Genomic DNA, 525,398 nt, shown 5'->3' on the forward strand with positions numbered 1-525,398 from the left:
ATCACCTACACTTTAATATTTGCATTGGCTGACGTTTGGCATGCGGACTGACATTTGGCAGAGTTAACGTTTCAGGTGGAGCTTACATTTTAGCCGAAACAAGAGCTGCAACCATATAGCACTTTAATGCAATTGCTGCCCACTCTGCGTATACGCAGATTTTTTTCCTTGTTGCGTATACGACTAGGCTGTCTCCTTTTACATGAAATTGTGGGTATGTGGATGTGTTGCCCAAGGGCGGGCAGGAACATATTTAACTTTCAGTTTACTACCAAACACCGGCTGTTGTGCGTGCATTTGATTACTCGTGTTTGTACGAGCTGTACGTATAACAAAATGATGGAGCACCAGAAAAGGCAAAACAAAAAAAAGCCAACGCGACTGGAGACAATCAAAAGTCGCTACTGACAACGGGCATTTGCTCATTCGTTTCACCAGTTACAATTCGCATTTTAATTCATTTTATGTCATGTGTATGCACACGGTCGGTCGACCATCTATTCATTTCAATACATTTCAAGGAATTTCATTTGCCAACTATGTAATTAAAGCTGCATACTTTGTATTCCTTTCTCCCTTATCCTCCCGCGCAATTTACTCTGGTTTTGCTTGGCAATAAAATATACTATGGCGACCCTTCTTGTTGTATTTATTTACTTTTAGCTGAAGACAAACGAACGAAGGAGATAAACAAATTCAGAGCCAGATTTATTTTAAATTCAACCCGTCAAATGTCAAGTTTATAGGGGCTAATTTAATCACAAGCCATGAGCCACGAATTCGGGTTGGGAATAAATCCATTTAAAATGTTGAAACTAAATAAAATTAAGGTTCTATTTTGGATTTTATTAAAACAGCCACATCGCCTCATAATTATTTATGAGTTTCCTCGTTCTAGTTCCAAACAGAATGCTCTGCCGCTTATAAAATGTTAAATACTGATACTGTTTAATATTAAAATATTACAATAAATTTTTTAGGATTTTATATAATTTTTAAATTTACCAATATATAAGTTTTGCAATGGCGAATCCTTTTTTTTGTCATTTTACAGTGGGGCTCAAGGTCGTTTGGCCTTATCTCAGCATTTGACAATCCAGTTGAATCATTAGCAGCGATGTGCTAATTGGAAAACACAGAATCTTGCGGCCGAGTGTATGCAACATGGCAACCACAATGGCAATTCCTCATCTCGTCTGCCATGGTAACCGTGAAAATCGGGGAAAACCGGGGACTGCTGATTGGCGGCGGAGTATTCGCTGGCGATGCGGTTGCCTTAATGCCCGTAATTACTTTGTTAATGCTCAGTGTATTATGTCAGCAAATTAAATTATGTACGGTGCGAGCACAGAGGGAAGGACGCGACGACAATGCCATTGCGAGCGCCAGCTGCCACAAGCCGTCCTTTTCAAAATTTAAGAGCTCTGGACATTTTAAAGTTTTTAAAGCCACTTGGCTGCCATGGCACTCTGGCTGGAAGACTTACGCGACCGACTTTAATTAAGTGCGACAGAAATTCGCAGAGTGCGCGGGGATTGCACTTAATCCACCGACTGGGTTTCCCCCAAAAATGCTTTGGCTATTAACTTTAAGGACAAGTACTCGGTACTTGCGTTAAATAAGAGTGGAGTGATTAGAATATGGATATTTAATGGCGCATCATTTTTTTAGGTTTCATCGATCTGTTAAGGACTGTTTTGCTTTTACAAGCTTTGCTTCATTTTAACTTGACATTTGTTTGCGTTAACTAAAATTTTAATTTTTAATAAATTAAATTTAAGACTTTTTTGAAATGTTTATTTGATAATTACACTACAAATATATTATTTAATTTGATGTTACAAGAACTAGTATATATATTCTTAAAATGAAATGTTTATTATTACGATTTGCGTCACATTTAAATAACAATAGTTAAAGCACCTTTACTAAACTTAGGATTTTTTAACGGTTTTATGTACTAATGGCCTTTTATACAAATTGCCGTGCCAGAAGCAATTTGTCGAATGTCTTGTTGCACAATTTGTGAGTGTCACTTAGGTAAGTCAGATTAGAACGATTTTCTAGTGTTTACCCTTGACAAGAGGCCTCATTCTTTGATTTTCAGTCGCTCATTGCATACTTTTAACCACAGCACACTTCCATTACCTTGCCGTTTCACTTTCGCCGACTTCTCAATGGATCCGTAGGATAGCTGAATTCCCTTGTTGTGCCTGCACACCCATGACACGCTCAGATAATTCCATTGCAAAGTTTACGCAAATGTTTACCCAGCAGATGGGCCGAGGGGAGCTGGCTGCCCTGGCCGATAATTGAATTAGGGATGCCGGCAAGGTGGCTCACAAATTAAAGCCAGCCATAACAGGCGATGACTTTCGACGAACTCTGAGGACTTTAATAAGTTAATGGCCCACAAGGGCCAAGCTAGTGACTCTTGATCCGATCCGATTTGTGTACTGGCGGCGACCTTGCGAATCAGGCTCCCTAATTGAGTCAGCAGTCAGCTCGAAATTGGCCTGATTGCGCCTCTGGCACAAACCCATCAGTGTCTCGCTAATTTGTTGCATTCAACGTCAGTCTCAGTCTAAGCCTCAGTCTCAGTCAGCAAAGCCGAGTGACTTTGGTTCGGCTGGGAATGAAATCAGAGTGGAACTTCAGTTTATTTAGTCGCTTGTAATTGCATTTGCTTGTTAACTCGATTCCCAGCTGCCCTTTGACTCGACTAAATGCAGCAACAAATGGCAGCTAAATGCCGCCCACCACAGAGCACTTTCCGGCTAACTCACTTGCCCAAAAGGCTGCCAAAAAGCTTGGACATGCACTTTCGTCTGACCGCAGGCAGAACAAAATGTAGCTGCCTCTCATATCGAATGTCTTCGAACTGGACTGAATTGCCAAATTAATGAATTTATACCCATAACATGTTGTTGAATGTTTCTTGCCCTTAAATTAAAACATCAGCTGTATTAAATTTTAAAACCTTTAAAGTAAATTAAAAAGCGCTTGTTTCTGCGACTTATGTATAGTTAGTAAAGATTTTTGCCAAGTTTAGGATGGTGTCGGACTGTTATAGTTGAGCTTCTCATCCTTTAAATGAATGCTTAAAACCTTTAACTAAATTAGAAATCAAAAACCATTCTCTGACTTTAATAAATTCAATTTTCCACGAAAACTTTGTGTTTATGGTGGAATAAAAGTGAAAAGTGAATATTTGTAAATATACTTTTATATGTGCACATATCATAAAAACAAAGAAAATGTTTACCGTTTTCAGCCTGAATGCTAGCATCTGTTTTTGAATCGATAGGCCAAAAGAACTCTGGGAATTTATTTTCCAAGATTAAGTAGTGTCCTGACCTGGTCAGCTTATTAAACCGCAGAAACGAACGAGCTTCCCACCAAACGGAAAATGTCCACAGAAGTGAAAAGCCACTTGGTCGAGCCAACTAATTTCTCAAAGGATTTCGGCTTCACTTAGTTTTCCTTTGTGAGGGAATGCTGAGGTCGGGGGATTTCCTTTCGAGTACGGTTGTCTTGTTGGGGAGCCGGGTCATTGGATTGCATTGGAGCTGCCTATTAGCAGGGATTTCTCGACACCTCCCGCTTTGGCCAACTACTCATGTGGTGATTACACTTGTAAGCCGCCAAAACGGATGACCGGAGTATTGATTTTCACCAGGCCACAGGATTGCTCGGTGAGTCAGAGTCTGAGTCAGAGTCAGAGGAGACGTGAAGTAGCGTAAAATGAATAAAGCCAAATAAGTTGGCATCCATTAATAAACACTGAAGCTGTCAGACAGACAGACGGAACTTTGATTTGGAGTCGGGCTGCTGTCAAGTGCAAACAAAGGTCGGACTTTGCAGTCGAACCCCTTGGAAACCCACCAGATACCTCCAACTGCGGTTGGCCCCCGGCATCACTTACCCTTATTAAGTGCCCCTGGACTTTGGCCACTTCGTCCTGGTGGCGGCAGAGGCATAACCACAAATCTGATTTGTGGCCAAACAGAGAGCCCAGAGGACCTCGCCCTTAAGCGGACTCCTTTTGGCATGTTGGCAAAGTCTGCCGAAATTTAAGCGACGTATACAAACAGAAGATGCCAACCCACACGGATGCCACAATTTGGGATGCCATTGTGTGCCCTGTTGACGAATGCATAATTGAATCTAAAGTACTTCATTTGTCCCATAAACACGTTCGACTCTCTTATTTCGATCGCTTACAAATAAACCGCAAAAAATGGGAAATGCGAAAAAACTGAATTTGTTGACGTTGTCGGCGGCGAAAAGCCACGTGCAGGCACAAATAGCAAACAGTCAGAAACAACAATTCGATTTCTGTTTAGTTAAAATACACAGTCATAAATAATATATACCTTTTGTGGGCCGGAGTGTGTGTGGTTGGAGGTGGTGTGTGGGGTTGGGTGGTGAGCATCAGGTATTGATATATTGGGCCCCATTCATGCCTGCGCGTATAACAATCGAATGGAATGAAAGAAAGGCCCTTGACTTTCTGGTTAGGCTTATTCCGTTCGTTTCGTTTAATGGCATTTTCGCTCGCCCACATTTGTGTGCTCAGCAAACATGATGGAGCACGGAAGGAGCACACACACCCACACCCACACCCACACCCACACCCACACCCACACCCACACCCGCACCCACCCACACATTAGTTTAAAAGGCTTCCTGTGCCGGTAAACATATTCAATTTATTTAATAGAATTGCGTTATTTGTGTGCCAAATGAATTTTCCGTTGAACAGCGGTGCACGTATGGCTCGAATCATGTAAAGTTAGTCTTGAGTGGCGTACAAATTTTATCCGCCCAAAAGTTCGTTGCCAGGATCAAAACTACTGCTTTAAGCTGTCAAATTTGCTTCCAGGCAAAACCCACCAACCACTCTGCATGTGTAATTAACTCAATAACATGATAATTATAACGACATCAGATTTGTGCGCTGAAAACACAGTTTACCCATTACAAAACGGAGACGTGACAGCCTCTGAAAAGTTTTAGTCATATTAAATAATTTGATTATTAGTCAACCGGGCGACGGGGCGGATGTGTGATGCTGCAAGGCCGACCATATGTTGCTCCTCCAGCATGCAAACGTAAGGAATGGGGGGCCGGGTGCGAAAGGTCGCTCCGACGGAAAGGAAACTTAATTTTCGTGTTGAATTTTTGCATATTTTATTAACCGAAGCAGCCGGCTCAGGACGCCAGTGGCCCAGCAACCCAATCATAAAAGTTGCCCCATTGCCGTCGACTTCCTTTAATTTTATGCACAAACAAAAACTCCGGTACAAATTGGGCAAGGGTTTGCTTTTCTGTTTATTTCCGAGCCAAAGAGCGAGTTTAGGATTTTCCCGGAATGCCAGTTAGCACGCCTACATTTAAATTAAATCTTAAACATTGTGTGGATTGCGGAATTGCGGAGGCGGGTGTCTTAGACTAGAATTACAGTTGGTTTTAATCGCACAGATTTGGCAACAGGCAGCTGCCAATTCCCTGGGGCATTTTGGCCGTCTCAGTCGAGCGAAGCCAATTGGCATAGCCTACTTTTGGGCGAGAGTCGGTAGAGTGTTGGATGGTCGAGGACAAAAAGAGGAGTTCATTTTAATTTGTCTATGGTAGATTTGGGTCTCTAGTTAACGACTTTCCTTATTTACGAGTGTCATTAAATGGTTAACACGTGTCCGCTTAAGCTGCTTTAAGATTTCCACTCTGCGACTGCCAGCGAACTCTTGGCTGAACAAAAGTCCGTTGTTTGCTTTCGATTTCCCCCCCAAATCTCTGGCAACACGCATACGCAGTGGAGTCCAGCCAAGAGTGCAGATGCACACGGCCAGTTGAGATAATACACGGCTGCTCCGGGTATCGGCTTCAAATGCAAATGCCTGGGCACGTATCTTTTTCGACTTGTGCAATTCCCGTGCTCTGCTCCCAATTCTGGCTGCTGCCAAGGCCGAAAAATGTGCGGGCTCTTGGCATTGTGGAATTTTTGGCTTACGCTTTTAGCCAGAACGAGGTGGGCACGAAGAAGTTTCATTCCCGCTTATCTTTTCGCCTGACTGACGTTGCATGTAAATTGGGGAATGGCCAAATCTACACAGGAATTCAAATTGCATTTACTTTGAATATAAATTGAATTGATTGTACATTTTACTACTTACAAATAATTTTTAGAAATAAAAGAAATTGGGTTTAATTGTAAGTACCTGAGTTTTATGTTTTTTGTTTTTTAAAATTTGAGACTTAATAGGGTATAAGAAAACTTTGTAGAGCTTCTTTACCCAAATAAATAACAAATGTAATTAAAATATTAGCATGTAGTTTCATATTGTAACAATCAAAATGCCAAGCCATGCAAAAAATCCTAGTAATCGAAATAACAACATTTTCAGTGTCTGAAGTCACACTGATTTCGAATGTAAGCTCGAGTGAATGCAGCCAGAAGGGCTTTGTTCCATCGACCTTCGTTTGTTGGAACTGAGTGCTCATGAACCCCGGATCATTAGACTGGCGTGTTCGGGTTGTTGGACTGCCCTGCACATTAGACGTTTCAATCAAAGTGTCATTCCATGTTAATTGCTTTTCTGTTGCGGTTTGGCGACGCTTGTCCCCGAAAAGTTCAAAGTTCGCCAGCGGAGAAGCGAACTGGCCCAGAACCCTTTTCGGCCTAAAATTCGAATGGTTAGCAGTTGGGACACTATATCCATGTTAGACCTCACTTTGCCACATATCCGGCAGATGTCCTCCGATCCCTCGGTCGGGATGGAGCTTTGTTCGCCCAACGGACGTCACTTTTTTCAATTTGCGTCTGCCACAATGGGTTATCAAATGACAACGTGCAAAGTGCTTGGCATCGCCACATCCTGCGGATCGAAGGATGGCGTTGCTCGAGTCTATTCAATTCCGCTTGGAGCCTGTTTCAAATCGATTTTTATTATTTTGCATTTATTTGTTGTATTCCCTTACCCGACCATATTGGATTTGGGCCGAGCTCTTTGTGGGTCGGCCATTTCCATTGTGACCCAATCAAGGTGACCGTCGACGTCGACTGACATCGGGTGGTCCCTAAATCCACCACAAAAAATGTGGCATAATGCCAGGACAAATTCTGATTAATCTGAGTCTTTAAGCTCGGACTTGAAGTGGTAGTGGAGTCCACAATTGTTTGGTAAATGGCTGGCATTTATAAGGGGGGGTGTGGGTGGGTGTTACCCATTTGTCTCATTTGCCCACCCAGAGATCCGGCTAATGACTCGTCTGTGGCCAGGAGTCGAGTCAGTACATCCGCCAAACTTCGCAACCGGAAGATGGGTGTTGGGAACTCAGGTTCCGAGGCTGTCTACCCTCATTTGCCTAACTGACATGTCAACACGTGTCAGCGACGACAGACAGTATGTGATGCCCGCTTCAGCATCATCACTCCGCAGGAGCTGTCACCGTGACTGATCCGTCAGCTTACCCACGCGTAGGCTGGCGCACTTATTGTTTGACTTTATTTATGGAGCGGTATTAGAGGCATAGAGCGGGGGCAGTCTATGGACGCCATGCGTGGCACTTGCACTTGCTTTGGCCTCTGCCGAAAAGCCGAAAAAGGGTAAAGAGCTGGGCGTAATCTATGCGACAGGGGCGTGTTCAATTTGCTTGATTGATGCCCGCCATCGTGGTGGAAAGTTTGGTCGGGATTTCGCCATAGAGCTGGCAACTGATGTCCCCATTATGGAGGGGATTTCCCAGAATCACATTTCCGCAAACAACTCTCCAGCGGAGAAAACAGATGATGACAAACGCACCAAACTGATTACAATGGTATTTCTTAGCATGAAAAAGTAGCTCCATTTTCCCAGAATCCCCGGAATCATATCTATCCACTGACTTTCGGTCTAAGATTCAAAAGTGAGACACCAATTACGACTCGAAAATGTCGCGTCCCTTGGCTGGGCGTTTATCGAGTTATGATCGATTTTTACGCCCGAATGCCGACGAAAGGCGACTCGAGAAATTGTCGCCAATAGCATTAAATTATTAACGTTTCAATTACGCTTTTTAAATGGACATTTTTCGCAGCAATTGAATTTGCATCGACAATCTTTCAATTCAGAGCGTGAGGAGAGGGGCGAGAGAGAAAGGACCTCCTGCCCAGTGCAACAGGCTCTAATTGAGTGGAGGAGGTTGAATGGAATATTTTGCCAAAGTGATGATTCTGGAAATTCTGTGTGTCTGTGCAAAATGTGTGTACTACTTGTCTGTTTGTTTGCATGGCAACCCCCTGGCAAACCCAAGGACGGCCAATGTAACCGCACGCCCTGTACTGCGCTTACTGCTGAATACGTAATGTGATGGGACCAGACACGGCACACAATGCCTCGTCCTGGAAATGTGAAGCGAGCCATGTAAATATGTATGAGTGCTGCCACAGCTTCCGGCGTCTCGTTGATAAGCCAAGGAATTTGAGGAGCCTTGGCTTTCTAGCCTCCCCCAATGGCCCCTCATCCGATCTGCCCTTGTTAGTTTGCTTTAAGTGTCCGTGTACTGCCTGGGGGCACGACCCACACTTCGGCTGGTGTTTGTGTTGTGGTTGGATTAAAACACACTCCCCCACACAGCAACCGAACAACAGAGCTTGTGTGACAGCCTACACGGAGAATATAAGTTGAAAGACTCAAGAAATGTTATAGAATTCCATAGAAAATAATCAAATTTACTTTAATAATTATTTTAATTTTATTCCCGTGTTTCAGATTGTCTTAAAAGTCTATGTTTACTTTGCCAGTGATTTTAACTGTTTAGTTAAATTTGCAGTTGGGAAAAAAATTTATTCAATAGCCTAAGGAACATAATCGCTTAAAATATTATAACATTTTATATTTATTATTTTACCATATATTATTATTCTATTTTATAACAATACCAAAAACATTCTCAATAAATTTAACATAATTAAATATTGGTTTTATGTTTTTCAATTAAATTGAAAAATAAGTCTACTGATTTTTGGCAGAAATAATATTTATATATTCTTAGTTTCTGTATTTTCTTTCAGTTTAGGCATTCCCCGCCTGGCAGTTTATGAAAATATGCGTAAAGTGTTGAATTTATTTGTTTAACAAACATTTTGACTTCCCGTCATTGTTGCTAAGACTTTTAATTTGCTTGGTTTATTCCGTTTTGCTCGGCGGTGAGTGGATGGTGAATGGATGCAGCACGAGCAGCTTGTGCGCAATTATTCATGCAATATGTCTGCGTCTGCTTACTTCCAGCCGTCGTGGCCCACATGGCGGATGATGAACGACGACGTGTTGCCCTGAACGGCAATCGGAGATTTGGAGCTGCTTAAATATTAACGCCAACTGTTTGGCTGAAGGCAGCTTGAATGAGTTGGTCCCACCCTGGCGTCACCTTTTGGCCCTAACAGGTGACATTTATAATTTGACCTTAGCCGAATTAATTGCATCCTTCCGCCAGTAGAGCAGCCGGAAGTTGGCCGAAAGCGAATGGCTTACATTCCGTTTGTCATCGTGCTCTTGTGTGCGTGTGTGTGTGTGTATGTGTATCACCTTAATGCCGTTGTTCTTGGTCCTTTTGCGCGTTTTAATAAATTGTGTTTGTCGCATGGCTTGATTAGCAATAGGGACTCCCAGGCGAACGGAAGCAGCAACAGGTGCCAGCAGGGCGATAAATTCGCTTAAATTGTAAACAACTCTGCATTCAGGCGACAATAAAATTATACCAGTTGAGCTTTAAGCGGCCAATCACAAACAGAGCCACACTCAGGTGCTCTTTAGCTGGCCGTAATTGTGGCTGCGTTTGGCGATGACAGGTCAACCCGGTCGGTTTGCTGACACGGCCACTTAATGCGCCATTGTGTGGACCCACATCTGCAGACTATGAGCCGCACTCGGGAAATTACGCAGCACAAATTAGCCAGGCTCCGATTGTTTGGTCGTGGCAGGGCAGAAGGATTTGACAGATTGCGCCGCACAAACCACGAACACGTGCGGAAACAGGTAATGCAAATGTAATTTGATTACATGGATTTTACGCTGACAAATATGTTTAATCTATGGCCTCTCCATGGATGTCCATCACAGCCTCTTGGACAGGATGAGTGGTGGAAAGCATCGTCCATTCGCTGCGTGCCCAACTTTATTGCTCCGATTGATTGCATAACAATAAATTATGCAACGCACCATGATGCTGCTTCCATTGCTGCCGTTGCTCCTCCCTTCGGCCCATGTTGTTGTTACTGACGAGTGCAGGTCCTGCAGAGGACAAGGACCAGCCCGACTGCCACTCACTTTTAGGTTTCAAGTGCTGCTGCGGGTAAGTGCTTTTAATATTCATCTAATGCCCTCAACGTGTTGTTTGCCAATGAATCCGTATTTTCAGGGATATTGGAAAGTTATTTTTTTTTAAATAAACTAAATTCGAAAAAGTTAATCTCTTGTTTATATGGAAAATGATATTAAAATTGGTGTAAATGTTTTGTGCCCCTAAATAACTAAATTATATTAAGTAAAAATATGGAAACCAAACAAGTAAGTCCCATAAAAACGGTTATATTTTTTAATTCCACTAATTAAAAAATTAAAATGTAATACATATTTTTGTAATTTACCATCATACAGGGTGTCAATGAGTGCTGTTCTAAGGTCGAACCGCCTACACATTCTGCATTAGCTTCATTTTTCTTTTGAAATCCTTGTTGCTTTTGCTGCTGCTGCTTCGAGATTGCAGTTGCGTCTGCATGAGACGGCTGCTGCAATTGAATCCTGTGCCGCGATGATGGTGCCCAGACGTGTGGGTGTGTTAAGTGAGTGTTGCCACCTGCAGGATGCTGGATCTGCATTCTGCATCTGCTGTCGGGCTCTGAGGTGTGTTCAGTGCCTAACTTAGTATGGTAATCATTGATGTGCCATCGGCAATGCCGGAGTCTATCCAGCGGCTAGGCTATATTACGCATGCAGCTCAGGAGGGCACGTGACGTATGCGCAATATGGGCAGCTCCCACTGCCACGATGCTGGGCCGCAGTTGTTTATGCATTCATTTTATGCATTGACTTTGATTAAGTAGTGCGGTATGCAAAATGCCTTTCTCCATTTGCGCTTGATACGGGGGCCCGATAAATCCATTTTGTTTGGGTATTTGTAATCCCATCGAGTGATGATCCCCCGCAGCGCAATTGTGTTGAATATTTTCTTGGCATAGATCTCTGATTGATTGCTTTTACGCCCCGTCATCTTGGCTTGCTTTCCATGTGATTTCCCGGCAAATGCCAGTGACAGTCGACAGTATGTCTGTCTGTCTGTCTGTCTGTCATCGAGCAGTGAACCCAACCGCCTGGGGCTGTCAAGCCAGACAAAACGTGTCCTTAGCGGCGGTTTTCAGCCCCTGACTCTAATTGTGCTAATAGGGCGCTGCTAATTATAATTTAATAACCTCTCCGCCTCCGCCTTCGCCTCTGCCGGCTCTGGCTCTGAAAACTGGCTCGTGTTTGCCATTAGAACTCTCTGTGTGTGCAATTAAGAGCCAGGCAACGTGAAACCCGGAAGGACGAAGTGCTGGCATATAAAAATTGATTTATGCCACCTCCGAGGGCGGTGCTCGGCCATTTAATTGTAAGTCAAACAGTTTCCCGCAAAGTTTATGAAGTTCAGATTTAATTTGATTAAACAAGAGAGCAGGGTAAACATCTTCTGATTGCCTGAATAAGCAATGAGGCAAAGGAGCTTTCCTCTGCAATTCCCTCGTTGAATGGGTTGATGTTGATGCGAGTTGAGGCAAAAGTCCTTGGACACCGATTGTGGACCCAGACCCGGACAAGGACCCTTAAACTCCAACAGGTGCTGGCACACGAACACAAGGGCCCACATGTGTATTAATAAACAAATTACGCAATTAATTAAACACGTTGAGCGCTCAGCTGGGTGCAAACTGTAGCACTTGGTGCATCCTGGGATGGCGGGCTAAAATTAAGAGCCCAGTGCAACAGTGCAGCAGCATTCCGCGAATTTATGGCTGCGTGCAGGCGCGGCTTGTGCAGCCCATAAATGGCTGAGGCTGAGTGAATTGCTTCTGGAGTGCGGCCGCCCAAAAGTGGCCACTGAATCCACCGCCAGACCCATCAAGTGCTGCCTCGCCTTCCAAGTGCTTTTCTTTATGGCCCGCATGGAGATTTGAAAGCGAAACGGTTTGGGGAATGGGCATGGAAATGGGCACGGGAATGGGCACGGGAATGGGGACAAAAAACACTGAACTGAAAATGTATAAAAATGTGCCAGCTAGGCATTCTTTTCCGGCTCCGTCCGCCCGCTGGCTTGTGCGCTCACACGGAAAAGCAGACAAAATGTATCTGTGATAGAGCAGCCAGAAATCCAGGATAACCGAGCGAAGCGAGCGAAGGACGACAAACGAATATTTATTACAGGTGTTTGCCTTTGACTGACAGAAGGCACAATCTGGCGCGCACAACGGCAGGCCAGGAGCTTACTTTTGGGGCAGACTCTCCTCTCCTTCGAACTGCGGGATACTTTAAACTGGATTCTGGGTACTGGATACTCGGCACTCGGCACTCGGCTTTAAGACGCTGCCGCACTCCTTTGTTCGATTGTGCCTGCAAATTGATTTGGCATCGTCAGGTGGTACAAGCATCTTATTTTTCTGGCCAGACGATGGAAATTTCTCAAATCCGATTTAGGGAAAAATGAAATCCGATGCAAGCCCAACTGGAGTTCCACGAAAATCCCATTTTAAAAACAGAATGTAGAAAGGCTAAAAATAACAACAGAAGACGCATTAATTTTGTTTTCGTACTGGGAAGGACGAAGTTTGAAGCAGGAAGCTAAAGAAGCGGAACTGCACTTTTTACGCATTTCACCTGCACTGACAGGACCACCGCGACAGCTGGAAAAGGAGGCAATCAGGGCGTTCGTGTGAATTCACCTGGCTGGCTATGCAAATTCACATTTAAATTTGTACACTTTGCCACGGCAGAAGAGATTTATAGGCCGCCGGGAATTGAAAGCAGCAGCATTTAAATGAAAAGCTAAAGGACACCACCAAAAGGATATCATCGTGATCATGATGATGATGGCGGTCATTTTGATGTGAAGCCCCAACGTTTAATAGCGGAGTTGGGAAATCGGGCGGCTGTTCATGTGCTCGTGATGTGTAATTAATTTCGGCAACATCTGTGTATCCTAATTAGAGGCGATACAAGCAAACACGTGGTCGGCGAGGGGGGCGTGGCCCGAGGCGTTCTCTTTTCATTTATCATTGTTACCGGACTAGCCGAAAAACGGTGCAAAGGTCGGGATGATAAAAGTTGGGATGTGAGTCGATTAAACGGGCAGAAATCAAGTGAATAATGGCCGCAACAGCTCTTGCATGGCAAATGCCGACCTCCTTCCGCTCCACTCAGCATCCAGATTTCTATAGAGGTCCATAATAAGTTCGGAATCAAGTATTGGCCATTGGCCATTGGCAGAATTGCAAGCCAAAAACTTGGCTGAAAATCGTAAAAAATGGCTGAGCGCAATCAACGCCTCGCAGCTCTAATGGAAAATTGGTCAAATTGAAGGCAAGCAACTTTGTCATAAAACGAAATTGCTAGAAAAATCAACGAATGGTATAATCAGAATAAGGATGAGCAGATGCCCCATCAAAAAGGGGCAAGTGTGTGTCCTTTTTCAGCACAGCCATCCTTTTCGGCCGCTTCGAATTTACCAATTTATTATGCGAGCCTTCTTTTATTTGGCCAAATGTCTGGCGAAAAGGTTAACAAGCCAGAAAGCGTCGCAAATCAAAGGGAATTTCAACTGGCTGCAGGCGAATGCAGATTAAGGGAATCAAGAGCTTATAATTAATCAGATCTTTTGGTTCTTGAGACGAAAACTCGCATGCGACTTTTACCAAAAGCGACTGTTGCGCATTGTGTGTTGGGAAAAATGCTGTTCTTACTAAGCTCTGTTCCGTCTGCCAGTGTTCCACGCTCCAGTTCTCCGTTCCGCATTTCATTCCACTCGTTCGCCACGAGGCCTACGGGCCATCTTTTTGCGTTGAAATTTCAGTTCGTGTTGAAAATTCTGCCGCGTCGGTTGTGCCAATTTGCACGAGCGAAGAAAATCTGGTTAACGGTTCTTGCCGACGGCACATAACGGTAGCTGATGTGGGTGTAATCGGAAGAGTGTATGTGTGTGTGTTTGTGTGTGTGTGTGTGTGTGAATGGCCGAAGAGCCGAGTGCTTCGTGATCGCAGAAAACAGCTGTTTCCACCATTTTGCGATTTCAGTTTCTGTTAAGTCCCCGATCAAATTGAAAGGATATTGGCCAGCTATAAAACACAGTTTCGACCCTTCGATATTTATTATTTCCGATAATTGATAATCAAAACTCAAGCTCAAGGCAGCTACGTGCTTTCTGGCCAAAAAACCAAAATATTAATATTCGCAAAAAGCGCGACGAGTATTGTCAGACGAGTGTGAATGTGTCTTATGTGATTTTATTGGGTTTTCTTCACCGCCGTGCCTTTGTTTGCTAATCAAATCACTCACTTTCGTTTCGTTTCGTAATTTCCCTTATTAGCAAACATTTTTCCTTTCTGCCTCCGAAACAAACATAGCATTGACAAACTGCAATTTTCCTAATTGTCTCGCTGTCAACCAGTGCACTTATGCAAAAATAAACATTTCTGTTTATAGATGCACCGAATATGATGTCAGCCAGCAGAATTTTGTTTCTTTTCTTCGATTTGTGTCAGCTTTGTCTGAGCAATGACAACAAATAATTATATTGCCATAAACTGCCAGGGCAATGCTGGCAATCTATGCAATTAACAAATAAAACATATTTCAATCAAATTCTAGCGCAAACAAACTATTAATTTAAACAAAAACCAGGCCTAGCAACGCCCAATCGAAAAGATCGACAAAAAACACTGAGAAAAACACTCAGAAACCAAAAACCCAGTGCTGAGTATGGAGATTTTAGGCAAAATGCGTGCAATTATTCAACGCATGACAGCCAAATTAATTGGCTAAAGAGAGCGAGAGCAAACACAGCTCGCGGGGCAACAAGTATCAAAATATATAGCTATCTGGCGAGCCGGTTAACGCCAGCAAGTGCATCGGAAAAGCCACTTGACCGCTTTTCCAAGCGATCCGAAAACTCCACTCACAATCGCCATTGACATCGCGATGATTTATGCAGGTGAGTCTGCTCGAGTTAAACGCAGTTCTCGAAACTTTATAAACAGAAACACAATATTAAGAAATAATGAAATTAAATAATTAAATAAATAATCAACTATTTAGCAATATCAAATTTTTATTCTTTTTTTATTTGCTCTTTAAAAACTTGAACTTTTTCGTTATTTTTAAATTAATTTTTTAACCATGTTCATTAGCCCTGATGATGTAACAGATATAAAAAAATTTCTTTAATTCACGGAAAGTATATAATTAAGTATGGCATTGCAGTTTCAAGCTTTTATAGAAAAAAAAGTAGTTTAAAATTGTTATAAGAAATTATTTTTATTTATTTCAAAGTGTGGAAATTAGAAAAGAAAATAAAAACTAATATTTTACAATTCAATTGTAAGCTTCTTTTGTATGTATAAACATTGTTTGAAAGACCAAAGCTTTGGATTGGGCATTGAAAACAAACATTAGTGCCAAACGGAATGGGCTATAAATTCATAGACTCAGTTAATTACAAGCCCATATCATCATCCGCGAAGGCGACGACGCAATTAGCAGGAGGGGAAAGGCGTGTGGCATACAAATTGCGAAGCAAAACGGAAAATTTCGTCAAGTGTTTTGTGCATTTTTGCGTTTTTTTTTCACACAGAGCTGAGCACGTGCCCGTCCGCCTTCGGTTACAGATTTTGTTTATTCACTTTCGGTAGCCTAATTAACAAAATTGGCTGGCTTGTTGACAATGGAAACCAAAGTGTGACCGTCCCAGCACTTGGCAAGAGTTTTGCCGCCCATCTTGCGAGTGGAAGAGTGTGGAGCTTAGCAGACACAAAGGCCAGTTGACAGGTGAAATGGGGGAAAACAATGGAAGTTGTTTTGACAGGGCCCACAATGGACCGACCGGCCTAAAAATACGATCGGACGGACGGCTTGCCGACCGAGTGGAGCGAACGGAGGGCAATGTAGTAATAAATTAGGTTCTCAAATGTATCCTCATTTATTTCCACTTAAAGTGTGAAACCCCAGGCAGTCCGACTTTTATTTAGTGACACTTAAACAGCCACCCCTATACCGATATGCGGCTGAAGTCACGATTCTCGGACATTAATTACCCCGCTTACCCAAAACCGATGCCTTCACTGATAACTCGGCTGAAAAGCGGCGGACCGAGTTTCGCGTTCTTTTAAATAAAATATTACTGTCTATTTGTTTTTTCTAAATGTTTCAAATACAAAAAATGTCAAAAAGCCCCGTTTTTATTAAATGCATTAGTACAAGATAAAATTACTTTTAGTTGATAATTTTGGTCTTAAAGCTTTATTAAATATTTAAATTCTTGCTTAAACAAATTGAAAGGCATCAAATAAAAAACGTTTAATGGAACTAAGTTATAATGATTATTTACAACTTTTAAACGGAAGTAATAAAAAGGCAAATAGATTTTTCTTCGATTTTTACATTATTGTTTCTTAATGATTTTAGATTTCTGCGACTTAAAATGACTTTAACTGAAAAGTGTTGTAAAAATGGTTAGGACTTTATGCTAAAAGCACTTTTGACCAATGGCAATCTTCACGCTTCGCGAGACACCGGCAACTGTGAACTCAGAGTGGCAAAATGGGTGGCCCTAACATAATTCTGTGTTATGTGCAGCGCTCTGTAAAGGCATTCAAATTGCTTCCTTGTCCAGCCAAAACAACAATGGCAACCTACGTGCATAAGCCACCGAAACCTGAGATTCTTTAGCCCAGTCGAACACAAAAGAGCGTCAGCATAGAATTGTGCAACTGGCGGAGCAAATGACTTGCCACTCGGCCCGAGGGTGAAACTTTGCAAACAAGGGGGGGTGGAGCGAAATGCTGGAGGGGAAAGCCCACACGTACTTGGAAATAAAACAAACCAAACGAAACCAAACCAGTTGAAATGTATTAATGGGGCGGGCATGAAATTGTTTTAGGTGTTCGCTGCTGCTGTGTGTGTGGTGTGTGTGTCTGTGTTGGCATTAAACTTGGCATTAAATAACAATAACCCGGCAATAAAACGGGGGAATGTGCAGCAAGAACCCTTTCACTTTCGCTTTCAATCCTCTGCTCGCTTTTTTGCGCCCCTTTTCGTGCCACTTTGCTGCTTTATTGCGAGGTTCCCACCTCGCTTCGCGACCTGCTGTTTGGCACACGCGTCGTATGCGCAATGAGGCTCATGTAAGAACAGACAAGAGACAAGAAAACAATGGCAAACACACGATATTGCGTATGCGTCGTGTGGGCCGGGAATCTGCCAAAAAAAAAAATGGGGTCCCAGAGAGCGTGCGATTCTTGGAACGGAAAGTATCTGCTTAATGTATTTAACACTCAGCGAGCACTTTTTTTACGACCCCTCCCCCCACAAAAATGTTTTTCTTGCTCGTTTCATTTGGCTCCTTGGGGCGATGATTGTGTTTTGTTGCCAAGGTGGAAGGCAATCAAATTTCCCACCGCCAGATCTCGTTAAAGTTTTTGATTGACACGCAGTGGCCTGCAAATTAACAGCTCATTGCAATGCAGCCACTAAGTGGAGGGCCAGCCAAATGAAGCATGAAAAGCCAGCGGCCAACGGCCAAGAGCAACTGGAAAGGAAATGAGTTCACTGCTCGTGGCGGGCTTAGCTCTTGAAAAATTACCTAATTCATTTAAATAAGCAAGAAGGAGTCAGCGTCAGCACCGAAAGCGAACCAAGTCCATTTGCAGAAAAGGACCTTGCGAAGTCTTAAATTGCCGCCTTGGATTTTATCTGCGAAAGTGGGATGCCAACGAGAAGCGAAGAGTGTTTGAGTTTTTGAGTCTTTGAGTCGCTGAATCGTTGAGTCGCCGAGTCGTCGAGTCGACAAACTAATTTAAAAATCCACTTGCTAAGCGCTTTCCACCTCCAAGCGACACGGTCCATCGACCGAAGAGGCCACTCTCTGGAGGCCAGGCTATTTATTTTTTCATTCCCTGCCTTTTATGATGATTTTGCACTGCGTAGAAATAGAGCAAACATTTTAGCCCCCAAGTGTTTAAATATAAAGCGGAAATGAGCTTTACTCCAGGTCCTTCGGCTTCGGCACTCTCCTTTGCTTTTCCGTTCAGCCGAAACGTGCCAAATGAACTGGGTTTCCACGGAAAAAGAACTTGAACTCGACCGAATGTCTTTGGTTGTATGTGTAGTTTGTAGGTAGTATGGAAATGCTAATTAATGACTGCAACTTTCTTCGCCAGACACTTTTGAATTAATTGCACACCTCCACGAGTCAGTCCAATTCCCATCCGAGAAGCGTGTGAAGTGCCAGTGCCAGTGCCATGTTTGGGATTCCAACGCCCAGCCCGGCCACGCCCAAGCAATATTGTAGACAAAGTCGAACTTGCGATTGCATCGAATGCAAAGTGATATAAATTTTTGTGTGCTGGCAAAAAGCAATTTATGGATTTGATTTCAATTGTTTTGTCATGTTGATTGGCAGCCCGAATTGGCAACAACTCATAGTTTGGCAGCTTGCCTGCCAGAGCTATCGCTATCTGTTCGATGTCAATTTTGTTTCCCCTCCCAATGTCTGGTTGTTGGATGCTTGATTAGTCAGTGCCGAACTTTGACCCCAGAGCGGAATCACATGAATTGAAAACCAAACGAGTTTCCTGGGTGTGTGGCAATGTAATTAATCTAATTTGCAGCTACCCCCCACTTTGTGTGCCATTACGTGCGTGTTGACAAAGTCAAACCCCAAAACCCAATCAATGGAATCCTGCAGCTGTTCATGCGTTCACATACAGTGACATTCATTAGTTAATTTATCAAGCGTGGCGGAATGTGGAAGTCTTTGGTTACCAAATCCATTCAAACAACTTTTTCAAGCGTTTTTTACTGCAACGCGCTGAGCCACTGCCATGAAAATTCTTTTATGTCAGCATCAAATCCAAACACAAATTATTTCGTACATAAAAAAAGCAAAGCAGCGAGAAGCGAAATACAAATGTGTAGAACATAATGCGACATAGACAGCCAGAAGCCGAAATAGACAGACGCAGGCATAAAAGGAAAAGTTGTGAGCACACTATTATATATATATATACCATACTATATGGCAGGACGATTCCAGCGAGAGTGTCTGCAAACAGAGAACCAAAGTGCCCAAAGCGTTTTCACAGTCAATTTTGTATGTACAGGCAGAGGCAAAGACAAGACAACGCCTGACATGTGTGTTGTGCGAAGGGTTGTGAATGCGACTGCGAATGCGAATGCGAATGGGATCCTCAGATGGAATAAGGGACGGGTTTAGCTTAGTGTAAATTTTTATATTTCGTTGTGCATGGCACATAAAACCTTTTGTTAGCTGAACTGCATGTGTGGCTGGGTTTGTGTACATTTAGGACGGCAATGAGCATGAAAGCCATTAACAACTACTACACACACCAATGGGCACAATTTTAAAGCAGTTCGGGACTGTTAAATCTTAAAAATATTCTTCCGTAAACGATTGCAAAGAATTTATGAAACAGATATTAGATTGAAAGAAGATTTCAAAAAAATATGTTTTATTAAATATTTGTTTTTGATTTACCTAAATTATGTAAATATAAAGAAGAATGTTGATTATACAAATAATATTTTCTGTGACAATATTATTTAATGCATTCTCTATGAAATTATCTTGGAACACCTATTTTATTTTTCTAACATGTTTTATAAAATACTTAACAAAAGAATAATATAACAATTATTAACTCATAACTATTTTGAAAAACGTGTTTATGTGCTTTAATTATTTTTTAGTCAAATTTTCTCAATAATTTCCAACACTTTAATATTTATATTTTCCCAAATAAAAATCGAGTGGAAACTCTGAAAATTAAACACAAAAATAAACGTGTATAAATACTTCCGCTGTATTAACAATAATCCTATTTAGCAAACACAAGCTTTGCATAAAGTAAACAAGTCGCAGGCATAAAGTAAACCCCTATGCCAGATGTTGCCCGTTGTTAGGTCGCCTTTTACTTTTACCTTAGCAGTGGCACATTGAATAGCTACAAATGGGGGAAAACAAATGCGAACAGGCGAACATACACAAATGAATGCGGATAGAAAGGAAACGCGAGGCGAAGGCAAATGTAATGACACTTAAGTGGCCCTGAATCTCAATCTCTTTGCAGTCGAGTGATTTCGCCATGTCGCAGTTGGCAACACAGCGTTTTTGGTCACCTCGTCGATGACGTATGTAGAGGTTGGTTCTCGTTGCGACTGCTCTTTATGTTTTTCTGCTTCCCTTTATGGCCGTCTAGGGCAACATTATCGAGTTAAACAATCTGAACCACTTGAAACATTTATTACTATGCCAATATTGGTGTCCGGACATATAAGTTCATATTTAATGAGCCCTTGAGTGATTTATTCAAAACATTCTTTGGCTTTGCAGTTCATATATGACTATTCTGCTTAAGCTGATGTGCTTGGCTTCAGCTTTACTTAAATATTGTCCACATTTATATCCTAGAATCCTCCCTAGCTCGAATTTAACCCTTTCGCGTCTATTTGCTCGTCGACCACTTTTCATTATTATTATAAGCTTACCACGCCACTGAGTTGTGCATGGAACGCACGGTTTTCCCCTTTAATTTGTCGGAAGTCACTCGCTTTCCGGGTAAGGATAAAAGCGCCTGCCTGCACATGACATGGCAGCCATCTGTGAATGTGGTGCACATTTCCAGCTCAGAGCCGGTGAGTTAATTTAATTTAGCGTTCACGAGCATAAATGAGATCAGTGCATGATGGGCTCAACGTTTCAGGCACCGTATATTGCCATAATGGCACACACAAAGCCGAGGCAGAGCCATTATGCGAACGCCTGTTAAATTTGCATACGTTTTCGCTATTTAATCTCCATGGCTACTTGCGTGAAGCGGAGATGCTTTAAAATGTGAATCAATGCTCTCGTGCCGGACGGCCATAAAGTAAATATGAATATATTTATTAATAGGTGTCCACTCTGGATGTTCCTGGGTGTGTCCGGTCGAATGAATTGAAATTAGCCGGGCCCAAGGGAAGCGAATGCTGAATGTCATTAAATACAAATTATGGTTATTAGAGGACTTCTGGCGAAGGCCTGGCCCTGACAATGATTCGACCTTCTTGGCCAAAACGCGCCGAAAATTTAAATGACTCATTCGCCACTACGTTCCTATACAACTGCTTGACCCGAATGATTTCGGATATTTCGGGAACGTGGTCGTATTAAAATATTCCCATTTAATATGCGCGAAGCTTTCCGGCTGGGTCGCACCCAAGCCTTATTCAATGTTTACAATGTTCGCGTTTCAGTTCCACGGTGGCCACGGTCAAGGGACACGCTCAAGTTATTAAACATTGATTACCTATCGATTTTATCCTTGTTCTTGTTATTTTCCCGCTCCGAATCCGTGCCCATTGTGTCTGTGTGGGCGGGCATTTGGAATGGAAATGTAAATGTAAAAGACGGCTGCAAATGCAAATTACCTGTGAAAATGCAATTTCTCATCTTTTCACAGTGGCCGCAATACAGTTTGACATTTAATTTTCGGGAGCAAGGAGAAGGCCATCTGGAAATTCCCCTGTCAAGTTGACAGCGTGTGAAATGGAAGAAACGGAATAAATTCAGGGCACAAAAGTGGAAGAAATTTCTGCGAAATGGCCAAATTAATCAGAGCGAGGCTGTGGAAGGGGCTTTAAGGATTGCCGAAGTTGGAACTGCATTCAGCTTTTAGGCCATCAAAATTGAGTTACTTGCCAGTTTTTGTTGAGCAACTTACTTGTTTATTTATTTTCCGCATAACTTTTCAGTGGAACGCAAGGCTTGGAAAGTTTTCCGGCTTCTGCACAGTCGCTTTCAAAAGTTTCCTACCAGGCAATTAGTAAATTCTGATAGCTTTTGTCAGCAAAGATAATTCCAAGAGAACCGATTGGGTTTATTGATTGTCAACTAAGTGGCTTGCAGAACTTTATAGTACACCAAGTTCCTCAGCCAGAAACGATTTGAACTATTTGCTCTGGCAACGTGACATTTTATCAGAAAATGTAGTACATAAGCAGTTGGCAGCTCAAAATTGCTCCTGATAACTTCCTAAGCTCACACTAACGAACTGACAAGCTGCCATTCTTTGTCGTGGTGTTGACTTGTTGAACGATAAATTGCGTATACGCCGTGTGATTCACAAAAACAACTCGAATGCTCTCTTTTCAGACATTTCTTGCAGTTTGTATGGAATATTCTACGGCATTGGCAAATAATTGACATCAGAGTGTGCCACATACACTCATGTTTGGTATGTAAACCACGGATCGTGTAAACCATAGTGTAAACAGCGATATTGCACACCACGATTCGACTATTCGGGGCACATTTTGACACTGACCCCCGAAACGGAGTGGTTCTGGATGGAGACAGCCTACGGGTGCCGGGGCCCACGAGACGCGCAGGGTTCAACTGGAGCGACGGCATCGGCAACGGCAACGGCATCGGCATCGGCATCGATATTGGTATCGGCATCGGTATTGCAATTGGCACGGGCATCATCAGCGGCATCGGCCAGCGGTCGCCAGGCACAACCGCAGCGTCAGCAACAACAGCCACATCAACAACATGGCCATTAAGCAACAGCACCCAGCGAGCTGTAATTCATGGTTGCAACTACCCAACGAACTGCTGAAATTGGTAAGTAAACGGACCATCGACGAGGACTCAAGTTAAAAGCGTAAATCAGAGGGTGTCTATTTATAGGCTTCAAAGAACGACGGCTGGTACTTATACCTACTTTACATTGCGCTCAGTGAAAATTAAATTGTAAAAGCTGTTGAATTATTAGCAACTGGTAATTGAAATACGTGGTCACTTCCTTATCTCTGAATAAAGTATTCTGAATGCTTTGTTAAGTTTGGTCAGTAAGATAATGGTTCAATTAGGTTGACTTGGAATTGCGAAATTCCATGACGATTTAAAAAGTTTTTTAAATCACAAAAGATAAAAATGTTACAAATATCACTAAATATCTTAAGATTCAACTATTTAAAAAGTTTTTAAGGACTTTTTAACAAAGTCAAAAGTCAATTATCCACACCCTACTCCAAGGATAGTTATTTAATATATTTTATATATTAATATATACTTTATTAAAAATGGTTTTATGATTTGATGACTAGCTACAGTAAATACGATTTCTATTCTTAAAACTAAGTACAAGATTTATCTGCAAAAGTGAGTGTGGGTGGTATGATGAAAGTCACTCATTCCGCGACTGAACAGCTCAAGTTCTATTTTGATTTCCATCAAGGGATTATTTTCTAGGAAAGGACAAGTTCTCCTGCTCGTATCTTGATTTCGCTGACAACTTACACAAACAGCAATCAATCAAATAATTTGCTTGCGACTCTATTTACCCTAAGGACTTGTGAGAAATGGAATGCATGTCGCGTACAATTAGTCAAGCATGTTGTGGAACTTCTGTTGTGCGTTAAAAATTTAGTTGGCAACATTTCCTGTTATTATTTCCGTTGCTCCTTGCCGTCTTGCCGTTGTGGCAATGTGGCACGCACGTCCTGCCACGCCCCCATTGTGCCTCGTGTGCCTTATGTGCCTCATCAGGGAGTACGAGTACGCCTCATAAAAAGGGACTGTATGCCACTAGCAGTGACAGTTGTAGGCACGTCCTAGTTGTGTGGCCATTGCTGTGTTGCAGCGGCAACTGCTGCTGTTGCTGCTGTCAGTTGCACATTTTGCCAATGGCGATGGTGAATTTGTCCTCCCGCCCTGCCACTCACACACACACATACTCACTTTCCCACACACGTCCTCGTGAATGTTGCAATCAACTGCGACATGCTGATGTGAGTGCGCCCGACATTGATTATCTTGTAGTTGTCTGTTTGCATAGCTGCTGCAGTTACCGCTCGCGTTGGCCAAAGAAACGGCAATAAATCCAATGAATATACGAGCGTATCCACACACATTTGAACTGGAAGCCGGGGACACTTTTATTTGTCTCCGGCAGATGCTCGTAAAATTGCGTACCCGCGACCCAAACGTTCCGTCGTAAAACGGCGGCCAAAGTGAAAAAGCGGGGATCTGCTAATGGCCCAACTACTTAACATTATCAGCCAGGCGGGCCATTAATTAAATTTTAATTACTTCAAGTAACTTTCATAATAAATCAGCTTTTCAAATCAACTTGGCAAGAGCATAGAGCTCAGACCTGCTGAGCTCGGAAGACAGCTTCTTGACAGGAGCACAACAGATATCACTTTAGCAGTTCACAAATCTCGGCTTACAGACAAAGCCTACAAACACATCGAGGGGCTTTTGGGCCTGACATTTGCATTTGGTTTCGAGCTACGTAATTGTAGTATGGTACTTTGACAACAAGGGATTTTGATGGCCCACAGCGCGCATTCGCTCTAGGATAGTTTGGAATGTTCAAAATCAAGCCTGGCTGGCTGCCTTTATTTGGCCAAATGGTGAGGGTCCTGTGTTTTGGGCGCCATTCGCGCGCAATTATCAGAATTAAATTAAAAGTTTTTGCGCGAGCTGTCGTCGGGCAATTGCAGTTGGCAGAAGCCAGCAAGCCGCAAAATTGTTTTATCTGCGTTGGGGACTGCCATTGCGGCTGTGTGTAATGGTCCGCTTTCCGGTTATGTGGCCACTGAAAACTGTTGCGGATTCGGCGGTTTAATTCAACTCATTTAGCGACCGTGGCTACGCGACCGGCTAATTGGTTGCAACTTGATTTTGGGCAACAAAATTGGCGGCATTTTAAGCGCAACATATTTCCGGAAAGATTTAATCATGCTAATGCACCCATTGAAATATGCATTTAATGCAATTAGTAATCCATTGAAGCTCATCAACAACCAACAAAAAAATGCGACAAATGTTAAATTTAGCGCAACGCTCCAAATAATGGTTGGCCGAAATCGGATAATTTCAGTACCTTGTGGCTTAATCAACTAGTGGCTATGCACCTGACACCTTACAATTTATTTCATTGCCAACTATTCAGAAATCTGATTTGCTGCCATTTCTCCTGTCGTTTTATATTCTTTTGCTCGTGCTTTTAATTTCCCCTTTGGCTCAGCCCCACACAAATTGAATTCAGGTTCGGCCCTCTTTTAAAGAAAAATTCGAATACATTTATAAAACTTCACCTGCTTTTCGGGTCATTGTGACTGTAATTTAATATTTATTTTGCGGTAATGGAATTTTGTGCTTAATTTGAATGCACAAGTCTTGTCCATAATCTGTCTCTATGGTTTTATGCTGAGTAAACATTAAAAACTCCTTGTTGAGGTGAAACGTGCTGGTTTTTCACCTGGGACAATAGAAGAAAACCATTTTGGCTATATCCGATGTTTAGTTTTAAATAAAACATGTTTTTTTATTACAAACTCTCCAACACATAAATACTTCGAATGTGTATGTGGAATGTTTGTTAATATCTACCACTTTTTGCTAAAATCTTGGGTCGCAAAACCAAAATTTTAAGGAGCCACTTAATTTAGAAAAATAAATAATTACGAAGATTGAGAAAAACTCTTCTACAGAAAAAATTTTATATTTTAAAATATGTATCTTAAGGTATTTATTTAAAAATATCTCAAGTACCGAAAAATGAATTAGTAAAATGAATTTGTGTTTTCATAAATATGTGTGATTCGCGGAAAATATGCTTCAACTTTTTAACGCCTTTTGACATTTTAATTTCGTCTAAAGAACTCCGGCAACTTTTTAATGCTGCGGTAATTAAATTTAATTTGCATCAAAGCGTATGCGTAATGGAACAAAAAACCGTGTTGCATTAGGATGCTGTATAAGATGATACTCTTTAAAATGTAAATCAAGGTAATGTTTGCTCGAAATTTTTAAAATATTTAAATAAATTAATAAATTAAAAATTAGCTAAAAGAGTGAGAAATAATCTTGTTTAAATTTAAAGTTTTTAGTTGCTCAACTTTCACAGTGCCCTACTTGGCAAGGGTATCCGATAAAAGGAACGCGTATACGACGCGTTGGTCGCGTGGGTGAAAAAGCTTTTACAACTCGGTTTAAATGCCAATTATTTATTACGCTCGGCAATTTAATGTTGGCAAATTTCAGCGTGCAACTTAATTTGAGGATTTCTCATTATTAGCTGCCACAAAGCAAATTTCAGCATGCAAATTTGGTATGCCAAGCAAATGCCATCAGGAAGCCTTTCTGCCACGGCCCCCGGAGAAAATGCTTTTAAACTTTACAACTGGCAACAATTTTCGCCAAGCTCCTCTTTGGCCTTTGCAGTTTGTTTGTCATGTGAGTAATTTATGCCGGCCTCGTACACGCACTTCTTGCGGAATACTGCCGAATGTTGGGGCATATTTTGATTAACCTAAGGTTGCACTTACTATGCACTACCTTGAACTTAATCCGCAATGAACGTTTGGCCGAGTATTATTTACAAATCGATATAAGGTTATACTGTCGTTTGGTATTGTTTGTTTGATTGGCAACATTGGGTGATCGGGTTTCCATGGTTTTTGACTTTACCTATGGGCCTTTCTCGCCATGAGTTCCAAACTGCATTGTTAAAATCACCTTACAAAATATTAAACTGACCAAAACAGGTGTTCCCCAGCACATTGCTAACTGGCCCATGGGGCAGCTTGCCAAAAGTTCACACAAATGGTAGCAAAATGACTCGCTCCAGAGGTTTTTGGATTAGTCTTGAGGCAAATGTGTATTTTAATCGATTTGTTGCGTGCTGTGAATATTTCATACCCGGCAATTACCCCGGCACAGCGACGCGGGGAATGTGGAGGCTCTTTTCCCTGTTTTTGGGTGCGTGCCTGGCTGTTGGCCGAACCATTAAAGTCAAAAATAATTTCAAATATTGATTAGTATCCAAACCGTGCGCCAATATTGTATTGAATGCGGCAACGAGCTCGCTTTGTGGCAGTTGATTGCTTGTTTAGCTGGTTTTGTAGTTTATCGGGCATTATGAGCGGCAATATCAGCTCTTTGAATGAACATCTCTTCGTTCAGGCTCTCAATAATGGATACGGACTGTCAATACCGATTCGCATGCCAATTCATTCATAGTTTTGCTCGACACACAAGCACACACACACACACACACACACACATTATAAACGACCGTAATTAATTACGGCAATTAAATTGCAATGTGCAACTGCAGCTGAATACCAAGTGAGCAAGAATTGGCTTCTTCCTCACCACTCCGAAAATTCCCCCTGGTCCACACACACACATTGTGGCTGTGTTCTGTTGCCGCAAGTACTTAATTTTCCATTATTGACGCAGGTCAGCATCGGATACGACTTAAAGGTGGCTTATGTTGTCTTACAAAATAATTAAGCAAATATGCCAACGGCGTTATGGTATATCTTCCTTAATTTTTCCATCTTTGTTTCACATCCTCTCCCGTTCTGTGTCCACTTCTGCCCCTAATTGCCCCATTTTTATATTTATGCCTGCAAGCGAATTCTCTTTTCTTGGCAACGTTATCCTTTACTTCCATCGGTAATTAAATTTTAAAGCATGCTAAATGGCAAATTGTGACTTTAATTTACCTAAGTATTTATGAATTAACAAATTGGTGCAATTTTGTATTTTTTGGCCCAGACTGTGGCAAAATGCTATCGATTACACTTTGTATTTTTAAAGTTTTCATTTATCATTAATTCATTTTGAGCGGGGCTGTTTTCGCATTAAAACAGAGTCATGCCCTTTGGCAGCGACGGACGCACGCACATTTATATTTCGTTTGGGTCTTCCAGCTTTCGTTCATTTGAAGCTTATTTATAGGCCAGACTTTTTATAAACTAATTAGGCACGCGAGGGCAGCGATTAGGCCAGAAGTGAAATGAGTATGAGTCTTGCTAAAAGTATCCTGCTCTGTCTGTTGCAGGTGGTGAACACGGATACACACCCATCTCAAAAGTACCGCCATGAATGATTCAGAGTGCGACGATCTCATCAAATCTGTGAAATGGACGGAACCAGCCAATCTGATCTCCCTGGCCGTGCTCGAGTTTATCAACGTTCTGGTCATCGGTGGCAACTGCCTTGTGATTGCCGCCGTCTTCTGTTCGAACAAGTTACGCAGTGTGACGAATTTCTTTATCGTTAACCTGGCCGTTGCCGATCTTCTCGTGGGTCTCGCGGTGCTACCCTTCTCGGCCACCTGGGAGGTCTTTAAGGTAAGTTCCAAGTTCAGCATTTTAATTGAATAATGAAAGGAATCAATCTTACTGCTGAGCTCTTAAAATAACCCATTTCACTGTTAAACCTATTACAATTATAACCTAAGAAAATATATATCGAAAAGGGCTAACAATTATTATTTACATATACTTAGAATTTATAATTAATGTTTAGAAGGCAAATAAAAATCGAAACTCTTTTTTACTATTTACTCTTTATTTATTGTTGTATTGTTAAAGCACAAAGTACTTTACTAGACCGAATTTTCAATTTTACATAGTTTTCATTACAAAGCTTCCTTCTTGATTAATCCCTTGTATTATCTCCCCCAAGGTTTGGATATTCGGCGATCTCTGGTGCCGCATTTGGCTGGCCGTCGATGTCTGGATGTGCACGGCATCGATCCTGAATCTGTGTGCCATATCCCTGGATCGCTATGTGGCGGTCACGCGACCCGTCACCTACCCCAGCATAATGTCCACGAAGAAGGCCAAGTCCTTAATCGCCGGCATTTGGGTACTCTCATTTGTTATTTGCTTTCCGCCGCTAGTCGGCTGGAAGGATCAGAAGGTGAGTTTGGGCCGCCAGTGACCCGCAAGTGACCCCAAGCGATAAATTAACGTGCGAGGTGCGGTTTGTCTCTGCCAACGGGGAATCCGAAGGGCCAACGAAATTGAAAGTCGGTAAACTGTTTCTGGCACACTCTCAAGCCTCACAAAGAACAATGCCCGACTGCCAAAGTTGTTTTGCCGGCCCGAAACTGAGGGCCATTCTGTCATTGACACCATTACGGGGTTGGCAGTGTGGTGGTTACCTAACCACAACGACGCTGGCTCGTGCCGAAGACTGCAATCCGGCTCATTTGTGCCAAAATTACCGTAAAACAAGACACGAGTTTCGTCCTTTCTCGGGGGCCCCTTTCTAATTTGTGGCATCATTCTTACGCAATGGCACTGATAATGATGTGTTACACATGCCGCAACAATGCTGCCAACACGCCGGGAGCACAATTTATGGGCACCCCCGTCATCGGGTAGCCGGATAATCAGATCAGCCGGGACACATGGCTGGCCTTTGGCCCAGCGCCAGTTTATGGCCCTGCCTTTTGGCCGCCTTTATTGTGCACAACCTCCGGTTATGTTTGCCCCACCAGAAATATCAATTCCATCCGCCTCAAGGTGCCGCCGCAGGAGTATCAACAGCCGCATAGCTGCACACGAATCTGTGTCTTTCCGCGGACTTCCAGCACTCATCCATTCGCATTCCAATCGACTCAATTCAATTCAATTCAATTCGATTCACAACTGCAGCGGCTGAGTGCAGTTGAATGGGCCACGTTTGAATGGATGGCATTCAGCCGGCTGCCATATTGAATCCCGGTTAGTGAGTCGAGGCTGTCGTTGGCATAGATTATTACGATTACGTAGCTCCACTCCGCTCGATTCAATTTCGAGTCTGGCGGGGGCAACATGGCCCAACAAGATGCTCCCACATACACCTCCTTCAACGGCTCGCGGCATTCATTTTCCCGGGCTGTTGGCTTTTTGTTAACGCCACCATTTTGGCTAGAGTTATATTTATGCGCAACACGTCGGCGAATATCTCTGGCAATATAACCCGCTTTAAGTTGCATTTTTATTGGCTCCTTTGGCAGGACAAGGACGGAATTTTAATGGGGTCCTCCGAATATCAAGTGTCATCTGATGATCCCATGTTTCGCTCTCGATTCCTAACCCATTCCAGGCGGTCATACATCCGACCTATCCAAAGGGAAACCATACGCTTTACTACACCACCACGATGTCAAGCTCGGAGGATGGTCAACTAGGCTTAGATAGCATTAAGGAGCAGGAGGACAGGCATGTCGCCAATGGCAATGGCAACGCCTACAACCCCTACGATCCCGATTTCGCCCCAATCGATGGATCCGCGGAGATTCGCATTGCGGCCATGGGCTCGAGCAGCACGAGCACCACCACAGCAGCCAGTTCGAGCAGCACGGAAACGGAAATGGACCTCGATCTGCTGAACGCCCCGCCGCAGAACAGAGTGCAGACCACTTCCGGCAGCTGCCCCTGGAAGTGCGAGCTGACCAACGACCGGGGGTACGTCCTGTACTCCGCCCTGGGCTCCTTCTACATACCCATGTTCGTGATGCTCTTCTTCTACTGGCGCATCTACCGGGCCGCCGTCCGCACCACGCGGGCCATCAATCAGGGCTTCAAGACCACCAAGGGTAAGTCGCCGAGTAGCCAACTGACCCAGACACCGCCAGCTCATTTGGACACGATTTGTTTGATCCTTGTCACCCACAATTTGTCCTAACGTGTGTGCGTAGCTAACAGTTTGGTTTTGATACACATCTCTCTCTCTCTCTCTCTCCATATATACATATATATATTTGTTCGATTTACCAAATACCCGTAAGTAACGTAATCACGTAGCTAGTTCATTTTATTCAAGCTTTAATATCGATTGCTAAACAGTTTCAAATCTCTCAACGTGTAGTCAATAGTGTGACGTCCCGTTTGTCCCGTTTTATTTTGGTAACCGAAAAGTGTACAGACTCACACCGAGCATTCCAGACACCCTCACAAAACCACTCGTCCTTGTCCTCATCCTCATCCCCGTCCTCGTCCTCGTCCTTGCCCTTGTTCCTGCTGCCCGTAGTCACCCCTTGGAAAGCATAAATTATCGGAGAACTAAATAACAATTCACTGCGCGTTCGTGCTGGTGGGGTTCCTCCACATGGGGAACTGTATGAATCGACGGCGGTATAAAGAAATGGACGACTAAATTTACATTCATAAATAACTACTCGCACACATCCATACATGTATACATACAATTATTGTCGGCATTTCGTTTTTGTGTTTTGCACATAAATAAACATGATAAATAACCTGGTAATAAATATATACATATGCATATACACTTAGTGAAAGCCTTGTATAGGCATTACAAAGTTTACCCCTTACAACCAATTGCAAATAGAGCTCTGATTTTTATGCAAGCAAACAACTAAAATCCCAATCAAAACATACTCTGTACAATAAGGATAAAACTAAAGTCCTTGTAATAAAGCCCTAACTCATAAATATTAATTAGTGTACCCAATTTATTATTGTACCCAATTTAAGTGAACATATAGAGGCGTGTGATTAACAAACGCTCAAATCAAAAATTGTGAATAACCTGCTATGACCCCGAGTTTCCCAATCGGATTTTAGAATCTAAAAAACGCAAATCTCTTCCTTAAAGCTTTCAATCATCCCCTAAGCCCCCAGCTCAACAATCTGCACACGCACCTATTCATTTTAAATTATCAAAGCTTTATCAGAGATACAAATCACATGCTCAAGGGAGAAGTCACGCATCATAATTAGCATTATTTTCCGTGATGGGGAGAAAAACAAAAAATCGATGAACGCTGAGGGAGCACATCAAACAAATCGGCTTAGATAAAAAGGCAGCCGGGATTAAATGAGAGCGAAATTCAGCCATTAGAGAGGCAGCCACAAAATGGCAGAGATGAAAGCAAGCCATGGGCTAAGACAAAAAGGAATATGACTTCCCTGCTCGGCTGTTTTAGCTTTCCTTGCAAATTTCTGTTTTCTTGGGATTGTGTCGTTTTAGGCCTGGCTGGCCCCAAGTCCTTTTGGTGGCGATTGTCTGTCCCCGGAACAGATTCCGTTTGAAGTCGGGAGCCCACATTAAACTGGCACTGAATGTTTATTTTAATATGTGCCACATTTCCTGCACATTACTCGAACTCGGCCACAGCGCACTTTCTTCCGCGTGATCAGCTCATTAAGCACACTTCTCGGATGCACGAATATATATCTATCTGGTCATATTCATGGCCACGCATTCGTTGATAATCTGCAGTAACTAACCCAACCCAGCCCTAGCCAAGCCAATGCCAAGCCAAGGCAACCCAATCCCGGTTGACCGACTGACTTCGGCGGGAAAATCAATAGCCAAGCTTCGTGCCCGTGGCTCTGGAAACCAATGCTCTGGCTAATATATGGGGCTCACAAACCCAGCCGCACGGGATGTATGCTACGAAAATTGCATTTTTAAAGTGATTGCATACTTTGGGCCACTCACTGCCGCCATATTGGAGATAAGTTGATTCAAAAAATGGCCCAGGGAGGTGCATTTTGGGCGAGCAGCCTAAGTCCTATGCTGCCGTTGCCTTGGCAGTTGTTTTCGTTTTTCCACTGGCGCGTCGTTAGTTGGCGCCATTTTGAGCACAAAGCTCAGATTTGCCAGCAGCTCAACCAAACGCCCACCCACCCACTTTCACCAACACACTGGCGAGATTCAGCGTGTGGCAGCCTTGAAATATGCTTTGTCTCCTTGCACACAAACACACACTCGAGGACGGCTGAATATAGCTGTTTACCAGAACACCCACACCCGGGGCAGATTGTTATAGTTGTTAGTGTTATAGCATTTCCTATTTCAATCATTATGTGCCATTTTGGGACTCTAAAAAGTTTTTAAAGTCTTGTTATTTTCAAAATATTTTTTTAAAAAGGTATTTATGCAAATCAAACAATCCAATTCTAAGACTATTATTCTCTATATTTTTTTAAAATTAATTTTCCTTAATATTTTTAATTGTAAATATGAGTACAGTATTGTAAAAGCTTTTAAATAAAAGGCATTTCGTCTTCAAATCATAAAATATTTCAATGTACCTATAAGAAAAATCTATTAAAGGAAATTTCAAAAAAAAAAATAGGATACTTTGAAAAACTTTTTAAAATATTGTGATTTTTGTAAGCTGTATAAATAATAATAAATATATAATTTCTAAACATTTGTTTTTATTACTTTTAATGATTAAACAAGTAACTCAATCAAATTTATAATGTTTTTGTCCATAAAAATACATTCCTAGCTTGATAAATTTCGTATGTGCCATATTCTATTGAAGAAGTTAGTCACAAACTTAGAATTCCTTTAAAACACGTTTATCTTTATAGTTTCCGTATGCCCACCACTATTAATTTGAACATAGGCCATATATTTACACTTGCCTGAGCGTGCAAAAAGTCTGAAATCACTTCGTGACACAATGCGGCTGAAGCTGAGCTGATGCCTTTCTTTATTTTTTGGAGGTAGCTAGGTCTACCAGCCATCCATCCCACGCGCCTTTTCAGTGGCTTTTGAAGGTAATCAAGTTTCAAGTTCAGAACTTGCCGAGGTTCGTGGCGCCGACCACCAGGAGGGGGCCACTGTTATTGTTAGGCTTTAGAAATTTCAGAAGTGTGACCCTGGCCCTGTGTCAAGAGCAGAACGGTTAGGAAAGGCAAGGAAAGGAACACAGAAAGGCTCCGAGTAACTTTCGTGCAAGCTGCCCCTGGCAGCCGGGCTTGATCTTGAGCTTGAGTCCTGGGCCTTGACTTGCAGCCACTTGTCTCCTGTCCCGGCCAGGCCTTGGGTCAAAGGTCAAGAGCTGGCGACAACCACGCGTGCGAGTGCGACATGCATGCATGTCCGCGTGTAATAATAACGACAACGACAACGGGCGGCAGACAAATCAATTCTGGCCAATTACACCGCCACATTCAGATGAATGCCAAACTCTTTAATTATTATTGAACGGCATTCAATTAAAAGCCAAACAAAGCGCCCGCAAAAATGTGGCGAGTGAATTGTAAATGCCAAATTAATGGACGCAAGCAACGTCGAAATGTTTTCAACGGAATGGCAATCATTAAATGCTCTCGCTCGTTTCCATGTGAATTAATGTGCAGGGATTATCCTAAGTGGAAAACAAAAGTTATACATTTATTTAAATCAACATCGCTGCAGGATGCGAAACAGCCCGGGGTCCTGGACACAGGGAAAAAATAAGCCTTTCGCCGGGATTGCGCATTCGTATCTTGGCATATTTACATACATTAGGATATTTTCGTTATGTATTTGTATACAAATTCTTTGTTTAACTTTCATTTTTGTTTTTTTTTTTGGGGCAGAAGGGGAAAAAATCAATAGTGTATCCTTTTTTATTTACTGTACCCTGCATATGTTGGGTTTCTTGTTTGTACACATCGCCATTTCGCCCACTTTCGTTTATTCTTGGGGCGAACCATATTTGTTTTCAATGGTTTTAGTATGGTTTATGCAAATGAAAAAGCGGCATGCTTCGCCCAAAATTAAGATAACACAGAGCGACATTTTGTTGACTCAAAATAGGATACATATATGTGTCGTCGCCAATATTTATTCAGCTCACAACTCTGAAATGATAGCTGTCTGTTAGGCTTCAATAACCAGTATCCAATAAATATTGGTCTGGTCTATTTCGGTTAATTACTCAAGCCAATTCTGGAAAAGGTGGCTGAAATCGATTGGGGCAATTCATTTAGGCATTCCTGGCTGACGTCCTCTATATTCCATCGGGTCGTCATTGTTCTTTATATTTCCATGATGTACATTTAGCATTTCAATTCCATTTCTCAAACCCCAACCCTTGCCATCCATCCCTTATAGAATAATAAATAAAATTAGGCCAATAAAACGATGCCCGGCGGGAGAGCCAAACTCGAACGATGATGCAAACACAGACATTACACATAAACCCAAATAAATTAACAAACTTGTTTATAACAATTAATTACTGAACACAATTTGCATTTATAAATTATGTGATTAATATCCATGAAACCCAAGTCCCAAGTTCAAGAAATGCCTGGTCCTAGTTCTAGTCAACCAAAAAAATATTGCCACAAAGAAAAACAAAGAACATTTGATGAACATAAAACCGATATTTGTACGTTTTTTCTTGTTCTAGATTTTTGTAATGGAATGAGCCCCTTTTCTCTCTATAAATAATATATAATATTTGTATTTACAAAAGTAGACCAGAATTTTATTATACTCAATTACTCGTAAGTTTATTCCACCATTAAACCTATCTCAATGTAACAGTTTGTAGTTAGTTAACCGCTCTCTGTGAAGTGTCAGTCCACAAAGTCGAAACCTTACTCAAGGAGAAAGGTGTTTTTGCATCAACTTATGCGAATGTATCTAACTCAATCACCTCAAACAGCCAACAGCAGCCACCGATCGTCCATTTAACCACATGTCCATGTTCAACACAAGCAGAATGAATGTCCCACACACACGTTCCACACACTACACCACACAACCCACCGAAGTAATCCATGAGAGGTCGACGTGAAGAATACCCCGCCCAATTGCTACACTCACTAATTGCAGGCAGTCCCCGCGAGTCGGGCAACAATCGGGTGGACGAATCCCAGCTGATACTGCGCATCCACCGCGGACGACCTTGCTCCACGCCCCAGCGCACCCCCCTCTCGGTGCACTCCATGTCCTCGACCCTCAGCGTCAATAGCAATGGGGGAGGACTGGGAGCTGCAGCGGAGGACCACCTGCCGGGAGGCAACCCCAAGCGAGCCACCTCGATGCGCGTTTGCCGCCAGCGGCACGAGAAGGTGGCCATCAAGGTGTCCTTCCCCTCCTCCGAGAATGTCCTTGACGTTGCCGCCCAACAGCAGCAGCAGCAGCAGCAGCAGCCCCCACCATCGCCCCACTACGCGGTGATCAGCAGCGCCAACGGACGCCGGGCCTCGGCCTCCTTCAAGACGAGCCTCTTCGACATTGGCGAGACCACCTTTAATCTGGACGCGGGCGCACCCGCCGCCGGCGACCTGGAGACCGGACTCTCGACTCACTCGCTGTCGGCCAAGAAGCGGGCCGGCAAGCGGAGCGCCAAGTTCCAGGTGAAGCGTTTCCGCATGGAGACGAAGGCGGCCAAGACGCTGGCCATCATCGTGGGCGGCTTCATCGTGTGCTGGCTACCCTTCTTCACCATGTATCTGATACGGGCCTTCTGCGACCACTGCATCCAGCCGACGGTCTTCTCGGTGCTCTTCTGGCTGGGCTACTGCAACTCGGCCATCAACCCGATGATCTACGCGCTCTTCTCGCACGAGTTCCGGATCGCCTTCAAGCGCATCGTGTGCCGGTGCGTGTGCACGCGCAGTGGCTTCCGCGCCTCGGAGAACTTCCAGATGATAGCGGCGCGGGCGCTGATGGCGCCGGCCACATTCCACAAGACCATTTCCGGATGCTCGGACGATGGCGACGGCGTGGACTTCAGCTGACTAATCGGCAGCTACGAGCAGAGTCCGCTGCAGCGCAGTGCATCGCTGCCCCAGGAGGCGGAGTGTTCCACAAACGTATCCGTATCCGGATCGGGACGAAGGATTCGGCGCGGCGGCTTCTGCAAGGGACGCGTTCCTTAGGGGAAGAGGAGTGAGGAGAAAGGAGAACGGAGGGGGGGCGAGATTGCATTTCGCTTTTTTGATACTTTTGTAAGCACCGCCAGACGCTGACGAAAACGCATCCCACTTCTCAAAACTGTCAGTATTCGCATTGAACGACGTTGTAACTGTATGGCAATAATTTTCATGTATTTACCTAGATCTAAGGCTATGTTAAACAACCTATACTTACCACATGAGATACAGATACAGATACAGATACAGATACAGATACCAGATACATATACCAGATACAGTCATCACTATGAGATACACCTGTTAGACGTAAGCAGCCCATTGTTTTCAGTTCCGTTGTGTACATGTGTTAGGCGCCGAGGAAAACTCATTCGCATTAGTTAATCCAGATATGTTATATATTGAATGTATATGTATGTGTGTATAGCAGCTGTGTAAGTCGGCTACATTTTCAATAAAAGTATAAACGAACAAAACGTGAAAACGAAAAAACAAAAAAACCCAATCAAATTGAGCACAAAAGCCAAAAACATGTGCCGACTGCGAAGAAAGAAATTGGTACATACCGTGTTACTCAGAGGGATTGACAGGAGGTCAACATTCCGTCACATCAAACAAGTTTTACAGGCGTGAACAACTAAATCGATGATTTAATACCCTTTCCTTTACTAAATTTATTCTTTTGGGTGTTATATTTTTAATTGCCCCCTTTATATAGAGTCTTGTAATATTACAAGGCTAGTTTGTACACTTTTTTTCTATATTTTAGGGAGGAATAGTTAATAGTTATTTTGTTGGGAAGGGGTTGTGTACTTTTATCGCAAAAATTATAGAAAGGAAAATTCCGTCACTTTGCACACTATGCGATTTTACTTGAAATTTTTGTACCTAATGCTTTTTGTAAGCTTAAATTTTAAACAAAATATAATAATCTAACCTCTATTGGCTGACAAAATTGATTGATATCGAAGAGTATCATAAAACTCCGACCAGATAGGCTCGAATAGGTTGCTAACAGCTGGATACCTTGTTGTTACACTGCTATGGCCCTTTAATAACTATCCAATTGTCTGCGACTTTCTTCTTCACTCCCACGTTAGTTGACTGCCCATTCGAGTGTCCATAAACCTGAAGCAGACCTAAAGCCGAGTCCTCCTTTGACATTAAGCCAGCTTTCAATGTGGCGGGCTGAGCAGCAAAAGTGCCAGTAATGGCTTGAGTAAAATATTGCATTATTGCGCCGCTTATTCATTACCCTTCGCGGGTCGAGTAATGAAAATGTATTCAGCAGTTAAACGTGCGTATGAGTAATAAATGCAGAGCACAGGCAGCCGACATATGCACAGGATGAGCGAGGAGAGGGCGAGGATTATGCAAATGTGTGTGTTAATGAAATAAAGTTCGCTTTGAAGGCGGCTTAAAGGCGGCTACACTTCTCGCAAGAGGGGTAAAACACCGAAACGAGGACTACGACAACGTCGAGTGCTTGTCACGTTTATGGCGCAACATTTGCATAATTACGCGTTTAATTTGCTAAAGTGCAGGCTGGCTGGCAAGCTGGCGATGGGCCAAAAGCCGTGAAGTAGGCAACGGATTCCGAGTGCGTGCAGCTGGGCGTATGAGCGATATTCGATAGTAGGGAGAGAGCGAGCCAAACAAGCAATATATGTATACAGCAACACCGCCGCCATTATGTTATACTCCGTGTACTGATGTTCTCACTTTCCTCCCTTCCTCCGTTTTGACCAGGTTCCAAGGGCATCGGCTCGCGCTTCGAGGAGCAGCGTCTGACACTGAGGATCCACCGCGGCCGGGGCTCCAACCAGCAGGACTCGATGCACAGCAACGGCAGCACCCAGAGCACCACCACCACCCTGGGCACCCCCTCGCCGGAGCGTCTGTCGAAGTACGCCACGCGGAGAATGCACCACCACCACGACAAGATCAAGATCTCGGTGTCCTATCCCTCCAGCGAGAACATCAGCGAGCTGGCCGGGCACGGCCACGGGCACGGAGACGGCGGTCACGAGCGCAGGCCCTCGGGCAACGCCCTGTTCGCCGTGCACTACAACGGCTCGAATGGCCGCGAGTCTACCGAGTCGCACCTCTACAGGCAGCAGCAGCAGCACGGCGGCGCCAGCTCCTGCTACCTGCAGGTGGGCAAGGGTCTGCCGGAGCTGGCCAGGCGGCAGAGCAACACCAGCGAGGCGGGGCATTCGCGGCCGGCCAACAAGAAGATGGGCAGGCGTAACATCAAGGCGCAGGTCAAGCGATTCCGCATGGAGACGAAGGCGGCCAAGACGCTGGCAATCATCGTGGGCATGTTCATCTTCTGCTGGTGCCCCTTCTTCACCATGTACATCATCCGGCCGTTCTGCCAGGACTGCGTCGACCCGTTGCTCTTCTCGGTGCTCTTCTGGCTGGGCTACTGCAACTCGGCCGTCAACCCCATGATCTATGCCCTGTTCTCCAAGGACTTCCGATTCGCCTTCAAGCGCATCATCTGTCGCTGCTTCTGCGCCCGTCAGTCCGTCTCGCTGAAGAGCTCCCGCCGCGGGTCCGACATGTCGGCCATTCGCATCCGCGCCCGCACGCCCAGCATCACACCGAGTGCGGCGGCCCACAGCTTCGGGGACGAGAGCGAGCTGCACCACTCCGAGATGGACAACGACCCCAGGTGACGATCGTTTGGGCCCAGCTCGAGCTCGCAGAGCAGCTTGGGCGGGTTGCGCAAGACGAGCCTCAAGGTGCCCGTCTACGAGATTTGCCATCCGCTGGTCATGGAGACGGCCTGCTACTCCTACGTGGAGGCCCCCCACGAGGGTGTGCCAGGGGGCGGGGGCGGAAGCGGGAGCGGGGGCGGGGGCGGGGCCAAGCGGAAGCAGTTGTAGCCGCGGGAGCTGATGGCGCTGCGCGGAACGGGATCGGGGGCGATTCCCTTGCCGGGTCAGCGGCCGAGACGAGTGGTTCGCATCGAGTACAGCGATGCCAGGGTCTAGGATTCACTGGCTGAGACAGCTACACTGAGGAAGAATGTATTTAAGGGTTCAAGGTGGACGGCACAGTAAAGACTGCCTGATCCAGAAGTAGAAAAACATTTAAAAGATTCTCAATATCCAAAGAAATTACCTTATTTGAAAGCAAACACACATTACACATAAATGTAAACAGAGATCAAATGATTTAATTACTTTTCTGAATTTCCAAAGCAAGTTAACTTAACTTTAAGACTGCTTACACCAGAACAAAAAAAATTGCCTTGCCTTTTCCACAATTTCTGAAGCGACTTTTTCCTAAGTGTAGTGCACCGCCGAATGAAAGCAAAACTGTCGGCCACTGAGGCCACTCTTTGGATTGAGCAACACCCTTTGTAGGCCAACCATTGTACAGTGTATCATAGACATTTGGCTGCAGCCTGCATCGATTTATACGCTAGGATTAGATGGCCAAATGGCGACGAGTTGTGTATATATAGTCTAGCTAGGATACCACTGGCACTTGAGAGTTGTACCTTTTAACTACCGCATGAATATTGATATATCTGGTTGTTATCAATTACCAGCAGAAACCAAATTGTTGCGCAACGCAAATAAAACATTACCCAGTGCTAAAAAAATTCGTAACTACATAGTAAAGTGTTAATGTTGTACTCTCGGCTCGAAGAGAATATTCTGAGATATATCTGTGTCATGAATACATGTTAAATGCAATAAACGAACCCTTGTCTACCAGCCCAATGTACGCATAGGGGCATATGCATATACTATACCAATTTACGATCCTCCAGTTAAACGTTTTGTGTGCTACAAATAAAGGAAGTTTCATTTGTTCGGCAACTTAAAAAGCGAGTGTCTTTTCGGTTCTCCTTTGGCTCCTTTGGATTTCACTCAAGGCAAAAGGGCTTGCCTGGCTAAGCGGACAGCCATGGTTTTAATTAAGCGGAAGTACTCGGAACGGGGCACTACAAAGTCGCCCCAAAGGAAGCGGGAGAAGGTGAGTGCGATACAAGAGTTGCAGCATAAAGAAATTGCCGAGCTGCCAGCTACAAAGGCCAAATTAAAATCTGGAATGCCCCAGGCACTTCCGCTAACTGAATTAAAGGCTGAAGTGGTTGAGGCACAGAACATAGCTGAATAGTCAAATTTAAGTGTGTATACCAAACACTTTGGCTGAAAATACATTCCCTTTGATTGCTCCCCCACGCGGCCACATAAAATAGACAACCAAAAATGAGTCGGCCCTCTAATTTATGCCCAGAGTGGAGAATCTCACTAACTTAGCAACTTTGCGCCCTCTCCCCGGAATATCCAATTTATTTGCTTCACTTTCCGCTACAGAAAAGTGTTTTATTTGATGGAAATCAATTGATAAAAGGCATTAACTTGGAGCTAAGGTTTCAGAGTCCCTGTTCTTGGTTGGCCTTCATAAAACTGGCGGAGCAGAGAAGCCATCGCGGGCAGATAAAGTCGACTGTTACCGAACAAACCGAACAACACCCAAAGTTTGGCTATTAACCTTAACTAGATATACAAAGATCCTTAACAGTTCCGCCCTTGTAGAGATTCCATTTGCAGGCTTAATTAATCAAATTGAGTTTAACTTTTGAAGAGAGGGCAAGGTAAAACAATTTTAACCTGCACCCTGGAATTCGGCCAATTGGCCAAAGTTCGCCATTAAAAATACATGTATACATGGCTAATTTGCATAAATATGGCAAAAAGTTAAGGAGCCCAGGAGCAAGGTAGTTGATAATTGGGCTAGCAAATGGTGGAACGAACTGGGTAGGCGGCATAAATTACGAAAGTTTTTTACGTAGACCACACACAAACAGAAGACAAACAATCAGTTTAGTGTACTTTAAATGCTCCTCCTCGACTGCCTATAAACTCTTTTGTTCTGCTCTCTCTTTAAAGGCATTGAGTGCCCAGGTGCTCAGATATAACCAAACGGCAGTGAACCGTGTTCCGAATGGTCGACTGACCGTCTGACCAGCTGTCTGAGTGCTTTTGACTTTGGATCTTTGTTTGCACTCCAGGGTGCAGATAGATGGACACGCCGCCCAGCAGATTCAGATACAGATACAGATACAGATTCAGATACTGATACAGAAGCTAACGGTGCTGAATGCAGACAAATACCTAACGCTCTACAGCAATCGATAGAGCAAACATTCCAATGCCAACCTAGATAAACAGCCGCGGGGCAAAGAGGGGCCCTTCAAGGGAATGACCAGCGCCTTCACCTTTTAGAGATTTTAAATATGAGTATCTTAACCCATTTCTAAGGTAAACATTTCTGCATTAAATTTATAGTTCCCTAAACCATTTGTTATTGTATAAAAAATTTATTCTGCAACTTTTATGGTTTTTTATACATAAAAAAAATTAATAAGAAATGGTTCTCATTTTGAAAATATGACATATGTTGATACTTGCCATAACGCTTTGATATGTTTTATTAAAGAGGAAAAAAGAAACTGCCCTTTTTAAATATTAATTTAACATTATTCGATAGTGAAATGAAACATGTTTATTTACCTACGAATATTTGCCGTTTTTTTCTGTTTACTTGTTTATTTAAAACAAAGTAGTAATTACGAGTATTTTGAAACACAAATCTATAAGACTTATGCTCATTTAAAATATTTATTAAATTATTTAGTTAAATATTTCAATATTTAAAACCAAAATAAACAAATTTTTGTTAGAGAAGCTTATCAATAAAATTTAAAGCTTAACAGCACTATATAAATATAGTTTTTTTTTTGAGGATGCCAAGTTTTCTATGCCCTCCGACACTTCGATTTTGCATCAGCCACTGTGGCAGCAAAAACAGTCAACAGCAAGAACAAATAATTCAGATTGCAAAACTATAAAGCGGATGGACAAATGGAGCGAAAACAAAAACGTAAGTTCGAGTGTTTCTGAGATCAGGGCAACGGCTGCGGAGAGACATGGTCTGCAAACACAGTTTGCGAACAAAATGGGAATCGAAGAGGTACAGAAAAGCTTAGTGGGCTGCAAACTCAACGAACTGTTTACACACTCTTACGGGCCAAAAGTTTCCCAGTTGGCTGGTCGAGGAATGGATCGAACATTGCTATCTGGGCTTAAGGCTGTCTGCTAGCCTTGTTAAGTGCAAAAGTTTGACAAGTTGTTAGTTAACATTTTACGATTACTCGAAAAAGTTCCAAATCGCTGAAATAACAGTTACAACAGAAACGAATTACTTTAAAGTAAGCACCTATTAAATTCCCAACAGCATCATTAATGCATAGGAAGATGTGTGTGAGCCTCAAATTCTTTTCAATCAGCCAACTCCTTGTGTATGCTATTGGCTTCCTTTTAGCCGAGTACAAGGACACGCATTTAATTGAGGTTCTGTTGTTGTTGTTGTCGTTGTCGTTGTGGCCCCAAACCACACCGAGTGGTGACAATTTTCGCAAAGCGTTAATTCCATTAATTTACCCCTAATTGTTATGGCCGCCTGAAGTGCAATCAACGGACAGGCCCGCCGGGCAAGTGTTTTGGTCTCCCCACAAAAAAAAATATATATAGCATAATACCCAGCACGCACACAAGCCGAAAACAATTTTTTCAACCCACAGACAGTCACAAGACCTGCCCTCCCTTGGGGCAAAAGTCCGGCAATGACGCGTTTAACGAACAAGCCAGCGGGTCCTGCCATTCGCAGGACCCTCGTGCGGTTGCCCGGCTGTCAGCCAAGTGCCACCTGCCACCTGCCACTGCCACTGCCACCTGCCCGGCCATTTTGCAGTTCAATAACCCATTTCCTCTCCGACGATTGCCACCAAATACCCTCACAAAACAAAAAGCCAAACGAAACGAAAAATAACGCCAGGAATTTCAACTTTGAGTTTGCGTTCAAGCAGCCAATCCACAAAAATGGCAAACAATTTGCTTTTATGGCGAAACAAAAAACACAGAAACCATTGCGGGCATATCCTTGAGCCAGGACATTTTTCGGCTGCTCCAACTCAGCCCCTAAAAGACCTCTCACTCGATTTCCGCCTGACATTTATTTTTTTTTTGCTTTTGCTTTCGATTTCGATATTCCCTTTTTCGTTTCAGATTTGTGTCACTTGATAAGTTGTTTAGTTATTGTTGCTGATAATTTGTTGACGGAAGCAGACGTTCGACTCAATTCAATAACTTATTTGGCTCGATTCAATTATGATACGTCAGAAGTCGCTTGAACTAATCGCTGACTGGCACTGGATTTCACACTGTGGTAATTTTGTTTCGCAGATTAGATCATTGAATCGGCCCAACTCCATAAGAGAGGAAACTTCCCATTAAATGGGTTTGTCTTAAATGCACCAAAATTAAATTGTGCCTGTGGTCAGTTGTATTTATACAGGATAACTTATAACAGGCGAAATAAACAGCAAAATAAGAAGTGAAAAGAATACAAAGTTTTGCTCATCCAATTAGCTAGGTGACCTCGAGCACTTTGTGTAAAGTTGAACCGAAAGCAAAGGTCAGTCCTAAGCTCTATGTATTTACACATTAGTGGTTTAGGGAGAATTATAAATACTTGACTTCAGACACCTTTTAAGTTGGCTTAAGATCTTTAGATAATTCTGTGTTTCTTTGAGTTTTAAAGAAAACAATATGTTTACTTTTAGTGCTCGCTTTATAAATTGTTCAGGGATATCATCAAACATGTTTATTTAAAATTGACAAATGTTTTCAATTAATGTCAATTTTCTGTTGCTTTAAAGGGACACAGGAAATCAACTCATTTGGTAGACTTTTCTCGGTAGTTTACTGACTGAGAATAAACAAAGAAGACAGTTTCCGATTGTTCTGCCCAGTCTACTGTTTGCCACATTGCTTGCGATGCGCAGATTTATGACTTCCCATAAATCGCTATTGGGAACAAGGGACGGGGCCCCTGCCAAAATGTCGAAAGCAGATGGACTTCGCCCACCTGTGCTCAGATTTCAGGTATTTATGACAGTATTCTCTGGTGGGTATTTAAACCGTGGTGCCGTGCTCAATGGCTTTTCATAAAATTCATTTATTTCACGCACAACTTTAATCCCATGTACTTTATTAAAAGCTAGCTGTGGAGCGTGGCAGATTGTGTGCCACATATACTAAGAAAAGTTTCAATGAAAACACTTTTGGGCATGCCCATTTATTTATTCCTTTCAGTTCGCCATCTATCATTCCCTTGGCCCTGGCTCGAAAATTGCATTGAACTTAGGTCCACATGACCTCACATCAATTTATTTTCGTTCATTCATTCAAAATGGTTTTAACTTTCATTCAACAAAATTAAATGCGAAATTCTTAAATACTCGAATTTAGGGCGGACTTCCTGGAAACACATTTAGCTATTCGAATTGCTTGTGGCTTAAATTGTAGTACGCAAAGTTGTGGCCATATATCTCACCTATATTCTGAGTGGAAGGAGGTAATTTCGTTTTCAATTTCATTTTTCAACGCAGATCAAGCAGAGCCTTTTCAAAAGTCGGTCAATCGTCTGGGTGGGCGTGTGCTAAATATATATTCTTCCCACGCCCAATCACTTGCTGTCCCGCCCACCCGTGGCCACTCGAGTGGTTTTTGAATGCGAAATGCCTGAGCAACAATCTCCCGGGCTTTCCTAAATGTCAACCCGCAATTGAGCGGGAAGAGTTTTTGCCACTGACAGCAGCAGCAAGATAAACAGAGGCCCTGTCGCTCGGTTAAGCTGATACACAGGGGAAAATGTCGAAAATAAAATGGTTTCCTTATTCGGAATTTCTTATACTAAATTTGCATACATATTGCATTCAAAAGTGTCATTAATTTTCAAGTTCTTTATCTATTCATTAAAACAATTTTATTTCTTTAGGCAACTCTCTTAAGAAACTGTTACCAAATATATTAAAGTTGTTTTATGCTTTTTTTAGTTGAGATTTAAGTGGACCAAGATTTTACGACAGCTCGTAAATATTAACTAGTAAAGGCTCGAAACTATGCCAATTTTCGAGATCTAAGTCTACAAGATTCTTATAATATACCACTTTGAAATCAGATGTCTGTAGGAAAAGTTATGATTTAAGTCTGCTGGTGTTTGGTCACTTTTCAGTCAAGTAAATTTTTGAAAATTTTGAAAGGGGTTACATCATCAAAATATAAAAAATATCGACCAAAAATTACAAACCAAGATTTAAACGCAGATTTTTAAAGGACTTCTCCACAAGACTTTTAAAATATACCACTTTGAAATCAGATGTCTGTAGGAATAGTTATGGATTTAAGTCTGCTGGTGTTTGGTCACTTTTCAGTCAAGTAAAAATCAAAATATCAAAAATATCGACCAAAAATTACAAACCAAGATTTAAACGCAGATTTTTAAAGGACTTCTCCACAAGACTTTTAAAATATACCACTTTGAAATCAGATGTCTGTAGGAATAGTTATGGATTTAAGTCTGCTGGTGTTTGGTCACTTTTCAGTCAAGTAAAAAATCAAAATATCAAAAATATCGACCAAAAATTACAAACCAAGATTTAAACGCAGATTTTTAAAGGACTTCTCCACAAGACTTTTAAAATATACCACTTTGAAATCAGATGTCTGTAGGAATAGTTATGGATTTAAGTCTGCTGGTGTTTGGTCACTTTTCAGTCAAGTAAAAAATCAAAATATCAAAAATATCGACCAAAAATTACAAACCAAGATTTAAACGCAGATTTTTAAAGGACTTCTCCACAAGACTTTTAAAATATACCACTTTGAAATCAGATGTCTGTAGGAATAGTTATGGATTTAAGTCTGCTGGTGTTTGGTCACTTTTCAGTCAAGTAAAAAATCAAAATATCAAAAATATCGACCAAAAATTACAAACCAAGATTTAAACGCAGATTTTTAAAGGACTTCTCCACAAGACTTTTAAAATATACCACTTTGAAATCAGATGTCTGTAGGAATAGTTATGGATTTAAGTCTGCTGGTGTTTGGTCACTTTTCAGTCAAGTAAATTTTTGAAAATTAAGACAGGGGTTACATCATCAAAATATAAAAAATATCGACCAAAAATTACAAACCAAGATTTAAACGAAGATTTTTAGAGGACTTCTCCACAAGACTTTTAAAATATACCACTTTGAAATCAGATGTCTGTAGGAAAAGTTATGGACTTAAGTCTGCAGGTGTTTGGGCACTTTTCCGTTAAGTAAATTTTTTAAAATTTGAAGGGGTTACCTCATCAAAATATCAAAACATCGAACATAAATTATAAACAAAGAGTTAAACGCAGATTTTTAGAAGACTAGTCCACAAGACTTTTAAAATATACCACTTTGAAATCAGATGTCTGTGGGAAAAGTTATGAATTTAAGTCTGCAGGTGTTTGGTCACTTTTCAGTCAAGTAAATTTTTGAAAATTTAGAAAGGGGTTACATCATTAAAATATCAAAAAAATCAACCAAAAATTACAAACCAAGATTTAAACGCAGATTTTTAGAGGACTATTCCACAAGACTTTTAAAATAAACCACTTTGAAATCAGATGTCTGTAGGAAAAGTTATGGATTTAAGTCTGCAGGGTTTTGGTCACTTTTCCGTGAAGTACATTTTTGAAAATTTAGAAAGGGGTTACACCATCAAAATATCAAAAATGTATTATTAATAACAAACCAAGACTTAAACGCAGATTTTTAGAGGACTAGTCCACAACACTTTTAAAATATACCAAGCTTAAAATCAGATGTCTGTAGAAAATGTTATACACTTTAAACTGCATTCCTTCTTAAAAGGTTGTAATTATTTATTCTTTCTTCTGGTAGCTATATTTTTGCCAGTGTATCTACCAGCAGCTGGCTGCCGACTACCAGGATGCCATTAAACAGTTGCATGTCGCTTAACGTGGCTGTATCGCTTTCGCCAGATTTTGCCCAACCGAAAATTACACAGCGCAGCGTGCCAACCCCCACCCCACCCACTTACCCACGCGATTCCGGTTCGATGTGCAGCTAGGCAAGGTTCTTCTGGCCAGCGTTGTTGCTAGAGCAATGGCACAAAAAATGCGGCAATCTCAAAGTTGGCAGTTGCGGCTTTTTGTGTTTCGTCGGCGGAAGCATGACAAGCCTGCAAGTATGCTTCAGTTCTTGCGCCGCAATGAGAAGGAACAATGAATTGAAGTGGGTCGCTATTGTGGTCGTAAATGAAGTTGCTGCCAAGCATACAAAAAAATCTATTCGGTAATCACGTCTAACGATCGCTAATAAGTTTTGGCCATAAATGAATTGGCTGGCCGACAAAAGGGGGCAAAGTTATACTGAGCGCATTTGAGAAATTTGTAATTTCTTAATTGTAATATCATAGTAGTTCTTTCCACTTCACTACAAATTAAAAAAAAGGTTCCATTTGGTAACAAGGTTATTAATAAATGCATCGCATTTATGGAATATTTTTTTTAATATCAATATTTTTACGGCTCAATCAACATTAAACTAAAATAATTTTACAAAAGAAGAACATGTTTCCGGACAGGGGTGAATTGGTATTTTCCCCCCCTTAAAAAATGAAAAGAAAAAGGACAAAACCGCAGCACTAAGTTACATAAAAGCATGGTTCGATATAGTGATTGAAAAAATCAGCAATTTCCAGGCGCCCACGGGGCTCGAGCCAATGACGCAAATCACCACAAAATGTCTGCCTGGACGAGCTAGGCAGGCCACCAAGGCCATCCAGGCGCAACAGTGAATTGGTAAACTTATCACGCAATTAGAGATCCCCCCCTACCTGGTCATAATTTATGGCCGAGCACAGAAAGGTAGGCTTCACAAAAATTAAAAGCCCACAAAAAAAAAAGGAAAACATAAGGTAAAACAACAGCATTATGCACGGCTATGGTGGAAACTTGAAAAATTATGCTCCGTCTGGAGGGGCTTTATTGTTTGTTTGAGCTGGGGCCCAAACAGCGGGAACTTTGCACTTTCGAGGCCAATACAACAGCCGCCGAAGCTCGGATAAGATTAATGCGTTACAATAAAAGATGATTTGTTTGTCAGGGGCTGCCTTTTAACAATCTGCTCGCCCGGCGGTGTGAAGTGAAAAGTCAACAGCCAGCATAGAAAAGCCAAGCCATTTCCCAGGTGTGCTTGTCCTGCTCCAGGTGTAAGCACACCCGACCACCCATGCGTATACGTGTTCTGGGGCTTAGTGTGCTGCATGCAAATTGGCTTGCTTGTGGTTTCGATGATTGGTGTTTAGGCTCCTTCAGCTGCTAAGGCTGCTGGGCCAGGCAGCCGAAAAACAGACCTGGCATAAAGCCGGAACGAAATTGAGCCATTTTGTGTGAACGAGCTGGGCAAATAAGGCCATAAATAACCCGGAACCGAAAGTGGATCTTGAGCTGCGAGCGCGTGCTCCCTTCTTATATGTCACTTATAGGCTTTACTCAACGCTGTGGGTTTATTGCCTCGAAGGGAAATCAAGTGTCATATACAAGTATTGGCTTTGAAATAATTGGTTTTTGTGTGTATTTACCTGAACAATGATTCAACGTAAGCGGGGTCTTATGTTTTAAGGGCTTCTGCAAATTAAAATGATAAATTGCTTCAATTTATGCTTTTCTGTGCTTTTGTCAACACAAAAAGGTCGACTTCTGGTGCGTAGTAGATGCCTTACGCAACAAAGAGCTCGATTGTATGGCTGCCCCGCCATGTTTTTCGATGACTCATCGGAATTGTAGCTCGAATATCAACAGGTTGCTGGATGGATGACGAAATTCAAGACAAAACGGAGGCTGGCTGGGCACTTGCGTCATCAGTTCCTTGAAGTCCATGAGGGACGAAGAGGTCCAACAATATTCCGCAGTGCTCATAAATGGTGAGTCCCCATGAATCGAGCAAACAGATAAAACGGTCTGGTCTCCCCGAATGTCTGCCTCGTGTCGCGGCAGACATTTATGCAAATGGGCGTCTTCTGCTCTATGAATAGCTCGGATACACAGCCTTTTCCGAGGACAATACATTCAATTATCAAGGACTGCGCCAAGGCATTCCTTGGATTTGTGTTTGCTGTTCCCGCTGGCTGTCACAGACATCGGCGTTTCATACAAATTACTCTGGTTCTCGTTCTGGTGCAGTGCTGAGATTGTGGCAGCTGTACTCGAAGTCCTTGCTGTTAACACCAATTACACGACATGACAGGGCGAAGCTGGAACAAGTAGTTCCGCCCCAAAGGGTGATAGAAGACTCCCTCCAAGCTTGGGGTACAGATTTTCCCACCCTTCTGACTGTTTCCAACTCAATTTATGAAAACTCACCCAGTCCCCCTCACGGAAAAGCCCCATTTGTGGCCCCTTGGCGTCAATGGTCTATGCGTAAATTGCACGCAGAAGACAGGAATTTCTGGGTGATAAGGGATCAAGCGAATAAACTGGAACAAATTGTTGTCAGACCAACTGGCGGCAGGAAGCAGGCGATAAGTCGCTTTATGTTGGCCTGCAGTATTTATAGCATATTTGAAGGCTTTCAATCGGGATCCCGGGCTTAGCACTTCGAGGCAGTTAGATTGCCCAAAATCGGCTATGGCGGGCCCTTAAAGTGAAAAATTTGTGCAAACAACTCTTTAATAACGTGACTAGCGCTACATATATAAGTGTATACTTGCTGCGCTAAAATAGGTACTAAAATAAAATTTAATGCTTATAATATTTCAGAAATTGTTTCCAACTTTATCACGTTATTTATTTCACAAGAAAACAGATTTTAATTGTGGTTTTATAAATTTGGTTCAAAAAAAATAAAATAAGGGCAGAACTCTTCCAGCTTTCTCACTCTCAAAGTGTTGTCATTCCGAAATTTATACTGTGTGCAAGGGCATTAAAAGTCTGGGTTTAAAGAAATCAAAAGCTTGAAATTGCTATGTCAACTACACTAAAATTGTCTTTGACTCCTTCGGAGCGTGGCTCACTATCGCCTTTAAATTCGAGTATAAAAACCTGGGTACAGCCAGATAACCGGAGCCAGCCAACCGGGCAAAGTCAGTCTCCAGGCGTGCTAAGAGTTTTTTTCCGCTTCTGGTTAGCTGGGCCCCCAAAGGCGCCAAGTGTGCTCGTAAATGTTTTGGTCATTAGCCATGGCGTGAAAACCAATAAACGCGTCGGGCCTATAGAAATAAAGAGGGCAAAACCAAGAGGGCAACAGCAAGCTCACAAAAATTGCAATCAAATCAAAAACTACAAAACAAAAGCAAAATGCCTTTATGATAGGGCTATAAAAGCTGACCACGCTGTCCCAACAACAATGGGCCAATTTGCGGCGCTCAATAAAAATAATAAAAATATTGCAACTTTTGTTAAAGCCAACAACCGCGGGTTTAGTCTTTAGTCTGTTGTTTGTTCGTTTGTTTTTTTTTGTTTGTTTGCATCTGTGTCAAATATTTCTTTTTTTCGTTGCGGCACGTTTATGAGTTATTATCGGGGGCAGAGAGTGCTGTTCAATGTGCTTGTGGTTCGATGGCCAGCTGCCACGCCCCCGCCCGCTCGGCTTGCATTGCAGGGGGGCGGCTTTAATAACAAACCTTTGATTTATCGTGTATTTAATGTGGTTTTTGTCTCGGTATCTTTCTGTCTACCGGCACCGTTGCGTACTTCGGTGGTTAAATTAATATTGATGATTTGGCGCAGTCTTTCTTTGTAAATAAAGGCATTGCCAAACGTTGATGGGTGCGTACTCCCGTTGGGCTCGATAAATCATTCTGACTGACCCAAACGGAATGGAGCTGTCAAAATCGTAATCCAATATCATTTTATTGAATTTCATATTTCCTCGAAGTTTTTAATATATTCAATTCAATAATTTGGAAGCCATCGCTTTAATTTAATGACCGCACAAAATGGTTTGCCTCGTAAATGCGTAAGCCACATATTACGTATAAAAGTTTGCTGTCATTTAATTCAGTGCTCTGCCATGCTTTTCACACTTCAGAGCGCCTGCACTCGTATAACTTCTCGCATCGCACATACGCCCCATTGCCCATTACGCATTCGCCCAGTGGTAATCATTTCTGTAAACTGTTTTCGATCCCCGTCTCCTTCTCCGTCCCCATCCCCGTCATTCCGGGCACGTAGGGAAAGACCTTTTCGTCCTTTCGTGGCCCACAACCGCACAAGCAAAGCCGCCAAGGGAGCGGGATACAAATGGCTGTCCCGGCCAACTTGACTTGACTTGTCTGTCAGGCGGCAAAACAAATGGCGGAGCTTTGAAGCCGCAGGAAAACTATTTATATGCTGCCCCAGGCGTGGTCGTGTCGCGGGAGCTCGGCGAATAGATGGATGGATCTTTGACGGTTGTCCATCGCGTTTATTGGCAACACATTCGAGCGCATTGTCTGCATCTGCGGTCCGTCTTCGCCTTGATTAATCGACATGTGGACATTGAATTTTTGCAGCGCCAGCAAAAGGAATCTCAGTCCACACTGCTGGCATAATTCCACGTGCCAGTCGCGTTCCAAAGTTTTTTCCTTGTCTAATTGGCAAAGACTTTCGCAAAGAAAATACACTCTTAAAAACATAATTGCTAATTGTTCAATAAAAATTGTATTTAAAAAACTTAAATAGTCTTAATTATTTTAAACTATGGAAGTCTATCTGAGTTTCAAAAAATTTGTGCTGTAAACTAAAATTGGCTTCAGACCTCTTCACTCTTCAGGAAGAATTTTTTAAATGGAATTGTCTGTTTACATTTTCAGTAATTGTTTCGGGGAAGTATGTTTTTTCGAAACTGATTACTTGCTCTGTCAAAATTCAGTTATAAAACAGATCGAAATTCTACAACTGACGGACCAACTTTTACTTTTACCTGAATAAATATATATTGCTCTTTATCTATGGTAAACATAATGTGCTTTTCATTAAATATAGGTACAATTTTCTTTGAAGTCTAAACTTAAAATAAACTCATTCTGAAACAGATGAGAGACTTGCATTATTACTATTTTAAGAACGTAAAAAAATCTTTCAGAGTCTATTATATAATAATATATGAGAATTTAGTAATAATAATGAAAAGGTGTATCTACAAGATCCTTCCAGAGTTTCTTAAAATAACAAAGAAATAGGAATAAATTTTAAAAACTTAAACACATCATATAAACGTGATGTATTTATTGGTACACTATTTTAAAGGTGTTCAATTTTTGTGACGAGTGTAGCGAAACACCCACATACACTGGGAAACGCACGGATGGGCAAACAAAACGCCCCGAACCCCAACCTCAAGCTAGACGAGTCCATTTCCTCCGTTGCTGGTGCTCCTCGCCCGGCTCCTGTGAGTAATGTTGTTGCTTGTGTTGCTAAATACTAACGATGACGAGGCCAGGGGACTGGGGATTGAAGTTGGGAGATGGGAGATGGGAGGATGGAGGATGGCATGGATGGGAATGCGTCACAGGACGATGATGATAATGGCCTCGTTGCCATTACTTTGTTTAGCTGCCTGCTGGCGCAGCTCCTTGTGGGCTGTTGTTGTTCCCAGCTTGTTGGCTTAATTGATTTAGTTGAAGCTGCACAGAGTTTAATAGTTGCTCATCATTTATGTGGAGCCCGAGCAGCCACAAGGAGCTCTTCGCTCCGGCCAGTTTATTTGGCTATTTGGCCTAGCGTTTAATTTTCGCAGGCACTGTGATACACATTTCGACGCGCTGACAGTGCAAACCGGTCCGGCAATATCTACGAGCCATGCAATCGAGTCGGACTATTGAGTCAACGCCAACTGGTCCACAATGGTCAGCCTCCCTGCGAAGCTCGGATTGCCAACTGACGCCTCAGTGCCATGAATGGCGTTTTATCTAATCCGCGGCAAAACAGCGAGCCAGCAGCAGTTGGTGCATTTAAAAACCCATTTTAATTATTTATTAACAGATTAAGCAGTGAGAAATTTCAAGAATCTGGTCTGGATGCTGGATTCTGGGGTTAGTGGGAGCGCTTCAGTCCAGTCGACTGCTGCAATACCCTCTAGCTTTTGAAACTTTAAGAGCACCTTGAAATCTATATGAAAACTAAGAGTTCACATGACAAAAATTCTGCAAATATCAACCATACATAGCTAATTCATTCATACATATCTTATTTAAAAGAAGTATGAAATGCTGCAAATACTTATATAGCCCTATATAATCGATGGACCATTAGCTTTAAAGGTAACAAGGTACTTTTCGAATTTTAATTGGTTACTGAATGCTGTTTTGTAAGTGATAAGTTTGACTTTAATACCCCGTAGGTTGCTTAATGCAGGAATTAAAATAAAACATGTAATTCTCATGGATGTAATCAGTTTTTAATATTATTTAGGGTATTGTAAGTTGTTTTACTATTGCTTCTGCAAAAGTGAAAACCCTGATTGACAAGAAACTTCTCGCGAAGTTGTCGTCAACTCCGTAAATGGCTTCATGTAGGACAGCCAACGTTCCGAAGACTGGCCCGTGTCAATCAAAAGGCCAAGTTCAGGTGTAATTCCAACTGCGTCTTTTGATCGGCTGCTCGGACCTATGGTGCACATTGCACACATTAACAAGATCATTGTCTCTCGTAATTGTTGTTGCCGCAATTAGCGTTGGTAGCACTTGATTTATGCAGCTGCCATGCAAAGTGGCAGCAGCTTCCAAGTATAGTCAGTGCCGCCACTCGCAATTAATCAGCACTCGTAGCCGGCGATCCGTACTCACCGTATAAAAGCTGGACTAGGGCATTGCCAGACGAGTCAGTCCCGCCGTGGAAGCAGTCGAGCACGGACCCAAAGGGATTGATTGTATAGTAATTCGCTAAGATGCGTACCACAGTGGTAAGTGGTTGTATATTGATAGTGATTGTAGCGGATGCAGCTTATTTGTTTCTCTTCCAGTTCCTGCTTCTGGGCCTTTTGGCCATAAATTACCAGGCTGCCGCCCATGTGGTGCCCTTGCCGCTGCTCCCTTCGCCCGGCACCTATCTGCTGTCTCCACCAGGACCCATACTCCTGCTGGTCCAGCCTCCTCCGCCCGAGGACGATGGCTCCTACAAGCCGCCCTTGCCCCCGGCAGATGGCTCGTGGCAGGCACAGCCAGGCTTGGAGGGTGAGTACTCGGAGCCGGAAATAAGTCAGGATGGCAGTGGAAGCGTGGCCGCTGATGGTGGTTCCCTCAGCTCCGAGGGCTCCGGATCGGTTGACGCCCAGGAAGTCCCAGCTCCAGCGGAGGCTGGCGGAGCCGGACAGGCCGGACAGGCGGGTCAGGCTGGTGGCGTGCTCGGCGGAGCGGGAGGAGCAGGCGGAGCCGGTGGCGGAGGCAGTGCCGGCGGCGGAGGAGCTGGTGGAGGCGGTGGCGGCGGCGGAACAGCCACATCCGGCCAGAGCGGCGACAACGGCCAGCCGGGAGCACCGAGTCCGGCGGGACCACAGCCCGATGGTGAGGATGGCGCCGACGGAGCCGACGGGCCCGACGGTCCGGATGGCTCGAAAGGCGGCAAGGGCGGCAAGGGTGGGAAGGGGGCTCGAAACGGAGCCGGAGGAGGAGGTGGCGCCGGCGGAGCTGCTCCCCAGCCACCTCCAGCAGCGATTCCCGTCCAGGCCGTGCTTCTGCCTGCTCCCGTCTGGCCCGATCCAGTGCAGAATGTGGTGTAAGTGGAGATACCCACAGAAAATCTAGTTCTTTTTCATTTTGGCGTCAGGCTGTGTAGAAGTCCGACATGCTATAACCCTTCTTAATGGCCGATAAAGTTTTCCTTAGTCCTAAAGCTAGTCAATGTTTTTGGAGCTTACATTTACCCTAAGCTAAGGCAAGCGAATATTAAAATTCGATTAAAAAGTGCTGGTTGTTGGTATTTTATTGCCTGGCGAACTTGGCAAGCAAAGGTCAAACCTACTTTTCATTAAATATGTTTGCCTAATGAAAATGGGTCGGTCAAAGCTTTCAGCTCTCGTTCACCGAAGTGTTCTATATTTGGCCTGAATAAATATTGGAACAACATCAGCATCCGCCAATTAGCAACTGTGTTGTACAAAAGCTCTGACAGCAGCTTTCAAATGTCAGGTTTAGCTCAAATAACTTATGCCCGAAAGTAGGCAGTGTAATTTGCATATGATTTTCCCTAGTCGTTTTTCCAGGCTAAAATGGTAATTGAATGTCAATCAGGTAAAGTTAATTTTGAAGAGGGAACAAAGCAGATATATTTCAGGTTACATTGTATCAAGTGTGAGTGGGTGAAACTGAATATTCATGTGGAGAAAAGGTCAAACAGCCTGGAGACAGATATAACTTTTGGCAATCTGCGTTTAAAGTCTGCAGACAATTTAATCTCAGCTGATTTTAGTTTTACCAATTCCATGTCAGTTCCCTACACACTTGCCCCATCTCCGTCGAAGCATAAGCGTTTTCTCGATTTTCTCGATTTTCTCGTTTTCGTGTGGCTTACTTTGTTGCACAAATTGCGCGAATTGAATTTCCAGCGTTGCACTATCTTCTTTGCAACAATGATTCTGCCTTTGCCGTGTGTGCTGGCACAACTTGTGAAGAGGTTTTCGAAATAACGCACAAATTGAATGAATCCTTTTCGCAGCTGCGACAAAGTATCAACCAGAACTTATCCACGATTCGCGGAAAAATGGGGATTGCTTAGAAATTGGGGTATCCTTTGAAACAGGCCCAAAGACAATTACAACTTTTGACCAAAGAGAGTTTGTAGGGATTATACTTACATTAAAAGATTCTTCTTTTTGCAAAAGTGAAAACAATAAAAAGGTTTCACAAACATGAATTTTTCCCACAATAGGGTTTTGAAAACCTGATCTATGACCTTGCTATTAGAAACTTCCCAAAATATCAAGCATATTAAATAGTTATCAAGAGAATTTTGATAAAAAATAATTTATTGCGATGGCTTAGCCATTATCATATGCATACGTTCTTAAGAATGCCCAATTATTCTGTCTGTATAAAAGAATATTAATACTTTCCCATATGAGCAGCAATTTATATTTTTTTACAACAATTACCAATATGCTTCGACACTCCTGCTATTGCAACATGTATTCAAATCAGATCAATTAGGCCATAAATTAACGCCTCAACCATAAATTAAATTTATGCAAAACATAAAAGCCATTTGACCAAAGATATGCAAAATGCACCTCATGCAACGCCCACCGTAAAATAAACCAAAACCGAAAGAGCAGCCCCGATTGTCAGGGCTTTAAATCGTCTATGGATTGTGTTCATGGCTCAGAGTTTGTTTGCTTAACGGCTCTGTGTGGCATTTGTAGCCAAATCCGGGCCCTGGGCGCAGGGCCAAGTGCCACAATGCCATACAACTGGCCACAGTTCTGGCCAAAACCGCATCGGGCTTCGATTGGCTAACCCAACTGGCGGGCATGCAAATGCAATTCTTCATACCGAATGAAATTTTTGAAAGCACGGAATGAGAAGCAAATGGTGAGTGCAAATCAACGCCAGCACTTGCAATAATATTGTTTGGCCGAAATTAGTTGGAGTTGGCAGCAGTGCCGATGCCGATGACGATGCCGATGCACATTCACTTTTGGCTGAAACGGACCACGCCCCAAATCTTGGGCGGTGGTGCCATTGGACCGGCTACCGTTTCTCTCCGGGTGCCAAATATTCTGAACTGCGGATAAACAATCGCACAGCTAGTAAATCGGACAATTTGGGCTTTTATGGCCGGCTGCCTGGCGTATAATTAAATTAGCTGGCGGGTCAGTAACCGGATCGAATACATCGAATCGCTTGAGCCCCACCTGCCCCGAAGGTCGTCCACAGATATTTTTAAAACCGATTTCACTTATGGCCACTGCTAGCCGACAATTGGTCGTAAATCGAAATGCCAATGCATGCTTAATTAAATGGCAGGCGAGGCGAGGCGAGGCGACCCATCCCAAGATGGCTCCCGAAATTTACGATACTTCCAGTTGGGCCAAGCCCGCGCTTGTTTATGCGTGGAAAATGGAAAATCGCTGCCCACATTTTCACCTGCCTGCCAACTGACCTTTGCGTGCCGGCCAAGGGTTGTTAATTTTTAATTAGCTAGCCCGTGACCTGCCCGCCTAATAAACTAGGCCCCATTCGCCCAAGGTCGCTGATTGGGCCGAAAGGTTGCACTTGAATTTATGGCCCAGGGGCTGACTTTTGGCCCTCTTCATGGGTGAGGCTAACACTCCGCACATTCCATTCCTACTTGACAAATGCCTGGCAATCTATTTACTCAAATTGCTTGCCCAGCTTCACTACGCCAATAGTTCGAGTCACCCAGTGTCGAGTGACACAGGCCCCACATAAGACACACAATTTTGCAGTCGGCTGGGCAAAAAATACAAGACTCATACCGCATAGATTGATTGTTTGCTCGCTCAGTGCTTAGTGCTCGGGGTCGTACCACATGCAGCTATCCTCTGGTGGGACTCCTGCCACGCCCACCACCCACCGACGGCCCCTTGGAGGCACATCCGCACAGCCCACAAGCACATTCACCCGTCGGAACATGTGTGGATATGCAAATTTCAATCGTTGCATTGCAAATATTTATACTCCTTTCAATGCAGTCACTCTGTGTAGATGGTTGTTCTTCGGCTGCTGCGGCAGTTGACCTGTGACTGGGAAACGTCCGCAGGGGAAATGGAATTTCACACAGACACACGAGAGCCTCATAACAGGCTGCCCTTTTAATTAATATGGCAAAACAATAGGAATAACATAAATCTATGGTAAATGCGGGCACAAAAACCAAGTTCAACCAGTCACAAAGTCACGTCAATGGTTTAAATAGTGGCGACAGGATTTCCTGAAACCTAATTTGGGTCTTCTATTCAACTCTTTAAAAATACATGCAATTTATAGACTTTTAAAGCTAACAACAACAAAAGTAGAGTATTGACAAGTTGCCTTTACTTTTAAATATTTAGGGAAAAATATTTGTCTAATTATTAAAGCTTGTATTTCGTTGCCACATATTTTCGTATATGAATTCCTAAGCTTCATATCAATAAATAAATGCAAATTATTAGGATGTATAAAATACATGAATATAGAAACAATTGTTGTTTTAAAACTAAATTGTAACGTGGGCACATTCCACCGGAAACTCTGAAATGCTTATGAACATACAATAATGAATAAAATGTTTAAATGTATTTACGAAGTGATTTGTATGACATTTTAGAGTATGAAATCAAGTTATGTTACTGTGTGCCCCGAAATCCATCAAATCATGTGTTGTGTTTCCGCGGTTGATATGGAGAAGGCATTGTCAAAACTGACAAAAGTACAAATAACCCACCGCCAATTCCAAACACTTACAAATGTGATCAAATACATTTTTGCAGTTTATTTGTCTGTTTGCAGTTTCATATAAAATATAGATTTATATCTGGTCAGATACATAAAGATTACAACAGTTATTTACAACATACTCATACAGCGTTTCTCAATGGAAGTAATAGAAGAACATAGATCGTGTTGGAAAAGGGGAAGAGAAAGGCTAGTTCATAGAGGTGTGTGTGCTGTGACCTGGACTTGAAGGCAAATCGATCGAAAACCAGCGGGCAATGAAGCCATCTTCCGAATGGCCTCAATCTCCCGTGTGTAGTCGCTTTTCCGTACTGTTCCGTGTGTTCGTTGGTGGCTTGAGTGTGAAAGATAGTCATAGTTATAGGACAGATAGATGGAGAAGTGGGAATGCTGTTTTAAAGTCGCGCTTGCGTGCGTATGCGCAATGCAACGTTACGCATACGCAACGTTGGCAGTCGGTAATCGGTTAGGCAGAGTGTATAGAGATGCTCGTCGTCGATCGGAAGTGAAGCCGACCCCTGGCCTTAGTAGTGGTCGTAGTGCGCATGGTATTGGCCATCATCCTCGTGTCCGTTTCCGCCGTAGTAGCCACCATGGCCGACGGCTCCTCCGTGTCCGGCGGCAGCCACCGCATTCAGATGCGCGGCACGGGCGTGCTGCACCTCGGCGGGCTCCACGGGCACTCCGTTGTGGATGACCGGAATGTGGATGGGTCCCTTGTGCGCGTAGCCGGTGGCGTAGCCGCCGTGGCTGCTGCTGCTGCTGTGGCTCTGCTCCCAGCGTCCGTCGTAGTGGCCGTCGTCCCAGGACGATCCGTGGGAGGCTCCTCCGTGGGCTGAGGCCTGCGACAGGGCGGCGTAGTGGGCGGCCTTGGCGTGCTGCACCTCGGGCGTATCGATGGGCACTCCGTTGTGGATTACGGGCACATGGTAGCCACCGTGGGCGATCGGGGCAATGGCGTGTCCGTGTCCGGAGCGGGCGGCAGCATGGGCGGCGAAGTGGGCGGCCTTGGCGTGCTGCACCTCGGGCGTCTCAACGGCGCCTCCGTGGGCATGGGCCACCTGACCCAGGGCCTTGGCGTGGGCGGCATAGTGCTCGGCCTTGGCGGCCTGCACGTCGGGCGTGTCGACGGGCACGCCTCCGTGGGTCAGCGGCACGTGGGCGGCCTGGCCGTAGGCCCATCCTCCGCCGTAGATCGATCGCTTGTACAGGTGGTGTCCGTGTCCGCCGGCATTGTGGGCGGCGGCGGCGTGGGCGGCGGCATGGGCGGCCTTGGCGTGCTGCACCTCCGGGGTGTCGACGGGCACTCCGCCGTGGGTCAGCACCGGGATGTGGATGGGTCCGTGGGCGTGGCCATGGGCGTAGGGCACATAGGCGCCGTGCGAGTGGGCGGCAGCGTAAACGGGGGCGGCGTGGGCATGGGGGGCCTGCGGCAGGTTGGTGCCCACGGCATTGAAGCCGTGATGCGGATCCGCGGTGTAGGACACCGACTGCACGTGACCATGGCCATCCACGTACGAGTAGGAGCCGTGCGTGGTGCCGTCATGGCCGCGCGACTCGTGCTTCTGCGAGTTGGGATCGGCGTAGCCGTAGGAGTAGGTGTGGCTGTGCGGGTCCAGGTGCTGGTACTGTGTGGAGACGGCTCCGTGCCACGAGGCGGACACCGTCGAGACCAGCAGTGCGGCGGCAATAAACTGTACAAAGAAACAAATTACTTTAGTTTTTCCTTACCGAGAATAAGTATATCATCGCAGTTTCCCATTATTATTCCCATTTAACCGTTTTAGAATTGTATTTGGTTTAATTAAATTAAACATTCTTGTAACCAAACAAAAATTCACTATACTTTTAGGATTATCTTTGAGAGAATAACATCATCTAAATACTATATCTCTAAAAACATATTACTACTTTTTAATTGACTGATTTCTGGCTGTCTAGAAGAGGTTATATGTGGGATTATGCCGTGGCTCGGTAATTGCACTGGCGGTAGCCACCGCCTAAAATCTTTAATCGCAGGTGTCACTCAATAGGAGCTTATGGGCCGCCTCTGCTAACCTAATTACAGGCTTTTCGCTTTTCTTGCGCTTGCGCCAACGTTTTCCTCTCGCTTTTCTTTGCCCACACACACTGGCACACGCCCATCTTTCGAGTTTTCCCCTGGATTCGCTTTTCCAGCGCTGCGAAGCGCAACCGTTTGATTCGATTCGATTCGATTCGACTCGATTCGAATCCGAGATACTCGTTCGGCCAATTCGCAGATATTACCGCATGTGGGACGATTATGTACCGTATTATGTGTCAGCGGGTGAGTGGGGCAGTGGGGCAGTGGGCCGGAAAGTGGTGGAAAAACGGTTAAATAAACTGTCCGACATGCAACATGTCAACGGCTTATCAACGGGATTTCGCACAGAATTTGATGGCAGCTGATGGTTTTCTGGGTGGTTCGCCGCTTAGCATGACGTGCCAGCGTAATTGACTCTCGGATGGAGCTGAAGGATTTATGTATATCCGTAGCAGCGGCACAGGTGCCATTTCATTTGGAGCGGCATTTGAGCGAAATGAATTTAATTCACAGAAGCAATGTCAGTTTAATTTGATAATAATTGTGCTGCTAGCAATTGTGGAGAATGCTAAGAATGCATTTTTATTTATTTACGCCAAGTCACTGTCATTTAAGTAGTTGTAATAAAAGATATCGAAATGAATTTAAAATTAGCTAATTTAATGCTGTGCTAGCTTGGAACTTACTAATTTTATAAATATCTGATTCTATAATAAACTATCATTTAGGATCAATTTTAAACAAGCAGCTCGAATTTATACTTTAATAGAAAAGTATGGAAATTAAATTTCTGTAGTCACGAATGTGATAATTTAATTCATTTCCTAATCTTTTGTAAACTAAAAAAACTTTAAATCACTTAAAAATCCCCAATCAATTTATTTTCATACTTTGGAAATAAAATCTCTAAGCCTCAAACAAAAAGTTTACTAATTTTAAAAAAAACCCACTAAAATTAGATATTCGAGCAAGAGCTTTTCCATACTCGCTGACTCATATTTTGTTTATAAATCCTTTTGCTTGACGTTATCCTTGTGATCGCATGGCGTATACTTACGAATGGCTTCATTTTAGTTTAGATCACACGGCTGAGCTTCGAAAAGGAGTTTCGGGGGATGCACTGGGGATGAGCGGAAAACTAACTACACACGGCACGACACAAGCACTGGTCGCTGGACGCTGGTTGAACCTCCTAGAACCACGACTAGGACTGTTAACGAACTGTGCTGACTGCTGGCTGGCGGCCCTAATATATACCGCCCGAGACTGGCGACTGGAGACTGGGGAGCAGAGACACTGGAGCCGAGACTCGGGCTGAGACGTCGGCGCATGCGCAACATTGGTAACAGCAACAATAGCAACAACAGCAACAACAGCAACAACAGCAGTAATGGCAGCAACAACATTAGCAACAACAGCAGTAATAGCAGCAGCAATATCGGCCACACAACAAAGACAGCGAGAGCAAGAGCAGAACAATGTAACCGAATTACCACTTTAATCGGGGCTCGAAGCGGGTTTTGGCCAAAGCCGAAGTGGATATCGAAGCCGCAGCCGAAGAATGTGTATCAGTTGCTCGGGTAGAAAAGCACTGCAGCATGTTGCAGGCGTGCCGGTGCACTAGCAACTTGTTGCTCGTACGTTTCCCCTGAGCTGCGTTTGTCACTGCGAAAAGCAGCTGCCGTGACCTTGCTTTCGCAGCGATTTAATTGCCGGCTCGGTTTCAAACATGTCTAAAGCGATTGATGTTTTTTTGTTTTTTTTTTTTTTTTGGAGGGGCCACCTCTTTAGCTTCCGCGCCGGCAACAATTAGCACTCATTATTTGGCCACGGGATTAGGCAGATCTTATCGCTTCGCTCGGTGCCTTTCCAAAAAACGCCCAAGAGACCCGCCCAAAGCTGGCCGGCGATCAAATTAAAAAATTCTTACCCACCGCTTGCAACATGCCCCAACGAACGGGGGCCATAACGAAATGTGAGCTGTGAGCTGGCCAATTTCTGGGCGTTTGCCTCTTTAATCATTGAACTGCATCGGAAAACGAACCGAAAAGTTTGCAAGTTTGCAAATTAAAAATGAAAAACAAGAGCACGGCCCAAAGAAGCCAGCGGAAAACAAAAGACAGAAAAATGGGTTTTCTATCCACTATCCACTTTTGGCCACTGACGTTGCCGCTGTTGTTGCCACATGTTGCAGCATTTCTTTGCCGTCCGCTAATCTAGATGTTGCACTCACAAATGCACTGAGAAAAGTCTAACGAATGGCAACATCAAGAAAAGATGGTTCAGCTAACCTCTTTTTGAAGTTTTTCCTGTGTTCTAAACTTTTCTGTATCGCTGAATATAAAACGGTAATTTTTTGTAATAAATGGAAAATTTAAGGCTAGTTCTACTATAATATTTGTTTTCAGTGCCCCATGGTTCGTTGCAATATAATGAGTGCTTGCACTCTGACTTAGTTCGATTATTTGCATTCGATAAGCGCCATCGGGAGAGCGGGTCTACTATATGCATATAGCTCCAGAGCTGTGGCACACTCCATATTCTCGTACTCGTTCGTATCGGCAACTTAATTTGTTTGCCTTCGCCTGCCGCCAATTTAATTTGAATAAACCAAATGCAAACTGCTCTTTTGAACCCGCATGTGTGCTATGCGCGGGCGGGCGATTGTTTTGGGGCGTGTTTGACATTTTTGCGGTATGCGCAACATTATAAATTATATTCCCGGTGCCACTTTTGTTTTCATTTTATTAGCTCGGCCCACTGTCGACAGCTGTGGGCTGGCTGACTGGCTGACTGGCTCAAGTGCAATCCACACATTTGCGGATTGTCGAGGTGCCCACCTTCAGCCACCTCACCCACCTTTCAGCCAGTTTCAACCCAATCCAGCTCCATTTGCGAGCTTAATTGTTGTCTTGGTTTTCCATCTGAACACTACATGCTCGGGTGTCGGGCATATAAATTCTGATTTGTATCTTATGGAAAATTAACTAATTACCTGGTAATAACACGTATTATGCAATCAGAATCAATTTATCTAAATGTGTTTCTAATCTAAATCGCTCAGGCTTAAGTGTGTTTTAAAATGTTGGTAATATATTCCTTTGAATGCTATATGTCACATTAAATTTATGAGGTAGGAAATCTAAAACACAAACAAATTAGTAAATAAACAGTAATGATTTAACCGTTAAGCTACTTGGAAAACTATACCATGAATATAAAGCCAGTAACTTAATAAAGTAATGGACTAAATTACAACAGTATCTAAAATATTTACTTTGTTAAAAATGTTCTATTTAAAACCTATAACAAAGTTATTATACAACTGATTTTCTTCAAAAGCGATAACAACTTATTTAAGTCATTTCGCCCTCAAATTGCTTTACCAAAATTACTTTCAATGATTGTCTTTGTGGACTTACTCATTGTTGGTTTAGCACGTACCAATGCCAAACTGTCTTTCCGACAAAAAAAAATACACAAAACTATTTAAGTTTGAACAGCTCAAGAGTCCCCAAGATTTATCTGTTTCTGCACTCAATACGGCCTTTTAGAGTCGTAGATACAGGGAATGTCTAACAATTGCAAGCCACAAAACAAAAAAAGAGTTTCTTAAGTGGGCGTGAGCAGGGCAGAACCTCCTCCATTTTTGCCTATACTTGTTGAGTTTTGATCTGTTTGCATATATGCAAATCAAGCCGGGATACAAAGCTGCACACATATTTTTCGATAAATTGCCTTGTCAATTTCAGTTTTTATTTAATTGCTGTTATTTACAGTTTTGGACAGGAAAAGAACATTTGCATCTGCATAGAATTACGTTCGTGTGGGCAGGTGTTGACTCTGCAATCGTTTGCCTTTTCATTCCGATTTGATATTTACACATGGCTAAATCATGTTCAATTAATTGAACTAGCTGTTAAACAACATAATTAAGAGGGATAGCGGGTGGTAATGGTCACCATGGGCTGACCACTCGCCACCGGCAAAGCCATTAGGCAAATGAGGCGTGGTCTGCTTCTAGCGGCAGCAATTAATTGTAATTAATATTTAAAATTGTGCCCGCAAGTCAATAAAATTCTGCATGGCGTGACGCAACTGAAACTGGCTTGGCCAATAGCAATTGCAATCGGAACTAGCATGGCAACACCATCGTCGTTGCCTTCTAACCCGGTAACGCATCACTGAGCCAGAAGACAGTGGATCTGTAGCTAGAAATAATAGTTGAAAACCATTAAACGACAAGAATGACCAAATCTAGCTTTCTTTACATCATATACTCGTTTCAGTATGACATTTCATTTAAGTCAATAAATTTATAAACAAAACTACGATAAAAATGTAAAGAATATATAATTAAAATAAAAAAAACCAACACCCATAAAAAGTTGTCATAGAAAAAGTTGTCATAATTATTGTTACATTAATTTTAAACTAGTGGAAAATTTATCGACAAGATGAGTATTAAATTAACCACGAAAGTATCACAATAAAACTTATCTGGTTTAATAATAATGCCTTAGACAACAGGCTATATGATTATAAATCCTTATTTTAATACTGTCTGTATTATTAATAATATTTATGAAATAAAATATTAAAAATAAAATAATAAACTAAAGCTAAGGATGTTCAATTCTTCGGAAACGTTTTAATGGGTTTGAGGAAAATCATTTATTAGGGTAATGTACATAATTATTTAAAAATACAAAAAAATAAATAATTTCTTTAACAACTAATCATCTCACAATCAATAATTATTGGTTTATTTACAAAAAAAACTTTATTATCTTAATTATTAATTATTTTAAAAATATTTTAAAATAAATTTAGTTGAAAAACTAAACTTACTCATATAAAACGTAAAATATATTATAACAGTGGTCGAAATTCTGTACATTTGTCCCATCGTACTACTTTGGCATTGAAATTCATATGGCAGTTGGTTCGACTGCCAACTTACCGACTGCCAACTCCCGACTGCTGGCCATTCGGACGGACTGCGTCTGCCCTGCTTTGCCCAGCGGTGCAGTGAAGCGTTGAGTGACTTTTGGCCAGGCGGATGCAATCGTCGCGCTCGCGGTTGTAAGTGTGCAGGTAAGTGCCCTGCTGGGAATGGCCAATTGAAGGCAATGGCAAAAGCAATCGCATTTGTCGATTTCATTCTTTGCTTCATTTTTGAGCTTTTTGTTCTTACACAAACTGTTGCTTCGAATATTTGCGGTGAATTTAAAATTTTAATTGACTGGCCAGTTGTTGGCCATAAGACAAATAAGTTTATGGTGCGAGAAGCAAGCATTAATTGGCTACAGGGTGTTAAAATTGGTTCTGGTGGGTTACTCTCTGAAGCAATCGTAGAACAATAATTATATATCTTTCCACAACGGTAATTGCTTTCGGCAGGAATGTCTAAAACACCCTGTTTGCTGATACTCAAGAATTAATTCAATGTGCTTAGCGTGCAGAGGTAAAATAAATCATTAGAATTTATGAATTTAATTGGCTTCAATTATTACCACAGATAAAATGTAAAGCAAACTGCAACAGCTCTAATCGAATCGGATTGAATGGCCAGCCATGATCAGGTAGTTGTATAACTACTGCTCATTGAGATTTGGCTGGCGATCGTGTTGAATGGTCGGCTATTCGATTCAATTTCGGTTAGTTTCATGAACAGAGGCCACCCTAACATGGCATTATGAAAATTACAACGAGGGACTTTGGCCAACATGTTATTAGGGTGTAGCTGGCGAATGAACCGGGCCAAGGGGGCACCCTGAATCCATCACCTTAAAGTATGTGTATCTGCATCTGCATTCGTGGTTGCGGCTGGCATTTGTCACATGGCGGGGCAAACTAATTGCCAGAATGCTGGCGGGTTTAACCAACCCAGAGTTTGCGGGCGTTGCTGGCGGGTAAATTAAATTGCAAGTTTCTCGGATGATTGATTGGAAACGGATTGGCAGGGACTGAGCTTGGCTTTGGGATGCCGCTGCTGGGTGCAGTTGCGCAGATTCATATTTGCAGATGTGGGAGGGTTGCCGGTTCTCTATTCTCGCCGGTATCGGGCTGCGATCTAATGGCCCAGTTCGAAACTGGCCAAAAGCACAGTGTGGCAGCAGGCATCCAGCCATAAGCAATTTGACACGCCACAAACGGGTTTCTGTTCACTTGCAACATCTGGGCCAGCAGCAGTGAGTGGTTGGTTCACCAGCTGGGCGCCAGGTTGTCACCCTGCCCCTCCATCCTCTCTCCACTCCACTCTCCTCCTCGCAGGAGACCACTCCCACACATCGCCGGATTCCTGCAGTTGACACACACACACACACACCTATGTGTCCTGACCAAAATGTCGCACAATCACGAATGGGCCAGCCAAGTTTAGGGGCCCACCAATTTCATATTTCCATTTGCTAACAACGCAAATCCGCCGCATGACAGTCATCGTCATCCCGCAAACTGGCGACCCCCGTGACCATAAAATGCGCCCAAGCGAATGGACAACATTTTTGGAGGCGCACCCGCCAACCTGGCCAGAAAAAAAAAGAGACACGAAAATCCGTAGCTAACCCACATGCATTAAACGAGACCTTAAAACTCCAAACTGACCACCCAGAAACGGGCATCGTGCGGAGTCAGCCGGGTGAAAATAAAGTTGGCCCAGAAAGTAAACAACCAGGATGGAGCGTAACGAGAGGCCATAAAAACTTAGAGAGCGGTGCAGGCTGATGTCTATTTTACTCTGACAAAAAAATGTCATAAAGAGTTTTCCGGAAATTTGAAGATGGCCCCTGGAAACACCAGAGGTAGGATAACAGGACGTAATTTATTGCTCCTTTGTCGTGGGCATAACAATTTCATGCTTACATCAAACCGGGCTTAGAAGCCCCGCAATTCGGGCCTGTCAAATCCCTATTTTTCAAATTGATCCCATCCCCGGAGCTGGCTCACGTGCCAGGGGCCACGTATATGTTAGTATTGCACCTCCATTATTCATAGCCCACTTGTGAAGGTCACGCCTGGGACGCCCACGAAATCCCCTCGAAATGTTTGTCAAGTTTCGACCTCTGGCATTATGTCCGATTGAAAGCCGGGGAAAAGGGAATCGCACTCAAGTGCGGCTCCCGGGGCTCTTATCCATCTGTCAAATCGCATATCTGACAGCCCAGCAGCCGTCTCACTTTCAAATCCACGCAATGATTGCGGCTTTCGGGGATGTCAACCCAGCAGCAAAGTAACAAAGGTCACGTTCGGTGTGACAGGAACGAGACTCGCAATTGATGGATCGGTAGGTCGGTGACTTCAAGGCTAATTAGCAGGCGGCGAAGGGGCAAGCCAAGATCCGAACTGCAGCCAACTTGACGCCAGGTTCATGACACTGAAAGGGACTGAAAACTAATTAGGCGAACTGTACAAGAAGAGGGCAGAGTGCGAGCCACCTAACAAGAAAACCACTGAATGGCAGGCGGTTATCCCTTGCTATTGGTTCAACAAAAAAAAAAAAAGAAATCGGCGTCTTGCCACTTATCTCCTAACTAATTGCTCTGAAGGGCGCCCGGCAAAAGTTCTGCGCATTAAGCATTCCTTTAGATCCTCTTAATGTACTAGTGCAGGCCATTAAAAACTTTGACCACAGGCTAATTGCTGCAATCCCATTTACATAATCCACAGCAGTCAATTATCACAATTACAACCACAAGATAATCAATATAAAAGTTGGCACACCAAGTGTGAAAGTCTGTCAGAAAAATTGTAGTGCAACTGCAATCAAAGCAAATCAATTGGAATTAAATTGATTCGAGCGGAGTGCAGCCCGCATTGCAACACGTTAACCACATTAGTGACAAGTGTGGCCAATTGCCGCAGACCGCGGCAATTATTCGGCTCGGTGGCGCATGCGTGCTCGCCCACCGCTGCGTATACGCAATCTCAGGGACAGCCCCAAATAAAACCAGTTGCAGTCGTGCAGTTTCCCGCCAAACGGGAATTCGTGCTGAAAGTCAATGCCATGGATTCAATTCAATGTCGAGGTGCGTGAAAAGCAAACAGCCTCGATTCGAGTGGCTTGGGCACCGAATTTGCAGAGTTCATTGAGAAACTATAGCCACAGGCATTAACCCGTGAACAATGCCGGAAAAGTTACCATTTTTTGCCTAGATAGGGGTCAAGGTATTTACCATGTCTTACAACTAATATTGCTGAAAGGTTCAATGACAACGAAAGGGAATTATCTGATTTATAACGTTATTTTAGCATATTTAAATTTGGCCTATCGTTGAGAAACTCAGGAATCAAAAGTTAAAAACTTTCAGTGCTTTATACGAGTAACAAATTGGATAGTTATTTCCCCCAAGCAAATATGTATTTATAACTGACTAATAATAAATAATATAGCCTAACATAGGTAATAAAATCCCAATTAAACATATGTTTGATTTTTCCTAAAGCTACAAACACTGATTGCCCAACTTGAGCTATCTTACTGCATGAAATAACTAACTTTAATTGGCCGTAAGTCCTTAGCGTTTGTGTTTTCTCTTAAGCTCGGAATTAGTTAAGCGATACATTTCCATATCAATTTCCCAAGCCTGGCTTGTTGCAATTTGGCCAAAGACAGCATCGGCCACTCGAAGTCGGCATGCAAAACAATATAAAGCATATCGAATGCCAGACGGCAACAACAAAACTCAGCAACACCTTTGCGCATGCGCAACGCCGGCTGGAAACTGCAGACGCAGGCGGGTGGTCTGTCTGTCAGTGGGAAAAAGAGCCACAAAATAAATATAGCCTACCCATGCTACACGGAAAATAAACACCAGCTTAAATAAAATATTAACAGCCCATAATCAGTATTGTTAACTTTTAGGATCGGTACAAGGTTTTATAGAAACCAAACATACTATTCAATATTTAACTGCTCATAAATAGTATTGTTTTTTTTTTAAGATCGATTAGAGACTGACACATATTTCGTCATAAACATTATTTCCTTGTTTTCATTTTCATTTTAGTTTTAGATTTTTTTGTGCCAATTGCAATCCGTTATAAATAGTTTTTTAAAGAAAAGTCAAATTTGGTTGTAATTTTTACATATATTATATATGTTTTTAAATAAACTATAAATATTTTTTAATTTTTTATTTAATTAATTATTGATCGTGTGATCTTTCATTTTCTTGGTGTGCCAAAAAAACCAGCAAACCACCGTAGAGGCGCCGCAATAGCCAACGACGGCAAAGTGCAAAGTCACGGATGAATGAGCCAGCCGGAGTTGGCTGGAACTTTGCTTCAGCGATTCGTTTTAATTGATTTTGTTTTGCTGCAGGAACTGGGCTCATAAAACGCACCGCCACACAACCCACCTGAGCCACTTGCTGGCCAAAAAACAAAAAATCAGCGCTTGGCCAACTAATTTCGGCCAAACATGACCGGGCTGGTCAAGGAGTTGGCAAATATTTGTGGCCATTTCCAGCACCCCCCTCTCGCTGTTGTTATTGTTGATTTTGTTGTTGTTATTGTTGGTGTTGTTGTAATTGGCACGGTTGGTAATTCTTTTTTGGCTAATTTTTGGATATTGGATTTTAGTAGCTTTTTGTGTGTTTTTTCGTTGCAATTTCCATTTCCATTTCCATTCGAACGCCTGTTGCTGACAATTTGCAATACACAAAGTTGCAGTCTGTTTGTGTTTATGCAATCAAAATTCTTGCCGTTCCCGGGGCGAAAAGAGAAAAACGTAAAGCGAAAAACGGCAAAAGGCAAAAGGCAGCACAAACGGCTCAAATGGCACTTGTGGGTGCAATTGTAATTATCCTAATTTATGTTGTGTGGTGGTCGCTCTAATGCAGTTTGAGCTGCCCCGGCTGCCCAGCATATCTGCCTGCTATTCTGAAATGCGGCGCAGATTTATTGTAAATTATCTCGCTGTCCGACAATGATCGATAGCGCAAAATTTATAGTCGCCACAGCCGTTTCCCCCATTATTTCATGCTGTTTTTTCTGGCGCTTAATAAAATGCTGGCTGCATTTGCCGGCTTTCGGTGCAAGTCAAAACGTTCGCCACTGTCGATGCTGACGGTTGTGTTTCACAAATAATTCGACTAATAAATGAGGCCGCAATGCTGGTGCGGGTGCATTAGTGAAATGGAAACGTGAGTGGGACTCTGTAAGCTAACTACATTTGTACACATACACACGGTGCCGAAATTAATTGACCCGTCCGGATGGTAATGTAATTAAAAAAGTTATTCGGCTCACCACCTCGCGACCCATAAATATTTTATGTGTCGAACGGAACTGGAGGCGACGAGCAAGAATTTAAATACATTAGCTGCACATAACACAGGAACGCTAAAATGTTCACACACGAATAGAGCAACGCCCTCAGCTCGCCACTCTAGTTAATTAAATTAGAGTCCTAAAAATATTAAATGACCCCATAAAAGGCACTTGAATAATAGAAATCTTTATATTTGGCAAACTACTGTTCTGGAAAATGGACATCGCTCAAAACAAACAACATGATTGACAATAGTCGTTGTCACAGTCAGGTGTGGTCTTAGCCAATCAAATTGTAATTGAAATGTTCTTGGCAGCTGACAACAAACAACGTGAGTGGATAAATCACTGATGGTGGGCTCTGGCACGGACAAAGCCAACTCCATTGATTTATGATCTTTAAGCTGACTTTAAATTAATAAAACTGCTCGACTGCCAGATGGAGTTGTCAATAGCACATTGTGCTTTATGAATTCAATTAGCATTTTTATAATGACACAGGTATGAACATGCATTGTAAACGTGTGAATTTAATAAAAAGCATAAGCCATTATTTCAACACAACACTGGAAAAAGAATTTTAAATTTTAATAGTTTATTTGTTTAATTTGCTCTACTCTTTTATTTCTTTAAATTTAAAAACCCTATATTTGCATAACGAAAAATGAAGGCTGCTTTGTGACAAACGTCAAAGTCTCAAAAAATTCTGCTGCGGTAGATCTCCTGTGGACGGGTGAATGGCCGTGAATCACCTGCATTAGTGGCGAACGATCTAGTTTTGGACCCCACCAACTCACCAGCTCCATGCTATATCCCGGCCGAAAAACAGCAGACAGCTCGTTGGTAAATCCCCTGGGCGATAACGAGCAGATGCATCACTGCCAAGCACGTCGGCAGCAGCTAAACAGTTCCACAATTTAAATGCGAAATCAGTTTTGGAACGACTCCACAACGCGGCGGTACCGTTCGGAATACCTCGAACAATATTTAAGTTCCAGTGAGGCGATTCCCATTCCCGGCATCCAGCGTTCTGAAGTGTTGAAGTGTGGTGCAACTGCAAAGGGCAATAAAGTGTGAGTGTGCTTTACGACCTTCAGTTCTCGTTACGCCGAACTGAAATTCAGACTAACCAATTTTCCATGATGTAAATCCATGCATTGCTTTCTACCGGTTTACCTTACCCAGGGGAAAAGGCAAAAAAACTTTCATTTGGTTAGCCTTGAAGTGCGGAAATGCGAAGTGGAGCTTCAACTGGATTAAGTTGAATTAAAAGCTTCTAATTTCCATGAAAACTGTCGAAAATTTGTTGCCATCGTTTTGTAAAATTATATTTGTTTATAGAACGCTTAGACAAAATTTTGAGAAAACCTTTAAATACGTACTAAACTAGGACAGCTTATGGGCATTTTATTAAGATCTCAAAAATTATGCGGTAAAGCAACCTTTTAGATTTATGAATGTTGTTCGTAGAACAAAACTTCACTGCGCAATTCTTCTAATATTATAATACATAAAAAGCGAATTTTGTAAAAACCCTTCAATAAAATAGTGCGTTTATTCAGTAAAAACAATGAAATGAATGGGTTCAAGCCATCCTGACATCTGATTATCAACTAACGATTAAGGTGGTTAGTTAATCCGTTGGCGATAACCCGATTTCATCCGACATTACCCCCGAATCGCAACCGCAACCGAAAGCAATCCGCCGACTATATAGACGCTGGGTTTATTTACATCAATTGATTGATTCACGATTCGTTCGTTTACCTCTCGCAAACCTGATGCCGCAATCAAATGTGTGTTTGTGCATCGTCGCATGTTGGTTCAGTGGGTCATGCGTCGACGGGTTGGTCTTGAACCGCAGATCAAGTGAGCACAAAAGCCAATTGAAATTAGAGTCCGTCGGAGCGTTGGCAAATTGCATAACAGCTGCACTAGGGGCTGCAGGGGCTGCAGGGGCTGCAGGCCATCCCCCCTCCCCAAAAACACACAGTTGCAGATTGCAGATTGCAGTGGCAGAGTGGCAGAGTGGCATAGCGCATATGAGATTGACAAATGGACGAGTCAACTAATCTCGGTCATAGTTGCTAATTAAAAGGTTTAAGGCTAAAATTAGCATATGAAGCAATTGCCAGTACGCCCGGCAGCATAGGCACAAACACAGATGTACGGTATACCCACACAGGCGCACTCATCTCACACAGATACACCTGCGTGTTTGGTGTCCATGAGGCTGAAGTTCATACATGACGTGAACAAAAGCCATCCCTCCCGATATATATATGCATGGCGAGAACGTTTACGGGAGGGCAGTAGAAGGAGGGGAGGGGGTGGGTTTTGGGCACATTAGATGGCATCGCATGCCACCAATTACCCGCATAATCTTGTAATACTAACCCGAACCAAATGCCCGCGCACCGCCGCCTTTTGAGGGGCCAATTTGGGTTTCGGTTACGCCTCGCAGAGCTTTAATTCCCTTTAAATAGTGGCACACTACGCGGCACGCAGATGGGGATTACGGATTACGGATTACGGATCACGGATTACGCCCCCTCAAAACACGTGTGACTGGAGTAGTTAGTGGCGCCCAATGACGCCATCTCCATTACACTTGAATGGCCAGACTTAACGGCTGACTTATGAGAGCTGCTGACAGCCTTTGAAGGGCGACTTCGGCGGGAGCAGATAGACTACTTTCACTATACTTATAGTATCAGTATCTGAGATTCCTCACCAGCCAAAAGCCAAAAGCTTAGTTCCGAGCCACTGATTCCACTCGAGTATGTAACCCGTGGCCAGCTGTCCATCGCCGGTCTGTGCAATTGTTTTGTGAAATTAAATTAAATTGATTGAATTTAGACGCTACTCGGCCAGAGGTCAAAGCGGAGGTGCTTGGGTGGCTGCTGTGCACGGCAAAAAAAGGGAATTTATATGATAAAGTTGATTTGATAAATATTGAAATGGTTTTTCCATTAACATTGATTAACATATTGATTAACTCACATTTTATATTTATACCCATTACTCACAGAGTGGAGTAGAGTATTGTATTCGTTGAAAACTGTAAAATTGATTAAAGAAATCGTTCTTGATCAGGATTAATATCCGAGTTGATAAAGCGTTCCTATTGATATATTTTGCTTCACACTTTTTTTGTTATATTAATAATGAACGCAAGTAAAAATTTGCTTGTCCTATTTTTAAAAGCTTAAATAATTAACTGACAGCTCGATTTTGCAGCTCTTTTCCTGTGTAGTTGTCGCCTGTCAAAATCATTTACTTCATCAAATCAACTACATAGAAGTTGATTAGTTCCAAATAAATATAAATACAAGATTAGATTGATTTCAAATCGTAACGTTTAATAATTCCAATCTGCGTATTTCCTTTTTTTTCTTATGGAAATAATATTAACATTATTAGATAAAAGTATATAATATTTCTTTGATCTTAAAACTGGATTCCGTTTTAAGGAGCAGCGCTTAGGACGATTCGCTTCATTTTTAGAATTTACTTTTCTCGGTGTAGCTATTTCTACAGAGCCGCGATTGTTATTGCTTGTCCAGTGATAATGACACAAATTTCTGAGCGATCTGCTTTGTTGCCGTTCCGTTCCTGTTGATTAACGCAGATACAAAGGCGAATTAATGAAGCGATTGAGGTTAAGGGGTCAAATCAGTGCGGGTATCTGTGAGGAAATACCAGATATTTCCTGTCCCAAGATCCGTACTGCTCGGCCATCAACTAAGATCGGCCCAAGTGGAGCCACCCCTGACCCCCAAAAGCCACCCCCGCTGGCTGGAGATCCATTGATTGCATGTTGCCAGTGGCTAGTTGCTGCTGTGCTGTTGCTGCTGCTGCTGCTGCTACTGATGTCGCCAGTTGCTGCTGTCGCCACTCAATTGCTTGTCGCGCGCCGTGATTGCGCATCCCCATGCGGCGCTTTCAGTTGGCAATGCGAGCACGACTCGGCCACAGTCTCCGGCCTCCGGTCTCCAGCCTCTGATCTCCGGCTCGTCATTCTCCGGCTCTCCATTCTCGGTTTGGGTTACGTCCCGTTCGGTTCGGTTCAGTTCGCCAAACTGCGTTTCGCGAAAAATTGCGTTTAATTAAAGTATAAAGGCCAGCGCGCTCCTCAATTACGGCTGCTCGTGGGATGAGTCGCCACAGCCAGCTGAAGCTAGCGATGCCCTCGGTGCACGGGGCTCCAGCTGCTGCTGCTGCTCCTGCTCCTAGGGCTCCTGGCGTGAAGCTGGGCCTGGGCGTTAATCAGCGGACAGGTCGGGTGCAATGGTGTCCAGGCCTGACCTGCTGCAAATTGCTTCTACTGCTTCCAGTGGTGATGCTGCCGCTGACCCTGGTGCTCATCCTGATCATGCGGCTGGACGGGATGCTGGCAGCGCTGCAACTGAGCGAGCAGAGGATGCGCGATCACCGCTACTCCGCGGCCGAAGATGCAACCTACGTTGAGGACTACGGCAGCACCTACAACGAGCTGCTCAGGGAGGAGTTCCTGCTGCCGGCGGACAAGCGGGCCCAGCTGGAGCTCCTGAAAGCGGAGCGGGCACGGCGCTGCCAGCCCTACCGCTACGGGATTGGAGAGGCCATGGAGCTGGAGGAGCGCAACTCGCTGATGAAGGACTCGCGCACCTCCTTCCTGCCGCTGGGCATACCCCGCGAGTGCCTGGGCAGTGGCCTCGACCTGGACATCAAGCCCCTGGACGAGGAGCTCGACCGGGGCCAGACGAAGCGCTACGAGGACATGGCCCCCTACTGGCTGGAGTGGAGCAGGACGCGGGAGCGGCGCGAGGCGGAACGCCAGGCCGAGGAGGAAACCAGTCGCAGCGACCTGATCAGCGAGGCCACCGCCGCCCTGCAGAGCTTCTGGAACGAGGAGGGCACCCGCGAGGGCATCCGCCTGACCCAGGCCAAGACCATGAAGCGCTACATGGACAGCAAGGTGGATCCGTGCGTGGACTTCTACAAGTACGCCTGCGGCAACTGGGAGCGACTGCACCCGATACCCAAGGACAAGGCCGGATTTGACACCTTCGAGATGCTGCGCGAGAGTCTGGACCTGGTGCTGCGTAATCTGCTGGAGAAGAATGCTCCAGCGCCACCTGCTGCGGAGCCCAGGAAGAGTCCGGTGCGGAACACGCTCTTCAAACTCAACGAGCAGGGCGAGGGCGAGGGGGAGGCTGACCAGGCGGCGGAACGCCTGCGCCGGCACATCGTCAGCAAGAGGCAGTTGCTCAACCGCGTCCTGGTGCGGTACAAGCGCTACACCAACGGAACCAAGCGGAAACGCCTCATCGAGACTCCGCGTGAGAGGACCAAGGAGGAAGAAGCTGCTCCACCCACCGTCCTGACCAAGGAAAGGTCCAAAGACACCGAGGAGCAGCTGCATGTGCCCAGTGACTGGCTGAAGCCCCAGCACGACGCCCAGGCCAAGGCCAAGAACCTGTACCGCTCCTGCGTGAACAGCCAGGTGCTGGCCAAGCGCGGCCTGGAGCCGCTGCACACGCTCATCCGGGAACTGGGCGGCTGGCCCGTGCTGGAGCCCCAGTGGAGCGACGCCCACTTTAACTGGCAGGTGCTGGCCGCCACGTTGAGGCGCTACAACAACGACATCCTCATCGTCCAGTGGGTGGGGGCGGACATCAAGAACTCCGAGGAGAACATCGTGCAGTTCGACCAGACGGGCCTCGGCCTGCCCACCCGCGAGTACTTCCTGCAGCCGAGCAACACCAAGTATCTGCAGGCCTACCAGCGCTACATGGCCGAGGTGATGCACAAGATGGGCGCCTCCAGAGCGGACGCCCAGCGGGTGGCCAGCGAGCTGGTGGTGTTCGAGACGCAGCTGGCCGGGATCACGGCCCCGGCGGAGCAGCGACTCAATGTGACCAAGGTGAGTGAGTTGTATATTTTGTTGATTATTATTATTAATTTATTTTTAATTGTATTTATTAAAAATAATATATATTTTTATATGTATTTATATATATAGATTTTACCATTTAATTTACCAAAAAGTAGAAAATTGATTCACAAGTTTTAGTTCAGGTTTATATAGAGAAGAAACTTAAGATTTATGAGCTTAGTTAACTTTTACCTTTAATAAGTTTTGAATTACTAAAATCATATTAAACAACAGACTTTTATAAACCGTCTTCAAATCTCCTCCAGCTCTACAAGCGCATGACACTGGACCAACTGCAGGCGGCGGTGCCGGAGATCAAGTGGCGTGCCTATTTGCAGAGCCTGCAGGACCGCGAGGTGCTCGCCTCCGAGGAGGTGGTCATCTACGCGGTGGAGTACATGAGCAAGCTGGTTAGCCTGCTGGAGGAAACCGATCCGCGGACGGTGGCCAACTATATGATGTGGCGCTTCGTGAGGCACCGCATCAACAACGTGGACGATCGCTTCGACGACATCAAGCAGCACTTCTACCACGCCCTCTTCGGGCGGGAGGAGAGTCCGCAGCGGTGGAAGGTGTGCATCGCCCAGGTGAACACCAACATGGGCATGGCCGTGGGCTCGATGTTCGTGAGTCGCTACTTCGACAATAACAGCAAGCGGGACACTTTGCGGATGACCCACGACCTGCAGCAGGCCTTCCGCGACATCCTGAAGACCACCGACTGGCTGGACGCCACCACCAAGCAGCTGGCCGAGCAGAAGGTCAACGCCATGTCCCTGAAGATCGGCTATCCGGACTTCATCCTCAATCCGGGCGAGCTCAACAGCAAGTATGCGGGCATCGAGATCCATCCGGACAAGTACTTCGAGAACACGCTCAACGTCCTGCTCCACACGGCCCGCACGGAGCAGGCCAAGTTGCACGAGCGGGTCAACAAGACCAACTGGCAGACGGCGCCGGCCATCGTGAATGCGTACTACAGCAGGAACAAGAACCAGATCATGTTCCCCGCCGGCATCCTGCAACCGCCCTTCTACCACCGCCACTTCCCCAAGTCCCTCAACTTCGGGGGCATCGGCGTGGTCATCGGCCACGAGCTCACCCACGGTTTCGACGACAAGGGCAGGCTCTTCGACCGGAACGGCAACATCCACAAGTGGTGGACGGACTCCTCGATCCGCGGATTCGACGAGCGGGCTCGCTGCATCATAGCCCAGTACAGCAATTACACCGTGGAGGAGGTGGGCATCGTCCTCAATGGAGAGAGTACGCAGGGTAAGTGGGTTCGATTCACTTTCCATTTATCACAACTACTCGTAAAGGAAGTATATAACTCTTTGAAATACTTATGATCTTGATTGGCACCATTATTCTGATCTGATTCGATCTAGCCATGTCCTTCTGTCCATTTAGCCATCTGTGAGTCCTTACAAATGTAAAAATCAAGAGAATAGAGACAACGATATTCAGTCATAAGTTTAAAAAGCAGTAAAGTAGTCATATGCAACCCTATAAAGTATATGCATAAATTTCCCAAAAGTATACAAAGGTATATAAACTTGTGTTAAAATCAGTTTAAATTGCAATTTACCTAGGCATCCAAACATGTACGGAACTAGAGGACTAAAGCTTGGTTGTTACAGGCAAATGACTATTTCGCTATTTTTTAATCGGTTAATGAACTTGTTTTAACTTATTCCAGGTGAGAATATCGCAGACAATGGAGGGCTGCGCCAGGCATTCCACGCCTACCAGCGCTGGCTGAAGGAGCACCCCAACGAGGTGCAGGACGAGGTCCTGCCGGGCCTCAACATGACGGGGTCGCAGCTGTTCTTCCTCAACTTCGGACAGGTGTGGTGCGGGGCGATGCGCCCGGAGGCCATTAGGAACAAGCTGAACACGGCCATCCACAGTCCAGGGCGCTTCCGGGTGATCGGAACGCTCTCGAACTCCTACGACTTTGCGCGGGAGTTCAACTGTCCCGTGGGTGCGCCCATGAATCCCGTCAAGAAGTGCAGCGTGTGGTAGTCCCGCCACCGAAGCCACAGCCCAAGAGTATTAGAAATGACGTATGCCACGCAGTCCTAGGCTAAAGACCGAAGGCAAGCCAGTTGGTGAGTAGGAGGCTCCAATGACTCCACTTAGGGCGCCACTCAATGATGAGAAAGTGGTGTCTGGTGCCGATTCCTTGTGGCTCGTTACCCATTCCCAGGTCTGTTGGGCCAACATCGACATCGCACTTCAATTGGGGCGCTCTCACTTAATTAATGCTGATTTATGCCCAGCAGTTGGCTCAGTTTCTGGCCCCGGGTAGCAACTTCTCCAATTGTCTTTCCAATGAAACCGCAATTGGTGCGTGCCACTTGGAATGTGGCAGGGGTTGGAGTGGCGCTGCACTATATATAGCTTATCTTCGCAGAAATATTACTACGTTCCATTAAGATTCACATCTCCATCTCCATTTCAGGGTTCAATTGACGGAGCAGCCAGCTGGCGATTCACAAAGACATGCCTCGGATCGAATAGGATGGGATTTTTTTGACTCCCGTCACAAATGAGATACAGTGCCAAAAATGAATTTTCAAATCTATATATTTTTCTTAGTCCTTAACTATTTATATTTGTAACTTGCAATGGTTTAGTTTATGATGCAATTTATGTTTGTGATAATTCTAATTAAATGTATATTATCAAGTTCGATGACTTTTAATGTATGGTCCATGATTGCTCAACACTGGCAGCTTTCAAGTTCAAAAGAAATGTTTTGGAAAACTTTTGAGTGGAATTTCGAAGGCAATTATGAGTGCCCATTCAGTTGGGAACGTGCGCTTGGCGACCGAGGAACTTCAAAGACATCGCGCTAGTGGGTGATCCAAAAATATACGCATATATTTATATATACCCATCGTTAAATAGCAGAAAAGCAGCGGAGGGAAATGAAAAGTTGAGAATCGAATCTCCAATAAACGTGTGCAATGCATTTCTGTTGGATATTGGTTAGCTTTCTTAGCCTCAATAAAGTGCAGGCACAGTTTTACGGAGGCAGTACTTATGGCTCATCCAGTGGCCAATCCATTCGCCTTGGTGAGTGAATGAGTTCTGAGAGCTTCTTAATCTTTCCTCTCCCGAATAAATTTCACTCAAAATAATAAACAAAAATGCAGGTCTTATCACGGACGATGCCACCGACAGAATCCGGCAGACTTTCGAGCACGCCATATCGGTGGTGAACAACGAGCTCGGTATTCCTTTGGCCGGAGAAACCGAGCAGGTGGCCTTCGGCAATTCCGTCCAGGCCTTTGCCCAACTTTGTAGGCTGATGCAGGTGAGGTGGCTGCGGTTTTCTGGAAATCCTTTATCCTTCCCCTTTTTTTTTTAGGGCGGAGTGGGCGCCGTCTTTGGGCCGGCTGCCAAGCACACTGCCTCTCACCTGCTGAACGCCTGCGACTCCAAGGACATACCCTTCATATACCCGCATTTATCATGGACTGGCCAGGTGGATGGCTTCAATCTGCACCCAAGTCCGGAGGATATAGCCCATGCCCTCTACGACATTGTCAACCAGTTTGAGTGGTCCCGCTTTATATTCTGCTATGAATCCGGTTGGTGCTTCCTACAGACCACAATGACTCAATTACTGAACTTAAATTCCGTATATTCTTCCAAAGCTGAGTACCTGAACATTTTGGACCACATGATGAGCCTGTATGGCATCAAGGGGCCTGTCATCAAGGTAATGCGCTATGATCTCAACTTGAATGGCAACTACAAGTCGGTGCTGCGACGCATCAGAAAATCGGAGGACAGTCGCATCGTGGTCGTGGGCTCCACTGAGGGCGTGGCCGAGCTACTGCGTCAGGCCCAACAGGTGGGCATCATGAACGAGGACTACACCTATGTCATTGGCAACCTGGACCTGCACACCTTCGAGCTGGAGGAGTACAAGTACAGTGAAGCCAACATCACGGGCATAAGGATGTTCTCACCCGAGCAGGAGGAAGTGCGAGAACTGGTTGAAAAGTTACACCAGGAGCTGGGGGAAAGTGAGCCCACCAATACGGGTAGGAAAGTGTATTTGTATGCATCACAAAGTTATGTTTTCGGTTCCTTGGCAGGCTCCTCATCCATCACCATGTCCATGGCCCTCACCTATGATGCAGTTCGCGTCATTGCGGAGACAACCAAGCATCTGCCGTACCAACCTCAGATGCTCAACTGTTCCGAGCGCCATGACAATGTTCAACCAGATGGCTCTACCTTCAGGAACTACATGAGATCGGTTGGTGGACTTTACCAATTTGCCAATATGCCTTAACTAAATATGCAAACATTTAACAGTTGGAGATCAAGGAGAAAACGATTACTGGTCGCATCTATTTCGAGGGCAATGTGCGCAAGGGTTTTACCTTCGATGTCATCGAGCTGCAGACAAGTGGGCTGGTCAAGGTCGGCACCTGGGAGGAGGGCAAGGACTTTGAGTTCCAGCGGCCCCCTGAAGTAATCAACTTCAATGACATCGACGATGGCTCGCTGGTGAACAAAACCTTTAAGGTTCTGATATCTGTTGCGGTGTGTTATGATCAAGTTAATTGCTTTGAAATGGTTTAAATGTTTACTATGGAAAAAATGCAATTGCAGACCAAACCGTATGCCAGTCTAGTCGAAAGTATTGACACTCTAATAGGCAACAATCAGTACCAGGGCTATGGAGTCGATCTCATCAAAGAGTTGGCCGATAAGCTTGGATTTAACTTTACCTTCCACGACGGTGGTAATGACTATGGCTCCTTCAACAAGACAACTAACTCGACCACAGGAATGCTCAAGGAAATTGTAGAGGGAGTGAGTTACTCAACAGATAACTGATCACAGATGAATCATATGTTTTATAACAGCGAGCGGATTTGGCCATCACTGATCTAACCATAACATCGGAGCGAGAAGAAGTCATTGATTTCTCCATACCCTTTATGAATCTGGGTAAGACATGTGCCCTAAAACAGCGAGTTGCAGTTGTCAAATGATCTTTTTTCCGACTTCCAGGCATAGCTATTTTATATGTGAAGCCGCAGAAGGCTCCGCCCGCCCTTTTCTCCTTCATGGACCCATTTTCATCGGAGGTCTGGCTTTACTTGGGCATCGCCTATGTGGGAGTGTCGCTCTGCTTCTTCATCATAGGGCGCCTTTCGCCCATCGAATGGGATAACCCGTATCCCTGCATCGAGGAACCAGAAGAGCTGGAAAACCAGTTCACCATCAACAATTCCCTGTGGTTCACCACGGGAGCTTTACTGCAGCAAGGCTCGGAAATTGCTCCCAAGTAAAACTACTTTTAAATGTCTTAGAGCCCTTTTTGTATCAATAATTTGTACTTTCTTAGAGCCCTCAGCACACGTACGATTTCGGCAATTTGGTGGTTTTTCACTTTAATTATGGTCTCTTCCTACACGGCCAACTTGGCTGCCTTCTTGACCATCGAGAATCCAACAAGTCCCATAAACAGCGTTGAGGACTTGGCCGATAACAAAGACGATGTTCAGTATGGAGCTAAGCGTACAGGATCCACCAGGAATTTCTTTCTGGTAAGTTGAAAAATCAATTAAAGCATTAGATTAAACACTTTTTGTTTGAATCCAAAGACATCGGAGGACCCCACCTATATGAAAATGAACGAGTACATGACCAATCATCCGGAGATGCTGATGGACAACAATCAGGATGGCGTAGACAAGGTGAAGGCGGGCACCAAGTACGCATTTCTCATGGAGTCCACCTCCATTGAATTCAACACGGTTAGGGAGTGCAACCTGACCAAAGTGGGAGACCCGCTGGATGAGAAGGGTTATGGCATAGCCATGGTGAAAAGTACGTGTCACGGATGCAGCTTTAATCGGTTGTAATAACAATTCCCTTACAGATTGGCCGTATCGCGATAAGTTTAACAACGCCTTGCTGGAGCTGCAGGAGCAGGGCGTCTTGGCCAGGTTGAAAAACAAATGGTGGAACGAAGTTGGCGCCGGTGTTTGCAGTGTAAGTTTCTTATGGACTAACCCCCTTGAGACCCCTTTATAAAATTAAATGATTCCAGGCAAAAAGCGATAATGATGGCCCCTCTGAGTTGGGCGTCGACAATTTAAGTGGTATTTACGCTGTCCTGGCCATCGGATCCTGCATTTCCATGATTGTCTCCATACTATGTTGGTGCTGCTTTGTGTACAAGAAAGCTAAGCTCTATGCTGTTCCCTTTTGCGATGCCCTGGCTGAGGAATTCAAAATTGTCATCCACTTCTCGGAAAATGAACGAGCCCTGAAAAGCGCCCAGTCGATCTACTCCCGCAGTCGGAATTCATCGCAGTCAATAGAGTCCCTAAAAACGGATTCCGAGGAGAACATATCGGCTGAGGATTAAGATTGAGATTTTTCTTGGTCAATCTCAATATTCTCCCCAAAGTTTCGTCAAAGCTTTTAAAAAAAGTTCACTCAAAATGTTTTCCAAATTGACATTTTGGAAGCAAACGTCAGTGGTGGCTTTTTACTCGCAGTGTTCGGTTCGGGAAGCAGATCATTTTAATTTTCTGAACACTATATATATATATATACATTCAAAAATATATGTTTCAAATAAAAACCATAGGAAATGTTTGACAAAAACTTTATAATTCTGTGCACCATTTTTTGCATACAAATTTCTGGAAACAGCGCTCAGTATGAGAACTTTGGCGGCAACGACAATTTCCAAAGTTTGGAAAGTGTCCCAATTGGTATGTAAGTTCGAGAACAAATCCAAAAAAACTCAAATGAAAAATGTGTGTCGCGTGAGCTCTAATTTTTGTTGTTGTGCAGTTCCAAACAAACTGTTTTCAACGCGCGATTTATTTTTAATTTCTCATAAAGAGAACAAGCTGTTCGTTCCATCAGCGCCGAAAGCTCATAAAAACGGTTTTAGTATTTGTTTGTTTGTTTGGGTTTTCCGACCGAATGGGATGATTAGGTCAAGTTGTTGTTGATAAACAAACCGGCAGGCGAGAAATGGCCACAAGTGGATGTGAGAGAATTTATCGGTTTCAGGCCTGCTCACCGACCAGAACACGGAGCAAATGAACATTGTCTTCGACCATGCCATCGATGTGGCCAACCAAGAGGCGGGCACGGCTCTAACCTCGCTGAAGGAGGAGGTGAACTACGGGGATGCCTACCAGAGCTACGGCAGACTGTGCAGGATGCTGGAGGTAAGTACTCCTTATAAATCATTTTACGAAAGTATGGAACTAGCAGAACTTGACATGTTTAGTGCACTAATCATAGGTTTAAAGTTAGCTACAAGTCACATATAAGATAAGTAGCTTTCAATTGTACGTAAACCTTTACAAAATAAATTCATATTTTAAATGTACTATTCATACAAAAAGTTCAAAAATATTTAAATCAAATTAAATGCTCTTTCGTTTTATAAACATCTAAATATGTTACCTCTGGTTCACATTTATTTTGTTGTTAAGCCTAACAGTTAACCTTTAAATTATTTTAATTCAACCCTTACTCTTTTTAATATTTAGCAAATTTTTGCACAATAATCAATCACTTGTTATACTACATATTCAAAGAGCTTTAATTTTAAAGTGAACACAATGAGTTTTATTTATACATTTTAAGACTGGCATTGCGGGGGTGTTCGGACCCTCATCTCGGCACACTGCCGTTCACCTGATGTCCATTTGCGATGCCATGGACATACCGCACATCTACTCCTACATGAGTGAGTACGCCGAGGGCTTCAATCTGCATCCGCATCCGGCGGATCTGGCCAAGGCCCTGTTCAGCCTCATCACCGAGTTCAATTGGACGCGGTTCATTTTCCTGTACGAGTCTGGTGAGCAGCCTTTGTCCACGGATCACTTTTGGTCGGGGTCCCTCAATTAGTCCCATATTGCTCGCAGCCGATTACCTGAACATTTTGAACGAGCTGACCACGCTGTTCGGGATGAATGGACCTGTGGTCACGGTGCTGCGCTACGACATGCAGCTGAATGGCAACTACAAACAGGTCCTCCGGCGGGTGCGTAAGTCCGTGGACAATCGGATTGTGGTCGTGGGCTCCAGCGAAACAATGCCGGAGTTCTTAAACCAGGCCCAGCAAGTGGGCATCATTAACGAGGACTACAAGTACATCATTGGCAACCTGGACTTTCACTCATTTGATTTGGAGGAGTACAAGTACAGTGAGGCCAATATAACTGGGCTGCGACTGTTTTCGCCGGAGAAGATGGCTGTCAAGGAGCTGCTCATGAAGTTGGGCTATCCCACCGACCAGGATGAGTTTCGAAATGGTAAACTTTGATTCATACATGGATTTATTTGTTTATTTTTGTAATTTTATGGCAGGTTCCTGCCCCATAACCGTGGAAATGGCCCTGACCTACGATGCCATTCAGTTGTTCGCACACACTCTAAAAAATCTGCCATTCAAACCAGTGCCCCAGAATTGCTCACAGCGAACGGAAAGTGTCCGGGATGATGGCTCCTCCTTTAAGAACTACATGAGAACGGTTAGTAGTAAAGGGAAACACTCCCCGTAACATGGGTATATCATATTTCTTCCGTCTGTTTCAGCTGCGCCTCACGGAACACTTGCTCACCGGACCCATTTACTTTGAGGGAAACGTCCGCAAGGGATACCATCTGGATGTCATCGAGCTGCAGCCCTCGGGAATCGTTAAAGTGGGCACCTGGGACGAGCAGAGGGAGTACAGACCCCAGCGACTGGCACCCACCACCGCCCAATTCGATAATGTCGACAATTCTCTGGCAAACAAGACGTTCATAATCTTGCTCTCGGTGCCGGTAAATGACTATAGTTTAAAATGTTTGTACCTTCCTTGATCGATTCGTTGGCAGAACAAACCATATGCCCAACTGGTGGAGACCTACAAGCAGCTGGAGGGCAATAGTCAGTATGAGGGCTATGGTGTGGATCTCATCAAAGAACTGGCCGATAAACTGGGCTTTAATTTCACCTTCGTAAATGGTGGCAATGATTATGGATCGTATAACAAAACCTCGAATGAATCGACGGGCATGTTGAGGGAAATTATGATTGGGGTGGGTCGGGATCATATAATTTTGCTACTCATTGGTTAACTCACCTTCTTGCAGCGAGCTGATTTGGCCATTACGGATTTGACCATTACGTCGGAACGCGAGGAAGCCATTGACTTCACCATTCCATTTATGAATCTTGGCAAGTCACGTGCACGCGTTATTAAACCAAACTTTTTAATGGTTTCATTCACTTCAGGCATTGCAATTCTCTACTTGAAGCCCCAGAAAGCCACTCCCGAGCTCTTCACCTTCATGGATCCCTTCTCCGAAGAGGTCTGGTGGTTCCTGGGCTTTTCCTTTTTGGGCGTGTCCCTGAGCTTCTTCATATTGGGTCGGCTGTCGCCCAGCGAATGGGATAATCCGTATCCCTGTATTGAGGAGCCAGAGGAACTGGAAAACCAGTTTACCATAGGCAATTCGATTTGGTTTACCACGGGTGCCTTACTGCAGCAAGGCTCTGAAATTGGACCAAAGTAAATTAAACAAGGTTACCCAAGTCTTCTTAATAATAACTTATCTTCTTGACAGAGCCCTATCAACTCGAACTGTGGCCAGTTTCTGGTGGTTCTTTACCCTCATTGTGGTCTCCTCCTACACCGCCAATTTGGCTGCCTTCCTGACCATCGAGAAGCCCCAAAGTTTAATCAACAGCGTTGACGATTTGGCAGACAACAAGGATGGCGTCGTGTACGGTGCAAAAAAAACTGGATCCACCAGGAACTTTTTTTTGGTTCGGCCCAAGTGCTCATATCCATGGCCATAAGTTTAACTCTTTTGTCCTTCAGACTTCTGAGGATGAGCGTTACAAGAGGATGAACAAATTCATGACCGAAAATCCCCAATACCTTACCCAAGACAACATGGAGGGAGTGAATCGGGTGAAAACACACACTCACTATGCATTCCTGATGGAGTCCACGTCCATTGAGTACAACACCAAGCGAGAATGCAATCTCAAAAAGATTGGCGATGCATTGGATGAGAAAGGCTATGGCATAGCCATGCGGAAAAGTAATTTAAGTGCTTCCCAAAGATACGCTTTTAACCAGATATCTTACAGATTGGCCGCATCGCGACAAGTTCAACAATGCCTTGCTGGAGCTGCAGGAGCAGGGAGTGCTGGAGAAAATGAAGAACAAGTGGTGGAACGAGGTGGGCACCGGGATTTGTGCCACCAAAGAGGAAGCTCCAGATGCCACGCCCCTGGACATGAACAACCTGGAGGGCGTGTTCTTCGTACTGCTCGTCGGAAGTTGCTGCGCCTTGCTGTACGGCATTATAAGCTGGGTCTTGTTTGTGATGAAGAAAGCCCACCATTACCGGGTGGGTGTTCCAACTCTTTCAGGTAAACAACCGTAGTAATTGGCTATCATCTTTCAGGTTCCGCTGCGCGACGCTCTCAAGGAAGAATTCCAGTTCATCATCGATTTCAACAACTATGTGCGGGTGCTGAAAAACTCGGCTTCCATCTATTCGCGCAGCCGTCAATCCTCAGTAGTCAGTCAGTAGCTTCTGTAGCTCAGGACTCGCAATATGCAAACAAAATCAATTTAATATACCTACTTAGAAAACATTTCATGGACTACAACTTTTGGCAACCCGAACCTTTCTTTGAATCAGTTTTAACAATTGTTAAGATGTACGTTGCAAGTTTTTATTAAAAGATTAAAATGCTCCATAAACTGAGCTGCGGAATGTAAATCATTACTTTGTCTTAAAAAGAAAAATAAATTATTATCAAAATAGGAAACAAATTATAATTTGATCGTGTTTCAAGGTTGCTAGGCGTTAGAAGGAATAGAGAAAATAGTGTGGAATCTTTAGGAACAATTCTTCATAAAACACTGAAAAAGTAATAGCACTAAAAAATTAAATAATAAAATATTAATGTCTATTATTAAAGGGTTTTCTGTATATGAAATCTTGTAAACTAACTTGAAATGGCTATTGTTGCTAAAAAGTAAAATATTGAAAGCAAACCTTTTTAGGTGTTTTATGAAGAATTTAAATTTAAATAAATATATAAACTGTTTCAAAACACGAAGCTTTTTTTATGATATACAAGATCAGTATAAATTATATTGCACCACCAACTTGGCGAGAAACCCAAATTTAAATTGATAAAACTATTACTTTCTACTAAAAGCTTACTCAAAAAAGCAGAGACAATTAAAATTTGATAGCAACTAAATAGTTATCAGCGACCATTCTTCGTTTCTAGCACCTTATTTAACAATTTTGTGTATGTGTTAGTGGATTAATAAATACAATACGTCAACAAATGGTTCGAATGAGATCGAGATTAGGTCCAGTGCTTGGCGCGCCACAGCAGGCAATGAATGTGATTGTCCACATCCGCCGGTGGCACGGATTTGGCTGCACCATGAGTGGGTGTGCTGACGGCAGAGCACATAGTGGATGCCTCAGTAGAGTCTACGTAGCGTGAGATAAGGGAGCGGTACCGTCTTCCGATCGTAGCGATCAGGGGCACCTTGTCATTAGAAAGCGTTATTATGGATTTTATCTGGAGAAGAAACAGAAAAATTATATAGTCGACGCCAAGGCTGAGTAAACCGAGATTCTTACCTCATTTTCGTAGGGGCGAAACACGCTGATAGGGCGCAGGGTGTTCAGCTCGGCCACGATTAGGCAACCCCAGGTGGTTCCTATATATAGCTCCGTGCTGTGAGCGGCCAGTGCCGAAATCTGGCACTTGATCAGGTTCACGTGCTCATCGATCGCAATGCTTTGCAGGGATTCGGAGCAGGGCAGCAGCTTGGAGCAGTCCAGCTTGTTCTCAATTCGCTTGGAGACCACGCCCCACTGGTACACCATGCAGCCGGGATACAGGCAACTGAAGACGTGGCTGTCGTTGCTGCACATGCGGGCCACCTTGACGTCCTCGATAAGATTGGGCTCCTCGCTATGACACAGAGCCTGATGGCCGGACACTCCGGTCTCGTTCAACGGAAACACATTTATCTTTCCGGCAATTTCGCCGCACCACAATTCATAGTTTCTATACAAATATCATTTTGGCTTTAGCAGACTCAATGGTGAAAGACGTTTCAACTTACCCATCCACAAAAACCGAGCAAGCGGAGTGCAGTACAAAGCCAGAACATATCTCCGTGAGCACAAACGAGCCCTCGGCGAAGGCGCAATTGCTGGGCACTTGAGTGGCGTCCACCAGGAATACCCGACCATTGTGTGTGCCCACGGCCACGCGAGCTATCCGCTCCATGTAGACTAGACTGACCACAGCTGACTTAATGGCCGGGTCGAGCATGTAAGAAAACAAGTGGGCGTAGGTGGTGGTGCTGTAGGCATGCAGGTTGCCAGAAACGTCGCCCATCCAGATGGCCTCGCCCACCAGGCAGCAGCACAGCATGTTCATTTTGGGCGAGCGTTGAGCGGATCGGGCTCGTGAGTGGGCCCCATTTTCGGGAGGAGTCTTGGGCGGCGGCGCCACCTGTGGCTGCGGCGAACAACTGATGCTGTGGCACTGCTGCAAACTGCCGGCAGGGGTACAGTCCAGTATGTCGATGCGGGAGCCGAAGGAGGGCAGCCACAACTCGAGTCCGCACCGCTCCTCATCGCCCACGCCGACCAGCGACTGAAACACTCCGCACACAATCTTCTCGCTGTGCGGCATGGCCACCACGTCCAGCAGGTGAATGCACTCCGGGGCACTGAGTATGGACACAATCTGGCTGGCCGTGGGTCTGCGACGCGGCTGTTCGTGCCAGCAAAGGACCATCAGGTCCAGACAGCAGGTGGGGAACTGCGTCTCCCTCTGCGTCAGTGCCGGACGACTGCCCTCCAAAATGCACTCTTTAATGGACTCGTGCCCCTCGAAAGGTTGCCGTAAGCTGATGTTCTCGTATATGAACATGCCAAAGGAGAAGCAGTCCACCTGGAATTGAAATAAATTTATTAAATTATGAAATAAATAAGTACTTTAATAAACTCACCTTCTCGGTATATTCCTCCTCACCGTTGTAGCGTATGATCTCGGGAGCCATGAAGCCTTCGGTGCCACCAAATCCCTTGGCTCCGCTGGGTGCAGTCTGTCTGCTGATGCCGTAGTCGGCAATCTTAATGTGCACATGATTCCGAGGACTGTCCTCAGTGTGCGGCTGCGGCAGCTCCCAAACCAACACATTTTCCGACTTTAGATCGCGGTAGATGATCCTTCTACGATGCAGATACTCAATGGCCCGTGCCGCCTGCAGGACAAGGGTCTGGAACGTATGCGGACCCATGTGAGCGCCACTGCGTCGGTACTGTCGCAGCAGGGCGTCCAGACCGCCCAAAGGAGCTAGTTCCAGAACCAAGGCCAACGGTTTTATGCAGATCCCCACCAGGGGCACTATGTTGGGGTGCTTAAGCGTTAGCAGTACGGCCAGTTCCTGGCGAGCGGTGCAGTAGGCTTTGCAGGAGTGCTGCAACGGATCCCGGTCCCACTTGCCCAGAGCCACCTTAAAGGCCATCAGAGCGCTCTAAAAATAAATTAGGTAAATATAATTACAGAGCGTTTCTCCAGTTATGCACGACTCACCTCCTTGGCCCGAGCTCCGGGGGGCACTGGCTGAAGCATTTTCATGGCCACCGGCTTGAAGGATCTGGCGCCCCTTATCTTGCAACTCGCTTTGAAGACGAATCCAAAGGCACCGCGCCCGAGCATCGATCCCTTGATGATGCACTCCGGAGGAATAGTGTGCTTATCAGGTATATCAGCAAATATGACGTCCGGAGCTAGTTGGGCCATCGACTGCTCGAGATGCACCGGACAGCTGATCTTGCTTTGATTGTAAACGGACAGGATGCACTCCTCAATCATCCAGGCGTAGCAAACGTTCGAGTTGTCGGGCAGGTGATAGCCTGGGTGTCCGTCAACCGAGGTGTTGCGCGAAGAACCGGCGGAATCGGGACCCACGCCCGAGTCCGCATCCGAGCCGGCACCCAATGAATCCTCAGATCGTCGCTCCCTCCTTGCTGTGGCGTTGAGATATGCGGAGAATACGTTTAAGGCTCCATCCTCACCAGGATCACCGACTCCGTGCAAGAAGTACGCTCCCGCTCCGCGTCTGCTGCTCCGACTTGGTCTATTGCATCCCATTGGAGGCTGCTCCCGATCCACGGGTTCATTGCTGTGCTGCAACTGCAGTTTCCAGAGACAGCGCGGACACAACACCAAACGAGTGATCAGGAAACGACCCTCCGAGGTGTGAACAAACCGCGTGCCCAGCGAAGGATACCAGTCCTCTAGAAGCAAATCAATGTGATCCACTGCCAGGGCCAACAGTTTTGCCACCTGGGACACGTGCGGCTGAAGCTCGGCCAGCAGCTGACGTTCTCGGTCATCCACCTCCTGGGATATGTTCACTTCGTAAAGTGGAAAGTACACCTCCAGAATGCTGGACGAGCTCAGATTAACGTCGCTCCAAATTCCGTCCAGTTTTAGCTTAAAGCGGTTTCCATTTGCGCGGAAGGGTTGCGTTCGTTCTGTGTTTTGAAAGGGGACTTCCCAGATCTTAAATATTAAAATTGGTCCATAGTACAGGGCTAAGCCTGTCTGCCACAGATTCCACTGGGTGTCCTGCTCCAATGAGGTGCGCAAATCAAACTCCACATACTTCTGAAAAATAAAGCAATTCGATTTTTAACATGCCATTAAAGGGAAAAGTTTTCAACTTACATCTTGCGAAGCCACATAAACGCCGCGAATCGCCTCGATGATCTGTTCATCGGCTAGAATACGCGTGATCAATCTCGACCAGAATCCGGACGGAAAATAAGTCATTAGAAGAATGCGTCGCAGTCCCTGACTAGCAGTAGCCGAAGAAGATGCTGAAGTAGTGGACCTTTGCTCGTAGATCAGATTATTAAGATTCACTTCCTGTGAAACGGAGCAACCTAAGCTACGGCCACGGGAACGTTGCGAAAGCTTCACTGTGCTACCAGCGTTGGGTGTGGCTGCTTCTTGCAACGGCAGCAGAGAGGGAATGAGTAGAGTCCTCGAGTCCCACGTCAAAGCCACTTCGAACTTGTTCAACAAGCTGACAATGTAGCTGCAAAATAATATATTGAATTTATTTGCAGTTAGTACGTTAAGTTAAAGTTAAGACCAACCTCCTGTTCCCGTTTCCTTGAAGCTGTACACTGCGGAAGAGCAGCTGGAGATCGTCCAACTTCATCACACCCGTCGGGGCGAATGGGTTGATCTCCCGCACGGTGACCACATGGGCCAGCATGTCGCATAGCCACTGCGGGTCGAGGAAGTAGTAGTCCCTGAGCGTGGCATCGTCGTAGTGCAGCAAAACGCCATTCTCGTGGCACCACGTGGTGGCCTGCTGCAGCTCGGCGGCATCCCGAAAACTCTTGTAATTGTGCAGTCGCATCTGTTCGGTGACCAAGCGTCTGTATTGCTCGCCGTCCAGGACAGGATCTCGTCCTGCCGCGCGCAGATTGCAGGCAATAACATTCACAATGTCCTCTAGGGCAATGTAGCTGGCGGGGATCTTTTGCAGCAGCATGGGCTCCTTGGAGCCGGGCGACCGCAATTGCATCGCGGTGTCGTAAATGATGTTGGCCAACAAGTGGATGTTATGTAGGGAACTACAATGGAAAACAATCGTTGCATTAGATTCAGTTAGTAATTTGTTTCACCAGCAAAGCACTCAGCACTTACCGACAACTAATTTCGATCGAGTCAATCACTCGTGGCAGCCCGATCTTTTCCGCATCGGGAATGGCGATGAACTTCTCCCGAATCAGTTGCTGCAGCTGCTCTGCCTGCTGAGGAGAGATGGACTCGCCGACCGCATCGAAGTGTGTGCCCACAATGATGACGGGAGAGTTGGGCGCCCTCGCTTGAATGTTGCCCAGCCACTGCAGCAGTTCGGCCAGCCCCTTGTGGCCGTCGCTGATACGCCACAGCACCAAGTACAGACTCCGCTTGGACAGGAAGTACTGGTGGGTGGCGTAGTACTCCTTCTGGCCACCAAAATCCCAAGTTCGGAACACCACCGGGCCGTGGGAGCCGGGCGCTCGCTTCCGCTTCTCACAAATCCAGGTGCCGATGTCCACGCCCACCGTGGATATATTCGCGCTGGAGGCGGACGAATGACGGTGCGATCGAGAGGTGCTGCGCGCGTGTCCCATTCGCTTGGCCCAATGGTTTTCGGTGGCGCGAGATCTGTGCGAACTGTAGCTGGATCCGGAACCCGCTCCCTGGCGCAGCAAGTCCAGCAGAGTGCTCTTGCCGATTCCAGCCACGCCCACAACCATCAGCTTCATTCTCGCGTAAGGCTGGGCATCCTCGTATATGGACTTAAGGTATCCCACGATGTCCATCGTCTTGTGCTTCTTGCTCTCGATCATTGAGCGCAGTGGCTCCTGCAGCAGGCAGCCGCGCGTGTTGAGATTCCAAAGTCGCGAGAGAAGCCCCAAATGCGGCGGCAGCTCTGTGATGTTCACGTTGCCGCTGATGTTCAGCACTGACAGACTGCTCAGCTCGTGCAGCGAGGCAGGGATCTCCTTCAGGCAGTTGTTGGTCATGTCCAGCATGGACAGGTTGGGGAATATCACCTTGGACCGGTTCACGCCCACCACACTCCAGTCGGCGTCCTCGCTCTCGTTGAACAGCGTTGTGGCGTCGTCAGTCGACAACTGGATGCGTGTGAGCAGGTTGTCCGCCAGGATCAACGTGCGCAGCGCCTCCAGGCGCAGATGACGCCTGTGCCGGCAGACGCTCTTCAAAACCGAGGCCCGGAAGGAAGTGACGGAGGAGCAGCTGCCCTTCGAGGATGCCGTCTTGTAGGATTGCTCCTCCTCCCGACCCTCCGGCAGCTGGACACAACTGTAACATAATAGGTGCGGATCCGATTCGGTTATCCGGGGCAGGCTTGGCCAGCAAGAGATCTCGTTGTGGCTCAGATCCAACTGCTTCAGCGTGGCCGGATAGCTTGTTACGTGGCCCATGGAACGCAGGCTGTTGTACGACATGTTCAGCCGGGTCAAGTTAACCGCCAGGCAGGGCAGAGCAGCGGGAATGCTAGTGAACAGGTTGTTCGCTATGTTCAGACTACTCAGCTGTGAAGAGCCCATTCCAGGAGTCTTTCCATCTCCGAAATCCTGGTCATGCTGCCACTTCATGTCGTTGTCGGTTATGTCCAAAGATGCGGACCACAAATTCCGATGGGTAAGCCGCTGCTCGGTCACGTTGCGCGGCTTGTTTGAGTGCGGCTCCTCGAAACTTTGCAGTTGTAGTTTGTCCAGGCTCAGAAGCGAGCTGCTCGTCTGCATCGGCGGCACAGGAAGATCCCTCAACAGATTGAAGGCCACATTCAGTTCGCGCAGCTTGGGCGCACGCCACAGGTCAAAAGGTAGCTGTTGCAGCTTATTGTTTGAAACATCCAGAATAGAGAGAGCGGGAAGGTGAAAGATGGCAGCCGGTAATGTTGTTAATTGGTTGTCCTGCAGGAAAAGCTCATCCAAAACGGGACAGGCATACGCCTTACCCATCGGCGCGGGCAGATCGGTTATCCTGTTTTGAGCCACATTAAGATACCTTAAGTAAAACGAATTATTATTTAATATGTATGTAGCAAAAGTAAATTCATTGTAAAGTAAATTAAACTCACTTTAGGCTAACCAGATGGAACAACTCCTGCGGAATTGCTGTGAGAACATTGTGCGAGAAGTCGATTCGCGTGATGGCGGTCAGAGCAACCTCATTAAGACGGGCGTGCGACTGCAGCTTGGGATTCAGGAGCAGCACTCCGCTGACCATCCAGGGAACCCTTACTACTGACAACTGAACGCTGGAGCCCAAACTGTGCCAGTCGATAATAGTGGGCACATTGGGAAACATGGCGCTGTAGGATATGTTGCTGGTGGACGGCAAGAACACATTCACCTCCACCGGTGTCGGTAGGCCCTTCTTGTTGATCTTGTAGTCCGAGTCCGGATGGACGCGGCGAGCCAACAGGCGGCTCAGGATGGCCTCATCGCCGCCAGTGATGGCCATGCCAATGGCCGAACCATTTTCGTCACGGGCTCCATGTTTCAGCAGGAGATCTAACATTGCTAGCGACCTTTGCTTGCACGCCTCGGCAATGGGGACATTGCTCAGACCGTATATCTCCTCGCAACACTTGGGGTCGTTGTGATCCTCCACTGGCTTAGCCACGATATTGGGATTTGCTCCGTGCTGCAAAAGGGCCTGCACCACATCCAAGTGGCCACCCCGAACCGCCGCCAGCAGAGCTGTTTCCCTTGCCGCGCCACACAGCAGATTTACGTTGATGGGACATCTTTGGCATTCTGTGGACTCCTGGGCAGCCTGTTCCTCGGGTCCTTCCGATTCACCAGATATGTGCAGCTTTGACATGATGGCCTGAATGCCAAACGAAATGCGTTTCCTGGTCGGAGTGATTGGAGTGCTCACCGAGCTGGCGGAATCGCCCAACGTGCGGCGGCAGTGAAGCTGCCACTTGAGGAGTACCCCAACCAGCTGCTTGTTTCCCAGAATGCTGGCTATGTACAGGCTGGTCTGACCTGTCACATCGTGGGCGTTGGCGTCAAAGGGCAGTCTCCACTCCCACTGGCCCTCCTCGTCTCGATATGTCTGGTAGAGGTAGTCGGGATAGCTGTAGCCGATGAGCAGATCCAGCAGCTTGATGTGTCCATTGATGCAGGCCGCGTGCAGCGGGAGCCAGCGCTCGACAGTCGGCTGCTGAATGAGCTCCGGGAAGCGATCCAGCATCAGCCGGGCGATGCCCAAGTGACCGCTGTGGACGGCCGCGTAAAGCGGTGAGTACCTGGTGACGGCATGGGAGCGGCCATCCGCTCCAGCATCCAGCAGCCGCTGGGTGATGCTCTCATAGCCCGACTGGCAGGCTCTGAAAGAGAAGTGCCATTAGACAAGCCGGCAAGAAACTAGAACAGACTTTTTCTCACATGAAAAGTAGGGTATTCGCTCCTGATGGAGCCATATTGACTATAATCTGCCGCTCAGTCCCCAGGGCCGCCAGCAGGACCCGCACAGTCCGCTCATCTCCGGCGCTTACTGCCGCCCGCAGCTCTCCGTGCTTTATCTGACGCACTTCCTCACGCGCATCTGTGAAAGAGGAGTTTGCCGTTCGTTAGACATACGAGCCAACACCCTAGGGCGTTCTCCAATGCCCACCCCGTATCGAGGATGCCTCAATGACCTCATCCACGAAATAGTCGCAAGCCTCCAGAGCGGTTTCAGTTCCAGGCTTTGGATGCTCCATGCTGAATTTCCAAGACATTATGTAACCCAATTCAGCGCGACAGAGCCCCCAAAATTAATTGGCATCGGAGAAGAGGACCGAACGCGGCGCTGGCGAAAACTGAACTGAACTGAACTGAGCTCAACTGATGGGCAAAATCGATGGCTGTGCCATTGATGCGTTGCTCGGGCCACGTTTTTGTGGTCATTGATCCAGGCCGGAATTCGACGCACTGCGCAAGACGAGACCGAAGAAGCACGGCAACTGTTGCACGTGGTCAAGGACTGGCATTGGATGCGTGGCATTTTTCGTTGTTTGTTTTTGTGTGGGTGTCGAATGGCCCAGTGGTTGCAGCGCACCAGTTGCTTTTTAGAGAGGTGGCATTTTAAAATAAACAATTTCGCGCGCCCACTTCAGTTGCAACCCTGTGCGTGCTGGTGTTGTTGAAAAACCAATAACAACTGGTTGGAGATTTAATTGCACCACTTAAATAATTTGCATATGTGATAGGGCTTATGGGCATTTGCACTTTGACCAGATTAAAAACTAGACAAATAACATGCATAGTACTTGTTTTAAATGATATTACTCACCTTCATCGGAGTCGCTCATCGCTTTGTTACATGAGTTTCACCAGATACTCTGTTTGTTCATTTCCCGCCTTTGTTTCTTGAGGTCTCGGGACGAGTTGGCTTATTTTAGCACCTATTTTTCGACTAATTTAATTAATTTTTACATTTTGCGAAATTTTCACTTTGTTTACCTTTTTTGTAGTGAGACCAGATCATGTAAATTGTGTGAGCCTCAACCTATTTTTAAGGGTTGTCAATTTATATTATAGTCCCTTCACACTTAAATGAATTTATCGATAGAACTTTAACATTGCAACGTTCATTGGTCTTGTTTGAAAATGAAAAACTCAAGGACATCAATGGGAAAGTAATTATCAAAATTTCATAAGTAATGGAATGTAAGAACGTCGGAAATGATAAATCATATTGTTAATTACGTTTCTTTAACAGAATTGCCTCCAAAATCCGTACTTAAAATTTCGAACTCCTCTGTTTAATATTCTCAGGATATCGATACAATATCGACACTTTGATCTGCTGGCTACAATCTGCACGATATGTGCTGTTAAGCAAGGTTTTGCAGTCACTGCGATTCCACATGAATCACCGAGGAATGACCAATGCTGAATCACCCATGACAAATTCACATAAACATGTTTTTAAATATTTAAATTATTTCTTTTTCTTAACTAACCGTTTTATTTCCATGAATTTTAATTATCGCTTCTATTATCATCCAAATCGGTCATTTAGTTTTTCCAGTCTTCATTTTTCTTTTGCATGCGTTGTTTTTAACGCAATGCTTTGCTTTTCTGAGTGCCTTTTCCGCAGACTGAGTGCCATCGGTCAGACGAACAATAAATAATTATAAATAAAATATTGTAACATTTTTAATTTTAGTCATAGAATACCTTTAAGGGCAGAGAAAAATTTTTTGTACGTGCGCAGGCTTTCTTGTTTTGCACACCATCGATGTTGAATTCTAAAACTAGTTCTTCAGCCAGAACGTTTTTCAACGATTTTGACAGCGTCGCCTGACTAAATATGTTTTTCATTTCATTTACCTATAAGACAATAGATTGTTAAATGCTGGTTATAACATTATAATTAAAAAATTGACTTACATATATGATTTGGGCATCCAACGTCATATCTCTGTCTATTAAGAACAAATCCTCTTCTGTTTGTAACGGAAAGCTAAAAGTGCTAATTTCTTTAGTGACATTATTCTGTTGTCGGTTAAGTAATTCCTTAATTAATTCCGTCTGGAAGGCCACTGCTTCTGAGAGCAAGGTTACATTTATCTTTAGTTTTTCAAGGGATCCCTTTAGCTCTTGATTTTCTGCTGAAAAAACAAAAATAGAAATACACTTTTCAATTAGTAACGAATAAAAAATTAAGAAACGGAGCAAACACCTCGAATGACTGATATTATGCGCTCTTCTGTTGTAAGCTCCTGCTGATCATAATCTGCAAAACATTTCATTGCTTATTACATTTCAAATAAAATTCGAACAAAAATAACAATTATTTTAAAATTCTTAGAGGTAATTTTAGAAAGTCTTTTGGTTGCCTTCCCTTAAGAAAATACCTTAATAGCATGTGAGGTTTTTTGATCGCAAAATATGCACTTGTTTTTGAGTATTATATATGGGAAAACATTAAAAAAAAACAATGACAAATATGACATACATTTTGAAAAGCATTGAAAATTTTAAATTTAACGACTACCGCCAGGGCTGCACTAACAGCACTCATAGAGAACATTAAAACATCGATGGTCCCTGCCAAACATCGATAGGACCGATATTTTGAAAATGTCGCTGACATCGATGTTGGCATCGATGTTTCTTCACCTCTAGTAACTCAACAATACAAATAAAAACAATTAAATATTCTTTAATAAAACTAATGCAAGATGATTAGACGGTGCGTTTGAAAAACAATAGCAGTGCGCGATGGCCGAAAGTGACCGCCAGTGGATACCGGTGGGGGAAGACAAGTAAGGAGCACCTACTGCGCAGCTCACACCCAAAAAAAAAAAACGCGAGTTAGGCGAGGGCCAAAATGGTGAAGAAAAACAAAAACAAACGGGCCCGGCCGAAATGCCAGTGAAAATCTCAGTTAATAGTTGGGCCAGCGTGTTTTTTCTGTCTTTTCCGCCTAGCTGCAATTTCCATTTTTGTGGCATCGCGACTTAGAGATGAGACATCGGTGCCGCGTAACTTTTTGCATACCCTTTACGCGGATTCAACTCCACCTGTTCGCTCATGGAATTTGACCCGCCGCCGTTGAAAAGTCTTTTCAAGGGCCAGCTTTTCAAACTCAACACTTTTCTATCAACTGCCCTTTAAAATAAGTTTATAGTATTGGCCATTTCAGTCGTTAATATGCCTTTGACCTTCCCCCAAAACAAGTTAGAGCATTGAAAGGTCGACTTGGTGCACCTTGTTTTTCATTCTTGTTTTTGTTTTCAAGTTGACCCCTCCCAGTCCGCCCCTCAACTTATGACTGTGTGATTCATACTAAATATAAAGTCAGCGTTTCTGTCTTAATAAACAAGAACTAAAGATTCCGAGGCAGTTTTTTCCACCCTCTTCTAATTTGAAAATACAGTGGAGGAGGGATTATCCCAGGTGGTTAGAGGCGGATAAAACCGACTCTATTTTACGATGGATCTTTATAGATCTTGGGAGGGAAGCTAGGGGGTCACCTTCTTATCAACGGGTGGGCGATCGATTCTCAGTAATGTCAGTAATTAAGCACCAAAACAGTCGATCGGCAATCGCCATATGTTTGCTTTCGAGTAACCCGGCGCCACCTTCTGATTTATTATTCACAGAGATGACTAACAATGAGATTGCCGAGCTGATTTAAATGGAAAACTTTGAAAACAACAGTCTGTTGATAACAAAAAGAGCGCCAGCCGAACTAGAAACTACATACACAGCCGGAAAGTCCAGCCATAGTAAGTTTAAAGACGACACATAAAAGCCCTATCAGGAGGAGCTGGTGATCCTTCGATCCGCGGAAACGGAGAGGAGATCGACGGTCGAGTATCGAAGATCAAATAGCTATGAACCACGCTGGCGTCGCCATGATGGACAACCGACAGTTGGCCTACGTGGAGCACCAGGGGAAATATGAGCCACCACTGGAGGAGATGGAGCCGCCCTGCATGCGCTTCTCGGTCAACCTGTGGAAGAACGAGCCTCTGGACTGGGTGGAGCTCATCTGCCTGCTGCCCAATGGTTTCATACTGATTCTGAGGGTCAACCCGGCCACGACCATCCAGATGGTCAAGGCGGAGATGGTGGCTCAGGCCAAAATGATGCCGATGAGCTATGTGATCAAGGAGGCTTGCGAGTACCAGGTGTACGGCATCTCGACCTTCAACATCGAACCGTACACGGACGAGACGAAGCGACTGAGCGAGGTGCAGCCCTACTTTGGACTGCTCAGCCTGGGCGATCGCGCCGACACCACCACCATCTCCAGCGACTACGAGCTGACCAAGATGGTCAGCGGGATGATCGGCAAGTCCTTCGACCACCACCGGACGCAGGGCTCGCCCGAAATCGACGACTTTCGGCTGTACATGACGCAGATCTGCGAGAACATTGAGATGGAACGCAGCATCTACACCTGGCAGCAGCGTCTGCTCTACGAGCACCCGTTGCGGCTGGCCAACTCCACGAAGATGCCCGAACTGATACGGGAGCGGCATCCGACCAGGACCTTCCTGATCGTGGTCAAGAACGAGAACGACCAGAGCACTTTCACGCTGTCGGTGAACGAGCAGGACACTCCCTTTTCGCTCACGGAGAGCACGCTGCAGAAAATGAACCGGTCGCAGATGAAGATGAACGACCGGACTGCCGACTACATACTCAAGGTGAGCGGTCGCGACGAGTACCTGCTCGGCGACTACCCTCTGATCCAGTTCCTGTACATCCAAGAGACGCTCTCAGACTCGGCGGTGCCCAATGTGGTGCTGCAGTCGGTGTACCGCCTCGAGTCGTACATCAATCACCACAACGAGCAGGCCATGGTCCCGAAGCGGCCGCCGCCGAAGAAGCAACCCGCCCTGCTCCCCAAGACGCCCTCTTCGTTGTGGGACATGGGCAATTACTTCCAACTGACGCTGCACAGCATCTCGAATGTGAATTACGATAAGGCGCGCGCCTTCAAGGTGGGCGTCCATGTGGGCCTCTTTCACGGCGAGCACAAACTGTGCGCCCAGCGATCGACGGACTCGCCCAACGGCAATTTTGACACGTTCTTGTTCAACGACCTGGTGATGGACTTCGACATACAGATGCGCAACCTGCCGCGGATGACGCGCCTTTGCATTGTGATATTCGAGGTGACCAAGATGTCGCGCTCGAAGAAGTCCTCCAACAACAAGGATAGCACTCTCAAGGACGTCTCCTACAACAAGAACCCGCTGGCCTGGGTGAACACCACGCTGTTTGACTACAAGGACAACCTTCGCACCGGTCGACAGACGCTGTACACGTGGACGTATGCAGACGACATCCAGTCGGACGAGGTGTTCCACCCTCTGGGCACCATCGAACCGAATCCGCGCAAGGAAGAGTGCGCCCTGGTGGACCTCACATTCCACAGCAGCGGAACCGGAAGCGTGCGCTACCCCAGCGAGGAGGTTGTGTTGCAGTACGCCACGGATCGCATTCGACGGGATAACCAGATGCAGCAGCAGCTGCCGGAGGCAGCAAAGCCACTAAAAGAACTGAAGGACCTACTGGCCAACTACACGGGGCTAGACAAGATCTACGAGATGGTTGATCAGGACCGCAATGCCATTTGGGAGCGCAGGTAAAGTTTCTGATTTCTGTAAATGTTAAAATAATGTTTTCCATGTAACGACATCTGTCACTTGCAGATACGATATAATGTGTGAGCTTCCCGAGGAACTTTCCATCCTGCTTCACTGCGTCTACTGGAAGGAGCGAGATGACGTGGCTGAAATCTGGTACCTACTCAAGCAGTGGCCACTAATTTCCATTGAACGCTCCTTGGAGCTGCTGGATTACGCCTATCCAGATCCGGCTGTGCGACGCTTTGCCATCCGTTGCCTACACTTTCTCAAGTAAGTATAATTGTATATTTGGTATTTCTCCGTACTGTTATGGGATTTTGAGATTTTTTGACTTGGTGTGATATTTCCAAAGTTATTAAGCTTAAACCATTTTCTCACAGGGACGAGGACCTGCTTCTGTACCTCCTCCAACTGGTCCAAGCCATAAAACACGAATCCTATCTGGATAGCGATCTGGTAGTGTTTCTGCTGGAGCGAGCGCTTCGCAACCAGCGCATCGGCCACTACTTCTTCTGGCATCTGCGCTCCGAGATGCAGACGCCGTCCATGCAGACGCGATTCGGACTCCTCCTGGAGGTCTACCTTAAGGGCTGCAAACATCACGTGGCGCCACTCCGCAAGCAGTTGCATGTGCTGGAGAAGCTGAAACAGGGATCTCTAATCGCCAAGAAGGGCAGCAAGGAGAAGGTGAAGACCATGCTGCAGGACTTTCTGCGGGATCAGCGCAACTCGGGGGTGTTTCAAAACATCCAGAATCCGCTTAACCCCAGTTTCCGGTGTAGCGGCGTAACTCCAGACAGGTGCAAGGTGATGGACAGCAAGATGCGTCCGCTGTGGGTGGTGTTCGAGAACGCGGACATGAACTCCAACGACGTGCACATCATTTTCAAGAATGGCGACGATCTGCGCCAAGACATGCTTACGTTGCAGATGCTGCGGGTGATGGACCAGCTGTGGAAACGCGATGGGTAGGCCATGATGCAGTATTCAGGCATTCAGAACCGAAATAATCGAATTTTTAACGCCCCGACAGCATGGACTTTCGCATGAACATCTACAACTGCATTAGCATGGAGCAACGCCTCGGCATGATCGAGGTGGTTCGCCATGCTGAGACCATTGCCAACATACAGAAGGAGAAGGGCATGTTTTCCGCCACGTCGCCTTTTAAAAAGGGTTCCCTCTACAGTTGGCTCAAGGAGCACAACAAGACCGCCGACAAGCTAAACAAGGCCATCAACGAGTTTACGCTGAGCTGCGCTGGCTACTGCGTGGCCACCTATGTGCTGGGCGTGGCCGATCGGCACTCGGACAACATAATGGTCAAAAGAAATGGACAGGTGGGTGCCAAGACATTGTTTACCAAGGAAATTGGTTAATGTATCATTTGGTTCTTAGCTCTTTCACATCGATTTTGGCCACATTCTGGGCCACTTCAAGGAAAAGTTTGGAGTGCGACGAGAGCGAGTGCCGTTCGTGTTGACACATGATTTCGTATACGTTATCAACAAGGGCTGCAATGACCGCGAGGCGAAAGAGTTTTGTCACTTTCAGGAATTGTGCGAGCGCGTATGTCCATATATTTATCATTTAGACGGGTTATTAATATTACTTACATTTACATTTACAGGCCTTTTTAGTTTTACGCAAACACGGCTGCCTTATTTTGTCGCTGTTCTCAATGATGATTTCAACGGGACTGCCAGAACTGTCCTCCGAAAAGGACTTGAACTACCTTCGCGAAACTTTAGTATGTCCTAGATTGTAACTTTTTAAGAAAGCTCTTAATAATTGCAAATTTCTGTTTCAGGTGCTGGACTACACGGAGGAAAAAGCTCGCGAACATTTCCGAGCGAAATTCAGCGAAGCTTTGGCCAACTCCTGGAAGACTTCCCTTAACTGGGCCTCGCACAACTTCTCCAAAAACAACAAACAGTAAACAGACAACTACATCGACATCAAGAACTTGGCAACACGATCGTTTAGAAGGCAACTAACCTCCATTTCCCATACAATGAAAACCGACTCACTCACTTTTCTTTTCTGCCTGCCTTTCTGAGCCTCTGAAATAGGCGTAGTACAATTTTGTATCCAATTCATAAAGTTCAAAACTATGTGTTCACTATGTTAGGCCGAGATATAACCAATCGACATAACCACGCCCCCTCACACAGAGACAACCCCTTGACCCTTGACCCATAGATGATAATGTCGCTCCCACAAGTGCTCCAATATACTTTACTGTTACTTTGTACAATTACGTGTTCACCTTTTCTTGTACTTTTTTAATCATTTATCGTTCCGCCCTCCCCCCCCATACAGTGACCCTTGGACCCTGGAATTGTTTTGTTGTCTATTATTCATTTGTTGTTTAAACACCCCCACGCATGAACGTGCAAAAAATTGTATCCTATTATGCTATATTAATTTAAGAGACATTAACTCATTAAGTTTACAATTAACGATTTTCTATCCCCACATTACGATTTATTGTGTACTATAATTTTTGTCTGCTTCTGTCACCAGCAACAAATGAACATTTTTGTGTTTACTGGTTTTATTTTATAATGTTCCCTAATATGTGTAACGTAATTTGTAAATCGCTGGATATCTACAATTAAATGAAACAATTTAAATACATAAACGAACGAATGTATACAATTTAATCAAAACAAGAAAAATATAGATACATAACGTTCTTCTACGTTTACGATAGACTGTAATCGCCTCAATAACTTAGGTGTTTTAATGGGAAATCGGTTTAAAGACTTCCATCCCCAACTCAGCAATACTTTACAAGGTTACTTGTCACACATGTAGTATAAGATTTTATTGACACCAAGTTTTCAGTTTCAGTATATATACCTATATAAAATATGTTTCTTTAAAATTTATTTTGTTTCCGTTAATTTACATACATTCCAACATCAAGAGATGCAGCATTTTGAAACCCTTTCGCTTACTTCTTTTATATTTCAATTTTTGCCAACATTATTTTCGGGTTTGCGCACATTGTTTGACAATGCACATAGTACATGTGCTTTGCAACAGCAACTCTCTAATGACATCGATATTACAATTATAAAAACTACGATTCAATAAAACAAAAACGTCGTACACAGTACCGTTGTAAAAGTAAAATAAAATAATAGTCCCTAGACGCCTAGCTAACTAACTAATCAGTAGGTAGTAAAATCCGTAATGATGGAATTTTTATGGAAATTTTATTTATTTTCTTTAGGGTTATCTTTTTTTGAACGCTTACTAAAAAAGTTGGCCGAACGACTCTTGCTTAAACATTTTCGAACTAAATGGATTTTGAGTTGTGACTTTAACATAATCTGATGCTTTTACATTTTTGAATTTATAATTGGAAAACATTATTGTTCTTTCTTAAACAACTTTGACCATTGAGTCAAATCCAAAGCAAGTTTCAATCGACCTTGTGCAAACTTTTCTTGACCTCTTATGGAATCCTTTAGTTTTTATTCTACGTAATCAGATACAAAATATACAGTATTTTGTTAAAATCCTTTATAAAAATAGTTATATTAAATATATTGGTTATTTCTCATGTATCGGTTTACTTTGTTGTTGTGTAAAAATACTGTATTTACAATTACAACTATTTACTTACACATTATCATATTCGTAAATATAAATAGTCATTTGATTTATATAAATAATTTAGAAAATATGAGAAACCTTTTTTTGTCTTTTTGCGTTAGGAATATTTTTGTATTTGTAATATTTTCAGTTGTACAAGTTCCGGTTTGAATTTGTCGGTTTAGGATCTTTTTTTTCTTTCCGTTTTTTGTAAATATTTTGTATATATGCATTTTTGTACATTTTCATTTGTTTTCGATTGGACAGCTAGACAGTGAATTGGCATTAAGTAAAGTTATACAATATTTAAAAAAATTACAACAAATGTGATGGTTCCATTTAGACCCCTCAAGGATTTTAAATTGAATTTCACAAATGACCCTTTTTACTTTTCTACAAAGAAATTTTAATTTTTAGTGTCAATCAATGAATTTAAAATAAAGTGAACTCATTCAATGACGCTATGAAAAAAATTAAATCGCTGGCATTTTAAAAGTGATTTAGAATGAAAATTGTAAATCACTTTTAAAATCCATTTAAAAGTTTACTGAAACAATAATAATTGTATATAATCTACGTAACACCAATTCTTTTGGCTTGCTTGTTTGGACCTCGGTATTTAAGATATATTTTTAGTTTCTACCATAGAACATCTTATAATGTTTGCATATTTGTCTGTAGTAAATTTGTCTTCTGTTTTACATATCAATTTGTATCCCTAGTTTTATTTTCATCTTCAAAGGCACAAGCTTTTTATAAAAATCTTTTCTTGATAAATATAGTTTAAAAAGTTATATGCTGCGATCCGTATCTAATTTTTTTCATTTTTTGTTTCTAAAAAAATTCAGGTTCAGTCTGTTTCAAGGAAATGTTTTGCTGAAAAAAACGTAACTCTTTTTTGAGATTCTTCAAGACTTGCATTTTATACATCCTATAGAAAAAAGTTTGAAATTCAATTACTTTTTTATAGTCGGCATAGAATAAAATTCTTTTGCATATTAAATATGTTTGTCGAAAATTCCATTTCTAACTGATTGTATAAAATGTTCTGGAGCGGGTTAAAACACATAGTTGAGTTTTTCCTCGTAGTTTTTCTTCTCTTTTCGTATTTGTTATTTAAATGTTCGGCCTTAATTGTGAACCTACGATTAGGCTTAGGCTAAAACAATTAGGTTTAAACTAAATTAGCAGCGAGCCTATGAAATAATGTTACGTGTAGTTGAATGTCGTCTTATGCGCTACTAGTGCGATAATGTACTTAACTCGATGGTTGGCCCAGAAACTGGGGCAGCTGGGGCGTGTGTATGTCTCAGTGCTTTGACAGATTCAGTGGTAAGTCTGGGGGAGAAAAGGAAAAGGATGTGTGAATACATTTTATTGTGTTATTGCAATATATTGTCATAACTAAAATCACAATATTCTATAGCACTTAAATATGTGCATGCGCATATAAAACTATTGCCATGGAAATCAAACACTTCTTTCGCAGTTTAGGGTCCCCATGGCCGTAAAATATAACTAGTTGCTCACCTGAACTTTGTTCATTCCTTAGGCTACTAGTATGAAACATTGCGGAGGAGCTGGCGCCGGAAGTGGCGGATGCGCTCGAGCTGCTCGGCGAAGTGGAGGCGGTGCGATGACTGGACGCTGCAGACATTTGGTCGGTACTACTATCAGTCAGTTTTGGCGTGGCCAGGTGAGCGGGCGAGTGGTGGGTGGTCAGTGCAGCCGGGTGCGTATGCTGGTGCGGATGGCCAAGGTGCGGATGCGTGTGGGGACTGGGAGCGGGCTGTCCAAAGGCGGCGGCAGCTGCTGCAGCCGCTACAGCGGCCGCACCCACTCCGTTGTACGCGAACGCGTGATAGGGCGATTGGGGCGAAAGTCTCGCAGCAGCAGATGCAGCTGCAGCAGCGGCAGCCGCGGAGCTGTTGGCTTGTGGATGTGGTGGCAGTAGCGCCGAAGCTCCTGCCTGATAGTGGTGCATCCACAGCGGATTGTGCCGCAGCGCCGCAAGAGTGGATATGTAAGGGTGGTAAAGCGACGGCGACACCACCGAGGGAATGTAGGCCGCGGCGGCCGCTGCTGCCGCCGCCGCTGCAGCTGCACTGCTGCTCGACGTCACTGGCGCCGAGGTCGGACTGCCGCCCGATCCGTTTCCATTCACCTGAGGCGGTGGCGGATACATGTAGTAGTGCAGCGGCGAGCTGCGCTGCAGGTGCGGCTGCTGCTGCAAGTGCCGCCGGTCCGGAGGCGAGGCACTCCGATCTCCGGGCGAGGGACAGCTGCTGCTGCTGGCTGACGGCGAGGCGAACTCGCGCCGGATCGATGCAGTCTTTTTGGGCACAGTGCGCGGCGTCGTGGCGGGCGATGCTGGCGAGGAGCGGGGCGGCGACAGGTCCTGCGACGCCGAGCTCGTTGTGGAAGGGCGACCTGCTCCGGCATAGGGATCCCTGTAGAAGGAGTGACCATAGTCCACTGGCAGCGGCGATCCTGCCGTGTACGGTGGAGAACGCTTCTTAGTTCCAGCGTGCGAGGGAGACTTTCCGCCGCCTCCATTGCTGCCGCTCACCTCCGGCGACTTGGGCGAGGTAAGCAGAGCTCGTGGATAGCTCGAGGAGCTGGACTGGTATAGGGAGTGGTGCGGGTGATGCACATTGCTGATTATAGCCGCCGGGTGTTCGCCGCTCTTTTTGCCGGATGAGGAGGATGAGCTGCCGCTGCCACTGCTCCCACCTAGAAGCGAGTGTATGCTGTAGGAGCTGTTCAGTCGCGTGGGCTGCGTAGTTGCTGCCGCTGGTGAAGTGCTGGATGAGCTGGAGCCGGGACTGGGGCTCGGCTTTCCCTGGGGCGGGGCCAGATTCATCGGCGAGGCCTTGCCAGCCGAAGACGAGGTTGAAGAAGCCTTTGCGCGGCTTCGCTTGCCTCCGGCTCCTCCGCTGCTTCCACCACCACTACCGTTGTTTACGCCTCCGTTGTCCTCCAATGACACCTTTTCGAATTCGCGTAGAATCCTCTTCCTGGGTGAAACGTGCTGGTGGTGGTACTCGACTAGACGGCTGGCTGCTGATCCCGACGAAGGCGGAGAAACCTAAAAGAAGATAAGCAATAGTAAGTTCTGGTTAGTACTTTCTGACTTCATTTATTGTAAGACTTAGTAAAAGCATAAGTAAGGTAACCAAAATGTACATTTAGCAATGCATTTGGTTTGGTAATACAGTCAGAACAAGTTGGTAAATCGTGTCTTAAGAAACAATCAAGTAAACTTACCTTATGAGTCAAGGGGTGACCAAGACTTCCGATGGCTCCGCCCCCGCTTCGCTCTGCCGTCGCCGTAGTCGTTGTGGCTGCTGCCGCTGGTGTCTTTGTCATTTGCTCCAGGCGTGCTGGCACGCCATCGATTAGTTTCTGGATGATGCTGTTGAGCTTGGCCCGCGGTTTCGGCTTTGGTTTCCCAACCCTTGCCTTCAGCTCGCCGTTTAGGTCACCGTTCACGGGAATCGTGTTTACGCTGGGTGGCGCCGTCATGGCTTCCTCGTCCTCGCTCGTATTCATTTTCTCAACAGTCTCGTCTTTTGGTTTGGCATCATCCTTTAGGGTGGACGCCGCTTCTTTTGACTCGCTTTCATCTTTACCCTCCTTCTTGGGCTCCTTCTCGGGCCCTTCAGCATCCTCCTCGCATTTGATCGTTTCCGGTTTGTCACTTGTAATCTCATTTGCGGATGTTTCCGACGGAGCGCCTTCTCCTACGGCCTCCGAAGCTTCCGCCTTAAGAGTATCGTCGCCGTTCTCCGCCTTGAGCGCCGCCTCGAACATCGGCTGCTGTTCCTCGCTGCTGGATAACGGCTCATGAGGCCGCCGCCGCTTTCGCGAGGCTGTCCGGAGAGCAGTCCGTCCAAGCACACTGTTCCTTGGCCGATGGTAGAAGAGAGACAGCTCCTTGGATATGCCACGCCGGGGTCGGGACTGCTTCCAGGGCTGATCTCGCTGCCAGGGCGAAGATTGTATCGAGCTGTTGTCATCCGAAACTGCAAGGAGAGGGGATGTTACTAATGGTTCTGTTTAGTTATGTTTTTTTTTTTATTTATATAATTATACATATTTGCAACGCATTGCTGAGTACGCTTACAAACCTATACATTTGTTTTATCAGAAATAGGTATATCGATATGCCCTGTTCTTTATTACTTTCTCAATTAGAAATAACTTGAAATCATTATTTATGTAGGCAGATCAATTAGAAAACGGCATCGGCCGACATTATTTTATTTACTTTCGTAGTTTTTAAAATTGATTTAAATTAATTTTTAATTTGATTAAAATCGGATGACTATATAGCTGCCAAAGGAAAATCCGGCCCAATTTTGCACTATTCCGTATAGATTTAATACAAACCCATAGGTACTTTGAGTATGAAAACGCAACTTAAGTACAAAATCGGACTTTATCCTATACGTGTCTTAATTTTTTGTTATAGCTATTAGCCGATTAAAAAAACCCTAGCTTAAGTTTAAGCTTAAAACGGAGTACCATGACTTAAATTAGATTCCTAAATGGGTTTTTTTACTTAAAAACAAGGGTATTTCCGGCGGAACCGGAGTCCCATGTGTTACGTACAGCTCAGCGATGTGGAATTCTCGTTCTTTGGATACGCTGTGGTCACCGCCGACGTCGGGGTCACAGTGGCCGAGGTGGCCGCCGATGGAGGGCGGAAGGTCTTGCGCGTGACCGAGACCCAGCCGCTCTTGTCGCCATCCTTGGATCGTGCCAGTTCCAATATGAATTTTCCATCTACACAGGGGAATTCCAAAGGTTAATCCCTAGTATTTAATGAGAATCAGGGGAAATAAAGCGAATACTTGCCTTTGAAAAACTGCAAACGGCCGCCATAGCCGCCCCAGCTGTTGTTGCTGTTGCTGTGCGTCGATATTGGAGTCCTGCCCATATCAAAGCTGCCGCCGGAGTTGCTACCCTTGGCGATCTTCACTGTTCCCGCTGATGCTGCAGTGGTGGGCAGTGTACCAGTGGCTGCTCCGCCCAAGGAACTGTAGTCCAGGACGCCGCCCAGGACATCAATGCTGGGCTTGGACGCAGTAGCTCCAACGATGGTGGCTGCCACTGCGGCCGACGCAGCCATAATGCTACTACTTTTGGGCGTCTTGGCATGCGGCAAAAAGCCATTTGAGGGGGTGGAGCTGCAGGATAAGGGCGTGGGCGTGGGTGTAGGCGTAGGTGTCGGCGTAGACGTGGGCGTGGTCGTCCTGCTTAAGCTTGCGGGCAGGGGCGGCGGCAGAGGGGGCAAGCTACTGCTACTGCTCCCGTTCAGGCCATTTTTCAATAGAAACTTGGCGGCCGCCTCTGCAATTATGCTACTGGTGTTGTTGTTGCTGCTCTCGTTGCAGTTGTTGTTGTTGTTGCTACTGCTACTGCTGCTACTTGCCGTGTTGTTGTTATTGCTGTTATTGTTGTTGCTGGAGTTACTGCTGTTACTGTTAATGTTACTTTTATGCTCATCGGTCATTGTTGTCTGTTGCACTCTGTTAGGCTTGTTGTGACGTCATTTAGACAGGGCCTTCAAAAGAAAAACATTCATTTTGGATCGACATTTACCGCTATTCCGCATTTCTAAATCGTTTTCGAATGCACAATTTAAATACCATTTCTTTTTCTCATTGTTTTTGTTGTAAATTCCTCGCGCAGAGTTCGCGGCCGGAAAAAACGACGCCGACGGCGTCGCTAAGCAAAATATGCCAGCTCGGCACGGCGTTAGGAGCGTCTAGCACCATTTTCATGTTTTGGGGCACCCCGTTCTCTATTATTATTGCACACACATATTCTTATTGCATTTTAGCCATTGGCCCATTGGGCGGTATTAAACCAATTTCACAGGCACACACGGCGGGGCTTTCTGCTTTGGCTTTAGTTTGGGCCCAAATGTTAAGCGGAGGCAGCGCACAAAGAGAGCACAAAACGAAGTGCGGACAAGGTGGAGATAAAATGGAAAAAACGTTCTCCAATTACCGTCAGGCGGATATATCGATACCCGATGGTCGGTTGAAGCGGGGGAAGTTGGACCGAGGGTGCCCGGGTGGGGTCAGCGGGCAGTCGGGGGCAACTCTGTTTCCAACCAATAAACTAATAAATAAATTTAAAAATTATCAACGAAAAACGCAGCTCGGTGCGCACTGTGTGACCGTCAACTGAGAACGGCAAAATCCCAAAAGCTAGCGAGCATGGTAACTAATATCCCGGATCCACTGGCACAAAATTTTTAAATACTAAAACTGAGTAATTCCACTGCAAATGTAGACATTAAATCTGTTTGTGTGGAGGGAGGATCAAAATGTTTAAAAAGAACTATCCCAAAACTCAAATATGTTCGAGCTTAAAATAATAAAAATCGGTAATTAACTAAAATATTGTCGAAATTGCCACTTCTTATCACGTTATGGAAATGTAATATTTTTTTATGTATACATTATTATTGTATACTTAGCAGAATGCGAAAATAAATGTCCGTAGCATCAGGCTATAATACGCTGTTCCCACTGCTGCACTCCCACGTTGTTAGTTGCAGCACCGATTGAAAAGCTCGGTGTTGCCAAATTGAAGTTTTTTTTTTTAAATTCATACTTACTGAAATCTGAAATCTTACTACTTTAATATATAGGATATAGTATTGATTTTACTGTCTGATAACCTTTCTGTTTAGCACTGTTTTCAGAAATTAACAAAATAATGAAATAATATAGTAAAATTAATAACATTTTGTAACGAGTTTTATATATAAGCGAAAAGTTCTTAAAGCGACAGCCTTTATAAGCTAAAATTAACATATAGGTTTAACCAAATCAATTCAAAAAATGGTGCATTTAGTCGTAGAATAAAATATTTATTTATTATGAAGTCCAGAAGGTTAACATTAAGCGACAATATGGTATGTTACGATAAATTCCCACACTTCAGCTAGGTAAATACTTATGGTTGTAAGTGTCTTTCTATTGCGTATAATACTGTTTGCTTGTTAATCGAATTACGTGTAATGGTGAGCTTGGGCGGGTTAAATTATATATTTAAATAGCCTTTGCATACGGAATACAACCCTTCTTCTGCTTCTTAAATTTAAACACAACTCGTAATCTCTCTCGTTTGCCGCTTCGGCCTCCCTTCAAGTATACTTCATATACTTTTGAAGTTCAAATGCAAAATATAATGTAAATCTTATGCGTCTATCATGTCGATTATCGGTAGATTAGTTTAAGTATAGGCTAAATTTAGGTTGCTTTTGATATGGGCGATAAGTTGTCGATTGCACGAGAAGAATAGATGCTTAGTAGATATTGCACAAAGTAAATAGGTAAGACGTTACAAAAGAGGGCATACAACATAATAAATTAAATTTAGTTTCACTTTCCTTTTTGCCAACATAATTTAAATATCACAGACGTTTTGCCAATTGTTTAACTAATTTGCCGTTTTGCTTGTTAATTTTGCATGCCAAATAGGGAAACCCAGAGTGGGAGTGGTGAGAATGAAATTATACGAATCCGACCGCAGGATTCGATACATATGTATACCTAAATGTCAGTCAAATGTGAAAATAAATCAAGTCTTGTGTTGAACATGGCACATAATTGCTAAAAGGAAAACTGGAGCCAAGCCTACGAGGGTAAACTGCTATACTTATAATCTAGGCGTATTTCAGCGGGTAATTACTACTCCTGGAAGATTGCATGCGGAGATATTGCATGGTACTAGACGAACTGCATCATCCCACGCCTAGTGCATGTTGTCTACTCTGCCTGAAGGGAGTCCCAAGGCGGCGCTCAGGTTGAGTCCTGGTGGAACACCGACTCCAACGCCCACTCCCACACCCACGCCCACTCCGGATCCCGAGTTGCCCTCGCTTTCGCTTTTCCAGGAGGACACTGGTATGTGGGGAGCGGGCAGGCAGTTGCGCAGCGTCTGCACGATCTGAATGGTGTCCATGAGGGCTGAGTGGGAGGAGGAGGAGGAAAAGAAAGAAGCAGGAGGAGACAGTCAGTATATAAAATAGCTGGTGCACAGAACCGGTTCCCAGTTTTGTACTCACTCTTTTGCAGACTCTCACTCTGCTTTCCGTAGGGCTTGCACATAGACGGACGTATGTAGGTCTTCATCCGCGACATGTTCCGCATCAGCTCCGCGAAAATCCGAACTATCTTGTCCTGGCCCACGGCCAAGTGGTCCATGCGACTGGCGTCGCCGGTGGCCCAGGCCCCATTGTGCAGCGCCAGCAGATCCTTGTTTGACTCGATAGAGTCCAGATTAGAGCTAAGGTTGGAGAAAATTCAGCAATTTAACAAGAAATTTAATACCGGAAGTTTAAATTAAAGATTAATTTTACTATGTGACGAAATACGTGGTAGAATATGTTTTGAACTTTCTAGCTTTCAAAAAAACTCAAGTAAATAATTTTTAAACTAAATAGTTAATTAGTTAAGCTGAAAATAAATCTAATTCAAGATATTACTGGGTATGCTCATTGAGTTTTAATAAGAACCCATCCAAAATGTGTTTTATTTAATTGCATTCGGCTCGGAAAGTGAATTGTTTTTAATATTAAGGGTAAACGGAACAAAATATGGGCTTGAGCATTTCACTTACCGCAAGGAGTCGGCCACGTTCTTGTGGGTAATCTGGTCCAGCGAGGAGTGAGAGGAAGACGAAGAGGACGAGTGCGGTGACTGCGATGGCGGCGGCAAAGAATGGTGGCCGTGGTGGGTCTGCGGACCGGCTGCAGCTCCTGCTCCTGCGGCCGATGTGCTTGTGGCCGGTGGTGGCTGCTGGTTGGCGGCCACGGCGGCTGCCACTGCCTGCGATTGCATCAGACCCTGGATCTGAAGATTGGCGGCCGCTGCCGCCACGGCCATGGGATCAAAGTGCTTAGGATCTAGCTGGGCGAAGACGCGCTGTTTTTCCAGCGGACTCAAGTGGTTGCTTAGCTTCTCGAGACTCTGCTGGGCGAGGACGCGGTTCTGCTGTTGGATGAGGGCCGCAGTCAGTTGCTGCTGGTGCTTGGCTGCTGCCTGCTGTTGTTGTTGCTGCTGCTGCTGTTGTTGCTGTTGCTGTTGTTGCTGCTGCTGTTGTTGCTGCTGCTGCTGTTGGTGATGGGCGGCGGCAGCGCTGATCTGGGAGAGCTGCGTCTGGATGCTGCTCTGCTGCTGCTTGGTCAGATGCTGCAGCTGCGGGGGCACTGGCACCTGCGGCACCTTGGCGCCCGTCGACTTAGACAGATCGATCTCCACGTTGGCCGAACTGGAGCTACTTGCCACACTGGAGGCGGAGCCGGCGGCCGAGCCGGCCGGTCCGGATCCAGCTGCTCCGCCAGGCGGCAGGTGGGACAGACGCTGCAGGAACTCTGGCGTATTCACGCCCGGGTACTGCTGCTCCATGAACGGCATAGGCGAGATGCCCATGTGGTTTTTGTAGTAGCGACAGGCGGGACTGGGGCACGACTGCACCACCTCGATGATGAACTCCTTCTCCATGCCGAACTGATCCCGTCCGATGGTGTAGGACTCGATGACAGCCCGCACCGTGGCGTCCACACTCAGGTGCAGGCCGTGCGGCCCAGACATGTGCTTCAACATGACCGCATTGGCGAAGTGCTCGAAGGGCAGCACAATCTTGCCATTGTCGCGCAGGATTAGACGTCCCTGGGAGTCGAGAGTGAGCCGATTGGCCAGGACCCTGTCGGATACTGGCAGTTAGGAGTGTTATCAACCACGATCCAATCTCTACTTACTGAAGATAGGCTGCGCTGGGCAACATGGCGTTGTCCTTGAGATCGCTGAAGCACTGCAGCAGCTCGGCACTGGGATTCCAGCCCTTGTTTTGCAGATACAGCTGCAGCAGCATGTACAGCTTCTCGGTCACATAGCCCACTCCTGGCATTCCGGCATTTGGCTGGGGCAGCAGATCTCCGCCTGCCACGCCCCCGCCGCCGCCACCGCCTCCGGGTCCTTTGGACAGAGCCGCCTTCATGGTCTCGGACAGATCCAATTTGTAGTTGTCGGGATAGAAGTGCTTGGCGTGGTCCTGCAAGGATTGAATGGTGGGTTGATTGATTGATACACACACTCAGACATCGGGGACACCCGCTTCCCCCGCCGCCGCCGCCACCGCCGCCCACTCACCAAATTGTTCATTTTCGTCTGGGTCTGCGGATGACTCTAATCTGTGTGGCGCCAGCGAAGCATCCTGGATTCGAACGACCAACGGCTGCTGGGGATTGGCACTCACCCGTCGGCTGGGGGACGAGACTGGGCTGATTGGCGGCCACGGATCGGGGAAAAAACTGTATGTGTCCGCCGTCTAATTGTCCTTGCAAGGAAGTGGGGGAGGCCAGCAGTGTGACCGTCGCTCGGCTCAGCCAAAAGCCCTAAACTTGCACTGGCGGCTTAACGGAATGTTTACATTTGAATTAAGTTTAAATGTAACGGCCGTGATGCGAATGTTAAGTAATAGGTTTCGAGAAAATATTTAATTACGTTCTTATGAAATTTAAAGCAAATAATTGAAATATTTGCCTGTCTAAGAATGTGTTTAAAGTCATAAAGTTAAAATAACGGCATGAGCCAATTAAGCTGGTTTATCTTTAAAACAAAATTAAAAAAACAAAAACAATATTAATTTTTTTTAATTTTTTAAAAAATACTACTGCTTACATACATTAAAACTTTTTATTTAAAAGTCTCTTTAAACTTATACATTTTTAAATTACAATTAGTACAACTAAAAAAAACAGTATTTTTAAATTTATTGCGTAATAAAAAATATGTACCTATGTAAGTTCTTTCTCCCGCGTTTTAGTGCAATATTAGGAAAAGCTACAAAAATCTAGAAAATAATTGGCCTTTGTGTGTGAATTTTAATATTACTATTCAGCCGTTTGGTGCGATTTTAAAAACTCAAATGTCTCTAAGGGGGGAAGAAATTCCTTGTGATGAACATTTAATATTAGTGTGCGAACAATTTATTTAATAACCTCACGGTTTTGACCGGCCATCACGTTGAATTAAATTTCTAAAATAGCCCATGCCATATTTACCCACAAATCGTATGCAAAATGCTAAGAAAGTAATGATGGCAATCACAATTTTGAGCACGCAAAGTGCTGAAACTTATTGGGAAAGCCATTGGGGGGCACGATAATCCCAGGCGTAACAAGTCTCGGCGACTCATTACACTAGATGTGGTGGCCTCCTGGTCCCGGAATTTCGGTCGAGGGAGCAACCACCTGGGCCAAACCTCCGGATAATGGCCATTTTGCATGCGTGCCCGGCAAAAGTCCGGGGGTTGGGTAGCCATAGCAACCCCGCTCCCACCACGAGTCCACTTGTTTACTTGCCTTCCTTTAAGCGCCTTCCAAGTTGCAGCTGCAATCGATGTTGTGTTCAGTATCCTTTTGAAGTTTGGCGCAGTGGCAACGCAGAGAGCTAAAGCTCCAGAAATCAGAACAGGAACACGATGTCCTTCCCCCGGGTCATTAGCTGGTGCATTCCGCTCCCTTGGATTGGCATACTATTTCAAATTGCCAACTGCTCTCTGGCTAATCCTACGCCTAATCCCGCGCAGCTGCCAACGCCCCACACTTTCCGCTTCCAGAATCCGCTGCAGTGCCTCAAGAACGAGTTCTACAACCTCAACCTATTCGACTGTGTGCCCTGCAACGAGGTCGCTGCTGGAGACGGGGGTTTGGGAAAACTGCAGCCCGACAGTGAGTGGTAGTATTGATCAAACATGGCTAAAAGGGCTTGGCAGCCGAAGGGGCAAGAAACTGCATGGCTACCAAAGGAAAACAATGGCCGTTAACCCCCAGAAAGACCCTCCGTTTTTGGGTCACTTAAGTAGCCGGAATACTTTGAAAATATGATTTTATGGAACTTTATTTACTCATCCTCAAGTTTGTTAAAGCTTCTAGGCTTGTATTATTGTAGGTCTTATACCTAACAATTTTATTCCCTACTTCAAGTTGTTAGCTTATGACTAAAAATGAACTGTGGTTTCTTATACGTTTTTCAATAAATATGAAATTGAGGCCTTTTAAAATATAATACATATGTAGTGTTATCCCATTTAATTATATTAAATATGCTAGCACTCAATTGAATTTTACAATGCTTAAAGCAGAATCACATCCATTTGTACATTAGAAATCTAGTCACTTTAGTATGAAAAATTAAGAAGAATATTTATTAATATGATATTCTAGAGTATAGACGATTGAAGACAACAATCTTTGAATTTTAATCAAAATCTAGATTTTACAAAATCTTTGAGCAGGAACCACTGGATTAAATATATTAAAACATTTTTTCTATAATGCCCTTTCCCCATTGCAGAATTCTCTTGTAAGTGTCCCATTGGCCACCTATCCATCTATGAGCGCGGCAAGACTTGGCCCACCTGCGACGAGATTTGCACCCCGGACAGGAACGACAACTGCACCTCGGTGTGGCTTCCGCAGCCACGTCCCTCCTCTCAATGCAGTTATCGGTACCTCAACTCAACGTCGGTCTTTGCCAGCCAGTTGCCGGTGCATCCGCTCATTTCCGGGATTATCCTGACCAGGACCAATCCGTCGAGCAGCGTGGGCGATTGCCATTCCTGCGAGTTGGGTCACAATTTCCGGTACCAGGACTTCTGCCTGGCCAGCACCCTGCTCCGGCCGTATCTGCACTACAACGCCTTCTGGCAGGCCACCACCAACGCCAGACCGGATTCGGGGTCACCCAGCCACTTTGGTGACCTCAAGTTCGTGGCCTTCTTCTGCCTCACCCTGCGGAACGACACGGCCTGCCAGCAACTGGCCAATCTTTGCGTGCTCTCGCACTTCTCGCTGGAGAAGCACTCGCCCTGCAGCGCCTTCCTGCTCACCCAGGTCTCGGATGTGGTGATGAAGTATGCCCACTCCGGCGAGCAGGTGCGCTCCCTGCAGCCCTTCCTCTTCTACAAGAAGGGTCGCTCCACCAAGGAGTTGCTCTCCAAGACGCTCCAGATGGCGGATCGCCAGGAGCTCCGGCTGTTCAGCACCACCTTTGGCCTGGATGGAGGACTCAAAAGGTGGGGTGCCTTCCACCCGGAGATGCTGAACATGTGCCCGCAGGCGGCTCCAAGTCTGCGAGTGGCTCTGCCCAAGCAGGAGTCGCAGGTCTCCTGTCAACTAGCCCTGGACCGACTCATTGACCTGGCCAACCAGAGGGCCAACGATGAGTTCCTCACCGTTTACCTCAACTTCAGCAGCAACTGGCAGTTCCTGCTTCACCAGCTGCCCGTACTCATCGAGAACCTAACGCCGGAGAATAAGGTGGGCAATTTAATCGCTTACAATTACAATACAGTATATAACTTTCCGGTTTTACAGCGTTCTCAGCCGGAGGAGTGGCAGCTGGTGAAGCGGTTCCAGCTCATCTCCGCCTCTCCGCGGGACAATCGCCTCCACCAGACATTGCCGCGCTACGAGGATGGCCACAAGCTGCAGCTGTACTACTCATTGCGCTATGCGGAGGACATAGAGCTGCACTACACCCTGGACAGGGATCAGCCCGATAGGGTGGGTCTGCCGCTCATCCGCCTGCGTTACCGCCACATTGAGATGGGGTCGGGAAATGCCTCGCTCAGCCAGCTGTACCCGTTCCGCTTGAGGATAAGCTACGAGCAAGTGAAACGAGGATGGGACTGGTTGGTTCTGGAGGTGGCGCTGCCCCTGCTCCTGTTGCTGGCCCTCGCTGCGGCCGTCTTCCGACTCCAGAATCTGCGGAGGAGAAGAAAGACGGATCTGTGCCAGTTGGGCAGCCTAATGGAGCTCCTGCTGCAGCTGGCCGGGAATGTGGCCTACGCTCTACTGGCCACTGCCCTGCTGCTCCTGCTGCTGCAGGCCTCCAGTCCACGGCTGCTGAAGCTACTGCTCTATCCGGCCAGTGGGCTGCAGTTGGTCTTCCTGGCCGTCCAGCTGTGGCGCTCCAGCCAGCTGGAACTGTTCCTCATCGACTGGGAGCGGCCGCGAAGCAGCTGCGAGGGCCAGCGCCTGAACCTGGACAGCTCCTCGCTGTGCTCCAGTGTGCGCACCTTTGTCGCCGAGAGCAGCGTCTCCGCCTGGCGGGTCCTCTTCACGGCCAACGCCTGGATTCGTCTGAGTGTGAGCCAGAGGTACTCCACCTTGGGTCAGTTGTTCGTGGTCATCGCTGGCTATCAGATGCTGGAACGGTTTACCGGCGATCTTGGCCTGCGCTGCTGCTTATTGGCCGCCCTTTACCTGCTCACCTATCTGCTTCAGTTGATAGGCCACCGCCTGCTGGTGGCCAATCCTCTGCAGAAGTTCATCGACCTCTGCAGTCTGGCCAACATCTCGCTGTTCTCGCTGACGGAGCCCGGCTTTGGCTACTACATTCACGGCCGATCACCACACGGCTTTGCCGACACGGACATGTCCTCGATGATACTGCAGCTCCAGAGGACCCAGACCATGTCGGGGCGACGGGGATTGCTCATGGACTCGGACAAGCAGGCCTACATCATCCTCCCGCCCAGGAATCTTCAGTGAGTTTGATGGCTGTCCCTCTAGCGAAGTGTAATCTGTGAATTGGTTATCCTGATAGCATCTACCTGGAGCGGCTGCTGCTGCCCTTCCAGCGAAGCCTCACCGGCAGCCTGTCGCAGACCCTTCTCTACCAGAAGGACATCGTCCCCAGCATCGATGGCCAGATGGAGCGCACCTCCATTGCATATGCCAGTGTCAATCGCTTCTTCTGCGCTTTCATCGATCATGTAAGTCAAGCTGAACGAATTAAAAAGAAATATTACACACAAATATAAGTTAGCGAGTTGATTGATACACCCTTGCATTTCCAACTTAAGAGGTATAACACATGTACAGCTAGAATGTAATTAATTACTATTTTATTAACCCTAGTTCTAAGCCATTTTCTGGTAATAGAAAATTAAGAATCAAATTTTTAAAAATAAGAAGCTGTTTTTTTTTATATTCATTTTTATTTGTTATATGGTCACGTGACAGGCCATCAAGGACATGGACTATATAATCAAAGAGAAGTCCTTTGTGGAGCAACTGCTTAACTGCGAAATCGACAACTACATTACGGAAAGTGAGTAGTTATACATAAAGTTTCGCTGCTACAGACTTACGATTATTTGTATGTTGCAGACAAGGGTACCTTTTATATAGACGACTCGTTCGGCTTCTCCCGTGTTCTCCTTTTGGGAAACCATTTGCACATCTTTGTGCTGGAGCTGCTCCTGCTGCTGTCGATTTTCCTGATGACCTCGAACCTGTTGATTGCAGCTGCTGCAGCTTGTGTGTTTAATATTGTAGGATGGCACCTCACATAATTTATATTCCAATCCAACTAATCTTAGCCATTTATTTTAGTTGCTGCGCCAAGTGTTTCGCCATTGGGTGCGCCGCAATGTCTCCCGCAAGACACTCATCGACGAAAGATTCCTCTTGTAGCCCCAAGGCCAGGAGCAGTATCTGCGCGAGGACGGTTTCTTTGCCATTTGAATAATATGAGAGAAGTACATGAAGTGTTTTTTTATTATTTTATAATCCACTCGATAGTAAGTAGTACATCCATATACAGTGGTTAATTTTTAGTTATCGTAAAACTTACGGCTAAAACAGATAAAATAATTTCCATAGTTTTACATTTAACACACAAACATTCGCAGATGCTATGCATGGTCTACCATTGCTCGCTTTAGTTTTTAGATAGGATAGCACACATTGTAGTCCATTGGGAACGTCGTACAAACACTTATGCATGGCTATATAATTTCATCAATATGTTTCCGTCCCCCTATCGTCCCTATTGTGGCGCCGCCAGGAGTAGTAGCCGTTTTATCATCTAGTTTAGTTATATTTTGTTTAGTTGTCCAGTGCGGATTCTGTTCGTGTCTGTTCTTTGTGTCTTGCATTGAAAACGTTTATGAAAATATCGACCCTAGCTGATTTGGTTTTATTTTACTTTCAATCCGACCTCGTATAAAACTAAATAGACGCTCGGTTAAGGATAATTGCTTTATATGAAAGGGTGATTCTATGTCGGAAATATGTATAGATCAATATGTACACCGCCTGCGGGAGTTGCATCCCGCCGATCGATTGGTAATAAATAGAGCTACTCACTCCTTACAACTATTGAATGCTATTACGTCAAACGTACGACATCCAAACATCTATGTTTTGCTTATCCGTAAGTTATGGGTTTGATTCATCTGCGGAACTTAGACGGCTAGAATGCAGCTAACTTATTTCAAGTGTCTTCTTACGTGGTATACGAATGTATGCTGTTCTTGGGATGAGCAGGGGTTTGTCCTTTCTAGGACCTACTGATGGATGGTTAGCGATCAATAAATATCGTACATGTCAAATTCGAAGTAAATGTAGAACTGCGCCACAGTGTTTAATTTAATGGTAATAATAATTAGTTTATGAATATTGGGTAGTTTGTTCATCTTATTGTTTTTCGCTATCACAAAAGTAAATACAACTCCAACAGAGATGGGTCAGAACGGGGTCTATCTCAAATACAAATCGGTTAAAATAAGGATGACGATTTCACTCGAACTTGAACACTTACAGCTAATTGTAATCTCTACTGGTTCTCTACAGAGGGGTATACATATTTATAGTTATAGTTATAATTATATCAATGTTTATGGATATTCAACACTTAGAATTTAGCTAAACATATCTCATTTCAATTATCGATCGCCCAAGAATTCAATTTATTCCATTGTACGTACAAATAAAATCATATCAAATGACTTGCTTGGCTTTACTATTTACAGTTCGGTTATAAATATGTCCAGACACAGAAGTTCAAACGACTCAACTACTTTCTGTTTTAGGTGTAGCTGCATGAGTGCATGTGTCTCATGTTTTTTGGGGAAAGCCTACGGTTCGTTCTCTCACCACAAAGCCTACGCTAGAGAAGGATTCGGATGTGTAGCTTCTGCGGATTGGTAGCATTTACAAACCAAAGGCAGCGGCATATGCGTGTAGAAGCTGTAGCACATAGTCGGCGCTCTCTTGGATGACATTACTGCCCAGGCTTTGCGGCCTCTGCGGCATCTCCAAGTCCAGCTCCTCCAGAAAACCAGGCAATTGCTGCTGTCCCGTCTCCGCCGGCTGCTCCCCGTCTGTGCCCTTTGCGCCGGGCATCAGTTCGTTCTATTCGTGCACCGACCGTCGCGCCCTCTTGGGCGGCAAGCAACCGCCATCGCTGTCGCCCAACGACGCCGAGCCGCAGCTCTTTCGTCCGTTCTCGATGGGCGAGGGCGAGCCAGTCGCATTGACGCCCAGCAGCGCCGGCGAGTTGGAAGTGCTGCCCTTGCCCAGGTGCTTGCTGCCCTCGAATTGCGGCAGCCACTTGGCCAGCTGCTCCTCGAAGAAGTTCTCCAAGTATTTGGCATTGGAGTAGGTTTTCGTGTCCTCCTGGCCGAAGATTCGGGCATTAGTAGGGATCACAAAAGGGGCTGCATCATTAGTCACCCTCACCTGATAGAAGAGGTAAGTGTTGGAGAAAATCAGACGCACGTCGGAAACGAAGCCAGCAATGTCCTTGTAATGGTTGGGACTGGAGGGATCCAGGCGGGTGCGAATCACATCCAGCGACATGGGACTGTAAATAAGGAATTTAAATATATCATTTATAATAATAAGCATTAAGAGATATAAACCTAATGCCAACAGCTATGCAACGTTAAAGTTTACCTGGAAACAATCTCGTAGTATGATGTGTTGGCCGGAGACTCCGGCTCCCGGAAGTTGAGACTTTGCTCGTACTGGCAGTACAGCTCCAGGCAGATGCGCTGCAGGATGCGCAGCTCCAGGGCACTCAGCTCGCCCGAGGAGCCCTTCTCACTGCCCTCCGTCTTGGTCAGCTCCTTGAGGTTCACGCACAGCAGGCACTGCCAACTCTCGCTCTCGTCCGGCAGAGAGCTGATCGCGGGGATGTGGCAGTTCTGGTGGAACACCTTCGGACACTTGTCGCAGCACATCAGCTCGCCTCCGTCCAGGCAGACGGCGCACCAGTCCTCGTTGGGATCATCTTTTTGTTCGTTTTTATTATTAACTGATATGATTAGTTTGGGGTTCGCATTTATGGTTCGGATGTGTGTTCATGTGGGTGTGTCGTGTATGCATTTATTGTTGATTAATTTGAGTTGATTTGAGTGTGTTGGAGTTGGAGTTGAAGTGTTGGTTTGGAATCGATTCAATTGTTAGTAATTTATACGTGTCGTTCATTTATTGCGCGTTTGCGTTTGGATTTTATTTGGAAAACGAGTTTATTTTCGGAATGTTTGAAAATAGAAATAAAGAGAGCAAAGTTATGAGAATTTTAGAATTTTATTTGGTAAGCCAGCAAACAAAACTAATGGTAACAATGCAGCGTAGCGTACCCAACCACAGACAAGTCTCAAAATAAATGAGTAATTGACCTTCACCAGAGTCTAAAGTCTAAAACTAAAGCGGATTAACGTCTAATGGTTGAAACATAATAGGCAGGTAACAACAAGCAGGTAACCACTCAATGAATTTCCTCCACCTTTTTGGGAATAACTCGGGCATGAGAGCATCAGCAACTATAACGCCACACGCACATGGAGCACATGAAGCACTTGGAGGCGGTACTTACCTTCCTGCGTGTTCGACAGATCCGTGGAGCTGTGCACCTGCGGTGAGGTGGTCTTGGTGCGACCTTCCGGCAGCACCTGCACTCCATTCGAGTCCAGTTTGGCTATGGTGGCAATCAGATCGTTGATCGAGTCATCGCGCACCTTGTCAATGGGCTCGGTGAAGTCCTTGGTGTTCTAAAATAGCGAAAGAGATTAGCCAACCAACACAATTTTGAGGTGTTCTATACCACCCACCTCATGAGTGCTGGGACTGGGCGTCTTTGGATTCGTCGAGGTGACGTTTGAGAGTATCGAAACGGCCGGCCCCAATCCCAGGGCAGCTGCGTTCAGTTGGGCACTGGAGGAGCCGTTGCCGAGGCCCGGATGACCCGCACCACCGCCCCCCTGGCTGGGCGGGGTGCTGTTTTTGAGCGTGTTTGGAGATTTCAATGAGATTTTAAAATTTTCCGATGTCTGGCGGCCATTCGCAAAAGGCAAAAGGGGGCCCTGCTGTGTACACACTAAAAATGGGAGGCTACATTATCAATGGTTTATCTATTATTTTTAAAATAATAATATTACTGCTGTTTAAAATTAAACCATTAAATTTGGTTGGGTTATATTAAATCTTATAATAATGTTTTGAGGTCGTGTGAATATATGACTAAACCAACTAAAGTAGTTTTAACAACCTAATCATAACCGCATTCCACAATTGTGAATTATGAACCCAAACTTTTTGAATTTTATAATGTTTATCTTCAACAAGAGATAAGATTAACGTTGTAGATAAATGCTGTCTTTATCAAATATGTTGCTAATTCTTAGAATGCATATTTAATATTTGAGTAATTTAGAATGTCTATTTTTTTTTTTTAATAAATAAACTGAATGAAGCTAGATTGGGTAAGTTCAATTACTCACTGTTCGACTGCTGCGCGGATTGCGGGATGTGCCACTTGGCCAGGCTGTGCATGCCTCCGCCGCCTCCTAGCTGCGGGGAGGTCTGCGGTGGGCCGGCATTAAAGCCAGCCTGGCTCCCATGAAACCCCAACGACTGTGGAAGACAGGTAGTAAGATGGTACATTGTTAGGGCTCTGTGTTTTCCATTGAGAAGTTTCGTTCTGAGGACTTACATTCTGCATGGCACTCACATTCTGCATGGGGTTCGACATCATCTGGGGTCGCTGCAGTGCACCCGGTGAGGGGATCTGTCCGCCGCCGCCCCCCGCCGCTCCGGCCATGGCCGCTGCTGCCGCCGCCTGCTGGGCGTGGTTGGCCATGCGCTGATACTGCGACTGGAAGCGCGCAGAGCTGCTCATAAAGTTGGGGTCCCGCGGCCCGCCTCCTGGACCACCGCCCTGCGAGAAACCCTGCTGGCCGGGCATGAAATGCGGACGCATCTGGGGGCCCATCTGCTGGTGGGCCGGCGCCGGTGCTCCCTGCGGCCCGCCCGGATAGCTGGGCGGCCCGTTGAATGCCATGTGGGCGTTGGGACTCTGCGCCGCCTGGTTGTTCAGCAGGCCCCGCAGGCTGATGTCTGAAAATGCGCGAGCAGAAAATTAGTTTTCCACCTTCCCTGGTACTTGGGACTCGGGTCTCCGCCCATGGCACCACCTACCCATATTCTGCGGATGCGTGGAGGAGCTCACGTGAGGCTGGCCGTGCCGCTGCATACCCACTGGCGGCATTCCACCGAAGCGAACTGCAACATAGACGTAAACCCATTAAAAAGCTGTGCGAAAAATTATAACAGCAATTGCCTGGCAGGAGGTAGCGTCTTTCTGGGAAAAACATGTCTGCTCACCGAAGCAGCTGATATATCACTTAATCATTTGAAATAACAATGGAAGCTTGGCTTCGGCGAACGAAGCTCAAAACACCCCAGGACATTGTTCATATTTTAAATTTAAGGGAGAAGTTTTGATTGGGCGGGTATGTTATGGTATAAAGAAACGCTTGATATTTATTTTGAAAACATGTACATGTAAATGAAAATTAATTAAAGCAAACACAATGAAGGCACAGCGTAACTTATTATCTTTATAATATTTAAAGCTTGATAAAAACCGAGAACGAGAACCGGTCAGACAATGTTATTAGACTTTAAACTAAGTTTTACAAAAACTAGACTATTGTTGTAATCTACAAATTACACTGTGGGGTAATTTATGTATTTATGTGACTGAAGTAACAAATATAAAATGAAAATGAAAATCATGCATACCCTTACCTGGCCCATCGCCTGGAAAGGCCCGACTCATGGACAGATTGTTGAACTGCTGCTGGGCAGCGTTGCTGTAGAGCGGCGGTCCGTTCTGCGGTCCAAAGTTGACGGGCGGGCCGTTCGGCGAGAGGCCGGCTGGCATACCGGGCGGAAGTCCGGGCCGCAGGGGCGGGGCCATGTTCGGGCTGGGCGGCTGGCGCGGCGGATGCTGCGGCTGGGGCGTGCCGTTGGGCGAAGGCGTGGGCGGATAGGGCTTGCCGTCCACGATGATGATGCCCAGCTGCGAGATGACCTTCTGCAGGTCGGAGACCTGGTTGAGCTGCACCTGAATGCGCACCGGGATCTCCGGATTGGGGATGTCCGCCCGCTGGCACTTGAGCTTCTGCAGGTGACGCACCAGCGACTTCTTGCTGGAGAGGATGGCGAAGTCGCTGCCCTTGTCCAGGGCGTTCTGCATGAAGTCGATGCAGTGGTCCGTGTTATCGGACAGCAGCTGCAGCGTTTCCTTCTTCTCCACCAGCACCTTCAGCTTGCTATCGCACACCTCGTTCAAGCGCATGATTAGCTGCTTGCCGCGCGTGTTAACTGTGTTGGTAATCTTCACCGCCATGGCGGTGATCTCCTTGATCAGGTCCTTCTTCTTGTCGTGGATCAGCTGCTGGCGGTCGTCGATCACCTTGGTGGCCGATGAGAGCAGGAACCGCTTGTAGTTGATCTCGGAGACAAGTGTGGACAGCGCCTGGCGCGACTCTGTGGCGATCTCGTGGGCGAACTTGTACTTGTGATCCCGGTGATCGCTCAGCTGGCAATCCCGGCACGTGAGCTTGTCGCAGGTCTCGCAGAACAGCGATAGCTTCTCCTGTGTATGCAGCTGGCACATGTGCAGCTTGTCCACGCCGGCTGCTCCGGCCAGCTGCTCGTTGTTAGCCTCGTCCTTTGGCTTGATCGTGTGGTCCTTGGTGATCTTCAGGCGCTGGTGGGCCTGCACGCAGCTGTCGCAAATGTACTCCGAGCAGTCGACGCACCACGATGTGGCCACCGCCCCATCGGAGCAGCTGCTGCACTGGATGCTGGCCGCGGCGGCGCTCTTCTGTCCCTCGCCGATCAAACCCAGAACGCCGACCCCGTCGCCACTGTCACCGGCAGCACACTGCTCGATCAGGAACTGGTTGTCCACGATGAACTCGTTCTGCGAGGCATTGTCGCACACCGGGCAATGGATCAGTGGCGGGAGGGAGCGGTCCAGCTCCGAGAACTTGGTGCTCACGCACTGGGCACAGGCCACGTGGAGGCATTCCAGCAGCTTGGGCCGGTCGTTGGATCCGAGGAGCTGGGCACAGTAGACACACTTGAACAGGGTGAACTTGGCCGATGCCGATGAGTTGGACTCCGACTGGAAAAAACAATAAGAACGTTTGCTTTACTAAACTGATTTTGATTTAATATCATAATGAACTAAACTTTTTATTCAATCTCATATTAATATGCAATCCAACTATGTTTAATTTGCATTTTCTAGAGTCACATCTCAAAATAATCTTAAAACAAATTCAATTCCGATAAGACAATCGGGATAATTTATATGCTACAATCACCAAGCTATAAAATAAGGCCTGGATCATATAAGGACAGCACTTTCACTGCTTTTATTTCAGTGGCCTTATCATATCTTATCGTGTCCACTCAAATAAGACTGACGAAAGATTTATGAGGGTAAAACCCCAAATATAATCTTTTTGACGTTCTTGAGTTTTATGTAAATATACGATTGCGTTAATGTGGTTTTAGAGTTTAATTCTTGTGTTGTTTTAACCATATTAAGGATAGAAGTAAAGAGACTTATTAAATTTCCAATCAAATAAGGTGCCCTTCTATAGTCCCCGTGCACATGCTAAGCGTCTAAATTGAAATTAACAGATTAGATTTAAATAGTTATGTAAACCAACCATCTTATCTATAAAGGGGCTTATCTGCACTTGATTTTGTGACCGGAAATTACATTTACTCAATTCGAGCGGCCGAGATCATGTCACAACGTCCCAGCAGTATAACTTCTTTACAATTAATAGCAGCTACTTTTGAGAGGGACTGAAAAATAAATAGTGGATGATGGTGGAGCCGAAACTGGGACTCCGAGCGTTGGAGCCAACGTCTCTTCATGGCCATACAATGCCAGGCGTCCCCAACTCTGTCTCCGAATGTCGCTGGCGAAGATTGATTAGTTTTATCTTCAGTTGGGGCACATAAATCCAATTGATTGATTATGTTTGTGCTCGATAAAGATTGTTGCACTGGTGTGCGAGTGTTTTACATGCAGCTCCACTGAGTACCAAGTACAGTGTATACATACACCAACGGAAGCGCCATGGACATTGATGAATGCGCCACGACAGGCCGAAGGAGGAACCGAAATCCGGACTCAAGTCCGGACATTGCAGTGCCGGTAGGAGGGAGCTAGGGAGATTGAGAGGGTGAAATTGCAGCGCACATTATTTTCGCACACGGATCCCAGTGCTAGAGCCGATCCGGCGATCCATCTTCCCAGCGAAAGAAAGTTTCGCCTTAGTTTTCTCCAGAGCCCAACTGCCAACTCAGCTCTCCACTTTCGAAACGCCTCGGCGGGCGCTCATAAATCATGCAAGCTACATCCATTTCGTTGCTAAGCACAGTTGCGGATAACAAAATATGCTTGAAATCTTATACTTTTTTTTAAATAACTCTATATAAAAAAAAAACAAAGTTCAAAATTATAAACATTTCAACTAAGTCCGTTTCTAATTTAAATATTTTTTTGTATAAATTGCATTATAGTGAAGTTATTCTAGCAGCCAGGTTGGCCGAGCGGTCTAAGGCGCCAGATTTAAGCTCTGGTTCTCGAGAGAGAGCGTGGGTTCAAACCCCACACCTGGCAAAAAAATTTACTTTTTTTTTTATATATTTGTATGTATTATTGTTAAAACACATGTTTTGCTGTATTTTTGTTGCCCCACAATAAAAATATCACTAATAAAATATCCTAAATTTTTTGCAATATTAAGGACATTGCGAAACCAATGAAATTGATTGGAAATTTTTATTTTTTACTATTGGACTCAAACGTCTATTATTTTGGCATCCATTGTAAATGGAAGCTCGCCATATACCCACACATAGCGACCAGTGGAGCAGTGCGCAGGGCGTCTCGGTGTGGAGGCGGCCGGGTGCTCGGAAGGCTGCGTCCCACTTGAAAGCCATTCATCATGGGCTCTTCCCATCTCCGCAAGCTTCTCGCCACGTTTCGGGTTCGCTTCGGGCTCGGATCGGTTATGTTCGGGTCGTTTTCGGCGGTTCGGATCGGTGCCGCGCAACCCACTTAGAGTTGCCCAAGACCCGCGGCACTGGCCCAGAGAGCAGGCCATTATAAATGTGGCGAAAAACCAGCTGCTACCCCCATGTTTCCATCGCATCGCAATGACTTGACGCAACTGGAAGCGGGTAGCAAACTCGTTTTCTCGGCCCGCACCTACAATGCGGTGCATATATATATATATTATATATATTTATATACCATTAAAACTTGTGTGTATATCTATGTCCATAGCATCCCATCCGAATAAATGGCCGGCCAACATGTGGCAAGAATTTAAAGAATGCTTTTCTGCAAGTAATTCGAATTAATAGATTTTTCAATCATCCAAGTCACTCAGTTGGAAAATGAAACAGACCCAAGGCTAATCTAAAACATCCTGTTTCTCAAAATTTGACCTTTTAGGATGGGAGTTTATCCCAAGCTTTCTAAATTAATTCTGTGAGTCATGAAAAATGCATGAACTTATCATTGTAGGGAAAGGGAGTCAGTGCTTTTAAGAGGAAGTTTTAAGTAATGCGTACAAAGTCACAAAAACAACATCTTTAAGCTATTAAAATGTTTGGCAATTTTTCTCTATTATTGTATATGAGAGCCTTCAATCACGTAAACCATTATTTTGCCACGCACATCAAAAAACAGCACGCTCACACGAAACTCAACTCAAATAGAGGGAAAAAGTCGAAGGCAAAAACAACTCTAAATCAATTTCAATTAGAAATTGTTAAAAGGATGCCACAGCAACTACAACAAAAATGGCAACTAGACTCGAGCAACAACACACAAAAGCATCCACACGAAGCTCTAGAAATGGGAATTGATGGAATGGCGACATGACAACGACTGAATGAGTGCATTTATGATTGATGTAATTTTGATGAAAGTAAATTGTGAAAAAAGTTTACGCCGCTTCAGCAAACTCGCAGTCGTCCCCCGATTGCCTTGGCAATGGACTTTAAAAGGCTTTGGCGAAATTAAATTTCAAATTTATTTTTCAAAAAAGTTTCAGTCTCGTTAGTCACACAGAAAAACTTTGTTGCTGAAATTAAATGAAAGAAGTTCCACAACTGTATTTCGCCCCTGTACGTCATCCGCCATCTCACTCGCACATTTCTCCCTGTCTCGGCCGTACACTCTCTCCCCTTTCTCTTTTTTCCACAGGTTTCAGGCTGTCAGAAGACCAGAATCGGTTAAAAGTCTACACTGACAACTTTCAGACACATTTCACATTCAAAATCCATTTTCTGGGTTCCATTAATTTGTGACCGTCCCTCCATCATAACAACGCCTGAGATCTACAGATATGGCGGAATATCTCCCGAGAAACAGCCGTCAAATACAATCAATGTGTTTTAAACATTCAATATTTCGAGCAGCTGTAAATAACTCTTTGACTCCTTAGTGGATTTAAATTGCGTGATTTAAAAAAAAACCGGGGTCACAAAGTATATCGAGAAACTTGATTGGCAGATTCATAAATGGGGAAAACGTTTAGTTTAGACGCAGATAAGCAGGATTGCTAAATCGTGCCAATTGGTGCCTGGAAATAACTCATATCGCATTTAATAAATTAATACTGATTTTAAAAAGGTTGATAGCGGTATACGTGGTAAAAATTATTATTAATATTTTTGTGTAAACACGTTTGCCAATTATCTGATAGGAAAATCTAAAAATTGCTATAAAACAGCGTTGTCGGAAATAGTTCTACTTAATTTTTGCTTAGACCATTTGTCCGTATGAACATTTAATACTCGGATACTGCACAATTTACAAAAAAAAAGTATTTTGATAAATTTTAACTTTTATTAGAGAACTTGGTTTTGGGATTAAGTAATGGGATTAGGTACAGCTTATCTCTAAACTCTGAGCTTAGAAAGAAATCAATCTAAGAGTTAATCCTATTAGCTAAAATAATTTTGCACATAATACACCTGACGATCTTTGCATATCCCCATATCCCCATAAGCGATGGAGCATTCGGATAATATATTATTTTCGTTGTGCAATATTACGAAAACATGGCTTCCATTATCTACTACGTTGAATTTATTTGTGGCTTTGGCATGACAAAAGGTATTCCTTGTCACTCAAGTTGTCATTCAGGTAGGCTTAAAATTGAATTAAGCTTTATTTAAATGCAATTTTGGGAAAGTTGGCACTCGGATTATCTCTGTACAACCGGCAGATGCAGTATTCGTGTTGCACTTTTGGGGGGCTTCCCTCCCATTAACCACCACCCACAGCAACCCACACTCGCCGCCCGCTGACCAGGCCATAAATCAGTGCAATATGAGACATGCATCATGGGAGGTCTGTCGTCCTGCTGGTTGCCTGCCGATTTCAGACAGAGATGAAGCCCCACTCTGCTGGTCCTGTCTGGGTTTCTTCGGATTTCAGGCGGTTGATGATGGCCGGCCATCGCTTGTTTATTGTTGCTCCTACATCAATTTCGTTTATTTTGCAAATTTACAACACAAAACGGCAGGCATCAGATGGCACACGCATATGTGTGCTTAGATGTCCTTTGAACTTTGCGACAGCAGGAAAATCCTTTGATACAACAAAAGCTGAAAATTAATTACGTTTAGGATTTCTGCTCGGCAAACATTTCGGCCCAATCTTCGATCCATCATTTGGTCCATCCACACAAAGTGACAAAGCAATCTCGGATCAGTTTGGCAAAACAACTCGAACATACATTTAAACGAAATGCATACATCGAAATTAAATTTATAATTTACGCAAATGTAAATTAATTGCATGTAGTTTGCTACGCTTTCCACTTTAGGTTCATTCGCCACAGTTTCCCGTTTTGGGCAAGTCGGATCCATTTGATATGCTCCGTCGTTATGGCCGTGGGTTCATTAATTCTGATTAAAGTAATCAAATTGGAAATGCTCCCCTGATATGTACAGGGCGAGACAAAAAATTCCGAGATTCTTTGGCGCTGGATTTTAATATGGAACCGAACCATATTTATAACGCCAGATATGATAATAACAATTAATGCCGGACAAGGTTCAATTGATCAGGGCGAAGTTCGAATTGAATGAATCATCTAGTATAAATGTTTCACCGCAAAGTAAGTGTGTAATCGTGTTTATGGAAAATCCATAAAGCACTTAAAAGAGCATCTTTGCCGAGCACTAGGATAAAGGTGACAGACTGGCACATCAAAGTCCATCAACCTTGTGATACTTTTCTCTTTCATCCTCCCATAAAATGCCCCACTCCCCCGCACATATAAATCTTCCAGGTTTATATCGAGCGGGAGCGATGAAGACGAAACTTGCTCTTGAAATATTTATGAGGCTTTGCAATAAACTAAAATTTCAAAGACACTACGCTCTCCAAAATGGCCGCCATAAATTGGTACGAAAGGTAGGGGGAGCGATGAAGACGGAGACAGATAGAGCCGTATAAAATATATTATACTCCCCATAATAAAAGCGAAAAACTTGATTGTACCTGGAACTTGTGAACCAAGTGAACCCAGAGGAAGTCAGGCCAACTTGGGGCGTTGGGGGGCGTGGCGTGTCGGGCCGGGCCGGGCCAAAAGTTGTTGCGATTTATGCGACGCCATCGGGATCTGAAGCGAGTTGCAGGGCCAGGAAAGGTGCAGCAGCTGATAAATATTAATGGCGGGACCACAGCCAGATGTACATACATTTAAACAAACCCAATTCGCGAGTAGAACATAAATAAATAAAATTGTAAATATCCAAACACAACGAGTGGCGTCGTATACGCATTAAAAGCATTCGAATCCGAATTTCAAATCGTAGCGGACACTTCAAATCGGATTCGTATCTATTACCAATGGGAAGGGAGGAGGAGCAGGAGCAGGAGCAGGAGCAGCGCCATTTTGGGCCATTGGCCATTCGGTTTAATCGCGGACATATCCGGCCAAAGCCGCTGCAATTTCCGCCGGGAAAAAAGAGGAGGATGGGGGGAGGTGCAGAGTGGCATGAACCACCCGAAACCCACCTAATGGCCAGACCCTAATGACCTGACATTACATTTCATAACGCAATTTAAGCTTCCAAAAAAGTATGTATGTATACCAGAAAGGCTATTAAAATTGTTCCATAAAAAACACGACTGCGGATTACGCAGATATATATACATAGCAATTGAGAAGAAATCAGACACTACTCATGTTTTTTCCTGATACGTTATATATTCGAAATTCCAAGTATAACTCAAGATAATTTCAAGTGCTTGAGTATTTTTTCGGACATTCTTAACAAAACCGTGCTGAAATGTTTTCGGGAAATTTTTAAAGCTATCTATATTTTAAGGTCAATACATAAATGGCGCTGTTTATGACGGGACCCATTAAATATTATACTTTTGTATCCTTCGTTTGCTTTGCTCGAAAATTTCTCAAACCACATCGCTTCAGTCGTAAAGATTTAATTGTATGGAAATCGTAAATGGCACGCCAAGAACGAACAAAAAAGTTTTGCTTTATTTTATGAGAAAATCGATGGAACCCATTAAAAGCTGTGGCAACTGCCAAACTGCAGGTCCTAACCGAAGGAAGTCGTCTGTGCTTATGTAAATAAAATTGCTTTTCCACAGAAATGTCATCATGTGACAGACCCTTTTGTTGGGACATTGGGGAATCCATAATGGCGCTGATAAGTGGAAGTTCCTACCCAGAATGACACACCGAACAAGCTGTAATAAAGTGATTCATTGAGATTATAATGTAGATTGATTGTGTAGATAGATTGGATCCTTTATAAAGACAATTAATGAACCGAGTTGATCATAGGAAACTTAATATCAGCCTAGTGCTCTACAATTTCGCTTCAATGTATCTGTTTAACATCTAATGAGCTGAACTCCATTTGTATGGAAAGTTTGCAATTTGTAGTATATTTACCCAGCTGCTTGCTGGCCCAATACTAAAATGTTTACTTTAAAAAAAAGAAACAGATTAAATATAAACAGAAACTCAAGGATAAAAAAGCACAATGACTGTAGCTGGATGAGCAACCTTTCGTTTATAAGGCATCGATAGTCTGTTTTGTGGTTGGTTAATAGTATGATAGACATTGGCTAATTCAGACCATGCTTATAATTTTCAATTCATAATTATAAATTAAATGAGGTTGGATTAGAAATCACCATTTTATGTTCGCAAACAAAGTCAAACCTGTTTTCTGAGAAACAGAATTCTCTCTCATGAGGATTGTATAACTCAAAATTCCTTATATGTGGGGCTTGCGGTTGTAAAATGTTCCCTAGAGGAGGTTTTGTGTTAGAGAAACTGCATTGTTTTAAAACCAGACAGTATGTGTAATAATTATTATTCCAATCATGTTGTGACCATAAATTCAAAATTGAAAATCACTCGCTGGGGACCAAAGACCAAAGTCGTGGAGCCAACTGAAACGAAACCAGGAAACCGCAAACTAATGAACGGACTGAGCTGTCGGCTGGTCCCCGGATTTTGGACCCCGGGGCTGCTGCAGACGACGGTTGACGGTTGGTGGTGGCCAGGGCAGGGCGTTGTGGTTGCGTTGGTCCGACGAGCTGGTGGCCCTCGGTCTCTGGAGCTTACCAGAGCCGTCACAGCCGCCGTTGCTGCTGCTGCTGCGGTTTGCGGTTCTTTTTGTGCCCGATGCAATTGTTCCTGCTCCCGGAGGCCATGGCATCAGCAGACACGTTAATACCATATATATATATATCTGGAGTGGATGGAGTGTGCACGAAGTGCGAGTACGAGAACGAGAACGAGTGTTTTCCAAAATGGCGACTCCCTGCAGATGTAGATACACAAACCGGTAAGACTTCCCCGCCGGCAGGGGGCCCGAAAATCGTGACGCTAGTTGCAGGAATAGCCACGATATGGCCGATATGGAACTAGGGCGTAGGCGTGGGCGTGAGCGTATCTGTGGGCGCGCCATGGTAGCTGAACAAGCTGACGCAGCTCAAAAATCTCTTACGTCTGCCTGTGCCTAGGAGCCGTAGGATAGGAAATCAGAACGTCTCGTTTCTCAGGACTTATGCAGCTTATAAAACTTTGCCAGAGACAAATCTATCGTATGCCATCTGCATTTCCCCTCCACCGAAACACGCTCCTCTTTAAAGTAACGTCAATTTGGTTTGCTTTTTCAACGCCACTCGACTACACCATTTTTGTTGTTGTACCACGTTATAATCCTCTTTTTGTGATCGGATTATGTCCTGTGTAGCACCTAATCCCCGCACAGGAGTGCGACCAGCGTACACATGTTGCCAACGAGCACCGCCAGCACCAACACCCCCATCCTCCATTCATCCATCCGCTCTGATCCCGCAGTCGCAGTCAACTTTAATTACGCACTGGACGTCGATGGATGGATTAGGGCGGCCTTACGCCCACTGACTGCCCGGGAAAAGCAATTAAAATGTGTATCTCTCGGATTTACAGGCCAACTTCTATAAATTGAACCATTTGTAATTTTCTTTATGAAAGTATAAGGCATTCGGTTTAAAAGCAGTTTTATACAACAGTGTTGCAATCATGTAGACTAGCAGATGGTACTATAATAACGACAAAAACTTTTCTATATTGAAAAAATAGCAGGTGTAGGCGAAATCGAATTGAATACTATTGTAACTTACGTAGGGCATGAGTTAGGGAAGGAAGCATATATCTTAACAAGTTTTTACACTTATTTGTCCTTAACGATAGTACCTAATTGCCATTAGAGTCCGATCCAAAAAACAGTTGCTTGACTGTATGTGTTATAAGAGCAAATGCAGGCGAAATCGTATTGAATACTTTTGTAACATACGTAAGCAATATTATCGTAGGGCATACGTTGGGAAAAAGGAAGCCTTAACGATCCAAGAAGTTTTTAGACTTGATTGCCATTGACAATAGTACCCAATTGCCATTAGAGTCGGGTTAAAAAATAGATGCTTTACTGTATGTGCGATAATAGACAGACAGTTTAAAAAAATACGACGGAAGCAGTTCGAGGGTGACATATGGAGGGTGCCTGTGTATAAACCGGTGGCTGTTTCAGCAAGCAGGTAGCTTGAAAAAAGTGAAATGAAAAGCATTTTCCAAGATCTATCCGACCCGATTGCCAGGTAATCAAGTTAATTAGAAACTTTACTTTTTTGTGCACTTAACGACTTTTATTTGGAAGGGTTGGGGCTTCCTAGCACCAACTTGCCATCGGCACTTTGCCTTCTCCTCGTTTTGCTTTGCTTGCATATTCTCATCAAATTAGAGTTAATTGTACGTCATTAAAGCAAATTCTAAGAATTCGTTTCGGCATTTGTCGGTATCTGACAAAATGGCGTCCTAGATTTTGGGTATCCATTTATTACGGTGTCAAGCAATTTAATTATAACCTGTCGCATACATGGGGCAACAAACAAAGTACGTACTAGCGAACACATACATACGTTATTAAATATGACCTCGTCGAGGGTTGGAAAAGTGCATTCAGGTGCATCGTTTTGGAGATGACATATGGATGCTCACCAACGGGCACTTCCCCGTCAGCTGTCACTTTTAATGACTTAAACCCGCCATTTTGACAGGACCGAAAGATTAATAGGTTTCTCTTTTCGTTTAAGCTTCAGTGATTTTGAATGGTGTACAGTGTTTGGAAGCTCAAAGCATCAACAACAACAAAGCAACTCCCAGCTATCATTGGTTCTGAAACAGACAACCTTTTAAGTTGTTTTTACACATATTAACCATTAATAATTAAAAACCTTTTATATTTACTACCTTATTTAATTACAATTTTTAGAGGTTGATTGATTAACTAGTATTTTATAAGATATGGAAATATCGAAAAACTAAAAGAAAAGTCGTGCGACACATTTTATCTTTGCTAAAGCTTTTATTTCTCGTTTCTCTTTGTTTAGCTATTCGACTTGTTGTGTTCAAAACTTTACTTAACAACAAGCCTATCAATGTATTCATGAATAAATTTGGTGGTATATTTACTTTTATTGGGTCTTGCAATAATTAATGAAAATAACCTAATGAAAGTATCCACATTATGCCATATAGATTATTTGATTATTATATTTGAATTAAATGTTTCAAGATCAGGTGTTAAAATTACGAGGGGTATGTTTAAAAAATTATGTAATTAAACATTTTAAACGCTTAGTTGTTCAGAAAAAAATCATCAATTGCTCAAATCAATGTAGTATTCACAGTATTCCTTGAAATTTATTTTATCAAGACCTCATCAACAGCAATTTCTGATCTCCACACCTTGCCTTGAAGGAGTACATTCCACTCTAAAAGTTACACAAACATTTTGCTGTAGGGCTAGGGTCGGGACTAGACGAAGGCGATTTGGGCATGGGGATGGGTCTGGGTCTGGTTCCCGAAGTCTGGGGGCCCTTAAGTGCCCCCACCGACCGCAGCAAACACAATCGTTTGCATGATTGACGGACGGATTGAATGAGTGCATGTCATTCCCAGTGTTTATTTGTGTGCGAGAGAGAGAGAGTGGACACTTTAAAAGGCAAAAAAGTACTCAAGGCAACATTTATTTGCACGGGCCGCAGGAATGGAGAAGCTCGAGTATTGAATACAGTCAGACTTCCATAACTGAAAGCCTCACATGCCGCATAGAAAGTTTGATCTCGAGCCACTTTTAATTTACTGTAAACTTGTTTAAGATTTATTTAGCTCAATAGCTAATGTAGCTAATTATTACACTGTGTTTATCAGATTTGAACCACATTTCATTCAAGTTTCATTCGGTTTATAATAATTATGATTGAAATTGTCCAATTTCATTTGAATTAAGCTACTTTGTCCGGTAGGTCCTCAAATTAAATTTCAGAATTAAGTGGTCATTTTTTGTGTGACTTTGCAGGTAATATTGAATACAATGATCACACTTAGCTGATCAAATTGCAATATCAAAACATGTAATATATGTGCTGAAATTACGATTGGGTAACCATAAAAAAATGTATTTAAAAAAATGTTCCCATAAAAATAAGTGTGCATCCGAGGGGGGTTCGGCTTATATTAATTGGGTTTATTTTATTTAAACTTGATTTAGCTACCAATTCAAATTGTCAATTATTTAGGTCCCACTGTAGCTGAAAGAGCAGCTCAAGCGAGACGGAGAGCAAACAACAAACGCACACACTCTCGCTCATCTGAAGAGTGGGCAGCTGCAGCTGATCTCCAATTATACTCAGCTGAGAGATACGGGAAGTAAAAGTGTGGGGAAGCTCCACGGGAAAGAGCATCTCCAAACAATTCTCGCATTGAATGGGAGCGAACAAGCGATAGCCCAGATCCAGTTTGCTGATCTGCTCGCACCTACAGGGGAACCGCAGACCAATGGCACGAGACTCACAAGTACACAGGAAAAAATTTTGCTCCCATGAAACCACTTGATATTAATAAATATTGAATAATTCCTATAGCAATCTAATAATTATTTTATTATTTGAACTTAAAAGGTAACTTTTGAGTTGTTGTTTAATCGATCAAGTATCATTAAAATTTATCATAATATCTCTTTGGTTTTTTCAATTCTGTTAAAGAGGCTGACTAGGGAGAAAGTTTTATATTAACTTATATAAGTGTGTAAGCGATACAGTTGTATAATTTTACATAGTATCTCGTTGCTACCCAATAAATTTGTATCTTTATCTGAATGAATACATTATTATATAATTTTTTTACTAATCGTTTTATATTTTTTTTATAAACTTATAAATTGTAATGACTTTTTGGACCATTTACTACGAATTGTTTAAGCTGCGACTGGGTCGAGTTTTTATAGTTTTTTCTTTCTGTGTTAAAACTGGGACTGGGCCGCGAAAGTGAAACACACTTACATTTGACTGCTGTTTGTTTGTCTGCCTGACTTGCCTGTGTGAGTGCCTGGCGGTTGTTTGCTTTGGCCTGGGAAAAAGATAACAAATGCTTTTTGCACGAGACTCGAAACGCTCTTGATAAGGAGCCCATAAAACCAAAACAAAAGTTTACACCGAGTGCACGAAGGGATAATAATAATACAGACGGTTGTTATCAGCGGTGAGAGCACGTGTAAATAGGCGGCTAATTAACCAAAGTTAAAGGTCATTTATAGCTGAGTTTATTAATTTATTTTGGTACTTAATAACTTAAACAACATTGAACGGTATCTACACCATTAAAACAAAATAATATGAAACTCAGATGACTAAGAGGTTTTATCGATGTGACTCTTACCCGCTTTTCTGCGCTGTCGCAGGGATTGCTGAGGCTCAAGGAGGAGGAACTCGAGGACGAGGTGGTGGGTGCTCCGCTGGCTGTGCTGGGTATGCTCATCTGAGGCAGGACGTCAGTAGGCACGGCGTCGAGCTGCTCCTGTTTGATCCCAGCGATCAGTGGCAGGAAATCGTTTTTCAACTGCTCCAAATCCATATCCATATCGGCTATATCCTATCCGCGTGCGCGGTCGATTTTGATGCTTTAAATGTGGGAGTGCTAATTATAGCAACCGAATTAAGAGGCCAAATGTTTGCTCAACAGCTGCCGACTTGGAACAGCATGATTACTATTTTGACGAAGTATTGCTTTGGAATAAGTTGACTTGGATTAACCATTTCTATGCTCACACACACACACAACAGAGGCGCTCACTCCGACACACACGCGCGTGGGAAAGCAAAAACAACGCCAATTCACGTTTGATGATTTTTACTAAAAGGTTTTTGCTAATTTTTATGGTTTTGTCTTAGGGGGCATGTCTTCATTTGGATGCTAATGCATTTTCATTTCACCTTCGACTTCTCGGCTTGCAAAAATATTCTCGCTCTCTCTCTTTCGTGCAGAGCGACAGCCACAACTTTCGTTTTACATATACACGTTCGCTCGCTTGAATTTCGCTATTTTCCCGTCTGTCCATCACTTTTCTTTTCCCTTTGCTGCGGCATTTTGGCCACCAAACACTGCAATTGTTTATGGGCGTCGTTTCAGTCGATTTGTGAAGTTTTATTGGCGTAATTCGGTGCGAAAACACACGGTCTCACGGCGTTTACTCTCGTTGGACGCTTCTTCTGTACAAAAAATGTTCAGCCATTTTGGATTCAATTAATTCATGGCAGCGTTGCCAGTTTGACGGAATGCAGGGGCTGTTACACACGACCTTAACGACGTAAGCTGCGTGGTCACACTAAAAAGCGGTGTGGCAAGGCTACCGCTGGATTTTTCTTCGATTTGTTAAATATTGCAATTAATTTTGTTTATTTTTGGTTTGTTGCTTTTCAATTTGTACATTATTGCCCTCAGTTTAAATTGTTTTTGGTTGTTTGGTAAAATTTAGCTTACATCTCTTAAGTTTAGTTGTTACGTCGTCTACGGTTAAGACGTTATGTATTACGAACTGTTAAGTGTTTTGGCGCCTTACCTGCGGTCACACTGTGCCACAAAATTCAATAATTAAGTTCAATATTTAAAGTAAGTAAATACAAGAGAGCACAAAGATGAAATATCTTTCAATAGTGAGCATATGGTTTCCAAATGGAAACAATTTAACAGAAAATTACCCGTTTTTTCCCTTAAACAGCTGAGCTGTAGCAGAGCAAGAAGAAGAGCTACCAACACACGTGTGAGAATTCCTCTGCATCGACTTTGTGATTTGTTTATTCAATGTTTTTAAGTCGGTTATTAAACAGCAACACCAAGGCAGGTTAATTATTAACGCTCTAACCTCCAAACCCAAGCTTATTCGATTTTTCATTCCTAACAGTTCGCCTGAAAACCCTCAGTAACTCCTGGAATCGACACAAATCCTTTGCAGCGGCCATGTCGGAGGCTCTGGACAAGCTGGAGCTGGAGAAAGAGGCCAGGAAGGAGGCCAAAAACTCGGAGGACGAGGCTGTTAAGGATGCCAACCGCATCAAGCGAACACTGAAGCGCAAAAAGTGGGTGGACTGGAAGGAGCAGGACGCGCAGGATGCGGCCAGCGGGGTGAAGCGGGCGCCCTTCGATCCCGCCGAACGGATCAAGCGCAAGAAGAGCGCCATTCTGCTCAGCTACTGCGGGGCCAACTACTACGGCATGCAGCGCAATCCCGGCATGCAGACCATCGAGGAGGAGCTCTTCAAGGCCATGCTCAAGCACAAGTGGATCACGGAGGACAGTTTCGAGCAGGTGCAGATCGCCTGCTTCCAACGGGCTGCCCGCACCGACAAAGGCGTCTCCGCCGCCCGCCAAGTGTGCTCCGTCAAGCTGCGTGAGTTTGGGGGGGTCCATTTTTATAGGGTTCCATGGTTTCGCAACTATTTGTATAGTATATAGTAAAATACTTCTATCTAAAGTCTGGTGGTACAACCATTAGAGATAAGGTCTTGGGATCAGGTGTATTTCTTAAAATTATTATTACCGTTTTCTTGTTCCCATTGATCGATTTACCAAATATGATAGCAGCTTTATAATTAAATTTTTTGCACATAGTTCTCCAACTTTCAACCACCAATTGCAGAATTTACTATATTTATAATGAATTGTTTGGGTACAAATTTTATGTGACATAGCCCAATTACCTAAGCACTTTTAAAAACATTAATCAAAATCTATATCTAGCTGAGGAGCTGGACCTGGAGGCCTTCAATGCCGATTTGCCTGATCAGATTCGACTGTTTGGCGTGGAGCGTGTGACCAAGGGCTTCAATGCCAAGGATCAGTGCAATGCCCGAACTTACACCTACACACTGCCCACTGTTGCCTTTGCTTCCTGCGAGGAAAAGGTTGAGGATTTGCATGATACGTTCCGGATATCACCAGAGCTGCTGGCGAAAGTCAAGGATACTTTGAAACTCTACGAAGGCACTAAGAACTTTCACAACTTCACCAGCAAAAAGTAAAGCAATCAGATTTGTAATCCTTCGTTGAATTTAATTAACCTTTGATTAACTTGAAACCCTTGCAGAAGCTTCTTGGATCCCTCTTCCAAGCGGTTCATCATGTCCTTCACAAGCAGCGAACCATTTCAGAGTCCCCAGGGCATTGAGTTCGTGACCCTGAAAGTGAAGGGTCAGAGTTTCATGCTCCATCAGATCCGCAAGATGGTGGGTCTGGCCATTGCCATTGTGAGGGGCAACACGACGACGACGAGTTTGGAGCGGGCACTGACGGAGGAGCGCCTGGACCTGCCCATGGCCCCTGGACTGGGTCTGGTACTGGACACGGTGCACTACGAACGCTACAACGATCGCTATGGCAAGGATGGCATACACAATCCGCTGACATGGCAGGCGCAGGAGACGCAAGTGCAGGAGTTCGTCGAGCGGGAGATCTTTAGCCAGATTTACAAAACGGAGGCCGAGCAGCGCAACATGCTCGACTGGATAGGAACGTTGCATTACCACTCGTACGACACGCGAAAGGATGACGCTCCTCCAGCGCCAACGGATGGCAAGCGGAGTAAGGCTGGTGATGATGACAATGATGAATGATTTTGCGTTGATTTTTGTGGATAGTTAAAAGCAACGCTAAACTTTGTAATGAACAAGCAATTGCTGCAATACTCTTTGCTCTTAAATTGCTTTTTACTATGCTAAAAAACATAAGTATTCAATAAAAACTAGCTATTGATTACTTAAGAACCAATTATTATATATTTTTTATTAGTCCGACCTTTTTATTGTTGCTGCTCACAAACCCGCCCAATAAGTGCATAAATAAGACAACTGAATAACATGCAAATGCGGTTTGTATAATTATCGTTCAAAAGCTTAAAGGCATTTCCTTAGGTCTGTATTGACCTAGAAGCGACCGCCCTTCTTCTTTTTGTGACCCCCTTTGCGGTGCTGCTGCCTTGGTCCGGGGGTCGTCTCCTGGTAAACGGGCGTGGCGGGTGAGTTCTTGCTCAGATTGACGCGGTTGGACATGTCGCTGTAAGGGCAAGTTTAGGCTAGAAAAATAATCTACACATTTAATTTTATAATATGCTCACTATTGGTCGGCTGCTCCCGATGCCATGCCCTGTGATCCCTTGATGACATCCTTGCCACGCGCTCCACCTCGCTTCTTCCGGAAACCAGTGCGCTCATACTTGGGCAACCAGCGCTCCGGATCGGGAGCCACTTCGGCGTTGTAGTTCTTGGGCAGCTTGCCCTTTCGTTTCCGATTCTGGTTCTTTTTCTTCTCTATGGGGGTGCTTGGTGAGGGTTCGATCTTGGCATTGGCAGACTTCTTGGCCGCCTTGGCTGACATCACCCAGTTGGCCGCCTCCAGGGCATCGATTTCGGATGCCGTGGTAAGTGTCTCCAACTTGGGTAGCTTTCTGCTGAGTTCGAGCGCCCGCTTCGGCTGAAACTGGGCGTAGGCGATGACCAGTTGGGCCAGCACCTTTGTGTCGTTGGCGTTCAACTTCAGCAGCTCTTCCAGAGAGCTGGCTGCCGTTTCGGAGGCTCCGCCGCGCAAATGGAACTCGGCCGCCTGTCGCCACATATCCGACAAATCGCCACTGCTCACGTTGTTCTTCTTGTACCAGTCCACGGCTGACTTCAGCAGCGCCGAGGCCGCTGTCTTGTTGTCCGTGCCCAGGTAAAGGGACACCAGAGCGGAAACGACGCCAGGCTTGTACTTGGCCTCACCCAGTGACAGCAAGGTCTCGATGGCATCTTTGCGGTTGCCCTAAAAGGACAAAATAAAATGGAGGATGAGATATTCCTTTTAGGGATAGCTTTAAAGAAGATAAATAAATGTACCTGAAGCAGTTGCAATTGGATGACGGCAAACTTGCTGACGAAGGCATGGGATTTGTTGGCGGCAGCGAACTTCTGCAGCTGATCGATGGCCTCCTTGTGTTTGCGATCCTTGGCCAGCTGGCTGCAGCGGATGAGCAGCGCCTCGAATTCTACCTGGGGGTAGCTCTGGGCCAGCTTCTGGCTAAGCTGCTGCACTTGGTCGCCGGCGTTGGTGTAGAGGGCCAGCAGACAGTTGTTGACAGCGATGACCTGCTTTTGGCGCGAAGTAAGCTTCGGCTCGCACGCATCGGCCAGAGCGGCACGGATCTTCTTCTTCGAGTCGAACACATTCTGGTCCTTGTTGATCACCACTGAGTTGTTGCTGGCCACGGCCACCAGGGCCACGTCCTTGGGCTTGTGGCGTAGGCATTCCGCGTAGATAATGCCCGCCTCCTTGGTCTTGCCCTGCAGCTGCAAGACGTAGGCCAGCTGGACGCGGATGACGTCCACCTCCTCAAGGATCTCCTCCTCGGAGGCGCCCTCCTCCTCGAGGAACTCGCGGCACAGCTTCTCGCTGGTGCGCAGCTTCCTCTCGGCCTCGGCGTACTTCTGCCGATTGGCCTGGATGCAGGCACTATTGAAGTACTGCTCGTAGGTATCCTCCGGCACCTGGGGCACCTCCTTGGCCTGGTCCACAGCCAGATTGGCGGCCACTGCGCTCAGATTGGTGCGCCGCTCGTCCTCGTACTCGTCGCTGGTGTTCTTGATGATGTCGCGGTAGGAGTCTAGACACTCATCGTAGCGCTCCAGGCGGTACAGGACCTGTGTGCGCAACTCCTTGAGGTTTTCAGGCAGGGGCTGCAGGCCCGCATCATCGATGGTCTTCAGTGCCTGCTGCTGCTTATTCAGGCGGTACTCGCAGTAGGCCTTCTCGAAGACCAACGAGGACAGGCGATTCTTCTCGATGAACTTGTAGGCCTCCTCGAACTTGGACAGCTGCACCAGGCACACCACCTTGCAGTGCAGGGCCGTGGGATCATCAGGAGCCACGCCCAGGACTACGGGAGAACATGAAATGGGTCATACGAGGGGTACCACTCCAAAACATCCCAAAACTCACTGCGATTCACTGCCTTGACTGCCTTGTCGAACTCGCGGTTATTGCCGAACTTGTGCACATCGGCGTAGGCCGCCTTGATCAGCGCCTCCCTGGGATTGGCGTCCTTTGACATCCTCTTTGCTCAGCAGACTCGTGGGTGGTTAATGTCTTTAAACTTTCGACTTTTGGTTGGCATGCAACTTTTGACAGACGTGGACACTAGGGATGTGAAAAATATACCCAAATATAAACTTATCGATATTTCTGGCAAAATAATCGGTTTTGTGGCTCCAATTCGTAAAAATCGGTATTTTTTTAAATATTTTGATTTTGTTGGAAAGTATATGCTTAAAGAATATTTCTGCACAATTAAGATATTCTTTTAAAGTTCAAATTAAGTTGTTAACACAGCGCACCTATTATGGGTTTGATGTGATTTATTAACCAAATTTAAAAAATGTTCAATTAAACAAATATTAAATGCAAAACTGAACAAAACAGGGAGAACTCAGATCGGTACCATGACCGATTTTTAAAAGCTTTTTAGATTCCCTTCATTCTTCATCAACTGCTTCCTTATCTTCGATTGCTTTATCATAATTTTAATACAGTGACCGCTCGATACTATATATAATAAAAACCGATTGAAGAGACATGGTGTAAAATATATGCAAAAAAATGTATGCGGAAATGGGTGCTATATATATACATACAATTTTAATATCATTATAATTAACTCTAATTTTTTTGAACAGCCTTTTGATCAAATTTACATTTACAAAAATATGGTTAATTATATTATTTGCCCAGGAAGTCCGTGTGTAGTTGGAATAAAAGTTTTTTGCTTTCACAAAAATTAGTACAATAAAAGATAGATCTCTTAAATCATCGTGCACCGTACTATCAAGAACAGAGTTTACCTCTTTTAGGTAAAACTTTTTGAATTTTACCTTCACTAAATATAACTTTTTTTTACCGTTTTTTCCAATGGATTTTAAGCATGTGCTTGGTCGGCGATTTCATTTACTTGTTGTAACTCTGCGTGTTAAGAAGTCCTAGTGTCGTGATCTGTTTTAAAAATTGTTAAATTTTAATTTTTTTGTTTAATTAATTCCCAACCGCTGCCATGAAACTTGATCATATTGACAGCTCGGACGACGAGGGCGAAGAGGGGATGCACTCCGATCATCATGAATCCGAAGAATCCGATGTAGGCGAAGAAGAGGAGGAAGTGGAGCAGGAGGAGGAGGAGCAGCCGGATGGAGTCGAGCCGGAGTCCGATAATATGAAAGCTGCCCGACATCCCTATCCAACTCCACCACCCGATGAGGGGTCAAAAATGGCGCCACCCGATTCCGGCAAAGATAAGTTGGGTAAAAAGAGTGCCGCCAAGAGCTCGCTCCAATCCCTAGCACTCATGGCCATCGGAAAGCTGTCGAGTCGTTCGGGATCATCGGTTCAGGCCATCATGGCATATCTCAAGGAAAATGGTCAAGAGTGGAAGGATCCAAAGAAAACCGCTCGCATTATGTATCGGGCCCTCAAAGTTGCCGAGACCAATGGCGAGGTGGTAATGGTGAAGCGATCCTTCAAACTCACCGATAAGTACAAGAGCTCCTCCAAGGCTGAGGAAAAAATGAAGGCTCAAAAGCAGAAGGAAAAGGCGAAGAAGGCAAAGGCCGAAAAAGTTGTAAAGGAGAAGGCCGATAAGAAAGAGGCCAAGGTCAAGGCCAAGGAAAAGAAAGCTAAAAAGGAGAAAGCCAACAAGCCATCCGAGCGAAAAACGAAGGAAGTAAGTTCCTGTTAGTTATGATGATTTTTTTTTAACTTTATAAAAATGTAAAACTTGCAAATCTTGCAAATTTATATACCTTTTTAATTCTTTAAAGGGAACTAAATTTAGTTTGTGATTTTTTAGAAAGCCAACGATTTTGTCATTGAAACGTTTGTTTTAAAATTTGTTGCTTCTTAAAAACTTAAAAATTTAAAATTATATAAAAATTCAACATTTACATTATGTAACCTACAGCCCGGAAAGAAGAAGAAAGCCGAGGGAGATGCCAAGCCTCCAAAGTCGAAAGCGGCCGCCGCAGCTGCTGCACAGGCTATGTTGGAAACTCCAGAAGCCGCCGCCACAGGAATGGCCAAAAAGGCAGCTAAGCCCAGCGCTAAGAGAAAATCGGAATCGTCCGAGGTGGGAAAGTCGAAAAAACCGCGAAAATCCATCGGAACTCTGGCACAGCCCAAGGCGACCAGGCCGAAAGTGAAGGCGGTAAAGAAACTGGTGGCTGGCAAGGAAGTTATCTCTCAATCCGAAATTTTCCCATCCGATTTTTCTGAGGACCAGGCCATGTCCACTTCCACTCCCCAAGGAACTTCGAAGGAAAAGCGCAAGCGCAAGGTTCAATTATAGTTTGATTGTTATCCTTAGTTAAAAAACATTCGTCAAAATCGTTAATAAATATGGATTAAAGAAAACTATTAGATACCCGTGTTACTCAGCTTACAATTTTAAAAATAAACAAGAAAAAAAAAATAATAATAATATAATAATAATAATAATAAAAATAAATAATACTCCAAAATTGAAAACGTGATTTCTGTTATTAGTGCTGGCTGGCAGCATGTCAATTCTGCGCAAAAATTCGCAAGCAAACACAATTATCTTTAATTTAGTTAAACATATATTTTTTAGCATGACTTTCGTTCTATACACATTGTGATATCGTTCTTACATATGGGTAGGTATAACATAATTTTTTGCAACATTTAGACAATTTAAATTGACTTGGCTACTGAAACGCTTCTCTAATTACTTTTCAATATCCCCAACATTACAACATCATTTAGTTTATTACTTCGAGTCGGCGCATTTGTTGTGACAATTTAACATCTTTGGTTTTTATTTACAAAAGCATATTGCGTATAAACATATATATAAATACATGGGATTACCGTAGAGTAAAGTATAGATACAGATACGCGTACGCAACTATCGTTAGGGGCTAAAATAAAACTTCACATGCAGCGCTTAAACATTAACCATTGAGATACATACTTAGCACATGGGTTAAGCAACGACTTACGTCTAACAAGTGGGACATCGGTAAAGGAATGAATATCAAAGGCGACGCAGTCGTAGTCATAGTCAGTGCCAAATAAAATTTGATCGCATCTTAACTAAAGCTTAAGTCAATTCCACGTAGGATGGGGATTTAGCCAGACCAAGAGCATAGCCAAGAATCACAAAATGGCAGAGAATGTAAGCTTAAGATTTTTCCTAATTTTCCAAAAGAGGCATAGCAGTGTTTCTAATGTGTAACATCTTACTAATGTAATCTTAAATCAAACCGTATTACATAAATATTTTATCAGTTGTATCGAATCATTTGTTCTAATCTTTCTTAGATCATTTAAAAATATCGAAAGTTTAATAAATAAGAATTAAATGAGTACAAATTGGTAAGGCTAATGAACAGTTTTCAAAAACCTGATGAACGTTTACCCTAGTTCGTTTCTTTCCAAAGAACATTTCTCGCTATGCCCCGGGTCAAGCTTCTTATCATAGTTTTACTTAATCTACTTGCTCTGCTCGAATCGCTGTGTCAGCGATGCAATGTTGGACTTTGGCGCCGCCGACACCGCCGACGCCGCCTTCACTGTGGGTGGTGTGGGGGCAGCCCCTCCGTTGGCCCGCTTTCCCAGGACACCACCTGGTCCCACAGCTACTCCGCCGCTAAACGATGGCTTGGCCGAGAGCGGCTTGGGCTTCTGGATGGTGGCCGAGGGCGCAGTGACTGCCGCCCCTGCCGACCCGTTGGGCAGTGCTTTCGTTGTGCTCTTCATGAAGGACTTGGGACGGGTGGAGTTGGCCACTCCGCTGATGCTGCCGCTGCTGCTCCGCTTGGCCAGCTGGACAACAGGCGCTGGCTGCGTCTGACCGCCGGTTCCCGCCGGCGGCTTGAAGCTGGACATGCTGGGCAGCGGCTGCGACTTGTCCGCCACCGTGGGCTTGACCCGAGCCACGGGCGCATTGACCGGCGGCGGGCGATGATATGTGCTCGATGCAGATGCATTGGCTGCCTTCTCCTCCAGCACGATGCTCGCGGGCTTGGGTGGAGCAGGGCGCTGGGGACTCTGTGGTGGATCTGCAGGAGCTGGCGAAGCTGCTGCAGCTACGGGCTTCCCCGAATATATCGAATCGCCGTTGATCTTTTCTAGCTCATTAACTATTTCGTTTAGCAATCCCATATCGCTGCCATTGCTGGCCCTGCTGGCCACCAGATCGCTCCGCTTGAGGGTCTGTGCCGCTGGTGGAATCTCATCAATCACCGAGTATATGTCGTCGTTGGAGGCTCGAACCTCGTTCTCCACGAACTCGCAGTCGTCGTAGGTGTTCTCCACCGATCTCTGGGCAGAGGCCACTGGTCGCTGATAGCCCGAGGAGCTAATGGAGTTGGTTTTCTTGATCATCACTGGTGGTGGCCTGGGTGGTGGCGACTTGGGTCTCGAGGTGCCACTGCTGTTCACCTGGCCACTTTTGGGGCGTGGCAGTCCCGGAGGTGAACGCATGGATCCGAAGCTCTGCACCGATGTCTTTTTCGTGGGGGAGCGCATGGACTGGGCGCGTTTTACTAGATTCTGGGTCTCCTCTTCGCGGGGCGTGGTCTCCGAATCCGAATTGGAGGACTCCGTTTGGGGAGCAGCGGGCACAGGCATGGGAGCAGAGATTTCCAGGGTTCGCAGCCGCTCCCTATTGATGTATGTCTTTTCCTTTAGCGGCGCCTTCTCCTCCTTTTTGAGGAACGAAGCAAAGCGACGAATGGTGCCATCTCGTTTAACATTCAGCTTGGGATCGGCGTGCAGCGGCACAGGGGGAGCTGGTGCAGACCGAGTGGGCGAGAGATCCTCCGTGCTGACCTTGAGCGGCACCATGGTTATTGTACTCGAGTCCAGCTTGGGGGGAGAGATGATGGGACGCGCCGTGGAACCCGGATTGGGCGGCGGCAGGGCAGGTGCTGGCCTCACCCAAGTGGCCTCTGGTTTTGGAGCGGTGGGGGCAGGATCCGGGGTCGTTCCCGCCTTGACAACCGGCGGAGGAGGTGCCATCCGCTGTGGTCCATCCTGCTGCACAGTGGGCTGCACAAAGGCCACATTCGGTCCACTGTAGTTGCTGGCCGGCGAAGTGGCGTCGTTCAATGGACGCAGAGTAAAACCATCGAATTTGCCAAATAGTCCAGCGGTGGGTGTGGAGTCGCTTGGGGATTTTAGGAGCGCCGAGTCCATGTCATCAGTACTACTAGGTGTGGATTTGAGTAATCCGTTTCCCGTTGGTGGACCACTGCCATTTTGATTGGTTCTCGTAGTTATTGGTTTGCTTCCGCCCGAGGATTTCAAACTGCAAGGACATTCAATTATAGAGTTTAACATAAGGAAGTCACTTTTGGAGAATAAGGCTTTTAAAGTGTTTTTGTGTAACATACCAATCGAAAGACGTGCATAAACCAAACACCATATTGCTAGGATAGTAAAACATAGCTTAAAGAAAAGTAATCACATACAAATAGCAAGACAAATATGAAGCCAACACCAAAAGTTAAAGCAAAACATTTATTGGAAAACACACAAAATCAAGGCAACTAAATCTAGAAACAAACATCAAATAAGGGCTGTGTTAGTAGACGTTGGGGATTATGTGTTTTAATTTTATGTAGCATCAGCTCAAGTGTGTTAAATTGAACGAAAAAGTTTTCTTCGGATCTCCGAATTTGCAATATATCCCTGCAGGTTTTATAAGACACAAATCTAATTACCCTAATAAATGTTATCTTTCATTTATCTTTATATTCTCGCTCTGTCTTGAGCTGTTTCTTAGTAATGTTTTTTCCTATTATTACACTTATGAATAAAATAGTTGGATCTGACATTGTTTTATAAGCAACGACATTTTTCCAATCCTTAGTTTTATGAATTTTAAACTTATTTAAAATGTATATACAAGTTATTATTCGCTTGGATTTTAATTGGACATGTTCAAACTTATCATTGAATCTTTGTAATATTGCTTTAAAATTCTGCAAGGATACTGAAACGCCTTTGGCCAAGCGCAAAGTCATGCAGTATTTGGGTGGCAGTGCAAGCGTGTTTCACTGTGGTTAATTTGTGGCTTAGTTTTTGGCGCACCTCGCGGGGTCGCTCTGTATGAACTGGGCGCCCTCGGTGAGTGCCAGTGGGTTTGTGGTGGCATGTAGCTTTGGAGCCGTGATATCCAGCTTCCGTCTCAGTGTGCTGTTGTGCGTGTTGCCCTTGTCATTCTTGTCAAGTGACTCAGTGTTGTTGTTATTGGGGGAGAAGGAGGAGGAGGAGGAGAGGGTGGGGGAGTGGGGACAGTGCGGCAGGACACTCGCTTTCGGAGCGAGCACCTTGCGTCGCACTTCGTAGCTGCTCTGGCTTTTGGGCACAGAGGGCGGTTGGATGTGAACCTGATGCACTGCATCCGGATTAGACTTGTGGCGCGGCAGGATGGCGTGTATGTTAGTAATGGTGGCCGAAGCCGTGTTAGTTGCAGCCGCTGCGGCAGCTGACTGGTGGTTAGTGCGGACTGGTGGGGGTGGTGGTGGTGGTGCAGTGCGTGCAGGGGTTTGTGGGGCTGCTAAGTGGGTGGTGATGCTGCTGTCGGGGCTGCTGCTCTTATTGGAGCCGATGCTGAAGGAGGAGGTCGATACATACATATTGTCGGCCAGCTTTCCGTGGGTGAAGATTCCGTTCTTGTAGCACTGATAGATCAACCAGAAGCTGCCCACCATAGGCAGCACGATGAAGAACAGCACGTACAGGAAGCGCTTGAGAACCACAGAACCTAAACAAAAGAAGAGATTGGCATTAAGTAAACCGGTTTACCCTGGATTTAGTATTCTTAGCTCACCATTCGGATCTGTGGCTGGTCCACTGTCCGGGGATCCTCCCGAACCCGCCTTCGAGCACGACTCGCCGCCGAAACCGACATCGCAGTGGCAGTGTCCTCGACTGTTGCAGATGCCGTTGCCCGAACAGTCGTTCGGACACGGCGTACCCATACCCTTCTGGCGAACCACCTCCACGGGCAGGCATCGCTGGTCCACGCACATCTTATCGTCGCCGCACTTGGCTCCATTGGGCGTCAGGCCGGGATCGGTGGTCTGCAGGCCCAGGTCCACCAGCGCGGTGCGGCAGGCCACAATCTTGAGTTTGTGGCTGACGTAGGAGTGGGACAACACGGCCGCCGACTCCATTCCGAACTCCAGCCGTTCGTTCAGGTGAATGCAGTGCAGCATTCCACAGTTGACATGCTCCTTCTCGCACGGCAAATAGGTCTTGTTCAGGCGATTGTAGCCGCAGTTTCCCAGGCGGCTTCCCTCCGTGTTTTTGTAGTAGCAATGCTCCGAGTTGTCGCCCGTGGGTCCCCACAACGTCCGGCACTGTTTGGAGTGCGAGCGACAGGTGCCGTGGAAGCAGTAGGCTTGCCCGCCATCACAGGGCTCTGTGTCCCGCCGGAAGACATCCGCCGGACAGTACTCGGACTCCCCAGTGCAGTACTCCGGCAAATCGCACTCGTTCTCCGCCGTCCGGCAGGCACTGCCCGCCAATTTGGGCAGGCAGGTGGTCAGATCGCAGCACTCTCCGGTGGCACAGGAGGCGTTCGCGTGCAGCATGCAGGTTTGGGCATTGCAACAGGCATTCTCACAATGCTCCGGCAGTCCGCAATCGCACTGTTCGCCGGGCTCAACGAAACCATTGCCACAGGTGGGCGACTCGAACAACCTTTCCGGCTTGTTCCTCAGACAGTAGTTCATTCCGCGCGAGAAGGCTATCGTGAGCTGGTCGATGCTGCAGCTGCTCCAGTTGACCGGAATGAACGAGGTACTCGAGGCCGCCATCACACACTTCTCGTCCGGACAGTGGCAGTCCGGCGAATCGTGCTCCATGCCAAAGTTGTGGCCCATCTCGTGGGCCATTGTGGTGGCCACCATCGCCGTGTTGGGGCTGTGCTGCATGCTCACTCCGCCGGAGTACTCGTACGTGCAGATGGGACCCTTCAGTGCCTTGCCCACCACGCCGCCGGTGAAGGTCTCCTTGGTCAGCAGCTGGGCATTGTCGTTGGGGTGCTCCAGCACCAGTTTGGTGCTCCGGTAGTTCAGGAAATTGCGCAGCGTCACGTCGCCATCCACGGAGAACTCCATCTCGTTGGACTCGTTCCAGATCACAACGCCCACCAGAGCCACAAATATATTTAGGGGGACATAGAGCTACAATTTTGATGGAAAAAATTAGATTAGTTAAGGATTCTTGATGGGAAAAGTCAGGAGTTTAACTCTGGAAGTACTGATTAATTTATATTTTAATGCATATATCATATCTAACTTATTACTTGCACATTTACTCACCGCATTGATAATGTTGGCCAGATTCTTGCAGTGCTGGTGCACTTTCTTGGCACTCTCCTGAAAGTTCTTGTACACCTTGTTGTCCACCACGATGACCAGCTCCACGTAGCTGGAGTATTTGTTGGCATTGTACGGTCCCCGGATCAGTTGACTGCTGTCGTCCGCTTGCCGCCTCTTCCGTAGCAGGGTCCTCCCGAATTCTCCGCCATCCAGGCGGAGTGGCAGTGAAGGAATCTCCGCTCCCAGTCCATTTTCGTGGTCGTGACTGTGGTCGTCCCTGTGGCTATCGTAGCCACAGGTGGCGTTCGTTGGATGCATGTCCGCCTGTCTGCGAAGAACAAATCGAAGGTAATTTGATATTTCCGTGGCCAACAAAAGAAATTAATAACGGAAGTGACGGTGGCGCATAAACATAATGAATGAGTAGGTCGGTTATGGTTGCGGGTTTCGTTCTGGTTTCGGCATTCGAGCAAATATACCCGAAAAAGCAAATATTTGTGGCCCACAAATAGGTAAACATTTGGCCAACAAACCCCTTCCCTCCGGCTCCTAAACCTCAAAATATTTGCCCGACTGGGCAGTACATTTATGACAAGTCAGTAAACAGTATTTCGCTCGGGTCGATATAGTTTAGAAACTCTCGATAAGATAAGCGCCGTTTGGAAAGGAGAATCATGACTCGACCGGTATCATAAGTCGAGGAGGAGACACCATAAACTTCAATTACATGGTTATCATTAGCCGAACTCATCAAGGTGCGAATGTGTATTTAAACTAACATTTACGTTTTTATTACGGCAATTTCAACTCATCTTAATTAAGTTGTTTAAATACTATTAAATTGTTTGCTTGATTTAGTTCATTTAAATCATCTGCTTTTTCCTACTTTCTTTAAAAGTTCTGAAACCTAATTTACGGGGAAAGCATGAGCTCGGGGAACTTACCTGAGCAGATAGTGGTCATCCTGCAATCGTCCCTTGCCGTGCACATGTGGATGGATGAAGTACGTTTGCCTTCCATCGAAAACGATGCCATCCAAAGCACCTTCGCAGGTGGAGAGGGCTACCACAGAATCCGGTTGACCTCGAATGTGTCCCTGGATGGCGAAATCAAATAAAATGGGAAATCATTACACAGTTAACAGCTTTACTGAATTTAAAATACAAGCACGTGAATGAAATTTTATACGATGCAATTCAAATCGGAAATCAAAGATTTAACATGCACGACTTTTTGTTGAATATTTGTATGTATTGTAGTTGCTCGGAATTTTTTAAATGTTTGTGTTCTTTATTTTTTTTTCTGATTTTATTTAAACATACCTGATAGTGGCATAAATCAACCTCAGTCTTGGTAAAGTTGCGAACCACATGGCCAGCAGTGTCTGCTCCGCCGGAGGAGTTCTGATATCGCAGGAAGTGGGAGTCCGGCAGCAGGCGATCGTTGCGCTGCAGGTCGATGGTCACCCGCTTGCCCTCGTGGGTGTAGCTCAGGCTAATGTGCGGCGTGTGAAGGCCGTCCTGGAGGGCAGGAGAGCAGGAAGATAACGTTAACAAGATTATGCCATTTCGGTATGGCGCGGTCAACCCCATTTATTTCATTTTCGCATGCAAATTGTGGGCGTGACAAAGTGGCGAGGTGCGAATGTGTAACGTCCTGCCCGCCGCAGGAAGTTACCTTCAATTTCAAACCTCTTCCCCTAAACCACCCATGTGTCTGCTTGTTGAAACTAATTAAAACGGGTTTGGCTTTTGGCCAGCGCACCCAATGAACTGCACACACCCTCTCCCCCTCAGGCCTGAAATACATTTCGTGAAAATTTTACTGTTGCTGGGGACTTTATTTTCGGGTTAATTTGTATTACCTTCCTACTGCCCGGGGAAATGGTAAATTGTACAAAATGTTCAAATATCTGATGAGTTTTAAATGCCAAAAAAAGTTAGCTGCTCAGTTAACAAAATATGTAAAATGAAGGTCTAACAACAAACAATCGTTAAAGTTTAACATGTAACAAATTAACTGTTGTTATAATAAGTTTAATTTTCAAAAATTTTGTTGGCTACTCTATTTAAATTGTTTAACGTAAATTTATATACTCCACATAGCAAACAAAATGTTGATTATAGTGAGATGTAGTCGGAAAAAAGAATGAGACACCTTTCAGACTTTTGGTAGGATAAACGTAGTTTATACATGTTCAGGTAGAGTTCTAGAAAACTCAAGATAACTCGAAGTGTTTGGAATTTGTTCTCTCAATATCTTAACATATACAGCTGAATAATTTGTTATTTATTTGTACAATAGCTATAAATAAAACGACTTAATAACATTGGTTTGTTAATGTTGTCCTGACGATAAGGGGGAAAATTGTCATAAGAATGACATAATGTCACATGTAGTGCATCATTTAGCAGAATTACCCCAAGATTTACCCCTGTCCTTGGCTACTTACGGTGGCATCCAGAGTGGTTAGCAGGCTGCGCTTGGTGCGTCCATGTTGCACCTGCGGTCGTATCACAGTGTGAGTTGAGAACTCGTCGAGGACGGGTAAATGGTCGGCGGTGTGCGCTGCAATAGAGGACGAGAAAGGCGTTCATTGTGGTGATGTAATTGCTGTTAATTACAAACTACTCATGCCGCACCTAGAATCCCCCTTTTCCCCCGTCAAGGTGAACAAAGCATTTCTGCGGCGGAGTGTGCTGTATCTAATAGGCTTAAAGTCAACGTTGCCAGGCATCCAAACGCTGACAACTTGAGCCCGAAATTAAGGCGAAGCAGGCATTCGCTCTGATAATCATTCAACATGTTGCCGGGCATGTTGAGATACTCTGATAAGACGCAGAGCATCACTCATCTCGCTTTTGGGCCCTTTCAGGCCAGGGGCAATGCTAAAATTAGCAAGTTCATAAATAATAGTATATAAATACGGGACAGACTTTTGGACAAGCACAGAACACATCTAATTAATGCGAGCAGCCAGACAACGAGGGCACATGTCTGACGACCCTGGCATGTATCTTACAGATACAGATTCGCTTAGCACTTGAATGCAGGGCGAAAAACAGCCGCGGTCAAGACAATAGTACTAATAATAACTTTTTAAATTGAACATGACATACTCTTTGGAAGCAAATCACTCATTTCAAGTATAATATTTGTTTGTCGATTTAAACTTGTAAGTACTTACTATAAGACTTCAATTCTTTTTTGTATAAGTCTTATTGCTGGTAAAATTCGAAAACTTTTACTTTATAAAGTCACGACGCTATAATCTTTGCCACAATGGTGTATGTTTGTACAAGTGGCAAAGTGCACACGCACGCAGACCAGAAGCGAAATCACTCAAGTCCTGGGGCCAACACAAGAAAACAATAAACCATGTAGACCAAGTTGCCCTTGCCATTTCCCTTCCCAAAAACAACTCTTCAATTTTGCAGCTCCCTTTTTCATGCTCAAAAGTCACTCTCCAGCGCCAAATGTCACACGCGTCAGGGCTTTTTGCTTTACACGACGCAACGCGTCACAAAATGCTGAAAGTACCCACAGCAAAAAAACAGAGATTCTGTTGTATTTATTTATAACACGCCCGACGTTTAACGCAAAATCATGAAGAGGCCGCCAAGTTGTTCAAAGTGTGTTATATATAAAACATGTTTTTTTTTTACACATTATTTGTGCCTTGTTTTGTTGTTGGCAAAAGTTTCCTTTTTTGATGATGCCTCCTTCCTTGGGCATATATTAATGTTTGGCTTGAAAAAAATCTCTTTGGAGTCAATCAAGTAAATAAAGAAACAATGCAGTAAAAATTATAAATTTACAATAATTTAAAATTATAATGATTCTACAGTAACTTGTTCGTTAGAACCAGTTTAAAAATAAGCTTTGTTGGCGTTAAAATTTTTCAAAAATTAGGTAATAAATAGATCACAGGAATATAAAAAAAGGTGGGATCCAGGTTTTTTAACTAAGTATCAGTTTAAATTTTGCAATCATTGAAAGCCAAAAATGAATAAACAATTTTTGCACATATAAATCGATGTATTTGTTTAGATGTTTTCAATGCAAATCGAATAGAAAATTTAATTCCAAGAATAGTTGAATGTGTAGATTGGATTTCTAAAGGGTGTGACCGCCACAAGAATGGGGGGCTGGAACTACTTAATGGGTGAGACATCATAAAACTGAGCTAATGACTGGCAGACTAATGAAAATTCCCTCTGACCCAAATGTATCCCTTTCGTATGCATCTGCTGGATGTATCACCATATGGAAACAGGGGGGCTTGGTGGTATTTCTGGCTTATTGCTTACGGAAAACAATTAACCCAAAGTAAACTTGAGTGATTGATTGGCTCAAATGACTAATGAGCCACACGGCCAGGCCCCCTTCTACGCATCAATAAGTTTTTCCGGCTCATGTGAGTTAACTACTTTCTTTCCAGCGCAACTTTCTTCAAGCTGTAAAAGTATCTACAAGTGGGTGTCGAGTTTCTCAGCTGATAAGCAGAAGCAAAAAATGCGATAGGGATGCATAAGAATGCATGTCTGCTGGCAATCCGAGAATTCAGGACAAGGCATCGGCATGACACCAGATTGTTGGCCAACTGGCGCCAGGAGGCGCCTGAAGGACTGTTGTCCTGAAACACTACGTCGAGTGAAAACTCATTAAAACTAGAACACAACAGCAGTACCCACGCATAGATAGCTCTAGGCAGACAAATAATTTCACATAATGCACTGAGAACAATAAAAAATTTAGTTTAAATTAAATTATTACTTCACGTTATGAATCTATATGTTTAATGTTTTTTTAGTTCTCAAACTTATTTATAACAAACATAACGTTGCAGATTGGTAATCTTAGGGATAAGTAGTTTTAAAAAAATGATTGAACTTGATTTCTAAAAATGTATACATTATGATTTGGTTGCTCTATTTCATGGCTGGCTATTTTCACCAGTGTAACTCTCAACAAATGGGAAATTATCACACACTGGAACCAAGTCAAGTCGGAGTCTTGAGCCAGAGGCAAACATATGGCATAAGGGTTCCCAACTGAGGGTAAACCAGGCCATCCACCCGTCTATCATCGCACGGGTCATGCATCGAGTGATGATGGATTCCGCCGGCTAAAATAAGGAACAAATTACAACCCGATGCCGAGTTATTTTCATTTTTTTGACGAACTGATGTCGTCGCGTACTTTGATGTTCCTTATATGCCGATGATGATGTGAATGATGGCGATGAGTTTGGTGGGTAAGGATGTTTTGGGCACTGTGCCATAAACTGTGTTTGTTTGGACTTGTTTGTTTGGATCTTCATCCGGGTGGTAGATGGCATGGATGGCAGGGCCCGCAGGCTTGAAACTGATTTTGATTTCGGCTCACACATTTAATTTTATATCTTCTCTGCATTTGTCACTTGTCAAACCCCAAGGGGTAAACGTCGAAGGGGAGGGGTTAATAAATAAATGTGTCTCCGTCCTGCCACACTCACCCTCCGCCAATACCATATAACAATCAACGGGGGCCACAAAAAATTTATTAATAACTGCTGGCGTGCCATAAAAAAAATTGAATGAATCCAATGTATAAAGCATTTAGTTTTTACAGTGAACTTCACATTGAAAGTGGAATAGAATGGGGAACGAAAACCATTTCTATAGCTTCCCATTTGAATGATGAAAAATGTGAAACCTTCTCAAGTGGTCGTTGGGCCATTGCATTCTTCAATCATAGCCCCGGGCATTTAAATATTTTAAATTATGACTGCCGGGGGCTCGAGAAGATATGCCAAACTCAATTTGGGCAAAGTTTCTTAGGATGCCGTCGTAAAACTTCCAACACTTTAACGGGGGCCCCCAAAACTAAAAATATTAATAGAATCTCGCTGCCATAAACAGATTAGTGCAGCCAAAGGCGTGGCCAAAAGAGGCGGGGATTTCCACTTTGGTGAAGGCATTGAAAAGGCATTCCTGCTAATACAAAAATCGAACCGAATCGAATGTGTGCCTAATTGATAAACAAGACGAGGAGACGATGACGTCGGCTGGGGATATTCGGATTCGAATTCGGATTTGGGACTCGGCTTCGATTTTTGGCTGTGAACTGCAGCCGAATACAAATTGGAAATGCATGCGCAAGTCTTTCGTCTCCCCCTCATAAAATGCGTTTACTGCCTGTGCTTGAGTATAATTGAATTATAAAAAAAAAAATTCAATTGTTTTTTGGTGCGCAAAGGAAATTAAATGTTGGAGAAATTCAAAACAAACCCCGACAAACGAAAGCAAACTCAATTGCAGTCAAAACGACACGCACACACTCATCACAATTTAATTAAATTGTTTTGGGCCTTAAAAGAGGGGTTCTGAATTGAAAACATTTTGCCATGACATTAATGGCCAAGTATTTAAAGAAAATTTTTAAAATGGAAGTTTAAATTATTCATGCGGAATTTATTGACAAGTTTATTGTTATGGGAACTATAAAGCATTGCTTTTATATTTTTAATGGACATTTTATAGGGAGAACGATTTGAGTGACATATGAATGAAATATATTTTAATAGAAAATATAAAATAATATTCTTTAAAGAATTTAAGGCTAGAAAATCCCCAAAGAGTTACTATATTGCTTAAATCGCTGATAAAAATTGCCCGCTAACAAGCATATATGTATTTAACAATCTTAACGAGACAAATAAGTCATCAACCACCTGCTGAGGAGCACTTTATGAATACAAAATCAACGTTTATCCACCCATCAACCAAATGGGCCAAATCTGAAAGCAAATCGTTCTCCTCCGCTCCGAACAGTAGCCCGCAAAACGCCTTTCACCTCAATTTTCACCTGACAAAAGGCCGCCAATTCTGTGCCCAGTCAACAAATGCAACAAGCCACGCAATCCGAAAGCCAAACACGAACATCGACTGAATCTGGGTTAACCGAAAACTGCGCATGCGCAGCTTTGAAAGACCCGAAACGGAAGATAAGCATCGGTGAGTCAGGGTTCTTTATGGATATACACTTCCTAAGTAAAAACTACAGACTGGTTGGTACTTTTTGACACATTGTACTATTTCAATTCCTAAAGTTTATTTTGGCATTCTAATAACCAAACCATTGCATGTTTCTCTTGTCTCACCTGATTGTGAACATTAGCTATACATCATCGTGACTGCCGGTTTCTTCTTCATATTTCTTTCCCAAATAAATGTACACTAAGGTAATTGTTGTATGGTCTATATTTATCCTACTTTTAAGTCATAAAATCATATTATTTAATGACAATAAAAAAGTTTTTTTTGTAAACTGTATACCTTAATAGCAAAAGTATAGATAATTATTATTAGATATTTCATTTTGTTATAAATTTATGACACCTATTGAAATTAATAAAATTTCGAAAGTTGACATTTGAACATCACATATCACATCACACTTGATTCACATTCTAACCAGCATCGATTTCGTTTCAATTTCGAGATCTTAGCTTATTGGTTTGCAAACCGTCTCTGTTGGTTCACATGAATCTTGTCAAAGTTTAATTGCGACTTCGGGTTGCCTGTTTTGGCCTGCAGCAAGTTCCTGTGCCTGGAGCATGCATAAGGGCACCGTTTGAATTATTTATAAGCTGCCCCCTCGCCAGCACACACGGCTGCCCCTCACCCAGAACCCCAACTACTTGAATATAAATAAAACTTTGGCCAGGCCACGAAACGAAATGAAAACAACCAACTGCAGACACACGACTGGGGAGCGAGAGCAGCAAACGGAATCAGAAATCAAATTGTAACTTGAGTGCGCGACTCAGAAAAGGACAAAGGAGGTAAATGAGGTGGGGGCAGGCCACAAAAGCCGCTTTGTTCGAGTTGGTTTTACTTTTTATTCCATATCCCATTGCCGGGCGGGCTGTCGGGCTGGCTGGCTGGCTTTCCATTCCGGGGCGTGAAAAGCACTTGAGCAACTGACATTTGTCGGAGAAGAGGGCTTGGCCTGTGTCTGAATATGCACTCAGGCAAACGAAGTAGAAGGATTCCCGATCTCGACATCTCCGCTGTCGGATTTGGGAGAACGAAACGAAGGCGCCAGACAGGTAGATCCCGCATCCGATCAAATTAAACAAAGGTGGAGCTCCTTTTCTTTCCAATCATCCCCATGACAGTCAGTTTTGGGTTTTTTTTTGACTCTGTGTGGTCCAGTTAAAAACCGGGCACCTGTCAGTCCGAGGGGATCTCAACTTCATTATGCTGGCTTAGGATCCCTTCATTAGAAAGTCATAAAATGGACAGAAATGCTGCCAAGACATCTAAATAGGAAATCTAGAGATCCCAAAAGAACCCTAAATAAATGCTCGCTCCATTTCTGAAGACACTTTCTATAAATAATATCGAAGATCCCAGCTCCCCATTTGCTTTATTTTTGTTGCACTTTCGCTTCAGTTTGTTTAATTTTTCGTTCTTCTCCTTCCTGTTCTTATTTTCCCCTACTTGGCGGAAATTAATTGCCTACAGGATTTGGCTGGCGTTGTGCATAAATTAAACTCTCAAAGCGGCCATTTATATAAATCAATACCTCGGTACTTGTTGACAGGCCGCAGGCTGAAGGAGTCTTTGGAGATGTGGGCTTAGCAGCCGTGACCTTATTTTTATGTGCGCCACTATGCCGCCCCTTATTCAGTGGGTTAAGGTGCTGTCTTGATGCCATCAAATTTTATTTTGATTGGATTAGCAATTGCCTCTTATGTGCACGCTTTCACGAGTGATAACAAATTTTAAAACTTTAATAATTAATGAAAAAATATTTAAAATTAAAGTTATTTAGAAAGATTTACAAATTTTAAATATTTTTAGGGAGCTAAACTATTAGTTAATAAATAGATTCAACATAACAAAATAATATAATTTACGTGAATAAATTTATTATTCACATAAAGGTTGTAATAAATAAAATCAATAAATAAGGTAGCTATGAATTAATATATATTTTCATTCTGCTTACTCTGATCTATTGTTTAGCTGTCTTTTCATTGAGCCTTTTACCAACGATGCTGTCTATGAACAACAAGCCAATTATTTCTGCAGATCGCTGAAAAATATCAGCTGCATCCTTGTCTAACTATGCCCTCCTGCGATGCAGAAAACTCCCTAGGGGAAAATTCAACAAGAAAAGGCCAATAAATTCTGTTCAATGCAATAATATGCATTGTGCGAATTCATGAAGCCATCTCTCTGCTCGTTGCCGATTTAGATAAAGATCACAAGTTGTTGATGCACCTGCCATCTGCTAATCTCTATTATTCAGGGTCAAACAATAGCTTGACGGGTGGCCAGAATGATTTTGACCAGGTCAACACTGACCATGTGCAACGGAATCTGTGCAAAATCAAACAGAACAAAGCAATGGTTTCGAGTGCAGCACAGCAGGCGGGTGGTGCAGTTTTATCCGAGACACTTCAATGACAAGGACCTCCATTATTCTGTCCTTCCCGTTTTTCCTCAAGGCCTGGGCTTTGAGCTGCAGCTGGACCAAGGTCAAGAGCCAGGGCAATTAACACCCTGAGCACTGGCGGCGGGTGGCATTTGCACACGCAAACATTCATGCGGCATTTTTCACAATTCCCTTAGATTTGGCAAGTGTCTGTGAAGTTGAGGGACCACCCACAGTTTGAACACCTTTCTTGACTTGCCCAGCACACCACCTGCTCCTGCTTAAGATGATCTAGGGAAAGGCCCACAAAACAAGTGGCAGGTAATCAAGATGCACTTATAAAAACTGTAGTTTAATTTTGTTTAATTTATAGATGTGAAAACAAACAAAATATATATAAATATGTTTTATATAACTTCATACTTGACTGAATTGTCACTCCTAAAACAGCAATATTAATTGTGAATTCTCAAATCAAAGTCTTTCCTATAAAATATATTTAAAGATAAACGTTTTCCAAGTGTAAGTACACTAGTGAGTACATTGTAGTCTCTACCTGCTTTGGCTAATCCGTGAAATTTCACACCCGCTGTGGTTGATTCTCATCAGCAGCAGGTAGGTGAGAACAAATCGAGATTCCTGCCTACTCACCTCCACTATTTGGCACAGGATATTAGTGTTTGTAAGATTCTCAAATCCATTCCTCACCCGCTTATTCTTTGGGTTTTCTCCGCCCCTGCTCATTGTTTGCTTTAGCATTAAAATTGTCAACTTTATTATCTGACCGTGTTGTTTAATGCCAGCGCGGCTCATAAAAAAGCCAACAACCTGAGGAAGGTATTGGTTATTCCTGCTGATAAAGCCAGCACTATCAAGACTGAAGGCGAGGAGAACAACAACGACTTCGGGGGAATGCAACTTGTTGGTTAACTGCGCAGATATAACCCACTAAAAGCCCCGGCATTAACTCGTAAAAGTGCAGAGAAATGGTCGGTAATTAAAGCTGTAGAGAAAAGGTCAACAAGTCGATGTAAACTTTACTTTATTTGGAAACGATACTAAATCAACAGTTGTAAGGTTTTTTTTAAAGCCGGCAGTGAATAAATTTATCTCTATAAAAACATATTAAAGTTTCCATATTTTACATGGATATTTTAAATACGATATTAAAAGTTTACAAGTTGTTAACCAGTAGTTTCTTTGTTGTGCCTTTAAATAATAGGCACAAAGTAATAAAGCTTTTAAACTGGCTCCCGATTCAACAAAGAAACAGGAATTAAAAGGCTTCGTTTTGAATAAACAAAGCTAATTAAAAGTCGATGCCCAGACTACATAATCCATTATTTCGAAGCACTTTTCTTCCTGGTTACACCTCTTTGTCCCATTTGATTTATATCATCAAACTGTGCGATTCTTATCTCATTTTGTTTATAAGGAATCTGTCAGAAGTACCATATTTACAGCTGTCATCAGTCCAGTATATAGGAAGTAAAGTACATAATTACAATCTCTACAACTTTACGGCCACATGGCAGCATCATATGGACGATAAGGCAACAGTTGATGATCATTATGATGTTGCTGACCGACTGACTGACAGAGTGATTGCTGAAATAAATCTCAATTGAGCTGTTTCGCCATATTCACTGTTTATATGCAAAACAACAATGTCCAGCAGTTTGATTTATATCAGCTGGCGCCAAGCGCAATGACAGCCCTCTAGGGCAGTATTTTAAATTTTCAGCAACATTTTAAAGACTTGGCAACATTCTGTTTTGTTTACGAATGGTCAATAAAGTACTCGATTTGTCTATTGAAGTCGAAAAACAAATTAAAAGAACTAGATTTTTAAATGGGGTTTTGGAAAACAATTTATAGATCCTTTTTTTATTAACGGTTTTAAAGAGAAAGACAGTTTTTCGATTTAAAATCCTTTCAATTTGTTGCAACACTTTCCACATATTTATAGTTTGCATGTTTTACTCTTGTAAATCTATTTTTATGGTTTCCATTTTTGAGTACAAGTTTTTTTTTATATTTTTTACATTTGTGTGCATATAATATAGTGTTTGTATTTTCGATTTTCCTGTAACTTTCCTCTCTTTCTTTTTCGTTTTTAGCATTTTACGCACAATGCGAGGAGAGAAAATTGCACACATACATTGTTCTGGCCATTTTTGGACTGCAATGCCCCCCTTTGCATTGTAGGAGTTCTGGCCACACCACCCTTTGCAGGCCCATAAAAGAACTTGGCCAGCACAAAGTAAATGCTGGCTACTTCTGCTGATTGCCAACATTTCCAAAAAAGGAAATAAAACGCATGGGACAAGAAGGTTGGAATTGCTCAGTGTTTCCTTTTCTCTGCGGCCATAACGGATTTTTATGTGGTCAATGATCCTTGAGCAACGCACCCGCTTCCATGGAATTCTCTTTGTTTGAGGCTCTGGGAACCAGAATTTGTTTGCATAAAAAGCGGAAGAAAAAATGGAAAAAATGCACAGTGCAGAATACACAGGAAGGGAGGCGGATTGTTAGGTTTTGTGGGCGTGTCCGTCCGGTCGCATATTGGAAATTGCACGGAGAACATTGCCATTGTCCTGCGGATCAATGGACCTACGGATTCTTCCTTTTTTGTGGCTAATGCTGGTCTCTCGGCTCAGTCCTTTCATGTTCAATTTCATTAGGTTACGGCTTCTTGGTTTCCACCGGGAGTAATTATCATGAGTTTTCAACAGTCTCACAGAAAACTAGGTCACATCCGCAACCAGAACCTTGGCCAAAAAACAAGTTATGTTTGTGCCAAACTTTTATGAAAACTAAGCGAACAGTGGCGCATTTTACTTTCACGCCTTTTCTCGTTTATAGGAAAAACTTTCGCAGGCAAAATGGAAAACTATGCATTTAACTTCAAATCATGGTAAATCATTATGTATTCTCCCGGGCTTGCGAAGCAGTTTTTAGACTGGCAAATAGTAATTTGGCCTGGCCACGAGTGAGCATGTCATTCCATGTTTGGTTGTAGCAATGTGTCAATCATTTCCAGTTCATTTACATAAAGTCAACGATTTTGGGCCATTAACTGATGGCTTAGCCTTGACCATTTTTGGTTCGAGAATTTCCAGATTTGGGCCGGCGAATTTTGTTTTAAGTTGGCTGGCACAATTTGAAACTTTACGATTTCTTACGCAATGCAGAGGATAAGCAATAAAGAATGGATATAGATTAGTATGGAGGACATAAGGGACGCATATTTCATATATTATTCATACAAGCTTTAAACAAGTTTGGAATTTTAAGTAACACTCAAGTGGATAATTATACATTCTTCTATTGGGTGTCTAAAAGATACAGTCAACGAACTCGGCAAACTTTCGCACAAGGCTATGCTTTGCTCCATGAAAAGTACCCCCACTAAAAGTTTGTTGCCCAAAAGAAAATCTAGCAAATATTTGTCAGCTGAAGGACGTTATTATATACGAATGCATGTCTATATATATATTTACACGTTCATATATGCGTACATAAGTAAAATACGTGTTTATCGATTTTCGTGCTGTCAAACTTGGTTTACTTGGCACTCGCACAGATACGATTTATGCAAACGGTAAAAACGGGTAGACCCCAAAAAATAAATCTACCTTCTCAATTTACGAGAACTGGAAAAATATAGATGGATTTAGTCAGCCAACAAAGAAAGAGAAAATAGAAAATAAACAAGAACAGTATGCAGTATTATGACTAACAGCTGTTTGGCCAAAACAAAAGGCAGTAATGCGAAATGACAGGCAAGAAGTGCAACAACAACAACTGGCACAACATAACCTACCGAAAAAAAACAACACCAATGATTATGATTATGCTGATGACGACTTAAATCAGGCCACAAAACCATTTTGCTGCCATTATTTCGCTACTTTTATGTTCCTTTTTTAAGACAATATTTTATGTTTATATTTAAGTTTCCATTTAAAAATATCTTTCATCTGTTAAGATAGTGATTAGTTTAAAAAAAATATAATCTTAGTCTTAGTTTTAGTTTAAAAATCGTAGTAATAAGTGTTCTTTGACCTATTTTGCAGAGCAAGAGTACCTAAAGTTTTCACACAAAAAATTTATATTTCTAGGCCAAGTTAACCATACAACAGATTAGATATTTGATAAGGGTGGTGAATTCTTTGTCTGAGATTATAATTTAGGTGTGTTCCCGTTAACTGGCACAAATTTTTAGCTCTCGTTCCCAAAATTTGCAGGCAAAAATTATTAAAGTCTGGCTAACATTAAAAAGAAAAGACAAAAGCGAAGGGGCGATTACCATCTGTTGTGGGTGAGTCACTACTGTGGACAGGGCCGTTTTCACTCTGATCCGCTGGTTTTTGAGCAGGAAGTGCAGTTTTATGTGATGGCTTACCTGCAAGAACAAAGAAAGAAAATTATGATTAAATTAGCATTGAGGAAAAGGATTTAGTGGCAAAGGCAGACAGAAAACTGCACTCATGCCGGTGCCGGCCATAATGATTAATAACCACTTATTGTTCGGCGCCAAGGCAATGCATCTGCAGACCAGATCAAGGGGCTACAACTTTCCCAAGATCCGTCAAAATCGAAACGCACACGCGTTTTAAATAAATCATATAAATCGAGACCGCTCTCACTGCTACAGATTCCCCCCTCGATTTTTGCCCAAAAGACAACAAATGTGAGAAAAACAAGTTCACATTAAATGGTTTGTTTTTGTTTTATGGGCTGAGAAGTACACACAGACGAAAATAGTTTTGAAATTAATATCTTAAAAACAGGATACAAGAGTTCGTTTACTTACTTATTAAGGTTCGAAAAAATTGCATTCAAGAGAAGGCCTACATAGCTCATTATTTTAGCATCTATAGAAAAAGCTTGCGTATTGTTATCGACTTAGCTTTTTGTTTTGAGTGTAACCTCGCTCTCATATCACCACAGCAATTAAAGCCCACTACTTGTTGTTGCTTAGCTTCAAGTGAAATCGATACCATTTATCGCATAGCGGAAAAATGGTTTCGGGTGAACATTTTTTGAGTCGAGTTTGGGCGGTCTGTGGGTTTTACATTTTTCACTTTCCCTCCCCAGCCCCCAACAAACTTTTCTACCCACCGACAGACAACGTTTCAAGGTCGATTGCTTGGTTAAATTTTTGCTTTTGCGGTCGCTGATGTGAAGTGCAAAATATTGCCAATTAACTTTGGAAAAAGCTACAAAATAAAAACCAAAACAGGAGCATCAACAGACCTCTGTTATATATATATAGGGGAATATGTTCCAGAGATACAGATAGGGCAGCTAAAAGATACACGAGCTGGTACTCGCTGCCAAATTGAAAGAGCAAACAATTCTCTTTATTAAAGCAAAGAACGAGCAAAAAAAAATGAAAGCAAATTTATTTTAATGATGTTTTTTTTTACGTTGAACAAAAAAGCTGAATGTGGGCTTTCTGAGATGCAAGGTGGTGACCTTGAAAGTATCTAGGTCTACATACTTGAATTTTATTCACCTATTGCGGCCTAACAAGAGTAAGCAGCTCCATAATCGTAGCAATAATTTGCTATTGATAGGCGAGCGAACTATTTATTATCTCCTTTATTAATGCTTTCATAAAAACACGAAAAACACATTTTTTTAAATCTCTATAATTAAAAAGACTATATAATTTTGGAATTAGATTTTCTTTGCTAAAACACAATAAAGTTTATATAAATAGAATAGTGTTCAACAAAAAAACCAAAAACCAATATGGTATCCATTGTGTCTCACTCTGGTAGACATAAAAATAAATATAATAAAACACTTTAATGAATTGGCAAACTTTTATGAAAAGGCAGCAAAAAATTGGTGAAATTTGCACTTTGTTTGTACCCATATGGTCAGCAAACAATTTTCGCATTCAGGTTCGGTAAGTGTTTATAGGAAAAGCAACTTTACCCGAATCTGTTGCCAATTAATTGTCAAGATAGTGGTGAGCTTGGCATTTTTTTCATCATAAATATATGAGTTTGGGCATCTCGTTCCATTAGAGTTTATCCGGTTGGGCGGGCACCAGCTCCACAAAAGGCAGTCGGAACGGGTTCACTGAACGAATTTAATTGATTTGCTCTTTTATATATTTTTTTTTTATTATTTGCTGCTTGAAAATGCGAAAGTTAAGCGTCCAACTAATTGCTGTGACTGCGGATGGTTCAATGAAGTCCGTTACAACAGGAGCTATACAAAAGAAATTCCGGATCTGTCCTGTTCGTTGATGGGTCTGTATTTACGGCCACATAATTGCTAATTACAGAAATGCGTTTGGTTTAATTAACAAACGGACTGAAGGATTGAAGGATTGAAGGACTGAAGGAGTGGAGGACTAAAGCGAGACATTAATTAAAGACCAAGATTAAGCGAGCGAAAAGGAGGCGTCTGCAGCCGCCTACAGGAAACGCAATAAATTAAAAGCGCGACACAGAAATAAAACGCGATATAAAAAATACGAAATGAAAAGGGAATTCGCTTGGCAGAAAATGTAATAAACTCAGCGGGCGTAAGTGCTGCAAGCTTGTTTTTAATGCAACGAATAAAAGCTGAGAATTCCTCAAATGAAAAACACTTGCAAACTAAAATATCCAGACACGCCTTTCACACCCACCTTTGCATTGAAGCACACCTCGAACCAACTCGGTTATATGCAAATTTCACTCCCCGTTCACTGGTAAAATTTCTTGCAACGTCAATAACAACGACAAAAAAGGAGGAAAATTTCACAGGAAAAATAACAAGAACAATGGGTCATGTGGGGCATGTCACGGACGTGTAACCCATGTAGCCTCGCACAACGTCCAAGGACGCTCATTAAAGGCTTAGACACGAGCATGCAGCCGAAAGCAAATTTGAGCTGGGCTCGAGAAATTCATAGTAGAAGTATCTACAAGATAAACTTGCTTTTACATCTGGGGACCGTTTGGTTTGCTCTTATCTCTGGCCAAGTGGTTATACCCCTGGGATCGCTCAAGGACGCATAAATTAACACCCTTTAGGACATTTCATGTTTCTTGTTTTTGTTTTGACGCAATCGATAACAAAGAATCTGGCTGGAAATTAATTGCGGGCGCACAACAAATAAAAAGGCACGACCCGCATGAAAATAAATATCCAGTGGCATCTACAGTTCCTAGAACTCCTCTAAGAACACCATCAAGCAATGACAAGGACACACAACTGCAACAGCAGCTGCGCAGCTCGAGAAAAAATTCATGTAAATGCGTTTGATATACACTTTAAAAGAGAATATACATTTTGAAATATACTAAGTAATTTAAGAATTGAATAAGTAAACGACCGACGTGTTCAGTGTGCTGCTTATCAGACTTAAAAGCAATACGTGGCATTGCGAAAGAAATTGCAGTAATTAAATGGAGCAGAGCCTTCACATGAGGGTTAACTTAAATTAAACCAATGTCAAAGCCGACAGACTCCAGTTCAAAGCTAAACAAAAAAGTCAAGTAGCCACAGCCACTGTCCGAAAAATATCAAATGAGTAAGAACTTCAGGGCGTATCAAATATCCAACACTTTTGGCTGTCTATGAAAGTTTTAAGTTTCCGGCTGTGTTACCGAATAGGTCGGCAAACTTTAGGAAATGTACAACAATTAAGCTATTTTTGGGCTGTACTAAACAAATCGTAAAAGTGAAATCTAAGCAAACAGGCGGGAAAATCAAGTAAAAATGTAATCTACGAAATCAATGGAACTTTCTATTCGCTGATGGCTGATGAAAGCGGCCGGCCAAAAAGCATGACGAGTGGAAAACCCAAAAAGCTTTCGATGATCGGGTGCAAATTGCATGAACATTGCTTTGAGAGACGGAAGTGCTCTGAAAAGATGATGCGATGACTTGGCCGAGGGTCGTATATGCATGTTTCCGCAGAAATAATTGAAGCTAATTGGGTTAACCTTATTTCTTTGTGCTTAATTAATCCCGCCAAAAGTCTGAAGAACATGCACGATCACTTAAGTCTCTGGCGCTTGGCGAAACTAAAAAAACATATTTGAAATACATTTTCTCGGGACTGGACTGACCAGTTTGGACAGTAATACTTTTTTTTTTTGCCAGAATTGTATCCCAAATGATTCACCATCCAGTTCTACGAAAGGCAGCATTCGCTGTCATGCTAATGAGACGATGAGACACTGTGCCCTATGAATGAGATACAGATACAGAAGCTTGGCGAATGATTTACCCCGATGAATCTTCGTCAATGAACCCTGGGGGGCCAGTGGGAGGGAGAAGCCCTCTCGTCACCTCGTTGACCCAATTGAGTTGAGCAATTTTCTGATACTGTTTATTAGATTTCATGCTGCGCACAATTGTATCCGTCAGTCTAAGCTTGATTTGTCAACAGCTCGCCATTTGCATCCACATGCGAGAACCGCACGCATTTCTCAGATACTTTAGCCGCATTCAACGCGTGTAATTGATGCCTTGTTCTAGAGTGTAATTAAAGCAATTATCTCGATGGGGGAATCTGATCAAATTAAGCTTATTTACTAGGCTGTCAAGACAGGAAATTTGCTCTACATACCATGAGAAAAGCAAACATTTAAGAATGCAAACATTAAAGAATGCAAACATTAAAGAATGCAAAAACAAAGAAAACAAAATTTTGGGATTTTCCGACAAAAAGATATGAACACTTTCAACAACAAAAATGATTGTTCTCTAAAAAATGCATCATAAAATTTGTATTCTAGTTCGATAAGTTTTCTGAAGAGCGAAGACCATAAACCTATATAATGCTAGCATTTGTATAATGCCAAATATACAAAGGCAAGCCTTCAACCCGCAGGACAAACATTGTGTAACATGGTTTGCTTGTTCAACTGCCATCAAATTGACAATTTGCCTACCGGGCCGTCCAATCAGCCGGCAAACCAAAATTTGCAATTATGCACGAAATAACAAACATTCCAGGGGACCAGGGGGTTCCTCAGAATTCAGAGACAGCTTGTCGTGGCTGAATATTTGTATGCGCCTCCTTATTGACGATTGCAGGCGAAGGAGAAATATACGCAAATTGCGAAATCGGAGCAGGAAATTGGAGCGGATCACGCAGAATTGGAAGCCGGAGAGAAGTCTTAGCAGTGGACACATCGACACGCTCTACTTCATTTTAGCAACGCTCGACAAGCCGTTGATGAAATTGCAACGCGTAATTGGCATTTTACGTAATCCGGCATTAATTGCCAGCGCGACCAATCAAATGTCAGTAGCCTACGAGCCATTAAATAATAAAAACGAAAAACAAAACAATACAAAGGTCTACAACGCGTCCCAAATCGGTGTGATTCATAGTGTTTTCTATAGTCAGTTGACTCAGAGCACGTGCACGTTGTCTTTATAAAAACTTGCAATGTATCTAAGTTAGTGGGGTTAGCCACAATAAGGTAGCGTGCTCAAGGTGTGTGTCTCAGTAGGTAAGTGGTTGGCTAAATGAGTCATGTACTAGTGCAATTGTTTGGGAACCGCGTGGGAAGGATACAATAGGGAATAAAGTCAGGTGTGGAATTATTAAAGGAGTGTAGAACCCAAGGTTACTTCTGCAAGGACGATTAAAATAAACATTTAAGCACGAGGGCATTAATACCGATATACGTTTTAGTTTTTGTAAAATAATATTTATTGGTTTATAAACTCTTTCTTGATACCTTTCAGTTTATCTAAAATCATATCTATTGATAAAAAATACAAATTTATTTAATGTTTGCTCGTTATAAGAAATGGTTATGGGCAACGTAATTTTTACCATTTTCTGCCTTATAGACCAGAAACAATAGTCGACTTTCCCTTAAGGTCTAGGCACTCATTGCTTTTCCATGCTGAACACATAAAAGTAATCGACCCTAATGCCATAAATTGTACAAGAATAATTTATATAAATAAGCTCCCTTGATGTTAAATAGTATTTTATCAGCTCTTTCAAGTGCCTTGTAAGAAGCAGATACGTACAAGCAAGTACGTAATGTACATCCGGCGGATGCATCGTGCCGAATGGAGCTTTAATAAAATAAAGTTTTATTGCAAGAATTCCAAGTGTGCTTAAGGGAAAACTACACCCGATAAAATAGTAGGCACTCAGATAAAGGCAGAAAAAAGTGTATAACTTTCGTTTTGCTTTAAACGTTATGCTTTGCATTATCTAACGTCAGTTAATGAATGACCGTCAAAGGGTAAATTTAGACACGTGCCAAGTGGCAAATGGTCTTAGGTAACATGGTAAAACAATTACTTGTGACGGCACATGAAATGCTCTTGAGAAATAAAAATACAACTTTTAGAATACTTTTAAAGTGTATTAATATATGATGCATAATTATTTGTGGTCTTACTTATTTTTTATTTTATTTATAAATATATATATTTTTTTTTTAATTTCTTTACTATTTTAAAAGTTGAAATATTTAATTTGAAACATAATATGCCTCATTAACCGGAAAGAGTTTATAGCCACTTTGTAGCTTCTCCCGGGCGAAACCGGAAATATTCGATAGTAAGTACATTCAGTTTAAAATTTTTCCAGTATCTATCGAGCTGTGAATCATTAAAAATTTTCGTTTATTCGGATTTTTCCAAAGAACTAATTATTATTAGTAGTAATTAATATATTATGTAAGTTTATTAATTACAAATTAAAAAAGAAGGGTTTTAATATATTACAGAAAATATTTATATATAATGTAAACAGAAAAGCTGAACATAACATAATTGAGTTGAATATTTTGTAATATTATTAAATATAAATAGTATAATTAGGGCATTAATAGCTTCCACACTTGCCACTTATTTTTCCCGTCTTCACTCCTCCCTTTGTTTTTTCATATTTATTAATTACGGCGCTCCAACAATGAAGCTCCACTCAGCTGCAGGAGAAAAGCAGTTGCTCTAATCTTTGGGCTTTGTCTGCTGAGCTCTTCACTTTGAGATACTTTTCCACAAATCCCCCGCCAGACTCTTGACCGTCGGGGGCTACTTTATGGTTCGTTGGCTCCTCTCTCAATATATATGTAGTAAGTAGCGCAGTGGCGTCGTCGCCATATGCTTATCACTCTTCGATAAATCGGGGAGAACTCGGATTCCGGAGAGTGTAAAAATGAAAAATAAAACAAAATAAAAGATGCAGCCAGCCTCCAAATGTGTAACGCGGCAGTCAGAGACACACGAAACTTTTTGAGATAAAAATAAATTCGACAGAGAAGAACCTACAAAATATTAGCGCTGCCATGTTAATTCAATTAGCTATCGGCTGGCGCTGTTTTTTCATTTCGGTGTTTATGGGTCGGAGATTTGGTTTAGTTTTTTTCGTTTTGTTTACATGAGGTTGTAATAGTTGGTGGATGGCTTTTTGAGGTTTACCTCAAGCGTTTAGCATATTGGGCACAGAATGTGACAACATATTCCTGACCTGACATAATTTTAACGAGGCGATAAAAGTTGAAGAACAAAAGGTTTTTTATTCAGTTCATTGACTTTATTATTGCTGTGAACATTTTTAAATGAGTCATGGTATTTTCCCGGTTGTTGCTTATCAAAATATTTATAAAATAATAGTATAATTTGCTTTATACATTTATAAAATGTATTTTTTTAAAATAATTTTGTACAAGATTTGGTGGACATAAGTTTGAAATTGGTAAGTAACATGAAATATTCAATAATATAATTATCTTTCCTTTATTTGAAAATATAAAATTCAGATAAAGTATTACAATATTTTTAACAAGTTATTTTTGTTTTCTCATGCAAAACCAGTTTTAGCACCTCCACAAAACTTCATTTTTTTTTTTGGTCTAGAAAGCTCTGTACTCTAATTTAAAAATAATGTGAAGCTCCCAAAATAAACCACTACAGTCCCATAAGCAAACAATGAAAATGTATTTACAAAGAGCAACAATGCTGTGTTAACCAAAACTTGAACAAACTTTTGTAAAAAACGAGAACGTAAACAGAAATCTGTTGTTTTACAGTTCAACGACCTCAAAAAGTAGCTACGTCATCACTATAGTGGATGTCGCTACAGTTCTTGCTCTTCTTTTTGATTTTCAAAATAAGCGCAAAACACCTACGCAATGACTGAAAGAGAGGAGGTTAGGGGAGTAGAAAGAGACTGAAGTGCATGAGTGATTCCCAGTGAGTTGGATTGCGAAAACTGCAATTTGAAAATGCACAGCAAATTGCAGCAGTCGAAATGTTCGCAAATGACTCAAAATGAAGGTAAACTTGCAACTGTCCAGGCACAAAACGAACCCAAATTTGATTCCGGGCCCAACTCACTGACCATAACCAGGAAGAGGTTTCTGCTTGCCCTGCTCTACACCGAGACACATTTAGGCTTTAGTGTAAACTAGACTGAGAAAAAATGATTCATTTAAAATATTAAGTAACAATTTTACTATTTTTAAGCAATCATTTTATACATAAATAAAATGCAACTCTGAATAGCTCAATCTAAAAATTAAAAAAATGTTCAACAACATTTATTTTATATTTTAACCTATGTATTACTTATTTATTTTCTTAAACAAAACGAAGGCAAACCTCTAAGAATGAAGAATTTGGTGGATCATATTCGTGTATTGGTATTCTTTGTAGACGAAATCAAGGATGTTGAAAATATTATTGGGTCTTCTAAAACTGTTTTTTAATTTAAAATTAAAAATGTTATAACCAAGCTAAAGATCAATATTTTATAACATTATGTTTAAAGTGTTAAAGTATATTAAATTTGTATAAAATTGGTGGAAAAAGGGTGATTTTGTCTTTTTTATTTGTGTTTTCCAAGCTCGCTCCCGGATTCACTCTAGCGTGTTGTCGCATTTCCGTTGCGAATATTTTCTGCCGCTGTTGTTGTCGCATCCCATTACTGATGCTAGTCAGTGCACAACAAAAACCCCAATAGCTCTATGCATAAATTAACCAAAACCGAAACAGAGCGAGAGAGTGTGCTTCAGAGTGCTATTTTCCATTAAGATCCCCAAGCTCGGTTTGTCCTCCGTTTTTATGATTATTTATTCACTTGATTGCTTTTGGCCTTTCACTGTTCTCTGAACCGCTCGACTCTCTGCTCGGTTTTCCTCACCTCGCTTCGGTTCTTTTGTTTTGATTAATCATCGAGAGGGCCTACCTTGTGCCAGCTCTTCTTCACCTCAGCCTTGCCCTGCAATCCCTTTCCACATCCCCTTTCCATTATACCCCCCCAAAATTCCCAATCAAGCGTTGCATTGGCATTGCACAATAACATCAGACACAATTGATGCCTGACGGAATGCACAGGAAAAAATATTTCTCTTAATGGATTAACAATTATTAGTTCCAGAATAATTAAGGTTTAATCATGTATAAAATTCTTTAAATTTTCCCATTTTTTTTTTACATTAAAGAAACTATTTCTTTAAAATATTTCTAATTTTTTTCATTTGTCTGGTATTAATCTTATTTTTTCCGTGTAACTTCACTGCATTTCATCTCCCACGGCAGGCATTTCTTTGTTATTTGTTTGGCTGCCTGTTTAGAGGAAATTGCTGCTGCTGCTGCTGCAAACAAACGTGATTTCCTTTGGCTGTTGGTATAAACAAAGTTGTTCAAGTGCTTTCTTGGGGAATTCTTTCTTTGCTTTACAGGGTGCCAATGTGATTGCTCTAACCAACTCTCCCACTGTATGACTAATGCAAAAGCCACATTTCCCTTCCGGGGTTGTCTGGAAAACTCACCCTGGTTAAACTATGGAAATAGAGTAATAAATAACATGAGTTGCCCTCCAAACACTTTGTTTCAGTTTTTGTCCCGAGAGTGGTAAATACAAAAGTTATTCCCTGCACCCTCTCTAGTTTTTGTAATGTAATTAAACCAGCTTTAATTTATCCTTAATCTCCTACATGAAATGGTCATACACGTAACCATCTCGGGGATGCAACCCCTCAGTTAGGATTGATAATAGAGGAAAGTCCCAGGCACGTGGCCAGGTCAAAAGTGAATCAGCGAATCCGCCACGCTGCACGTGTCCTCTTTCTGCCACAATTATATAGTAATGACCCACTCAATTCAAGGCAATTCCATTATTATCGATTTCTATTCAAGTTATTAAGTGAAGGCCAAATTATATTTGCTTAGATATAAACGATTCGAATATAGTTGTCAAACTTTTTCATTTGATTGTTAACAAAGTGGGAAAAGGCAATGTTTTAACATATAATATTCTTTCCACACATGCAATATTTATTTATAAAATTCTTTTTTATAAAATAAATTTATTCAGCATTTTGCAAAATTTTATTTTTACCAAATTAGTGTCAATAGTTATTATATCGACTTGTAACGGGTTGAGACGAATCGAAACATAAAGGTTTTTTTTCATCTTGAGTTGAGAGTACTCATTTATTTCTTGGCTTTTTTGTGCTCCTTTTTCAAATACTTGTGATATATTGACAGTATGCCCCATTCGTCTATTATTTCTTAATTGCTGCGGGTTGTTTTGTCTGCTTGGTTTAAAGTAGATTTCCTGGAGTCTATACCCCTTTGTCAAGCTCTCAAAACACGTTCTATGAGGCGACGCAATTTATGCAAATGTCGTTCAATTCAAAGTCTCGGACCAGGAGAAAGACTACTAATGTATGCATGCTCAGAGGCTTCCGTTGCGAAGCGAGAACGAGAGAACTAGAGAATCAGAGAAATGGACAAGTAAAGCGGAGAAGCTCGTTCCATTTAAATTCTTTTGACCTGACTCAATCAAGAGGAGCTTGAAGCTTGTGGCGGTGATTAGTTCAGTTCAGTTAAATTCAGTAAATTGAGTTGAGCCTCAAATAGGTCGGTCATTATGATGCTGATGATCACAACATTCGAGTTACCGCATAGTTGGCATCTAATTTGAAAGGTACGCGAATAAAACCCACTTTGTTATTGCATTTAGATGCAGTGCCGTTCTGCCATATACTTGATTCTGACCAAGTTAAGCCGGCTCCCACGCTCTGAACCGATCCCATTTAAGACCCCAACAATGCCGCATATTAATGATCATCCTGTCTTGCATTGTGCTCGTGATAATGATAACGCCAAGTTGTTCAACTTGAGTAAACAAAGGGCGTGATAAAGAAAACAAAACCATACAAACTCTAAATGTCCCAAGAAGGCATGGGAATTATATTAAAACATATATACGAGGACAGAAAGTTTGCTTAGTCAGAAAACTAAATGCCTAAAACATTTTAAAATTTGATATTAAAATCCCCAAAGGCAGAGTACTTTATCTTTTGTTTGTTTGTTTATTTTTTTAACTCTTAGTTGCAAAAATAAAATAATCTGAATTTAATGTTCCTAAAAGTTAAAAACTCTTAATTACATTTTTGGACAATTATCTAGGCAACCTCCTACTCATTTTTGAGTAACGAGTCTTACCTCACCTAACCACTTACTTTCGGCCATTTCGGCCTGTGCCTGAGGTTGCTATTTTGCCATATAATTGCGAAAATGACATAAAAATTGTTAAGAAAACGACAGCAGTTGGCAACAACAATTCGAACAATGGCAACAGCCTAACCGCAATCAAGAAACGAGTTGCCAAAAGAAGTGTTAGCCAGAATGGAGGTTCGAGTTCCAGTATGCGCTTAAGGCGCTGACCTTTTGGGGCCAGAATTGATGACAATGAAATACGAAAAAAAGGTAATACATTTGGACATGAAAAAAGATTTAACAGTACAAGAAGCTTTGGAACAAATTGTGACCCACAAAAAGGCATTTTTCGTAAAGGAAAAGGAAAAAGTTAAAGAAGAAAGTTTTTACCTCACAGATAAATCTGCCACAATGAGAGTAAAAGTAAAGCACGCCACTGCATTTAAAATCGATTTTTTACTTTTGAATTTGTTGTTTTTTATGTGGCTTTTTGTGCGGGTAAGGGCAAAACGAATCATTCGAGTTGGTAAGTTAAACGCTACGTGAGTGAAGGCAACCAGTAGATTTGCATGGAAAGTGCTGCCCTAGGGGCGCCTTCTCTATCTCGGAACTACGTGAGATTTTGATAAAAGCGTCACTCAGATAAGCTAAACGCCCAACCTGCCAATAGCCAAACACCCCGAATGGCACTCATCACAAATGGGCAAAACAAAGCGAAAGCCACTCCAAAGATAACCAAGTGGCAAGTGGACCACAGGGTTCGAGTAGGGGATTTGCTCATGGGCAGAAAAGATGTCTCTCTATTTGAGTCTGTCGCAATCCAGAGGCCCTGCAACGAAACCGTGTAGTGGAAGTAGCCAAGTCAGCGACAAAATCAACAAATAGAAGCTGGTTTTTCAAGGTTGTTTGGATGGGCGAGATTTTAACAAATGCGAGGCGGGTTAGGCGGGCAAATTGGCGGAGCACAGTGGTTTAACATTAAGGAGAGATCAGCTGATTTAAGCTAAATAATATATAAAATCTTCCAGTCAGAAATAAAAATGAATACAGTCATTTCTTTCTATCATTTTAATTTATTACTCAATATATTGTTTGTAAAGTAACATTTTCGCTACAATATTCTTCAAGGCAGAACAATCTCAAGATAAAAGTAAATAATTTGCAAAAACAAATAAAATTCAAAAATTAATGGAAGTAATTTAAGCCAATTGAAATTTAAATAGATGCAAGACTGTCAAGCGTATTTCTATCAAAATAAAAAAAAATTAATTTAGTTTAGAGGGGACTCACGTTAGTATTTATCTATTGTGAATTAAATGGTTATAGCTTATTTGTATATGGACTTGAAAGTAGCTCAACCCTAAATTGAATCACAAACTGGTAGCTTATCTAACTAATTTACTGATTCCATCGGTGGTGCCAACACTTGCTGAAATTGTTAGCTACACTTATTGCCAAAATCAATTTATCACATTCTTTTGCTGAGCTTTTTTAACCACTGTACTTGTGCGTGTTGGTTAGCTGAACTTGATTAGGCAACAAACAAGACTCGAGAGCCAAAAGGAATATTGATTGAAGTCGGCTTAGCCCCACCGTTACTAAATTTAAGTTATGGAAAAATTGGTAAAGCCAATGGGTAAAAGGGTAGTTTTTCAATTGATTTTTATTATTGTTTCTGAAATAATATATGTATGCATAATTACGCAAAATATTCTATAGTGACATCTGTTAATATTTTCGAGTTATGTTACCCTTTATAAAAGGTCTACCTTCCATCTGTCAAAAAAAGGGATGTCTTAATGACAAAATAATTAAGTAAATTTGATTTTAAGTTGTAATTTGTATGTTACAGTTTGGATCTTATTTGACTTTTAACTTTTTAACCCGAAATTGGTAACAACAACTAAAGTCCATTTTGGTAACTGTTGTTTTCTTTACTTGCACCTGTGGATTAGTGGGAACAAACATGGGTAGATTTTTCCCCACAGGACTTTTCCGGGAACTCACCTTTTGGCTTTTCTCCTGGCTGATGGAACGCCGTCGCTTCCGCCGGCTGGAAAATGTGTTGCGAGCATGTGTTGAGCAGCAGCAGCGGTAGCAAAAACAAATGCAAGTGCAACATCTTCAGATCGGTGCAATATATCCGATGTTGTTATTCTTGTTGTTGGGGGGCGATATTTGCTCTTTTGTCGGTGATAGTAAAATTTGTTGTTGCCGCGGGGCAATATGTGCTGACATCACATTTCCTGCTGCATATTTTGAAATTTTTTAGATTTGTGGCGCGGGATTGGGTATTTAAAAATCGTGAGATGATTTTTAGAGACTCTTATTTTTATTTAAAGAAAACCGGCCTATAAAACACAATAACAAAATCACGCGCAACAACAAACACAAGGCAGAATTTGCTGCTGCTATTTTAACGGTGTTGTGTTCTGTTTTGCTATCTGTTTGGCTCTCTCTCTTTTAGCCCCTCTCTTGTGCTTTGCAGAACTTTTGGCCTTCCTATTGGAATTTTCTAATCTGCGACGCGTTATTCACTCGCAAATCACACGTTATCTTTAATTCAAGCCTGGTATATATTCCGAGGTTGGGCATAATCGCATCAAGGACTGTTTTCCATTTATTTTTTGGGGGCTTTAATTCAATTTACTCTTGACTTAATCGCCAGCACACACACACTAGCAAACACTAACACACACGCGCGCGAGAGAAGAGAGCGACCGCGACACAACTTCAACCGTTGCAGAAAAATTTTGTTTTGAAAAGCAAAGTAGAGGTGGGGAAACACCGATTCCAATGTCGATGCCATCGATGTTTTTAAAATATCGGCGATATCGATGTTTGGCAGGGATTATCGATGTTTATCCGTCCATCTCTCTCTTTCTGTTAGTTCTACGTTACGCTAACATTTCGCTGTTAGTTAGACGTTCCGCTAACATTTCACTGCAAAACACAAGCCCGCCACAAGCACGCGTCATCCATGTTTTTAAAATATCAGTCCTATCGATGTTTGGCGGTGATTACCGATGTTTATGCCACTGTTAACTTCTCAATCCAGTTCTTGCACCCTTAGCCTGGTTCCACACTGTTTCTTGCACACTTTCTATTAAAATTAGTAACATCTGCTGAAATGCACTCAATATTTAACATTCATGTAAGAAATGAAAAAATTATTTTTAAAATTTGTACAAAATGCACTTTGATCATAGCACTGTCAGAAGTGTTTGCTATCCAAATTCCTAAATATAAAAGTTAATTTCTATTTGAGGTGGGAAGACATAGATGCTAATATTTATTAAATTTTTTTTTTTTAACATTGATGAAATATTTAAGCTTACCGCCAAAATGTTTCCCGCAATGCAATTAAAAGAACTCAAATTTAAAAGAGTAAGTAGAGACACACACCCTGACCCAATAATGAACCGCCAGTACAAGTTCGAGAAATTGGTAGTTCCAGATGGTGTGTTTAAAAAATATATATATTTCTGAATAAAATTAAAGTACTTCCAGTACCGGTCATGCTGCATGTTAAAATCGTTAATTTTGAAATCGCAAATCTGCATCTAGTTGTAAAGATAATTAATACTATACAGTTTGGGAGTCATGGGATTGGGATTCTTCACTTGTGGCTAAGCTATACATATATATATATACATATGTTTTGTTTGCAGTTTAAATTCGACAGAGCTTTCCTTCTGCTTATAACAACCAACTAAAATGTTAAATAAATTAATAATTTAATACATTTTTTTGCGGCTGTGTAAAAAACCTTTTTTTTGTCGTGTTAAATCTACAGATATCCCCAAAGTCCGTTTTCAGGATGTTTTCATATGGCCTTGCCGTGCCAAAATGGTTCTGATTAGTCCAAAGCAGTAGGCTTGGCACACTTAACAGGTTTTTAGTTCGTCGCAAATGAGTGGTTTTTTTAAATAAGCCCGCCAAAACAAAGTGACACACTAGCCATCCCGCTCTCCCGCAGCTGTTTGGCCAGCTGATCCGCATTCGTGCGTTAGCCAACACTAGATAACGATAGTTTTGCTTTCGATTTCGCCAATTCAATTTCAATCGCCAGCCAATTCGGACGTTTTTTCGCGTTATCAGCGTTTTCGTTTTGTGTTTTCGTCCGTTGTTCGCTAACCACCCTCGCCGGCGTCCCGCCCCACCCCCATTTTGCGCGTGTGTTTTTATTGTTTTGCTGAATGAAAAGGCCCGAATTTCCCCATTTTTGGGTGCCCACTGTGTCGAGTGTTTGCGGAGGCTGCGGAGAGTCCTACAGAATGCATTCGCTGCATGGACAGTTCATGAGAATTTGACATTTAAGTGCTGGTTTGTTTATGCTGAAGTTTTTTCGTTTTTTTTGGCGTGGGCTGAGATTGGCGGACACACCCACCCGAACATAAAAAGTAGTCCACAAACATACAAAGTGTGTTTGTATGTGTGAGTCAGTGAGTGAGAGGAAAGGGATACGAGCCGGTTTTCGCGAGTTAATTGACAAAGCAAACAGAGAAACAGCAAACATAGGCAAACAAAGAAAAGTAAACAAAGTTATGTTCCAAACAAATTGAAAGACCCGAGAGTCGTATTCGTATTCCTGTGGATGCGAGGGAGACCGCAATGATGCTCAATTCCCTATAATTAGCTTTTGTATCCCACACACCCCAAAAGATGGCCAAAACCCCCATGTTTCGGCCCCGCAACATGGCCAAATTCCTGGCAGCCCTTGGAATCTGCTTTTGGCTTCTCGTTTCGGCCACCGCTCACAACTGTCAGCATCAGCATCCCAAGGCCCACGAGGTGAGTCCACAACGAAGTTTAATCTTCCTGGCCCCAAAAACAAAAAACCCAGTGAAATGGCTATTTCCAGGACCCGATTTGGGAGGATATTCTACGTTCGTAGGCAAACATGTGCGGAATACTTTGAAAGGGATTTAACAACCGTAACAAAATCGATTTCAGCTTACTCGGTGTTTTATTGATGATTGATTTGTAAAGTGGATTTTCATGATGTTTTATATAAGTATTATTATAGGAATTTAACTGCTTACTATATAACGAAAGCGAATTCAGCTTGTATTCATCATGTATTCCCTAAACGAGTTTTTGAAAAGCTTTCAAATAGTTTGTTAGGCATTTTCTTTATTTAGTCGGTTTTGTTGAAACTGCAACTACTTAAAAAAATATATGTATGCATAGGCCGTCTTTGGGATTTATTCGATTATTGTTGAAAAAAGTTTGAAAACGCCCTTCGCCCTTCTGGCGAAAAATCCCTTCGTAAGCAGCTGCCAAAATCATTTTGGAAAAACGAAAGACGGAAAATCCCCCACAATAACAGAGTTTTGGGGTTTCGATTTTCTGGTTTCCAGCTTTTTGTCCGTGTCCTTTGCACTCATTAGAGCAAGCTCCTAATTGGTCCTGAATTCGCAGGAAGTTTATAATTGATTGGTTTTGCCATGGAAAGGCCTAATTAGTGCGGCACTCAGTAAAACACTGAAATTGCCGTTCTCATGATTCTACCATAGAAACTAAAAGTGAGACAATGATGGCAACCACAGCTTATTGACTAATTCCTTCCACTGGCTAATAATATGCGCATTCGAGATTCAGTCAATGCAATGTGGTTGCCAGGCAGGTGGTGCGGCTGCATATCAACAGGTTGGCGGTGGCAGGTAACTGGTGGTTACCAAACCGCCTCCACATGCACCACATCCAGCGGTCTAGTTAGGGTTTAATGTCAGACTCTGTCCGCCAACTTGTTGCTCTGGATGCTGCCGGGCTCTTGATTTTCTTTGGGTGCTTTTTGCTTACATTATACTGCTTTCCAATCAACGGCGTTTTAATTGGCGCGTCGCCATAAATAAAGGTCGCAGTCAATTGCGCAAAAGGGGGAAATTTACATGATTACTGGATCGAGTGCGGTACAGACATCCCTGGGTGGTTGCGATTTTAAGTAAACCGGTAATTTGCTATTTCCCAGAAATAAAATTAGACTTTCTGGGAAAAACGCGAAGAAAAATTATATTTCTGAGAATCAAATTTAGTTCTGCAAATTGGAAGCAAATAATTGAATGGATTGGCATTTAGTTTCAATGCGTTTTTTAAGGCTGAAGCTACATACACAAGTATACTCTTGAAAACACCTTTTTTCTGGGAATTAATTTTCTTTTGTCTTCGTTCAGAATTCAAAGCTTACAATTTTGCAAATGATAAATAAATTCCGAAACAAAATTTTATTAGAATATTTTTAATAGATTGGCAGCTACAAATTGTATGATACTGTAGCATATTTTGAATACAAATTTAAGAGAACTTTAAAAATGGGCAAACCTCTTTCTAAATACTAACTTGCTTTTGATATTTTAAAAAGCCATGAAAGTGTTGAAAAACTTTACAACCACAACGTCTTAATAAGCGAGTTACCACTTTGTCTTAACAAGTAAAAGTGAACTCGAACGGCGGGGGAAAATTAATTCAGCGACTCTCTGTCGATGGCTAACGATGCTGTCGAGGTCGCCCGGCGTGTAATTAATTGAATTATCTGTAACTTAAACTGTTATAAATGCAGAGAACAGTCAGCCAGATTTTGTCTCCCTGCCAACGGAATGTTCGCTCTGTCTGCCCAGTTTAATTTATCCTGTCAGGAACAGTGATTGCGAAGGAGGATTAGGACATAAATGCGGGCAGCGACCCCGAAAACGAAAACGAAACCCCCATACCCATCCAATCAAATACCGGTCCAATTGAAACCGAAGCACTCAATTGTAATTATACTTATATAAATTGAAGGAAGCTGCAATAACTGCGAGAACAAGGGCAATAACGTGTAAAATCCCCAAATTGAATGGTGTGTCACGTTGCCAGTGTGCGTGCCTGTCAGAGATGGCGCGCACTGTACTGGCCCTGTAAGCCGATAAACACGAACCCAGATTGCACTTTAAAGTTTAAATTTTAATAGAATATCATTGAAATCTGCAAACTGTTGCCAACTTTAATTAATTTTTTTTGCTTTTGTTACACTACTACTTTTTACTACTCAGTGTAAACCATTTTTGTTCGCAGCTATTCGCGAATTGGAGTACTGAGCCTGCAGCTAGACTAAATTGGATAAAGCATTTACATAGATCTCTTCAGTTACAATTTACTTACGTTCTACGTTTCTACATATTTGATTTAAGATCATGTTGAAATCATATTTTCTATACTGTTCAACACGAAATGCAAATGCAAATGCAATCATATCGCCGATTTGTTTTGCAAACATCTACATGTATTTCCATTTACATTTTAACTAGATACCTGTCTTTCCATACTTCTGCTTTTTTACCCCAACCATTGCTCACGATTAAATATTTATACTTGACGAAACAAACTTTAAAAAAACAAGTTTCTTTGTAGATAAACGGTTAGGACAGCCAAACAAGAAGCCAGTCACAAAACTTTGAAGCATCCTTGAAATGTGGCAGTGTAGAGGCAAAGGGAAACCTAATACAGACTTTCCTGCTTTTGCCAAGAAAATAGCGACTACAATACTAAGTGGCCAATTACGCACCATAGTTACACAGCTTCAATAGCAGCGCTTAACTTAATGTATTAAAAAAAAAATGAAATTATTGAACATTTTATTGCCTGTCTCAAATAATGGTTACTATGAAATTTGTGTTAGTAAGATTATACCAAAAAAGGGAATTAAAAATCCGATGACCTAACAAACGAAAAGTTAATTAAAACGAGTAGGAAGAACAATGGTTTTATAGCAAAATAAGTTTAGTGTAAACTCATAAATAAAAAAAACTGGAAACACATGTTTTTTTCATTTTCCCAAAAATGATTAAATTTAAGTTTATGTTCATGATTTATTTACCAGCATTTCCCTCATTTATAAAAAGCAATTAAAAATTTAAAGTTTGCAAATTAAAAAGTTTTAATTATTGTTTTTCTTTTCTCTAGAATGTCGAACTCTTTCATAACGATTGCAATTGCATTTGCCTCCCGTTTTTGTTATTAAATTTAAAGTAGTTACCATAGCAATGGCATAAAGAAGAGAATCAAATCTGTATTTATCTCTGGTGCGCGCAGGTTGGCGAAACGTTATTATTGAAAGGCAAATTTAGTTGGCCAAATTGACTAACGAATGTTTATAATGATGCCGCTTCAGGGCCATTAAGAGCTACTGTTTTGAAACATAACACCGACATCTGCCAGCGGGCTAGCAAGTGCCTTTTTGCAGAAACAGCTTTATTCCTAAGGTGATTGAGGTCACCGGGCAAGGTACTTGCATTTTTCCCCTTTAAAAGCCAGCATTTCGCTTCCATCTTCGTCATCTGCATTTGCAAACTGGCAGTACATTTTAGTTATATTCATTCTGCACTTCTGTAGTACAACATGCCATTTCAGGATTTCCAGGGGGAACGTGCTCTTAATTGAATCACAAACTAATTAAGCCTTGTTTTACTGATTCAAGCATTCAAATGTGGCGCCGCGTTCACACCTTCATAATAGTATTGTTCAGTATGAATTGTTTATTTGGGCTTTAATTCGACTACAATAATTTATTTGGTATTATTATTAATGAATTTAAACATGTGGCCGTGCTTCTGATTTCACACAATAATTCTGTATAAATCACATATTAGGGATTACCAATAATTTAATAAAACGTTACCTAAAAACGTGTGTTTATCTCGCAGAATGTATTGGTTTTAAATGACTGATATAATTAATGTGAGTTTTGAATAAATAATTGCAAAAATTGCAATTAAAATTACATATTCTTTCATTCTACTCTTTCATCACGCTTTATTCTTAATGGATGCAAAAACATTTAAGAATTTTAAAAATGGCGCTTTACAAAGAGATTATTGTACACGATTTTATTATTATATAAATATGTATTGCATCTGACAATATGTACATGACATTCTGTGCAGCTTTCGACACATTCACTCGCTTGAATTTTACATTTAATTTTATTGAAAAAGCAACCAATGATTTCATGTAACTGTTAGTGCCAGTTAATGCAATTATTCAATTGGCTAGACTATCATCCCAGGAGAACTCATTCAATTAACTTGACTTTGCGGCGTAAATTGTGCCACTCGAATAGCTGCTGATCCGGGCGTTCAGCTGGTGCTAAAGTGCCTTAGATTAGCTGCAGTTCATAATTTCAATTAAGTAACACACAGTTTTTTTTTTTGCGGTCAAACTGTGAGGTAACGAACGAATTGAGTAAAAATAATCAGCAGTCGGCGAACTGATGAGTCAGACAAAGACGGACCGAAACAAGAGCAAGGCGAAAGAGCCAACCAAGTGGCACAGCATGCAAAGTGGCCATCGGCAAAACCCGGCTCAGAAACTATTATACAAAAATAAAAATTGGTAAGCTGGAAAAGAGCAAAACTGCTCGGGAGAATCCAAGAGTGAGAGTGGTGGGCAAACGAAAGTGAAAGCCCCTATACAAACGCTCAGTTGAAAGCCGCGACTTCGATTGATCTGCCGAACTTGAGCGAGCGTTGAACGCAGGTGGCAGCCATCGGAAAATTACACTTAGACAAATACTTACAAGGCTGTTATTCTATAAATACAATGTTTCTTAAAACTTCATCAGTTTTTTTTAATAAATTTGATAGATTTAAGTTATTTTGCAAAGTTAAAAGTGCCCAATCTAAAAATTATGTTACTAAAATAGGGATCAAGGTTGACTTTTATGGAAGCTGTATTGTTTTTCTATTTTTATGAATAGCTTCATGAATATTGATAATATCTTTTTTTGCCAAAATACGCAGTCCTAAAATTAGGTTATTGAAAAGGGGAACAAAGCTGAATATGTTATTTGATATAAACACAACATGATATTTATGGAAATTTCATTGTGGTTTCGATTCAATAACAGCATTAATATTTATTATCATTGAATAATTTAACATATTTATTGTCATTGAATAATTTATCATACCATGGTATTTGATTGATTTATTTCAAGAAATTCAAAGGTGTTTTAGCGTTAATCTAAAGTTTTTTGCATTTAAACTTTAGATTGCGCCCATCTTTATTTTTTAATTCATTCATTCAATTAAGTTTAAATTAAAATTGATTGTATAAATATTTTTATAAGCTGGCAATAAAATTGTACATGTTGCCCTGGCTGTAAACAAACACATTATATCCCAAAAAACACTTACAATTTTATGATTTTCGTATCCGATTTTACATACTTGGCTAATGATGTTTCTAATTTTCCTAGCCGTAAAATATTTTTTTTCTCTCTGCAATACTGTTGTGCGGAAGAGAGTGTAAACGGGTGAAGACGCATAAATGTTGTCAGTTACGGATTGGTTAGCGATTGGCAGACAGAGTGACTGCCTCCGAGCCAGAGACAGACGTAAATAATTACTCAACCACCATCGATGATCGATTCCCGCGCCCAAATTAGCATGCGCAACTGGACAAACCGCGTTGGCGCTTCGTAATCCCGATCTCCAGCCAAATCTCCCCTCTATTCGCCTAAAGCAAACGTGCGTGGCTTGCAGTTGGCCATTTATGACAGCTTTTTCAGCCGTCTCTTATTTGTTTGGCTCTAAAAGTAAATACGGGAGGTAATCAGGCAGGAGCAGGCGCAGCCGACTGTGGCCAAAACGAACATTTCTCTTTGCTTTTCTTGGCCGTGCTTCGCTTTTGTTTTTTTTTTTTTTTTTGAATTGCTACCATTTTTGCCTTAAACGTGAGTCGCATGGCCAAAGCTGGACACGCTCGAATGTGGCCCACAAACCGAAAAAATTTGTTTGCCACTCGCAAATATCTGTGTTAGTATGCAAGCCGGTTGAGCATTACGTCTTATCACCGATTGAATAAGCCCATGTGCATACCGGCGATGCTTAGAAAGTGTGGCCAAAAAAATATGGAAAAATTGGATCTTATCAAAGCAACGATTATTCCATCATTTGGTAGAATTTCCTATCAAAAATATATTACTGAGTTAATTTTTAAAAGAGAGTAAGGAAATGCACTTCATATGTGTAAGGAAATTGTTTTTATTTACACTATTATCATTCCCAATATCGCTTTATTACAGCAGATTTATAATTTTGTTTACTACACTGATAATATTATTTGAAAAATAAAACAGATCCATTTATTTTCAATGTGGTGACTTTGTTGATGTACCATGTTGTTTGTAGCCCGTACTGACCATGGTCTACTGGAAATTTGGCTATTACTCCATCTTCGTCCGGACTCCAATGCCAAAGACGCATCTCTGTCCCAACCTTTAAAGGAATGGAATTAATTTATTTAACAATGATAGATGTTTTTATGCCACGCTTACCAAGTATGGACAGGTGTGATTCACATTTGTAAATGGCTTTAGAAATGAATATATAAGATTTGGAATAAAAAACTTCCTTCGGTTTTTAAAGAATTGGCAAATATCCATTCTCATATCGTACAAAAAGGGATGCCAACCGCCAATTTCGCGTTTAACCATCCTAAAATGGATCTCAAACTAGGGCAGAAATTACTTTTAGTTGCTTCTGGTTAACAGGTATTTTGGTTTCAAATTACCTCTGTTATGGTCTTATTCAGAATCGCTTCAATGTTGATCATATTGTGCTTCCGATCGATTGCCTTGATCAGGCACTGCTTTACATAACCCATCTCTGGAGCAAGAATATCGCACTTTAGTGAATTAAACTTGTAGGAACCCTTGACATGCAAAAATCTTAGTTTTACTAAATAGTTTCTTAGAAATTGAAAAAAACTCACATGAATATAGCTCAGGTTATAAAGTATCCAAGATAAGCAAAAATAAAAACCTTGTGCTCTGATCATTATATGGTTTACTCTGAAATTTTTTTGGTCCGTTCGCAATAATAGTATATTGATTTCATTTTAATTATTTGTAATTGTTGATGACATTAGCCTGATTTAACATTATCGTCCAAAATAAAGAAACTGTTTTAAAACTGTTAATTATTTTTATTGCAAAGCTTTCACGATATGGGCATTCGTGATTGACGATTGAAAACGTTTTAAAAACGACTATATAAAGACTGGATGAAAGGAACTTTCTGCTACGCTTAACTTAAATAATATCTAATATGTAAAAATTAGCTTTTAAATCTTTAGACAGGTAAATCTCACTCACTTGGCTTAAAAAATTACAAATAAACACAAATAAACAGCTTGTGCTCAGAACTTGTAATGGCTCAGTACTAAACGCTGTTTTTTTGGTTTTGCAATGTATATTAGGCCGGATATTTGTTTTTCTGTTAATAATGGTTAATGGTTAATTACATTTTGCCTGATTTATATTTTTAGTATTGTGAAGAAAAACAGTTACATTGAGCAATACAAAGCCTAGGACAGAAGAAAACTTCGCCAAGCCAAAGTTTTAATACCCTTGCAGACTTTGCCGAAATTGCTAAAATTGCATAAGTAGCGAGAAGAATAACAAAAGTGTAACAAATATACCTATGTAGGCTTTAAGATATAGACGTCCGATCGCTGCTTTCTTAGACGTTGAAAATAAACTCACTTGAATATAACTGTTTGAGTAAGTTATTAAATATTACTTATCCATTTTACGTCCTCGTGTAAAAAAATTCTGTGCTAAATAAATTATGTAATAAATAGTCGGTCTATAAATTTATAATATATTTATAAATATAAATAAAGTTTTAAATCTTGTCTGTTAATGAAAGCTGTCCATTGAACTGTTAACGGTTCGCATAACAATGCATTTGGGTTGCATTAATGCCCCACAAATATTGACCCCGCCATAACTCGAATTCCCCCTCCTTTCGAATCCACTCCCCTCTAATGACAGCTAAGCCATCGAGCTGCCCGTCTAAATGCTTTTGTGCGTCATCGTCTTTCACCTGCCAAAGCCAAACGTTTCGCAGATGATTTGTAATTTGTGCGGTTTTTCAAATGCTTTTTCAATGCACTCAACCGCAACAACTTATGGGGTTTTGGGGGGATAATGCTCCCATCTGGGCACGATCAATGTGAAGATCGTACATTTTGTTGGTTATTTTTTTTGAAGGCTTTTGTCACGATTATAGCCGGCTTTAAAGATGTATGTATATCTTTAATGGTTTATGTATACTTTACTTACCTTAATAGCACATGACTTTAGCAGGGCGTTGCCTATGAGGGCAATTTCGATGACGATATAGCAAACTATCCATGATCGTGACACAAAATATAATAACAGATGGCTAATCTTTACGTTTACAGAAAACCATATAATAACATTGTACTTACGTAAAAGTTTACCGAACTGTATTATTGAAATTATCTCCTAATTAGTATAATAATGTTTTAAGAAATCTTTTTTTCTTAGCTCTAAAATTTTGAGATATTTTTTATTTTCTTGAATAATTTAAAATTGTAAGCCGCAGCTTGGAATTAAGCTTGTAAGCCACTGTGCAAGATACTCGTTAATTATTATTATTTTGGTTAAATTCATAAAATTTTGAGCTCAATTTATATGTTTAATAAACAATGATTTTTAGAAAAAATTTAACGAAACAATGACAAACAGATATTGCCACGTTGCCGGCTGATCCCTAGTCATTAGAGCTTCGATGACTTTGATGGGTGCGAGATAAATCTCGAGATCGAGTCGAAGCCCGTGGCACTTCAGCGGAACCCCACCACTCTTTGCTTAGCTCATTTCAATGCCAAACTCTTTTGTCAGACGGCGACTGCCACAACTATTGTTGTTCTTGGATAAATAGGAATGTTTTTTCTACGTGTTCGTGCAGGTGTCTAACTTTGCCATTTACCGGCGGTTACAGCCCATACTTGGGTACTGAGAACACCTAGCGAATCACTTCCCACGATGGGGGACATTTGCTGGTCCATTAATTAAGGCAGCTAAGCTGTCTGCCAATTCATTTCTAGAGTGCAAATTAGCTTTATTATAATTTCAATTGCCAACGTCGTCGTTTGCCACTGCCTTTCACTCCGTCTGGCTGGCTTTTCTTTCATATATGATGGGCACTCTTTGATGACAGCAAAGACACTTTCGTTTTCATGCCCCACTCCCCGGAGACTTGTCGAGCAGCAAGAACCTTTTAAGACCGCTTTCCGGACAGACATTTGCTTTCAATGTACACATATTTGATGAGCATATATTTAGCCGCACCCGCACTCAAGCGCATATCCGATATGGCGGCGACAATTTATGCTGATGAGTGTCAAGTGCCTTGTCTGTCTGTCTGTCTGTCTGTCTGTCTGCGGATTATCTGCGGATAAAGGCCGCTGTGCCATACATATGCAAGTAAGACATCTAATTTATTCCTAATAATTGGCACAGATTGCACAATGCGACCGCAGAGTACAATAATAACGAAACAATGGCAGCGCCGAAACAACGGGCTAAATAAAACCCAAAACAAAATAACCAGCCCCACAAATCATTGACATTTCCATGTGCCAATCGTTCGACATTTTGGCGGGCAATTTAAAATTAATTTCCCTGCAATTTGCGCAGACCAATTACCGCCGTGGAACTGCCTTTTTGTGTGGCCTTTGTCTGACTACATGTCGTCATTTAATAGTTAACAACGAAATTTCGCTTTCGTTTAAGCTCCGCTGAGTGATTTCTTGATTTCTTCGTCTTCGCCTTCGCCTTCGTCACCGTTTACTCTCCCTTTCCTTTACTTTCCGGCTCTATCGCGATCTACTATCCATCGGCCTCATCATCCATCCATCTTTCGTTTTATAGGTCGTCCATGGCGTGCGCATCCAACTGGCTGATAGCGAAGATGACTCCGCCGGAGAGGCAGCCAGGCATAGCGTGCGCCGGCGCAGCGTTGCCGCCGACCAGCCGCTGCGGATTCTGCTCGTCTACGACGACTCCGTCTACAGGTGAGTGCCGGATACACTCTGGAAAATTATAAGCCAAAATCAACACATTTTCAAATCTGTTTATAAGAAACATTTAAGTTGGTTTAGTATAGTATAATATCATGTATATCATATTCTCGGGATTTCTAATATCTTAAACTTTACTGTGAAAAAATAGCTTTTATTTTAACCCTCATATGCGAATTGTTATTAGAAAAGTTTACAATAACATTAAAGTTTAAATTTATTATATTTTTTTACAAAATATGTTTTAATAAATTGTATTAATTATTTCGTTTTAAACTTATACCTAGACACTTCATATATGTAAATTGGTTTACTCCTTTCATCCGCAGTGTTGCCTTTTTTATACCATGCACACTTATTCCAAGATTTGTGTGTAGATTTAATTTAAAAAACATTAATGAAGCTCTATATACACAAGCCAACAGTATAAGAAAATAAATAATAAATTTTTAAACATACATTTTTACCAATAAAAACTTAATAGTCATAAAATTCTCAAAAAAAAAGTTATAAAAAATCGACTTTTTGCCAGTGTGCTCCAGCTCTGAAAATTTGCTTTAATTGGACTTTAATGGCAGCCAGCCAAGCAGACAGAAAAACAGTTTACAATTTGACTTGGCCGAATGTCAAGTTAACATAGAGCCGCGCAAAAGCGAGTAAACAACTCACTCTTCCGACCGCTTTGCTTTGGCCACGCACCGTTACGGCCGCTCCGGGTTGGGTAACAATATATGTACCTCAGGCCCGAATCGGTTGGCCATGTGTGCGCAATTTGTCCAAATCAACGCAGTGAACCGAGGTGTCTCCTAAGGTTGGCCATCGATTGCTCCATCCACATGGTCAAATGACCAAATGGTCACTGGAACTGGCCAGATCGCCCCACAGACAGTTAGTTCGGATCGATCCGCCCGATCGATTGGCGAGCAATGGCTGCGGACAAGGTCAACAGGAAAGCGGAGAGTTGACTTGACTTGCCTTTAATTTTGGGTTTCGGTTTCAATTCGATGAATTATTTAGCCGTGATTAAGTGACTCAAACAGGTGCTAACAGGTACACAATTACCTGGTCTGAGTGTCAGGCAGTTGACCTTCGCGTAAAAATGCTTTCGTTTGGGAATTCACAATTTGTAATTGATTACAAGTATTTGTTCACTGTAAGCCCAATGAATAGGATTTTATTTATCTACATATTGTAATTTAATTTGCTGCTTATTTACACATCAGCTCTAAGCCGAATTTGGATTTACAACTTCTTAGTTTTAGATCTGCATTTAAGGGAACTTAAATCGAATTTTGAACGCCTACATATTTCACTCATGATTAATTTTAGTAATTTAGCAACTACACATCTGTTCGGCCTTCAAAGATAATTACATTATATACAATTTAATATCTTAGTCACTTTCAGCTATTGAATAAGTGTTTCCTAGGATACCAATAACTCTCGAAAAACAAGCTTCAATAGCGACACCAAATACATGCCTTAACCTTTTTTATTACGGCTTTTCTGGCTTATCAACAACACGAAATTGACTTCTCACATTTCCCAGAAATCCATCACCACATCTTAACAATAACGCCTTAGCGACAACCACAGCTTTGGAAGTGGGCACCGCCCTTATCCAAAGAGATGCTAATAAACAAAACACTGCCCTTCTCCTTCTCCTTTTCCCTGAAGTTCTAATGAACAAAACTATTTTCTTTTTGTTTTATGCTCGTCACCTGCCAGGTTGGAAGAGGAGAAATTTAATTTGATAAATGTGAGTTGACATTTCTGGTTTTCATGGCTACTGAGATGAAGACTTTGCTTGAACCCCTTTTCAGGACACCGTACTACCGGAAGCCGTGCAGTTCTGGGAACAGGCCCTGATGGTGCGAGAGACCAAGGGCGTCATTCGCCTCAATAGGTAAGCTCGCCCTCAAAGAAAACCTCCAACTTTTAATTATTAATAACGGAATTTCAGGAAATGCGACAGCACCCAGGTGTACGTGAAGAATGGCCACACCCACTGCATCGACCACTGCAAGGCGACGACCATGTGCGGCGAGGTGCAGGTGCCCAACGAGCACTTGGATGTAAGTATCCTTACAAAACTTTTCTCGAGCTCCATTCAAGTCCAGCCATAGAAAATTCTTGTGATAACCGCACCCTACTCGGCTCGTAACGCTTTGTTTTTAAGAAAGGCCTTGAGTGAAATAAATGCAGCTACACAAAATTTGTACATGCTGGTAAAATAAAAAACTGGTTTAGGCAAACCATGAGCAATTGCAGGTTTGATCACTGGTCTCTTAAATAACTGAATGCTTTCAAAACACCTTTAAGCTAAATTGCATTGTTTTAAAACGAAAGAAAACAAAAAATATTATTAAACGCCATACAAAAATTTTAAATAGATATAATTTGGTTTTGCATTTCATTTCGTATTAAGCAATATAATTATAAGTTAGTTATTAGTTATTAATTGATTTAATTGACAGGTCTGTCGCGTCTGCAATGCCACTGGCCAGAACTGTCGCATCGATAGCAATACTCAGCCGGGAGATGGAATCGAGAACGCGGACTTTGTATTTTACGTGTCGGCTAGACAAACCCAGCGTTGCTTCAAGGGTCTGACGGTGGCCTATGCGGCCCATTGTCAGCAGGAGGCGGCTCTGGACCGTCCGATCGCCGGACATGCCAATCTCTGTCCGGAGAGCATTAGCACCAAGCCGCAGGAGCTGCAGACGCTGATCTCCACCGTTAAGCACGAGATCCTGCATGCACTGGGCTTCTCCGTAAGCCTGTACGCTTTCTTCAGAGACGACGAAGGGAAACCCCGGACGCCGCGAAAGTCGGATACTGGCAAGCCGTACCTAAATGAAAAGTAAGCAATCGAAGAACGCATAAACAGTATGTTTGAGATTAATCCACAAATCCACTCGCAGATTGCAGATCCATCAGTGGAGCAACGAGACCATCCGCAAGGTGGTGCGAGAGAACTGGTCTGTGCGTGGTGGCCATGTCAACAAGGTCTTGGACATGATGGTCACTCCGCGCGTAACTGCGGAGGTCCGGGCCCACTTCAACTGCAATAAGCTGGAGGGCGCCGAGCTGGAGGATCAGGGCGGCGAGGGCACCGCCCTGACCCACTGGGAAAAACGCATCCTCGAAAACGAGGCCATGACTGGCACGCACACACAGTCGCCGGTCTTCTCGCGCATCACCCTTGCCCTGATGGAGGACTCCGGCTGGTATCGGGCCAACTACTCCATGGCCACGCCCCTCACCTGGGGAAAGGGGCTGGGATGTGCGTTCGCCATGCGCAGCTGCAAGGATTGGATTCAGTTAAACCATGCCAGGTAAGAGAAGGGGTCTGCAACGTAAGCAAGCCTTTATATTAATTGCAAAAATTATTATTATTAGGGTGTTAATTGTAAGCACATATAATAATGCTTTAGAATTTGCATATAGAATTTAGTTTTATATAATTTTGTGCAAATAAACATGCTTATCTTGTGGCCATTGCTTCCATTTTACTTGTAAATGATGATCATAATTCTTTTGTTCAATTTATAAAGGGGTCGCTCCATACATCCATTCTGCTCGAAAGTCAAGCAGGATCCACTCCAAACCGAGTGCACTGACGATCGCAACTCGGTGGCGCTGTGCAATCTCATCCGCCATGATTTCGAGCTGCCCAAGGGCTACCAGAACTTCGACAGTCTGAATCATGTGAAGGATGGTGAAGAGGGATTCTACGGCGGATCCGTTTCCCTGGCCGACCACTGTCCCTACATCCAGGAGTTTACTTGGCGCAGCAAGAATGTGATAGTGCGGGGATCGCACTGTCGCTTCACGGAGAATAATCCAAGTAAACATTTAAATTCTTACCCTAATTTATGGCCTTAATAACCCACTATTCTTAATCTCCCCTTCCAGAGCCTGAGAAGAACTTTGCTTTGGAGAGCTATGGCGAGGGAGCCAAGTGCTTCGACCACAGCGAGTCCATGTGGGAGGAGCGATCCTGCCATCAGACGCGCGAGTGGCAGCACTGGGGCAGTGGCTGCTACAAGTACGACTGCTTCGATGGGCGGCTGCACATCCTGGTGGGCAACTACAGCTACAAGTGCTCCTTTCCCGGACAGAAGCTATCCATTCGGATTGCGGCCAACGGATGGCTGCACAAGGGGGCGATCATGTGTCCGCCGTGTCACGAACTCTGCGGATCCCAGTTCGCTGCCCAGGGAAAGCAGTGTCGACCGGGCGAGGAGGCGGACCCGCTCAACAAGTACCCGCGCGACGTCCTCGCCTGTGGAGCGGCCAGCGAGGTCTCATGTTCCGTGGCCATAATCGCCGCTGCTCTCCTGCTCTTCGGCCTGCGGTGGGGATTAAGTTAGGCTGGCCAAGATGCAGGGTGCGGTTTTACTTGCGCTTTATATGTATTTAGTGAAATTTGTAAATTTTAGCTCTACCAAATAAGCTCAACTTGTCTAAATGTAGGTCGATTGTAAGTGTAATACTCCGAAAAGTTGAGTGGGTCGATTTTTAAAAAGAAATTTAGCTGCAAACGTAATCTTTGGACAATTTTGTAGTATTTTACTTGATCCATAAAATGTTTAACTTTTTCAAAATATTTAAATGTTTCCTCCTTTTCCTCAAAATGTTTCAAATTATGCTCAAATTTTAGCTAGCTAAAATACTGTCCTAAGATTACTATTTGTAGCTTGAGTTTTCCTATTTTTGCTTATATTCGTACAAATTGACCCCTCCTACCAAACATATAGGTATATAAGCGTAATTCTATTTTGTCCATCCCAAAATGTGATCTTTTTTAAGTGTGTCCTCGGATTCTACCTCCATTTTGAAATATTGGCTTCATATAACCAATCACTTCAACGTGGAGTTTCCAAAGACAGTTCTATGTTTCTTAAATACTGATCTGTACATTCCAAAGCCTATTGCGAACAATATTTGATATTCGGGACGGTGGCGTTTGGCAGTTCCACTTGCGTGTTGTTAAATTCTTTGTTATTTATTATGAATATGGTTTTCGAAATTTGTTGATTGCCTTGTGATTTATATTTGATTAGTTTCGCCTAAGTTCAATATGTTTTTCCATTTCAGCTGCCTATCAAGCATTTAAGATTTGTAAACTCAACCCTCGGTTTGTAATCTAGATTTTAAGAACCTAAACTTGAAATGTGAATAAACCAAGAGACCCTTTTAATCGCAAGTTTTAAAGTAGTTATTAAATAAAGTTTATTGCAATACTTAGGAGTAGTCAAGTTCCTCGACGAATTCGTAGAGGATGGCACCATCGGTGTCCTTCGCGGTAGGTTCAGTAGCATTTTCAGGCCTTCTAGGTGCAACTTTTAGCCTACTTCCCCTCGTTTTGCTGGGCTTTGCGGGAGTTTTTATGAGCTTGGACCTGGAAAGGAGTGCAATGATTAATAGCTTTTTAAAATATGTTCTGAAGCTTTTACTCACGCCTTGGTCAGTTCCGCCAGCATGGGCAGTAGAGTAGAACGGGACACCCCGCGAGATTCCTCCTCGGCCAGTTCCTTGGGATGCGATTGGCGCTTGTGCGACCGACAGTTGGAGCCGTTGGTGAAGTCCCTTCCGCAAAAGTTGCACTTATACGGCCGGATGCCGGTGTGCAGGATGAGATGCGCCTTCAGTGTCTTGCTGCGCTTGAACGCCGATCCGCAAACGTCACACTTGTACTGCCGTTCATCCGAGTGGACCAATTTGTGCTTGTTAAAGGTGCGACGGGTCTTAAGTTTGACTCCGCATATGGTACACTCGTAGATTTTGTCACTGTGGGTGTCGGAATGGATCTAAAATGGATTGGGTAATCAGCGAGTAAGGAATATTCAATTCAATTTTTGGTTACCTTTAACCTGGCCTTGTTTTTAAAGCGTCGCTGGCACACTGGACACTCGAAGGGACACTCTTCGGTGTGCACCAGTTTGTGATCCTTGAGCCCGGTGATGTAGTTGAAGCTCTTGCCGCAGAGGTCGCAGACATAGGGCTTGATCTGCTTGTGGACCCCATCTATGTGTCGCTTGAGAGTTCCCGGGGTGGTGAATATCTTCTCGCAGTGCGGGCAGGAATTGTCCGGTTTCAATTTGGCGGGTAAATGGGAGCGATAGTGGGCGTGCAGTTGGGTAACCGTGGAGAAGGAGACTCCACACTGGTTGCATTCCAACTGTGGCAAATCCTGGGGCGCAGTGTTGTGAACCTCTTCCATGTGTCGCTTGTAGGCCTTGGGTTTCTTGTACGGTTTACTGCAAATGCTGCATTTGTAGATGGCTGGTTCCTCGGGGATTTCCACCTCGTCCTCTACAAGATGCTCCGGAGAGTGATCATCCTCGGATTCCAAGGATACCTCGACTTTTTTTGATTTTACAGGTTCCGATTGGGGATTGTGAGAGATAACTTCGTAGGTTTCGATGTGGAAGTCTTCAACTTGGGTTTCTTCTATTATCTGCGACTCCTGGGGATCGTGCTCGGACTCAAGGGACTCCTCGATGAGTTTGGTTTGTACAGGTTCAGCTTGGGCTTTGTGGGAGATGACTTCGTAGGTTTCGATGTGAAAGTCTTCAACATGGCTCTCTTCTATTATTTGCGACTCCTCGATGAATTCTTCCTCCGGAATGAGTTCTTCTTCCACCAAGCAATCAGAAGTGTCGTGGTGTTCCACTTCCTCCTCCACAGTTTCAACCTCTTCCTCAGCCAGGTGCTCACCCTCTTCTAAAATTTCCTCTTCCTCATCGATAAAATCCGGCTTCTGCTCAGGACTTTGTTGTTCCACCCCTAAACTGGGTATCAACAACATTTCATCAGTTTTTAGTTCTTCACCAACAATTGCTTTATCCCCTTCAATGAATTCTTCCTGCTTTTGCACAGGATGAAGTTCAACTGCCCTGGACATCATATGTTTCCATTTATGGCTCACCAAACCGCAATCCTCTCGTATTTTGTCAAAATCCACCAAAACATCCGCCTTTGTGGTGTGCAATCTGTTGAAAAGGGTTTGAACTTGGCGAACTCTTTCCGAAAATTCGATGAGGCAATCCATTAAATTGAAACATTCGACGCATAGACAATTACTGAGCTCATCCTCCCTTTTGATCTGAAAGGCATAACTTACTTAAGTGCTCTGCATAGAATAGATAAATAAATAAATAATATTTACATCCACCCAGAAGTATTTGCCTACGGTCATTGCCAACATGCTCGTCCAGGAGTATTCTTTGTCCTCCATGGCGAAGACGTTCCGGTTCGTCGGATGATCCTTGGCGCACAGACGACACCATCGATGCCAGGATGTTAAATCTTCTTTGCCGGCTTCTGATACTGCGAGAAGATCCGACATATTTTAATTTGAAATCACTTTTGTTTTGTTATGATAGTCAGCCCTGTCTTTGCCCAATTATCAGGGCTGCAAAATAAACAACCGACCAGGGATGCGGACGGTGTTTTTTGTTCCGGTTCACGGCACGGTGGTTCCATTACGGAATTTTTATTTTAAAGTACTAAAACCATAAATACCCATGTAGCTTTAAAAGTAAATATGCGAGCCAGCACTTATGTAGCTCAATGCAATATCTTAATTCATAAACTTGTATCAACATTTTTTGGGTTATTAGGTTTTTTTGGTTTACAACCATTTATCAAATAATTTTAACAATCTAATTTATAAATCTAATTTATAAATAATTTTATCAAATAATTTCCTGAAGGGAATTACTGCAAGAAACTAAAAAATTAATTTAAAAATAATAAAGGGAAGCTTATTCAACCATTTAAAGTGTTTATTAAACAAAAACAATTATTGTATTTTGATTTTTAAAGTCTTTTATTTGGTTTAAGGACCATTTAAATATACAACATATAAAATTTAAAATTTTATAGATTTTTCTTTAAAAATACCTAGTGTCTTTAAGATTCCGCCAAGAAAGTAATCTTTTTTACTAGTTAAACAGGATGGTTTACTTTTTTAAACCTCCAAATTTAAATTAAATAAGCCACAATAAGGGTAGTTTTTTTAAAAAAACCCATCGCCTGCCCAAATTAAAATCAAAAAAGGAATGTGAGCCATTTACAAAATAACTTATATTTGTAAATTCAAAAACGTTCTACTTAGATATTAGTATTTGTGTTATTAACTGCGTTAATTAGGTCCTTCATCACTCGAGCTCGTTTAGACGTTATGAGCATTCTTAAAGTGTCCGTTACTCTGCGTATTTTCAATGTCAGCGGCATATACATACGTATGGTATAGGTAATTAAGCTTAGCAGCTTAGGTAAATTAAATAATGCACTAGACTTAATCTAAGTAAGTGTACGAAACAAAATACTAGGTGTCCTTCAACTGCCGTTGACGGCGTCCTCCGACTTCATCGTCGAGTTGGACAGGACTTCTCCGCCGGCCAGAAGATCGGCACTGGATGCCACCGCTGGCAGTTGGGCTTGGGGCACTGCCACATTCACTGGGATCAGTGGGACCAGCGGCACAGCCGCCCCTTCCATTCCCGGAGCGGTGCTGATGGTTCGGGCCAGATTCTTCTGCTGCCGCATCAGCTTCTCCTTCTCGCGCTCCGCCTTCAGCTTATCGAAATCGTCGCCCTCGTCCACGGGCTGGGCAGCCAGAAGATCGTTGGAGGACCTCAGGTCCATGTTCTCCACTGCAAGCACAAATGGTGGGGGTCAGTGAAACATATTTATTGGTCGGGAAACGTGCAACGTCTAGGAAATGGCTAGGGCTAATGCTAGGCAGGTACCAATATGAAGTTGGAGTTACGGGGTTCAAAATTACCTACTTGACCAGCCCGAAAACGTTTCAGTGGTCTTACGTAGTACAAATTTGAAGGGCTAAGCGGGGGTTAGTACTCAGCAAATGGACATTGCTTTCAAGTAACACATGCCAATTGTTTAATATATTAAGTAAAAATTATAAAAACAATATAGATATACTCAGGTGTGCTGGCATTGCTTTAAGTTGTTTAAACAAAATCCGTTTTCCTATATATATACCAATAAAGGTATTATAAACAAAATAAAGGTATTGGGCAAAATGGATTTTTAAAAAGTAATATAAGTAATGACATCATTTCCAAAAAGCAAACAATTATTAAATGTGTATTCTGGCAACTTTTTAATTTGTAAGCCAAATGGATTGTGAAAATGAAAGCACACCTGTTACGAAAAGAAAATCATCAAAATAACATTGAAACAGGGGGGAAAACCAGCAACGATTACGTAGAAGAGCAAGCTAAATAATTCGAACAAGTTAATATGGCCAATGGATGTGAACTTTACCGGGCGTGACGAACCACCTGAAAACCTGCGGTGCATCGGGCCTCTCTTTAAAAATTCCCGAATTTGTTGAAAATGAAGATACATAAATGTTAAAAATGAGTTTAAGAAGCGGTTGGTTCCAACGCATCCGCTAACCGGATGGCCAGTGGCCAGTGGCCAGTCAGCGACTTACCCGTCTCCCGGCTGGCGGCCTTTTGGGGATCGTACAGGGACTTGGAGCTCTCACCCACCGGGGAGCTGGGTGCAGTGGCTGCATTGGACAGGAGCAAGGGACTGCCTCCCGCTGGCGCCGAAGTGCTGAGCAGGGCATCCACTCCGCCCGGTGGGAATAGACTGGACTCGTACTGGGACTGGGCGCGATTGTATGAGGGCGGACGAGCTGGTATGTCCACGGGATCCGAGTGGGCTGGTGGGGGCTGAAGCGGCGCCGAATTTGTTGCTCCTGCTCCCGACGATGATGCAAAGATGTCCATCACGTTGGGCCGCGGTTCATTTGCCCGCATGGAAGTGATGGTGGCCTGCTCATCCACCTCCTCGATGACTTGCTGCGTAATCCTCAGACTTCCAGCCGGCTTGCCCGCCGACGTGACCGGTCCCACAACTCCACCCGAGAGACTCGCCGAACTGGCGCTGGCTGGGAACTTGTAGGGCTGATCCTGACTGGGTGTGGCCGATCCCGGCCTGCTGTCATCGCGGCTTAGGAATCGCTTGAGGGCCGAGGCCACCGTATTCACCCGGGACAAAGTGCCCGAAACGCTTACAAGCGAGGGCGAGGAACCCAGGCGCATTTTGCCATTGCCCGCTGAGAAGTGTATGCCACTGGCATCATCAGCCTGGTTTAAGAGAAACAAATATTATGTTAAATATATTAAGTAACCAGTTAGTGGATATAGTGTTCTTTTAGATCCGCTGTGCCAGGGTTACTTTATACCATTAAGTGCTCTTAGGTCAGTGCAGCAGAAAGCATTTGAAAGTCGTGCAGTGCGAGGTGCTGTTAGAGGCTTTAAGCTGTAGACAGATCTTTTCAACAATTAGAATCAAAAGTTAGTATTCACATTCGTAAAGCATAGAGAGACACAAACACCTTCCTTAAATTAAAGTTAGATGGGAGACAGGCACAGTAATATACTCAAAGTAAATTAATTAAAAAAAAAAATAAAAGTATCTTAAAATAAATAATACAAATACAAATTAAATTAAAAAATTTATAAGAGTAGTAGTTCGTATGCCAATACCATATGATATTTATATATTTTAAAATAAATAACTTGCAATAATCTCCAGGAGATGCATTAATGTAATAAAATAAATATTGTGCATCTTCTTGGAGTATAGTATTTTAGATAACCGATAAATAGATAGTTTATTAGTAAGGCTTATCAATTAACTATTTCAAGAAATACTTGAGTTTTACTGTGCCCGCTCTCTATAGTTATACACACTCTGTACATCTAGATTAGGTTTTATATATACCAAGCACCGCTGTGATTCAGAATGCCAATGAGCGATCTGTGATCCCACAAATACAATCTTTCTTCGTGTAAAACAAGAAAAAGAGGTTAGAAACTTTTGAATTTGATTTGGATTTAGTTTTGACGTGGATCAGATCGCAGGACGATAGATGATGAATTTGGTTAACCAATTGATAGTCAGGTGCCAATGCTTCGTAACGCTAGGGAATGCGGCCAACGTTCTGATTCTAACCTCCTCATCTGGCGAGCCCTTGGGAAAGTCATAAGTAACGGACTGGACGCCGGACTCCGGAACAGGATTAGAAACCTGTGCCTGAGCCTGAGCCGGGCCCGTCAGCTTTGTGTCCGCAGCGGCGGCGGGGTCACCACTAGTGTTACCAACCATTTCATCGATCCGCACGGACGACATTGTCGAGGGCATGGCCGCATTCTTGGGCACCTCGATCTTGGCAGTGGACGGTTCCGGGTGATTCTCCCGGAATCTCTCGGCGGCTATTGTGTAGGGCAGCTCGTTGGGGAACACCTCGTCCCAGTACTGATCCTTCAGCAGCTCCGGATGGTCATGATGCATCTCGTCGACGATCAGATAGGATACCTGCAGATTGCGATCCACCATCCAGTTGACCTGTTTAACAGATTTCAATAGTGTTACGTGGAAAACTAATATTAAATGTCTTAAACCTCAAAATCATCATCGTCCTCGCCAAATGGATTAATGAGTGACTCGGCCACCTTTAGCCATCCCATGTAGAAAAAGAACTGCAGCGTTGTGAAGACGGGAAAGTACAGGTCCACCTTGTTCAGGTATGTGGTATTGCCCACCACCTTTCCATCGGTCCACTGCTGACCCATGCAGCAGGTAAGGAAGTACGAGTACACGGCCAGGGTCACCACTTGGGTGTACACCAAGGGTACACTGATCGTATCGTAGCTGATGAGGAGTCCACACTGACCCCGGAACTTGTTCAGCTCATCGATGATGGTCTTCACCGCGAAGTCATCTCGAATGCGTCCCTCCTTTCTGGCTCTAGTGATTATACTAGCAGCCCAAACGATAGGCAGCCAGTGCTTTGAAGGTCTTGGAAAGGCTTTGTTCATCGTCTCGATGATGGCCTTTTCATTGTCATTGAGCAGACCCGCTTCCACCAGATTACTGAGGCCCGGGAAACGCTTCTTAACCCTTGGCGAAACATTCGCCAGGACCATGGTCAAACACAGGCACACATAACGCATAATCGTGCGCCTCATCATACGCCCGCGCTCGTCCTGGCCATGAACATTCGAGCTGACAAACACGGCAATGGGATCTGGCCAGGGAATGGATGTGTACTGGTTCCACCAACGCGTCATCACAATCGACACATAGAAACCCAGCACAAAGGACAGGGGTATGAGTTCTCTATAGCTATCACAGTACTGAACAATGGCCTCAAAGGTTCTGAAAAAAAAATATTGGTTAGTTAAATAAAAACAGTGTAGCTTGTATTGCAGAAAAGAAGATCAATGAAGAAATTTAGCTATATGTGATTATAGTATAACAATTAATTTCATTAACTCATTACAAAAAAATTTGCTTTATTATGATTGAAAGCACTAATTTGGCAAGACAAAATTAGCATTTTTTTTTCAAGAAATTAGTCTTTTCTGGGTTAAACCATTTTTATTATATTGTTTTCAAAACATAGGTATAAATGCTTTACATAATAATTGTTAACTGTTATTTGGCTGGTTTAAGAAAGAAAACATAATTTTTTTTTATTATTTAATCATCATCATTAATTATTAATATAATCATCTAGAAATTGTTGAACTGCTGCAGTTTCAGATATATACATTTACATAGACAAATACCAGTTTTTCTCCTTTGATCATCTTTTAGATTCAGCCAACACTCACTCTTTTTGGGAAGCGTTAAGGCCAAAACGATACACCATGTTGATCGCATAGTAAATGGTCAGAAAGGCCAGAAGGTCCAACCAGACCAGCTTGTAAATGCTTCCACGCCATCTGAGAACAGTTAATATGCACATTAAACTTTAGTTTTGCCAATTATTATACACCCGACATCTTCGACAGCCTATAAAAATAGACCGTACACGTCAAACTAATCAGCATACACCAAACACTGGCCCTTATCAGGCATTAATAATTTCTGCTATAGCTTCGTTCCAGATTCCTCACTTGACATTCGAAGTTCCCTTGATTATGTTCGCCCATATTAATCAGCGGCAAAATGTCTGAGGATGAAACGTCACTCCCGACTTAACCTCCTGATAATGGCCGATAATTTTGGCCACTTGTTGTTGACACAAAACGTCATAAAATATATTTGAAGACCTCGAAATATAAATATTTTGTGCAGAAACGTGCGAATGCCGTTACATGACGTCCATTTATAAAGCTTATCAGTCGAATAATGCCTGATATAATGAACAATCAAACGATATCTTATAAGCAAGAAAAAGTGATACTGGTGTCAAAACAAAAACAATATTTTATGGTTCGTTTTTGGAAATTTTGAACGTGTTTTGCAAAGAGGAACTACTGAATCATAATGGGAGTTTCCTTTGATCACTGGCAGTTGATTAACTGATATCAACAGTAGCTGAATTAGATAATCAAACTATTTAACTGGCAGCGACTTAGATTACAAGCCAGCATATTATCAGCAATATATGTATAAATAGGGAAAACGCGTTGGGAAAAACTCAACCCCCGCGTTGCTCCACATTATTAAATTATAATTCAGCCAACATGCCATGACAGATGTCAGAGTTATGAGAACACGAGTCTAGATTACACATTTTTGTGTGGAGAGGGAGGTTGCGGAAATTGTCGTGGCAATTGCAGTTTTCCATACGAAGGAAAGTGGAAAAGTTCTGTAATTTGCATTCGCTGCAATTGTGTTTCTAGGCGGGTTATCCCAACCAATTGTCCGGAGTGTGTCGATGCTCTATAGTTAGCAAACGAGCTTACAATTTCGCACTGTACTTCTATATCTATCCATCGGCTAATATAGTGTTAAGTATATAAGACTTTAGCGTCACTCACCTGAGCAGCAATTTGAGAAAACAGCCAAAGCCGCGACAAGTGGCCACTTCACTTGTGTACGAAATTGTCATTTTTCTCTCCTTTTTTTTTATTATTCCACCACCAATTAAGTTTGTTTGTAGTGCTATTTGATAGCTGAGATTGTGATTTCGACGGTCTTATCACGTCTCGCACATCGCTGTATGTCGAAAATGAAAGTATCACTCTATACCTGAAATAAAGCAAGATAGAACAGAATTTTTTATAGAGAACAAGGTTATGTAATAGCCGGGGAAGTAAGGGCAATTACTCATAACAGTACTAGGAATCGCTGACAGGGCAACCAGTACAATAATGCAATTTGAAATTCTAAAATCGATTTTTTTTCACAATTAGACATGCGACGATATGACTGAAGGAAACCTGCAGCGCGGAAAACAATTGAAATGCATTTAACATTTAACAGAAATGCAACAACGCCGGACAAATTATATTAATTACACCAATTTATATAGTCGATGCCACAAAAGCCTCGGTGCATGTTCAGATATTTGTGTATATAGATCTATGTGTATCTAAAAGTATTTTCATTTGAGAAACGCTCAAGTTTGCGTGTGTGGGCGATGTCAAAGTCAGCATTTGAGCGTTTAGGCGGTCTCCATTTGATTCGAGAGGTGTCTCTGGGGGTCAGCCTCCAACGATTAGATACCAATTAACCAAGCAAACAAACTCAAAGTTAAACATCGATTGCCATCTACTGACTGTTCTGCATTTCGGTGAATGTAAAGGAGAAGTACATTATGTAATGAAGCCAAGATGAGCTCATTGAGTAAGGTTTTCCTCATATAGGGTATTGTTTATCTCCCTTTTACACTGATGAATTTCCGCCACAAAAGAGAGACAAAAAATGCGAGAATTTTGGCGAACCGGTGAGCTAATGATCAGAAATCACACCACGAACTCGGCTCTGAGCTCAAATTATATTACCAAGCCCGATGCCATGTGATCCCGGCCTTTCTGGTGAGGAGAACATGACATCATGTATCGGTCTGCTAACTTTAAAGGGGTTTGCTAGGTATGCTGAATAAAAAAACAATCGTGTTTTTTACACAGAAAAAAATTATTTTTTGAGCACCATTTACTACGCACTTCTAAAGCTATTAAAAATTGGCAAATATATTAAATAAGCATAAGAAATTATATATTTAATATGGAGTTTTATAACACCAAGTTTAAATTTTAGTTGGCTTATGTTGGTTTGGTTTCTACATAAAACTAATATTTTAAAAATAAAATCTTTATTAATTTACCCAAATTTGTTCTGTGTATGTTTGTATACATTGATTTATTTTAGGCATGGCTTTGAAACTCATAAAAAAAACAGTATAGTGACGTAGTTCGGGATTATTAGTTTATATTTGATTAGGCAACCAAGGTGATACATCGCTTTTTAAGGGTTTACTACGTTTTGTGATTATTTTACTAGAATTTAAATGAGAATTCCTTAAGGTCTGTTGATTTATCACTCGCTTGTAATCACTTGGACCTGAATCAGCAAACGACTGAGATCGTTTTAAATGTTGGGTAAACAAAGACAAAAAGCGATAAGAATGAGACTTTCGACTGGATATATAAGAGGTATAAAACAAATAAGCTAATTTATCGTTCATGCGAATGTTCAAGTAAACAGAAGCAGACAAAATAATAGTTGTATGTATATGTTAAATAAATAAAAAAAAGGGGAAACTTTATAAAGTAATGGAATAGAGTGAAAATGTTTCATTAAAAGGCTCTAAGTATAAAACTTTCTTAGTTTTTATAATTTAAAGAAATTAAATAAATATTTTTAGGATTCAAAAAATACTAAAATGTAATGGACAAGTATAAGGGTTTCGAAAACTTGCAAACTATTTTTTTGACCGCGACTGTATAAATGGATCGCAGTAAATAAATTTGCTCTTGCCGAAAGCAACAAAGGCGGATCATTATTTATTTTCATTGGGTTTTGATTCTTGGCACTTAGAGCTGCGGTTTGTCCCTCCTCTCTCTTCATTACAGGGTAGTCGCCAAGCCGAACCTTTTCTGAATATTTATCAACCAAAGTGCCACTCAAAGTGATATATAACCCAGTGTCATTTTGCTGATTTTTTCTTTGTCGCTTACGATTGTTTATTGAGCAAACTTATCGATGCGTTGGCTTCGCGAGAACTGACCTCTTCTCAAGCCTTTATATAATGCATTTCGTTTATGAACGCAATATTTGCAGGGCAAACTTTCAACGTCAACATTGTTGACCTACAAAGACAAATACCTAAATCGGTAATATTTACAATCTTGTCGCCATTCTTTTTCCCATTAGCATAATATTCAATATTCGTTACACTGATTCAAACTTGACGACAACAATCGAATCCAAATGACCGAGGTTAATGACTTTTTTGCCGAAAATTTGGCTGGCGACTCTCGAGAGCTGTCAGTGGGCCAGAAAGGCGCGTGGCTAAATTTAAATTATTTTCGACTGAGAGCACACTGCATTTTATTAAAATTCTTGGCATTACACCCATGTCGTTTAGAAAGAAGCAGAAAACTAGGTGGTCGGAAATAGTGGAATGATGGTAAAACATTACAAAACCTTACAAAATATGCCGGGTTCCTTTAAAAACTTGGTAATATGAAGTTAGTATTAGTATTAATATTTTACAACTAAATTTGCTGAGCGTAATAGTTTAAGTAATTTATGACTACTTTTTTCAGTTTGATTTATGATTTTTTCCGCTTGACAATAGGGTTATCTGCAGTGGAGTTTATTAATAGCTTTCTTTCGGTCGCCAAAGTAATTTGCGTAGAGATTGCAATTGCAAAAGCAAACGGATGAGTCACTTAAATGATACATATATCATATCCACAGTATATATGTACATAAGCTAGAAGGCTTTAGGGCATTGTGGATTTGATTTGTTTTTACTATTTGACGTTGTCCAATTTCGGGACCGGCAATCGATTTTAAATGCGCTCGTCATGCGTTTGAAACTGATTTTAGTTGTTATTCCCAGTGGTGCACTGTTATTAAATCGCGCCATGGTCATTTACACTTACATTTACTCAAACATGTTGTTGTTGCTTGGATTCACGGCACGCAAGCAAGGTAACAACAATAAAGTTAACAAATTCGCAGGTAGCAGCAAGGGGAGTCCTAAGGGCTAAAACAAACACAAACACAAAGAGACTCCGGCACGTTGTTGTTGTCGTTTTGGGATTTATGTACGAGTATTTTCTTCACTTGGCCTTTATGCTTCACTATTTTACGTCGTCGTTGCCGCCGAACTTCTTACACAAACACAAAGACACACAGACACAGCCACAACCATCCATATAGCGGCCATTCAACAAAAATCGCGTTCTTATGATTTCCCGATTTGGGTTTTCTGCTACTATTTTTTTTTTGGCCACTTCCGTGCTCAACGACCGCCAATGTGAAACTGAGAAACCGCCACTGGCGTGCGAAAATCATGCACTCAGCGTACAGCTGTGTTGAAAGCGAATGCGAAAATCGCGGAGAGGGAGCGAACAGAGCGAGAAACTGGTTGCCAGAGAGCCGTGGGCAGATAAGCCGAGCACAGGGCGGGATTCGGGCGAAAAAGGGGTGGCCGCTCGAATTTTGTTTTATTCAAAAGGAAAGAGAAAGCCATATAATGCAATCTATAAATAAGTCTTAAATAAATTTATTCACATTTCCAAAAGCATTCATTTTTATTTGTATCTATTTACTCAGCTGTAATATAAGGAAATTTACCATATACATATTTATGTGGGCGCCTAACTCAACACATTTGTACTTAAACCTCACAAGTACTTGAACGTTCAAAAAATAGAGCATACTTTCAGGCATACATAGATTATGGGTGCACTTTATTTCTTGCGGCAACAGTCCGAAGAAATCTTGTAAAATCAGAGATATCAAATTTGACGTCTTATTCCAAAAATCGATAATGATTCAAGCCGGGGATTTTTTATTATGCGGTGGTTTGTTAAGAGTAATTCTCAGCATACTAAAATCAGGTAACTCCAATTACATGGGCTACGTAATTAAAAATGTCGCTAAATTTCGGATTTTCGCATTCTTAGCTATAATGCGAAACCCTTAGCTGAAATATAAGATTCATTGGGACACAGAAGCAAATATTATGGAAAAGTACAATTGATTCGTGGAAATTTCAATAGGTTCGTCTTGTGTTATTGTGTAATTTGATTATATGAACTAAATTTTATTATTTGTATAATTTTTTATATTTTCCAACAATTTATTCTTTTATTTTTAAAGCACCCATTATAAGGAGTTTCATATTTTAAATAGTAAAGTAAACAATTTAACCGCCAAGATCGGGATTATATTTATATATTTATTTTTAGTTTTCATTAAATTAAATGATTACATTTTAAATTAATTACAATTCGTACGTTTAACGCAATTGCCAAATGTTTGTTTCTTAACAATTTAGACTATACTGTAGTTTTTATCCTTTAATTTAATTTTGTTGGCCTGCTTTCGTTTATTTTTACAAGTAGTTGAAACATTTCACTAATACACATTCGTTCGCACTTATGACAGACTAATGACTTATGTTAAGTGGTTAAATTAAAATTAGGCAAAGAGAACTTTAGTACGTTTAGTTTAGTATTTTACAGCGGCATCGTCTCTTTTATCAGTTTTTTAGAAATTTGGAAAACTTGCAGGGTGAGCATTTTCACTTAGTTATGTACATTTGAGACTCAAGTTCGAGATGGGAAATACTTAGGCTAGCTTACAGAATTAGCGTTCTTTATTGTCGCGTTCTATCGATTGGGATCTGATACATGATCATATATTACTGGGCGGTCCCCGATGGGCGCGCTGTCCGTGTAACGTGGAATGTCTAGAGCCTGGACGCGAATGCACAATTGCATAATCGTTATCATTATCGATTGGCATCGACCTTCGAAGTACGTTGGATAAGTTTGGATTTAGATTTAATACAATACATTTGAAATTTCAGAAAGGTGGGAGTCAGGGAAAGTTAGCAACTCTATCAAATTGGCGGTTAGTTATCCGATTGTCTTTTTTATGGAGGGGCGTAGAGATAGGTAAAGAGAGTTAGTTATTGTCGGTAGACAAATGCAAATTACTATCGGTTAATTACAGTTGCAGTACTAGGCACGAAATGGTTTTTCATTCTATGTTTTGAAATTTTCTGTTTTTGTGATCTGTTGTGTGGTTGTTTTTTTTGTTTTGCAGTCCAGCAGGGCGGGCACAGGAGATATATACGATACATAGAGATACGCAGATACAAGATACTTTGTTGGCATGCTTTTGTTTTGTTTTTGTATTGTGTGTGTGGCTCCACAGCAACCAGAAAATAATTTGCGAGAGCAGGCAGATGCATTTTACAGTGTAGAATAGAGGTGTGTTGTGTGTGTTTTCTGTTTGTTTGTTTGTTTGTTTTTGTTTTCTGTTTTTGTGGAGGCAGCTTAATATCTATCAGACCTATTTGAGTGTATCGTGGAACCACCGCTGGTGTAGCCCTTGTGGGCGTCCCTGCCGTGCAGCGAGTAACGTGATCCATACTGACTGCCGTGCCAACTGCGGTACGGGTCGTATTCCTCGATGATCGATGGCTCCTTCTCGATTATCTGAAAGTATTCGATTGGGTGAGATTTATGGAAAGCAACGGATTGTTGCCACAGAAAAATGTTCAATATCTTGTATTAAAAAAAAAAAATAATAAAATTTATAAAAGTATTACTATTAAACACATTAAAACTGTTAAATTCTGTATGATTCTGAGCTCTAATGAAATAATATGTTGATCTTACTTATTTTCAAACAACAATAACAATATCTTTGGTTGTAGATAATCCTTGGACGAAAAATGTAGCAAATTATTTTAACTAAAACCTATTCTAATTCTCATTTTTCTCTGTGCAACGACAATTGTCAGATTTATTACCTCTGTATTAGCACAACTGCAGCTCATGGCCGTGCAGAGGAAGATGTTCATCAGCAGCATGATCAGGAATAGTACGCCCAGAGTGATGGTGAGCCACAGCAGCCAACTGGGTCGGATGCCATCCTCGCAGTTGCCCGAGATTACTGCCCAGATACAATAAGATAAATACCATAAATAAGTCACACATTTCTGCGGCTTAACTCACATCTAGCCTCGGCGGGATCGAGCACAAAGACCGTGGTTCCAGCCAGGCTGGAACCCTCCTCATTTGGCCCGAATTTTCGTGGTCCATTGGTGCCCTTGCCAAAACCAGCCAGTGCCACATCGTTGCAGTCATCGATCTCCACACAGCGCCCGTAGCACTGGATCACATCGCACTGCAGATGCACCTCCGATCCTGAAAGTGTTCAAGAGAAAGTTAGAGTGAGGGGGCCTTGGGTGAAAATTCCATGTCCTACCCTCGGGGAACTTGAACATCGAGGAGAGCACCGCTTCGGCAGCTCGTCCATCTGCTGTGGGCACAAAACGACTGATGATCTTGGAATCATAGGGGCAGCTTTGGGGAAAAGAATAATTATGAGTAAAGATTGTCTTTTTACTGGCAATAGCATTTAAAATATTGCCTATTAATAACACAGCCAAATAAAATTTCGATAATATGCTCATTTTAATTTTCAAAATCACAGCAAAGTTGAAGAATCTCAAACAGCGTTTAAAAATCAAATAGAAATATTTTCTTTCACGAATTTTTGGACAAGAAAATATATATATTTTTTTACTGCCCATATTAAAAGCTGGACTTAAAAATTGTTTGAGTCTCACGATGATTTTAATAATTTTAACATTACAATTATTGTTCACTATATAAAGCTTTTTTAAGGCCTTTTGTCAATAAGTATTACACTTAATTTTGTAAAAAGGTTATGCTGCCTTATATTTTTCTTATGGATAGTATTGAATATGCATTGTTGAGTGACTCACCCGCTGTCGTCGGTGAGCTTTTGGGTCCTGTTCTTCTTGTCGAAGGCGAAGCAGTTGCCCACACGCAGCCCATAGGTATCTGGTGATGGCAAATCGAGAGCAAAGCGTTAAGTACCAATTTCAAAACAGAACTTAAGGGCTGGGACTACCCACCGTTTGGCTTGGAGAACTCGGCGCGGATCTTGTACTGGTGCCCGTAAACCGTCTCACGCACTCTGTGATCATTCTCCAGGAACTTGAGCACCACATGGGCATTGTCATCGCTGAAGAGAAGTTGTGGGAAGAGGTTTTATAATAGGGGTTTATTATTGGGGGTCTAACGGTGGACGACTCTGTAATTACTCCGTGTGGCAGGGGCTAATTCAAAGCATAGCCAATAAACCCAAAAGCTTTGGGCGAAACTGCAATCGCTAGTTCTGCAATTATGCAATCGCAACTGCAATTGCCGGTCATTGCGCTATAGACAGTTGCTTTGTGGACCACATAAGCAGCGATACAAATATGTGTTCACGTCAAAAACTATTTGTTGTTCGCCTTGTACACGGGCTGGCACGATTTTTATGTTTGCGCTTACCACACAAATTCTGTTAACAATTTCTTTGCTTTTTTCCGGACTTAACAGAGCGCAACGTTTTGGAAAACCGTTTTTAATGCCATTTTTATTTCCCATCCGAGGTTTTTATATTAGCAGCAGCAGCAGAAGCAGCAGCAGCAGAAGCAGCAGCCCAATGGGTATTTAGCTAAGAAAGACTTGCGTAAGTCGCTGTCGAGCAGAGTCATTGGCATTATGCAAATGAGCCGCGAGGCGGGAAGGTAAATTAAATTGTTTTTCGTTCACCTCAAGATGATTATCGGACCCCTCAAGATGTTTACCGTTAATTGAACTGCTGCCCAGTAAGCACTATAAATTTGTTGATTATTCTGCCTTTTTGGGAATTATTCTCTCACTTTTTGCTGTTGTTGTTTTTTTTTTGTTTTTTGCCCGCACAAAAGAGGTGATTGAGTGAAAGAATCGAAGAATTGTGGCCCAAAGCTCAATGGCCTTGAGTTCTAATTCCGCCAACAGCTTAAAGAAATGCGAACAATGGCAAATGGCCAGCTAAGAGCAACACCTACGCGCCTGCATCCAAATCGAAAACCAAATCCAATTCGAAATCCATCCATAGTCAGCACAATTTGCTCTTTGATTTCATTTGTTGTGAGCCGCCGCCGAGTCTCTGGAAATTGGCCAGCACTTCGGACTGACGGAAGCTTGACCAAAAATTACAGCACAGCACAGCACACACGGAGCAAATCGGAGCCGAAACAGAACTTAAGTGCAATTGTCTAGACAGGTTAAGCATTCGCCAACTTACCGCGCATAGCCCGATTTGCCACAGGTAATCACATAAAACTTATCGTCCGCCAATTCCAGAGTCTTGTGCACACGCACGGCCAGCTGGATCGAACGCTCCTCGGTGCGCTGCGGGGGATTTGGACATCAGGATGGAGACAGGGAGTTGGACAGGGGAAAAGTTCATTTAATTGCCGGTTATTAAAAGTTAATGCCCATGACGTCCCGTCATGATTTGCCTCTAAAACAGGAGCACTCAGAAAACATGGACCAAAACCTAAAATATTCATCAACTCAGACCTCGATTTTTACTTACAGATTATTTCACATCTTTATTAATTTCTAAACTTTAAAACTCAGAAAATATGGAAGAACAAAAATGTTCATCAACTGAGACCTGGTTTTTTTAGTTACAGTTTATTTCATATCTTTATTATTTTCAAAACTTTAAAAGTACGAAACTTCTTAATTAATTAAAAATAAAGCAAGAGTTGGTAAACACTGAAATAAGCAAACCTTTAAAGTGATTTTGTTGAAAAATTAACAAAGTTTGATAATTGTAAACTAAGGGAAACGGAAAATCTAGAAGCTTTTTATTGAAGTTACTTTAATAAAACGTAAACGGTAAAAATTAATTTAAAATGTGACTGTTCCAAAATCAAGGATATTTCTTTCACATATTTCTTTGACTGTAAGTGGCTAGCCCACGACCATGGCTGCAACTTGCACTTGTGGCATGTTAATTGTCACATGATGCAATCGCACAACGAGGAAATGCAAAATGCCGCCGAGTGTGACGCATTTTCCACTTGTTTATTTTCTCCTTAGCGTTTTTCCACTGACTCTGATTGCTCACTGTTAGCCGCTTAAATATGGCCATGCTCAAGCCGGACTATCACGGTTTTCGGTAATTATTTTAGAATCATTTTGAATATCATCTGCAGCTGGGTTGTGCAGCGGTATGTGACTGCAGATGGGCAACAGTTCCAAGAATCTCTGCGCTCGGCTGGCCAAGATATTCCGCGGTAATTGCTCTAACTGTTGGCTTAGGCTTCACTGAGTTGATTTGTAATTTTTGTTTGTATTTCGATATTAAGGCCCGGCCTTGACCCGCAACAGCTTTCCATAAAAAGATGTACAAAAAGTACAAGTTTCTTTGTCACTTCTGTGTGGCTTACATTGCTTTTACACCAGCTGGCAGTCAAACCAGTTTGCATTGCCCGGTAAATAAGTGTCAATGAATGTGAGTAAATACTTGGGTGAGAAAATATTTTTTATATATTTATTTTTAATTTATCTCGCTGTTATTGGTTTAATAGCACACCTCCACAGTTGAGGGTATTATGGCTTTGATGAATGGGTTTTCTTGATTAGAGTTTGGTCAGTGGCTGGTTAAAGCGGTTAGCGAATAGACACAACTTTATAGCCGCAGTCATAAATACCTTGGAGGGGCGGAGAGCTGTTCTCCATTGGCGGGGAACGCATTGGCAAACCAGTGATGTCACAATCCGTTGGCCAACTCATGCATCACGCAGTTGCATGCCACGGCGGATGAGCTCATTATCGGGTTATTATCAAAAGCCAAGAAAATGGCAAAGTTGATACCCCATACGCTCTATGAGCGACTCCCATTTACCGTCTAAATGTGTGGAAATTACCCGATGGAAAATTGTCTTGCGGCCCCTGCCTACAGGCTTTGGTTATTGCATTCGCAATTAACATTTAAATGTATATAATGGTGCTAGACAAAGAACCAAACTACTTAGAGCTGCCTGCCATCATCAAATAATGGCAAACAATCTCGGCCGGGCAACCCACTCGCGCCGCAGCTAAAATAGAAATAATAACAATAATAGTTGCCGTAATAAGAAATAAGTTCAAGTACGCCAGCCGCAATGCCGTCTTGAACTTTATGTAAAAATAGTTGGGTGTCTTGGCCATTGTCAGCGGCAATTTCATGCTCTGCCAGCTGCGCTGGAGCGGATTCAAAGATAGGAACTGGAGGGGCGAAAGTGGCCGACTGCAATCTGCCAAGGTCAGTTGCAGGCATTTCGAAGGCATTTCGCACAGCAATTAAAGCCGCTCGAAAATATTTGCCATGAAATAGAATCAAAATTGCCGCCGCCGCCGCCACATTAAAAACATTCTTTTGACACAAATTCCACACAGCCGGCACAACAATAGCAACATCGGATCCAACATCCACATCACAGCCACAACAACGGCTTGGAATGCTGTCAAAGTCGAAGCGTGGAAAGCCGTGTCTGGGCATGTGAAATCTGCCGTCTGAGGCTGAAACTAGACGCCGGCGCAAGCTGCCAAGGCACTCCCAGCCAGAAAGGCCAGCAAACATTAAGGTACAGTAAGTGATGGAGTGCGTGAACTCCTCAACACTTCAAAAGTCCTTGACGCATGAAAAAAACAATGATTTTTCAAGCTCAAAGGACTTGTGCAAGCTCAAGCTCTCTTAACAAACTTTAGCTAGTTTTATAAAGGAAAATATATAAAAGTCGGATTTCAGATCCCTCAGTCCTTTGTTAAATGTTTGTAAAGTTAAAACATATTTCTAGTAGCAACGGTTAAAGACTTTAGTTAACTTTAAAATTGGACGGTCTGAAGGTTTCTTTGTAATATCATTGTTTAACCTAAAACTGAATATAATTTTATATTTCTTGTTCTTAAAAATTATCATAGTGATTTAAAATAATTATTTGGTTTAAAATATATATAAAGCTGCTGAATTTTAGTTTTAATTTTGAACTTCGTTTGAATAAAGAATATATTGTTATGTTTTAGAGTTTAACAATTTTTTCGCTTGCTTCCATTACTTACTGTACAAGTTTATACATAAGCAGCAGCCATATGCATGTTTGTGTACACATAAAAATAAAATTCAAGCCGCAGTTGCGATAAGCGTGATTTAATTTTATGGGGGACCTCCCCTTTTTTTGTTCGCATCCCGAAAGGAAGGTGGGCCTTGAAGCTGCGAATCTCCCCCCAGATGTGTAGTTTTATTCCAACAGGCAGAGAGACAGAAAGAGATCGGGGAAAAAAATTGGAATACAGGGTGCGGTCGGAGGGATTTGACATTGCAATTAATAATGTTGTATGTGCTTGTACTTATAAGCATCTGTCAGCCAGCCCTATGGATAATTTGCATTTCAACGCACTCCACTGGGCCACAGGCGTATCTGGCCGGGATGACTATGGCTAATGCGATTTGCCTTTGTCTGGCATTGTTTGAGTGCGTGTACGAGCGGAAAAGCCGGACTCAGACTCATACCCAGCCCCAACCCAGACCCACACGGAATCGCAGTCGCCGCCTGTCAACGCCTGTGATGCACGTAGGATTAAACTTGATTTTTATTGCCATCGTTACTATATAGACTGACTGCAACGTCGACCGCCAGGCGACGACCAGCGTCTTTGCTGATTTGGGTTGATTTGGGACCAAGACTTGAGTCAAGTACACGGCCGATAGGCGGGCTCAAATTTATGCGCATGCGTGCCCTTTTTAGCCAGACAAGGTCTCTAGTCTCAGGCAGCAACTCTCTAGTCTCTAGTCTATAGTCTCTAGTCTGAAGTCTCCCCAGTCTTTGGCCTCTCATTGAGACAGAGCCTTCTGTCTCGGATCGGCAGTTTTCCAGCTGCATACTCGGATTGCCTCACAGTTCACAGTTGGTGGCCTTTTCGGCCTGAATTTTGGTGGTAATTTGCCAATTTTACTAGTTGGCTGACAAAATTAATTTGTCATTTGTCAAAAGGGAGGTGGTAAACGAAAGACTTAAGACACGAACATGCTGGCTGCGTGAGTAACTGGGTGGAAGCTAGTCTGCTAACGTTGGTTGACGTCTAGCTGTTGCTTTGATTTTGAGTCTTATGTAATTTCGCACTCACTTAACTTCTCTAATTGTATGATATTACCTGAAAATTCTACAATACTATCATATTAAAGAACATTTTTTGTTTGTTTTGAGTCATGTACAGGTTCACATGAACTTTGACTCTTACAAAGAATATTTTGTTACCTTTTTCATATTCTTTATATTCACAAGATATTTAGTGTTCTCAGACTAGAGTACATATCTTGTTTGTTAGTTGTAAATTACTGGTTCACATGAACTTTCTTCTCACAAGATCTTTAATATTTTCAGACTAAAGAATTTTGTTACCTAATTATTATTCTTTTCATCCACAAAGTTGAACTAATTCATTTTAGACCTTTTTTTTAATTTGATAAATGAAAACCTTGCCTGCATAAGGGAACTATGTAGCTTTCAACTATTTTAATAATTCTAAAAAATGCCCTTTTATTATCAGAGATTTCTGCCCATTTCCGACATTTTCTCCGCCTCCAACGTCAAGTTGTGCATGGTTTAGTGATTAATTCGGTTAAAAAGCGCAGAGGGTTATGCTTACATTGCTTCCACTCACGTTGCTGACCAGGATGCCGCAGTAGTCGCTGGCGCCCTGCTTGGCCCACAGGTTGAGGCTGAAGGCCACCGAGTCGCTGCCGTCGCCCATGGCCATGCAGCCCGGGGTGCGGTACTCCCGGACGTGGACGGCGCCCGTGTAGCCGGCGCTCATCTTCACCTTGATGTTCATCGTGCCCGCCTTGCAAGTGGCCGTCACATGGGGCGCGAATTCGGACGGAGATGCCGCCGGTTCCTGTGTGGTGACCTGCAATGAATACAAAATGCGAAAAGCGTTAGGTATGCTACCATGTCTACCATCTTCGGTTAATAACTTTGACCCGATTTCTGGACCCTGGGAACTGACGCACTAGCACGGCCAGGCCGGCAAATTAATGCCAACTCATTGGACAAACACAGTGGAAACAGCAGCCAAAGAGGAAAATTTAAATTAATTTTTAAAACGAGCAAGCCAGAGAGTCAGCCGTAGTCGCAATTAATTGCGAAAAGGCAAAGGCAGCGCACCCGGACCCGGAGATTGGCCAGAACTTTGGGCCAGTACAGCTGCCAAAGTTCTGCACGTTTTGGGTCAGTTTACAGCTTACAGCTTACAGCTAACAGCCGAGCGCACTGTCAAAGGCATTTGGCTCTAAGATAATTTATTGGCGTGCTCGACTTGGGCTGCTGTCGCTCCGTCGTGATAATTGAATTTGTGCTCCAGCTTTAGAGGCACAGAACGATTGGGAATGGCTGTCAAACGAATAGAGTGGGTACACGCGAAAAACTTGAGAGCTTTAACAGTCGAAATTCTTAGAAACGTGTTAGAAATGTTTGGCGAGGGAATTTACATAGTTAATTGGTTCGCGAAAATTCTTGGAAAAAAATAATAGCGATAGTGTGAAATAAAATGCATATTTAAAAGTTCACATAAGTCTTGGCCTGCAATTGATTGCTTAACGTTCTTAATTTGCATATAAAAGACTCCATCTGACAAAATTATTTTCCATATGTCAAACGGAAGCAGGCAAAACGAAAGACTTAAGACACGAACTGGTTTACTAGTATGAAAACTAGTCTTTTTAAGTTGTTGCTTACACAGTTATGGATTCTGTATCAGCTCTAAAAACAGAAAAAAGAAAATTTCGAAAAAAAAAACTATTTATAAAAACCAATAGTTTTTCGAGTGTAGGCGCTAGATAAGCCGCGCCAAAGTTAAGTAAGCCATGTCATGACAATCGCCTTGACGCCGCCTTTGTGGTCCAATAGTCGAACTGGGTTCACGTTTCGCCGGCCCTCGGGCGCTGTCCAAATCGCGCGGATTCGGACTCCCCGTTGCAGCCTGTCCCCCCTTTTTTTTTCCGTCCCAGGCGAAAGGCTTTTGATTTATGTTTACTTTCGAGAAAGGCCGCAGCAGCCGCCCTTTGGCATGCCAAAAAATATGAAATTTTGTGCAGTCATTGAAGCAATTAATTTCCCACTCGATTCTCCGCCCGCCGAGCTGCTGGCTACTGTGCGTCAGGTGAAATGCAGCCGGGTGACCCAGTTCCGTCGGCTGACAAGAGAGCCGATGTCGGTGCCAAAAACATGTTGGCCAGTGTGCCACTTTCTATGGCAACTAGAACATCCGAACATCCACTTTGCATGCCATCAGCAATTTATTGTATCTCAATGCGCCGGCCACTTTGCGATCCAAAATCCAATAAAAAAAAAGCGGAGACAATGGCAATGCGATGGCGATGGCGGCGGATCCCCACCTCCGCCGATCGGGAGTTCAATGCGCCGCGAGGGTCACATGAGTGGGTCCCCCGAGAAACTCCAGCAACTCCCATGAGAATTTGTCGTTCGGCGAAAAGGCAATTGTTTTGCATGGATTTTTGCGTTGTTTGTTGTTTTTTTTCTGTTTTTTCTCGCCAACTGCAACTGCAACGACAACGACGGCGGCAAAGGCAGTCAATTAAAATAGTTTTTGCATGCTCGTTTCACTATCGTTTCGAGTGTGGCGGCGGCTTGTTAAAATAGTTGGCCCAAAGTACAGCATTCGACTATTGTGTTATGCAACACGCTCTGATTGTGGTCGGGGCAACTAACAAAATGCAAACCCAAATACAATTAGACACTTGCGCTGCCAGTCACGCCATGGCCAGTGAGCCAATGAGCCAGTGAGCCGCGACTCTCGGCTTGATGGATTTGCCCCGCAGGACACTATGGCCGAGTGATTTCTCACAAATTCCTTCTCCTTTCCGACCCACCGATCTCATGCAAAATCATATCGCCAAATCGAAACGCAGCTGGAGCTGGAGCCCCAAAGAACGGGCGACTCGCCCAGGATCATTAAGTGGAGCCACTAGATGACGGTGATTTATATGGCTGCAAGGGGTCAGGCCATAAACCATAAGTGTTCGGCCCGCCGCATTAAAGCAGCTTAGCTATTAAGCCAAGTGACGTGGGCAATTAGTACAGGAAGGCCAACTCGTTTATGTTTTTATTTTATTTAGCCCGGGCAATTATCTGCTTAAGAATGACAAAACTGCAAGAGTTAAAGTGAAAAATGGGGATCTGTCTGGGGCGGTAGAAAGACCGCCCAGAAAATGCTCTGCATGGCGGGAAAACATGGGAAATTAAGTTGAAGCTAAGTCGGGGAAGGCGATTTTATGGTGCCAAACAGGTATTTATAGCCAAACAGACAAATGGATTCTATTAAATTTATATCGCAGCAAAAGGGTAATAAAATGTTGCTTCATGTTCGTACAAAAAGATTGCTTTATTTGCAGCGTAAGGCAGTAAGAAGAAATTCACTTTAAAAATAAATAAAAGGTATCAATTTAATAACATAAAATGATGCACTTATTCACACAAATTAAATTAATTATCTTCACATTGTTGACTTATTTGTTTGTAAACTTTAGTTTTATAGCTGGGTAATTTAAAAAGGGATTGTCTAAATATTTCACTTCTCAATTATTTTGTGTATATAAAAAGGTATAATTAGAAACTTGTAAAACTGTGTATCTTTAAGGTAAAGTATCTTTGGCCAAAGTAATGGCTTCAAACGACTACCTTTCCCATTACGTTTTATTTATAGAAGAACTGAGCCTAGAAAACTTTCTCAAATAGGTCCAATAAGCCTTCAGATTCCCATGACCAATTTAAGGCCTAATACTTGATCACCTCTTATGTCGGGTAATTAAATGTGATTGAGATTTATGTGCACAGGTAATTCCACTCAATTCACTTTGCCAGCCCGTCTGTTTGGGTGTGTTTCCTTAACTTAAATATTTCGCAAGAGCCCACTTCGTTTTTATTATTACAAGTATTTTCGTTTTTTTGTGATTTTAGTCGATACAATCGCCAGAGTCATAGCTAAAGCATAAATGCAGCTGCGCATAGCTGGCCAAAATAGATTGCCAAACATATTCCGATCGCTGGGAAAAAAAAAAAACAAAAACATGTGCAGCAAGTTCGGCTTAGAAGCGAAAACAAAACTCGTGCATAACAAAAGGTGGGGAGCCGCTTTTAACATATTTCGCGTGCATTTGAATTTCCGCTATGTGGCGCTCGGGCAATAAAGCTCGGCTCGAAGTAAATTATAACATAAGGCCGGGCCAAGCCTTGCAAACGGACTAAGCCGCGTTTCGGATGGCCAAGAGTCCAGCTTCAGCGCCCGAGCCCGACTGTTGCTGATTGCAAATTGTCACGGTATTTTCGCTGGCAGCGCATAAATTGGCGTTTAACTCGCATTACAGTACCGCCAGATGGAAGCGTATTTATGTGCGGCTCTGGCTTTTTGGCCAGAGCTTCAGCACCGACCGGACCTGGCCGAAAAGCTTAATGAAGCTGACATCGCCTGGAAAAACCCGTTCCGAGCTTTGCCCGATTATATAATGCAAAACGGGCAGCCGAGTGACAGCTGAAAGGGTTTTTCCAACGGTTTTATCTTGGCCATAGGGTTCACAGATAAACAACCACGAAGTAGGAAGAAAAGCCATGGCCAATTAATGTCGCCGCGGCTTCAATTAAATTTCAATTGCCGGCGCGCTCCTCCATTGATGTTCTGACGCGCTAATTCCATGGCACGTCGATGGTCCCTCGGTGGTTACCTGCTGGCCCCACCTTTCGACTCTGTCAGCGGGTCTGCACGTTCTGCGACGACCCTTCCACCACTCGGTGGGTCAATTGTGGGGCCCATAATGAAACGCTGTCGTACCACTAATATAATAATAAGCACTTGTTCGCCGCCCATTCCCTCTCGCCCCGACTGTGCCTAAAAAATCATATGTCTGGCCTTTTGTTAAGGCAATGCTGAAAGACCATCAATAGAAAAGCTTTGTAAATTCTTCAAAATATTGCCGAACAACATTCCAACCGTGTTCTCTGCTGGTTATTTATGTTGCTTATTTATCGATGTCCGAGAAATCCAACCAACAGAAAACATCAGCAGTAGCCGAAGCCAATGTCTTGTTTTAATGAGTTTCGCTCTGACCAGCTGGGAAATTATGCTAAGTACTTTCTATTCTTGGGCCTTACAAGGGCTGGCCATGTTTTGAAAGTTTTCCCTAATTTAATTAGTCTCCATTTGCCGGCCAACAAAGGGCAGATCTTCCGCCAGAAAGTTCTAATCATCTTTTCACCAAATGCATCCAGCTCTCAATGTATAATGTGCAGCTATTTAACCCAAGCTGTGTTTTGAAAATTGGTTATACTTAAGTGCATCTCCATTAATTTAACCTTTTTTTGTATCATTATTTGAGACATGCATATGCCTTATGATTTGAAAGGTTTCTAATTATACTACTTTGCTGAGTTCATTTAGTTCCCATTTGAATTAAAAAAGGCTTTAAGAGTTGAATAAATGAAGGTGCATCTTCATTAAAAATAATCTAAGTTAATGCCTATAATGTTTTTCTTAAGTAAAACAATAGCCCTTTATGATTTCCAAGATCCTTCTAAAATCAAAAATTACTGTTGAGGTCAGAACAACAATTAAACTTCATAAGTGGTCTTAAGCTTAGTATAAGCTTGTTGTAATTTTTAAAGTTTTTGTTTAAGAAAAAAATCTTTTATATTAAGAATGGCAGCCGAAGGGCATTAGCAGTCCAAACTTTCATCTTACATTTTAAGACGAGGTTACCCCTTAGTCAATATTATTGCTTGATTGAAACAATCGTGATTTTGAGTTGGCTTTAAAGTTGTCACACTTTCTTCGACCATCGCCTTAATTGCTGTCAAAAGATAGGCCGCACGAAAAACCCATTCTGAAAAAGTCGTTCCCAGCAGCCAAACCGAAATACTGCCCTCGTGGTGTCTGCAATTTTCATAAATGTGCACTTTCCATGCGCACCATCTTGGACAGAATTTGAAAGCCCAGTCAGCCCCATACTGAGACGAAAATTACCCAAAAGCCACGGGCCTCAATGACAGTCGGCAGTGCAGCGACTGCGAAAGCAGAACAGGGGAATAGTTTTTCCCATTAGTTTCAAATAAAACCTACTTTTACCTCGGGGCCGAAGCTGGTGCAGAAAAACAAAGGTAGAAACAATTGCTAAATTGTTTATGTCGACTGACAGGCGACGGAGAACGCAGAGAAGCAGAGCAGCAGAGCATCAGACCTGCAGGTGAACAATGCAAGTTAATCAAATAATGAACATGTGCTAGCCTAGCCGCAGGCCGTGTCAGACAAAGTCAAACAAAAGAAAGAACTTTCTCCGCACTGAGCGCACTGGCTGGCGACCACCGATCCGATGACCCAATATGCCAAACACTTTTGCATAAATTTTAACGAATTTCACGCTAGACCGACCCGCTCAGCATTGAGCAAAATAATTCGCACTGCGAGATCAACGCGGCGTTAAATTGCGCCAGCTCAGTGGCTCGAATATGCCAAGCGGATTGGCCTGATCTCACAGAGCTAGTTATTAGATCGGTAGTGATGCCAGCAGTTTTATTCAAAAACAAACAACTAAAGTTACGGTAACAAAAATTAAAGATACTCATTTGTTTTAAGTGTCTATGCAATAAAATTGTATATTTCCTGTCATTAAATTTATTTTAAAAATTAAACATAAAAACATTTTATAATCCTTTATTCTCGATACTAAGTTATTCTTAAAATACTTGAACCTAATCAAACTAAATTTGTATGTTATGTTGTCTTGTGAGAAAAGTTATTCGTGAAACATTTGTTATAATGTTTGGAAAAAGACACACCTCTTTTACCATTGCCACTCACACATTTTCGTGCTTAAATCTTTCGGTGTTGACATAAACATGCCATTTTCGTTGGCCATTTTCTTCTGGCGCTCCCCGAGAGTTATGGCCAAAGAGCCATAGAATCTAACTGCGCACACTCAATCTAATGGGCCCAGTCCAGTGGCGGCAAGTCGACATATTCCCGGCCATCGAGAACGGCAATGGCAACGGCTTCCTGTCCGGGGGCCAGACATCAGACATCATGGACCGATACTACTAACCCAGTGCTGAGTGAATCCACCATTGCGTGCAGTGACCAAACTGGTTGCTCTTCTAATTGCCCCGGTCTCCAGTGCGTGGCGATCGGCTTATGTTTATGGAGACGGGTGCCAGAGCCAGTGCCAGGTTCACTTCATTGCTCCCGGCATTTGTGGTCAATATGCAGCAGTCTTCGGGCTGGTCATATTTTCTGTTAATTGGAGCATAATGGCCCGGCTGCTGGCCAGATATTCATTCGCATTCTGCGGTTATCAGTAGCAAACAAAAAATATATCCCGGCTATATTTGATAAAGCCATCGCCATCGACCAACTGTATCTGGCACAAACCGTTAGCACTTAAACTCGTAAAAAAGGAAACAAAAACTGAATAAGAACTAAAAGAATTTCAATGAAATGGCCAAGACAATCAACGAGTTTGTTGTCTAAGTCTTTTGTTATGCTGCCGCCAGTCAGTCGCTGCTGCTGGCTCATCTCAAGTTCTAAGAATAATATATAAGCGACTAAGTCCATGTAAACAATGAATCATATTTTTGAGTACATTCATTCGCATTATAAAGTTTTATTTTTTATTGCCATCGGTTGCCACCGCAACAGTAATTCAGGTAATGTTGAGCATATAGAAAGAGGATCGAGGGGCTTGCGCTTAAGATCAGTGTGGGGCACTTCAATTGGCTTTTGGCAGTCGTTGGCAAGCAAGTGCTTGTCAATCGAGAATGGCTTTGCGGTTTATTTTGATACCCTCGGAGGGGAACTCAACAAGTGGGTAGCTCAAGTTTCTCTGCTCTAGGCAAGAGTTTTTCTGAAGCCGTTTTTGATATTTGTAGAGCACACAAGTCTTCAATTGTGCTTCAACTTGTAGTTTTTGCAATACTCGCAATTATGGTGTGTCGTTAAGTATTATTTTATATGATTATGGTAGATTTATTGTTTTTTTTTAAGCCCGGTTGCATATATTTTTAATAAACTACATGTAGATTGAAACCATAAAAAACAAACTATGATGGACTTATCGTCATTGTTAAACATATATATGAATTAATTGTGTTTAAAGACTTAATCCTCTGCAGTTGGTTTTCTTATTTAGTTAGGATCAAATTTCGTTGCCTGTCTGGCTTCTACCCAAAAAAAGAACACTTAACTCCAAAATTTGTTTAATCCTCAAACCTCGCAAAACAAGCTACCTGAGGTCACATTCAACGCGTCACTTCTGGCCAAATACGACGGATTCTTGTTGATTGTTTTGGTTTTATTTTCTGTATTTTTTTTAAATTTTTACTTCACATATCGAAACGTAAATCGGTGGCGGTTGTTGGTGGGTTGTTCTCGTTGTCTTATATGGTTGCTGGCAGGCCAAAGCCATGACGACATGGCAATACAAACTGAATCGCTCGTTATATACACATTTACGTATGGATTGCCATATATTCATATTGAATCGGATGGCTTCGAGAATTAGCATATTTCGTTCGCTTTCAGCTTATTTCTGTTGGTGTGCGCTGACATTGAAACTGATTTTAATGGCCCGTAACAACAAAAACATGGCAATGACAATAGCGGCGACAAAAACAACAAGTACACGCATTCGCTAATGTGCAAGTCAATATTTAGCACCGAAAGAAGGCGTCAATTAATATGAGTTAACCGTCGGCTGGTTTTGGGCACCTCCATGTCAAGTCTACAGTGCGTTGGGCATATTAATCGAAGGAAAAGGAAATCAAATTGGGTTTTGTGTTAACAACCTTTTAGGTAACTGAAAACCTGCCGAAAAAGGCGCTAGTTCATTTATTGTTTAATGAGTGTGAAAAGCGGGCTGGCCGAGTACCGTAAGCCAGCCATGTTTCAATTTTAAACGTCCCTCAACACGCACACATGCTGCGAGATTTACTTTCGCATAAGTTGTTGTTTACATGGGTATTTCTGTCTGACTTTTGGCCGAACGCGCCGATGGGTATACTTATATCATCATCGTCATCATCGGTGCCTTCATCATCGCCAACATGATGATAATTACCAGAGAGGCTGCGTTTTGTTTGCCGTTGCTTTTACGTATGCTTCAAGGTTTTGTGAGTTTTGCATTAACCAAAAGCCAACCAACTTGGCCGCGCAGTCTCTGTTATTTCTGTACTTGAAGTTTCCGAATCGAGCCGTAGGCCGATTGCCTGCCTGCCAAGCCCAAAGAGCGAATTTTGACGCCCACGCCCCGAGCCCGGCATTTTATGATGTCATTCTCCAGCGGACGCTGACTTCGATGGATAGTTCAACATACCCGTTATCAGTTTGGCGGGCGGAGTGGGCAGCGACAAGGGCGGGACGGGTCAAATTTTGTAAAACCAAAATGCCAGAAATCAAATTTTCATTAACAATATCTATAAAACTTTACTTCTTGCATTCAAAAAGTATTTAGAGTACAGAAGAATCCTATTTACTTCTTGAACTCAAAAACCAATTAAGGTACCAAAACACTATGATAAGTAAAGCATAAAAAACAAAATTTTATTAAACATATTTAAATGTACCAACCTAATATAAGATCGCCGTAAATTATTTATCTTATTATTTTCGTAAAGTATTAGTTTGTAAAGACTAGATAGTATAGCAATGTTGACTTCCTTGCTGCTACTGTACTTACAATATTTATGCAATTACTTTAAGTTAAATATTTGCTACATGCTAAATACATTATAAGAAACCACATTGCCTCGAAAATCCAGAGATACCAAAATATACTAGTCTGTTATGACCGTCATCGTAATAGAGTTCGAATTCAAGGGAAAATTTTTAAGTATACACATACAACAACATTTGTGTAACATATCTCTCCAAAAACATTTAATTGAGTTTGTGTTTACAAACCGAACTCCAGAGAAATTACTGGTTATTAGTAAGCTACGAAAAGTATTGGATTGGGGAAAATGTATGCCACAACAAACGAAATTGGGGAAATGAGCAATGGTGAAAACTGCAGAAAACCCCCGGATCGACAAAATCCAGTCTTGAACTAATTTCAATTGATGCCAAGCCCTAGCAACTCTCACCATGATAGATTTGTGCCATTTCATAGGAAAACTGAAATCGAACCAAGCCAAATCAGAACTGAAACCAAAACCAAAAGCATTCCTGAAGCGCTCACGAACAATGGACCAATTTTTAGGGGGTCCAGATGAAGGGTCCAAAGGGGGCAGGGCACAGTTGGGTAAAAGTTAAGATATCGGTCAGTGGCACATTTGGAGTATGACTGCTGGTAGGCGGGGAATCGGAGCACTAAGCCTGCCCGCAGAGTTTTAGTTATGGCCAAAGAGTCACGGCAATGGCTATTGCTATGGCTATTGCTATTGATAAACTGGCCCGGCTGCAGACAATGTGAAGTTCATTAATTTGTCTGCCCTGGAAAATTGCCGTGGAAAATCCACGGAGCCGACCCGAGACGCCATGAAAATGGTAGAAGGCAGTAAGAGAGGAAGTTGGGCTGGCAGTTAACCCCGTTTTCATGGCCATCGCAGAACATTATTGTATGCAAATGAAAAGTGAAATGTCCAGAAAGTGGTCTAATTATCTTTCACTTACCTGTCCAACCAGCAGCAGCAGCACGGGCAGGAGCCAAAGGCCCTGGGTTTCTGGCCTCTTCCCTGTCGTCATCGCGTTCGCTTCCTTAGTCTTTCGTTTGGCTTCGTTCGCGGGACTGTGTCCTTTTGGGCAGCTGCAATTACCCGGAACGTTTATCACCCAATTGAGCAATTGTGCAATTGTCTGGCGCTGATTATAGCCCACTTCATGCAGCTCACGCAGTTGTCAAGTTGCAGCTGCATTCGATTTGATGGGTCTTACTTTTTATCTTTCGTTCATTCTAAATTACTCATCCGTCCTATGACTCAAAGCCTCTACTGAGAACAAAAGCTAACCCGATCTGAACTAAGTCGAGCTTTCCTCAGTTATTTGCGGCTTATCGCCTCGTTTTCATCAGGGGAGCTCTCGAGCTGGTTGAGATGATTTCCACATTTCGGGGGTCATAACTTTCTATGAAATTTTAAGTACGCAAACGTGACACAAGTGCATCGGTTTTCTAATCTTTTAATATGCCCCTTTTTTATCTGACTATCTTTTCAACCAACGCATCCCATTCTCACGTATTTCGATTTCGTTTTCGTTTCGACCCCGACCTGATTGAACCGCATCTAATAAATTTCAAAGTTGAGTTTACTCGGAAAAGGGTTTCGCAAATCAAAAGAAACAATGAGTTGGAATGCCGCAAACGAGTTTGCTCGAAAATATATTTATTTGCCGCAGAAAGAGCACAAAAAATAGCCTGAATTACGTCATTTGCTGGAAATGCGACAGTAAAGCTAAAAGTCCAAAGCAATTGCTAAAAAAATGGTGACATTTGTGCCAAATGTGATCCAGATTTTGAATATTTATAATTAAATGTCTAACATGTATCTACAAATAATGTGCTTAGTCTATGCTGTTTTTTTGTGAACAAAAGTTATTAACTGACTGCATATTTGAATTATTAAGCTTTTCAAACAGCAAACTCAAACGGAAATGCCTGGCTCACCCACACACGTACACATTTTTTTAATGCTGCATGGCCGCAATATGCAATACTTAAGTCAGCCTAAAGCTTTTAGAAAAAAAGTTAGTTATTTTTGTTAGTTAATTAAAAAACCGTGGTTCCAATAGCAGCTTCAGTTAAGAGAACTGTTTTTTAAACAAAGAGAACTATTTAAAGAGAGCGAGAAAATCTGAACATTCTTTGTAAAATCGCGCAAATTTCAGGCACTAAAAATACTAATTTGAACTTTAACTAGCCACTAATTTAGTTAAAGTTTTATGCATGAAGTTGGCTACAACCAGCAGTTGTTTTCCATTATTAAATATTGTTTATTTTGTTTGTTTTTTGTTCACTTTGAAGTTTATACAATTTTCGCTCTTTTTTAGCTGAGCGACGTGTGAGCAACACGTGAAAACAAGTTTTATGCAACAGCACATTGTTTACTTATTGTGTTTTGGCCGTTCATTAAATGTGTTTATTTGTTTGAAAAAAGTTGTTTTTATTTGCTATTACTCAGCTACCTGCACTCCGCACGGAAACCTCGGCTGGTTCTAACTTTTTAAACGCGTAAAACACCAAAGTCCAAGTGGATTTAGACGAAAATATTCCGCTTGACACGTTGACGGCTTGAGAGATTGTTGGCAACTGAATGGAAGAGACGGAAATTGCTTTAAGCCAAGCTTTGCTGTTTCAGCTTCGCTGCTTATTTTTTTATTCTCACCCTCTCTCTCGTATTATCTCGCTGCTCTTTTTGGCCACATCTTCGTTTGTTTTGGCCATTTTTGCCTTGTCTACTGTTTCAGGGCATCGGAAGCGTTGCCACTTCGCTGGAAAAAGAGTTTAAGCCATGGCTTTGGCGCCCAAGCAACATCTCTACAAGTTTGGCTCATTTGCTCTCTCTATTTATACCATCTCGGCACGCTTGCTGATAAAAATATTTCAATGTGCGTTGGTATCTAGGAGCAATTTCACTTAGAAAAAATAGCTTCAAAAGACATCATCTAAGCAAAAGGCCAAAATTATCAGTTTTCTAAAATTAAAAAAAAAAAAAACATTTTTAAAGACAATAACCTGTAAATTGAATTATATAACAATATTTTTGCATTATGTTTTTTAATCATTTAGTAACAATACTGTAAACTAATTTAAGCTAATTATAAATGATTTTAAACTAATTTATCAATAAAAAATAAATGAAAATTTGATTAAATTACATTCAATTAAACTGAATTAAATTTGATATACTTTTTTGATCAGTGTACTTTTAACGGTGGTTGTTAAAATTTGTAGCGTAACGCAGACTTCAATGAATCGATATGCCCGCAGGTTTCTCTTGCTCACGCATGCGCCGAAGCTTAAAATGGGGTGGTATTCTCCTGTGGAGAACAGTCAGTGTTGGTAAATTGTATAAAAATAACGGTATATTTACAATTTATCAATGAAAAGTTTAGAAGTTTTAAAACAAAATAAGGGGTCATAGCTAGGTTGATATAAATTAGTGTTCTGTGGCTAGCTACAGTAAAATATTTACATTTAACCTTAATAAACAATAAATTTATTGTACTCTTTTTTAAACTTTCTCTCTCTCTAAATTTACTCTCTCTCTATATTACTCTCTCAGAACTCAAATGCCTTTACACTCGCATTCCTTTTGGTGGGAAACTCTTGGATGAAAAGCCCACTCGCTCAGTGAAAATTTCATCACCGTCGTTGACAGTTCAGCCAAAATTCTCTAGCTCCATACATTTCGCCCAGCCAAAACTCAAAATTATCTAAACTACATTTTGTGTTCACTTTTGATCAGTCAAAGTCATCGCTTAACGCTGATACGCCATTCAAGTGGAAAGAAAAACGCACGGGCAGGATACTTCAAGTGGATTTATAGATTTTTTCGGTAAAGAAAAGAGCAATTGCCAAAAATCGAAACACGGCTAAGAAAAAAAAATATATATGAAATTTCTGTATCAGCTAGTCAGCGTTGTTTGCACCAAGTGTGAGTGTTTGTGTGTATTTGTGTGCCAGTGTGTGTGTGATTGTGTGTCTGTGTGTGTACGTGATAAGCGTAGACAGACGGTGTAACAACAAAACTGAAATCCGGAGGTTAGAGGGGCACCATCGCTTTATTGAATTACAAGTAAAACAAAGAGTGCGACTTAGCTGGCGATTAAAGCGTCCTCAAAAGGGGCTGGGAAAAAACGGGGAGGGGTCGGCTGTAAGTGGGCGGTGGCAACCTGCTAACCCACAAACCCACTGCCAGAGGGAGTTCAGCGAACAGTCCTGAGTTGTGGTTTTGATACTGCTAATTGGTTGGGAAAAATTAAATAAAATTCTAGATGAAAACAGCCAACCAACTCGAAAACTATTTACTACTAACCGCCTTAAAGTAGGCAAGCGAAAATTGTTTACACTTTGGAGTAGTTGTAACGTGGTTTCTTGGGTATAGACTCCATCTTCGTTCACTTAAGTACAACAGACGTTTTTGGGGAAAGGAGGTTTAGAAATGCTCCTTTGTTAAATATTCTCTGGAAGCTTTAAGGAAGCCTGTAAAAATATATAATGCTATATCATATCTAGATAAGCTAACCAAATATGAAAAAAGTTTAAGCTTAAGTTATAGTTTGAATAAAAAATGCAACCTACACAAAAACAAGTAATCGTATTTCTTGAATAAACTGTATAACAACATACTTTTATAAAATAATAGTAAGAAGCAGATACATTTTTTCTTTGCCCAGAAAACACATTAAAATATTTGTACTTGGAGAAGAATAAATTACATTTCCTTATTTCTTGGTCTAAAATACCATCATATTTATAGCTTTTCGAAAAGCCTTTAAAAGTCTTTAAATCCGAACGGAAATAGCTGTCACAATTTGCGTGAGTCAGCGCCACAGTACAGACTTAAATGGTAGGCATTTTTAATTACCATCGGAAAGACATTAAGCCCTGTTTTATGACAAGCCAACGCACATATCAGCACAATGCGGTCTGGCCGAGAAATGCCACTGGAAAATGGGTTAAATGTGGCTGCTGGTATTGCAACTCCGGTTGGAGTTTCCTTTTCACCCCGTTCGCTTTTCCCTTTCTCGCATTGCAATTTATATAAGTAGTTGACAGAAAGTGCAACTGCTTAAGCTGCCATAAAAAAGAACTTTAATTTGCCACCGACGTTGATGGATTGTGGTGCAACAGCGGCCCAGCATAATAACCCGAACCGCCCACAAGACGAGGGTTAAGTCGGGACATAAACTTTTTCCGGCACAGATTTGTGCTGGCTACCAAAAAGTTGCGGGCAAACAGTCGAGAGAAGTTCCAAGCTTTCGGAAAAGGGGCATCCGACAGCCGAGACCCTCAACACGTTACTGTGATTATTAATTCAAAAAGTTTTCACACACACATAAAAACGGGGGGAGAGGTATTAGGAAAAAGGGACACTCAGACAGCATGGCGTATGAGAATATCCCGCAAACACATAGTTTTACTGACAATCCACCAGAGGCAAAACAAGTATCTCGATGCTACACTCTTTTGTATTATGTAAGTAAAGCCAAAAAGTTATGTTCTGCCTGCCCAACTTAATATGACTAACGAGGCTCAATCTGCAGGATAATTGTGAATGACTGTACGTTGGCCAAATAAGTTTATCAAAAACGCGTTGTCATTGCTATTTTGCAAGGCAAAACAATCAAAATCGGAGCTATCAATAATGAAATCGATTACCATTAAATCTTGTTAGTCTGCCTGCCTGCGAGTTAGCATGTCTCTGTCGTGCGCTGAACTTTGACATTTAAGGGCCACGAACAGGAAAATGCCAAATGTCAGACCTGTCTGTGGTGGCAAGTGTACCTTTGGCCCAGCTTCTGGGACGAATAAGAGCTTGGCTCAGCTGAGCTGTGTTGGTGGACGTGGACGCAAAGTAAGTCGCAGACTGAGCGGCGTCCCCTGCGTATACGTAATCTGCTTAGTTACAACAACTCATTATTAGAGCTTATGTCATCAATGCCAAGATGGCCAGGCTTCCGATTTTATTATCGAAAATGTTCTTACTTTTGACTTTGTAATGAACTTCAGCAATGTATGTGCATCTCATTGGACCAGCAAGGACATCCTCAACTCTTAACACGCGACGTCATTTCGCACGACCCACAACCTCTGCCCGAAAGTAGGCTACGAAATGTTGCACAATCGCCTTGAATATTTTAGTTATGATAAGTGAATCAGCATTTCACAGACCCCATGGGACCTATTAACGCAATTTTCCCGCACTTAGGTGGAACCACAGGAAAAAAAAGGTTGCGCCTGCTGATTTGTTTAGGTGTTATTTACATACAACCTTTCGGTTATTTTGCTGCAAACGTTCGAGATTTGTTTCCCCTTTATGGCCCGGGGATGTGTTTGTGCTTCTGTGTGTGTGGGTTGCTTGTATATTTGTATGCCATGTCCTAGATAGCGGCCACTGCCAGTGCAATGAACCAAAAACAATGTTTGGCTTGCCACTTGGCAGCAAAAACAGCAACAAAGGCGACAGCGACAGCCAGTTGTCCCTTGAGATGGCAACCAGTCGCAGTCGCTCGCCCATTCATTCAGCCATCCAGTCGTCCAGTTGCCTGGACATCCTCCGCTTGATAGCTGTCCCAGTTGATTTGCTCTTTGTGTTTATTCTTTTTATTTCTGTGCATGTTTTGTCGAAAAGTAACCGAACCGAAGCGAGATGAATAAAAGGGTTTTCAACTTGAATTTGGCTCGGAAAAGGTGCGCGAGGAACGGTTTACTTTAAGATTCAGTGGAGTAACTTAAGGGATTTTGCAAAAATTCTTTGAGATTTATACAGTTGTATTATAAAATAATTTTGTATACTTAGGTTTGCATGCCAAATCTTCCAGTTAGGTTTTCCCAATCCAATGGCTTTATACCTTTGATTATATTTTAAACACTAAATATTAAATACATAATATGAAAAGACAATTTATTTGTATTGAAATAAAGTTTTTTTATATACAATATACACTCAAGCTATGTTTACAGAATAAAACCATAAAAGGAGCAATTTAATAATAATTTCAGATCACAGTTTATTGTGTAAAAACTTAATCCGCTTTCTCCGCTCATTACAGATTTAAATAGCGCCGGGATAACCAGATATTCGCTGTAGGAACGAAGCCAGACCCAGCGAGAACGGAGGCCAACTGCTCGACTTAATTGTCGACCACTGTCAATATTAGCGCCATCGCAACTGCTGGGTGTGGGCGAATCTGCGCCCCGCCACCGGTAAGACTGTTCCGAAATATTCTCTTTCAGAACTCATAGCTCTGAACTCTGAACTCACATCGGCTTGGCTCTGGCACGCACTGACATCACTCGAATCACATGCCAAATTCACGTATTTTAGCTTGCTTCGCTTTCATCAACAAATTGCTTTTCAGTTTTTCATCTTTTATTTTCCCGCCGAGCTGGCCGCACGAACCTTTTCGCATAAACACAAATTGCCCCACAGGCGGTCGGGTTTTTTGTGTGTGCTTGGGACCACCAACATTATAATATAGGGGCTGAAAAGTTTCAAGTGTCTGAAGGCCTGCGGGCCACGACAATAAATACAAAACACACTTCGCCGTTTTGGCCACAAGTGTTTCACATTGTTGACATGTCCCGAACAGCCAGTCCCCTTTCCCGCATTTTAACATCCGATTGATTTCTGCCGTTTTGTGCCGCACAAAAGATTCTTGGAAATATAATAGCTATATGTGCTGCTTTGCAATTTCCACTCGCTGGCCATTGTCCTTAAATGTCCTTGCTACGTGCACCTGTTGCCATCAGCTCGATTTTACCCTCATGCCCATACGCCGTTCGTTTTTATGTTCCCTTTGTGGTGCTTATTTTAATTAAAGTTTAGTTTAAGCCACCTTAATAGCCTTGTTTTTTAATGAAACTTTAGTTTTCACTTAGACCGACTCTCTCTGTCCGCTCTTCAACTATACGCATCCTTTTATACCACACACTCACGACACTTTCGTAAAAGCAAATGCTACTTTTGCAATTTCATGGTCTATTAAACTCATTACTCCGACAGTTCTGTAAGTGAAGTCTAATATAAAGCAGGAGAGTTCCTGAAATGCAAATTTACTAATCGTTACAAACCAGCTGACATATGAAATTTGAAATGAGTTCTTCCCTCACTTCAGTACATTACATTACGACCGTGTAATGTTTTTTACGATTTTTACCATCTTTCACTGTGAAAATGCACATTCGAAGTGACCACATTGCTCATACGCCACATAGGCGGAGCTTAGCAACTCAATTAGTCAAAGTTTTTAAGTGAATAAGGTTCAAAGTGAAAAGTTTGGAAAAGTTAGTCCACAGAATTTGATTAGCTAGGTTAAAAAAACGGACCAGCATATCTACTAAATGCCTTATTTTATGTTTGTGAGACGCTTTAAATTACTGTATGCCTTAATGTTCAATGTCTACGCACTATAAATATCAGAAATCCTTATATGAATGCTCAAAATTACAAGCACTCTAGCTAATTAACCAAAAGCCAAGCAAATCAACTCTACTTTGTGTTTTTTTTTTTGTTTAATGTTCTTTGGCGTGCCGCGGATCGAAGGAGCCGAAAAGCAGCACCCTGAATTTCTCGTCGTTCAAATCAAGCTTCACTTCCAATGTTAATTTCCTGAAGAGAAGGTAAAGACCTTAAAAATGGAAGTGCCCCCGGGCGGGGCCCAGTTGAACGAAACTAATTTGAAATTTCATATGTTCGTCTATTTCTCTCTCTCTCTCTCTCCCTCCGGCGGTATTTTGTGCCCCCCATTTGTTTGTTTCTCATCCAATCCCATTCAATTGCGCTGCACCATTTAACCTGTCTACTTGTCTGACGGTTGGGAAACCACCGAACCAATCGATCAACCAAACGAACACCCTGTACACCACTCTCGAACACACAACCACACCACACCACAACACACCATACAACTACTAACAGATTCAGCTCGGGAGACTTGTCTTCCGAGGTAGACGATGTCGATCCGAACAGCCTGCCGCCGGCGGCCCGTCCCATCCAGGATCAGCCGACGAAGCCGCCGGCTGCCGGCGGACCGCCGAGCATGCCGCCACCGCCGGCTCCCGGCCAACCGGCCGGAGCTGCTCCGGAGCTGTCGCTGAGCTTTGGCGCCGGCAAGGCGCCTGCGACCGCGGCCCCCGCACCACCCCGGGGTGTCAGTGCGCCGACCAGTCCGGCCAAGTCGCGCGAAAGCCTGCTGCAGCGGGTGCAGAGCTTGACCGGCGCTGCCCGGGATCAGGGAGCCTCCATTTTGGGTATGCTTGGCAGGCAGACTACACTCAGAAAAAATTACAAGTCACCCAGTGTCATGACATCCTTTGACATTGCTTTGTAGCTAAACCTATTTGTTTTAATATCATACATAACATATATGAAATCCCTTTTGCCATAAAAAAATGTTGACAAAACATTAATCTTTGAACAATCCTACACTACTTATGGGTTTTTATCTGTTGACTACTTTCAAAAATATATGTCATTAGTAAATAAGCCTGGTAAATGCTTGTTTTATAGTCAATTGCAAAACTTTAGTAATATTTCCCTGATTTTAGAAGGCTTTTTTAAAAGTTGTAAAGGTTTTATCAAGAGTTATTAAAGCCGCATAGTTATTTATTCATAAAGAATGCATAGCCAATAAAAAGGACTCGTGTAGTCGTTTTTTTTTTCTGAGTGTAGGAACTGCTAAATGGTCTCTGGGCAAGGAATGACATTTAACCCAAAACAGGAGCTGCGGTTCAGAGCGCCACACAACGGGCCCCGGCCTTCACCAAGGACAAGTACTTCACGCTGCTGGTTTTGGATGACCAGAACACGGACTGGTCCAAGTACTTCCGGGGCAGGCGATTGCACGGAGACTTCGACATCCGAGTGGAGCAGGCCGAGTTTAGGGCAAGTGCCTTTACCTTCCCATTTCTCATCCGATAATAGGGCTAATTACTGTGTGTCCTTTGCAGGACATTACGGTGGTCTCCAGTGCCGACACTGGACCGGTTGTCACCATGGCTGCTTATCGCAGTGGCACTCGGGTAAGTTATCTAATGCACTGGTAAAAAAAAATCAGCTTAATTTCGAATTCCTAAAAACTAAGTCATTCAACTTTTAGGCTAACACAAGGGTAATGCAAAATAGATATATTAATTGGTAATCATTTAACAACAGTTATTTAACATACATTTTTCAAATTAAGAATACGATTTCTGTACATCACTGAGAAGTGGTCTTATCATAAGAAAGCGATATAAGTGTAATCATTTTTCGCAGTGTGCTCACCTGGGTTGTTTGCACTTAATTAGTGCAACAACAGTGGCCAGTAGTCGTAGATCCAACATCTCAGACGGTGATTAGATTGTTCGCCAGTGCCCTGCAAAGTAATAGGAGAGTTGAAAGCGACTGGCCCAAGGACGTGGGTGGATGTCCATCCATATATCCGCCGCCCAATAAACACTACAGAACTAGCTGGTCTATCGGCAGCCTTTGTCCCTTTTCCCGTATTTGCGCAGCACTGTGCTCGACACTCTAGCGCTCTATTTCCATTTGTTTATTTGAAGTCGTTTTGTGGACTTTACGATGCTGCTGCCTTTGCAATTGCGTGTGCCAGTTGCAATAAAAGACACTTGTAGCTGGGCGAAAATACAAATGCAAATGCCAACTATGACACACTTGTGTCTGTCAGGAAATTAGACGCCAGCTGTATTACGTGTTGAAGTGTTCTTATACACAAAAAATATGTATTTTATTTTACTCAAGTGAAATGTGTATTCGTTTTGGTCTAATAAACCTGTAGTGCTAGGTTTCAATAAACATTTAACTAGGGGTATTCAAACATAATATGTTCTTTTAATAGTCAACTTGTGCAGGTCTTACTTCATTTCATACTAAATTGGTCAAATCTAAACATTTCATGGGCTATCAATTTAAATTTTAATTGTTAACAACGAGTGGATCCAAAAAGTATGCTACTAAAACATGTATTATGTATTTTTAGCTACTAGGCGACAGATGGCGCCAGTTTAATATAAGTTCGATTAAAAAGACTGTGAAACTAAGATAAATTTAAAGTTGGGAAAGGCCATAAAATAATAAAATAGTTCCGATTCCAGAAAATATCTTATTTTTATTATTTTTATGTATTTGTCGTTTTTAAAAATTACAAAAAAGTATTTCCAGCGTTTGGCATTCTAGAACCTAGGTAAATTTTCGCTTTATCAATTATTCTTAAAGTTTTTTTGGAATATCACACCAAAACAGGTGGCGCGTTCCTTTCGGCCGGACTTTGTCCTGATTCGCCAGCCGCCACGCGACGGATCCAGCGACTTCCGCTCTACGATCTTGGGCTTAAAATACGGCGGAGTGCCCAGCATCAACTCACTGCACTCGATCTACCAGTTTCAGGTGAGTGGTGGACACCTTGGTTTTGGGGATGCCCACTCAAAATTGATTTCTTCTGCTTTCTTGATTGTGAAGGACAAACCCTGGGTCTTCTCGCATCTGCTGCAACTGCAGCGGCGCCTCGGACGCGATGGCTTCCCGCTAATCGAACAGACCTTCTTCCCCAATCCACGTGATTTGGTAAGTGTACACGGTATAAACATTAAAAGCTAGACACTAATTAAGTAGCTGCTACAGAGCCGGTTACAAGTTCGAAAGCATCAATTAATAAATAACACATTAGCCATAACGTACGTATTAAAGCTCTGGACAGAGAGAAACGGGAGCATAACAAGGGAGCGGAGTGGGGGATTAAAGTCTGGGTGCCTTACGGATTGCTCAGACACTTTTTGTACAGCTGCGTGCGTCGCCAGCGGCATCGGGAAATCACTCCATTGGCCGTCTGCACTTTGTGCGGCATGCAGGCGCTGTAGTCCGTCTCGCATTTTCCAAAGGGCGACCACTTGCACTCGTCCGCATGAGGGTGGAACTTAAAGCATCGTGCCCCGAAGCAGGGAACAACCTGGCAGAAACCACAATACGTTCAAATTCAAAATTGACTGGTTCTACGCTTGACTTACTGCGCAACTGGTGGCCTTGGCATAGCCGCCGCTGAAGCCGTGGCGCTCAGTGATGGTCATCTTGGTGTACTCCTTGTAGTAGCTGCAAATGTTCAGCGTCGGCATCCTGCCCGCCACGATATAGACCTTGCCGAGGTCCAGCTTGATCCCGCACATCCCGTCATCGCGGGGCGTGGCCAGGCGACCATCGCGTAGCATTCGTCGCGCCTCGGGAGTTGCCTAGAATACAACATATTTTAATAGCAATTAATTCTTCGACTTGGGTACCATTATTTTAGAATGATTAAAAAATAGGTCATATGATTTATAACAATTCCTTTTAATTAATATTTTCTCTCCTTTTTCTATACAGTAATTAAATTGGACCTGAGTGAGGCTTTAATTTTAATACATATAATTTATTTAACTGTTTTATTTCTTAAACAGAAGAGTATTAAATAATATCTTTATGTGCTCCATTGAAAATTACAACTTTTTTACCCCTTTTTTTTGGTGTATCGCATATTTTCAGAAGCGTTTTTCTCAATTACAAATTATTTAAACGTGCCATGAAATGCACCATGGGAACTAAAACGTGCCCAAGGTGTAGAACGATTTTTAACCAGATTTTTAGAAAATAGTAGCTCAAGTCGTGTTCAATAACAATTTATTTTTAAACGTTTTGCAAGGCAGTAGGGCTTGTGAAAATGTAAAACTAATTTAACTTGATTCTGTATCACAAACTAAGCAATTTCAATATTCAGTAACAGCTTGCAGACAAGCCGTATTTGAAGGAATTTTGCTTACCTTGTAGGTGCGCTTGATGTGTACTTTGTAGGTTGTCTTGCCCGGCTCGATGGTGTCTGATTTGCGGAGGACTCGCAGCTGCACAACTGTCAAGGAAGCGTTGGCATTTATTTATTGAAATCTCCGGGGAGTGAGCTCCGACTTACCGTAGTCCGCCTGGGAGAAGTGCGTCTGTGGGTGGGCGGGCATGCAACTGCAGGCGTCGGCTGGGCGCCCGTAAAACGCGAGTCCGCCGACCAGGACGAGTGTCAATAAACCCAAATGCTTTCTAAAATCCATGGCTGCACGGGTTTGCGAAAAGATAAAATGACTTTATGTCGCCGCCAGTGAGTCCCCCAAGATTACTGTAAGAGAAGCGGAAAATGAGGAAAACTGAGATTACTTTTGACGTTCACGACAATGATTTAATGGGAAAACGCATATAATGGCTTTTGTGGTGAAGGTCACTGATAGAGTTTAATTATGTCTATCTTATTTATGTCATTCGCCTTATCAATGGAGGCCAGGCAGGCAGCCTTCCATCAATCGAGCCATCAATCCGCTGCTCAATTATGCATTTAATACATTACACATACGCCCTGTATGTCAGCAATTAATCGCGCCTTCTGTCACAAACACGCACGCACAAGCTGGGATCATTGAGAGCATTATGGGCAAAGCACTTGACTGGCATTCCCATCCATCTTTATTTTACTTAGATTGGATTGGGCTGAGCCTCAAGCCATATTCTTCTTTCATCAATATTTTATTTCAAACTTACGCAAAGACGATTCAGCAGTCAATTTAGAAGGCATAAATCGCACAAAAGTAGTTCAATTGCCCGGGCATTTCAATTGAAAATTGTTCATGGGAAATTCATAGAAAACTTGAGACGTACAAAACGAAATCCATTACAAAACCGATGCTATACCGCATATCGATGCGATACCACACGATAGATGCACAACAAACGCGCACACTATATGCCCACAGACATACATTTATATTAAAGCAAAAATATTGTATAATATCGAGAGTGGAAAAGGCAAGGCAATCAGCTGCAGCTCCCGATTCAGCGTTGTTGTCGAACTGATCGCCGCAGATAGTCAGGTCCCATATAGACAGACCTATGGCCATATGCACACCAGCGCCTATCTATCCCGATTTCCCGCCCTCGCGGCACCCGATTCCCGCTCAACGGAGTCCACAGCCCGGCAGCTACGCAGCCCGGCAATGTGGCAATTAAATTGGAATAAAATTGAATTAAAAGCATTTTGCGGAAAAGCCACTAGAAAACACACGCACCCAGTAAGCGCGGGGATGCGATGGAAAACCGAGGGGCAGACCTGCATGCGTGAATCGTTGGCAGGGTGAATTACCGAGTGGCGGGGTCGCGAGCTATTGATTGAATGCAAGCCATTAGGCAGGAGTAATGCATCAAACTATTTATTAAGTGGCAGCCCAAGTGGCAGCCAGACAAGAAGACGCGCTCACTAATGGGCTAAACTGCAACACACACAGGCCAAAAATCAGTCAAAATGACCTCTTTCATAAAAATGTTTTTAATTATTAAGCCTTTCTTTTTTGGAAGGTATTTCTTGATTTTTTTAGTTAGTTAGTTAGCTAAAACTGTAGATTAAGACAGTTAAGCAAAAATAAACGTAATACGGAATATTGCTGGCATTTAGTTTTTGATGACAAAACAAAGAGCACACGTGACTTTTTGCATGATATTGAACAAAAATAAATGCAAACGCTGATCAATATTTGACCTTTTTTTAAAATATATATTTTGAATTGCTAAATTGTTTATTTGCCTGCTATTTTCGTGGAAGCGTACACTTTTTAAAAGCATAGTTTGTTTTCCAAGTGATTTATATTGCTATACTCGACAGCGCACCATTTATATATATAATTAATTGAAACTTAATTAATTAAAATATTTTATCTTATTAAAGTGGTTCTAGTAAGACAGTTTTCCCAGAGCGTCAAGAAGTATACATATACATAGCGGGTGGGAGACATAGTGGCTGTGTCGTAATGTCATGGGATAATTTTTAGTAGACGGAAAGCGCCGCATGTCTGGCTGACTTTTCTTTCCCTGACGCTGTGACACTTTGCCCGGCAATTAACGGCGCGGATTTGTTTAACAAACAGGCCGACAAAACAGTACTAGCAAGAGTATTGGGGAAAAACAAAACACAAACAAACAGCCGGCCAAGCAGCAACAAAAAGTGGCACACACACTCCGAAAACGTCATCGGCGTTTAGCAGATAAATCAACTTGGGAGCCAATTGGCAGCAAGAAAAGCGTTTTAGAGGCGATGCAAATTCGCACGATTTCATTGGGACTCCTTTTCCCCACAGGCATACACATGTCGCTTTATTTATATATGCACCCATGTCTGAATGCACAATTAGCGTGGCCATATATCACATCACGCAGGCATAGTTTAAAGCTGCAGCAACAGCCTGTCCACGGAGTTTTGGATCTGTGTTTCTCGTTTTTGTTTTCCGTTCGTTCGGAAAATGCTCCCCGTGTTTGTTGACAAGCTTAACACATGTCAATTAAATGTTATATATTATGGCACACGGCGGCCACTCACACACACCCGGACGTGTGCCGCATTTGACGTCACTTCGCGCCCCGTCTAATTGACACACTTGTTGGCCGCTGCCGCTCTTGTCTGCTCTGAAGTTCCTGTGTCGTCACCATCATCGATGTTGACATTTGACACTGGTTTCCATTTCGAGTGGCTGCCATCCACTTATGCGGGCCAACAAAAAAACATCAAGAATTTCAAAAGATATTAACTCAAATATTGGATCGAGTTCAATTGGCATTGATTTCCACTGTGCCCTCGGGCCACTTAAAGAATGCCGGCCACAACAAAATGGGCAATTATTATTGACAAACATGGAATTTTTAGTGGAACATAATTGGTACATAATTCAATTAAAAATTTTTAAAATGCGTATAAGAAACAAAATGGTTTTAAAGTAATATATCGACACTTAAGAATTTAAGAAGTCCTAAATAAAAATTGGAGAGTGAATAAATAGAGGAAAATGGTTGTTTATTAATTAATATTTAGATAATTTTTTATTTAACGTTGCTAGGAAAAATATCCTTTTTGTAAGACATCCAAATAGCTATACTTAAATACGCATGACACTATTCAATGCTTACAATTTGTATACCATTACTGCTTAATAAATGTTAAATCGTGCCTATAAGCATAGCCCATTTGGTATTATGCAAATTTTATGATTAACACTTGCCCAGACAAGCAGACAGAAAGCAGAAACCAGAGAGATTTCCCAGGTGAATTGAAAGGGATTTGCTAAGGTCAGACATGAAAAAGAGTAAGACCCAAAAAAATAGGAGCGAAAAAAACATACAAAAAGAATTTTCTGGCTTGCAAGCTGAAGCGCTTTCGGTTTGGTCCGCCTTCTTTTTTTTGGGTTGTCGGTCGTCGGGTTAAAACTGCGCCAAAATGGCTCAGCAGCAAAAGCCACATAATTAATGCGATTTTGGTGGCTGCTTGGTGCTTTTGAAAATCTGGGATGGCCAGTGCTAGTTATCCGTAGAGAGGTTTGGTTTATGAGCACTTAATTGGGGCCATTAGTAGAGGGTAATGGGTGTGGATATGGACCCACAAAACTATTGACAGCCATCAGTACTCTCCATAACAAAAGGCCAAATGCATCGACATAAATCCTATTTATAACTTTCGGATCTTATGCATATATTGCAGCGCACGTTCTCCAATTTACGATGCCTGATATTTTGCGCTTCGAAAGACCTATAAAAATGTGTCGAATTGGAACTGCTCGGATCGTTTTTCCATGGATCTGTTGAGAGTGATTTATGGTCTTGTTTTGCTTTATATAGTAAGGGATCGAGTGTAATATGCATACCTAATTAGTGTATTGTGTTTAATGGGGTCAGCTCATAACTAATTACTCAGTCGTAGATAACGAAGATTTTTCTGTCTTTCAGCAACTTGTAAAAGCTATCCACTACTATTAATTTGTATGCCAATTGTCACAGATTTACAAACTTACACTACGCCTATATATATTAACGCCTATAGAGATAAGATTATAGTGCACAGTGTTAAGTTTACAAAAGATTCAGTGTAATAACATTTTTAACTTCTTCTTGCTGATATATTATGTAAAGTGTTTTTGTTCCATTTAGATAGTATTTACGAGTTGTTTAATTTAAAACGTCAAATCTGGATACTTTTGCACCTAGGTTAAATAGTTTTACTGAACAATTTTTAATTTCAATTAAATTAAAAAAAAAACCAGCAACTTGATATATAATTTCATCTACTGAGTAACCAAAATTCGGATCGAATGTCATTGTTCTGGCTCGCTTTTATTCAGCGGTCATTTACTTTTCGATATTGCTTTTTGTGGCAATTCGTTTATGTTTGTTTGTTATTGCTGATTGACTTTCTAAACAGTCGGGAATGGGTTTGCTATGGGATAAAACTGCGCAGTCCGGTATTTGAATTTGATTGTTGCAGTATTCGCACAGCATTACAACGAGATGATATCGCATTCTTGGGACGATGGAGATAACAAATTATCAGCAAATTCCCAGAACACAAGATATATTTTAATTAGATTAAACAAATGTTTGCCTTGCAACCGGGAAAACCACTTCCAATGGGGAACCCATAAGCCCCGAAGTCTCTGCATTTCTGCCAATTTTCCTAACGATGCTGGAAAACTTTCTTTGGCCAGCGGCATTCAGTTGGATACATTTTCCTTTGTCGGCAGCCTTTGCAACAATGAGGGAAAATTGAAGGAGAAATATCAAAGTCACGATCGGGCAATGGGCAATGCCATAATCAGCATGATCAATGCGGCCCAAACAAAGGGGCCACAGTGTTTTTTGATTAATGCCGCAGCTTGATCCCTGACCTGCAATGTTTGCTGTGCGGCGAGATTGGCAAATTCAAATGCATTTCCAACTCGGCGGCGATAGAGATCCAGCTATTGGCATTTACAAGCACTTAGCGACACCTGACAAAGCCCATGGCATGGTACATAATTAAGCCCCGGAATCCGAGACTGATAAGAACCACTCGTCGTAATGCTGCTTTTAATTGAATCGCCAGCTGCCAAGAGCTGATGCTGATGATGATGAGATGCAATGGCTACCCGGTTGACAGCTCTATTCAGGTGTGACGAAACCCCGTCTGGCAGACAACTATGCTCGGAATGTTTATTGCCTTGCGCCTCATTAACCCATGTACAAGTATGCCAGCGATTCTGACATCATTGCGCCGAAAATAAGTCTTACGCAGCTCCTCTCATTTGGCCACTCGATGCAGTGGTGAAAACAAACAAATATTGCAATCCCAAATTCGTCACGTTCTTTGGGATTTCGCTTTAAGCCCGAAATTAAAAAGCGAAACAGTAACGGCACAAATTGCTTAACTTATGACACAAATTGTCTGGCGGCGAAAGGCGGTGGCTGGCGTCGGCTCAACCAAATAAACAAACACTTCGCCCAGGATGCGTAACGAATTCAATTAAAAATGCAAATGCGTCGTCGGGGGGAAAACAAGAGTCCTGCACATATGAAGAACCCAAAGGTCTGCGGCTGGTCTGTGGACTCACATTGCATGGGTTGGGCCATAAAAATATAAATCTTTAATGAGCAAAACCCAAAGCATGTGGATATGGGGCCGCTAAGTAAACATATGCATGTTTGCAAATAATATTGTTGTTGGAGCACTGAAATACAATGGACTTCAGTGTGTGTGGCCTCGCTCTACGTTATCAATAAGCTAAATTTGCATAAAAATCATCAAACTGTTCAAACAAACCAGCTGGCAGTTCAATTAAATATTAAAGCGATTTTCTGTGACAATACCGAATCGCCTTTCGTCAAGTTGGGTGATTTATTTCAGCATAAAAAGCTCCATTCATGCCGGGTGACAGATCTTGTTAAAGACATTAAGAAAAGGACCAGAAAAGCGGCAGGCAATCTGACAAATTGACGGCCTCTGGCCCACACACAAATGGAGGAACTCTGGGGCCAAAAAGAAATCATTGTCAATAAATTGCCGCCTGACTCGTGAAATTTACACAATAAACAGGAGAAAAATGTTATTAATGGAAAGGCATACCAAATGCTCTTTGTCACGGTGTCGCTGGCTGCAGCATTTCTTCTTAATTGTACAATAATATTTAATTGCAAGATTTGCACAAGAAAATTATAAATGGGCCCGGGATGAGCCAAATGTGGGTGTGTCGACCGAAAAAGTCAGGCAAGTGTGAAGGCATAAACAATCCCAATCCAATGTATCTGTATCGGCAGCCTTATAAGGCGAAATGTCTGCCAGACTTTTTTGGGGGCTTAAAAGCATGCGCCAAATAAGGGGAATCGAATGATGTGCGAGGGAAAAGTCACAATCGCTGGTTATGACAATTTTATTAGCCTTGCTTTGTGGCTTTTATTGTTTGCGGGCTATGTTCAATGCGAAATCTTAGTAGAGCAGACACCACATTGATCGAATTCACATTCTCGGAATTGCTGAAATGGGTAACCTATATATAAAGAAATTAACATATCGATTTCAACACCCTACACAGACACATGATTTAGATATATCATATGTCCTTCATTCGCTCCTCAACAAATTCATAACAAATTGACTGTGTTAAAAAAAAAACCGCTGAGGTTTTTGAAACTCTGTCTGCAGCATTATTATTTTTTACAAGTGGCATGCCAAAAACAGTGAAATAACAAAAGTTAATATTTTATTACGAACTCATCTAAGTTCTCAGTCAAAGAAAGTCCTATATTGAAGTTAATTTATGAAAATCAATTTATTACTGTGCAGCCTACTAACCCTGTTTTCTCATCCTCAATAAGCTGTTGCCATATGGCCATAAGTGCAATGAGAAAACAAACAATAAATTCAATACAAAAATTAGCACACTTTAACAGTTAAGTTTTACTACGATAACAACACCACATTGTTATCTGCCAGATGAAGTAAAAATAAATGTCAGCATAGCAATACGCCGAACATTTCCCAGAAAAGCAGAAAGCCAATACAAATGCAAACTCATTTAAATGGCGCACAAACAACGAACAGTCAACAGTAAAGCCAAAGTCAAATGAAGGAAAAATTATGAATATCCAGGCGAAACAATGTGAGTTGCCGTGACAAGAGAACACAATGCAAGAGAAAGGGGAATGGAAAAGCACTTCAAAAATGCATTTCCACGCATTTCCCTCGGGCAGCATGTTTCCCCTCGAGACTCGCTTGTAAATTTTTATGGGTTTTATGTGGTAGCCGTCGAATCATTTAATGTGTTTTCATATTTTTAGACATTAAATGGCCAATGCCAAAACACACATTACGTATCCGTAATATGGCAATACCTACAGCAAACACAAACACACGCGTTACTTTCCTTGACATCCAACAAATTTGTTGCATATACATCACTGATATGGCAGGGTTTTACGATCAGACGACATTGCACAACCAAACGACTTGTATATTCTTTAATGGCTGCAGTTTGTTTACAAATTGGCGACATTAAAAACTATTAAGACAAATCGAAAGGCCAGAATAAAACTCGGGCTGCTCCAAAAGCGCAAGGGAGGCAGGCAAATAAAAACAAATTATAAATAAACGCAAATAAATAGAGGGATCTGCGGCAGTGTGAGTGAGCGTTTGGGTGGAAAACTGTGTCGCTGTGTCAACGTCGCCACATTTCCCAGCGCGCGTTTTAAATAGCCCGAAAAACGCGTCTGTGTCGCGCGTTTTGCATACCTTCAATTTGAATCCTCTAAATGCCAAACAACTCTAACACTAAACCAAAGCTGAATTGACTTCACTCCGTAACTTAGCCTTTGAGCAGCATGTTTTATGGATAATATTAAATTAAAAATATTATAAAAGGGAAAAGTGTCATGTTTATTAAATTAAAATTTAAAAAAAAAAAAAGGAAAAACATTATAGTCATTTTTTAGTGTCACTTTATTTATAAGAAATTTTCATTTTAGGTACCTATGAAAATGGCTTGCTTATTTGTCTAAGCCTTTTAAAAGTGAGATATAGCTAAATACTTTTTTTTTTGTGGTCATTGAATAAGCCCAAGAAAATGAAATTTAAATTCCATTTGGCCTTTCAACATTTGACACTACACGGAAATTAATGGAATTAATTAACATTTTAAACTTAAGACATTTTCAAGTAAAAAAAAAACAAGCAACACAAACCTTTAATATGTTTAACTTCCAGAAGCAACCTATTTAGTGGGGATAATTTGCACTTCTGTAGCTTGAACACTTAAACTCAATGGCACCAAAATGGGAAAATCTGGGCAATGTATTTTCACCGGCACTCGCACTCGACTCGACTCGACTGCACTTGATACTATATTTTCCCGATCTCGCGATTTCTCCGCCGCCGACTTTGTGGCGTTTAGCTCGCTGGGCTTGCGGTTCTGCACTGGATCGCCAAGTCAACCGATTCGTCTGTTTTCTTAACCGCACGAAGGCCCCAAGCCCGAACAGTGAACAAATCTCACTCAAGTTGTTCGGGAAGTGAGAGATCGGATCGGATCGGATCGGATCGACTGAGTCTATATAGTTTGAGTGTTTCTCGCGGCAGTCGGACGATCAAACGCACCATAAATTCCCCGTAAATGAGTGGAAAGTGAGTGGAGGAGAGTCGATTGCATTTTTTGTTGCATTATTTTACCTTGGCAGCTTTATTAATTGCGTGCAGGGGTCTGGTTTATGCTCTCGGCCATTGGCAACATACAACATACTCATAGATACTTGGCGCCACTTTTGGTACGAAAAAGAGAAAAGTTTATTAGGATGCAGCGCCACACGAAACCGCAGAAAATAGCGCATCTGTCGGGTCGCAAATCAACTAATAATTTAGCTATGTAAAGTCGCCGGCGATCCGACTTCCACTTCCTATGGCCATGTGGCGCACACACGTGCTGTCTCTCCGGTCATGCTTCATACTTCATGCTCCACCTACAGCACGTTGCCATAATCTGCATTCCCGACCCGCAAACGCCACCGCACTATATCTTTAAAGCCAATCACGGAGAGAAAAAATGTCAATCAAGTCATTAAAATAGTACAAATAATAAAATAATATACATTTTTCTTGTATTTGAATTATTGATAGATAGCTTAAAAATAAAATATCTAAATTGTTTACAATATATAGCAAACGACTCTTATCCTGAGTTTTTTCACTTTATTTCTCTAAAATTTAAAAATTTCAACCATTTGATTAAATGTTATTTAATTTCAAAAATATTAATATTATTATTAATATTATTATTATTATTATTAATATTATTAAAAACCCAACAAATAGTGTGCTTTTACACTTACGATTGATTTAATCGAATCGCTTTGCACAAATGTTAATTTTAATTCTTTTTAAATGTACCTATTATATTTTTATTGGCTAAATAAAACACTGATTTCAAAATATAATCGATTTCGAGTGTAACGTTTGAAAGTGAAAACCGGAACAGGCCTGTCTATTTTGTTGGTTTTTGCTGTACAATTTCTTAAATAATAGTTTTTAAAAATATCCATTAAGTTCATGGCCCTATTACAGTAGTAATTGACCATGTAAGGCCTATACTTGTGGATTTCTTTTTTTCGAGGTGCACTCGTATATCGCTCAATTAAACAAATGCCACCCATTCCCGTTCCCGTTCCCGCTTCAGGGCACGGGCACTACGCAACGGATGCGTCACAGTGCATATTTAAAGTTCGCTGATATAACCGAAGAGCAGGCCTCTAGACAGTGGGCACTCGAGCGGAATACGTAGCAGCTTCCAAGAATGCCCGCAATGTGGGGGTGTGACGTCTCATTCTCGGACCAGAGTCTTCTATAGTATCCATAGTCTCGAACCCACATCCATCGCAGATATTCATTAAGAGATTTCTCGCACTCTGTTTGGCTTTTCTGTCAGCACGACTGTCTCTCATCGACGGCAATTGCGACAATTCTTCGAGCTTCGTCATTGTTGTTTTGGTTTTCATTTCTGTTTTATTTTGATTTACGAGAGTTCACCCTCTGCCAGTACACTGCATTAAGCCCATGTGTTCAATTGTGATTTATCAACTGTTTAAATACGGCTCTGGGAGAGATGATCAACAAGGGTAATCGCCTGTCGATTTACATATATAAATGTAATAAACATGAGCAATGCTGTAAAATTAATAAAATGCGAATTAGTCAAATATTTGCGGGCAGGGCTTTGTAGCTTTTGCACATTTGCATACGCCATTAATAACGGCAGGGCATTTTCAATAAATACACTCTGCCTGACTAACGATGGAGGATTCTGGGAAATGGCCAGGCAAATCAAAGAAAATTTCCATGGCCAGATTCGTAATCGGAACTTAAGTAAAAACAACCAATGAATTTGGCACATATCCAATGGATTAATAAGCGAACGGTCGATTGTGGTTTTTTCTTGATTTCCGCAGCAAACAAAATGGCAAAGAGCTCGAGTGCCATCGTCGGCGTATTGTAATTTATAGAATTCGAATCAGACAGCTAAATGCGTATTGTGATTGCCTCGGCATCTTTATTCATCACACGGAAAGAAAGAGTTACTGCAAATAATTTAAATTTAATAAACTAATTATAAATATGAAAGTTCCTTTAGTTTATAACAAGTTAAATGTATTAATCATTAATTGTCTAAAAATCGTTTTTTAAGCAAAACAAAATTTTCTCTATGTTTCGAGATTAATGAGCTTCAAATCTTTATATATTTCACCATATCAACGGGAATTTTCACTTGTTATTTAATATAGTTACATTATAATAAACAGTTTAATATTTATTTGAATACATAAATATAATAAATGCAGAAAAGTTTTGCAATACAATTGAAGATAATGTGTAAATATTTATCATTTTTCTTTGTAAATCTAAAGCTAATCGTACATTTTCCTCTGTGCACTTGCAGTTCCAATTCACGAAGTTCCCCAGCGTGCTGAAGGCTGGACATTGCCACGGCGGCGTGGCCACCGCTCGCCTGGAGAACCAGAGCGCCCTACAAGATGCCGCCGGATTGGTGAGCGGTGCCGGCAACGACTCGCATTGTTATTGCACCATTGAGCCCTATATCGATGCCAAGTTCAGCGTGCACATCCAGAAGATTGGCAACAACTACAAGGCGTTTATGTAAGTGACCGCAAACAGCACAAGCCGCAGACGGCTCAAAAGCCACAATGCGGATGGGTCGAGTGGCCTGACCTTGGTGTCGACTGCAACTGTCAGCAGACAAAAGCGACCGCCCTGCAATTGGCAATTATCGTACCAAGTGCAGCGGCAAGAGTTCATTGTTTGCCGGCCGAAAAGCGGCAACGGGTTCAAAGATCTCTCGCCCCTCAATCCGTGTGTGGCAACGCATTATCTACGCTTTTTAAGCCGCTTAATTTATTATGCCCTGCTCACCCGCTTTCGCTCTTTAACAGGCGCAAATCCATCACCGGCAATTGGAAGACCAATCAAGGATCGGCCATGCTGGAGCAAATCACTTTAACCGAGAAGTACAAAAGTTGGGTGGATGAGGTAAGTCATCGAATCGAAGCCATGGTACACTACAACAAACTGGGTGTTAATGTTAGGCAACCTAACCGACTTTGGCTGTTCACTACATAAACAAAAATGGGGGAGTTTGATTGGCTTAATAGCTTAATTTTACATTTTGAAATTTTTCTTTAAGTCATTTAACTATTTAAATGTCAACTGAAATACTTTAAGCAAGTTAAAAATAAGTTTCTGTACTAAAATTAATAGGGTAAATAAAGGTTACTAACTTTCAATTGATTTTCTCCATAGTTAAATTACTATATACCAGATCAGATAATATTAATTGTAATAAAAGAAAAATAAAATTGTAACCAGCATACATATATAAAAATCAAATTTGGCAACTGCCCTTTTTGTCATGTATTTATTTTTATATCCATTTTTAAATGCAAAGAAATCACTATTTGGAGCATTTGAAGGCAGAATCCATTCCGGCTCCTTTACATAGCTCCAAACCCGCTGACTTTGCCGTTTTAAGCGTCGAATTCTGAGCCAAGACATGGAACTCTGGTCCCAAACTGCTTAGCTCGGCCTAGCCAGTTGAGTTCAGTTCACATTTATCAAATTTGGCCAATCAATATGGCTAAGGAAAATCGCTTTAAATTATTTGCGGCGTTTTGGGTGCACAAAATTTGATTTCGGCTGCTTTCCGATTTTCCCTGAGGGGGTGGCAAACGGAGAACCAGCATACATACATAGATACATAGACCAGGCACCAGAAATCATACTCGATTGACGTCAGACGACGGTCGCGCTCGCAGTGCCCTCGAGCGGCGGCACAACTTTAATTAGAGCTCATGCATATGCAAATCGCAAAACAGTTAAACGGATTTAGCCGCCAATGAGCGATGAGGTAACGGGAGTTTCAGCGTTCAAACAAAATTTTCAGTCGGGCGCCTTATAATTGAGATGAGGTGCAAGCATTTGGATACATGGGAAACCTATCAGATTTGGCATTCTATCAATGCGAACACTTCATGGCTGGCTCAACTTGATTTCCTTTGACTCGCGGCTGACTCACCCAGTGGCACTGCATATGTGCATTAATTAATTTCCTTTTACTGGCGCAAATATTCCTCATTCATTAGATAAGCTGCAGTTTTTAGTTACATGCGGAGAAAAGTATTTTGAAATTTAAAATTAATTTTTGATAACCACTGCGGGGAAATCAATGAATTTAAGATGTTTGGAAGAACAGAAATTAAGTACAATACATACAGTGATTTTGAAAATATTTTCAAAAAATCAGCACTTTAACAAAAAGTTTTCAATAGTAAAAAAATATTAATCATCTCGGCGAAAATCGAAATAAAATAAAGCTACAGCTTTCGGTAAATGAGGATTATTTTGCTCATGCTCACAAAAATACTTAGTTATTTTATTCATATCTGATAGTTTTTAGGCTATAGAAATCAACTTAGTATTTAGATAGGTTTTCCAATTGTTTTTCCAAGTGCAATAATAAGTGGGTGGGCCTATGACGACGTCAGTTCGATTCTGGGCAAGTCGGAATCAGCATCAGCATTAGCGTTAGCGTTAGCTTTAATCAAAACAAACTGTGTAATTAAAACCGGCACTGGAAACCGGCGGAAGCCCACTCAGAAATGTTTGAGCCGACTCCCGTCTCACTGCGCTTTTGCAATAGAAAACACATTTTAGGGTCATGACTCAATCGCAATTTTAATCGCCACTGCCGCTCGTATCACTTTCAGATATCGGAGCTGTTTGGCGGCATGGAAGTGTGTGGCCTGTCCGTGGTGGTGGCCAAAGATGGACGCGAGTACATCATCAGCGCCTGCGATAGCACATTTGCCCTCATCGGAGACACCCAAGAGGATGACCGCCGCCAGATCGCCGATCTGGTATCTGGACGCATGCAGGTTAGTTTTCAATGTGAAAATTTCAACTTACGTCGCTTAAACATTAGAACATATTTAATTATTAAAAAATAATACTGATTAGCAAGTTTTTAGTTCATTGAAATAATATTTGTAACTGTTTAAAAATATAAAAAAAAACAAGATATAACGGAGGAGATTTCATAGGAAAATTAATATTGTGATAAGAATTGTTGAGCCTATTTTCCAAAAAACTTTTTGTAATAAATGTAATATAGTTTGAAATGTTCCAATAATTTTGATAAATAGATTTAGTTTGATTTGTGTTCCTAAGACCTTTTTTTTTATATTTAATGTACGATTGTGATGACAAAAAGTTCATTGGAAACAATTGTTTAAATTAACTTTATTTACTATATTTCATTTCCAATAAACTATTTTATTATATTCATTTGAATTGTGTTCCAACTATTTTATTATTTTTAATAAAAAAATTCTTTGCAATGAATTGTTAAATGTATTTAATCCCACCTGCCTCCTTTCAGAATGTGTGCCGTCCTAGCATGGCTCAAACGGGACCCGGCAAGTTGCCCTCCCGCTCGTCGGTGTCCTCGCGGGCTGAGAGTCCCACGGACGAGGGCATGGCCCCCACACCGCCGCTCCCGGCCGGACCACGCCCAGCGCCCATGGGCGGACCACCGCCCATTCCGGAGCGCACCTCGCCGGCGGTCGGCTCCATCGGGCGCCTGAGCAGCCGCAGCAGCATCTCGGAGCTGCCGGAGGAGCCCTCCTCCTCGGGACCCAGCACGGTGGGCGCGGTGCGCCGCGACTCGCAGTCCTCGCAGGCCTCCACCATCTCCTCGTCGGTGTCGCGGGTGGGCCAGCGGCCGCCCCAGACCCAGAGCTCCGTGGTGGAGGACGCCGAGGACACCATGAAGAACCTGAGGAAGACCTTCGCGGGGATCTTTGGCGACATGTAGGAAATCGCTAACAAGAAGCGCGGCAGAACGGCCAGCGAGACGAGCGGCGGCAGCGGGCCGGGCAGTGTGCCCAGCAGCGCGGGACCGGGGAGTGGGAGCGGTAGCGGATTCACTGGCTCCTTCCTCGGCAAGCAGTTCTCGTTCGCCGGCAAGGGCGATGGCGTGGGCGTGATCTCGACACAGCCCACACAGCGGCCCAGCGAAGAGCCACCAGCGGTTCCAGCGGCGGCGGCCAGATCAGCCGCCCGGCCGGACAGCAGCGTTTCGATTAGCGGTACAACAAATACGGATACGGATAGAGCGGGCGCCGGCTACCAGCCGGTGACCAACTACGAGCAGCAGGAACGGGTCAACCCCTTCGACAAGGAGCCGCCCAACAAGTCGGTGCAAGGCAGTGCGGCCAGCATACACACCTCCTCGTCCTCATCGATGTCGACCTCATCGATCTCGTCGCGGATCAATCGCAATGGCAACGCCATCAAGTCGCCGCCCCCGCCGGCGGGTCCGCCGCCACCACCCCCCACCAATGTGGCGGCAGTGGGCGGCAGCAATGCCAACAGCTCCAGCGGCTACAGGAACAGCTTCAGCAGCTCCCTGAGCAAGGACAAGACCAGCTACGGCAACTATGGCAGCACCACCTCGGTGGAGACCATCACGCGCATGGACACGCACACCACGAACACGGGAGCCACGGCCACGGAGGCTGGCGAGGCCAGTGGTGTGACGGCCATCACCAATATCAGCAGCAGTAGCAGTGCAGGAGGAGGAGCAGGAGGGATTGGTCCTGCCATGGGAACCATCACCACATCGGTGACCACCAACGACTGGAGGTCGGCCTATTGGCATGCGATCGGCCAGTGTGTACAGCGCACCGGCGGCAGTGACTACTGTCCTGCCCGGAGACACCTCCGGCTACGATTCCAACTCGATTGCCTCGCAGGGCGGCGAGGAGCTGAACAATCCCAGTGATCTGCCCTCGTACACCCGACCCTCGTACTCGCGATCCGAGAGCAATGGTAATTATCTAGCCGTGGGCGTACTGCTGGTCAGCCTCACCCTGCGCAAGACCTAGGGCTCGACTCATCCCCTATAACTTTCCTATAAATCATGCCATTTAATCTCATTATCGTACTAATCAGCTACACCCCCATATATATAGAGACCAACTAAATGTAATCGATTAAACGTTAACCCCTAGCCATGTAGGCAGCCGTGTCAAAGTGTTAGCCAAACGAGAAAAGTAGGAGTCGTGTGTTGTTTAGCCTAACTGTTTTTGATTTTCCTAGCCAAGCTCAGTGAGTAAGCCAAATATTACGTATACGACTTGTGGGCCGCCCAAGTGTTTGTAAGTCTCAGTGATGCTACAAAAAAAAAAAAAACGCTTGCCTGCACACACACACAGACACACACACACATAACACAAACAACAGGAACCATCGTACAGTTCACACTCGTTAGAGTGCACCGCAAATCTGAGTTCAGTTCTCGCTTTTTGGGCACGCATCGAGAAACAAGAGATACCCCAGATACAATCCAGAATAACAATCCAAAACACCACAAGAGTAATCAAAGCTTTTAGAAAATACAAAATTCGTTGGTAATGTTAATGCAACCCTTTTCAGTTTTAGAGTGTGTGTGTGTGCGTATTGCAGTAAATGCAGAGTTATCAAAAGATGAGCCATAGAAAACTGTTATCAACTAGTCCGAAAGTCGCTTAAGAATCAGAAGCATTCAAAATGTTCATTGTCATTCACTCACATATGGATAATGCTTGTTTTGGTAACGCTCATTTTGCTCATCCTCCATCACCAAAAGTCAAGAATCAAATATACAAAAGGCGATCGTTAATTTGACTATAAAATAATTAGGAACAGAAATAAAATTCAAAATTCAAACAAAATAATGAAGTAGCAAATGAAAATAAATATTTCTTTAATAACTATTTATTTGAGACTTGATTTATTTCGCCATTTACTTTGTTTGAACCAGACATTTTTAATAAATTACTATAGGTGTATAGCTTACTCTTTCGATCGCCTCTTGTATAGATAAAAGTAAAGCTCGATTGGCTCACGTAGTGCTAACGATAAGTGCTAAGAACTGCACCCACGCCAAATTGATGTGCACTTGTCGCCTGACCCAAAGATCTGTAACTAATTTATGCTTCCAATTCTTGCAGCCTCCAAGCACTCGGATCTGGATGTCATTTTCGGAGACACCAAGACCACGCCAGCCTCCTATGGAAATGGCAAATACACTCGGGCTGCCGGCTCCATTTCAGATGCTGACATGATATTCGGAGGACCGCCCTCCAACTACAAGAGCGATCGCTTCGGGGCCGCCAAAAGCATGAGCATGAGCTCCAGCGGAATGGGTTCCGGAAACGGATCGGGAAGCTATAAGATCTACGAGGGCATCCAGAATGCCGCATTCAGCGACTTTAGTGACTCGGGCAGTATGAGCAGCATTGGGTCGCATACCAAACGCTGGAGTGCCAGCAAGGAGGACGACGAAGAACTGGACTTGAAGTGAATCCGAGAGAAATTCCAAAGCAAATCTGTCACCCTTATTCATACAAACACACAAGCAAACTACAGAAATCTATCTATTTTCTGCCTCTGAAGTTTCCTGGTTTCATGGGAAAAACACTAAGCACTCACTTAAAACATAATCATTGGGTTACTATCGTTTCAACTGTCAACTTTCTTGATTGAAACACTTTCCTTTCATTTGCCATAGGACCATAAGAAAAAAACGGCAAGGAAGCAGCATAAATTGCTATGTAGACACTGTAGAACTCTACTAATACTTAATTATAACCACCAATGCAACAACAATAATGCAAAACCCTTTAGATATGTGCAATGAAATGTCGCCGATGACTTGACTGGTTTTGCAGCACGATAAAACGAAAAGAACGAGGAACCTATTTAATTACCATACATAAAAACATTTTGATGCATTTTCCAAAGCAAAAAATTATATATTAAATATATTATTGAGACAAATATTGAATTATATGCCGACATATTAAACCAATTGAGAGTTGACGACATAAAAAGTATTCGCAAGCGTATATTACATGTTAACCTGCTAATAAATCAATGGGAAATTTTTAAAGAAATCGAATATTAATGAATCTGTTATATACCAACATGAGACACATATGAAATCCTAAAAACTACATAAAATAAAAGACAATATGCGCAAAGTATAACAAACAACCAAACGTTTAATACTAATATATACGCGATCTAATTATAATGGATAAATCGGTTAACGAACTATATGTATTCGAAAATTACTATGAGCAAATGTTACAAACGAAACACAAAAGTACACAAGAACAGAAGCTACTCACACACAAAGTAAATGTTTATTACCACAAATATTATTATTATTATTATGATGTATTAGCAGTTAATGTTTACAAACAAAACAAGCCGGCATCCGGGCTTTGAAAGACGTGAAAAGATTGGAAGTACCAAGCACGACAAGCAATGTTAATCTAGGCTGAACCAACTTGACAACAATAACGAACCAAGCATATTCGGAAATCTAGCGATCCCATGCGATCCACATAAATTTACACGGTTTAGTCGGTACACGAAGGTCGAGGCATGAACAGAAAGAGGCGATGATTTTGAGTAATATTTAGATAATATACGAAAATAAATATTTATAAATGTTGCAAGCGTCAACAACGAAGTCATATTATACATTCAAAATATAAACAATAGCTTCAATTGTTTAAGACTATGATTTAGCGTCAAATGTTTGATAAATGTTTTTTGTTACGCACATGTTTAAGCATTATTTAGAGCAATAGACAATTTTACATATGTTATATTTGAAATAGTAGTTACATGTTCGACTTGACATCATTTTAATTGGGTTGTAAACTTTTCTCTTTTATCAACTAATTGCATTAGAAAATTTTAAACACTGTTATATGCAGAGGAAAATACTAGGAGAATACTGGCAACTTGTTAATTTACCAACTCTCTTCGATTTTAGTAGAATCTACATTTGGGAATGCTACAAATATTTTAATCTAAACAAATTTACAACTATACAAGGATATCGAATAACTATTGTTTTTGGTTAGGGCCAACGCCTGGTTACTCATTCTATATCATCCTACCATCTATATACAAATATATATAAAATATGTATGTAATTATAAGCGAATCTTTGGCTACAAGTACTTTTTCGTAATCGTAAACATCATCATTTTAATCAAACTGGCACATATTCACGGAATGTTTTATAAACATATATTTATAACGACAAATGTCGAAAAGAAAGTACATAAATACAGGCATCGCTCGAGGAATTCGACGAACATACATATATCATGGCACTAGATCCACAACTCACTCACCCCATAAAAATATCGTACATCAAGTGAACAGAAAGTGCTGAAAACATAAATTGAAATTCAAACGAAATACTCAAGCATAAAGCATATAACTTACACGACTTCTAATCTGTTGCAAAATATACCAAATAAATACTCGTATTATTGTGAAAGTATAGCAAGAAATATGTACTTATATGTTGTCTGTAATTGATTCACCCTACCCCTAAAATCCCCCATATCCCAAAAAAAAGCGAAAAGAGCCGGGGGTACACCCACTCAATTGATACTCACAAATTTACTGCAAATCTATATATATACTACGAATTATTCCAATGAACAGCGGCAACTGCAATGGCTAAGAAAAGCAAAATCCAAAACCAAAGTAACAATAAATGAGTTGATGATTGATACAAAAGCAAAGACCCAAAATTGTTTTCCACTTCCACGCACAATTTCGCGTGCGTCTACCTGCGGAATTGAGTTGGCATTGACAGTAGCGAATCCTTCGGGCGGAAAAACGTCTGCTGCATTTTCAGGCTAATGACACCAGGAAAAACACTCTCGCTGGCGATCCGCTTTTCCAGTGCAACGAGGCCTGCAGCCTAATCTGCTCGCCTACCTGCCAAGCCGAAATATCGTCCCATAAAAAGGCGGCACTTCCCAGGGCCCAGACTAGTCATCATTCGCATTACATCCGACACAGACCGAAAGACAAGCACGCGATCTTCAAGATGCCACAACCAGGCTGGGATTATATCATCATCACTGTCACGGCTCTGATCTGTTTCCCAGTTCTTGCCAAGACAGCCAGTTATCAGCTTCAAAACTACGACCTGGATATGGATAATGGGGGTGAACCCAACTCCACCGAATTGGAGTTCGGTGGAGGAATAACTTCCCTGGAAAGACCACTTTCTTGGTTACGAAATGCTAACAGCATGTTCGGCAGTCCCGCTGGCCATGTGGTCATCCAGGTGGCCAAGGAGCTGCTGCATCGTTCTGCCGGAAACAGTCAAGTGGGTTAAACAAATATCAGCAATGGGAAATATTTTGTATTTAAATTAAATATTTAATGCAACATTTGATTCATTACTGCTACCTTAGGTCCTTAGTTTGAATCTCACCAATCTGCTGGTCATCATACTGCTAAAGGTCCTTATCTTCTCAGCTGGAATGCTGGGAGCAGGACACTGGAGTGGCTATGGCTATGGCCATGGTCGCTCCGCTGGCCGCAGCGACAGCAACTTTGGCCTGGGCTTGACTTCTGGTGATGACTATCTGATTACTGGGTTTCTGGCCGCCCAGGGAGCCGGCAGGGATGAGTGCCTCTATGCAGCTTCCTGTGCCTGTCCCACAGCAGCCTATGAGTATGCAAAGGCAGGACGTGCTCTTTTGGGGGCCATCGAAGTTTTCAAGGGGTAAGGTTTCACCTTTTTAATTCTCAAAATATATATATAAGTAAAGCCAGTCTGGTTTGTTTCTTATTCTATTCTTACACTTTTGTTTTAACAAACCAAATACAAATGAAGCTCAAAGAATGTATTCTCATTTATATTCATTAGTTTTAATGTATATTACAATTTAAAAATCAGTAACTTCAAGTCGGAGATCTGTGCTAAGCTCAATCAATTTTTAATTAGTAGGTGTTTGTCTTTTATAAATTACACAACGTTATATTTTACTGCTGACTGCCCTGCCTTCATATCTTTGAAATTTTATTTAAATTTACGTTTTGAAATCAGCTTACAAATTAGCTAGTAAATATAAGACTTTTAACTTTTAACTCTTAATTGTATTATCCATAGTGTGCCGCTGGAGAAACCGCGCTACAACGATCTCATCGTTCTGATGGAGCGTGCCGCCTACGATGGCTTTCGAGGAGTGGCCTGCAACACCACCCAGACTTGTGACGGATTGCTTTAAAGTTTCCGATTGAAAAACACTTATTTATGAATCTATTTAAATGTATATTAAATCATTAGGTTGTAGTACAAACGTGGTGCAGGCTAGTGCTTGGTTTTCTGCTTGTGGTGTACAGTCTCAAATGGTTCAGCATGGAAATCAGATTAGTTGCTAAAAAATTTAACTATTCTATGTCTATTATTGTGTCTACTGTTTCGGATGTTTCGTTTGTTGGTGAATGCTAATCGGGTCTTTGTAGGATTAGCGCAGGATATTCCTGTCCACATTCAGTTGATCCTTGCCGCCGGTTATGGCCTTAACAAATTCCGGATAGTGCAGCAGACCATCGTTGTTGTCATCGGCAATCAGCAAAAACTTGTCAATGGCCTCTGTGAAAAATAAAATAAAAATAAATTAAACACATTTGATTTTAATAAACTAAAGTCCATTAATATGCCTTTTCAATTACAATAAGAACTACATGTTTCGTTGAATTATTCAACTTGTAACATAAAGGGTACTGTAACAAACTAAAATGTATAAGTGATGTCATGGCTGAAATAGTTAAGAAAAAAGATAAGAAAGAATTTTGTACCTATAAAGTGTTCCAACTCATCGGTCGCATTTTGCAAGTATTCATCCCGCTCGTTGTTTTTAAAGTAGTCATAGTTATGATGCATGGCCGACTGAATCATCTCGAGTCCATCAAGTGCATTATTGTTGTCATTGTCATGGGCCTACAATTATGAAACTATTTAGTAGTGGGTACTATCGTGCACAAGGCATTTTGAGGTGCCACCTTGAACATGTAGAAGATTTTCTCCTCTTCGCTCAAGTCATCCAGATTGGCCTGCACGCCCATGTCCCTCAAATCGTCATCAATTCGACTAAAATAAGGGAATATTTATACATTGTTAGCCCGTATTTTCCCTGCTTCCCCCACTCACTGCTCCTCGTGGGTGAGATGCTGGTCCACTCTCCTAGTTTCGCCCCTTGGATGATGTGGCCCCCTCTTGACCGCCAGAGTTCCATCAAAGTTCTGGCTAAAGCTGGCTATGCAGATGATGAAGTTCAGCAGGTTCGATAGATTGCACATCCTATACATCGTTGAGCGAAAATTGCAGGGAATTGTTGTGTGTTGAGTTCAGTTGTGTATTTTTGTATGTTTTCAGCGGGGTGGGTTGGCCAGGCCACAACTGTCACGCGAGCTGTCAAAGCGGTTGGACAGGCGCAGGCGCTGAGTTTTGGAGTTTTCCCCTCACCCGGGCGGCTGTCAGAATTCAAACATAGCAACCTATTTGGCACTTGTCCCGTTGGTTCAATAGCACTAGGCACTATTGGTTGGTAGTCCTAGGCACACGTCGCGTTAAATAATTATTACATTTTTCACTAGTTAAACTGAGAAAATGTGCGAGCAGTACTGCGACAAGTTTGAGACCTTCAATCCGGAGGTAGAGTTTGCCAAGTTCCAAAAACGCAAGCCCGTCGTGAGGACTGCCCAGCTCTATGAGAATCTGCACAAGCGGGAGGACATCAAGTGTCCCTGTGAGTGAAAGGATCTGTCTTCGCTTAAGAACCTTTGATTTAATACATTTTTAAATATTTCTTCAACAGATAGCTTCAAGGGTTACGGCGTGGAGACGGACTCGAACACAATGTACCGCACTTGCAACTCGGAATATGGTTACTATGCACCCAATGCCTATACCATCCCCAAACGCTTCTATCCTCTGCCCCAGAGTTTCTCCAACGAAGTCGTTCGCTTTGGCATGTATCGCAATTTCTCCCTAAACACGCACATGGATCGAACCTTCTACTAGGCTATGGTTTATCTCCAAATAAAGTGGAAGCCTTTTATCACGCTCAAATCGTTTCCAGCTTTGTACACCATTCTATGGTTTTCCATGCAATTTAAAAATTTTACGCTGGTCAAGAAGTGATAAATTTATTTCTGAACATTTTCCTTAACTTAAAGCAACCTTAATGAAATCTATCAATAACAAATTTCAAAATGTAATGTTGAAAAAGCCAAAAAAAAAAATAAATACAATTTCAAAAAAACACTCCAACGTGACTGTCGTTGATTATTATGTTAATTTAAGTTCTTCGGTTCGCTTTTGTAAAAAAAGAAAAAGTAAAAAAATTCCCAGGCAGCTCAAGACCAATGTAATTGTTTAAATTAAAAGTAATCCACGAACTGCTGAGCCTTATCATCAATCCGACGAAATGAGGTGAGCCATTAGCATAGGTATGATAGCTGGAATTTGGGAAACACCTTCCTCTAGTGAAACCAAGAAGCTACTCGATGCATTGCTATGCGACATCTACGGCAGGCAGGAGCAGTTGGCCAAGCGCATGAGGCGCTGCTGTAGGGATCCTGTCTTTCGCCGCCGATCCTCGAAAGAGAAGAAAGGACAATTGGCCCAATTGGCCAGCGGCATGGTCGGCAATCGGTCCACCCTGGAGCGTTTGGATGTGCGCAAGCTGATTGATGTGTGCGCCATCCTGAAGGTGGAGATCCTGATGTTGGGGTATTTGCTGGAAAGAGTCCTTGTGGCCAGAGATCGTCTGCAGCGGCATCAGGAGGTGCTCTGCGAGTTTGTCACCGCTGTGCTAGTCGTTGAGAGCGGTAAGTACGACCTTCTCAGTCTTAATATAAATTAATTAATAATTAGATTTGCTTAAATTTAAATATTGACAAGAACACTATTTGTAATTAGTATGTTAAAAATTATTATTCAAAGTATCTTTGAGTATGAGGATATAAACAGTCTAGTAGTGGTTTTGATAAAATTAGGCTAGATCGTTGGTGGTAAACAATCCTTTTTTGAACTACTTTCTTTGCCTTATTGCCTTCAAAAATGTTAAGCATTTAAAAATAGGTAAGTAGAATGGTAACAGGTGATAAAACCTACGAACTTGTTTTGCTTATAATTTAAGGCTAGTAATTTGCAAGCATTTGTTCAGAAAACACTAAGGTTGCATAATTAAAAAGTTAACAATCACTGTACAACATACAGTTTTTGTTGAGTGCATTAAATGTCAATGTGTGGGTGTGTGAGTGGGGGGAGGATGTCCACTGCGCAGGCTCCCCACTGACAGCTGGGGGCTCGGTTTGGCTTTGGCCAAACTATTGCCGTCAGTCAAGTGCGGAACTCTCAGCTGTGTGGATCGGAAGTGCGGAATCGAAGAGCCAGAGAAAATCGCAAAGCTCTACGCTGAACGCTGAAAAAATCCTCGCTAGCGTCACGCAACGTGCATGTATGTGTGTGTGTGTTTGCTTTTATTGAATGAACTTTGTTGTGTCCTGTGGCCGTGTGCGAGTGTATGTGTGTGTGTGAGAGAGAGTTGTGGGCAGGTGAAGCCTATGCGTGTGAGAGTGTGGGTGTGCCCCGAAAGCAAGAGGCTGAGTTGATGACGACACAGCGCAGCATTGAGACTGTCTGACGGGCCACACACTCACACGCTCACACTAAACTACAAAAAAATAAAAAATCTGTTTTTGTGTGCGTGAGAGTGCCAGTGTGTGTGTGTGCGCGTGTGTGTGAACTAGCGGTTTGAAATAACAAACGTGTGGACTGGCCTCCACAAGCATTTTTGCCTGTCTTATCTATGTTTTTATATCATCTCCGTCTCTCTCACTTTTCTACACCCTCTCTTTCTCTTTGTGTGTGAGTGTGTGTGTGTGCGTGTGTTACCCTTGATATTACTCGACCAAAATAGCGATGGTAGGTGGAAAGCAAGAGCCATAAAAAAAGCGCGTGCAAAAGTAGCGTGGCATACCATTACCATGTATTTATTTATTTATTATTTAACTTATTCAAGAGAAGGAAAAACACTTTCTAATTCAATTCCAAGCGTGGGACCCAAGAAACAACAGCAGCGTGCGTAATGGAATAGTACAATTTTATCGATCGGCTGGCGTGGCGAGCCTAGGAAAATGCAATTAAATACTGCACTCGCCTAAAAGCATGCAATCGAAAATTTCATTAAGAGCGAACGCCGCTTTCAATGCGCTTTCCTGGTTCATTTCCCGTTGGCGCTGAACATTGGTAACATACCCGCCGCCCCCTCCCTGCCAATCCATGCCTTGTTTTGATGGCTGCCACACACACACATGAGGTGCCACTTTTGGCCCTGGTTGATATGACCAGCTATTGTTGCTGCCATTGTTGTGCACAGTGTGTCCAAAGACGAGTGTGATTCATGTCACGCTCTCACACTCGCCCACCGAAAAGGCTCACGAACTGGCTTTGTTTGGCAAAAAATAGTTGATTGTGGATTGCATAACTACACAGAATGTCCCACAAAAAAAAAAACGGCAGAAGAGTTGAAGGCCGCGCGGCTTTAATCCATATATCTGGGCCAAGCCGTTTAAATCCATTATGCAGCAGTTCAGCAACTTTGATGAGCGTCAAGCATTTAGCAGTGAAAAAGTAACTATATAACAAGAAGTGGATGAGGGAAAAGTTGAGAGAAGTTTAAAGAAACTTTTGATGCAGTTCTTAATTAATAGCCACAACAATTGACCTTAAAGCTGACTCCATAATTAAATGACACGTGGCTTCAAGCTCTGTTTACCTTTCCCGTCAAAATCATGACAGCCTGCCAGAACGTAATGGCCACAATCCTTGGTATTAGGCTTCATATTAATTCTGACAGCAGCAACTCGTGCAGAATTATACATTTAAATACCATGAAAGTTTAAAAACGAAATCCGGCTCAAAGGTAATTACTTGGCCAGAACGGGGGTCGTTCCAAACGTAACAACGAAAGTGGGTCAAGACAGCGACCAGTAAGGCGGGGGATCGATGAGGCCATCACTAGTAGTACAATGGTTTCGTTATAGTCAAAGAAAAATAATTCTTAAAATGAAAATTATAAAATTTTCACTAAATTACAAAAAGGGAATTCAAAAACTAAGTAAAACTTTGGTTTTGTTTATTCTGAAATACTTTAAGTAGAGTTTATATCTCTAAGAGTTGCTTAACACTTTTTGCAGGAGATTTTTAAATAATGTCTTTCTTTCTTAGATTTTACATAAATTCATCAAGATTTACTGTTCCTATTTAAACCACTCCTCATGCATTTGCCAAGTGTAACATTAAGACGCTTCTTGGGGTCTGCTTTTCTTTACTATTTTTTCTCCAAAGTCAGCTGTCACCTGGCCAAGCTTTGTGAACTGGGTCTGCAGTTGCTTAGTTGTCAAGGTTTTCCCATTTTTTTCCTAGACGATGGTGTGTGTCAGTTGAATGTTTTTTGAGCTCTTCTGCGAGGAAAACCAAATAGTTTTCAATGACATTTGAGCTACGGTGATATATTTGTGTGTGTGTGTGAGTGTCAGTCCACAGTCTTGGACAAGTTATATAACTTCAGCATGCCACAGATATCTATTCTATAGCGCAATACGTATTTATAGATGTGCATGCCTATGTGTAAGTGTCTTGATGTGTAATTATGTAAATCTTGTGTAAATAATACAATAGGCCACAGCAACAACAACAGCAACAACAACAACTACTACTACAACAAGAACAACAACAAGTACAACGTAAAGCAAAAATGTAAAACCATAAATAGAGAATCCCCACAACAAAAACTACCAACTGCAGCAGCAACAACAAAGAGCCGCTGCGTGCAGTGGCAGAAATCATAGCATACCGTCAGGCGCACGTTAACTTAACATGGGTAACTATGCCAAGCCGCACAGACTAACCAGCTAACACTCATTCTCTCTTTCTCTGTCTGTGTGTGTGTGTTGTACATATATACTAACATACCTTTCAAGTCTATTAACTGTCGATCGATGTCTTTTACCTTGTGTTTTTTAGCGCGCCTCAAAGCAAAAATAACCGAATTGCTTTGCCTTCGATCTTTTGCTCGTTTTGAAACAAAGACTTAACTCTTGCTCTCTCTATCTCTCTCTTTCTTTACCTTATTTGTTTAACAACGTTAAAAACCAACCAATAAACAACGAAAAGGTAATTTATGCAAAAGAAGTTCAAAAGAGAAGCTGTGCATATATCATAAAATGTTCGTTGGGCACACAAACAGTAGGGCGGACCTCAATAAGCCAAACTTTGAAAAAGTTCAAAGTTACCTATTTAAGAGGAAGTCATTTTAAATGGACTCTTTTTTGTTTAGAGAAACAATACAGAATTTTTACCAATTCACTTAAAAACACTGTAGATTTTTATTACTCATACGACTCGTGGTCTTTGTAAAACATCATTGAATCTTGGTTAAAAAGCATACATATACAGAATTAAAGATTCTTTTTACTTTTAAAATACAACTGAATTCCACAAAAGGGAAGAAAAAATATTTCATTATTTTGCATAAGGCAAGAGTTAAGGTGCAGTGTTAACTGAGGTCCGCTCTAATGCACACATACAAACACATCGCATACACGTGCACATCACACAGTCGAGGCATACATACATAAGTGTTACTCATGCTAAACTCGCACAATTCTAATTTTGGCGGCCGCTTGAAATTAACATTGCATTTCCCCTTGCTGGCATAAATTTCCATTTTTTTGCCATGTCGCAGTGTTAGAGGCGTTCGACCCCATTTAACCCATTTATCCAACCCCGAGCAGTGCACAAATAAGTTGAGTTTTTTGCTGCCGTGTTTGGTATTCTGTTTTTTGTTTGAATCCTATTTACAACATTTACACTTTTCGATTATTGCCGCCCTCACACTCCCTCTTACATACATAAGTACATCTGTTGCACGTTGGCCAAGTTGTTGCTGTTGTCTTTCTTGTTTTTGCCACCTATTTCAGCAATCATTTCACGCTCTGATGATTTTGCTAAACATACGCGTTTGTTACTGGCTTCAACCCATCTGTGTTTGCCGTGTTTCCTGTTTGGGCCTTTGATTTTTTCACAATTTCACCAGCACCTGATACATTTTCCCATCAAATTGTAATTACTGCGTTGAGCTTACTTTACACTGGCAGGGCGGTTTATTTATGACGCCCATCGCGTTCATGGCGATGCAAAGTGACACGAGCTGCGTGGGGGGTTGAAAGTTTAAAGGATGCCAGGACTTTGGACATGTGCACACACGTGTGCCGACTCAAAAAGGTTCCAGTAATCCAAGCTCAAGTTAAGCGGATGATAGCGCAATTTGCTGGGTACCAGGAGAATAAGCACTGAAATACGAATTACTTTTGAATTGGCTTTTCCATAACCATTTAAACTAAAGGCAAAAGGGAAAACTGATGAAAACCTTTAATATCACATTCTTATATCATAACAATAAAAAGTTATTTCATTAATGGATTAAATTTTATTCTGAACACTAAGCTGAGTAGAATGTTCCGAATACCATGCTGATTGGGTAGCGAAGTAATTTTCTTAAAAGTTTTAATGTAAAGCCAAGGATAAACTTGGCTGTCACAAGCACAGATCCCTTGTCAAACTTATGTAGCTGCAGACGCAGATGGAAAAATTGCAAGAAAAATAAAAAATTTGCTTGCTTTTGGCAGGACACAATGCTTATTGGAAATGACAGGCAGCTTCACACCGCATGATGCAAATTGATTGACTTTGCTATGGTAAGACTGAAAGAAGACCCACGTGACGTATGAGTAATGCTTTCGGAGGGTAATTCAAGAATATAATCAAAGTTAAATACAGGACCTCTCGTGTAGAGATTGCGAAAAGTGCAACAGTAGCCACAACAGCAACGAGACCAGTGTTCCTCGGGGAGTCATTATGTAAGCCATCAAAAGCAGCATTTACCCTTCGCCATTTTCCCTCATTTTCCCTTGTTTTCCCTTTCTTAACCCCTTCATTTCCCTTCCCTTTATTTCGCTCCCTTTTTGCATAATCGCCTACTGAAGTGCTTTTGTCTGGGACCGCGTGATAAAAGCGAATCGCAATCGCTAAGCCGATAATCATTTGGGTTAAGCAATGCAGTAGTTTAATGAACCATCGCGGATTAAATTTATCATCTGGATGGCCGTTGACTGGGGAATTCATTAGCAGCCCTACGCCTGAATTGACACTAATGGCTTAGGACGTGCCTGCGCATCCAAGTTCTCTTACATACATAATTCCCTGGCCAACTGCATCGCAGAATTGTCCAGAAAAGAGTAGTCGAGGACACACAGACGCTTCAGCCTCTCTTTGACCCAGTCCATCAGTTTTGGGGTCAAGCAATCCCGAGGGATAAATGCGGTTTAAGTACACAGCTTTGCCTGCTTTCACACAGCGACTCAATGGGGATATGGGCATGACATAAAGTAAAGTAAATCTCTTTTGAACTGCTCAAATCGTGGCCAAAGGGAAGTCGAATTAAAGTTAGGTCTTAGCCTAGCGTATTAAAAATGTTTTACGGTAGGTAGTACACGTTTATAGCCACACTGAGGAAAAAAATTTTATATCTTCTCCTACCTATATCTTCTCCCTCCTACTACTTAATCATCTAGTTGATATTTTTTAAATGGGGTTAACTTAGGACTCCAGTTCGGAGAAATTTCTTGTCTATATCCATATATATTCCACAATTTTTGTATCCCAAACTTAATAATAAATAATTTTAGCTTACGATTCTAACAAACATTTTTTCTCAAGACAATGTTTCTCATGTATTTCATATTTTCTTTGTTTTCACCAAAACCATAAGCTCTTTGCTGCATTTCATTTCTTCTTTACCTATATAAATAGCTGACAGGACCCATATACTTTCGGCTCATTAAACCAACTGTCTTGCCTTGTGTGTTTTTATGGTTGAGTACACAAAACACACACACACTCACGCTATAAAGGGCCAAAACGCACGTGATGCTGTCCAAACTTTGGTTTTGGTCAAGGCCCAAACATTCAGTCAAAATGTGGGCTAACTATTGCAGCCTTGACACGCACGCAAACTAGACAAACACTCGTATGCCCTGTCAATTTCCTTGGGCAGGCGCATTTAAAATAATTACACTCACTTGCACACAATAAAGAAATGCTCCTCATTGTCATTCGCACATAAATCTCTCATGAAAAATGCACTTGAAGTAAGGAAAAATATGAGGCCCCCGTGGCGCCCAGTCCATCCTCGGGCCATAAAGAATGTTTTTACGTCCGGCGCCTAATTGGTGCGAAGTTAGGAACCCCATTACATAAGAGTCGGCGCAATTAGTATTTCATTAGCCTGGGTCGGGGTCTCCCGATGCTGGTCCTCCAGTTTGCTAGGGCTAGGGGCATGAAAGCTTTGCTCCTTCACCCAAGATATTCTCCAATTTGCTGAGGGTAAACAAGCCTATGTTTGTTTAGCTTTAACTTTGGGCAAACGCAATGTCTCTTCATTATACAAATGCCTTTCTTCGAAGGAGTAAACATCTCGGGCATGCCAAACATACATACATATATGTGTGGATTTGCATAAGCACGTAAATAAGCGATGGAAGGCAAAGGAAAATCATAACGACAAATACAGTTTAGCTTGCTTAACTAGAACTTTGATAAAAACATCCAAAAGCAAAGTATAAATAAGTATTTAAGCCCTTAAGACCAACGATTTTTATGTCACAGTTTTTTTCAATATTTTACTCACTGAAAAGAAATAAGTTTAATTTATAAACTACCTCCTAAACTAAACTAAATGAAGCAGTTCAATGGTGCATTTTTTAAGCCTAATACATATAAAAATTTAACTAAAAGAAGTAGAACTGTAAATGTAATCCAAAAAGGATTGTGAGTGAGGGAATTAATAAAGCAAACCATTCTGGTGTCTACTTTGAGGCTCCATGTTAATGGATTCCCGGCATACTCGACTGTCAGCTTCCAACGCAAACAATTACACCAATTTTCCAAAGAATTCTTTAAAACGGAAATTTCATTTCCTCACATACCATATTTCGCAGCGAAAGCTTTTGTGGAAACCCGAGAAAAAACAGATTTTAGCTTTTAAATTTGACTCACGTTTCGCTCGAGCAGCATTCACTTGGAAACACACAACAGAAGTAAAAAATAAAACGGAAATCAAATTATCAGCCATAAAGCTGGATTCTATGGCCACACGAGAGCATTGCAAATCAAAAAGCGGGGTAACACACAAAAAATATCGATTGGTGGGGAAACTTGGGAACAACTTGAACCTTAGCCAATCATCGTTCAGCCGAGCGCAATCTGAATTTATGCTGCTATCGTAAAACAAGCCCGAGACATCATATTTTTTATTAACTTGACCTTTAGTGCTGAGTATGTGGGCATGGAATGCCTGTCGGCAGCTGTCTGCAGCCTAGAATCAGAGAAGGTTGAGCCAGGAGGATATTGTCTCATGTCAGAGTGTCAGCATCGCACGGAGGATCCCGCAAGCTAACTATGTTTAACATGGAATGCCGGGACACATATCGCCCACACATCCTCAACCGCATCTCACTTGTCGAGTGAAATAAATGTCATGGTCAATTTAACACAAAGACAGACACTCGTCTGCGTGGGCCGCTTTTCAATGGAGTGTTTTGTGTCGTTTTGGCTTGGCTTTGGCTTGGCTTTTCCGCTTTCACTAAAATTTCTCCCAAGGATGTGCCACAAATCGCCACTTTCCCCCACAAACTGCATGCCGCATTTGTTGTCGCTCTCAAGTTTTTTTCGCTCATCGACATTTCGCAACCATTTGGATCAAAGCACTTGATTGATTAAGTGTCTAAGCTATACCAATATTTAAATATAAATATAAAAATATATATATATCTTTTGTATTCTTTCTTCTTCTCTCTTTTGCGCGCTCTTAAAACGTAAATTGTGCCAAATACCAACTCTATTATCTATTGTATTACGAATTTCCATATATATGTAAAGTTTGCATACTGCACGGATATTGTAAGTGCTAAGGATCCAAAAGCCAAGAGCCCAAATCCTATTTTGAATAGACAACCAATACCTAAATCCGCCCGCCAACCGAAAGTATGCTATATAAGAATTTTGCTTAACTTTTGCAGACGATGCACAGCCTAAAATGCGTTTTAGCCTCTCGCCACCGCCACAGAAAGCCATTAGCAGTGCCCGCCTAACCTCGCCCACCGGCAACAATAGGAGCCCCAGCAGCACCAGCACCAGCACCAGCATCATCACAATGCTGGCCCGCAATGGCGGAGGTCACGGCACCAGCCCCACCGCCTCCGGATCCGGATCCGGCCACGCCACCGCCGCCCCCGCTGCCGCCGACGACGAAGCCACCTCGGACTACAACCAGTGGCTGCATGCCATGAAGCTGGTGGCCCGCCTGCCCGGAGGCACTCCACCCGAGTTCCGACGCAAGGTGAGATGGCAACTGACTCTGTGCGATGATTTCGCCAGCAATCCCCAGCCACGGGGTGTAGGGAGAATATTTACTTCATTTCCTATTGACTAATAAATAAATTTAATATATATCTGGAATGTGGAGAACATTATAAGATATCCATCAAATTGAATAGTATTGTGTGCTATCATAATTGGTATTCTTTATATAATGCATACATTTTTTATTAAAAATTATTAAACACAATCCAGGTCTTATATATTTCATGCGGCTTAGTTTTTGTTAGTTAAAATTTGTTTTGTTTTTTTTTTTAATTTTATATTTTTATCGATGAGGAAATTCAAGAATTTTGTAATTGTGATAATTAAATATTTGATTTATAAACTAAAAAAATTACAAAATAAATATTCTTTATTTTTAAGCTTTCGCTATTTTAACTTTATAAAAGGATATTTCTATGTGTAAAATTATTTATTCTCTATTTGAGTGAATAACCCTTTCATGCGGTTAACTACCTTTCGCAGTTGTGGCTCTCGCTGGCGGACAAGTACCTCAAGTCGAAGAACGTGGACTGGGCGCAGCAGCGCGAGAAGTGCTTCTGCGAGGAGTGGCGCGAGGACGACGAGGAGCTGGGAATCCAAATCGTCAAGGTGAGAGCTCTAGTCAGGGGCAAGCTGTTCCCCCCCAGGGAATCATAAATGACTCGCCCCCCTTTTAGGATCTGCATCGCACTGGCTCGAATCTGTGCACCGGCCCCGCGGGCTCCATAAACCAGGCCAAGCTGAAGCGCATCCTGCTCGGCTATGCGCGCTACAACCCCGAGGTGGGCTATTGCCAGGTGAGTGCTCCTCAAAGGAACTTTGCCCGCCCGCACTTCTGAATGTCAAAAATTCTGCATACAGGGCTTCAACATGCTGGGCGCCCTCATACTGCAGGTGATGGACAAGGAGGAGGAGGAGTCCATGAAGGTCATGATTTATTTGGTGGAGGGCGTGCTGCCCACGGGCTACTTCTGCGGCTCAATGGGCGGCCTGCAGGCGGACATGGGCGTCTTCCGGGAGCTGATGCAGACGCGACTGCCGCGTCTGGCGAAGCACCTGCAGCGACTGCAGGGACCAGTGGAGAACGCCTTCGAGCCGCCGCTGACCAATGTCTTCACTATGCAGTGGTTCCTCACCATGTTCTGCACCTGCCTGCCCATGTCCTGCGTCCTGCGCGTCTGGGACCTGGTGCTCATCGAGGGCAGCGATGTCCTGCTGCGAACCGCCCTCGTCCTCTGGAGTTTGCTCGAAGAGTGAGTCTTTTAAAATTCTTAAATAAGATCATATTTAAAGCAAACTCGTTAAGGTTGTCAAGCCAGTTTTTACTTAAAAAAGAATATTAATGAAATCTTAATATGAAAATTATTTTCAGATATACACGCAGAGAAAAAACATGACAAATCCAAATATTTTTACTTTGCAATAAATATTTTCGGTACTGAATTATTGTGTTATTTTTGAGTACATCAAAATTTAGATAAACCAATTAAAAGTGTTAATCACCATGTTCTTAGTTTATTTTACGTACGATTTATTTTTGAAAAACATTTTAATGCGTTATTTGACTATGTCTTTTTTTCTCCGGGTGTATAGCCTTCTTGTTTTTCCTTTATTCCTTGATTATTTAAGACTTAAATTTAAAAAAACTAATTTTAACGTAAATATTACTTGTAAAATGGGTTTAATTTACATATCGGATAGCCATGTAATCTGAAAATCATCTGACAGGCATTACGCTTAATTTCGGTATTGTCTTAATTTTAATTGAATACGTTAGTGCGAAACAGTAAAACGTTTGGGCTGGATTTCGGTGGGTGGTTGGGCCAAACAATCGCCGCAGTGCATGTCGTGAATTTGTGTCAAGGCTGCAGCAGTTTTGGCAAGGGTTTTTTCTGTTTGCCAAATGCAATTTAGCAATTCCGCTCGGTCTTTGCCCACCAGGAATTTCATGTTCAGACGTTGTGGAACTTTTTATGGTTCTGTGGAAAACAAGAATTGTATATAACAACAAAACTAAAAAAGCAAACGACATTGAACTACGCTAAATGTAAACTAGATGAGTTTTTGGGGTAGGTCAAGGTCAAGAATTGACTTGGGAAATTAAAAGATTAAAAAGTTTTTGTAAGGCATTTGGTCACAGGAAAAGTTCATTTATGGGGTTTGGTCAAATCGCAATAAATATCAACTTTTAAATAAGTTTATATAGCAACTTCCTTTAAATATTTAATTGCATGCAATATAACTTCTTTTATGTTAGTATTAAAACTCTAAATAATAAAATTTCTTTCAAGGCGTGTACTCAGTGTCCGATCTGCGGATGAGTTCTATGGCAAGATGGGATCCTACTCCAGTGAGCTTTTAAATGGACATCTGGTGGACTCGAATGGACTTATTGAGCGTGTGGTGAAGCTAGGAGCCATTGCGGACCTGAGGCAGCTGAGGGATAAGCACCTCTACAACATAGCCCCTCTGCGTAACAAGCAGGGATTGCAGTGAGTTGAACGAAATATATATATATATTAATATAAATATATTAACATATAATTAACCTACCTTTTACAAAAAGGCTATACTACGACGACGAGGACACCCATTCGGATGAGGAGCGCATGGCGGTGGCCACCGTTTTTGGCTTGAATTGGGGCAGACGTGGATCTGTGGGTCCGGCGGCGGCGGCGACTGGCAAACAGCAAGTGGAGCAGAAGGACCGCCTGGCCTTGGACATATCCCTGCTGAAGAAGCAGTATGATCGGCTGAGGGAGCGCCAGAAGCAGGCTCATGTCATCCTAACCACAGCCTGCTCCACGGCGGCCCGTCAAGGATCTGGTCCGGCGAGCAGTTCCCAGACGGCTGTGCAAGTGAATCAATTGCTTCTCGGGCGCCCGGCCATCGTGACCAACAAGGGGAAACGGGTTGGAGCCCCGTTGGGCGCCATTCCGCCCGCTCGAAAGCCCTCTCTTCCGGCAGTGCTTCACACCAAACCCGCCTCAGAAAAGCAGCTGAGAAGGGGTGAGACCCTGCTCTGGCGGGATACCGACACCAGCCGAAGGCGACGGGACAGTCTGACCTGGAAGGAGATCAAGGCGGATCGGGCGGCCATGGTGCGGGAGGGCATTGATGTGGGCACTGTAAAGACCCAGAAGCTGCGCACGCGTTTCGGCAAGAGCGACAGCTCCTCCTACAGCGAGGACAGCGATGGAGAGCAGGAGGCCGGGGCAGGAGAAGGCTCTAGCACGGACACCAGCCTCTGCGACGATGACGACCCAAAGTCCACTGAGAAAAGTCCCAAGCACAAGGCGAAGCTGGCTCGCAAGCTCAAGGAGCAGAAGCAGCTGAGCGGCTCCAGGGATGCGAGCTTGGAGCGACAGCGACCCAAGTCCTGGGCTCCCAGCAGCCACGAGATTCCCTTCATGCTGATGGGCACGGACAGTGGCGATGAGAAGGAGCCGGCCGTCAAGGAGGAGGCGGATCCTGTAGATCTGGGCGAGGACAGTGCCACGGAAAGCGGACGTTTTGGCTTTGACAAGGAACTGGATTTGGTCAGCTACAAGCTAGAGCCGCTCAATATGCAAAGCGCAACCGAGATCCCAATTAGTCCCATTGGCACACCAAACATGAAAAGTGAAGCCGATGAAGACGTGCTGGAAGAGCAAAAGAGTTTCGATGTGAGCGACAATGGGGTTACCAATGAGTACTTCGAAAGGGTAAATAGTGTGGAACGACCCAATCGTTTGGAGTTATCCTACTCGCTGAACGAAGAAGAAACAGATACTAGTGCAATTTACCTGGAGGAAAGGGAGAAGGTCGAGGGTCACAGTGGAGACAGGGAGTACCAATCGTTGCCCCCTTTCCCCACAAGAGCGGAGGACGACAGTGTACAGGTGGCTGGTAAAGTGCCTCAGATTCGGGACGACAACATTCCAGGTGAGAACAAGGACGACTACAAAGAGCTCCTGAGTATGACGATAGAGAAAAGTACAGGGTATGTACCACCACCCCCAACAGCTGGTTTATTAAGCAATGCCACACGCAAGAGAAGGGATCCGAGGCGCAAAACGCTGACTCGTTCATCGACCATTGAGATCGAGGAACGCTATCAGGCTCTAGAACGAAGGATCAGCCAGGATCAGCCGAATGGTGACAGGCAGTCCAAATACATTCCCAGCACCGCTGCTCTGGAGGAGCGTTTCAACACCCTTGAAAAACAACTAAGTGCCGAGAAGCAGCGCAAAGAGCTAGGCGAAATGGATTCTGACTATCCGAATAAGTCCGAGCGAATTCCCTCCACCGCCGATCTCGAAACACGTTTCAATTCCTTAACAAAACAAATGAGCTCCAGTGAATCTAGTGCCAAGGCTCCCATTGATCTTAAGGATGAAGGTCCGCCAGGTGGCAGCAGATCCAAGGAGCAAAATGATAGCGAGAAAACCAGCAAGCTGCAAAACTCCGAGGATATCGAATCTGACACAAAGGAAACCACAGCAAGGGCCGAAACCAGCAGTAACAAGGACTCCGATGACGATGAAAAGGGAGCCGAGCAGCCACGCCTCAAAAAACTTCCATCAACTGCGGAGCTGGAAGATCGTTACAATGCCCTCGAGCGCAAGATGAGCGTACAGAAAAGCAGCCCATCCAAAAGTAACAAAGAACCACCCGATGAAGAGTCGTCCAAAGTAGCAAAAGAGCCACAAGAGTCCGAAAAGACAAGGCAGAAGTCCAAAGACAGTGAACCACCCGCTGCTGCAGAGGATTCCCAAGATAGTCAACAGAAAAGGCTTGAAACTAAGATAAGTCCTGCATCACCAAACAAAATCCAGGATCAGGAAAATAGCTCTAGTAAAATTGAGTCCCCTAAACCTAAAGAAAAGTCTGTAGGCGAAAGCTTCAAATCAGCAGCGGATTCCCAAAATCCAGTAAATTCACCAACTAGAAATGAAAAGATACCGAAAACTGATGAAACCATTACGAAATCTGATGCAGAACGAAGTGAGAAACCAAAAAAAGAGGAAGCTGTTAAGAAAACCGATTTAGATAATGGCGAAACCAAGAAGAATGAAAGTGATTCCAAAAAGGTTGAAACCACAAAGTCACCTGTTTCAGAAACTAATGAACCTGATAAAAAGTCTGATTCAGAAACCAAATCAACAAGTAAAGAATCGGATTTGGCAAAGACGCCCAAAAAATCTCCGCCCTCCACAGAGGAACTGGAAAAACGTTTCAATGCCTTGGAAAAGCAAAAGAGCACTACCAATATGGAAACCAACAAAGAGGCTGAGCCAGCAAAGTCATCGGCAAAAAATCAAGCATCAAAAGTCGAAGAAAAGGCACAAAAGTCCATGCGATCTTTCGATGAAAAGATTAAGGAAGTTAATACCACAATAGCTAAAGAGCAGAAGAAAGTTGTGGAGGAAGATCAAGCGGAGAAGCCAAAAATTAACGAGAACTTGAAGACACCCGAACAAAAAGTTGTGGAAACTGAGATACCAGATGAATCGCAGCAAAAGGGCAAAAACCAGAGGAGAGCTTCCGAACCGCCATCCACGGAGGATCTGGAAAAGCGCTACGAAACTTTGAAACGTCGCATGAGTAGCAAAAATCATTTGGGCACTCAAAGCGAAACTGTTGATGAAGCACTCGAAAGGATTCAACAGGAGATGATCTCGGAGTCAGTGGAGGAGAAGAAGCCTCCGCCGACGACAGAGGATCTGGAGAGTCGCTTTGAGGCACTGCATGGGGGTGAGAAGAGCACCAAGCCCAAGCACATCGATGTGGCCATCGAGGCGCACATTCCAGAGCCCCCTCCACCGCCTCCGCCACCGAAGGAGCGTGCCGTCCTGGCCGAACCCGTGCTCCACCAACAACAGGCTCTGATCGAGGAGCTGCAGAGCAAGATGCGCGGCCAATCACCCGGCGAGGAGAACCTCAAGCCCAGCGAGATAAATCCGCAAAGGAGGCAGCGGCCACATCATCATCTGCTCCAACGACCCGCGCCCATGGGCGATGAGACCTCGGAAGCACCTGCAAACACGGCTTACTACAGAGCGGCAAACCATGAGGCCTGGCAGCAGCGCATGGTGCGTCGGTTCTCTGATTTACCCTCCCGGGCCGATCTGGAGAACCGATTGCAGTTCCTGGAGAGGCAACTCTACAAGAAGTTCTACAAGCAGCGCTGTGCAAGTGATTCCGAAGTTGCATCGAAGGTCAAGTCCCCGCCCGATGACCAGCCCAGCACCTCCCGTCAGGCCCGAGCCTTGGAGGCCGAGGCTCAGCTGGAGCAGCGTGTCCTGGCGCTGGAAAAGCAGCTGAGCGAGAACAGTCTCAAGCTGCTGGAGGCGATGAGGGAGCGTCAGAGGTCAGCGGCTCCCCGCAGCGATGACAGTGGCTCACCAAGGCGACTGAGCACGGAAACGATCGACGCCACTGGCAAGGAGCTCGTTCGATACACCCAGAACATTGGCGAGCTGGAGGAAGTGGACGCCAACAAGCCCATCAACATCAGCATCAACATCAAAATGCTGCTCAACAAGGAGAGTGGTGAGCCCAAGCCGCCGAAGGGTGAGTCCAAGCCCACAACCGAAGATCTGACGCGTCGCCTGGAGCAATTGGAGCAGCAACTGTTGGAGGAGCGGGCCAAAAATGGCACTATACCTGCTGAGAATGAACTGCCGGAGGCGAAACCAGAAAAACCAGAGGATAGTGACACCTGCAAAAAGCAGGAGAAAAACTGCCACAATCTCCATGTGAAAAGCGACGAAGCTGAGAAATTGGAAGAGCCGCTTGTCAGAAAAACTGAACCGGAGGCGGCAAAGGAAACCAAGACTCTGCAAAACGAAGAGAAAGCTCAGGCTCGAGCCAAAGAGTTGGTTACTGAAAACCTTGGCGAGGAAGAAAAAACAGTTGCTGAAGTAAAGCCAGTCAAAGAGATAGCCATAGTGAAACCCAAGTCTCCTATAAAAGAAAAATCAAAGGATGATACTAAAACGGAAACGGGGTCAAGTAAGGCTGAATTCACCAAGGAAATATCCTCACAAATAAATCCTGATTTGGAAAAAACTTCAGCCACTGATTCCAAACCCAAGGAAGCCCCTTCCCAAGATGTTCCCTCCAATAAAGTGGACAATGTCAAAAAGGAGGACTCCAAGTCCAAGGAAAAGCCATCGCCAAATAAACATGAAAATGCAAATGTTGAAACAATCAAAACAAAGGAAACCACTGCAGCAGCAATCCCGACCAGTAAAGAATCAGACAAGCAACTGCCAGAAAAAAAAGAAACTAGCAACGATTCTTCGGCAAAAGAAATACCCGACAAAATGGTGATCAATGCCACCGATCTTGGACCAGTGGACGCAAATAGCAAAACTGTAGTGCTCCTCATGGACAACGAGCCCAGAGCTTCAAAGGTGAGGCGATTGACTAGAGCCAACACTGAGGAACTGGAAGATCTATTCCAGGCTCTAGAAAAGCAGCTCAATGATCGTAATCTCATCAAATCCGAAGATGGTCGCCTGATACGAGCCGATAGCAGCAAGCCAAGTGCCGAGCAAGTGGAGCAGGCTCAAGCTATTTGTGATCTCACCAAGGAAATCGAGGATTTCACTAGCGCCAAGCCGGAGGAGAAGCCGAAGCCAAAGGAGCCCGCAAAAGAGGACAAGCCAAAGGCTGAAGAGCCGGAGGACTACGACTGGGGACCCAACACTGTGAAACATCACCTAAAACGTAGAACAGTCCACCTGCCTTCCACCAAAGAGCTGGAATCGCGCTTCCGCTCCTTGGAACGTCAAATCAAACTGCTGGAGGATGTGGAAAAAATCGATGTCGAGCAGCGATTGAATGAGATCGAACGGAAAATAAAGCTGCAGTATTCGCTTTCCCACGAAACGGATTTGAACAAGTACTTGGAGCTTTGTGAGGGCAAGGGTCTGGATGACGATGAGGCATTGCCTTTGGAAACCCCCACAAAAGCGGAGGAAACTGCAACGGTCAGAGATCGTTCGCGCAGTCCTGGACGCAAGGTGGCCAGTAAATCCCCGTATACATCTCCTTCTCGCAATGCTGCCTCTAAATCTCCCTACACATCTCCTTCCCGGAAGGCTGCTACTAAATCTCCTTACACCTCTCCTTCGCGAAAGTCAGCCAAGTCGCCTTACACTTCGCCCTCCAGACATCGACAGAGATCACCTTCTCCAACGCGCTCACCCAAAAGAAAGCCCAAGAGGAGTCCCTACACCTCTCCACTTCGTCGCAAGCCGCATCCCAACGACCTTCCAATCTCCGATGACCTGGAGTACAAATATCGGGTACTGGATTTGGTAAGATCCAAGTCCAAGGAAAACTTGGCCAAGCGAATGAACGACCCCAACAGGAAGCCGGCCATTCATCCTCTCGAAATGATACTTAGCCCCAGTCCGGATGACAGTGCAATACCCACAACAGGAGAACTGGAGCACAGGATACGAGTACTCGATGGCAAGCTCAAGTCGCCGGCCAAAACCCGACCCAAGTCTCGCTCCCGATCGCCCACCATCGATGATATAAAGCGCCAGAAGATGCGCGATGAGCAAAAGCCCAGGACACCGGTGCATAATCTGGAGAGAATAGTCAGTTCTCCTGGCAGACCAGAACCACCCACTGCCGAGGAGCTCGAGGAGCGCATACGCATCCTGGAGCAGGAACACAAGTTCGACTTCAAGACCCAGAAGGACTACAAGGCATTCAATCAAAAGCTCAAGGACGTCATCTCACCCTCGATCTCCTTCGAGGAATTCCGGGCCGCCAAGTCACGGGAGCAAAGTCCCCGCCGCCAAGGAGCCACTACGCCCAAGTCTGCCCTACGTCGTGACGATTTCGATGAGGGGTACTCGGGCAGCACCACCCACTACCGCCCCACCAGCCCCAAGGTGATTCGGTTCCGGGACGAGGACGAAGATGAGGACCAGTTCAAGGAGGCGCCCAGGTCGAAGTCGCGCCACAACAGCGATCGAATGGTGGGCAGAACTAATGAGGTTTTGGACTGTATAACGGAGAACACTAAAATTCTTCAACGTATTCTTAAGAAGACTCTTGCAGATCAACCATCGGCCACGCGCAGCTACGCCAGCAGCTCGGAGGGTCTGGACGCCTTGGGTAGTCGCCTCATGAGGGTAAGTTTGAAGTACACGCATACTAAATTAAATATATTTGATTCTAGAACGATTCGAACTAATAAAAAGTATTGAAGTAGTAAATATAAATATCTGGCTATTGAATTTAAAATAGAACACAACATAAGATTGCATAATAAAACGTTTAAATATTTCAGCTAATGTGAAAAATATGAGATTTAAAGTAGGTCCAATTTTTACTAGATCTAAACTACATTTTCGGATATAGTAGTAAAATATTTCTCTATTCAAAAGACCTAAAAATTGCAAATAAAATCAAAGCGATAATATTTAATATCGTAACTTACAACTTAAGCTTTGTGTATTTTGTACCTCCCAGGAGACCTCCCCGATTACCCGAACTGGGACCCACACGGGCGTACCGCTGCGAACGGGGGAGAACATCAACGACCGCCTGAGCTCCATCAAGAACTCGATCAAATCGATCGACAGCCTGTGCGAGGAGAAGCCCTACCAGAAGGAGAAGTGCCAGCGGTACATCGACTCGCTCTTCTCGGACTCGCTGCACTTCGCCAGCAAGAAGAGCTCCATGGAGGATCTCAGCCTGAGCAGGAGTCTGAGTCGCAGCGAGAGCAGGGGAAGAAGTATTCACCGATCCGGGGACTATGCTCCCTCCATTAGGATCACCTCCGAGCATCGGTCCTTGGGGTCGGCAGAGTCGCGAAGGAGTCCGTTGGGCACTAGGGATAGGGATACGAGTCCCCTGCACCACCGATCGCACAGGGAGGTGAGCAGGGAGCTGTCCCCGCAGCGGAGGAGGCGTCTGGAGGAGGAGGACGAGGAGCGTAAGGATCGGGAGAGCAGTAGGGTAAGACGTGATAACTTGTTGCCAAATTATTTTGCTGATAATCGTAGCGAACTAAGTAGCGGGAGTAGTTTAACCGGGTTTAACCACAAAGTAGATAGACAACTAGAAGAGACGTGCGCCAAGTACGCGGACGATGCCCGACGCTCGGCCTGTCGCACACCGCTGAGCCACCCGTACGAGTCCCGCACCACAGCCACACACCTCCACCACACAGATCCAGTCCAGATCCGAGCCGCCGCCACGGGATCGGGATCGGGCTCGGGCACCAGTGCAGTCGATAGTTTCCCCCGGCCCGTGTCGCCCTACCGCCAGCCGTACGATCCCCACCACCACAGATCCCCAGGTGGTGCCGGCGGCACACCCCTCTACCAGCCCGGCAAGCTGGAGATCCGCCACACCACCGTGACCTCGACCTTCTACGATCGGTTCCTCACCGAGAAGCAGATCGAGCGGCAGACTCACTCCCGTCCGCCCAGCCGCTCGCCAGTGGTTTCGCCCTCGGTGCCAGCCAAGAGCTACGGGGACTTGGGCACCACCACTCCAGCCACATCCAGCACCACCGCTTCGAGCACCTCCTCATTCATGTCCAGCAGCTATGCGGGCCCCTCCTTTTCGCTGCCCTCGGGCAGCAACTACTCCTATCTGGGCACCTCCTCCATTACGCCCAGGGCCAGTTGCTCAGACCTTCGCTCCACAACCATAGTCACAGGCACCGCCACATCCATAACCCCCACCACCAGCACCACTTCTTCTTACGTGCCGTACAACTTCAGCAGCTCCTTCACCTCTCGCTTCAGCGAACCCACTACCACTTGCTCGGCGAGCGTAGTGAGTACCAGTTCCCTCACCCATTCCACCGGGGTCTACAATCCCATGATGTCGTTCACTCTGAGGGAACCACTTAGCGGCAGTTCCCTGGGTGGTTCAAGTGCCTCCCCCCTGCTTCCCTTTCAGTTTAACAGAACTTTCACCTCCAACTTCGACAAGGAGCAGAACAAACAATAGACATGTACCGGAAATCACATCAATCGTTAACCGAAGGTTGTCCATACACATTTAAAGCCCCCGTATAAAATTTACTCGATACAGAACTCGAACGAATTAAGCTCAAAACTTTTTATACTGAGAGAAAAATCAGTCTAAAAACAATACTATTTTTAAAACATATATTTTAGCCAGAATATAACTAGAATTTAACCTAATTCTCTTTTCAACCTTTAAGTTCAGTAATTCTTAAAAATACGAAATAAATAATTATTAAATGTTACTGCTTTCTTTCTTGACTTCTACTGTATTATTTAAAAATGTTTTCCTGGTTTTAGATCGATTTTTATCTCAGTAAACTTAACTCTCGCTAAGCAATATAAATATAGTAAATATTATAAACAGTTTTAGGCAAAAATAAACAAACCCAACTACATATATATCTCTATAAATATATACAAACCTTGCAAATCGGATATTTACTCTTCAAGCAACTCTTGCACCAAACCATTTTGGCTTCTTGCAACTTACCTCATCTACATTGACAGCACCAGAAACTCAATTGATCATAACATAGCAAAAGATTTTTATACAATATATATATATCTACATATAAACAAAGAGTATATCAATCGAAACTGTAACCAAATGTGAAGAGGGCAAAATATTATTCGATCCATTTTCAGCGTTAACCAAAGTTTAGCTCTAATTCCTTTAGCCACAACACTCAATTAAACTTCAACTTTTCCTTAATATTAACTAAACAATTTACACAGTTTACACACTTGCCAACAAATATCCAGAAAAATACACTCACTTTAAAACGGTGTTAAACTCTCAGTGCATTTGTGGGCCGAGTTAGTCGAGGATGCTAAAGCATCGAATTACGTTTACTGACTGAATCGAGCCGTAAAATTAGTTTACCAACATTGTTAGATATACACGCAGCCATATATGTACCTATACCAATTGAACTATATATATTGTATTTAATTACGTACCGATTGCAGTTGTTGAATTTCAATTACGGAAAAGACACGATAACGATTATGAATAAGCAAGTAAACTTGAATGCAAATGGCTATAAAAACAAATATCAATCGCGACAGCGGAGCCGAAAGTTAATCAAAACGATTAGGAAAATTTTATGACAAGTATTTCGATTTGAAATCGGCAAGATCCCAAGACATAACCAAATGCAATTGTTAAGTAGGCAAAATACGACAACTGCTTCAGTTTATATACGCATAAATTTAATATTGATTATTGTTCCCTTACATTGAGTTCTCCAATTTTGTTATGATAATGCTATTCTTGTTATTGAGACAATTTTGTAAACCATTTCTGTTATTGTTTGAAGTTTCTCTAAGAAAACCACAAGCTAACGAATTGGTAAAAAATAATATTGAAAATATTTTTATTACAAATTGTTGAAGAGTTTTAAGTTTTGAAATAAAACGAAAACATTAAAAATAGCTTTTTGAGTATTTATGGGGGTTAAATATTTCCATCTTTCGAAGAGAGCAACTGATAAGCTGAGATGATCGGTGCCCGCCTTGTCAACTGAAATGGGAAAATATTTCCAGTCTGAAATCAGTCATTGATTGAAATTCGCGAGGCGTGAACGTGCCTTAGTAACCTCGTTTAACCATGCAACGATTTTTGGGAAGGAACAGTCGGAGCCTGCTGCTGAGATGTGGTCATCGGTATTTGGCCACCACTCCTGTGGAGGAGGTTTTATTTCCCACCAAATCGGATTTTCCGAGCCGCCATATAGGACCTCGCAAGACGGATGTGGTAGCCATGCTGGATACATTGGGTTATAAGGTAGGAAGATCCTTTGAAGTCTGGTTTTTGTGACCTTGTTATTTAGTTTTTAGCTTAAAATTAATGACTTAAATTGATAAATTGAATGTAAATTTAATTTAATTTAATTTTTTGTATTTAACTATTTCCCATTGGCAATTTCTTCGATAAAACAACTTCTTTAAAATCGATCTTTATTGAAGTAAGCTAACTACTATTATCCCTATTTTACCTTTGTTTAGTCCCTGGCCGAACTTACTGAAAAAGCCGTGCCCCAGAGCATTCAACTGAAGAGGGAACTCGACCTTGCCAAACCCCTGAGTAAGTAGGGCTGTTTTGTAATCCCAAAATAGCTGAATACTGGGCGTTAAGGCAATGGACCCCCTGGCGTGTTCGCAGGCGCTGATAAGGCCGTGATAAGCCCGGTTCAGCGGGGTCTCTGTGACTTATCTCTGTTTTGACTGCCTCCGTCGTCTGGCTGACAATAATTTTCCACTACGTCCCGTAGATGAGCACGAGCTAATCCGCCGCATCCGCGACATCTCGCTTAAGAACCAGCTGTGGCGCTCCTACATCGGAATGGGCTACCACAACTGCCATGTGCCGCACACGATTGTCCGCAATATGTTCGAGAATCCGGGATGGACCACGCAGTACACCCCCTACCAGCCGGAAATCGCCCAGGGTCGCTTGGAATCGCTGCTGAATTATCAGACTTTGGTAACCGATCTTACCGGCTTGGATGTGGCCAATGCTTCGCTCTTGGACGAGGGAACCGCTGCAGCCGAGGCCATGTGCCTGGCCACGAGGCACAACAAGCGGAAGAAGTTGTACCTCTCGAACAGGGTGCATCCACAGACTTTGTCGGTGGTTAAGACAAGAGCCGAGGCCCTGGAACTGGAGATCGTGGTGGGACCCATCGAACAGGCCGATCTGCCCAGTCGCGAGTTGGCCGGCATTCTTCTGCAATATCCGGATACCTATGGTGATGTCAAGGACTTTGAGGATATCGCAGCCTTGGCAAAGAAGAATGGTGTAGGTTGCTTAGACTAGGAATTAAGGTTCAGGTACTTTTAAAGATATGGAACATAATACTTATCATGTTTGCCCCCTTAGACCCTAGTGGTGGTGGCCACCGATCTGCTGTCGTTGACCCTGCTCCGTCCTCCGGCGGAATTCGGAGCGGACATTGCCGTGGGTACCTCCCAGCGTTTGGGAGTTCCACTGGGCTATGGTGGTCCCCATGCGGGATTCTTTGCCTGCAAGCAGAGCTTGGTGCGATTGATGCCCGGGAGGATGATTGGCGTCACCCGGGACATGGATGGAAACGATGCCTATCGCCTGGCCCTGCAAACCAGGGAGCAGCACATCCGCAGGGACAAGGCCACGAGCAACATTTGCACGGCCCAGGCCCTGCTGGCCAACATGTCGGCCATGTACGCCATTTACCACGGGCCGGAGGGTCTAAAGGCCATGGCCAATCGCATCCACCACTTCACGCTGACCCTGCAAACTGGACTCCTGGCAGCGGGTCACGAAGTGATCAACAAGAACTTCTTTGACACGCTACACATCAAAGTGGCCGACAATCAATCACTGGAGGATCTTAAAGAGCGTGCCGAGCACAAACATATTAATCTCCGCTACTTGGACGATGGCACTGTGGGCGTGGCCTTGGATGAAACGGTCAGTGTGGCGGATGTGGACGATCTGCTGTGGGTTTTCAAGGCGGACGCCACTGTGGAACACATCCTGGCGCGACGCGATGTGCTCAAGAACTCCATCGAGAACTCGAAGTTCCTGCGTACATCACCCTATCTACAGCATCCCATTTTCCAGAGCTACCACAGGTGAGATTTATAAATCAGAAAATATAACATTTAGAAAACTCCATACTGACCTGCTCCTTCACAGCGAATCCCGCATGGTGCGCTACATGAAGAAGCTGGAGAACAAGGACATCTCACTGGTGCACTCGATGATCCCACTGGGATCCTGCACCATGAAGCTCAACGCCTCCACCGAGATGATGCCCTGCTCCTTCCGCCACTTTACCGACATCCACCCCTTCGCGCCCGTAGAACAAGCCCAGGGATTCCATCAGATGTTCAGCGAACTGGAGCATGATCTGTGTGAGATTACGGGATACGACAGAATCTCCTTCCAGCCGAACTCGGGGGCACAGGGAGAGTACGCCGGACTGAGAGCCATCAGGAGTTACCATGAGCACCGCAATGAAGGTCACAGAAATATCTGTCTGATTCCCATTTCGGCACATGGCACAAATCCAGCCTCTGCCCAGATGGCAGGAATGAAGGTGGAACCCATTAGGATATTGTCGAATGGATCCATCGACATGGCCCATTTGAGAGCCAAGGCGGAGGAGCATGCCCATGACCTATCCTGCCTAATGATCACCTATCCATCCACCATGGGGGTGTTCGAGGAAACGGTGGCGGACATTTGCACCTTAATCCACAAGCATGGCGGTCAGGTGTACCTGGATGGAGCGAACATGAATGCGCAGGTGGGCTTGTGCCGGCCAGGAGACTATGGCAGTGATGTTTCGCATCTCAACCTGCACAAGACCTTCTGCATCCCGCACGGTGGAGGTGGTCCAGGAATGGGTCCCATTGGAGTGAAGGCCCATTTGGCGCCCTACCTGCCAGGACATCCTGTGGTCAGTCCGTTGAGCAGTGAGGAGCACAGTTTCGGAGTGGTTTCCGCCGCTCCCTTCGGCAGCTCAGCCATCCTACCCATTTCGTGGTCTTATATCAAACTCATGGGCAGTCGAGGACTGAAGAGAGCCACCCAGGTGGCCATCCTCAATGCGAACTACATGTCCAAGCGGCTGGAGCAGCACTACAAGACGCTCTACAAGGCACCCAACTCGCAGCTGGTGGCCCATGAGTTTATTTTGGACATACGCGACCTGAAGAAGACGGCCAATATCGAGGCAGTGGATGTGGCCAAGCGGCTGATGGACTATGGCTTCCATGCCCCAACGATGTCTTGGCCCGTGGCTGGAACTCTGATGATCGAGCCCACTGAATCTGAGGACAAGGAAGAATTGGATAGGTTCTGCGATGCAATGATTTCCATTCGTGAAGAGATAGCCGAGATTGAGGCGGGTCGCATGGACAAGGCAGTGAATCCCCTGAAGATGTCTCCCCACACCCAGGCTCAAGTCATCTCGGATAAATGGGATCGACCCTACACTCGGGAGCAAGCTGCCTTCCCAGCTGTAAGTCTATACATTTGTCATTAGTTGTTCCTCATAATTTAATTATTTATTTTTAACAGATCTTTGTTAAGCCTGATGCCAAGATTTGGCCCACTGTGGGCAGGATTGATGACGCCTATGGCGACAAGCATCTCGTTTGCACCTGTCCGCCCATATTGCCTGATTTATAAACAAACCTTGATTGTTGACCCTAACTTTTTTAATAAAACTAAAAATATTATCTTTAATATTAATGCGTCTTTTTCTGGGCGTTTATTTTAATTTGTTCGTTTTAAAAAAACAAGTTTGCCATTCTTTTAAAACGTTTAACTTATTTACCAAACGAGGCAGTGAGCTAACAAAAAAAGTATGGGGTTTTAAAATATGATTATTCAATATTCATAAGTTTCTTTCATATCTACATATTATAAATTATAAATTATTTACATAGAATAAAAAATTTTCAAGGGTCTTACATTTATTTACATTTCGAGTCAGTACTAAAATTTGAGAACAAAGTTAAATGCATTTCATGAATATACCTATTTATAAATTTAAAGATTTACTTATATTTAGTTTTCTTGGCTTTAGATTCAATTTTCGACTCTTTCACATGGGTTCTATACTTTTTGTGAAAGGAATTTACATTGTTTGTTGGTATAGTCCACTCAGTTGGGTTAGACTGCTTTGTAGGATCAGAGGATTCCGAGTATTCGGGGATCTCGACACCCAACAATTTGCAAACTTTGGACAAAACCACATCCACATAGCTGGATATGATTAAATTCGAAATTTTGTTGTGTTTTGTAGGTTGTAGATTACAAATGACAAGTTTACCACCGCGTTTGAGGTTTTTCAGAGGAAGATCACCGCTGGGCACTATTTGCAGAGTGGTTCCCAGAGCTATATTCAAATCGGCGATGGTGGAATGCATCACACCCATTTCCAGGTCCTTCTCGGGAAGATCGTGTTCCCAGTCCAGAACGTTATCGTATAGGATACCCGATCTGCAGCTGCGTCCTTTACTATCCATTGATGATTTGCAGGGGCGTTTCAATGATTTTTGACCCACTGTTTCCACAGCAGAAGAGCTGACAAATTGACGTCTGCATTTCTTGCACTGTTCAATGTAAATGTTGCCGTGCAGCTCGGAGAGATATTTCCTATCCAGTCCGGATTTCAGATGCAATCCGTCTATGTTCTGGGAGACAACATACTGCACATAGCCACTTTCGATAAGGGATATAATGGCCATGTGGGTTTTTGTGGGCCTGGCCTCATCAAAGGAGACATTGAAGTCGGGCTTCTCGCCTTTCTCCTCCAGAGTCCAAACTCCCTTGGGTCCCCGGAAATCCGGAATCCCTGCGGATGTACTGATGCCAGCACCTGTGTGGAGGACAACGTGTCCGGATTTTTTGATTAAATCAGCAAGTTCTTGGCACTTTTCGGCCACAACTTCATCGCTGTCGAAACTCTCGGGAGCACCCAGAATTCCCTTGTCGTCGTAGGGCGACAGTCCATCTGCGTAATTACAGCTCATGGTTAAGTATAATTTTGATTTTCTTTAACAGTCTTCAATAAATCTATTAAATATTGATTTGTTTATGTTTTCTTGCGGCAAGGCAAGAAGTCCATCGAGGTTTTGTTGTTTATGGTATGACCATATCCTCCACGCTGTAAAATACACTACAGCGCAACGGAATTACACTCAGCACTAAAACAGTTAGTAAAAAAATTTCTATCGTGTCTCAGATATTATAGAATATATTTACTTATTATTTATATGGTTTTACTCTTACTTTATGTGTGTGTTTTAGGCTAACAATTTTATTTCTCAATTTTTAAACTGCAAGTCAAGTTACTATTAGATAAATTTAAATATGTTTATTTTGTTGTGTTTAAAATGAAAATTTTACATCATAGGTTTCGTTAATAAAGGCAATTTCAACCCTACCTATAAATAAATAATTAATTATTTAATTTTGCTCAAACCATCAAAAGCAGTGAAATAATAGCACTTATTTTTTCAGAACCTTTTTTTGCTGGCCAGTGTAGTGTATCGATAGACACAAATACATGGAATTCCAACAGTGTGACCGTGCCACGCGCCTATCGAATCAAAGTGTGCTTCTGTTTTCCAATTCGCATCTGCCGGCAAAAAACAAATTTCGTCCAGGCAACAGGACAGCTCGTTTAATCGATACAAAGCTTGTGTTCACATCCCCCGCGGGCGAAGAGCAGCTGCAAACGGAAACAGGGTAAAAAAACCACGAGCAAGGACTCCAACTCAGAGGCGCCATGAAGATCGAGGAAGTCAAGAGCACTGTGCGCACACAGCGCATTGCGGCCCACAGCCACGTGAAGGGATTGGGTCTGGACGAGACTGGTGCTGCGGTGCACAGTGCAGCCGGTTTAGTGGGTCAGAAGGCCGCCCGCGAGGCAGCCGGCATCGTGGTGGATCTGATCAAGTCGAAGAAGATGGCCGGCAGAGCCCTGCTGCTGGCCGGTCCTCCTGGCACTGGGAAGACTGCAATTGCACTGGCCATCGCCCAGGAGCTGGGCAACAAGGTGCCCTTCTGCCCCATGGTCGGCTCGGAGGTCTTCAGCAACGAGATCAAGAAGACCGAGGTGCTGATGGAGAACTTTCGGCGCTCCATTGGCCTGCGCATCCGCGAGACCAAGGAGGTGTACGAGGGCGAGGTCACTGAGCTCACTCCCGTGGAAACGGAGAACCCCATGGGCGGCTATGGCAAGACCATCAGCAACGTGGTCATCGGCCTGAAGACGGCCAAGGGCACCAAGCAACTCAAGCTTGATCCCAGCATCTTTGATGCCTTGCAGAAGGAGAAGGTGGAGGTGGGCGATGTCATCTACATAGAGGCCAACAGTGGAGCAGTGAAGCGCCAGGGACGCAGCGACACCTTTGCCACCGAATTCGACCTGGAGACTGAGGAGTATGTGCCGCTACCCAAGGGCGATGTCCACAAGAAAAAGGAGGTTATCCAGGATGTCACCCTGCACGATTTGGATGTGGCCAATGCTCGTCCACAGGGCGGCCAGGATGTGCTCTCTATGATGGGCCAGCTCATGAAGCCCAAGAAAACTGAAATTACAGGTGAGCCGAATAATTTCCTTAACATTCAAGTGGAGTAACCAATGCATATTTCGATAAACAGACAAACTACGCTTGGAGATCAACAAGGTGGTGAACAAGTATATTGACCAGGGTATAGCCGAGCTGGTTCCCGGAGTCCTTTTCATCGACGAGATCCACATGCTCGATCTGGAGACCTTCACATATCTACACAAGTCGCTCGAATCTCCAATTGCCCCAATTGTGATCTTTGCCACCAATCGCGGTCGCTGTGTGATCCGGTAAGAAATGTTTGAGTGGTTGTTAGGCTGGGTAAGGTATTTGTCTCATTCTTATTAACAACGTGCTGATTCAGGGAATTATATGCTGGATTTATTAATGGTTTAGGCATCTCCTTTTAAAATAGTTTAATTATATCTCTTCGGTCTTAATTAATTATGAAAATATCCAATGCCAAAGAATATAATAGTCAATATTAGGGTAAACAAATGTATTTATAATAGGAAACAAAATTTTTTGGAGTTGTTATTTATATTTATATATTTATTAATATACCCACTCTTGCAGAGGCACCACCGACATCGTCTCGCCGCACGGCATTCCGCTGGATCTGCTGGATCGCCTGCTGATCATCCGCACACTGCTCTACTCCACCGCCGACATGGAGCAGATCATCAAGTTGCGCGCCCAGACCGAGGGCCTGCAGCTGGAGGAGAACGCCTTCGGTCGTCTCAGCGAGATCGGAACCAGCTCCACGTTGCGCTACGCCGTCCAGCTGCTGACCCCGGCCCACCAGATGTGCAAGGTGAACGGACGAAGCCAGATCAGCAAGGACGACATCGAGGACGTGCACTCGCTCTTCCTCGACGCCAAGCGCTCCTCGAAGCATTTGTCCGAGAAGAACAATAAGTTTATGTTGTAAGTTGGCCGATTCCAGCTCAATTATAATTCCATTCGCACGGATTACCCATTAAAAGAGATATAAGCATTTTGGCCGTATTTTCATTTAAGGGTTATTTTTGATATGGTTTTGGCATTTAACCGAGATTTTGAAAAGGGTGCTCAAAACATAGCAAGATGCGGTTATCGATAGAAAGTGTGTTTGCTATGTTTTTATATTTGGTGTGTACACACTAGGTTAGTTATTTCCATAGTCACTTCATGACTAGTTAGAAGTATTTGTTTTTATTGTTGAATTCAGACAATTTTGTTGACAAGAGGCAAATAAACAAGTAAACAAGTTTTGACGCGAGTGAAGTTTTTGAACAACTTTTCACTTCTTCCCGCCCTTCCGACATACCGGAAGACTATCTAAAAAAAAATATTGTGATAAAAAGAGCAGCTTTAACTTTAGTTCGTGGTATTGCCATCGGCCGTATGATATATATTTTACAAATTTTCTTTAAACTCAAATGTTTTGGCCATATGGTAACGCAGCAATGTGGCAACTCTCGCTTGTGCCACCCTGTTAAATCAGCTGTTTGTGTTGTTTGGCAGGTACTCAATAACAGAAATGTAAGGAAAATAATATTTTTAACAGAAATGTTAAGGAGAGAGAGAGCGAAATACGAGCTGTTTTTGTGTTTGGCTGCGAACATTTCCAATTGGAACGTCGCGAAAAATAGTCAAGCTCCGCTAAAGTGCATGTAGTAAATACTATACTTAACGATTTCGATTGCTTCGCGGCGTGGGCGTCTTCTTCTTGCTTTTCCCCTCGCGTCTAGTGTATTGCGTCTCGCTCTAACAACGCCGGTTGCACTTAAAGTGAAAGAAATGTGAAATCATAATAAAAGTCGCGAGTTGTTGTTGTTAATTAGCCACTATTAACACATGTGTGTTTTTTGAGCTTATTTGTGAGGGAACAAAGCCAAGGATTCGGCTTGGGTCAAATAAATGCAATCCTGATGGCTGTATTAAGGTAAAATGGAAACATTTGGGATCTATTGTATGAATGAACCAATTGAGGAAGAAGCAGCAGCAACAACAAAAGAGAGCGACAGAGAGCGAAGGCAAACAAACGAAAATACAACTAAAATAACCACGAAAGGTAAGTGCGTATGTGTGGAGGCCGCACCTCCCAATTAGAAAACTAACCATGTGTGGGTTCCTATTACACTTTTTTCCTACGTTTTTTGGCATTAACTGTTATTATTATTTAAGTAGCACAAACGCGGGAATTACATAATTTCTCTGTCTCGTTTTTTTTTGTCTTGTTCGTTTCTCCTTCTGTCTCCCATGAGGAAAGCGAAAGTGTTCTTATTGGAATGCCTTGTATGCTTGTATAATTTATGAATGGTGATTATGAGACTTAATAATTAATTGCCAGCATACGTTGTGATTTGAGTTTTGTGCGTGAACCAGTTGAGCGACTGGCTTTCTCTTTCGCACCCACAGCTGGCAATAAATCACATAAGAAATTTACGACAAAAAAGCAACAAACAAAAGAGACGAAGCGATGAACTCCCTCGCTCTGATCAGAACAAGAATATTAAGCATTTGCAGCTGCGCCGCGCGATCATTTCCAATATTTTTTTCGAACCATTTTTAATGCGAAAATCTTTCGGACGAAAATTGGCCGCCGCAGTTGGCCAAAAAGCATAAACAACAAATTTTTATGGGACGCCGGCGGCGGCGCATGTACACAGCAAAAAATTGTCATTTATAGTTCAAGATCTTTACATATATGTACATAGTTTTGGACCAGATATCAATAGTTTTAATCTAATTTAAAAAAAAATCAAAACTTTTTTATAATACAATTTCAGTTGATAAATATTTGTTAGGTTTAATTTGATTTCAAGTATATCACATTTTTTTCTGTGCAGCAGATTCGCCCACGATTCGATATTGCCTCTCGTTTTGGGGATCTCTCATTCTCTCGTGATGGTTGCCAAATTTCAGTTCACGCCCGCTGTTTTTGGCCCTACACTGCGAAAGATCCGTTAACTGGTTCGTGTCTGATAGGAATTTATGTAATTTAGTTATACAGTGAAGGCTCGAGACAGCTATCCAATAAAACATAATAAACACAGTTTTTGCTTTAATCTTATTTATTTAAAATAATTTTGAAAATGTTTTTATTAAAATACTTTAGTTATTTAAAGTCAAAAAGCATTGCGTACATCGTTAATATATGAATAATGTAAATGAAAATATTAGTTATTTAGTCATTCTCGTAGGAAATCCAAAAGTCGACTTACAAATACCAAAACATTTTAGTTCCGCTGCGTCTTATTTCAAAAATATTTTAGCCCGGCCAAAAAGGCCAACCAAATACAGCAGAAAAACGACTTGAGCGTGGCGGTGTTGACGTTAATGAACTACAACAACAATTATGTACGTTGTACACAACGGCCAATATAACAACAACTACATTTCACCGCAGTTCCTTTGTTGCTTTTGCGCTTGTGGTTAATATTTTTTTTTTTGTACCGGCCTTTGGCTATAAGTCGAATTTATGTTTGTCCATTTGCTTGCAATTAGTTTTATGAAGTCAACTGCGCGCTAAAATATAGTTGTAGTTGGTGCTACTTTTGTTGTTTTTGCTGTTCTTGATGCTCGCAGAGTTTTTCCTTTACCAAGCTAAGCTACTTAACGTCACAGCCGCCGCTCGTAGTTATTTATTGTCCGATTCTACCGCTGCTGCGTCGACATTTTTGCATTTGCACCGCAACGACCATTCGTACAGTAAGGCCTTTGCAAACGGAAGGTTCAAAAATGTTTTAGATCTTTCCAATATTCGTTTGAAAATTGTAGCAAGCAAGATGTTTAAATGGTTCGCATTAAACTTGTTATAAGGAAGGGTTTTTGAAACAATTATAAAGGCAATTTTATTTTTAGTTAAGATTTATTTTAATATTGCTCACTACGTGTGGAGTCAAAATAAGTTATCCTTTTAGTTTATAGTTTAGTTTAGTTTAACCTTTTATTTCGACCTTTTCAAAGATGTACAGCATCGGGAGATTTCTGAAAAATCTTTTAGAGATTAGAAATCCGTTTTTTAGAAGCATTTTTTTTTCCGTTTCTGCTTTATGCTTTGGTGTAATTGTTTGCCCTTCGCAAGGTTGTTCCCACTGTGCGTGGGTGGGTAGGGGTCGTAGGGGGCGTAGGAGGAGGCGGGAATTGTGGCAGTAACAGCGGCAGCGGTTTTCTAAAAAACATTTTGTTGGGCTGCCAAACAAAAGCAACAGCTGCGTTCTGCTTTGGCCGCTGCTTTTGGGCTTTCGTTAATGTGCAGCAAACAGCCTTGTAAGCGCCACCCACACAAAGAGGCGAACCACACAAAAAATTGTATAGTAAGCGAGGCAAAGACACCAACACAGTGCACCGTCTGTAGTACACCGTGTAGATTTGTTTGTGGGGAAACTATGACGTGAGCAGCAGCTGTCAAAGTCGCCCACGCCTCAAGTCGCGCTTTAAAAGCGTCATGTGCTCAGCTGAGCGCGTATGACCCTCTCTCTTATTCGTTCCCTCTCACTCGCACTTTCAGTCCGAGACTTTGTACTCGAGATTCTGGTACTTTCAGCTTTCAAGATTCTCCAGTTCAAATTTATTTTGTACCAGCTTTTTAAGGGTAAAAATCCCTGTCTTAAACATCCCTCAGTTCATGATTTCAATGAACTTAATGCCTTTTGCACCCAGAATATTAGACAAAAATGTTCTTAGCTACCCCAATTCTTATTGTCACAAAAGCCCCATAAAAGGTTAATAAAAGTTTGGCGTGAATCATAAAGCTCTGTCTTTGGTCATTTATCCAACAGACTTCCGTATTCAAACTATATCCTAAAATATTTTTAGTTTAAAGCTTGTTAGCTAGTTATTTCTGCTACAGAAATCTTAAGAGATCTTAAATTTCTTAAGAAGGTCAATGGCATAAAATTTTTCAATCAACAAAATATTTTTTCGATATAAACGATTTAACTTTAAATAAATATATTTTATAACCCTTAATCCTCAGAATGTTGATTTAAATATAAAAAAGCCAAGAGATTAATATTAAAAAGAACTTTGAATTTAACTCCTACCATATTTCCATATACAAAAATTAGGTATCGAGTTTGGAAGATTTTCTTGTAACGCTTATTAGGAGATACAATTGTGAAGTCGGTTAATTTTTGAGAAGACAAAGGTGTCGATCTTATCTTATCTGAATTTCGTAAAATGTGGTCAAAATCAATTAGGAGGAGCTGTTTCATTCAAGTTGAATTATTCACCAAATTCATTTAGGGACATGAACTTTGTATCACAGAAATTCTTCCATATTTGCATTGCTATTCTTTTCATTGCATTTTGGGTCTTCGGTTCGGGCCATATACTACACCACAACAGTGAGCCATGGCATAATAAACTTTGCCATTTGTGCCTCATCTTCGTCCTCCTCATCGGGCCGTTTGTCTCGGGCTTCTTCTCTATGGTTTTTTCTAACCTTGTGCCAATAAAATTGAAAAAGCAACCCAAGATGTGCACCGCACACAAAATGAAAAACTTGAAATGTTTCTAACACAATTTTCTACTTGCCTTGCCATTGTTTGCCTAAAGTGTGGGGGCGGTGAAGGTGAAAGTGGGGAAAGGAGAGGGAGGAAAATTGAGTGTGTCGAGCGGCACTTAATTTTTCTCTAGTTATTTTGGCTAGACATCTTGGATACGCCTCAGCTGTGCCGCTAGGTGGCGCCAGTCCTCGGCACGTTCCCAATTAATCGCTTATTTTATTTTATCTACGAGTATCTAACTATCAGTTGGCGCAGCACTGATCATTACCTTCAATTTTAGAGTGTGAGTGGGCCGCGCCAGGTGAGTGGGCCCGTTAAAAGCGCCGCGGTGACTCAACTCAAACGCTCTGATCTGCTCTTTTCGTTCTCTGCGAACACAAAAAGCCTACGGTTGATCAGCAGGAAATGCACTGTGGAAAAAAATATGAAATGCAACCTTTAAAATTGGAACTTATTTTAGGTTTATGTCCGCGGTGATTTTAAACATTTTAAAGCCCTTTAACAAAAGGATCCGTTGAACTCAAGCTTATAATATCAAACCAACGTTTCTAATATAAAAAAATGTGTTGAATTCTGCCTTGGAGTTTAAATACAATTTGACTGGCAACTTTTTAAATTTTTTTACAAGAAATCTTATACTTTTCTAAAATAAAAATAAATAAAATAAATAAAAAAGCTTAAATTCTTTTTTACATTTTTTATTAATTTCGATGCACAAACTGAGAATTAGATTATAATGTTAATGGATTTCTGTACTTTCTGTAACTGTCTTGAGATCAGATTTTACAGTGCATGAAATTGACTTTTGTGCTTATGTGTGAACATTCGTACGTGCCGATAAGATGGTGTAAATATTTGCAAACAATCGAGCTGCTCACCTGGGACTCGCACATAATGTACAAGACTCTTTCTCTCACTTTCATCGTTTTTGCCGTGTCATTTACTCGCCGAAATTTTCTCTGGCTGTTGTGGTTTTTTGTATGGTCCGGTCTGCCTAAAAGTCTGCGCTTATCAAAGAATTTTCGGAGGGACGCGCTACCGACTCAATTTACTTATTGCCGCACCTTAACCGCCGAAGCAACAAATGCAGAAACAAGAGGTGAGAAAGAAGAGCGCCCTGTTAAAAAGCAAAAAAAATGCATGATTCATGCGCTTGGTATTTCGTTTTGCTGCGGAGGTGTACACGGCTTGGCATTTAAGGACACTGAAAAACACCCAAACCATTTATATTAGAAAGAAAACATGTTGATTACTACTGCTATTAACACATTATTCAAAATTTATTTTTAAATTACTAAGCGATTCCTATAAAAAATAGTTTAATAATGAAGCTTGGTGGATATGTTCTTTTAAACGAAGAATTTTATATTTCTGATAACCTTTTTTTTTGTAGTGTATAGCATTGGGCGGTGGTCGGTTAGTGAGTGGCGCAAACTGGTGTGGGTGGTTGGGTGCTGAGGAGCTTTTCGTTTGCCGGCTGCTTGCTTGTTAATTTTAATTGATTTTAATTTGATTTGCTTAAAGTGAATTTTGTTTGGCCAACGCCAACGTTTTTTAGTCGTTTCTCCTCCCCTATTTTTCTTCTTGCTCCTGCTGCTCTTCAAATAAATTGAATTTCTGAGCACATATATTGGGCTGAGGGATGGGAACTGGCTGCTGACCCACATACCGCCTACACAAATGTTACATGTAAAAAAATAATTCTTAAATATTGCAGTGGAAAAAAAGCACTTTGCATGCATTGCAATCATCCACCACCAAGCACTCCCAAGCAAACAAAAGAAGCATGAAAACAAACACACTTGAAAGCTGCGCCGTCTGTTTTTCTCCAGCGATTCTCTCGTTCTCTGGAGGATCTTTCACCTGGCAGCCTTTGCACTTTGTTAGCTTGTTGAGGTGCCGCTGGGAGTTGCTGTCGACTTGAGTAGCTGCTCCACCTGCTCCCTTCTGAATTTCCCGGTTCTCTCCGTTTCCCCGCATTCCCCGCATCAAGTTTTGGTTGTGAGCTTAATGAAATCCACAATGTTACCCACGTACATAGGACACACATAAATTCCCCTGTAGAGCTTGATAGCATTTCCGTACTGTGGGTAGAAGGTATTTCGGGTTTCTAAGCAAAATTGCTAATGTAATGAGATACATATTTTTATTTTTGTGGGTCCTTACGTTGCATAAGGTTAAGTCTAATAATAGAGGTAACTACCGCATTAACCTTTAGTATGGCCAAGAAGATCTCCTGGCATCCAGTGTAAAATAACCTTGTGTTCTCATACAAAAATAAATAAAAGATGTTGAAAATAATGGTTTCTTCAAAAATGCATTCTGTTAAGGGGGCTTAAATATTCGGTTACTGAAACAAAAGTAGGTCTTAATGCATTTTCCCGCTGTCCGTTGTCACTCAAGCGGTAAAGGAGAATGCAAGCCGCTCGGATGAGTTGTTTGCACGGAGGTGTGTTTGCGTTTGCGGGTGTTTGTTTGGCTGGATGTATTCGGATGAAAGCTGGAAGGGATGTGCAGCCAGCCATCGACATGCTTTTGTGGCCCCATGTTCTTTGTTACTTTTATCCTGGCCATAAAGTTCAAGGAGCTGGATTGAATCCTTCCCGTCTGTCTTCCCCTCTCTGCACACATTTGTCAGCGCCTTGTCTTGGTGCATACACTCGAGAATAAATCGAGAATTTTTAATTAACTTCAATTTTAGTTCTGTTAAAAAATATTACTATTATTTATTTAACGTTGCTAGGTTTATAGTTTTGGGTTATAGAATTTGGTTGAAAGGAAAGGTAAATTTAATTCCCTATGAATTTGTAATATGAATCACCTTTTTCTAAGTGCATTGCTGGACATGGACCGCAACAGGACGACCAGTGATGCTGGGAATGCATTTTTATGCGCATTATTAAGCAATTGTGGAGTTTGAGGTCGCAGGATGGTAGAGAAATCGCTTTGCTTCTCTACCGAACCGTTTAGAAGTATTTATTGTGGAGATTACTGAAGGCCGCGGGTATGAAATTGCAATGAGATGCCGACTAAAGGGATATTGACAGAAATGCATCACAAAGGAATGTAGGAAAGGGAAAACTTTAGTACCAGAGTTTGTTTAATATTTTCAATCGATTAAAATTTTTCACTAGCTAAAGAAAATTATTTATTTCACTTTTGTCAACACAAATTAAAGAATATTCCTTTATTCTTTACATTTTAAACCAACACTAACAGAAAATTAATCAAATGTATTCATATTCATGTCTGCTATTTGTTTTCGTTGCCATTCCACATTAAAGCTGAAGTGTAAACTTTTTACAGGCTGATTGAGAAAATAACCTGCCAGTTCATTTATGTCATACTTTTCCCACGTCACAATGACCGCAAATTGTTTATTTACATTCCATCCGGAGAAGCCAACGTATTCGGGGCTTAACACCAAAAAAGCGGAGACTACGAACTTTTCAGAACTATTTCGGAAACCGACACATGATGGGTGGTGGCAGTGGCATCGTAATGGCTGCTTCAGTGGATCAGGTAAAGGCGGTGGCGCGGAAAAGCGCCACATTGGTTGGGGAAAAACCATATCCCATATCCCCGGGCAAGGCTGTCACATTCTCTCCCATCCCTGTTTTTTGAGCTCCCCATCCCATCATGTGCAATCATTTTAAATCTGGGTAAAAATGCAGCCACTTTGCCGTGCAGGCTCATCAAAAAAAATATGCGAATATGTGTGCCAGCCCAACCTGCACATATAAATAAATATATATATATATATATATATATATATATATATATATATATATATATGTATTTACATATATTCACAATATAGTTGTATTAATATGTACATGTGTATGTATTGGGTTATATGGGTTATATTGTGGGTTGCCAGGGCGGCGTAAAAAAGTATAAATAAAATAATGCAAAAAAAGGGCAAACCATTCGAAGGAGGCCAAAACTTTGGCGAGCCCCTCCACCCCGTCCTTTCCCACAAGTTTTGAGCAGTGTAGCAAATATGCAAAGCTCGCTCGCACACACAAACACACAAAAACACTCTTCACACACACAATCAAGCAGCTGCAGACTTTTGGCACAGCCTTGCGGTTTTTCAGGAAAATGGGGGGAAAAGTGCAGGCAGCTCTGTCGCTGAAAATCCTAAAATGCTTAGCGTGGCAAAATCAATTTGATGCCATTTGTTAAAACGCTTTATAGCTATGTGTGAGTGTGAGTGTAAGTGCATTAAATTTGTATATGTGATGGAGAATTCTCCGAGAGATTTTCGGTGAAGTGCCGCCCCAGAAAAGTGAGACTTGAGGGGCTTTCCTTGCACTTGCACATCCTCCAAGACGATTTTATGTGCACATTTTTTGTATACGATTTTATTCCGATGCGAGAGTGCAAAGCAGCTGCACATGCAGCTTAATATTTTAATACCTCTATTACCTGTCAAAATATGTTAGGCATGTGGGTGAATTAATAATAAACCAGCTTTAGCCATTTAAAAAAACATTTAAAAAATTGTTACTAAATAAAACTGCTGAGTTATAACATTTTAAACTAGATATCTGTTTTTTATATTTTTCGTATTTTGTTACTTGAAAAGTTTTAATAACCCATCCTTATTGATCTTAGATCATCGGTATCTATCGATAGGGCACTTAAAAGGTCGAATCTTGTCCAACAATTTCCCATTTTCTTTTATTTTTATGCCACTTTTTCGTCATCGCTGCGGGTGTGTTTATTTGCCTGTGTGTTCTCGTCTGTTTGTGTATGTTTAATACCTTTGTGTTTGTGTTTAGCGCTCGAAAATCGGTCAAGGCTGGCAATGCAGCCAACTGGCGCACATTTAGGCGACGGTAGTTGTCGCTTCAGTTGCCTCAGCCACTGCCTTCTGATGTCTGTGCCTCATTTCAGGCGAAATATGCCACTAAATCAACACGTTCGGCGCTGCAGCAACAGACGACCAGCAACCAAACAGAGAGAAAATGTTTTAAAAACTAATAAACTTCCCAACAGCAAGGAAAAACGAACAAAATCTATCAATGTTTGTTAGGGTTTTTCCAAAACATCTTATCGTTATTCATGAAAGACATATTGAGAATATTTTTTGAATGTTCAAGGGGTTACGAAATTAATTAATTCATTTGTTGAAAAGATTTAACAAAAGGAATTATTTTTGTAAAGCTTTCGCGCAGTGTACTGTACCAGCCCACGCCTCAGCGGCAACACGTCTGTTGGCAACTCACCTGCGAAATCTCGCTGCTGGCGTTAATGACATTTCAACATAGCTCCCACCGCCTTCTCTCACTCCTCGTTTAGTTTCCCAACCTGGCCGTAAGTTCTGCACATGACAATACTACCCTGTAGCCCCCGAAAAAGTCGTTTTAATAAGGTCAAGGATGTTTTTTGTAGCCCCTGCGGCGTGCACGCCATTACAAGCTCAACCCAGACCCAATTTCCCGGGACTATTCTCCCGTGGGCGTGGCCCTGTTTAGTGCTGATTAAATGCCCGCAAATGCTGGCCCAAATGACCGATGGCAGTGGCGTGTTTGTTGTTGTGGTTTTAGTAGCGGCTGCACCAAAATTGCATTTGTTTTTTTTCGTCAGGCCGTCACTTTTGAGCCGGAAGCTTGCGTGCGCTGCAAGGGGAAAATGGGGGTTTTTTTTGAACTGGCTGGATGGAGTTTCCTGGAGGCGTTGCTAATGGGCGTGGCTGCTATGTTGTCTGTGATAAATTGAGAGGCGGTTGTACTTTCGGCCAAAAACATCAAGTGTTAGCGTGTGTAAATGGGTAATGTAAAACGAAAGGTGGAAATATTTATTTGTTAGGCGTTTAAGTAATTAGGTAAAACTTAAACAAATGTGTGTTTTAAAATGTCTTATTATATAGAATTTCCTTTAATTTAATTTTATGGTAATTTCCCAAACTGTTATAAGATTTTTATAAATAAAAAATCATAGGACTCCATGAAAACATTCATAAAATTTATTATTAATTACTTTCTTATTAAATTCACTTAACTCATACCATTTTCAAACCATAAATTCATGTATAAAATTGATTTCATTTAAAGGTTTAGCTGAAATCAAAACGAACCTTATCAATTAGCGAAGCTTGAACAGAAAAAGAGGGGCAGTTTTGGGATTGGCAAAGGGGGTGTGAGCTCAGACATCAGGAAAGCTCTCGGATTAATGCTGCATGTATAATCCCGTGGAGCGTAATTACCGCAGTGAACGCTAACCCAACACCACCGCAACTATCAACACAGCGCTTTGATTAATTATGTGATCCATGGTTGGTTTTCCGAGCTTCCTCCTCCGACCAGCTCCCTTTGCCTGCGGCTTTTGTAAAATTAATTAAGTCGAAATGCAACAAACCAGACAGAGCCCGACTTTGTTTGATGAGCGAAAAGTTGCCTACTTGCTGTCCGTAAACTAATAAAATAACGCATACGTCGCGATGCGGTGCAAAAACTTGTCAATTTATTTGATTAACATTGCACTACATTTTCTGCCCAACAAATGGGAATCATAACAAGAATTTTGCACGCCAAATCATTGAAAAGAGTTCAATGCAGCTTTGCCACCAAGCAACTGGCAGGCAAGGGAAAACCACAGAATTCGGTGTAATCCCATTTAAGCAAGCTGCTTTTCAGCAGTTGATTTGCTTTGGTTTGGGGCGTGCTTGAAGTCTGCTATCAACACTTGTTTATAAAACTGGTCTCTCCGATCTGTTTTCCACTTTATTTGCCCCTCCAGTAAGCTATGCCCTCTAAGAAGTGCGCCCAAAAGGAGAAGCGATTCTCAAGGCTTACGCATTTGTCGTCTTAGTTGCAGCTTTTTGTGACTGTGCTGCCACTCCCACTTTTGCCTGCAGCGGCGCCTCTTAATCCATTTGCTGCACTGCCAGTCACGCCCACCGGCGTATACACGCCCTGGCAATAAAACTTTTACTCCGGCCCTTTCCTCGAGGCCCTAACTTTCCCAGTGAACGAGTGCCTGCAATTTCTCCTCAACAACCAGAGGCGATGACGATGACAGCGACAACGTCAATGAGCTTTTCTTCGACCAGGCAGCGTCAGTCGGCGATGACAGTGGCTTTTCATACCCCATGAAAACAACAACGTAAGCCAAACTAAGGCGTAAGTCGATGGAATTAGGGAAACCGAGTTATTTCATTTACACTGATGCAAATATATAGATCCGCGAACTTCTACTGGGTGAAATATGATAAACATTGCGATGTAAATAAGGCAAAACGTTCAGGAACAATGTTTTAAAATTGAATTGATTTCGATTAAACTTAATTTGGCTATCATCATTGTTCTATCATATTCAGTTAACGTTTTGCATTTAACAATGTTGGTTAAATGTTGTCATTAGAATTCGGTATCCTTTTAGTTCATCACCTCATTTAACCCCCATACTTTTCGTTGTTTACGCGATTCTATTTACTTGAATTCGTTTCTTAAATTTATTTTCGGACTGACCTACATTGATGGCTGTCTACTTGGCTACGCCAGTGCCTTTGTGCTGTCCTCCTTCTTTTCTGCCTCAAGAACTTTGGCTGTCTTTGGTTATATGGTATGCCAACGAAAAACGTCATATGATTTTTGATTATAACGTCAATGGGACGACATAAAGCTCGCAGCTGCTCTTGGCTGCTGTCTTCTGTAGCGCCTTTTTTTGTTTTTTTTAAACATAAAAGGGGAAAAATAATGTGAGAGTAAGTCTTCACAATGTTTGACAACTGGAAAAACGAAGAAAAATAAACAGGATGGAAAAGCATTTTATGCCCGACAGAAGATTTAAATACTCTTTCGACTTGTTTACATGTTTGTATTGTAACTAGATATTATAAAATGGTTGAGATATCATAAATTTGTATTTCTTAGGAGATGAGTATTTTAGCAAACATTATAAAAAGTGCAAATATATATAATGTTTTTTATTAAGTATAATTAGTTCAGTTAATCAAATAAGCAAACAAAAGGTATATAAAACCAGAGTGCATTGATGCAAACGAGAAGCCTCCAGAGCAACAAGGGTATACAAAAATGTTCGAATAATGATGTCGGGCGACAAGAGTTCGCTTTTTCCATTTCCATTTGCCTGAATCCCAACTACCAGTTTCTAGCCATTCTGCCACTTTCTTCCGCCATGGGCAATGGCTTCTGGTCCTTTGTTTTCCATCGCTGTCTCTTTCTCCGCCTCTGTTTCTGTCTCTATCTCTGCACTCTGCTTCCCGTTTCCTGCGTTTTCGTTGCGCCAAAAATATGAAAATTGCTTGTTGTTTCTGTGGTCTCCACTCTTTCGTTTGCAATGCCCAGAACACTGGGAAAAAAAACTATATGACTTTTTTTTTTAAATTCGGTTTGCGTAATATGCATTAAATTCTTTAAATTATAGTAATTAATTTGCTTTCTCTCAGTGGATCCATACACACTTCATTGTAGCGGGGGTAAGCCTCATCAATTGTTATTTTAGCCTTTGCCTGCTTCTTGTAAGCTAAATGTCGTACATTTAGCTGTTTTGTTGTCTTTTCTCTTTGTTGTTCCTATTATTACGGCTGCTAAAATAGTTTTATGAGAATGTCTCGTTGCTTTGATTTCGCAGATGGAAAGAGGGAACAAGATTGTTTCCGAGATTGATCCAAATTGGGCTGCTTCAGCAGAAACTTTTCGATAATTAACATATTTCAATGTGAAATATTAAGCCATTTGTTTTGGGACAACTTAACTGGCTTTGGTTTTGCCAAAACGAGCAGAAAATGCGGAACGCATAGAGGCAGAGGTAGGGTTCTGATGGGGGAGGACCTATTGTTCAAAGCCGTCCTTTTTGTTTTTCCCGAAATCCAGGCCATCTATAGATGGATTTTGATGGCCAAAATGGTTGAAGAGCTCCATGGATTGAGGGCGTGTGGGGTAAAGAAAGGATTTGGCGTGCAATATTTACCCGCTTTGTCATTCTAAATTGATAGATTGAAAGATTTCAAAATTGGCAGCATATTCCTATGATCCCACGATAGTTGGCTAAACAATCGATTTGTTTGTGTGTCTTGCGAGAATACAGTTTGACATTCATTAAATTCCATAAAATAATCTTTCCTGAAAATCAGAATAAACTCTTTATAGCACGGAGTTCTAGAAAGATATAAGTAAAGTGTACCTTAATATGCAAATGTGCATTTTTATTACCAGTTGTCATGAGTCATGGCTTGTGATAATAAAATATTTTGTCAACAATCAAATTACTAAGAAATGAGTTTATAGATTGGAATGTTCCACATTCACGTAGAAAAATAATGAATATTATATTATATTAGATTGAACTATATTTATTTTACTCAGAAAAATTTTTTTTTTAATATTTTTATAATAATTTTTATGTAATCATTCGATCGAAGATTTGCATTTGAGTTTGTAACCAAGTAAAAATGTTTCCAATTACTTTTTTCTATAAAACTGGTTTGAAAAAGTACTTATTTATTCATACATGTATGTATTTATGTACACCATGTATTTATGTTCATCGCGGAGAAATTTTATAAAAGTAAACTAGACCGAGAGCATATTCAAACTTTGAGAGCACCCTTTTCTTAAAAATCTATACATTGAAAACCGTCTGTAGCGGAATCATATTGCACAGTCTGCCATGAAAATTAACTTACACGCGAAAAAACCCTCTCAGCTGCATTAAGGTTGTGGCCGAGCTGCGTTAAACCTCTCCTAACCGCACACCATCAACATTAATTGCATGTACATACACACAAATGTGCACTTGCCGGCGGGATAACGTAGGCATGTGGGTGATTTAAATCATAATTTACTAGCCCAACGGCCACAGCTGTTTGCCTTACTCATTTTCCGTCCTGAGTCAATTAATAATGCGTCGAACATTAAATTTATGCAAAAAGGCAGCGTTAAGTGCATTAATAACTTATCCCAATAAGGGGGAAAAAAACCACAGCTATTTCAAAAAGGGCCATTGGGAATTTGGGGAATGCTTCCTTTAAAATTTCTACATATACAGCAATGGCTGCAACTGCATATAATATCACATTTTTATTAAATAACCATTCTGATTGATTTACTATGGATTAAACATTTTATCAATAGTATTAGCCTTTGATTCTACTGAATTGAATTTATTAGATAAGCCCCAAAGTTACACTGCGAACCTCTTCAATTATATTTTCCGTGTGCCAGATTACTTAAAAAGCGTTTCACATAAATTGAGCGCCGATTTATATAGCGAATGATGGCAGCTCTAATTCCCAAACTGTGGCCACAGATCAAAAAAATGCAATTTATTTATAAAATCAGCGCCATGCAACGAAGTAATGAATCATTAATTCAGTAAACAAATAAAAGCACGTTTGCGAATGGGTTAATTTCAGGCCTACGTAGTTTGCAAAATATGAAAGTGAAAAATTAATAAATACACAAAAAACGAAAACCGACGAGGATGGGATTCGAACCCACGCGTGCAGAGCACATTGGATTAGCAGTCCAACGCCTTAACCTCTCGGCCACCTCGTCATGTGATTGACTCTGCACAGTTTGCAACTGCATAAGCTTCTAAAATGGTAACTCATACGCACATCGCAGAACTCCTTAAAATCTGTCTCTAAGCCGAAAAAGTTAAATTACCCTAGATAATAAAAACGTAAACGAAAAAACCCATAAATATTATTCTACAAATTGCTTTCTGCATCTGTTATTGCAACTCAAGCAAATGCAGCACAGTTTTTTTTTCGGAATTCATGGGATAACTAAATACAGAAAACTGTCGAAATGAAAATGAACAACCGACAGTTTGTTGGCTAGGTTTGGTTTTTGTTCTTGTCGACGTGGTGTTGTTGTAAAGGGGAAAGGGTTTTGGGCTACGCCCACACGCATTGCCATGCATCGTTTTGCGTTGGAAATTTCACTGCCACTCGCTTGTCTAATTTATTTGCAAATTTTTGAGTGCTATTCCCCGCTGCAGCTGCTCTCCCACTTGTGTGTTTTTATTTTATTTTGTTTTTGTGTGTGTATGCATTTAATTATTGTTTATTTGTTTGGGTGAATTGCAAATTATGTACACTTGAAGCGAACAGAAATTTTACAGAGAAGAGTATATAAAATTGAAGGGGGCAGATTTTGTCTTTTAGATACTTTTACAAAGGAAAAATGGATTTAAAATTTTTATTTTATAAATTATCACGGAATGATGTGAACTTTTGCTTGGAAAGAAAAATATTTTCAATCGGTTTTATTTTTATATTTTATGGTTTTTCATGTTTGATTTTTTTTATTTGCAAACACCGTTAATATTTTTTAGAAAAATATGTATACCTAGTATTAGAAGTTTGTGAAGTTTAAATAGCTTTAAAGGCTTAAACAAATTGCTCTTAATCGGTAAAGCTTTAGTACTTCACGGAATATTTGTATGTACTTGTTATATATGTGTATAAATTTATATTTTTTTCCTTTAAGAGGCACTTCTGTCGTCAACACAAAAATAAGAAAAATAACCAGAACAGTTGCTAAAATACACCCTCTCCAATGCCACCTTCCACGAATCCCTCCCAGAAAAGGAACTCTTCAACGGCGAGGAGCGATGCTGAGAAGCAAAGAACAAAACAAAAGTTGAAAATGCATTTTAATTACATGCGTCTTGGTGGCAAGTGCCCCGGCGCGGGCCCTTCGCCGCCCCCTCTTGAGTCATGCAGTCTGGGCTTCAATTTAATGGGTAAAAGTGCTTTAAGCAGCACAACGCAGGCCTGCAACAACAAAAATAAGCCATTAAATTAATTTTTCAGTTTGTTTCGGCTGCTCATTTTTTATGGGACTGGCCCAGCCTCAATGCGTCGAAAGTGGACAGCGGTCAGTGAATTAAAAAAAAAAAGGCAACAATTAAAAAAGTGTGCCAGCGTTTCGAACGGCTGCGACAAGTGAAGAGGAATGCCGGCGACCTTCGACTGACGCGCCGAAGGAAAGTGGGCGGTGGGCTGTTTTCGGGTCGCTTGCCTCGAGATAAGCACTCCGACAGTTTGTCATTTTTGTGCACATTCATTTAAATGTCGAAATTAATGAACAAACGCAGCCAACAACATTTGTCAAACAGTCTGCTCAAGAAGTGCAGTACACAGGCAAAATGCTCAGCTAATTGGCTAAAAGCATTTTGGGGAAATGCACTTGCTGGCAGCTCAGAATTAATGAGGCAATTTATCAATGGTGCATGGAAAATCAATTCCTAGCTTAAAAACTTTTTCAATTAACCGGTGTTCTTCCGCTCCCTTTCACCATGGTTCGAAGAATAAGTAAAATATTCGTATTTATTGCATCGTAAAAAGTAAACCAATATTTCGCTCCATGACTCTATAAAACTTTATAGGAAGCAGCTGAAAAAGTAAAATCATTTTCGTTTGCTTTTTTGGGAGAAACAAACTTTTTATTAATGTTTGTCGCACTTTTTGTTCGAACATTCGGCGCCCGAGTCTAGGAAACAATTTTATGTTTCGGCCATTGTTTGTTGTCTTTTTGTAGCTGGCCGAAATAAACACATTTTTATTACAAAATATTTTGTGCTGTCTGCGAGCGTTTTATTGCACCACGGTTGTCTCTAAATCAAATGCTTTTTACACTAACTTAAATTATTGCAAAGCAAAAAAATTGCACGAATAAAACGCATAAATATGTGAACGCCCTACAAAAGCCCAAAGTTGGCCAACAGCCGGAAATTGTAAAAAAATCTATATGCACAGTGCGTTTCGCAGCTGTAAAGCGGTTTATTTTGGCGAAAATAAATGGATTCCATGGACATAAATTGGATCGTGAGAAGAGACGAAGTGTACATTTTGTATAATCCGTTTCAATTTACGGTATTGTTATTTGGGAATTAATTGTATATTTTTTATTGCAAACACTTTCAAACGGTATACATGTAAATTGTAAATTTAGTTTATCTGCTTAAAAGTCCTACATTTTCTGCTGACAACAATGACATTCCTTAAACTTGTTATTTTCCGTGGGTTAAATAAAAATTACCTGTGTTTTGCTTTTAATCCGATGAGTTAAGTTCTATTTTCCCGCTGGTAAATATATACATATATTTTCTTAAAATCTAATTGAGTTAAAGCAATTAATGCCTTAACAAAAAGCCTTAAGCCTTAAATACATATACATATCCCATGCAAAATACCTACTTATTCAAATGAAATCAAGTTCATATTTCACTGTTACGACCTAATGACTCTTCTTATCGATTGCAATTAGGCCCAAAGTACCTGCCCTTTGCCAAATCTGTGCCAAATACAAGTAGGCAACTAAAACAACAGACCTGTGAAAGCACTCCTGCGAACATAACGTATACGCCATGTTCACTGCCGTGGGTTTGGAATTGTTCTGGGCTCGGCTCTCTTGTTTTGGCCGAAAGGAGTGCAAAATGTTGCTGATTAAGTGGTTGCCGCAAGCAATTTGCATCAAGTGAAGCGCGTGACTCTCAGCATGTGTCACCCGTACAGTGGAGACTCGAACAAAAAGTCGAGGAAGAGAAAGAGGCATGAAAACAAAAGCAAAAGCCATGGCAAAGCCACAATGTGCGACAATTACAACCGTAAATTATGCCACAAGCAACAGCAACAATAACAGCAGTCAACCGCAACGCCCCGGCCCCGACCACGCCCACCTTAACTGTGGACCGGCGTCGGCCGCTTTGGCCTGGTCCGCCAACTTGGCCACAAAAGAAACAAGCCCAAACGCAACAAAATGGAGCAGCACAACACCGACAATGCCAACGACAACTCAATTAAGTAAATGAGTGAAAACCGAGATGTTGTTGCCGCTGCTTATGTTGCTGATGTTCGTTGCTGATGTTGTTGCTCTTGGCAGAGTGGCTTACTTGTGTAATTAAGTGAGCAAATCACAAAATAATTATCCAGCTCGGGGCACGAACTGCATTTGCCAAAGCCCACTTCTCGCTCACTTTCCGGGTATTTACTCTTGATGTCGTCATTGTAATTTACCAAAAGAAATGCAATTATCTCACTCTGTCTCCCTGACAATTAGCCAACATAACTAAAGCTTATCTCAACGTCATGCAAAGTCAATTACGCACAGCGTAAATGGCCCGCAAGACAGTCTAGCACACTAGTTGGCTAAAACACACACACACAAACTTGCTGACTGAAAAGGACATTTTGTAGCTATTGCGTCCTTTAGCCGACTGCCCACCCATTTCCCATTCAGGTGAAACAAAATTTGCCGCTTGCAATAAAATGAATGCAGGTGTGACATGAAATGGAATGTTCTGAAAAAACATGAAAAAGAAATTTACTTTGGCTGCAAAAGGTTATGCACTTTTCAGTCAAAAGAACTTTTAAAAAGGGTATTTGATTCAAACCTTTTTATGTTGGACTAGTGTCAAAAAAAGATTAATTTAGAGCAACATTTGTGGTACTTCAATAAGTATGACAAATTAAAAAACTTAAGCAACAAAATTAAGGCATTCTAAGCCTCATTATTCCAAAGTGTAACCAGAAAAAAAAGAGCAAAGCCCTGTTAGCACAATCCACTCAGGTAAATAGGTGTGAATGAGGGGATTTAGGAGGAAAACTTTTCAAATTTATACAAGTTGCCTTTTAATCATCGCCGCGCACTTTTATGGTAAACTATTTTAAGTATGCGCTGTCGATTCAAGCGAAAGTTGGCGAAACACGAGCACCATCAATCCCCCCAACGCACGCTTATATGCCATACGTAAATATTACGTATACGTATACGTATAGAAAGTCCCGGTTCCACTCCCCCGTGCGTTATTGAACCAACAAAAAAGTTGAGCAGTCAGCGAAAATGGCATTTCCGGTTGAAGTTGGCACACATACAAAATTCCAGCAATGTCGCGTTTATTTATAAGGCATCCCGAAAAGCAGGCACGCACATGGGCCAACGTCTCCCCTTCTCCCCTTCTCCCCTTCCCGCTTTTCCGACTCCTCCCACACTCTGATTTCACGTGTTTTTGTTTCGGATGTTGTTGTTGTCGCTGGCGACGTTTTTGGCATGCAAGTTTGGCACTTTCCTTTTTCTCTCACTTTTCTTTATTTTTCAGTGACTTTTTGCTGTTGCATGCGCCAAGTGCAGACATGAGGCGAAAACGAGACAGGGCGAGGTCTTAACTAGGTCGATCATTTGATGGCACACGCACACAACTAAGCCCACCCGACGCACACATTAAATGTTTACCAACACTTTCAAAAATAGGGACTTCTGATGTCCTGAAAGCTTTAAGATATAGAAACTATTTTCTATAATAAAGATAAACATTTAATTTTTATTTTGAAAGAACTTGACACTTGAAATGCAACGAAAAGTGAAAACAAACCAATTAAAGCATTATTTTTCAGCTGTAAAATACCTTAAGACGCCTTTTAAAACACATTTAACGATATATTTCTAAACATTTGGCATAGAACTTTAATTCCTTTATTTTGACAACCCATTTTTCACTTCATTTTGCCCCAGTGTCATTCTAGTGCGAGTAAAAATGGCGTGCGGAAATTATATAAGCTCACTTTATGCTATTAAGGTTTGACTTACTGCCTGTCGGGTGTCCATTTGTCTGCCTGGCTGCCTCCGGGTGAACCATGTGCTCCCAGTCCGTCCGTAGCCTTGCAATTACATTACCCGACTCGGATCGGCAGCGTGCTCCATTTCTCGGTCGCTTCCTCAACGGAAACAAGGGAACGGTCGCCCACTTTGAGCCGGGCAAATATTTGCCCTGCCTTCGACTAAAAGGTGATAAACTTGGCATAATGCAATATTTAATGTTTGAACAGGCATTTAAAAGGTTATATAATGCAGTTTTGCTGTTGGCCCGACACTATCATCATCATCATCGTTATCATCAACATCATCGCCATCATCGTTGGTATCGTGTCTGAAACATTTCTGGCCGCTTGTTTGCCCAACGCTGATAAGCTTTGAAATATTTTGCATGCCCTGGCATTACAAATGAAAACTAGATATGCACTTAAAACTACTTACTGTACTATTATAATTTTCTTCTAATTTTTTAAATGCCTACCTTCAACCATAGCAGGATTACCAAGATTTAAAATCTTAAAATTTTTAAAAATTAAATTGATCTTAATTACAAAGTTTAGTTGTTTTCTTGATGAACAAGACTTTAAACAATTTTATCCATAGTGTAGGCCAAACTGTACTACTTATAGTCATTCCTAGTCCCAAATCCAGTTACCATCGCCGTATTAGAGTCAGTGGCAGGGGAGGGTTGTATAGACCTTTATGGGCACAGACATACATAGTTCTCCACAACTCCACAACGCTACTGGTCTGTGTGTGCGTGCTTACATGCTTTCGACTCTGTTGATTAATGTTGTTGGCCACCCAACTGAGCGTTGAGTAATGCCAAGCAACTTCTGCTTGATGGATAAACGGGACTCAGCAGGTCTTCCCATCCATCCGTTTCCATCTCTTCTCGTTCCGTATTAGGGCCAAAAGAATGTTACACTCTGGCCAAAGTGTGTCTGGGGCATGCACATAAAATTACCTGGATAAACATTGAGGTTTTCTGTGAAGTGAGATGTGCGGAGTCCAGAGGAAGTTGGCATTCATTTGTTGAATTTTACAATGTTCAGTACATTGAAATCTATAAAAGCTTATTCAAGAATCAGTAATAATGGATAAGGGAAAATTATATTTATTATCTATTGTCTACAAACCTAAAAAACCTAAACCTCAAAACTGTTTAACATTTTTTTACTTTATAAAAAAATTAACGTTCATTCGAAAAACAAGAGATATGTAGCTAAGAAAGACCTCTAAAAAAACGTCTTAAAATCATTTATAAATCCACATATCTGGAATATACAGTAAATATAACTATGCGGTAATTAGGAAGAAGATATATTTTCACAATCCAAAGTTAATGGTAAGACATCAAATCCCTGAAAACAGATTTCCAAATGTTACGCAAACAAAAGACGCCTTTGCTTTCCAAAGAAATAGTTCCAGAAATGCAATTTGGACCCACTCGCTGACCTTTGCACATGTGCAAACCATATAATTTGTATACGCAAAGATAAAGAAATGAGGAAATTATATCTAAATAAATCAATGGCTGACTTGCCAATGCCCCCGCCCTCGAGCAGCTGTTAACATGGGATATACCAGTATGTACAATATATGTACATATATGCGGCCGCACCAGCACATGCGTATAAACAACGTCTTATAGACACCCCAATATCTGTATGCAGTGATCGTGATTGCGATCGGTTCACACATAATGCCGCTCCATAATGGCACGCGCCCGCTCTAAAATCGGAGGAGCCGACGCGACGCACGTGAGAGAAATGAGGGACAGAGTGTGAGATATAGATATAAGTCACGAAAGAGAGATCGTTTTTGGGGAGAGAATAGTGCATTTATTTTTAGGATAACAATGGGCCCCGAAGAGCACCGGCAGGCGACGATATTCAGCGGATTTCTATATTTTCCTCGGGAAAATTCGAGGAAAACTTTTCAGTCGAGCGCATAGAGCAACGCGAGCAAGGCGTCTAAAGGCCAGTGCGCGAATTATATTGTATATATACCAAAAATATATATACACACATATACCCAAAATACCTATAGATATCTATATGTGCACAGATAGCCCACGGTATAAATATATACTCGAAAATTATACTACATATGGTAGAAGAGGGAAAACCATTTTTCGATTTGACGAAAGTAAAATGTGAAATTTTGTGTGTGATTGTGTGAGCTGGTCATGAAAAATTGCAATAAGAAAAACGGCCATAAAAGTGAGCAAAAAGGAAGAGATTGCAAATATCTCGGTGTGTATCTATTATAGCATTATCCCGAAAAAAAACCAAATACGAAAAACGAAGAACACACCAAATCCCAGCAACAAGAGTCTTAAGTAGAGGAAAAAGTTGCGTTTTTTTCAGATACGTATTTCGAATTCAGATTCGGATTCAGATTCGGATTCGGTTGTGGTTTTGGTCTCGACGGCACCACTTCCTCGTTCCCATCACATCATCATCATCCCATCTATGCTATTTAGTTTTGGGGTATGTTTTCTATTTGCTGTCTCTCTTGGCTGCTTTTACTTTTTGTTTCAACTGCTGCGCTGTTGGTGCTGCTTTTCTGGTCTTTTGCTCAAATAAAAATTCCTCTTGCGTGTTAGCTAAAAGTTATTTTTAAAAATATCTTTTAATTTTGTTTTCTCGTTTACGCGGAGATACGAGACTTTAAATACAGCGACGTCTTCGTCTGTCGATGCTCTCAAGGAATTTTAGCTCTCGCCGCTGCATTAGAGCCGCAATAGAAAAACCGACAAAATATTATAAATTTCCGCCTGATACACAAATTGGATCTAGCAAATTAGCGAAATTAAATTACATTGCATGCTTGGTGTAATTAATTCACCATATATCACATTTTTTTTTCTGCCCGTTTTTGCCAAAACTCACTTGCTTTTCCATTTTTCCGCTTGGCAAGAGCGTGTGTGTGGGTGGCACGTAAAATTTCACAAAGGAGCAGCCAACCCTTCACTTCCAGAAAAGCGTTACGTATACGCCGGTTGGCCTTAACTTGACTTAGGTGTACTATTATGCTACATCTAATTGAATTTAATACATACAGCCCGTTATGTATAAAGGAAATAGTATGGAAATATGCTTAATGCATCTATTTTGCCACGTCATTTGTGCAATAATGCATTAAATTTGCAAGCCAAACAAAGCAGCTTACACATAATGGTTATTGTCTAAGGATCTGCCTGTTTTCCTTGCTAGAAGATAGTAGAATGGACAGGCATTCTGGCCCGAAGATTTATAACCTCATTAATATCCAATCAACCTGTTAGGGCCAAATCGGTAGCTTGTAATTAAGCTCTTCGCTGCCTGTCAGCCAAACAGTAAACAAACTCGAACATCGCTCCCGTGCGCCACCTTCCCAAATGGCAATTAGGCAGGGCATTTATTTCACTACAGTTTGTCAAATGCAATATCCGTGAAAGTGGACAGCCGGACGGAGACGAAGAAGGAGACACTGACAGACAAACAACGAACCTGGCCATGGCAACAATGTCACAACTCAAGTGTCAAACAAAAGACGACGATGGCATTGGCGAAAAGCACAGGCAACGCAACCAAAACAGCGCCACTGGGGAGGCGGTTCTCAGTGAGGGAATGCGGAGCTGAAATATCAAAATTTACACAACACCATGATAGTTTACGGTGGTGACAACAAAACGCACAAATATTTTGCATTTAGCTTGGTCGTATGTACATTTTGCATAACTCAAACAAAACTCACTAAGCGAGCTACCAATTTTGTACTAAAATATTAAGCAACAAAGGTTTAACAAAGAGAGAATAGTAAATACTAAATGTTACATAAAATTTTTCGGTACGATACTAGAAACTAAATAAAACAATAGAAGAAAACGAATACTGAAAACTAAAATAAAATAAATATCAAACAAAGTAAAGTTTTAAGCTTCGATAAACATTTTCATTGCTGCAAAGCAAAGCATAATCAAGTTGTATATTTGTAGGGTTTTATTGAAAAAGATGCAAAAGCAAACATTTATTATAAAGCAAATGGAAAAAAGGAAAAATTAAAGTCATTTTAAATGATTTTATTTCTTGGGATTTTGATTTAAAAACTAATTATTCTTCGTTAAATATTTAATAGTGTTATAACAACCTTTCTTATGCTATATGAGCCTTAATTAATCTAATACTTCACAGTTTAGCCTAATCATTGGACTTTTTAGCCAAAATTGGTTTAAGGCCATTTATTCTCCCAAGCTAGTGCAATTTAACAGTGTGCTGGCGTGCAAATTTTCTAGTACTCGGTTCCAATTTGCAAATATTAGTTTTTCCTTGGGGACACTCTGAGCGGAATTCATCATTGGCCGTTCGCAGATGCTTTTGCTTACCAGTACGGGTACGATGGCCATTTTCCCCCACATGGAAAGCCAGAGTAAATGAAAACTTTTGGCCTGCAGCTCGGGCGGCGCCGGTATAAAGAGCAGAGCGTTAAATTCTTGTTTCCACCAGCCATGTAGAAAAGTTTTTCTTTTTCAGCATATGGCGGCAGCTCATGCACGTTGTTTGTGTGTACCCCGGTCTTGCGGTGGTGTGGGTGCTCGCCTGTGTGTGTGTGTGTTAGTCAACTTTTGTGCAAGCAAAGGAAATGCTTGACATGTCTTGTTCCTTTCGCTGGCTCGCTTATTTTATTTAAAATTTTGTTTTGCCTTTTGTTTGGCTTGTGTTGTTTAGTTCGTGGCATTAACAAAAAAGAAAAAAAGATGTTGTGCTGTGCGTATAATTTTTCTTTTCCTTTTCCCCAACATTTTAATTATTTGCTTGATCGTTTTTATTTATTTTTTCCGCTTGCCTTCTGCTTTTAGGCGGCAATTTGAGCCACTGAACCCCGAGGACCTTCAACTTATCTTGTTTATTGCTGTGAATTTGGGGGGTTTTCTTTTTGTGATTGTCTGGCAATTTGATAAATTGCATAAATATTATCGTCAGATTCACAGGAATATTTAGATGAGCAAAAACAATAAATCGCCCGATATTTTTAACACAATTAATGCTGATGTTGATTTGGGTTGGCATTTGGTCTGTCTGCTCTTGATTCCCCTACATTGAACGTGTATTTTTTGACTTATTGACACTTCGCATTGCCCGACATTTGCCTTAATTGCCAAAGAAGACGTCCATGTATATATATTTTGTATTATTCTTCAGACAACATAAATTCGTACTCTCATTGTATTTGCCGTTTGTTTTCTTTTAATTACCCGAGCTGAATAGACGAAAATTCGGTTTGGCGCTGAATATGTTTATCTAATACAATAAATTAATATAATTGGTTTGATAAAAGGTTAACAGACAACAATGAATTCTATAATTATTTCACTTTGGTTAAATACTTGGCATTCCATTGGATTTAAAATGCCTATAAATACATTTGTATTTTGCCAACAAAAAATTTCATTTAAAATATATGTTTTCATTTTTTTCTTTCGATAAACCAATTTGTAATTCCAAAAAGGAATTAATTTAAACTAAATTAAATATTTTAAGGAAAATTTAATGGAGTACCTTAAAATAAAACAGTAAAATCTCAAAAAAATTATATTAATCTTAATTACCATTAAAATTTTAAATTTTTCTCTGCTCTTGACATTGTTTTAATTTGTAATTAATTGTGTTTGTTTTAATGTGATTGTTTCATCCCACCTGCTCATAATTTTTCATATATTTAAATTAAACTTAATCCTTTTCAATCAATTTCACGAAGTGGAATTACTGCGACCCTTGAGTATCAGCGTTTCACCTAGAACATGCATTAAATGTATTCAATTAAAACCCACCAGCAAAATGTTGTTTTATCAACAGGGAAATTCATTTAATTTCGCAGACAATTGCATTGTAGTTGATTTACTCGCATTTGAATAGGCATGTTGCCAGTCTGTGTGGAATTCTCTTAAAGCAGCAATAATTTGTCATTTTGCAGTGCCATATATTCGATATGTTTGCCCTTTGTTTCCCCACCACCCACCTCCTCCCGCCGAATGACATTGAAGCTGGAATTCAATTATGCCATCGAATTCAATTCATTTCTCTGCGAAACACGATTTTTATCATCGGTTTATGGCCGCTGATTAATTTATGCCATTATTCTCGATTATATGAGGAGGAATTTTCCGCTTGGCTGGGAATGCTATCGGATCCCAAAAAATCAAACATTTGAGAAAGTCACTGAAATAACTTGGCCGAAATGTCGCACTTGACTTGACCCAGAAAAACATTCTCATTTGCATATTTACATTGCCTATCTGGATGGAATTTATTGTTGCTGTTCCTGTCGAAAACAGCAGCGGCAAACAAAAAGAAAGCGAGCAAAAAAAAAAAAATTTAAAAAGAAAATATTTTCCCTTTACGTAAACGACAACGATGCAAGAAATTCCAAACTGACGGAAAAGCAGGCGCAGATATTTCAACAACTTCTGACTGTCAAGAAAAGGGCGGCGAGGAGGAGGGGGCGTGGCCGTCTCCGCTCGTGTTTATCTCTGCCGGGTGCCATCCTCATCCTCATCGCATTCGCATAGTTAGTTGTTTCCCTAGCTGCTCAATGACATGTGCTGTCTGAGTGCCAAAAAATAGGAAAAAAAAATAAATAAATAGCAAAGACTGGACGCCTCGCAATGTTATTGTATCTTGCAGATGCGAAATTGAAGGCATCGGACAAACGGCGAGCGGCGAGTTCAGCGCACTTTGAAAACTGTTCGTTGCCCTGATTTTGATTTTGGATTTGGCTTCACCCAAGCAGATGCCCAAGATGTACAAAACCAAAAAAGAATCAGAGCTCCTCTCTCTTTCCTTTTCGTGCACAGAGAAAAATAAGCACAAGACCAATTTAATATTGGTCAACTATAGAATGCATTATTTATTTTATTTGTTTTTACAAAGCTAACTTATAGTTAAAACTAAGAGCTCAGAAGAAATGGTTCTATTGACATCAATAACATAATTATGTAATTACTTCATTAATACATAGCTTTAGGTACTGCAAGTCAAGTTTAAATAATTTTTAATAACATTATAAACAGATTTTGAAAGATGTTTTCTATTTGGCTATGACTTTTACGTTACATTTCACATATGTTATATTAATTTTGCATCTTTTCAACTTGAAATATGTATCGATTTATATTTTTCTTTCTGTGTGAGAGGGGGCTGGCAATATAATTGCGTGTACAGATTAACTTATTTATGTCTGCGAGGAGGAGGAGCTGCACGCGTGCCTCGCGCATTTGTTATGCATCTGTGTAATCGTATCTTAAAGATACAATTGCAGCCAAGCAAGCATTGTTATTGTCGGAGCTCGGCGGTGCTAGTGGCGGTGGTGGTGGCTCGTACCAACTCCGCACATGGCCCACGGCTGCCTGGCTTTTTGTTGTGGTTACACTTTAATTTACTAGCCATCAAGTGCACATTTATAATTGGAACGTTGCCAGCCAAAGGGGAGACGACCCTAGAGTGGCATCTATTTGTACGTATCCGTATCTGGGTGCCCCGTTTCCCCCCTGTTTTCCTCCTCCGACTATATTTACTGGGTCTTTCCCTTATTCTTCGCTTGCCGGTCATAACTGTCAGAGACAAAACGCTGCAGCTTAAGAGCAGGCAAGTCCTCATAGTTGCAGTGCTTCTGCTGCTCCACAATGCTGATAGATTAGTTCTCTAACAGCATCGCAATCCACATTCAGACAGCACAATAGGCGTTGGGTTGGCGGGAAGGTGGCTTTTCAAAGTGACCACTTTAAGCCAGACACTTGGCGGACCTTTAAGCAGAGTCAGCCAGTTGTGAGCCAACCGACTTGGCTTGCTCTGATGGTAATAAAAGTCCGGATATGTTGCCCACAAATTCTTAGAATTCATATTAATCAGTATTTTTGGTGATCAGCAAGTAACACATTAAATTTGGTGAAGTAATTATTATTATTAGCCATAAATAAAAAAAATCAGCAACTGAAAACATAACTAAAAGTATTTTAAGGGTCAGCTAAATCATTGGTACCTATAAACTAAAACATGTGTTTTTGAATAACAATAGAATAAAAAAACAAAAAAAAACAAAATTTTTAATGGTGTTCAAGAATAACGACTCTCCGTAGAACCGATATATACTGTAAGTCAAAAATTAAAGCACAAAACCATCTGCAAAAAAACTTCCTGTGCCGGGAGAAGACATTTGTGTCGCTTCTGACAGTTTCTGGCACCTCATCAAAAGCAAGCCCTGAAAAATGTCAACATATTTTGATACAATATTGCTAAAAATAACATTTTTATACAAATAAGGTCTGTATGACATTGCGCGGTAAATATGTGTGTCCCAAAAGAACACTTCCTCATGCCCCAAAATGGTTTAGAGCAACTGGGTCTTAAAATCACGCATCCTAACTTGGGCATAGTTAAAAACTGGGTCGAGAACAGATTTTCGGTTGCCCTCTTCCTTTTCGCAATTCAAACCAAGGGATAAGCGCAGCCACAGCTACCAGCAACTTTTTGCCAGATTCTCCCAAACGACAGGCCCCAGAGCGATTGCCTTCGTTTCGCTTCGCCCACTCACTCGCATCGTGGATAATTAATTGATTGCCCATTTGATTGAACGTTTGATGGATGAGTGCTGCCCGAGTGTTTGGCTCCGTTTGCTAACGAATTCCCCATCCTGTCTCCGTCTCTTGCAGTAATTTGCATCGGCTGTTAGTGGAGCAGCCCCGACATCAGATCCAGCCTCGAAAACAGTAGCAGTTGCAGTCGCAGTCGCAGTCACAGCCGGATCCGCATCAACATCCCCGTCCACCTCCACCTCCACCTCCGCATCCCCATCCAAATCCACATCCACATTTACAGACATGGTGATAAGCAAACCCGATGGAGCGGCGCCCAATGGAGCGGCAGGAGGAGCGGGCGCCTCGTCGGCGGCACAGACAGTCGCTGCTCCCGGCGGGCTCGACGCCACCGGGAACAGTCTGGCGCATCCTTCGGGGATACCGCAGGATCAAATAGACAATATCATGAGTGGCATTGCCAACACGGGCAACGTCAAAATGAACAATCATCGCAAGAAGCTGCGACAAAGGTGAGTGGCCCCTCAACTATTACCCTCATTATTACACATTTTCAACTGAAACTCAAACTTAGTTAAACAAAATGAATTTTCATATTTAAAAATGTCATTTTAATTGTTCATATAGATTAAACTACCATTTAAATGCAAATTTTGAAATAAAGCTTAAAGCTATTTTAGCGACTGCAAACAAAGGCAACCAATTCACTGATTAATATTGATGACAAACTTAGGAATTTAATCATTGCCCTTATTTAGCTCAGTATGACTAAACAAGACTCAGAATACTTTGTCTCAGATTGTTTAATATGTGTATATGTTTAAGAAATTCATTACAAAAACATCCGGTTAATTTATGCAGGGCTTCGTAGTTTTTACTTTAGCTACTATCTCAACTTGATTAGTTATAACTTTTAGCTTATGAAACTCAAAGAAATTGTAGGGCATAATTTATAATTTATTAAACAATATTTTTTTATATCTCTGCAGATTTGATATTATTAAGAAACTAGGACAAGGCACCTATGGCAAGGTGCAGTTAGGTATAAATAAGGAAACCGGCCAGGAGGTGGCCATCAAAACCATTAAGAAGTGCAAAATCGAGGCCGAGGCGGATTTAGTGCGCATCCGGCGCGAGGTGCAGATCATGAGCTCAGTGCATCATCCCAACATCATCCACATCTACGAAGGTACGTTATATGATAGTTGTATATTTTAGTGGCCACTAAACTAACGACTTTAAATATTTTTAGTATTCGAGAACCGTGAGAAAATGGTGCTGGTTATGGAGTTCGCCGCTGGCGGCGAGCTCTACGACTACCTGTCCGAGCGGAAGGTGCTCACCGAGGAGGAGGCGCGCCGCATCTTCCGCCAGGTGGCCACCGCCGTCTACTACTGTCACAAGCACAAGATCTGCCATCGGGATCTCAAGCTGGAGAACATCCTGCTGGACGAAAAGGGCAATGCCAAGGTAAGCATGATCCCTTACTGCTCACAAAATGTGAAAACAGATTAAAGCATTTAAAAATGACTTTAAAATAAGGTTTTGTTCTTGAATATATTATTCTCCTGCTAAGACAAACATTCCCTTTAATGGTTACGACACTTTAAAATAAGTTTAATTCTGAGTAAATGGGTAAATAAACATAACACATATAATTATAATTATAGATTAATTTATAAATATGAGTAAATAAAACTTTAGCTTTTTATTACTTTTATGACAACATATGAATCAGCTTTGCTAATTACATTTTTTTTACTTTGAACAACCTTAATCTTAATTTTCAAAGCATTCAAAACGGCTGTGATTACATTTTCCTACTAATATTTAAAATACAATTCTGTCCCTTTCTCAGATTGCCGACTTTGGCCTGTCGAATGTGTTTGACGACCAGCGCCTGCTGGGCACCTTCTGCGGCTCCCCCCTCTATGCCTCGCCAGAAATCGTGGAGGGAACGCCGTATCAGGGACCCGAGGTGGACTGCTGGTCATTGGGCGTGCTGCTCTACACGCTGGTCTACGGTTCCATGCCCTTCGACGGGTCCAACTTCAAGCGGCTGGTGAAGCAGATCAGCCAGGGCGACTACTACGAGCCGAGGAAGCCTTCGCGGGCCTCCACGCTCATCCGGGACATGCTCACCGTGTGTCCGAGGAAGCGGGCCAGCATCGAGCAGATCTGTTCGCACTGGTGGGTGAACGAGAACGACAATGTGTCCTGCCTGGATCTGGCCGAGGATCTGGCCAACCAGACCCCAGTGCGACTGGACGTCCTGCTCTCCTTGACGCCAGCCACCATTACGGCGGATCAGTTGGTGGTGCCCTCGGCGGAGGGAGCCGCTGCGGCCAAGGCGGCGGCGAACGAACGTGTGCCCCGTTCGCATTCGGTGGGCTCCATCCGGGACATGGGACCACCGAACACGGAGGCGGAGCGTCGCATCCTGGACATGGTGGCCGGTGAGTCGATGTCCATCTTCCTGCTTGTCGCTTTTGAAATCGCTTGTGTGGTCCCCAGTGTGTGAGATAGAAGTTCCCGAGCAGCAACCCCTGCAGTGATTCTTGTGTAATAGGATGGGTCGATTTGGCCGGATTAAATACTACCGACAAATCGTAAGGAATACTGGTGTAATCTATGAAAAATTCCAAGCAATATTTTATAAAGTGCTTTCGATCCAAAAAATGATTTAAAATCGTTTATAAATACTTAAACTTTAAATATTTAAGCTATACTCTGTTGTTCTAAACTTTAATATAACTGTTTGCCTTAAAGAACCTTTTTATTATATTATAATTTTGACCTTCTTAAGACATTTAGAATTTAAATAAGATTTGTTGTATCTTGAACAAACTAATAGCCAATATTGCTTAGCTAAATTCATAGATTACCATCTTCTGCAGAGAATAGTCCATCAAGTCGACCCACCCTATTGTGTATATAAACGGAGACTAACTGGCTACCCAACACACACCGACACCGACCGACCACTGATACTGACCACCTACCTACCCACTAACTGATCCTTCTCCCGGAACCGAATCCCAACCACACAACCACACGCCCCATCACTTGCGAATGTACTAAACCACTAAACCACTTGAAACTAAAGTCATTTAACCAAACTCATTAAACCACGCCACCCTTTCTCTCTCTCTCTCTCTCTCTCTCTCTCTCTCTCTCTCTCTCTGTTTCTGTTTTGTGATTGTTTTGCAGCTGGAGGAGAAGCAGCCCTGATGCCCTCGCCCACCAGGACCATTACGCCCGCCCAGAGTCCGGTGCAGACGAAGAGGAAGCTGCAGGCCACTGTTTCCACGGAGAATGCAGCCGGGATCACGGCCAAAAAGAAGGAGAAGCCGGCCAACAGCTCGTTTGTGATCAGCAAGGAGGGAGCGCCACTGACTGAGGCACCACCCACGATCATCGAACCCCCCCATGCTCCCCCCACGCTCATGGAGGCGGACACGATTGCCCATATACCAGAGGAAGGCCCATCCCCCAGTTACTCCCAGAAAGACATGCAATTGGTGGGCGATCTCTGCGAACAGCTAATGGGCGATGGCTCCGCTACAGCTCCGCTACCTATAACTGCACCTGCACCCACACCCGCACCCACAACCGTGGCCCGACAGGCCACCCGGGGCAAGCTGGACGCTGTGGTGGAGACGCCCGAGGAGAAGGATGCCACCAAGGTGATCAAGAAGTTTGTAAACAAGCACAAGACCGCCGATCTGGTGAACGCCATCAATGAGAGCGCCTCCAAGGCGGCGGCGCCTGTGGGCGCAGTGGTGCCGCCTCCCTTCGTTCGCAAGTGCAGCCTGCAGGACGAGTCCACCCTGAACAAGTTCAATGCGGAGCGTCGGAAGTCGCGCATCCTGGAAACGGCCGAGAAGTTCCAGCCCCCGCCGCAAGTGGCCGCAACAGCTCCCGAAAAGCCCAAGAAGCTGAGCATACCTGGCGTCAGTGTGGGCAGTTTCAAGAAGGAGTTCGAGAAGAAGGCCACCAATCCGCCGGCGGCCGATGGACCCACGCCCGGTGAGCTGAGGGCTCAGGAGCAGGTGGCTGCAGCAGCGGCTGCCGCCCAGGAAGCCGAGGCCCTGGGCACACCACCGCCAACACCGCCAGTGGTGGCGCCATCCCTGGAGGCCAGCGATTCCAAGAACTCGGTGGCCTCCGTTTCGCTGGACGAGGCCCGGCGCTCCATGGAGAACTCCATAGCCCTGCTGCTGCAGGCCCAGAACGAGTCCAGCAAGGAGGTGGACCAGTTGTGCGCCCAAACCGAGACCATCGGAGTCAGTGAGCCGGCGACGCTGCAGGATCGCGAGCGTAAGTTGAAAAACGCGCGCGCCATCATCGGAAATGCCATCCAACCAGGTGAGTGATGCTGGCATGATAACGCCAAAAGCTACGACCATAGTGACTATGATATCCGTACCTAAGTTAAGCTAAACCACGCAGCGCTTTCAAGTTGACTACTAGCATTACTTAGCATTAGTATCTGGGATCTGGTCTTGGGTCAGGGTACAAGTCAAAGGTTATTATTATTAAAACATTTATTGACACAGGATAATATTAAAAGAGCATCTTTGCATTACAATTACAATACATAAACTGATATATATTAATTTTAAATAGAAAACCATATCTTTATTCCAGTTAAAACTTACTTCACAACTTTCCACATTTTACTTTAGAGAAATGTGTGTGTGCATTTCTTAGAACTTTCTCATGGCAATTCGAACTTAATTTAATGCAAACTTTTGACTTGTACTTGACCGAAACGGGTGCCATCGTCTTGTTTCCTATCTTTACTTTGGCATATATTTAATTCCTTTCCATATTCGATGTGTATGTGAACGTTTTGCAAGCCGAGTGCTGCATGGATTATATTTGGCTTTTTCAATATAATCTCCTGCTCACACTCACCGAACTCCATCAGAAGAACCAACAAATCGAAGCGATTCCGAATCCTCCTTTACAATTTGCAATTTCGCTTGGCCAATCCACAAAGCCAACACAGTGAAAAAAGAACACATAAAAGAAACCCTCAAGCGAATAATACACTCATCATCGACATCATCATCAAACTCACCTGTCTTTTGTTTCTCGCTCTTGTGCTGACTACCTCATCATTGGGTGGGTCGATTTGTATGGATTTAAATAACAATACCGGAGGATAAAAAAAGATTTGTACTTTAGTAAACAATTTCTACACGCTCCCAATTTTCTTAAATGATTTTTTGCACTTTTTTAAGCTATCAACAAATTTAACTTTAAATATTAAATCTCAAAATAATGTAAGTATATTGTTTTTCTCAATATACTTTTTCAAAACTGACAACGATTGTAAAGAATTCTCTATAAATTGCATTGCCAGCGATCCACGACATTTAATCCAACCGATCGACCCACCCTACTCCCCCATACATGCTCATCATATTCATTTACTCATCATCTTAATTTTAGTGATACGCAGGCCGACACCGTTTTATGGCATTGGCAATGGCAATGGCAACGGCAACGGCTTTGGCAGTGGCATGGTGTGTGGTGCTGGTGGAATCGTTGGTGGTGCGTCGGCTAACAATGCACCGAAGCGAGCTCAGAGTGGCAGCAACTTTATGGTCTATTCCGGAGCCAATTCTCCAGGGACGGCAACCATGTCGCCACCGATAGCGGGACCCCAGACGGCACCGCCTGTGCTCATTTCACCGAATGCTTTGGCTGCGGCCAAGCAAACCATACAGCAGCGGATATTTGGAGGCGGAGTGGCCGGTCAAAATAACCAGGCCATAAACCGGAGGCCAGCCACTTGGCAACCGCAGGCTTCGTACAGCACGGCCAGCATTTTCCAACCGCCGCCGAGTGCGAGTGCGAGTAGTCCGTTCAAAATGCTGCAGCAGCAGTATCAGCAGCGTTGTCAGGTGGATCAAAAAATGCCGAGTGCCCTGTTCACGCCGCCAACGTCGCCGCAATATGCCGCCAGCCACGCCCCCGCCGCCCAAGCCAACCACACCAACTACGGGAACAGCAGCAATAGCAACAGCGGCGGCGGCATCAGCAGCAGCAGCAGCAGTAACAACAACAGATACAACAGCAGCAACATTGGCAACTGCAACACGATGCCTAATGTCAATTACAATGTCAATTCGCGCACGAGACCATTCAATCATACTCAAGCTCAAGACACACTCAATACCAATGCCAGTGCCAGTGCTACATGTGCCATGCCTGCGGCTATGTGGCTAAAATGTAAGTCTTGGCAGCGGCTCCGAACCAAAAAAAAAAGAAAACAAAACCCAACCGAATCCGTATCCGTATCCGTACCCGAAAACCAAAAAAACAAAAATTGTGCTTTGTGCTGTGTGTGTCTGCAAAAAACAAAAAAATACCCAATGCAATCCACTCAATCCGTTTCCGTTTCCTGTTGCGTTCCTCGATTATTTTGTTTTTTTTTTCCGCTCCCTTTTTTGCTTTATGGACACTGGCTGGCTCCTGGTAAAGTCCAAGGTTAATCAGTGTCCTAATATCCTGGCTTGGTAGTCCTGGCTTTCCTTTCCCAACATCACACCCCAAATCTTTGGCTCTCCTTTTTCCTTGGACGTTGTTTGTTGTTCTCGATGTGTGGTTGTTGTTCTCGTTGTCTTTGTCGTTGCTGTTGCTGCTGCTGCGGCTGTTGCAGTTGCAGTTGTTGTTGTTCGTGCTCGTTGTTGTTCTGAATTTCAAACAGTAGACGCGTAGACTTAACCCCCTAAAATAAAAACACTTTAGGCGCGCCTTAACCCACGAACTGCACTCTTTTTGGCCTCAAAGTTGAAAAGTTAATATTTGTGTTCTCTTACTGTTACTGATGCTTTAACTGCTTACTTGTTCCTCTTGCACCATGTACCATGTGTATAAAACAGGATTAACTCAAAGTAATCATTGAACTCTTTAATCTGCAGCCTCGCCGGGTGCCGAAGGACCTCCAACTCCCCCAGGAGCGGTCAAGACATCGACGGCTTCGATTACCCTGAAATCGGCCACCCTGCCGCGTCGGAAGATCAACGCCAAGGCGGAGGTTCAGCTGGACATCAAGCCGCGAATCCCGGAACAGGGGGCTCCTCCCCAGCCGGCGATGCGCTTCAGCACGGAGATGCAGCATCCGGTGGCCGACCTGCGCAGTGCCCCGCCCCGCGAGGGCCCCATCCCCTACAGTCCCATCAAGACGACGCTGCAGGCGAGGGCCACCAGTCTGGAGCCCAAGGAGCACGTCATAACCATACAGCGACCGCCCACGCAGCACGCCTACGGACGCACCAGCTCCAACACAACCACGCGGTGAGTACTGTATGGCAACCGAAGAGCACATATGTATAATTGTTGATTCGATTTTCCTCTGTTCCCGGAAAGAAAATTCAATGTAATTGGTTGAATGGAACGCCAAATTGGAGGGTTCAGGTTCACAAGACTCGTGTGACTGAACTTTTAATTAAAACCATATTTAATGAGATATTTTGCATTGCATTAATTTTTATATAAAACTCGTAACAATTTAATTAGAGACAGTTGAATATTAGGTATCAGTATCTTATACCAGCTTCATTAAGGGGTTATGCCTTAAAAAGCGAATTGTCCTGAATTTTTTTCTGAGAAAAATTTTAAATTTATTGATCTAAAAATAATGGTATTTTAAGACTTAGTATTAATAAAAATATTTATTTGGGAAGGAGCTACAAGTGATCTACGGGAGCTATATATATATATATATATATATATATATATATTATATCTATATATATATATCCTTCGAAATTAAAAGTCCAAACAGATTTCATTAAAGTAATGTTAAATCAATCGAAGGAATAAGCAATATAACATTCTTACTGTTTGTAAGCCCTTAAGTTTTGATTGCCTGTACAAGCTGATGATTGACTTTGCCTGTTTCATGACCTCTTGCAGTTCCGGTTCGCTGTCGCGGCAATCGACGGTGGAATCCGAGTCGGATGCCACCACCACCACGGCCACGAACATGTCGCAGGCCACCATCACGAGCACCTCGCAGCCCATCAAGAAGAGTCCGCGGGAGTTCATCATCCCGATTGCCGTCGAAGGGGGCGGCTTCATCACGCCCCGGGAGCGCAGCGTGGAGCCATCGGAGTCGAGCCACACCACAAGCAGCCGGTCGACGTTCACCCGCCTGCGTCCGTCGCGTCGCATTGGGTAAAGTTTAAACTTGAAGTTTCCCATCCTTTGCCAGTGCAGTTTTCTGGACTGAATTTCGTTCGATTTCGTATGCAGCTCACTGTTAAGCGAGGCAGGCTTCGATGAGGGCTCGCCATTCCAGAAGATGCGCACCACTTCGATAACCCGGGATGGCGGCAGCGGAGGCGCCGAGGACGAGGCCCGCTTCACCCCGCACCGACTCAGGTTTGCCCACATCCTTGTCCATCCTTCCGCTCGTTCCTTCCTATCCTGCACCCAGAGAAAATTCATAACAATTTAAAGTCACATCTTAAATGAAGACCTCGAGTTCAGCAAGCAAATAAACGTAAAAAGTCATTAATGAAGTAATTTTTTTTTTATCCCATGAAATAATCATATTTATTGAAGGGTATAAACGATTTTTTTTATTGTTTAATAGCAAGTTTGTATTAATAAGCATGGTTATTTCATAATTTTTTTGTTTAATAGATAAGAAACTAGTTTTGCAATTGAGGACAGAAAATTAAATCAAATTTCAAAACTTACTATTTAATGAAGAGTACAAAAGAATATTTTTCTTGTTAAAAAGTATACTTGCATTTATATTCCATGTTTTTGTTGTTCAATGATATATCATTTAAGTAAGATAACAAACTATTTTTTTACATATAAGAAAGCGTAATGAAAATGAGATACCAAAATTTTTTGAGTGCAAGACATACATACGTAACTGGATTGCTAAATTGAATCTGGTTCGCACAGTTTCTCCGCCCCAGCTTCTTTGACTGCTGTTTGATTCGGTCATTTTCATCACCATGCAAATACTTTTTTTTTTTTTTTTTTGACACACCCGCAGGAGCTCAAGACCCGTCAAGAAAATTAGTCAAGACAACGATTCGCAAAGCTCAAACGAGGAGGACGATGATGACGACGATGGCTTTGAGATACTAACGGCGGAGAATCTGTTCTCGACACTGCTGCAGCGGGTAAGTCGTCATCCGTTGGACTTAATGTGGCCCATGCTCCATGCTCCATGCACCATGCTCAATGCTCCCTTCACATTTTTTAGGTGCGGGCCCTAACGAATCGGCTGAACGTCAACAGTGACCTGACGGTCGGATTCCCCAGCCATTCTAGTCGCCTGCTCACGGACATTTCGCGGCAGGCCCAAAGTCACAGTCCATTCTGGAGCCAGGGCAGTCCTTTTGCCAGGTGAGTGTGCCCTCAAAAGCAAGCAAATGGAAATGAAAATGAAAATGGAGTTGGAGTTGGAGTGGGCCGGAGTCGGCGTTGGAGTGGCAACTAAGGTTGATTGCCATCCAGCCGGCTGCCCGACAGTTAGTCAGCTTATGCAGTTAATAATTTCATTAAATTCTCTTGGAGTTGTCTCCCTGCAAAGGGATTTGATTACGGACCGGCTCCTGTGAGGCCAGAGACGGCTCAGCTTTAACTCCTAGCTTAAACATTGGATGACTGCTTTGGCCACCCACGAACATTAACTGCAAATTTGTTGTCCATTTCTTACATGCTGCCCTCCACATGCCTTCCATCTAACAATTAAAAAAAAAAAAACACACCAACCATGCTTTAACTAATCATTCGCAAAGTGTGCTTAGATCTCAAGTTAGTTATACCTATAGCGAAACGGTCGAGAAGAAGAAAGTGTAAGTACTGAGCTGAGGCTGTAAAAGACTTTTAAACCGTTCAAGACCCTTCCACCACCCGCTAAGGTTACAATGTTTTTTATAGCCAAATTTAGAAACGGTTTTGCAACAATGTTTAAATTTTCAAAATTTATTGTGAGATGCATAAAAGAATTATTTGTTAAAATTTTTTTTATAATTTTAAAGCTCCTATGAAGTATTTAATTTTTGTAATTATCAAATTGCTATTCATTAAACAAAAGGTTTTTTAATTCTATAACTTATATACAATTTTTTTGAAAAATGTATGTCAAAAATTTGACAAATGTAATAGCAAAAAAAGTACAATTTTGTAAGCCCCCGAAAGTTAGGGAATACCTTGTTTGTGCATCTCGACAGCAAATTCTATTTAAATTTGGTTTAAATCACATTGTGCGCCGCTTTCATGCCAACCCAAATTGAGCTTCCGGACTCGCACAATTAAATTGCCATCCACATAAGTATTACCTCCCAATACCTGGCTGTCTTTCACCTGCTCCTTAAACTGCCACTGCTCCTGCTTTTTAGGTGCGGGGAGCGCTGGCTGAGGGCCTTGGACATTACGGAGCGGCTGCGCCGGTGGTTGGGCCACGCCCACTGGCCGCCCACCAATTGCTGCCTGTAAGTTGGCCACGTGTAGCATGTGCGTGTGCATGTGCGTGCGTAATATCCAAGCATGTCCAAGTCCCTCGGCTGAACGTTCGATGCGCAAAGGAAACCAATGAAGTCAATGCATTGTTCTCACCGAAGTCCACACGTTTATCCGTCTCGTATTGTTCACAGCCGCCTGAACAGCAGCAACAGCAGCGGACTGGGAGCTCCTTGGCGGCACAGCATGTCCCGGGATCTGGGCAGCGACATGGAATCGATGTTCTCGCGCACGGGGGCCACGCTGCCAAGAGGTGAATATCACAGATTAAAGAGTAAATACCTAGATCAGTAGATCAGTAGGCACGCCGCGACGATTAAGATGAAGCCCGAACCATACAGACAACACAAATGTAGAACTAAAGAAATGCGCTGCAACGTATGCTACGTAAATAAGAATAATTTCAATTTCAATATGCCTATATCGTATACTTAAACCTGTTTTACTTCAAGTAGTTGTTGATGTCTGCTAAACAAAACAAAACCAAACCAAACCAAACCAAACAAACAAAAGAACACCGATCAACGATCTACTTAGTCTAAACCCTATATTCAATATTGTCCCACAAACCAGATAAACAAACAATAGTCAAGCAAACACAACAATTAATCATAAGTGTCTACTGTAATTATCAAGTGAAAATGCCAATTAATACTTAAACTATGACAAACCACTATTTCCGTTGAAGACTATATTTCTATTTATTTGATTTGCTGTTTTGTGTGCGCGCACAGTTCTTAATAGCATAATTCAATCTCTATCAATACTCACTCTATATCAATCTATATATCTATATCTATCTCTACTCTGTCCAGTGAACTATCTATAACTATCTATATCTAAATGCTGTCTGTCCTATGGCACCACTCTTTTGTTATTAACCCCAAATGCCGCTGACGCTTACAAACCAGAACCTATTTATTTATTGCTCAACAGAATAAAAAAAAACAACCCTACTTCCTACCTTAATTTATGCACTATTTATTTATTATTTACCCCTTATGATTTGCCTTTCAAATTTTTGTTCTGCACTCATGCAATGATGATGAAAATAGAGTTACATAGCTAAGCAAAGAAATGATGAAAAAGCCAAGAATTTGTTAAGTCAATAAAAGTAAAAGTGAATCAAATCGTATTCAAAGTTCTGTATACCAGCCCAGTTATATAGACAAGCTCAAAGAATGTATATTCATGTATGGCGAACCCGTACCCGACTTAACCCTTGACCTAAATGTTATTCGAAATGAGAATATGAAAATGTTGATGGCGACCCGAGGAGATTGTACTTAATGTTAACAGTGAAATAAACTAAAGCGAATGAAACCAAGACCTAATAAATTTACTACATTTTGCAGTGAGAGCAACAACATTGACGACAATAAAAAAAAAAAACAATCTAAACGAAAGAAGACAAAACCTTTTGTTATTTTATTTGTGGTGACCACTGAGATTTTGTTTTCGCAACCAAAAGAATTTTTCGATATATATTTTCTTTGGTAAATTAATTGTTGTACAGTTTTTATGCAAATGGCCCCGCTACCTTAAATTTGTTTTAGTTTTACCAACTCGTTTGATTACATACATATATATTTATTTGAATATATATCCCTCACCAACAACAAACAAACAAACAACAAGTTCTTTAATGCGCTAACCCAAAAACCAAAGACAAAGTTTCAAGTTGAGTTTCCCAGTTCCTCTTTTTCGATGTTTTTTATTAGTTACAAACAAAATTAAAACCCGAAAATGCAAAAAGCGAGTAATAAGTAAACGAAATTAAACCAAAATTTGTGTTGTACAAGAAATTTGTTTGTTTAACACCACTAAGCTCACACGCACACCCACACATGCAAATACAAATACATGCGCACCAACCAACCAACACACCCAAAAGCTTCTCAATGTAGTTTACTCTGTCCACGCTGTTAAAAACCGCCAACAAACCAGCTAAAAACCCAAACCACTAACTTGGCACTAAAAAAAATGTGTTTCCAACAAAAAAAATAAAAAATAAAAATAAAAAAAACTTACATAATTATATAAAAACCAAAAACAAATTTCTGAGTTCTGGGCTTTTTTTGGATAAATCTTTAACCGAGTCATTTGTAATATTAAACCCAACGGCTATCCCATTTTGATGTGAAAAACAGAGTTGATGGAGCAAAACCACCATGAAAAAGTTGAAGAAAAAAATGTCCAAAACTTTGAATACGATAATAATGTACAGAACTGAAACTCTCTCAGCTACTAATCGAACTTGTTACGTTCATCATCATTCCATACCGTAGTGCCCTAACCCCAAAAGAATCACGATCAAAGACCATCTCTCAAACCGTAGTCGTAGTTAGAGCGTTTATCAAGTGAATTGTTATCCACACACCACCCGATTTGATATATTTACGAATAATGATTTTATTATTGGCCGTTTACACACGTTTCGTACTTACTTTCGTTTACAGTTGGTTTAACTACTTTAACTACTACCACGCCCACAAAGCATGTTATAACCATTAACCAGAGTCCGTTCACAACTGCCACCAAGCCACCGCATCCGGGCCATTTTGCCACGGCCACGACCACGGCCAAAACGGTGGCCGTAGCCATTGCCGGCGTTCCGAAGCAGCTAACAATAACCACCACGACCACCACCAACAGTAGCAGCGGTAACGCCAACGCCAACACCAACGGCAATGGCAATGGCAATGGCAATGGCAGGAGCCGGCCATCAGTCATCCCGGCCATTATGACCACACCCCAGCTGGCCAAAACCACTGGCAGCAGCACCACTACCACTACCAGCAGCCCCAGGAAGCCATAAAGCGACAGTGGGTGGTGCGGTGTGGTGCTGCTCCTGCTCATGCTTCTGCTCTTAGACTGCCCAAAAAGAAGTTCCATTTTTTTTATGTTGCCAAAATTCGATTTGCATATTTGTTTAATGTTTAACTGAATCGTTCAAATTCCTGTTCTCGACATTTCCAAACGGAAATTAATTGAAAAACTTTTTAATTACATCCCTTTATATGTTATTATATTTTAAAATGAAATCGAAAACCATGTAATTTTAATTTGAAGCGAGAGCAGCACATTCCCCAGTACAATGAATATTGTATTATTGTGATTTTGATTTTAAAATTAATTTTAAACGTCAGCGAGTCATTTTTACTCAGCTCTATTCCGCTTTAGTCAAGCAATTCCTCTGGCGCAAATGCTTCAAGCATACCAACTAAGGAGTACTTTTACTTAATACCTAATACTAAAATCGGAAAACGAAGAAACTGAATACCCAAAACTGATAACCGAAAACTAAACATTTAATCTGCAAAACAATTAAACAAATGAAACTATTTTTATACGTACACCAAGTGAAATAAACCATGAAATCAAATTGTTGAGCATTTGTTACTCTGCCCGCATTCGTTTTCTGCACGTGAGCTAACCCCAGTTGTTTTTTGATTTTGTTAACCTTTGTTGGATGCTCGTAATCCTCCATCCTGCAAGTTTGTTAAGTGTTCGAGCTGAAGCTTCCCCGCTTTGATTGCGTCTCTGGAAAGTAATTCTTTTGGTTGCCAAAACGAAAACGAGAAAAGTTTTCAGATCTCCGGGGCTGAGGAAGTGGGGCAGTCAATCCGTCAATCAATCGTTGTAAGTAACCCTGAATAATTGAAATATATCAGTTCATTTGGCAAGTAAGTGGAATACTTTATCAATCATCTAGAAGTTTGTTTGCCATCTAGAAGATTTTGGTCATATGCTTATAGAGTCTATGCCATTTTAAACTATTCCCAGGTCATCAGCAAGGCAAGAACAAGCCCAGCTCAGCTCCTGTCCATGTGGAGAAGGCTTCCACAACGTCTGCTGCGAACAGCGAGGAGCCTTTGGACCTGGCCGATCTGGATCTCTCGCGGCTGCGACTCAGCAAGAAGGATTTGGAGACCTTGTCCAGCATAACGCCCGGCTTGCCCAAGTGTTTCCAGGAGCAGCTGCTGGCCAAGCTACCGCCCACTCAGGCGCGCAAGTTATCCCGCACGCTGAGCGTGCAGACACCCAGTGCGAACAGTAGCTCCTCCACGCCCAAGGCCGCCTACAAACGCAGCCAGAGCGGCGGACGGGGCCACCAGGCGGATCCACAGCCGCCGGAGGAGTTGGCGGACTTCAAGGCCAAGCCACTGACAGATGCCCCCAAGACCACATCCGCCAGCACAGCCATTTACCGGCGAAGCCTCAGCCGCAGCCAGGCGGCCACTCAACCGTCTGGCCAGGAAGTCGAGAGTCGGCCAACCCAGGCGGCCAAAAGCCGCAGCAGCAGTGTCTGCCGCGATGACTATGGCAAATCCTCGCTCTGCAGCAGCACTTACACCAGCGACATTAGCGAGAAGTACAAGTACTACTCCCCGTACTTGAGCAAGTCCAGCAATGTGAGTCCATCGACGGCCTCAAAGGAGGCGGCGGAGAAGCGCTACAGCGGTGGGCTGGGCCGACCGCCCAGTGGTTGTCTTTCGCCTCCACCGCAGCTGCCGCAGGTGGCTGCCTCCGAGGGCACCAGCTCCCTGCGGATCGGACGCTCCTCGCAGCGCCGAATCTCACGGTTTCTGCGGCCCGACTTCTTCGATGAACCACGAGATCGGGAAACCCAAAGCATGCTGAGGGAAATACGCGAAAAGTCCATCGATCGGCAGGCTCAGGTGGAAACGCAGGCACAGGACTTGAGGCGTCGCAAGCACAGTTTGCCCAATGTGGAGCAGGCAGAGCCACCTGCTGGAGCAGCACCCACCAGATCCTCCATGCGGCATTCGCGCAACAAGAGCATGGAGCTGTTCACAGATGCCGAATCGAATGGACAGGCTCAGGAGCCCATCAAGACACCATCGGCCAGGCAGCGAAGTGTGTCGAGAGCCCGGGAACTGGAAACAGAACTGGACAAACATGAACTGGCGGACAAGATACTCCAGGAGTTGCAGCTTCTGTCCGCTGTGAGAACCCAGCATGAACAGGACCAGGAGTCTGAGAAAACAGAAGAGACCTCCACCATTAGGAAGGTGAAAAAGTTGAGACCCAAGGAGGCTCCAGCAAATGAGCCAGAGGCTACCAAAACCTCTTCCACGACCACCTCTACTACCACAACTTTGGTGAGGAAAGTCAAGAAGGTGACCAAGAGAACGGATGAAACCACCAAGACTACTGCATCGGAAAACACTGATCTGGCCAGCTCTGCTCTGCCCAAGGAAACCAAATTAAAAAGACCCAAATCGTATCCAATGAAAGATCTTGGCTTGAGCCTCAAATCCTCAACAGATCTCCCAGAACCAACTGCCTCACTCCTGCCCAGCAAACTGCCCAGTAAGTTGCCATCAGGACTCACCAATGAGCCCGCTGGAGAAGCAGCTCCTCGAGAGAGTCGCCTGATGCGACCCAAAAGCTATCCGGCCACCAAGCTGGCCACACCCAAAGAGCTTCGCAAAGTGACGCGTAGTGGAGCGGCCATACCCACAATAACAGAGGCTATTCCGGCTCCCTCGGCCATGGCCACACCCACTAGTTCCAAATCCACTTCCGAGGAGAAGTCCCTTTCGGCCACACCAACCGGAACCATGTCCACCGTAACGGATGCCAAGGAAACCGGCTCCTCATCCGGCGATTCGCGACCCACGACCATCAAGAAGATCATCAAGGTGTCCAAGAAATCCAAGCTAATGCCGCCCACACCAGTGACGCCAACCACTCCGACCACCACAGCCACCAACACTGCTAACACCACACCCGTGGACAGCTCCAAGGAGTCCAGTCCGGTGATCAAGGCCAAGGAGAAGTCGCCGGAAAAGAAGCCCAGCAAGGGTTTGCTCTACGCCCTGGGCCAGAAGTTCGAGAAGCTGCGGGATTCCGCCATGAGCAAGGAGAAGAAGGCGGGCTCAGCTGGAGCAGCAGCCGCTCTGGCCTGCACCCAAAAGCAGGGATCGCCCGAAGAGCGCAGCTCGCCGGAGAAATACAAGAAGAAGGTGGTGGAACCGGAGAAGTCCCTGGAGCTTGGTGCCACCGAGGACAAGCGGGTGGACAAGCGATCGCGCTTCGACACCATGCTGCGCACCCTGAGGGAAAGATCCGTGCCCAGATCGCAGCCCAACGGGCGGGTAAGTCCGAAGCGAGCGGCCAGCGTGGAGGAACTGCATGCGGGATCCCAAGAGGGCCAGGGAAAACCGGGCGGAGCAGTGAACAAAATGTTTGGAGGCTTCTTGCGCCGCTTCGACAGGGAAAGTAGTGAGCAAAGGCGGGTGCGGAGCACCCGATCCACCAGCAACATTGAGCGACAGGTGCGCGAGGAGCAGGACCGGCAACTGGACGCCTCACTGCCCACCTCGCCCATCTACCAGAATGTGGTGAAGGCCACGAAGGTGCAGGCTGCTCCAACGCCAGCCACCGAAGAGAACTGCAACTGCGAAACAGCCTGTCCAGACTGCCGGCAAAACAAGGGACAGGACCTGGCCACCACCACCACCAATGCCCCGGCCAGCAGCACATCCTCAGCCAGCAGCAAGGAGAAGCGGAAGGGTCTCATGTTGGATCTGGCCAGCGCCAGTGTGTCCAGCAGAGGAGCGACCACCGCCACGGCCACCACCAGCACCACCCCCTCGAATGGTAGCAGGTATCGGGGATGCAAAACCAATCCGGCCTTGATAAACGGCAACGGGGCACTGGGCATGGGCATGGGCATGGGCATGGGCATCTACTCCAATCTGCCGCCCTATCCCGGAGCCATCAAGAGTGCCAGCTCCAACAACAGCTCCAGCCAGCAGTCCGTGGAGAATGCCACCAACAACAACTCCACCATCACGAACAACAACAATTGCAGCTCGCAGACTTCTGGCTACAGAACCTCATCGGCGCACGAGATCAACCGGAACAATCCGCTTTTGACGCCCTCCTTCGAGAACATTGCCAACTACTCCTCGGACTCGCGCAGCTACCAGGATGACTGCGCCTCCACCTCCACCTTTCTGTCGCCCACTGAAGAGCCGGAGCTGTATTTCGACAACTGGTCCATTTGCTCCGAGGACAACTACATGCTGCATGCCACGCCCTCGCCGACGGTGTCCCGCTTGTCCAGGGCCTCCTTGTCGTCGCCCACCCGCTGCTCGGAGAGCTCCGATCCCAACGAGAGCGTGATCGACCGGATCAAGCGGCGCAGCTTCTACAGCCGCTTCAACGAGCAGAAGAAGCCGCGGCGCACCAGCAGCATAGTGGGTCCCTCGGCGGTGCGGGACTACTACCGGGAGCAGCAGGCGGCGGTCAAGGCGCGCTCCAGCCACAAGCTGCATGCCCCGGACCTGGACCCGCCCCCCAGAGCCCATTCGCCGGACATAGCCCAGCAGTTCTTCAGGCCCCTCAAGCTGAGTCCCGTGGGAACGGAGCTCAAGCCGCCGGTCTACCGCTCTGCCCTGGACTACTCCGTGTCCTCCGTGGCGGGGGCCACCACCAGCAAGCCGAGGAAGAGCCTGAACGATATCAGGAACACCTCGCCCTCGTTCCTCGGCAAACGCTACGACACCGCCGACTACAGTTCGGTGCCCATGCGGTACAAGAGCTCCTCCAGCTCGAGTCCGAGCAACGGAGCCATTGCCAGTGGCTATTACAACACGTACAATCCGAAGCGCAGGTCGTCGTACACGCTGAACGGCAGTCTGCCCACTGCGACCAGCGGAAGCAGTGCAGCAGGAAGCAGCCATCTGGACGGGTACGCCACCCTGGGCCGGCGATCCATCCGGCCGTATGACCATCGAACCATGTCCCTGCTGGAGCCACCGACCACGAGCAGTAGCCGGAGCGGCGAGGGATCCTCCTATCAGAGGCGAGAGGCAAGGACCCCGGTCAGGGATTACACCTCCAGCATATCTCGGTGAGTGGAGATTAAATCGCAAAACGATACAGTAAAAATCTATTTTTCAAAACCAGAGGTACATTATAGTAAACATTTAAAGATATTTGTGTTAATTTTGAATGGATAATACAAAGGCAGCAAATACTCTGAATCGTCCATTACAAAAAAGCATAATTATATCGTTAAATATCACTTTGCCTAAGCTACGTCGTAAGCCATTTTTTAAAATTTAAATTATTCACTTTCTGGGAACACTTAGAAAAAATTTTCATTGTAAAATAAAAAAATTAAGAAACATAACGACGTATCTTATAGTCACCTCTATTAGCTAATTTACATTACTTTATTTTCATGGTTTTTATTAAGAATCTGTCCAAATAGGACTATTACTAAATTGGACAGTATTGTTGGCTAAGCTTTTATATTATATTAGTTTAATAATTATATTAATATTAGTTTAAGGAACAGTGGAAAGCAATAGTTCTTAATAAAGATGGGCACTGATCGACTTGAAATTTAGACGCAACCTAAAGCATTCATTAAAGAAATAAAAAACCGATAAATACAATTTTTAAAACCCTTTTTCTCCCTTAATCGAAATAGGATTAACCGATTTATGTATTCCAGTTCCGGATCGCGATATCGCACTTCATCGGCCACGCGCAGTCCGACAAACATTTGATGTACCACACCGCAGAATGGCTTCTGCATCTTCTGCTACTACTCCAAACGGAAGAAGGCGAGCTCCGGCCACGGACACGGACATGGCCAGGCCATGGGCACGCCGCCCAACACGACAGCCTCCTCGTCATCGTCGCGTGCCAGCAGTGGCGGCGCCAAGAAGCTGCAGCCTGCCCCCATCCATAATCATCACCAAAACGAGCAGCACAAGTTCTAGACTGGCCCAGCGGCTCCATTCGATGCGATCCCAGATCCAAATCCCACTTAGGCTTAGAGATTTTTGATAATTTTTGTATGGAACTTAGCCAAAGTTATACTCTAGTGCAGACTTTTGGACGCTGCCCATAGTCGTAGGTTTGTTGTAGTTCGGATATAGCGGAGTTTCAGCCATAGATCGTGACTCAATAATGCACATATGTATGCATATACGATTCTCAAATGATTGTGCCTTGGTTCCTTCGGCGATTTTAGATTTAGCCAATAGCCATAAAACGTTGATTTTAATCTGTAGGTGTGTAAGCGAAAACGGAAACTGGAAACCGGGAACAGGAAACTGGAAACTGGAAACCGGAAGAAAGAGAGACAGGCGGAACAAAACGAAACGGAAGTAAATGAAAGACGTGTTTCACAATATATGTATATGTATTTTCTACAATATTTTTGTGAGGAAACCTTGCGCCGAAAATGCGTTAAAATTTCTATGAAATAATTTTAACAATTTTTTGCATTATACAGAACTGATGGATTGTTTTCGATATTTGAATAGAGTTTAATAGGGACAACTTTCGTTTGCTAGGACTATTGATGTTATTGCGAAATAGTAGAAAATATGCGAATTGTGAGCGAAAGTGGACAGTGTTAGGTAAACGTAGCAACAATAAGCGAATTTAAAAAAATAACAAAAACATGGAACAACAAATAATAGATCTAGAGTTTTGGGTAGAATCCGAATTCGAAGTTCAAATTGTAATTGGAGCGTGATCGTGAGCACGAAAAGCGATTTCTCTAAATAAATAAAAACCGAATCACCAATTGAATTGTTCTTATTTGCTTGTTATCCCACGGCTGCAATTCTAATAATCCGACTAATGACCCCCCGTGATCAACTTTGCTTTTGGAGCTTGTAGGTGGGCATAAAGGGAATGTAGTACGTCCACTTCCACCGGCGAATGGCATCCATGCCAAATGGAAAATCATAGTCGGTGGCGGTGCCATCGTTGATATTGTCATCGCCCAGGGGCATCTCATTTGCCCAGTCGATCAGACCCCGCTCCGCCGGAGTGCCCGGTATCACGTTGTCCAGCAGGCACCCCAGAACTCCTCCCACAAGAATTGTGGTGCCCAAAAGCACCGACAGTGTGGAGTCCACGGTCGTGTTTCCGGTGTCAATTGCTCCAGGATTCTTCTGCATCCAGCGGCACAGAACCATTGGAAAAAATATGGATAGTCCCAGGATATAGAGATTCCTAGCGGATCGCAGGTCCACGTACTGCAGTGTGGATAGGCCGAAGGCAATTATCATGCCAAACATCACGCAGAAGATGCCGCCCACCACTGAGTCGGGAATAAGGATGAAGATGGCTCCAAACTTGCCAATCACGCCCTGAAGGACCATAATCAAAGCGGCCCACTGGATAACACGACGCGATCCAATCTAGAATGGAGCGAAGTTAGGTGCTAGCTCTTAGTTTTTCTTTCAGTGATTGTTACCTTGGTAACCCCGATGGCGCCAACGTTCTCCCCGAAAGTGTTGGTTCCGTTTCCAGCGCCCCAGAGTCCGGCGAGAACAGTGCCCAGTCCCTCGGTGCCAATGCCACGATTGATGGCATGGAGTGGTGGCGAATGGGCGCCCGACATCTGTGACACCGTGGGATAATAGCTCAGCGACTCCACCGTGCAGGCCAGTACTCCGGCCAACATGCCCAGAACGCCGGACAGCGTCACCGAGGGCCAGCCAAACTGTCCCGGATACGGCACATAGAACCACTTCGCACTGGTCAGCACATTGAGGCGCACATCCGTTCGCGAGGGATGTGACGGAGGGAAGACATCGGTGGCTGTCAGAATGCCGCACAGGCCCCACATTATCATGATGGTCAGCAGGACGGGAAAGAGGCGGAACAACTGGAACTGGCGCACCTCCAATCCGTGACCCTTGCGGTAGGCCAAAATTGGCACCGACACATTCGACATTATTTGCGAGAAGAGCGTCAGCATGGCGGTGGTACTGTTTAGGATTTAGATAAAAAAAATTGGCGTATTTTAAATGTAAAGCCTTTTAATTTACATGGGTGCATTTTAATTGTTTTTAATTACGATTTGCCAATGTTTTAATGTTCATATATGAAAATACATATATATAAATGCAAAAAGTCACGCTTTCTGTCTTTTTTGTTAGCGAAGTCATAGTAATTGGCAGTTACAACCGATTTAACAAGTTCAAGATAGCTCGGGAGCTCGATAAAAAAGCTTTTATATTCTATTTAAAAATCATATTTAATAATCCGTGATTAGAGCGTTATGAACTAAGAGAGCTATGACTAAGATCGTGGTAATACTCACCCCACAGCGATGCCCCAGTGCTTGGAAGCCGTATCCGCCGCGTGCTCGAAAAGCGTGAGGCCCACCAGCGAGACAGTGGGTACAATGGTGAGCGGAGTAACGTACTTGAGGATCTTACCCACCAGTCCAGTGTAGCCCAGGATGACCTGCACCATGGCGGACACGGCAATGGCCCCGGACAACTCCCGCATCCGCACTTGCCACAGCTCCTCCCGCTTCGCCTCCTCCATGGCATCCATCTCGGCCTGCGGCGGACACTTCCACTGCGGCAGGGCCAGAATGGCTAGGGTGGGGACCAGGAACGAGATGGTTCCACCCTGGACAATGGGCAGTCGGACGCCCCACGTCGCCTGGAAGTAGGTGACGATGCCCGTGACAAAGATCATGGTGGAGATGATGATGCCCCTGTTGGGGTCCTCATCTGACATGCACAGCGCCGGCGTCAGGATGAAGGGTATGGAAACGATGGCTCCAATCATGGTCAGGTAGTGCTGGAATGCGAGGAAGATGCTCAGGTACCATGGGGGATTGTCGTTGATGGCGTAAAGTAGTTGCGGTTTGGGCTTTTCATCACTAGAAGGCGTGTTGGCGGCTTGAGTGTGGGACTTGGACGCATCACTCTGGAAATTAATATAAATGCAAATCAAATATTTCCCCAACAGACACTGATCGGAAAAAAATTGTAATAATAGCAATGTGTGAGTCTATAATTAATGTAATAATCCAGTGAATCAATTAATTTTCGTATTTTGAATAACCAATTATGGAAAATTAATGTTTAAGTATATGTTTTTGATAAGGCATAGCTCGTTTTGTACCAATTTTATTTGTAATCATTAATTTATCCAAAGTTAATAAACAAATGCATACCTAAGAGACAAATCACCAAAAATATTGTTGATCAGTGTAATTATATTTTATTAATGCAAATTTCTATTTGTTTATGTTAATGAATGATTTTTAGTATCGGGCATTAAGATTTTCCCACTTTTTATTGTATAATTGCAGAGTGGCGGAAAATTCATTGTTTTATTTATGAGTATTGCAATTAATGGTTTGAATTTATTAACATAACTATATGGCACAAAAAGTCCCAATGGAGGCAGGTATTTAATCTTAGCACAGGTTTGAGTGACGGCTCTGGTCGCCAATCGTGATTAATTGAGCGTGAGTATCAGTGCGGCGATCGTTGATCGCCGGGCTCTCAGCTTGTTTAGATCAGTAATTTTAATCAGACCATAAATTAATATCTGATGAGCGGTGCTAGTTAATAAATCAGAGTGTGTTGTCGGTTCCAACATTGTTGACTGAAAGGCTTGCGCCGCATAAGTATGACAAATTACAATTTGACGATTTAAGACCGACACTTACTCAGTCCCCCAAATCGTTTATAGAATATTTGTGAATGAACTGTTAATTGCTGGGTGTTATCTCCCCGGTTTTATCCCTTAACATCGCCATGCAATGTCATTGGCAAATAGGCAACAATTAAGCGAGAAATGCACTTGAGCGAAGGAAATGCTTTCAAAACAAAACCGATAAAAATCAAAATAGGAACAGCATCAATCGGTAGCAATTATGCAGCGTCCAATTAATTTCTCTTACATAAACCCTCGCGTCTACCACAAATTGATTTTTTAATAAACTATAGACTTACGCCGACCTCGATGGTAACGTTATTCAGCTCCATGATCAAACGAGCTCACACTTTATATCCGCCATAAACTAATTGGGCTAAGGTACGAAAGAAAAAACTCCCAATGAATTCCGCTGTACGTCCGATCGCGACAAAGTCCCGAGACTCAATAGCCAGATCTATCAGACACTTGTCGAATTTCGCTCGATCGAGGGAAGTTTTATCGTAGAGCTCTTTGAGAGCAAGGCCCTCAATTCAAGAGTATTTGAGAGGAATATATTGATTGCAGTACATTCTCTAGTATGGTTCTCAAAATAAAAAGGGAATAGCTAAAATAAAACAAGAAAATATTATACAGGTATATTACGTTAGAATTTAAATAACTTTTGAACTGAATACCACAGAAAACCAAGCAGACAAAACTTATTTGAACAGCCCAAAAACATCTGCAAGAAGTTATAATTTATGAAATTATATTGACTCCATTAAAGTGACAAAGTAAGCATTATAAAGATATCGTCCCATAAATTAACCAAATTTGATAAAAGTTTATATTATCTTTTGTTTTCGTTAGGCCATGAGCAGCACGTTTTATGATCAATTGTGAGCCCAAACATCTGCGGTCTTAAATATGAACTGCATACTTTTGGGGGAAACAAAATGTTTTCGCGTTTTATTTCAATTGGAAAAGTAATTGTTCACACTTTGCTGTAAATATTTAACTAAATCACTACGTACATACATAGTTTAATACACATTAATTTAGTTTTGGTGGTTTTTGTTGTTGTTACTGTTTTATAGTGGTGATATTTTCAATGACTTGCATGTCCGTTCTACTCTATACACACACGGGTTATTCTTTTAGAAATCGATATATCCGTTTATATAAGCATTTATAAAAAGTTCAATACAATATTCATACATACTTGTATGGAGTGGGATATTCATGTTCTTTGAATGGAAAGTTTCTGACAATGCTTTTTGGGGGAGTGTGTATTTATGTGTGTACTTCTTAGTCTGCGCGAAGATCATTAGCGTAATTTGTTTAACATTTATCATTACGGTTCCATTAAGTAAAGCACACCAAGTTCTGTTGCAGTCTCTCTCTTACAAAAATTAAAACAAGTAAGGGCGTAAAACAAAACTCATAGCATATAAATAAAAATGTCTAGGGCAGCGATGATGCGGCAGGCTGGGGCGTACAGCTTCTGGGCCTCACACCGAACTCATCTCCAACATCTTTGGGCAGCTATTGATTCACGGGGTGTCCTCCTCCTCCTCTTTTTCTTGCCACACACTGCTCTCGTTTTCTGTATCACTCAGTATTTCTACGACCTCTTCTTCGCCCGTCAGCAGACCCTCCTCCTGTGGAAAGCCCTTAAAGCCGTTATCCACATCGCCATCGCCATCGCCATCAGCCTCGCCGTCATCCGCATTCTCGCCAAGCAGATTCATGTCCGGCACTATCGTGTCATCCGTTCCCACTTGCGCGTTGTTGGTGGCCGCAGCTGCTGGGGCCGCGGACACATCCATCGGCGGCAACGTGGCCACCGGGTTGAAGGGCGCATCCAAGTCCTCAAGGCCACGTGGCGGCTTCAGCTTGGACAACTCCTCCCGCAAGTGGCGATAGTGCCGGCGCAGAACCATTGAGTTGAAGGAGATAGTGCGGCTGGCCCGCTCTGTGTACTGCGGCTTGCTCAGTTCCTCGATCCATCCCTCGATTTGGGTGCAGATCTCCTCGCGCTTTAGCCAGAAGTGCTTGTGTATGACCTTAAATTTTGGAAGAATTATTTTCAGTTATGTATTGCAATGGTATTTATATTATGACACCACCAATTCTCTTGACAAATCTTTAATTAACTGATGTCTAATTTCGGGATGGTGCCACCTTTAAATCAAACTTACATCTTTAAAGCAGTGACTTGGACTGCGAATCTGCTCTAGCATCGCCCAGCGCACGCAGGCTTGATATATATTGCTGTTGTACTCCCTGGATGAATTGGTGCCACTCGGAGTGCCGCGACTCCTCTCGAAGCCCGGCTCATTGAAATAGGGCTCGGGGACGAGGATCAGCGACTGGATGGAGACGAGCACCTGCAGGAAGCTGGAGGTCTGCGCATTCCACTTCTCCTCGGGCCGGCCGTGCCACGTGTTCAGGACCGACAGGCACACCTTGCCGTCATTGTAGAGGTTGGGGTTGAAGCGCACCGAATGGCGGCCCGTGGTCTCTAGGTTGATGAGCATGGGCTGGTTGGGGTAGTCCGGCGGAAAGAAGACATCAAACTCGAAGCACCCGTTGGCATACGGCGTGTCCGCCGGTCCAGTGATGAGTACCTACGAGGTCGCAATGAAAGACACTGTTTGACGACAGGAAATTCAACTGCTAACATACCTTCATGATGTCCAACCTATCCGTATCACAGCGCACAAATACAGAACTACTGAAGCTGAGCGGCAGGCTGGTGGACAGTGTCACCGCCTCCTGGGCCAGCCTCTTAACCCGTGACGGATGGTAGCGATCGCCGGCGAGCCGCACCATCTTCTCAAAGTGGTGCGAGACCACAAACCGGAAGCTGTTGTTGTCCGACTCCACAATCATGTCGAACGTGTCGAACTGACGTTTCTTCATCAGCTCCAGGTAGCGCTGCTCTATGGACTTGCTGAGCGGTTCCAGTTGCCCGCTGCCGTCCTCGTTGGTGTGCAGCATATTGATCAGAGCATCTGCATCCGTCGTCTTCTGCACAAGGACACTTGTTTCATGGATGTCCGGAATGAGCAGAGCTAAGCCCTCATCGTCACCGTCATCGATGTTGAAGGTCAACTGATGTGTCTGGCCCTTGATGTTCGACTTCTTATTGACCCTGCAAGCAAAAGGAGGTACAAGTTAGAAAATGAATAGGCAGATTAGATCGTATACTCACTTAAGCCGCTTGGCGTAGGTGTCCACACAGGTCTTCATGTTCGTCAACAGCTCCGCAATGGGTGGCGTGCTCTCCCCGCTGCCACTTGCCGCCGGTTGGAGCAGCGAGACGAGCATCTTGGACAACGACAGCGCGCGCAGGAGCTTCAGTATGGCACGGTACAGCGGAATGTGGCGAGTGATGTCCAGCACGGAATCGTTGCGCAGATAGGAGCTGAGGGCGGGGATCAGGCAAGACTGCTGCAAAAGGGTTTGGAAGATGGGCGGCAGCTCGCCGGTAACATCTCTGACATCGTGATAGGCCAGGATGTCCTCCCCGCACATGTCACTCGGTATGCAGTCACCCGGATTTATATAACTGGCCAGGACGAGCAGCAACACTGTGACATGCTCCTCCTCGCTCTTCTGCCGCAGCAGCGCCTGCTCCACGTTCCACGACTGGGTGGTGGAACCGGTGCCAAAGCCCGTGCCCTTGGCCCAGTACATGTGGCTTTTGTCGTCCGACGTGGCACTAGGCGTGGCCTCCTCCGGTGCATTTGCTTTGGCTCCGCTAGCACTTCCATTTCCACCTCCATTTCCATTTCCACTTCCGCTGCCAGCACCACTACCACTGCTCGTTGCAGTTGGTGATGGCTCGTTGATCGGTGCTCCAATCCTGCTGTTGTGCGACTGGTGCGAGAAGATGCCCAGGCAGTTGAGCACTAGGTGCATGGCCCCCACTTCAATGACCACACGGCGAAGCAGAACGCCATCGTCGGTGGACAGCGGCACACTATCCAGAAGCTGCCGGAAGACCTCGAAGGGCAAAGTGGGCAACGAGGGCGCCAGCGATAGACTGTATATATCGTCTGAAACCGGAAAGAGGAGTGGGGTTACATCCAGTGAATTAAAGTACGCCTTTTGTTACTCACTGCCTTCGCCATCGCCCGTGACGCCCAGCACCAAACGAAGCAGACACTGCGCTCGCATCTTGTCCCGCAGCAGGACATCAGAGTAGGCGGGCAGACGCAGGAACAATCCGAAAGCGGCCAGCGAGTGCTGCGGCACCGAGCTGACCGTGGCCTGTTTGGCCGCCGGCTCGCAGATGGTGTCCTCCAGATCCTCGTAGATCTCGTCGTTAGGCTCCAGCTTCACCCAGTCCGAGAGCGGCGGACTCTTCTCCTTTTCGCTGACCACCAGGGTGGTCTTGCGGCCCGAGTGCTCCGGATAAACGGTGGGCAGGTAGTGGGCCAGCAACGAGAGACCTCCGCTGCTGGAAAAGCGCTGTAGTGGCGATGGTAGTGGCTCAGTGCAGGCGGCCTTCGTCTTCTTCGCCTCGCCGACTTCATCCGTCCGCTGCTGCGGCACCAGGTCGAGCGATATGCAGGGCGTGGATAGGGAATGGCCCGCATCCTGGAGCGAGGCCAGCACCTGTGAGATAGTGGCATCTCCGGCCAGCAGGATATCCGAATACTCAGGAATGACCAACTGGTTGCCATTGGCTGCATTCGCCGACTGCAACAAGAACTCCTCCACGTTAAAAATATCTGTAACGGAATAGATGTACTGTTAAAATGACATTTTATTGTAAACCCATTTGATTCTCACTGGAAGCCAAGTTCATGGAGCTGGTCTGAGTCTCCTTGTCCTTGTTCATGGCCGCCTGGTTCTTGGCATCTTTGATGCGCTTGTCCTTGGCTGCCACAGCTGCTCCCACGGTGAGGAACTCCATGCTGCCCGCCTCCACGTTGTTGAAGTTCAGGAAGCTGCTCTTTTCCAGCTTGCTGTCACTTGACTTGGCAGTCCCACTGGACACGCCGCTGCTGGAGGTCGAAGCCTCGCCAGCTCGTTGATCTGTTGGTTGTTGATAAACTAGGTTACTAAACACTATGGGGTCAAAAACAAAAGCCAAAGAAATCAAATAAATTAATTACACCAGCCAAAGAATAAATATGTAAAAAGAATAAATATGAAACAAGAAAGAAAAAAGGTTCAGGGTCGATTAAAAAAAAACAAAAATAACTCACCACTGACGCAATTCTGCATAATCTCCTGGCAAGTGGTGCTGGTGGTCACCGTGAAAAGCATGTGGTGGGCGCTGCTCCGTTTGGCCGGATGATTGTTCACCGCTGCCACGGGCAAACTGGTGCTGGCCCCGCTCGAATTCCCGCCCAGAATCGCGGACAGGGTGTCCCTGCGCTGCAAGGGTTGCTGACTTCTAACCGACACGGTGATGTGTTCGTTCTCTAGAAGAAGCTGCAACACCAACTGCCTGGTGAAGCCAGAGATAGTGGGTCGAACGCCATGCGCAGATCTCAGGGGCTTGCAAATGATGGCCCCGATGAGCAGCGATGTGAGCACTTCCTGGTTGCCGGGATGGCAGGCGCTCACCCTCGTAAAGAAATGGATGGTGGCCCGCTCCAAACGGATGAATGACTGCTGCATGGGCAGCGTCTTACTGAACTGGGCGGCATGCGTGTTGCAGAGCAGCTGCAGCAGTGGCTTCCAGAAGACGGAGCCCTGCATGGTGCCCAACCAATCGCGCATGGGACCCTCGGCACAGCACTCGGCGAAGAAGTCCAGCACCTTGGGCACGTTCGAGCTGCTTAGCAGTGGAGTATTGTTGCCCACATTCGCTTCGGCCTTGTCAAAGTCTGTCAGCGAGGAGTCCTCGTCGTCTGCGGCGACAACAGTCGGGTTGTTGGCGGAAGCTTCTTCGCCTCCAGAAGCGACAGGGGCTGCAGAAACGGCTTGCTCCGATCCAGGCAGCAGGTGCATGCAGTACTCGTAAATGGCATGGGCCAGCAGCTTGGGGAGTCCGGAGTCCAGCATTTGGTAGACTGCCGCTGGAGATTGGCAGGCCAGGGCCAGGGTCTTCAGGAATGTGGGTCGCTGCAGCAGAACCGTAAGATTCTCACTGCCCTCTCGCCGGAACCAGGCACTGCCGCTCTGCACCTTACTGTCGTCCGTCTGGCCACGAGCCGGTGGCTCTAGTTTCACGCCCAACTTGACCAACAGCTGGTTAAACAGCTCTGGCTTGATGTAGCACAGAGCGCAGAGCAGGGAGTCAAAGCTGCTCTTCAGGGGCTCATCGTGTTCCAGCGACGACACCCACTCGAAACAGGTCTCGAATAGCGACGAGGAGATGAGCAGGGGCAACTCAGGGAGCTGCTGCTGGGTCTGGACTCGCCAGAGAATCGAGGCGATCACCTTAACAAAACCGCTTTGCGGATTATTGCAACGCGCCTGTTGGCTGTAGTTATCATGCAGCTGCATCACCCAGTCGATCAGAACGCGCAGTTTGTCCAGCAAGTGCTCCGTGGAGCCGGTGACCACTTCGTGGATGAGATCGCACACCGCATCGCTGGAGAGCTTGAAAACTAAAAAAGGTACAAAATGTAGTAAGATATTGCTTCACGAATCAAAGCCATTAACGACTCACCTTGGGGAGTGGTGTGCCAGAGGAGCGTCCGCAGCAGCTGCAAACTGAGCTCGTGGTTGTAGGCTCCCAGTTTTAGCAAAATAGTCTCCAGGTGTTGCTGAGCCAGGCTTGGAATCATTGGCATGATGTTTAGCAGCGAGCAGCAGGCCTCCAAGAAGCCGGGATAGGCAGCTGGATAGGCTGCGATGAGGTCCGCCAGCTTGCTGTCCGGTTGCAAGGCAGCCACGTGGAAGCATCGGGACAGAATCCGCACCCAGCCAATGCTCGTCTTGGCAAAGGCATCGTCCTCGAGCATGGCATCCGCGTCCATTGCGGCCAAAGCGGCCGTTTGCAGCGGCGAAGAGCACGATGCTAGAGAGTCGATGAACGGACTCGGCGAGCGCAGCCCCTGCATGCGATTCCCGAAGATGGTCTGGCCAAGCACAGCGATCTGCACCAGACCCACATTACCACAATCCTTGGGTCTGCAAGTGAAATAGGTCATAAATAAAATCAACTAGCACAATTAGCTTGTAACCCACTTGTACAGCCTCAGAACAATGCTGGTAGCCACCTCCGCCTTGGCCAGCTTCAGCCTGATGCAGGTCAGCCCTGTGGTGGCCATGGGAGCACCCACCGGAATCGAGCCCAGGCCATAATCTCTTGACAACTCCAGCGCCACCGCCGAGGGGCAGGAAGCCAGACTCGTTGTGTGCGGTACAAGCTGCACCTCCTTCAGCAGAATCGCTGTGGGCAGCGTGATAGTGAGGTCCACGTGCGTCTCGTTTGGATAGAACATGTAACTCCAGGCTGGGGTCCGAGGTCTTCGATGCGTGGCATTGGGGTTGGAGATGAGCACCTCGGCACTTTGGGCCGCATCATTCTCGGACACAATGTGCGAGAAAGGTGCAAAGTTGATGAGCCCATCGTACTGAGCACCACTTCTCGGCGGCTGGGCAGCAGTGGCGCCAGTGGCTCCGGTTCCAGTCGTTGTCTTTTTGCACGCATTGTTGGCCGCCACATGGCTGTTCAGCTTAAAGCGTGTATTGCGCGTCAAGTGCTGCATAATCAATGATATCTGCCAACGTATAGACAGTTAAGTATTTTTGGAATGGAGTATATTTCTTAGTGGCTTCTCACCAGTCCCGGCTGCATGTTAATAATAGTCTTGTTGAGTCGCACCAGGTTGTGACAGATAATCTGAATTCCACCCAGCTGGGTGAACGTCTGGACTGCCGCTGTGACCTCCAGGACCTTAGAGATGTACCACAAGAAGGGTTCGGAGAGCGGCAGGCGCGGCAGCGTGGCATTCCTCTGTATGGTGGCTGTCGATGAACGAGATCGTTAGATTTCAGTGCGCAGATTGCAGATTCAAGCTTACTCTCTTCCAGGTATTGACAAATAGGTGCCACAACCAGTCGAGGATTGGAGGCCTTATCACTGAGCGTTATCATTAAACTGAAGACAGCATCGGCAATTGTTTGTGGATCATCCAAAACCATGTTGGACTTCAGTGAGAAGAAGCAGCCAGAGGACATCATTGTGAATGTGTTGGTGGAGCACTGGGAGAGCGTTCCAAAGAGGCGTTTCATCGTTGGGAAATGGCGCAGCACTGAAACGGTTATCAAAATGTATTTATGAGACACATTGAAATAAAAACTATATTTTGAACCCTACCCCAATCAGCTATGCATGGAACTTTGCTGCGATGACCTTCCGTGTTCAACTGCTCCGCTTTGGTCTCATCCGTTTGGCTTTGATTCGACAGCTCCTCCTCCTCGGGAATGGTAACCTCCTATAGAAATACACAAATGAGATTCGATTGACGAAGTTCCGCGAGGAGACATACACTTGGTTGCCTGGGCATCTCGGTCAGCACCATGTGAGAAGATAGTTTAAGCAGATTTATGATCAGCGAGTTGTCGCAGATAGTGGCATTCTGCTTGGAGGGATTCTCCGAACCCAAAACATTGGCAAACAGATTGCTAAAGTTGTTGCCGGCGGTGTTGTTCTCATTGCCACGCTGACACTGCAGTTTCTCGCCATTGGAAATGTTGTTGTACACCAGGAAAGCTAATGAAAAGATGAGTTAGATCAAATAGTCTGATGAAGAGTGAGTTCGACTACTTACAAACACTTTCGGTGATTTTCAGCGCTATGTTGAGATCTCCCTTGTCGTTGGGCATCATCAGCAGATCACGAACCAGCTGATTCTGGGCATCGATGGGTCCCTGCTGGTTGCTTATAGCGCCTCCAGGCTGAACCAACTGAAGGACAACATGCAACAGAATGTCCTTCAGCCGACGCTTGCAGGGAATGCCACTCGTCTCGCTTTTGCTGTGCAGCCACAGCAACAACTCATGTAGATGCTTGCAAATGGTTGGACCAGCCTGAAAAATAAATAATTATACCATTGAAGTTAACTATAAAAATAAATAATTAGCACAACAGCTTACACATCGGTTGGTGATGATGGATGAACTCATGCCATAGCCGGAGAAGAACCGTAGCAGCATCTTCTCAAAGTTCTCATCATTCACAATGACCTCGTTGATACGCGTACAGTCTGCATCCTCGCCGATAGGCAGCGAATTGCAGGCGAGGAACAGGCACTGGAAGCCCAGACACCAGGTGCGTAACTTGATGTCATTGTGCCAGGCCAAGGCCAGAAGCAATCCCTGCACGGCGTTCGCCCCAAAGGGAATCTTGGGTACATCCGTGTGGGTTATGCCACTGGTGTATGGCTTGTCCGCGAGCTCGCAGTTCAGAGTGAGCCACATCTGCAGCACCTGCTCCAAGTGCACCCACGTGTCCTCATAGTGCAGGTCCGCCAGAATGGAGTCGAAGACCTTCTTGAACATCACATAGGTGTTGCGGCCATTGTACTCTGTACCCGACCAAAGTTGGGTCAAGTACTCCGGCCAGGGGGCAGCTTCCGGAGGCGGAGAGACGAACTCATTGGTCAGCACCTGCGGCAGCGAGGAGTAGAGATCCAGGGAGGTGCGATTCGTAAGCCTCCGCAGCTGCGTCTCCACGTGCAGTTCCAAGCCCACGTCCAGTCGTGAGTCCAAGGCAATGGAAATAGACTTGCAGAAGAAATTGAAAGTGTTCTTGCAGAGTGCGTTGCTCTCCTTCTTGGTCACTGGTTTGGTACGCTCGATCATGTCGATGTCGTTCAGCATTTCGTCGAATTCCGTGTCATCGCATTCGATCAGTGATGGTAGGTAATTATATTTGACGGCTGCAAAAGCAAGTGGGATTAGTGATACAATGGGTATTGATGATGGTAAGGTGTTGGTTGACTATAGCAGGTTATACGGGTTACGAAATCATATTTAAATGGGATCAAACTAAAAGCTGGGCTTTGGGGAAAATTGTTTTGTTACCAGGAACCGTAAATGGTTAATAAAATCACTAAGATTTGCTAGTATTTTTTTGGGCCTTTTCCAAACTTGTTGCCAAACGATTAATTGGGTCATTTACGGTCCCGTCATACGATTGTCTGGCCATCTATCAATCAACCTCGCATAGCTAGGTTCTACGGTTAAGAAAACACTGTTTACCCTCTTGATAAAATTCTCTTGCTGTCGGCATCAGCATCTCAAATTGTGCCTCAGTGCACGAGGAAGCAGTGGCTAAAAGAATGGAAAATTCATTGAAATCGGGTCACAATTTTCTGTTAGGGAAACACTATGTCTGGGCAGGGGATTGGGGATCTACGGGCAATCCGAAGAAATGATACCTGTGCAAATGTTTTTCACACTAATTTGTTGCACACATCTTTTTGCACACATCGCATTAAAGGATTTAATCAATCGCATTTAATAATTTGCAAAAATATATAAGCATTTCGCTTACTAATTAAACTCAAATCGTATTCGATACTTACAAGTATAGTCGCTGAATAGATCTCGCGTTTCCTGCACTGCTGCTTCCATGGTACGTGGTGCATCGTTGGTGGGTGTGACATCGCTGTCCCTGAACTGCTTGTCCGCATCCAAAAGATCCTGAAAATTAAAACAGTATTTGTTAAAACCAAATAAAAATAAATAAAATTAAACAAATTCATTTGACAAAACTGCAGTATCACTGACCTGAAGCAGACATGTAATGGCATGGACAGCCCAGGGCTGCTGCTGATCATTCCACACGGACAGGCGAACAAGTTGCTCCAGCTGGGCGGTGGTCACAATCTTACAGAGCTGCACAGACGGTCGGCATGCGGCCACCAGACGGGCAATAACCTTGCAGGTGAGCAGAAACTGGTCCATGTTGCAATCGAAATCCATTTCCAGCAGCAGGGCAAAGAGTCCGCGGATAACCACCTTGATGTTGGCCATTCGCAGTGTCTTCAAACCCTTGTCAAAATTGCTGTCGCGTTCTCCATCGCTACCCGCGACATCCTGGTGTTTTGGAGAGGATGTAGAGGCTGCGGCACTCTTGGATGCACTGCTACTTGAACTACCGCCAGTCACACAGAGGCCAGCGGATCCAATATTGATCTTCCCACCGGTGGAGGCCGACTTAGTTGCACCACTTCCCTTTGTTTTGGTCGACAGTTCCATGAATATACCAGGATGCTAAAAATATAGGTATACATGTACAGGTTTTTGTTTTCCATTCATATTGACCAGTAGATCTACCTCATTCTGTATCATATAAATCTTCTTTCCCCAATCCGTGTAAGGCTGTACCGAGTATTTGTTCTGCTGGATGATGCGCTTCTTGAAGCAGCGCAGCTGCTTACTGTTGGTAGTGTTGCTGGGTCTGGTCTTGGTGAAGTCACTCTCGCAGCTCATAAAGTCCCAGCGAGCAGCTGCTGTAATAACATTAGTATAATTTAATAAATTTATTTACAGTTCTTAAAGTTCTTGGAGTATTTACATTTATCCTTTCGCTCGTTGTCGTCCAGGCACACTGAGAGAAACAGAAGCAGCCAGGTGATGAGCTGAAGATCGGATGTTGTGCCCATGGCCGCATTACGATCAGCAGCGTTCGCCGAAGTGCTGGGCTGCTCCGACTGGTATTTGTAGTGCGGTGAGATGGGTGCCAGCAGTTTGACGAGCGTCTTAAGCACGGCATCGATCACAATGGATCGGCAGGCACCCATGGCAATGCTGCGACGTCCCAGGTAAGTTAGCAGGAAGAATATGCTGTTTGTGGGAAAACATATAAAACATTAGTTTAACTTCCATCTATATTCGGGTCCCCAACACTTACCGATCCTGGGGGAAGGCCTTGCAGTTCTGCGCCGAGAAAAGGCTGCAGAAGGTGTCAGCAAGAAAGTCGCCCCACCACGGCTGGAAGCAGCACATCCGCACCAGCAACGAGCAGGTGGCCAATTGCAGCTGGGCATCCCCGTAAACCACCAGCGAGTTGAAAAGCGCCTTCGCCGTGGCCGCATTGAATTTCTGATGCACGGGCAAGATGTTCTTGATGCCATACTCGATGGAGAAGTGCAGGAGCACCTCCACCAAACTCAGACTGAGCACTCGCAGCTTGTCCCTGGAGGCAGCGCGCAGCATTTCCTCCGTTGGTGGAATGGGCTCTCCTGCAGGAGGCATGCTACTCAATGTATTGGGGGACAGAGCTCGCTCCAAACGGAGCACCACATTCCGGATCACGTTGATCTGGTACTGAAGAAGCATGCATTCATCGTACAAGGACACCACCTTATTGTTGTTATCCAGACCACTCAGCTCCTCGTCCCGCTGCTTGTTGATGAAGGCCTGAAGGTGGGCCACATTAGACAGCTCACTATTCCGCATGGGAGCCAGCAAATCCATCAGTTTGCAGCTGGCCAAGCTGTACCGGCAATGCACATCCTCGTACAGCGCATTCAGCGACTTCAGCTGCGATTGAAGGCTCTGTGTGGGCTGCTTGATGAACCTCATCACCTGATCCCCATAACCATCGTGCTCCAGCACCACGGGATGTCCAAAGAACCGTCCCAAGGGTACTTTGCACTTGGTGGTCGACATGCCAATTCGTCCAATGATGGTTAATTTGAGGTATCGGCAAATCGGAGCCGGCTGAATGTCGCTGAGAACAAGCGTTTTGGTCTGGATATCGTTCACCTGCACCAGACGCGTGCAATCTGTCTCCTCATCAAAACACCAGATGTCGATAGTCAGGGAAGTCAACTCATCGCAGGAGGGAATCACCAGATCTGTGAGCAGGATGTGCTGGCCAAAGTCGAGCACCACAAATCGCCTGGCACCGGAGTGTATCCGATCGATGACAATCATCTGTTTGGGCGGCGGAGTGATTAACTTGTGCCATGCAATCGGCTGGCAGGGATTGGCGGCTAGGTACTCCATGATCTTCTCGCTCTCTGCGGCATCGTCCAGTACGCTGTCACCAGTCGATGCGCTCTGTTGCAACTGGGTTTGGTCTGGAGTAGTTTCCAGGCCATCGACGGGGGCTCCCACCTCCACATTGAAAGGAGGTGGCGTTGTGTTACCGTCCCAGTTGTCCAATTTGCCAAAGTCATCGAAGGAGATGTGCTCGTTAATCTTCTTCTGCATGTAGCTTTCGAAAAGCGACAGCTTGGGCAGAAACTTAGACATTTTTAGTTTGTCCATGATGGCAGCTTTTTCAATTTTAACCTCCTCTTTCAAGGCGTGTTCTAACGAGTCAGCAAGCGAGGAACCTACTAAAATTGTGAATTTGTTTTGTTCATTAATCTTAATTAATTAACACAAACGTGCAAAAAAGAAATCTTACATGTTTTATCTTTGAAGCCATTGACCAAGCCAAAGGCGTCGTAGTCGACCTTGCCCTGTTTCTCCTTCATTTCCTCCACCAGACACTCAACATCATTGACCAGATCGTTGAGCTATTATGAGGAAACATTATTTATATTATATTATTTTGTTACTTGATTAGTTAACCCCATTACCATTTCCTCGCCTTTCTCCTTGGCCACCACAAGCTTTGGCATCATCATCACATCCTCAATTACCACACTGGCGGCAGAGTTTCCTCCAACAGTATCGATGTTGTCGATGCGCGTGGCCTCGGAGGTTTGGACGCAGTTAAAGTGGAGCTGGACAACTTCTAACAACCCACGCAATTGGTTGCTAATGCTCTTTCCACGGATCAGATATGGAAACGTGCGAAAGTCCACACCATCTGTAATACAAATATTGAGCTATCACATCTGACTTTGTGAGGATTGATTTAAAACTAACCTATGGAGCTCAATCGCTTGATGTCCAGCCCAGTAACAGGCAAAATTGTGGAGCTACTGCGTATCACATTAGTAAGGGCCACCGAGGAACCGGTCCCCTGTCTGCTAACGTTGGGAAAGTCAAAATCAAAGATCTCCGGCTCGAAGGGATAGCCGTAGAGACCAAATCGCGTGCTCAACAGCGCACAGTGCGGATCCCAACGCTTGTCGATCTCAACGGCAATCTCCTTCAGCAGATTGATCGCCTGCTCCGAGATGCTATTGTGGGACTCCGCCGTGGAGGTGGCACAGGTGAGCATCATATACCAGCGCACAACGCTGCCGCACTGCGCTCGCGGTAGCTCCGGAAAGGTGTTGGCAATCGCCGCCTTGAAGCTGTAGTCCAGCGTCGTGTGATCCTGAACCTCCGCCGGCAGATTGGTCGTACCCCTGCAAGTTCACAAAATTGTAAGTCATAGCTGACACAACCTTAGGTATCTCTCTGATGCAAATGTTTGCACTTACTCTGTCAACATGATCAGCAGCTTCACACACTTGTGGGCCGTACTCCGCTCGCTGTAGATGACGCAAATGCGCAACAACTGCTCGATATACTTCTCAGCCAGGGAAATGCACTCGAACTGCTGCGCCAACAGATCCTGGATGTGCGAAGCCGTCTGCTTGTTGATCTGGTCCTTGAGCCGCTCCGACTTGGGTGACCGAAAGCGGTTCAGCCTTATGAAGCAAATCCAATTGAGCACGTCGAGCGACAGGTTTTTGGCCAGAGGGCTTGAAGCCGGATCACTGGCGATCCGCAGCAGTTGCACCAAGAGCACGTTGCTCTCTAGCATGGCAATGCGCTGCATACGGCTATTGCTGATCCGACTGTGAGACTTCACGGCCCGTACACTGATAGAGATCTCGTGCAACCAGTCACATCCTGCGAAGAGAAAAATAAACAAATCGAAACTGTATTGTGATTCAGGACCATCAGAGAGAGTTGCAGCGCCAGGAAGTACCTTCCCTACTCGGCAGTTGCTCGGGCCTGAGTGTGAAAGAGGAACCAACTGCAGCGGGCGGGCTAAGGGGCTTGGATTTTGAGACCTTGGCAACGATCACCGGTTGATTGCCCTGTGACTTGGGTTTATTCACATGTAAAATATTTATGCAGGCGGTTTTCGCCGCTGGATATACTTTTAGGACAGCTGTCTTGACCACCCGGATTATCTTGCCAACATTAAAGGGGTTCCTAACGAGCTTGTTTCGATCCACCAATTCCTCAACTTGATGCGAGCGCTTGTGCCGCGTTGGGGATGCTGTAAAATGTAGTGATAGGGTCGGTAAACAACTTAACTACTGTCGGTATGTAAGGCCCAAATTACATCGATTGCCACTAGTTACAAGCTGCCTATTTCTGAATCATTTTCAGGCTGAATATTTTACAATCGCTCTAGACAAATGCTTTTATAAAAACTTCCATAATAGAAATATAAAGCGATTCTGTATTATTTTCGAGTGGCAAAGTGTACCAAATGCTCAAATATAATCTTAAATTAATGGTAAAGTAGAAAAGAAAGTAAAGTGGCAACCGTAATCCACCTTTATCTAACAATTCACTATCGCTATTCCAAGAGTTTTCCCCATATAAAAGATTACATACCCCTCGTCTTGTTCTGCCCATCTTTCGATGGATCCGACACTGTCTTGATGTGCAGCAGGAAGTTCCTGGTGCGAGTCTTAAACAGTTTCGGTGAGGTGAGCGTGGCGGTGCCTCCTTGATCACACAGGTCAATGCATGAAGACAGCTCGATGGGACCAGCCAAAACCTCCGCATTGTGGGCTAGTAAGTACTCCTCACTTAGCACAGGATTTTCATTGGCAACTGGAATTCGAGTTTCTATTTAATAAAGAAACAGCTTACGTAATGTGTATTAAGACTTACTGTATGAGAGATCAATGTTGTCATCGATGACATTCGGCTTATAACTGGAATGAGGTCCCTTCATTCGGTACCCAAATCCGTTCGTGTTTTGCTTTAGAAGTGTAACCTGGATTGCTGCTGGATTTGAGCATTGCTGATATACTGTAAACTTAAGATCGATGTGGCCTAAAGACACGGGTTGAGCCAAGTTGAGCTCTATAATGTGCTCGTCCCAGGTGGTTCTGAGGGAAGAACTATTGGTTAAACAAATGGGACCTTTAATATAGTGTTTAGTACTCACGCATCGTTGTGCAGACGCCAGGTGCGGGTGAAGTCCCTTTCGTCCCCGCCATGCCGCATGTTCTGCGACTGCTTGCGCTGCTTCTGCACCTGGCCGAGATCGTTCCAACAGCTGGGCACTTCGGCAGAGTACACAGTAAGCTTATCATCGAACTGAGTGAGGGCATAGAAGACCTTTAGGTCTTCGATTGTCAGGTCGGCGGTCTTGTACGCAAGCAGGTTGGCATTGGTGGCAGCCGCCGATGGCGAAGTCTGGACTTGGGCACCCTGCCCCCCGGCGGTGGAGAAGATCGAAGGAGACGCTGCCTCACTGCCAACATCCACGCAAATGGAATCGCTGACGAGCAGGGTTTTGCCCAACTGATCCGTTCCAGCTGCATGGCGCGCGCCATCCGTCACACTCACATCTGCTGCCTGCGTTAAAGTCGTACTGCAATCATCCTCCATCTCGAGCAGTTCATCGCCAGAGTCGTTTTCGCCCTCGCTTAGCGAGTAGAAGAGCAGGCCGCCTTGACGTGAGCAACAGCACAGCCTGTCCAGATTCCGGCAATACACCACAGACTCAAAGTGCTCGCCTTCCTCCTCAATCACCATGGTGCCTTGGAAATCGGCGAGCGAGAATATCTCCACGCTGCCATCTGCACACACCACGCATATGGAGCCGGCATCCTTGTGCTCCGGGGAGGAATTGAAGTGCGGCAGGATGCACAGCTGCTTGGGACACTTGGCCCGACTGAAGGTCATGGCCAGGGTGTAATCGTTGGATATTTGCGTGTCATCGTAGTCAAACACCAAGAGCTGAGCTGCTACATTCCCCTCGGAGTTGTTATCTAATAGGGTCGAAAATAATGTTCACTTAATGGAAGTTTGAATCATTTTAATAAAGAAGGATAATGCATACCCGTGTCCATTGACTCGTCCGCCCCTTGCTCCTCATCCTCTTCTTCCTCCTCCTTGGCAACGGTAGCCATTATGATCTTACTGCCCTCCGTCTCCGGCGCCTTAGTGCGAAGCAGTTTGACCAACAGCTGGTTGCACTTGGGCGTAGTGGGCAGGATCTCGGCAATCTCGATGATCTCTTGGACCGAATGCGTCACACCATTCGCCCCGCTGCTGGCACCATCCAAGGCATTCATCCGTTTCACACTTGTCCAGCTCTCCACCACACAGTCGATCTCCTCGGAGGCAGTCATCTTTTCGCTGCTGCTGTTAGTGCTACCGTTGATCATGATGTTGTTGTTGTTCGTCGAGGAATTTCCGCCCAGGGAGTTGGCTTCGTTGTTGTTGTTGTTATTATTATTGTTGTTGTTGTTGTTCTGGTGAGTCATTTCCACATCCTCGACAAGCTTGTCGATCTCGTTGCCCATTCCAAGATTACTAACATTTACCGTATTCGATCCGACCATCAGACTTAGAGGTTCCTCCAGATTGTGATCCAGGATTTGGGACAGGGTGCACAAGTCGAAGTCGTACAGAACAGAGGCATCGTCGGTGTTCTGGCTAACGCCGTTGTTCTTGTTATAGGTCATCAGAGCGGATACGAATCCGTTGCTATCGAAGCCATCGGCAAACTTCTCGTACGGGGTCATAGCCTTGTTATCATCATCCTTGGACTCGAGATTCACTTGGGTCACGGCCGCATTTGTTTCGCTGGAGACTGTGTCGAGATGAATAATAAAAATTAAATAATGTTAGCTTAGACAGGGTTATCATTTAATTTAAGCAGCTATTAAATGATTTTCTAAACGTTTTTTAGTAGTTTCGCTGAAAATAAAGATTAAATATATATCCTATGGCTTACCATTGACCATAGGGGATGAAGACTTCATCAACTGGCCGCCGACGCTAGATACGCTACCGCTGTCGTTGCTGACGCTCGCTGAGGTCTCACTGCTTCGGTCCACTTCCACAATGTTGAGCACCACCATTCGCAGGGCCAGCTCGCCACTACTCTGCCGCACGCTGACGCCCAGCACAATCTTGGAGCCGACAACGCCGGCTCTAAGTGTGGACGTGGAGGTAATATGCTGGGCATTCACGCTGCCAAACTTTCCACTGGAGACGGCATTTGATCCCGAATGGGAACCCGCCCCACCGCTGCCGCCTGCACCGCCATAATTCGCCGAAGAGTACACGTAGTTCACCTTGGTGCGAGCTCGTGCATTCGGAAGAACGCAGATGGCAGTAACCCTCGCCCACTCGAAGCTCTCCTCGAAAACGTCCTTGAGCAGGGTCGGTACATGGATGCTGTGCATCAGCTTGAGGTGGCGTTCAATGCTCCAGACACTTAGCTCCCCCGTTTGAGAGCAACTGGTGCAGAGCACATTCGCGTAATCACTATTGGAGATGATGTCGAACCCCAGTCCGGGAGCTGGCAATGCGGGATTGGTGGCGTAGGTAATGGACAGCGGGACATTTTGGGTGTACTCGCCCTTGACAAAGGGACACAGCGGTGAGTGCCTCTCGTGCTCGCTCCACGGTTCGTCGGTCTTCTCCCAGCAGACAAGACACACGTTGCAGGTGAAGCACATGGCGCGATCCTCGCCAGAGGAAGATGGCTGATGGTAGAAGCCGGCCTGGGCCATCTGATCAGGCAACGCCCACTTGTAGTCCATGTGGGGCCACTTCTCGAACGTCTGGCGACGCACTGCCTCCGAGTGCATGAGCACGCGTTGGAAATTGCTAAAGTTCCAGCCAAAATCCGGCACACGGGAGCCCATCAGCATGTCGGTGAGGCGCTCATTGATGGCGGATGCGATGGCCAGCACGGGAATGTGGCGCTCCAGGCGCTTCAGCAGGATGACCACATTGTTGGACACGAGCTTAAGGCTCGAATAGGGCACCTCCAGGCATATGGTGTTCCACTGAAACGGAGAAAATTGTTTGTTTTATTTGCTAATTTTAATAGTCGAAGTATAAGGAAATTCTCACCCGCTGGGCCTTGATGCCCTTCTTGGCATTCAGCTGCGCCTGGTTGATCTTCTGCGTCAGCTCGTTGCTGATGTCACAGGGGCACTCCAGACCCTCGCTCTCCAGTTCGCTGATACAGTTCTGGAAGATGATAGCCTCGGACAGGATGATCTCCAGCTTGATGTAGTCGTCATTTTGTCCAATTGGCGCTTGGAGAATGGTGTCCAACAGCAATACGCCGTTGTAATCGCCTCGCAGACCAAGGTTATGCCCATCCCAGAACAAGATCTTGTCTTGCAATGGCATATAACGACCATGAACGATGCTGTCGCCTGAGAGAGAAAAGCCAGACCAATCATTAGAAAGGGAATGTGACTCATTCGTGCTGATTTCATCAGAATCTTTTCTAATTGCTTTCCTCTTCAGGAAGATTCCTGTTTTTCAAGACATTTATTACTTTATATAACAATACAAACAAATCCTCACTGAAATAGTCATAATAATAATTCATATTTTGCATTATGTATTTACACTTAAAGTGATGTTAAATAAAGGAGAAAGACAATTTAAAACTAATGTCAAAAAAGTTTGAAATATAATTTTTGAAAGTACAAGCCTATTAAAGGATGGAAAATCATTTTGATATTCCATTAAGCAATAAAGCATTTTTGATATTTGACTGTGATAGTGCCAATTGAAAGGGAAACCCATATCCGTTTAATTGAAGACCGGAACATTCCCGAAAATAGTTTCCGCAGAACAAGTTCAAGGGGCAACGGGGCGAGGGGGTCATCAAACAGAACTGCGTAATAGAGGCAAAACAAAAACAACATGCGTGCTACTGGCGGCTAATCGAAAATAACAACAAATGTGTTGCGATAGGACCGTCTATAAGATTTTAATTCCCGGGGGGAATCACTAAGATTGGTTTGGATTATCACTCTCCGTTTAAGGATTTCCCAGAGCTTTGTTAAAAATTTATGCCAAACGCATACACAAAAAACTGCAGGCGTACACAGCCACACATACAAACATCCAAACGAGTGGACAAGTGCAAGGCAATTACATACAAAAATGCAATACAGTGGAGAATGGCCATGACGAACTTCATTCTTTCTTACAGGCTTATTTACTTTTGATTAAATTAATAATTATTGGAAGTGGGGCTTGTATAAGGTTCCTTGATACATTTTTTTTTTCAAAAATATGTGGATGTCCAAACAAATTGGTTTTTATCAATTTGGAATACATTTTTATTCTATTAATCATTCTATAAAGATATTCAGATTTGAAGAAAACCAAATAGCCAATCTTTCAAATTATTTGTGTATGCTTTCTGGAATAGTTTACTAGTGTATCATAATCGACTTTATTTAAAAAAAAAAGAAATGATATGTTTCCGGTTCAATATGTAATTTTTTTAATTACAGATACATACTGCGTCTAAGTCTTTATATCACTGATATGATTCAGCCTATTCTGCTATTCTGATCTTCGATAAACATGAAAGAATATTTATTGACATATTGCTGTATGGGTTCTAATTCGCAATTCTCCACTGTATTGACATTTGCGTGTGCCAGTGTGAGTTCCCCCAGTCCGTGTGTATATGTGTGTGGTTATTTTTTCCCCCGAAATCTCACCATTGGAGCTGAGCTGATAGGTCTGCAGGATGACTCCGGAATTGGCGTCCAGGACCTTGACGGTGCTGCCGTTGTTAAATAGCAGGAGGACATTTAATTGCGGATGATAGACGACGTTGCGCATCTCGAAGGGTCGGGCTGGAGTGCTGTTACAATCGCCCAGATCCAAGTAGCCATCCTGCTTGAGGACGCGCTGCTGGTGATGCTGCTCCGTGGCCATTCCGGAGTGCGCCACAGCGGTCGTGTTGTCCTGGTTCCGTATACTTGGGTTTTTTGCAATAGTTATAGCTTATTTTTAATCGGAACAGAGCGATCTGCTTCTTATTTTTGCCCCTTCTTCTTCTTCTGTCTTCTGACAGATGTGTTAGCCATTCGATTGTCACCGCTCCCCTGCGAATGTCAAATTAATCGAGTGGCCCGTTGGGCACGCGATTCAAACGCGTGTGTGCGGGGAAGTGGCTTTGACGTTGCAAATCAATTATAAAAATATAGTTAAAAGTTGGAAATAACAATTTGGCCTACTCGTAGTGGGGCTACTTTGCTTGAGCCAATCGATATTTCAGTGCCATCGATAGTACCTATCGAGCCAATCGAATGTTTTTGTTATTTTTTTCAACAAAATGAATATTTTACCCAAGAAACGGTGAGTTCATTTTGTAAAATAATAAAATCACATTTAAATCCTAGTATTCCCTAGCTGGCATGTGCGCACCAAGGAAAATATTGCCCGTGTCCGCCGGGATCAAGCAGCTGCCGCAGCGGAGGAGAAAGTCCGTCAGGACAAATTGGAATTTGCCGTGGGTTTTCTTGTATCTTCAGAACTTCCTCCATTAATCAGTACTTATTTGATGTAGGAGAGCGAGGCACGCATTAATTTCCTGCGCCGCCAGTCGGGCCTGCCGGAGAAGGTGACCTCTGCCAAGGAAACCCAAGAGGTGCCGGAATCCAGCTCTGAACCCACCAAAGGAGTAGATCTCTTTGCAGACTACAAGAGCCATGTGAAGACCACCAACAAAGACCTGGAAAAGGAGCAGAAGGAGGAGCAGGAGAAGTACGAGAAGCAGATTGGATACCTCACCTACTTGGGCCAAGACACCAATGAAGCGCTCAAAGTGCGCAGCTGGTACGAGGTGGCACCCAAACGCCCAGAAGTGGGTGATCCCGCTGCTACGGAGGCGCATCTCAAGCAAAAGCTTGCCCACGATCCTCTGACCCTCATCAATGCCCTGCTGCCGCCGGAGAAGAAGGATCCCAAGCGGGCCACTAAGAGAAAACGTGAAAGGACACCCACTCCTACGCCAGAACCTTCACCACCCCAGAAGTCCAAAAAACACAAGAAGGACAAGAAGCATGGCAAGCATAAGAAGCACAAGGGTGGAAAGAGCAAAAAGGAAGCCAAGGAAACCCTTCTGACCGCCGAACGCCAAAAGCGCGAGAAGCTGGAGAGACTGAGAAAGGAGCGCTTGCGACGCGAGACGGCGGAACGACAGCGTTCCGAGTTGCTTTTCGCGCCCAAAGAGCCGGCGGTGGCCGCCAGTGCAGCATCCACGCCAGCTCCCACGCCCAGGATAGTCCAGAAGTACAACAGCCAGTTTAATCCGGAGTTAGCCAAGCAAAACATGGTTTAGTTCTAAGAATTTATCTGTTTATAGCAATACTAATGCAAAAGGCTCGAACTCAAACTCAAAATTCAATATGACTGTAAATAAAATAATTAACTTTAAATTAAATTTTATGCATAACTATTATATAGATTGTAGCAGTTGTAAATTGGAAAACAAAATTTATGAATAAACAAGAACAAAATATTTTTGTCAAATAAAAGTTTATTGTTGTTTTCACAAGAAGAATTGTAAAATGTCGTTCAATTAAATATTAAACTTTAGATCAGGCTTTCAGGACCAAAATCAATTTCAGCCAATTGCAATTAAATCTGGCTATGGAATGTGAGTAGATAAGATAACAAAAACTATATTTGTTATCAACCCTTTTGAATAATACCATTAATGATGAGTAAGCTTATGTGTTCTTATGCTAAGCCACCGGCAAAAATTTAGCCATCAACGCATGTGGCTTTAAAATCAAATCAATCACTGCCCTTTACAACATATGTATCCCCAGGCGGAAATAGTTGAGCAATAGCTGTTGTCATTATTTAAATTTAGATGTAGCGATAAATCCGGTTTAAAGATAACGGATTGCTCTCCAGCTAAAAAAAACCAGTGCTGCACAGCAACTAAATAGAAGAAAGTTTTGCTTGTTTTTACTATGAAAATAACTAGCTAGCAAAGAAATCAGCTTTAAGTCAGAGCAATTATCAACAGTAGCTTTGAATATACTATCAACCAAACAAGTTCAAAGCCAAACGTAAACCAATTTGAATTTTAACGGCCGCCGCACGAATGCGCAACAACCGGCTGAAGTGTTGGATAACGCTACAAAGCGGCACATGTCAATTGATTTCATTTTTTGGCTCGGCGTCTTGGCGTCTTCGTTTCTTTTTCTTTGTAATAATTTGCCTGCGGGTTAAAGACTCTCGTTTGATTTATAGTAATTGTCGTGTACGGAAAACAACAGAGCCGGGCCAAATGGATGATAATACGGAGAATGACGATGGAAAACGCGGTGAGTTGGTTTTGCGAAAAAAATGCAACGGGACAACCAAGCCGGTGCTCCAAAGTCGGCCATTTTTAAGAGCCCCCTTTTTACAAATTGCCTGGTTTTCCTTCCTTACCCCACTAAGATTTAGTAAATAATATAACCAACCCTTTGTGATTTTCCTATTTCATCACAAATGTCAGTGACGCGGGCACGCACTCGCCGCCTGTCCGTGCTGGATACGGACAGTCGTCCGAGTACTCCTCAGTTGTTGGAAACCGCGGCGGAACGAGGTAAGTTACGGTTTTATTCATATCCTGAGATTGCCCGTTTAAGACGTCGATTTCCCCAACTTAAAAAGGAACCGCCTCGCCACGTGCCACACGCCGCACTCGCTTGAACTCGTCCACTGTGGATGTGAGGACTCCGACGCGCACCAGACGCGCCTCCTTGGCACGCGGCGAGACTCCCGAGCCGACCACGCCCTCTTCCGTGAAGAGGACCGCTCGCACGCCGGCCAAAAACACCAGATCCGTACGCCAACAGCTCACGCTCACGGAGGAGCCCGAGGAGGTGGAGATTAAGCAGGAGAAGCCCATCCGCAGTCCTAGTCCAGTGCGCAGCAAGGCCGGCGCCAGGCAGGAGCGGAAGCCAAGTGCCAGTCCCGTGCCCAAGGAGGCCAGGCGCACAGCCACGCCCACACAGAGTGACGAGAAACGGGTGACGCGCTCCATGTCGCAAACGCCTCCAATTGTGGCACGTTCGCCCATCCACGCACCGCGTAATGTGAACTCTTCTCCGGAGGACGAGTCAAAGGCACAGACCGTGGAGCCAGCGAAGGAGAAGGTCGTAAATAAAAATACCTCCAAGGTGGCCGTCAGACTGGAGAAAATGTCGTTAAGCAAAGCCACCGGGAAAACGGTGGAGGTGGCTAAACAATTGATTCTACCGGACGAAGCCAAGGAGAAGATACCATCCCAGGAATCAGCTGAGGAAGCAAAGAAACCTGAAACACCGCCCTTTTCTGGGGCGCCCAAAAAAACTGAACTTAGTCAGGATTCCTCGGAGCCTGCCAAGGATATCGGTAAACTCCCGTTCTTAAAGACATTTAACACACTTGCACAAATTAAGGCTTCAAGCACATCTTTAAGAACTGAAGACAACCAGGAGGACCCTAAAATCGACAAGAAAATCAAAACTCCGCAGAAAGTGCCATCAGTTGGGGACCCCCAAATTGAAAAGAAAATCGAAACTTCGCAAAAGATTCCACATGCTGAGGCAGTAGAAAAGAAACTTGAAACTCCGCAGAAGACTCCAACAGTTAAGGCAGCTTCTAAAGATGAAAAAAAAATCGAAACTGCGCAGAAGATTCAACCTGTTGAGATAGTCGTTAAAATAGAAAAGAAATCGGAAACTCCGCAGAAGCTTCAAACAGTTGAGGAAGCTCCTAAAGTTGAAAAGAAATTCGAAACTCCACAAAAGATTCAAACAATTAAAGCAGAACCTTCCCAGACGGTTCCTCCTGTTGACGCTCAACCTGTCGAGATGCCAAAAACTCCAGAAAAAGATGAATCAATGGAGGAGCAAGAGTTCTTGGATGCAGAAGATTCGATTTTCGAGGCTGAGCCGCAGCACGATGAACCAATGCTGGAAAAAGATCTAGCTGGGATTATAAATCTAGACACCGATGAGCCCGTATTTTCTCCACAAGCCTCGAGTGCAGAGGAAGAGCCAGAAGCCAGCGCAGAAACTTCCCGAGATAAAACTATGGAAGAAGAAAATATGTTTAAAGCCAAGATAACCGAGATTATTGATTTACCGGGTCTAACGCCTGGCATCAAATCTCGTCTGGTTGGTGCCCCTCCACAGGAGCTAAAGAGATCGGTGGGCTTCAACAACGGTACTGATGACTTAGAGGTCGAGAAGACACGTTTTCCAAAGACTCCCGGTCGCGAGAAGGTGCCAGTTGGCCGCACTTTCACTCCAAAGGCGGAGACACCCATAAAATTAGCCCTGCAAAAGGGGCGGAATAGTTCCACGCCCATATTAAAGGATCAACAACTAGAGTTGTCCATCAGCAAGGTGGAAATGCAGCCAGCGCCTGCCCAAATTGATGCCATTAAGGCTTTCGATGAGCTGGATTCAAAGAATGCAAGGGATGAGATAGTCGGGCAGGCCGACATGTCGCCTCTTAAGGCTGAGAACAAAATACTTTCTTGCCTCGAAAGCTCCGACGAAGTGGATGATAGAGATGACGAGGAGGAGCACGACGAAGATGAACCCATGTGCGAATTTGGGGACCTAGAGGCTGAAGTAGCTGGAGAAGATTACATGTCTGGCGACTCAATGGATAGTTCGATGCGTCGGGAGATGGAGGAGAATGAAATTCCAAGTGGTGGCGAGTCCGTTGGAAGTAAGGACACTGAGGAATCTACGCCAGAAGAATCTGAAGGCGATGACTCCTTTATTGTCTCGGACAACGAGGTCGAAGAGGAAGTGGGACAACTTTGCTACTCCTCCGACGAGGAGGAGGAAGACGAAGAAGTTCTTTATGAAAAAATCGAGAAGAAGCGTCGCCGCATTGCCGTAGCAAGTTCCAGCGACGAAGAGGAGCACCAAGATCAGAACAAGGAGATGAACAAGAGCAAATCGGAGATGCCCAAGAACCAGAGCAACTGCTCCTCCAACGCCAGCAAACTGAGCGAGGCTGCCCAACTGATGAATGCCAGCGCGGAGAAGTCCTCGATTTCGGAAGCTGAGCTGGAGAGATCCCGCCAAGTCGCTCTTAACGAATTGAACAAGTCTGAGAGGTTCAACAAGACCGAAACTCGTCTGGACTTCAGCGTCATGGAGGTGGATTCCTCGGACCACGAGGAAGAGGTGGAGGTGGAGACGCAGAAGGCTAGCGCCAAGAGCAACAAAAGTGTCTATGAGATCGTGGATTCGGATGAAGTGGAGGAACTCGAGGAAGCTGATAAAAAAAATGAGTCGCATGCAGATGAGGAAGCTAAAAAGGAGGAGTCTACTCCTGCCAAAACCACATTCCAAAAGCCCTTGAAATCTGCGGATGAAGAAGCTCTGCTAGCCGAGCTGGCCTCTAGTGATCTCCGCCACTTGGAAACAATGTTCAATCCGCTCCAGAAATCCCGTCGCCAGTCATTGTACGTGGCTAGTCCCGAGTTGGCAGCCAAGGAGCCGAAACTGAGACGCCGTAGTGATCGTGCCCATGTTGGCAGTGACTTTTGCCCCTCGCAATCCTTTGTTGAAATGGTAGCAGAGAAAAAAAGGCAGAAGAATAAGCGCAAACGCCTGTCGAAGAGCTTATCGGGCACTGCCGATCTGGAGGAATTGGAGATCCAGCACGAACGCAAGCGCTTAAAAAGTTCACATGGTGATTCCACCGAGTCCTTGGAGGCAGATCCCGAAGCGGAGGTTGCCGCTGAGGATGATGCCACTGAGGGGGAGAGCTCGGAAGTAGATGTTCCCAATAAAGACGCTACTAAATCTTCACTTCGAAATACTACTGTACATGGATCCCCCGAAAAAGAAGACGTTCCTGACCAGACTCCCGAAACAGCAGTCGCCCCAGAGGAATCTTCTCTGGAGGAACCAAAACCTTCTCAAGCGCCGCATCCACCCGAGGATTGTCCAAAGTCAGTTGAAACTACTAAGCCTACGGAGAAGGGGCCGCCCAAAATGGAAAAGGATGCCGAGTATTACTTGTCATATTGTCGAAACCTTCTCGAGGCAGCCAACGAGGCTAAGTTAAAGGAGAAAAAACAGGTAAGGTCCTTTAAATATGTATATATTAATATGTCAATGCTAAAACTTGTACATTCCTTAAGCAACTTGCCATGGGAGCGAAGCAAAAGAAACCAAAGCGACTGGGTTCGCAAGCGGCTCCCAAACCCTTAGCCACCAATAGCTCTGACACAGAAGCACCGATCGCGAAGCCGTCCAAGCAGCTACCACCGCTCAAAAAGGATATAAAGCGCCTTCAGGCCGCACGGCAGGCTGTGAGTCATGCTGTTAATCTACTTGCGCCTCCAAAAGCCACGGACGGAGAGGTAGGTTTATACCGTAGTCCCTCTTGCCAGACTAGACTTCTTAATCTTAACTTTTTATTCTCCATAGCCTCGCACTCTCTCGCGTAAATTGTCGCCACAGCCGCCGTTGACGGACAATAAAAAGGCCAAGCAAAAGAAACAAAAGAAAAAGGAAAAGGCACAGGAAAAATCGCCGATAAAAAGTTCTGATGAGGAGAACCACGGCCATCAAGTGAACCGTATACGGACGAATGCTGGCTATGTCACGGTGGTCAACGAGCCGCTTCAGAAAATACCCAAAATAGAGCTAATTAAAACCAGTTCGGGTATGGTGCGCGTTGAGCCGTGCACTCCCAAGCAGAAATATTTCCGCGAGCTGCCAGCCACACCAAAAATGCATGGGTTCCGCGAGGAACCAGGACCATCAGGCATAGCAAAGAAGCGATCCAAACATCAGGCATTGAAGGCCGAAGACGCTGGCAAACACAATCCCGCCAAACAGTCGGCGCTGCGCTTCAAGGAGCAAATTTTTGCCCGAAAGTCTTAGAATATTTACACTTAAAGGAAAACTAGTATTAACGGTGGGAAATGTCAAGTGTTCACAATGCATAATTTCATTTTTGTTTATTTACTTTATCTTTTCTCAAATTGAATTTGATTACTCTATTATTTGTTCTTTTAAATATTTGTTATGAGATTTTCCACACCTTGTCATAAATGAAACTTTTATTCCAGTGCACATCACTAAATCACATTGATCATTGATCATTTATAACAGAAATAAATTAATGTTTGTTGAATCTTAAACAAATAGTTGCCGGACTTATTAAACAATAATAAATACGCAGCCGCTGTTGTTTCCAGACCGTGGATCCAACAATTTCCATATAGGGCTAACATTTTTTTTTAAATACATATTACCGTGTATGCAAATTGCATTAAGCATCTTTTGTTTTCCAGGTTTAAAGAATATAATAATATAGACTTTTGGAGATTTAAATTTGTTTAATTTAAAAATCTGTGAGAATGCATGAAGCACAAAATAAACTGTAATTAAAAAAACAAATTTCGAAATTTAATAATTCAAGTAAAGACTTGGAGTGAAGAGGATTTCCATTCGCACTTTTTTGCTATTAAAACTATCACGATCAGTTCAAAATACTGCAAAGTGGAGCCTTTATATTGACATTTGGTTTAAAAGTAAATAAAACACAATTGTAAACAGTTTTTGAATTTGTAGCTTGTTTACTAAACTAAAAATAAAGCATACTAACGGGATCGCAAAACTAAACAAATATATCATGTTATAATATAATCTGTTTTCGAAAAACATGTTTATTCGATAAACATATTTGACTCCCTTACTTAAAGTGATCTTAGAAAATATGACACTTTCGTTTGCTTTAAAGCTAAAATTTTGTATTGAATAGATTTATAGTAAGTCATCAAAAATATATGAAATAAAAAACTTTAATTGAATAAAGAAAAAAAAAGTAGGCTTGTGCTCCAAAGTAAAGTAAAATAAATTTTCAAAACACCTTTCCGTCCAGTTCCTTTCTTTTTTTTGACAGTCGGCAAATCGCGTCCATCGAAATCAAATTTTCCTTCGCATGATGTCATAAATTCTATACTACTTTCATAAAACCAAATATGGTGATAAGCCGCAGTGCAGCCAAGTTGAGGGAGAACCAAGTGGTGACTATCTCTTATTCATTTCAGTATTGCTGGAATGTTTAAATAACTAGAAATCGATTTACAACAAACTGTTTAGGATTAGCATTTTTAACTTCAATCATTTTTTAGCATACTGTTTCGGAAAACAAGCAGATCACGCCATCCAAATCGCCTGTTGCTAAGAAAAATGTTAGGGACTTCGACACCGCCCGACACTCCGTTGGTGAAGCTGTGAAACTATTGGAGGCACAAGCGGGAATCGAGATAAAGGTAACGTGGATGACAACCAATCCAATGTTTAAGCCTTTATCTTTTGGTTTAGCAAACTTCCTCGCGTAAGATTCGGAAGAAGCGAAAAAAGTCAGCTCCATTGTCGCAACCAACAGTCATCAACAAAGAAGTAAGTTACCAATCTACCTAAACGCAGAGTAAATACGTAGAACACCCGATTTATTTTATATTAAACATTTTATGAGATTCTTAATACTTGGTATTGAAAAGTTTAGTTTTGTAGAGTCACCTTTTAGCCAATCCGCTTTGATCTTGATGGCCAGGTGAAAGACTAACATTTTTTAAGAAATTTTAGTCGCAAGTCGTAGAGGATATATAAAGGATATATAAAAAAACAAATGTATTAATATATATATTGTTAAACGTAAAATATGCTAAAATTTTAGATTTTAAGACAGGGATAGAGGTTGAAATGCAAATTTGATTATATAGATTTTTATAATTATTACAAAGAACACGAACGCAGGCCAAAATTTAATGTACATTCTGGCAAGTTAGCAAGTACTTGAGGTTTATAAATTTAAAATAGCTAACCCATCCATCTCCCATATCGTGTAAGCTACCGAAAAAGAAGAGGGTCAAAAGGAAGAAGCGGTCTAAGAAGCCAAAGCCCCAAAATGCATCCAATAAGGACAACAAGGACAAACCTGTATATCGTGTCAGGACGAGCAAGGGTTTTCTAACAATTTCCGAAGAGTCGCCTCCAAAAGTACCCTTTATTAAGCTTATCAAGATCAGGTCACACATCAAGCAACAGACATCGGCGACTCAAGACGGAGGCAGGCGTAGAATCTAGATATAAAAACTACTATTATCCGCTGGAAATGTTCTATTTGTTAGAAGCTTTTTTTCAAAAAATTTATTTTTTTAGGTTATTAAATTAAATACCACTTACCAATAATTAAATGTTTTTGTAATGAAATTTTGAAGGACACCATTAACCACTAACAAGTCCGAAACCTATCAACATGATCTGCCCAAAATATTCAATTCAATTCCTTATGGTAAAGTTATCTTAATCATTTAACGATTTTTTTGAAATTCAAAAGGTAGGCAGCTTGGCTTGAAACTCCGCTCAAACTGTTCCGTTGCACAAATTGGGGCAAGTCTTCGCTACTTCCGTATTGAAATGTATTTAAGGGTATTTTCACCCAAACCCAAATTTGGCCACACTCATTCGTCTCTCATTCTCTTCTTTGTGCGGTCTCTTATGCTCTCATTTTTCTTTCGAATTTTGACCGCGGAGGGTTGGACGTTATAGCTGCTCCTCGAAACACCGGTATTATTAATTTGTGCGCGCCTGATAACTGCGATAATTCGAGCGCCATGTACGGTGGGTCCTTCTGCGGGAAATATAATTCGAAAAGAAGTTAGATCACCGATTCAAAAAAAAAAAAAAAACAACGGTGTTTTTTTATCTTGTCTTGCTTTGTTTCGCGGTAAAACGGTTCCTGGGAGAAGCCGGGACATAGCGCAAAGTGAATCGATCAAAACAAAGTGCATGCTAAAAACAAAAAATATCAACATGTTCGAACTGGAGGATTATTCGAGCGGCATACACGAGGGATTTTTCAGCAAATATGCGGTAAGGGAATATAAAGCAAACAACTAAATAATTTTTTTGCGTACTATTTGCCGGCCGGCCCCAACAATACACACCCATACACATGTGCTCACACAGACAGGCGCAAGTTTATCGGCGGATTTTTGAATTTAACGTTCAGTCTCCACTCCCCACAACCCCAACCGTTCCCATTCCCACCTGAAAAAACCCACCACTACGAAGAACAGTTTGGCGGCGAAACTTTGGTTCCACTCGCCATCTCGCTCGCCCCTGCTGCCATTTATTCCCCACCTCGCTCGCTCCAAAGCTTTGTTGTTGACTTGCCAATTCGCCCTCGCCGCGTTTAACGTACAATTTTGAATTTCGAATTCGCCCCCGTTTATTTACGCCAGTGTGTGCGTTTCTGTGTGTTTACTTTTGATCGTTAAGCTTTGAATATTGCCTTTTTGCCTTTTCGCTCAATGAACGGGTGATTAATTACAAACGGAACAGACCTCGCCGATAATAAATAATGGACTAGTAGTTCTTTGGAGATTGTACTTCCTCGTCTTTACTTTATTGGAGGTTACTAACTTGGCTAGCTAAACAATTCACCTCTGTTAAGTGTCTGTTGCTTGTACTAAACCCAAGACTTTTTTAAAGAGACTGCCTGCCAGTATTATTCTACTATTATTATTATTATTACTTACTACTTAAATTACTCTACTGAGTTCAGTCGGCACAAGACTTTCTTTTGTTGTAGTCATGCGCAATTATGTGGCTTATTTATTTTTTGTCACACACAGCAATGGCTAAAACAATAGCAGAGCTATAACTTCATATTATTCATAACTGGCTATAAATGCTGAAACTTTGTCTTCAAGTGTAAGCTCAATTATTACATTTGCTTATTATTAAAGAAAAATGTCTGGCTATGTTGGTCCAATTAGGTAGACTGCTAATTGACGTTATTACCCCATATTTATTGATCAAAAAATCTTTTTAAAAAAAGTTCAAAACTTGGTTTTACAAGACAAAGTAAATAATGTATTGCAATACCAAAGTGCTTTTTTGACTTTCCGCTAGTTTATATTTTTAAACTTACAATTATTGATAAACATTATTTCAAACAGTTTGATCTTGTTCGCTGTAGAGGTCTTTGGACTTTCCATTGAAAAAACGCAAAATAAATGGCTTATACGGTATCGTGGTGCTATTTTCTTGGCCGTTCCTGTTACCCTGAGTACTTTAGTAGTGTGTTTCTCCGCTGATTCGCTGAGTTTTTTGTATGGGGGCCTCTTCTTCAGCTTTTGCGTTTTAAACTTTTTGAAGGCCAAGCGTTCACCTCGAATTTCTTGGTTTTTGTACTGTTTTAGCCGGCAACAAAGTGGCAAATGATTTTGGGTCAGAAACTTAAGTATAACTTTGAGCCTAGAGTTGATCCCCATAGAGGAACTGACCTCCAGCAAAGTTGGCTTAATTCGAGATGGATTCACTGAAAACTTGAAAAACATGTGCGCCTGTTAAATGCATCATGCAAAACTCCACACTTGCGAATTGCAAGTGTATGTGTGCGGAGGGGAATAAAGAAAAGCAAACAAATACAACGTTTTATCTTGGATGGGAACAAAACAAAAGAAAAACAAAAAAGCAACAGTCGACAGTTCTCACGTCAAAAGCTTTTCTCACACGATGTCCATCTCTTTCGCACTGTTCTCTTCCTTCTCTTAGTTTCGGCAACCTTTGTTGCAGCAACATCGCAAACAAAAAAAAAAAAAGTAAAACAAAAATCAAAGCAAAAAGTCAACAAAGAAGAAACTTCAAAGTTCAACGCGCTTTTCATTTGGTTTTTTTCAATGGGCGGCGGTGGGTGGTAACGTACCTACCCCAAAGTGCAGAGAAAGGAAGAAAGAGAGAGAAAGAAGGGACTGTGGGAGGTTGCCACTTGTCTGTTTTTCGTTCTGCTGCCGAATATGAGCGCCCATCTGTATGCCGCATAGATTTTCTCACGGCCCCAACACACAGACATTCAAACACGCATACTTATAGAGTTTTGGACCCCCTTCCATCCACTCATACCCAGATGTTAGAATACCGTTACTTGGGGAAAATTTATAGAAATACATGCCGGAATTAAGATAGAGCCAGCAATATCATATTAAACTAAATTATTTATTTTTCTTATAAAACTTACCCAAAAAATGTCCAGAAGGTTCTTGAATAACAAAATTTTTAAAGGATTATGACATTTTTTCAACAGAGTAGGTAAACAAACTATTTAAAAGTATTACAATTTCAACATGAATTTCAAGGAGAAAAAATTGAAGATTAATTTCATATATACGAGGCACTTTCCAAAACCAACTAATTAAGCCAAGAAACCCAACGAATACAAAAAGAGAGATCAAAATGGATACTCAGTTTAAATATAACTTTTGGCAAATGCTGATTTCTGATTTTTTAAAACACATGCACCTAATGAATGAAATAACCCAGCGAAGTTGCCTTACTTCCCGCTAACCGAGAGATTTAAAAACGATTTACGACATGAGGATATACCTTTGGTCGGGATTTGGCCGGGCATTCAGGCAGCTACCTTTATTGCACCATAAAGTAATTTACAAATGGGCGCTCATGACCTCGGGGAAGATTGCATTCGAGAAAGGCCCTAAGAAAAGTGGACCTGGAGCGGCCTACCTGAGTGAGGGATTCCTCCTGTGTGTCTGGTCCTTCCTTTATTTGCCAACTCCTCGCTGCTTGGCTGTGTGTCAGCAGAGTGATTCCGATGCCGAGGTGAAAGGCGGAGAAAGATGTGAATTGCAACAAAAGACAAGAAGCAGATGCAGGAAATACGAATAACATGGAACAATTGCGAGTGACGAGTCCTGCCGAGAAAAGGACGAAAATACCCTCGATGACTCCTTGGTTCGTTGCACAACTTAAAAAGGCCAACAGGCAGCTGCAACTGAGCAGCAACAACTTTCGGCGCAGGGGTTAAAAGGAGACAGGGGGCTTGGGCTGTAGGCCTTGTCGAAGTTTTACTGACAACTTTTGCATTTTCTTTTAATCCCCCTGATGGCCAAAAAGAGCTTGCTGTGAACTTTGCTCGCCTGTTCAATGCATTTTTATTTCGGCTCATTTTTTCGACAATTTTTGTAAGGGGCAAAAAATAAGAAAAAATAAGTTCGATTCAGGGGGTAGAGAAAGGCTGATTTTAAAAGTGATGTATTTTTGCTAGGCCTTCTACTGGCTTTCCTGAGCGCCGCATTGGAAAGCCGGTTGATTTATTAGGTCTCTTGGAATCAAGGATTTATTAACCCTTCCCCCGCCCACTTTTCTCGCTTTTCTCCCCCACCAAAGCGGAGTGAAAAATTGCCACTCTTTGACACCGGAGGCCCGAGCAGTAAACTAATTAGAGCCAGGAAGTTTATTTTCCGTTGGCAAATGCAATTCAAAACAGTTTACGATTCTGGAATTGCAACTTACAGCAGGAAGAAGCATGCAAAACTACTGCCAAAGGTGGTACAGTAAGCTACCGATAAAGTAAATTATTTATTTTTTTTTAAAACAATAAAACATTTGCCCAAAACATAGTAAATTGTTTAAGTTTACGATTGTTAAATGAAATTGTCAAGCATTTTATTTTTTGAAATACAAATTTATTTCAAAAGAACTTTTATCCGTTTTCGAAACTACTAATCTTTCAATTTACTTAAATTCCTTACCCCTTACTGCAAAACCCTTTGATTTTCTATTGTGCAATCCACTCAATCGATCACTTACTGTACCACAAGCAACAGAACAGAACTAGAGACTTATCAACCCCCGAGTTGCAGCTGCCTAAGCCTGCTTCCTCTTCCCCTTCCCCTTTCCCATTCTCTTCCAATTTCGACTGGAAACTCGCAATTCAACTGAGGGCAGACCAAAAGGTTATCACACAGGCACACACACACACACACACACTCACTTTGGCGGGGTGGAGGAGGGTGAAGTAGGGCGAAGGAAATCGAGCTGAGCATCGAAAAACGGATGGAAGAAAGGGGCCCGTGCGGAACCCTCAATCATTCCATCACTCCCATAATGGATCGGTCTACGGGCCCGAGCAATATCATATCATCTGAGTACTATTTCGGTTGTAATGCTCAATTAATGGCTGCGGGGGTGGAGACGGATGGGGATTAACTATCCGCAAAGGGTTAAGGGTGTCCGAAATTGCCATAAAGATCGCATAATTCAGCATAAAATCTGAACGAAATTTATGAATCATATTTCGCGATTGGAGTAGATTTGGGCTAAGGGTTGAGAGCTGTTTGGACTTGAGGAAAGTCAATACTGATAAATTTTCCGAAACATTCATTTATTTTCTCAGCAGTACAAAAACGGTTGGTTTGAATACTCATAACCTTGGTAAATCATATTTCGATTGCATTGTTGTTACGAATTTTAGCCTAACTCATCGTAAATTCATGTCCATGTAAATTAATATTTGTATATACAGATTCATTAAGTTTCAAATAAGAGAAATAAAATACCCTATATCTGATACATGCATATGTTTATAGGAAGTAGGAAGTTTTGCATTAAATTAAGCAGATGCATAATAGGGCAGGACTAAATGGTTCACTGAACAGTATTACAGATGATTTTGTTTTTCTTCTTTCTTTCCTAACAATCATCCTAGGTCTTCATAGTCTGCGTTCACTCAATTCTGGGTTCTTACATCCCTGTCCAAATATCAATTAAACAAAATCATGGACACTTTATTCCATTGACTCTTATCCGCCAGTCAATACACATCGATTGAAAAGTTGAGAAACTGCAGAGCGCCAGCTGCTGAAGATTGAAGATTGCCAGCTGTCCCAGTCTTCTGTTTTTTTTCTTCTGGCTCCCTGACTCCGCGACTGACTGCTCTCTTCCGAGTTTCCCTTTTAAAGGTTGGGTTGCATGTTGCATGGTGGCTGCATTCGAATTTCGAAGAGCAACAATTACGGGCCCAAACACAAACGCTGCCTATCGGGCCAACACCTGCCGCGAGGTAATTCGATTGAGTTTGGGCCAGGATGCGCCATATGGAGGGACTGCAATGTGGCTGCAATTGTGTAAAACCATTGCAAGATTTGATAAGCAAACACTCGGAGAAAATATATATATATCCCTAGTTCTTTAAATCGGTTCAAGAGTAAAGGTGTAAAAAAATATTTTAGTATTAAACCACCAATTAATTGTAATCAATGGAAGTGTTTTGCCTGAATGAGACTTCGAGTTAGAAAAACTCAGTAATAATTATTACTTATAGTAAGTCTATTTTTTTATTATTTAAAGTTATAAAAATACAATAATACTTTTTTAATTTTAGAAAGTCTGTAAGGGGCACCTTATAATGCTTACATGTAAACGGTTTTTCATTATTCAAAGACACCAAGAATAATGGTCTTGGAAATCTTAATTAACACTTATTTTTCACTGCAGAATTTCTTAGTTTATTTATTATTTACAAATCATTTTTTAATGTGTATTTCAATCGCATAATGGGAAAAATGGAAACTGGAAACGGGCGGAAGCCCTTGGATGGCACTTGAAATTTTGAACTGACAAAACAGAGATCCCCAGCATCCTCTTTGGCCCCTTTTGAATTCCTCATGACACAGACCCATGGATTGGGATTTCGGGCAAGGGGAAAAATGGGTTGTGTAGATAAAGGTACTCAGTTTTTGGGGAACCCCCAAACTATTGCCATCTCCTTTTTTCGCTCTGATAAAGGACCCGAACATGCGCCTGCACCAATTAATGATATCCTGCTAAATTATGCAACTTATCACTCTCGTGCGGCGGTCTTGTACATACATCTCTATCATTCAGATATGTGTATACATACATATGTATATGCTCTTGTATATCGATTTTTCAGCGTCGCCGCATAATAAAAACTCAAAACTCGTCCTGTTTGGGGTCGCCCATGAACCCGCCCCCCTTTTTTGGGGTCAGGTCAGTGCTTTGTGCTTCAAGGACACCTTGACATTGAACTCCTCTATCTATCTTGCTCTTCTTATCCCCATCTCTGTCGCTCCTTATCTAACAGAAGCTCCACTTTTAACAGCCGCCCAAAAACTGTAAACCAACGAAGGTCTCAAAATCATGCTTTGATTTTCGAAAAGAGCTGTGCAAAAAGTAATAAAGTCCACAGGCAAAAGCAGCAAAAAGCAAAAGTACTTGCCATGTTTTTTTTTTTGCTTTTGCTTCGTTTTTGATTTTGTTGTTGCCCGCCTTGTGTTTTCTGTTCTCAGCAACTCGCCGCATGTTTTGTTGCCTACTGTACGCGCAACAGAGCTCGCAACTTCGCCCCTCTGTGGCAGCTCTGTTATGTGCGTTCTATGTTTTTACCCTCTCTTTCTCACTCTCTCTCGAACTCTCAACTTCGCCGCACACATAGAGAAATAAAAGGAAAAAAAAAACAACTGAGAACAGCGCAAGCGAAGTTCCCTTGTTTTTGTTTTTGTACGGCTTTAATTCCTTTTTCCCTCTCGATGCTGCCGCATATAGATATGTACACACATATTGTATACCTATATTTATATGGTTTGTATATTTCCCCCTTTTTTGCCGTCTTTTACTCTTTTCTGCAACATGCTGCCGCAACATTTGTATCCACTGGTGGTTGTTTCTATGTACACGTGATCTGGAAGTAAAACCTAATATTTTAAATCTTCGCTCCAAAAGTGAGTCACTTTTATTTACAGGGGGGGGAGAAAATTCGCAACTCCAGACCCCAGACCCCATTTATAACCAATCGAATCGCGATCCCCTCAACTGTGTTGTGTTGCATAAAACTTTCAGTTTTTCTGATATCCGGTTTTTGGTCACCGCCTTTGTTGTTGTTGTTGCTGTGTGGCCTTCTCGCGGCCTGGACCTCGACTCCTTTTCCTCCCACTTTTGTTTATGTTTATGTTGTGTAGAAACAGCCACCGGCAAGATAATAGCTATTAAAATGTGACTAACATATGGCCTTATTTAAAACAAAAAGAGATTTATTACAAAATGCACTAACTTTAGGTTAAAACTATTTATACTTGTTGTATTTAAAAGTATTTAAAAAAACCTTTACAAATAACATGTTGAGAATTATCATATTTTTTTCAAAATTCTGCAAAAGAATAGTTCAAATATTATATATTGTAATTCTTTTTAATTAGAAATAGTTTAATTAAAGTTTTAATCAAATTAAAAATATAAAATTCAAAAGAATTAAATTCATTTTGTTTAATTTTATTAAAATGAGTATTTCAATTCAGACTGCTGTTATTGTTGTGAACACAGTTGTGTTTGTACACTCATATACATACATTTATGTATGCAGCACCGACTGCAGAACTCTCGAACAAAATTTTTACATGTTGCCGGCTTTGCTGATGTTTTTGTTGTTGTTGTACTGGTTTTGGTGTTGCAACATAAGTAATTTTCGTTGTTTTGTTGTTGTGCGTGCTATATGGAACTCAGAAAATATCCAAAACCCCCACCATTTCCCTATCCTGTCGCCTGTTTCATTTTTTTTTTTCAGCCTGCCTGCCTTGGCGCGTAAAAACTGGTTTTGAACTCGGTTTTGCTCCTGTGGTCCCTCGTTTATTATTGTTGTTTTCGTTCATGTTACTGTTGTTGTTGTTGTTGTTGATAATGGTGCCTCATATAGAAAATGAAAACTTATACGATCCCCAAAACGCATACATATCCACACGTATGTATATCTGGACGGGGATATCAGATTCGGACCCAGATTCGAGAGTCTTGTGTTACAGATTTAATCACTATGATATATGTACATATATATGTCAATGTATCCATGTTTGTTATGCAAAGGAATTTTATCCCTATGGTGGTTCCTAGAAAACCTAAAGCGCGGGAAAATTTTCAATTCGTGTTACCTGGATTTGATGATCTTTTGATTTGTGCTAAGCGTAGCAGAATGGATGATATGTAAATAATATATTGTATGTATCGTTAAAATGAAATTTTAAATGGCAATGTTCTATTTTGGGTATTCTAAAAGGTTTTGATTTCCTTATATTTTGTTATACTAGTTTAGAAAAATAAATTAGCTACGCTAGTAATGACTTCTTTAGAAAAAAAAACTCTGCAATACCAAATTTGTAAGTAGCGATATATAGATACTATAGGATACCACAATATATATTTTTTGCCGTCCTTGCAATTTCTTTCCAAACAAGCAATTAATTTGGAAATATCCTATGGTTTGTGTTGCTAGCCTAAAATCCAACTGTTCTACACCACAAAAATGGATTGTCATTTGCTTTAGTGCTTTTTGTTTGATTAAAAATAACTAAAATGTATATCACTTCCGTTTTGCAGGATGCGGCTGGACCCTCGTTGGACTTTTACGTGTCCGACTCGATGCAGGAGATGCTGAACGTAGACATTCGCGCGGAGATCGCCAATGTGGTGGGCAGCTCCAGCAGCGACCTCACCCTGTCCCTGGACCAAACCCTGGAAGCAATGTCCGCCATGAACAACAACCAGGCCAGCGGAAACAGCAGCCTGCCAGTTTCGTACAATGCCAATGCGAACTTCCTGACCAGCAGTAGTGCCCTCCACGCCTCGCCCACTGCCAAATGGATGGGTTCGTCGGCCAGTTTTTGGTCCAACACAGACTACTATGCGGACTTGGGGGCCTGTGTGAACCCCATTTCCGTTATGCCACTGATAACCTCGTCTTCCGGATGCGGATTGGCCTCGCCAAAGCGGAGCAAGACAGTCACATGCACTCAGGGAAGATCGGGCGCTGTGCCATCGTCTCCCAACGCCGAGAGGGATCAGCACAAGTCCCACCTGACCTTCTCGCCGGCACAGATGAAGGTCAGTGCGGGCTCCATGCGGCGGGAGCAGGTGATGGCCCACATTCCCAAACAGATATCCGTGGTCACGGGAACTGGAACCACAGCCCCTGCCACAATGGCCACAAGTTCGGTGCTGCAGCGCCGTAACTCCTCGGCGGTCGATGCAGTGCGCAAGGATTTGGCCACAGAGCTGCGCAAAGCACAATCCAGTCCAGTGCCCAATTCCGTGGAGGAGCTGGGAAAGGGAAAGGGAACCACACTGCTCACCGCGGGAGGTGGAGCCACCAATACTATTAAACTGGCACCCGGCATCGGCGGTCTGACCTTTGCCAACAGTGTTGCCTACCAGAAACTGAAGCAAACCTCGGCCGTCAAGTCACCGGGAGGAATCTCGCCAGGAGCGGGATCCAATATGGGCCTCAAGCGGGATGATTCGAGCAAGCGAGGACTGCAGGTCAGCACCACACCAAAGAGCATCGCCTCGGCGGCCAACTCGCCGCACCATCAAATGCATAGCAACTACAGCCTGGGATCGCCCTCATCCATGTCCTCTTCATCGGCCTCCTCTCCCCTGGGAAACGTGAGCAACCTGGTCAACATAGCGAACAATAGCACTAATGGAGCTGGTGTTGGTCTGGTGAAGCCCCTGCAGCAAAAGGTCAAGCTGCCGCCGGTGGGCAGTCCGTTTCCCAAGCCTGCCTACTCCTACTCCTGCCTCATCGCTTTGGCCCTCAAGAATTCGCGTGCTGGATCACTGCCCGTCTCGGAAATTTATAGTTTCCTCTGTCAGCATTTCCCGTACTTTGAGAATGCCCCCAGTGGCTGGAAGAACAGTGTGCGCCACAATCTCTCGCTCAACAAGTGCTTCGAGAAGATCGAAAGGCCGGCCACGAATGGTAACCAGAGGAAGGGCTGTCGCTGGGCCATGAATCCCGAGCGGATCAACAAGATGGACGAGGAGGTGCAGAAGTGGTCGCGCAAGGACCCGGCTGCCATACGTGGCGCCATGGTCTATCCCCAGCACCTCGAGTCCCTGGAAAGGGGAGAGATGAAGCACGGATCAGCGGATTCGGATGTGGAGCTGGACTCGCAGTCGGAGATCGAGGAGTCCTCGGACCTGGAGGAGCATGAATTCGAGGACACCCTGGTGGATGCCATGCTGGTGGAGGAGGACGAGGAAGCCGAGGAGGAGGAGGATGGTGATGAGGACATGCTGAGGGAGTTTGAGGCCGAAGAGGAGCGTCGTTCCCATGCTAGCGGAAACCAGTCGAATAACCTGCCCATCAACCATGCACTGCTTGCCCAGAAGAGAAGCGACTTTGATATTGAGGTGAGTTTGGAATATGATTGCTGCCTATAAATAGTGGGTCTAAACTGGTATTCCCTTCGTTCCCCAGGTCGACGAACTCTACGACGCCATCGACATTGAGGACGACAAGGAGGCAGTGCGTCGGGCCATCGCCAACGGCCAGGCGCAGCACATCATTGAGCTGAATCCTGCCGATCTGAATGCCAACGATGGATACCACCATCAGCAGCAGCCGCCATTGAAGCGGGCTCGCGTGGACATCAACTATGCGATTGGCCCGGCTGGCGAACTGGAACAGCAGTATGGCCAGAAGGTTAAGGTCCAGCAGGTCACCCAGCCGCAGCAGCATCCGCCCACCTACAACCGGCGCAAGATGCCACTGGTCAACCGCATCATCTAGAGCGGGGCACAGCCCCCCCACCCATTACATTAATCACTTAGTCTTAGGTCTCTCGTATTTAAGGAACCCATGCTACGCTTACACATACTCCCTAAGCCCCCATCACCCAATATCGAATATCGAATATCAGTTTTAAGTTTTCGGTTTCGTGTGCAGAGCCCAAAATGTTATTCAATCCCCCTTTATTTGTAGTTCAGTTAGGCTGCCGTTTGATTTTAAATCTCGATTTGAGCCTGAGCCAACGGAAAAAGAGCGGAGAGCTTGCCCCCTTCGCATCCAGTTAATTTGAATCCTTTCTTTAGTCGCTTCTCGAATAAATCTTTATTAATTTTGTTACACGAACCACGAAATTTTGCTACACTTGACAAACTTCGAGTGAGTTTCGCCTGACGCTTGAGCAGAAAACTCAAAAGGTTCTAATGACGACGCATGAAACATGTTAATTATTTCTCAGACTTGAGCCCTCGGGCGATAGAGCTGTAACTTTTGATTTTGATTTGATCTCCTACTGACAAATGAAATTTTATTCTTCAGTTGATAAGGAACTTGACAATGCATTTATAAAAACAGAACAACAATAATGTGCAACACAACGATTATTTGACAACGAAATGTGAACAGTAGGTTTATGTTTCCACCTTTTGTTGAGTATTACAAACATTTTCAGCTTAAATATAAGAAAGTTGAAAGGTCACACATCAAACAACTTGCCGGTCCAGTATTCGTATGCGAGGTAAAATGCGGATTTTTATAGAACTTTTGTATGTATTGTATTATATATATAAAAACTCAGCAAACCCACAATTATTGTCGGAAAGTTCAGTCAATTAATAATACGGTTAATTGTTTTAAGCCGAATCGGTATGTAAATAGTTTACACGCAGATAAAAACTTGTATACTATGTGCTTAGCTGTAAGTAAGATGTATGTAAATTTGTAAGCCAAACCCGAATTCCAAAAGAAACAAGATCCGAAAACCAATAAGACTTGCAAGAAGCGTTCCCGACAAATGGTCAAAGCCTCAGAAGTAAAATAGTACAAAGAGCTAACTAAGTTACGGGCAAGTAAAACAAAGCATTTACAAAGCCAGCTCATGGATGGCTCATGGAAACAAACTCATCCATCTGATGTTCCGACTCCGTTTTCGCATTCAACAATTCCATTTAACGAATCAACAACATTCATAAAATTCTTGTTGTAATATTAGCACCTAACTAGCATTACAAAATTATATTTAACCCCTAAGTAACAACCTATGTAAATGAATAAGCTAAGAATGGACAATTTTTGTATAGAGTTGTTAGAAAATCAATTGACAAAACAAAATTGAAACCAAAAAAAGAAATAAATAAAACCATACTAAACATATTAATTTTCGGACTTCTTAATCAGCATTACACATTCTGATAAATATCAAGTGTAACATAAACATCGAACAAGTAATTATATATATTGTATGTAATATAATGGTCTAAAAGTCTGGGATTGTCCATTTCTAAAAGTTTTAAATACTTTTAGTGCCGATGACACTCGGTAGATTGACAAATAATTTATTTGCTTTAATAAATTTCATTTAAAATTTAAAAATAATATATAAAAAAAAGGACCAGATTTTAATATAGTTTACAGGTTCTCCGCTTCAGCAGAACTAAAGCCTTCCACATACATTTTTTTAAGCAACAAATAGACTGTTTTGTTATTTCGTTGACAGTTTTTATTTCACATACATAAATAGTTTTGACATTTTAAAATTTCAGTTTTCGATTTACTTTTACTTTTCAACAACCAATAGAACTTAGATGCTAAATAAGCATTTTGCAATTTGAGCAGAACCAGCTCCCTGGAAAGGAGTTTTAGTTATTATCGTCGATTTCTTGTGCCGTACAGAGCATATGGTTCAGATGTGTGCTTTAGGACTAGACAGTTTCGGGATCGATGCAGATGGTGGTCTGCACATCCCACTCCTTCAGTTGGCTAATGCTAGATAGTTGACTTAAAAAATCTGCCTCGCTTGCTGCTTGTACTCTGGCCCAAAATGGCATAAAATACTCTGATAAGCGCCTCTGTTAAAATACATGTTTCATAATAAAATGATTCCTTGTAGTTAAAATATACATATACAATTATGTATCTTTATATATATAGTTTATGTATAGGTATGGTAAATTGTATTGTTTCAAAATTGAGTGTTGATCTTTGCACATTTAAGGCCTGTTGTTTACTTAGCCTACGTTTGAGTTTTGAGCTGAGTGTTCCATTTGAATTTGAGCAAGCTGTTCGCTGTGGACTGTGTTCCTTCGCTATAACCTACAAGCCCCCTGACTAATTCCTCTGAGTGCGCGTGTGGGTGCTAAGACTATGTGTGTGGGGTGCGCCGTGCGCCGTACGCTATGATATACAAGATCGTTTGTTGAAACCAGACAAAACTGATGCCACCTCCGAACCCATCGTTATCGTAGACAGTTGATTACAATTATTAATGCACATGTACTTAAACTAAAACGTATCCTACGAATACAGATCAGGGCAAGCAAGGCCCGTCGCTTTTGTCGAACTGGCTTTCCACTTGCTTGCTTTCTGGACGGCTCTTCACTTCAATGCGGGGGCAGTCCAATACACGATTTTTTTCAGTAAAAAGCTCCCTTGGGCGGTCAGCTTCTCCTTCGGACACAAATATTTGGTTTTTCTATTCTTCACTCATAATTCAGGCGCGTTCAAAAATTATTAAAATTTTTTGTGACCGGAAATTCTGCTTAATGATATCGAAAATTGTTTTTTTTTTTTTCAAACCGAACAATCGATTAAACAAATGGTAAACATTTCCCTTGAGCGGAACATTTTTCTTTAATCCAATAAATAACAAATTTGAGCAGTTATTTTACTTAAATCATAAACCCCTTCAGTTCCGTGTCTGTCCAAGAGTGCTTTTACTGTACGCGAGCTCGGAGCGTGCCTAAAACTAACCACTAAAATGTTGACTGACTATGCTGGTTGTGTGGGAACCTAGGACTAAAAACTAGCACATGGATACGGTACGGTTACGGATATACAACACGGTTCGACTACTAAATGCAGAGCTGAACGACTGGTGACGACAGGGGCTGGGGTGCACACTGATGGGGACACCGATTACTGTTTACATAAACACTACGAACACTCCACTCAATGCCAGCCACTGGCTCCACATCCACATCTTGGCGCCTCATTCCTGCTTCAGTCGCTTGGCCTCGTTGCCGATGTTGGCAACGTTGCCCACGTCGCCGCCGCTGCTGGCCGAACTGGGCGTCGTCTGCTGCTCCGTGTCGCTGGTGATGTAGGCGAACTGGCACTCGAACTCGAAGTCCATGTCCTTTTTCTGGAATCAAATCGAGGGACGTTAGAAAAATGCCTTTAGCAGAAAATTTAGCAACACTTACCATCCTTTCACAGATAACTGCTATGGCAGTTTTGTCTTGTGCCTCGGCAATCTTGTGCTCCACCAGGTAGAACATGTACTCATCGAAGAGCAGGCGAATCAGGTGGAAGCTGCCGAAACTGGAGGCGGAACGCAGCGTCAGGTCGCGGATGATCATGGAGCTGTAGAAGCTCCACTTGAGCAGGAACTGGCGGGCGGCTCTGGCGTAGGTCGGCTTCCCGTTGTACTCCTCCATGGCCGACTCCACCACCAGTTGCAGCCAGCTGGCCCACTGCTCCAGGGAGCTCTGCTGCTGCAGGGCGGCCTTGAAGTCGTTCTCCAAACGCTGAACCACGGCGGGGGCACACTGACTCACCCAGGCGGCTTGCTCCTGCAGAATAAATAAATAAATATTTAATTATAGGAGGTATATCTTTGTCACATAAGAAACGCTCAAAAAATGTGTAAGTACATCACTCTTTCAAACGAGTAAAGTAGATTTAAAAAATTATGAGTGAACACATTGATTGTGTTGCCTAAAAACGATTGACTGCATTTAACATAACTAATATTAGTTTATGTGTGTGTCTTAAAAAAAACCTCACACACTATGAAAGTATAAGTATTAATTCAATACTAAATAATCCCCTATACTTTTAAGTTTCCTTTCAATACCGAAGAGTCTAAAACTGTAGTATAAGGCCTCATATTTAAAGCACATAAGTTTTATTTTGATACTTTCGTGGTATAAATTTAATATTCATCTTATTGAGAAACTTTATCTATCTAATAGTTTTAGATTCATGATATGACATTTTAATTTCTATAACATTTTTTCCTTTTGGTGCAGTAAATCAAAAAATATGATGATAAAACAACTAAGATATTTTTGATCTCCATTAATTGAACTCACCTGAACATTGTGGAAATCCACTCGATTTAGATCGCTGAGCATCTGGGAGATCTGGGCGCCATTCTGCAGCACGGCTCGAGCGGCCTGGGCCAGGTGATTCAGCGAGGTGTAGCGCCGCAGCGTTTGGCAAAAGGCCGACACGGCACTGGTCTTGATCTGGGCCAGCTGCTCCGGCACGCCCAGCATGCTCTCGCACAGCCAGATCTCCAGGTTCTTGGCGAAGTTACGGATGGCCTGGGTCAGGGCGTTCGGTATGGAGCGCAGCACATCCGGTATGATGACATCGACGGTGTTCTGGTAGAATTGATAGTCCACCTGTTTAGGGAGTGTATTGCAAATTTAGTTAAATTCGTAAAATAGTTTGAAATATGAAAACTTAAACTAGAACCACAATTAGCTATTATTAATATTTGAAATGAAAACTTAAAACATTTCTGAATTTGAGCAATCATTTCTAGTACAAAACCGATAGAAGTTTCTTAAGCCCGGAACAGCCCATGGGAAGGCTCTGAATAGCCGACTCCATGGGCTATCATTGGCTACCCAACCGCTCCACCCACCTCACGCACGAACTTCTGCACTTCTGCGCAGTGGCACAGCAGATACAGCTTCGTCTTGCTCAAGTACTTCTCCTCCTCGCACTCGTCCAGGTTGTTGTTGTCGCTGGCCCGCCAGAAGTCGCGCAGCAGGAACTCCACGGTGTTGAACTCCAGGTTGAGCACGGCGTCCAGGAAGGACTCGCAGTGCTCGCGGTACAGGGCCCGGAATGTGTCCACGTCCTCCAAAGTCAGTTCGCTGTTGAAACTGTGGTTCAGCTCGATGGCCGGAAACGAGGGAAGGGCACTGCTGCCATCTCCGATGAACTGGGGACGAATGGAATCAATCAATAGATGGCTTAGCTTTCAAAAAATCTGTTCAAAACTTTATTTTAAAGCTTTTAAGGATTTAAATAATCTTTAATGCTAGACTGCCTCACAATTCACAGTTCATTTAATTTGGGTTTTACAAAGTTTGCAACACTTTCTTTTTAATAATATTCTTTCAAAAAGGTAACTTTTTATTTGAACCAGCTTAATTTTAACATTACATTTACGATTAAATGTTACCTTAATGTCATTTATAATGCATATATTTTTAATTGCATCTATTTACAAGGCAGTGAAGGAGATTAAAGGAACCCTATAAAATATTTATATTCTTGATCAACTAGGAAAGTCGATATAGGCAAACTATTCTACTATCATGTATTTAAAGCTAAAACGTTTTGCTTCCTTTCTTGTTTACTAGGCAATTTATTAAAAACCAAGGGAATTAAATATTTTTTGAAAATATTTACAACTTTAGATACCATTTTAAAGTTCAAGCACTCCATAATTAAAGATTATAATCTATAACAAATCTTCTTAGCTAGAACAATGAATAAAGTTTTTGATCCTTACCTGAATGCACGCCTCGTAGGTCTCCGGCTTGAAGGTGTGCTTCTTGGTGCCGCCGCTGTGCCGCTGTCCCTGTCCGCCGCCGCCGTGTCCGTGTCCGTTTGAGCCGCCCAACTGTCCGGCGGTGCTGCTGGTCACGCTGACCAGGGCTCCGGAGCCGGGACCGCCGGCGCCAGACCCGTCCTGGGATGCCCCATAGCCGCCGGCCAGCATCTGCTTGTCGTCCATCGTCTGGCTGTTCAGCAGCGAGCCGGGCTTGATGCGGATGCCATAGTAGTGGTACTTGGAGTTGCCGCGCGTGCCCAGGCGACGTGTGCGCAGTCCGGAGAACACGGAGCGTATCAGCTTGCCGAAGCTGGCCGCATTCACCGGCTCCAGCTTGTGCTCGCTGCAGTGCTGCATGTAATGGTTGTACAGCGTGCTCCTGGGCAGGCTCACTCCGTCCGCCGTCTCGTAGTTCCGCGACAGCCACTTGATCTGAATGAGCAAGGGAGAGCGGACGATAGAGAGACAGAGAGAGATAGAGAGAGAGAGAGAGAGAGAGAAAGAGAGAGAGAGATGTGCATAGATTAGGGGATGCTGTACGGAGGGCGTAGCCATGGATGCACTCACCGTTGCCGAGGCAATCTTGTTGCTGCTGCCGAGCGCACTCTGGTCGGAGTCCGGGGAGGCGCCTCCGCCGCCCGTGCCCAGGCTGCCGCCGCTGGCCGAGTGCGTCGTGGTCGTCGAGGTGGGCGTCTGGGGCGTGCTCTGCGCCTCCTGGATGTACGCGACCTCCTGCACCCAGTGGCGATTAGTTCCGTTCACCCGGTCCGCATCCCGCTCCCAATCCCTGCTACTCACCGTCAGGCTGTGCGGCGAATCGCGTCCGTGCGATTGCGATTGCGACTGAGATTGCGAATGCGACTGCGATAGCGAGTGTGCGGAGCCGTTGAGGAGGATGCCCTCCTCCACGGGCACCAGGTACGGCAGCGTGGTGGAGTGGGCCCCATTGGAGGAGCCCCCGGCCGAGGAGGTGGCTCCGTACTGACCCGTACTGGTCGAGTAGTAGGCCGTCTGGCCGTTGCCCTGGTAGTCACCCACCGGGCAGAACGGATACGTCCTGAAATTGGCAAGGCAAAGGGGTAAGGTCGAACTCTATTTATCCGCTTCCATTGTCCACTCACATTTGCGTCTGGCTGGAGTTGCTGTGGTACAGCTCCGAGTCCACATATTGCACTTGGTAGTTCTGCTCCTGCCCCGAAACTGAAAGGCAATCAAAACAATTATGTTGAGCTTAATTTGGAAAAGTTTGTTTCGTAATCATGAACACTCATGGAAATAATTAGAGTTCTGTTTTAAAAAATGGTTTGGGAAATTGTCATTTCAAAGGTACACACAATCATTTTCAAAATTGCGCATTTAATTTCTTATTACTAGTAAAATGGTTTACAATAAATTGAAAAGTAAATTTCATCAACTGGATAAAGGGAACGGTAAGCCGTCGATAACTTAAATTATTCATAAGTTTTTTCTTTCAGCGGGTAATGTTTTATGCCAAAATTTATTAACTTATTAAGTATACGAAAGTGATTATATGAAAATGAAATGAAATATATCCCTTTTTTGAAACTTAACATTTGGTGACAGTTTTAACATTATGTGATAGTTACGAGGGAAACTGCATAACAATAAGATTTCCAGTAGAAAATAAGAGTATAAAGAGAAATGGTTTGGTTTTTTCTTAAATTATTAGCAAACTAAAATTAAACATTTAAAGTATAGTAAACTCTTGAATGGTTGATAAAGCCTAGGTAAGTGTTAACCAGAAAAACTTCCATTCATTGGCTTGAGTTTACTTAGCATGAAACCACATACTTAGAACACAAAGTGGAATATGTCTCTGTAAATACTCTTGATTTAATCAAAAGTCTCGAGTCTTCTGTTTGTCTATTCACTTCATTCAGTTGGCACTTTGGCGAAGGAGACTTGGCCCTTTTCTGGCCACACACAAACAAACTGAAACACGAACATATATCCTCACGAACAGCTGCTTCAGATGCAGTATTCAAAGTTCAAATTCAAAGTTTGAACAGAAATCGATTTGATTGAATGAGCAGAGGCAGACAGAGAGTTGGATATTTACCGCCGCAGTAGGACAAGTTGTTGTGGCGTCTATGGTGGTGGTGGTACATGGTGGTGCTGCTGGCCGATCCACCCGAAATGTTGCTTCCCGCGGCACAAGATGAGTTGGCCGATGAGGAGGATGCAGTGGCGCCACTACCTGTTCCACTTCCCGATCCCGAAACCGATCCCGATCTCGATCCCAATCCAATCCCGGAACAGTTGGTGTAGCTAGTTGCACTGGCGCTGGCCACGAATGTCTGATGGTGGTGGTGGTGGTGATGGTGGTGCAGCTGCAGCTGAAGTTGGGCGGGCGGCGGAGCGGGTGCGGGATTGGCGGCCACGGACTGTTTGCAGCGGCACTTCTCCAGGAGATTCGAGTAGGCCACAGCCGCAGCGGAGGTGGGGCTGATCACTGACGCCGTTGGCGGCGATTCCAAGGGGAGAAGGTGCTGTTGGTGTTGGTGGTGGTGGTGGTGGTGCTGGGGCTGCTGCGTTTGGTGGTGATGGCGCGTTTGGCAGTCAAAGCCGTACCGCGAATGCATTCGTTTGGCCGGAAGTGGAGCGTAGGCTGCTGAGATGGGTGGAACCTACGCTGGGAGGTGGCCTCAGCGCTTTTCAGACTATTCCGAATATTATATGTTCCACCACATCCAGATGGAGGTGTTTTAAGAGGGTAGCACTTGATTTCACAAGCCAACACATACTACAGATTGGTTTCCAACGATTTTTATGATACCAGTAAATATGTTTATTAATGATATTGATCTCGTTATCAAGATGTTCGTTTAAGAATCCAGGATTAGTCACTTAAAGTTGACAATCCAATATCTAAGTTCAAATGATGATCTCATAAGTTTCAATGCAAAAAAGGTTTTGAATTATGCCAATTGAATTTGTTGCAAGTCTAAGGATGGGCAACTAATCGTAAGTTATTTAAAACCAGAGGTAAAAAGCCAATCATTAGATTTAAAATAATATAATCCAAGGCTCAGGCTTCAATCATTTTTTGAACGCAGTTCCAGAAGTAGGTTCCAATGTTGTCTGTCCAAATGTAGGAATCCAACGATGACATTTATTGTAAGTACACAAAGTTACGCTTGTGAGTCCACTGGTGTTGTAAGCGGAGAAGAATCCCGGTTGCTTCTGGCAACTGGCCAACTCAGAAAGCGAAAGTGAAATCCTTGACCAAGCAACGCTCCATCCAGATTTCTCCTTTCACTGTGGGTGGCATTTGTATCTGTGTGTTGTTTGCTTTTTGGGTATGGGTTTGAGCTTGGGTTTGGGTTGCAATGGCCGGAATCGAAGGCCGGATGCTGGATGGCGGATGGCGTGGAAACGGAGCAACCAGTGCCAGCGAACGGTAGAATTACAACTGAATCCAAAATCAAATGTTATCCTAGCAATATGCCTCCGAAAATAATGATGATGGCGAGCTCACGACGACGGCGGCGCAGCAACGAATTAAATTACAACAACGGCGGCTGCTGCCTCGGCGGTTGGGCGGTTGGGTGGTTGCTGGGTGGGTGGTGGTTGCTATTTTGATCCGTATGCCCGTAGCGGGTAATCCAACCCAGAACCTCGAGCAGGTTTTTTCATCCCACTCCCACTACCACTACCACTCCCACTTCCACTCCCACTCTACGACCTTCTACTCCTGGTTTCAAGCGGTGCGCTGGCTAATTCCGGGCTCAAAGTCGCATTTTCAGGGATCTGCACAAGTGGTGGTCGAGCAGTGGTGGGTGAGAGTATACCGGGGGGTATCCTGGTGAGTCCTGCGATGCTGGATACGCGAGCGGGATGGCAACAGGACGACGGCGTCAAGGCAACGCCGCCTGGCCAATCCCACTCCGCACCGGTTGCCAGGCAGCCTTTCCGTCTCTTTTCCGCCATCGCCCTCTCTCGCTCGCTCGCTCGCTCTGCAACCCCTGGATCAGGATGCTGAAGGATGTATCCTGGCCAACCAAATCGCTTGCTGCCCTCCCAACGCCATTGGGATGGAGATGTGGGAGTTTCCATGGCCAAACTGGAGTCAAAAATGTGTGGGTGTGGGTGGCTTTTCGGGACGATGATGTACGGATGGTTTGCGAGTGGTTCGGGTGGAGCAGTTAAATGGCATGCCATGCGTGGAATTTTTCCATATTCTTCCCGTGGTCAGAGCAGTAAGTCTCTTGTTTTTTTTTTTTGGCTGCTCCCTCCTGGTCACCGCCTTGCATGACATATTTCAGATATTAATTTTGATTCCTTTGCCGAGGAGGTCCTTGTGTGTGGACCCTGAAGTTGCTGCGGTCAGTCCTGCGGGCTGTTAACCCCTGACCCCAGTACTTTCCCTTTGACACGATGCTGCAAACTGTAAATATTAACAGGTGCCCCTTTGGGGCAATTTCCGCAATTTGCGGACAAAATGGATGCTGTGAGGAGTGGAGCTTGCAGTTGGAGTGGAGTTGTCCTTTCAAATTGACATGGCTTAGAACGATTCCACTGCCATGGACGGGATCTTTTGCGGTTCTGTCGAGTGGACCGCATTCTCGCCAAAACATTTTGGCTCTCAATGACTTCGGTTTCAGGGCGAAAGCAGTTTTCCTTCGGTAATTGCCTTTGGAATGGACTGGGATTGAACCTTTAACATCAAGTGTGATGAAGAAGCTTAACTGGCTACTTGGGAATCGAAAATAGGAAATAGGAAAAACATGAACAAAATTTGCTCTTAACTATCTTTAGTATTATAATATTAAACAATTTTAATTTTGTTGTTTTTCTCTAATGTATAAGAACAAAGCTATACAAAAATCCTACAAAATAACTTAAGGAGTAATTGAGTAAAAGATTTCTGCAAAAGTTTAATAGTCGTTTCACAGAATAACTATAGATCAAGATAAAAAGAGAATCTAGACAATGGGTAGAATATTTTGACAAAGTCAATACACAATTTAATCGAGTCAAAATTAGGATCAATCTTAAACCTACAATGAAAAGGCTGACAATCATGAAAGAGCAGACTCGTCTCAGAACTTGAAATGAAAAGGTTTGGTGCAATATCCACTTTTAAAAGCCACTTGTCCAAGTTCCCAGCTCCATTCCATGTGGACAACAGGGAGCACGTTGAGCACAAATTGCCAGGATAACGATAACAGACAAGTGCAGGACAAAGTGGAGAGGGGATGCAGCCGGCTTATCCTGCATCTACTTCAACATCAACAAACAATTAACCTTTTTATTAGCCGCCCAAAGGCAGGGGATGAGCCACATAGGGATCGGCACTGTTGGGTCAGAGGTGAGTCCTTTGAAGGGCTTCACTTGCTGAGATTTCCACAGCAAGATAGCATTCTGCGAGAATTATGAACTGCGACTCGCTTTCATAAATAAATTCTCGCTTATCTAGATGCCAGCGCGTACAAATAACTTTTTGTTAACACAATTAAAAGAAGCCCGTCATATGGCAGTGTTCCCTAACTAATTCAAAACTCAGGAGCTTGGCAACCACCACCCACAACAGTCCACCTAGCCATCCAATCACGGACCAACCACTTTAACTGGTATGGATTCCCGCCTTGTATTTTCCTATTTTTAGTGACTGGCGTTATTAAATGTTAAGCTCGTCGTCTTCTGCCTCGTCGATTTGATGAGCACCCAGCAAATCCGTATCAATTGAAAAATACAATACAACATATTCGAGAAAGGTGGAAAATGAGGTGGGCATCTTCCTCAAACCCCCTGATAAGCACCCACTGCCGGGTCGAAGCTCAAATACCCTTCCGCAAAGCATACAATTCTGATTGGGAATCACTGCACTAGGAGAAAATTATTTACTAATTTTTTTAAAAAAGTAAATTTTAAAATGTTTTAATATGCAATATATAAGTAGTAATATGATACTTTTTTAACACATGTTACTTTTTATAAAACAAGAAAAGAAGAGGGAAAGTTGTCAAGAAAAAACGGAGAAGTTGTTTAATAAACCCTATTTTAATTCAACATTTATAAGCAAACGATTTTCTTGCAGATCACAGTATTTAATATATTAATTTTTGACTATTTTTTTCAGTTCTTATGGAAAATAGAAAAGTAACGTAAAATAAAGGTTTTAAAGTTTTTTTATTCAAGGAAAAGCTAGGTTATATTAAAACTTTAAAAGAAAATATGAATAGAAATGTAAAAGAAAAGTAAATAAATATTTTCTAAGATTTGAGACAAGTTTTAAGTGATACCATTAAAAAAGAATTTAATAAAAAGACCAATTTGTATCAAAATTGAAATGTTTTTTTCGCAGTGACAGAGATTGTTGAGTCCTTGATCGAGGACGAAGGTATTAGTTGACAGCGGGCGGTTATTAGCGAGTCGTCGACTCATCCACGTGAGCACCAAGCACCAAGCACTAAGCACCACCCCCACCCCCTTGTGCACCCCCTCCGGATCACGCACCGTGTGAAGCCCTCTCAATTTGTTGTGATTACCCGATGTTGCCATTCGGATGTTTGCCCTCATGCGTGTCCTGGTGGTGGTAATTTGTGCTAATAAAATCAAGTACGATGGCAAACATGCGTCCGACCCTTTTCGGTGTCCGATTATGTTAGATACATAGATAGTTCCGCGGCGAAGTGTAATCTCGATTAATTCATTGTGCGGCACTCGAGTGGAATATAATAATTATGTGTGCGCCGGGGCTATCACTCCCAGTGTGTCGTCTCTCGTCTTTCGACTCAATCCCAGCTGCACTTTGCCTCTTTGTTGCTTTTTGTTTTGCACGTGGCTCGGACGGATCCGTGTCGTGTGTCCGGGGACAGGTAGTATCTCTATCCTCCGCGGGGTGTGTGCCATCCATCCAGCCATCCAGCCAACCATCCATCTGCCTAACCACCCAACCATAGGGCCATCCATTCATCCTTGTACCACCGCTCGTTTCGTTTTCAAATTAAGTCGCTTTAATTGTGATATCAGGCAAACGTTTAAAATACGCCGGATTTTAAGCTGGTCCTTGTTTCCAGCTCACTCCCTCCCCCAGGGACATGTTGATCCTGTCATTATGTTTGTTTACAAAGCCGCGACTTTTGCTGTTTGTTGTTTCCCGTTTGCAGGTTTCCGCTTTGATTTCCGCCCAATGAATTCAGGAGTCTCTTTTCGCCTCAGGACTTTTCGAAAGTGTGTTTTTCCGTCCGCGACTGAAATAAATCGGCAATACGAATGGTAGGTTTTTTGCGGCGTTCCAGTTTTGCGCTGATTAACAAAGTGGCATCGCGATTGATTTTAATCCCTCAGTTTTCGCACATGCTGTTTGTTTTTTCAATGATGGAATTTGTGCAGTAAGCAGCTGTATCAATCTGATGATGTAAGAAGATTGTGATTGCCGCATCGGATATACTTTTAATTAGCTTGTATCTTTTAGAAATGTTAGTACATTGGCCCAGTTTGATATAGTAATGTGTGTTATCAGCGTAGAATATGTGTTTTAATACTTTTCTTTTGCCACAGAATATATATACGCCTATTACTTGCAAGTATACTGGATAATAACTGGACATTTAACCTTTTGTCACTATTTAAATAAATATTTTTTGATGTTATTTCTTTAAAACTTTCATTTTTTTCATAGGGTGAAATATTTATTCCTTAAGATTAATATTTTAAAATAACTTTTTAAGCTCAAAATAATTGAGTTCTAGGAATAAAAGTTTTTAATAGCTGCTACTTTGCTTTTAATACTATTGCTCACCCGTCACTGTAATGAATGGAGTTCCATCGTCATCCTCGGTGGCCTGCACCACGGTCACCTGGCCACTGGCCACCTGCTGCGCCAGATCCACGCCATCCTTGATGGCAGCCAGGTCGGCCATGCTGTGGATGGGTATCGAGTGGGTCACGGTGGTGCCGTTGGGCTCCGTGGTGGTTATGGTGCCGATGGTTTCGCTGCTGCTGTTCACCACGTGCCCATGGAGGTGGGCCTCGCTGCTCGAGTCGTCGGCATCCATGGGCAGAACGACGCGGATCACTTCCAGCTGCTCGGCACTGGTTGTTCCCGCTCCCGTGGAGTCTTCGTCGTCGTCGACTAGTTTCTTCTGCAAGAGCTGGCAGTTCTGCAAAAGGGGGAGAAGTTTTACCTGTTTATCAAGGAAGCATGATAAGGTAAGGTATTCATGTAAATAACTTTTTGCGATAAATCAAGGGTTTTTCATGATAAAAGTAAAACAAACTAAACAAGTGTCTAACATAACAGAACTTCAATTCTCTTAAAACATGTGATTTATAAATATTTTAATTTACTAACAAAAACGTAGTCTAGATTTTCATAAATATCTTACAAATCAAACATAAATTCCAGTCTACATAAAAAATATATTAATATTTAATGAAATTCTCAGCTCTACCTGTTTATTATAAGTACATTTAAGAAGTCACAAAAGAATAACTTATTTAATAGATTATTATAAAAGGGTTTTCAATATTATAAGACAGGTTCATGATTATGAAGGCCTTTTTCAGTGGCGAATAACATGGGATGCACTCACCTGTGTCATGACATCCTCCAGAGTTGCGGAGACAACGACTCCATCCTCAGTGCAGAACTCAAACTGCTCGGCATGCGGTGGCGATGTGGTGCTATTGGTGGAGCTGGCGGCGATGGGATTGGTGGTGGCGCTCTCCACCTCGACGGTCAGCTGCTGCTGCTCCTCCGATGACTCATCCGGTACAGAGGTGGCATTCGCGATGGCGGAGCGCGTCGAGATGATGAACTGGCGCTGCGGTGCAAGGCGTGTGGTCATTGGTTTGGGGTGTCGGGTCCTCTGTTTTTAAAAGTTAATTATGTTGGGCGATGATGGCTGCACCTTCGATGCTAAATTCGTTGACTAGTAAGCTCTTTTTTGCTCGATCCTGTTTCTATTTCTGACTCTCGACCAAGAGTTAAGGCAATGGCGGTGTTTGGGTTTGGTTTTTCAGCTTATTTACGTTGCTCCTGGTGGATGCTGCCAAATAAAAGTGAAATTTTCCAAATTTAACAAGGCATTTCGTCGTCAATCAAGGAACAGGTATTCAAGAAGAAATCAACGTCATCATCATCTACACCACCCGCCCACTCCCAGTCCCACTCCCAGTCCCACTCCCAGTCCCACTCCCATCGCCTTCCCAAGGATCCTTTGTTGCCGCCTCGTGGTGCGGTAGTGGTGGTGGTGCTGCTGCTGTGGTGGTGGATTGTGCTGCTTCCGCTGGGGCGTTGCTATGAAATTAAACTTTTCGCAGGTATTTCTTCATGCTTTGATTTCCTCATCGCTTTGTTCTCCACACAGCAGCAGAAAAATATCTCTATATAGGTATAAATATAAATAAGTGCACATATACGGATGTCTATTGTGTACAACATCGCACTTTTCCCGGGCAGCCATTTTGATTTCCTTCAAATCGATGCGGCATTGTTGGGCAGCTCCTTTACTTGTTTTCTTTTAGCATACATATTAGGGCAATGTTTGGGGATTTCTTGTTCTTCGGAAATCACCAAGAACATAAGCGTAGTTGGGTAAAATTAAAGGGCCTTAAAATAGTAATTTTAAAATTTATTTTGAAGAAGATTGATTCCCAAAAAATATATAATTCTAATCTTCTAAGAAAAAACTTATAAATTAAATTGAAATCTAATGAAGCCACTAAAGCCTTAAGTTCAGAAGACAGTAAAGAACTAAGAAGCCAAAGGAACTAACTTACATTTGATTAAACTTCTCTGTTTAAATCCTTAAATGCTCAACCTGCACTATTAACTTAATTATCCTTAGTGAGGTTTTTGCCTGGAGGAAGTGTTAGCCACTGAATCTTTCACTGTACTTACATAATCCCACACCAGCGTTTCCATTTCCTGGTTTCGGCCTACGGCTCTGCCTCTGGCTAATTCACTTAGGTAAATTGCAATTATTGAGAATAAATACAGATGCGCGAATCAATCAAAGCAAAACACATTTCAATGATTTTCATCGTTAGCGAATAATAAGCTGCTTTTTAGCAGGAACTTTGGTTGGGTATCTTAAATTTTAGTTTTAAAGACTTTTTTCGTATGTTATTATACTTGCTAAAATTTTATTTCTTTTAGTTTATAAAGGCACTTAGAACATTTTTTTCACTTCTTTGATAGAGTTCAAACTTTAAATACAATTTACACTTGCATTTATTTAGTCTTGCTCTTGAAACAATTATTTTAAGTAAATTAAAATTAATTATTTTAAGTTTTGACTGTGCTGGTAAAATTTCTTGATGTCTTTTAAGTTGATCATTTTTGTTTAGCTAAATTATAGTACTCTTTTTCACTGCTTTTCCCTTACAAATTGTTTACAATTTAGTCAGACTGATTTAGAGCTTCTAATTTTCACACTTTTCAGCGCTTTTCTTGCTACTTTTGCACCTGCCACATGCACTTGTTCACAGGGCAACCGGCTCGAGGTAAATAAGGTCTGGAGAAGGCTCCGCTGGCAACGTCAACGTCCGTCCCAAAAGTCAGACGAGAACCAAAGGGGAATCGAACTTTTGGTGGAGGTTGGGTGAAGTGACAGGGGATCCCCATTCAAAAGCGCGGACAGGACAAACGGCCCGGCATACGTCACTTGGTCTGGAGTCGCGCTCAAAGTTGTTGTTTATAAACAATAAACGAAGTCGCGAGTTCCCGGGGGAAAGCCGCAGGAGTGGGTGGCTAATGCGTTGCCCCGGACGGAAGTGCACTCGGTTCTTCAGTACACAAATCAAGCGGCGCGCGAGTCGGGCTCATAAATTTGACGCGTGAAAAGTGCAGCTCGCGCTGCTGGCTTTCCAGGGGAAGTTTTCCCAGTCACGACACCCACAATGGCACCACTGTTTACACCTGAGCAGCAGTACACCTGTACAGTACACCCACACAAGGCGAATAAATCACTAAGGACGCGCAACGCCAAATTATTGATCAAATAAATTTTTTTCGGGATACTTCGCTTGCTTCTGCTGCTCTCCCATGGTTCAGTCTTTTCGCTCTCGTCGGATTTTGCATATAGGATTTGGAATTTACCGTGTGTATATAGTATATGATGTGGCTGCTATAGTTATTGCTGCTGCGGTGTGTTTACTTCGAGCGTGAATATGCAACTACAGCACTAACGGAAACACAAGCCTGAAACTACGAACACTCTGGCAATGACAATGGCCAAAAGGGGTTGATAGTTTGGTAATAGGGAATTGGTCAAAATACAGTCGGTGCTGCTGATGTTTTTGGTGCTGCTGATGTTTTTGGTGCTGCTGCTGCAACACAGTCTGCAGCCAATTGCTGTTGGCAGAGCGGGATAGAAAGTCATTTGAATGCCATTTGAGTTCGATGCGTATTTTAACTCTAGCTGTGCTAACAAATACAGTCGAAACTCCCTTAATTACATTTATTTACTACACCAAAATCGATTGTTTACCTTTTGCAATAACAACAATTTATATTTTTCTAAATTTTGCACATCCAAGAAGAGTAAAAATTAAATTTTTTAACGAAATTACAGCATACGAAAGAAATAACAAATAAAGTCGAAATGCAAATGTAACACAACTGAAAATGTTGAATATATATTCACAACTTAAAAAAGAATATTAAAATTAAGCAAAAGCCCAAAAAAAAAAAAAATTTTAAATGATGTTCATTCAAGTAGAGTTAAAAATAATTGACTTTATGTAAATGTCATTTATGCAGAATGTTTTTAATTCCATTCATACAAGCTATGCACGTGCATGAAATATAAAAGAAAATATAAGTTAGACCGATTTTTTAGAAGTTAAAAATATATTGTTTTTTTAGATTACTTTTTATATGATCAAATTTTTAAGCATTTCAGTATAAAAGCTCAAAGAACATTAAAATAAATATATATATATATATTTTATGCAACAAGATGTACGTTATCTGCTGCAGCACATGGTCAGTTGAAAAGAGAAAGGTTAATGGATAAAATAGGGGGCGAAGGGAATAAGAGGTGGGTGGGTGCTGCACTTTCGGCTAGTCCATGGCATTGACCCCTTTTTAAAGTCCACCACCACCTACCCCTAAGCCAGCTCCGCCGGCAGCTGCGTTGTTATAGGGACAACTTTCAAGTCCAGGAACTTAAGGGATGAGAATGGGGTATACTGGGGCTCAGACAGCGTAACGCTTTCTTTCTTGCCTAATATTCATATTCACTTAATGGCTGCAGCAGGTCTATGGAAATATAGTAAGACATGTGCTCGGCTCAAGACACGAATTTAGGTGGTGCAGATGTGGAACGCGTTGGACAGTTGTTTGATGTGGGCATGACATGTTTATTCTAATTTTATTGTAAGATTGCGTTGTAACCATTTTTCTAGAAATGGCTTATGGTCTCTGCAATACCATAAACGCAACCGATTGTTTCCGAAACAAAACGTATAGATTCTAAATATCAGACAAAAGAAAACGGCATGTAGGAATTTTTTAGTAAAAGTAGAAGAAGACTTCCGTATCGCGAATTCTTTAGCTAAATAAGAACTAACATGGTATTTGCTACAAGAGCTGCCTTGTGAAACTTTTGTAATATATAAAATGTTTTTAAGGTGCCAAGATTATATTCGAAACCAAAAATATTACCTGTTACGCAACAAAACAGTAATTGGAAAAAAATTCTTACTATGTATGTATCTGATTTTTAAAGGTGTTATTATTACAAAACTACATTAATTGTATACTTAAAAAGTATTAAATGAATTTATGCTACTAATTGGTAACTTAAAACCACAACAACGCATAACCATGTCCTGTTTTTTGACGAAACTTTTCGCAATAACTGGTGAAGCTATAGAAATTTAAATGCTGCGCCTCTACACCTTTTGTGCTCCATTTCAATTTTGGCTACAGCCCATGAGCAAATTGACATTGACATCCATTTGAACGGACACTCCTCATCAAATGAAGATGATGCATGTAATGCGGCACTCGCTTTTTGGGCAGGCGGCATGCGTCCTGCCACGCCTCCTCGACCGCGTCCCTGCCCCCGCCCCGTCGCTTCTCTCCCACTCCATCAGTTTTCGGGGCAGAAGACGGAGGCAGTGAAGCAGGACGAGTTACGAGGCAGCAAAGCGGAAGTGCACAGGAGGTTGGGTTTTGTGCAGTACACGTTACTAAATTTCTCTAGTAAAATTGTAAACGAATTTTCGTTTTCTTATTTTTAAGAGTTTTACATATATTTTAATTTATTTAAATGTAGTAACTTTTTGTTTTAGATAAGCAAAAATTTATGAATATTAATGGGCGTTCATTTCTATAAACATTGGCCTTAAAGTCATAAGTTAAGTTAAGTTAAATGGAGCTTAAGCATACGATTTTTTGAAATTTTAAATAGTTTTTAATATAATAGAACCCAATGTTTAAAGTGTTGTTAAAGTTTTCTTGTTGTTGTGAACATTGCGTAGAGAAAGTCCTAAAAAATCCGTATTAAACATTTAATTTTTTGAGTGTACGGGGAGTTTTAGATTCGTGGTCTTACACCTGGCGCCAGGACTCGCTGTAATGTGCAACCGGCCATGGCACACTCCATATGGATGTGGCAAATGGGTGGAGAGGTATTTCGGGGGTGGGGCAAATTACAGAATCAAGGAGAGGGAGCAGGATCAAGGGGATGGTGGAGGGGTGGGCTGGTTGATTTCGGTTTTCCTTGGGCTTGGAAGGACTCGACTTAATTGTCTTTAAATGGCTGAGCGCCTCAGTTCGGAAAACGCGCAAATGAAAATGCGGAAAAACCGCTGACTACCTGGCTGGTTGGGTAATTTTCTCATTTTCTCGTTCAATGAAAAGACGCTGGTTGAAAATGAGAAAACTTCGCCGGCTTTTGATCTTTTTGATTTGCTGGAAAAGTTTTTTCTTCCCCGTTTTTTTTTGTGGTAATTGGAAAGTCTGCGAAAAGGGGTTGGGGGGAATTTGACGCATATACTAGAATCTAGAACTTACCATAGTGACTAAGGAGCTCGGCTCCTGGAACTCCTTTTTAATATTTTGGGTTTTTTGAAACTTCTGCTGCGGTTTTTATCCAACTTTTTTGGGCTTGTTTGGGTGGCTTTCCTTAAGAGGGATATTTCTGGTAATCCTTGGATTTTCCAACTGGATTACGACGTAGTAGTAACGGGATCGGAAGGAAATGGCTATGGCTAGTGTTTTGGGTTTTTTGTTGCTAGGCAACAGAAGAAAACAACAAACACACGGAAAAAACAAGTTCTACCTACATTTGCCTGTTTTTTCTTGCAGAACCTTTAACTTTCACATAGTCCCCTGCAAAAATATCACTTTAAGCTTTTAGTTTCCTGTGTTTCAGGTATATATTGCACGTATTATTTGGAAAAACAAAAAAATAATAATTTGTTGCAGCCAGCAGCTGACAACAGTGTTGGTGAATGATTAAGCGCAGGTGGCAACGCTAACAGCTGTTTAAGCAGTGTTGCTTAGTTTTCAAAATGGGCCATACCATTCACACGATAACGTATAAAAGGGCGCGGTTTTTGAATATTATTTTTATAGCCTGTACTGTGAAGCTAATTGTTAATGACTCGTTAAAAACGACTACCGCGGAATGCGTCTGGTGTCGAACGTTTTTCCGCCTAAGCAAAACGATGTGCGTTGCTCGCTAATTAATTTGTTGCGAATTGTAATTTTAACGCTTGCGATAATTAGCAAAGCAATAATGACGGGAATGAAGCAATAAAATGGCCAGCTCTTACGTCCGCTTGTTTACTATTTTGTTGTAGTTTTTTTCCAGTTGCTTGGACTGCTTTGATTTGCTTAATTAACCAGCTAAGGCATCCAGGTGAGTGAAGTGAAGTGCACACGTGTTGCACATTAGCAGTCAGCTAGCCATAACCTGGAATTTATTGCACTGCTTTCGTGCAACCGATTGACTTGATTTGTTTTATTTTATTTTTAATTCATTTATTTTTCTGTTTTTACGTAGTCATACTGAATGTTTCTGCGTCGTAAGAATACACAGGATGGGGATGTGACTTATTTTATTGTGTTATTTAAGTACTTTTACCTTTTGTCAAGTCCAGAATAACAAATTTTGTTCAAAAAGATAATAAGCAAAAGTTTTGCACAAGTATTTTGTGACGGGTCTGAATTAATAGTGCCTATCATAGAAAACGTGACATTTAGACCCTTTCTTCTAGTTAAATATATGACCATTTAAGTGTCTTCCATGATTTATACAAATAAACGATTGCAACTGATTGATGACTGATAAAGGCTAAACGGAAATGAGGTTTAAAGCAAGGCAAAAACTATTAATATAAATATATTTTGTTTTTTTTTTCTATTTGTAACTTAACGACTATATTTTTGTTTGTAAATAAATTAAGAAAAAAATAATGTTGTCATATTTCGTATTTAAGAGTGTTGGCAAATAAAAATGTGTTAAATGACAAATGCGGTTAAATTTTTTTTTTATTTGCAGATGAGTAGGTCATAACAAATTTTTTGTGTTTTCCAGACTATTTTGACACTTTACTCGTTTAAAGGATTGTTTTATTAGTTATTGAGTTCGGTAAAATAAAACTAAGTAATCTCAATTGCAAATTACAGACGTAAGTTATTGAAGTAATTATAACCTTCTGAATATATAAATACATATAGGTATATGTTTAAAACTTTTTTTAAAATCGATAGAAATTGATTTATATGCATTTCAATTGGAATGCCTTATGGCTATAATTTTTTCCGCTGTGGAATTGTTACCCCCGCGTAGCCACAAGAACCTTAAAGTACCTTTTAGATAGATATATATATATCAAAGAAGAGGGGCAACGGCGGCAATATATGGAGACAAAGGCAGGCGGACAGCACGTTTGTTGCTCCTCTTACGTGGTTGACAGTCGTTTACGTTTTGCCGGGGGTTGCGAGCCGAGAACTGCGTCAAAGTCAGCTTTCAATGGCATTTTTCCCGCCCACGTGCATACGTAACCAACTCACAGATACCCAATACACAGAAGTAGGGGCAAACCACAAGGGTATCTGGGGCCAGTTGTTGCTCCACGTTTCGTGTCTTGTCGCCCTGTGACAAAAGCGTTTGTTCTCGCCGGCTTATCAGCCGCATAGCGACCTACATGGCGTATGCGTAACGTGCTAAGCCCCTGGGCGTTGCAACATCAAAAACAGATATCCCACAGAAATTTCAGCGAATCACAAACAGACACAGACTGCCCGGCGAGACACTGGCTTATTCCAAGTGGACAACTTGGGCTTGGACTATCCGCACATCCACAACCTGCATAGCCTCTCACATGTAAATTCGATTAATGCAAATGCCATTACAGCCAGCAATTGTGCACATGCAAAGCTCGTCGGTGTGCCACAGTTCGCATAAAATTAACGCCACTTCCTTCCAAGACTGACTTGCAAACCAAATAAAGCACCCCAAAACCAAATTAAACTTGTATTACTTTTGAAAATATTTTCTTATAACTTTTAATAAATATCTATCCCAGTTTTTATATTTTTTAAAGATTTAAAACACCTTTATTTAGTATTATTTTTAAGCGAATTTAGGTTTGTGAAATACAATATAAATAATTTTTCCTTTATTAAAGGAAAGCCGGCTAAAAAAAGTTCTCCTGTAGTACCAAAGTCCGGAGAGTTACAAACGGCGTCACCTTGTCGCAGTCGTCGACGTTTTTGTTGGCATCTCAAGCCCAATAGGAAATTCAAAACCCGCCTTTGCTTGATTTATCAACTGCGAACGCGGCAACAACAGCACACACATCCACATGCAAAACGTGTAACAATTTGTTGGTTTTACATAAGAGGGCGCTGAGCAGAAATAGAACTCGTAACCGTAAGAGTAAACAAACGCGAAATCAATTAAAAGCAAATTAAATTCATCGAAAGCTGGCTAAGGGGAAAAATTCCTCATGTTCTGTAAAATAATCCACATATGTAATTTAGATGGCTGTATTGTTCTTGTTTTCTTTAAAGAAAATTGAATATTTTTTCTAAAAAATAAGGTATTAATTTTAATAAAACCTTTAAAATAAACCAGATCCTTAGTCAGATAGTCAGATATATTTTTTATAGCTTATCCTTATCACGTTGTTGAACATTTTACCATAAAATTCCTCTAGTTATAATTTACACATGTTTTTATTAACCAAGAGGGATATTTTCTCGCGTGTATGTACAATGTATCTATGTGCCTTTTCACGACTAATTAATGCAGGCACTGTATATACATTTATTCCATTACTCGGCTGCTATTCACCTATAAACAACAATATATAGTAGGTATTGTAGGTTGGCCGCCTCTATGTAAAGAATTTTTTATTTGTCCAGCTGGGGCCGCACGTGTCGTTGCCCCTGTCCCTCGGGCTTTTTATAAACATTTCTCGAGATTTCTAATCTACATAACAACAACATGCAGGACAACCACACTGGCAAGATAGAAGTATCAGTATCAGCCCCTACAATCGCAATTTGTGTTCAATTATATTATAGCTCTCAGACCCGTTCCACTTGAATCTGCTGTTTAGGTTTAACTGCAGATTATTTTCGTTTTTATTTCTATTTTTATTGGGTTAGTTCATTCTTATCAGAGGTTTCTTTATTTTTGTTCGTTGTCATTTTATTGCTCTTGATTTCACCTCGACTTTGAAATCGAAATTTCGCCAGCTGATAAAGGGAATTTCTGTCATTTCACTCTGTTTTATGGACTAGGCAGATCGATTGCTTTAATGTTGGCTTGATTTGTTTATTAAGACTACTTATTATGATAAGCCACGCTCCACCTGTCGCACACCCCTTTTCGATTAGCCCTTAGTTGGTCTGCTGATCGCACCAATGCCGTTCGCACCTTTCCTAATTGAAGGTGCCAATTGCATGAGCTAGTATGTGTTGCCTCACGATTTTTTGACGTTGTTATAAGCATTTAAAAGCGTTACTCAAGCCACAGTGGACTAGTGTATTCAAATAATTTGTTATTCACTTGTATTAAACTACATTTGTAAAACCAGTCGTTTAAAATAATTAAAAACTAGTAAAACTAGATCATTAAAGTCCTTAAACTCATCGACTTAAATAGTTTTACGCAAAATAGTCATGACCTAAAAAAGTTTTCTTAAAAAATGGTTTTGTCGAACGTTTATTTCTTCCATTTCAAATGTTTATTTCCACTTAACATTCCATTTCGTTTTCATCGAGCCCACTTCACTGTCGATTCTATACTTGCCTGCCAATAAACGTATCTTTCAAATAGTTTCACTAGGTCTGACAGTTGCAATTGTTGTCGCTGGGGTTTTTTTTTACAGCTTTCGTGATTAAACTTTAGCCTTGCAACCGGTGCAAACAAAGATGCACACTGAGCTTGGTAGCAAACCTACAAGAGGGTGTGAGCTACTGAAAAAAGATAAGAAATCATGAAAACAATCCACAAGTGCTGGGGCCTATCAACTCCTTTTCAGCTCTATTTAATAAAGCGTATTATGAAAAATAAACTATTTCCTCGACGGTTCGATTGCACTCCAGCACTGATTGCCTTTAATTCCGTGGAAATTCACCGACCCACGTAACGATTTCGATAAACAACACGTGACCGTAAAAACGTCGGACCATGTGAGCAAGTAAATGTATTACAAGACCGATAAGATTGGCCAGAGGGCGGGGTATTATGTGGCAAATGAGTAACTCGAGCCAGTTTTTGTATGTGTCTTTGCACGTGCCCTCCATTCGGGCGTATGCGTAATTTCCAAACGGGGCGTATACGTAACGCCGTGCAAGGCGACACCAGGTGCACGTGCCGCACTGTAATTAAATCGAGAGATCGTCAAAATGCCGAAATCAAAACAAAAACAAGCTACAGACTTATGCAAGAGACCAGTGCCCAATTGGACACGTTTAAGTCATTCGTCATCGCACAGATCACGGATCACAGATTCGGGAATTACTCTGTATAGAGTACAGCTTACGGCTTACGGCCCGTGCTATTGTGTTGGTGTGACCTTTAGGGGCGGCTAAAAATAGCCAAGAGCCGTTTAAATACAATCAACACGCTGGAAAGCCCAACACAAAGAAACACAGTCAAATCGCTTTATGTTAAACTCTGTAAATTCGTAGTTATTGTATTTTAAAATATATAAAAATAAAAATGTTTTAAAAAAAATAAATAAAAATATAGTTTTCTCATAACAATCTTAATTTAAAAATATTTATAAAATTATTTTTAGATAAGTTTAAATCTAAACAATTCAATTTTTGCCTGTCAAAATAGGAACAAGTTTAAGTTAATTTTTGAGCTGACAAATTAATTTACTAAGCATAAAAGTTTGAGTTATAGAGTTCGAATTGTATAAATCCGATTCAACTGCAAAACACAAACAACAGCGTTTTGTAAATGCGAAAACATTTCAACAACACGTGACCAATAACAAACATGAGTGCTGCACTTGTGTGTGTAATTGTGCGAAATATGTGTTTGTGTGTGTGAAATAGCTCTCATGCTTGGCTCGCGTGAGAAATTACGTCATGCGCTACGAATTTTGAGTTGTTATTTATTATTTTTTTGTGTTTGCCACTTTCAACGTGTCTCGATTAAAAACGAAAAGCAGCTGGAAAGAGAGGGGGCCAACGTAGCGTATGATTGTTATTTCGTTTATTAAAGCTCGACAACAACAAAGCGACTGTTGCGCTCTGTAATAAAAACAAAATGTCGGCCGAGTTTTAAGTGTGTGTGTGTTTGGCTTCGTGATTGTTGTTGCCAAGCGGCGGTTTTCAGCTATTTCTGTCACTCTCTTTTCTCTCTTTCTCTCTCTCTCTCTCTCAGCCGCCGCCCAGTTGACTTCGCCGTTTCGCTTTGGAATTTGTCACGTTCACGTGTTTTATTATATGCCGCCGACTTTTGTTGTTGCTGCTCGCCTTGAGCTTCTGCGTCGTTGTTTTCTCGATACATATACAAATGTATTTATTTTTTTATTTTTTTCTTTTTTTTTCTTTGTTGCAGACTCACAGTAACGGTAAGTTTGAGGTAAGTTTGTACTTGAGAACACATGGTTGACTTAACCACTACAATCGGATCAGTCAACTAAATGCTTAAAAAACATACATACATATATAATTCGCACTCAACTTTTTTATGCCTATCTTGCAACAACAATAATATAGCTCTTGGTTGTGTAAGTGCCGTGAGTGTCCGACTGTAGTGCGTGTTCGTGTTGTCTAGTCATCAAGCCCCCAAATGTCGGCACAGTGGAGCGGGTGGTTTTACAGAAAACTAAGAAATTAAAAATCGGTAGCTTGGTCTTAAAACAGTGGTATTAATGTTGACCATTTTTTACGAAAATTAGAAAAGGGGGAAACACCGGAAAATTGGTAAGATCGCTCGCTGAGATCTTTAGCTGCCCAAAACTGTAATATATAAAAGTCGGATGAGGGTTCTCCTCAGTATCTCATAACCCTAACTCTAAGGATTTACTAAGCTGGAAGTCCCTTAAGATCGCATCATTGCTTTTAATGACCTTGTGAACTTCGACCACGTCCGAGACTGCCTGGCCCTCCCATAGTCATTTTAAGATATACTGGATATATGTTTCAACAGAGTTCTTCATTTCTAAATAACGCAAACTCGGAAAATGGGATATCTGTTTGGGAAATCCCCTGGTCAATTTTCCCATCGGAAATTGTAGCCGTAAAACTCCGGACTCAATCCCACTGTGGCAATCACGTTCGCCGTGCACGAAATAGAAATAACGAGATAAGGCTCTCCCTCGCCAACACATGTTGCTCTCTACGGCGCTCTCCACCGCAGGCACGTCACTAATTTGGTGTTGGCGCTCCGCTCTCTCGTCTCTTTTTTGGGGTCTCGTGCCGCCCTGCGAGTTTTATTCATTCATTTCGATTTTGTCTCTGGCCGCGAGCAGACGTTTGGAAAGTATCCGCGGTGCGGGTGACAGTGCAAAAATTAAATAAAAGAAATAAACCAAAAAAGAGTAAGAGAGCAAATAAAAAACAGCAAAATTAGCTGGAGGGGCAACAACAAAATTGATATATAAATACATATATACGTGCTTAATAGTAAAACACGCACGCACTTTGCTCGCTCGGTTATATGGATCTGTGTGTGTGTATATAGACGGCTGGTAAAATTCCACTGTGAAACGAAAGGAAGTTATTGTTTTAGCGGCAGTGTGTATATTAATAAAACAAATAACAGTGTGTGCATAAAATTCCTAAAAGCTTAAAACGTGTAAACAAAAAAACTGCCAGCGTAATCACGTTTTTCTACATTATTTGTTGTTCTTTGTTTTTGTGGATCCCGCAAAAGAGAGAGAGAGAGAGATGCTCCAACAAGTGCACTTTAATTGAAGCTCCGAAAATAGATGTACAAAAAACTGGAAGAGAAATAAACGTGTTATCGCTATCGTTATCGCACCCATACAAACAAACGCACCCAGTGATAAGCGGAAAAGAGTAAACAGGCGGTAGACACTTATCAGCATTTTACACTCGTTCCAACATAAATAAACACCCCGCTCTGTGTAATGCCATTCTAAATTTTCGAAACAAATCCGGGACGTACATAAAAAAAAAACATCTCAGTTTGGAAGAGAAAAGTGAAGTCGCCGCGCAGTGAATTCGCCGTCTCGCCGACTCGACAACCTGTTTGCTCGACCAGAAATTCGCCCCGGCATTTATCTCACAATTATTTCTGCATTGACGTAAGAAGGAGCACTTCCACCATTCCACCGCAACTGCAGCAAACCACTTCGACGCAGCAGCAGCAGCAGTCGCAGCAGTCACACCACAAAACACTCATATTGCCCAGGAGCGGATTCGGGTGCGAAACAGGAGGAGTAGGAGTCCGGAGCGGTTCGGGGAGCGGATCGAGGAGCAGGAGCCCCGTCACCATGGAGCCCTATTGGAACGAGTCGAACGGACACGCCGCGCATCCGGTTAAGTATGAGAGGTAGGTATATTCAGCACAGATCCCCAGATCCCGCTGCCAGTCAAAATCCAAAACGAAGACTAAACCGAAACACTCACTTTCACCTGCGCGCGTTAGGCTTAAGTACACAGAGAAAAAATAACAAAATTGTAACGCTAATGAGGTAGTTAACGAGTTTGAGAAACTTCCGACCTATAAATATCAATTAATCAAATTCCAATCAAGTATCAAGACCGGGTGTTTTAATTAGCTAAAACTTTTGTATTTTTGTCAAACAATTCTTACAAGTCTGTTGTAGTTACTGATTAAATAGAATAATAAATACGTATGTGTTTTCTCGATATTAAATTCATTAGTTTCTGTACAGTATTACATATTCTCCAATTTTTCTTTATATGGATGTGCTATCAATTTTTTTGGCGATTTATAGAGCCTGAATAAAACTAAATTAATTAAAAGCAATAGATGTTTTGATATTTTTTCTCTGTAAATAAATTTAGTGTATCTTAGACTCGCATTTAGTAGTTAAGCCTAAGTCTACGCCTTTTCTATTACTTCTTTTGCATGTCAGGATCGGGTGTGGACTATTTGGATCTCTTTTGGACCGAGTGTGTGTGTGCGTGTTGTGTGGGCCGCTTATTTTTAGCCACCGAGCTAGAAAGCAATTTGCATTTGCAAAACAAACGCGAAAATCGGGCGAAGAAAACGTGGGCAGACTCTGTCGCCGGGCTATTCTTGGCCGAGATGGGTGCTTTAGTTTTGCTTTATTTCATCTTTATTTGTTTCGTGTTTGCCAAAAGCCAAAACACAAAACAAAATCCAACGCACGACTCGCCAAACGTGATGTTTCGTTGATTTTCCCTGTGAGTCTCTCCCCCTTTCCATCGACTTTGTATTTTTGAACTTGAATTTTGTTTAAACGTGTCCGAGTGGAATCGATGAAAATGTGCGTTGATGTGGTCAAAGCGGGGATAAATGATCTAAGCGGAGTGGTGTGGCCAGAGCTTCAAATAATATTATACGCGATGAGGGCTTTACGCCTGTCTGCTAAATGTCAACGGCCAAAACGTGGCTATAAATATCAGTTAACAACAGCATGAGACTATCCCCCAAGCTACTCCACTGATTGGCCATCAAGAGGGTGGAATGGGGTGCTTTTCACGTGCTTGTGTTGCTTTGGGTGCCCTGTGTCCTTTTGAAGGTCAATAAGTTTTGTGTTTGGGTCATGTTTCCGTTGGTTCTGAGGCTGTTTTTTTGATTGAGCTTTATATTTATATATTTTGGTATTCAGTGACCACTGGCTCTCTTGGGAACATTTTCTTCTATAAATACACAAGGGCTAATCGAATGAACCGCTCATCAAATATGCAGGTCCCAATTTGATTGGCCTTAGGTTTTGTTTTCGTTACGTTTTCGGGTTTTTTCCAGTTCATTTTTGGGTTTCGTTTCGATTTTGGCTTTTCGTTTTGGGGGGAAAGTTATTCATGGCGTATGAATAGATATTATTACGTATACGTCACGTGTGCCGCCTAATTATACGTCTGGTCGAGTTAATTAACTGAAAAATAACATTAATGACCCGAACTGGTTAAGCATATCATTTTAATCTTAGCACGCATGATCACGGCTGACAAAATAACCAAAATAAATATAATAATTTCGGTTTTCCCCTGCGGTGGACTGCTTATCAAATGTCATTTGGGGTAAACACGCGTCTTCGTCTTCGTCGCGGCTGAAGTGTTTATAATTTGCAATACGCGCTGCCATCTTAATCAACACCAAAGTCAGTCATAAAAGCGAAAAATAGCAGAGAGAAAATACAAATAGAGATAAGCAAACACGCGATAAAAAGCGAAACGGGCGTGACGCACAATCGCCCCTCCAAAAGTATCTATCTATAAGCACATGTGTATCTATCAAGTGTCCAGAGTTGTCAAGCGTCAGTGAGATCTCGGGTTTGTTGCACGACGAGACAGTTGCTAAATCCCCACGAGAAAACAAAATACACCCACAACCCCATTTAATACTCAGCTGTCTCTCGTTGTTTTCGATTTCGGGATCTTGACAACGACGCTATCGATCTGAAGACCATGACCCAGTGATTAGTGATATTTACAGCTCAAAGCCCAATGGAAACTTCACCTGGAGCAGCATGAGATCTCTGAAAAAGTGTGTTTGTTTGCTGGCTACGTCTGTGTTACACGAAACCGAAATGGATTTCCTGTAGGCTAAACAACTCACAGATGTTCAGCAAGACAACACGTCAAAAAAAACTTCAAGGATTGTCTTCGGAATTGGTTCAAAAACAACAAAGTAAAAAAATGCCTTAGCTACTTTTATTTTTTTTTGTTTCTCTCTTAATAAATTTAAAGTCATTTTATACTACTCTCATGACATGCTGAATCAATAGCTAAAACGCCAAGATGATTTAAACGGGAATTTTCAATTATGGCATATCATTCATAACTCTAATAATTGTTGTTTTAAAAAATGTGATGTGTTTATATTTTTCGTTTAAAATTAAATAAAATGTATTGTATAAAACAACACATTTACTAATTAACGGTGAAAATCCCATATGAACACAGTTGTTTTTAATTTATTCACTCTTTCGATCGTGTTTATCACCAAAACAAATAACAAACGCATATGCAGCCCGATATAAATAGCCGACCGGAGTGTTATAAATTATATGTACAGATATATATCCGCCTGCGTCGAAATCGTTAGCAATCCTCCCGATCTCGATCCGATCCGATCCGCAACGATCCGTTTCGTTCCGCCGCCGGTCTTATCATCATCGTCATCGTCCGCTCAGTTCGTCGTCCATTGGCATTTGAGAGGTGGGCACGTAGACGTTCACGTTCCATGCTGGCTGACCCCCTATAAACCCATCAATAGGCCCCCTGGTAACCCCCCATAACCCCTCTTCAACTCACGGGCGGCAAACGTGCCGCAGATATTGTGAAATTCACATAGTATATGTACGGTATGTGGTGGATTTTCGTGGCTGCCGTGATTAATGCACTGCGCTCGATGATTTTTTTTTTGGGTCCGCTGACTCATGACCACTGCATTTGATTGCCGCTAAACGATTTAAATAGATGGATTTGAGTGTCTTTTGACCCAGTTATGGCGAGTGCGGTCATTCAATTCTGTTGGGGAATGCGGATGGGGATGGAAAATAGGCAGGAGGGGGATATGAAAATAGTTGCAGATCTTGGATGCCTGATTAGCGTTGGAATTTGGAGCGTACGTGGGGAAATTTGTAATAACCATTTGCTAATTTTAATCTGGGACCATACAAATAAAACAAGTTTTATTTGTGTTAGTTCTCGTCATCTCTTAGTAACATTCAAACAATAATAAGCTAAAATTAGCATTTAATAGTTTGGGAAAAACTGAATTGTTGAAAAACTGAATAGCTTAATATAAATTACAGTTCAAAGTTCGGAAAATACTTACTTTTAAGTGAATATTACAACAAAGTAACTAAATTGCCAGATTCTATTGAAACAGTTTTGTTACTAACTTGGCTATCTATGGCACACATTGCCATCTTTACCAACCCTGCCCTGAATTGACAAACTTATACGAGGATTTCATAAATCAGCTCTGCTTGTGATTCACTTTCCTTGGAACAAAGACAGCTTTATCTCATCACCAGCTCGATTCGCACATGAGCTGCGATACGAGATTTCCATTTGCACTTTTTCAGCGTTTCTTGAAAATTTGTGGAAGCACCAGCATGCGTAATAAGCCAACGGCAGCCGCCTCCAATTGGCCTCGCATGGCTCCCTGTGTTTGTATCTACTTATTTGTTTGTATACTGTATCTTTGTGTGTTGTGTATCTGTATCTTTGTGAGATGTATCTGTGTGTCTGTTTATTATCGCATTGAATTGTTTTTCGCCTAGACAGCACGCCAGAGAGCAATTTGCCGGGGATTGTTGCCCTCGATTTCGATTCCATTTGCAAACCCAATCCCAAAAACCAAACCCAAAACTGTTGCCAAGCAATCCATCCGGCACGTGTACACGTTTGTGTATTGGTAATGGCTGAACTGCGAAATTGTTGCGAATCGAATTCCGCTTGTGCAGCAACTTTTTCTGGTCTTTGCACTTTGGCCAAAAACAATTATATCACGTGCCCGGTTAGTCGTAGTTTTCGTTTCTGATTATTTATGAGGCAGTTCCAGTTCGCGGATCTCACGTGATCGTATCGCTCACCTGGGCAGTAGATGCTTCGTTGCACTTTCAGCGAAATTGATGTTAATCTAGCCGACTGTGTTCATGATATACCTTATCAGCCGACCGACGAATTCAAGGTCGTCGATCAGGCGAAAACCGGACCAGTCCAGCCCCTCCCACTTTTGTTCATTAGACAGTGAGACTCTTCTATTTGGCTTGATTTATTTTTCTCTCCTCAAGCTCGACGTCATCGTATGCCGTTTATTGTTTTGGTTGTTTTCCATTCTCGCCCCCGGAGATTGCACAATTCGAGGCAGCGGCAGCGCATTTCCATTGCCCAATGTCGATATGGAAATTTTTGTGACACAGATCGGCGGCGGAAATTGTTGGCATTGAACGTCTCGATTGTCCACCGTAAACATGTGAGTTGTGTAAATTAATACACAGGGACAAATGTCATTAATAGGTGATTTATTTTTCAATATAATCTTTTTGGTGGCATAAAATTGAATAATTTAAAATGACGGATCGAATATTCCATTTTAATATTTGTATATTTAAAAATATATTTTCCACATACTTTGATGTGGTTCCAACATAAAGAAATGTAGTTAAAAAAAATTCCTTATTTTGTAAGTCTTAATCATTGAAGTTAGATCAAGTTTGAAATATGTTTTTTTCTCTGTATATTTGGACACGACATAGGCATTGTTATGCTCTTAGCGTCGGCAAAAGTTTTATGAATCACTAACACCGTTGAATGACTCAACAGTGAATGAAACTAAGATATTGCTGAATAACATTATTACAGATGTTTGTAGATCATAATCTAATCATTACTTATTTCTTCGTTAAAGTTAAGTTATTTCTAGGACTGTATTTCTAGACTAAACCGAAAATAACAAGTTGTATTTGGCTTGTATGAGCAAGCTAAAATATTTATGGGCACAAAAATTACCAACAAAATGACAGAAAAACAGAAAAATATAATAGAAAGACCATCACGTGTAGCGTGCAATCTAATCTAGAGGGTTTAATTACCCCTGATAAGTACAGGAAATGGTTAGACACAAACAGTAATATCACTGGCCGAGTTCAACAATATTGGGCGAGCGTGCGCAAATTCTATTATACTTTACTACGCCGACACATGGGGGTAATTATCACCGACTCATGCGTTGGCAAACGTGTCAGAAGTGCTGCCCTATATAACAGGAGGATCCGGATCGGGCATGCTGTCCATGCCTTTGGCAACCTATGGGCGACTGATCGGCGGAACTGTCGTCATGGCAGGGTCGCGGACTACCTGTAGAGCTCACCCTCGTATTTTTGTGCCAATTACTTAATAGTGCGACAACAAAAACTGCACGAAAACGTAAACAAACGTAAGACATTTCGGTGGGCCAGCGCCATCTCAACGGGCGGCATTTTGCCAACTTGTTGGGGTCTTCGCCATGGTTCTCATGAATCAAGCGAGTGATTCTCGCTGACGTTCTCCTTTTCTGCTCTTTGGCCAATAATGAAAAAGTACGCCACTGAGTACACGCCCTGTTCACGGGATTGTTTGAACGTTGTTCGATGGCGCAGCCCCCAAAATTAAACACGAATGATGGCAAACATTCTGAGAAACTTTGTCATCGGTGTAAATTTATTTAAGATTATAAATATATTATGAATTACTAAATATCTCGAGAAATATTGAACTTAAGAAATATCAAAAGAAATATCAAAATTATAAATGATTTTTAATTTCAAATAATTTTATTGTGATTAAGATAGCTGTCGACTGTAAAACTTTACTTAATTTTCTGTTACCAATATTTTACCCCTTAATAAGTGCCTTGATTCATGGATTATAGGTAAATACTGACCTGAGTGCAGTCAACCTGCAATCCAAGGCGATGCCACGCCCTGTCCAAATCACTTTATTTGCATTACTCATACGCAGTGTGCACTGGTGGCTCGATAATTGGCCACGGTTTACAAATCGAATTCAGCAAATTGTGCTAAACGCCGAGATGAAAACAAGTTGCTGGCGCCTTTTTGGGGGAAGGGGCCAGTCGGATAAACAAGTTCTAGGCGCCAGGGACTGGTGCGTTCTGGTATCTCTCACCATATACTAGATGGATAAATCAGGCATATATAGTATACGATTTGCGTTTGTTTGTTGTCGCCCGCTTATCGCCCAGAGCCATGACACTTATTATTATTTCGCTCTTGCGGGCACTTTTATTTATTTTGGTTTTCTAGCGCTTTCTGGTCGATGCTTATGATGTGTTTGTTTTGGTTTTGCTTCGAGAAATTGGCATTCAATGGGTCTGTAAAATGAAGGACTGTGTGGGACTTCTCTTAAAATGTTCTCTGCGGCGCTTGGCAACAGTTTTTGTTGGGAGCTTGGTTGATTTACAAAATATGTTCAAGATTTGCTCAGCTTTTTATTATTTTTTTTTTTTTTGGCTCATGGCAATAAAAACGTGTAGAGTCTAAAATTAGCTGGCCTGATATATGGAGTGTATATATGAAAAACGTGTGGTCCCCATTCGGGCATCTGGTGGGATAAATTCTGAAAATTAATTAAAAAGCAAATGGTTATGAATAATATTTGATTTATCACTCTCGATCCTGGCACTTTGTCCCATAAATGTGTGTGTTTAACTGTGAGGAAGGAACCTCCTGCCTGGACTTGAGCATCCACTCCGGATATGTACCACTACGTATCGTATGATAATTGTACTTTAAGGCATTTGCACCCCTTTTACTACAACACAAACCAAACAAACCGCTCGTTTGATTTTAGCCAAGCGACCTCAGCCCAAAGTCCAGCTTACTGATGGAGAGCTCATTGAGACACACCGATTGATTTTGCTGATCCAAAGCGATTTCGAGTCGAACCGACAACATTTAATCCTATGTTCTCTCTGTTCTTTTGCAGCCATAATTTATTTTGATATCGATAATAAATGAAAACAAACAAAAAGCGAAACGCATTTACCTATTAATCATAGACTAACTAGCCTTTAAGTTACTACTTCTAAGTCAGGCTAAGCTATGCGCCTAATAAATGCATTACTAAAACGAACAAAAATTTGAATGAAAAAAAATATAAAACAAAACCAAATAATATAAAACATTTTTGAACAAGATTTGGACTTACCTGTGTTTCTTTATCCTTCCCACTTCTTTTTGCATATCGAAACGAATTATAGCGAAGCAGCTGTCTCCAGTTTTCCTTATTGCACAGAATCTAGCTTAAATTTTTCAACATCAGCCACGGCATACAGCGAGGACGATGCTGAATATGCCACCGGAAGACGTAATAAGACATCGAGGGTAAATATTACAATTTTAGAGCGACCCAAAACTCGCGATCATTTCCGAATTCCGAATCAATTGAAAATAAATCGAAAACCAAACGACTGTGACAAGATCAAAGGATCAAAAGAGCATTAGAGCAGCGCCCGGATGATGACCAAGCCCACTAGCTATCACACACTCTCACCCACCACCAACCACTACCACCCACACACACGAGCAATGACCTTGAGCCATGACGCCGCCGCCATCGACACAGCCGCCACTTTTGACCCTTTTTTTATTGTTAGCAAAAAGAAAAAGTTGATGAAAGAATAATAAAGCGAACAAAAAATGATTACCTAAGTCAGTGAAAATAAAATGAAACAAAATAGCAAAAGAAAACGCCTCTCAGAATAAAAATCATTACTTAAGCTAAGGGTCTTATTAAAAGCCCACTATCTAAGCCCGAAATGGGTCCTCAGAAAAGCTAATTTTCAAGCGATTAACCAGACAATCTTTACTACCTCTGCCCACAGCAAGATCCGCTATCCCATCGAATTATTGAGAAGCGGAGACGAGATCGCATGAACTCCTGCCTGGCGGATCTATCCCGCCTCATTCCGCCGCAGTACCAGCGCAAGGGGCGTGGCCGGATCGAAAAGACCGAGATCATCGAAATGGCCATCCGGCACCTGAAGCACCTGCAGAGCGAGTGCCAGCAGAAGGAGAGCGACTACCGGAGTGGCTACATGGACTGCATGAAGGAGGCGGCCAAGTTCCTGTACGACGTCCACATGCAGGACTTCTGCCACCGACTGTTGGGTCGTCTGCAGGAGCACATCGACGAGATGTTCAAGAGTGAGTTTATAAATTTATCATGGGTAGATCGATTTTTGTATTTTACATTGTCAATTCAACCAATATTTATATTAAAAATTTAATATTCTTTACTTTCATAACTGCTATTTTAAAAATACTCCAAAATCGAACTATTCAATTCTGTAATACCAGTGATATCCAGATCCTTACTAACTAGTTTTAAATCCCCCCCAGCTGACTGTTACAAGTCGACGCGCAGCTGCCACATGCCGGATAATGTGAGCGCCTCCAGCGGCAGTCCCCACCAGGCGTACCACCCACCTCTGTGCCACCTGCGCGACATGCTGGCCACCTCGGCGTCAGATGTGGAGCACAGTCAGGACCACAACGATGTCAAGGACTTGAGTTTCCGGAACCATCTCAACCAGCTGCAGCGGAGTCAGCAGGCGGCGGCAGTGGCAGCAGCAGCAGCGGCGGCAGCGGTTGCAGTGGCCAATGGCAGTTCGCCGGGGTCCAGCGCTGGACTGGACTCCAAGGTCCCTTTGACCAACGGTGGCGGCAATGTAGGTGCAGCGCCAGCCGGTGACAATGTGCCCAGCAATTCCACGGCCAATGGAGCAGCAGCAGCGGCGGCCGGGGGAAATAGCAACAGCAGCGGCAGTAACAGCAGCAACGCAGCTAGCTCCACCACTTGTCCACCTGTTGGAGGAGCCTGTGCCCCCAAGATCACACCACTGGCCGCCCACCAGCAGCCGCATCAGGCGCCAGTAATAACGTCCACGGCCCCGCATCACCATCTCCATCACACGGACAGCAGTCACCACGACTTTGAGTCGTCCAGGGAGCCGATCCTCCACACCGACACCTCCAACATGCACTCGCCACCGCCCAGGGATCTGCTCCTGCAGCAGCATCCCCATCTGGCCCACAGCCATCACACGCAGGACAGCCTGATGTCCGTGAGGATGCGCAACTACTCGGAGTCCTCGCACGAGGTGGAGCACAACAACAACTACAAGTACAAGAACCACATCAAGGAGCGCTTTGTCCACGAGCTCCACGACGAGGAGACGAGCAGCGAGCACTGTCCAGTGGCAGCCCATCTGCAGAGCGATCACTCCCACTTGCAGGCCTTGTCGGAGCACTCGAAGGATGGCACGGAACCGGAAATAGCCCCGATCATGGCCAAAAAGCGGAAGCTGGCCGAGGCGGCGGCCAACGGGGAGATACCGCTGGAGGTTCACACGGAAACGGGCAGCGGGGCTGCCAATCCCTCCAATCGGCCGGACAAACCCTCTCCCTCGTTCAATTTTAGCGACATCAAGGACATCAAGGCGGAGCTGCACAGCGGCAACTCCAACTCCAGTCCGCTGTTGGCCAAACTGAGTGCGGCGGCAGCTGCCGGTGGCCAGTTGAGTACTCCCAGCAGCACCACCGCTCCACTGCCACCGAGGCACTCCTTCACCGTCCCCATATTCGCGCTCCACGGCCAGGGCAACTACTACGTGCCCCTAAACGTGGACTACAACGCCTTGGTGCCCTTCCTCAATGGGATGGATCTGCTGGAAAAGAGCTACACCAGCATGCCCGTGGTGCATCCCATCAACATCAATGTGAACTTTATGCCCACTTCGCCGTCGGCATCGTTTTTGGCCGCCGCTGCAGCCGCCGCCGTGGCCGTTGGCAAGCAACAACAACAACAACAACAGCAGCAGGCGGTTGTGGCCGTCGGATCGGGACTGCCCCTGTCCACAAACTCGGCGGCGGCCCAGGCAGCCGCTGTGGCCGCTGCGGCGGTGGCCAAGGCCAAACTGGAGCAGGCCATGAACCAGAGTTGGTAGAACCAAGAAAAAACTGGCGACGGGTCGACAGATGGAACAACTCTACCTCAGTACTTCTGTGAATAATCATCAAATGATTAATCTCAAAACAAACACACTAAGCGACATCTGCGCCCAAGTATACATGCATACAAAAAACAAAAAAGATTACGGAAGGGGAGAAGGACAAAGCGAATTCATTGGGGTGCTTCTGAAATCTCTGGGGACTTTAATACCACAACTACAATACATGTATTTAATTTCTTTATTGTGCCTACAATTTGCAGTGAAATTATCAAATTTTGTATAACCATCCAGATTGTGAAAGATAGACAATTCTACTTGCCAGGAGAATCTTATTTAAATAATGTATATTTCAGTACTGTATAGATTTTGTATTCAAATCAGATTTGTAAGCATCATTGTAAGCATTGTCGGATTATATAGTGTACATTTTTGTTCCTTGATAAAAACAGGTCAGTGCTAATTTAAAAAAAAAAAACAAATTGATCTGAATACACTGTACAGTTTTGCCCAATGTTGTATTGCCCACTTGTAGCCAACCAAAAAATATTAATTATCTAGAGATTTCAGAAATAACCATTCTATTGAATTTGGATTTGTTTGAAATACAGATGTATCCAGGAGCAGCCTTAAAGGTTGGTCACCTAATAAAGAAATGTTTTCCAATTGGTAAATGAAGAGGGGAAAACAATTAGAGTAGATAGTTGTTAACTATTTTGAACAAAGCATAAATGTCTATTATAGCGCCATGCATTAAAGAACTATAGAAAAGCATATATGTTGTGTGCAGATTAATAGAATGTTTATGATGCCAAGAGCCAGTCCCACGTAAAAAATCTAATGGATTTTAAAACAAAACTAAATGTGAATTAAATGTATTTTTTAGAGGTTTAACGTTTTTTGCAATTTAAATAAGTGTTGTGGTTTCAAATCAGGTAGTCAGATAGCCAAGTGACTCCCGTCAAACATACAAAAAGTAATCTATACAAAAAAGATTTATTGATAAACACATATATTTAGTAAACCACTAGTCAAAGAACTTGAACGAAGACGTAAAAACAAAATAAGAAAAAAAAACAAATCAAAAAATTATATATTCTATGTGTAAATACTATTAGCAAGCAAATTGTCCTTTGTTTAAGTTTTGTATTTTAGTGACAAATTATGTTAAGTTGGTTGGTTAACACGTAAAAAAAAACAAAACATTTGAAAAAATCCAAAAACTTTTATAATCAAGAAATTCGCCATGTTTCATTCTCGAAATGCGGTTTTATTTTAGTTATCATTATTATTATTAATACTACTATTACTACTGTATAACACCTAAGTTGGTTGTTTCTTTGTGTTTTCTTTATTCAACAAATTAAATGCAAAGTCAAGATTTGTTTACCTGTTTCCAATTTGAGCATCCCGATATTTTTAGAGGAACTTCGGAAATGATTCTGTTTTGTAAGCTAAGCTTCGTTGCAGCTAAACTGAAAGTTGATAGCACAAAGATTATTAATGTTTTATGACTCTTATTAATGTGTACGTTTACTTTTACTGTACGGTACTGTTAATATAAAACTACGTTACTGTTTAATATATTTTATAAATGTATACAGATGTAATAAAAACTTCAAAATGAAATCTCATCTTTTTTTCGTGGACATAAATGCAAGATTGTAAGAAATTTGTTATTTGAATATTATTACAAAACGCAATAGAGGCAATGATTTTAATACTATGACACAAGGCTTCAACCTGATAATTTTACCTGTGAAATAAGAATACATTCACATTAACGTATTTTTTTATAATCGTAATTTGCTGCCTCCATCACAACATATTTATGTCCCCATCATTTTAGCATCGTACAAGTGCTAAACAAATGCGAGCAGCAAAGGAAGTCAAGGAACCAAGCCAAGTACAAACAAATATTATTCCTCTGATAAAACGTAATTATTGCCTTGCTTTCACTTATCGCGTTTATCTCCGCCTGTTTATCATAATGGGCGGAAGTTGGTTTCTGGAAATCATTGCCTTTGTATGCGAGAGGGAGAAAATTCTCAACCCATTGATCGTGCTAAACGACATCAAAACTGCAGTCAGGGGATGATAGTGCTTATGGCCACATTCTGCAATTAGGAAATGCTCAAATCGATACGGAGACGGTGAGTTTCGTTGCAAAATATAGTATGAAATATCCACTATATAGTTTTCCTTCCTTCCCTCCTTTTTCCAGTACCAGTCGTCCCCAGGACTCTGAGAAAATAGCCGCAGTGCAATTAAGAAAATAAGCGATTTTATGTTGCTAGGTTGTCTTGTATTTACCAGCATTTCATTTTAGGACTTGAAAGTGTCTGAATAATATCTTTAAATATATATCCAATGTTTAATATTATCTTGAAACATATTTTTCATGTTTGATTACAATTGTATATTTTCCCCTCGGACGGGGGTTGCCACTAACTAAATCGATACTTTAATTACTAGTACCGCAGTTCGAAAGGTGTTGCTAACTATCTAATATAGGTATAGTTATAGTTATATTATAGTTAATAGTTGAATCGAAGTCTCGAATATCAAAAGTACCGTATTGTGTGTGTAAGTTTGAGCGGGGCGAGAGTCGAGCTCCGGATCTTAAAACTAAATTGTAGATTACTTAAATGACTTCAGTCGAAATTAGGACGCGTTTCAACCTTCTGAAAAAGCGTTTCGTTGCACTAAGTAAGGTATAGGTAACTAAAAACTAAATACAGCACACGTTTTTGTGTTTAGAACTGAACTAGATTCACGCAACCATAGCGAGTTTTACGAACTAATTACACTAGTAAAATAATTGGTTGTCCCCTTACGTAAAAGCTGTCAAATTTTATATCTCTTGTATTTAAAAACCAATTCTTTATCGAACTATCAATTATGTGAATGATCAAATTACACATTGATTTAATCAGTAAAACATAAATTCTCCAGCTTTTACTATAACAGAACAATTCCTATTATTAGTTACCAGTTATCAATGTGTTTAAGGCGTCTCATGGTGTGTGCGCTTCAAGTGGAACTCCACCATGTTGTCGAGATCGCTTATGTAAATCTTTGACTTCCGTATATCCGAGTTGTGCACGCGCAGGTTTGAGGTATAGTCGGGCAAGCTGAGCCCCAAGCCGTCAGCCATTTCCTGGCCCATCTTCCTGGCCATCTGGGCGAACGTGAGCCGAGCCTTGCCCAGACGCTTCAGCGGGCTGAACTGCTCGTGCACCTCCTTCAGCTCTCCATAGTCTAGTACCTGCCACTGGCCGCTCTCCATGTTCCAGGTGAACAGGATGCGACACTCGTACTGCCTCTTGTGGAACGCACAGTCCATCCGTCCGGTGCAATGCAGGCAGATCGCTAGCGGCTGATCCCGCGCCGAGAACTGGGCCATCAGCATGCACCCGATTGTCTGACTCAGTGGACACACGCTGATCACTTCGTATGCCCAGTCGTAGAAGACGTTGTAGATCTTCTGGTGCTTTTGGCACAGCAGGCTGATCACGTAGTAAGTGAAGGTTTCCAGGTCGAACGAGTGCTGGGTTATGACCACGCTGCTGCAGCGAAGCCGCTGATACGAGGCCTGTGAGATCATCTGCATCTCCGAGTAGCAGGAGCCGTGCACCTCCATTGGCAGCGAGGTGTGGTAGCCAGGCGATATGCAGTCATCTGGGAATAGAAAACAGCGGCATGTAAAATAGTGTTCAATGTCAATTTAAATGAAAGCTTACCCTCTTCGCTGGTGATGACAGAGGTTGCATCGTCCTCCTCCACATATCGTCTTCTCAGCTTTTTGGTGCACACCGGTTTCTCCGGCATCACACCGCCCTGCACTGGCATCTCCACAATCCGCGGCTCATCGCGTCGTGGCGAAAGAAAAGACAGCCCGGCGTTTGGGGACATGGAACCGCCGATTTCGAACCGCTTGGCCAAGGACACTTGCAGCGGGGAGAGAGCGCCCAGCGGACCCACTGGCTTGTAGCTGAGCATTTGCTGCGTGGCTTGTGACAATGGCGGTGATTTCTGATTGAAGAGCTGTCCCGAATTGGCATTCCGGCTGGGCGAACGCATTAGCATGGAGCTTGACGGCGGAGAACGGAAGCCCAGATGCGGCGGCGTTTGAGAGGGATGGGGCGAAGACGACGGGGAGGCGCAGGGCGAGTTGTGAAAGAAGTGCGCCGTGGGCGAAAAGCGATGGAAGCTGCGAGCCGAGGAGCTGGCGGTCGAGGAATTGAAGGCACGACCTGCCATTCGCACTTTGGTAAAGGGTATGATGTTTTCCGAGTTGTCCTCCGAGAACTCGTACTTCTTCTCCGCCAGACGTCGTTTGCGGAACGTGGAGATCTTCTCGTACTTCTCGTTATCCTCTGAGAACTCATAAGCATTTGATTTGTCCGTCATGGAACTGGAACTGGGCGAGCTCTAGGGGCGGTATAATATTAATAATAGTTTTTAAGCTGCGAGCTGTGTGTTTGAAGCCTAATGGGGCCCTAGTACTTATAACACCTAATTGGGTTTAACACAGAAACCACATGCTTAGTAAAACCCACCTGCAGGTCTATAGTAGTGATGCCACTGCGAAACTTAGTGACTATACGCTGATTGCGCCTCCGTGGTGGACTAGCTTCGTTGGCCAGAGGCTTGGTTACCGGCAGCGTAGTTTCCGGCAGTGTCATACCATTTAAGCTTGTAACCACAGTAGGACTGCAGTGTGGTGTGAAAATGAGTCCCTCATAAGCCTTTGGCGAACAGCAGACACCAGCCGCAGCTTGCACCTCATTGTTGTTGTTGTTGTTGTTAGAGGGATAACCAGAGCGCTGGATCTGCTCGGTTTCAATGTCACTGAAGTCGGCTATGATACGAGCCACGACACTCTGCTCGTTGGCCGACTCCGCCTCCGATCCGGAGGCTGTAAAAGCAGCCGAGGAGCGATCCTCTTCGCTGGCCAAAAGGGCTTTGGGAAGCAAAAAGGATTGCGACTGCTGCTGTGCCTGAAGACTGGGCAGGATGAGGTTCTGCTGGGGCAGGTAATTGCTGCCCGGGCTCACGGCCGATGTGTCTACATCGATGCGCAGCATGTGCATAAATCCGTTGGAGATGATCAGAATTCGTTCCGGGCAGAGCAGATTGATTTTCGGCTCGAATTTCGGATCCGTTTCAGTCGAGGAGTATTTAGTGTGCACAGTCAAGTGGCAGTTCAGGCAGTGTGCATTGTAAAAGGAATCTATAGGATGGTAGATGTAGTATAAATAAATAAATAGCACTTGTAACACGTACATGGACCGTCGTCGTTGAGTTTCTTGCACTCCAAACAACCCAGTTTAGGAACTTTAACATATGTGATATAGCTATCCTCCCCCTCCTCCATGGCAGCCCCATGGATGACTAGGATCTGGTGCTGCGAGTTCTTCCACTGCGTCATACTAACAGTCTTAATGTTGTCCACCATATGGTCGTCGAAGAGGCGACGCGAGAAAAAGTGGCGCAGCCTTTTGTGCGGTTGGAATAGCCAAAAGTACAGACTAGTGAAAAATAATATAAAGTTCGATTAGATTATTATATCATTGGAGCGGATAACAGATACAGTAGTTTAACTTTTGATTAAAAAGCGTTCAAAATGCTATCATTTGATTGTAGTTAAGCACTTACGTGTACTTGTAGCCCATGTTGAAGGAGTAGTGATTAAGCGAGGAGCTGTCGTTGCACACCACTCGATGGCTGAGCATGTACTGGCCGCAGGATGTAAGTCCCATGAAAATGTGCCTGTAAGGATACTCATGTCAGAGGATTGTTGACTTAAAAGGGGAGTCTGCTTACCCCTCCATCAAACTGCTGGCCAGCACATCCTTGAGGTATAATTTCAACCGATTTGGCACTCTGTCATAAGGAAGCTGTTGCTTTTGGCCAGCCCGCGAGGAGCCTGAGAAGAATCCAGTGCGCTGAGGAGACAATTAATTATGTTAAAAGCTACTATGTTTAAGGCTACGATCAACGTAATATACTATTACTTATAGATATATAACAACAAAATAGCTTTGCTTCTACGACAGTCTTGCGCGTGTTTTTTCTTATACTAATATCATATATGTATTTAATCTATACCTGTGTACCTTCAATAAAAATCAATTGCTATATCTTTCACGTGTTTTCATTAAAATTAACTTTAGACCTTGAACTAAACAGTTGACCCCCTTAGTTAATGGGCTTTGAAACGCTTTTCTACCTGCTAAACGAGATTAAATTACCCTGGACATCTTTGTGAATAAGATTTAAGTGTTGATTAGTATTATAAGCTAACCCACCTCCCTGTCGTAGAGCATCTGCACCAGATTCCGTGTCCTTGGGCCGGATGATGGCGTGGGAGCTGGCTCCTCTGAGGACTCGTCGGAGCTGTCCACCGTGGAGAAGTCATCCTCGTCCGAGGACACGCCCGACAGCGACTCCACGTAGTTCTGGTACTCAGTCTCCATATTCAAATCGCTAAAAATCAGACTTAATTTATTCTTCCTACTGCCTCGACTCCTGAAAAAGGGGCCGCGTTCCGGCCGAAAAGCGGCTGTATCCTGCCTCCTAGTGCCTCCTCATCGGCTGGCTAGTGGCGTCTATGGTGCTCATCGAACTCCGGCTCCCTTGATCCACTGCCTGGGGGTCCCAAAATTACAGCATCATTGGCTTTTCGTTATAAATAAACCGAATTTTTGCAATAAAAAATATCTGTTTTGGTGTGACCGTTTTCGGTTTCGCCGTCCGGCTCGCAAATGTACTAAACTATACCTTTAAATTGAAGCTAAAAACACCGGTGTTATCTAAGATCCTAACCAGGATCGCGGTTGCGGTTCGTGCTAAATTTAAAGGATATGGGGGCAAAGTTAGCAAGGACCCCAACCAGCTGGCATTGATATATCGATAATATTCTTTACGAAGGCGCTTTATATGAAATGAGAACGTTTGAAAAGTGAAGTTATAAACGTTTTTTGGTAAGCAAAGGTAGTTTTGTATTTATTCATTGTTTTAAATACTATTTTTATTTCTGCTTGTTAAATGTTCAGTTTTAAATTTAACTGAAGACATTTTAAAAAGAGTCAAGAGTTCCCCTTGTTTTTATAAGTAAAATGAAAAATAGGCAAATGATAATATTACATATGAGACCATTTCTTTCTTGTTTTGGTCATTTTTAATTCCTAAGTTGTGTATTTCAAATCCACATAAGTTCGAGTATAAAAAGGTAAATCTGTTAAGCACTTAATATATGCTAGTTATTTCCAATTTCTGACCCAAAAGTATAACCCAAAATGTAATATTTTGTGTTATAGCCCCAGCTGACCTAAAATATATACAAGCTCTAAAATCTGTCAACGTGACTCTCCATGGTTATTGACCCCAGGGCGTATTTATGGGTCAATTCGCTTGCGGAAGACACCCGGGCCCCCACCAGCACCCCCTAAAACAGATCCTATAACCGATGCCGGGTTCAGTGCGCCGGGCTTAGAAGCTGAACAAGGTGCAGCCACAGAGAACAGAGAAACGGGCTTCACAATTTTGGTAATTCGGCATAAAAATGTCGAGCATGCCAGCAAAACCAGCCAAAAGCCAACTGCAGGGCTCAGCGATTTTTCGCAATGCAAATTCGGGGCATAACCGATCGTCGATCCACGATCCACGATGGGCCATCGAGCAGAGCAGGAAACCTGATGCGCTGGCAGCGGCCATTGAACGGCACCGTGCTTATAAGAGCTGGATGGCCAACTGTCAGGCTTTAGTTCTCGAATAGTTCGTTTCGCGGTTGGTAAATCGGTGTTCTGCTTAGCCCCCTTGAAGGGCCATCTATCAGTTGTGCAATATGACCTCGGAACTTCGATCGCGTCCTGAATTTATATCGAGTTATCTAAGGAAATAGTAGCCGTGATTTTACCCAAGAATATTTCACATATCACAGTTGCTGTTTCTTTTAGATAGCTCTTTTGTAAGCAGCCTAGATCCGAGTGCGAACAGCCGAGTGCTTTAGACGAATCCTGCACGGAAAAGGACTCCCGGTTTCAATTGATGGGATACACACAGTTCAGTCTTGTCACATTTCAAGCATCACTGGGCTTTGTTTATCTCATGAGAGAAATTTGTTCAACGTGGGGGCATTAAACACATTTTTCTACTCGAAGAAGTAATTTTTTGAGACGATGATTTTTGGCCAGGTACGTGCACATGTTAAATTCAATCAATTTGGATCCATTTTGGTCATATGAAGCAGAGATGTTGAAGAACCTAAAGTTTATTATACCAAATAGTTCGGAAAACCTGTCTTTTAATTGAGTTTTTTTTTTTAAATCGTAGATAACTTTCAGAGTTAATTCTGATTTGAGAAACCTAATGATTTTATAAAACTAAACTTTTAGTTCATTGAAAGCTATCCCCACTATTGGTTTTCAATTACATTTATAAATTTACATTTATAAATATACTTCCCCCAAAGAATTAGTTTACTAACACACGGTTTATTTGGATACCAAGAATAAGGGCTTATTTTATTGGTTCGACCAGGTTGGGAAAGCACCACCACAAATTAAAAACTTAGGGTACTACAATGTACAGTGTAGAAATGCAAGTGGAATATACAAACATAAAAACATAATGAAAGCGGGATGCTTAGGAGAGCATCTTGCGGATCATGTAGTTGAGGATGCCGCCGTTCTTGTAGTAGGTGATGTCCACCTCCGTGTCGAAGCGCAGAATGGTCTCAAAGATGGTGCCGTCGGCCTGGAAGAGGGATGGTTAGGTATTAGATACAATATATATGTGGGCTGTGGTGTGGCAGTGACCCAGTAGATTACCTCGACCTGAATCTTCTGGCCCGGCTTCAATCCACTCTCGGGCAGGGCAATGTTGTACACCTCGCGGCCCGTGAGGTTCAGGGTTTCGGCACTCTGGCCCGCCAGGAACTGCAGGGGAATGATGCCCATGCCCACCAGATTGGAGCGGTGGATGCGCTCGTAGGACTCCGCGATCACAGCCTTCACGCCCAGCAGGAAGGGACCCTTGGCGGCCCAGTCCCGGGAGCTGCCGCTGCCGTAGTCCTTGCCCACCACCAGGACCAGGGGAGTGCCCTCCTCGCGATACCGCTCGGCGGCATCGAAGATGTCCAGCTCCTCCTGGCTGGGAATGTGGACGGTGCGCGGTCCGGTCTTCGCGACCAGCTTGTTGACCAGCCGAATGTTGGCGAACGTTCCGCGCGACATGATGGCATCGTTGCCACGTCGCGATCCATAGGAGTTGAAGTCACGCGGCGTGATGTTCCGCTCCGAGAGGAAGCGGGCGGCTGGCGAGGTCCTGGCAATGGATCCCGCCGGCGAGATGTGGTCCGTGGTCACGGAGTCGCCCAGGAAGAGCAGGCAACGCGCCGTCTGGATGCCCTGCAGCTTGGGCAGGTCGCGGGTCATGCCCTCGAAGAAGGGCGGACGCTTGATGTACGTGGAATCGGCGCTCCACGAGAAGAGCTTGCCCTCGGACACCTGTAGGGTCTGCCAGTCCTGGGAGCCCAGCTCGATCTTGCCTGTAAGGGCAGGGTTATTAAAAATCCACATTAAAGAAGACAACTTTAAGAGTACTCACTATACACCTCCTGGAACATGGCCGGAATCACATGCTTGTTCTCCACCTCCTGGATCTCCGATCGCGTTGGCCAGATGTCCTGCAGGAAGACGTTCTTTCCACTGGCATCCACGCCCAGCGGCTCCTTCTCGAAGTCAATGTCCACCCGACCGGCGATGGCGTAGGCGATGACCAACAGCGGACTGGCCAGGTAATTGGCCCGTGTGTTCGGGTGGATGCGACCCTCGAAGTTGCGGTTTCCGGACAGAACTCCAGCGCAGACGAGGCCGTTCTTCTCGATGGTGTTCACCACATTCTCCTCGAGCGGACCGGAGTTGCCGATGCACGTCATGCAGCCATAGCCCACAATGTCGAAGCCCAGCTTCTCCAGGTAGGGAATGACTCCGGACTCCTTCAGGTAGTAGGTGACCACTCCGGAGCCAGGCGACAGCGAGGTCTTGATGTAGGGCAGGATGTTGAGGCCCTTCTCCACGGCCTTCTTGGCCAGCAGGCCGGCACCCAGCATCACCGAGGGGTTCGATGTGTTTGTGCAGGACGTGATGGCCGCAATGACCACGGATCCGTGCTGCAGCTTATACGTCTTGCCATCGTCCCACTGGAACTCCCCAGAGGCGGACTGAGCCTCCGGAGCGATGGCGAAGCCCTTGAAACCCACCTACGGTAGGGGAGAACACCATCGTTAAACGATCTAATTGATTGCCTAAAAACGCAGTTAAAGCTTACTGGGCTGGACAGGCACGACTTGAAGTCCTCTGGCATGTCGGAGACAGAGACGCGATCGTGGGGACGCTTGGGACCCGAAACTGAGGTCACCACCGTCGCCAGGTCCAAGGTGATGCTCTGCAGATGGGGTGCAGAGGGTTAGCAAGAGGTAAAGGTCTGAAAGTGCGCCATACCAACCTGAGTGAACTTGGGATCTTGGGCCTCATCAGCATAGTTGCGCAACTGCTGCGTTGCCTTCAGATACTGACGAATGATGTCGATCTTCTTCTCCGAGCGATCTGGAATGGGTTTTGAAAAATGTAATCAAAATACTGATATATACGGAATAACAAGGTGTTCCTCACTTGTCTGCTTCATGTAGCCAAGAGTGTTCTCGTCAATGGGGAAATAGCCCACGGTGGCTCCGTACTCGGGGCACATGTTGCTGATGGTGGCCCTGTCGGCAATACTGAGTTCCGCCACTCCAGGTCCGTAGAACTCCACGAACTTGCCCACCACGCCCAGCTGACGAAGGTGCTTGGTGATGGTCAGCACCAAATCGGTGGATGTCACCAGCGGACTCAGTTTGCCCTCCAGTTTGTAGCCAATGACCTCGGGCAGCAGCATGGAAATGGATTGTCCCAGCATCACAGCCTCCGCCTCGATGCCTCCCACTCCCCAGCCCAAAACACCCAGTCCATTGATCATCGTGGTGTGGGAATCCGTGCCCACAACACTGTCAGGATACAGGATCTTGGAGCCGTCGCTGGTGTCGTTTTCGAACACCACGCGGGCCAGGTACTCCAGATTCACCTGGTGGACAATGCCAGAGCCAGGTGGCACGATCAGCATGTTGTTGAAGGCCTTGGCGCCCCACTAAGTTGCACAAATTTCCCAATAAGTAAGCTTTTGAAAATATTAAATGTAGGCATCTTACCTTCAGGAAGGTGAACCGCTCCTTGTTGCGCTCAAACTCCAAAGTCTGGTTCTTGGTTAGAGCATCGGGAGTGCGGGCGAAGTCCACCTGAACCGAGTGATCGATGACCAGGTCGGCGGGGCAGATGGGATTGATTTTCTCGGGATCGCCGCCCAGATCCAAGACAGCATCGCGCATGGCAGCAAAGTCCACCACAGCCGGAACGCCAGTGAAGTCCTGAAAACGAAAATTTTAAATTATTTAGAAATGTTAGTAAAGAATTGTTTTAAAATGCTCACCTGCAGGATCACACGGGCTGGCTTGAAGGACACCTCCACATCGTTGGATCCCTGCTTGAGGGCCGGTGACCAGCCCAAGATGCTCTGCACATCCTTCTCCAGGATATGGAAGTTGTCGCAGTTGCGCACCGCCGACTCCAAGAGCACTCGAATCGAGTAGGGCAGCTGATCTATAAGTGGTATTATAAAATGTTAATCCAAATAAGCTTAGATTTCATCCAAACTACAGTAAAAATACTCGAGACGAGACGAGTCGTTTTATAAAGACGAACAGATTCCACTCTCACTTAATTTCCATGTTATTACAAACTAGTTGAATGTATGTAAATACAAAACGATATGATTATTTAGTGGTTAGATAAGAATTATTTTTTGCAAATCATAATAGCTAACACTTAAAAAGGACAGTTTATTAAATTACTCGACTAAAAGAATATTCTTTAATATTTTAAGTTCACTTAAACTACTTCATAAGTACTTTTTTTTGCCGATTTTGCCAACTTTTAACTTTATATTATATGTACTTGAACTAGATTAAAAATAAATTGCAAATCATAATTTTAAATATTACTCAGCGTAAATGGCGTTTTTACCAATTTACAATTTATAAATTTCTTTATTCTTGAAAATGTTCGCTAATAAGGAATAGTCATTAAAAAATTAATACATTTATTTAAGTATTTTGAAAAACGTTTTGCAGTAATTGTGCCAGCTTGCGCGCAAGTGGCTGGATTATTAAAAACAAGTGCACCACTTTATTTATGTAAGACATGCACTTGTTTTAATTTTCTCAACAAATTTTCTTAAAACGAAAACTCAAATTAGGGAGTTTTGATTGTGGGCTTGCCGGAGATAGCAACCACCTGTTATCAAAAAGTACAATGATTGCGTTTGCCCAGCACTCGATGCGACTGATAGTCATAGTGGGTACTATATAGTGGTAGCCACTAAAGAAAGCCCTCACCTCAGACCCCCGATTTTCGACCACGCGCGCTCCAGTGAAAAAATTCCACTGGTCTGGAGACAATTGGGAAGCATAAGCATCGCACGATTCAAAATCATTAGATTAGTGTAGTTATAATCCGCTGATATGTGGGCACGTTAAAATAAAATACAAATGGAGACAAAATTGGGAGGCACACGGTTCGTTATCACCGGTAGACGAGCCCCATTATGAGGCGATCACTGGTGATAACTTTCGCTTTCGCGAATAGAAAACTATAGAAAAGCTACTTAAAGCTGTGCGAGCACCTCACAATTGACACCGACTGACTTGCAAATTAAGGTGTTCGCCGAGTCTCTTCTTTTTCGGGGTCAAACTCCAACTTCAACAGGTGCTTCTGTGGACTTGATTCCCGGTTTAGCTCTGCATATTTACCCTAGTTTATATCCCACCACGTCGACAGGCACTCCCAAATTTTAAGGCTTTTCCAAATGCCTTGGCCACTTACCATATTTGCTGTCGATGGAGGCGAGGTCAAAGTACTTGTAAGTTGTGCCGGCCTGCGAGAAAGTTTTCTCAAACTGACCGAACGGATTGGCGCCTGTGGTGGTACGAAGAGGTTACATAAGCCGCAGGATATGTGGCAGGCAGTCCCAGGAACTGGAACTCCGGACTGGCAACCTACCTGACATCTTATTGGGACTCTTTACTGAACTTATTCCGGACGAGCAAAGCAAGAAACTGATTGGAGAGGCGAGTCGGCCTGAAACTGGCCAGCCTTCGGTTCATATCGATATAGCTAGCGATGGCAGCCTATATCGCCAGTCAGATCGGGGGTGTATTTTTTGTGCCCGCGCACTTTAAACGTTGTGGGTGAAATTAATAGATGTTATTAAGTTTTATACTTGAACTTACTTTTTACTACCTTATTAAACTGTAACATTTACAAAAGCCTATTTAAGCTGTTATGTTTAACACGGCTAACAAGTCGGCTACTCAATATTCATACAAAGCTTTTGCACTTAAGCCAATAATCTTACTTATTCACTATATTTATTTGCCATTTTATTTATTTAGAATCATTGTTTTTCATTTCAATGAATGACGAATGACGGTGGATGCGCTCTGCTCCCGAGAACGAAAAACGAAAATAAAATTTGAAATTAAAATGGATCCCGCCAAAATTTTTTTAAATCGATTGTACACTGTCCATTGATAGTTCGATTAAGAAGAACATAGTGTCGTTTTCCAGTACTGGCATTTTAGCGGCATTGTTTTAACACCCGCACATTGAATAAGGGATATGTTAAAATGTTAGGAAAACGCTGGTGAGAGAATCGTTTCTTCGTCGTTGCCCGCCAAACATCGATAACCGATGTTTTGAAAACATCGATATTATCTATCTTGGCATAACGATGCTTCCACCTCTAATTGTTTTTACACGCGCACGTTGTTTTCTTTAAATTTACGAAATTAATATGAATTTGCCGGGAAAAATGGACGTGGAAAAGGACAAGCTTCGCCAGATGCACTGTGAATTTAATCCCTTGTCGCGTTGCGATGGTTCTGTGATGTACAGCCAGGGTATGACGAAGTTCTTGTCTGGGATTTGGCCAAACCGGCTAAAGAGTCTAACCAATTCTAGGTGCCACAGTGGTTATAGCCGCAGTTCTGGGCCCGATCGAGGTGAAGACCCAAAACCTGAGCATAGACGGCAGCTACTTGGAGTGCAACTACCGACCAAAAGCGGGGCTTCCCCAGGTCAAGGAGCGGATTCGCGAGGCGGCCATTCGGGATGTTCTGGAGCTGGCCCTTCTGGCTGAGGCCCATCCGCGTTCCAAGATGTCTGTGCAGGTCCAGGAGCTGGAGGATCGTGGCAGCGTAGGAGACAGAACTTACCCTCATCCATGGGATGTGCATTAATGGTTATTCCCTCCAACAGGTTGATGCATGTGCCGTGAATTCAGCCTGTCTAGCCATGCTCATTGGCGGCCTGCCCCTGAAATGCAGCTTTGCGGCCGTTCACTGCATCATCAACGAGCAGGGGGAGTACCTACTGGATCCAGATCAAAGTGAAACACTCCACCAGCGTGCCAGCTTCACCTTCGCCTTTGATTCCGTAGAGGGAAACCTGCTGCTGGTGCAGACAAAGGGAGCCTTCAAAATAGCCCAATTCAACGACATCGAATGTCTTTGCCGGGCGGCCAGTGCTGAAATCTTCCAGTTCTATCGCAGCCAGATAGCCAAGTACCATGGCAGAAGCGAGGCGATAGCAGACCAGAAGGAGGAGCCCTCCTCCATGGAGACGTGATGATATAGCAACCAAGACTACCTACGATTAAAGCTCGATTTATTGTATTAACTGTCTGTTGTGGAAGGCTGTTATGCTGCTCAACTCGAGGGGCGTGCCCTTAAGCACCTGGGAGTTGGACTCCTCAATGCGGACCGCCACAAAGTCACCTACTCCAAAGGATTTCCTAGCTTTGGGATCACCGGTTATGGGCAAATCCATAGCAGGAACGATCACCTTGATATTGGCATCATTGCGACCAAACCAATGGGCATCGGACCGCTTGCTTTTGCCTTCAACTAAGATCAGCTGCTGCTGGCCCTCCATTTTGCTGTGTAACTGGGTAGCTCCCTCTCGGAAAGCTTGCACCATGCGTTGCAGGCGCGCATTCTTCACATTTATGGGCACATCATCCTTGTAGCGACGATGGGCTGTGGTCTTTTCCCGCATGCTATAGGCGAACAAATAGGCCACATTGTACTGCACTTGCTGTATGAGGGATACGGTGTCTTGGAACTCCTCCTCTGTTTCGCCGCAAAAGCCGCAGATGAAGTCACTGGAGAGGCCCACGTTGGGTAGGAATTGCCTGATGTGCTGCACAAGTTCCAGATAAGCTTCTCTGCTGTAACCGCGTCGCATCCTCTCCAGAACTTGCGTGTTGCCCGATTGTGCTGGCAAGTGCAGTTGCTTGCACACATTCGGATGATCTCTTATGACCTTTAGTACTTCGTCGGAGAAATCTTTCGGGTGCGGGGAGGTAAAACGGATGCGCATCTCGGGAACAGCTTGAGCCACGGCTCGGAGTAACGCGGCAAAGGGAGTGCCACCGATTTTGGGTTTGTAAACGGTGCTGAAACCGGGAACAGGAGTGGCTTTTGGCGAATCCTCTCCCTCCAGTGCACTTCGGTCCCTGTACGAGTTGACATTCTGACCCAGCAGGGTAACTTCCTTAACCCCCTGATCCTCCAAAGCCTTAACCTCGGCCACAATCGATGCCAGCGGTCGGGAACGCTCGCGTCCGCGGGTGAAGGGTACTATGCAGTAGGTACACATATTGTCACAGCCCCGCATGATGGACACGAAGGCTGTGGGCGAATCCGAGTTCAGCCTCACGGGCATCACATCCGCATAGGTCTCATCCAGCGAGAGGAGCACATTGATGGCGGAGTTGCCATAGTGCCGGGAGATGGCCAGCAGTCGGGGCAAATCCTTGTAGCTATCTGGTCCAGCGATCACGTCCACACACTGCTCCTGCTCCAGCAGCTTCTCCTTCAGCCGCTCCGCCATGCAACCAAGCAGCGTCAGCTGGAGCGGATGTCGTCGCGAACTGCGCTTGGTTTTCATGGCCCGCAGGTGCTTCAATCGGTTCCAGATCCTCTGCTCCGCTCCGTCGCGCACTGCGCAGGTGACCAGCATGATGACATCGGCCTCCTCGGGCTCCTGGCATCTCAAGTAACCGCTTTTCTGAAGGATACTCCACACCACCTCGGTGTCATTCGTGTTCATCTGGCAGCCGTAGACCTCAAAGTGCACTTTCTTGCCATTTCCATCAAAGTCGATGGAGTTTAGGTAGGGCACACTGGCGTCCACATCCTCCTCCTCATTTAGTTTCACCCTGGACGCTGGTTTGACCGTAAAGAAGTCCTGGAAGCCAGGTCCCCGCTGAACCCGCTCCAGAAACGTGGCACGTGCTGCCGGTTCCGCTTTGATTTCAGCAGTTCCAGTGGATGACACCGACGCAGGAGCGGATGTAGCTCCTTTGAAGGCAGTGGTGGAGGCATGCCGCACAGCCACTGGAAGTCGTCTTCTCCACATGCTGTTCCACGGTCGAGTTACTGCTATTGCACGTCCAGTCATGTTTTTAAGGCATTTATTCCGATTCTACTTTTAAAAATACTCTTGTTGCTATAGCACTTTTATTTATGTCAACACGTTGTTTTAAGTATTACCATTATGTAAATAAATAAAAAAAACTTTTAAATAAATGGTCTAGAAGTTAAACAGCTGTTCCGGCAATGTCGGAAAATGCTGTTTTTTGAATGCGCATTAAGTTTGACGATCTGGCAATACTTCTTCGTTAGCCCTGTTTAGTGCTGCAAAATACACAAGAATAAGCGCTACCTGGTGGGCTTCAGCAAAAATGACAAGTACAAAAAAAATCCGGTAGTCTTGAATTTGAAACCCTATCTTACCGCTACGACTATCGCAGAACAGAAGTTAACTTTAATTTTACCTTAAAATCGGATTTAATCAAATTGTTGCTTATATTTTTGGTTGAAAAGGTTGGTTTGTAGCTTCTTTTATTAAACTTTCTGTTTTATTCAGTCTCTGCTGTTATATAATTATGAGGCTGGTTGTTTCCAGAAACGTATCTCATACTATTATTTTACTATAAGTTTTACATTAATATATAGTAAATTATTTACTTTAATATATGGTAAATTATTAAAAAGTAATATTAAGTACTAATTACATTTTTTAAAACTAAGAAGCACAAAATGTAGTTCTTAGATAATCTTAAAAAACAGGTGAGAATTTTTGAAAAATCGTACAAAATGAAGCACAATTATGCCTTTAATACTCTTTATGCAAAGCGGCGAAAGCATCTGTCTTCCTGGCCAGATAAGCACTCAAAAGGACTCTGTCCGGCCGCACATTTGAGGACAGGCTGGCAAAGTCGGTTTAGCCGTAAGAAATTAGCTCGGCCTCATTATGAGCTTATCGTGGTCGGGTTAATAATGCACAGGTGAAGACAATGCAATTGCTGGAACAACAAATGCAAACGCCTCCATATGCTTCTGCTTCTGATTCCGTACCTGCGGCTTTGTGGGTCAATAAGTAAATAATTGCATTGCCACCGAGTGTGGGCCGTAAATAGAGCCAAATTTGTTGGCCGCAGTCCTTAGTAGATAATTGTGCACGAGTTAAATGATTTAAGGATAAAGACGTATAATTATTTCAATAATTTAACTTATTTAATATTTTTGAATACCTATTAAATTCTTTATAAAATTATATATGTATATAAATTAATTTAAAATAGAAACAAAATTTATAAATTACATGCTTGTCTATAAAACTTGAATAATAATACATTTTAAACCAAATCTGTTGTCAAAAAAATCCTTACGTTGTAAAAGTAAGTGCTCTTTTTCGATCTCCAACTATATACTCTGAATGTGTGTGGTTGGGAGAAGGAAAGAAAATCGGAAGTGGGAGCAGCCTAGCACACATATTTTGTAAACACTTACAAGCAGAAATATTTTAATGAAAATGAAATGAAAATTCCACTTTCGGCCAAAAGAATTTCGTAATTACAGCGAAAAAATTCGGTAATTAAATTCATGAAGTTTCTGGCTCGAAGACGGCGAATCCGGAGGGAGCCACTTGGGTGGTTCCCTGGCACTCGCATCCTTATAAGTGGATCCTGTTCCCTGGCCTGCTGGCTAAAGGCCTTCTGCTTTCCGCGTTCTGTTGGTTAAGCATTTTCTTGTATTTTGTCGGCACTTTTCCGCTAAAGTTATTTTCCCATGAGTTTTCCCTCTAGTCCGCTGCTATAAATCTTGCAGTTCGGTCGTGGGGATGGAGTTGTGTGCTCCAAAAAGGGGAGAACTATATGGGGGAGGGGCTTTTACTGGCTTGTGCATACGAGGAGCAGCTTAAGCTCAGAGCTAGTTGGGCAGGAGTAACAGCTAAAGAAAACTGTCAATAAATAATAAATAATTCAATTCTACTAATGCTTTCTATATTTAGTGGTAGCAATTAATCCGACAATTCGACTGGGAAACACGCTCTTGGCAGTTGACAATTTGTGCGAGCTTTTAAATCGAATTTAGTACATTGTTCGTTGTGGGAAACATCTCAAATGTGAAATAACTAAATTAATATATTTGTTTTTCTTTGGATATTTAATATTCATACATAATTCATAATATGTAAAATTTGTATTTGAGTTTTGTTTGAATATATAAGATCTATACCCCTAATTTTTTGCATAAAATTAAAAAAAAAAACAGTAAGAAAATAAATAATAAATGTTTTATAAAACTACTAATATTGTCTTTAATCACGGAAATCACTAATATTTTGCGATAAATTTAAAACAAAAATAACAGTAAACAAATTAATAAGAAATGTTTCATAAAACAACTAAAATCACGGAAATACTAAACTTATTCTTATCTCTTTCCTCATCTGCAGATCACTTGTCCGCTAACCCTCTTAAAACACATGCAAATCCAAATCCAAATGTGGGTTTAAGCTTCCCTGAGCCTCACCTTCAAAAAAACCTTCGTCAACCTGACCCCCTGGTCCAATCCCCACCTACCGAAACCCACCGAAGTTTCATCGTAGACCCAACAAACCCACCAACGACACTTTGAGGCCCCATAACGCGGGCACACGCATAATGATCCTTTGAATGGCTCAATGCGTGGCTCCGCTTCAGCCGGAAAAGTTTACTTACAGCTTACAGATTTCTATTTTTCGGAAAACCATTTTCCCACCCACCAGCGTCAACCCTTGGGGGCGTATTTTCCGTTGCACAAGGGGGGTGCGGTGTTAACGGCTCTGCAGAGAGCAATTTTCCCCACGCTGAGACAAAAAAACAAAGAGACAAAAAAAGGCAAGCCAATGTTAATAGAAAATGGTTCGTTGTCGTCGTCTTGGTTGTCGTTAAATTGAAATTGTCGCGGAAATAAAAATTTGCATATTTTAGCATTGATTTCCCCGTTTTCCCCAGGGATTCCTGTCGTATGCGCAACGCTGTAGTGCACTCAATAAATTGTTTTGTCTCAAACTTATTTTAAAATTGAATAAATCTGACTAGAGGACAAAAAATCGTATGTTTTATTTTATTAAAATGTATCTGATATTTTTCATTGTCCTGCTATATTTAACTTATAATAACCTATATAAGACATTAATTAGGTAATTCCAATACAAATTTGTAAGATTATAATAGTTTAATTTATTTGGAATCACTTTTGAATTTACTTTTTGGGAATGGAATCTTGGTTTTAAGGTTCTAATATAGTTTTAAGGTTTTAATTAAAACAAATATATTTCTTTCCCTTAGGTAACCCCGGTGGTATGCGTAATATTTGAATGCACTCAATAAATTTGCTTAAGCTGCGAAAATTGCGCAAATTAATTACGGACGAGTGCATAAACAAAACGAAATCCAATGACCAAACAGTGAAAGGGGGCTTCGAGAGGATAGTGTCCTGAGTTTCTCATTACTGACTGCCAGTTCCAGTTGCTGTCTCTAGTAAATCCTGACGCTGTCACAATAAAATCCACTCAAGCTAAACATACGTCAGCAGTGACGAGCCTTGGTCCTGCTTTCGGTCTGAGTTCGAGTCCAGCTCCGACTCCGAGTCCGAGTCCTGGCCAAGTCGCACAAATTTATGCCACAGAAAAAAAGGCAATCTCCTCCTCTTTGGCGCTGGCAGTGACTCCGAGGCGCAGGATATAATACCAAACGGCTCATTGATTTATTTACGAGCTCCACTGATGGGCCAGCTGCCCAGGGGCTGAGGGGCGTAGCCGGTGACCAGCTGCATAAACTGATGCAGGGATACAGAGTTTTGGTAGAAATTAGGTCTATTTGTTATTAGATTGCAACACACATTTTTAAATTATTAAAAAGTGTAATTTAAGTAAATGAATATGTTAACATTATTGTGTCTAGCTGGAATTATGACAAATTCAAAAAATAATAATTTATTAAAAGCTATTTTTTAGATATTTTACATAATTAAAATATTTTTTTTAATAAATAAATATATAGTGTTTATTTGCACCGTTCTATACATTTCATCCTGCTATTTTTCCCCAATAACTTCGGTTTTGCATCCCTGCTTTACAAATTGCAGCTAAAATTCTCGCTTTTCTCGACTGCCACTGGACATGCTGCCATCTTCTTCTCCCAGTTGCCATCTTTGTCCCGTGTCTGTGACTTACATAAAGTGTCCTCGACTTGGCCGAGTCGAGTCATTTAGGCGCTGGTCGTAGATCTTCCAAAGCAATGGCTTTTGACACCCAATGAGGGCCTGGTCCTGATGGTCCAAAATGCTCCTGCGCTTAAATATTTACGCCGCCAGACCAGCGATGGCTTTAAGGATCTGGATGCTGGGTACTGGGTCCTTCGGCTGCCTGCGGTGTTTGCTGGTAATTTTCATTGTCACGTGGCGGTAATTACCGGTGTTGCAGACACAAACACAGATGCAGACACGCGGGCAGACACAGACATTGAGCCAGTCATGGCCGTGGCTTTGAACTGCACACGCCTACACTGGCAAAAATTATAATTGGCTGTATAAAAGATTGTCGACAGAGTTAGCTGAAAAGCCAAGTTGAACAACCATAAATAATCTCCTATATATTTTTCAAGTAAACAATCTTTAAATATGATAGTGCTATCAAAATTCTAGACTAAGAAACATTTTTCTTCTTTTAGCCCCATTTTTATGCTCAGTGCAACATGACTCGAATTTCTCCGTCTGTATATGTACGTCTGTTGATTTGTCTGTTTATCGGTGTATGTGTGTGTGGGCTATATCCTGTGGCGTCGCGACGCGCTTTACAATTTCAATTCATTGAATTTTAACAGCGCCTGCAGCGTCCTTGTGCCTGCCAGCCAAGTTAACCGAAAGTTTGTAAAACGTTATGTGCAACATTTGCGGGCGAAGGACATGAGGGCTATGCAGGAGAGGCCATAGTCCTGATCCCCAGCGAGGTCCATTGTCAATGGCTTCGTGCAGGTCGGCCGCTGATATTAAAACGTGTTTTATCACCCGCCGCCATTTCGCGGCCGGGTATACATTCCAATTGCGGCCAGATTGCACTTTTCAAGTGCGTGTTAATGCACTGCGTGTGTGCGGGAGCTTCAAGGGGGTTTGGGTTTAATTTGGGGATGGGGTAATAGGGTTTTAGAGGTGCAGTGCCAGTGGCAGTGGCTTGCTGGCTTGCTGACGAAACTTAAAGCTGACTCAGCCCCAAAACGATGGCGATTCAAATTAGAAAAACGAGCTGGCGGATGTCACAGCAGCAATCTAAACAAAAAACAGAAGCGAAAGCGAGCAAAAAGGGTTGATGACTAAAGGCAAAAACAAGTATTTGGAAAAGCCATGAAGGGAAAGCACTACACTGAAAAGAATTATATTTTGCTTTGGGATTATTGTGTTAGGTTTGAACTGTCCATTCTATACAATTTTTTTTTAATTATATGTATTATAGAAAAACATTTTTTTTTACCTTTAATTTACAAAATATTAACAATCATAAAAGAAATGCACGACCTTTCCTAAACAATATTTTGTCACAAATCTTTATTGAGCAAGTAATATTTTCAATTTTCGAACCAGATGTGTTTGATAATAATAATAAGTTAGGCATTAATATATGTCTATCTTATAAGATTAAATAAGGTGATTATTTTCACTACCTTTGATATAGTTTTTATGTTCAGTGTGGAAGGTGTGTGTGTGCTTGTGTGTGTGCGTGTGTTTGGGGTATCCTAGCAGCAGCTGTTGTTTGTCCTTTGCCGCCATTTTGTGCGTGTGTGAGTGGCATCCCTTTCACTCCAGAGTCGAGTTTGTTACATTTTCGTTTTGCAATTTCATTAAATTCCAACATCCGCCATAAATCTTCCACTCTTCAGCACGGCTTCTGTGCTTTGAAGCGATAAAGGTATGTCTGCTTGTTTGTCCTTGTGTTCTCGTTCTAGTGTGTGTGTGTGGGTTTGGGGATCCCATTCACACACAAACACACACACACACACGCAGGGAGAAAGCGTAACGTAACCCAAAATGGCCGTTGAAGTGGTTGAAAGCGATTACGCTGACTGCCAAAGGTTGATGTGCCCTCGTGTGTGCGGGAGTTGCTGTTTAAATGTTGTATGAATGAGCTTTTTGGGGACACTTCTCGCTCGGACCCTCCGGGTGGGGAGAATTATGTGGGGTTTGGTCCAGGACTTTAAGTTGCCCAACATAAACTTGCCTCAGTTACACCCAGATGCTCTATTAATGTGTCCCCTGCTCCTGCTCGAAAAACTTTACTCCCGACATTGACAAGCCATTGAGCAACTTTATGGTAGTTGTTGAAATGTATCCCGGCCGGAAAACATAACTTAACAACAGATTAAAAGGGCATAAAGCGTGTTCCAGTACTGGTTGTGTTCGAATTTATCATAGCCCACATTTTTGGGCTGGCGGCGGAATTCCCTGCATTCCCGCACGATTCTCGCTGAATCCCTGCTCCAATCCCATTGCCAGTTCATCGACATGACATTCCTTTGGCGAAGTATGCTAAATATTATGACATCCTCTGACACCCTCTGAACACGGCCCTTTCATCTCCGTTCCCCTTTAGCCGTTACCAGTCCGGGCAAACAGGCCGAGAACCGAAGACGCAGCTGGTCGCGTTCGTCTGGCGCTTATTAAACCGAAATCCCCTTCTCAAGCGCCTGCCATTGCTGCTGCAGTTAACAATTTTTGCAAGCCACCAAACAAATTATTATTGTTTTTCTTTCCCAAACGGCTCTGGCCGAGCTTAGAGTTTCGAGGGGCCAGCAAATACCTAACGACTAGCGAATTCTCTTATAAAAGGCTAGTATTTTGCCCCTAATTTGTCCTTTGTACTTTAGTATGTGTTGAAATAAAATTATTATATAAGAAAAAACGGTTTTTTAGTATTCTTAACAAACATATTTAAACCATATTTTCGGAATTAAATAATTGTTTCAATTTTTGGAAAACATTTTGTGTGTTTTTTGCCAGCAATATATTTTGTAAAACTATGTACGCAAAAAATACATTTTAAGTCATTGTACCTGACACTTAAAGATCTAAATCTACTATTATAAGGGCCTTGGGTTTCGCAACATCGTTTTCATATAAATTTATATATAAATATATATACATTCTTAAATTTTCTCCACTTGATAGCGCAGTTGGTTGACAATTCAATAAGCCAACAAAGCGCGGTCTCTTTGTCTCCGGCTGTTCCTCCATTTCCTTTTGCCAGAACCCGCACCAGCTCCAGCTCCTGCTCCTCCTCCTGCTCCTCTTTTGCTGTTCTGGTGCCGCGCGTGGCGATATAATTGAATGTCTCAGGTGTTTTGTCAGACATCGCTTAAGCCTTTGCCGGGGATTTTCTACTGGTGTCCCTTGCCAGCGAAGAGAGGCCGGGCACCCGATTCCGGATTGCCCTTTTAAAGGTCCTTAAAGTGTTGCATGACTACTGGGTCTAAGGGGACGGGCGATGCCTTTGTGTGACATTCAAATCCGCGTCGTTTCATTCCACACCCACGCCACCATTCAGCTGCCCGGCCTAATTAAAACATTCATCTTCATTTTCACCTTTTGCCTAATTAATTCACACAAAAATCAACTAAATTAATATGAAAACCAAGCCAAGAAGCTGACAAGCTGCTGACCACCCCTCCGCCCTCCGCCCGCCTTCAGTCGCCCTCGATGTTATTGCTTTTGCTTGTTGTTCCTGCTTTTCGGACGCTAACGAGAATTAATGGTTTGCAGTGTGGCACACAATTACGACAGGGAAAATCTTAGGTAAGCAGCGGCGAAATTGTCACCAGGCTCAGGACCCAGCCCGAAAAAAAGAGAAATAGAGGGAAATACAGCTCCACATAATTGGCTTTGCGGGAGCGAAAAAGGAAAAAGTTGGGGTGCTGTGTCAAAAACTGCTCAATTTACGCGTCGTGAAATTAATTTATGCCCAATGCAATAACCTCGGCAACGTCAATAAAATACATTAGGGCCAGGAGTCCTTAGCCGGGGATTGGACTCGAATTTGGGCTGGGGCGGAGGGGGAGGGGCAGTTCTGGGACAGACGGTTGCCTAATTACGCTTTGTCAATTTGAAATTAAAATTGCCCGCCATACACAAACATCCACACGCATACGGATATACTGAGAAAAAATATTGCTTAGCTCATAACTGTGCATACAAACGCGAAATATGAAAGAATAACTTCGCGTTGGGAACAAAATAGCTATATAAAATATTTAATAATATTTGTCTTCTTTTTTTTCTTGAAAATCTACCAAATTAATTTTTTTCGAACATTTTTTTTACATTTATCACTTTTTCTTAGTTCTGAGCTGAGTATATCATTAATCTGATTGAAGTTGTAGTGAAACTAAAAGAAGAAGATGTCTTAATTACCATAACAAAAAATTAATTTAATTCTTATTTTAGCATCACTTATATATTAATTACATCAGAATTATATAAATTCTTAAATATACAAATTTTTAACTGATTAGGATTAAACAGTTTTTTTTTATATATAAAAATGTTTCTTATCTTGGGTATCCTTTTTCGCTCCGTGTAGGCACACAAATTCACGCACATAGACATCGACACACGTAGCGTAAGAAATGCGCCTTGCAAAAAATTTCCATAATTTAGCGATCTAAATGCAAGTGGCGCAATTGAAGCGTAATTAGACCCTGCCAGTCAGTCACCCTCACATCCTCGCACATCCACTTCCACCAATACTGGCGGACGAAGGATGTTGGTGGGCACTGGCGCTAATTGGTTTCTGGTCAGCACGGAGGATGCAGTCCCTGTTTTTCCAGCTTTCAGCGGGCGCCAATTAAAAACGTGCTCACATTATGCTTTATTGACTTCCCCCGCCCCAGAATCCGAATCACTCCCCATTGCGGCATTCTTGCAGATATCTTCAATACCCAAAGGACTCGCTACCTGAAATGGGTGGAAATGAAACGAAAAAAAGTTTAGGGCCGGGGCAGGACAATGAAGGGGCGTGCCTTTTAGCAATAATAACGTCCTCGGTTGGCCATAAAACAAATCATACAAGTTTATGGTCACCTTACCTACATTGTCCACTGCGAAACTTTATCTTTTTATATGCGGCATTATTGCCACAGATTAGACACGGGATTTAGTACAATGCCCACGCAGAGCAGGTGGAGATGCACGCATATGTGCGTATCTCCATGTGGGGGCTTCCATTTTTTCGATAGCCAGCAGAACGAATTAAATATGACCATTTGTATAATGGTCGAGACTCGAGCTCGAAGAGGAACTCCGATATCTAATACAATTATGGTTGGGGGGAATGGGATGAGTGGATGGCAAATGCCATAGAAGAGGTTGTTCCTGCTGGACAAATTCGAATGCAAAATGCATGACGTTTCCTGTTTAATTTTGGGTCGGGTAAGAGCTCCGGCTTAACTCTGGATCTGCAGGACGAAAGCAGTAGGAACAACCAGGGTTCGAGGGATTGGCTTGCGGTGTTGTGATGGTTTTGGACCCATATATATGATATGCATGCCTCAAAACACTGATAGTCCCATCAAGTCTGCAGCCTCAGGGCTTCTTTTTCACACAATTAAGCGTACTCTTGATGGGCTCAAGTGCGGCTGATGCGAGAGTAATAAAAGCAATAACGATATCGCTTGTATCTTAAACTGTAACAGTTGAAAAAGAAGAATTGATAAACAATATTGAACAACAAATAACAATACTTTTGTATGCTCTTTTGGTTCACAATTTTAAAATATTATTCAATCATAAAATATTTTATAAAACAAAATAAAATTTACGGCTATATATGCTAGTTCATTTAGAAAGTTTTACATCAGTAAGTTTATTTATTTTTTTTTTTATCTATCTTTGTTTGAAAACGTTGTTTTATTTACTTTTGTATCTTAAAACATGTTCTTAAATTATATTTTATGGGTATACATTTGTTGGCAGGTCCTTGGCTTTTTTGTATTGAGCAAATGGAACATCAAGTAACATTATAACAACTTAAAATAACATTTCGAATTGAATTTGTTTATTAAAGGACCTATACCTTCTGCCCTTTCTCCATATAGGCCACCTGTCTCCGTAGATTCTAATTTGATGAAGTTATTTGCAGACCAAAAGCCATAAATAACAATTTTTAAAGAAAAGGAAAAGCGAGAACGGCAAAGTCAAATTCCGAGGGAAAGAAAGAAGGCAAGCGAGCAAATGTAAATTAGAAGCCAACTGTGACTGTCTAGATAAGAACGTACTTACGTATATATCTGCAGGAGGGAGGTCCTGGAGGAAGCTGTGATGATGCTCCGTACTCCGGGCCGTAAAGATACCCGGACCCGTGCTCGCACCCGCATCCGTACCCGTACCCGTACCCGGAATGCGGTTCGTGCTCGACTGCGACTCTTGGGGCACCAGTGTGCGGCATTTTATTTCGCATTAAGAGATTAAGATCAAAATTAAAATTTAAATTACCCCGCGACACGCTGCGAGTCATCTAAGTGTGGGTGTTGTCAACGTTTGCTTTGTTTGGCCGCTCAGCTTGTTGCCATTTTGCCCTTTTTGATTACCTTAAATTGCTGCAAGAGTCGTGGGATTCATTCTCGGGATTCTGCTGTTGCTCAACCAAATCTACGGCGAATATTTAAAAATGAAGAGAGTAATTAATTTATGTGAAAAACCTGGCATCGGCAATGAGACTGGCTGCTGATTGACAGACAAGTTAATTGGGTTTCTCGGAAATATTTCGGCAAAACTTGCAATTAGCAAGCTCGCTGGATATTTTATAAGGATACAGATACACCAGCCGCAAATCCAAGTGCAACTATGGCTACACTTAAAGAAAAGGACACCTTTTCTTTAAATACGTTTAACCATATAAAAGTATGGAACAACCATTATGAGCTTCTTTAACTTTTTTTCATAATTACTTGTTTGTTATTTTTATTGAAGTAATTTAGAAATTATAATTTCTCAACATATTACACATATTAAACAATATTTTGCTTACTTTACATAAATTTAAAAATATTATATATATATATATATATATATATATATATATATATATATATATATATATACATAATTTTGCTATTCTTAACAAAAAAAAACTTTTGGAAATTAAAATATTTAAAAGTCATAAAATAAAATCAATATTGATCTATTTTTATGAAATAACTAAGCTATATTTTTTTGAGTGTAGTTTAAATAAGAAGGCAAAATATTCGCGCCGAATTTCCTTACAATTTTTTGTGGAAGGTTTGTTGCTTGCCGCAATGTATCTGTAACCGAAAGTTGCCGCAATGTCAGCATCAGTATCAGTCTGCGTCTGAGCCTGAGTCCAGGATTCTGGGACCCACTCCCACCTGTACCTGCGCACACCCCCCTCCAGCGCAAAAAGGACTGCAAGTGACGCAATGCAAAATCCTTACCGCAAGCCCTAGAAAAATTTATGAGCACTCAAGTTGATTCAATTTAAAATTTCTCCGTGCGGCTGCTAACACAACCCTTTGTCCCCTTTTCCATCCTTTGCAGCCCGTAACTGGCAGCCCCCGAAAATGTGACGCTGACGTCTCATTTTTATAATTAGGCTAAGCCCAGGCCCAAAGCCATGTTGCCAACTGTGCCTGCTTTTCTCTGATTTTCCCCGCTTTTCCACAGCTTGGTCGGTTCTGTATTGGCCCGGCTAATTGTGCTAAGGGTTGCGAGTTTTCGAGGTTCAGAGGCTTGCGTTGCCAAGGTTTCGTTACCAAACTATATAGTATGGTCGTGCAGAACAATGCGAAACTTTGTCTGATATTGTTGGCTCGGACATTTCGGGGAAATGGGGAAAAATAGCAACTAAAACAACGGCAGATGAGGAGCAACTAAATTTGCAGGCAACGAAAAGTTTTTCGCATTTTGAGTGGCATCAATTTTGACATTTACCTGCAACGTGGCTAAAGGAAAGTTCTCAGCTTTCCGCTAACTGGGTACCTTTCCCTAAGCCGATTTCAAGTAATTTCAGCTTTAGATTGTTTTCCTTTTGGGTGAAAACTTTTGTTGATATGCCAAATTATTAACGCAAACAAAAAAAAAAACAAGAATGAAATGCAGGGCAGGAAGAACTGCAACTAAAGTCCGGGGCATGGAATGTGTCAGGATGTATAAGTCTGTAAAAATTCCAGCTCTGCTTTTGTTGTTCCCACTTTTGTTGTTTCGAGCTGGGAAAGTTTTTGGCGCAACGGGTACGGAAGTTGCAGCCAAGGGGGGAGCGGGTGGTGGAAATGGTGGAAAAGTGGGTGGAAAAGCGGGAAAAGGCGGAAGTGGCGCATGCAAAGTGCAAAAGCTCGTTGAATATGACCGGGCATTAAAGATGCCATAACCGTGTGTATGTGCGCCCGTTTGTGTGGGCAGGATGTCAAAAGTTTGGCTAAGTAAAACCTCATGTGCATCTAATTAAAAATATAAAAAACTTTATTTTAAAGCCGCCAAAGAAAAGTTTGTCTCCTGCGGAAATGAGTGTTTCGGCGAGTGTGTGGCAATAAAGCGAAAGGATTGTTGCCTCCTGCCGCCGCTGTTGTACTCGTATTTAAAAGTTCACTGGCATGTTTATCAGCATGAATGTGTAAAGGGATTTTTCGCAAATGAGCTGCCAAATTGGCGTAACTTGCTGCGCTCAAGGTGACAGCCAAACCCAAGAAAAAGAATCAAATGCGAAAAGTTTGCAAAACTCTGCATGGTTAATTACTTTCATTTCGGCAGCTCATGAAAATTCAAAAAATACTGCAAGCATTGCCAAATAACTGAAAACGAGAACAGCAATACTTAACAGACATAAATGGTTCATTATAAATTTACTTAGTTAGATTAGTCATATTAATAAGAAATATGTTATGGAAAAAAATACTTAAACTTAAGAAATTTATTGTTTTAAATATTTTAGCCATATTTAATCAAACTAATTAAAATCTAATAGTTTCTGAATTAATTAATGTATTTTAGTATTAAATCGTGCACTTTAAATATAGGTATACCATTCCAGTTTAACAGCCAAATATTTATTTTAACTATCAGTGTAAGGTAAGGAGTAAATAAAATGTATTAAGTTCCATTTTTTATGTTTAGGGAGCACAATTTGATTTAAAATTCGTAATAAGATAAAAGGATAAACATATATTGTTACTCATCAAAGTTTTTCCAATTTGTTCGAATATATTTTTCCTTAAGTTTGTTATGTATTCTAAGACCTCAGTTCCCTCTTTTCACCCCCTACCAACTCATCAGTACCGAATAATGGCAAAGTCGAGGGCTTAATGGTTTGCTTTTGACAACCAAATGCTCACTAACAACGAGTATTGGGAAAAGGAGGGCCTTTCAGGGCAGAAGGACTTGGAGAACAACTGCTGACCAAACCAGACAGATCCAGTGACAGTCGCAGCCGCAGCCAGTTTGAGTGACTGGCTCTGACTTCGACTTGCACATGCCATGAGTGCTCCTGATTCTGGTCCTCTTCCTGGTTGGCCATCCATGTGCCAGGACTTCCCATTTCTCCGCCCTTTTCGACCGATGTCATTAATGCAACTGGAGGCTCGAGAGCCCGCCTTAACCCTTTGGACAGGCCCAAATGCTTTGCATTTCTACTTTGCACTGGTCGCATGTGCGGCGACTTTTCAGTTGCCACCCAAAAATCCACCCAACTCATGGGGAAAGCCGCCCAGCTTCGCCCTTCCGATTCGATGGGAGCAAAAAATAACAAACGAGCACAACATGAGCTGAAAATAAGATTTTTGAGTCATTCCGTTTTGTTGCGTTTATGTTCGGCATGTGTGTGTCTGTCGTTTCTACCGGGTGTGTGTGTGTGTTGTGTGAGTACTTGTCCTAGTCTTGGTGACATCGTCTGGCTGACTCTGCGCCTCACTGGCTGATGTATTCATGAAATCGTGTGATTAATGGCTCGCACAACATTTGCACACACTGCTCCAGCTCCAGCTTCAGCACCAGCTCTTGGTCCTTCTCCTGCTGCGACTGGCACTACTGCTCCTTGCATCCTTTTGCTCATCCTCGACAGGCGGCGTATCTGTCTGCGTGCAGATAAACATAAACGAACCGCTCCCCTTTCCAGGCACTAAAAGAAAAAATATAGAATTTGCTAATATTTAAGGCTCTATGTTGCAGAATTCTAAGCTTCATGTTTTAGGTAAATTAATTAATTGTTGAATTATTTTTATTTGAATTAATTTTTGCCTTTTCCTGATGCATTAGTTATGCCAATAAGCACTAGCACTATTTTTATTTTATTTTTAATGCTATGAGTAATGCCCTACATGAAATAATTCATTTTTAAGACAACACCCCAATAAGTTTTTTAAAAAATATAATACAAATTTGAAGTTTATAATTATATAGGGGTAATTAAAAGCAATTTGTAAAATTTCAATAAGTTAAACAATAATTAATTTTTTGTAAAAACCATAAAATCCTATGAACTTACCGCTTGCCCATTAAAATAATAACAACATTCTGTAAATCTTTCTTTATTTTTTCCGAGTGCATCTGCTGCCAATCTCCGCCAGCAAATGCTGCGCATGCAAAACGAGCAAAGGATGTGTGGACGAAAACGGGAATGGGGACAGAAGGACAAGCAGGACATTCAGGACAGCAGCGACGACGACGAAATTGGTCACAAAAATTTTCCGGCTCTGCGCGTTTGTCTGCCATTTTATCAGAGCTGACCGAGCCGCATGAGGCGTTGAAATTAACAAACATCCTGGCCGGGCCTCCTCGCATCCTGGCCGAAACAAAAATGCGTCGTAATTAAACCGAATTTAATTGCTTTCGCCTGTGCCCCCGAAAGCGCCCTTATAACTATGCTATAATCTTTGACACTTTTATTGCGGCTCTAAAAGTTATTAACTTGATTTAATAAGCGCCTTGGACAGCGGCGGCAACAACAAGGAATTTGAATGTTTTGCATTTTACAGTTCAGTTTTATCTGAGGGGTAAAGTTTGCCAACTGAATTTGATCGCCTTGGCATTCAGAACGTGGCTTTAATTAACTCATTTTTCATTGGAACTGCCAGCGGGGAGTCCTGTGGCAGGACGAGGGGTTGAACGGATTCCGAGGGTTAGGTAATCTTATCTGCTAGGTGGGCCGTGGCACACCAGAGTTCTAGCTCGCGGGCATTGAGCCAGAGCCCATCACTCATCCGGGGCCCAAGCCTTTGTCTCCCTGCTGATAAGCCCAAGAAATTTCCACTGCCTCGGCTCGGCTCCCTTTTCCCGTTTTATCAGCGTGAACAAATTTGAATTAGCTATTTGAATTCGGAATTTTCATGCCGAATTATGCGAGGCTGCGTAGCTTAGCTTTTCTTCACGCCATTCGAGTTGAATTTGCATCGATTAGTATGGGGGAAAAAACCCAGATAAATATTTAAGTAAACGATATCCATTAAAGTGTCTTTAAAGTATTTAATATACGTCAATTCTTATTAAAGTCAATTTTTCTCTATTTTCATGAATTGAACACCATTTTGCCGGCTACCTTGCTAACTTATCTAAACAGGCAAAAAAATTGCCACAACAATTGAGCTTAATTTGTGGGAAATCGGACATAAAACGTGCTTTGACACACCGAGACAATGGTTTTCTCACTGCCGCCGCAAAAAACTGAAGACTCTCACAAGTTGTTTCAATTTTAATCAAGATCGTGCTTTTGCATGACTGCCATTTAGGTGGGTCAAAGGTAAATGCAATGGAAAATGCAGAACCCCCTCAAAGAAAAGCCAAGAAAAGCCAGACACAGATGCAGACACTTTTTATGGGCAATAGAAAAACCTCAAAATTGCAGATTTAATTTTATTTTATTGCACTTTTCCCTGCTGCCAGAGAAAATTGTTTCTTTATGCTGCATCTCCATTGTCCAGGCGACTGACGCTGATGGAACGAAAAACGGAGGAGATTGCGGGTGGGGGCTGGAATTTAATCAAGAAAATATTCGGGGACACCTAAAACTCAAGTCGACTATTTGTGGCTGCTGGATCAAGTAAGGAAATTCCATATCGTGTTGGTTTATTTCAGCCTGCACCGAATGATTGCTCATTAATAAACATAAGCAACAAATTGCTCGACAAAATCAAAAAACCAAAACCATTTACAAGCTCACTGAGCAGGATTGAATGAAAAAATGCCACAAAGACCAGGGAGAGAAGCCGTTTGCTGGTATAATATTTGTAATCAAACGCAGTCGGAGTCATAATAATCAAGTCGTAAAAAACAAATCCATTTTCGCGCTTGAATAAACAGCCAAAACAGAGACTCTCAAGACGGAGTCCTCCAGACAGGGTCATAAGATGGGCAGTAAAAACAATGATAGTAATGGCGGAACATTTTTACACCTTCCACGGCAGCCACAAAGGGGATCTGGGATGGCATTCTGTGGGTTAACAGTCTGGCCATAAAAAGAAACAGCACAAATAGCTCAATGCTTCTGGTTCTGGTTGAGGTTTTGTATTTGGATTTGGATTTGGCCAAATTTTACGACATCACAGTATGACAACCTGTAAATTTTGCGCTTTATTTAACACGGCAAATGACAAATCTGATTCCATTTAATGATCGTAAAATCACTCATCAAATGCTGTAAATTGTAATGTAATAGAAAAATAATAAGCGGCTGCGATGCATCGAAGATGTTATCATCGTAAAATCGAAGAGTCGTAAAACGAGAGTCCTTCAGCCGGCAGAGGGAAATCCTGGCGTTAGTTTTCACACCCAAAAGAGTGTCGGCTGGGCGGATGCAAAGCTCTGGCATCATTACACTTGAGTGTTTTACAACTTCCGTTGAGTTGAGTTCGCCCTGGCCATAAAGCGTAATCTTCATGTTTTTATTAGGATGGGTGGGCGATGCGAGGCGAGGCGATGGGTTGTCAATGGCGCTGAGGACATCAAATTGACAGCTCCTTGGAGTCGTAAAACTCAGCCACTGTCTGGCCGGGTATTTGTGTACTCGTACATATGTTGGGGGTAATGATTGTCACCGGCTAAACAATTAAATCGAGGTTAGGAATGGCGCATAAAAAGCGCATAAAAGGGCCATAAACACAGACCCTCGCCCATGACAATGATGATAATGATAATGATGACGATGACGATTACGATGACGATGTCGTCAACGCATCGTAAACATTTTAAGCCAGAGTTTATTTTCATTCGGAAGGGATAAGAGCCGAACATGACCCCTCTGCGATCTGTGGCCTCGTAAAACTCTGCTGATAAGACACTCGCCGCTGGTAATGATAATAAAATTATAAGTTACTCCCACATATGCTGGGTCTCTGGAGCACTTCACTTCGGGGATTCCCCGGTTGCCCGCTGCAAAGTGCTCTAATCAGCATTTAAAATTAACTAAATGCCCGTCTCTTAAGCCAAACTTGATGAGTTTGGCCTTTGGCTCGCCGGCTCATCTTGGATCCTTAAGTCCTCGAGGCTGTAAAACCTGTCCTTGTCGTTTAATAGTATAGTAGCTTGTTGGTGGGCCGTTAAGTGGATGGAAGATGCGTTTTTCATGTAGCTGCAAATGGCTAGGGCATGTGGCATCTCGAGATGGGGCCATAACACTTTAGTGTGTGCAAAGTGACATTTGATTGCTCTAGTTTTAGTTCTATTGGCCTGGATGGCTGCTTAGATGCTGGATCCGAATTGGAAATTATTTACAGATACATATGAAGTAAAATGCCCAATAAAATTAAGGCGGAGGTTCTTAATTTAATTTGGTTTGGATCAAATGATCTGTTGCTAAGGCAGACAAGCAGTAATATTATACTTTATAGTTTTAAAGATTTGCCTTATAAATGTCCGTATTGAGAACCAAAAATGTCCTTTTTATTTCATCTGGACTATACTGTTTTATTGTTCATTTTATTAAGCCTTTATTCGTTAAGAATTTGGTTTAGTATTTATATGTTGGTTTATTTATTTATTTATTAAGTTTAGAAAAAAACATTCATCATATAATTGTGAAATTTGGCATAAATATATTTATTAGCTTTAATTTAGATTAATCTAAGTAAGTTACTGAAATTCATACCTCAGTTCATTGACTTACACTTATTATTTAAAAATATTTTTATAAAAAAAAAGAAATTAAACTTTAATCGTGCATCTTACCAATGTTTTGGGGAGGAACAAAAAATATAACTTTTATAACTTTTTAGCATTACAAATGAAAATATACCTAAGCGAATTTAAGTTTTTATTTAATCCACTATCCTATTTTAATTGAAGCCCTAGTCGAAGAGTGCGTGTCACCCACTCACACACATCCACACACACACTCGTGCAGTGCAACCCCACAAAGGGAAGCTTACTTCCGCCATTTTCTATGATGAATTGCTACTTTGGCTCAAAACACGCACACCAGCTCGCCGAAGAGAAGATGCGCAGACAGGAGAAAAGGACACAGATGAGCCGAGCACATCCAGGAGATGAAAAGAAAAAGGGGCGGCGGACGAGGGACAGGGCCATCTCGCATAGATACACATTTATCCAGCTGTCGGCGGCGTTGACAGCGCGGGGGGCAGAAAAGAGGAGTGCAGGACTCCGAAAAGAACTCGCTGGCGGTAGTGTCCCGAGACTTTTCCCAGGCAGGTGAAGCACCCGAAACACTCGCCAAAAGGGACACGGGAAGTGCACTTTGGACACGGGACACCCAAAGCCCACACATCGGGGTGCTTTTGCCGCTTATTTATGTCTGGCAATCATAAAGCGCGCTGAAAAGAGAGCGATATAGCGGCGAGAAAGAGACAGGAGAGGGCAGGCGAGTGCAGGTTATGGCCTTCTATAACTCAGAACTGGGGGAGCTCAGGACCCGGAACTCAGGACTCAGAACTCAGGACTCGGGTCTCACATAATGCCGCCTCTTTCTGGCCACCGTATGCGTCCACTTTCGTTGGCTGCTGCTGATGTATTCCATACAAATTGCAGGTTTTAGTGTTTTTATTTCTGCCCTCAAACAGGGGTGAAATCCGGAATTGGGTGGCTGAGTGGGTGGGCGGCTGAGTGGGTGAATGGGCGAGTGGGCAGGCGCATCATCCATCAATGGCATTTGCGGCAAGGCCAGCGGCGAATGCTCTCGGTGAGTGCTTCTGACGTTTTTGTGTCGCAGACACAACAACACTAAAAGGGGGCGGGGAAAGTCCAGGATCTGGCTAGCATCCCCTTTAAAAAATATTTTTTTTTTTGGTATAAGTCATGCGGCGAAATTTGTTCGATTTTCGCTGCAAAACAAAATCAAAATCTGTGCACTGAGGGGAAAATTATAATCAGATTTCCTGTATGTGAGAATATTTCTACAACTTGTAAACAAATTTGATTTTAGGGCACTATTTCTATTTTCTCCTGATCTTCTTAATTAAATTAGTCCTCAAAAATAACACTTCCTAGAGATATATTATAAATAAAGTGATATTTTCATATATAATTGGTTATAGTGAATTTATTCTATAATTTTTTGGAACTGGGTATAGAAAAAGCTATAGTTAGGTAATGCCAAGTGTTCGTAGTTTTTCTTTATTTAATATCAAGATTTTAAAACAATTAGGGTTTATGATTTCAAAATGTATATTACTTTGTGCACACAAAAAATGCAATCGTTTTACTAACTCTCATTTTCCACTCCACTCCCTTTCTTTTATCTCCCTTTCTTCCTAGACTTTCTATTGCGAACTTTTCCCCCGCCCTCTGTACGCTATTTGTAAAATAATAACATAAAATATGGCTGGCCTTGAACAATTTACTTTTATTTTATTTTTATTGCCCAGCCTCCATTGAAACTCCGCTTCAGCATGTGAACCGCTCTTTTTTCCCTTTCTTTCTGTGTGCGTGTGTGTGTGTGTTGTGTGTGGGTTGTCTGCATTGTTGTTGCGCCTCGCTTTTAGCTTCATTAAATTTATGTTGCAACAACCTCCACTTCCCCACCACCCCTTTACACCAAAAATATCCTGGGCCTAGTTGCACGTGCCGCGCGGCCGTAAAACAGATCGTAAAAGTTTATTACTTGCGGCTTTTGTTTGTTACTCTCTGTGTTTTGAGTGGGTTTGTGTTGCTTTCTCCCTGTCTGAGTTTGTGTGTGTGCGTGTGGTACTCTCTCTCTTTCCCTATGTGTGTTTGAACCGCCGTCGCTGTCAGCTGTCAAATTGAATTTGTTTATATTGCCAACAGCTCGCCGCTCCAACAGGTTTCATTTTCACTCCCGTCCGGAAATCATTGCGTCATGCTGATATTTTGTATTTTAACACTCCCCCCCCCCCCCCCCCCCCCATCAAATGCCACGCCCCCTTTTTTCCGGGCTGTCATCCTCAGGCTTTGTGTTTAGGCTGCAAAAGTCGATTTTTGTTGGTTTAGGTCAGTTTAGTTAGCTGGCTTTGACAGCTCAAAGTCGAGGTCAACTTTTGTATGCCCATCATCAGTTGTCTCTGTGTGTGTGTGTGTGTGTGAGAGTGAGTCTCCCTGTGTGTGTGACTGGGTTTCACTCCATTTGTTTGTGTGTGTGTGTGTAAGGATATATTTATGGGGCCGCTGGTCGAGACGCGTCCCATCGCAGCGAAGCGTCCTTGTCAGTTGCCAAAAACATAAAAAATCGATTTTATTATAGCCGTCAGTCTGGGCCGCCTATATAGATTTTCTGTCACTGCTGATATTGCCTTTGTCTGGATGTTGCCCTCGGAGTGTGTGTTAGTGACAGGCTTAAATTTCTGGCTGGCTCCGTTTAGTTTAAGCAATGTTTTAAAGTCGCACATATACCACGGGGCGTATACCTAATGCATAATAAGAGTGGGCAAGAATGGAGTTAAAATTAATATAATGGAATATTGTTTAGTGTTTTATGATAACTTAAGTTAAGAAGGTTTTTTTATTCATAGACTACAGTTACTTTTAAGTATTTCATTCTTCAACGAATCAAAGAAAACAAGCAAATGTGTATGTATAAAATAGTCAAATTATGACATCTCTAAAAGCTATTCTATAAGTTTTGTTATCTTTTCGACGAAATAAGCTACCAAAGCAAAACAGAAAAAAAAACATAAACAAAATTAATCAAATATTCACCAGCTGAGCAAGAGAGCGAACTAAAAGCTTTGCAAAGCTCACTTAAAGTGAATTAATCAAGAAAGTTTCCTAATCGAAAGTTAGAGAGAGCAGAGTATTTCAGTAGGCAATATGTTGTCAAAGCGGTGCAACGCAAATAAACAGATCGCGAGGCAGATCTACCAGCTATACAGGGGTTTGGCTCATAAGGTGAGCTAAATATTTAAAAGGCTAATAATGTGAATAATATGTGTTTTGTTTGATAGACCTCTACGGTGAGCTTTGAGGAGGCCAAACCCTATGCCGATATTCCGGGACCAAGCAAATTGCAATTGGTACGAGCTTTTCTACCGGGCGGTAAGTAGTGGAAAAGCTTTCCAGTTGTGTCTCTCTACAAGGCATTTGGACAGCTACCGATCTCGTACTAAAAACTCTCTCTTCAGGTCGCTATAAGAATTTACCGGTTCACGAAATGTTTCTCGACATGAACCGAAAATACGGCAGTATCTTTCGGATGCCCAGTGTGGCTGGAACCGATATGGTACTCACCATGAACCCTCAGGATTATGAAATTGTCTTCCGAAACGAGGGTCAGTATCCGCACAGAAGGAGCTTCGAGGTAATGGACTATTTTAAGAAAGTTCACAGGCGAGAGGTATTCGATGGCTATGATGGTCTCACATCGGGGTAAGTGAATCAAACTAATTTTAGAGGTTTCCAGTTTAGCCAAATTTAGCTTAAAAAATTTAAAATAAGCATTATTTTTATTATATATTTAGAAATGGTCCTGCCTGGGGAAAGATGCGAACTTCTGTGAACCCAATTCTGTTGCAACCCCGAAATGCCAAGCTTTATATGAAGAACTTACTGCAAGTCAGCGATGAGTTTCTGGAACGGCTAGTACACTGGTTTCTTGTAATATTTTCTTTCTTAGCATCCTTAATTTAATTTCAGCATCCGTTCTGTTCGAGATCCTGTCACCCAAGAGATGCCAGATGACTTTGCCATGGACATTCGCCATTTGGTGATTGAATCGATTTGCTCCGTCGCCTTGAATGCACATCTTGGTTTATTGGGAGACCAACGTGAAAATAAGGATATTCAAAAGTTGGTATCCTCTCTGCAGGATGTGGTGGAGTTGGGTTTCCAGCTGGACATGATGCCGGCCTTTTGGAAGTACTTTCCAATACCAAGTTTTAAGAAACTAATGCGTTCGTTGGACACCATTACGGACTTTTGCTATTTCCACATAGAGAATGCACTGAAGCGGATAGAGGAGGATGCTAAGGCTGGAAAACTCACAGAGATCAGCTTGGAAAAAAGCCTGCTGGAGAAATTGACTCGTTTTGATCGCCAAACAGCTGTGATTATAGCCATGGACTTGCTGTTCGCCGGAGCGGATCCGGTGAGTTTCCATTTAATAATGGACAATTATCATAGACGCATAAAAACCTTTAACATTATTTGAACTGTTTTATGTGTGATATTCTACTATTAAAAATTCTTTTTTCCGCAGACCCTAGTATCCCTTGCTGGAATACTGCTGAGTTTGTCCAAGAACCCTGAAAAACAGGCTCGACTTCTGGAGGAGATCAGGGGCATATTGCCCAACAAGGACTCACCGCTGACCATGGAAAATATGAGCAACATGCCTTATCTACGGGCCTGCATCAAGGAGGGTATTCGCTTGTACCCCATAGGACCTGGAACCATGCGCCGCATGCCGCACGATGTGGTCCTCAGTGGATACAGAGTCGTGGCCGGAACGGATGTGGGCATGGCGGCCAATTACCAGATGGCCAACATGGAGCAGTTTGTGCCCAAGGTTCGGGAATTTATCCCCGAGCGATGGCTGCGCGATGAATCGAACGCGAATTCCCATCTGGTGGGCGATACTGCTACTCCCTTTATGTATTTGCCCTTTGGTTTTGGGCCAAGGGCTTGCGCTGGCAAGCGGATTGTGGACATGATGCTGGAGATAGCCATTGCCAGGCTGGTGAGGAATTTCCAGATCGGCTTCGACTATCCCATCGAAAATGCCTTTAAAGCTAAGTTTTTTGTGCAACCAAATATTCCCTTTAAGTTCAAGTTTGTGGAGCGCAACGATTAATATTAATATATCCTTGTAAACGAACTCAGGCATTGAACGATAAAAAACATAAATTAAAAACTGTCATTCACATATATTGTAATAAAAAGTATTTGTTAAATTGTACCAAAATTATACAAATTTTGCCTTAAAATTATATTACATAATAAATTTGTAAGCTTTTCTGATTTCGATAACTTGTACTTGCATTTTAACCTTTATTTGGCTGAGTGAGCAGCTCTTTGGTGTCTGGCTAAAGACTTTCGAGTGGTTCTGGTCGCATACACATGTCCTGGTCGGTGAAGTGTCCACTTGAGCTCAGCACAGCAACATCCACTTGAGTCAACATATCTTTATGACTGTTCCACAATAAATTTGGCATTTGCCGGCCATCTGAGAAGGGCACTTGACAGGAAGGCGGTGGAAAAAGATTCCTAGAGGTGTTTATATAGGGGTGGAATCTCAGATGTCTGGAAAATTTAATAAAATATGCGAATTAAAGTTTGTCAAACAAGATATTCAGGCAAAAAAATGTATACTTTTTATAAAATAACGTAATTTAAATACGTAAATACTGTTCATTTACTTGGTTGCTAAATAAAAATGTTTAAATACAAGATGTTTAATATATATGGTCTTTAAAATTAAATGCCAAAGCCTACAAGTATGTTATAGTTTCGCGAAAGATCACCAAAGGCGCCACCTTTATGTCAAACTGAGTACTAAGTCTTTAAACTCAAGTTTAAGATCAAAATGTTGTAAGCTCTAAGCCTTCAACGTGCCTAGCAATTTGTATGCTCACTCAACGGCTGCCCCTGCCCTTTCCATCCTTTTTATTCCAACAGTCCATTGCTCGTCCTTCGTTATCGGTTGTAGTTGGACAAACAAATGCGCCGACATAAATAATGCAAAAGTATTCATTTTGACATCGAATAGACAAAGTTGCATTGAATTTTCATGTTTGTTCCTCTGGTTCTTTTATTTCTTTCAGTTACTTGTGCCCGGTCTTATCTGCCCCCCTCCCTTCTGCATTTCCTCCTCCTTAACATTTTCTGCTAAAAACTCCTGCTCGTATGTCCTGGATTTTATGCTGCAGACCGGACTCACTCGTTGGCCGTCGTCTTGTGCATTATTAAAACTATTCTGATGGCGCTTCCGAGGATGGGGTCCACTTGAAATGTCAATGCTGGGTCCGCAGCTCCTTGTTCCTTTGCTCCTTTGCTCCATGCTCCCGGCTTGCAGTGCATAAAGTTCTATCGTTGCCGGGGTACTCGGATTCCCTGCCCGCTGTTCTGTCACGTTTCCTGGCCAAGGACTCGCAACTTGTGCCCAGGACGAAATGCATTTGCAATTGCATAAATGAACAGCAGTAGGAGATGCGAATGGGAATGGGGGTGGCGGTGCGGGTGGGTGAGGGGCTACAGACAAAACGAATGGAATTCATTATTGGCCAGGAGATGTCCTGCCAAAGGTAGGGGGCGTGGCCGAGGTGCTGGCCTTTAAATTGAAAATGCATGTCAAGTATCGGCTGTACACACAAATCACAGTTTCAGCGCGCATTTCGCAATTTTCGTTGTTGGATTTTCGGGGCGGGGCATTTGCACTTTATGACATGGCAGCACCCCCTCTAAAGCCTCCAATAGCCCCCTTTAAATGCCCATAAAGTGAGCAATTAGACAATGTCCCAGCCTACTCCTTCTCCTACATCCTCCGTTCTGCATCTTGGCAATTGGAATTTCGGCTTTTCGCATTGAACTTTGACTTGCCATCAACATGAGGGGCTGGCCTAGTGCACAGCGAGAAAATATCACGGAACAATTGGTATGTTGTTATATACAAAGGTTGTAATGAGCTATGAATTTTAACGTTTTTATAAAAAACTCTTGTTTAGCTTTTAAGACCGTTGAAGAGTTTGAATTATTTCAAATAATTATATATAAATTACATATAAATTAATAGTTGTTATAAATCAGAGGTTCATAAAATTAAAACAAATCGTTTTTGATTCAGGTAATTTGAAACGATAGCTTTTCTCTTAACCTTTTGTGTTAGGTTTTAATGATACAAAATATTGCTTAACAATGTCCTTAGATATTTGGCAGTTCTGATAATTGTCTTACATTTAAATTTCCTAAATTTTTGTCATGGTACTCACTTTCCGATTACACCACCGCCTCCGTGTGTCAGATCTTGGCACATGACATGATGGTCGTCCATTGCCGAGCTGCCAATTTGCAACAGCACGGGCGTGGCAAACGGACCACGTCTAATGATGGCATACATAACCTGACTTCCCCTGAACGCCTCCGACCTGGCCGGGCACACGCCCACGCCCTCGTTGGTCCTTGCTCCTTGCTCCTGTTCCTATTCCAATTCCTGGTGCCTGTGCCGGTGCCTGGTCCTTGGTCCTTGGCAAGTGTCATGTCACACAACGCACTCGGCTGGCTTGTCAATTTTCGCAGCTGGGCGTGGCTGGAAGCCGAGAGCATGACTTGAGCCCCAGTGGCAGGCATTAGCATGTTCCACAGAAGGCTGAGTTTAAAGGAAAGGCAAAAAAAGTATCAACATTGCAGTGCAGGACAATCGCCAGACACCCCACATCCACATCCACATCCACATCCACATCCAGACCCACATCCAGACCCACACCCACACCCACATCTCCACCCACTTTCCACCCCCCGAGATGGCGACCCGCCCTGACAGGCGTCCATGATTAATGGTTGTCAATGGCATTCCGCTCGGATCGGATCGGATCGGAGCGACTCGGTTGGGCTTGACTTGGCCTGCATGCGGAAAGTAATTTTGTTATTTTAAGAAAAGCCCTCGCAGGCTCTAAGGATTCTGTTTTGCAGGAAATTGATTCCCCCGCGTTTTTCCTTTTTTTTCCAGACCGCTGCCGCAGGAATTCCCCAACAAGTCGCAATTTCGCAACCTTTTGCACCCCGCGAGGCCCACAGAAATAAAAAAAAAAAAGAAAACAAAATAAATAAATAAAAACAGGGGCTAGATGGTGTTAATGGCATTGGAAATTTGCGTGGGGTGCGGCGGTGGAAAAATTTAATTTATTATTTCGAAAAGCAAAGCATTTCTAATCGAATTGTATTCCAAATATGCGTTTCATGGGAAATTGAAAAATTGCGCCCCAATTGGGTGGATTTCCTCCAGGCGCAGATAATGCCGGCAGAAATTTGAATTGTTTGCTTTTTAAGGTGCGGGGTATACATTTTGTCTATTAGATTGTTTGGCATTAATGATGTCTTGAGCTGGGGATCGAAGTTTTGATGAACAGGCACTTAGGGAAAATGAATCAAGTGATAGGGGATTCCTGATTAGTAGTAAGTGTCAGTTACTTATTACCATATTTGTAGAAGTATTTTTGAGGACACCGAAAATGTATACAATTACACCTTGAATGAAAACACTTATGTATTATTTTAGACTTCTTGACTAACAGTTAACAGGTTAATTGGGAGCTCTTTAATCCGCGACCCTTAAAGCGCCAGCAGAAAACTGCTGCTGTGTATATATTTTTATTAATTTTCCAAATGAATTCCTGCCAACGACAAAAAGACAGTGACAACGATGACAACAACAGCAGGAGCAGGAGCAGCTGAAGCGGCGGCCCAGACAGAAAGCGAGTTATCCTGGCCGCCGAAGGATAACAAAAAAATGGGGGCAGCCATTGTCGGCCACTGGCAGCCCACTGCTGTTTTCCCCCTTTTTTTTATCTTTTTCAGCTTTTTTGGTAACTGTTGGCGACATTATTACGTTACTTACTTTACGCCATAAATGTTGTTACGTCATGGCAACCACCCACATGTGAGCTGAAAAAAGGCAAAACAATGAAATCAGAAGCAGCGGCAGCAGCAGCAGAAGGATGCGATGGCTGCCATCATTGTTATGTGAATGTGACGACTTTTTGACTTCCGCCACGCTGATGTGTTTCCGTTTCCTGTTTTATGCACAACTTTTGTCCGCCTCCGTTCCTTCGGCTCTTCCTTGCGCATCCTTTGTGTGTTTGTTTCGTTATTTTTTTTAAATGTTTGCCGCTGATGAAATGTAGCCAAGGATAACTGCCTGACGATTTCACGCCGCGTTGAATCGTCCGCTTCTTTTCCCCAGGATATTCCATCCCCCCAAACCCCCCTCCCCTGACACTTTGTACGTGTATGTGCATCCTCAATTTCCCTTTTATGTTATTTTAATTTTATGTTATTGTTATGACACAATGAAAATAAAATTGAATTGACACTGATGTCCTTGCTTCCTTCGCCCGAGTTTGGGGTCCTGATAAGTGCGTATAAGAGAGAGAGAGCTCCCGAAAAAATGTGTGCGAGCGCCGGTTGGCAGTGACGTTTTTATTGCCCGGACACACGGAGTCCAAGTGGCAGAAGGAGGTGGCAGAGGGGGCAAACAGGATCACAGGATATTCAAATGGGCCATAAGTGCGGTTAAAGCGTTTCGCTCGCTTGACTAAATCTCAATCGCAATCGCCTTGCCAATCCGGCACAGAAACTTTCAATTTTTGACGCTGCCAGCTGGCGACATGACCTCTTACCTCCCACCCCCCCTCCATCCACCCCACTCACGACAGTAAATCCAACCTCCCCCAATCGCTGACAATATTATTTGTCGCGCAGGTTCAAAACAATATCATAAAGTAATTTATATGCCTGGCAGGACGAAGGACGAAGGACGCAGGTCGCCGGACGAGGCGGAGAGCGGAGCTGGAGGGATCGGATTGGGGGCGGACTGCCTGCGATGATATATGGGCGAAATGGCTTTTTAATGACAACGACGACAACAGCAGCTTGTACAAATTACAAGCCGGCACACACATACCATACAGAGTACGGAGATTGTGATTGACCAGGACCTCCGATGTGTTGCTGCTCCTGTTGTTGTGCGTTAATTTGGATTGTCTTTGGGCTGCAGCTGGCTGATAAATGGGTCACACGTACGGGTCCCCGCTTCCATTGGACGAGTGGCTGAGTGGTGTTGTGACGGCGCGACTTCATCAAAACATGTTCTCCTAATGGCTCTGAGATTCCCATAAGCACATTGATTGCTGCTCAACAGAATTTTGATTTCGTGTTTGGTGTAAGGTGGGGCAAGGACTGTAGAACATATATTTATGCATTTTTTCAGAAAGTTTAAATAGTTTTTGGCGTGATCTAAAGGCTACATTTTGCTTTTAAATGATTAAAGTATTTTAATTATGTGTATTGTCTTACATGTCTTAATATCAGGAAGAAACTTTGTAACGTTAAATCAAAACCCAAAGGAAATAGTTTTACAATTACATTTTGGCAAACAAACAATTTTGTTTCGTATTTCTAATTATTTATCTTAATTTGTATCAAAGTATTCCGTATAAATTCTTAAAGATGATTACAATGTTTAATTCGTTTTTATAGATATAAAATAAAATTTAATATAAATATTTATATTTACAGCCAATCCAAACAAATATTACGATCAAAACGAAGAAATTAGTTGCAGTATTAAACTGTTAAATTTACGTACAGACTATAAAAATCTGTTTGTTTTTATTATGTGTAAATAAAATTCAAGTGAATAATACGTTGCCAAATTCGTTAAATGGAATTCATCATTCAGTTAAAGTTAGAGAAAACTACTTTAATCAGTTTCCGATCTATGAACGTTGAGCTGCACTTGATTTGACAAGAACATTTATTGTTCGCACTTTTAAAAATTCATTTGGTAGTGACACTTAGCCAGGACATGAACGGCGAACAAAGCGGCCGGAGGACAAGCTGCCGGGCTTTTTCTGTGGCTCTGAATCCGGCTTCTGGCTGCTGGCTGCTGGCCTCGGGTTCGGTCTGGCCTGGTCTGGCTCTGGTCTGGTTTTTGGCCGGGCTTTGAGTCCGATTCAGATGCTGCTGCTTCTGGCCAGGCCGGGCCGGGCCAGAAATATCCCGCCATCCTGGCCTGGTGTGGCTGTTGTGTTGGCTTTGCGCAGATAAGAGAATTGTCCTGTCAACCGGAATGATATATGCGCCAGCGCATTCAAATTGGGCTAACAGACGAACCAACGGCGGACTGGCCGTGCGATTGAGGATTTTCCTCCGCCCATTTCCATCTCCATCTCCATGGCCCCCTCCCGCTTTTCCCATTTCCATCTGCAGGATGTGTTTTTCTCGCACATCAGCGAGCGTTTCCCGTGGAATGCTGATGATAGTCCTTCCCCCGAACTCCTTCTTATGTGGGGCATAAGGGGTATCCTTTTTTTCCTTCTTTGGCTGCTGTTTTATTTTCACCGCTTCTTTTTTTTTCGCCAAGCGGGTTTGTCGAGTTGAAAAATTGGTGTGAAAATTCAAAAGGAGCTGCGAGTGTGTGAGTTATGTGAGGGCTTGTGTGTGTGCAAGGGGTGTTGCGAAATTACTTCGTGTGTAAAATTATGCGAATTGCGTATGGGGCAAAAAACAGGAAAAAAGCTCGGAAAAAAGAAACTGAAAAAGGTGAGCGAATATTCATGCACGTAGTTGCGAATGGAAAATGGGATGGGAAGTGGAAGTAGAAAAGGGCTGGGAAATGGAAAAGTGGGAAAATGGTTCTGGGATGCGGGCTTCTCACTGCTTGGCATCTCACTTTTATTGCATTTCAACACTTGAGTATGCGCGCATGCAGAATTTCTCATAATAAATGTAATAAATAAAAATGTAACCTGAAATGTGACAGTTTCGTTTGAAGGGGACGGGTGAGTGGAATATAAATCCGCGACACACAAACAAAAAACAGAGGAAAACAGGTGAACCCAAGTGCCTGCACCCACATAACTTATTAACAAGGATGCCTGCTGCGTGGGTCTTTTTAAATATTGCACAAGTCTCAAAATTAACTGAATAACTGACAGCGGGAGTGGATTTTGCTGTTCACAGGATTTTCCTTTTCCCAAGAACGAGTTGAATGATGACATCATTGGAATAAAGCTTTCGGCCAGCACTCGCTTTTCCTTCGATTTGAGTGATGTCAGCCTCTGGCCACACATTTCCTTAAATTTGCTCAATTATCCTCTATCTTTGTGGTCCTCATCTCCTCCTGCTCTTAGTATTATCTTGCCTATGCTCTCAAATTTGTCAAACTACGCAGTAAATACAACAAAAACCACATAGTAACTCACACCAGTCAGCAACAGAGAACGACGAATAGGTTATTTCCTAATTTTGAGAAAAAATAACATTTTTTACATTTTTTTAGTTTGTATAGTAATCTAAAAATGCATTATAAATAGAAACATTATTTTTGGTTTTTTTTCCAGTGATATAATGTATGTATAACTCAAAAATATTTTACAAATAACGTTAACTTTTGGTATTTAGTCCTTAAATATCTGATTTATGGCAACTAAATAATTTTTTATAACAATTACCCTCTCTGTCGAGCTAACCCCTCGTAGTGTATTTTTAGTCGATGATATATCCCAATTGTTTCATGCTAAATCAGCACAAAATTTTCAACGCCACAAAGAGCAGCGTCATCAGTTACAAGTCAACAACATCGAGTAGTACGAGCCACGAGAACGATGGGGACAATGAAATAATTGACGCCATTGATGCCGCTGCCAAACTCAAACTCAAACAGAAAAGCCAGAAATCAGAATTGTGAAAACTGAAACAGGATGCCAGGGAGCGGACTTCCCACTTTGGATGGGGCATACAACATTCTTTGGGAATTGAGCTCATTATGGCATCGGCATCAGCATCAGCATCACCAGCTTCACGAATGCCATGCCAGGGCCACGCCTCCATTAGTGTAAAAAGCCATGCCCCCGGCCAGGTCCACGCCCCCTTTGCCGCCCACTTACACGCCCCTGGCCAAAAGTAACAGTGTGGTCAAAATCGGTCTTCTAATGGAGGCGTGGGCTAAATCAAAAGGGGTGGTGGATGGATAATGGTGCTCCGGCTGGCTAACGATTTCAAATTGCGTCAAAGATGAGATACTATGGCGAAAGGAGATCAAGTGGGTCCTTTCCTGAGGAGTATCAGAAGGGATATGTACCCAGGTTTGTGGCTACATTTACATTTACATTTTAAATTATTTTTATGTATTGGTATGGCGTTTCAGGCATTACCGATGGTTTTTTTGTAAAATAAATTACCCAACTTTCCTAATTTGTGTTTGTTTTTTTAATTATAACATTTTTGCATCTAAAATCAATATTTGTTGTTTTTTTTTTAACTTCACAAAATTATTACTGGAAAATATGTTTTCGAATGTTCTCTGATTTAAAATTATACACCCTGTTATTTCTCAAGTAATGGATACGAATACATGGTGCGTGTGTTTTGTGCCCTCTTGATTTCTGTTTGGGCCAGCAAAATGTGCGCCAAAAGTGGTCTTGCTTAGCCGGGAGATTGATGCCCGGCAAGCAAGTGCCATGATGACTGCCAGGCTTCCATTCCCGCTCCACCGCCGCCGAGTGGCTGGTGCTGTTCTATCGAGCGTTTCGAGGATAACCCATTGCCACCCCTGGGCCCAGTTTCCCCACTTCACCTCTCCCTGGCCATCGAAACGGCATTGAGGCTGCTCTTTGGGGCGTTCAGGCTGAATAAATGGGTGTAAAGGGCAAACAAAATGATTAATTGCCTTGAGCTTTGATCGCCTGCATGCACAGCAGCAACATCAGCAGCCGAACAACAAGGAGTCGTGGAAGGATGTGCCCAACAAAGGGTGCAAAGGATGTTGATGTACATAGTTGTGTACTATGGCATCGGAAGGACTGTGCTGGGTGGCAGGGTGAGGGTCCAGTCCCTGGCGTTATAACAGAACGACTTTGCTTCCGTTTGAATAAACAAACACGGAAATGTAACCCTTGCTAGTACGGCGACAGGAATAGAAGCAGGAGGAACAGGAACAGGAGCAGCAGGAGCCGAGTCCAAACTAATGCTGACCAAATGGCCAAGGGCTTGCTCTGAACTCCGCCCACTCAGTGGAAGCACTGGAAAAAATATATCTAGAGTTGTCCAGCAATTGACTTTTTTCCCAAATCCAATTTGCTTTTGTTTAAGATTTTAGAAATTTAAATACACTCTATATCGTTTGTACAATAAATCATTTATTTGAACATTTTTTGTAATTGATGTATTTTGTTATAATAATTAAGATTGTTTATATTGTGTAAAACCGAAAAGAGTAACATTTTTTAAAGGTGAAATTGTAATCTTGTCTAGTTATTGGAAACTAAAAATATATTTTTATAACATTTGTCAGTCATTTGTGAACATTATTTAAATTTAGCAACGTTTTTTAAAATACTTTGTGTTTTTTTATAATTAAGTATTAAAAGTTTCACCGTACCAATACTTAAGGTTGAGGTTTAAGTCATTTAGTGGCTTATTTTATATAAATAAGTTTCAGTAAATTGAATGCAATAGTAAAGTTTAAAGTAAAGTCACAGATCATGTGGAACTAATCTTGTATCTTTTTTTTCCTAAGTGGACCTAGAGTTAGCTAGGCAAAGTATCACTCAACAACAAAGCGCATCGCAGCGCGTTTTATCCTTCGAAATCCTCTAATGAGAAGGGTTGAAAATTGCTGCGGTCGCCGCTTCTGCAGCTTTTGCTGCCCTTGCTGCCTTTGCTGCTCGTGCTGATAACGTGGCCAGCAGCGTTGGTCAGCAGTGGTCGGATAAAAGGATAATGCGGGTCTGCCCACGTCCCATCCTGACCTCTTTCCATCCTTCGACTGTGTGTGTGTAATGTAGCATGGCAGGACTCTCTCGAGTATTTGTTTTAAAATTACATAAAAATTTGCTCTGCTGTAAAACCAAAAAAAAAAAAGAAAGGACTTTCAAGGCAATATGAAAAGCACATTTAAGTGCCATAATTTCGCAGGACATCGTAAACTACTTAGAGCTAGGCCTAGCCAAGGAAATTTAATGAAAAACGTTCGCCCGGCCATAAACATTAAGAAATTTTAGCCCAGCCCAAGGAACCAGGAAAATAAGGGGACGGGGTGAAAAAACCTGGCAGCCAGGGGGCGTGGCTGGGCTTGAACCGACGATAAGCAGACAAATCGCTGAGAAAAATACGCAATTTAAATGCATAACACACACAGGACATGCCTAATGCCAATAATAGAAAAGGAAATCCCGTCACAAATCCTTCGAGCGCTCCCAGGGCATGCGAAAAAAATTATGTGGCCTACGTTATGGGGCACACACACACAGATACATATGTGGAAAAGACGTTGGAAAATATAGAAAGTAATCTTGCGGAGCAGAATGGACGTGGCCAACCACCTTTGGCGACATTTTGTTGCAGATTAAGTTCTATTCGCACATGGCTGGCTTGAAATACGATACACACACACACACACACACACACACAAACACACACACACAGGGAGCGAGGTGTGTGTATGGGTGCCTCAAAGTAATTGGGACATCCTGCGAGCATATAAAGTGGATATAAAGTAGCAGGAGGAAGCGGGATCAGGAGCAGGAGCAGGAGCAGCCCTAAGGCACAAACATCGCACCGGCTCTCTGGCATTTTTATGCGTTCGAATGTCGTCGTGCCTCATCCGCTTTTCCGAAAACCCTCTCCCTCCCCCAGAATTTTCCCCGCTTTCCACCACAATTTTATCCCCCTGTCCCACGCCTGTCGGTTTGCTGGGAATTATAACAATTTTCATGCTACTTTTCTCTTTTTTATTTGTTGTCGCGATGAGCTTATGATTTCTGAAATATGACATACGAAATGGGGCTTTCGGATGCGTGATAAGGGGAGTTGGGGCTGCAGTCTCCCCGAAATATATTAATAAATTCTGATGTCTCATATTGGAAATGTCTCAACTTTCGCTATAATTCTGTTATTGTTTTTGGACTTTTTAGATAAAAAGAAGCAAACTCTAACTATGTTTGATTGGATTTTTGCAGAAGCTTAGCTCATATTAAAGAATTGGATATAATTTTGTTTTCTTAGATGGTTTGAAGTTTTAATACATAGCTTTTCTTACTTTTCCTTCCAATAATTAAGTTGGTTATGTTATTTACAGTTGTATTTGTTTTTTAAAAGTAAAGCATTTTAGGAAGGTGCTTGCAACAAAAATGACTAAAATTAATTTCAGTGTTTACTTTAAATTCTTTAAAAACTAACTGATTAAAATTTGAACTTATTTATAAATAAGTTGTAAGTTACATATTTAAAGTAACAACACATTAACTAATAATAAAAAAGGATCTTCACAATTGTGAGCCTTAATAAATTTAATAATTGCAAGATTATAAATTAAACTGCAATTATTATTTTAAAAAACCTTAAAAGTGAAAACAAAGTCCGTATAGAAATGAAAAGTTTCTCTAGCACTTTGTTTACACTTGAATGTGAAACTCTTCCCCAATCTCTACTCATCATCCATTTATATCTCTTCGATTTAGCGTCAGCAATTGTTGTGGCATCAACATTGTGGCCAGCAGCCGCACAATCGCCATTGTCCATCGGCCATCCAGCAGTCCCGCAATCCAGCAATCCGGCGGTCCCGTTTGTAAGGTAAATATAATGCAATAGATGGAATTTTTATCAAATGTAAAAGGACAACCGGTTTGGGGGGGCGGGGTGGGCAGTGCTGTTTTCACTCGACGGGGGCAATCCTGACTGCCGACTACCGAATCCCGGATCCCGAAATCGAATCCCAGATCGGCGGACTGGCAGGCCAGAAACCATTTGTCAAATGCGAGGCGGCGGCGGCGGAAAAGCGGAAAATGCGCGACGCTGAGCCGCAGATAAAACCGTTCGGAAAAGCACAAAACAAACATCAAACGGGCAAACAAAAAGGACGACAACAAAAACAAAGGCAAAACATGAGCGGGCATGAATATAAAATGCGACACACTCACACACAATCGCAAACAAATACACGGAAAACAAAAGGATGCGTGGCCATATTTTTCACGCATCGCTCAATGGGGCCGTGAGAGGAGTGAGAGGGATAGAACGTTGGTGAGTGGGGGAGGGACAGAGACAGAGACCGCTACAGCTACAGCTACAGCGACAGCGAGGGCATATCCTTGCGCCATAATGGGATTATGGCCGATTAATGCATTGACATGTAACGATTTTCGATTGAATTTATCGTTTTTCGGCGGCTCGAGCCATTTTATTCATTTACGCCCACACGTACGCGTATGCAATGATATTTGCACGCACGTATACAAACACTACCCTCGTGTCCTTGCAACCCCCCTTCCCCCTTCCCCCGCCCTCCACGTGTGTGTTTGTCGCTGCGGGTGTTAGAAAACAAAAGCGGTATGGAACAACAGGCCAACAACACGGCACAATATGCAAAACAAAACCATCATCAAATGTTGTCTCTAGTTTTTATTATCTTTACTCGGCATGCTCAACTTCAATCGGGGTAATCTTGGCTTTTAATCAGCATTGGCTTAAAATCATTTATTTTAATATTCTTCAGGATTTCCAAGAATCTCAATCTTATTAAGTATATTATGTTACAATCAACAGAAATTATAAATATTATAATTACAAGAAAAGTTACTTATGTATGCTATAGTCCTTTTGATTACTTTTAACCACTACTTGATTTTCTTAGAACTTTAAGTTAGAAGTAGAACTTAAAATATATGTCTTAATTAAAGTGCCTTAAAGATAAATCTCGTAGATATGTGAAAAAGTCATTTCTCAATATGTTCTGTTCAAATAATTTGGAAATGTTGCAAGGATTTTCTGTGTCACCCCGTAAAACTGTATTATAATGATTAATACGAAGGACACTTTTATTTGCCGTCCACTTAACTTTTGCTGGGTATCCCGCAGTCGCATTGATTTCCGCTTGAGGGCCGTCCTTCCTGCCATTGTTGTTACTGCTATTGCAACTGCTATTGCCACTGGGCTGCCAAGTGCATTGTTGTTCGCGCTTTTTAGACAATTAAAACTAACAATGCACTGGCCAGAAGACAAAAGAGCCCAAAAGGACCAGGAGCAGTGCCGACTACTGTGATTAACACATGTAAAGCGTGGCAGTTGGCGAAAAGCGGCGGGGATGCCGTTTCCTGGGATCGGAGCAGGGGAAAGGATATGGCAGCACATGGGACTGTGTCCGGGCTTGACTTTATCAATTGAGCATCATAAGCCCGGTGGTGGAAGTCGCCTGTGGTTGCTCATGGTGGTGGTTCCCGGTCCGTCCAGGTCCCCGTATCCCGAAACCCGAATCCCAGCAAACTGCTTCATTTTCGCTGCAACTGTCGCCAGTGGCGTCGATTAAGTCGTAATTAGATTTAAGGATATGGCACCAGCGGCCCAGCAAGATGATGAATTTCTCCTGCGGCCCCTTGCTGATGCTATTGCTGTACTGGAAAAAATACTCTTACACTATTATTTAAGATTGAAATTTTCCTACTTAAACAGATTGAACAAAATTTTAATTATATTTGCCAAAAAAAAACTATTTTATTTTAAGAAATAATATTAACAATAATTGGAATCAAAGATCCGGAACATGAAAGCTTGAATTATTTTTTGAATTGATTGAAGGGTAAACAAAAATATTCGCTATCTAATTTTTATTGTTTGTTAACTAAATGGGCTACTTTATAAAATTGTTAAATAATTACCTTTAAATCACAATCTCTTTAATATTATTTATTTATTTGCAGGGTATTCTCTTCTAGATTTTGTAAGAAACTTATTTCATTAGAAATAAATATACCCAAATGAATCTTATCTAAAATGGGCTTATAATTTTTTTCAGTGTTCCGATGCTGCTGTTTGGCATTTCGCACCCCAAGGGGCCAAACGGGATGGGAACGGTCAAATGAGCAGTCGCTAGTTGGCAATCGGCAGTCGAGCAGCTTATGGCATGTTGTGCGACGTTATCAGCGGGAGCGGGAACGGCATCAGGACCAAAAGCTGGCCAAGGAGCAGGAGCAGGAGCCACCCCTGCGCGTGTGTTAATCAGCGTAATGGTCCCATTCCCCGGACCATTCCCAATCCCAATCCGCATCGCATCGCTTCGCAATCCCTGTGCTCACATGCGGAGCCAGCTGCTGGTGGTCCCCGTAAGCTGGCCACGATTCCTTCAACTTGGGCTCTACTTGCGCATTATTAGCAGCAGCCGGAGTATCCTTTGTGTCCTTGCTGGTGGGCACTATTAGTGCGTCTTTCGCTCGCTGGCTGTGTCTGTCTGTCACTGGATTTATTGCAATCATTAATCTTCTCTGCCGGACCACCCACCTAAAAACCACCCACCACCTCACGCCCTTCACTGCACTTTCACCCCGTCCATCCCCCACCGCCCCCCTCTCCCTATGTGCGAGTGAGATTTTATTAAATTTTTGTTGCTACTGCTTTGATTTTATTAATTTGGCCTTTGGTGCGTGGAATAGCAAAGTAACTATTATCATGCACTGAGCGAAGTGGCTCTTCTTTCTCTTTTGTATTTAAAAAACTATATTATAATAGCTATCAATGTAACTTGTAAGCTTTATATTATTCCCTATTCTCTTTTTAAAAACAAAGTACAACTTAAGTTTATATTGACCAAATTACAAAATCTTCTAATAGGTTTGGCAATTCATAATTTTTAAATTCTTGAAACTAATTTTTGTAATGCACTTAAAGTTTTTTAAACATTTTTAGTATAAAAAACATTTTAAACGTAACTTTTAAATTATCTCGAAATTATTTAAAGATATATTATATATATATATATCAATATATTTATTTAAGTGTAAGCTGTTTTCTTTCTAAACTTCTTATATTTGATTTTTCGAGTGCACAGAGTCAGGTTTCTTGGCCTGATTGACGTCTGCCAGCGAATCGCAATGTTGCCAGTTTTTGGCTTATAATTGCTTAGCACTTGAGGGTATCTAAAGAGGGGTTGGTGGCTCAGGGGTAGGAGGCGGCTGGGTGGTTCAGGGGAAGGAGTTTGAACAGAGGTGGGGCTGTGGGTCGAAGAAGGGCAGCGAGTGTTTGGTCATTAATCATGGCGATGTTGCAACAACCGAAAGCATCGTCCGGGGGTTCGCTTCTAATGCAAACTGCAGTCGTCGCCGGCATTCGCAGACTGGGCGACTTTAATTGCTTCCAGGGAGTTTCCCTTCCCCTTTCCGTCCCCTGCTCCCAGAGGCAAATGGAAAAGCCCTGGCCGCAGCTTTGGCAGCCATTTTACCCATTTTTTGTAAACAAATTAAATGCATTTTTTGTGTTCGCTTTTTCTTTAATGAAACATGGTTTTCCCTTTTCTCTCGAGCAGGCCAATGACATTTGGGCTCGTTTTTTCTTTGCCAAGACTGGGAAGAGGCATAATAATTTCATTAAAGTGATTTATTTTACTTGACTGAACTTAGTTTAAGTCTGTTAAATTTTTCTTTTTGAAGAATTGACAGCCTCATAAAAGAACATATTTTCGAGCAGAGCAAGCCTAGTTAAATAAATATTTAATATAACATTTTATATAACAATATAACATTTTATATAAATAAAATGGTAATCGGTAAGTAAATTACTAAATTATTGTTTGTTGTTTTATTATTATTGTCATTTATTTAAAAAACAGTTAATCATTCAACTGAATATGAAATCATAGGACCAAGTAATCGAAAAATGAAATAAAATGTAGTCATTTCGAATGTTGTTTCTCTTAATAAGTAAAACCAGGGCTCAAACGTTGCACATTTTTATATATTAAAAATGTGGCCATAATTTAGATGTAGTTAAAGTTCCTGATAAGGTCCTACCTTCCGCAGAGGTGGCCAGTTTCGATTTGGCGGTTTAAACAGGTTTAACCCACGACAGCCGGTGGGGGAACCGCAGTTATTTATTTATTTACATCTGCGTGTAAACTGTGTGTGCTTGTCTTTTTTTTTGGTGCGGATGCCAAACGTATTTCCAATTGGTTTGTGATTACAAAAGCGTATCGGGCGAGTCATGATGTGTGCAAACATTAAATGGCGTCACTCCCCCGCTCTCGCCAAAAAGGGGGCGGTGGGCGGGCGGGGGGAGTGGCTGCCATACGCACACGGATATATGACGCGTATCTGCGAGATACATTCCAATATAAATACAAACAATGAGCGGGGAATGCGGCCCAAACAACACACATCCAACAAACATTACACGCATCGCCAGAGTGTGTGAGTGTGTGTGTGCGAGTGTGTGCCAAATGTGCGTGTAATTGCAAATTCAATGAATTGTTTACATTTCTTTGCGCTTGTTGGCCTCGGCCCCGCCCCCTCATGTTGGCCATGTTGTTCACTTGAATTTCTCAGTGTTCCGCACTTTTTTTACAACGCTGTTTCGCTGCTGATTTCATTTATAATTCGTGTGCAAAATTAAATTAAAGCCAACTGACAGCCGGCGAGCAGCAGAAAGCCCGCCTTTCCCCCTTTTTATTGCGTTTTAGCTGGCAATCATTTCCATTAGCCACGGCAGGCAGCGAGAATTTCACATAATTCACAACTGGAAAATTGCTGTCAAGAAGCAGAATTCGAGTTTCGAGTTGCGAGTTTCGGGCCGGGCAAGGCATGAATCGGGGTATTCCCTGGCCCATCCCCGGCACCAAATACCCCGCCGCATCACGCATGCATCAAAGTGCAGCAACAATAACAGCCATCAAGACGGCGCCCAACAAAAGGCTAATTGCAATTTGACTGCGTTTACAAAACTTTTACCTCCCCCTTACACTCCCCTCCCATTGGAAAACCAGGCAGTTGCGCTTTCAAATTGCTTTTTTGCTATGAATAATTTAACTTTTTTGACTTTCGATTTAGAGAAAACACGAGAGCCCGAAAAAACCCGCAACTGAAATTTCTTTGACATTGACAGGACGAAACGCAATTTCTGCCCCGTCCTGAAATTCCAAGGCAACTTTTATGCAGAGAAAATAAAACGGACAATTATATTATTATCAAGAATTTCTGATTGATATTTAATTTAACTTTTTGTTTAAGTTTTACAAAAATAACGAACCTTATGGTGAGGATAATGAAAAATCGTACTAATACTTTCTAAAGGAACCATTTAATAGTCCCTAATTATTTATAAAAGCTTCCTTATTTTTTAATATTCAGTAATTATTTGTTCTAAGACAAATTTCTATCCTCTTTTGTTTGACATTTTACTCATTATTTTTTATGGCAAATCAAAGACGCTTTTTAAAATTCCAGTGTTAAATTGAAAACCGTTTTGCCCTCAACGATTTGGCTTGTTTTTGCTGCTGGTGGGAAAATATTTCTTTTGCGTTCTTAATAAGTAAATTGGCGCAATTTGCCACACGCGCCCAATTAAAGGGGAAGCCTGGGAAATGGGCCAGCTGCAGTGGCGGTGGCGAGTGGATAGGAAATCCAAGGCAACCTCTGGAACTCAATTCCGGGTCGGAGGACTAAAGGACTGCAGAACTGGTGGACAGGAACAGACAGGACAGGAGATCCCAGGGGTCACCAGGGGCAGCGAACCCTTCGCCGCTGCGATTCATTCATCATTCATCATATTAAGTGTTTTATTACACTGCCCACCTCTCGCTCGCTCCCGCTGTCTCTGCTGGATCAAATCCCATTACGGTAATTAAATCACATCCATGTGAAAATTACATAATTACAACTCACACTCGCTCGCACGCACTGAGAATATTTACGCACTCATAGTTCATATGCGCAACTCCATAAACGTATTAAAAATAATTTACTTAATGTCAGCCCCGCCAAAGAATTTTCCGAAGCGCCCGAGAATGTAATTCAACACTTTGTCAATTAGTGCGCCACTCCTCGCACTTCGCTCGCCTCTCGAACTTTCCCGGGATTTTGGGAAACAGCTCGAGTGGCAAACACTCAAAGGGTGACTGATCCAAGGCCGGATCTCTGGTTAACCCCTCGAAAATATTTGCACACACTCGACTCTCCAGATTCGAACCCCGAAGGATTCCGACCACATTAACATTGGTAATTAGAAATGGGGGAATACAGGCTTGATTTGATTTGACTTGGACTTTCCTGCTTGGAGACTCATTACAAGCTAAAACATTTATCAAAACAAACTTTGTGGGGACTGGATTGTTCACTGGGGAAATAATATCTCTTTATAAAGGGCCTAACAAATTAATGAAAGTTCTGATGTAAGGCATCAATTGAAAATATTTGGTGATGAATGTTTTGAAGGCATTGAGTTGGAAACTAAATTAGAATTCACTGTTTATAAAATGGAAATGAAAATATTTCTATTATAAATGTAAACTAAATAATATTCCAGTTTTAAGATAAATGCAAGCGGCTTCTTCAGATATAGCTTTTAAATTCAGTATTTAACTACACCTTTATCGATCCATCACTTACGAGTACTAAATGGACATTGCAGCCCATCAAAAAATATTCCGGATAATTCCGGACTGGTCCAATTGGTCAGGCCAGTCGGGGAGGCACCCGCGCCAGATACATTGAGTATCGATTAGGGGCATTGCAATGCGGTCGGCCGCAGCCAAATCAATGCTAATTTCAGGCAAGTTATGGCACCACAGAGCCACCGAACCACCCAATCGCCCAATCGCCCAATCACCCAACCATCCAAAACATGTTACCCACTGCAGACAGGTGGACACACAATTGCACCCAAATTCTGGGAAATGGGGCGTCGAGGTGAGGACTCAGGTGAGGCAACGACAATAACCGAAATGAATGCATTTGCAAATCTAATCATTGCGGACCCTGCAAGGCATGTCCATAAACCAAACGGGAAACAGAAAACCGAAAGCAGAAAACGTGAGCAGTGGTAACTCAGAATACATATTACAAAATGCCAATGTCAGGATGGGGGGCCAGAAACGAACTCACTCCAGCGAAAACCAGATCACAACTGGCCAAAAGCAAGCCGCAAGCTGCAGAGTATCTTTCGGATGCATGGCCCAAATGACAAAATCATAATTGCTTTTCCACAAACTCTGTGGTCAACCCCTGTCCGCCCCAAAAAAGAGGTTTAAATGTATTGATAATGCACATTAGGCGAGTGCAAAATTAACAACCGGCAACCGAATGGAAGCCAGACAGTTGGACATGCTAGGACATACGTACTACGTATGTAGATATGAATGGCTGGCGCTGGCAAATTATACAAAGTGTCCAACTTCCCTACAGGATGCGGTTTTGGGTACCAATTCGGATTGGTGTGAGCCGGCCCCGAAGAGGCGTTTTATAATTAAACCACAGTCAATTACAGACAAAAGCGTCACTCAGGCGTCGATGGCCCGGGCATTCGTGTTAATTGGGTTTTCATATTGAAATTGGCCAGCCAAAGCCAAAGCCAAAGCCGAAACATTTAGCCTTGGGCCGCCTCTTTTCTCTGGGTCCATTCCTCCACTCCGCCACTCATCCCTCCCCTTACTCCGATTTGTAATTGCATTTCGCGATTTAGCGACAGCCCAGCTCCTCAGATGAACCGCCATCTCACTTTTTGCCAGCCGCCACAGTTGACAATAATGCCGCGAATAATATGACGAAATGTAGAACATCACCGCCGACAATGGTCAATGGTCAATGGTCCGCTGGAGTGCCGAACGTGGTCAACTGAAATCGATCCGAATGCGAAAGCCTTCACCAAAACCCAAAACCAGACGTCGACGGACCGTCAAACATAAAAATTGACGACAAAAATTGCCGGGGAAACACATGCTCCACATATTTGCCGGACATTTATTGAAGTTAAGTTCGCTGTGCGGGGCATAAATAAAACATAATCCCTCGCAGGCAGGCCTCAGCGATCGGGCTAGGGATCGAGTTGGAAATCGGAGGGAAACACTATGGCTTAGGAGATCGAAGATTGCGACACTCTTTCTTAAGCTTTGATATTTGATTTCAATGCAAGTTAAGTGAGAGTTTAATTAAGCAGGAGTTACAGAAATAAAGTGAATTTGAATTCAAGACTTCTTTGGATTCATGGATTTCTGTGCATTTTATTCAGATTTAACTTTAGGCTCTGAGGAAAATACAGTTAAAAACTTTAATTAAATGTTTAAAGCCTACCAAAAAATGTGTATAAAAATAATAGTTATGTGTACTATATAGAGATTTTCCCCTAATATAAGTTTTAAAAAATCTTGCTTTTAATACATTTGTCAAAATAAATGGTTTGAATTCTTATAAAAATACAAGGTAATTATTTTACAGATTTCAAACTTTTTTCTGGCATAATATTATATTTAAAAGCAAGCCAAACTAGTTTTCAAGATATACAACATTTTTGTGAGGTTATACCTTACTAAAAAGCTGCGATGCCCTGTGGAAGGGTACAAAAACTGCAAACGGACACAGAACCCATTGGTCGGTCGGTCGGCAAGTGGAAACAATGCAAGAAGGCAGGAATCGCTTGGCAAACCTGTGCGCATGTGCAATTGATCGAACAAGACTGATGGAGCAACTGGGATTACGTATGCCCCCTCGCCGTCGCTGGCCCCCCGAATCCCCCTTTCCGGGGGGAAGCTGCAGCCCGGTTCCCAGGTTCCGATTGAGTTTGCAACTTTTTGCGGCCGCGGATTGAGCAGCATTGCTGGCCAGCCGACTAGCTTGTTGCGGCCGCCAAGTGCTACCAAGATTAAGCCCGGTTTGGGAATGGGTCTGGTTTTTAGCCCGGCTGGCTGGCAGAATTTATTTAATCTGCTGCGGCGTCGGCGGCGGCTGCTCAAAGCCAGCGAAATCAACGCATAATAATTTTTCACATGCGCCGATCGCTGGCAACGGACGACGACAACTGGCTACTGACTTACATACCCGAAAAGCGCATTTATCAAAGCTGCAACAGGATGGCAGAGTAGCATTGTGGCATAGGGGGAGTGGGGGCTCGTGAATGAAATTCTGACGGGGACGGAAGTCGCTGTCCCCGCACTTCAAAATACATTCGAAACGAGAAGAAAGGGGAACACTTTGGGGACAGATTGAGAGGTCATTAGGTGAGGCGAGGCGAGGCGAGGTGGCATGATCTATGGGAAGACCGAGAGGATATCTGCCGAAATGCCTTCAGTACCTCCTATGCCTTTCCTTGACCCATATCTACCTTAAGCTGGGCAATGATAAATTGGGCGAAAGAAAAGGAAATTAAAAGCCATAAGGCCCGGCAACTAGATTAGGCGCAGGAATAAAAGGAAGCGAAACCAGAGACCGGGAAAGCGGAAAACAAAAGAAAAGCCCGTGCCGGCGGAAATGTCAGAATGGGAACAACACACTCCTCATTCAAACAAATAAAAAACAAAAAAAAAAAAAAGGCAGAAGGGATAAAAGTAATTAAAGCCAGTAAGCGAAGGAGAAGCGGAGACAAAAGCCAGGACCAGGAGATGAGGGCCTGACAGCCCGAAAGTATGCAAGTCGGGGAAAGTCGGAGAAAGTCATGGAACCCGCTACAGGACACTAAGTAACCGAATTCCGCGCGCCGCATTTTTAATTATAAATTATTCAAATTCACCAACATAAATCATTGGGTGCACGCACCCAGGCCACATAAAATACAAAAAGAAACGGAAAACAAAACCCAATCTTTGTGTTTCTCCTTTCTCCGGCGGGCTGTTTCTGGAAAGGGCGGAAAAGCCATGGAAAGTGGGCTGGACTGCGGCTTGGCTTCACACGCATCGCATCGCATCGCAACGCTTCGCACACCACATTCGCAATAATCCTGATTTATTGCCGTTTTGTAGTGATTGCACGAGATTACGCGACAACAAATAGATCCTTCATTCCGCCGCTCAGTCAGTCACGAAATGCTAAATTGTAATCAAACAATGGCAAACCCAAGGCGCGCCAGGACCACAAAAAAAAGCGGACTTGCTGCGCTTAATTTACAAAACAATAGAGGACGACGAGGAGCAGGGGGGCTGTTCAGGGTTCGAATGCCAGCAAATGAGATTTGAATTTAAAGATTAGGCGCTCCGGCGTTCGTCCTGCCGCTCGTCCTGTTTCTGTTTCTGTTTCTGCTCCTGCCACTGCCTTTGCTCTGGTCAAATGTGGCTGCAACTTTTTGCCGTTTACCTTTTTGTGCTTCGATGGCTATCCCGGCACTGAAAAAAATCGTTACAAAATTAAGATCATTAGTAAGTGATCTATAAACCAAAGGGTTTCTGAAATAATATTTAATATTTTTCTTTTATTCTATCAAACTAGGGAGAAATTCTTTTAGCTACTTATGATTCTATTACTAGCAAATCTTATTCAAAAAGTAAAAAATTGTAAAAAGTTATGTTCTTGTGTGAATCCTATAACGTAGGTACGTTAAATTTCGACTTGTTTGCTTAAAATCTTTTAATTATAACTCTCTACAAACATTGCAATCCAGAAAAGATTAAGTATTAAATTTTAACTATATGCATGAGGCTTTTATCATTTTGATTTTTCCTCAGTGATCAGAAAGAAAGAGGGGCGGGTCAGAGGAATTGCTGGTGAGACAAACACACGCAGAGCAAAAAGATAATGCCAGACAATGGCAAAAGTTGGTCGACACCACCCCCCACCACCCCCAACCATCCTGCCGCCAGATAAGCGCACAGAAATCATTAATTATCCTTGTTTCTTGTTTTGTTGCCTGCCCTGACTTTTGATTCGCTCACTCTCTCCCCTGGTTTGTTGTTTCTGCTAAGCGAAAAAAAATATTGATTTGTTTCTAATTTTAATGAAAAATTTCTGCCTTTTTTCGGCGTCTCTGGCGCAGCCTTAATTTAACTTTTTTGATGAGCACTCCGAGATAGTCCCTCCAGTTTTTCCTGCTTTCCTTTCGGTTTTGCTTGGATTTTTTTTTCTGTTATTCCTTGTTTTTCCTGCGGGTTATCGCAGTTTTGTGCTTGGCTGCAGCGCTGCCCTCGAAAGTGTCACGCAAAACCATTTTCCAAAACTAATGATGGAAGGTATTTTAATTATATTCGCCCACTCCCCAGTCACCAGTCCCCAGTCGCCAATTCCCAACCCCCTGCCATTATGCTCATTTTCCGTTTTTCTGTGCATTGCTGCAGAAATTTTCTTATCATTTTCATTACTCGCTGTCTTGGCTTTTGCTTGACTGATTCTGATTCTGTTTTTGTTTTCCCTTCCAGCTGGTTTTTTCTCCTTTCTTTGGCTTGCAATTTGCTGGCCAGCATCATTAGTAAGATTAATGAGCGAGTGGCAAGAAATGGCAACATTTTAAAGATACAGATACCGAATGAAGGTTTTGTGTAACTGCCGATGGAGTTGGTAGAGCGGTAAAATGGTAAAATGGTAAAAATTGTCCTTGCCCCCATGTTGATTACAGTCGCACCACGTGCGAATTTATATGCAATAAGAATTTGAAAATATATGTGGCACTATGTGGGGTTTCCCCCTCCCCGGTTCCTGGATCTTTGTATCTTTAGCTGTGTGTGAATGGTTTGGAAACATTTTGAGCATTCGCCTCGCCGCACAACAAATTTGGCGTCGCGTACATTTCATGCATACCAAAGAGCTAAGACACACACTGAGAAAATGGCAAATTACAATTAAACATGAATTACAATTCATGTTTGTAAATACTTGACTAATCGAAATAATAAAAAACCATTAAAACTCGTTGAACTAAGTTTGATAAAGATTTATTATACATACATAATAAAAATGCTTATTTTATTGGTCTTATTTTGAAATGCAAACCCTGTGGTTAATTTATCTGCTCTCTCTCTATTTAAAAGTTATCTGTTCAAGACCCAGAGAAGTAACAAACAATGTAAGACCATTAAGTAAGTGATTTGATTTCTTTTATTTTAATTTAGTACGAAAATCCCTGCCTTTCTTTTATAAAATTTTGCTTTATTTTCTTTCAGTGCAAGGGAAGAAGCGTCCTAAGAATCCTGGCGAAGAAACTGGAAATGGAGCAGGTGCCTCGAAGGATAACACGCGGCTTGCAGCTCAGGTTCTGGCCTCATGGATTGCGATTGGAGGGTGTAGTGGGAGTGGGAATGGGAGTGGGATTGGGATTGGGTCCTTCTTGCTGTCGCTTGTTTATCTATTTTAGCTGCCTTCTTTTTCCTAAGAAATCCGCAAGATTAAAGCGGGAATCCTGTACAGCGAAGGAGCTCAGCTGAAATATTTCGCTTTGCACAAATTGAAATCCAAAGTGCTTTCAGCCTGGCGACTTGCGGTGCTCCCGGCACCTTTCACCCGACCAGCATCTGACCCCCAACTCGTCGTGTGAGCCGCAGTCTGACAGAAATATAAGCATTTGCGGTTTTTGCCTTCCAAAAGCAGGGTTTTCTTGGGCTCCAGGGATAAGGCTACCTGGGAATGCGGCAGGTGTTGGAACACTGAAATACATGGAGCCTACGAATCCTCCACTGAAAAATCTAAAATCCACGAAAAGATTCCGGCGGCAAGGAGATAACAAGTCGATATATACTATTTTGTGTGCATTCCATTAGGAAAAGAACTAGATTAATATTACAGAAAACACAATTGCTATTACAAGCTTAATCTTTAAGGTAAAAACATATTTATACAGGTTTTTATAATGGCAAATACATACAATACAAGGTATTAAAATGGAGTACGTGTAAAAAAAATTGTTTTCCTGAAATTATGTAGAATGAAATGCAAATCATTTCATAACACAAGAAAATTAAGAGTTAAAAGAATAGGTAACTATTTAATATTTATTGCTAAAAAATTACTTGCTGCTACATTTTGTTGAGATCAATGCCTAAGTCTTAACTGCGGCGATCGATAAATGCTCATATAATCTGGAAAACCCGAAATACAGCCACAAATTATCCTGGAGTATCTCACCTTACAGGCTAACCTTTTCGGGGCACGTTCCGGGAATTTATGAGCATTTCGGTTAATGCCCAAATAACTCGTAGGCAGCCGCAGTAGACTAAATAAACTAAGACCGAGTCGCAGACCAAGTTCAAATTTTTAAAAAGGGAAACAAGGGGCGACACGCGCCAATTGCATGACTGCCGAGGTGCACGGATTCGAATTCTGGCCGGGATCTGCGCCCCTTTGATGTTGTCACTTCAGCGCGCCTGTCATAATTACCAAAGTGAAAATTATTAATTGGGACGTTTAAAGCAAAATGTGCATAATTGCCGCGACTACGACTATGTCCGAGGAGATTTATGCAAGCGCGGCGGAAAAATTGTCTAAAACGTCGGTTGGCATCCACCGAATTACGCGGAAAAAGCGGCAGCAGCAGCAGCAGCAGCAGCAGCCATTCGAGTTTGCCATTTGCCACACTAATTGCGTATGCGATAAATCTTGTCAATTAAATTATAATGTTTGCATGTGGCCGCAGATTCGAAGCGATGCGCAAAAGCGCTGAAGATGCAGCGGCAGCAAAACGATCTCGGCGATTATCGGGTTTTTTATCACCTCGACTCCAGTCGGGGGCTCTGGTCCCACTCCAACTCCAACTGCGATGCCTGCCCCTCGGAACACCTTCCTGGCCATATAATTAAAATGTTCACAAGTGCCAGAATGCATTGGCATTGGCCAGCGGTGCATTTGGCCGGCGGAGATGCTGACAGCGGCCCGTGGCTGGAATTTTGAGGCGCATTAGTCGCGCTGCATTTGCTGCTCATAAGAGCCGTATTCGCTGCACCAGTTGCAAGTGGTGCGTTGCAAGTTGCCAGTTGCCAGTTGCCAGTGGCCAGTTGCAACTGCAGTGGGCCCAAATTGTATTGGCAGCGGCGCCGACTGTCGACTGTTGACTCCTGGCTCTTAACTCTGCTCCACTCCAGACCCCGACTGCTCTGCTCCCGTTTTCAGGTTGTGCGAACCAGTTGGGCGCATAAATTTCCAGCTTGTCAGCTTTTGATATATTTTCATAAATTGCCCGAGTGCATTAATTAATTAAGCGAGCCGCATTTTCGGTCGCCCTGTTCTTTTCGCGAGCTCTTCATTTCACAGGCGCCCTGAAAGTAGGCAACACTTGGCCTTTCATCCACTTAACGCTGACATGAATGACATGCAGAAATTCGCAGATACTAGCGCCTTGCTTGTGCCTACTTTGGTAGGCCAAGGGATTCCTATTTTTTCACATAAATTGTAATTGAAATGTTATTCATATTTTTATGGCCAAAAATTGCGTAGAATTTAGAATTTAGGTAAGAATTCTGTTAAATCAAATATCATTATGCGTTGGTCGTTTGAAAAAGGAATCTGTATAATTTTGAAGAGCAATTTTAGCTTTAAGGTATTGCAAATAAATTTTGATTCATATTTATAAGGCTTAAAATAAAATTAAAGATTTTTTGTGAAATGTGTCCTAATGCTTTAATATATTATTATTTTTTTTTTTTTGTGGTTTCCAAATAATAGCTACACCGACGTAGAGATTTAAGCAGCGAAGCGAGAAGGCAAAAAATTCAAAAACTAATTACTTCTTGCCAGATAATTACCCGTTTTATATAACAATTTAAATAATTTGCCTGCTGACTTTTACACAAAGGAGTGGAAACGGGTTGGGGGTTGGGGAAAAACAGAAATAATAGTTTCATGGCTGATTGTTGAGATACAGGTAAGAAGCCGGGCAACAACAATTTGCTGCACGCCATGGCCAGAAGCAACAACAATAGCAAAAACAACAGCAACAACAACAACAACAACGAGGTGAGCTCAGAAAATTCCTTTAAAGTCGTCAGCTGACATTCGAGTGTAATTTTCGAAAATGATTTTACATCGAAACCAGTTAAATTGTCAGAAAAATCAACTGTCAACATGTCAAAAAATCGTTGACTATGCAAATGCACAACATGTTGTTGGTTGGAAAAGTGGAAAGGCGGGCGGCTGGGGGGCTGGAAAATGCGTTACATTCCGAACATGTGCGTGTGTATCTGTATCTCCTAGACACGGATCTACAATAGTAGGGACAGATTAAATTTGATTTCCCAAAATTTGACGTGTTTTCTCCAATCCCAATTCGATGGCATATACTCGTATATTATATTTCGCTGCAGTTCCATGTCAGAGCTCTCTAATTGGCTGCCAAAGCTACCGGCCTGGCTGGCCACTCAAATTACCTAATTATAAGGCGAAATATGAAATGTTACCAATCATCCTTTGTTCGGGCCACAACAATGATGCCATTCCGACCACAAAAGCGGAATCCCAGCTCAGGCAACTGTCAAGACAATGGGATGCTCGTTGAAAAGTCGAGCAGGCATAGATATGGATGGAAATACTCCATGAGTCCAACCCAACCTATTCAAATTATGTGCGAGTGCGAGCTGTCAACAGTGTTTAATTTCGGGGGTTCCCGTGTCACATGCGATGGATGCCGAGCTGTTCGACTCCAAGACAGGGAATCGAACTGGCCAAAACCGCAATGCACTTTGACCAGCCGGATTCACATTATTACTATCAGGCGGCACATCCCTCGGTCGCTGGTTAGCAACTCAACAAGCTAACAAATTAACATCCAGTCCCCTTGTTTCGGCCAGTGGGCATTGGGTATTGGTATTCGGTTTTGGCTTTTCGGTCAGTCGCCGCCGGAATGTCACGCAAGGGGTCAAGTAACGGTGCGACGACGTCCTGCAGCGATGTCCTTTTATCCACATGCAAATGCGAGTGCATATGCACGATGCGATTGCTGTGCCTGCGGCTGCTTAATGGCCACACCTGTTCAATTAGTCAATGTAACCGCAAATGCTGGTTAAATTATCGCATTAAAATGTTCGTGCCTAACCTCAGAATGTGCGTGCGTGTTTCGGTACCACCTAGTCTGCGTTTTCCCGCTCCGGCTTCCAAACTTTCATGCCCAGACCCTCCCAAGAACTTACCCTCTGCAATTGAGCGCACTTTGAACCGCCGACAGTTAATCAGCGTCTTGGCCGCAACCTCAAACGGGGTCCAATTTAGGTACAGATATAGACACAGCTATAAACATTTATAGTAGCTTGGAGCTCTCCTTGAGGTAGAGGTGCAATAGCACACCAAAAATTTAAAACCATCAAAACTATGTTTTAATCTTTATCTTGGGTTTTGATTTGTGATTTCATATTTTGAAGTATTTCCATACCCTTAATTTTAAATAAGCTTGAGACTTAATTATCAATATTTGGTTATCAATAAATAGTCATATTTACCTTAGATTTTGTGCAGAATAACAAATTCTTTAGGCTTAGAACTAGAACCTAGAACTGGTTTATTTAATTTCGAAAAAACGGTCTAAGCTTTAAAATACATTCGTCAGTAGACAGTTTCTCGAATTACAACACACGATTTAATACCTTTGTATATCTTAGCTAAGAGTAATCATTTTTTTGGTAATTTTATATTTGGTATGCGTATAGAGCGGTCCTTAATCGCTAATTATCGACCACGACTGACACTTACAGCGGCAACGACTTACGCATGCATGTCCATGTCCTGGCCATCTTCCTTGGCTTGCAGTGGATCGTTTTGAGACTGTCTTATGAGCAGGGCATGTTGTCATCATTGGCAAAATAAATAAAAAAGTGCAGAAATATGGAACTGCCGTAAAGCGTCAAACTTTGTATACCCTAAAGTCAACAAAGAATACAAATTATACAAAATAAGGAAGAATTACTGCATGCAGTGGCTTAAAGATAAAATAAGAAATATATTTTGAAGTTTCTTTTTGAAAATATCTAGAAAGGCTTGAGGCTTATAAGAGACGATTTTAATCACCCACTTTATGGTGTGACATAATGTTCTTACTCATACATAGCATAGCCCAATCCAATAAAATATACTTTGTTGCACTAACTAGCTAAACCGAGGTACCCTGGACCCTGGAGGGCATTAAACATGGAAACGAGTTTAGGGTTCGTCCCGGTGACTGGACTCTCTGTGGCTTTGACAAATTATCAACTGTCACTGCTTAATTTTTGGCGCACTCGGCAGAGTGTTTTTTTTCGTTTTTTGGTTCGTCGGACTCTCTGTGGGTATGTATTTCTGGCTGCGGTCCAGGTAGCACTCAGGTAGGGCTATGGAGTCGATCCTGTTTTTGCCCGAACGCTGGGTGTTTTTGCATTTTTATCTGGCGAACCGGCGACTCACATGATACTGATATCGGGGGGCTTCATTAATTGAGAATTGTTGTTCGGCCGATCCTGTTTTCCGGTTCGCGTTTTTCCATTTACATAATTTATGATAAGCAGGCGCGCGGCTGGGCAAACAATAATTTTGAAGAAATACATTAATGCAATCAATGGGATGGGATGTTGTCTGGAATGCGACTCGGATCGGGCTCCGAATGTCGGCTGCCATTGAAGATGATGATGCGCTCGCTGGCCCGGCGACTTAATTAAGTTGTGCACAGGTGGGTTAACGGGTGGCTTGTGGGGTGGAGGTGGAGGTGGAGGGAGGCGGAACTTCCACAAACAGTTGATGAACTCTACGTGTGAGTGTAAATTATTTGCACGCAGCGGGCGAGCGACACTTGGCAAAGGCTCGGCCTACACTCTGAAACCATTACTTCTCCACAGACTGAGAAAATAAGTCTGGGATAGAGCTTAAGCTCAGAATTTTTGTGACGTGATGATATAATAGTCAAAGAAAAGTTAATTTTTAGTTTATAAACTATTTTGATGAGGACCTGAAAATTAATTAATTATTTTTGAAATAACAAAAGCCTATAATAAACATATCTCTTAGAAAAGAAACTTTACTATGTGCATAGTATACCTTTTAGTATATTATTTTTTTTTTTTCACCAAGTATCCACAGATATTTTACTTTGATTAGTTCAAAGATTTATGGAAATGTAGTTCCCGATTCTTGTCATCGTTTTTTCGCAGAGTGTGCATCCTCCTCCGCCTTCGCCTCCATTTCCTGGCCAGGCACTCTCTCCTTGTTTGGTGTGTTCGGTGCGATTGAGTGCTTTTAAGTCATTTGTGTCACGACATGCTAATTTCACATGAAATCTCTCGCCGTCGGCTCCACCGTTCCGTTGGCCATTGCAGCGTGTTTCCTATTCCTCTGGACCTGGACTTGGACCTGGCCCGTTCCAAGTTCCCAGTTCCCCAGGCCTCTGGTTTGGGCCATGTCTGGTGGTTTTTCGGCCTCGGTCTTGACAAACACACACTCTAGACACACTAGACCAGCAGGCTAGACATCAACAACGTCGTGCATGTCCCGGCCACGTTCGCATCCACATTATGAGGAGCAGGCTGAAATTCCCAAAGGGGCGTGGCAGGTCAGGGAGGGGGTGGATGTGGGAGATGGGCGTAGAACGGCGTAGAGCGGCACCTGGAGTGCAGCACTCAAGTGTACTTGCGGTTTTTGCGTCCATTGCTGCCAATGACATTTTGGCCAGCTAAAGTGCAAAATTTACCGTTGCACGATGAGGGGGTGGTGGTTGGCTGGGTGTTTGGGTGGTTAAGGTGGGCCAAGAGGGGCTAAGTGGGGGCCTAGATGAATGGATGCCTGGGCAGCCGCAGAGTCAACGCCTTTGGCTGGCGAGAACAATGCCTGCTGACCGAACTGGAGTCCCTGCTGCAAGTGCCTTTGCTTTTGGGCATTGCAACCAGCAGGAAGAGGAGGAACCCCTGACCCACCAGCACCACCGCCCCTTTTGCCGTGATTAGACGCCCGTCGTCGAGGCTGTCGTCTGAGCCTGGCCTGCTGCAGTTATTAGGTTGTTAGTGGCATAGTCCCTGCCATTCTCATCGATTTATGCACTTCACAGCATCTCGTAATGTGGGTTTTTTCGCACCCCCTTTCCCCTGCCTGTGTGTCCTGATCCTGACCAGAGGGACCTTTTGCATTTTAGGCCAGTGTCGGTTGCTTAATGGCCCGAACCTGTTCGCAAAGCCTCCATTTTCCATCCTACTCTTATCAAAGGGGCTGGGCTTTGTCTTGGCCACTTCATAAACAGGCGGATTTTTGGCTGATGGACGTGGCCAAAGATAGGAAAAAGGGGTGAAATATGGAGGTTTAGAAATGCAGGCAGCAGATTTATTGAACCCAGTGGTCAATAACGTTAGGCCGGGACAAAGAAATTCAATATTTTTTTGTTTGCAAACGTATCCATTAATGGAATTTATGAAAATGTATTATGCTTAATTTTGTATGTTTTTTAAGAAAGTTGTTCTGCTATTTGCTTGAACCTGTCCTTGATTATTTAAACGTATTAAATTAAATAAAATTTCATTTGCTTAAATTCAATTGGGATAAAAACGTGAGTGAAAACCAGATATTCTTTATGTTTTGTATTAAATTGATTTGTTGGAATAATTTCAAAAATTTGATTGTGAGTAAAATAATTTTTTGACTTATTTATTCAAACATTTTTTGTACAGAAACGTTAACAAAGACATATAAACATAATTAGTTAATTTAAAAAACGTAATCATTTTATTTATTTTTGTCCTTAACACTCTCATTAAAAAATACAAACAAGTTGTTGGAAACGTAATTCAAATTGATTGAATCAGTCACAGGCCAAACTTTATAAATCTCCAAAAATGAGTTCCCATACATTACCGAAATTATAATAGCTGACAATTATGGCCAAATATATATTTTCCAATTTAATGACAGGAAAACCCAAAGCGGCCAATAACCAATCCCCAAAAAGAGCTCAGTGCACCTGTAACAGTTTTTCAGCGGTTTCGGGTTGCATCTTCGAGTGGATTGGAGTGGATCGGAGTGGAGCGGAGTGGATTGGAAGGCACTGGCCATCCTGTTCCCAGAGCTGAGCGATCCGGGCACAGAGCCCCGAGTCGTGCCAAGCACCATAAACAATCTGACTTTGGCCCAGTCGTCTATGCCGGCGGCAATGTCTCTTTGAAGTACGCCAACTATCAAGATCTAAACGCAGTCATTAAGAACAAACAAAACGACTTTATGGACAGCAAAAAGTACGAAAACAGAGCTGAAGCTGAAGCTGCGGAAAGGAAACCAAACTGAACTGAACTGAACCGAACTGAACTGAACTGAGAGGAGAAGCTCTTTGGCAATCGATTGTGAGGCGAGCGTCTGGGCGATCTTTATCGAGCTGCAGACAACTAATGATCTAATAAAACCGAAACCGAGCCAGGCCAAGCTGCAGATACAGATACAGCCGCAGATACAGGGACAGCCAGCCAGTTGCCAGTTGGCGTGGATTACCGGGCCAAAACGGAGCAGCTCCGAAAGAAGACCAAGGCTCCAAACACAGGAGCAGAGCTCCCGATTGCGATTGCAAAAAGCAGCGACATGAAAGAACAAACGCTCGGCTCCAAACGAGCCGACAAGTGGAAACGGGGTATCGGGGGTTCCGGGGAACCCAGGGATTCCAGGGGAGATGGCACAGAATCTGAAGCGTTTATCTATGATCTTATATCATGTACTTTCGACATTACAATTGCGGTAAATGCTTCTAGTTTTTAGTTACAGCGCGTACACGAGGCAGCCGCAGCTTTATCAATGGCCAGCAATCATCGCGAAGGCTCAGGCTCAGTCTCAAGCTCCTCCAGATCCTCGACTCCCCCTCCCCCATCTCCCTATAGTGCACTGGGAAAAATTCTAGTGAAGTTGGGCATGCAATAGGAAAATGTAAGTGATTAATGAACCTTAACTGTTCTGAGAATCAAGTTTCGAGCTAAAGATTATGGATATTATTTATTTTAAATAAAAATTTTTTTTCTAAGAGCTAAATTAAATTCTTAGAAATGGATTAAAACTTTCTATTATATCACCATCTTCTTTCATACATTTTTTATACATACATATATAACTAAGAGTTTTCCAGTATCTGTGTTCATAAGAAATATATTTAAATTGGTCAATGCCTAATATAAGAACGCAACTCAAGAAGTGTTGACTTTAAACGGCAGTATTTTAAAATAATATATTTAGAACTGAATAGATAAGGAACTGAGCTATACTACCGTTTCCAGAATATATATTTGTTCCTTTTATAATATAAGTATCAGAGTTAAATGCAGATTTTTCAAGTGTTCTGCCATCCTTGGCGGGAGTCGCACAGCGTCGTCTTTGGGTCTGGGCCTTGAGTCTCAGTCCCCGACTGAAACCGAGACTGAGCCCGCTGCGACTCCTGTTTGGTGGCACCGCATGCAAATGCAACCGGTGGCTCCCGGCAGGGCTGCCGATCTGCATACCAAGAGGCCCCTTGGCCTCGACCCCTCTCCGCATCGAACTTCCATTTCCATCTCCTTGGCCAGATCGTTGGCGGCGATTGTTTGTAGCTGTTTCGGCGGACACAATCACAACCGCCGAAGAGGAGGTTGGGTACGCAAATGCGGCTGGCTCGACGCTCGCCGATCATTTTGATATGGCTCGATAACAATGAGGCTGAGGAACCATCCCGGTCTCGATCCCATCCCGATCCCGATCCCGGGCTAGCGGTCGCTGTCTGTCTGCAAGCACTAACAAGCACAGTACGAGCACCAGTTGGAGCATCTCCTGGCCGGAACCGTTCAGTTCAGCCTTCGATTCAGCGTTCCTCGACACCGATTCAATTCTACTCGAGTTGACTCGACTCGATTCGATTCGTTTGTTTGTTTGCCGCCAATGGAACTCGGATGCCTCCCCCTTTTTGCACACTTTTTTTTCCGAACCGTTTTTATGGCCCTGACTGAGCCAGCATATTATCATAAATATGTATCAAATTGACGTTGCATCTTCTTGAATTTTCATCTCCCGGCTACTTGTCATTGTCTTTGATTTTCCCTCATTGTCCATGGCCATTGAACTGGACAGTGGACAGTGGACGTTGGACAGAGGACACTGGTCCGCGGACATGCGCTTGTCTTTGATAAGCCGACATTTTGTCCTGGCCAGGTTTCATTTCATTTGTTCTCCTCACTTTTTTTTTCCTGCCTGTCGAGTGGTGCCTTATAGGATTTGCAACATGGTTTTATTTCTTAGTTGGGCAGTGCTGAAAACATTCCTGGAATGGATGCTAGTTCGGCAGCGCTTTATGGATAAGCTTTGTAAAATAAGCATTGCTGTTTTTTACTTAACGTTTACGTTAGTTTAAATACAACATCTTATTCAGCAACTCTAGATTCAAAAATTTAAAAGTCCATGGGCTGTAGAGAGGACTCATTCCTTTCTACTTTAAATTAAATTATTCCTGAAAAGAAAATATATAAAAAACTATATCGATTTCAAAACGTTTCTAGACAAGAGTATATAACTTATTTAAGCGACAGAGCGATGATTTTATTTTTCCTACTAGTAAAATAGTAATTACTTGAATTTAAGTCCCATGAGTATTGGAACACAGTTTTTATACTAAGCTTATATTTAATTTAATTAACTAATTGCTTAAATTCAAAAAAGTCATTTTTATGAGTCAGAATCTCGTGATGCCCACTTTGAGGAGTTCGAGTGGAACATGCCAATCATCTTTGGACAGCTTTTACCACTTAATTCCGGTCCTCGACTACCGGGTTCTGGGCTCACTTATTCTGGGGCTCCTCCTTCCCCCCTCCCTCGATCACCGAACAGCTGTTTCAGAGCCAAGGAGCCTTAGGCCATTCGACATGGAAGCAGCTTCTGTTGCCTGTCGCTTTTCCAAGAAAATTAACTAACCCAACAAGCGCCCCCCATTCGCATTCGCATTCACATTCACTTCCTCGATACAGCTGCAGTTCGCAGTTTTCAGTCGCCAGTTTTCAGTTTTAAGGAGAACCCGCGCAGCCAACTAGCGATGATAAATGTTCACTTAATCAGCATTTAGCGTAATTTCAGCTTTTACAATTTCTGGCCAAGTCCGATCTTCGTTTGCTCTTATCTGCAGTCCACCATTTGGAGCAGAGGCAACTCGGTGCTCGGTTCTCAGTACTGGGTCCAACTGCGAGTTAGCGACCAATTATTTATGACATGAAATTACAAATTCATTTTGTTTAATTTTTCACAAATGCTATCGTAGGCTCGATTCCCTCTCTTTTGCACGGACTTGCTGCTGGCACCTGTTGACCGAACCGACACTGAGGAAAAAGGGTTGAAAGTCTTGAGTTTCTAGTTATTTAACTTGAGTTATATCCTTTAAAATTATGGTTTTAGTTCAAGCTCTCTTTGAAAGCTATTACAAGAAGAGAACGATGACTTTGATTATCAAATATCAGACTTATCGATTCTCATTTAAGATGAGTGCTTTCATAGTGATTGTCTCAAGGACTACGGTAACTATTCACCCAATCATAAAAAGGTTTTTTCCCAGTGCTTGCCAAGTGAGTGCCTGTCATTTCTATGGCAAAGGTGTGGTCCTGGGGCCATGCAGTCGGATCGGCAAATATGCACCCCGGCGTAATTAACTCGGTCTGGAATCGTAAGTTAGTCACCATTAAACAATTTAAAATTCTCAACGGCTAGCTGGCAGGAGATGCAAGATTCGTAGGGAGGGACTTGGCGAGCCGAAGGTAAATTGCAATTAGGCTTCTGGCTTCTGCAAATGCAACAGCAACAGCAACAGCAACAGCAACAGCACGGCAGCAACATCGAGGCAGCAGCAACAACACCAGCAACATCAGCCCAGGAAACGTCGTAGGCCCATTCGGTTGGTGTATTTTATGGCCTGCGGGGCCGTAGGACTGGTCAATGTCTGGGTTGGCCTGAAAACCAAGGACGGGGGGCGGGAAAAGGCCGTAGACGATGACGATAATTTCATAATAGCCCGCGAGTGAGGGAGAGCGACTGAGCGAGGGCGTGGCACATGCAAAAGAGAACAGTCAGCGGCCGTGGAGGGGAGCCTGGGTCTTAACTCCGGCTACAGCCCCATCAGCTTTTGTACAACTGCATTAGAGAGGGACCATCAATTAAAACTCGCCTCACGGCATTCGCAAAAATGTTAATAACAATAATAAAGGCGGTTGGCTTGCTGGTGTGCTGGCATTGCTGGTTCCATGGCCTCAGTGTTTCAGTGTGGCTGTTAATTATTAAATTGCGTTTTTGTAGCCACATTTCATTTGACGCAATGTTTATTGAGTTGTGGCAGCCTTAGAGGACCCAGTGTGTTTATCATTAAAATGTCGTCTGCTGCAATTCGCATGAAATGCTGGCCACTTGTCACTCCATTCCAGGTGCTCGGCTTTATCTCAAGCACTTTGGATTCCAGGAGAGGGTGCCACTTTTATGGGCATTAGTGCGACTTATGTTGTTTGCCATAGCACAGCAGCAACTATTCCCCCCAGCAACATCTGCAGTAGCAGCAGCAGCAGCAGCAGCAGCAGCAACATCAGAGGTCCTTCAGGCGAGGTGTTCATGCGTGCGACACGCTGAGCAGGTTGTTAGGTGGCTCAGACGAGTGGGTGGTGGTGGTGGAGACGGTGGTGCTGGTAGTGCTACTGTCAGTGCACCACATTTGAATTTCAAAGTTGGGCACTCCGACAGTCACACGCAGAAATTTCGTATGAAAATCCACTTTTTCAGTTTATGAATTTCTCAAAAAGCTCAAAATGACAGTTGCTCTCCTTGCTGTGGTCTTCACCCCGCCCACTCCGCATCCTTTTTCCATCTTTTGCGACAGGGTCTCCGGCCTGCCCCTCCCCCTGCCCCGACATATGCAAATGTACAACGCATTTCGTTAGAACTTGTGCCAAGTGGCACTTTGTTCAACATATCAAAGGATTGGCTCCCTTCTTTTTCGGGTTTTTGCCAGGGGTTGTCCAGAATCCGTACAGCCGGCTAAGTGTGCGGATTACGGTAGTAACCCCAAGATGGGATGTACCCGTAATGGGATGACGTGGTGTCCCCCATCGGTTTGATGGTAATGGACCAGTTTGCTGTGAGTGCCTCACATAATTCAATAAACTTTGAAACCACTTGCCTGAGCGGTAATAGATTCATGTAGTTTATTATAAATTCGCTACAAACCAGTCAATAAAATTTTGTTGAGGGAGGAAAATGTTTGCGGTAAGAAACGAGTGTGCAAAATTGACAGGAAATTATAAGTCAACCTTTTTTGAAGATTAGATTTTCAATTAAATTTTATTTTTACATTTTTTATAATTTTTATAACTGGCTTAAACAGTTTTAGAATTAATTATGAGCTTGGTTTAAGATAGTCAAATATTTGAGGATAACTGTTTTAAAAAACATGAACAAGACTTGCATACTTTTAATATACATAACATAATTAAGCTGCTGCATTTCATGGAGTTTGAATGACTAGAAGTAGTATTTTCGCGACAGCTATGACTATATATTTTATGCTGGGGGCAGCGACTGACGCATGAAGCTGGGTGATAAGTGTCGGATCTGAGGTCTGAGGTTGAGGCGGCGGCTTCAACACAGCAGCTATGGCAGCAACATCGCAGCTCAGGGAGCAGCAACGCTGGCGAGTGCTTGTGAGCATTTTGTGTGCTAAATGGTGGGAGATGGGCGGGGCATTCGGAGTTTGCAAGGGGGGTCAAGGGGGTCAAGGGGGCTTTGGGGGATCGGGGGGGCTGTGATATACCAGCGACAGTTGCCACATGCTGTGTGCGACTGTGTGTGTGAGCTGGTGTGCATAATGCGGGAGAGCCATAAATTACATTTGTAGGCGTTGGCAGGTGTCGCCAGAACTGTCTGGAATCGCGATAAATCTTCATGTGAAATAAATTTCATAGAAATTGCTCCACTGAATTTTGTTGGTTGCCTTTTGGCCGACTTTATATTGTTGTGGCAGTGGCTCTGGCTCTGCCTTTGGCTTTTGGCCGCTGTCAGCGGATGCGAAAAGTCCTGCAGGACTCTTATCCCTAATAAACTGCCGGGCTAAATACGATGAGTTTCAACCACAGCACAGCCCAAGCTGTTGCACTTTTTTCTGTTTCCTTCTCGGTTTTTTTTGCAGTATATTTTCGGTTGGGAAAAGCCGTCGGCCAGACCGAAAAGTAAAGCCTGAAATTCCGGCGGAAGTGCGCATGGAAATCTCTCTAGCTGCAGTTGCAGTTGCTGTTGCAGTGGAAGATGGAGCTACAACAGCAGGCGCATAAATCATACGCACTGTCAAACAGAAGTGCTCCAATTGTGGCCTAAAACATTTGTACCACTCATAAGCTGGCCCCCTCGACATGACAAGCTCCATTTGGGTTTCAAACGCGGCGCTCCCACTCCGCTCCTTAATGCACCGGCGACTGGCGAACTGGCGAACTTGTGACTGGCGATTGGCGACTACAACTTGTACTTACATACTGCGCTCACATGTAGCTCATTTTTTATGATCGATCAGTCCATTAAATAATGAGCCAGCCCGGTCCGAGCCGGGCTCAGTCACAGTCGCAGTCCCAGTCTCAGTCTTGGTCTGCATCTCGGTCTCCCAGTCGCAGACTGCCATTTATCGCTCCCTAGACTCCGCTTGGACCGTTCTCCGACTTCCACCTCTGCTTCGACACGGTTCGGTTTGAATTCCATCGTGATTTGTAACGACATTTATTTGCCCCAGCGAAATTAGAGACAGCGGCGAAGAAGGAGGCTGGTCCTGTGCGATTGCCTGGGCTTGTCCCTATTCATGCACAGAGAGAAAATACGCTTAAAATGGCTCTGCAGCTTACCTTTTTTTTTAATAAACAAACCTTCTGTTTAACGATTTTCGTTAAAATGAAAATTAAACAAATTAGACTTATCACATTCCAAATTCAACTTTGGCATTTTTAAATTTGAGTTTCTGGCATTCCTTAAATATCCCAAATATTATCCCAACTATCTTTATTTACTAAAATAAACCACTTAAAATAAACTTGTAGTTCTAAGCCATTATTCAATTGACTTTAATACAATTGTCAGGTTCATAATTATTAATTTTCATTTTCCCCCATACTTAAACTTGTTAAGAGCCAAACCTCAGATTATTGGATTGCTAGCAAAAGATTATAGTGTCTTACCTATTTTTAAGCAAGACTATTGATATTAGGTATGGCTATGTAATTAAAATTTAGGTGTCAGCTTTATTCCAATATCCTTGATTTTTTCTGTGTAGCTCGGTGGATTTGCTGGCTCATCCTACCGGAGCTGGAGCTCCATCTTCGTCTCCATCTACATCGCCATCGCCATGGCATCGTCCCGTCCGCTGGCACATTCCCAGCTGCGGCCTACGCATTTCTCACTCTTCCTGTGCCATGTTGATGGCTATCGGCCGATGATGAAGTCGGGCCAGGACGGGCCATCATAGCCACTCACTCACTCCTTGGTTACAATGGTACAGTGGATGGAGGACTGTTCACCTGGCCGCTCCGCTGATTAGCCGGTTAATTCAGTTAGGCAGGCATTTTCGCCCTATCATTTGCCTGACTCTGGGTGTGGCTGGCAGTTTATTGTTAGCTGATCGCAAGGCAAGTTCTTCGACTCTTAACTGATTGCATTCCGATGGCAGATGAACTGCCTTCGACTGCACATGGAACAAAAATAAAGCTTAGACAAAAAATAAAAATTTAGATCTATAAATGCTAATTTGTAAATGAAGTTAAAAATATTTATTTAATACATTTTCGTATCTGTCTTATCCTATAAGTTTTCCATTAGAACAGTAAAGCTATTAAATGCTTCTTAGAATATAAAAACAAGAATAATGAGAATTGAAGTAGCCAGTAGGTCAAGATAGTTAGTGAACATGGGTGAACAAGTTTTGCGCTAATATCGATTCTTTAATAGTAAGATATTGATAATATTATTTTCCACTGTGTGCTCGCCGTGCTGCCCAGATCAGAAAAGATATTTGCTAAGCTCAACTGCACCTTTGCAATGTCAAAATCATTTCCTGCACATTGCTCACAGCCAGAAACAATCGAGCCGGCGCACTTGTTGTCATCGATTCCCCCGACCAGCCCACCGGTACCAATGGCCATCCGAGGAAGGCAAACGACTCAATAAGATGAAATATATGGCGAGCAATAAAAATCGGTTATAATGCTTTGGGAAAACTGCCGCTTTTGCTGCTGTTGCCGTTTCTGCTGCAATGTTGCTGCTGTTGCTGTTGTTGCTGTTGTTGCTGCTGCAGTTGCTACTGCGACAAACGGCAAAAGCGGCCAAGTGCCGACAAAGCGGCACAAACAGGCGCCGATGTCGGCGATCCGAGGGATCCCAGCAATGCCAGGGATCTCCGAGAGCCTTGGTCCTCAAGATGGTAACCTGACCATCATTAAGAATGCCATTTGTACCAATAAATTCGAATGGCCTCGCAATGGGGCCGCGGTTTCTGCCTCGATTGGCCTTTGCGGTCTGAGCGATCGATATGGCTATTAAATTTAACAATTAGAATTTATCAATTGGCCTCGATTTCGCGGCGGCGATCTCTCAGATTTAATTGTGCCAGTTTACCCCGGGAAGTCATAATTTGCCGCCTTTTGCAGGGCATTTGAGCGTTTTGCCTTTGCCTTTGCTGGTGCCGTTGCAGCCGGCGACAAATTAGGCAACTACAAAACCAAATCCGCATTCGAGAGCCGCAACGAACATGGCAATTTCCAAAATTACATCGTGATCTTAAACTGCGAATTGCCAAAGTGCAGCAAAGTTCAGAGCAATTTTGCTCGGCAGCCAACAGGCAACAGGCAACAAAACGGCAACAAGCGCCCAGACGGACATGAACACCAGCAACATCCACAGCGGCAACAGCAACAGCAAAGCAGCAACGGCAACAGCCCAGCAGCAACATGAAGAAATTCCTAAGGAGATCTCGGTGAATTCAAATTGCTTCGTGTGCAAGAAAATTAGTCTTGGCTGATCCCAACCGATCCGAGCCGAACTGAGCTGAGCTGAGCTGAGCTGAACCGAACCCAACCGATCCCCCTTGGCCAAAAGGCAACTTGGCCACAACTGCAACCAATAAGCGGGGTCTGTAGGTAGGTAGATATATATAATAATAAGAGCAAGTTGGCGGCATCCTCGGCTCAGCGCAAAACTAATCAAGGGCTAAAGCTAAATCCAATCCGATTGTGCCGGTTGAAAGCAGCAGGCGCTCTTGGCCCGGCTCAAACCGAAAACAAAATGCGAAAAAATGGTGGAAAAAGGGGGGAGAGAAGAGGGGAAACTGGCTCGGAGCGATAAGCGAGGAGCTGTGGCAGCCATGTCTGTCTCTGTCCGATATCAATGGGCTTTGGCCAGATCCCTCGACTCTGCTCGACTCCACTCGATTCGACTCCACTCCACTCGCTTTTAGCCATGTTGGTCAGCTTTCTGGAACGGGCAACTGTTGATGTTTTTAGGCGGTCGCACGTCGGCAGCAGCGGCAACTGCAGCAACGCTCACTACTTGCGATTCGTGAAGTAATTACTATAATTACCTTCAAGGTAGATTTTCCAAAACGATGCGAGGGCAGCAGGGAATTGCAAAGGAACTTCACTCCACTCCACTCCACTCCACTCAACTTAACTGGCCCTGGCCATTGGTAGATCCCAAAAGCTGTTTGGCCGGCCTGCCCCTTCTGGCTTTTGTAATAATTTTGTTGTTTTCTGGCCGGCCTGCAGTTTGTTCCTACGCCGCGCCGGTTGCTATTATTATTATATGATACACCATTGCAATGGCCGTTTCCAGTCCGCTTGTTGGCTGCCAATTTCTTATGTTGCTACAGTTTGTTCTGCTCGTTGGCCCCACTTGGCTCCTTTTTTTCCGCTTTTTGTTTTGCTTTTTTTTTTGTTTCCCGGGCTTAATCGGAAATTAAAGCTGAGGGGCTGCCGGCCACGACTTCGACTTTGACTTTAATTTTCGCTGCAGTTGGTTCTCCATTTCCAGAGCTTGTCGTTTGTCTAATACTTCTACCTGGGAACATCTTTGCCACGTAATTGTTTAGCTCATAAATCATACCGAATTTCGTTTCTTTTCCTACTTTTCCCTGTAATTTCAGGGGAAAATAGGTGGTGTGGGCATACATTTTCACATTTTAACATTTTCACAGACTGCAAATTACTTACAAGACCTGACAGGGGATAAGCATGTTTTTTTTTCCTATCAAAAATATTCGGGTTTTTTAATTTTAAAGTCTTGTCATGGCCACTGCCTCTTCATTAGCAAACTTTCTGCACTTTCCGATCCCCCAGCAATCGAACCACCACTGCCCCTTGCAACTGCCACAGAAACTTTTACATCATTTTAAAACAGTCGCCGCAAAAAAAAAAAGAAAAGCATTTGGGAAAGTTGCAGCTCGGTTTTCCCCTTTGCTCTGACCCCTTCTTCATCGCAAGACCCAAAGCCCAAAACCCAAACCCCGAGTTGCCGAATTCGAACTAACTACACTTTAATGTAATTCATACAATTTCCATTTGTCTAACCGTCCATTAATCATTCGCACGCTGCTGAACACGGCCAAAAGGCGGGGCAGATGAGGCCAGAAGGGGGTGCCAGATACTGATGCTGATGGCCGGATTGACTCCCCGGACCTGGCCAAATTTGAAGCTTTGTTTACGTGTGACAATCGGGCGACAAGTTGGAAATCAAAAGCATCTACATCTACCCCCCTCGAAAAGTTGCTCCAAAATTTATTCATTTGGTCTGACAACTTTCTGGCACTGGAAGGAATCCAATGCGGTTGGCAAAACTTATTAGGCGCAGTGAAGCATGGCCTGCAAATTGGTACACCTTGACGCTTCACTGGCTCCGCAGATTCGGGGATTCGAGGATTCGAGAACTCGAGGACTCGAGGATTCCTAGCATTAAGGCCAAGACAAAAGGCGGCCAAATGGGCAGCCAAGGGGGTGAGACACAGATACTTGGGCAGATACAGATACTTAGAGGCGATAAAGACAACGCTTGATTATGAGAAGCCAACCCATGGCTGCGGAATTTATTTGTGTTGTATATTTATTTATGAGCTTGTCCCTCTCGCCGAGCAGAAACAAAAGAAGCCAGAATCCAGAACCCAGAACTTAGAACCCAGAACCCAAATCCCCGGCAGAATCACTCAAGTGCGAACGGAAACGGGCGCCCAGAACTTCAGAACTTGGTCCTGCCATCGCGCAGGAAATCAGCGATTAAGCAACCAACTAACCAGTAACCAGTGAGTCAGTCACCAGTAGGCAGTTCCCGTTTAGTTCAGGAACACCAAGAAAAAACTTTAAAACTTAGTGTGAGTGCTCAAAAAAATTATGCCTTTTTAATTTCTAATAAAATGATAAAGAAACACTATATTTCTTAGCTTATTGACTAACAAAATGTATTTAACCCAATTGAGTTTAATATATTTATTATTGTCAATATATTCACAATTAAATAAGCCCTGCAGGAAATGTTAACGAGGTTTTGCTCAATTACAAATTGGAATATTGTTCCATTGAAAAGATCAAGCCTTTTGTTTGAAGAAATGTTATGCCATTTGTTAATTGATATATACTTTTGCATTATTTTAACTGTTAATACTTGTTTTTGAGCGGATGCTTTTTTCCCAGTGCAGACCCTTCAAATCCCTGCCCCCAGGCTGCCTCGCGAATGGAAGTGTGTAATTTTTGGTATTAATTGCTCGGTCTCGCAAAACTTTCCGGCTTCCAGTTAGCCTCTTCAGCTGAAGTAATAACAATGCCAGAAGGATCCAAGTAGAAGGTGGGGGGTTCCATTGAAGGCTTAGGAAATAATTGTAGTATCGTCTTGTAATTTGCTTGCAGCAACTGGACACGCCCATCTACAATTGGCAGAGCGGCTATTTCAATCTCCGCCCTGGACTGTACCCCTCTCGAAAGTGGCGTTTCCAGGGGCGGAGGGGGCTACAAATGGTGGATTTAACATATTGACTGTGACCTTTTGTGGCTGTTTGCGTTTGCCGTTTGCTGTTTGCTGTTTGTTGTTTGCTGCGGCGGCAGCTCGAAATTTATGCTCACATGGCGCCTTCGATAAGATCGAGAACTCCTTGCTGGCTGAAAGTAAATTTCTGCCTTCCGCCGCCCCTGTTATGCCCCTCCCCCTTTGCGCCAACGTGCTGAGAGCAGCAACAACAACAAGAACAAGGACATTTCGCTGAAAGCATTATCAAATATTATGCATATTTTGTGAGCTCCAAGATACAATTTTTTCCCTTGTCGACTGGTGGAGAAATGGAAGTTGCTATTTCGAGCTCTGCTTTAGAATGTCTACAAAGTTTGCTTTATCTCATGCATAAATCAGTTGCTAAAATAAACAAAAATTGTATATGAGAGTTGACAGGCGGCGGCGGTTTGAGTTGAATATTGCGTGGGTGGTTTAGATTTGAGGCCAGGAAGATTTCTCGGGGGAGGGCCAAATGGGATATTGTGCGATTTAGAGTGCGAAAAGAAAGCGAGCAGAAGAACTCAATATAAAAGCAGGGACAAGTAATGAATATCTGATCCAAACCCCTGGAATTTGCATTGTCTGCTAAATCATTCAAAGCGACTCGTTTGCATTGACTGGAATATGGCAAATACTCTCCTGAGCTTTAACTCTTTAAGAAACTCTATGTTTTTTGAAAACATTATTTCCACTGGAAAACTCGTGCCAATGGCGCTGGCTTCTAATACCTTTGAGCCCTGTAGCCCTGCACTTTTATCCCTCAATCCCATCCTCGTCTGATGACGATGCTGACTCATTCTTCACCGAAAAGCCCTTTTCGGAGGACTGAAGCTCTTTCACGTCCGATTCTTTTGATGGGGCGCCTGTCTCTAATGACGCCTCCCACACAAATTAAGCTAATGCGATGGCACCAGCTGCTTTTCCTCCTTTTCCGGCTTTTCCCGCTCACTCCTGCCTGCAAGCTGCACTTGTGCTCCTGTCAGCCGGCTGCTGATGAGATTGCCGGCCAGCGAGCCTAAGAGAAATGAGCCGAAGCCAAAAACCAACAATCAAAGCGAGTGGGTCAGGGCGCAAAGGGGGATTGAAGGGGGTACACTTAGAAAACTTGACTTTTTTAGAGCCAAACGGCTTTAAAACGATTTTAATTGCAAAGTCCTGGACTATTAAAACTTTATGGTAAAAAAGTTCTGCAGTGTTCCATGTCTTTCCTAAGAGGTAAAATAGGCTATAAGTCTTGTAATCAATATTAAACACTTTTTTTTAGCCTGAACTAGTAACTATTTGGCTGCTCAATAATTTTGTGTTTCACGATATTTGCATAGAAAAACAAACATTTTTTTCATTATATCATATTATAAATAAAATAGGATTTTATTAAAAGTTCAATGAAACTGAAAATAGTTTTTAACTTGCTTTGCCCTTAAATTAAACTAAAAATATTAATATTTATATATTTAAAACATTTATTATTTAATGAAATTGAAATAGAAAAATATATAGTTTTTTGCAAGACATAAGGTAGCTCTTAGTTTCGAGTGTAGAGATACCAAGCCAAAGGCGGACTGAGGCTTCTAATATGTCCGTTCTGTCGAGGACTGGGCGATCCTACGGCCGGGCCCGTTCATTTTGTGTCGTTTGGTTCTTGTCGTTGTCGTTTGTCCCTCATTTTGACACGATAACGCGCACGGTTCCTGCCCCAGACCCTGCCTCCGAGTGCTGCACTACCAGCCTGCCCCTGCCCCTGCCCCTGCACCACTTTCCTGACCCAACCATCTTTGGCATTGCGCTGGCGCTCGACATCTCATAAAGTACATGACAGGACATTAGAAAACACAAGAGCACCAACGAAGCCGACGCCTCCACATGGGGAACATGAACGGGGGGAGGCGAGTGGTGTGGGGGGCGTGGCCCATGCAAATTTTGCACCACCACCAGCGTCGTCTCGTCATCATCTGCATTTGGCCAGCGAGGCGGGCGAACGTTTGTCGTAAACATGAAATGGGTTTATATCGTTGCTAAAATTATTTGACATTTCTTGGACTTTGTGCATTTTTACGAGCACCAGTTGACATTGTTGAGGGAGCCTGCCCCTCGTTGGAGCCACCATCTCCTCAAGCCTTCAGTTTGGATGTTGCCTCGTGTTTTTCTGGAGCAACAGAAGTCATCAAGTAGGGAATACTCTTACAGCAGAACGGCAAGCGAAGTGTGCCATGAGGTGGCTGTAAATTATTGCTTGAAAAGTGTGAAATAAACAAGTGAAGCGACTTCTCGAAGGTGTACTATTTTTGGGTGGTTTCAAAACATTATCTAAAAAGGTTATAAACATTTAAGAAAAATTCGTGTCTTTGCTTGTTCTCTGAAAAGACATAGCCGTATTAGATTACATCAAACAAATGTTTACAGTAATTAAAGAATTGGTTGACTTTAAATCTCTTTTTAAACCTAATAAATGTTGAAACATGGGTTTTCAAAGTTAATTCAACACGGGTAATGAACTTAAATTATAAAAGTATGCCGTTTTTAAATAAATAAGCAGGGAAAAGTGAACATCATATGTTAAATGTTTGATTCAAAGAAATATTCAAATGTAAAAGGAGATATATTTGAATGTTATAATAAATGATTATTACTTCATCATTTTGTTCAAGAGCATCTAAGATTCGTTTTCCAAGGCTATTTTAGCCTTGGCTCTTGTTTGTTTGTTCATTTGACTTATTGTTGGGAGCCTGGCGTTTGTTGTGACATGGACGTGGACACGTCGGACGCAAAGGGGGTAGCCGAGGAGCAGAAGGAGCTAGAAACGTGGGCGTGACATTCGCCGACTGTTCCGGCTGCTTTGGCTTTGCTTCTTCTCTGACTGAAAACTCAGGGACTGGGTCTCTGAGGCTGGCAGACGTTGACAAGAAAACGCCATTTTCTGATTGAATGTCACACAAAAGCAGCAAGCACACACTTACACACACACAAGTGGCATAGAAAGGGGGTTCAGGGGTGTAAGACTGGGCAATGTCGTCTTGTTTTGAAAGAGAAGCGGAAAGCGGGGGTCACTTGGCTTATCAACATGCACACGAAATGGCCAAAAGGGCAGGCCAAGTCAGCCAATCGCAAAACGCAGCTGCTGCATCAGGGCAAAAAGCACCAAAAATAGTTGCTTTCAAAGGGGGGGTCTTGAAAGCGGGCTCAAAGAGAGGGGGTTTGGTGAAGAGGACGACTTCGTAGCCCAGAGCAACTGCAACAACAAACAACGACGCCACTTTGGACATGCGCGCGCGCCCAATCTTGCATGCAAATGTGTCTTCCCCGGAGCCCCTCTTAAGGCAACGACTACCCCCCACCCACGCCCCTGAACATCACCCCCTCCCCCACTGGTTCCCCCCTCAGCGGCGAGTAGGTGGTGCAGAATGTTTGCGTGGCACGCAACATGCAAACATTTTTGAGTTAACTTTGGCTCCACTCTCCATTCAGACCCCTCATCCCGCTCCCCGCTCACCAAGCCTCACTTCCATGCAAGCCCTATACTACGCACTTTTGACTTTTGATAGTGTTAAATGCCACACACACTGCAACATCGGACTTGCACAGCAAAACACTGGCAACAATGCAGCGCATGTCAAGCGGCAATGCCAAAACAAGCGAAATTTCTTTTTAGGCACGTCGCGTCGCCGACTCGAACTCGGAATCTTGGATGGAAATGGACGTGGAAGTGGGAAAAACGGGGGAGATATGAGTGCAGAGTTATTGGGGGAGAAGTGAACGAGTGGGTGGGCGTTGCAGTGGGTGGTGCCGTGGGTGGTGCTGTGGGTGGGTGGTGGCGCCAGCCTTTGGAGGGAGGAAAATAAATGCAATGGCTTTGCAACATCACGCAGAACTCGCTGAAGGGCGTGCCATATTTCACATGATATGATATTTATAGATATAAAACGAAATTTTTTAAGGAAATGGCTAAAAGTCATAAATTTAATAAAAAAGTTATTAAAAATGTCATGTCGTCATTGCTAAATAATATAAGTTTACTATTAAGTGCATTTTGGAATATGTTTAACTATTTCAATTTGATAGCAAAATAAAATAAAAGTATTAGGCAGTTTTGTTTGAAAAAGTGTCTAATAATGTGTTGAATATGTAAATAATATGTAGATCATAATATTATTCAATTGAATTATATTCTGCCTGGTATAAAGCATTTTCTAAGCAATCAAATTGTTTTGAGAATTAAAGCACAAAATCAATATATATATATTTTATCCGGAAAATCAAGTGAAAACCATACCTTAACTTAATAAACTTGTTAAGCTTGACAAAATTTCAGTAGGGTTAAGGGTTAATAAAGAATCGTCTTTAAATTTGTCATTTGACTGTCGCTCTGCCAAATTCGAATTGGGGCCAAGGCAGAGCTTAACTCTCGGCGCAGAGTCGAACATAAAAAATTATTAATTTAACAAATGTCGCATGTTGCACAAAATAATTGACAAATTTTCATATTTAATTGAAGAGCGGAGCGCAGCTGCTGTGGCACTGGGCTTTGGCTGTTGTTGCTGCCATTTTGTCTGTCACCAGGGGCTGAAATTCATAAACAATGCGACATGTCAGTGTGTGTGTGATTGTCGGGCTCCACATGCAACTCATATATTCACGTACACAGCTGCAAATGAAATGTCAGGCGGAAAAGTCGGCAAATTGGGGAGCGGTCACCAGTGACCATCCGAAGGAGTGCAGCTCTTTGTGGATAAAAATTGCGAAATTAAGCAGAAAAAATGTTAAAACGCTGACGTCTGATTTGCGAGCAGAGAAATACCAATCCCAATCCCAATCCCAATTTGAATCCGAAGCGGCGGCAAATGCAACATTATTATGCATTATTATTATTCGACATGGTCCGATAATGCGGCTGCAAATGAAATGCACACACATAAACACAGGCATATAAATAAAAATTGAAAAATTATGTACATTATATTAAAAAGCCAAATAAACGACAAGCGGAAGCGCAGCCATTTAAGTGGAAGTTAACATCCGTCCGACAGAGCCAGCCAGCAATCCAATCCGATCCACATTCAAGTCCACATCCACCCACTCCATTTCGGGCTCATCCTTTGTTTAAAATAAAATAAAATTGCATATTATTTGCGTATCGGACATTTCAGTTGTCATTTCATTGTCGTGTTTGTTGCTGTTAATGCAAAAATAAAAAGCCACCGTTCCCACTCCGCTGCTTTGAACTCCAGTGAACCAACCACTCGGCCCCCGAACCACCCAACGCAACCACATGCGCACCACTGCTGTATCGGTGGTGTCCGGTGTCAATTTCATGCCACATTGCAGCCTTCTCTCTAATGCAACCAGCCAGATTACGGACCACTCTCTGCCCCGTCGGACAACTAACATTTTAATAGCGTTCATGATTTCCGAAAATTGAAAATAAATTAGTTGTATATCATTTTCGGTCGACTGTGCGACTTTTCCCACTGCCCCGAAAGTTGTGCTGCCTCCGACTGTTTGCATAATTAAACTTTAGCGTACATCCTGTCCCTAAATTGACATTTGGAGAACTCCAAATGTCCACCGAATGTTGGCCGAAAAAGTTTGGATACTTCTGTGAAACCCTAAGTTTTATACACTAACCAAATAACAATTAGGGTTTTACTCTTCCAGATCCATTAGTAATATTTTAGGAAATCAAAAATTAAGCAAAAATAAACTTCAAATTAAGAATTATTCAAATTCTATAAATCAATGATGAAGTTTTATTGGGAACTAAATTAGTATGTTTAACAAAAAAAAGTATATGGACGACACAAAGCAATAATGAAACTATATTTATAGACCCTTCTATCTAATTTTCATGTGTCAAAGAACAATTATAGCTTTTCCTACTAACGAATCCCATCCCTGGATCGACATTCCCCTCTAGGCAAACTGAAAACTGCGGACTTGTCCGCTACCTAATTAGCAACGCATATTTAAATAATTTTCAATTCGATAAGCAGACATTTTTAACTTGAGCTGTCAGTTAGCGTTAAAACGTCATTTTGTTTGGCTGCCACTCCCCCCGCGAACCCTGAAAACGGCCAGATAAATGCCGAGAAGTGCTAAATTATTGTCGATTCAGTTTTTAATTTGTGCAGTTTGTTGGAATTTTCGCAAATAAATGCAAAAGTCAATACGTTGTTCTCGTTGTTGGTGGCGGTAAGTTTAATTGACTGGTGCAATGGCAACCCCTTGCTTTCCCAAATTGGCAGGCTCTTCAAATTGTCAATTAAGTTTTATTTAATGCCATTTGCCAGCCCCGCGTTTTGAGGTTATGTACGACCCTCGAAAGTATGCAATACTAATTGTAATGCCGTTCGCTGGCGGCCATTTTGAAAAGCGGAAAAAGGTGGAAAAGCGTAGGTTGAACTACTCCGAAATTTGTGCAATTTTCGCTAATTAAAAATTAGCGTAGCAGCAAGAAATCCGCTCTGGCCACCTGGCCTAAGTGCCCAAACTAAGATGCCGCGAGAAGCCGATGTTCAATTTTAATTAAACTCGCAGCCGGCTAATTAGAAATTGCGAGTAGGCCAGAACTTTGGCCGCAAACAGATGCCCATCTCCAAGTTGGTGGCATGAAACCCCAGCCGAGCGTAAGATCCCGCCAAAGTCCAATAAACAAATTCCCTGACATGTTTAACACTTTCCGCTGGCAGAGCCAGGATACACAAAAATTAAGGACCATCTCTGGCCTTTGTCAGTGGCGTGGAATTTGGGAGTGAAGGGGGAACCCTGTTCCCCCACCCAGAAAAGGGGAAAACTTTTGTGTAAATTTCATTTCGTTTGGCGATTAGTGTCGCCTCTCGGGGCGGGTTTTCATTGTTGAAATTGTTATGCGACCATTAAGACATTTTATAATTCTTTATGGCCTCGGTCCCCCGAAAAACACAAAGTGAAATTTCTACTAATGGCAAAATGAAAGAGCCACCGCGGGTGGTGCAAAGGATGTTCGCGGAAATTAGCATTGAGTGGCGAGGATGTTCCCCATTGTTCCCCTTATCGAAGTGCCCAATATACATAAACCGATAATTCGCAGCTTCCTGAGCCGCATATCAATATATCAAGAAAGCCGGGTAAAAAAGTTGTATGCACACTCGGAGAAAATCCTTTTATTATTTCTCATTAAATTTAAAATCTTGGAAGTTAAAAAAAATTGTTTTCTTTAAATTTCGTTGAATTATTTTGTATATAAGCATCTTTGCTAAGTCTTTTTTTATGTAAAAGATAATATCATTTTGAAATATATTGTTTTTTTCGCATGTATTGAGATATATTCGAGATTCCTGTAACACGCATTCACAACTCAATTATCGCACACTCTCACACACACACACACTGAAAAAGAAAGAAGAGGGTATGGGAAAAGTCAACCCCTTTCTCCGTCTGCTGGTGGTGAGGTTGATTTACGACACCCAGGCGGCGTCACCTGAGATTAAAAAAGTAAAAAGCCCGTCGAAAGTGGAAAAAAGGAGCAGCCAAATGGCTAGGGAAGAAAGCCTGATGGGCCAAAAGGGCGAAAGGAAATGCCGGAGAAATAAAGGCATTAAAATCACTGACAGCCAAAAGGATTGTGCCGCAATCACACACAGATACACACGCACACATCGTCAAAAAGGGCAACATCATTGGCACCATATGTTGCGTAATTTGTGTTATTGCCACACCGACTCATATGCATACATATGTGTGTGTATTGTTGCGCACTTTCTTTTAACCCTTAACCCTTAACCCCACACCTCACCTCACCACGCCGCTTGCCTTTTGCGGTTGCCCTTCTCGAAATCGATATTTAGTTTTTAATTTTAATTCCAATTGCTGCATAAAATATGGGACTGCACTTCATTTTAATTGAATCCACACACACTCAACACACAGCTTGCGAATTCACAAAGGTGTACGTATGTGTATGTGTGTGTTTGAGGGCGTGACAAGGCGCGAACACACCGATACACACACTTTCATGTATAAATTACCTCATCGTCGATAATTGCAGGCCATCAATCTTGGGCACATCGCACAGGAAAATTGTCAACGCGCGCAAAAAGTCATCAGACACGAGCACTTTTCCAGCTTAATGGCCAAAAGGAGTTGTCTACCTGGGCTGTTTTTATGGAGCGGGGAAAAGGAGAGGGGGCATTGTGCCCATATAGGTGGGCTTCATTAGGACACCACATATCAGCGGCACCACTGGGTGGCAACACTTGCCTGCAAGCTATTGTTTCTAAGGCTTTTAGAAATGGTAAGGAGGTTGAGGTCCCTTGTAAGTACGTTTACTGGATTTTTGAACAGCAACGTTTGGTAATTAAGTTATAAAATCACTCCTAAAACTAAACTAACTTATACCAGTATAAGTTAATAAATATTTGGCTAACAAATCAGTAACACTTTGAATTTTATACATTTATTAAATGGTCTGAAAAGGTTTTCACAAAGAATGTTTTTAAGGGCATTCCAATAAGACAATTACACAACTTCATAAATACCCTTGTTCACTTTTAATTATAATTTTAATGAATTGTAAATTTTGGTGAAACTTGTTAGATTAAAACTAAAAAAGAAAGCAAACATGTTGACCGTTGTTATAAAACAATGTCGGGTAATTTTGCAATACACTTTTATGGAAGGCTCGCTGGGATAATCATCTCCACTACAGGGTACACTCTATAGTTCTTGGCCCGACTGTAAGAGAATCGTTATTAGTTGCTTGGCCGTGCTCCTTGGCCAGCAGAGTTGGTTGACAGGCGCTATGTCTTGGCCCGCAGCTGTCTTGGACTGGCGATTACTCGTCTCTGAAATCTTATCACGCATTCCCACCCACTCCCAGCTATCCAGCCAACCAGCCATCTAGCCGTCCAGCCACCCGACCACCCACTCACGCACATCATTAACATGGCAGCTCCGTTGGCCAAATTACTCATTAGAAAATGTTGCCAACATCTGGGTGGGTGGCACGTCCTCATCCGCGCACAAGCGAAGGCCACCAGCCACGACTAACAGTAAACACTAGCTTTGTGGTCCCAGAAATCCAGGGAAGAGTGGAGGAGGGTTAAAACACAACTTCCCAGCAACTTGACGATGGCAGCGCAGACTGCGCCAAAAGTCAAATTTTGTAGATTGCAATAAATCAAATAGCAATTACACGAAATTAGGCATGTTTTCTCAATTTTGCACACACACAGCTGAGAAAGAGGATGAGGAAGGGGGCGGGGGCGGGGAAATCAAAAGGAGCTGGTGGATGTATGAGAGAGGTGGAATCCTGAATCCTCAGCCCACATGGAGCATTAATTGCAGCAGCTGGGCCACGGCAACGTCGAAATGGCAGAGTGTGCGAAATTGGTAAAAGGGTTCAAAGCCGGCAACTTGAACTTGTCTGCCGCGTAGAAAATCCTGCACCACCAAATTGGAACTGGAAGTGGATGTGGATGTGGCTGTGGTCGAGGAAGTGGTGGTGTGGGGGCGGCAGCATATGCGCCAGCTTTCTAATTATGTAAACTTGGCCATGTCGCCTCGATGTTGCGTTGTTGCGATGTTGCGATGTTGCCGCTGCAGCTGCAACACTGAAAACGCCGCTGGGGGACAACGGCGACGACAGGCGGACAACACACCATAACACATAACATGCACCAGGAGGAGATGCTCCTCACCATCCGTCCACATCCCCAACCACATTCACATCCCCATCCCAGTGTCTCCAGCATTTCTCTCTTCCCGACTTCCCGATCCACATTGCCATATGGCGATTCCTGTTTTCCAATCCGATCCGCTGCCCGGCGGAGTGCGTGATTCGAGCATATTTATCTTATGGCTGCAACGTTTTGGATTTTTATTACAAATCAATTGGAGCATCATTAGCATAATTTATACAAAGCGTTCGCTTAATGAACCTTGCTGATCTCCGGTTCCCGCCCTAGGACGGGCCTCAAATCTGCCAGAGGGGTTCGCTGCCCACTGAGTGCACAGAGCAGAAAATTTATCAAAATCAGGTTCTTTATAATTCAATAAGAGATAGGAAAGTGACGTTAAGAGTTTTTTTAAATAGCTAATAATCTCCAGTGCGAAAACGTAAAAATAAGCAAAATTACTATATGAAAACAGTGGACTGTATTTAGATATCAATTGTTACATCATTTATTGCGTTGCTTATGTATAAAATATAATATTAAAGAATGTACTTATAAATAAATACATTTAAATAATAGAGCAATTGTTTCCAAAATATACATACCTATGTATATGTTTAGATCGACTTAAACCACACAAACTTATATTCAAGCAATTTAAATTAAATGTAAAATCTGGATTAAAAAATCATTAAAAAAATGAGGGACTGTAAATTAGACAACTTTAAGTGATCATTTTTTTCTGTGATTGATCTGGTTCAGTTAGTCGGGGCTTCAGTTCCCAGCTCTTGGGTCTCCGATCGCCGCCTAATCACGATCATCAGTCAAACGGCAAATCCGCCGCTCCATTGCTCCAACGGCGGGCGCCCTGACACTTTGACTCGCCTGTCTCGGAGTCGCGGATGCCAGCCGTCTTCCTGGAGTTTCAATGCCCAAGCCCAAACCCAAGCCCGAACCCAAGCGCAAGCCCAAGCCCAAGCCCAAAATAGTCGCCTGGGATCGGTGGCAGCGTATCGCGAACGGCGATCGGTCACGTAGCTGGAGCTGGAGCTGGAGGTACCTATACCTATGGTGCTAGCATACTGGTGTATCAGAGGTGCCAGTGGCTCAGATCCGTGGCCAAATGTAGCGCCAATTGGTACGCATTTGCGAGCAGCGAGGCGCCTATAACAAATGCCAATCGTGTCGTGGACGACGCCAGCGATATTTAATTGTTTCTGCGGCGACAACTTATCGGGGAATTCCGATCGGAATTTTTAATTTCTGCAAGGTCTGCAGTCGCAGTCGCAGTGGAACCCCATCCCCATCCCCATTCGAATCCCCATCCCTCCCCCAACCCCATGATGAGTGTCACTGCAGAATGCATAAAAGGCGGCGATGTTGCTGCTGTGCCTGCAATATTGCTACCGCTGCTTTATGCAAATATGAGAGACGGACAAAGGCCAGCTTCTGAAAAGTTGGCCAACTGTAATTACCGGACCCCGATTCCCCATCCCCCTCCTCCCGCGCTGACAACTTTTTCACACCTGTTCAAACAAGTTAATTAACAGCTCGCAAAACTACTTATTAAAACTAAAAAAAAAGCAAGAGAGAGAGAGAAAAGAAAAGGCAACAACAGACGCGCAGCCTATGGGAAAGTTTCTAATTAAATGATTGTCATCTCGGCTGCGCAGTGGACAAATGGACGCTGACCACCGAGGAGCTATGTATTTCCGAGCTGGAAACTCTGAGTCGGGAGCCAATGGCTAAAACTCCGAGATTGTAGTGCAAACTTTTGTCATTATGCAGGCAGAATGCGCGAAACAAAACAAACAGAAAGGTAGCACAAAAAAAAAGGAAAACAGTAGACAACACGCTGAAAATATTAGCAAAGATGAGGGGCAGATGGTCAGCAGTCCAGGTTTTGCATAATCCCAGCACAGAAAGAAATTCCTAAAATACTCAAAATCGTTTCGAAATTCTGAACTTCAAAAAGCCGAAATGGCGAAACAATTAAAAAGGTTTACTAATTGTGCGTTTTTAAATACTTAATTAAGGTCTTGGGATTTGTACGTTTTAAAACATAGCGCATACACTTTAAATTCAATGAATAACAATAATAAAATATATTTTTTTGTTAAAAATATATCAAAAGAGTAAGCTAAGTCTAATTTAAAAGAATAGAAAAACAAGTAAAGTTCGAAAACCCGGAAACTTAAATGTCTTCACAAGGAAACTTTACATTTTATAATCAAAATGAAGAATATAACATTAACATTTAAAGATCCACGGATCTGAGAGATTTAAAGAGTCTTAATTATTTTTCAGTGCACTCAGGGTTCCGGCAATGAGGTCAGCAGCAGCATCATCCCATACATCATCTGCAATAAAGCGATTTCCCCAACTCCTCCACACAACCCATAATATCCACTCCAAAACAAAGTGTGAAAAAAATACTCAAAAAAGTGGCTTTGCCTTGGTGGTTGGCCACCAAATTGGCGACAAAAAATTAACGAATTTTTTTTGGTGCCGTGTGTTTGCCATTCAATTAATATAACTAATGAAAAAGCAGCTAACTTTGGCCAGCCAACTGGCAACTGCCAGACGAACTGTGTCTCAATTAAGCCGAATCTCTCGGATCTCCGATCTGCCGTGTAATAAAGTTGCTCAACGGCTAGTGGACGTTGTTTCTGCTCTTTAAGGATTGTCAATTTATGATGAAGTCATATGGAGAAAAAAATTTCAGCCTTGTAGATGTAGATTAGCAGCCAATCCCCAGCTGGGAGCCTTGACCGCTTCGCTTGATTGGAACACGCTGCAAATGCCAGCCAGAAAATACCAAAATGTCAACTTAATTTTGCAATTGTTGTCCAATGTAACAAAAAATTAAGAAACATTTCTTTCTCTGAATTCAACAATAACTTTGACCCCGACCTAACCTTTTTAATCGCTCTTTAAATATATTCAATAAGTAAATATAAACTTCCAACAGTATAGTATAAATTAGTTCTGCAAAATTAAACTAAGCGAAAACACTTTAAACAAATTCAGAACCAAACCTAAGCTACTGAGTAAGAGTTCCAATTAACTTACATCCAATTGTCCGCCCTCTTTCCTTTTCGTATCCGCCTCCGAGGCCTATGCAAATTTTCCAACTTCGAGTTCACTTTCTTTTCATTAGGATAAAAGCATAGACCAGGAAATCAATGCATTTCGAATGGACTTGGCGGCGACTTCATTAAGCGGCCGTTCGATTGCAGTTTGCGTGCAGCAAAAGCGAAACTTTTCCCACCATTCGGGTGGGTGGCTGTGGATGGTTCGATTTCATTTGGTCAGGACTATAGTATACTGGGGGGAAAATCGAGAAAAACAAGCGGCGGAGAGTCGCACAAAAAAGGGTTAAAAAAGCAATAAATAAAACAAGTGGCAGCCACGGCGACAGCAACGATATTTGGTGAGTTAGGAGGATTGTAGTTGGGTGAGGGGGATTCTGTGACAGGCAAATCGCCAAAAGGAATACCGTGGGGATGCTGGTTTTCCACCCATCAGCCCCCGCCCTCGAGTGTGTGTGGCATTTTCATTTTGTAAATTTGTTTTTCTTGTTCCGTTTGGCTTCATTTCCGTTTCCGCCGCCAGTCTTCTCATTTTCCATTTGCCAGAACAGAAAGTGAATGTCCCTGGCTCAATCCACCAAATCATTGGCTGTCGATAAGAAAGTGCGTGTGAAAAGGGTTCCTTCTTGGCTGCATAAATTTGAATTATAATATTGCAGTCCTGTGAAGCAGAATCATCCGGACTGGTCAGGAATCCGGACTCCTTGCTGGCTGCAATTTGTGTGCGGAATATGTTCCGGCATATATTATGGAGATTTCTTCCGCCCCAATCCGATCCGCCGACTTTTGCCAATGCATGATATACTCACATATCCGGGCGGGGATTTGCCTAAATCAAAAGTGCGTGCTCTTGAATTTATCAAAGGTGGATGGTCCAAGGAGTCAAGGATTCATCCTTGGTCCATGTGTATATACATTTTTTGTTTGCCCGTCTGCGGTTGCGGGCTTGTTTGTTTGGCAAGCGCCGTGATTTATGGCTCAAAGTTTTCGGAGCGCGTGCCAAGTCCTCCGGATTAGGAAAACTGCCCTGAATCGGCCATTAGAATCCGCACAATTTGCTAGTTATTCGATAACAAAATAAGAAAAGAAAACTTAGCACTCGCAGAGTGCAAAACATGACACTTGGCGTTTATGTTAATCACCTGCCCGAAAGCCCCAGCAGCTGCAGCTCATCTCCACTTCCAATTCCGATGTTCTACAACTATGTTGACAATGACAAATACCCACACGACTCCGCAGACCATGTCCAAATACATATATGCATATAGTATCCAGGAGACACATTTGCACTTTTTGGCTAGCAGGAAAAGTGCAGCTAATGAGTTGGATTGAACATCGCTCGGGAACTCATTAAACCAGCCAGTTGTAGCTAAAGAGCTGAGAGCTGCGAGCTGCGAGATAATGATGAATTTCCATAAGTCGCCGCAACAGAACGCAACTCGCCCATTAATCTTGGCCAGCGACATGGAATGGGCACGGGATCGGCTGGGTTGTGGCATAGTGTCTGGGTTGCTGCTCCTCCTGCTCCTTGACTTCACAGTGTGTTGTTGAGGCTTCAGAGGATGAGAGTGAGGTTGAGCATGAGGATGTTGCTGCCCGCTGTTGTGTTGACATGCGTATGCGTTGTTAATTGCGAAAAAAAGGATTACCAGCAGACGGCGACTCCAACTCGGGGGATTACATGTCAGCGTTTAGAAAGTTTAATTTTGCCAATAGCTCTTGAGATTTACATACGAGACGCGGATGAATGCTGTCTGAGATTGGCCAGTGGGTAAACCATTTGTCGATGGACTGGGAAAAATTTAGCCACGTCCATTCTGAGCTTAATGATTAGACAGGAATTTAAAGTAAAGTGGTCGATTGCTTTATATTTTGATGATGTAACCCCTTTCTAAATTTTCAAAAATTTACTTTATGGAATAGCGACCGAAAACCTGCAGACTTAAATCCATAACTTTTCCTACAAACATCTGATTTCAAATTAATTTATATTAATTAATTTAAAAAGTCTTGTGAACTAGTCCTCTAAAAATCTGCGTTTAAATCATGGTTTGTAATTTTTGGTCGATTTTTGTTAACATTTTGATTTTCTAAGTTTTCAAAAATGTTCTTTACGGAAAAGTGACCGAAAACCTGCAGACTTAAATCCATAACTTTTTCTACAGACATCTGTTTTCAAATTGGTATATTTTAAAAGTCCTGTGGACTAGTCCTCTAAAAATCTACATTTAAATCTTGGTTTGTAATTTTTGGTCGATTTTTGTTAACATTTTGATGATGAAACCCCTTTCGAAATTTTCAAAAATGTACTTAACGGAAATGTGACCAAAAAAATGCAGACTTAAATCCATAACTTTTTCTACAGACATCTGATTTCAAATTGGTATATTTTAAAAGTCTTGTGGACTAGTCCTCTAAAAATCTGCGTTTAAATCTTGGTTTGTAATTTTTGGTCGATTTTTGTTAACATTTTGACGATGTAACCCCTTTCTAAATTTTCAAAAATTTACTTTACTGAAAAGTGACCGAAAACCTGCAGACTTAAATCCATAACTTTTCCTACAGACATCTGATTTAAAATTGGTATATTTTAAAAGTCTTGTGAACTAGTCCTCTAAAAATCTGCGTTTAAATCTTGGTTTGTAATTTTTGGTCGATTTTTGTTAACATTTTGACGATGTAACCCCTTTCTAAATTTTCAAATATTTACTTTACTGAAAAGTGACCGAAAACCTGCAGACTTAAATCCATAACTTTTCCTACAGACATCTGATTTCAAATTGGTATATTTTAAAAGTCTTGTGAACTAGTCCTCTAAAAATCTGCGTTTAAATCTTGGTTTGTAATTTTTGGTCGATTTTTGTTAACATTTTGACGATGTAACCCCTTTCTAAATTTTCAAAAATTTACTTTACTGAAAAGTGACCGAAAACCTGCAGACTTAAATCCATAACTTTTTCTACAGACATCTGATTTCAAATTGGTATATTTTAAAAGTCTTGTGAACTAGTCCTCCAAAAATCTGCGTTTAAATCTTGGTTTGTAATTTTTGGTCGATTTTTGTTAACATTTCGACGATGTAACCCCTTTCTAAATTTTCAAAAATTTACTTTACTGATAATTGACCGAAAACCTGCAGACTTAAATCCATAACTTTTCCTACAGACATCTGATTTCAAATTGGTATATTTTAAAAGTCTTGTGGACTAGTCCTCTAAAAATCTGCTTTTAAATCTTGGTTTGTTATTTTTGGTCGATTTTTGTTAACATTTTGACGATGTAACCCCTTTCTAAATTTTCAAAAATTTACTTTACTGAAAAGTGACCGAAAACCTGCAGACTTGAATCCATAACTTTTCCTACAGACATCTGATTTCAAAATGGTATATTTTAAAAGTCTTGTAGACTAGTCCTCTAAAAATCTGCGTTTAAATCTTGGTTTGTAATTTTTGGTCGATTTTTCTTAACATTTTGACGATGTAACCCCTTTCTAAATTTTCAAAAATTTACTTTACTGAAAAGTGACCGAAAACCTGCAGACTTAAATCCATAACTTTTCCTACAGACATCTGATTTCAAATTGGTATATTTTAGAACTCATGTGGACTAGTCCTCTAAAAATCTGCGTTTAAATCTTGGTTTGTAATTTTTGGTCGATTTCTGTTGACATTTTGATTATGTAACCCCTTTCTAAATTTTCAAAAATTTACTTTACTGAAAAGTGACCGAAAACCTGCAGACTTAAATCCATAACTTTTCCTACAGACATCTGATTTAAAATTGGTATATTTTAAAAGTCTTGTGAACTAGTCCTCTAAAAATCTGCGTTTAAATCTTGGTTTGTAATTTTTGGTCGATTTTTGTTAACATTTTGACGATGTAACCCCTTTCTAAATTTTCAAATATTTACTTTACTGAAAAGTGACCGAAAACCTGCAGACTTAAATCCATAACTTTTCCTACAGACATCTGATTTCAAATTGGTATATTTTAAAAGTCATGTGAACTAGTCCTCTAAAAATCTGCGTTTAAATCTTGGTTTGTAATTTTTGGTCGATTTTTGTTAACATTTTGACGATGTAACCCCTTTCTAAATTTTCAAAAATTTACTTTACTGAAAAGTGACCGAAAACCTGCAGACTTAAATCCATAACTTTTTCTACAGACATCTGATTTCAAATTGGTATATTTTAAAAGTCTTGTGAACTAGTCCTCCAAAAATCTGCGTTTAAATCTTGGTTTGTAATTTTTGGTCGATTTTTGTTAACATTTTGACGATGTAACCCCTTTCTAAATTTTCA

At 42.9% G+C, this 525,398-nt stretch overlaps 44 protein-coding genes, 2 non-coding genes and 1 pseudogene across 119 annotated transcripts; 25 read left to right on the forward strand and 22 right to left on the reverse strand.

Moving 5' to 3' along the window:
• The first annotated feature begins 14,113 nt into the window (after positions 1-14,113).
• On the forward strand, positions 14,114-41,564 carry LOC128266741 (octopamine receptor Oamb). 2 transcript variants are annotated; one of them, XM_053003465.1, is made up of 7 exons: positions 14,114-14,200; positions 14,712-15,219; positions 22,435-22,905; positions 28,145-28,436; positions 28,774-29,010; positions 30,184-30,676; positions 38,472-41,564. In XM_053003465.1, exons 4-7 carry the CDS (start codon positions 28,185-28,187, stop codon positions 39,401-39,403), a joined length of 1,914 nt encoding a protein of 637 aa, XP_052859425.1. In that variant the 5' UTR covers positions 14,114-14,200; positions 14,712-15,219; positions 22,435-22,905; positions 28,145-28,184; the 3' UTR covers positions 39,404-41,564. The 2 variants fall into 2 exon arrangements, with proteins under 2 accessions (XP_052859425.1, XP_052859426.1); XM_053003466.1 differs by lacking the exon at positions 38,472-41,564 and adding an exon at positions 35,677-38,460.
• Positions 41,565-54,371: 12,807 nt separating this feature from the next.
• LOC128266743 (uncharacterized PE-PGRS family protein PE_PGRS20) lies at positions 54,372-55,534 on the forward strand. The gene is made up of 2 exons (XM_053003468.1): positions 54,372-54,531; positions 54,592-55,534. The coding sequence occupies exons 1-2, from the start codon at positions 54,517-54,519 to the stop codon at positions 55,345-55,347; spliced, it is 771 nt and encodes a 256-aa protein (XP_052859428.1). The 5' UTR covers positions 54,372-54,516; the 3' UTR covers positions 55,348-55,534.
• A 3,501-nt stretch (positions 55,535-59,035) lies between these two features.
• On the reverse strand, positions 59,036-62,326 carry LOC128266742 (histidine-rich protein PFHRP-II). The gene is made up of 2 exons (XM_053003467.1): positions 62,146-62,326; positions 59,036-60,717 (listed from the first exon to the last, which is right to left on the reverse strand). The coding sequence occupies exons 1-2, from the start codon at positions 62,155-62,157 to the stop codon at positions 59,548-59,550; spliced, it is 1,182 nt and encodes a 393-aa protein (XP_052859427.1). The 5' UTR covers positions 62,158-62,326; the 3' UTR covers positions 59,036-59,547.
• Positions 62,327-72,031: 9,705 nt separating this feature from the next.
• LOC128266737 (neprilysin-4) lies at positions 72,032-79,978 on the forward strand. Of its 2 annotated transcripts, XM_053003459.1 has the most exons (5): positions 72,032-72,436; positions 75,701-77,271; positions 77,550-78,558; positions 78,986-79,397; positions 79,751-79,978. In XM_053003459.1, exons 2-4 carry the CDS (start codon positions 75,706-75,708, stop codon positions 79,309-79,311), a joined length of 2,901 nt encoding a protein of 966 aa, XP_052859419.1. In that variant the 5' UTR covers positions 72,032-72,436; positions 75,701-75,705; the 3' UTR covers positions 79,312-79,397; positions 79,751-79,978. The 2 variants fall into 2 exon arrangements, with proteins under 2 accessions (XP_052859419.1, XP_052859418.1); XM_053003458.1 differs by lacking the exon at positions 72,032-72,436 and having other exon boundaries at positions 74,818-77,271.
• A 115-nt stretch (positions 79,979-80,093) lies between these two features.
• LOC128266739 (glutamate receptor ionotropic, kainate 2) lies at positions 80,094-83,692 on the forward strand. Of its 4 annotated transcripts, none has more exons than XM_053003461.1 (13): positions 80,095-80,367; positions 80,448-80,608; positions 80,663-80,885; positions 80,952-81,344; positions 81,399-81,562; positions 81,622-81,852; positions 81,922-82,125; positions 82,179-82,263; positions 82,327-82,603; positions 82,664-82,865; positions 82,923-83,148; positions 83,201-83,313; positions 83,372-83,692. In XM_053003461.1, the coding sequence occupies exons 1-13, from the start codon at positions 80,259-80,261 to the stop codon at positions 83,690-83,692; spliced, it is 2,709 nt and encodes a 902-aa protein (XP_052859421.1). In that variant the 5' UTR covers positions 80,095-80,258. The 4 variants fall into 4 exon arrangements, 3 of the variants coding, with proteins under 3 accessions (XP_052859421.1, XP_052859422.1, XP_052859420.1); XM_053003462.1 differs by having other exon boundaries at positions 81,622-81,834; XM_053003460.1 differs by having other exon boundaries at positions 80,952-81,562.
• Positions 83,693-83,906: 214 nt separating this feature from the next.
• Positions 83,907-87,917, forward strand: LOC128266740 (glutamate receptor ionotropic, kainate 2). Of its 2 annotated transcripts, XM_053003464.1 has the most exons (13): positions 83,907-84,044; positions 84,352-84,512; positions 84,937-85,153; positions 85,221-85,610; positions 85,666-85,829; positions 85,894-86,124; positions 86,179-86,382; positions 86,437-86,521; positions 86,579-86,855; positions 86,911-87,112; positions 87,168-87,393; positions 87,443-87,705; positions 87,763-87,917. In XM_053003464.1, exons 1-13 carry the CDS (start codon positions 83,921-83,923, stop codon positions 87,889-87,891), a joined length of 2,673 nt encoding a protein of 890 aa, XP_052859424.1. In that variant the 5' UTR covers positions 83,907-83,920; the 3' UTR covers positions 87,892-87,917. The 2 variants fall into 2 exon arrangements, 1 of the variants encoding a protein (XP_052859424.1); XR_008269076.1 differs by lacking the exons at positions 87,443-87,705; positions 87,763-87,917 and having other exon boundaries at positions 86,913-87,112; positions 87,168-87,301.
• Positions 87,918-88,291: 374 nt separating this feature from the next.
• Positions 88,292-97,501, reverse strand: LOC128266736 (leucine-rich repeat serine/threonine-protein kinase 1). 5 transcript variants are annotated; one of them, XM_053003456.1, is made up of 12 exons: positions 97,408-97,501; positions 97,238-97,349; positions 96,349-96,508; positions 95,031-96,290; positions 93,077-94,957; positions 92,518-93,003; positions 92,084-92,456; positions 90,944-92,023; positions 90,357-90,884; positions 89,460-90,298; positions 88,969-89,401; positions 88,293-88,906 (listed from the first exon to the last, which is right to left on the reverse strand). In XM_053003456.1, exons 2-12 carry the CDS (start codon positions 97,254-97,256, stop codon positions 88,685-88,687), a joined length of 7,281 nt encoding a protein of 2,426 aa, XP_052859416.1. In that variant the 5' UTR covers positions 97,257-97,349; positions 97,408-97,501; the 3' UTR covers positions 88,293-88,684. The 5 variants fall into 5 exon arrangements, with proteins under 5 accessions (XP_052859417.1, XP_052859414.1, XP_052859413.1 ...); XM_053003457.1 differs by lacking the exon at positions 97,408-97,501 and having other exon boundaries at positions 88,292-88,906; positions 90,944-92,020; positions 97,238-97,396; XM_053003454.1 differs by lacking the exons at positions 97,238-97,349; positions 97,408-97,501 and adding an exon at positions 96,578-96,670 and having other exon boundaries at positions 88,292-88,906; positions 90,944-92,020.
• A 1,531-nt stretch (positions 97,502-99,032) lies between these two features.
• LOC128255993 (phosphatidylinositol 4,5-bisphosphate 3-kinase catalytic subunit delta isoform) lies at positions 99,033-104,794 on the forward strand. Of its 2 annotated transcripts, none has more exons than XM_052985976.1 (8): positions 99,033-99,218; positions 100,059-102,055; positions 102,123-102,329; positions 102,440-103,027; positions 103,093-103,399; positions 103,458-103,628; positions 103,690-103,809; positions 103,870-104,794. In XM_052985976.1, the coding sequence occupies exons 2-8, from the start codon at positions 100,293-100,295 to the stop codon at positions 103,996-103,998; spliced, it is 3,285 nt and encodes a 1,094-aa protein (XP_052841936.1). In that variant the 5' UTR covers positions 99,033-99,218; positions 100,059-100,292; the 3' UTR covers positions 103,999-104,794. The 2 variants fall into 2 exon arrangements, with proteins under 2 accessions (XP_052841936.1, XP_052841944.1); XM_052985984.1 differs by having other exon boundaries at positions 99,034-99,145.
• Positions 104,795-106,736: 1,942 nt separating this feature from the next.
• On the reverse strand, positions 106,737-111,867 carry LOC128256005 (protein hairless). Of its 2 annotated transcripts, none has more exons than XM_052986003.1 (6): positions 111,684-111,867; positions 110,526-111,234; positions 110,280-110,453; positions 108,933-109,690; positions 107,196-108,753; positions 106,737-107,003 (listed from the first exon to the last, which is right to left on the reverse strand). In XM_052986003.1, exons 2-6 carry the CDS (start codon positions 111,181-111,183, stop codon positions 106,975-106,977), a joined length of 3,177 nt encoding a protein of 1,058 aa, XP_052841963.1. In that variant the 5' UTR covers positions 111,184-111,234; positions 111,684-111,867; the 3' UTR covers positions 106,737-106,974. The 2 variants fall into 2 exon arrangements, with proteins under 2 accessions (XP_052841963.1, XP_052841956.1); XM_052985996.1 differs by having other exon boundaries at positions 111,320-111,867.
• Positions 111,868-112,533: 666 nt separating this feature from the next.
• Positions 112,534-116,075, reverse strand: LOC128256062 (protein hunchback). Its single transcript, XM_052986119.1, has 5 exons — positions 115,841-116,075; positions 115,450-115,742; positions 114,309-115,394; positions 113,755-113,975; positions 112,534-113,656 (listed from the first exon to the last, which is right to left on the reverse strand). The coding sequence occupies exons 1-5, from the start codon at positions 115,850-115,852 to the stop codon at positions 113,442-113,444; spliced, it is 1,827 nt and encodes a 608-aa protein (XP_052842079.1). The 5' UTR covers positions 115,853-116,075; the 3' UTR covers positions 112,534-113,441.
• Positions 116,076-117,122: 1,047 nt separating this feature from the next.
• On the forward strand, positions 117,123-121,231 carry LOC128256017 (meckelin). The gene is made up of 7 exons (XM_052986016.1): positions 117,123-117,423; positions 118,049-119,013; positions 119,071-120,245; positions 120,305-120,473; positions 120,724-120,811; positions 120,871-121,034; positions 121,096-121,231. The coding sequence occupies exons 1-7, from the start codon at positions 117,174-117,176 to the stop codon at positions 121,174-121,176; spliced, it is 2,892 nt and encodes a 963-aa protein (XP_052841976.1). The 5' UTR covers positions 117,123-117,173; the 3' UTR covers positions 121,177-121,231.
• A 16-nt stretch (positions 121,232-121,247) lies between these two features.
• On the reverse strand, positions 121,248-141,022 carry LOC128255962 (E3 ubiquitin-protein ligase TRIM33). Of its 8 annotated transcripts, none has more exons than XM_052985952.1 (10): positions 140,136-141,022; positions 126,580-127,966; positions 125,968-126,051; positions 125,483-125,886; positions 125,271-125,403; positions 124,602-124,867; positions 124,367-124,541; positions 123,442-123,778; positions 123,226-123,349; positions 121,248-123,159 (listed from the first exon to the last, which is right to left on the reverse strand). In XM_052985952.1, the coding sequence occupies exons 1-10, from the start codon at positions 140,334-140,336 to the stop codon at positions 122,899-122,901; spliced, it is 3,372 nt and encodes a 1,123-aa protein (XP_052841912.1). In that variant the 5' UTR covers positions 140,337-141,022; the 3' UTR covers positions 121,248-122,898. The 8 variants fall into 8 exon arrangements, with proteins under 8 accessions (XP_052841912.1, XP_052841905.1, XP_052841896.1 ...); XM_052985945.1 differs by having other exon boundaries at positions 121,248-123,162; positions 123,442-123,802; positions 125,501-125,886; positions 140,136-141,021; XM_052985936.1 differs by having other exon boundaries at positions 121,248-123,162; positions 126,574-127,966; positions 140,136-141,021.
• Trnal-uaa (transfer RNA leucine (anticodon UAA)) lies at positions 129,401-129,484 on the forward strand. The gene has a single exon. It is a non-coding gene; the product is annotated as a tRNA-Leu (tRNA).
• A 205-nt stretch (positions 141,023-141,227) lies between the features above and the next one.
• On the forward strand, positions 141,228-143,433 carry LOC128256073 (pseudouridylate synthase 1 homolog). Of its 2 annotated transcripts, XM_052986131.1 has the most exons (5): positions 141,228-141,365; positions 141,475-141,597; positions 141,658-142,143; positions 142,494-142,770; positions 142,840-143,433. In XM_052986131.1, the coding sequence occupies exons 2-5, from the start codon at positions 141,558-141,560 to the stop codon at positions 143,363-143,365; spliced, it is 1,329 nt and encodes a 442-aa protein (XP_052842091.1). In that variant the 5' UTR covers positions 141,228-141,365; positions 141,475-141,557; the 3' UTR covers positions 143,366-143,433. The 2 variants fall into 2 exon arrangements, with proteins under 2 accessions (XP_052842091.1, XP_052842099.1); XM_052986139.1 differs by lacking the exon at positions 141,228-141,365 and having other exon boundaries at positions 141,475-141,593; positions 142,840-143,432.
• A 171-nt stretch (positions 143,434-143,604) lies between these two features.
• Positions 143,605-145,939, reverse strand: LOC128256046 (signal recognition particle subunit SRP72). The gene is made up of 4 exons (XM_052986096.1): positions 145,722-145,939; positions 144,623-145,659; positions 143,866-144,548; positions 143,605-143,804 (listed from the first exon to the last, which is right to left on the reverse strand). Exons 1-4 carry the CDS (start codon positions 145,831-145,833, stop codon positions 143,675-143,677), a joined length of 1,962 nt encoding a protein of 653 aa, XP_052842056.1. The 5' UTR covers positions 145,834-145,939; the 3' UTR covers positions 143,605-143,674.
• A 748-nt stretch (positions 145,940-146,687) lies between these two features.
• Positions 146,688-148,224, forward strand: LOC128256096 (histone H1.01). The gene is made up of 2 exons (XM_052986182.1): positions 146,688-147,492; positions 147,730-148,224. The coding sequence occupies exons 1-2, from the start codon at positions 146,827-146,829 to the stop codon at positions 148,111-148,113; spliced, it is 1,050 nt and encodes a 349-aa protein (XP_052842142.1). The 5' UTR covers positions 146,688-146,826; the 3' UTR covers positions 148,114-148,224.
• Positions 148,225-148,572: 348 nt separating this feature from the next.
• On the reverse strand, positions 148,573-181,753 carry LOC128255949 (disintegrin and metalloproteinase domain-containing protein 12). 2 transcript variants are annotated; one of them, XM_052985884.1, is made up of 9 exons: positions 181,647-181,727; positions 181,004-181,347; positions 156,576-156,691; positions 155,446-155,643; positions 155,068-155,219; positions 154,124-154,451; positions 152,626-153,985; positions 152,430-152,559; positions 148,573-151,098 (listed from the first exon to the last, which is right to left on the reverse strand). In XM_052985884.1, the coding sequence occupies exons 2-9, from the start codon at positions 181,116-181,118 to the stop codon at positions 149,280-149,282; spliced, it is 4,218 nt and encodes a 1,405-aa protein (XP_052841844.1). In that variant the 5' UTR covers positions 181,119-181,347; positions 181,647-181,727; the 3' UTR covers positions 148,573-149,279. The 2 variants fall into 2 exon arrangements, with proteins under 2 accessions (XP_052841844.1, XP_052841835.1); XM_052985875.1 differs by having other exon boundaries at positions 181,004-181,753.
• Positions 181,754-183,036: 1,283 nt separating this feature from the next.
• Positions 183,037-199,082, forward strand: LOC128256038 (leishmanolysin-like peptidase). Its single transcript, XM_052986083.1, has 9 exons — positions 183,037-183,790; positions 193,722-193,864; positions 195,599-195,629; positions 195,694-195,776; positions 195,834-195,945; positions 196,348-196,733; positions 196,795-197,208; positions 197,428-197,720; positions 197,789-199,082. The coding sequence occupies exons 1-9, from the start codon at positions 183,662-183,664 to the stop codon at positions 198,244-198,246; spliced, it is 2,049 nt and encodes a 682-aa protein (XP_052842043.1). The 5' UTR covers positions 183,037-183,661; the 3' UTR covers positions 198,247-199,082.
• Positions 189,125-191,488, reverse strand: LOC128256104 (uncharacterized). The gene is made up of 4 exons (XM_052986196.1): positions 190,751-191,488; positions 190,550-190,690; positions 190,314-190,490; positions 189,125-190,254 (listed from the first exon to the last, which is right to left on the reverse strand). Exons 1-4 carry the CDS (start codon positions 190,814-190,816, stop codon positions 190,096-190,098), a joined length of 543 nt encoding a protein of 180 aa, XP_052842156.1. The 5' UTR covers positions 190,817-191,488; the 3' UTR covers positions 189,125-190,095.
• Positions 199,083-199,120: 38 nt separating the features above from the next.
• Positions 199,121-201,290, reverse strand: LOC128256054 (zinc finger protein weckle). Its single transcript, XM_052986107.1, has 4 exons — positions 201,048-201,290; positions 199,743-200,984; positions 199,337-199,686; positions 199,121-199,277 (listed from the first exon to the last, which is right to left on the reverse strand). Exons 1-4 carry the CDS (start codon positions 201,225-201,227, stop codon positions 199,121-199,123), a joined length of 1,929 nt encoding a protein of 642 aa, XP_052842067.1. The 5' UTR covers positions 201,228-201,290.
• Positions 201,291-201,945: 655 nt separating this feature from the next.
• LOC128256025 (bestrophin-4) lies at positions 201,946-211,160 on the reverse strand. 5 transcript variants are annotated; one of them, XM_052986058.1, is made up of 8 exons: positions 210,772-211,160; positions 207,697-207,907; positions 206,542-206,652; positions 205,327-206,083; positions 205,028-205,270; positions 203,346-204,006; positions 203,174-203,218; positions 201,946-202,539 (listed from the first exon to the last, which is right to left on the reverse strand). In XM_052986058.1, the coding sequence occupies exons 2-8, from the start codon at positions 207,765-207,767 to the stop codon at positions 202,223-202,225; spliced, it is 2,205 nt and encodes a 734-aa protein (XP_052842018.1). In that variant the 5' UTR covers positions 207,768-207,907; positions 210,772-211,160; the 3' UTR covers positions 201,946-202,222. The 5 variants fall into 5 exon arrangements, with proteins under 5 accessions (XP_052842018.1, XP_052841989.1, XP_052841998.1 ...); XM_052986029.1 differs by having other exon boundaries at positions 204,878-205,270; XM_052986038.1 differs by having other exon boundaries at positions 204,878-205,270; positions 210,768-211,160.
• A 914-nt stretch (positions 211,161-212,074) lies between these two features.
• Positions 212,075-232,075, reverse strand: LOC128256084 (uncharacterized). Of its 3 annotated transcripts, none has more exons than XM_052986160.1 (11): positions 231,922-232,075; positions 230,416-230,548; positions 220,408-220,653; positions 215,996-216,102; positions 214,794-214,903; positions 214,641-214,719; positions 214,118-214,215; positions 213,865-214,056; positions 213,660-213,802; positions 213,197-213,342; positions 212,075-212,648 (listed from the first exon to the last, which is right to left on the reverse strand). In XM_052986160.1, exons 2-11 carry the CDS (start codon positions 230,485-230,487, stop codon positions 212,534-212,536), a joined length of 1,308 nt encoding a protein of 435 aa, XP_052842120.1. In that variant the 5' UTR covers positions 230,488-230,548; positions 231,922-232,075; the 3' UTR covers positions 212,075-212,533. The 3 variants fall into 3 exon arrangements, with proteins under 3 accessions (XP_052842120.1, XP_052842111.1, XP_052842130.1); XM_052986151.1 differs by having other exon boundaries at positions 220,393-220,653; XM_052986170.1 differs by having other exon boundaries at positions 212,075-213,342; positions 220,393-220,653.
• A 1,000-nt stretch (positions 232,076-233,075) lies between these two features.
• LOC128252214 (synapsin) lies at positions 233,076-259,218 on the forward strand. Its single transcript, XM_052979772.1, is given in 14 exon segments — positions 233,076-233,294; positions 236,515-236,668; positions 238,008-238,084; positions 238,383-238,714; positions 239,185-239,348; positions 239,414-239,485; positions 240,708-240,851; positions 240,924-241,028; positions 253,238-253,455; positions 253,749-253,845; positions 255,579-255,746; positions 256,250-257,521; positions 257,523-257,700; positions 258,864-259,218. Coding segments are annotated over 11 exon segments (2,982 nt in total). The 5' UTR covers positions 233,076-233,294; positions 236,515-236,668; positions 238,008-238,084; positions 238,383-238,503; the 3' UTR covers positions 259,217-259,218.
• Positions 240,554-250,741, reverse strand: LOC128252216 (tissue inhibitor of metalloproteinase). The gene is made up of 5 exons (XM_052979775.1): positions 250,497-250,741; positions 242,401-242,598; positions 242,255-242,340; positions 241,469-241,687; positions 240,554-241,410 (listed from the first exon to the last, which is right to left on the reverse strand). Exons 2-5 carry the CDS (start codon positions 242,531-242,533, stop codon positions 241,216-241,218), a joined length of 633 nt encoding a protein of 210 aa, XP_052835735.1. The 5' UTR covers positions 242,534-242,598; positions 250,497-250,741; the 3' UTR covers positions 240,554-241,215.
• Positions 259,219-259,372: 154 nt separating the features above from the next.
• LOC128252215 (uncharacterized) lies at positions 259,373-263,001 on the forward strand. Its single transcript, XM_052979773.1, has 3 exons — positions 259,373-262,063; positions 262,152-262,465; positions 262,853-263,001. The coding sequence occupies exons 1-3, from the start codon at positions 261,779-261,781 to the stop codon at positions 262,968-262,970; spliced, it is 717 nt and encodes a 238-aa protein (XP_052835733.1). The 5' UTR covers positions 259,373-261,778; the 3' UTR covers positions 262,971-263,001.
• Positions 262,991-264,152, reverse strand: LOC128252217 (multiple coagulation factor deficiency protein 2 homolog). Its single transcript, XM_052979776.1, has 4 exons — positions 263,897-264,152; positions 263,749-263,836; positions 263,545-263,686; positions 262,991-263,338 (listed from the first exon to the last, which is right to left on the reverse strand). The coding sequence occupies exons 1-4, from the start codon at positions 264,052-264,054 to the stop codon at positions 263,211-263,213; spliced, it is 516 nt and encodes a 171-aa protein (XP_052835736.1). The 5' UTR covers positions 264,055-264,152; the 3' UTR covers positions 262,991-263,210.
• Positions 264,153-264,154: 2 nt separating this feature from the next.
• LOC128252218 (piercer of microtubule wall 1 protein) lies at positions 264,155-265,021 on the forward strand. 2 transcript variants are annotated; one of them, XM_052979778.1, is made up of 3 exons: positions 264,155-264,289; positions 264,343-264,494; positions 264,564-265,021. In XM_052979778.1, the coding sequence occupies exons 2-3, from the start codon at positions 264,356-264,358 to the stop codon at positions 264,767-264,769; spliced, it is 345 nt and encodes a 114-aa protein (XP_052835738.1). In that variant the 5' UTR covers positions 264,155-264,289; positions 264,343-264,355; the 3' UTR covers positions 264,770-265,021. The 2 variants fall into 2 exon arrangements, with proteins under 2 accessions (XP_052835738.1, XP_052835737.1); XM_052979777.1 differs by having other exon boundaries at positions 264,240-264,494.
• A 9-nt stretch (positions 265,022-265,030) lies between these two features.
• LOC128252213 (serine/arginine repetitive matrix protein 2) lies at positions 265,031-286,658 on the forward strand. Of its 13 annotated transcripts, none has more exons than XM_052979769.1 (11): positions 265,032-265,180; positions 265,235-265,578; positions 273,895-274,214; positions 274,721-274,846; positions 274,915-275,034; positions 275,099-275,490; positions 276,529-276,729; positions 276,804-283,221; positions 283,294-283,377; positions 283,718-284,206; positions 286,201-286,658. In XM_052979769.1, the coding sequence occupies exons 1-11, from the start codon at positions 265,176-265,178 to the stop codon at positions 286,339-286,341; spliced, it is 8,640 nt and encodes a 2,879-aa protein (XP_052835729.1). In that variant the 5' UTR covers positions 265,032-265,175; the 3' UTR covers positions 286,342-286,658. The 13 variants fall into 13 exon arrangements, with proteins under 13 accessions (XP_052835731.1, XP_052835729.1, XP_052835730.1 ...); XM_052979770.1 differs by lacking the exon at positions 286,201-286,658 and adding an exon at positions 284,301-284,447 and having other exon boundaries at positions 276,804-283,249; positions 283,304-283,377; XM_052979762.1 differs by lacking the exons at positions 265,032-265,180; positions 265,235-265,578 and adding exons at positions 266,105-266,210; positions 268,436-268,637; positions 273,755-273,775 and having other exon boundaries at positions 276,804-283,249; positions 283,304-283,377; positions 283,718-286,343.
• Positions 286,659-286,791: 133 nt separating this feature from the next.
• Positions 286,792-290,453, forward strand: LOC128257401 (glycine dehydrogenase (decarboxylating), mitochondrial). Its single transcript, XM_052988409.1, has 6 exons — positions 286,792-287,017; positions 287,239-287,317; positions 287,505-288,031; positions 288,113-288,846; positions 288,911-290,240; positions 290,300-290,453. The coding sequence occupies exons 1-6, from the start codon at positions 286,841-286,843 to the stop codon at positions 290,408-290,410; spliced, it is 2,958 nt and encodes a 985-aa protein (XP_052844369.1). The 5' UTR covers positions 286,792-286,840; the 3' UTR covers positions 290,411-290,453.
• Positions 290,454-290,468: 15 nt separating this feature from the next.
• Positions 290,469-291,882, reverse strand: LOC128257419 (NAD-dependent protein deacetylase Sirt6). Its single transcript, XM_052988432.1, has one exon. It carries the CDS (start codon positions 291,757-291,759, stop codon positions 290,782-290,784), a length of 978 nt encoding a protein of 325 aa, XP_052844392.1. The 5' UTR covers positions 291,760-291,882; the 3' UTR covers positions 290,469-290,781.
• Positions 291,883-292,310: 428 nt separating this feature from the next.
• LOC128257408 (ruvB-like helicase 1) lies at positions 292,311-294,301 on the forward strand. Its single transcript, XM_052988421.1, has 3 exons — positions 292,311-293,334; positions 293,396-293,594; positions 293,881-294,301. The coding sequence occupies exons 1-3, from the start codon at positions 292,518-292,520 to the stop codon at positions 294,233-294,235; spliced, it is 1,371 nt and encodes a 456-aa protein (XP_052844381.1). The 5' UTR covers positions 292,311-292,517; the 3' UTR covers positions 294,236-294,301.
• Positions 294,302-294,867: 566 nt separating this feature from the next.
• LOC128252190 (serine/threonine-protein kinase par-1) lies at positions 294,868-343,049 on the forward strand. Of its 14 annotated transcripts, none has more exons than XM_052979702.1 (16): positions 294,868-295,360; positions 323,073-323,467; positions 323,945-324,144; positions 324,208-324,425; positions 324,814-325,411; positions 326,166-327,323; positions 328,416-329,198; positions 329,891-330,266; positions 330,888-331,148; positions 331,227-331,355; positions 331,987-332,116; positions 332,200-332,342; positions 332,738-332,794; positions 333,596-333,714; positions 337,248-341,349; positions 341,959-343,049. In XM_052979702.1, the coding sequence occupies exons 2-16, from the start codon at positions 323,241-323,243 to the stop codon at positions 342,011-342,013; spliced, it is 8,556 nt and encodes a 2,851-aa protein (XP_052835662.1). In that variant the 5' UTR covers positions 294,868-295,360; positions 323,073-323,240; the 3' UTR covers positions 342,014-343,049. The 14 variants fall into 14 exon arrangements, with proteins under 14 accessions (XP_052835662.1, XP_052835670.1, XP_052835671.1 ...); XM_052979708.1 differs by lacking the exon at positions 294,868-295,360 and adding an exon at positions 299,781-299,901; XM_052979704.1 differs by lacking the exon at positions 294,868-295,360 and adding an exon at positions 316,308-316,457.
• Trnas-gcu (transfer RNA serine (anticodon GCU)) lies at positions 309,250-309,331 on the reverse strand. The gene has a single exon. It is a non-coding gene; the product is annotated as a tRNA-Ser (tRNA).
• On the reverse strand, positions 343,038-346,391 carry LOC128252192 (solute carrier family 23 member 1). The gene is made up of 4 exons (XM_052979717.1): positions 346,232-346,391; positions 344,575-345,194; positions 343,723-344,239; positions 343,038-343,666 (listed from the first exon to the last, which is right to left on the reverse strand). The coding sequence occupies exons 1-4, from the start codon at positions 346,262-346,264 to the stop codon at positions 343,115-343,117; spliced, it is 1,722 nt and encodes a 573-aa protein (XP_052835677.1). The 5' UTR covers positions 346,265-346,391; the 3' UTR covers positions 343,038-343,114.
• Positions 346,392-346,854: 463 nt separating this feature from the next.
• On the reverse strand, positions 346,855-366,823 carry LOC128254660 (baculoviral IAP repeat-containing protein 6). Of its 9 annotated transcripts, XM_052983891.1 has the most exons (34): positions 366,476-366,823; positions 364,854-365,164; positions 363,724-364,786; positions 362,824-363,579; positions 361,924-362,752; positions 361,644-361,864; positions 361,362-361,583; positions 360,896-361,017; positions 360,721-360,838; positions 360,227-360,641; positions 359,724-360,151; positions 359,432-359,664; positions 359,257-359,368; positions 357,751-359,185; positions 357,415-357,683; positions 357,174-357,349; positions 356,625-357,110; positions 356,420-356,537; positions 356,094-356,165; positions 354,987-355,771; positions 354,662-354,920; positions 354,380-354,603; positions 354,208-354,325; positions 353,912-354,142; positions 353,671-353,855; positions 353,073-353,608; positions 352,552-353,015; positions 351,137-352,489; positions 350,718-350,996; positions 350,042-350,656; positions 349,132-349,978; positions 348,603-349,071; positions 348,116-348,544; positions 346,855-347,980 (listed from the first exon to the last, which is right to left on the reverse strand). In XM_052983891.1, exons 1-34 carry the CDS (start codon positions 366,693-366,695, stop codon positions 347,468-347,470), a joined length of 14,913 nt encoding a protein of 4,970 aa, XP_052839851.1. In that variant the 5' UTR covers positions 366,696-366,823; the 3' UTR covers positions 346,855-347,467. The 9 variants fall into 9 exon arrangements, with proteins under 9 accessions (XP_052839851.1, XP_052839832.1, XP_052839842.1 ...); XM_052983872.1 differs by having other exon boundaries at positions 357,174-357,346; positions 360,721-361,017; XM_052983882.1 differs by having other exon boundaries at positions 350,718-350,963; positions 360,721-361,017.
• Positions 366,824-366,968: 145 nt separating this feature from the next.
• LOC128254798 (leukocyte receptor cluster member 1 homolog) lies at positions 366,969-368,200 on the forward strand. Its single transcript, XM_052984107.1, has 3 exons — positions 366,969-367,118; positions 367,173-367,272; positions 367,330-368,200. Exons 1-3 carry the CDS (start codon positions 367,096-367,098, stop codon positions 368,101-368,103), a joined length of 897 nt encoding a protein of 298 aa, XP_052840067.1. The 5' UTR covers positions 366,969-367,095; the 3' UTR covers positions 368,104-368,200.
• A 648-nt stretch (positions 368,201-368,848) lies between these two features.
• On the forward strand, positions 368,849-374,413 carry LOC128254704 (protein slender lobes-like). 2 transcript variants are annotated; one of them, XM_052983948.1, is made up of 5 exons: positions 368,849-369,100; positions 369,277-369,366; positions 369,435-372,856; positions 372,919-373,140; positions 373,208-374,407. In XM_052983948.1, exons 1-5 carry the CDS (start codon positions 368,878-368,880, stop codon positions 373,664-373,666), a joined length of 4,416 nt encoding a protein of 1,471 aa, XP_052839908.1. In that variant the 5' UTR covers positions 368,849-368,877; the 3' UTR covers positions 373,667-374,407. The 2 variants fall into 2 exon arrangements, with proteins under 2 accessions (XP_052839908.1, XP_052839914.1); XM_052983954.1 differs by lacking the exon at positions 368,849-369,100 and having other exon boundaries at positions 369,270-369,366; positions 373,208-374,413.
• Positions 374,414-374,568: 155 nt separating this feature from the next.
• Positions 374,569-375,953, forward strand: LOC128254817 (slender lobes-like protein). 3 transcript variants are annotated; one of them, XM_052984138.1, is made up of 4 exons: positions 374,569-374,814; positions 374,944-375,063; positions 375,116-375,193; positions 375,644-375,953. In XM_052984138.1, exons 1-4 carry the CDS (start codon positions 374,770-374,772, stop codon positions 375,878-375,880), a joined length of 480 nt encoding a protein of 159 aa, XP_052840098.1. In that variant the 5' UTR covers positions 374,569-374,769; the 3' UTR covers positions 375,881-375,953. The 3 variants fall into 3 exon arrangements, with proteins under 3 accessions (XP_052840098.1, XP_052840105.1, XP_052840090.1); XM_052984145.1 differs by having other exon boundaries at positions 374,570-374,814; positions 374,947-375,063; XM_052984130.1 differs by having other exon boundaries at positions 374,584-374,814; positions 374,923-375,063; positions 375,644-375,943.
• Positions 375,954-376,287: 334 nt separating this feature from the next.
• On the forward strand, positions 376,288-388,554 carry LOC128254758 (uncharacterized). The gene is made up of 3 exons (XM_052984055.1): positions 376,288-376,669; positions 384,989-386,803; positions 386,871-388,554. The coding sequence occupies exons 1-3, from the start codon at positions 376,586-376,588 to the stop codon at positions 387,180-387,182; spliced, it is 2,211 nt and encodes a 736-aa protein (XP_052840015.1). The 5' UTR covers positions 376,288-376,585; the 3' UTR covers positions 387,183-388,554.
• Positions 388,555-388,879: 325 nt separating this feature from the next.
• LOC128254712 (DNA-binding protein RFX2) lies at positions 388,880-401,982 on the reverse strand. Of its 7 annotated transcripts, none has more exons than XM_052983992.1 (10): positions 401,532-401,982; positions 400,739-401,099; positions 394,092-394,170; positions 393,769-394,027; positions 393,538-393,702; positions 392,929-393,402; positions 392,050-392,352; positions 391,490-391,804; positions 390,599-390,967; positions 388,880-390,537 (listed from the first exon to the last, which is right to left on the reverse strand). In XM_052983992.1, the coding sequence occupies exons 1-10, from the start codon at positions 401,784-401,786 to the stop codon at positions 390,385-390,387; spliced, it is 2,733 nt and encodes a 910-aa protein (XP_052839952.1). In that variant the 5' UTR covers positions 401,787-401,982; the 3' UTR covers positions 388,880-390,384. The 7 variants fall into 7 exon arrangements, with proteins under 7 accessions (XP_052839952.1, XP_052839943.1, XP_052839934.1 ...); XM_052983983.1 differs by having other exon boundaries at positions 400,739-401,123; XM_052983974.1 differs by having other exon boundaries at positions 393,538-394,027.
• Positions 401,983-414,571: 12,589 nt separating this feature from the next.
• LOC128254768 (transcription factor cwo) lies at positions 414,572-426,704 on the forward strand. 3 transcript variants are annotated; one of them, XM_052984082.1, is made up of 4 exons: positions 414,572-414,950; positions 422,325-422,448; positions 422,949-423,270; positions 423,466-426,704. In XM_052984082.1, exons 1-4 carry the CDS (start codon positions 414,892-414,894, stop codon positions 425,070-425,072), a joined length of 2,112 nt encoding a protein of 703 aa, XP_052840042.1. In that variant the 5' UTR covers positions 414,572-414,891; the 3' UTR covers positions 425,073-426,704. The 3 variants fall into 3 exon arrangements, with proteins under 3 accessions (XP_052840042.1, XP_052840034.1, XP_052840026.1); XM_052984066.1 differs by having other exon boundaries at positions 414,813-414,950; positions 421,916-422,448; XM_052984074.1 differs by lacking the exon at positions 422,325-422,448 and having other exon boundaries at positions 414,812-414,950.
• A 766-nt stretch (positions 426,705-427,470) lies between these two features.
• LOC128254752 (uncharacterized) lies at positions 427,471-431,831 on the reverse strand. The gene is made up of 7 exons (XM_052984043.1): positions 431,390-431,831; positions 430,905-431,026; positions 430,737-430,850; positions 430,365-430,609; positions 429,638-430,311; positions 428,819-429,509; positions 427,471-428,756 (listed from the first exon to the last, which is right to left on the reverse strand). Exons 1-7 carry the CDS (start codon positions 431,555-431,557, stop codon positions 428,083-428,085), a joined length of 2,688 nt encoding a protein of 895 aa, XP_052840003.1. The 5' UTR covers positions 431,558-431,831; the 3' UTR covers positions 427,471-428,082.
• Positions 431,832-433,575: 1,744 nt separating this feature from the next.
• LOC128254748 (cytoplasmic aconitate hydratase) lies at positions 433,576-438,356 on the reverse strand. Its single transcript, XM_052984027.1, has 10 exons — positions 438,236-438,356; positions 438,059-438,151; positions 436,608-436,777; positions 436,330-436,545; positions 435,758-436,268; positions 435,591-435,691; positions 435,414-435,530; positions 434,691-435,345; positions 433,913-434,631; positions 433,576-433,838 (listed from the first exon to the last, which is right to left on the reverse strand). The coding sequence occupies exons 1-10, from the start codon at positions 438,240-438,242 to the stop codon at positions 433,728-433,730; spliced, it is 2,700 nt and encodes an 899-aa protein (XP_052839987.1). The 5' UTR covers positions 438,243-438,356; the 3' UTR covers positions 433,576-433,727.
• A 605-nt stretch (positions 438,357-438,961) lies between these two features.
• LOC128254806 (exosome complex component RRP46) lies at positions 438,962-439,912 on the forward strand. The gene is made up of 3 exons (XM_052984119.1): positions 438,962-439,134; positions 439,196-439,431; positions 439,493-439,912. Exons 1-3 carry the CDS (start codon positions 439,029-439,031, stop codon positions 439,859-439,861), a joined length of 711 nt encoding a protein of 236 aa, XP_052840079.1. The 5' UTR covers positions 438,962-439,028; the 3' UTR covers positions 439,862-439,912.
• Positions 439,884-441,861, reverse strand: LOC128254791 (CDK5RAP1-like protein). Its single transcript, XM_052984094.1, has one exon. It carries the CDS (start codon positions 441,695-441,697, stop codon positions 439,901-439,903), a length of 1,797 nt encoding a protein of 598 aa, XP_052840054.1. The 5' UTR covers positions 441,698-441,861; the 3' UTR covers positions 439,884-439,900.
• A 20,954-nt stretch (positions 441,862-462,815) lies between these two features.
• On the forward strand, positions 462,816-464,928 carry LOC128266399 (probable cytochrome P450 12e1, mitochondrial). Of its 2 annotated transcripts, XM_053002891.1 has the most exons (6): positions 462,816-462,909; positions 462,966-463,056; positions 463,143-463,386; positions 463,479-463,595; positions 463,654-464,104; positions 464,216-464,928. In XM_053002891.1, the coding sequence occupies exons 1-6, from the start codon at positions 462,832-462,834 to the stop codon at positions 464,807-464,809; spliced, it is 1,575 nt and encodes a 524-aa protein (XP_052858851.1). In that variant the 5' UTR covers positions 462,816-462,831; the 3' UTR covers positions 464,810-464,928. The 2 variants fall into 2 exon arrangements, with proteins under 2 accessions (XP_052858851.1, XP_052858852.1); XM_053002892.1 differs by lacking the exons at positions 462,816-462,909; positions 462,966-463,056 and having other exon boundaries at positions 463,187-463,289; positions 463,348-463,386.
• A 56,394-nt stretch (positions 464,929-521,322) lies between these two features.
• On the reverse strand, positions 521,323-521,840 carry LOC128252124 (uncharacterized; annotated as a pseudogene).
• Positions 521,841-525,398: the final 3,558 nt, after the last annotated feature.

The sequence above is a fragment of the Drosophila gunungcola genome, chromosome 3R, assembly GCF_025200985.1.
Source record: "Drosophila gunungcola strain Sukarami chromosome 3R, Dgunungcola_SK_2, whole genome shotgun sequence".
Lineage (NCBI taxonomy): Eukaryota > Metazoa > Arthropoda > Insecta > Diptera > Drosophilidae > Drosophila > Drosophila gunungcola.

Excerpts from the sequence above, each read along its gene's own strand:
- LOC128266740 (XM_053003464.1), top strand. The coding sequence starts at position 83,921 with ATGTTTGACAAAAACTTTATAATTCTGTGCACCATTTTTTGCATACAA. Across the intron at positions 85,611-85,665 it reads CCAGGATGAGTTTCGAAATG|GTTCCTGCCCCATAACCGTG; the intron begins GTAAACTTTGAT and ends ATTTTATGGCAG. Across the intron at positions 86,383-86,436 it reads TGAGGGAAATTATGATTGGG|CGAGCTGATTTGGCCATTAC; the intron begins GTGGGTCGGGAT and ends ACCTTCTTGCAG.
- LOC128257401 (XM_052988409.1), top strand. The coding sequence starts at position 286,841 with ATGCAACGATTTTTGGGAAGGAACAGTCGGAGCCTGCTGCTGAGATGT. Across the intron at positions 287,018-287,238 it reads TGGATACATTGGGTTATAAG|TCCCTGGCCGAACTTACTGA; the intron begins GTAGGAAGATCC and ends ACCTTTGTTTAG. Across the intron at positions 287,318-287,504 it reads CGACCTTGCCAAACCCCTGA|ATGAGCACGAGCTAATCCGC; the intron begins GTAAGTAGGGCT and ends TACGTCCCGTAG.
- LOC128256073 (XM_052986131.1), top strand. The coding sequence starts at position 141,558 with ATGTTTTTAAGTCGGTTATTAAACAGCAACACCAAGGCAG. Across the intron at positions 142,144-142,493 it reads AGTGTGCTCCGTCAAGCTGC|CTGAGGAGCTGGACCTGGAG; the intron begins GTGAGTTTGGGG and ends ATCTATATCTAG. Across the intron at positions 142,771-142,839 it reads CACAACTTCACCAGCAAAAA|AAGCTTCTTGGATCCCTCTT; the intron begins GTAAAGCAATCA and ends AAACCCTTGCAG.
- LOC128254806 (XM_052984119.1), top strand. The coding sequence starts at position 439,029 with ATGAATTTGCCGGGAAAAATGGACGTGGAAAAGGACAAGCTTCGCCAG. Across the intron at positions 439,135-439,195 it reads TTCTGTGATGTACAGCCAGG|GTGCCACAGTGGTTATAGCC; the intron begins GTATGACGAAGT and ends AACCAATTCTAG. Across the intron at positions 439,432-439,492 it reads AGCTGGAGGATCGTGGCAGC|GTTGATGCATGTGCCGTGAA; the intron begins GTAGGAGACAGA and ends TCCCTCCAACAG.
- LOC128252216 (XM_052979775.1), bottom strand. The coding sequence starts at position 242,533 with ATGGATTTTAGAAAGCATTTGGGTTTATTGACACTCGTCCTGGTCGGC. Across the intron at positions 242,341-242,400 it reads CTTCTCCCAGGCGGACTACG|TTGTGCAGCTGCGAGTCCTC; the intron begins GTAAGTCGGAGC and ends CTTCCTTGACAG. Across the intron at positions 241,411-241,468 it reads CCAAGGCCACCAGTTGCGCA|GTTGTTCCCTGCTTCGGGGC; the intron begins GTAAGTCAAGCG and ends GGTTTCTGCCAG.
- LOC128254791 (XM_052984094.1), bottom strand. The coding sequence starts at position 441,697 with ATGACTGGACGTGCAATAGCAGTAACTCGACCGTGGAACAGCATGTGG.
- LOC128266399 (XM_053002891.1), top strand. The coding sequence starts at position 462,832 with ATGTTGTCAAAGCGGTGCAACGCAAATAAACAGATCGCGAGGCAGATC. Across the intron at positions 463,387-463,478 it reads TATGATGGTCTCACATCGGG|AAATGGTCCTGCCTGGGGAA; the intron begins GTAAGTGAATCA and ends TTATATATTTAG. Across the intron at positions 464,105-464,215 it reads TGTTCGCCGGAGCGGATCCG|ACCCTAGTATCCCTTGCTGG; the intron begins GTGAGTTTCCAT and ends TTTTTTCCGCAG.
- LOC128255949 (XM_052985875.1), bottom strand. The coding sequence starts at position 181,118 with ATGTTGCACTTGCATTTGTTTTTGCTACCGCTGCTGCTGCTCAACACA. Across the intron at positions 156,692-181,003 it reads GCCAGGAGAAAAGCCAAAAG|CGCACACCGCCGACCATTTA; the intron begins GTGAGTTCCCGG and ends CCTCTATTGCAG. Across the intron at positions 153,986-154,123 it reads TGGCCAACATTATCAATGCG|CTCTATGTCCCCCTAAATAT; the intron begins GTGAGTAAATGT and ends TCAAAATTGTAG.
- LOC128254660 (XM_052983864.1), bottom strand. The coding sequence starts at position 366,695 with ATGGCCACGGAGCAGCATCACCAGCAGCGCGTCCTCAAGCAGGATGGC. Across the intron at positions 361,018-361,361 it reads TGGGCAGAACAAGACGAGGG|CATCCCCAACGCGGCACAAG; the intron begins GTATGTAATCTT and ends TACATTTTACAG. Across the intron at positions 353,016-353,072 it reads ATTGTTCTGAGGCTGTACAA|ACCCAAGGATTGTGGTAATG; the intron begins GTGGGTTACAAG and ends TTTCACTTGCAG.
- LOC128252190 (XM_052979702.1), top strand. The coding sequence starts at position 323,241 with ATGGTGATAAGCAAACCCGATGGAGCGGCGCCCAATGGAGCGGCAGGA. Across the intron at positions 330,267-330,887 it reads AGCTCCAACACAACCACGCG|TTCCGGTTCGCTGTCGCGGC; the intron begins GTGAGTACTGTA and ends GACCTCTTGCAG. Across the intron at positions 332,795-333,595 it reads ACGGTCGAGAAGAAGAAAGT|CCGCCTGAACAGCAGCAACA; the intron begins GTAAGTACTGAG and ends TATTGTTCACAG.
- LOC128254704 (XM_052983948.1), top strand. The coding sequence starts at position 368,878 with ATGCGCAACAACCGGCTGAAGTGTTGGATAACGCTACAAAGCGGCACA. Across the intron at positions 369,367-369,434 it reads GGAAACCGCGGCGGAACGAG|GAACCGCCTCGCCACGTGCC; the intron begins GTAAGTTACGGT and ends CAACTTAAAAAG. Across the intron at positions 373,141-373,207 it reads CAAAAGCCACGGACGGAGAG|CCTCGCACTCTCTCGCGTAA; the intron begins GTAGGTTTATAC and ends TATTCTCCATAG.
- LOC128256005 (XM_052986003.1), bottom strand. The coding sequence starts at position 111,183 with ATGACCGATGAGCATAAAAGTAACATTAACAGTAACAGCAGTAACTCC. Across the intron at positions 110,454-110,525 it reads CCGTTTGCAGTTTTTCAAAG|ATGGAAAATTCATATTGGAA; the intron begins GCAAGTATTCGC and ends TCCCCTGTGTAG. Across the intron at positions 108,754-108,932 it reads GTCACCCCTTGACTCATAAG|GTTTCTCCGCCTTCGTCGGG; the intron begins GTAAGTTTACTT and ends ATCTTCTTTTAG.
- LOC128266737 (XM_053003458.1), top strand. The coding sequence starts at position 75,520 with ATGAGTCGCCACAGCCAGCTGAAGCTAGCGATGCCCTCGGTGCACGGG. Across the intron at positions 77,272-77,549 it reads AGCGACTCAATGTGACCAAG|CTCTACAAGCGCATGACACT; the intron begins GTGAGTGAGTTG and ends AATCTCCTCCAG. Across the intron at positions 78,559-78,985 it reads CAATGGAGAGAGTACGCAGG|GTGAGAATATCGCAGACAAT; the intron begins GTAAGTGGGTTC and ends AACTTATTCCAG.
- LOC128256104 (XM_052986196.1), bottom strand. The coding sequence starts at position 190,816 with ATGATCAGAGCACAAGGTTTTTATTTTTGCTTATCTTGGATACTTTAT. Across the intron at positions 190,691-190,750 it reads ATAACCTGAGCTATATTCAT|GGTTCCTACAAGTTTAATTC; the intron begins GTGAGTTTTTTT and ends TTGCATGTCAAG. Across the intron at positions 190,255-190,313 it reads ATCACACCTGTCCATACTTG|GTTGGGACAGAGATGCGTCT; the intron begins GTAAGCGTGGCA and ends ATTCCTTTAAAG.
- LOC128254758 (XM_052984055.1), top strand. The coding sequence starts at position 376,586 with ATGCTAAAAACAAAAAATATCAACATGTTCGAACTGGAGGATTATTCG. Across the intron at positions 376,670-384,988 it reads GATTTTTCAGCAAATATGCG|GATGCGGCTGGACCCTCGTT; the intron begins GTAAGGGAATAT and ends TCCGTTTTGCAG. Across the intron at positions 386,804-386,870 it reads GAAGCGACTTTGATATTGAG|GTCGACGAACTCTACGACGC; the intron begins GTGAGTTTGGAA and ends TTCGTTCCCCAG.
- LOC128254712 (XM_052983966.1), bottom strand. The coding sequence starts at position 401,786 with ATGACCACACGCCTTGCACCGCAGCGCCAGTTCATCATCTCGACGCGC. Across the intron at positions 392,353-392,928 it reads CCTACGAGGCGTGCATTCAG|TTCATCGGAGATGGCAGCAG; the intron begins GTAAGGATCAAA and ends ATTCGTCCCCAG. Across the intron at positions 390,538-390,598 it reads CAGTTATCTGTGAAAGGATG|AAAAAGGACATGGACTTCGA; the intron begins GTAAGTGTTGCT and ends ATTTGATTCCAG.
- LOC128257419 (XM_052988432.1), bottom strand. The coding sequence starts at position 291,759 with ATGAGCTGTAATTACGCAGATGGACTGTCGCCCTACGACGACAAGGGA.
- LOC128256025 (XM_052986029.1), bottom strand. The coding sequence starts at position 207,767 with ATGACAATTTCGTACACAAGTGAAGTGGCCACTTGTCGCGGCTTTGGC. Across the intron at positions 206,653-207,696 it reads TTTCTCAAATTGCTGCTCAG|ATGGCGTGGAAGCATTTACA; the intron begins GTGAGTGACGCT and ends AACTGTTCTCAG. Across the intron at positions 203,219-203,345 it reads GGCCGCCAGCCGGGAGACGG|AGAGGCCCGATGCACCGCAG; the intron begins GTAAGTCGCTGA and ends GAATTTTTAAAG.
- LOC128254748 (XM_052984027.1), bottom strand. Across the intron at positions 434,632-434,690 it reads CATGTTCCAGGAGGTGTATA|GCAAGATCGAGCTGGGCTCC; the intron begins GTGAGTACTCTT and ends CTGCCCTTACAG. Across the intron at positions 433,839-433,912 it reads GCCAGAAGATTCAGGTCGAG|GCCGACGGCACCATCTTTGA; the intron begins GTAATCTACTGG and ends TCCCTCTTCCAG.
- LOC128254817 (XM_052984130.1), top strand. The coding sequence starts at position 374,770 with ATGGTGATAAGCCGCAGTGCAGCCAAGTTGAGGGAGAACCAAGTG. Across the intron at positions 375,064-375,115 it reads AAGCGGGAATCGAGATAAAG|CAAACTTCCTCGCGTAAGAT; the intron begins GTAACGTGGATG and ends CTTTTGGTTTAG. Across the intron at positions 375,194-375,643 it reads CAACAGTCATCAACAAAGAA|CTACCGAAAAAGAAGAGGGT; the intron begins GTAAGTTACCAA and ends ATATCGTGTAAG.
- LOC128255962 (XM_052985897.1), bottom strand. The coding sequence starts at position 140,336 with ATGGATATGGATTTGGAGCAGTTGAAAAACGATTTCCTGCCACTGATC. Across the intron at positions 127,967-140,135 it reads GCGACAGCGCAGAAAAGCGG|TCGGAGTCCAACTCATCGGC; the intron begins GTAAGAGTCACA and ends TGTTTTTTCCAG. Across the intron at positions 124,542-124,601 it reads CCAGTCCCAGCACTCATGAG|AACACCAAGGACTTCACCGA; the intron begins GTGGGTGGTATA and ends TCGCTATTTTAG.
- LOC128257408 (XM_052988421.1), top strand. The coding sequence starts at position 292,518 with ATGAAGATCGAGGAAGTCAAGAGCACTGTGCGCACACAGCGCATTGCG. Across the intron at positions 293,335-293,395 it reads CAAGAAAACTGAAATTACAG|ACAAACTACGCTTGGAGATC; the intron begins GTGAGCCGAATA and ends TTCGATAAACAG. Across the intron at positions 293,595-293,880 it reads CGCGGTCGCTGTGTGATCCG|AGGCACCACCGACATCGTCT; the intron begins GTAAGAAATGTT and ends CCACTCTTGCAG.
- LOC128256038 (XM_052986083.1), top strand. The coding sequence starts at position 183,662 with ATGGCCAAAACCCCCATGTTTCGGCCCCGCAACATGGCCAAATTCCTG. Across the intron at positions 195,777-195,833 it reads GGCGTCATTCGCCTCAATAG|GAAATGCGACAGCACCCAGG; the intron begins GTAAGCTCGCCC and ends ACGGAATTTCAG. Across the intron at positions 196,734-196,794 it reads AAGCCGTACCTAAATGAAAA|ATTGCAGATCCATCAGTGGA; the intron begins GTAAGCAATCGA and ends ATCCACTCGCAG.
- LOC128256017 (XM_052986016.1), top strand. The coding sequence starts at position 117,174 with ATGTCCTTCCCCCGGGTCATTAGCTGGTGCATTCCGCTCCCTTGGATT. Across the intron at positions 120,474-120,723 it reads TCTGCGCTTTCATCGATCAT|GCCATCAAGGACATGGACTA; the intron begins GTAAGTCAAGCT and ends GTCACGTGACAG. Across the intron at positions 120,812-120,870 it reads CGACAACTACATTACGGAAA|ACAAGGGTACCTTTTATATA; the intron begins GTGAGTAGTTAT and ends TGTATGTTGCAG.
- LOC128254752 (XM_052984043.1), bottom strand. The coding sequence starts at position 431,557 with ATGGAGACTGAGTACCAGAACTACGTGGAGTCGCTGTCGGGCGTGTCC. Across the intron at positions 429,510-429,637 it reads TCACTACTATAGACCTGCAG|AGCTCGCCCAGTTCCAGTTC; the intron begins GTGGGTTTTACT and ends TACCGCCCCTAG. Across the intron at positions 428,757-428,818 it reads TGTCATCACCAGCGAAGAGG|ATGACTGCATATCGCCTGGC; the intron begins GTAAGCTTTCAT and ends TTCTATTCCCAG.
- LOC128252213 (XM_052979758.1), top strand. Across the intron at positions 274,215-274,720 it reads CACCCGAGTTCCGACGCAAG|TTGTGGCTCTCGCTGGCGGA; the intron begins GTGAGATGGCAA and ends TACCTTTCGCAG. Across the intron at positions 275,035-275,098 it reads CCGAGGTGGGCTATTGCCAG|GGCTTCAACATGCTGGGCGC; the intron begins GTGAGTGCTCCT and ends TTCTGCATACAG.
- LOC128266736 (XM_053003453.1), bottom strand. The coding sequence starts at position 96,665 with ATGGAGCATCCAAAGCCTGGAACTGAAACCGCTCTGGAGGCTTGCGAC. Across the intron at positions 94,958-95,030 it reads TTCCATCTGGTTAGCCTAAA|GTATCTTAATGTGGCTCAAA; the intron begins GTGAGTTTAATT and ends GTTTTACTTAAG. Across the intron at positions 92,024-92,083 it reads TTTATGTGGCTTCGCAAGAT|AAGTATGTGGAGTTTGATTT; the intron begins GTAAGTTGAAAA and ends TTTATTTTTCAG.
- LOC128256096 (XM_052986182.1), top strand. The coding sequence starts at position 146,827 with ATGAAACTTGATCATATTGACAGCTCGGACGACGAGGGCGAAGAGGGG. Across the intron at positions 147,493-147,729 it reads CCGAGCGAAAAACGAAGGAA|CCCGGAAAGAAGAAGAAAGC; the intron begins GTAAGTTCCTGT and ends TGTAACCTACAG.
- LOC128254768 (XM_052984082.1), top strand. The coding sequence starts at position 414,892 with ATGGAGCCCTATTGGAACGAGTCGAACGGACACGCCGCGCATCCGGTT. Across the intron at positions 414,951-422,324 it reads CATCCGGTTAAGTATGAGAG|CGAAGCAGCTGTCTCCAGTT; the intron begins GTAGGTATATTC and ends AACGAATTATAG. Across the intron at positions 423,271-423,465 it reads CATCGACGAGATGTTCAAGA|CTGACTGTTACAAGTCGACG; the intron begins GTGAGTTTATAA and ends AATCCCCCCCAG.
- LOC128254798 (XM_052984107.1), top strand. The coding sequence starts at position 367,096 with ATGAATATTTTACCCAAGAAACG. Across the intron at positions 367,119-367,172 it reads AATATTTTACCCAAGAAACG|CTGGCATGTGCGCACCAAGG; the intron begins GTGAGTTCATTT and ends AGTATTCCCTAG. Across the intron at positions 367,273-367,329 it reads AGGACAAATTGGAATTTGCC|GAGAGCGAGGCACGCATTAA; the intron begins GTGGGTTTTCTT and ends TATTTGATGTAG.
- LOC128256054 (XM_052986107.1), bottom strand. The coding sequence starts at position 201,227 with ATGTCGGATCTTCTCGCAGTATCAGAAGCCGGCAAAGAAGATTTAACA. Across the intron at positions 200,985-201,047 it reads GCAAATACTTCTGGGTGGAT|ATCAAAAGGGAGGATGAGCT; the intron begins GTAAATATTATT and ends TATGCCTTTCAG. Across the intron at positions 199,687-199,742 it reads AAAACAAGGCCAGGTTAAAG|ATCCATTCCGACACCCACAG; the intron begins GTAACCAAAAAT and ends AATCCATTTTAG.
- LOC128256062 (XM_052986119.1), bottom strand. Across the intron at positions 115,395-115,449 it reads CCCAGCGCAGCCTATCTTCA|GGTCCTGGCCAATCGGCTCA; the intron begins GTAAGTAGAGAT and ends AGTATCCGACAG. Across the intron at positions 113,657-113,754 it reads GAGTGAGAGTCTGCAAAAGA|CCCTCATGGACACCATTCAG; the intron begins GTGAGTACAAAA and ends CCTCCCACTCAG.
- LOC128256084 (XM_052986151.1), bottom strand. The coding sequence starts at position 230,487 with ATGACGACAGGGAAGAGGCCAGAAACCCAGGGCCTTTGGCTCCTGCCC. Across the intron at positions 220,654-230,415 it reads TGCTGCTGCTGGTTGGACAG|GTCACCACACAGGAACCGGC; the intron begins GTAAGTGAAAGA and ends TATTCATTGCAG. Across the intron at positions 214,216-214,640 it reads AAGCTCACCGACGACAGCGG|CTGCCCCTATGATTCCAAGA; the intron begins GTGAGTCACTCA and ends TTTTCCCCAAAG.
- LOC128266741 (XM_053003465.1), top strand. The coding sequence starts at position 28,185 with ATGAATGATTCAGAGTGCGACGATCTCATCAAATCTGTGAAATGGACG. Across the intron at positions 28,437-28,773 it reads CCACCTGGGAGGTCTTTAAG|GTTTGGATATTCGGCGATCT; the intron begins GTAAGTTCCAAG and ends ATCTCCCCCAAG. Across the intron at positions 29,011-30,183 it reads TCGGCTGGAAGGATCAGAAG|GCGGTCATACATCCGACCTA; the intron begins GTGAGTTTGGGC and ends AACCCATTCCAG.
- LOC128252192 (XM_052979717.1), bottom strand. The coding sequence starts at position 346,264 with ATGGAGCTGAATAACGTTACCATCGAGGTCGGC. Across the intron at positions 345,195-346,231 it reads ACGTTACCATCGAGGTCGGC|AGTGATGCGTCCAAGTCCCA; the intron begins GTAAGTCTATAG and ends ATTAATTTCCAG. Across the intron at positions 344,240-344,574 it reads CACTGGGGCATCGCTGTGGG|TACCACCGCCATGCTGACGC; the intron begins GTGAGTATTACC and ends AATCCTAAACAG.
- LOC128252215 (XM_052979773.1), top strand. The coding sequence starts at position 261,779 with ATGCCACAACCAGGCTGGGATTATATCATCATCACTGTCACGGCTCTG. Across the intron at positions 262,064-262,151 it reads GTTCTGCCGGAAACAGTCAA|GTCCTTAGTTTGAATCTCAC; the intron begins GTGGGTTAAACA and ends CTGCTACCTTAG. Across the intron at positions 262,466-262,852 it reads GCCATCGAAGTTTTCAAGGG|TGTGCCGCTGGAGAAACCGC; the intron begins GTAAGGTTTCAC and ends TATTATCCATAG.
- LOC128255993 (XM_052985976.1), top strand. The coding sequence starts at position 100,293 with ATGAACCACGCTGGCGTCGCCATGATGGACAACCGACAGTTGGCCTAC. Across the intron at positions 102,056-102,122 it reads AATGCCATTTGGGAGCGCAG|ATACGATATAATGTGTGAGC; the intron begins GTAAAGTTTCTG and ends TGTCACTTGCAG. Across the intron at positions 103,810-103,869 it reads ACTACCTTCGCGAAACTTTA|GTGCTGGACTACACGGAGGA; the intron begins GTATGTCCTAGA and ends TTTCTGTTTCAG.
- LOC128252217 (XM_052979776.1), bottom strand. The coding sequence starts at position 264,054 with ATGTATAGGATGTGCAATCTATCGAACCTGCTGAACTTCATCATCTGC. Across the intron at positions 263,837-263,896 it reads CATCTCACCCACGAGGAGCA|TCGAATTGATGACGATTTGA; the intron begins GTGAGTGGGGGA and ends CCCTTATTTTAG. Across the intron at positions 263,687-263,748 it reads AAATCTTCTACATGTTCAAG|GCCCATGACAATGACAACAA; the intron begins GTGGCACCTCAA and ends TCATAATTGTAG.
- LOC128266739 (XM_053003460.1), top strand. The coding sequence starts at position 80,259 with ATGCATTTCTGTTGGATATTGGTTAGCTTTCTTAGCCTCAATAAAGTG. Across the intron at positions 80,368-80,447 it reads TGGCCAATCCATTCGCCTTG|GTCTTATCACGGACGATGCC; the intron begins GTGAGTGAATGA and ends ACAAAAATGCAG. Across the intron at positions 81,853-81,921 it reads AGGTTCTGATATCTGTTGCG|ACCAAACCGTATGCCAGTCT; the intron begins GTGTGTTATGAT and ends ATGCAATTGCAG.
- LOC128256046 (XM_052986096.1), bottom strand. The coding sequence starts at position 145,833 with ATGTCAAAGGACGCCAATCCCAGGGAGGCGCTGATCAAGGCGGCCTAC. Across the intron at positions 144,549-144,622 it reads TCCAATTGCAACTGCTTCAG|GGCAACCGCAAAGATGCCAT; the intron begins GTACATTTATTT and ends TTGTCCTTTTAG. Across the intron at positions 143,805-143,865 it reads TCGGGAGCAGCCGACCAATA|CGACATGTCCAACCGCGTCA; the intron begins GTGAGCATATTA and ends TTGCCCTTACAG.
- LOC128252218 (XM_052979778.1), top strand. The coding sequence starts at position 264,356 with ATGTGCGAGCAGTACTGCGACAAGTTTGAGACCTTCAATCCGGAGGTA. Across the intron at positions 264,495-264,563 it reads GGAGGACATCAAGTGTCCCT|ATAGCTTCAAGGGTTACGGC; the intron begins GTGAGTGAAAGG and ends TTTCTTCAACAG.